Below are 469,731 nucleotides of genomic sequence, written 5' to 3'. Positions count from 1 at the left end.
GTCCATGAAACTGGGCTGGAGAGATGGCTTAGCGGTTAAACACTTGCCTGTGAAGCCTAAGGACCCCGGTTCCAGGCTCGGTTCCCCAGGACCCACGTTAGCCAGATGCACAAGGGGATGCACATGTCTGGAGTTCGTTTGCAGTGGCTGGAGGCCCTGGCCTGCCCATTCTCTCTCTCTCTCTCTCTCTCTCTCCCTCTCTCTCTCTCTCTCTCTCTCTCTGCCTCTTTCTCTCTCTGTCTGTTGCTCTCAAGTAAATAAATAAAAGTAAACAAAATAAATTTTTTTAAGTCCATGAAACCATATGAAATGTAGTGGATTTGTTCGTGAATATTCAGAATAATGGCAGCTCAAGGGGAGGCAAGCAAGCCTATATTCAATGTCCACACTGAACAGATGACAACCCTGTCTTCCCTTCTCATTCAGGGACAATTTCTGAGATGTTAGGTAAGTATCCACAGTAGGGTGATCTGGCAGACCTCTGGCCTTGGCACTGGGCCATCTCTAGAGCTTTTGGAGGAACAGTCAGAGCTGTGTTGGAGAAGCCAGCTTGGAGGGCTGGTGCAGAAATAGCCAGGGTTCTTCATGGGAGCCCAGCACAGTCAGAGCAAGCTAGGAGAGAGAGACACCACAGAGGTCCTATCAAGCTCCATGCCCAGAATGAACTTCAGAGGCTGAGAAGGGATCATCCCAAGAGAGGAACCATGACGTCCCAGCTACGGGGATGGGACTGGGGTCATGAGTGGGACAGCAGAGGCCATGCCACACACAACCCGGCGAATCATGTAAGCGTCCACTGCCTTGCTTCCCCTCCCTTCCTGTGTCCGTCAAAGCTCTTTATTGCCCCTTGGGGATCCAACCCTACTCCTTGGGTCTTTGAAGACAGATGGGTGTCTGTCACTCACTACCTGAAACCACTGCCCAGGCAGGGAGCATAGGTCACCAAATGTGAAAGGAGCCACAATAGTAGTTTTATATGCCAACTGGACTGGGCAGTGGTATCCAGATAGTTGGTTACATGTTAATCCAGATGTCTCTATGAAGGTACTTTTAGAAGACATTAACATCTGAGTCAGGAGATTGAGTCAAACAGAACTACCCTCTCTGTGGCAGGTGAATTTCATCCAATCCGTTGAGACCTCAGCTTTGGCAGACAAAGACTGACCTCCTCCAAAAGGGGCACTTACCCACAGGTCATCTTTTGACTCCCACTGTAGAGTGCACTTCTGCCAGGGTTTCCAGACAGTTTTGGCTTTTCTGGGCTCCTCAATTACCTGAGAGCCAATTTGTCTATTTTAATATTTTATTTTAATTTTATGAATAAGCTTAATATCAATATGTGTGTTATATGTTGCTAATATAATTGTGCATCTCTTCACAACAATATGTTCTAAGCAATGTGTCATTCAGTAGGGCGGTTAGAGTGTCCTTACATAAATATAGATGGTATAGCCTGACGCACACCTGGGTTGCTAACTTGTTCAACATGTGACTGTCCTGAATACCATAACACAGTGGGAAGCATGAGTGTATCTAAACATAGCTAAACGTTGGAAATATATAAGGAAAGTAGCACATAAAAGATAAGATGTATGGGGTTGGAGAGATGGCTCAGCAGTTATAGTGCTTGCTTGCAAAGCCTGATGGCCCAGGTTCGATTCCCTAGTACCCACATAAAGCCAGAAGCACAAAGTGATGAGTGCATCTGGAGTTTGTTTGCAGAGGCAACAGACCATGGCTTGTCCATTCTCACTCTCTCTTTCTCTCTCTCTCTCTCTCTCTCTCTCTCCCAGGCAAAAAAATAAGATAACATGGTCCATGTGTGGGGATGCCCTATGTGAATGGGTCAGGCATACAGCCCTGGGGGTGGCTCTAGGTGACTTAGCGAGTGAGCAGGGAACAAGGAAATATAAAGGCCTAGGCTGTGACCATACACGTCCCTGGATGCCACGGACACTGTGCACTTATACTATGATTGTGACCACACATGGCCCTGGACGCCATGGACACTTTGCATTTATACTATACTACAGTAGCTTTTGTTTTTGGAGAAAGGGTCTCATGTAGTCTAAGCTGGCATCCAACTACAGATCCTCCTGCCTCAGTATCCTATGTGCTGGGATTATAGGTGTGAATCACCATAGCCAGATACATTGATTTTTAATTTTTCTTTCTTAGGCCTAAGCAAGGCCAAGGGAAGAGATTATGTAAATGAAGGGGGGAGGGGCGGGAGAAAGGTCAATCAAAATTCAAGATATTCTGAATAAGACATATGAAAACCTACTTTTTAAAATAATGGCATATCCAGAAGCCATAGGTTGTTACTAGAAAATTTTCAGTGCCAGGGATGGATACCTTCCAGTGAGTTGTTGGCCAGGGAAGTCCCTGTTGCCTCCAAAGCATTACAGGCTATTGCTAAGGCCCTTGGTTCCCTTGAGAAACAGATGGTAAGACCCTATTGCTGAAGACTTCACATGCCTGAGTGGCAAAGTCACTGAGAAATCAAGCTTGTACTGAGCAGAAAACCTTCTCCCTGTAGACCAGCCAACTGAAACCTGGAAAAAGCTGCACTGTATGCAGCCTTATGGGAGACAGAAGTCATCAGCGGTGAAAACAGTGGACACTGGAAACCTCAAGTTTGGCCAGACAGGGCAAATGACCGAACAGGTGCAATAGTGACATGTCTGCTCTGGGGGAAACCAGCTGCTCTCTAATTGGACTGGAGGCCCACTCTATGGGAGGAAATACATGCCTGGTACTGAAAACCTAATCAGAAGCCTATGGCAGGGGAGGTCATGAGCCTTAGGGGTATAAAGCCTGCTCTTGTCTGGATAAATGTATATATTATTCTCACCAAACTTCCCCGAAAGCACTACACTTAATGTTTATATTCATATATTAATATATGAATATATGTTAATAATAATTATCATATATTAATATATAATTAATATATATTAATGCTACTCTCACTTCTGGTTAGAGAAGCTAATCAGATGGCAATGACCACTGGGATGACCCAAAAGGCAACATAGTGTTGAGAAGGGATAGAGAAATGTCCAGTACTGAAACATCTCTATCATACCCTTCAAGGCTCAGGGTCCATTGCAGAAGAGGTGGCAGAAAAAAATGTAAGAGCCAAAGAAGGGCACCACTCCTTACAATGCAACTGTCCAGACAGAAATTGGCCTTGATATCCAGGACGTCGCAGTGCCTCGCTATACCTACACAAGACCTTCATAGTAGGAGAAAAAGACGATCACATCAACTTAAAACAGAGACTAATGGAGAGAGGAAGAAGACATGATGGAGGGCAGAGTTGAGAAAGAGAAGGGAAATATCATGATTTATTGTCTGTAAGTATAGAAGTTGTCAATAAAAAACAGAAAAAAGAAGAAATTTTTTTCTTTCTTCAGGGCTGGGAAGATTGCTCAGTGGTTAAAGATGCTTACTTGCAATGCTTGCCAACCCAGGTTCAATTTATCAACACCACATAAAGCCAGATGTAAAGTGGCACATGCATCTATCTCGACACACACACACATACCTAAATAAATAAAAATTTAAAAGTTATTTCTTCATTAATAAATGAACCTTACCTTATATAACTTTTTACTTTATAAACTTTTTATTATTTAAATTTCATTTATTTGTTTTTTGTGTGTGGTATACAGGAGGGGCATAGTAGGGCCTCTTGCCACTGCAAATGAACACCAGGCTCTTGTGCCACCTTTTTAAAGTTAAAAGCTCAATTTAATAGTTTATTTTATTTTTTAACCTTTTTTTTTTTTTTTTTTTTTGGTTTTTCGAGGTAGGGTCTCACTCTTAGTTCAGGCTGACCTGGAATTCACTATGTAGTCTCAGGGTGGCCTAGAACTCACAGCGATCCTCCTACCTCTGCCTCCCAAGTACTGGGATTAAAGGCATTGAGAAGTTCCACACTTGTAGACAATAGACCATGATCATAATCCCTTCCCCCACCCCCACCAGATCTCTTCTTCTTTCAAACTAGTCTCTCTTCTATTTTGATGTCATCAACTTTTGCCTCCTATTACGCAGGTCTTGTGTAGGTAGTGTCAGCCACTGTGAGGCCATGGATACCACAACCAGTTTGTGTCTGCAAAACAGTATTGTAAGGGCTCCTTGTCTTCCTTTGCATCTTAAATTCTTTCTGCCACCTCTTCTGCAATGGTCGCTGAGCCTTGGAGGAAGGTGTGATAGAGATGTCTCATTCAGGGCTGAACACTCCACTGTCACTTCTCAGCACTTGGGTGAGTTTTGAGTCTCCCCAGTGGTCACAGCCATCTGAAAAGAGAAGCTTCTCTAATGAAAAGCAAGAGCGCCATTAGTGTGTGGACATTAAGCGTAAGTGCTTGGAGGGCATTTGGTGCGTCTTGTGCCACTTTTTGCATCTGGCTTATGTAGGTGGCTTGAGAATTGGACACTGGTAATCAAGCCCCTTTAGCCATTGAGTCATCTCCCCAGCCCCCTAAACTTTTTTTTTTGAGGCAGAGTCTCACTCTATCCCAAGCTGACCTTAAACTGGGCAAATCTCCTACCTCAGCCTCCTGAATGCTTGGATTAAAGGTATGGGTATGGCCCACGTGGCCTACTTTTTATTCTTCATAAAACCTTCTTTCTCTGCTCACCATGCCAGCCTGCCACTGACCCACTGCCCACTAGCCAGGAAGTGCTGCTGCCCATTCTATCACAGATCCATGTAAAGGTCATCAGGATGGTGACACCATGGAGGTGTCACCTCAGTGACAGGAGTTGCTGGGGAACAGTTGGGGGTATGTCCTACCTTTGTTACCAACTGTTTTTCTAGGTGCTGTTGAGCGGCTGGTCACTCTCACTCTTGGAAAGTTCCGGTGTGGCTCTGAGGCCCAGACAGGGCTCAGCCAGGACCCGCCGTGGTTTTCTTGCCATCTGCTTAGCTTTCTGCTGTGCATCAGCCTGTACACCCCCACGGCCGGCCAGGCCTCTGGAGCTGGGGAGCATCCTGCCATGACCTTTGGGGTGTGAGCCCTTGACCACGCTGCCCATCTATACCCGAGCTTAGATTTTTAGGAGTTTTCTTTGGTGGTGGGAATCTAATGAAAAGCGACTTGAAGAACGAAGGGTTTGCCTCAAGGTTTGAAGGAATACAGTCCATGGTAGGGAAGGTGGGGTGGTTAGTCATTTATTTTATTTTATTTACTTGCAGTATGTGTGTGTGTGTTCACACGCGTGTCAGGGCCTTTGGCCACTGTAAACAACAACGGACTCTTGAATCACTTTCTGTGTTCAGCTTATGTGGGTGGTTAGGAAGTGAACCTGGGCCAGCAAGCTTTGCAAGCAAGCACCTTAAACTGATCATTCATTTTCCCAGCATCCTGAGTGATAAAATGATAGTTTGTTTGTTGGAGACAGGATCTAAATCTGTAATCCAAGCGGGCCTCAAACTTGTGGCTATCCTCCTGTCCTAGCCTCCTGAGTGCTGGGATTACACACAGGAACCACCCTGCCCAGTGAGACTCCATTATAGAAATTGGCCAGGGAGGTCCCTGATGCCCCCAAAACATTGCAGGCCATTGCTGAGACCCTTGGTTTCCCACCAGAAATAGATGGTAAGACCCTATTGCTGAAGACTCCACATACTTGGGCTGCAAGGTCTCTGAGAAATCCTGCTGGAGCTGAGCTGGAAACCTCCTCCATGTAGACCAGCTGACAGAAAGCTAGAAAAAGCCATGTTGCATGCAGTTCAACAGGAGAGAGAGAAATCGCCAGTGAAGATACTCAACAGTGAACACTGCAAGTCTTATACTTGGCCAGCTAGGCCAGATGAGTCAACAGGTGCAATAGTGGCATGTCTGTCATGGTGGAAACCAACTGCCCTCTAATTGAACTGGAGGCCCACACCATGGGAGGGAATACATCCCTGATACTGAAAACCTACAACAGGGGTAGTCATGAGCCCTAGGGGTGTAACATTTGCTGCTGTCTGGCTAAATGTATATACTATGCTCACCAAACTGCCCAGTAAGCACTTCTCTTAATGTTCATACCCATATATTAATGCTACTCTCATTTTTGGTTAGAGAAGCTTCTCTTTTCAGATGGCACTGACCTTGGGATGACTCAGAAGGCACCATGGTGCTGAGAAGAAGTGACAGAGGAGTGCTCAGCACTGCAATATCTCTATTACATCTTCCAAGGCTCAGGGTCCATTTCAGAAGGGGTGGAAAGAATGTAAGAGCCAAAGGAAGGGTAGGACTCCTTACAACATGCTCTTCCAGACACAAAATGGCCTGTATATCCATGACCTCACAGTGCCTGACACTACCTGCACAAGACCATCATAATAGGAGGAAAAGATCATGTCATCAAAATCAAAGAGAGACTGATTGGGGAGGGGATATGATAAAGAATGGAGCTTCAAAGGGGAAAGTGGGGGGAGGGAGGGAATTACCATGGGATATTGTTTACAATCATGGAAGTTGTCAATAAAAAAATAGGCAAAAACAAAAAAGTCCTCTCTTTCAATCTTCCACTCAAGAATCCACTCTGTGCCTTCTACAAAATAACAATGGAAGAAAACTGAAAAAAAAAAACTTTTAAAATATTTGTATTTTATTTATTTGCAAGCAGAGGGAGGAAGGGAGGAAGGAGAGGATGAGCATATGGGTACACCAGGACCTCTTGCCACTGCAAATGAACTTCAGACACATTCATATCTGGCTTTTGGTGGACACTGGGGAATCGAACCTTGGCCATCAGGCTTTGCAAGCAAGTGCTTTTAACCACTGAGCAATCTCCCTAGTCCCCCCCAAATCCTTTAAGAGTCTTACAATAACAGTTTAAAATAAACACATTATATAACTGCACAAATTATTCTTTACCTCTTTCTTTTGTAACATTTTTTTGTTTTTATTATTTTCACTTTATACTTAGTTTTTAAATTTTTTTTATTTTTATTTATTTATTTGAGAGTGATAGACAGAGAGAGAAAGAGGCAGATAGAGAGAGAGAATGGGTGCGCCAGGGCCTCCAGCACTGAAAACGAACTCCAGATGCGTGCACCCCCTTGTGCATCTGGCTAACGTGGGTCCTGAGGAATCAAGCCTTGAACCGAGGTCTTCAGGCTTCACAGGTAAGCACTTAACTGCTAAGCCATCGCTCCAGCCCACCTGCTTAGTTTTTTAAAGAAAAAGTGCACACGAATGCACACATTAGCCTAGTCCTGTATGTGGTCAAGATCCTCAATACACACTGTTTTCTTTCTCCTTCTCCCAAAGTTCCTTCTCTCGGGCCTCTTCTTCAGCGGTGTGTTCCCACTCCAGCTTCAGCACCTCTTCTCTGGTTGCTCCCTTGGGTCACTGCTGAAGCTCCTCAGGGCCATCCTTGCCCACACCCTGGCAAGGTCCTGACCACCCCAACCACCGTGGCTAACCCTTTGAGGTCGTTCGTGGCTGAGCCTCTTCAGTGGCTTTCTCTACATGCCATTCACACAGCCACTGGTGACATCACTTCGAGCTCAGGGAAGGTTCTCGATGCGGTTACCGGTGTTGCAAGCCCAGAACTGCATTAGAACCCGCTCGACATCATCCTCAGTTGTAGCGAGAGCCTGGGTCAAGCTGCTTCCCAGGGAGTAGGACTTAAAAGGAGCTACAACTCCATTAACCACTGCCTGGATCAAACAGGCCCATCTCATTGCCGTGGCACAAGACCTGACAGGGGAACTGGAAGGAAAAGGGGTTTTATTTTGGCTCAAAGTTGGAAAGGGTGGCGTCCATCATAACATGGCATCAGGAGTGGAAGGCCACACAGTTTGTTACATCTTGGTGGACCAGGAAGCAGAGTTTGGGCTAAAATAGGACTTACTTGTACTTACTTATAACCTTCTACAGCCAGCTAGGTCCTGTGTCCAAAGGGTTCCATAACCTGCTAAAACACTGCCACCAGCTGGGGACCAAGGGTTTAAACACAAGAGCCTATGGGAGGCATTTTATGTAGAAACCATAACTGAGGGAGAACCTTGTTGATACTGGGCTGAGGATCCCCAATTTAAAAAAAAAAAAAGGAACAGGGGCCAGAGAGATGGCTTAGTGGTTAAGGTGCTTGCCTGTGAATCCTAAGGATCCAGGTTTGATGCCCCAGTACTTACATAAGCCAGATGCATGTGGTGGTACATGTGTCTGGAGTTCATTTGCAGTGGTTAGAGGCCACTCTCTCTATTTGCCTCTCTGTCAAATAAATAAAATATTTAGAAACATGGCTTTTTAAAAAAGGAGAAACAATATCAGAAATAAATCCTGAAAGGGGAATTATTCTCCAGACAGCACTTTTCCATTTCTCTGCCATAATATGTCAGGGGATTCTGGGTCACCTAGACTTATTGCTCCTGAAGGACACTGGCAGTGTGTGCTTAGTGAAACATGAAGTTCTCACTGTGTCAGACTTTGAGGGACCAACTTCTAGCCTGCCACATGCCTCCAAGCAAGTCAGCTGTCCTTAAACACCTCCAGACCAGGCACTGACTTTGCCCGATAGGAAGAAAGTCATTTCAGGCACCTGTTTTGGAACACGAGGATTTGTTTCTATTCAAGATTTGCTTTGGCAAGTAATGCTCTTCCACAATCAGCTTATGAGGTGCCTCTAAAACTACTTCCAGGGCAGAGGAGATGGCTCAGGGGTTAAGGCCCTTGCCTGCAAAGCCTAATGACCCAGATTCAATTCCCCAGCACCCATAAAAAGCCAGATGCACAAGGTGGCACATGTATCTGGAGTTCATTTGTAGCAGCTAGAGGCCCTGGTGTATCCATTCATATTATCTCTCTTTCTTTCCCTCCTTCCTTTTCTTCCTCCCTCCTTGCAAATAAATACATTTTTTAAAATATTATTTATTTATTTGACAAAGGAAGAGGGAGAGAGAGAGAATGGGTGCACCAGGGCCTCCAGCCACTGCAGAAGAACTCCAGACACATGCACCCCCTTGTGCATCTGGCTAACGTGGGTCCTGGGGAGTTGAACCTGGGTCCTTTGGCTTTGCAGGCAAATGCCTTAACTGCCAAGCCATCCCTCCAGCCCAATAAAATATTTTTTAAAACTACTTCAGCACATAGTTATATGCCATGTAACATCTCAATCACTGTCGGGCCATGTTGGGAGTCTCCTAAAAGGATGATGGAGCCACTGAAATTGCTAGTGATATCATGACATGGTGTATCACTCAGCTGCCTGGGGTGAGGCTGGTGGAAACAAGCTTGCTGCTTGCCGCTTACCAGTTGCATAAAAGTAGAGAGCTACAATTATAGACAGCACAGGGTATTTATTTAGGGCTGTGGACACAGCTTAGTTAGTAAAGTGCTTTCCTTGTAAATATAAGGACCTGAGTCCAATCCCCAGAATCCATGAAAAAAAAATAGGACGTGGTGGCAAATATTAATAATAGCAGTGATGGGGAGACAGAGGCAGGCAGACCGCTGGGGCTCACTCTCTAGCCAATCTAGCCTACATGGTAAGTTCCAGACCAATGAGAGAGTGTGCCTTAGAAAGAGGTAGTCAGTTGGTCTTTCTGAGGAATGACGTTCAAGATTGTCCTCTGGCTTCTACATTTACATGCACACATGTGTACCCCTTACACACACACACACACACACACACACACACAAAGACATGCATACAAAAGGAATATTCACCTGTTTTTTTCTTTTCTTTCTTCCTTTTTTTTATGTATTATGAAGTAAGTGTCTTGCTCTAGCTGACCCAGAACTCATTCTGTAGTCTCAGGCTGGCCTTAAACTCACAGCAATTCTCCTACCTCTGCCTCCCATGTGTTGGGATTAAAGGTGTGTATCATCACACCTAGCTGATTTGCTTTTTCTTTTTTCCTTTTTTTCTTTTTTTCTTGGTTTTTGAGGTAGGGTCTCACTCTAGCCCAGGCTGACCTGGAATTCACTATGGAGTCTCAGGGTGGCCTCGAACTCACAATGATCCTCCTACCTCTGCCTCCTGAGTGCTGGGATTAAAGGCATGCCCTGCCACGCCCGGCTTGATCTGAGTTTTCTTGAGACAAGGTCTTGCTATGTAGTGAACGGCCCTCAAACACAAGATCCTCCTATGTCAGTTTCTTGAGTGCAGTATTACAGATGTGTGCTGTTCTGCCAGGCTCAAGCAAAGAATATGTTAGGTTGACAATAAGTGGCTGGTTTATGCATTCAGTATACAAGTTTTATCATCATCTTATTACATAAGAAATTTTTACTGAAAAACCGTGACCAATGTCGTTAAAATTTTTTAATACTTTTTATTTGCAAAGAAAGACACAGAGAAAAAAAAATAGGTGCGACAGGGCTTCTTGCCACTGCAAACAAATTCCAGATGCATGTGCCATTTTGTGCATCTGCTTTACAGGGGCACTGGGGACTTGAACCTGGACCATCGGGCTTTGCAAGTCAGCAACTTAACTGCTGAGCCATCTCTCCAGGCCTAATGACCAGTGTCTTGATTCCATCACTTTCTCTTGAACTTGCTTTATGCTCATGGTGTTTTGTTCACCATGGCCCCAGGAGCTGCTCAGCACAGCGGAGAAGTGTAACAGGCCATGCCATCTAGGTTCACGTTCCTTCACTTGGGTCGTGAAACGATGAAGTTCTCAGAACATGCTTTCTTCACTAGACAACATATGTCTGCAGGTAAGGCTCCTGTTGGTTCTGCTTCTCTGGAGAACCCCGAGGAGCAAGGACTAGACAGTAAGGCTGGGAGTGAGCCTCCCTCACCCCAGTCCTGATGAGGAGTCTTGTACTGGAGGGGGGGAGGGAATGGCCACTCTCAAGAAACACCCTATATACAAGAGCCAAGGGCCCCAGGGCAGACGTCAGGCTCCTGCTCCTTGATACCTGGAAGACCACGGGGGGGAAAGGCAGTAGGAGGAAGGAGCAGAACACATCAAGAAGGAGCGCTGCTTTCACCTTTCCATCCTCCTCTCCCAAGTTAAAGGTGAAGGCCACGTGTGAAAGATGGAACGGCAGGACAGGTCCAGCTCCCGACCAGGAGAAAGTGCACTGACCTGTTAAAGACGTCCTGCAGAGAGCGCTACACTTGTAGGCCAGGAAGGACGTTTCCTCCTCCACCCGGCCCCCTTCTCCCCAAACTTCCCTCTCTCACTCCTTCCCATCTATTCCCTCTGTTCACCTCACCTCTCCTGCTCCATCTGGTCCTCTGTCTCTCCTCACTACGCCCACACCTCCTCTCTGTCGCTCTGTCAGTGGGCTTGGTTTGATCAGACTGTCTTCCATTCCAGTCCCAATTCCATTTCTGCTACCAGCATCCTCAGCGAGGCTTTGGACCCATGCAGGACCTCAGTGACAGAGATTTCCTTTTGACATGCAGAGCCGCTGCTACAGACTTCAGAAGGCCATCTCTCTGGGCACTTTCTGGAAGATGTGGGGTGGGGGGGAGGTGTCTATTCCATCCATCTCCCTCAACACCTCTGAGAACTCTACTATTGACTTGCAAATCGAACCCAGGAATACACACGGGACCAAGGTCAGGGTCTGAAGCCTAGATTTGTCACTAACATCTAGTGTGCTCAAATCTCACGTCGTATCTCTGCAAAGGGGTAAAGACACATCTGTTGGAGGTCATGAACGCATAAGTGACATTTCTGGCCAGGTGCGTACTCAGGATGAGGTACGTGTCCCCGGAGGCCCAGAGGACCGGTGCCTGGAGAGTGGGAACCTGATGGCTCCTGTGGTTGGCAACCCTCAGTGACTTTCACAACTGGCTAACCACCCCACTTTGCAATACCTTAAGAGAGCCCGGCTTTGGGTCAGAGTGTGAGACTTGTTGCTTCCGGCCACCAGGGGGCACCATGAACTTTGGCCTCTGCGCAGGAAGACCTTGCAGCTGTCATTCTAGACCACTGAGTCACTTTTTAGGTAAAGCAAACAGTAGGAACAAAGGTGGCTTCCTAGGGGGCCGATGACGGATGAAGTCCTTAATTGCGGTTCACGCATCCGTGACAACGGAAGGCCCATGTGAGTGGCTCTGCCCATCCCCTGAAGGTGGCAGGAAACAGACAGCAACATGATTTAGGATTAATTTAGCAAAAATTGGGTAAGGAAGAGTCATACCCACAGGAGAGACTTGCATCTTTTGTCAGGATTGTTAAATATATGGAAAAACTTTTTTTTTTTTTTTTGTTTTTCGAGGTAGGGTCTCACTGTGGTCCAGGCTGACCTGGAATTAACTCTGTAGTCTCAGGGTGGCCTTGAACTCATGGCGATCCTCCTACCTCTGCCTCCCGAGTGCTGGGATTAAAGGCGTGCGCCACCACACCGGCTACTGGAAAAACATTTTTAATATAATGTCAAATGCAAAATATGAGGAAATCAATTAGGGATATATTATGATTCAAGAAAAAAAAAACTAGCTCAGAAAAATGCTACAAAGGGGTTTACATGACATATCTGTACATTTTTCTCCCTTCTGCTTTTTCATGCTTCCTTTATTGGTCACATATAATGAAGAAGATGATGATGATAATAAATTACTATAAAATTATTGTAGTTATAGTAATAATAACTTAAACAAATAAGAAGAGCCTGGTTTGATATGAGGTGTGTATTGATTTTGTGAGGACAGAGGGAGTGCTCTAGGAAACCCCTCATCAAACATTTGTCCTGTTCTTCAAGAGACAGATTGGCTTTTTCTTTCCTCTTTCTTTTCCTAATATTTATTTATTTACGTGTGTGCATCACAGGGTACACATGGAAGTCAAAGGACAACTTCAAGGTGACCTTGCTCCACCTCTTTTGAGACTTGGTCTCTCGCTGCTGTGAGCAAAGCATCAGACTGTAAAGGAACATCATGTAAGACTTGCTGGCCAGCAAGCTTCACGTTCTCCTGGCTCTGCCAATCATTGTCGAAGGAAGGCTGGGGTCACTTGTGGGATTTGTACTGGGGATTTGAACTCTGGACCAGCAGGTTTTGGAGACAGGGCCATTCCCTCAACCCAGAAATGCTGTCCATCAGTGATTCTCTAGCATCTTCCCCATGGACTGGGGTTATAGAACTGCATGACTAGGCCAAGCTTTTTTTTTAATTTAATTTTTATTTATTTGAGATAGGGAAAGAGGGGGAAGAGAGAGAGAGAGAATGAATGGGCACACCAGGGCCTCCCGCCGCTGCAAACAAACTCCAGATGCATGTGCCACTTTGTGCACCTGGTTTACGTGGGTACTGGGAAATCGAACCGAGGTCCTTTGGCTTTGCAGGCAAGTGCCTTAACTGCTAAGCCATCTCTCCAGCCCTATGCCAGGCTTTTTAAGGTGAGTTTTGGAGACTCAAACTTGGTTTGCAGTCCAAGAGGCAAGCAGTAAATGCTCTTAATGGCTGAGTCAGTTCTCTGACCCTCTATTACATTCTTTTAAAGACACACACTCTTCTAAGCTATACAAAATGCATTTACCCATCTCCCATTGTGGGGCATTCCAGCTGTTTCTAGTGTGCGGTCAGCATTTCTGCAGGAAAAGCCCCTGCAGACTCAACAGTTGGCTGGGTGCAGTCTCACTGCTCCTGATCATGCTGCTTGTCTTCCAGGGCGGCTGCACCCATCAGCATGCCCACTGGGGGTGACAATGAGAAGTCTGTATTTCCTTAGCCCCAGGATGGCAATTCTAGTGTCCCTCTCCAAGGGCATGGCATAGGTAGAAATTCTGTATTGCAGTTTGGGTTTGGGGCTGGGAAGACGTCTTGGTGGTTAAAGTCATTTGCTTCCAAAGTCTCATGACCAGGGTTTGATTCCCCAGTACACAAATAAAGCCAGATGCCTGAAGTGGCACGTGGCATGCCTCTGGAGCTTGTTTGCAATTGTAGGGGGCCGTGGCTCACACACGCACACACACACACACACACACACACACACTCACTCACTTTTTCTCTCTCTCTCTCTCTCTGTCTTCCTCTTTCTCTTTGTATACCTGTCTCTCTCAAAAAGTAAAATAAAATATTTTTAAAAGAAGTTCTACATTATATTTTGGATCTTGACTCTAATACAAAAGGTCTTTGTGCTAAAGGCATGGTCCCTAGCCCAACACTATTGTGAGTGATGGAATCTTAAGGAAGCCTTCAGCCTACTGGAAGGAGGTTAGGTCACTGGTGCATGTCCTCAAAGGAGATACTAGATTCCCAGCCCTTCTCTGTTCTCTTTCTCTCTCCTTCCTGGTTACCATGAAGTGAACAGACCTCCTCTGCCTCATGTTCGCTCCCTCCATGACATTTACCTCACCACAGGCCCAAAGCAGCAGGTCCAAAGAACTATGCACTGAAATCTTTGAAACCATCCACCAAAGGAAACCTTTCCTTTGTATAAATTGATTAGCTCTAGTATTTTGTCTCAGTGGGTGAAAGCTTACCTACTCTTAAAACAGATCTTTAAAACAACAGGCATTAGTGACTTGTGTTTCAAAAAGATTCTCATCATGAAGAATAAACTCTTGGGAGGATATTTGAGACATCACTTCGCTCTGCGCTGAGCTTCAATAAACGTGTTTCCTTCCATCAATGTCTGAGTGCCAGGCTGGTTCTCGAGCTACAATCAGTGGTGACCTTAGGTTCCAAACATGTCCCAGCACTCTGTAAAAACCTACTGGGCCACTGTGAGGTTCCAGACATGCAGAGACACGCTGCATCCAAGGATATCAATACACTGTAAAAACCCAGTGGACCCCTGTGAAACTCCGGGCGTGCAGAGACACGCTGCACCCAAGGATATCAATACTCTGTAAAAACCCAGTGGACCCCTGTGAAACTCCAGGCAGGCAGAGACACGCTGCACCCAAGGATATCAACAAAGACTGTCAGCAGCTAGCACTAAAGCGACACCAGATCAAACCCCGAGAACAAAGAAGAATTCAAACAAGTGGCTGAGACGCATGAGGCATTATCAGATGCTAAAAAGTGGGACATAGCATTAGTTATCTTCTCATTACTGGGACAAAATCCCTGACAAAAATCAGTTTAAGGGCAGCTGATGGTTTTGGGTGACAGGCCATCGCGCAAGCAAGACTTGATGGCAGAGGCTTGAGCAGCTGCAAACAGGCCCACAGTCAGGCAGCGGAGAGTGGCCAGTTCCCTCCTCGTCATGCAGCCCAGGACCTGTCTACATGAAGGGGGTCTTCCCACCTCAGTGAGCCGAATCAAGGTCGCTCCTCACTGGTGATTCTGGATCCTGTCGAGTTGGCAGTCAACAGAAACCATCACAGTCCACCCCTCGTCAACCTGACCCCCAGACATACACACCTATGGCAAATACCACACATGTCATCTACAGCAAATATGGCAATCACAGATTAAATGAGGGATGAGGAGGGGGGAAGCCATTCTGATAAAAGGCTTGAGTTTGATGTCACATCCCATCACTGAGATGATGTGTTTAGGGGATTTTTTGGTGGAAGGGACTGACTCGTTTTCATTCAGCTTCTTTGAAGACCCATTTGATGACAGTTTTGGGAGCTGAAAGGATCCCCGAGGAGGCAGGAGCCGAGTGTGGGGGGCTCACTATTCTCTGATCTCCATCTTTTGGATGCAGGACTGGCTTCATTCAGGTCAGTAGGATATGGAGTCTCACTTGGTGCATTTTTAAGGCATTTGGCAGCAATTTCAAATAGACATCAAGTTTTAAAATAGTCAATGGCAGAAAACTCACTTCAAAGAGAGTTGTGGAGAACAGTCAACAAGTAGAAGTTTTCTAGTTATGTATGAATGGTAAGATCTTCACAAGTTCTGACAACTGCTTCTGTAAAGCTTAACACATAAAACCAGATGCACAAAGTGGCACGTGCATTTGGAGTTTATTTGAAGTGGTAAGAGAAACTGGTACATCCATTCTCTCTCTCTCTCAAATAAATAAGTAAATAAATTTAAAGTTATTTATTTATATTTTGGGAGAGAGAGAGAGAGTAGCAGATATAGAATTGATATGTCAGTATGTCAGGGCCTTCAGCCACTGCAAACAAACTCCAAATGCATGCACTACTGGTATACCTGGCTTATATGTGTACTGGGGGATTGTACCTGGATCTTTTGGCTTTGTCAGCAAGCACCTTAACTGTTAAGTCATCTCTCCAGCCCAATAAGTAAATAAAAATTTTAACAAAGAAAGAAAACAATGTGAAAGAGAGAATGAGGAAGACACCTGACATTCTCCTCTGGCCTCTGCACATGTGTGCATGGGGCATGCATATCTGCACATACCCATGTACACATACTATTACACCAAAAACACAGAGAGAGACAGAGAGAGAAAAATGAAGTTTGTTTCCTGCATTTATAATTATTTGAATTTTATTTTTAAAACTACTTTATTTTTATTTGACAGACAGAGAAAGAGAAAGAGAGAGAATGGGCACGCCAGGGCTTCCAGCCACTGCAAACGAACTCCAGACGCATGTGCCCCCTTCTGCATCTGGCTAACGTGGGTCCTGGGGAATTGAACCTCGGTCCTTTGGCTTTGCAGGCAAACGCCTTAACCACTAAGCCATCCCTCCAGCCCATGATTTGAGTTTTAAAGACCATGTCTATGATGTCCCCTTTCTAGAGAGCTGCCTGGGTCTGCTTCTGGCTCTAAACCCAAGGGTCTGACCTGATGGTCTCTTCATGGCATTGGATCTTCGTGCTCTCAGCTCAGCTCAGCTCAAACCTGCAGGTTAAAACAAGGCCCACCTGTGATGTTGGCCCCCTACCCCCCACACTGTGTGCTAACCTCCTCCCCACAGCAGTCACCCCTGGGCTCGTTTCCCAGGGTGTGTATTACCAAGTCTAGAGACATGAGACTCCATGCTCTGAGCCACACCCAAGCTGGCAGGATCAACCCACCACAGCTGCCAGGCTGCTACACCAGGCACCCACACCTCCTGCAGCCTCTCTGGCCTCCCGCACTTCCCGAGCATGAATCATGACAACTTCCCTTGGCAGGGCCCGGTTACCTCGCTTCCTAAATGCCTTTTCTGCCAACAGCTACCCTCTGTCCATGGTGACTATGTGTCAACTGCTTCCAGCTTCATATTCTGTTCCTCTTCCTCTTAGCTTCCTCAGCCAGCAGGTGTCCTAGCTGATTTGCCAGAAACCTCCCTTTGGGGTTCCAGCATCTTCTCAGCCTGTTTTCCTCACCTGCCCAACAGGCCCTGGGTTGTTGTGGTTACATCCCGGCCAGCTGATCAGCTCCCCTCAAACTACTAGAAAACCTCTCTGAAATGGCTCTCCTGTTGGCCAACGATCACCCCTTTTTCTAATACTCTGCTGAGAAGTATCTGCCCCCTTTGCCCCACCTGCTCATGCCCAAGCTATAGCAACTCGCCGCTCTTCTACAGTACTCCCTGTGGCGAACTGCGGGATATCCTGCCAAGATCCTCTGCCAGTGCACTGGTAATTTTGGGGTGTCTCTGGATTTGTGACTTATGATGAAAAGAACCGAAGTCCACAGACCAGAAGGTAAAGCTTAGAGAGATTTTATCAGATTAAGAGAAGGGAAGAGGGGAGAATACAGAGCGCGCCTGCCCATGACAAGACAGGGGCGGGGTACAGCCCACCAGAGCCCCCACATGGGAGCCTTCCTAGGTTCTGGATGGGTCTAAGTTCTTCCGCCAGACGGATTTGTGGATAGCGTCTCAGGGATCTCCATCTTCCAGGATAGGCGTAGCCGTCCTGGAAGGGGACAATCGTCTCTTCTAAGCAAGGGCTTCTATCTAGGGTGGGACTCAGGTTGAATTCAAGGTGCTTGCCTGCAGAGCCTGCTGGCCTGAGTTTGATTCCTTAGCACCCACATAAAGCCAGATACAAAAAGTATTGCAAACATCTGACATTCTATTGTAGTGGCAAAAGACCCTTATATGGCCATAAATACACTCACAAATATGCAAATAAAATTTGTTTTTAAATTTTGTATTTTTGATGTAGGGTCTCACTCTAGCCCAGGCTGACCTAGAAATCACTATGTAGTGTCGGCGTGGCCTCAAACTCACAGCAATCCTCTTACCTCTGGGTATGGTGGCGCATGCCTTTAATCCCAGCACTCGGGAGGCAGAGAGGTAAGAGGATCGCTGTGAGTGTGAGTGTGGCCCAGAGTTTGAGGCCCCCCTGGGCTTACATAGTGGATTCCAGGTCAGCCTGGGCTAGAGTGAGACCCTACTTTGAAACCCCCCCCAAAATTTTTTTTCAATAAAAAACATGGGCTGGAGGGATTGCTTAATGGTTAAGGTGTTTGCTTGCAAAGCCAAAGGACCCAGGTTCGATTCCCCAAGGACCCAAGTTAGCCAGATAACACAAGGGGGCGCATGTGTCTGGAGTTCGTGTACAGTGGCTGGAGGCCCTGGTGTACCCATTCTCTCTCTCTTTCTCTCTGTCAAATACATAAATAAATAAATAACAAGGGGGGTACAAAATTCATCCCCAACAGTGCTCAGTCAATCTCTGCTGGACCATACACTAGCTCACATGTAGGAGGGAGCATGGCACTGAATTCGGCACTTTGACACATCCCATCCCCATGGCCGCTCCATGACGGTGATCCAAGCATGGCTGCATCTTACTGCCAGGGAAACGGACAGCCAGAGAGGTCAAACGGTTTCCCTGCAAGTCAGTGACAGGTCAGTATCTAGCTCCCATCTCAGAACCATTCTGACTGTTATACCCTCGAATCACATGAGCAGAACTTTTGTGCTAGACCCCCAAATTCTTTACCTGAGAGTCGTCACCCCACTTGCCTGAGCTCTCCCAGCATCCTGTCTTGTCTGGTCACCCCTGAGGCACCCCTGTTACTATAGTTACTCAGACCGTTACTGGAACTAGCACAGGTGAAGAAACACTGGGGCCCAGGACTCCCCAGTACAATCAGAGCTCAGGTGACTACTGAAGGGTCCTTGGGGACATGTGTGGCCTGTGGATTCCAAGGCAGGCTCACTGGAGCACATGCAGGACCTCGTCCTCATCCCCGCGCTGTCCATTTCAACTTCAACGCGCTTCAGTGACTGCGGGGAGACAAGGAAGGGGAACACGGGCCTTGTGGAGGTGAAGGCCCTCTCAAGGCAGCAGTGACCTCATCAATTTCTCACACATGGTCTCCCGGATCCTCAGTTTACATTGCAGCCTGCAAAGAACTTTGAATTTCACCTTCCCCTAACATAGGATTTTGGGCTCAAGGGGGTCCCCCAGACCTGTGAACCCTAACTTTTGGGTCCTTATCCAATTAGCGAAGCTTTGATAAAATGGACTCCTAAAAGGGTAAGTTACAAATTATTAAATTTATTTAGGGACCGATTCCTAATTATGAGGCTTATTTTAGGGGGAATGAAGAAGCTAGGCATGGTGGCACACACCTTTAATCCTAGCACTTGGGAGGTAGAGGTAGGAGGATCATTATGAGTTTGAGGCCAGCCTGGGACTGCATAATGAATTCCAGGTCAGCCTGGGTTAGAGTGAGACCCTACCTCAAAAAACAAAAAAAAAGTTCAGGGAAGAGGCTAGCTGAAAAACTTAAGCCAAAAGAGAATTCTCCTCCTTGTCATACTAGAATGGGAGAGAGCAGACTGAGAGATTCTCCACTGCACAGCAATCTCTGGGGGTATCAGGACCCTGGAGGAGTCACGTACACCCATGTGGAAGGCAAAGCATAAGAACCAAAAGATCACTTCACATAAAGAACCAGAGAGGGGCTAGGGGGATGGCTTAGCAGTTAAGGTGTTTGCCTGCAAAGCCAAAGGACCCAGGTTCGATTCCCCAGGACCCACATTAGCCAGACGCACAAGGGGACACACACATCTGTTTGCAGTGGCTGGAGGCTCTGGAGCACCCATTCTCTCTCTGTCTTTCTCTCTTTCTCTGTCAAATAAATAAATAACTAAAAACAAAATATTTTTTAAAAATAAGAACTAGAGAGGATTAAGAAATAAGGAAGGGAGGACTGGTGAGATGGCTTAGCAGTTGAGACACTTGCCTGCAAAGCCAAAGAACTCATGTTCGAATCTCCAGGTCTCACTTAATCAGACACATGTGACACAAGCCTGCAATGCTGCACATGCGCACATGTCTGGAGCTTGTTCATAGTAGGCTGAAGGTCCTATTCTCTCTCTCTGCCTCTCTCTCTCAAAATAAAAATAATTAAAAAAAATCTTAAAAACAATGAAAGGGGCTGGCAAGATAGGCTTAGCAGTTAAGACACTTGCCTGCAAAACCTAAGGACTAACGTTGGATTCTCCAGGTCCCATGTAAGCCAGGCACACAGTGACACAAGTACGCAAGGCTGCACATGCACACAAGGTGGCGCATGCATCTGGAGTTTGGTTTCGGGGGATGGAGGCCCTGGTGTGCAAATGCTCTCTCTCTCTCTCTCCTAAAAAAGGCAGTCTATCGGGCTTGCCTCCAAAAAAGAAAAAAGAAAACAATGAGGGACTCAAGAGAGAAAAACAAAAGTAACAAAGTTAGAAAGCACCCCAACAAGACACATGTAGAAGGTAAGTGGGAAAATACACAGGCCAAAAGAAGGTCCCCCAGCAACGGGACAGACAGACTTACATAACAGTCCAGGGGAGACCACTAGGAGCACAAAGAGGGTTGGCTCACATGAATTATCTCCTTTATATGGATCAGATATCCAATTAGGGTGAGCCTGATTATCAGAGTCGGGTGTGTAAGGACAGAGCTGATTGGTTCAGATTTAAGGAGGGCCAAACCCTGATTGGCTCATGGACAGGGGCTGACCCAGAGAGCCTGAGCTGAGGAAGAAGCAGGCAGTTCCTGCTGGGGAGCAGTGGCAGCCATCTTGTATGAGAGAGGATTAGATTGTTAAGTTCCAGTTTTGCCAAGGTGGGCAGAATGGCATCTTCTTGTTCCTTCTTTGGGTTTCTGTCCCTAACTAGCTGCCTGTAAAAAGCTAACTTACTCCTGTTTGTATTGTTAAGTCCTTCCAAAGGTCCTTGACTTCAGACTCTCAGTAAGCACAACCTTCCTGGGGAGCGGTCTGGAGTCCACCTTCCTCAATGCCTAGGCATCACTATCTGCCCAGCTGTCCAAACCATGACCTCTGAACCTGGCATCTATGCCAGCCTTAGTCTCTGTCCCATCCCGCCTTCTTTTCCTCCTTACTCCCATGGACACAGTTTCCCTCATACCCAGCATCCTCAACCCCAACTGTGCCCCAAGCTGTGGATTTTTACACAGCCCCTTTCTTTGCCCTCCCTGTTCTGAGACAGTTCTGTCATACCCCCTTTCTGAAGGGGCTGCAGAGACAGACTCACTGCCAGAAAAACATCCCAACTGGGCAGCTCAGCCAGAAACAACCCTTGTGCTCAACCCGTATGGTGGCCAGGGCCTTGAAGACCCTTGGGTCTCCTAAGCCACCTTTGTGTGCATCCATCCCTGTGTGCTCTGCTCCTCCAGTGTCTCCTCACCGCCCATCTGGGACCAGCTCCCAAAGCCTCTGCACTCCTGGATTTTCTCCTTCCCTTCCCACCCACTCTTCCTCTCATCTTAGCAAGCTTAAGATGTTTTCCATCCTACAAAGTAAAAAATTGAAACCCTTCCTCCCTGCCAGAGGTCCTCAGCTTTGGCAGTAAATATGCAAAACCTCCTGCTCCCCAGACCAATTAAATACAAACCTGCGGGGTGGAACCTGAACTTCCTTCTCCCATGAGGACGAGGACAGCCAAGACCGAGAACCATAGCTCTTCCTGCCCCCAGCTTGCCTGTCACCCTGTCTGTCCACTTAAATGATGACCTTGAGGAAGAAATTGCCCTGACTCAGGGTTACAGTGTCATCACCTCCTACTGTGGCCTAACTTATCCTACATTCCCTCCAAAAGCTTGTGGTCCCCCTCTCCCCCACTTCATCATAGCCAGGGACTCCTCGGGCCTCTCCCTCCCTTCCTCCTGAGATCTTTCTAGTCTCCCCTTAGTCTCGCCTTCCTCCCGACCATGGTCTCTTCTCCACTCTCTGGTGTCCCGGTGCTTTCTGACTTTGCGTCTTGGCCTTCTCTCTTGTCAGACCCATACTCTAACCTGATGCTGGCTCTGCCTGGAGCCTCCACATCTGTGTTCCTGGCGTGGACCGAATTCCAGGCTCCCACCCACACGCCTCACTGCCTCTGTGGATAATCTCCTGTCACTTCTACCCTACTTCTCTGCATCTCCATCTTCATACCCCAAACCTGTTCTTCCACGTGCGTTGCCCATCCAGATTGCTGCCACCAAGCTGGCTTCTTCCAAGCGGAAGGGTGACATCCTCATTCCCGCCCCCTCTCGCCACCCACATCCAAGATCCTCTCCTCGAGTTCTAGAATGTCTTGGAATTCACTTCCCTGGCTGTAACCCTGAGGGCCCCGCCTCCATCTGCCCTTGCATCATTGTCCCTGGGCTATTTTAAGAGGTCCTTCCTTAGCCATCCTCCCCCACAGCCATCTCTTGACTCTGTCCTCACATGTCTACCAGGATTGTTTTTCTAACATGCAAAGCTGAGCTGCCCAGGTGGCCAGGTTCAATCCCTGACAGCTTCACTCTGTCCTGGGACGGAAGGCCAGCTCCTTGCCCACCATATCAAGCCCCTCCAGCCACCCTTTCCCAATCGTCCCCCTCCCACAGTCCCTCTGGGCTCCAGGACCACTGAGTTGGTGCCCTATGTGTGTCTGTTCATTCGTGTATTAAGCAGATCCTGAGAGCCAGCTTCAGGACTCCATGGAGAGCAAACCTCTTCTATCCTGGGGCGAGCTGGAATTTCTTTGGGGCTGTCCTCCTGCACCATGAGACTTACCCAAGGTGTAACCTCCCCCAGTCCCAGCTCTGGAGTCAGGTGAACAAAAGGCAGACGCAGGAGTCTGACCTCCCGGTATCTCACCAGCGTGTGAGGCTCCATCTTTCTCTGTCTGTTCTTTCCTCTGCCAAGGGGGTAATGAGGGTACCCACTCAGCAGGTTGTGGTGAGAGTCACATGATGAACCAATAAAAGCCTACAATCATGCCTGACACGTGCCAGCAGCCTTCGGTGGACTGTCCTTCCATCTCTCCCCTCAGCCCAGTGTAGAAGACACGGGTGTTTGATGTCTGTCTCTTGGTAGGATTAATAGAAAAGGCCCAAGAAGCTGCTGCATCAGAACCTATGTCCTCACAGGAAACCTGTGGCCCTAAGACAAGGCCTGTTCAGAATGTCCCTGGAAGAGCTAGACAAAAAGAAAGCCCTCCGTATAGGGAAGCAATGCCGGTGGGATGACAACAGCTATCAAGGTCTCTTGATCCAGAGCCTTGGGCAGAGGGGAGGCCTTGAGGGTCCTACTCAGGACCCTTCAGCATGATGGAAAGGAGCAGTGAGCGGGGTCTAGGACCCTTGGAGCTTGTTTCATTTTTAATTTATTTCTTATTTTAGAGAAAGAGAGAGAGGGAGGGAGGGAGGGAGGGAGAGAGAGAGAGAGAGAGAGAGAGAAAGAATTAGCATGCCAGGGCCTTGGCCACTAAAATGGAACTCCAGATGCTTAGGCCAACTAGTGGACATGTATGACCTTGCACTTGCCTCACCTTTGTGTGTCTGGCTTATGTGGGATCTGGAGAGTCAAACATAGGTCCTTAGGCTTCACAGGCAAGCACCTTAATCACTAAGCCATCTCTGTGGAGTTAGGAGAAGGGCCTGATAGAGGTCAAGACAGGACTATGTGATTGGGTCACCCAGCCTCTGTGGCTTGTTACAACCTCATTCACATGAACAAAGTCAGTCCAGGTATCATTCATCCTAGGGTCCTTCTGACTGGTTCTGAAAAGTTTACTGTTTGTTTACCACTGGTCCTTTACCACATCAGGGAGAAAACAGGGACCATGATTGATGAATTAATGAACTACTACATGACAAAGTCAGTATTTCTGGAAATTCATGTGTCTTAAAGGATAAAAGAAGAAAGCCATTGTAAGGCATTTTAGCACATAACTGGGAGTTGTGTTTTTCTTTGTAAACAATACATTTCAGGAAATTTCAAATGTTTATCTTGACCCAATAGTTCCTTTGAGAGTATTCGATTTTTAGAAGTAATCCCACATAAAGAGCAAGATTTACTCACTAAGACATTCCTCTCAGTATTATATATCAGGGGAAAAAAAAAAAGGGGGGAGTAACTTCAGCATCTAATGGGAAAGGAACAGTTAAGTGATCTGTGGTGTGCCTGTTGGCCATGTGACCTTTTGCAGGTGACTCACCTGGGGGAAATGCTCACAGCACCATGTCAGGCAGGAGGAAGAAGAGAGCGTGGTCCTCATTCAGTTTTGCAGCACGGTCTTAGTTTGGGAGGAAAAGAGGAGTTCCTAGGTAAAAGATCAGATTTAAAAAAATGTGATTATGCCTTGTGGGAGCAGTAGTCAGTTATTGTGGGGGGCGCGGGATGAGGGAAAGGAGGGTACCAATACATGATACATCCATAGGAAACATGTATAATAATAATAATAAACATCAAAAATGCAAAACAATATGTGATTAGTGGGATTCTGATGATTTTTCCCTTTCTAAAAAGGAGTACAGAAATGGTATTTGAGAAAGTAGGTGCTTTGCCAAAAGTACAGTCAGATTTCTCACCTCTTCTAGCAGAACATTTAAATACTGGATCCTTCCTTTTTTCCTCCTAGCTGGGGGTGGGGTGTGGATGGCAGCGTGTGCCCAGCTCTGCTTGGCTCTTAGGAGTACCACATCTTTCTGAGGCCGTCAGCCAGGGAGGGTGAGTGTTATCTCAGCTCTTCACACACTTTCTGTCCAGGCTCCTGGGCCGACCCTGGCAGCCTTAGCAGGGTAAGAGTGGCCATGTCCCCACTGCTCAGGTGAGATGATGAGGGGAAGGTAGGGACAGCTTCCAGTGGCTCAGGAAACAGGCTCCGGAGACAAGCCAAGCAGGACTATACAGAACCTAGAGACCTTTGTAGTTTATGAATGTTAACAAGGGAAAATAGAGGCTTCCAGAACAGGTGTGGGAATGTGGGTCTTGGCCCTGCCACCAGGTATGTGGTGTGAAAAGAAGTCGCTGGGCTCTATTATTCCCTCACCTGTCACTTGAGCCACTTGAGCAGGTCAGACAGACTTAATGGACGTCACCGGGTTCATGAGACCACTGTGCCGCCCCCTCAGGGTCAGGCCGCATGACCATCAAGGCTACCTTCCTGGAGACGGGGCAAGTTCTCTGCTCAATCACTGGATTTCACTGGAGACTTCTTGGCGTCAGGCCCCTTCCTTGCCCATTTCATCCAGGCTACCAGTGCTGAGGAAGGGTAGCCCCTGATTCAAAATACAGGCCAGGGCTGGAGAGATGGCTTAGCGGTTAAGCGCTTGCCTGTGAAGCCTAAGGACCCCAGTTCGAGGCTCGGTTCCCCAGGTCCCATGTTAGCCAGATGCACAAGGGGGCGCACGCGTCTGGAGTTCGTTTGCAGAGGCTGGAAGCCCTGGTGCGCCCATTCTCTCTCTCTCCCTCTGTCTTTCTCTCTGTGTCTGTCGCTCTCAAATAAATAAATAAATAAATAAATAAATAAATAAATAAATACAGGCCATTTGGGAGAGGGACTTGATACAAGGGTCCTGCCGGGGAAATCTGTTTAGTGAGCATCAGTGAACATGAAGAGCTGGTCAGGATTCAGGAGCAGAAACCCTATGTGTGCATGTGTGTGCAAGGGTGCACATGTGACTGCATGTATGTGCATGAGTCATACACACTTGTTCATGTCTGAATATGTGTTTATGTGCATGTGTTTGCATGTGCGCATCTGTATAAATGTATATATGCATGGTTGCATGTGTACACCTGTGTGTGCATGTATTTACATATGTGTGTTTGTATGACTAGGTGTACATCTGTTACATGTGTGAATATGTGTGTGCGTCTACTCACACGTTTGTGCATACATGACTGCATTGCATAGCTTTGGCATGATGAAAATTCTCAGGGGAGGAGGCACAGTCTGACGCGGCTGATGTGGGCCTCACCAGAAGATAACAGGTGGGTTTTTCATTTTGTGTCTGGACAAATTTCGTTCATCTTCCACAGTGAGGCTAACTTCATGTGAGCACAGGCCCAGGGGCTTCCCACACACCCTGAACTTGATAGTTGGTATAAAGCAGCCCAGCTTTCTTCTCTCACAGTTCTAAAGGGCAGAAGTTCAAAGGCAGCTGCCCAGGCCAGAGTCCACAGAGCCAGGTTTCCCCAGGGCTCTGGGCAAGCTGTCCTTGCCTGCTTCCACTCTGCCTGCCGTGCTGCCTTCTCCAATTAACGTCCCGCTCTTCCTCCCTCTGGAAAGGACACCGCTGCCTGGCTAATCCCGTGACCTCTCTGCCTCCACACACATGTGCACGGGCACTCAGAATTGGCCAGCGTCTCCACTGACAATGTGGTGAAAACTGGACTTGGAGCTCTGGTGTCACTGATTTGGAAGCCACCCTTTCGGTTTCAGAGGCCAACCTGCACCCTGGGCCAGAAGCACATATTCTTTGTATTTTTGTTTGTTTGTTTAGGAATTTTTGCTGTTGTTGTTTATTTGCAAAGAGAGAGAAACAGAGAGAGAGAGAGAGAGAGAGAAAGAGGACAGACAGACACAGAGAGAAGGGCGCACCAGGACCTGTAGCCACCAGATGCATGTGCCCCTTGTGTATCTGGCTTATGTGGGTCCTGGGGAATCACACCTGAGTCCTTTGGCTTCCCAGGCAAATGCCTTAACAGCTAAGCCATCTCTCCAGCCCCCAGGAATTGTTTTTTTTAAAAAATATTTATTTAAGAAAGAAGCTGGGGTGTGGTGGCTCATGCCTTTAATCCAGCACTTGGGAGGCAGAGGTAGGAGGATCACCACGAGTTCGAGGCCATCCTGGAGCTACATAGTGAATTCCAGGTCAGCCTGAGCTAGAGTGACACCCTACCTCGAAAAACCAAAAAAAAAAAAAAAAAAAAAAGAAAAGAAAAGAAAGAGAGAGAATTGGCATACCAAGAACTCTAGCCACCACAAATAAAGTCCAGATGCATACACAATCTTGTGCATCTGGCTTTACGTGGGTACTGGAAAATTGAACTTGGGTCCTGTGGTTTTACAGGAAAGTGACTTAACCACTAAGCTATATCTCCAGCCCTAGCAATTGCCTTTTAGAGGAAGGTAGAAGGGGGATGCTGGACCTGTGTCTCCAAGGGCCAACTTTGTGACAATAATTCTCACTAAATGTGTCAAATGTGTCCTGAATTATAGCCTAGGGCAGATACAGAATGTTCTTGGAAAACTCAGGAAGATCTGAATAAAGCCTGGAGTTTAGTTCATAGTCACATATCAGTGTTGATACCTCAGCTCTGACAAGTGTGGCACGGTCATGTAAAGCAGTCACGTTAAGGAAACCTGAACGGGATGTATATGAGAATGCACTGTTCTGCCTTCACCACTTTTCTGTAACTCTAAAATTCTTCCAAAATGAAAAAAGTTATCTTGAAGTTCCACTCCCAAACTTTAAAATCCAGCAAAGTTAACCTAGCATATCTACTCACTATTAAGTTCAACTTTTTTTTTTGGCTTGTTTTTTTTTTTTTTTTTTGAGGTAGGGTCTCACTCTAGCCAGGCTGACCGGGAATTCACTATGTAGTCTCAGGCTGGCCTCGAACTAGAATTCACCGTGTAATCTCAGGCTGGCCTCAAACTCACCATGATTCTCCTACCTCTGTCTCCCGAGTGCTAGGATTAAAGGCATGTACCACCTCACCTGGCAGACAGAGAGAAAGAATGGGCACACCAGGACCTCCACCCATGGCAAATAACCTCCAGATGCACGTGCCACTTCGTGCATCTGGCTTTCCATGGGTGCTGGAATGGAACTAGGGTTGTTAGACTTTGCAGGCAAGTGCCTTAACCGGTGAGCCATCTGTACAGCCCCAGTTTAACTTTTGTTATAAGATATACATACTTATAGTCAGGTGCATGCGTTTCAAGAGCACAGCTCATGGCATTTTGCATACAGAATCGCCCATAGAACCAGCTTCAGATTAAGCAATGTTTCCATAATCAGAGCCCTTCCTCTTGCCCCCTCACAGCTGACAGCTCCTCTATCGGAAGCAGTAAAGATCCTGACCGACACGCCACGGGTTGGTCTCATCTTTTCCTGGACGTTGTGAAAATAAATCACCAATATACACTGTCTTGTAGAGTGTGCACTGTGGTTCACTCAGCACACTACGCTGCCATGGGTAACAGAGGCTCATTCCTCTGTTGACGTATGACATTCCAGCTGCCCATTCTGTCTTTCAGGGACACGTGGTTGTTTCTAGGTTGAGGGTTTCCTGGTAAATGAAGCAGCTATAGACACACTTCAAGGCGCCTTTGGAAGATAGACACCCACCCCTCGGGTATGTGCTTCAGAGTGGTGTGAGAAACTTGCATGTTTAGTGTTAGGGAACCATCAATTGCCCAAAGTGGGAAGTTGACCAGTGACCTCTAGACATGCATGAAAGCTCCAATGTTCCCCATTTCTGCCAATGCTTGCTGCTGTTACTCTTGCAAATTTTCATCACTTCGGTAGATAAGTTTTGGTCTGCAGTTCCCTGAAGACTAATGTGTTGAGCATTTTTTCATATTTAGCAGCCTTTAGGATACCCTCTTTGAGGAAGGGCTCTTGTTCAAGCCTTTGGTCATGGGGGGGGGCGGCGGTGGTTCAGGGTAGGGTCTCAACTCTATTCCAGGCTGACCTGGAACTCACTCTGTAGTCCTAAACTGGCCTCAAACTCACAGTGATCTTTCTACCTTTGCTTCCTGAGTGCTGGGATTAAAGACATGTACCACCACCTCTGGCCTCTTTAGTTCTTTATAATAGAAAACACATGATAACTATAATACAGTAGATTTTTTTTAAAACTTTACTCTCTTTTTTCCCATTTTTATTAATTGTGAACTTTACTGTATGAACATATTGCATATTGATCATATTCCCATATCCCCTTTCCCTCATCCAAATTCCCCTGAGGACCCTCCTCGGTGGCGTTATTGGTATTCAGTGTGGAGTTATAAATGCACCAGTGTGGGGGGACACTGCCTCAGGATGCTCCTTCCCACCCTGTGGCCCTTACAATCTCTCTGCCCCCCTTCCACAGTGTTCTGTGAGCCTTGGAAGAGGTGTTAGTGCTGAGCTCTCTGCAGCCTCTGATTTTCTGCTTTGATGCATGTGAGTCTCCTTGGTATCTACCACCATTTCCCTGGAGGAGGTTCTCAGGCTATAATCTGGTGATTTTTGATTCTTGGGTTCATTAGAATAACGTGATTTTGCAGAAATATTCCTGCTTTGGCCCTACCACCAGAAATTCTAAATCCATTGTCCGTGGGGGTGGGTGGTGGTTCTGGCATCAAAATTAGTACAAAGCTTCCCAGAGAGTTCCAATAGGCAGCAACAGGCAGAGAGAGTTCCTGACTCCTGTGAGTGTCTAGCGTCCAAGAGAATGCCATGCTGCCTGTAGGGGCAGGTGCCTCGCCCCTAGGGTACCTCTAACAGGTTTGTGGTTCGTCTGTCTCCTGACACAATCTGCAGTGGTTCTGTTAAGCCTCACCACTTGCCCACAGCAGTCCCGGGAAAGGCCTGTTGCCTGGCTGTGATAATGAGTAGGGCTCCTTGCATCCTCAGAGGGCTCTGATTTGGACAGCACACCGTGAGGTCACCCATCTTAATGAGGGAGCATGGCCCAGCAAGGCTTGAACTCATGCTTCTGGGCTGCCGGAAGGTGGCCATCCGTGAACCGTGCACTCTGTTTGAGGTCATTTACTGTGACAGCCGCAGGAGGTGAAGACAATGGTTGAAGCTAGCCTCATTGTTCTAGACAGTGCCATAGCTCCCTGCAAAACTGTCCCCAGGTTACCTGATCCAAAGCATTTAACAAGGACACACACACACACACACACACACACACACACACACACACACACACACAGGTCTCTGCTAATTCACACATTTGGCTCAATCTTTCCTGGGGGACTTGCAGAACATCTCCCAGGAAGAAAGGAGGAAATGATCTGGGCTGGGTAATTTATGAAAAAAAACAAACCTGGGAGCAGGGGAGTTAAGTCGGGTGAGGTAGCATAGTGACAGTCGACATGCAGAGTGACAGCCACTGTGCAGAGTGACAGCCACTGTGCACACTGTCCCCGCCTTCCCTGTCAAGGGGCCGGGGAAAGCCAGGCTCCTTTGATATCTGTGCTGAAAATAGAACGTTCTGTAAAAGCTGGAACAACGAAGGCGGCAAACAGCCAAGAGGCAGAGCTCTGTGCTCACCCCTAAGGAAGGGACCCGAGAGCTTGCCTCCCAAGTCCAGAGGATGCCGGCAGGAAAGAGGAATGGGTGCCTTGAAGCAGAAGAAACCCTCTTGGCCCATAGGCAGCTGGCTTACTGGGCCCCAAATATGCCTGGGAAGGCTTGCTTCAGGGTGAACATGAGGAAAATGATCTCCTGGTAGTTATCCGACTCGAACAGACACCCAAACTGGGGAGAGCCATCGGGACCATGCCCCATGCTCTGCAGATCCGAGTAGGCACAGCTGCCTGTGGCTAACAGGGTGGGCTCCAGCCAGGCGCTGGGGTCCAGTGGTCTCGGGTTGAGGTACACTCCCAGGTTCTCCCTCCTCTGGGGGTCTGTGGGATGGGTATAGAGCAGCCACATGTCTGAGACGCTTGGCCTTGGGCTAGGGAAGGTGACTATACTCCCGTGGCAGCCATTGGGGGGTTCTACAAGCTTCCGCACAGCCTGGCTATTCTGGAAATCCAGGCCATCATTGGAGCTCTGTGCCTGGACCCTGGCCCCCAGGAAGCTCCTAGCGTTGAGATACACCACCTTCTGTGCCCCAGCCCCAACCTCAGCCACCTGGCATTCCAGTGTGTTCTGGGACACAAAGTTCCCTCTCTTCCATGTGCGCCCGTGGTCGTGGCTGAGGAAGCAGAAAGCGGAGGGGGCAGGCGCTCGGAAGGGGTGCAGGTTCCTGTAGGCATAAGCGGGCACCAACAGGCTCCCGGCACTATTGCGCAGCTGCAGACAGTGCCCGGGGCCCACGGCAAACGTGGCCCAGTCCTTGTAGGCCTTGCCGACGGCGGTGCCTGTGAGATCCTTGGCTGGACTCCAGTTCCTCCCATGGTCAACGCTGACAACGTGGCACAGCCGCGTGACGTTGGTCCTGGTCCGGAGCTGGTGATGTTCTGAGACCTGCCCCGGGATGGCAATGAAGAAGAGGAAGAGGGTCCCTGTGTGCTCGTCATACAAGGGACACGGGTTCATGGAGCGGTAGCCCTCCAGCTGGGCTTGGGTCACCACCTCTTGAGCTTGCCACTGAATATGAGGGGAGAAGAACACAATCTTGAGACAGCCAGTGATGGTGACAGGAGACACACTCACGGGGCAGATGTATCCTGGTGACAGGGACATGTCAAAGGCCAAAAGAAAGACACATCACCCACCATTTGCACCCTCCTCACAGGTGCAAGAGCCAGACTCCCCTCCCCATCTCCCCCTCTCTTTTTTTCTCCCCAAGCCACCCAAAGGCTCTGTTCCTTCCATTCCCACTAGCAGTCATTTGCAGAGCACTCACTCCATGGCAGACCCCAAGACATAAGAGTAACTCAGGCAGAAGCCATTCTCAGCACTGTCTTTCCTCTTAGCAGCCCAGCCCCGTGGAGTGTTCTTGAAAGCAGACCGTTAATAGGGACCATAGTCTGGCCCATGGAAAATAGACCATGAGGGGCAGCTCTCATCAGCTATGCTCAGTGCCCTGCTGAGGCATGCAGAATGCTGAGGACTTGCCCTGAGCCGCGCTGTCCACCCCGCGCATCATCAGCTGCCCCAATGCAGACTGAGCACCCCTGCAGAGGCCCCACATCCACTGTCTCCTGTAACCTCCCGTGCGAGGGGTTATCAACTCCATTTCACATCTGGAGAATGAGAGCCTAGATGGGGTGGATGAGATCTAAGGCCATCCCAGGGACGTGATGTCAGGATCCTCTGCTTCCAATCCCTTGATGATGGACAACAACTAGGCATCAGTCAAAACCAAAACCAAAGAAAAAACTTTAATGCCATCTTTGAATAGCTGCCGAGTTGTCATGACCACAGAGTCACAGTGATGATGGCAAGCCCCTCACATATGCGCCCTGTCTTGGAGGACTTTGACAAGTTACATCAGCCGGAAGCGGGAACTACAAAGGCACAGGCAACCGTCACAGGACCCTCAGCTCCCACGTTCAAGTTCACTCAAATGCTACCACCCCCATTACGTGACAGTGAACTGCTCCTCCCCGAGGCTGTCAAGGATGCCGGGGACTCTTGTTATGCAACGAAGCACACTTCCTGCCAGCTTGCTCACAGGGACCCCAAGGGAGGTGTGAGTGGTGATCACTGGGCACCTTTGCTCCCCGTTTCCCAGATGGTTCTGCGAATCCCCCCCTTCAAGGGTTTCTAGTCTCTGTCCCCCATCCCCACCATGGAGGTACAGATGCATCCTTACGAGACCCAGACCTGGCTCCTGCGTAAGCAGCGGCGCGGGGCTGGCTATGTTTAGCCAGCCTGGCTGGAGGCACTGCAGCTGTGCCCCTCCTTACCTGGACCCGGTGGGCAGCTGCATCATAGTCTCCTCTGCGCAGCACAATCTGCTCTGCTTCCTCGTCCTTCCTGCTCAACCGCTTTTCCGCGAAGGCCAGCAAGGTCCTTTGCTCCGGGAGGTAGAGGAGAGCAGGGATTCTGTAGACATGGGCGCCCTGCTGGAAGAGCCTCTCTTTCTGCAGGGCAGGGCAGGTGGCCATGGGGCTGAGGGCTGGGCAGGAAGAAGAGATGCATCACATGCTGTCATGTTTATGCCAGGGGCCAGAGTCACCCACTAATGGCCAGTGGAGCCCTGTCCTCTCTATATAGGGATACTTCCTTTCTCATGTTCCAAGACTCTATTTGCCTCCCATGACTTTGACAGTACTCAATCTAGGAGCATAAAAGGGGTTTTTGCATTGAATTGTTGATAGCGGTTAACTGATCTCCTTACAACAGACTTATGATGACCTTTAGTTGCTTTGCCAAAACCAGCACCTCCGTCCACTTCAAACCCTTGGGTAGGATAGGAGAGCTTGCCAAGTGCCATTCTGCAGCTGTCCAACTGCCAAGAAAATGACATGGGGGAGCTTTTTATAACTCCAGAGCCCTAGAAAGTTGTTTCCGAAGGAAAAGGAAGAAAAAGGTGCCTCGATTCTTTCAGGCTCAGGCTGCCTGGGGCTGCAGAAACAGCTGCCCCCACTGTGAGGTGCTACCCTGAGGCGGGCAGGGGGTGGCGGTGGCACTGGAGGAGAGAGGCTTTGCCTGCGATGGGCCGGGAGCAGCTCCTAGAGCTCTACAATAATAAACAACCATCATGACAGGCATTCACTAAAAGGGACGTGGTGAGGGGTAACCTGACGGTGGGTGCCAGTGGCGTGCTTTTCAGGAGGACTGGCCACTCTCAGCTGAAAGGACCAGTCACCATTGTCTTCCCCAGCAAGGACTCTAGGATATAGACCAGGTAGACCCTGCATTCCTTGAATTGTCTTTTCTCTCTTCTCTTTGCTTTTTTTTTTGGCCAGGCCCTCCACATGGGATCTCTAGCCACATGGGAGCCTTTCCTTGGCTCTCTACTTTCTTTAATAAATGTAATAATTTAATAATTATCTTTCTTAGTCTCCTTTTTTATTCAGTTCTTTGAATAAAATTAAAATTAATAAGTAAATATTTTTTTTAAAAAAAAAGGGGCTGGGAAAATGGCTTAGCGGTGAAGGAATTGGCCTGTGAAGCCTAATGACCCTGGTTCAATTCCCCAGGACCTACATAAGCCAGATGTACAAGGGGACACATGTGTCTGGAGTTCGTTTGCAGTGGCTGGAGGCCTTGGCATGCCCATTCTCTTTCTCTCTGCCTCTTCCTCCCCCCAAAATAAATAAATAAAATATTTTTTTTAAAAAGGAACCTCGGGCTGGAGAGATGGTTTAGTGGTTAAATGCTTGCCTATAAAGCCTAAGGACCCTGGTTCGAGGCTTGATATTCCCCAGGACCCACATTAGCCAGAAGTACAAGGGGCGCACGTGTCTGGAGTTCATTTGCAGTGGCTGGAGACCCTGGCATGCCCATTCTCTCTCTCTCTCTCTCTCTCTCCTTCTCTCTCTGCCTGTCTCTCTCAAATAAATAAATTAAAAATAAAATTAAAAAATGAACCTAGGGGTTTAGGGTTCAAGGATTTTTCTAGACCCCTAACACCCTGTTACAATTCCTTCTGGTGATGAGACACCTTGGGTCAGTTGAGCCTCCCCTGAGAATGCATCTTAGCCTGCCTTCGTCCTCTGCCCCACTGGCTGCCACCTGCCTTCCAGGGCTGCAGATGCCAGGAGTCCTTGACTGGCATCCTGCCAAGGATCTCCACATGGGAATTCCTGGCTACCTATGGAGCTTCAGCCTAGGGTAAGAGAAATGGGAAAGTAGGGCCAGCAAAGGGGCACAGGCTTTCTCTTATAAACCGCTTTTGCATTTTTCTAGTATCTGCTTACAACTCAATTTGACATTTCTGAGGCGTAAGAGTAGTCTGTGCATCTATCATTCAAGTCATGTTCACTGTTGTTATGAGGACAGCATGACAAAGTGACAGAAAAGCCAAGTCAGCAAAGAAGAAAACACGCAGTAGGTGGGACATAAGATCTCAGTGATAAACTTGAGACCTGCCACCAGGTGTGGCAGCTCAGGCCTGTGATCCCAACACTTGGGGAGCTGAGGCAAGAGGATTTCTTGGAGTTCAGGCCAATAGTGAGGCGTCGACTCAGCTAAACGAATCAGTCTGGACCTCCAAGCTGCCATCTTGCGCAGATGTGGCTATCACATGTAAATGGGAAAGGATCCAACAGGATTAAAAGCAAAAGGATAGACTTGGGGAGAAAGCTGCTGGTTTGGTTCCTTCTTAGAAACTTGATGGCTGATTAGAGCGCCTGGGCTTTGATCTGAAAAGCTTATCCTGGATGACAAATTCTGCAGAGTCTGTGTAATCGGATTCTAAAAGGTCCTGGGGCCGCAGCCTTTCCTGCTGCCGTGAGCCAGCCTTCTGTATTCAGTGTGGGGTTAGCTGAGGGCATCCACAAAGCAAGATGGGGTAGGCACTGGAGGGAAGCCATGAATGGGTCCTCAGAGTTAGAAGGGAGAAAGATGACTTCAGAGTGAGAGCAAAGGGACAAATGGGCTTGACAAGGTGAGTGTTGCAAGAGCTAGTGGCTCTTGGGTTTTCTGTGTGTTTGTGGCTGTGCATGTATGAACGTGCATGTGGAAGCCAGGGCGCAACCTTGGAACCTCAGGAACATCAGGCCACTTTTTGGGTTTTTTGAACCAGGGTCTCTCATTGGCCTGAAACTCACCAATTAAGCTGGACTGGCTGGCCAGCGAGGCCCAGGGACCGCTTAGCCACCTCTCCAGTGCTAGGGTTACAAGCGCCACCACGCCCACATTGTACATGAGTTCTGGGGCTCAAATCCAGGTCCCTGTGTTTTCGAAGCACTTTACCTACTGAGCCAACTCCCCAGCTGTCACCCACGGTTTAGAGAAAGGAGAGGACGGGGCAGACGAGATGACGGGGCCCTCAGGACAGAACTGGTGACCGAAACCCTAAGTTGTCTTCCCTCAATTCATATCCGATGAAACTCAGCTTCTCGAACAGTGTGGCCCAGTGGTTTTAAAGCACCCTCAGAAGACTGTGCGGTCACCATCACTGCCAAGCCCTTCTCTTGGTCTCACGGGGAGGAAGGGAAAGGTTAGCTTGTTGTAAGTCTCCAAGTGAGGCTGGGTAAGTTGGGATAAAGCAGAGATGCGGTCTCTCTTACAGACAGGGCAGCAGAGGAAGGTAACAGAGGGAAAATTAGGAAGGAGCTGGGAAGCAGTTTCCAGAGTCCACAACAGATTTCCAGATTCCTCTTTTAGCCTCCAGCCTCCTTGGGGATGGCAACAAATTCATTTATTCCTGTCACAGGGGCACTGGAAACCTGGGCTGCGCCACAAATAGGCGGACCAAGGATCTGCTGTGCTGTCAGGAATGGAAGGGTCACTACTGCTGCCAATGACCACACGGTGCTTGCCAGGGCCAGGGCCTGGTTGAGCACCTGACAACGGTTGCCTCAATTAACCCACAAGTGCCACACACACACACACACACACACCGTAGCTAGCAAAGCTCAGAGCAGTGCCCTTTATGGAGGGACGCTGGCATAGAGGCAGCGAGGCTGTGGACACCTGCTAAACTCACTCCCTGCACAGGCCACTAATCTCTGTAAGCAACTGTCTCTCATGTATTTGGAGACGAAGCTGGGCCTGGAAGATGGGGACAGAGGGCGGGAGGGAGAGGAGCTCGGGAGTTCCAGAAAGTGCTCTGCAGGCTGCTGGGGGAGGAAAGTCACCAACTGTCTTAACTGGCAGTGGACCCTGCACGCTACACAACTGACCACCCAAGCAGAATGTGCCCACTAGTACAATAGTGGTATGAGTTACAGGGACAACCAAGTGCTCTGTGATTAGATTTGGGGCCTGTGCCACAGGAAGGAATTCATGTCTGACATTGAAGATAGCCAGAAACCTCTGGCTAGGAAGACCATAAGCCCTCGGTGGGGAGGGAGAGGAAGCTACTATTGTTGCCTGACTAAATGGATATATTGTGCTCTTCAGATTACCCTCTAAATATTTATTTTGGGCTGAGGAGATGGCTTAGCGGTTAAGCGCTTGCCTGTGAAGCCTAAGGATCCCGGTTCGAGGCTCGGTTCCCCAGGTCCCACGTTAGCCAGATGCGCAAGGGGGCGCACGCGTCTGGAGTTCGTTTGCAGAGGCTGGAAGCCCTGGCGCGCCCATTCTCTCTCTCTCCCTCTATCTGTCTTTCTCTCTGTGTCTGTCGCTCTCAAATAAATAAATAAATAAAAATTTAAATATTTATTTTTATTCACATAAATTAATGTTGCTCTCACTTTTGGTTAGAGAAGCTTCTCTTTTCAGATAGCAGTGACCCACTGGGAAGACTCAAAATTTGTCACAGTGCTGAGAAGAAGGAAAGTTGAGTTTCATCACTAAATGGGACATCTCTGTCACACCGTTCACACTGTGCAAGGCTCAGGGACCATTGTGGAAGAGGTGGTGGAAAGAATGTAACAGGCAAGAGGGATTGGGAATGCTGTTTTCCAGACACAAAGAAATCATTGCACTCATAACCTCACAGTGGCCGATACCCACACAAAACCTGCGTAACATTGCACCCATCAATATGTTGTCATAGATGATGAAAGAGGGCAAAAGAGACAGAGAGAGAGAGAAGGAGACATTAAGGTGGGGGAGGGAATAGTTGGAAAGGAGTTCAGTAGAAGGGTGGGAAAGGGGGCAGAGGTGGGTGATGGGAAGGGATGATATAAATTTTTTACTAACTTTTTTTATTAAAAAATACTGCCGGGCTAGAGAGATTGCTCAGCTGTTAATGGCACTTGCCTGCAAGGCCGAATGACCTGGGCTCCATTCCCCTAATGCCAGATGCACAAAGTGGTGCATGATTCTGGAGTTCATTTGCAGCAGCTAAAGGCCCTGGAGTGCCCATTCATTCTCTCTCTCTCTGTCTCCTTGCAAATGATTTTTAAAAAGGAACAAAACAATGCTAGAATAGCACAATTGCATTTAGTTCCCCCTCCCAAAGCTCCCAGAGGCTGACATGTTACATGAGGAAGAAGTTCACTTCTCCCACATATCCAGGAAACATGCATAAGTGCTCCTGTCACGGATGTGAAGAAACAGAGATGGATCAGAGAGGTGACAGGTGACTCCCACAGAGGCAGAGCCTGGGGTGGTAGAAGTGGGTGGGTTTGGACCTGGCTCTGCCAGATTCTGCAGCCCACGCTCCCAACCATTGCCCTCTCCTACCACGAGGCCTACAGCTGCCACTCAGGAGTCTCTACACTGCTCTCAGAAGACCCTCAGCCCAGAGTCCTGCCCCCTCCTCTCCTAGGAACACAGGGTGACGCTCGCCTTGCAAAGCCAGAGGCCTCCCGCCATGCTCACATGCCCACTTCAGAGAGAGGCCCAGCACTTCACAAGCTGGCACCTCTTGCGCTGGGAAGCAAGAACCGCCCAGCCCCGCCCCTGCCCTCTACCATGCCCAGGTCAGCCAAGCGTCAGTAATTACAGGAAGGAGGGAGAGCCTCCTGCTGCTTCTCCCAGAGAGCAGCCTGTTTGCGGGGGGGGGGGGGCTCCAGGGGAGATGCTGCTCCTGGCTCCAGCACAGATAGAAAGTCACCTCTTCAAAGGGCATCCGCCATGCCGGGCGCGGTGGCGCACGCCTTTAATCCCAGCACTAGGGAGACAGAGGTAGAAGGATCGCTGTGAGTTCGAGGCCACCCTGAGACTCCATAGTGAATTCCAAGTCAGCCTGGGCTAGAGTGAGACCATACCTCGAAAAAGCAAAAAAAAAAAAAAGGGCATTTGCCACTTGCCTCAGGACAGCAAGAGCAGCCGCAAAGCTGTCTTGCAGGGCCACCAGCTCGAAGCATGGTCACCTCTTTCCCCAAGAAAAACTATTTCCACCAGGTTCAGCGATGCTTCTTGGATCTCGTGGGCTGCGACCCTCACCCTTAGCTGGCAGGAAGCCTGGAGGCCCGCACCATCCAGGACGGCCGACCTCCCTTTTGGAAGATCAGACCGGTAGTCACTCAAGGGCAGAATCAGCTGCCCAGCCCTCCCCACCCGTGCCCATCCGACATGCCCTGTAGATACTCAAGAACCCACTGAATGGGGAGTTCCGCCCGCAGGGGTAAGGTGCCACCAGCCAACACGCTGTTTACGTTGCCATGGCTGGAGGCTTTCCCACACATCACCGCATCGCTCTGTGACTGCCTGGCAAGAAGAACTGTTCATGTCAACAGAGGGACATGTGGGCTGATTTAGAGATAAGCCGTACCTCGGGGAGCGTGTTCCAGGCTTGGATGCAGGGGCCCTTGGGTGTGAAGTCAGCGTGTGTGGACAGAGGCAGTAGGAACAGAGCCTGTAGAAGGTCTCTACGGCTCTTGCATTCCCCTGGCCTTGCCTCCTGTTTCAGACCCTCTATTGGGCCATGCCTATATACACCTCAGGGAGCCCCCCCCCAATCTACCTCCCACTCATCTGACCAGGGACAACGTCAGCGTCCAGGCCCAACCCTGGCCCAATTAGAATGCCACCTCTCATTTAGTAGAGAAGAAGTCCGCCAGCTACCCACGTAGTCATGCCTGAATCAGAGTTGTACTGGGGCAGCCTGAGTCAAATTAGCCTCTTAAGAAACGGATGCATTGAGCAACAAGTGCTTGGTGGGACCAGACTTCCTGAGGCTCGGGAAAATTCAATGGCAGAGAGGAGTGGTCTGGAGCCACGCAGGACTTGGCTACCCTTCTGGTTCAACCACAAGTAGCTGAGTGACCCCAGTTTCCTCCTCTGAAAAATGAAGGTGAAAATCTTCATAGTAGACTCTAAGCCGTGTGGAAGCTGTCTCAGTCAAAATGGAGTTCCCTCTGTTAAGCCCTGGCAAGGATAACACTTAGTGAGCCAGAGGCTCTGAAAGAGAGAATGGCTACACATGTATGTAAAAGCAGTCCCTCTCACAGAAGACTCTTCTAGAACCATTATCTTGTACTAGGGTCAGTGAAAACTCACACAAAAAATGCTTCCACAAGGACACCTATCCAGGAACTGCCTGTCCCATGCAGACTGAAGCTGTCTTGGTTATTAATCATCATGATCAAGAATTATTTCAAAATATTTTACATAAGCCTCCTAATTTTGCCTTTGAAAGCTTCCCTGTACCCTTTCCCCTTCGAATACACCCACACACATCATATTCTCTTGTCAACTCCCAAATGCTACTCCTCAGGACACCTTAGAGAATCTCTTTCTCTCCTTTACACTTGACAGCTATAGCAACAGAGAGCAGATACCTTGATGCCTTGTCTGCTCTACAGATGTTTCTAGAACACTTTCAGGTACATCACTGGCGCCCCATAAATACTGGAGGATTGTGTCAGACAACCCATCTGATTTTTAACCCGGCCTGTAGTAGAGTACGGTCTCTGTAGATGCCAACCCCTGGGACTGAACTCTTATCTTCTGTGTGTACCATAAACACAGTCCAAAACTTCATGGCCCTTTCCACTTGGGTAGCATTTGGGGGACACAGCCCAAAATATACATCACCTTTTCCCAGTCCAGTGGATGAGGCTGAAGAGAGGGAAACGTCACAAGGCCATCAAGGTCAAGTTCAGTTCAATCACACTGCCTTAGTGTTGACCCAGAAGCTGGAGAGAACCCTTCTTTTATCTGCTGTTCTCCACAGGACAAAATCCTTTCACAGCATCTTCTGTCGGCTGCTCAGCTCTAGAATGTTCCTTGGCTCAGACCTCTTTCTAGGAGGTCCCCTGAGTACCCTCAGGTCAGAGTGGCCCCCTGCCTGGCCTCTTCTGGGTCCTCTTGCTCTGGTCTTGGCCTCTCATCAGCTCTGAGAGGTGATCAACTTAGCTTGGACTTGGGAATCTCTCAGGAAGCTGGACCTAAAGGCCAGCCCACATGAAGCGCCCCATACACATTCAGGCACACGCCCACAGGCTGCCAGGCAAGGCCCTTGTTCTTGTTTTCCCTCGAGCTGCCTGATGGCTCCTCAGAAGAGTTGTTTCCCAGTGTATGACGTCCAGGCGATCAAAGAAACTGTGGCCAAGCATGGTGGCTCATGTGTGCGCCTGATTCCAGAGCTTGGAAAGCTGAGGCAAGAGGATTGTCTCAAGTTTATGGCCAGTCTGGACTTCATAGTTCTGGGCCAGCCTGGGCTACAGAGTGAGACCCTGTCTCAAAACAGAAGCAAAAAAAAAAAAATTAAGTTGTGTTTTACATAGTAGATGCAAGAGAAAGTGCTGGGATGGTAAAAATGCTAACAAGGAAAACACATGATGGAGCTTAAGCTGGGTCCGACATTTGCAATATGTGCACAACTATATTGAAAAGACAAAAGACAAACAATATCTGTACTACGATATCTCCACACTCAGCAAAGTGACTGAACTAAGACACAAATATCCTCTAAATGTAGAATGAATTTTTAATTTTTGCATTTATGTATTTATCTATTTGAGACAAGGTCTCAATATGTAGTCCAGACTGGCCTGGAACTTGCTATATATCACAAGCTGTGTTCAAACTCATGATTCTCCTGTCACAGCTTCCTGAATAATAGAAGTATAGGTGTGCACTATCATACCCAGCTTTAGACTGAATAAACATTGTCAATAATCACTTTTAACTGAGGTTATTAGCAATTGTTTATTTATACTCTTGTACTCATCTATGCAAATATAAATTTTATTATTAGTTTGAAAGTTTGTTATAAAAAAATGGTAAGTAACTTAACAAAGGTATTAAAATATAAATTGGAGCTGGATAGATTGCTCAGTGGTTAAGGCACTTGACTGCAGAGCCTAATGACCAGGGTTTGATTCCCCAGTACCCACATAAAGCTAGATGCACAGAGTGACACATGCATCTGGAGTTTGTTTGCAGTGGCTGGAGGACCTGGTGTGCCTATTTTCTCTCTTTCTCTTTCCTCTGTCTCTCTTTGCATGTAAATAAATAAATAAATAAAATACTGTAAAACATGAATGAAATAGTTCATTAACTCTACCATAGCCACATCACCAAGTGGGAAAATATGGTTTTAAAAGAACTGCCAGGGCTGGAGCGATGGCTTAGTGGTTAAGGCATTTGCTTGCAAAGCTAAAGGATCCCGGTTCTCCAGGACCCATGTAAGCCAGATGCACAAGGGGGCGCAAGCATCTGGAGTTCATTTGCAGCGGCTGGAGGCGCTGGCGTGCCCATTCTCTCTTCTCTCTCTCCCTCTCTCTCTCTTTCCCTCCCTCCCTCTTTCTCTCAAATAAATAAATAATTTTTTTAAACTAAAAAAAAAAAAAGAACTACCAGCTTGTTCAAATGGACATTTGACTCCAAAGGAGCAACTGGTTAAGCGTCCAAAGATCTCAACTGAACACATCCTGTGGAGCCAACACCGTGCTGACTGGTGAAGAGGAGAGACGGTCACGACCAAATCCCAGAGCAGCAAGTGCTTGTTGTTGTTTTTTTTTTTATTTTATTTATTTATTTGAGAGTGACAGAAACAGAGAGAAAGACAGGTAGAGGGAGAGAGAGAGAATGGGTGCGCCAGGGCTTCCAGCCTCTGCAAACGAACTCCAGACGCGTGCGCCCCCTTGTGCATCTGGCTAACGTGGGACCTGGGGAACCGAGCCTCGAACCGGGGTCCTTAGGCTTCACAGGCAAGCGCTTAACCGCTAAGCCATCTCTCCAGCCCCAGCAAGTGCTTGTTAAGTGGAGATGACCATGAATAAGAGAGCTGAAGGAGGCCGGGACCAGCGCTGCAGGACGGACTGTGCCTGAGAAGAGCAAGGGAAAGTGGGAGACAAGTGGAGTCAGGAAGACCCCCAGAGGCAGGTAGAGCAGCTAAGGCAAATGTCCAGAGGCAGAGACAGACCCTGTCCTCTGCCAAGGAGTGTGATGAACCCATGGGCTCGCTGTGCTCATCACTAACGGAGCCTCTTTTCTCTAGGAAGGCTTTTAGTCTTTTCTCTGTGTCTTTTGTATCCAGCAGCTCCATGCAGGGCTGTCAAGCTGTGAATTCCTTTTCACTGAACTTGTCTAGGACTCAGCATGCTTTTGCAAACGGGAACATGTGTCTTTCCTCAACTCTGAGAAACAATTCCTTTGAAGATTCTCTCTCCTCCGTGTTCAGCACCTTCCCCCAGAATGGCTTGTTAAATGCAACCCGGGTTTTCTTGATTTTTCTGTAAATTTCTTTCTTATACTTCATCTCTACATCCTGATGCTTCCCTCTGGGTGACTTCTCACACTGTTTTTCCAGCTCACTGCATCTAAAGTTGTGCATCGTTTGGACTTTAATATGTATTTTATTTCTGTAATTTCTATTCACTTCTATTTTTTTTCTTTTTTAATTTATTTTTATTTTTTATTAACAACTTCCATGATTATAAACAATATCCCATGGTAATGCCCTCCCTCCCCACACTTTCCCCTTTGAAACTCCATTCTTCATCATACCCCCTCCTCCTCTCAATCAGTCTTTCTTTTATTGTGATGTCATGATCTTTTCCTCTGGTTATGATGGTCTTGTGCAGGTAGTGTCAGGCACTGTGAGGTCATGGATATCCAGGCCATTGTGTGTCTGGAGGAGCACGTTGTAAGGAGTCCTACCCTTCCTTTGGCTCTTACATTCTTTCCGCCACCCCTTCTGCAATGGACCCTGATTCTTAGAAGGTGTGATACAGATATTGCAGTGTTGAGCACTCCTGTCACTTCTTCCCAACACCATTATGCCTTCTGAATCATCCCAAGGTCACTGCCATCTGAAAAGAGAAGGTTCTCAACCAAAAGTGAGAGTAGCATTAACATATGGGTATGAACATTAAGAGAAGTGCTTACTGGGCAGTTTGATGAGCATAGTATATACATTTAGCCTCACTTCTTTTTAAAAATATTTTATTATTTATTTATTTACTTATTCATTTGACAAAGAAAGAGGGAGAGAGCAAGAGAGAATGGGTGCCCCAGGGCCTCCAGCCACTGCAAACAAATTCTAGATGCCTGTACCCCCTTGTGTATCTGGCTAATGTGGGTCCTGGGGAACTGAACCTAGATCCTTCGGCTTTGCAGGCAAATGCTTTAACCACTAAGCCATTCCTCCAGCTGTCACTTCTATTTTTTTAAATATTATTTATTTGAGACACAGAGGCAGAGAGACAGAAAACAGGCATACCAGGGCCTCTAGCCACCACAAAGAAACTCCACATGCATGTGCCACCATGTGCATCTCTCTTATGTGGGTAATGAGGAATTGAACCTGGGTCCATAGTGCCTTAACCACTTACCATCACACCAGCCCCCCACTTCTATTTTTAACTTTATTTATTGTTTCAAAATTTTTTTTTAATTTATTTGGGAGAGTGTGGGCATACCAGGGCCTCTCATCACTGCAAACAAACTCCAGGTGCACACGCTACTTGATGTATCTGGCTTTACATGGGTACTAAGGAATCAAACCAGGGCTGGTAGCTTTAACTGCTGAGTCATCAATCTCCCCAGCCCATTATTGACAAATTTTATATGCATATGTAATGTATTTTTATTATAATCGCCTCCCATTACCTTTCCCTCTCCCCTTCTCACTGAGCCCCTTCTTCCAGATAGTCCTTTGATGTGTGTGTGTGTGTGTGTGTGTGTGTGTAAGACAGAAACAGAGAGAAAGTAAGAGATCTACTGAGTTTGATTAGGGTTGTTTGCTTGAGCATGGGTGAGAAGAGAAGCCTACTTAGTTCTTTAAATCTGTGGGATTTTTTAAAAATAAAAAATACCCCATTCTTTTGTTATAAATTTTACTTCACTATATCTTCAAAAAGTACTCTGGCCAGGTGTTGTGGCACACACCTTTAATCCCAGCACTCGGGAGGCAGAGGTAAGAGTATCATTGTGAGTTTGAGGCCACCCTGAGACTGCATAGTAAATTCCAGGTCAGCCTGGCTAGAGCCAGACCCTACATTAAAAAACAAAAAGTGGGCTGGAGAGATGGCTTAGTGGTTAAGCACTTGCCTGTGAAGCCTAAGGACCCCGGTTCAAGGCTCGATTCCCCAGGACCCATGTTAGCCAGATACACAAGGGGGTGCACGCGTCTGGAGTTCGTTTGTAGTGGCTAAGCAGCCCTGGTGCACCCACTTCCCCCCCCCCTCTCTGTCACTCTCAAATAAATAAATCAAAATCAACAACAACAAAAATTAAAAAAAAAAAAAAAAAAAAAAAAAAAAAGTTCTTTGCATCTATTTTAAGAGTTTTACATATGTGCGTGTGGTGGTTTGATTCAGGTGTCCCCCATAAACTCAGGTATTCTGAATGCCAGGTTCCCAGCCAATGGGAATTTGGGCATTAATGCCTCCTGGAGGCAGTGTATCGTTGGGGGCGGGCTTATGGATATTGTTGCAGTCAGGTTCCATTGCTGGTAGAAATCACCCAACCAAGAGCAGCTTGTAAGAAAATTAAAGAAGTTTATTTTGGTTTAGAAGCTTGAGGGGAAGCTCCATGATGGCAGGGAAAACAATGGCATGAGCAAAGAGTGGACATCACTCCCTGGCCAAAGTAAGGTGGACAATAGCAACAGGAGAGTGTGCCAAACATTGGCATGGGGAAACTGGCTATAACACTCAAAGCCCGCCCCCAACAATACACTGCCTCCATGAGATATTAATTCCCAAATCTCCATTAGTTGGGAACCTACCATTCAGAACACCTGAGTTTATGGGGGACACCTGACTCAAACCACCATATTCCATCCCTGGCCCCCATAAACCAATATCCATACATGATGTAGAATACAATGCATTCAGTCCAACTTAAAAGTCCCTATTTTTTTTTTAATTTTTATTTATTTATTTGAGAGTGACAGACACAGAGAGAAAGGGAGAAAGACAGATAGAGGGAGAAAGAGAGAATGGGCGCGCCAGGGCTTCCAGCCTCTGCAAACGAACTCCAGACGCGTGCACCCCCTTGTGCATCTGGCTAACGTGGGACCTGGGGAACCGAGCCTCGAACCGGGGTCCTTCGGCTTCACAGGCAAGCGCTTAACCGCTAAACCATCTCTCCAGCCCAAAAGTCCCTATTTTTTTAATCAATCCCAATGATGTTCAAACATCCCCAGAGTCCAAGATCTTTTTGGGGGAGGGGGTCGGGTAGGGTCTCGCTGTAGCCCAGGCTGACCTAGAATTCACTCTGTAGTTTCAGAGTGGCCTCACGGCGATCCTCCTACCTCTGCCTCCAGAGTGCTGGGATTAAAGGCGTGCACCACCATGCCCAGCTCCAAGATCTTTTAACTGAGCTACAATACCAAAAATTAACCTCAAAATCCCCATAATGGCACAGAATAAGCATTCATACTGCAAAAGATGGCACTGGTCATAGCAAAGAAAGATTCAACCAATACAAGATTTAAAACAACCAGGGAAAACATCAAACTCTGTACCTCCATGTCCAACAACTCCAGTCAATGACAAATGTCCAAGTCCGATAATTCTAACCATCAACAAGTCTCTGGCATTCCAATTCCGCTCCTCTAGATAGGCTACTCACAGTCCTGGAAAACTTCATTGGCTTTCCTTAGCAGCCATCTTGTGGTCCCTGCAGTTCCATTGGGTCTCCACTGCAACCCATGGTTCATCCTCATGGCTCCATCAAGTCTCCATGCAGGCATCCAGCAAACCTGCTTCACACTGCCCAAGACCATTTCCAAAACACAAGACCACGTTGCAAACTCAATGACCCTCTCTTTCCTGCATTTATTATACTCCATTATACCAGGTAGGGTACCAAGTTGTTAATCCAGGGGGGAATAAAGCAGACTTTGAAGAACAGGACATTCCTTGAACACTCAGGCCCCTTCAAAAGAGTCTACATTCTTTCCGTTGCCCCAGTGCAGGTCAGCTGGCCCAATCTCAAAGGTTGTAATCTCTCAATTGCAGCTGACTGGGCAAAGATTTTTCTTTCTGTGCTGTATCCTTCTGCTCACACCAGTTCATTTCTATACAAAGCAACCCTGCACAACTTCTCAAGACATGTGCATAACAGCAAGCCTCACACAAACTGCTAGCCCAATCCAAGCAAAGCTCTTTCTCACCCTCATAAGCCAAGCCTCACAGTCCATAGTTCTTACTGCATTCAGGACTTTCAATCTGTGACCAGAAGAGTTAATCAAGCTGTACTTAGAGCATTGCAAGGTGCCTCTTAGGCCAAGATTTCAAATCCTTCCACATTCCTCTTGAAAATCAGCTCCAAAAGGCCAAAATTCACATAGTCAGTTGTCTTATCAGCAATCCCACTCCTCAGTACCACTTTCCTGTTGCAGTCAGGTTCACATTGCTAGTAGAAATCACTCAACCAAGAGCAGCTTGTGGGAAAACAAAGGTTTATTTGGGTTTATAGGCTCGAGGGGCAATCTCCAGGATGGCAGGGAAAATGACGACATGAGCAGAGGGTGGACATCACCCCCTGGCCAACACAAGGTGGACCATAGAAACAGAAGAGTGTGCCAAACACTGGCAAGGGGAAACTGGCTGTGGTGGTTTTATTCAGGTGTTCCCCATAAACTTAGGTGTTCTGAATGCTACTTCCCAGCTGATGGAGATTTGGGAATTAATGCCCCCAGGAGACAGTGTATTGTTGGGGGCAGGCTTATGGGTATTATAGCCAGTTTCCACATGCCAGTGTTTGGCACACTCTCCTGTTGCTATTGTCCACCTTATGTTGGCCAGGGGATGATGTCCACCCTCTGCTCATGTCGTCGTTTTCCCTGCCATCATGGATCTTCCTCCTTGAGCCTGTAAGCCAAATAAAACTCTGTGATTTCTACCAGCAATGCAGACCTGACTACAACAATGGGCTTATTTCATTCTAGCAGCAATGCCGTGAAACAGGTACTCTTTGTCTCTCTCCATTTTACAAAGAAAGAGGCAACTAGCCCAGGGTCAAGTGGCTAATCATTGACAGAATTGATTTAAAAGTAGAAACAAAGGCATTTGGGCTGTTATGGGAAGAATTATCTAACTCCAGATTTCTTAGGTTGTTGACACTAATGCGCAGTACCTCAGAATATAGATATATTTGGAGCTAGATCTTTTTTTAAAAAATGTTTTATTTTTATTTATTTGAGAGAGAGAGAGAATGGGCACATCAGGCCTTCCAGCCACTGCAGACTCCAGACGGATGTGCCACCTTGTGCATCTGGCTTATGTGGGTACTAGGGAATCAAACTGAGGTCCTTTGGCTTTTCAGGCAAGTGCCTTAACAGCTAAGCCATCTCTCCAGCCCCTGGAGCTAGATCTTTAAAGAAGTGTGGGGAAAGGAGTTGAGACCCAACCCACTTGGGCTCACAGAGAAGAGGTAACACACAAAGACACGGAGAGGGTCCAGTCATCTTTCAGCAAGGGAGACAGGCCCCAGAAGCAACCAAATCTGCTGGTACCTTGATCCTGGACTCTGAGCCTTCATGACCATGGAACAATAAATGTCCACTGTTTAAGGCCCCTAAACTGGTGGGGTTTTTTTGTTTGTTTGTTTTTTGTTGTTGTTGGTTTTTCAAGGTAGGGTCTCCCTCTAGCCCCGGTTGACCTGGAATTCACTATGGAGTCTCAGGGTGGCCTTGAACTCACAGTGATCCTTCTACCTCTGCCTCCAGAGTGCTGGGATTAAAGGCATGCGCCACCACGCCTGGCTAAACTGGTATTTTGTTATAAAGCTCCAGCAATATGCCTACCTTCTTCACATACAAGTTTCTAGACTTTTTCTCCAGCCAAACTCAAACATTTATTGAAGCTTAGCTTGCTTGCTCAATCCTGTTATTTGACAAGAAAGAAGGGATTTTTTAAAAAAGCTATTTGAGGAAAAGGAAGAAAGAAAATGGGAGCGCCAGGGCTTCTAGCCACTACAAGCAAACTCTAGACAGATGTGCCACTTTGTGCATCTGGCTTTACTTGGACACTAGGGAATTGAACCCAGGCTGTTAGGTTTTGCAAGCAACCACCTTTAATCATTGAGCCATATCCCCACCAGAGATTTAATTGCCAATCTCTGGAATCTCATGAAGGTAAGAATTTCACACATCTGCTTTTAAAATATGTGTTTACTGCTGTTTCTATTTCCTTGTTTGTCAATGTCTCATTCTTGTGAGATGCCTCTCCTCAAGTGAGGCTTCCTTAAGTGTTTCGCTATTTCTGTGTGTGAGTTGACCTTCAATGGGAGTCGTGGTTCAGGTGTGCTGATGGAATCGTTCTCACGTGTGCTCCAGGGACTTCTACCGATGCTCAAGGGTCTGGATACCCTCGAAGTTCTTCCTCAGTTACCTTCTGGAGATTTCTGTACAGCCTGGGTGGCTAAAGCTGGAGCCCGTGTATAGCTCTAGCTTGGGCTTCATTTCTTTCTCTTTTTTTGTAGATAATTCCATTTCTCTGCACAGTCTGGGCTTCATTTTTCTTTTTCTTTTCTTTTTGTTTTTTTCAAGGTAGGGTCTCACTCTAGACCAGGCTGGCCTGTAATTCACTATGTAATCTCAGGGTGACCCACCTACCTCTGCCTCCCGAGTGCTGGGATTAAAGGTGTGTGCCACCACACCCAGCTTTGGGCCATTTTTAATTTCTGCATTATAATCTGTCTTCAAGCTTCCTGCTGTGTTTAGACCCTGAGGTATGGGTTCTTGCATTCTCATGGCTGTCCACCACGGGGATCATGTGTCACAGTCCCTGAAGAAATATATATTTGCATTTCAGAAATCTATGTCCAGCATTTCTTTATGTTTAGGAAAATGTAGGTGCCTTTAGGCAAGCTAACTAACCTCTGTCTCTCTGATTTCTTCATCATAAGACAGTGCAGATGAACAGACAAGTTAATCCCTGAAAAGTGCTTAGGACAAGACCTGGCTTACAGGTGCCAGTCAGTGTTTTGATATTTCTGCTTCCGCTCAGCTCCTGGCTAGGTCTGTGCTATTACCCATATATAGTTAATTTTTAAAAAGTGGCAATAGGGCTGGAGGGATGGCTTAGGACTTAAGGCGTTTGCCTGCAAAGCCACAGGACCCAGGTTTGATTCCCCAGGACCCATGTTAGCCAGATGCACAAGGAGGCACATGCATCTGGAGTTCATTTGCAGTGGCTGGAGGTCCTGGTGTGCCCATTCTCTCCCTCTCTCCCTCCCTCTCTCCCTCTTTCTCTGTCAAATAAATAAATAAAAATAAAAATTTTAAAAGTGGCAATAGCCAGGCGTGGTGGTGCACACTATCAGTCCCAGCACATGGGAGGTTGAAGTAGGAGGATTGCCTTGAGTTTGAGGCCTGCTTGGAACTACAGTCATCTTGGGCTAGAGTGAGACCCTGCCTCAAAAAAAAACAAAAAAAAACTGACAACAATAAAATTGAAATATTTTGATTCTTCTCATCTTGCCCCTTACAGCAAATTCAACATGAGGAATTGTTAAATAATCTTAAATGAAATTCTCTTCTGATGAGTCAAATTCATTACATTTGAACATTCAATTCCTGCCAATGCACAACTAAAAATTTCTGGTCAAAAGCACCCAGGCCTTTCAAATGTATTTCTCAGTATCATTCCAGAATGTTCCCACAGCTGAACTGCAAACAGTGGTTAAACACAGGGAAGAACTTTCAGGTGTGCAGAACTGGAAACCCACCTGGACAGTAGCTCAGCATAGCATGTACATGCTGTGATCCCACCTGAGAAAGGAAGAAGGTATAGAGAGGCAGTGTGTGTGTGTGTGTGTGTGTGTGTGTGTGTGTGTGTGTGTGTGTACGCACGTGTGTGAATGAATAGGGGAGAGAGGTTATGGTAGAAAGAACATTCCTGTTGTTTTGAGACAGTGTTTCACTATACCCCAGGCTGGTCCCAATCCCACAGTGACTGTCCTGTCTCAGCCTCGTGAGCACTGAGGTTACAGCTGTGAGCTGCCACAATCAGCTTTCGACCAAAGGTTTCTGGAGGTGCACTCATGCCCCTGCTAACAAAGCTTGTGTAAAGGGATTTTGAGCAAGGCAGTGACAAGTGACAGCCGAGGCCCATGCCAGCAGGCTCACAGGAATGGCGGGTGGGCTGGGACAGAGACTGGAAGAAACTGGAGACTGAAGCCAGGACTCCTTCCACACCTGAAGACGCTGGGATGGCAGTGCAGCAGAGAAACCCATTTTGAGGCAGGGAGCAGAGTGGAGGGAAGACAGAAAGTGAAATCCACTTTAGAAAGGCTCCCAGTGGCAGCCCAGGCCTGGCCCAGTGCCACACCTATTAGGCGCTTAGTAGGTCTATGAAATGAACAGTCTCCCTATAAATGGCTATTAGCATTCTGGTGCCAAAGACATCCCTTAAGATGCAACCCCACTGATCTTGCCTCCCTATTCTGAGTTCACATCCTCGGTCCCCAGTTGTAGAGGACAGGGTACAAAGATGGGTGTGCAGGCAGTTGAGTCAAGGATTCAGGTGCCCCAGTGGCCCTTGTTGACTCTGCCACCCAGGAGAAGAGAACTATTTTCTTCTGCATGCCCCGCGCCCTGCACAAGGCTCCACGACAGAGCATAATGTCAGACAGCACTCTGAGCTGGGCCCTGTGGCCATGTCTACAAAAGCCTGTGGGTCCTGCTTCTCTGGGAGCTGAAGGGAAGAAATTCTAAACAAGAAGGGCCACGAATTACAAAACCCAGCTCTGAGCCCATGCACATACGTGCATGTATGGACATGCACACACTCACCCACGCTCACTCACGTGCACGTGTGCGCACAGGCATGCCAGCTACCATGACTCTGCATTAAGGAAGAACTCAGACTGAGCTTTGTAAGTGAGTGAGATCATGAAGAGAGTCAGCAAGAGCATAAAGTCTCAGTAGTATGGCACCTGAGGCCAGTAGAAGGAAGGAGCGGGGAGCCTCCTGGAGAACAGAGCTCCCGGTGATAGATACCTCCCGTCCTTGCCCATGTGAATCACTGGGAGCCTTGGGTGGTGGAAGATGAAGAGGGAAAATAGGAATAATTGCATCTAGCCTGATATTTTCTAAGCCTAATGTATGTGGACTGCTCAAACATTTGTTAGACAAATGAAGCAATGTACAGATGGATGGATGGGTGCATGGATAGATGTACTGATGGATGGATGGATGGATATAAGGATGGATGGATGGACAGATGGATGAGAGACTACTTCCATCTGGCTTTCAGTGGCAAATTTGAAACCAGCACTTTGTGGCAGTCAGATGGCCACTGTAGGCAGTTTTCCAAGATGGCTCTTAATGATTGATTCCCACTTCTGGCACCCCTAACGTGAGCCCTACAGTGGCACATGGGCTGCCCTTAGTCACCTCCTTCTAACAAGTGGAATACAGCAAGTGTTGAAATGCCTGGCTGCCACCTTCCTGGCCTCTCTCCAGCATGCTCTGGAAGCAAGCTGCCATTGCAGGGAGGCTCACGTGGCAGAAAGCTGAGCGAGTCCTCCAGCCTCCTCCCACAGGGCACTGAGACCCTCTGCCCAGCAACTTTCAAGGAGGAACCCAGCGTAGCCAACAGCCTGGTGAGCCTAGCCATGGAGCCTTCCTCACTGGGCCTTGATGGGGGACTGGTCCACTCTCACCTTCACCCTGAGCAAAGAGCTCAGCCACACCCTGCTCAGATTCCTGACCCACAGAATCCAGATTACAAGTGTGCCCTGTCTCATGGCACCTAGCTTTAGGTTAATTTGTTACCAGAGCAGATCATGGAAACAATGGTTTACGCAGAATGAGCACTGTGATAATTAAACTTGACAAGCGAGAGCAATGCGTGGGAGTCAAGATTGGTCTGGGTTTGAATCCTGGAGCCCAACCTCCTAACTGTGCTGCTTTGGTCAAGGCAATCAACCTCTGAACCTAGTTGTTTTGTAAAAGGAGGCCTAATCCTCTAGCCACAGAGAAAGCAAGGTATGACACAGACATTATGCAATATGCCTAGTTCAGTGCCTGCCGGGTGGTAAACACGGAACGCGGGGAAACTATTACCAGTAATTCACCGTTGTAATAGGAACGGAGCAAGACCTGCTCACAGAGCAGCCATGCCACTGCCTGGCAGCTGTCAAGCTGAGAACACAGATGCCTATGTCAAGAAGTGACTGGATCCCCAGAGGAGCCTAATCCCTTTCCCAATCTCAGACTCAAGTGCTGTGGCACAGACCTGGCCAAGACGGACCAGATGGGGCAAGGTGAGGGCTCCTTTCAGTTGGGCACTCAATGTTACCTTGCACCCACAGGCTGTTCCAGCCATCCCTCAGCCTCACCTCAGTAATGCCGCCTCTCCTGCCCGGCTTCTGGGCAGGGCTTATGGGGCCACTACCCTCGCTAAGCCCAGGCCCAGGGTGTCCTGAAAGGTAAACACCCAGACAGGAGGTGCCTGTCACAGGACTGCTGCGCCTGAGGCGGGTCTGAAGGTCAGAAATGTTTCCCAGGGAGGCTGTTCCTGGGGAGTGGAGCCCTTGGCTGTGGCTTCAGTGCAACAGAGGGAGTCTGTGCATTTAGCTGTGAGGACCCGGGCCTGCTCAGAGGTTCCCGGTGGATGGGAGAAGAAGAGCTGTCCAGGGAATCCAACCCCCAGGGGCTCCTTGCTGGCAGGTGAGCAAATAGCTTTGGCACTTTATCTTCTAAATTTTTTTTTATTATTTATTTGAGAGCGACAGACAGAGAGAGAAAGAGGCAGACAGAGAGAGAGCATGGGCGTGCCAGGGCCTCCAGCCACCGCAAACGAACTCCAGACGTGTGCGCCCCCTTGTGCATCTGGCTAACGTGGGTCCTGGGGAATCGAGCCTCGAACCGGGGTCCTCAGGTTTCACAGGCAAGCACTTAACCACTAAGCCATCTCTCCAGCCCAGCTTTGGCACTTTGAAGTGAAATGAGATGAGGACACGGGAGACGCAGAATGGATCTGGGTCACACTGGTGCAGCAGAGCACCTGAAGCATTGAGTGAGAAAGAGCCCCGAGACAGACAGACAGACAGACAGACGACAGCTGGGCTCTCACTGCAAGATCCCACCTGTCTTAGAGTCTGTCTCATCTTCACCACTGCCCCTCCTGGGTCTATTTTACCCTGTGATGATCCCAACCTCTTTTTGTGGGGATAGGAACAGGGAGATAAAAGATGGGAAAAGCTTCGTAACTCCCAGGAATATGCAGGAACTCTTGCCAAAATAACAATAAGTAATCATAATCATAAAATGCTTCAGCCAGCAGCGTAGCAAGGGTCCAAGAGAGAAGCCTTCTAAGAACAGGGCGCTGGACGGCACAGGGTGCACGCCCGTGGCTCCCGCCCGCTCATAAATGTGTATGGAAATTGAAGCGCTGTGATTGCTCGGTGTCCCTTGGGAAGCACACCTGGGGAACAGAGGGCATAGCTCTAAGGTGGCAGTTCCTGCTGCGTTGCCCCACGACCACGTCCCTCCCGCTTAGGGGCCATTTCAGGACAAAAGACCCTACCGGGACCTCAGAATGTTTGAGGCTTGTGCCTGGGTGGGCATGAAGCAAAGCACGTATGACTCCGCTGGGGACAGTTTTCTTGGCTGCGGAAGGTGCTTATTTTCTATGTTGATCAATATTTGGGACATTCACACAGCTGCCAGCTGTGTGGAGCTGGAACTTGGGATTCGTGTTGTTTTGACTGTGCTGTCCTCAGCTGGGGACCAACATCTTGTCTCCTCTCGGGAAGATGGCTATCTTTTGTAAAATTGAATAATAATAGGTAGTAATAATACATATATAACATATGCTATATATCATATATAATAATATATAATAGGTATTATTAACGATATTTTTCGTATGGATATATCATGTGTCGGAACCCTCTTTTCCCTCATCCCTACCCGCATTCCGCTGGGGACCCTCCTCAGTGGTATTCCCCATGGGGTTATGGGTTATGTCTTGTGGGAGCAGCAGTCAGTTATTTTGGGGCGAGGGAAGGCCTCTGAGCATGAAGGCTCAACCTGTGGCTCTTACAATCTCCCCCCGCCCCCCGCCGCTTCTTCCGCAAAATTCCCTGAGCTGTGGTGGGTGAGTTTTAAGTCTGCTTCAGTGAGGAGCTCTTAGGAGCCTCTGGATCTCTGCTTTGGTAGGTGTTGAGTGTCCTCGGGGTCTGTCTCCTGCACCCTGGCGCTGATTTAGAAGATGGTGATCTTAGTGCAACAACACAAACGAGAAGACTCTGTTGGTGTCTTCCCCCTCCCCTCTGTCTGTTTCCCACTCAGGTTTCCCTGTCTTTCTCATTTCTGCTCACATCTTGGCCGGGCTTTGGTGCTACTTAGCCTCAGAAAGCAAAGCCAGAGCCTCTGAAGGAATGTCCCTCCAGCTTTCTGGTCCCTGAAAGTACACAACAAGCTGTCTCCCCAACAGCACCCTCCACCCACCCTTCCCTGAGCCCTGAGTGTCTTGAACCCCACCCCTAGGAGGGGGTCCTTATGAGAAAGCAAGCAGCACCCCTGGCATCGAGGGTGATTTATTATTATTATTATTATTTTATTATTATTATTGCCAACTTCATTTGCCTGCAGAGACCCTGGCCTCAGCCAAAAAGCTCACCAGTGGGTTGATCCGCCCAGGCCAAACTTGAGAGGCTGCCCAGACTTCTCAGCAAAGCTAAATCTAGCCACCCAGCCTTGCTGGATCCACCCATGGACACAGGAGCCCCTGTTTGTCCCCCAAAGCCAGTGAGCCTGCCCGCCCTACATCAGACATTCCATCTCCTCTGAGTCCACTGCCTTCCCAAGTAAGTCATCTACACTGACGGGGAGAAGCGCTGCATGCCTGTAACCCTAGCACGCACAGTATTGAAGTAGAGTAGAGGGCTGCCACAAGTTTGAGGCCAGGCTGGGGTACCAAGGGAGACCTCATCTCAAAAAAATGGGGGGAGGCTGGAGAGATGGCTCAGCAGTTAAGGTACTTGCCTGCAAAGCCTAAGGACTCATGTTCTACTTTCCAGATCCCATGTAAGCCAGATGCACAGTGACACAAGTGTTCAAGGTTGCACACGTGCACAAGGGGGCACATGCATCTGGAGTTCAATTGCAGTGGATAAAGGCACTGATGCGCCAGTTCTCTCTCTTCTCTTCTCTTTTCTCTCTCTCTCTCTCTCTCTCATAAAAAAAAGACCAGTCTGTTGGACTTGCCTCAAAAAAAAGAAGACTATGTTCTAGTACCCTGAAGGCCCCCCCATATCATCACCCCAGTTTTTTTCCTTATTATCTCAGAATTGCAGAGCACCTATACTTACAAGGTTTGGAAGTGGGGCTGGAGACACGGTGGGGATGATGGTGCCCTCAGGGCGACAGGGGGGTCTGGATGAAGCAGTGCTGAGCTGGAGGCTACCTGAAGCCCATCATGAGCAGAGCTCAGGACATGGCTTCACTGCAAGAATGACAGCTGAGTCACCAAGCTGAGAGGGGTTTGGGTCAAGCTGAGTAGGGTTCATCTCTGATTTCCCCCGCCCACATAGTTCTGGAAAGGCGGCTGCTGGGCATTGGCCACTCTGTCCATGTTTGGTGATGTCCGGCCATGGGCTGAAATTCTGCCTCTGAACTGGAGGGAATGTCCAAGGAAGCTGCGAGCCTGTCCCCACTTCCTACAAGTGGCCGCAGTTCCCTGCATGCCATACGGTCTGAGTTCAAATGAGAGTGATTTGCCAGAATGTCCCTTGGTGAGATTCCTTTGGGAAATAGATCGAAGGTTGATTAAGGATCACTGAGCCGGCCAGGACCATGTCTCATTCTTTCTACCTCTTCTCACCTAATCTTTGGAGTAGGAAAAAAAAAAAAAATCAGTGTTCCAATGAAGAGGTAAAGGCTGTCCAGGGAATGTCAGCAGGGCCTGCATGGAGGACGGAGTCTTTGAGCTTAGTAATGACTAAATATTATTTGGTAATTACCATTTAGTATCATTTAGTAATTATCTTGCAGCAGCAGGAGGAAACTGATGGGTACGGTGCTATACTCTAGAAATAAGACCTCAAGCTTGAAAATAAGATATCATTTTCCCACACTCATTCAAGTTGAATGTTTCAAGTTTCCGGACACAAGGGTTCCTAAAAGGTAGGATAGGGAGCTCACGGGAGGGGTGGGGGGCAAAATCCTGGGGAAGGACGCGTGGGCACTGGAGCAGGCGGAAGATGGAGGTGTGCTCTTTCCATGTGGGTTCGTGGTCAGGTTGAGGTCTGCATGTGGGGCCAACAAGCCTCACAGGGAGCCCGCCCCTCGCAGATCCAGCAGGCTAGCTTTGCTTCAGGCCCCTTTGCCACTGGCTGGTGTTCCATGCAACCGGGTCTCCCTCTGCCAGGAGCCCTGACCATCCATTACCCAGACTCCCAAGGAGCCTAAAAACAAGGCGCCAGTTCACTATCCAATGAGTGCGTCTCCCATCAGAGGTCGACTTCAGAACACAGGCTCTCCGGAAGGACAAGCCGTTTGGACAGGGCCTGAAATGGGACAAAGGGACGCTCTGGGGCAGGGACCAGCAAGGGTGAGGAGGTACTCCGGGTCCCATCCTGAAGTGGCAAGGCTCAGTGCCCAGCAGCTGACTTGGGCAGTACCACTCAACTGCAACCCGCTGGCTCTGAGGCTTGGGGCCTCACGACAGTACCCTGGGGACACCTCTCAGCCAATCAGCAAGGAGGCCCTCAGGGTAGCCCCGCCCCCATGTCAGGACCCCCAGCGACTTCCTCCCCCTTTACTGTTGTCCAGATAAGCGATTTCCCACTCAGAGCTGATTTCCAGTCCTGCATCTGAGATTCCCGCCCATCGAGCTGACATCTTCCAAGTCTTTTCAGGTTTTAGGAAGCAGTGCGGGAGCTCATGATGCTATAAGCCTTGTTTTGCTCTCTCTGAGTGACAAAAACATTCCTGGGTGATGCCTCATCCGACAGAAGGCCTCTTTTCTGCCGAGTTTCTTTTTAGGAAGTTCGCTTTGAACCATCCAGGGATTCATGGGTTCTTTTGTTTCTGGATGTCAAAGGGAGTCTGACTGCCAGGCAAGTCTTTCTAGGATCCAGGATTATTAGGGCGGTGTCCTGTGGCCTTCCATGGACTTCTGGACTCTTTGGGGCAGGTTCTGAGGCAAAAGCAACATTCCTTGCAATCTGCTAGCTTAAGTTCCTAGACAAGGGTAAGAAACAGTTCCTGATACAGGCTTCAAATGAAGCTGGGTTGGTGCTCAAAGAAACTCAAGCTTACTAGGCTGTGTTTGGGGAAACATTATAGCTGACCCCTGTACTCACTGGGGAAATATCATAGAAATTGCCAAAGTGAAGTGGCATGGGCGATTGATGAGACTGGGTGAGACCCTTGCTTAGGTCCTCCCCTCCTGCGTTTTCTCAGATGTCCCGACTCTGCTGAAATCCCATGACCCAGAGGGAGCAGGGGCTGGACTCTGAATTGCCTGGTGGGCGTCAGCCATGGACACCCAAGTTGTCCTCCCACACACCCAGGGCTCACCGCCTTGTGCTCCTGAATTCTCTATCATCTTTTAAGGCAGTTGCTTGGGGAAGCTTGTGAGTTTTAAATTAGATGTGCTGAGGAACCGTTGAGGAATCAGGCTCTGAGCCACCTTGCCAGAGCCAGGAAGCCTCGATTTGAATCCAGACTCGTCCCCCACAGGCTGGGTGACCTTGAATAAGTCAGTTAACATCTCTGAGCTTTCTGTTAAAAAAAAAAAATGGGGCAAATCGAACAAGGACAGTTGCAAGCAATGATGTAGAACTATCCCTAGTATTAGTGAGATTGGGAAGCCCTTGACAATCAGAATTTTGATGATTGTTTACCTGATAGACCCTGAGAAAGAGAACAGATCACCTTTTCAATGTGTTCATTTCACAGAGCAGGGAGAGGATTTGTCAGTCACGTAGTGGATTGAACACTGGATATGACTAAGCACAGAACCCTCGACAGTCAAGGCAACTAAGATCCCACGGAGCAGCTCCGAGCCCCGGGGCCTGGTTGGCTGAGAGACCCTCTTCTCGGGATCCTGCTCAAGCCCTGGCTCTCATATGCCCCAGCTCTCCCTTGATCTATCAGCACGTTGGATCCAGTGATAGCTTTCCTCCAGTAAGGAATATTTTTTATTTATTTATTTATTTGAGAGCGACAGACAGAGAGAAAGACAGATAGAGGGAGAGAGAGAGAATGGGCGCGCCAGGGCTTCCAGCCTCTGCAAACAAACTCCAGACGCGTGCACCCCCTTGTGCATCTGGCTAACGTGGGACCTGGGGAACCGAGCCTCGAACCGGGGTCCTTAGGCTTCACAGGCAAGCGCTTAACCGCTAAGCCATCTCTCCAGCCCGTAAGGAATATTTTTAACCAGGTGTGGCGGCACACGCCTTTAATCTCAGCACTCGGGGGGGCAGAAGTAGGAGGATCACTGCAAGTTTGAGGCCAGCCTGAGACTACTTAGTGAATTCCACATCAGCCTAGGTTAGAGAAAGACCCTACCTTGAAAAAAACAAACAAACAAAATAATATTTTTGATAAATGAGGCAATTTTTCCCCCCAGCTAAGTCCAGACACACCAAAAATTTTAAAGCCCAGCTTGGTAAAAGTTGGTTGGAATTTGGAAGACAGCAACAATGGTGAGTTGGTTGATTTTATGCTCCAACACTAGGACACGTGTATGAGCGCTCTACTGCTGCTGGAACAAATTGTTACACACCAACAGGTCAAAATAATACAAATGTGTCATCTCTCCACTCTGGAAGACAGAAGTCCAAAGCGGATCTTTCTGGGCTCAAATCAAGTCTGGGATGGGGCCGTCTTCTGAGAAATTCTAGCGGTGAATCCACCCCCGAGTGCCTGTCCACTCACTGTCCTTGGCTCAGGCCTCTTACAGCTCCCAGTCTCTGCACTTCCGACCTCCTGCTGCTAAGGACCCTGTGTTACATCAGACCCGCCTGGATAGCCCAGTATCCTCTCCTATCTTGAGAGCCCTGGCTTTGCTCCATCTTCAGAGTCCCTTTGCCATGTAAGCTTACAGAGCCATAGGCCCCAGGTACCAAGATGTGTGCAATTTTTGGAGTTGAATAGGCAATAAAACTAAACCAGGAGATAGCAGAGTTTCTTAAATTTCACTTGCAGATACATTTAGGAAGCAATGTATCACCCTTTGAAACTTTTTAAATTGCCTCAAACTACACAATCAATAGAAAAACATGAAATGCAATGTCGATTATTTCATTTGCAATAAACTCCCTATAACACCCATGTGTAAACAGATAATCTATTTTTAACTTTGGTTGACCCATACTAGATCAATTCCACCTGCTGTTTTTAAAAATATTTTATTTATTTATTTATTTATTTATTTATTTGACAGAGAAAGAAGGAGAGAGAGAGAGAGAGAGAGAGAGAATGGGTGCACCAGGGCCTCCAGCCACTGCAAACGAACTCCAGTCACGTGCGCCCCCTTGTGCAGCTAGCTAACGTGGGTCCTGAGGAATCGAACCTGGGTCCTTTTGGCTTTGCAGGCAAATACCTTCACCACTAAGCCATCCTCCCAGCCCTCCTCATCTTTAAATGGCAAAGACTGGCAGAGCCGTTTGCAGACAGTCTAGTGGGTCAAGGATGGGAAGGTGTTACCTGTCACAAACTGCAAAGTCTGATCTATGTGGCAGAGGTCTGAGTTCCCTGACCTTGAAACGATCCTCGGCCAGCCCGTCCTGCCATGGCGAATGATCCTGAGAGTCTGTCACAAGGTGAAGCCCTCACTGCTCCTGGCATGGACCCTGACTGCCCTAAGGAGACCCATCTATTTGCATTTCCTGGGCATGGTGACAGCTGAAAGGCACCTTGTGAAGGGGCAAAGCAGCAGCAGTTCTTTGCCCGGAGCACGTGGGCCAACAGCCCAGCTCCTGGGGTCGGGAGTCACTGTTGGCAGAACGCTGGCACAATCACAGGGGGAAGCTGACATATCAGTACCCAGAATGCACTAATACGTGGCTCTGGCTCCAGGGACAGGGCTGGGAGAAAGCTCCTCCTCCACCCCCACTGAGCAGCCATGACTAGAGCCTGGGCAGAGTTGCCTGGGAAAGCCTGGCGTGGAGCCAGCCTAGGTGGCAGAAAGACAGTGGTGGAGGATGGGGGGGCGGGGGAGATGGAGGAAGAAAGCAGGGCCAGGTGGGGCCTGGGGAAGGCATTTGAGTTCCATGTGCCTTTGAAAAGTTGGCAGCAAAGGCATGGCATGTCACGTGCTTGATTTCAAAGGACCCGGGGCTTGCCCGTTTTCTGAGGGCTCCAGTAAGTTCCCTTGCTTTTCTGCCTACTGGTCCTGATGGTCGCCCTCCCTGGTGTCTAAGAGGAGAAGAGGGTCCTGGTGCCCGGAGGGCTGTGTGGGTCCCCAGGGCTGAAAGGTGTGTTCCTCCGAGTTAAGGCTGACAAGCTGAACTGGGCTAGACAGGGCCAGAGGACGCAGACTGCCCACAGGGCCTAGGCTATTCTAATGGAATGCACAGATGCCAAGGAGGAGAAAGGGCAGGTGGAATGGGGTCAGTGTGGAAGGGGTCCTCAGGACTGGAGACAGAAGGATGCTGAAAAGAAGAAGGAAGAAGCAGTGGGCGGGAGTTGGACTATGGATGTGAGAGGCGACAGAGTTTCTCCTCCATATCTCCAGCTTACTCCGGAGGGCCTTTGAGACAAGGTCAGCAGGGGGAGGAGAGACTGGAGAGAGCAAAGGGCACCTGCTGGGAAAATGAACTTGGCTTTGCTGAGCAGTCCATCTTGCACAGTGACTGTGAGTCAACTGTGACACCTGTCTGCATACATTCACCCAGGAAAAGAGGCCAGAAAATGCCATCATAATTAAATCCTGGTCCCAGAGGCCACAGTGGTGGCCAAGTTGGAGCAACAAACCTGACCCTGGGGCACACCTCTGGCATTTGATAATGTAGTTTAAGAATGTACCGTGTGTGTGTAGAGTTCAGGGCATAACCTGGGCTCTCCCTCGGCTCCTGAAGGACCTGCTGCCACCTGAGGAGGCCTTAGCTTGGTACGTGCATGTCACATGGTGACTGTCTGGCCTGTTTGCCTATTGCTACTCTGAGCCAGGCCTTAGCAACTTTGTCTGCCTAAAATCCAGCCTTGGGAGGTGAGCATTCAGAGAATATTTGCTGGGTAGAGCCAGGAGCCAATGGAGGGAAGAATATGTTGATGGACTTGGGTGGAGTGGGCCAGGTAGGTAGGTTATACATGGAGGGGTTGCTCAGGCTCAGAGATGAATGAGGCCAAGTCCCTCTTAGGAGACAGTGGAGGATAGGGAGGAGGAGTTGAGCAGTCAGGGCTGGCACTTTATGGTGAAAACACAAGGCTCAACCAAAGCCAAAAAGCATTGCCCAGCCCCTCTTGGAGTGGGTGAAAGGTAAGATCAAAGGGGCAGAGAGTAAGAAGTCAGAGCTCAGAATGAGGTCAGGGTGGAGGCCACAGGCAGAGAGCCGATGCTACTGGTGGGTGGAGAATAAAGGCCAGGGCAGCCCCAAGCAGACGGAGGGCCCAAACACATGCCGGAATAATTTGAACATTCCAGACGCAACTTCCTAGCCTTCCAGAGGGCTTAGTTACCTGCCCCTAGAACATACAACAGTTAACTATAGGAACAGTGGCTCTCTGCCCTCTTGGGGCTTGATGCAAGCCACAGCTCTCACTCTGGAAATGTGCAAAAGCACTGTGGTGCTCCTAATGTAAACCGTCTCCTCCCATAACCTCACTTGCTCTGAATGCCTGGTCCCCAGCTAGTGGCAGTTTGAGAGGGGGAGACTTGCCGGGAGAGGTGTGTAACAGGGGCTGGCTAGAGGTGTAGAACAGCTTTACCGGGTGTTCATAGTTCACCCAGTCTTGCTGCTTCCTCCCTGCTGACATGACAAGATGTGATGCCCAGCCTCTGTTCTGTCATGCTTCCTGCGCTGTGATGAAACTTCCTCTCAAGACTGTAAACTGAAATAAACCTTCCCCTCTGTCATCTGTGTTGGGTTGCCTGTTTTGTCCCAGCAATGAGAAGGTCATACTGAGAGTGAGGCCATTGCCACTAGAAACCTGACCAAGCGGCTTTTCGCCTTTTGGAACTGATTTGTGGGAGGAATGCAGAAGGATTTGGAACTTAGGTCTAGAGATCCTTGTGATGCTCTGAGTACGCTCGATGAGCTATTCTGGTGAGAGTTTGAAAGACCTAAATGCAGAGAGAACTGTGGACTATGAAGGCTCAGCTTGTGGGGTCTCCGAGGGGAAGAAAGGACTCAGTGGGGACTGGGCTAGAGGCAGATGATGTGAAGTTCTGGCCGAGAGTCTAGCTGTTCTTCCTGTGTCATTGGACCAGAGCAAAGTTAAATTTGAGAGCAATTGACTTGTGTATTTGGCAGAGGAAAATACAAAGCAGAAGGATGTGAAAACCAGTAAGTGTGCCACAGGTAAAAAATAGGAGCATGTTTGGATCACAGACACAAAAACTGCAGTTGGTTCATCTGCCATGTCTAAGAGATAGCTCTCAACCAAGGATGTGCTGAGGATCTGCATTGGGGCAATCTGAGGAGTGATGGTTTTTTAGAGAGTAGAGGGCCTGGAGGAATAATGTGGAATTACTTTCCTGCTCATCATGGTTTATTCCCCCTGGTTTTACACATTTGGCAGTGTAGCTCACCTGGCACTGGTTTTGGAGGCATTGCAATGCCAGAAAGAGAGTCATGAAGTACACATAGAAAATGTGAGCCAGGGTTTGAGGTCCCAGCAAGGAGTCCCTGTGAGGCCATTGCACAGGGCTGTGGAGATGAACCTTGGGCGGTAGTGGAGATTCCAGGATGTTGGAGGTGCCAGGATTATGGGATAGCCACTGAGGCTGGAAGGGCAGAGCTGCTGAGAAGCCCTCTCATCACAAGCCCCAGGTGCCCAACATGGAGCTGCAGGGATCAATGCTCTGCTTGCTTTCTGTCTTGCATCGGTCTGTCCATCCTTCATTGCTATGCCTTTTTGAAATGGGAATATTTACTCTGCCCCAGTATGTGTTGGAAGTATTTAACTTGTGTTGCGATTATACAATGCTCATAGTTAAGAGATTGTCTTGAGTTTCAGAAAAGACTTTAGATTTGTTTTTTTCAAGGTAAGGTCTCACTCTAGCTCAGGCTGACCTGGAATTATTCACTATGTAGTCTCAGGGTGGCCTCAAACTCTCGGCAATCCTCCCACCTCTGCCTCCCAAGTGCTGGAATTAAAGACATGCGCCACCATGCCTGGCTTAACTTCAGATATATTTTTTTAATATTTTTTGTTCATTTTTTATTTATTTATTTGAGAGTGACAGATAGAGAGAGAAAGACAGATAGAGGGAGAGAGAGAGAATGGGCGCGCCAGGGCTTCCAGCCACTGCAAACGAACTCCAGACGCGTGCGCCCCCTTGTGCATCTGGCTAACGTGGGACCTGGGGAACCAAGCCTCGAACCGGGGTCCTTAGGCTTCACAGGCAAGCGCTTAACCACTAAGCCATTTCTCCAGACCTCAGATATTTTTTTAACAGGGTTTGGATCACCAAAGACAATGGGGACTTTTAAAATGAATGCATTATTTTATCATGAACTGGTCATAAATCCATGTGGGGGGGAGCAGAAGGAATGTGGTAGTTTGAATGCAAAGTGTTACCCGTAGACTCATGTGCTTTGAAAGCTTGGCCCCTAGCAATTTGAGAGTGGAGCCTTGCTAAAGGAGATGGGCCACGGGGTGGACCTTGAGGTCGATTAGCCCAGCCCTTCTGCAGGTTCCTAGCTCATTCACTCTTGCTACTCCCTCCCAGCTGCTGTGATAAGATGCGATGCCCAGCCTCTGCTCTGCCATGCATTCCCCACCAGGATGAAACTCTCCCTTGAGACTAGAAGCTGAGATAAACCCTTGCTCTCCCAGCAGCTGTGTTTAATCATCTGTCTTGTCCCAGCAACGAGAAGGTGACGATGGCAAGCAGGCAGCAGCCCGCGCCTGTTACCAGAAGTTCTGCTCCCGCAGAGGTGCAGGCAGGCTGGGGAGGTGGCTCAGCTGGCAAAGCACTCGCAGTGTGAGCAAGAGTGAGGACCAGAGCTCAGGTCCCGGCACTCACTTAAGTGCTGGGTGGGCACGATAGTGTGCCGCTTTAGCTAGATAGCTAAAGTAACCAGATCTGTGAGCTGTGGGCTGAAATGACAGAGCCTGCCTTGATAAAGTACAGAGGCCTCTGTACACACACACACACACACACACACACACACACACACACACACGAGTCCACAGGCACACACAGTCTCCTCCCAAAACAATGCAGTAGTGTTTCACTAACATGAAACTTCAACGGACGTGCAGAATAAAGAACGCATCAATAGAATGAACATATTTACAAAACTGTCCCATAACTTCTGGGCATGCATCTTATTTTAATATACATTCTGCCAAAACAAGCACTGGGCACGCATCCTGAACCTCTGGCACAATGCATTTGTCTGGTTGGGTGTGGCAATGCCAGGGCTGTGGGGTAGAGGGGACCCTGCTTGGAGACAACCTCCCACCTCCATTTTGAGAAGCACCTCCATGTTGCCTTCACCGTAGTTTCCCCCATGTTATTTTGCACATTCCTGAATATCAATCATTTACTTTCCATGTTCAATTTTAACACATCCCTGTGCCACCTGTAGCCGTTAAGACTTCCCACCGATTTGCTTTATTTAGTTGCATCTAGAGCATTAATATTTGTGGCGCCCCAGGTTTGATGTGCTAATTAGAATTTTTCAAGAACACTTAAAATCCGTAACTTACTTTTTGAATATTTGACCAGTGTACCTCCTAAAGGCAGCTTGCAGCCATGGGCTAAAAATCCTGCACCTCTTGGGAGATGACTCAGTGGGTAAGCGTCCTGGCTGTGCAAGCATGAAGAATGAGTTTGGTCCTCTGTGTTCCTGTACAAAGCCAGACATGCCTACACAGGCCTATAATCCCAGGGCCCAGGGAGCCAGAGACAGGTGCATCACCCTGTCTCTCTGGTCAACCAGTCTAACCAAAAACCAACAAGCTCCAGGTTCAGTGAGTGTTGCAGTCCGGTTCGCATTGCTGGTAGAAATCACCCAACCAAGAGCAGCTTCTGGGAAAAAGAGTTTTATTTTGGCTTACAGGCTCGAGGGGAAGCTCCACGATGGCAGGGGAGAACGATGGCATGAGCAGAGGGTGGACATCACCCCCTGGCCAACATAAGATGGACCACAGCAACAGGAAGGTGTGCCAAACACTGGCATGGGGAAACTGGCTATAAAGCCCATAAGCCCGCCCCCAACAATATACTCCCTCCAGGAGGCATTAATTCCCAAATATCCATCAGCTGGGAACCTAGCATTCAGAACACCTAAGTTTATGGGGGACACCTGAATCAAACCACCACAGTGAGAGACCGTCTTGGGGGAAAACAGCAGAAGAGTGGAGGCCATCCAACATCTTCCTCTGGCTTGCACACATGTGTGCATGGGGCATGCACACCCTACATGTATATACCACGTGCATGCATACATATATATGACACATATTGTGCACACATGCTCCAAAAAAGAAAGAAAACATACCCTGGAAGAAGGGCAGACTGTCTAGAGTCTGCCCAGATCCCGTGACTATTTTAGATGAGAGATGCCAAAATAAATCATAGCTGTCCAATTCACCTGCCGTCATAGCTTGCTCAAAAAAAAAAAAAAAAAGCCTCTTTCATGAATAACTTGCTCAGTCAAACCCGATCAGAAATTCTAGTATTTCTGTCTTGGTTTCCCTCTTGTGGCTCCACTAGTCTGGTCTCTGTCAGGAGCACCTTTTGCAGACAGGGTCTCCTCTCCCCACCCTGCGTGGCCTCTGACACTTGGGCTCCGGCCCTGCCTCACCACAACCATATGAGCTTGGACAAGGTACTTAAGTGACTCTGAGCTTCGGATGGAACCTGTAACAGCCCCTGCCACACACCCAGTCCCGGGTTGATTTGAGGAGCAAAGGCGTTCAGTGGAAACTTCCAGCCTTACTCCTCTCCAGGAGATGGGAGGCATGCAGGGTCTGAACCTCAGCCCCTCTCCAGTCATCATCTTCTGGGTCATTGTCATTGTTCTTTAAGCCCACGACAGTGTCACAAGTGGGGGGAGATTAATTGGCACCGTGTGTGACAGGACACTGGAGTCTGATCAGAACACGGGGACCAAGTTAAACAATGCAAGCAATGCACATATCACCATGACTGAATCACACAAGCCTAATGTTGAGACAGAAGCCAGGCACCAAAGAGCCCCTGAGAACCCCCTTGCATCAAGTCCCCAAGCACACCCGTCCATGCTGTTGTTAGCCGCTTATCCCCAGGGGCAGGAAGGGGGTGCTGGGAAACTTTCTGGAGTGGCAGCCACAGACTCCTTTGCAATCTCACTCGTTTTGCACACGCTTGTTCAGTTTGTAAACACCCAGCCATCTGTACACTTAATATGAGCACTTTCTGAATCCTCCTAAGGTTTGTTTTGGTGTTAGAAATATGGAAAAGTTCCCTAGACATGCTGCTGCCTACTCCAGAGCGGGTGAGACACATGGCGAGGACCTAGGGTCTCACTCCTTCCCCAGACAGCAAAACTCCGGGGGGCTTTGCTCCTTGCCCAAAGAGGTTGCATGGATTCAACTTAAAACAGCTTCAAAGATGAGGCCAAGCTGACTAACTAAAACCAGAGAGCAGAGGTTATGAAGCCACACAGCAGAGGTGAATGCTGCCCGTTTTAGTAAACGCTTCTGCTCCATTTTTGCTGTCTTATTTCCAGAGAAGGAGCTGCCTCATTCGACTACCTAGGAGGGCATCTCTCCGGGCACATCTTGGAGGGCAGCCCGGGAAGTCGGAGGGACCTGCGGCACATGTGCTGTCCCAGTGCTGGGTGGGAGTGAGGGGAGCCAGGGGAAGAACCTTGTCACCTGCTAAGGAATTTTCAGGGCGTTGAACACCATGGGAGGGGGCCTTGAGGCTCTATTGCCGATCTGCTTTTTTCTAAACTTTTTATTTTATTGTATTGTATGTATTTGAGAAAGAAGAGGCAGCTATCAAGAGAGAGAATGGGCACACCAGAGAGCCTTCAGCTACTGCAAATGAACTCCAGATGCATGCACTACCTTGTGTGTCTGGCTTACATGGGTCCTGGGTAATCAAACCTAGGTCCTTTGGCTTTGCACTCAAGCGACTTAATTGCTAGGCCATCTCTCCAGCCCCAGATCTCCTTTTTTAAAACGTTTTTTATTGGGCTGGAGGGATTGCTTGGTGGTTAAGGCGTTTGCCTACAAAGCCAAAGGACCCAGGTTCAATTCCCCAGGATCCATGTTAGCCACATGCACAAGGGGGCACACATGTCTGGAGTTTGTCTGCAGTGGCTGGAGGCCCTGGCATGCCCATTCTCTCTCTGTCCCTCTTTCTCTGTCAAATGAATAAAAATAATTAACAATAAATAAATAAAAACATTTTATTTATTATTGGAGAGAGAGAGAGAGAGAGAGAGACAAGGAGAGAGCGAATGGGTCTCTAGCCACTGCTAAGGAACTCCAGACACATGTACCACCTTGTACATCTGGCTTTATGCAGGTACTGGGGAATTGAACCTGGGTCCTTTGGCTTTATAGGCAAGTGCCTTAACCACTGAGAAAGCTCTGTAGCCCTGCTTTGTTTTTTGAGACAGGGTCATGCAGCCCAGGTTGGCCTAAAATGAGCTATGTAGCTGAAGATGACCTTGACTCCTGATCCTCCTGTGTCAATTTCCTAAGAGCAGAGAGAACAGTCTCTAGCATCACGCCCAGCTTAATTTGCTTTCTATGCAGGTACCTTGGTCCTGCAAAGGGAGAACATCCTCATCTTCCCTGGTCCACACAGATGGGCCACCTGGATGTGCTTCCCTAAGTGCCAAACACTGAGCAGACACTACCACAGGGAAGATAGACGGCTATGAACTCCCCTAAGGTCTTCCCTGAATCAGGCAGAGACCACTTGCAAGCCCTCACTCATCTTCATTTTATTCCTCCATGACAACAGAGAGACTGGAGGCCCTGAGGGGAAAAGCCACATGCGCCGCTCCTGCAGCCAGCGGGTGGCCTGGTGGAGGTGACTGGGACGCCCTGCCTGTCAACGCCTGTGCTGTGTCCCCACTGTTGCCACGGAAGCACTGGATTCCATCTCAAAATATTCCGTAGTTTGAAAAATGTTTTCTTTCTTTTTTTTTTTGGAGCTTATTTGTAGGGATGTATTTTGAGCATTTAAACTGATATTTTTCCCCCTACTGTTAACCGATGTTGTAAACTTCTGACATTCTCCCTTTTTTAAAAAAAAAATGACAGCTTTATTGACATTTTACATAATTCATCTATTTAGAACGTATAGTTGAGTAGTTTTTAGCGTATTCACGGAGTTGTTCAACCATCGCCAAAGCCAAGTTTAGAACATTTTCTCATTTTCCTCCAAGAGATTCTATACCCATCAGCAGCTACTTACCCCCCTTTCCACAACCTTCCCAACCCCAGGCAGCCACTTACGACGTACTTTCTCTCCCTGGATTCTCCTTTCCTCAATGCCCTGTCTAGCTGCACTCATTCAAGCTATGGTCCTTCGTGAATGTGAATGGCTTGTCTCACCAGCCAACATGTTCTCAAGGTTCCTCATGTTTATAGAACATACCCATACTTGGGCTGGAGAGATAGCTCAGCAGTTAAGGCATGTGCCTGCAAAGCCTAACAACCCAGGTTCAATTCCCCAGGACCCACATAAAGCCAGATGCACAGTGACACATGTACCTTAAGTTCCATTGCAGTGGCTAGAGACCCTGGAATGTGTGCTCCCTCTCTCCCTCTCTTTCTCTCTCTCTCTCTCTCTCTCTCTGTCGCTCTACTTGCTAATAAATAAATAAAACATTGTTTTAGCAAAGAATATATACTAGGTTTTCATAGCTGAATAGTATTTTACTGTATTGGACATACCACATTTTATTTATCTATTCATAAGTTGGCAAATATTTAGGGCATTTCTACTTTTTGCTAATTATTACTGGTGCAGCTATAAACATTTGCATACAGCTGGTGTGAATTTATAAAAAAAAAACATTTTGAGAACCCTTCATAGTGTTTTTCCATGGTGACTGTACTAATTTACACTCCCACCAACTACGCAGCAAGGCTGCCTTGTCTCCACATCCTCACGATGATGGGTGAGGCGATTCCCACTGTGGTTTGGACTTGTGCTCCTGGAGATTAGTGAAGCTCTGTGAGGTTTCAGGTCTGCGCTGCACATTTGGATGTATTCTTCTGAGAAATGTCAGTTTAGGTCTTTTGCCCCCTTTTTAAGTTGAGTTACTTGCCTTTTTCCTGCACAGTTGCTGGGGTTCTGGGCAGGCTTTCAGTCTTGTCGGATGCACAGTTTACAAATATTTTCTTCCATTCTGTGACTCGTCTCTTTTCTCTGCTGATTTTTTTCTCCTTGGTGAAATCCTATTATTTGTATATTTTTTGCTTTTGTTTTTTGAGGTCTTACCCAAAAAAGTCCTTGCCCAGATCAGTGTCATATATCATTTCTCTGGTGTTAGCTTCTAGTACTTTCATAGTTTCTAACTTTCTTCAAGTCTTACGCTCGAGTAGATTTTCTTTTCTTTTAAAAATATAATTTATTTATTTATTTGAGAGAGAGAAAAAGAGAGAAGGAGAAAATGGGGATGCCAGAGCCTCTAGCCACTGCAAACAAACTCCAGATGCATGCACCACTTTGTGTATCTGGCTTTACGTGGGTTCTAGGGAACTGAACCCGGGTCATTAGGCTTTGCAGGCAAGCGCCTTAACTGCTGAGTCATCATCTCCAGCCCTTGTGGTAAGTTTTGAAGTCAGTGTGATATCACCAGCTTTGCTCTTTCTGCTCATGAGTGATTTGAATGTCTTGGGTATTTGTGTATTGCATGTGTTTATGTGTATTTTAGGATTCTATCCTATTTCACTGAAGAATTCCACTGGTACTATGACAGGGATTTGAACCTATAGGTCACTTTAAGTGATATGGTCGGTTTAACAATATTAAGAACATGAGGTATCTTTCTACTTATTTGGGTCTTATTCACTTTTCTTTCATCACTTTGTAATTTTTTTATTTTTGTAGCGATCTTTCATCTCCTTGGTTAAACTTGTTCCCAGGTGGAGGGGTTTGGTAGATATTATAAATGGGATTGCTTTCCTTGATTTATTTTTCACATAGTGAACTGTCAGTCTCCAGATATGTTGCTGAAACTTGTGTGTTGATTTTTACCCTGTAATTTTTAAAAATATTTTATTTATTTATTTGACAGAGAGAGAGAGAGAAATAGAGAGAAAGAGAGGGAGCATGCCAGGGCTTCCAACAAGTGCAAACGAACTCCAGACACTTGCGCTCCCTTGTGCATATGGCTAGCGTGGGTCCTGAGGAATTGAACCTGGGTCATTTGGCTTTGCAGGCAAACGCCTTAGCTGCTAAGCCATCCCTCCAGCTCTGTACCCTGCAATATTATTGAAATCATTTATTTGAACCGGTTTTTTGGTGGAGTCTTTAGAGTTTTCTATATATAAAAGATCAGATCAACTGCATACTTCTTCCTTGCCAAGTTGGATGTGTCTATTTACTAATCGCTTGGACTAGACGTCCCATTCGATGCTGAGCAGAGTGTGGTGAAGGTGGGCACCCTGTCTTCTTCCATGTCTTTGCAGAATTGTGGTCTTGTTGGGTTTTTGTTTGTTTGTTTTTTGCATTCAGGATTATTCTCAACAAATTAAACATACAGCCACTATATAATCCAGCAATCCTATTTCTTGGTTCATATCTAAAAGAAATAAAATGAATATATCAAAGAATTATCTGCACAACAGTGCTAAATAGCTAAGATGGAATCAACCTAAGCATTAGAGATAAATTGATGCATAAAATATGATATCTTGATGGAATACTACCCACCCATAGAAAAAAAGGAGTCTCGCCATTTATGAGAACACGAAGGATATTTGGTCAAGTAAAATAAGCCAATCATAGAAAGACAAGTGCTGTGTGATCTCACTCACATAGACAAACACTCACATATAGCATCTTAAAAATTTGATCTTTTGGCTGGAGAGATGGCTCCACGGTTAAGGCGCTTGCCTGCAAAGCCTAACAACCCAGGTTCAATTCCCTAGAACCCACATAAAGCCAGATACATAAAGTGGTGCATGCATCCAAAGTTCGTTTGCAACAGCTAGAGGCCCTGGCATGCCCATTCTCTCTGTCTCTTCTCTCTCTCCCCACTTGTAAATAAATTAATAAATAAAATATTTTTTAAAAATGATCTTCTGGGCTGGAGAGATGTCTTAGCAGTTAAGCACTTGCCTGTGAGGCCTAAGGACCCAGGTTTGAGGCTCAATTCCCCCAGTACCCACGTTAGCCAGATGCATAAGGGGGCGCATGTGTCTGGAGTGTGTATTTTAGTGGCTGGAGGCCCTGACACACCCATTCTCTCTCTCCCTCTCTGCCTCTTTCTCTCTCTGTCTGTTGCTTTCAAATAAATAAGCAAAAATAAACAAATTAAAAAATGATCTTTTAGGGCTGGAGAGATGGCTTAGTGGTTAAGCACTTGCCTGTGAAGCCTAAGAACCCCAGTTCGAGGCTCGATTCCCCAGGACCCACGTTAGCCAGATGCACAAGGGGGCGCATGTGTCTGGCGTTCCTTTGCAGTGGCTGGAGGCCCTGGCCCGCCCATTCTCTCTCTCTGCCTCTTTCTCTCTCTGTCACTCTCAAATTAAAAAAAAAAAAATTTTTTTTTTAAATGATCTTTTAAGCAAGTTAAGCCAATCTCAGAAAGATAAATACTGTATGTTTTCTTTTGTATGTGTGTTGCAGTCAGGTTTACATTGCTGGTAGAAATCACCCAACCAAGTGCAACTTGCAGGGGGGAAAAAGTCTTAATTGACGAATAGACTCAAGGGGAATTTCCATGATGGCAGAGAGAAATGATGGTAAGAGCAGAGGGTGGACAGCACCCCCTGGCCCACATAAGGTGGACAATAGGAACAGGAGAGTGTGCCAAACGCGGGCAAGGGGAAACTGGCTATAAAAACCATCAGCCTGCCTCCAATAATACACTGCCTCCAGGAGGTGTTAATTCCCAAATCTCCATCAGCTGGGAACTCAGCATTCAGAACACCTGAGTTTATGGGGGACACCTGAGTCAAATCACCACATTGTGGCACCTGGATTTTTTTTTTTTTTTTTTTTTTTTTTTTTTTTTTTTTTTTTTGAGGTAAGGTCTCACTCTGGCTCAGGCTGACCTGGAATTCACTATGTAGTCTCAGGGTGGCCTTGAACTCATGGTGACCCTCCTACCTTTGCCTTGCAAGTGCTGGGATTAAAGGTGTGCACCACCATGCCTGGCTTTAGATTTTATATAGATACATACAGTCATGTACATATGAGTATAGGGCATGAAAGTAGAAGTGAAACTATCCAGGGAAACAAAGGCAACTAATAGGAAGGGAAAAGGGAGAAGATGCCTAGCGAATCATACACCCATGTATGAACCTGCCCGTGAATACACATTGTATGACACATATGAACATGCCCACGTATACACGGTGTACCATGTACAAGGGATAGATGCAAAGAGTTTTTTCTTAAGTTGATCTAGGGCTGGGTAGATGGCTCCATGAGTGAAAGTACTTGTTGACACCACCCGAGTTTGACTCCCCAGCACCCACATAAAAAGGTGGACATGGCCATACTCAGCCCTGTGGAGAGTGGAGACCAAAGCATCCCTGGGGCTTGCTGCCCCAAAGCAGCAGCACTGAGTTGAGAGAAAGTGATCCCATGCCAAGGAAGTATGCCCATGAGCCATCCACAAGAACACCCGATGTTCTCAGAGCTCCTCAGTGGGAGTGTTCGCACAGAGTGTGGACATAATTAGCACACACACACACGTGTATGCCACACACCTTCCATTACACACCACACACACACACACATACACACACATGCAAAATAAAATCAAACAAAAAGAAAAGAAATGAGTCTCGGAGCTGAGGATAAGACTGAGGTGATTAGAGGGTTGGGAGAGGCATCCTTTGGTCATGGCAGACATGATGCAGTCACATTTTTAGCTATCAGGAACACATTACTACTTATTGTGCCACAAAGTGACCACAGCCAAGGACAGGATACTGTAAAGCAGAAGAGTGTGCAAGGTGCATGCATGCTGTGTACTTTCACAAGGATTGTGACTGTGAGGTGATGCGCTGGCTAAACAGCTAGATATGAGCATTACGTAATGCATACACACTTTAAAGCGTTGTGTTATACATGACAAAACCATCCGACAAAAGACAGTCAGGGTGTAGCTCAGTGGTAGAGCACTTGCCTAGTATGCCCAAAGCTCTGAGTTCAGTCCTTTCCACCACACAAACACACACACACACACACACACACACCCCGGTTACCTTGGATTTCATTACTACTGTGACTGGAATCTCTACTTCTAAGTTCTTTTTGTTGGCAACTTCTCTGCCAGAATTCTTTACAGTTCTAATAGTTTCGGTTGCTCCTTTTGAACTTTTAGGCATATGAATCAAGTCACCTAAAAATTATGATTATTTCAACCTTCTGGTAATGTTCTTGTTTTATATCTCATTGTGTGAGCTCACACTGCAGCAGACATGTTGACAAAGATGATAACGTGGCCCGCTGTCAGTGAGGTTACCTCTGGTTTCACTGTCTTGTGTTGGTGACCTAGACAGGACTCTTGTCTCATTTTCAAAAGACTTCACTGGCCAGGCATGATGGTGCACGCCTTTAATCCCAGTACTCGGGAGGCAGAGGTAGGAGGATCGCCATGAGTTTGAGGCCATCCTGAGACTACATAGTGAATTCCATCCAGGTCAGGTTTGGCTAGAGTGAAACCCTACCTCAAGAAAAAAAAAAAAAAAAAAGACTTCACTGGGAATTAACATTCAGTTTTGCCAACTGACCTAGTAATGGTCTATATGGTAACAAGATTTTCCAATAACCATAAGATTCTCTCTTTCTTTTCTTTCTAAATCACTCCTGTCTCCACTTGCCCCATGCACATGTCACCCCACTGGGGCTTGAACTCAGGTCCTCATGCTTGTGAGGAAAGCCCTTTACTGACCGAGCCATCTCCCTAGTCCTGTTTTCCAGTTTTAGTCAGTCCAGGACTCTACCCATGGGATGGTACCACCCAAATTTAGTGTGGGTCTTCCCCATCAGTTAATCCTTCCTGGAAAGGTCTTTGGGTATACGCCTGGAGGTGTGCCTCATGAACTCCCTAAAGGGTCCTGTTGCAGGCAGCTTCAGGTTGGCTGAGATGAACTTCCAGACCAGGCACAGTTATGGAGGAAGGGATTTATTGAAGCTTACAGATCCAGGGGAAATTCCATAATGGCAGAAGAAGCTGGCCTGCTTTCACAGGACCAAACACACAGAGAGAAACACAAGCCAAAAAGCCACACAGCATAGCACACTTCAGGAACTCCAGCTAGGCACACTTGCATATCTTTAGATTGGAATCTGAAACCCACCACCTCACCTTAAGATCGCCCAGTGACAGCACCTCCAGCCAGGTGGATGCAGATGCAAACTACAAACTAAGAAAACAGTGAGATATTGGGGGCCATCTATTCAAACTACCACAGTTCCTTAGGCCAATCAAGAGGACAATTGAAATTAACCATCACAGCTTCATTATTTTCCTCAAAAGCTCTATTCACTTTAATAAATGCACATCGACATAGCTCTAAGTTTTTTAGCATTAAGAATCATACACTTGATGCCAGCCGTGGTGGCGCACACCTTTACTCCCAGCACTCAGGAGGCAGAGGTAGGAGGATCACCATCAGTTTGAGGCCACCCTGAGACTTCATACTGAATTCCAGGTGAGCCTGGGCTAGAGTGGGACCCTACCTTGAAAAAACAACAACACCAAAATTAAAAAAAAAAAACAAAAAAAAACCAGAATCATTCACTTGGGCTGGAGAGATGACCTGATGGTTAAGGCACTTGCCTAAAAAGCCAAAGAACCCAGGTTCAATTCCCCAGGACCCACATAAGCCAGATGCACAGGTGGCGCATGCATCTGGAGTTCGTTTGCAGTGGCTGAAGGTCCTAGCACGCCAGTCTCTCTCTCTATCTGCCTCTTACTCTCAAATAAAATAAATAAATAAAAACTTTTTAAAAATCATATACTTAAAAAATATCTTTCCCTCCCAACTTTCTTCTCCACAGGGCTCAGGGATCTGCCCCACTTCTCCTCTAATAAAATATATGTGCAACCATTAATAGTAGCTTCTCCTCACTTCTTCCAGGCGGTTTTAGGCACATGCAAATAAACTTAAAAACGTGTTCCACTTTCCACTGAAGGAAACAGAATCTATGCTTTTCTGGCCTTGTGTTTGGTCTGTGAGATGTTCTGGAATTTTCCTGGATTTCTTTTGTACTTTCATTTAAAAAAATTTTTTCCCTTAATATTTTTTATTTATTAAGTTGAGCTGGAGAGAAAAGCAGAGAGAGAGAGAGAGAATGGGTGCACCAGGGCCTCCAGGCCCTGCAAACAAACTCCAAACGCATGCCCCAGCTTGTGCATCTGACTTACATGGGGCCTGGGGAATTGAGCCTGGGTTCTTTGACTTTGCAGGCAAGCACTTTACCGGTAAGCCATCTCTCCAGCCCAAACACTTTTTCTTTCCTCCATTTTTTGAGGTAGGTCTCACTCTAGCCCAGGCTGACCTAGAATTCACTGTGTAGTCTCAGGGAGGCCTCAAACACACAGTGATCCTCCTACCTCTGCCTCCCGAGAGCTGGAATTGAAGGCGTGTTTTACCACGCCTGGCTCTTTTGTATTTTTACAATGGCATTGTAGTCCACTTATGACACTGTCTAGAATGTTCTAAGTCATGTGATGACTTCCTGGAGAGGAGAGACCTGTTGGCTCAGGGAGCATTCTGTAGTGAGTCAGGAGCATGCAGGCCCCTCCCAGTGCGAGCCGTGACCCTGTCCCAGCAGCTTTTCAAGACAGAAGCTTGCTTGCTCCTCATAAGCACATCCCAGCTGCCTGCTGGGTTGGAATGGATGGAAATCCACAAGCACAGTGATGGGGGTCAAGGTTTGCCAGTACTTCTTCAGACTTTTGTTTCTTGCTAATTAATAAAGTGTGGCTGGGGAGCCGGGCGTGGTGGTGCACGCTTTAATCCCAGCACTCGGGAGGCAGAGGTAGGAGGATCGCCGTGAGTTCAAGGCCACCCTGGGACTCCATAGTGAATTCCAGGTCAGCCTGGGCTAGAGTGAGACCCTACCTTGAAAAACCAAAAATAAAAATAAGTAAGTGGGGGGAGAGTGTCAATGTCGTGTGGGTCGTTTTTCCTCTTATGTGAGGTTGAGAACCTTCTCAGGAGGACCTGGGAGATGGCTCAGTGGATGAGATGCTGGCCAGAAGAGTGAGTACCTGGGTTCAGATCCCCCAGAACCTATGTAAAACCTAGTGTCCGTAATCCCAGCATGCCTAGGGTGAGATGAGAGGCAGAGACAGAATTGCCAGGAAGCACGCAAGTTAGCTTGCCTGCTGAAGGCACTAGTAAACAGTGAGATGTTCTGCCTCAAAAACAAGATAGAAAGTCAGTCAGGGATGGACACCCAAAGTTGTCCCTTGACCTCCACACAAGGACTGTGGCATGTCTGCACTCATACACAGGAGCACATGTGTGTATACACACACACACACACACACACACACACACACACCCTTCAGTTTTCCTATGAACTGTCACATTTAAATGTCCAGAAGTTAGTATTAGCACTACTCCACATTTGCCTCTCCTCCCTTGAATTAGGCTAGACTCGTTGCAGGGCGAGGGGCCCAGAGATGCCTGCTCTAGGGTAGGAGTATGGGTCAGCAAGCTCCGGTCTGCCTCCCCTGCTGGAGCTGACCGGTGGTGATGTCCTTTTGGCTCTACAGCTCAGGTAACCCACTGCTTGCCCCAGTGACCACCAGAGCAGACCACCACCATCACCTCTGGCTGACTTCAGAGAACTCAGGACTTTGAGGTAGTGGCTTCTCCAAATGCAAGACACAGTGAGATGTCTCATTTTCTTGAAGGATACACCCAGGCAGGGTCCCTTTGAGCGCCTATAAAAGTCTTTGAGCAGGACACTGCTGTCAGAAATCCTATAACCCACACAGCCAACCCTCACGCCATGTTAAGTGTATCTGTAACCCTGGGGAAGACAGATGTGATAACAAAAGGGGCAATTAACTTAAAAAAGCAACAGGAGTAGGCACATTTTACCTTGTGACCTCCCAGCTGGAAACCCCTGGATTTTCTGGGATACCCTTCAAGCCACATCCTGCTTTACTTGAAACATAACACCCCACCAAAGCCCAGGCCAAGACCAAGGTCAATCTCTGCCCTTTCTATCACCTCACTGTTTTTGTTTTTTTTGTTGTTGTTGTTGTTGTTGTTGTTTTGAGACAGGGTCTCCCTATATAACCCAGGCTGGCCTCGAACTCTTATCTTTCTGCCTCAACTTTCCAAGTGCTGGGTGTACAGTCACGTGCCACCAAGCCTGGCCAATTTGTTATGGTGATTTATAAAATGCGTGTCTAGCTTTTTCAGATATATTTAACTGGCACAGATTGGTTACGTTAAAGATAAACAGTGTGATTATTCAGTACACGTATATGTCGCATGATGATTACTGTGGCCGAGTTAATAAACACATCTATCACACAGTGCTGTGCACTGGGCCCTCGTTTTATAACCGGCTTTGTGCCCTTTAGCTAGTATCTCCTCCTTCTACCCACTGGTTCTATGCCTTTGATGTTCTCAGCATCCACGTATGAGGGAGGTCTGTCTCTCTCTCTGTGTGTAGCTTATTTCATCTAGCATAATGTCTTTGGAGTTCATCCATCATGTTGCAAAAAGATTGTTTTTTATTGTTGAACCTCATATTGTACATATGGACCACACTTTCTGCATCCACTCATCCGCCAGTGAGTGCTTAGGTTGATGTTCGTCTATTGTGAACAATGCTACAATGAACGTGGGATGCAGACAGATCTTCAGAACCCTTATTTTATTTCCTCTTGACATGGATCCAGCAGTGGGATTATTGCATTATTATTGGCAGTGCTGTCCTCTATTTTGATATTTTATTTTTATTTATTTATTAATTTGAGAGGGAGAGAGAGAGAGAGAGAGAGAGAATGGGCACACCAGGGCCTCCAGCCACTGCAAACGAACTCTAGGTGTGTGTGCCCTCTTGTGCATCTGGCTAATGTGGGTCTTGGGGAATCGAACCTGAGTCCTTTGGCCTTGCAGGCAAACACCTTAACTGCTAAGCCAACCCTCCAGCCCAGTGCTATTCTTTTCTGAGGGGCCTTGTACGTACTCTTCTACCTAGTAGCAGAAGCAGTCTACACTCTTCATGCTCATCTACATTCCCTTCTCCCCACATCTGTGACATCGCTTATCCCTTCTCACTTTGGTATTAGCAAGCCTAGCAAGTGTGAGATGCTAGCCCATTGTGGCTATGATTGTCCTTCTCTGTTGAATGACGATGTTGGACACCTTCTCCTACCCCTATTGCCTATCCCTGTATCTTCTTGTTCTCTTTTGAAGATTTATTTTTAATTTATTTATTTATTAGAGACAGAGAGAGGGGTGAGGGAGGGAGAGAGAGAGTAAGAATGGGCACATCAGAGCCTCCAGCCCTTGTGCGTCTTGTGGATCTGGCCAGTCGAACTGGGTCTTTAGGCTTCACAGGCAAGCACCTTAACCGCTAAGCCATCTCTCCAGCCCCCTTGTTCTCTTTTAAAGCACAACTCACTCATCAGCAAGACTTCCTAGTTGAACTCATTACCAGCATCTCTGGTGGAAGAGTCTGCTGGTCCCACCATAAACTTCCCAATGAAGGATGTGTTGGGAGTCTCGGTCAGAACGTCCGGAGTGGGGTTAACATGAGCTGCTGTCTCACTCCTGATTCACTCTGGTCTTCTGACAACATAAGACAATTTCTAAAACTCCTCCCGCACTGTAGAAAGAAAAGGGGAGGGAAGTGGACAGATATCAGGCTACAAGGGGCCCGAAGAGTTTTGCTACGGCTTATGTCTGCAATGTCCCCCAAAGACCCACATGTGAAAAGCTGGGCTCCCTGCATGGTGCCATTGGGAGGTGGTGGAATCTTCTAAGTTCTGGGGCCAAGGGCCTAGTGGGAGGGGGGACGACGTTATGTCATTAAGGCTGAGCCCTTAAGGGGGACTGTGAGGTCCTAGTCTCTTCCTCTTTCTCTTTCCTTTTTTTCTTTTCTTTTTTGTTTTCCTTTTTGCTTCCTAATCATGAGGTGAAAGGTGCTACCCACCGTGATGTGGCCTTCTCACCAGAAGCCTAAAAGCAACTTGTCTCTCTGATCATGGACTGAAACCTCCAAAACCATGAATCAAAATAACCTTCTTCTCTTTATAAGTTGACTCAGGCATTTGTCACAGTAAAGGAAAGCTGATATAGTTCTACTCCTGGTTACTTAAGGCTTGTGACAAGCCCATGAGTCTCCAGCAAAGGGGAGGGGTGAAGCTGGGGATCCGGAAGCTTCCCTAGACCTCCCCATGCACCCCCCCTTTCTAGTTTCATTGTCCAATCTCACCTTGTTTGCTTCCTGCTCATGTGGCCCCTCACACTGAGACCTCCACTACAAACTCATAGGAACGCCCAGCTTTGTGCTCAGGGCCCTTCACTTCCCTGGAGAGCTGGTTTTAAAAGTTCAGCGCCTGTCTCCTTTCTGTAAATATAAAACGTACAGTTTACTTTCCAGAAAGTTCCATTGTCTGAAGTTTCTTTACGATGCTTTCTCCCTGCCAAGCCTACAGACTTCCTCATTCGGAGCTCCTCTTCTTCTCCCCTTTCTCCTTCCTCCATCACCCACACCAGCGTGGTTCATCGTACTTGGACTTCGGCAGCCCCTGCCCCATTCACAGCCTCCTTTCTCCCTCACGTGCATCACTGGCCACTTTTGCCAACAGAGGAATCCAGCTGGCTCCTCGCCTCTGGCTTTCCTTCTGCTGGGTCTCATCACTCTGGTACCGCAAGTCTTTCTTTCAAACAGAAATCCACCCTCACCTTTCCATACCACTATCCATCTCCCAGATTTAGGAGCCTAAACTGCCAGACGCGACTAAGGGCCCCAGGCTCCGGAGAGGAGGCAGCCTGAACTGCAGGACACATCTCGGGTACCAGACAAGCATGGGAGCTCCTCCTCCACTCATTTTCAGGGGTTGCAGAGAGCCTGGACCCCCAGACAAAATCTCAGCCCAAGATCAGCAGTAAGTAGGGCTACTGTCCACACCCAGGATGCCTGGACATTCAGATAAGACTTAGGCTTCTCTCATAGCCCTTTGACCTGTGGCCAGTTGCCTAGGAAACTCCTTATATGGTATTAGCCAGCAGCCTTCACACAGCCCCATACCTTTTCCCACCACTACATAGATCACCTGACTCTCCCTACGTGCTGGAATGAACGTTCCTAGGCATTGGCAAGCAACCTTTGAACCCACCAAATCCCCTTAGGACCCTCTTCCCGCTCTCTCCCATTTGCTTCTAAAAACTCAGTCCCCTGACAAATAAATGAGCTGTTCTCTGAAGCTGTCTCCCAGGTGTTTCTTCCTGTCGCATTCACGGCCGCTCAAGACCCTGCTCCAGGGTTGCCTAGATGCCTCCGGGGAGCCAGTATGCAATGGCCCCCTGAGGAACCAGGGACCCCACAGGACCCATGTCAGGAAAGGGGTTGCTGTACACAACTGACCATCTCTTACATATGAATGCCACCCCTTAGATTAGTTACTGTTCTTGTTTCTGTGCCAAAATACCTGACAAGAAGCAACTTACTGGAAGGAGAGTCCATTCTGGCTTGTAGTTGAAGGGGTACAGTCCGTTAGGCTGGGGGCAGCCTGACAGCGGGAACGTGACCCAGCTGGTCACATTCAATCTGCAGTGAGCTGGTGCTCAGCTTGCTTTCTCCTCTTAATTCAGTCTGGGCCCCCAGCCCATGGGATGGGGCTGCTCGCCGTTAGGGTGGCTCTTCCCACATCAATTAACCTAACCTAGAAACTCCTTCATAGACATGCACATGGATCTGTCTCCTAGGTGAGCCTAGGTCCTTTCAGGACAATCAGTCTTAATCACTGGTGACATCTCTGTGGTTAGTCCCCTTCCTGTTCCAAGCATGAATGTGAAAAGTGTGGGGATGGGCTGGAGAGGTGGCTTAGCGGTTAAGCACTTGCCTGTGAAGCCTAAGGACTGTAATTCGAGGCTTGATTCCCCAAGACCCACGTTAGCCAGATGCACAAGGGGGGCGTACGCATCTGGAATTAGTCTGTAGTGGCTGGAAGCCCTGGCGTGCCCATTCTCTCTCTCTCTCTCTCTGCCTCTTTCTCTGTCTGTCACTGTCAAATAAACAAATAAAAATAAACCAAAAAATAAATAAACAAAAAAGAAAAGTGTGGGGATGGCCATCTGCTGGCGGCCAGGCAGGGTGGAGCAGACCACCAGAGTCTAGACACCTGGACCTCAGCAGCCACGTGGCTTAGGGAATGTTGTTAAGCTTCAGTGTGGTTTAGCCTTCTCATCTAAAATAGAGGTTGCTTGGATTAGGAATCTATGCTTGGGAGCCAGGGTCTGTGGCACATGCCTTTAATCCCAGCACTTGGGGAGGGATGGAGGTAGGAATATCAAGGCCACCCTAAGACTACATAGTGAATTCCAGGTCAGCCTGGGCTAGAGTGAAACTATACCTCAGAGAGAAAGAAAGAAAGAAAGAAAGAAAGAAAGAAAGAAAGAAAGAAAGAAAGAAAGAAAGAAGGAAGGAAGGAAGGAAGGAAGGAAGGAAGGAAGGAAGGAAGGAAGGAAAGAAAGAAAGGGAAATCTATGATTGAGGTTGGGGTGAGGCTCAGAGGTAGAGCATTTGCCTAGCCCAAGATCAGCAGTAAGTAGGGCTCCACCTCCAGCACCACAAAGCAAAACAAAAAGAACCTCTGCTTAAGTTAAGTCAGTGTTAAATGCATTGTTGCAGTAATTCCTGTTTAACCACCCAGGACACTTTCTGGTTAGGACCAACCCAAGGCTGGACCCTGTCTTAACAGGCCATGTTCAACTCCAGCTTCCAGCCAAGTGGACCATTTCTTCCCTCCTCTCCCCCTTCCTAGAACATAACTCACTCAGATTCCTGCTTCCTTCCCCAGTGTACAAGCTTAACAGTCTCAAAGACAACCAGCAATCATCTACCCTTTTCCTTAAGCCAGGAGAAGCTGGCGAGCGCTTGGAAAGGTTTGCTTCCACCATCCCTTGGTGGTCTCCCTGATCTTTCCTCATGTGTCTACTCAAACACAGGAGAATGGGAGAACCCCTCTCCCCGTGAAACACAGCAACCTTCCTTATATTCCAGAAGGAATGCCTCCACTCCCTTCAGGCACCAACTTGCCACCTTCTGCATTGGGCCCTGGACTTGACTCTGAAAGACCCTCTTCCTCCCCTCAAAGCTCTGGGAACACTCCCCTCTACCTTCTTCTTTTTGTTTGTTTGCTTGTTTTGTTTTTGCTTGTTTGTTTTGAGGTAGGGTCTCACTCTAGTCCAGGCTGACCTGGAATTCACTATGGAGTCTCAGGGTGGCCTCGAACTCACGGCGATCCTCCTACCTCTGCCCCCGAGTGCTGGGATTAAAGGCGTGCACCACCATGCCCACCCCCTCTACCTTCTGAACCCACACTGCACCCAGATAGCCACAACATAGTGAGGGCTTGCACCCATGGGTGCAGCGGGCTGGGTTTCCAGGCTTGCTTCACCATTCTTCTGGCCTCTTCCTGTTCCCGCCCCTCTCCACTGCCTGCTTCCCAGTTTCTAAGTCTTTCTCCCTGCCAGTCGTCAGCCACCTTCAGGGACAGAGTAGCAGCCCCAAACTTTGTCCAGACAGAGGGCTGTTTGTGACCCGTAGGATGCGGATCCTCCTCCACACGGAATGTCTTCTCAGCAGTGTTGCCAGATGCTTTCCCGGTAGGAATACTCAGCCACACAGTATCCTGGGTTCTCTCCCTGAGGACACAGGAGAGGCCCCAGAGACACCTACTGGGCACACGCCCCCACATACTCCAGGTTGTCCCTTGCACGGCCTTTGGATCCAGCTCCAAAGCCTGACCTCAGGTGAAGTCTCCTATCCGGGTTCCCCTGAGCTGGCCTCCCGAGACCTGCTCTCACTAAAACCTGCCCAGTACAAGTCACTTGCTCCCCACTATGGTCCTTGAGAGCTTTGGGGAGACCAAGTGGCATATTCTCGACCTGCAGCGCCCAGAGAGCCTGCTCAGAGTAGGTGCTAGAGTTCCTCAGGTGACCCTGCTGAAGGTCCTCAGCCCCGGGCTGGACTGTCCCCACCTCTTTATTCCGAGGGAAAGAGACGGAAGTGGACAGCGAGGAAAGCACCTGCTCTGGGACCCTGGCTGCTTCTCCTGCCCTCTCCCACCTGCTCCAGCTCTCTTCCTATCAGGACTTCTGCTTACCTCTGACCCTGCATATGGTCCCCAGACCCAGCCACACTTGAGGGACAGCAGTGGACACAGCCTGCCGGGTGGGTTGTTCCTCCCACACCCACCCGGATGCTGGGGTTGCTTGAGGGTGGCCCACTGGCTGGCAGCATGCACATCCCCAGAGAGCCCGTTAGAGAGGCAGGCTTGGTCCCACCAGGACCTCTTGAACAGAATCTGGGATTGGAGGCTGGGAAATGGCTCAGCCACTAAAGCCCCTGTCACACAGGCGTGAAGGCTGGAGCTCAGATCCCCACATCTACGTAAAAGTCAGACATGGGAGTGCATGCCTGTAACCTCAGCACATCTATGTCAAGATGGGAGGCAGAGACAAGAAAGTCACAAGCTTGCAGGCCAGCTAGCCTGGAAAACACAGAGGCAAACAAGGGACCCCATTCTAAACAAGGTGGAAAAGCCGGGTGTGGGGGCGCACGCCTTTCATCCCTGCACTCGGGAGGCAGAGGTAGGAGGATTGCTGTGAGTTCAAGGCCACCCTGAAACTACATAGTGAATTCCAGGTCAGCCTGGGCTGAAGCAAGATCCTACCTCAAAAAAAAAAAAAAGATGGAAAACAAAGACACACACATTTTAAAAAATATTTTATTTTTTATTTTTTGATTTGAGAGAAGGAAGGAGGCAGAGAGAGAGAATGGGTGTGCCACCTTGTATATCTGGCTTACGTACACTCTGGGGAATCAAACCGAGGTCCTTTGGCCTTGAAGGCAAGCGCTTTAACTGCTAAGCCATCTCTCCAGCCCCACACATTTTTTTTTTTTTAAAGAAAAGAATCTGTGTTTCAACAAGATCCTGAGTAATTTCTGCACTTGAAGGTTTGGAAAACACTGAACCAGACTCCTCCCTGGCCCACCATGCCAACCCGCCCCACACCACCCCACCCCATCAACTGGTTTCAGATGCCACAGCCAAGCATGCAGCCAGCTCCTCTGCCCCTCCTAGCACCTTTCCACCAAGCATCCCAATCTCCCAGACCGCTGACTCACTCAGGAGGCCCTCAGACCAGCGCCCAGAGCAGATGGCCACGCCTTGCCTCTGACTCACTCAGGTTTGTACACAGCCAGTGTTTAAGAGCGTCCTTGGACCAGATCCCCCAACAATGAGTCAGACAGATGGGGTGTGATCCTGGCCACACATTGACCAGCCATGCGGCCGTGGGCACGTCACTTGTGCTCTGGGGCTGCTGCTTCCCAGCCACAAATGAGGGTGATCCCCTGTGTGGACCCCACACAGCGCTTCTGGGGCTTCACCTACCCACTCATTGCTGAAGGCAGCAGAGGTCTAGGGTCCACTGCTGTGTGCCCGGGGGGCATAGCAGCAAACCAACTAGACCAAGCCCTGCCCTTAAGGAGCAGGGAACTGAGAAAGATATGAAGATGTATGCCACATATTATCAGGTTTGGGTAGGTACCCCAAGGCCCATAGACTGCAGGCTTGCTTGCATCCTGTGGCAGTATTGGAAGATGGGAAAACATTTATGAAATGAAACCTAATAAGATAAATTTAGGTCTTTGGGGGAGCGCCCTTGAAGGGATATATTGGCATCCCACCCCTTCTTGTCCTTTCCTTCTTAGTTAATTAAATGCTCCCACCATGGTCTGCTATTTCACTACAGGCCCAAAGTGGCAGGGTCTAAAGCCTGTGACACCTTTAGCCAAAATAAACCTTTTCTTCTTTTAAGGTGTTTTGTTGTTGTTGTTGTTGTTGTCGTTTTTGTTTGTTTGTTTTGTTTTGTGTTTCGAGGCAGGATCTCCCTGTATCCCAGGCTGGCCTGGAATTCACTATGTAGTCTCAGGGTGGCCTTGAACTCACTCATGGCAATCCTACTGTGCTTCCCAAGTGTTGGGATTAAAGGCATGTGCCACCATGCCCAGCTTAAATTCTTTTTGGGGGGTGGGGGGTTTCACCCTAGTCCAGGCTGACCTGGAATTCATTATGTATTCTCAGGGTGGCCTTGAATTCACGGTGATCCTCCTACCTCTGCCTCCTGAGTGCTGGTATTGAAGGCGTGCGCCACCATACCCGGCTTAAATTCTTTTTAATTATTTTTTACATATTTATTTGCAAGCAGAGAGAGAGAATGAGAGAGGGAATGGGCACACCAGGCCTCCTGCCACTGCAAAGGAACTCCAGACGCATGAGTCACTTTGTGCATCTGGCTTTATGTGGGTTCTGGGGGCTCGAATCCAGGCCATCCAGGCTTTGCAAGCAAGCGCCTTTACTTGCTGAACCATCCCTCCAGCCCCCTTCTTGGAAGTTCTTGATCTCAGGCATTTTGTCATAGGCATGACAAGCTGACACAAAACAAATGATGACAATAGTCACCATGAATGCCAAAGTGTCCCCATTGGGGCTTTGGGGTCCTGCCTGGCTGGAGCAGGAAGACGTCCTGCTGGGAAGAGTCATCGGCTCACATTCCAGCTTCAGACTTTCCTGTCTGGCAGTTCCTCAACCTGACAACCCAAACCCAGTGTTCTTTACCCCAAAACTGACTCTGTCCACTGCCCCCCGCCCCACCGACTTCCCTGACAGTCGGCAGCCTCAGCATCTCTCTGGCCCACCACCAGCCAGGCTCCCTACCAGCTTTTTCCAATACCACTGAGTCACAATCCTGGATTTTTCACATTCCTTGCCCCTCCCTAGTTTGGTCTAGGCGCTTGCCTGTCACACCTGTGTAACAGCAGCCGCACCTCAGTATGGTCACTATGCCCCCAGACCTATTCCTGTAGGGCTTCCTGGAATCCTGTCACCAGCTCTCTCGGGTTCTTCAAGGGCTGGAGAGAACAGACCGGATGCAAGTATTCAGAGACCTTCCCAGACTGGCTCCTGCACCGCGCTCCCTTCCCCCCTGAGACCCCTTTACTGTCACAGACGCCACTCTGAGCTGAGAAACAGCCTCCACAGAAGAGTTAGGCCAAGGTGGGAGGTAGAGATGTCAGGGTAGGTGGGCATCATGGAACCCTCAAGTCTGAAAACCCTCAGGCTCCGCTGGGGACTGGGCATTTTGCCCCTTTGCAGCCGCTCCACCTGGGACAGCTCTGGACCGAGAAGTTTCCACGCTCCTCGCTCCAGCCCTGCTTCCCCTGGTCCCCAGAGGATAAGATGATGACAACAGTGATCTTGTTCCTCCTGAGTTCTCTCTGCCTGTTCCTGGGGGGCTTGTGGCAGGAAGGAAGGAGGGAGGGCACATCGGGCCAGGTCAGATGCCTCCGTGCTCGCTACCTCTCGTTCTCTGGCTTGGCTCAGAAACGCCGCTGCTTTCAGAACAGCCCATCCCCTGTTGACTCAGGTTGAATTTACTGTGAGACACATCACTCTCACTGGGGCTCCATGACATGTTTATGATAAGCATCGTCCTTGGGGGCACTCAGGGGGCATTAATTGTCCAACCTCAGAATAGCCCCTTAGCCACTGCAACAACCCTCCGTGGCCACTAGAGGCAGTAGCGTTGCCCTCAGCGGGATTGGAACTTCCAGGTCCCAGAGCATGGGCCTAGCTTTCACCAATCAGGAGACAGCAGCCTGGGTGGCCGTGCAGCTCCAGGGGCCCCAGCAATTGCAGCAGGACCACCCCACTGCTCGGAGGCGGGCCCTTCCTCAGCACGCCTTGCCCTCCCAGTCTCTTCTTCTCTTCTGCTTGGCTGTCTTCTCTGGGCAAGATTGTCAGGGGAAATGGGATGAGACCTGCAGGCGGGTACTGTCACTGGTGACCCCATTGCATCTGTGCCACCCGAAGCTGGTTCTGGGAACCAGAGTGGCCGAAAGGACTCGCATTCCTGCCTCAGATGGACTTGGGAAAGCCCACGCTCTGGACACCTCTGGCTGTCCTGCTGCCCAGATGTCGAGGCGCGCTGCTAGGTTGGCCTGGGCTGGAGGGTGGGGCTGGATAAGAAAAGTGGCGTGTGCAGGGGGCAAAGAAGAGGGTGTCCTGAGTGCAGCCCCCAACTTTTCCCCTTTTACTGAAGAAGGCATGGAGCTGCGTCTTAAGTTTCCCTGAGTCTCTGAGCCGTAGCATGATGGGAGCTGTGACCCAAAACCTAGACAACGAATCCGCTCCTGTGCATACAGCCCGGGCATGTCTTCTGCACCCCTAAAATGTGCATAGAGTCCCTGGAATCCAAGAGCCCAAACCCTCAGGGCGGCGAGGAGCCACAGAGGATCCCGGGCTAGTGTCTCCATCCTGCACACTGTGTGTGCCTCACCATCCCCTTCCTGGAAGGAGGTCTGTGGTGGGAGAGAGCTGGATTTGCCTAGACATTCCTGGGTGGCTCTATTGCCCCCCCTTTTGCCTGTGTCAAGTGTCCCACTTTGGGTGATATAGTCACCTCAGAGAGAGCTAGCCCATGGGAACAGCAATAGAACGAGGCTCCTTGCAGTCACCAAGTGTCACATAGTTTTATCAGAGAAGCCACTAATCTACCAACTAGATTTCCTCAGCAGCTGATGGAAGAGCTTTGTCCTCGAGGGGTTCAAGTTTGCTCAACCCTAAATGCACCGCCGTGAGATGCACCACAGGCGACACCCTCCTGGTCCCCTGGCTCTTTCTGTGTCTATGCGGAATGCCTCCCCTGGGCTGCTTCCCGGAGTCCTCTCGCTAATTTTGGTACTCTTTGTGTCTAGAGTTAGTCAGGAAATGTTTACTTGAAAGTTAGTTATACAAACCACTTTAAGCGTTTCCCCAAAGCAATCCTATGAATAGTATTAAACAGGCCTCAATTATAAGATGATACATGAATGCAGCCAAATGAGCGGTTACGCTGTAATTCTCATTGACAAAGTCGCCTCTGGCAGTCTGTACGTGCAGATTATACCAAATTTCATCAGATCTGAATGGAAATGAAATTCTGTACTCAGAATGGATTATTTAGCCCAGTGATTCTGACTGAAAATTGTTCTCTTTCTATCCTAAAGCCCTGAAAACGGATGAGGTCTGAGAGGTCGCTGACCCCAATCATTTTCCTAAGAAACCTTTAAGAGTTATTGCCATGGAGACCAAGGACTCTGGAGATTTGGAAAAGCTCCAAAGGGAATCAGTGAGTGGTTCTTGGAAAATGAATGATGAACCAGCCGGAATCCGGCCTGAGTTACTCCCAGAAGACAAGGATACTCTCCAGGCTGACGAGGAAGCCCACTACCACGTCCCAATCCAGAGGAATTCCATCTTCAATCGTGCCATGAGACACAGAAGCAAAGCAAGGACCAGGGGCACACCCGATCAGAGCTCCAGCCGCCTGGCAGGTCGGTACCAGAGACAATAGTCACATGGTTGCAGGTGCTGAGTCACATTAAATGAGAACAAAGGGCACTGGGAATGAGTTGGGATAGGGCCAAAAAGGTGGGTCATTAGAAGCCATTATCTAAAGAACTCACCTTCTTCAGGAGAAAGTGGATTGTCTATGACTCAGGTCACATGCAGCAAGCCAGGCTGCTGTTAAAGAGAATGAACAAAGTCCCCCAGCTCAGTACAACCCATGTTTGGGAACATGAATTTCCTAAGTGGTGACATCCTCTCCTCTCCTCTCCTCTCCTCTCCTCTCCTCTCCTCTCCTCTCCTCTCCTCTCCTCTCCTCTCCTCTCCTCCCCTCCCCTCCCCTCCCCTCCCCTCCCCTCCCCTCCCCTCTCCTCTCCTCTCCTCTCTTCTCCTCTCCTCTCCTCTCTTCTCCTCTCCTCTTCTCTCTTCTCCTCTCCTCTCTTCTCCTCTCCTGTCCTCTCCTCTTTTCTCTTCTCTTCTCCTCTCGTTTCCTCTCCTCTCTTCTTCTCCTCTCTTCTCTCCTCTCCTCTCCTCCCCTCTCCTCTCCTCTCCTCTCCTCTCTCTGTCCCCATAAGTACTGGAGTTTCCATTGTCCTGAACATAACTGAAATTATAGCCATGGGATTTCTTTATTGCATGAACCTTAATCTTTTAAAACAATTCCTATCAAATTTTATCTGCTCAAACTATACCTGTAGAGTGGAATCAAATTGTGACGCCTTTGTCAACGGGGTGTGTCAGAGCTGTGGGTCTCTTTCTTGTGGCAGCCCACAGGGCTGAGCAGTCAGTGTGATGGGATTGCAGAATGTGGGGTGGCTTCCCAAGCTCTAGGGCACACTGTCTGTGGGTCTGTGAGCAACTGCTGTCCCCAGTGTGCTGGAAGTATCTTTTAAGAAAAAAAAAAAAAGTTTTCTTATAAACATTATTTATTTAATTTATTTCCAAAGAAATATTGCAAGTAGAGAAAGAGCATGAGAATGGGTATGCCAGGGCCTCATGCCACCGCAAATGAATTCCAGACACATGCTCTGTTCTGTGCATCTGACCTTACATGGGTACTGGGACATCAAACCCAGGACTTTCAGGCTTTGCAAACAAGTGTCCTTAACTGCTGAGCCATCTCTCCAGCCCCAAATATTTTTGTTCATTTATTTGCAAGCAAGAGAGAGAAAAGAAATAAAGACAGAAAAAGAAAGAGAGAATGGGTGTGTCGGGGCCTCTAGCCACTGCAAAGAAACTCCAGATGCTTGTGCCACTTTGTGCATCTGGCTTTATGTAGGTACTGGGGAATTCAACCTGGGTCTGTTAAAGTGCTGGGCAAGCACTTTAACAGCTGAGAAATCTCTCCAGACCTGCTATCTTTAAAAAAATATATTTTATTTCAGGGCGTGGTAGTGCACACCTTTAATCCCAGCACTCGGGAGGCAGAGGTAGGAGGATTGCCATAAATTCAAGGCCACCCTGAGACTACATGGTTAATTCCAGGTCAGACTGGGTCAGAGTGAGACCCTACCTCGAAAAACAAACAAAAACATTTATTTATTTACTTAGGAGAGAGAGAGTGAATATCGGGACACTGGGTCCTGCTGCTATTGCAAACTCCAGATGCAGGCCCCACTTTGTATAATCCAGCTTTACGTGGGTATTAGGCAATCAAACCCGGGTGCTCAGGCTTTCCAGTCCTCTCTAACCACTGAGCAATCGCTCTAGCCTTTGGACGTGCCACTTTGCTTCAGGTGCAGAGGCTTCAATAGCTGTCCAATTAATTCATTAAACCATGTATCCGCTAGCTTTCAGCCCACAGTGAAACTGCCCTCAACACAGAGACTTAAAGCACTCTTTTATTTTCTCTCGATTCTGGGCTGGGCTGAGGATTCCACTCCCTGGGCCAGTGTGTGTGACCTCAGCTGTGTGCTGGTGGCTCACCAGGCTGGGAGGTAGGACAGTCTGTTCATCAGCAGCATTGGCTCCTCATGCATCTTCTCCTCCAGCCGGCTGACAGGGTATTCGCACAGCACAGCATCCAGAAAGCCACAGGTGAAGTTTCTGGAATTCTGGAGGCCTAGACTAGAACTTCATAGACACCAAGTACCACATTCTGTGGGTCACCACAGTACGCAAGGCCAGTGCTCAGGGTAAGGAACGGAACACTGACTCTGCCACTTGAGGCTGGTAACATTTGTGTCTTCCATCTGTCACAAACACCAATAAGTCGTGTGTCCCTGTCAAACGAATGGAGAGTTGTGAACTCGAAATGCCACAGGTGTGGGAGCTGGTCGTCAGTGCCGGGATTACCCTCTCCACTACTGTATGTCTGGAAATTTCCATAAACTGAAAATGAAAAGCACACTTTCACATACAGGAAGTTGGAGCCTGTGTCTGTGAGGAACCCACAATATGGTGAAAATACCCCTTTCCTGCAAACTATGGATAAAAATGGTAAAGACAAGGAGTCATGCCCTTCCGGTGGGCTCAGATGACAGCATTTCAAGTAGGTCTGAAGGATGAGCCAGAGAAAGGGCAGGACTAACAGCGGCTGAACTAGGCAGATGTTTTGAAGGTATTCTTTTTTTTTTTTTAATGAATAGACATTTAGGTTCATTTATATGATTTGTTTAGAATTACATCTTTCTGAGACAGTACTAATGCATGATGCAGGTGATAATTATATAGTGACCTGTTTCCGGGGTTTCTTTTTGGAGCATTTTGGAAGTACACTGGTAGTTTGACTAGCTTTCTGTGAAGACGGCAAATAGTTGAAACCCATTTTGCAGACAGAAACCCCAGCGCAGAAAGCAGACATGTAAAATGCCTTTGCTTGCAGCTGCGAGGGGGACTTTGTCACTTCTGGAACCATCCAGCCTCTGCATCCTTAGCCCTCTTGGTACGCTGTGCACAAAGGCAGCGCTGCCCAGAGCCCGGGCTCCCCACCTTCTTGTCAGTGGCCAGAGTCAGGGTGTGTGGAAACACTGTTCTCAATGCCCACAATCTGACTGGTGGTGACAGAGAGCTGATCTCCTGATGCCCAGATATGTACAATGACCCTGGCCCAGTAACACCATTATTCATACCTATAAAGCTGCCATCTGAGAGTCATTCCATCCTGCAGAGTGGTGAGACGTTTACAACCATAATGCACAGAAATTCCCAGCAGAGCACCTGGTAAGCACTGAGTATCAGATGTAACTGGCCCCGTAGTGGCCTTGAGGCCAGGGAAAGCTTTCTGCGTCTGTCTTTTTTCCAGTGCAGCCATTAGGCCTCCTGGGCCGCATCCCTTTCTGCCACAAGCATAACCTACCTACAGCCATCTCTTTGCTGCTTCTAGTGACCTTGTCATTCAATGAGCACTTAGCTATATGCTAAGCACGTTCTACGGCTTGTTTAAAATCCTTGAAGGTATTCTTATCATGCCCATTTTACAGTTTAAGACTATCCACTGGGCGGGGAGCTAGCTCAGCTGGTAAAGCACTGACTTTGCAGGTGTGAGGACCTGAGTCCAGTCCCCAGGATCCATGTGGCCATGCCAGGCTTGGTGGTGTGCATTTACAATCCCAGCACTGCCAAGGTGGAGGCAGGAGAACCCCTGGAACTCACTGGTCTAGCCTAATTGTCAAGCTCCAGGCCAATGAATGACCTGTCTCTCTCATTGAAAGATGGATGGGAAGCCGGGCGTGGTGGTGCACACCTTTAATTCCAGCACTCGGAAGACAGAGGTAGGAGGATCACCATGAATTTGAGGCCACCCTGAGACTACATAGTGAATTTCAGGTCAGCCTGAACTAGAGTGAGACCCTACCTCAAAAACCCAAAAAAAGAAATTTTATAGATGGATGGGGGCTGGAGAGATGACTCAGCAGTTAAGGCACTTGCCTGTGAAGCCTAAGGACCCAGGTTCAATTCCCCTGAACCCCTGTAAACCAGATGCAAATGGAGGCACCTGTGTCTGGAGTTTGTTTGCAGTGGCTACAAGCTCTGGCATGCCCATTCTCTCTCTCTCAAATAAATAAATAATTTTTTAAAAAGATGGATGACATTTCTGAGGCATGTCACCCAACATTGTCCCCTGGCTTCTACACACATGCCTGTGCATACACACACACACACACACACACACACACACACACACACACACACACAATAAATAAATAAATAAAAATAAAAGAACTGAGATCCAGAGACATGAAGACATTTACCCAAAATCACACAGGTAATGAGTGGTAGAGCTTGAACCAGTTCTTCTAGTTTCAAAACCCATGCAGACAGAGAAGGGGTCAGACTTGTACTGCCCAGTGGAAATCCAGTGTACCCACCACACATGCCATTTTACATCTTCCAGAAAAGCCGGGCGTGGTGGCGCATGCCTTTCATCCCAGCACTCGGGAGGCAGAGGTGGGAGGATCGTCGTGAGTTCGAGGCCATCCTGAGACTACATAGTGGATTCCAGGTCAGCCTGGGCTACAGTGAGACCCTACCTCAAAAAAACAAAATAACAACAACAAAAAAAAAAACCTGCAGAAAAGCCGGTGACACTAATTGCAACAGTGTACTTGATTTAGTCCAATAATATACCCAGACTATTAATCCTGTATCCCATAGTTAGGCAATATAAGCATTATTAGTGAGCCATGCGTGATGGCACACACCGCAATCCCGATACTTGGCAGGAGGATTGAAAGTCGGGGGCCAGCCTAGGCTGCGTAGTGAGAGCCCGTCTCAGAAAAGAAGGCAGCAACAACAGAACTCGTCAGGGAGAGGCTTTGTATCCTCTGTGTGTGTCGTCTTTGAAACGGGTTGAGTATTCTATATGGTAGCCCCTTGTGGCTCCCTTGCCAAATTTTTATTGGAAATACTTTATCTGGATTTAGATTTCATAAAATGAACAGTCAGAAAAGGACATTTACATATCCAAATTGTTCCAAATAGCCTTAGAAGTTTTCCAATCACGGAATCAAGGATCTGTTTTTACATTGAAGCTTAAATTAAGTTGAATGAAACAGAAAACACACTTCTGTGGCCACACCAGCCACATCTCAAGAGTGTGGAAAGCTCGCGTGGCTGGTGACCGCCCTGCTGGACAGCACAGGGATGAACTATATAGGACAAGGCAGGTGGCTGCCAGGCCTGGGGCCAGGGAAGATTTTCTGTGGTGGGAGAAGAGTCAGATGTTAGTCAGCATTCCATACCTGAGAAAACCCACCTGAAGAAGGAAAGATGTAAAGAGGCTCATAACTTTAGAGATTTCGGTCCAGGGTCTGCAGTGAAGGGCATTCCAGTGGCAGAGGGCAAAGTGGAGACGCCACTCACCTTTGGTGGCTAGGAAGCAGGCAGAGTGAGAATTCCGGGACAAAATGAACCTTCCAGGGGATTGGGGAGACAGCTCAGCAGTTAAGGTGCTTGCTTATAAAGCCTGTCTTCCTGGGTTCATTCCCAAGCCACTCACACAAAGACAGACATTAGAAAAATGGCACAAGTGTCTGGTGTTCATTTGCAGCCTCAAGAGACAGTGTTGTGTGCCTGCGTGTGTGCGTGCACACACACACACACACAAATAAATTAATTTAAATTATATATATAATCTTCTAGGACATACCCTGGTGACTGCCTTCCTCCACCATGCCCACCTCCTAACATTTCCACCACCCCCCAATAGCACCAGAATCTGGGGACCAAGCCTTCAACACTTGCTCCTCAGGGGACCTTCCAGATCCAAACCCTGACGGTGGCGAAGGGCTGTGTCTTAGATGAGGGTAGAGAGGGAAACAGGCCAGTAGGGAGAGAGCCTTGAGTTTCTAGCCTGCCCAAGCCCAGCGTACCAGCACTAATGGAGAGAAAAACAGGTGACCTTCCTTCCTGCTACCCCTACAGCTGTCAATAGTACCTGGCCCACAGCCCACAACTACTTTCATCCGATGCTGTTTTGTTATTAAAATGTCCCCTCATTCCTCCTCCCTGGAGTTAACTTTCCATAACCACCTAAGATTCCCTGACCCAGAGTCCAGGAGTTATCACTTCTTTACTAATGAGAACATGTGCAGGAAGGGAGGGGCCAGGCGCAGCCCACTTGGCCCTGGACACCTGACCTCTTTGATCCTGCCAAAGTTCACCATGTGCTGTAGCCATTGAGTCTGGAATGTGTGGGATTTTCCCACATCACCTGCTGAGCAGGTGCCCTTTTCAAACCTTGTGTAGTGGTTTGAATCAGTTGTCCCCCATAAACTCATGTGTCCTGAATACTTGGTCCCCAGCTGATGGCAATTTGGGAGGTGGAAACTTTCTGGAGAAGGTGTGTTTCTGGGGGAGGACCGATGGGTGTTATAGCCCAGCTCCCCCTTCCCAGGGTTTGGTTCACTCTCTTGCTGCTGTTTTCTACCTGCTGTGGCAGAGGTGATGCCCAGCCTCTGCTTGTGCCATGCTTTCCCCTGCCACCGTGAAACTTTCCCTTGAGACTGAAGCCAAAATAAAAACATTCCTCCCTTGGGCTGGAGAGATGGCTTAGCAGTTAAGGCGCTTGTCTGCAAAGCCTAAGGACCCAGGTTCGATTCCCCAGTACCCACATAAGCCATATGCACATGTTGGCACATGTGTCTATACTTCATTTGCAGTAGCTGGAGGCCCTGGTATGCCCATTCTCTCTCCCTCTCCCTCTCTCTCTCTCTCTCTCTCTCTCTCTCTCAAATAAGCAAATAACTAAAAATTAAAAAACAAACTTTCCTCCCATTAGCTGCTTTTGGCCAGGTACTTTGTCCAGGCAACAAGAGGGTAACTCCAACACTCGGGTGAGGCACCATTTTGCCGTCCCACAGGGGCTGGGGAAGTGGCTCTGCTGTTAAAGGTGTTTGCTCCATGAGCCTGCTAATGTGAGTTCCATCCCCAGCACCCACTTAAAGCCTGACCCATGCATCTCTGAGCCCAGTGATCCCATGGCAATGGGAGGTAGGGCCAGGAGAATTGTGAAGCCTGCAGGCCAGCTACATATTACTAAACATTGATTAGGACCCAGATGTAAGATGAGATAGGAAGAGACGGACAAGTCACATGTGATTCTCGTTCTATAGAAACAAGAGCACAAGTGGCCGTGGTGTCAATGTCCTCTGAGGTATTAACTAAGTTTCTTTTTAAAAAAAATTTACTTATTTGATGGAGAGAGGGGAAGGGAGGGAGGGAGAGAATGGGCAGGCCAGGGCCTCCAGCCACTGCAAACAAATTCCAGATGCTTGCACCCCCTTGTGCATCTGGCTTACATGGGTCCTGGAGAGTCGAACCAGAATCCTTTGGCTTTGCAGGCAAATGCCTTAACTGCTAAGCCATCTCTCCAGCCCCCAAGTTTCTTTTTTTAAAAATATTAGTTTGTTTGCAAGCGAAGAGACAGAGAGAATGGGTGCACTAGGCCTCCAGCCGCTGCAAACAAACTAGATGCATGCACCACCTTGTGCATCTTACATGGGTTCTGGGGAACCGAACCTGAGTTGTTAGGCTTTATAGGCGAATGGCTTTACCACTGAGCCATCTCTCCAGCCTGCTGTTAACCAAGTTTCTATGTATGTTTGCCAGCTTACTTCCAGTATTCCTTTTTCGCTGACCATGTGCGTGCATACATGCACATATATGAAGTTGCTTGTAATCTGCAGAGGAATGGCATCCCAGCATGGAAAATGCCTCTCCTAGAGAGTGAGGGGAGGAACAGCCCACCTCACTCCACCTCCTCCTTCTCCCACGGTGACAGTCACCATGGACAATCATATCTCGTGCATACTTTCTAACTTGCTCCATTTGTTAAATGTCACAGATTCACAAGGAAGTGAAAAACCTGAAAACAAGGCCCTGGCTTCAAATCTGCCGGCAAACAGAGCCCCTCTCTGGAGACTGCCCCTACAGAGGGGCCCCGGAGCCCAGGCAGCCAGGTGAGCGATGCAAGCCCCAAGGCTTCCCAGGAGCTACAGGGCTCTGTGTGTGCGTGTGTGCATGTGTGTGTGTGTGTTACACACATGTCGCAGTGCATGTGTGGAAGTCAGAGGACAACTGTGAGGTGTCGGTTCTCTCCTTCCACCTTGTTTGAGATAGGATATCTCTTTGGTGGTGTTTTGCTGCTGCAAGGGCCCGTCCAGCTGGCTGTGCATTGCTAATCTATTTCCATCAGTCTGTAGTTTATCTTTTTATTATCTTCTTTCAAGTGAGCATATTTTTTTTGTATCTAGACTCATGCTGATTTATCAGCCTCCTGTGTTGTTTATCATTCTCTATGCTTTCTAACAAGTATTTAAGTTCTTCCAAGAAGCACCTCCATTTAGCCTCACATGTATGTCTCTGTGGTCCATATGGCTGTCCAGCTGCTCTACCGCCACTTACATAAAAGGCCTTCTGTGCCTGTCAATGAATTGCATTGGTGATTTTCCATTCATTTTTGAAATACGAGTCTCATTATGTAGTCCAAGCTGGCCTTGAACTCATGATACTCCTGCTTTAGCTCCTGTCTAAGTGCTGAGATCACAAGCATCAGCCACCATGCTCAATTCATTATGCTTTGTAAAATAATAAATAAATAAACCAGGCATGGTGGCACACATCTTTAATCCCAGCACTCAGGAGGCAGAGGTGGAAGGATCACCATGAATTTGAGGCCACGCTGAGATTACATAGTGAATCCCAGGTCATCCTGGGGTAGAGGGAAACCCTACCTCAAAAAAATCAAAAACCAAACAATAAGACAACTGAAATTTCCAGGGCTGGGAGATGGTTTGGTAGGTAAAACACTCCCCACATAGGCACGAGAACCTCAGTTTGGATCCTCTGCATCTACACAAAAGCCAAGCATTGTGTCGCGTGCCTGGAATCTCAGCACTGGGGAGGTAGAGGCAAGAGGATTCTGAATCAGAGAGTTCCTGGTTCAGTGAGAGACCTTGGCTCAAGAAAACAAAGTGGGAGGGAGCTGGAGGGATGGCTTAGCAGTTAAGTGCTTGCCTGTGAAGCCTAAGGACCCTGGTTCCCCATGACCCATGTAAGCCAAATGCACAAGGGGGCACATGCATCTAGAGTTTGTTTGCAATGACTGGAGCCCCTGATGTAGCCATTCTCTCTCTCTCTCTCTCTCTCTCTCTCTCTGTCTGTTGCTCTCAAATAAATAAAAAATATTTTAAAAAAATTTTTTAAAAAGAAAACAAGGTGGAAGAGCAATTGAGGAAGACACCTGACATAGACTTCTGGCTTATACACACACACACATGAATACACATACACATATATATGCAGGCCATAAACACACATACACAATTTTTAAAATATTTTTTTTGTTTACTTATATTTACTTACTTGAAAGTGACAAAGAGAGAAAGAGGCAGGTGGAGAGAGAGAGAGAATGGGCACGCCAGGGCTTCCAGCCACTGCAAACGAACTCCAGACTCATGTGCCTCCTTGTGCATCTGGCTAACATGGGTCCTGGGGAATGGAGCCTCAAACGGGGGTCCTTAGGCTTCACAGGCAAACGCTTAACCGCTAAGCCATCTCTCCAGCCCACATACACATTTTTAGTAGCCGCAGACAGGTGGTCTATTTCTAGACCCGCAGGTGGCTCAGGGTCTAGTGTGCCCTCACACCAGTGCCACACTGGCTTAGATTCTACAGCTTGGAATCTGGTAGTGTGAGCCCTCCCACTTGGTTCTTTTTAAAGACAGACTTCACTATTTTAAGTCCTTTGTGTTCTCATATGAATTTTAGAATCAGTATGTCAATTTCTACCCCCCAAAAAATGTCTGTGAGGATTGCAATTGAAATGTTATCCTTACCTTTATATTGGAGAATCTTTGGCTCCTTAAGCAATTCAATCTATGAATATACCCTAACTTTCTATTTATTTAGGTGTTTTAAAAATTAATGCAAGCCGGGCGTGGTGGCGCACGCCTTTAATCCCAGCACTTGGGAGGCAGAGGTGGGAGGATTGCCATGAATTCGAGGCCACCCTGAGACTCCATAGTGAATTCCAGGTCAGCCTGGGCTAGAGTGAGACCCTCCCTCGGAAAACCAAAAAAAATAAATAAAATTAAGCCAAGCAATGATTTGTAGATGTTAGTGTACATGTAAATATTTTATGTATATTTTAATTAAATTTGTCCTAGGAGTTTCATTCTTTTTGATCTTATTTGAAATGTCAGCGTTTTATAATTTATTAATTATTTGTTGATGAACAAAATATCTTGGCTGCATGTAAAAACGCAATTAACTTGATAATATGTGGAGATACGGTTAACTTTTACAAGTTCATTCTGTGATCTTGACACATTTGCTTATTAGCTCTCATTTTTCCTATATGTCTCTGGATTTTTCATGAAGAGTCCCTCCTGCCATCTGTGAACCGAGTTCCATTGCTTTCTTTGCGATCTTCATGCCTTTCATTTGCTTTTCCTGCCGTATTCCACTGGCAAGGAAGCAGGGAGGAGCTTTATGCTAGCGACAGGAAGCGTCTTTGTTTTGTCCTCTGGTCAAGGTTGCTTTGATGGCAAAGGCCGGAGCCTATTGGAACTTGCTCAGGTAAGCGAGGGATACGAGAAGAACGTTGGAATCCCAAAACGTAGCGGAAGGTGCTATCTTCACAGATGGAAAAATTGACAGGAGAGAGTCGTGTCACCATTTTCTCTGGAGCCAATCCTCCCAGCTTCTCTTGCCAGCAGCCTGGTCCTGTTTCTCCACTCAAACCAGCTTGTTTTCCCTGCTTGCCCTTCACCTTTTGCCAGTGCGACCTCTCAGCTTGGCTCCCTTTGCATTGTTTTAGAGAAGAAGAATTTCTAAGGGAAAGACTTTGGTGATGCTCCTGGGGTCGGCTTTTGGTCTCTAAGTCAATCAACTAAAAGAACAAGGGGGCTGGAGGGATGGCTTAGCAGTTAAGGTGTTTGCCTGCAAAGCCAAAGGACCCAGGTTCTATTCCCCAGGACCCACATTAGCCAGATGCACAAGGGGGTGCACGCATCTGGAGTTCGTTTGCAGTGGCTGGAGGCCCTGGAGCACCCATTCTCTCTCTTCTCTCCCCCTCTTTCTCTGTCAAATAAATAAATAAATAAAAATACAATATTAAAAATAAATAAATAAATAAAAGAGCAAGGGTCAGGACTGTTGAGCCATTCCCACTGCTTCGACGGGAGCGCCGTCTGGAAGAACCAAGAAAAGCCAGGTGCTTTTCATGCTGCGGGGACGAAGCACTGGGCCAAAAGCACAGGGAGAGAGAGAGAGAGAGAAAGAGGCAGATAGAGAGAGAGAGAATGGGTGTGCCAGGGCCTTCAGCCACTGCAAATGAACTCCAGATGCAGGTGCCCCCTTGTGCATCTGGCTAACGGGGGTCCTGGGGAATCAAGCCTTGAACCAGGGTCCTTAGGCTTCACAGGCAAGCGCTTAACCACTAAGCCATTTCTCCAGCCCCCAAAGGCTGGGGTTTTCAGAGACCTGTGTTGTGGGTAAGACTCTGCTCTCGAGTTTCTGAGACATGGGTGGTGCTGATACAGGACATGTGATTGCTTCTCAGTGGACAGTGCCTGTCCCACAGACTCTGGAATCATCCACAGCTCACCCAATGTGTTCGACAAGCCCTCTTCCCTGTGCCATCAAGCAGTGGAAGCCACAACGCTGCCAGCTGGGCTAGGTGGCAGGAGGGAGGCAGTCTCAGAACAGGTGTTATTTACAGAGGAATGCGAGGAGGGACTTGTGTTTGGTCTGTGCTGTTATACAGACTCGTTATAATATATAATTGTTATCTCTGTTACATTCCTTTTCCTGGGAACTCAATTCCTTTTCCCTAGGGTAGAGAGGACAATAGAGTCTAGAAAGGCTTGGTGAACCACTGGTTCTAGTGGGGTAACTTACAGGAGCATGGGTGACAAAGGCAGCTTGTTCTGTGACCCCTCACAAGAGTATGACGAGAGTGCCCTGTGGGGCTTGCAGGCAGCTGACCTACCAATCTCCTCTTCCTCAGCACCTGTTCACTATGTGTGCAACCTCCAGGTGGGCCTCTGGAGTCTTGCAAGTTTCTTGTGAGTTTCAGCGCCTCTAGAGCCTCCCTCCTCCCTCTCGGAGGGAATGATGGTTTAATCCCCCATGGAACAGCTATACAATGACTTGTCATTATCCCATTTCACAGATCAGTTAACTAAGACTCGGCACAACATAGAGCCTAGTCTGAGGCAGCTAGACGCTAGAATCCAGAATTGTTTTGAGGGCTTTTGTTGTCATTTTGATGTATGAGACAGGGTCTCACTCTGTAGCCCAGGCTGGTCGTAAACCTATGATGATACTCCTGTCTTAGCCTCCTGAGTTCTGAGATTACAGACATAAGGCACCAGATCCACATGAATCTAAAGGCTTCTAACTCCACATTCCAGAATCTCCCACTCGCTCCAGGCAGCCCAAAGGAGGTACGGCCTGAGTCATCTAGGATCTCCAGCTGCACAAGATATAAATAAAACTCTAGTATATGCTTTTAGTTTTTTATGTTTTGTTTTGTTTTTTTCAAGGTAGGGTCTCATTCTAGCCCAGGCTGACCTTCAATTCACTATGTAGTTCCAGTGTGGCCTCGAACTCAAGGTGATCCTCCTACCTCTGCCTCCTGAGCGCTGGGATTAAAGGCCTGTGCCACCACACACAGCAGTATATGCTTTTTAAAAAATATTTTGGGGGAGCTGGGGAGATGGCTTAGCAGTTAAGTGCTTGCCTGTGAAACCTAAGGACCCCGACTTGAGGCTTGATCCCCCAGGACCCACGTAAGCCAGACGCACGAGGTGATGCATGCATCTGGAGTTTGTTTGCAGTGGCTGGAGGCCCTGCCATGCCCATTCTCTATCTATCTGCCTCTTCATCTGTCACTCTCAAATAAATAAAAATAAACAATTTTTTTAAAATTTTGTTATTTACTTTTGAGAGAGAGAGAATAAGCATGCCAGAGCCTTCAGCCACTGCCAATGAACTCCAGACAGGTGTACTCCCTTGGGGGTACGTGTGAAATTGCACACTTGCGTCACTGTGCATCTGGCTACGTGGGACCTGGAGATTTAAACATGAGTTCTTAGGCTTCACAGGCAAGCACCTTAACTGCCAAGCCATCTCTCCAGCCCAGTATATGCTTTAAAAAAGAAAAAAGAAACTATTTTATTCATTTATTTATTTACAAGCAAAGAGAGAGAGAAGAAAAGAGAGACAGAGAATGGGCATGCCAGGGCCTCTAGCCACTGCACACAAACTCCAGAAACGTGCACCCTTTGGCTTTATGTGGGTACTGAGGAATTGAACCCAGGTCATTAGGCTTTGCAAACAAGTGCCTTAACTGCTGAGCCATCTCTCCAGCCCAGTGTATGTTTTTGATTTTTTTTAAAGTTTTTTGAGGTAGGGTTTCACTCTGGCCCAGGCTGACCTGGAATTCACTATGTAGTCTCAAGCTGTCCTCAAATGCATAGTGATCCTCCTGCTTTTGTCTCCCCGAGTGCTGGGATTAAAGGTGTGTACCACCATGCCCAGCTCAGTATATGCTTTAATAACTTGATATTTAGTATGCAAAACTAAGCTACATCATGAAATTTTACATGGAGGGATTATTCTGCATTAACTAAGCTAGCATCGGCCTTAAAATATGAGTCCACTGACCTTACTCTCCTGGCAATGTTCTGGGGGAAATTGCAGGAGTTCATTGTTCTGAGACCATCGGCCTACACTGATCCATTGAGTCACCCCAGGGCTGTGCTCAGCAGGGGTGCGAGCAGCTCTGCTCTGCTCTGCTGGCTGGAGCCACACTTCATAGCTAATCAAATACTGTCACTGTAATCCATGGGTGTATAGCACCGTGGGTCTTGGACTGCTGGTAGTGGGGCAGGGGCGATTTCCATGTAGGAAACTCTTTGTTTCCATGGAAACATACACAGAAAAATCCATGGGGAAGTTTGTTCATCAATCCTAGTAGCCAGTAATCCTAGTTGCTATGAGAGTCTTATAGTAAGAGAGAAGGAAGGAAGCAAAGAAGAAAGGGAAGGAAGGAAGGGAGGAGGGAGAGAGGGAAAGGAATCCATTAAAATACTTAATAAGTTGTATCAACCATTTGCAATGTACAGACCCCAGTTGAATCCTTTAAAAAATTTTTTGAATTTATTTGAGAGACAGAGAAAGAGGCAGATGAGAAAGAAAAAAAGAGGGAAAGAAAAAGGGTGTGCTGGGCCTCCAACCACTATAAACAAACTTCAGACACATGTGCCACCCTGTGCATCTGGCTTATGTGGGTCCTGGGAAAACAAATCTGAGTCCTTAGGCTTTTCAGGCAAGCACCTTAGCCACTAGGCAATCTCCCCAGCCCACAAATCCATTTTCTTTTTTATTTTTATATAAACACACTGTGGACGGGAGAGTTAAATGGTAGGGAAATCTGAACACAGGTCAGATATTTGATGGTGATAAGAAGTTTTTCCACTGGACATTCTAATTATATTATAACTATTCTTTTTAGTCATATATAAGTCTTTGTGCCTTTTAGAGAGAGAGATGCTGAAATATTTTGGACGAGATGATATGATGTCCCACATTTGTTTCAAAATAATGCAGGCTAAGGAAGGCGTGGGTGGAAGTAGAGATGAAAGATAGCCCATGAGTTAAGAGCTGTCGCAGCTGGGTTTTCTCTATGCATATGTATGTGGTGCGAGTGTGTATGTTCACATGCGTGCAAGCATGCGTAAGTGCAGGTGCATATGCATGTGTGTGCGTGAGCCTGTGGGAGCCAGAAGGTGACATTGGTGTCCTCCTCAATTGCTGTCCTCAATATTTAGTGAGACAGAGGAGGCTCTTACTTGAACCCAGAGTTTGCCAGTTCAGCTAGTCTCTCCAGGCAGCCTGCCCCAGGGATCTCTGCCTCTGTCTCCGGAGTGCTGGGAGCCAGGCAGGCACCACCACCGCACCCGGCATTTCTGCGGATTCTCGGGATCTGAACTCTGGTCCTCACACTAACCGGGCAAGGGCTTTATCCTCTGAGCCATTTCCCCAGCCCCAGAGTAGGTATTCGATTGCATCAGAGTTTTCCATCTACTTGAGAATATGTTTGAAATTGTCTACTAAAAAATTTATTTTTGTTAGGTTCATTTTTTTAAAGTTAAAAAATTATATTTAAAAGCTGGAGGGATGGCTTAGCGGTTGAGGTGCTTGCCTACAAAGCCAAAGGACCCAGGTTCAACACCCCAGGGTCCATGTAAGCCAGCTGCACAAGGTGGCACATGCATCTGGAGTTTGTTTGCAGTGGCTGAAGGCCCTGGCATGACATTCTCTTTCTCTCTCTCTCTTAAATAAATAAATAAATAAATAAATAAAAATTTTGAATGTTTTAAAAAATTATATTTAAGCTGGGTGTGGGGATGCATGCCTTTAATCCCAGCACTCAGAAGGCAGAGGTAGGTGGATTGCTGTGAGTTCAAGGCCACCCTGTGACTACATAGTGAACTCCAGGTCAGCCTGGACTAGATTGCGACCCTACCTTGAAAAAACAAAACAAAACAAAATCTATATTTACTTACTTATCTATTTATTCAATGGTCAAGTTGGAACCCACGACCTGATATGTACTAAGAAAATACTTTGCCACCGAGCTACATCCCCCAACCCTAAAATAAAAAGGGGCTGGAGAGATGGCTCAGCAGTTAAAGCACTTGACTACAATGCCTAAAGACCAGGGCTCGATTCCCCGGTTCCCACACAAAGCCAGATGCACAAAGTGGTGCATGCATCTGGAGTTCATTTACAGTGGCTAGAGGCCCTGGTGTGCCTGCTCTCTCCCCTTACAAATAAATTAATAAAATATTTAAAAAAATAAAAGGCAAAAGACAGGGGCTTCTGCAAAATGGCCCTGCTTCTGGGTCCCTGAGACCATGTCTAATTCTCCAGATGCTTGGCATAGCCATCAGCTCTTCCCTTTCACCTTGGTGGCCCAGAGGGCACTGGGCTTGGCAGATTTCGTTTCTTCATAAGCACCTAGCCCACGCCTGGGACACACCCATGGGCTCTGAACTCGCAAAGGATCGACGAACGCTTGCCTGCAGTTGACAGAGATTGGGATCTGGAAACTCTTGGCTTATGACTTCCCAGGGAACATTTGTGTAGTATGGGACCAGCAGTGACCCAGGACTAGGCATGGCTCTTGCAAAGCAGGGTCATAATGTTCCCGGAACAGGTGAAGAGCCCCGGGGCCGCTGCAGGAATCCGAGGCACGGGGGCTCACACCGCTGTCTCAGAGAGAACGCACGCGTCCTCTCCTGACCGAGAAGGAGACCATGTCCCTCAGCAAGGGACCAGAACAGAGCCATAAGTCAATCTCCTCCCTGCCACACTGCCGTGTGGGTGTTTGCTGATGTCCCCACCCTGCAGACTGCAAGAGAAGACCACTAGGATGCAGAAAGGACTTTGGGCCCTCTGCCAGTCTTGAAAAGAGGCTGGTTTTGCTTGCTTGTTTGATTTTTCTGTTTGTTTCTTAGGTTTTTTCAAGGTAGGGTCTCACTCTAGCCCAGGCTGACCTAAAATTCACTGCATAGTCTCAGCGTGGCCTTGAACTTACGGCAATCCTCCTACCTCTGCCTCCTGAGTGCTGGGATTAAAGGTGTGCGCCACCATGCCTGCTGAGGCTAGGCTATGACTTCTATGTCTGAAATTATTTCTATTTTCACACTGTCTCAGAACAAATGTAAAAAATTTATATATATATATATATATATACTTTTGACCACTTTAGCTTATTTTAGCTTATTTTCAGTAGTTCTAAACCATTTTCGCCTTCCACAAGGCCTCATAGAAGTGGGCCACAGTGGAAGTAGCTATTTAGGTGTGGTCCGGGTGAATGTGACTCTTCAGCTGTCTCTTCCCCCAGCCAGGCATGGGCTTGCTGGTTAGACATCCAAGTCCAAAGGGAACCAGACAGAGAGGCTTAGAACTCCCAAAGACTCTGGTAGGGAGGGCTGGAAGGCATTGCCCCAAGGGATCTGCTCCCTCCTCTGCCATTTACTAATAAGGTACAGGCCGGGCAGTGGGTCAGTGGTGGGAAACTTGTCTAGCAAATAGGCTTGGAGAGGCCTGAGCTAGAAGAATGGATTTTTTTTTTTTTTTTGAGGCCTTTAAAAAAGAGAAAGAGAGAGAGTGACAGAGAAAATTGGCGCACCAGGACCTCGGCCAGTGTAATCTAACTCCAGATGCATGCGTCACCTTGTGACCTTGCATGTACATCACCTTGTGCGTCTGGCTTATGTGGGATCTGGAGAGTTGAACCTGGGTCCTTAGGCTTCACAGGCAAGTGCCTTAACCACAAAACCATCATCTTCTGCCCAAATTATGGATTTTGACTTCCTCATAATTTACCTACTCATAATTTTATCTTTATGGCTTTGACTTATTGATACCTTAAAACATGTCATTTATTTATTTGTGAGGGGTGGCATGCATGCCATGTTGCACATATGGAAGCCAGAGGATAAGTTTAAGGTGTCTGTGCTCCACCTTCTTTGAATCTCTTGGCACTGCAAATGAACATCAGAGGAGCTGGCCAGTGAGCTTTGGAATCTCCTGGCTCCACCTTCCATTGCTGGAAGTGCATCGGTATCACAGACGCACGCACCACTTTGCGGTCTTGTATCCTACTGGTTATAGCTTTTGCTAATTCTTTTGGATTCTTCATTGAAGTTTTACCTGATGGTCTAGTTCCAGAGAGGGTATGGGAGCTACAGTGTGTGAAATCGGACTCTCAGCTTCAGAATCTGTCCTGCCCTCTCTTAAGGAGGCCCAGCCACATCCTCATAGAAGCAAGTCCCAGTACAGGCTGAGAGCAGAATGAGTCCAAATAGAGCCCTGGATCTTCCCCATGCTGAGTCCTAACCCATTCTGTTTCTGTAACAAAATATCTAGACTGGACTAGAGAAAAGAAATGTATACTTCACTGTTCTACAGGCTGGGAAGTCCAGGGCAAGGCAGTGGCACTTGGCAAGGATCTTTCTGCTACATCTGGGCATGCTCAGGGCATCCCATAGCAAGACAGGATAAGCAGGCCAGCTCTGGTCTCTTTCCCTTCTTTTTATAAAGCCACTAATATCATCTTGGGTACTAACCTCAACTAACCAAAAAATTGCCAGTCAAATCTTCCACCTCCAGTCACTCTTTATTTATTTATTTAGTTAGTTTTTTGAGGCAGGGTCTCGCTCTAGCCCAGGCTGACCTGGAATTCACTATGGAGTCTCAGGGTAGCCTCGAACTCATAGAAATCCTCCTACCTCTGCCTCCTGAGTACTGGGATTAAAGGCATGCACCACCACACCCTGCCAGTTATTCTTAACTGTGAGTTTGGGACTAAGTTTCCAACATGGGAGTGAACATCTTGTGTCTGGAGAACACATTAAAATAATAGCCTTGGGTTGGTTTAGCAGTTAAAGGCAATTGTATGCAAAGCTTGCCAGCCCTGGTTCAATTCCCCAGTACCCACACAAAGCCAGATGCACAAAGTGGCGCATGCATATGGGGTTTATTTGCAATAGCTAGATGCCCTGGTATGTTCATATACACACACACATATTCTCTCCTTCAAATAAATAAATAAAAATGTTTTAAACCATAACATGCTACATACTGGCATGTAGTCTCTGGTAAATAACTCTCTCCCAGACTTCCACTTAAAATGGGGGAGCTGTAGGGTCCATTGCAGAAGAGGTGGCAGAAAGAATGTCAGAGCCCAAAGAAGGGCAGGACTCCTTACAATGCACTTTCCAGACACAAAATGGCCTGGATCTCCATGACCTCGCAGTGCCTGGCACTGCCTACATAAAACCAGCATAACGGGAGGAAAAGATGATGACGTCAAAATAAAAGAGAGACTGGTGGTTGGGGGTATATGATGGAGAGTGGAGTTGTGGAGGGGAAAGTGTGGGGGAGGGAATTACCATGGTTTATTGTCTATAATTATGGAAGTTGTCAGCAATAAATAAATAAGGAAATAAATAAAATGGGACAGCTGAGCCATCCTCAGAAAGTAAATGGGCCAGGCTGCATGTGTGGGCGCTCAGGAGAAGTGCGGCTGACGTAGGGGAGGTTGTGAAAGACCCAGGAATGGTCCCATCCTTATAAAAGTCAAAACAATGATGAGGGCTGGAGAGATGGCTTAGCGGTTAAGCACTTGCCTGTGAAGCCTAAGGACCCCGGTTCGAGGCTCGGTTCCCCAGGTCCCACGTTAGCCAGATGCACAAGGGGGCGCACGCGTCTGGAGTTCGTTTGCAGAGGCTGGAAGCCCTGGCGCGCCCATTCTCTCTCTCTCCCTCTATCTGTCTTTCTCTCTGTGTCTGTCGCTCTCAAACAAATAAATAAAATATTAAAAAAATAAATTAAAAAAAAACAATGATGAGCTCAGCAGGGCAGCCTGCCCCAAGTGCAAAACCTAAATGTAGTCGTAAGAAACATGAGAAGAGCCCAAACTAAGAAATAGTCTCCAAACAAGGGATCTGAAATCTTTTCAAGTGTCCAGGTTACCAGAGCCAACCAAAGATGGAGCCACTGGACAAAGGAAGAGATGGGAGGCTGGTGGTGTGAGGGACCCTGGATTCTGTCATTTTATTAGAAAGGGCCCAATTGGGACAATAGCCCACATCTGAATGGAGTCTAAGGATTAGCTGGTGAGGCTGTATGAAAGATAGCTTTCTGGTTTTGATGGTTATTATTATTATTAATTATTATTTTATCTTATCAGTATCCAATCTTTTGGGACAGAATCTCACACTGTAATCCTGACTGGCTTAGAACTTGCTATATAGCCTAGGCTGGCCTCATATTTGCAGTGATCCTCCTGCCTCTGAGTGCTGGGATCTCAGGAGCTTGGCTTGTTGATGGCTGTGTTTTGGTGACATGGGAGCTAGTCCTGGGTTATAGAAATGGATTTGGGAATTGAGGGGCATCCAGTCAACAACTATCCTACAGTGACTCCAGAAAAGGAAGGAAAAATCCTAGTATTGTATAAGTAACTTCCAATGTTTGATGTTCTTTAAATTGTAAGCAGCAATACTATCTTAAGGGAGAGAAGTACAATGGCTGCAGGCTCTGGATCTAGACTCCTGGGCTTGACCTTAATCAAGTTCCTTAGATGGTCTTTGACTCAGTTTCCCCATACTTATTATTTATTTGTTTATTTATTTGAGGGAGAAAGAGAGAATGGGTACGCCAGGAACTCTAGTCACTGCAAATGAATTCCAGATGCATGCACCACCATGGCTTACATGGGTTATGGGGAGTCAAACTTGGACCTTAGGCTTTGCAGGCAAGTGTCCTAACTGCTAAGCCATCTCTCCAGCCCAGTTTCCCCTTATTTAAATCAGGGATAGGGATGGAGAGATGGCTTATCAGTTAAGGCACTGGCTTGTGAAGCCTAAGGACCCAGGTCCAGTTCCCCAGTAGCCAAATACACAAGGTGGCACGTGCACCTGGAGTTCATTTGCAATGGCTAGAGGATCTGACATGACCATTTTCTCTCTCTTTCCAACTGCCTCTCCCCCTCCCCCAAATAAGTAAATGAATTAAACATATATATATATATATATATATATATATATATATATATATATATATATATATATATCAGGGAGAATAATAATACTAGCTCCTAGAGGCACTATAAAAAATGATAAAGCTGGAGATGGGCATGGTGGCGCATGCCTTTAATCCCAGCACTCAGGAGGCAGAGGTAGGAGAATCGCCATGAGTTCAAGGTCACCCTGAAACTACATAGTGACTTCCAGGTCAGCCTGGGCTATAGTAAGACCCTTCCTTGAAAAACCAATAATAATAATAGTAATAATAAAGCTGGACATGGTGGCCAAGCATATAACACCAGTGCTCAAGAGATTGAGGCAGGGGGACAGAGACAAGCTTGTATCAGCTGCATAGTGAGTTCAGGCCAGCCTGAGCAATGTTGCAGGATTTTGATTCATGGGCTAGAGAGATGGCTCAGCGATCAAGCTGCTTGCCTACAAAGCCTAAGGCCATGGGCTCAATTACCCCATACCCACCAAAGCCAGATGCACAAGGTGGCACATGTGTCTAGAGTTCATTTGCAGTGGATGGAGGCCTTGGTGTGCTCGTTCTCTCTCTATCTGCCTCCCTCTCCCTCTCAAATAAATAAATAAAATATTTTTTAGAAAAGCGAAAAAAAAAAGATTCAGTCTCAAAAATTAATTAATATCTGTAAGGAGCAGAGATCAATGGTTAGTACCTGGCGTGCGTAACTCATTATCATACCTGGATGATTTGAAATTGTTCCTACCACAAGGCCTTGGCACCTGCTGCTCCCCTGCCCCTCCCCCAACGGAAACCTGCATGCCTTCCACTCACCTTCAGTCCTCCCTCAGCTTTTTCCACAAAGGCCTTCTGGTCTATACCCTACCCCTCGAGCTTCTGCATTAGGCTACATTAGAAGCCCCTCTCTTAGGCTCCCATATCACTATATAACATATCTATCACATATACTGGTTGTGGTGGTTTGATTCAGGTGTCCCCCATAAACTTGGGTGTTCTGGATGCTAGGTTCCCAGCTGATGGAGATTTTGGAATTAACATCTCCTGGAGAGAGTGTATTGTTGAAGGCGGGCTTATGGGTGTTACAGCCAGTTTCCCCTTGCCAGTGTTTGGCACACTCTTCTGTTGCTATTGTCCACCTTATGTTGCTCAGGGGTGATGTCCACCCTCTGCTCATGCCATCGTTTTCCGCTGCCATCCCTTCGAGCCTGTGAGCCAAAATAATCCTCTTTTTCCCACAAGCTGCTTAGTTTCTACCAGCAATGCATGCCTGACTACAACACTGGTATATGACTTTTTGGTAACCTTTCTTTTTATGTAAGTTTTGTTTTTATTTATTTTTAACCTTAGAGAAATACTTGGGTGTTTTTATTTATTTATTTTGTTTTTTTGAGGTAGGATCTTGCTGTAGCCCAAGATGGCATTAGTCTCAAACTGACCTCAAACTCACAGCCATCATCCGACCTCAACCTCCAGAAAGAAAGAGAGAGAAGAGAGACAGAGAGAGAAAACAGGCACTTTAGGGGCCTCCAGCTGCTGGAAACAAACTCCAGAGGCATGTGCCACTTAGTGCATCTGGCTTTATGTATGTACTGGGGAATCAGACCCAAGTCATTAGGCTTTGCAAGTAAGAACCTTAACCACTGAGCCATCTCTCTGGCCTCCTATCTTTCATTTAAATCAGCCCATCACCCAAGAACTGGATTGATTTTATATTCATACTCTCATTTTCAGGCTTAAGACAATGAGTGGATAAATAAAGGCCCTGGACGTATGCATCTTCTTTCAGGGGTATATAATGAAGTTGTAGTGTTACCCTCAAAGCTGAGGTTATAACCCTCAAAGCCCGGCTCTCAAAGGCTCCATTCACACTGCCGTCTATGGAGACGGCCCTCCTGAGGCTGGGCAGCACGCACAGCCTGAGCCGCCTTACACTGTAGCCCTGACCGCCAGCGAGCAGTTGCCTCCCTGGACTTGCAGCTCTGCTGTCCACTTATCACCAGGAGGAGTAAATAGGTGTACAGTTAGCAGTTCTGAAATATAGATGATGGTGGTGGTAGTGGGCAGTGGAGGCAATGATGACTTGCGAAGGGGTCAGGCTGTGCAGCCCAGGCTGGCCTCCGCTCACCATCCTGCTGCTTCAGCCTCCCGAGTGCCGGGATTACAGGCAACCGTCACCACACCCGGCCAGGATCATCATTTCCGTAAGCGGTGTCCCTTCTGCCAACATGAGGCAACTGTCTCTTTATAAGCTCACTTACTAAGTACTGCTGCGGCACTGAGCTCCGGGTTCTACCAGAAAATCATGACTGTGTGACTCCGGAGAGCGCTGGCTTCTGCCTCCTGGCAACTTCCCAACAAGACCCTGTAACACAGAGTCGATGTTTCAGGAGCCCTCACTGCGCTTCAGCGGGGTGGCCCTGATGCGCTCCTGCTCAAAAACGACCCCCATTGCCTCCACCACATACACAAAGGGAACGGCAAATGCCCTGGCAAACCCTGAACCGATGTGAGGCAAAGACACCAGCTCTGGCCAGATCACTTTGTAGCAAGGCCTGGCGGCCCACTCCTGCTTTGGACACTCTGGGCTCTGCCCCTGAGCTCTTCCAGGCTGTCCAGGCCTTGGGTGGGGGCCTGATCAGTTGCCCTCTCCCTCTGCTTTTCCCCCAGCTCTGGCAGAAGTGTTTCCACCAAACTGCACTTTCGGGTCATGACGTGCTGCAGAACTTGGCCACTTCCAGGTTCCCTGCTCTGCTGCTGACTGTAGCAATGCAGACCAGAGCCCTCTCCCTGCAGCCCGAGAAGCATGGGAGAGCTGCTGTCTCGCCCCTGGATACTGTCCTGGGATTGTCACTGTGTGTGGGGAGTGGGGGGGGGGGCACGTGCAACAGAGACAGAAAAGAGCAAGGGATGTGGCCCTCGGCACCCTGGTGCAGTCACACACTGAGCCCTGAGAGGGAGCTGGACCCCCTCCCTCCCTCTTCCTTTGCTCTCTCTGACCTGGGTAATTGGCACTCTTGGCCCTGAGTCCTGATTCTGCTCATCATATGGCTGTCAAACTTCCAAATTAAGATTTATGCTCTGTGGTATAGCACAATAGTATGCTCTGTTTTGGCTCAGTTTAATGATGATGCCAGGATGTGGGTCTTCCCAGGTTGTAAGCAGACCACATATACACCAAGAAGCCTGGCCTCAAGACAGATCATCTAGTAGCAAGTGGCTCCTTTGCAAGGTTATCTGTTGTGTGTAGAAAGGGCCAGATGCTGGGAATGGTGGTTCACTCCTCTAATCCCAGCACTAGGGAGGCAGAGGTAGGAGGATCGCTGTGAGTTCAAGGCCACCCTGAGACTACATAGTGAATTCCAAGTCAGCCTGGGATAAAGGGAAACCCTACCTCAAAAAACAAAAAGGAAGGAAGGAAGGAAGGAAGGAAGGAAGGAAGGAAGGAAGGAAGGAAGGAAGGAAGGAAGGGGGTCAGGAAGTACATCTCAGGGCAGCTCATAGCTCCCCCGGCCACACACAGGACTAAAGGACAGCTGTTCCTATGGGGGCCACTATGAAATGGGACCATGGCACTAGTTGCCTTCATAATGTTTCTAGTTTAAAAAATAAATCTGTTTAGAAGCCCACCTCAGGTTGCCACTCCCAGCCTAGTGTTCATACCTAGAGCAGCCGCCAAAGAGCGTGAACGGGGCTGAGTGCTAGCCAATCACGGCTAGATCTGACCGGTATCGACCCTGTACAGCCTCTTTGCCCTGCAGAGGCAGCTTCCGTGAACTCCCATGGCATGCACACGACCTGTGCAGCCTGCCTGGTGGTGAGGAAGCATTGAGGTGGCTGAAGGCTTCCTGCCCACATGAGCTTGGAAATGGAGCCCATGGACCTGGCCAGCAGCTTGCCCACAGTTCAGAAAAGATTCAGAACCACAGGCTTCATGTCCCACAGAAGCTGAGAGAGAACAAGTGTTACTATAGGCTGCTGTCTTTGGTTCTGTTTGTTACACAGCAAAAGATAACAGATACACTGGAAGTATACTTTACTTTATTTTATTTATCCATTTATTTAGTTAGCTAGTTTTTTTCGCGGTAGGGTTTCACTCTAACCCAGGCTGACCTGGAGTTCACTCTGTAGTCTCAGGGTGACCTCTAACTCATGGCATTTCTCCTAACCTCTGCCTCCTGAGCGCTGGAACTAAAGGGGTGCACCAGCACACCTGGTGGGATTATGTTTCAGAAGCTAGGAATAGAGGTGATTCCGGGTGTTCAAAGCCAATTCCAGGCAAGAAAGATGGTACTTTATCACTCTGAGCCTGGCTTTCTCCTGGTCCCCATGCCTGGGATTCCTGGACATTAACTATGTCACCTCCCTCTCCAGTTCCTCTTAGCCCTCAGGCAGTGACTAGCTTTCCATAGCCCTAAATCCTAGCTTCCTTGAAGCAGGCGGGGACAGACTGTAAGGGATCTGTTCCCTGGGGGAGCAGCTGGAGCTGGGACCTCAAGGTGGCAGGCTCACTGACTTCTCCCTCACCCTGTCCTGCTTTTACCCTCTCACTGGCTTCTCCTGGAGCTGTGCCTTACTGAATCACTCATGCTCAGACCTCATGGACACCTGACTCCAGACACCTTTGTTGAAATTTACCACCTTCAAGCAAGAAAGCTATCAGGTTGTTTGGTTTTTGTTTTGTTTTTTGAGGTAGGGTCTCACTCTAGTTAGACTGATCTAGAATTCACCATGTAGTCTCAGGCTGGCCTTGAACTCACAGCAATCTCCTACTTCTTCCTCCCAAGTGCTGGGATTAAAGGCGTGCGCCACCATACCCAACCCAACTACCAGGTTCTTAATTTATTTTTATTTGAGAGAGAAAGAAAGAGGCAAATAAAGAGAGAAAGAGGGAGAGAGAATGGGCATGCCAGGACCTCCAGCTATTGCAAAGGAACTCCAGACGCATGTGCCAACTTGTGTATCTGGCTTACATGGGTGCTAGGGAATCCAACCTGGGTCCTTTGCCTTTTCAGGCAAATGCCTTAACTACTGGGAAATCTCTCCAGCCCCCTACAAGATTCTTAAAGACATGCTTTCAGGTCTGAAGGAATGGCTTAACAGTAAAGGTGCTTGCCTGCAAAACCAAAGGACTCAGGTTCGATTCCCCAGGACCCACATAAGCTAGATGCACAGAGTGGTACATGCATCTGGAGTTCATTTGCAATGGGTGGAGACCCTGGCATCCCTATTCTCTTTCCCTCTCACTCTCTTTCTCTCTGTCAAATAATTAATTTGAAAAATGAAATAAAGTAAAATATTTTTTAAAAAGACATGCTTTTATTCCCAAAAGTAACGAAGATAATTTTTCAGCAAAGACGATATAAGCTTACAAATTCAAAAACGATGTAATTTACCCAGTCATTTTTCAAAAAACAAATTCTTTAAAGAATGTAGAGATGAGATGATGTGCCAGCAAAGAATATGGTCTTTTCAGAACATGCCAGGATAAAACAACCAGTCTCTGGGGACCTGCTGCTTTGGGCCTTTGATGTCAACAGCGGCCACCCAGGAGGACTAGGCCTGACCTTCTGCAGGATGGCGCAACGATCACTCCATAAGTAATGACCGAGGTCTTAAACACTTGGCAGTGACTACAGATTCATCAGGCATTTGTACTTTCATGTTTTTCTGAAGTCTATTCTGGTGGTTTGAGTGTGAAATTCCCCCATAGACTCATGTGCTTGAATCTTCAATCCCAGTCGGTGGTGCTGGTCAGGAAGGTTATGGAACCTTTAGGAAGTGGAGCCCAGTTCAAGGACAAGTGGCACTGGGGACAAGCCTTCAGATTTTCTTTCTTTTTTTTTTAATTTCTTCACTTTTGTAATTTATTGTAACAATTATACAAATAGATTCAGTGAATTTCAGTTCAGGAATATATTGTGCATTGATCATGCCTGCCACCCCGGAAACTTCTCCCTACTTCCCTTCTGCCCCCTTTAGTGCTTTTACTTCGAGATCATCTTTTGTTCCCATATATGAAAACTTCTGAGTCTATGTTCATGAAACTGACAGAACCTCATTCTTTTTTTTTTAAATTTTTTATTTATTTATTTGAGAGCGACAGACACAGAGAGAGAGACAGATAGAGGGAGAGAGAGAAAATGGGCACGCCAGGGCTTCCAGCCTCTGCAAACGAACTCCAGACGCGTGCGCCCCCTTGTGCATCTGGCTAACGTGGGATCTGGGGAACCGAGCCTCGAACCAGGGTCCTTAGGCTTCACAGGCAAGCGCTTAACCGCTAAGCCATCTCTCCAGCCCCAGAACCTCATTCTTAACAGCTGGGCACTGTGGCTTATGTACCATGTTTCTAACCGTCATTTATTGACCAACACTTAAAGCCTTGAACTTTTATAGTCTAGCCCTGCCCTCTTTCTCTCTCGTTCTCTCTCTCCCTCCCTCTCTCTCTCTCTCTCTCTCTCTCTCTCCCTCTCCCTCTTCCTTCCTCCCTGCTAATGTGACAGTACGATGTATCTTCCAGCTGCTGCCATGAAGGATCCTTCCCCCAGAACTGTAAACCACAACCAGCCCCTTTTCCTTCTAAAGCTGCTTCCGGTCTGGTACTTGGTCCCAGTAATGTGAAAGTCAATGATACGCCTGTGATGTCAATCGCACATTAATGAGAAAGAAGCTGAACTGACAGATAGGAGGGGTCTGGTCTTGATGGTGACAGTTTCAAATTACATTGTCTCTGGCAGGGGTTGGGGGACAGGCAAACCGTGACATGAGCTCCTGGCAGTGGACCGCGGTCATAGCAACCACTCAAGACTTCAGACTCTCTCCCTGCCCCGCCCTCTCCAACTGGACCTGTGAAGGGGTGGGGAGGGGGTTCACTTGAGTTCTTGCTTTCTTGGTTGTCTGTTCTGGAAAACCGGAACTCCATTGTCTTGCCAGTAAGGAAGCAAAGGCTGGACAGAAAGACCTGTGAGGTTGCTCTCTGCCTACCCGGTCTCCAGGCTGAGTGAGGCTGCTGGGTGTTGCAGAGCTGGCTCCACCCATGCCCGGTACCCAGCATCAATCACTGCTGCTTTTTCTTTTGTGTGGTTTGGTTTGTTCTGAGATAGGGACGACTATGTCACCCAAGCTGCCTTCAAGCTTATGGTGCTCCTGCCTCGGTCTCCCAAGTGCTGTGATTAAAAGTGTGCTTCAGAGCTGGGGAAATGGCTTAGTGGTTGAGTTGTTTGCCTGCAAAGCCTAAGAACCCCAGTTCAATTCCCCAGGACCTTAGTAAGCCAGATGCATAGGGGTACATGTGTCTGGAGTTCATTTGCAATGGCTGGAGGTCCAGGTGTGCCCATTCTCTCTTTCTCTCTGCCTCTTCCTCTCTCTCTCTCTCTCTCTCTCTCTCTCTCTCTCTCTCTCACACACACACATAAATAAAGAAATAAAATATTCTTAAAAAAAAAAAAAAGCATACTTCAGTATGTCTGGCCCCTCTTTGAGAAACATGTCGTTAGAAGTTAGTTTCTTTCCCGGGGAAGTGGTTCATGTTAAAAAAGATATGTAATATATTCATAGAAAGAGTATAGCATACTGTGTTTATAAACCAATTAGAAAAACACAAACATCCCAAAATTGCAACCAGCAGAAGACATGGAAAGATCATTCATAAAGAAGGATATGAAACAATGTAAAAGCCAGCTTCACTTTGAGTCTGAGTCTATGAAGAGTGCAGAAGAGACACGGAGTGGGACCTTTGACAGCAAGGAGAAAAGCTAAAAAAGAAGATAATAAACAAATCTCATCCCATCTTTGGTTAAGAGTCCATGCTACTGAAATGCTCAGAAACAAGATAGGGAGGGCTGTGGAGATGGCTCAGAGATTAAAGGCATTTGCTTGCAAAGCCTTGATGGCCTACCCTGGATACCCCAATACCCATGGAAAGCCCGATACACAAAGTGGCACGTCTGTCTGGAGTGCATATACATCGGCAGGAGGCCCTGATGCATCCATTCTCTTTCTCACTCTCCCATTCTCAATCTCTTTCTCTCCCTCTTTTTCTCCTAAATAAATATATTTTTTAAAAAGACACCAGATGGGGATGCTTGTCACTGAGCTGCATTTGAGCACCCACTGTGATCTTGGCTCTGTCCCGGCTCTGGAGACTTAGCAGTGACTACAAAGGGCAATAAAGCCCCGCTTTGCAGGGTTCACGTTGCAACCGGTCCTGTTGACCCTAGCTCCCCAGCTTGGCCAGGAAGCTGGCAGGCCAGCCTCGGATTTCAGACAGAGTTCCAGATCAGCCTAGGCTGGAGTGAGACACTGCCTTGAAAAAAAAAAAAAAGAAAGAAAGAAAGAAAGGAAAGAAAAGAAAAAGGAAGAGTCACTTCATAGTAAATGGATCCCTTTCCTACTGAAAAGCACTTGGGAGCCAAGATATGGGTCCTAGCTATGCTTGTCATTACTGGCTTGTCACTGCGTCTGGGACCTGTGGGGAACAGAGCCAGGCAAATAGGGCAGTGTTCCCATCCAGCGCACAGCGTTCCTTCCCTTGTCTTGTTTGTTTCATTCGTTTTTTATTTATTTATTTATTTATTCATTGCAAACAAACTCCAGACATGTACGCCCCCTTGTACATCTGGCTAACATGGGTCCTGGGGAATCGAGCCTCGAACCATGGTCCTTAGGCTTCACAGGCAAGCGCTTAGCCACTAAGCCATCTCTCCAGCCCTTATATTTCTTTTCATTATGGTAAAATACCTGCACAGTTTATAAGACAAAACTATGAGGAAAGAAAGTTCCACTCAGGGAAGTCTTGGTATCTACCCCTACTCTGGAAGTAGCCATTAAAATTATTAGCTCCACTTTAGTCTTGTGGTTCTTTTTTTTGGGTGGGGGGAATAAGGATCCATGTGTCTAAGAGTTAACATCCCTTCCTTAGTTCACCACGGCAGCATACCACACACACCTCTTCTTCCTCCTAACACTGGAAATAGTTCAGTTTCATGATGTTGGTCTCATGCCTATTTCTGAGCCACATATTATGAGGTTGTATAAAACTCCATCATTGTTTATCCAACCAGTATCCTTACATGGGTACCTGGCTTATTTTCAACATAAGGCTCTGAACAATAATGTCACAGGGAGTTACACTGTGTCCCGTTTCTTGTTCCCAGTGTGTCTTCAGGGAACACTCCAGACATGGAACTGCTGGGATCAAGGGTTGTAAAGGCTCATAGACGCTTTTGTTCCGTGCACTTCCATGAGGAGCTGGGTGATTTTGTTCTCTCAACAGTAAGGTAGCCGGCCCTCACTGCCCTGGCTTTTAGGTTGATAATCACAATGGATTTTGATGCAGAAAATTTAGAGTTCACCATCTTTAAGATGGATGGGGAACCCCTGTGTTCAGTGCTGGATCTGAGGGTTTGGCTTGGGAAGGAGCATCCTCCAAGGGGAAGGATTTTCCGTTCTCTGCTGTCCTGTTGCTGACTCATGTCTGTAGAGCAGACTCACCCTTCTCCTGGTACTAATCCATCACTTCTTATGGGAAACACTCAGCTGGTGACAGGTTAGAGCTGACATCAGTTTTACATAATAGCCTGACCACTGAGAAATCTCAAGCCATACACCTTCCTCTGGGACCATCCCCTCTCCCTCCCCCAAAATAAGGAAGGAGCCGGGCGTGGTGGCACATGTCTTTAACCCCAGTATTCAGGAGGCAGAGGTAGGAGGATCGCCGTGAGTTCAAGGCCACCCCGAGACTACATAGTGAATTCCAGGTCAGCCTGGGATAGAGTGAGACCCTACCTTGAAAAACCAATAAATAAATAAATAATAAGGAAGGAAAGAGTGACTTATGAAGGACTAACTTTTTACCCTGAGCTAAGCAGAGAAAGAGACCAGGAGGTCCGGCTGTGACAAATAAAATCCACTCCAAGGGCTGAGCAACCTTTTAGAATTAGGAATAACTGAACACACAACCTTCGCTGCATGGAAAAAATGAGGCACCACTTGGACACTAGAGGAAGCAGCAGACATTGATCAGTGCAGGGGAGGGACAAAGTCGGAAGGCAGAAAAGCAGCCGGGGCTGCTCCGTGGTAGGTAAAGGGACTGTCTCCCTGGAAAACAGCGGTGTGGGAGCTGATAAGGATGCTAAGGCCTTTCAAGGGAGCAGGAAGAAGAGACCTAAACAGCCAAAAGGAAAACGATTTGTACCAAGCTTCTGCGGCTGTGCTTTGCTGAGGGCCGCGGCGGGGAGTGTTTCACTCACACAGAGCTTCAGGGGTACACCAGGCACCGCGCTCAGCACGGGAGGGGCAGCAGTAACAGCCAGCCTGTCCCAGTCCCATAGGCCAGCAAATTAACTTCCTAAGCAAGTCAGTCTTTTTATTATGTTTTAATTTATTTGAGAGAAACAGAGATTGAGAAGGCATGGCAGGGCCTCTTGCTGCTGCAAATGAACAGCTGCTTGGTACAACTGGCTTTACGTGGATACTGGGGAACTGAACCCTGGGGCCAAATGGCCCTAACCACTGAGAGATCTCCCCAGCCCTACATGGTCATCTTGAGAGAGGCTCTGTGGCTGGCCTGGAGGGGGAGGTGTCTGTAGCGCTGGTGGCGTGGAGCTGAGCAGAGGAGCGGGGAAGACCCGTCTTTGACCAGGTAATGTGTAGTCTCCGGGGGCTATGGCTTCAGCTGAAACGGAAGAGGCTTTCTGATTAGGACTCTTACATGTGGATTTTTGGAAGACAAAGGGAAATTTCTGGGGAAAAAAAACAAAAGGACTATTCTCTTACCGGGCAGATTAGGCTATTGGGTAAGTGCCTTAATGTTTATAATGATGCCAGGAAAAACTTGTTGCAAAATTTGGAACCATAATTCTCTGGGAATTGGAGTTGGGTTTTTTTTTCAGAGGTTGGTGGATGTAACAAATTGAAATAATTTTTTTTTCCTCAGGTAAATTGAGAGAATGCAAAACAGCCCTTTCCACTCCCCAAGTTCATCAGGCTCTCCCACAGTTACCGGAACACTTTCAATTCCTGCTCTAAATTTATACACACTGAAGGATTGATGTTGTTTTCAAAGTAACTTTTTCCTCATATTATGTAAGTGGCGCATTTACTGTAGAAAAATTCAAGCACATCAGTGAAAAGAGGAAATTTCCTTCAGAATCTAGTCAACCAGCTATATAATAATTTTGGTAATCATTCTATCAGTCCCCTTAAAAGTATATGTGCATATTTTAAATCCCATGCATGAAAGTCTACTTATAAACAAAATTAAGCTGCTGGGGTTGCTTATGCTTGTAAGCCCAGCACTTGGACAACCAAGGCAGGAGGATTGCTCGAAGTGCAAAGTCAGCCTGGGTTACAGAGTGGCACAAACTAACAAACAGAAAGCTACACTACCATTCAGTCTGGGAATCTGCTTTTTTATCTTAAACATATGGGCATCTTCTCAGGTTATGAAGTATACTTCTAAAGTCATTTTATCCTATGGGCAAGTACTCCATAGGACAGAGGTGTCGTGTTTAAACACAGTAACAGGGTACCCATGGCGCCAAGTTACTATGCCATAGACATACCACTGGCCACTATGCTATCTTTGCAGACAAGCCGGTTCACTAAGATACAGCTCTAGAAGCAGAATCTCCCCTCTGCAGTGCATTCACGGATGTGACGGTTTGAATCAGGCGTCCCCCATAAACTCATGAGTTCAGAATGCTTGGTTCCTAGCTGATGGCAATCTGGGAGGTGGAGCCTTGCTGGAGGAGGTGTGTCACTGGGGATGGACCTTGAAGTTTATTAGACCCCAGTTTGCCAGTGGCTTATTCTCCTGCTGCAGTGTCCCACCTACTGTGGCAGAAGTGATGTCCATCCTCTGCTCATGTCACACCTTTCCCCTGCCATCATGGAGCTTCCCCCCAAGTCCATCAGACAAAATAAGCAACTTTCCTTCCCCCAGATGCTTTTGGTCCAGTGCTTGTCTAGCAACTCAAGGTAACTACGACAAAGGATTATAGTACATGAGATCAGGCTGCCTTCCAGAAGGTTGGATCTATTCACACTCCTACCCTTGGAGGCACATGACAGATTCTACACATTGGTGACCAGTGGCTGGGCATTTTAAAACTCTCTGATTGCGGAGTTTGTTTCTAATACATGTTTGAAATGCCATGCTTCTCATTTGCGTATTTCCTGTTTATATATCAATTTCTATGTTTTTTATTATTTTTTTTTATTTGAGAGAGAATGGGCACACCAGAGACCTCTAGCCATGGCAAACAAACTCCAGATGCATGCAACACTTGCTGTATATGACTTACCTGGGTTCTGTGGAATTGAACCTGGGTCCTTAGGCTTCGCAGGCAACTACCTTAACTGTTAACCTATCTCTCCAGCCCTACTTCTGTGTATTTCTTGCTAACTCCTATGCTGCTGTGACCAATTCCCTTACCAGACTTCCAAATAAGAATACCAGGGCTGAGAGATGGCTCAGCAGTTAAGGTACTTGTCTATAAGGCCTAGCAACCAGAGTTCAATCCCCCCCACCTTCTCTTTGTCTCTCTCTCTCTGTGCAAATAAATAACTAAATAAATTTTTCTTAAAAAAAATAGTACCAAAGAATTCTAGTAATGGAGGAAATAATCTTAAGAACTGACAAATGAGATTGCATGAAATTAAAAAGCTTCTGTATAGCAAAAGAAACAATCACTAAAGAGACTGCTACAGGGCTGGAGGGATAGCATAATGGTTAGGGTACTTGCCTACAAAGCCAAAAGACTCAGGTTCAATTCCCTAGGACACACCTAAGCCAGATACACAAATGCATGCATCTGGAGTTGGTTTGCAGTGGCTGGAAACCTTGGCACACCCATTCTTTCTCTCTGTATATCCATGACCCTATAGGGCCTGACACTACCTACACAAGACCATCATAATAGGAGATAAAAGATTATGACTTCAAAATAAAAGAGAGACTGATTGAGAGGGGGAGGGGATATGATGGAGAGTAGAGTTTCAAAGGGGAAAGTGGGAGGAGGGAGAGGATTGCCATGGGATGTTGTTTACAATTATGGAAGTTGTTAATAAAAAATTAATTAATTTTAAAAAGTAGCATCTTTGAGAGAGAGATAGATTGTTACAAAAGGGGAGAAACTTTACCAACCATACATCTGGCAGGAATTATGTAAGGAACCCAAAATATTAAACACTAAAATGTCCATCAATAAATGTGCAAATAAAAAATAAAAAAAGAGTACTAATAACAGCCAAAAGCCTAGAATTCCAGGGAAGAAAATGATTTTGTTAATCTAAGGAGGGTCAGGCAAAGATCTGGAATGTGGCATTTTAGTTGCATACTGCCCTATCTCTAATGTGACTCGTCTTCATCAAAAACATCAATGTCACAGGTGTGCTACGGCACATGTGAAGGTCAGAGGACAACTTGGGGTCTCAATCCTCACCTTCCACTGTGTTGGAGACAGTCTCTTGTTGCATGCCAGGTGAAAGGCCAGCCTAGCTGGTTCCACAGGGACTCCTGTTGTCTGGCTTTATGTGGGGTCTGGAGATGCGAACTCTGGCTGTCAGGCTGGGACAACAAGTGCTTTGAGTCACGGAGCCATCTCCCCAGCAACCACCGTCCCCCCAACACTGATCCTTCTACAGTCCTTGAGCAGGCAGCGCCGGTAACTTAACAAAGAACAGTCTTTCCATAGGATGTTAAGGGCAAGTGGTTATCTCGATAGAAAATGAGAAAATCCACTTTGTAATCTTTAAGGAATAATTTGTTATTCTCGTTTCATACCTTGAAGACGTCTGCTGTGTTTGGGGAATGGTTAAGAAAAGTTAGTCTTTTTTACAATCTTGAACGTGTTTCCCATTAATGACAACAGTAATGCCGCTTGCTATGGTGTGGAGAATTATAGCTTACAAAGTGTTCTCAGCAATGTAGGACTGAATTAGGTCTAACCACGTAGTTTACTGGATGATTTCTAATCAGTCAGTCTGCCGTAGTTTGAATGTAAAATGTCCCCTATGGGGTCATATGTTTGAACGTTTGATTCCCGGCTGTTTGGGAAGGTGGGACCTTTAGCAAGTGGACACTTGCTGGAGGCAGGGGGTCACTAGGGGCGGTCCTTTAGGATTTACAGCCCCACCTCCTTTTTCTTCTGTTCCTTCCTGCCTCTGGCTCAAACGTTACAAACTTGCCTGTCATGCCTTTCCCATCCAAATTATATTATTATACGGATTTTGTGGACTTGAAACATTACTTGATAAAAAATCCTTTTCTTGGGCTGGAGAGATGGCTTAGCGGTTAAGCGCTCGCCTGTGAAGCCTAAGGACCCGGTTCGAGGCTCGGTTCCCCAGGTCCCACGTTAGCCAGATGCACAAGGGGGCACACGCGTCTGGAGTTCGTTTGCAGTGGCTGGAAGCCCTGGCGCGCCCATTCTCTCTCTCTCTCTCCCTCTATCTAGCTTTCTCTCTGTCTCTGTCACTCTCAAATGAATAAATAAAATATTTTAAAAAAAGAAAAAGAAAAAAAAATCCTTTTCTTCCTTGTGTTGCTTCTGGTCAGGTGTTTGTGCCCAGCAGCTATGAGACGCTGAAAATGGAAGGAAGTAATGATTCAACTCACAGTCTTAAACTAGAGTATTCATTATTACATGCACATAGGCAAGGTCTAAATCTCATCCTCAACTCATCTTGGACATTACAGTTCTAACCCATTCCTTGACCCTTTGAGCAAAAGCCCATGACGTGGATGCACAAGGAGCCACATGCCTGTGGAGTTTGTTTGCAGTGGCTGGAGGCCCTGGAGTGCACCCATCCCCTCTCTCTCTCTCTCTCTCCCTCTCTCTTGAATGAATAAAATAAACCAAAAGCCCATGACGTCACCCACAGGCAAACTCTGGGCTTATTGATTAGGAATATTCCAGAAAAAAAAAACATATTTCCAGCCCTTCCTTGTTAACATCTTCTTCAAGACTGCTTCTCACAATGGAAGCTAGGGACACCATTGGTCCAAGCCATGTAAGGACAAGAAAGACACATGTGCCATCAGAATGCTGTGGAGGATCCAGCATTTTGCCAGCCAAGCAACATCCTTCCCACTGCCTCCCATGCTTGAAAGTGAGGCAGAATTCTTGGCCACTTCCCCCTGGTTCAGAAAATGAACTCACCACGGCAGTGTGCAATCTTCAGCAAATGGTCACAGTGCTTGCAGACCTCCCCAAGCCACACAAAGGGTTGTTTGAGTATCCTCAACCCCGAGGCCTTTTCCCTATTTAGCCAGAAGCACAACCTTCCACCATAGCAACCAAGCCAAAGAAGGACAAATACAAAACAAGTCCTTCCTCACTTCACCAAAGCACCAAGTCCAGTTAGAATGGGCCTGAGGCTCATCACAGCAGATCACCACTCCCAGAAGTCACCCCCTGCTCACTTCAGCTGAAGAGGACCTTGGACAAAGAAGGCCAGGATGCAATGCGCAGGGCCTCTAATGCTACACCCTAGAAGAAGAGAGCGTGGGGCCTGGCTGCTGTAGCCCACAGCTGACTGCTCTCCCTGTGTTGCTGACTCATCCCTCTCCACGCCTCCCAGTGGGCCGCAGGCTGGGGCTGCAGAGGTAAATGACATGTTCATAGCTCACCACAGTCCCCAAGAAGCACAGGGACAACAGGGTAATGCTAACAGAGTTAAGTGCTTGCAAAGCCTAACGACTCCGCTTGGATTCCCCAAGACCCGCCCAAAGTCAGATGCACAAGGTGGCGCCTGTGTCTGGAATTCTTTTGCAATGGCTGGAGGCCATGGCATGCCCATTCTCTCTCTGTCTCTCTTCTATCTCTCTCTGCTTGCAAATAAATAAATTAATTTTTAAAAATACAGCCTGAGGGGGCTGGAGAAATGATTCAGCAGTTAAGGCACTTGCCTGCAATCCCTAACGATCTGAGTTCAATTCCCCAGTACCCATGTAAAGCCAGATGCACAAAGTGGCGCGTGTATCTGAAGTTTGTTTGCAACTGGCTAGAGACCCTGGTATGCCCATTCTCTCTATCTTCTCTCTTAAAAACAAAACAAAACAAAAAACAAGAGCCTAACTATGGACTCTCAGAAGTGGCCTCCACTTTCATCAGGCTGGGTGGGCATTGACACTATCAAGCTATAAATTACCAGCAAGGCACTGGGGAGTCACTGAGGATGACGAATGTATGGGACAGGGGAGACTTGGAGGAACACTTAACCTGGCAACAGTGTTTGGGACAGAGGGGAGGAAGGAGAGAAGAGCAGAGTTAGGGGGTCTCATAGAGACTAGCTGCCTCACTTCTGACATCAACGGCAAAGTCCAGGCAGATGCAAGTCCACACTTGGCTAGATGCACTCACCGAACCCAGTGACATCTGTTACTCTCTCATTATGGTGGCTGTGGTGAGAAGGCATGTTTAAAATCAGTCAAGGAAGAGACACTGGGCAGAGCCCAGGAGGGTTCTACACCCAGCCGCCCCTAGCTTGTCTCCATGGGCTCCAGAACAGCGCTCACTTTCTGAGGCAGTAAGTGGCAACCGGCATTAAGTACTGCCAGCCAGAGAAGCTCACCTGACCCTCCCTGTCCAGTTTTCTGGGGGGCAAAGGGGGAACATGAACTTGAGAGCTGCTCAGGCAGCCAACCTTGGTCTCTGGCCCTCTAGAGGTTGAACCTATACTGGGTGATGCCCAACACCCCTTCTTTATCTGATGTGGCCTGAGACCCCCAGGTTAAGCAAACACACCCCTTAGCCAACAGCTCAGAGTTCACTGCAAGGAGCTCCAGGGAAAAACCAGACCTCTCTTAGGAGAAGATGAACTCTCGAGACCAAAGTAGACTAGCTCTGTTTTCATGACATTCCACAGACCCACGTTTACAAATTATCTGCATGATGAGAAGTAAGAGAAGATCTTGCACTTCCAGATCACAGGCAAATAAGACAAGGGAGACTGCTGGAAAGTTCTGTGGGGTGGCATCTTTCTATCCATCAAGTGGCATTCTCTGTGTCTCCTCCAGAACAGGCATTCTGCCCCTTCCTTTGCTCCCCAGATGCTGAAGCTCTGAAGGACTCTTGAGGCAGCAGCTGTCTGGGTGAAATGAATTTGTTGATTTTTGAAGCCAGTAGATAAGTCTTTTGACAGCAACAAAAATAAACCATTAAGGATACAGATAATTAAAATCTATTTGAGAAGTTTACAGTATGTATTTAAGAAATATCTTCTCATTTAAAAAAAAAAAAAGGCATTTTTGATCTAGAGAGATGGCTTAGAGGTTAAGGTACTTGCCTGCAAAGCCAGAGGATCCAGATTCAATTCCCCAGGACCCATGTATGCCAGGTGCACAAAGTGACACAAGCGTCTGGAGTTCTTTTTCAGTGGCCCCAGTGTACCCATTCTCTCTCCTATCTCTCTCATAAATATATAATTTTAAAAATAAAAATGACATTTTCAGGGCTGGAGAGATAGCTTAGCAGTTAAGCGCTTGCCTCTGAAGCCTAAGAACCTGGGTTCAAAACTCCATTCCCCAGGATCCACGTAAGCCAGATGCACAAGGTGGTGTGTGTATCTGGAGCTCGTTTGCAGTGGCTGGAGGCCCTGGCACACCCATTCTCTCTCTGTGTGTGCCTCTTTCTCTCTCTGTCTGTTTCTCTCAAATAAATAAATAAATAAAAATTTAAGGGCATTTTCCTATAAGAGTAGTCTGGTAGCTTACTACACAATCCTGAAAATAGAATAAGTGAAAATATCACACTCCTACTGTTGGAGGTGCAGGTCAATGGTAGAGTGTGCTGTACCACTCTGACCCCCTTGCAGGAACTTACAGCTCCTTTTCCTCCCAAAGTCATCTTCACTTACTATGATGATATGCTTCCAAATATGCCACTAGCCAGCTACGAAACCTTGGGCTTGGCATTCAATGTTCCGTTCTATTTCTGTACAATGAAAAGGGTGGACCCCATCATCTCTGAGCTTCCTGCTTCTTCCAGAAATTCTCTCTCAGGATCAGAAAAATGTTTGTTCCGGGGCTGGAGATATGGCTTAGTGGTTAAGGCGCATGCCTGTGAAGCCTAAGGACCCGGGTTTGAGCTTTGATTCCCCAGGACCCACGTTAGCCAGATGCACAAGGGGGCGCACGTTCGTTTGCAGTGGCTGGAGGCCCTGGTGTGCCCATTCTCTCTCTCTCTCCCTCTCTCTCTCTCTCTGCCTCTTTCTCTCTCTGTCGCTCTCAAATAAATAAATAAAAAGTAACAACAAAATTTATAAAGATGTTTGTCCATATAAACAGGGACTCGTGAAGGCTGAGGTTACTACATAAATAAAAAACCAGTACATATTACCCAAAGAAAAATAACCTTGAAATAATACCTAACCTAAAATATATATATATACACACACACACACATGTTTATTTGAGAGACAGAGAAAGAGAGTAAGGATGGATGCCCCAGGGCCTGTTGCCACTGTAAATGAGTTCCAGACACATGTGCCACTTTGTGTATCTAGTTTACATAGGTACTGGGGAACCGAACCCAAGCCATCTCTCTAGCACCCCTAAATACTACTTTTAAAAACATATTGTTAATTTATTCATGAATATTTCTGGAGCACCTACTATGTGCAGGCCAAGTATTTGAAATATTTCTCAAAACTTTATTTGTGAATGATTCAGAATGAACTGTCAGTGAGGTGGAGATTTTAATAATAGCCTGCCTAATAAGCACTAAGTATGATAGAAAATAGAATGTGGGGAATTTAGCTTAAGGTTACATGCCTCAGAACTCAGTAACTTTCTAAACTGATTTTGTAATTAGGAGGATATTTTTAGCTTATTTTGCAACTGGAAGATTTTATTATATTCATGTTAATGTATGTAATTTCACTTTGGTATTTTGGGCCTTTTAGAAAAGTTGAATCTTTTCTCTTTGGTGCAGCAGACTGTGAAGGTGACAGTTTCTGTTTAGAGTCACGACAGGTTTAAGGGGTAAAGCCATGCTCATGGTCTCCCTCATTGCCCACCAAGTTCTCGTCCTGGGGATACCTGGTTCACAGGGCATTACCATGCCAGGTGGCCACTGGTGTTCATAAAGGGGAGGAATCTGGTAGGGGCATCCTTCCAGTTGAAGGTTGTCACTGGGAGAGGGTCCTTCCTATGGGAGAAGAACAACTCTTAGAGAAGCCCAGCACCTAGAAAAGCATGAACAGGCCTGAGCCTCAAAAGAGAAAGAGGGGCTCACCCTGCCCCAGAGACCTGGCAAGTATGTGGGATGGCTGGCGACAACCCCATGACAGCGTGAGAAAGCTAGCTTCTCCCTCGCGTGGCGGAATTCCAGCGTTAGTGTTTAAAACCAGACCCGTAGCTGAGGAAGAGAACAGAGAGAGAGAGAGAGAAAGTTTGGGGAACACAGAGATTTCTAACAGCTGGGATACCAAAGAAAGAGTGAAAGCTCCGAGGAGCTCTGGCTATCAGAAACCGGAGCTGAGTGAGCCCTTAGCACATGGAGGGAAAGGAGACTAGCCTCTGGCTCTCCAGAGTCTTCTGGTTGGTGCCAGGGCAGAGTGCCTCAACTGGGGACAGGGCTGCCTACACTTCCATCTCTAAGGACTCACCCTCACAAAGCACTGTGGCATGGGTCACACAGAGAACCCTTCGGGGCATATGTAAGGAACATGTAGGAGCCATAGTGTGGCCTGACCCCACCAAGCAGTAAGGGTGACACTTTGCCCCCTTGTTGGCTAAAGTGGGACCACCTCTCCAGGGGGTCTGTGTTGCAGTCACCTTCTCATTGCTGTGACAAAGCAGCTGACCAGAAGCAGCCTATGGTAGTAAAGGGTTTGTTTCAGGCTTGCAGATTCCAAGGGGAAGCTCATCGTGGTGAAGAGAGCAGGGCAGAGCAGAGGCTGGGCATCATATCTTGCCATAGCAGCTGGAAGGTAGCAGCAAGAGCGAGCTAAGCGGGGCTGGAGAGATGGCTTAGTGGTTAAGTGCTTGTCTGTGAAGCTTAAGGACCCTGGTTCGAGGCTTGATTTCCCAGGGCCCGTGTAAGGCAGTTGCACAAGGTAGTACATGCATCTGGAGTTCGTTTGCAGTGGCTGGAGACCCTGGCGCACCCATTCTCTCCCTCTCCCCACCCATCTCTCCCCTTCTCTCTCTGTCTGTCACTCTCAATTAAATAAATAAAAATAAAAGAGTGAGCTAAGCTCTGGCAAGGGGGCTATAACACCCCAAAGCCCACACCCAGCAACACATCTCCTCCATCAAGGCACCACCTTCCAAACTGCCACCAACTGGAACCCAAATATTCCAAACACAGGAGGCTATGCGGGCATTTCGTTCAAGCCACTGTAATCTGAAAGACAACACAGCAAGCCAGAGAGGATTTTGCCCTAGCCTCAAGATCTCATGAGATTTGCCTGACAGGGTTTATTGGTTAATGTTCTTGTTGCTGTGGAAAAAATATCTGACAAAAGAAACTTAAGGGAGGAAAGATTGAGTCAGGCTCATGGTTAGAGGTACGGTCTGTCATGACAGGAAAGACTTAGTGGCAGGAGCACTAGGCAGCTGGTCACACTGCGTTCCAAGTCGGGAAAAAGAGAGAAACGATTGCTGGTGCTCAGGGTTCTTGCTCTTTTTTGTTCAGTCTTGGACCCCAGTCCATGGATGGTGCCACCACATTTAAGGTGCGTCTTCATCCCTCAGTGAACCCTCTCTGGAAATGCCCTCATGAACACATCCAGAGGTGTGTTTCCATGGTGATGCTAAATCCCATCAATGTGACAGTGGAGAACCATCATACTAGGTTTCTTACCTACTTAGTGTCTGCCATCCAGCCCGGGCTGACCTGATTCACCATGCAGTCTCAGGGGGGGCTTCAAACTCATGGTAATCCTCCTACCTCTCTCTGCCTCCCGAGTGCTTAAAGGCATGAGCCACCACACCCAGCTCTGTCATCCCTTTCTTATTCCTAGTTTTCCCTTTTGGAATGTGAACACGGACCCTTGCCTGTCCCACCCTGCATTTTATTTTACTTAGATATTATTTATGTGACAGAGAGAGAAAGGGGAAAGAGAGAGTATGGACACATTAGAGCCATCTGCCTCTGTAAATGAACTCCAGATGCATATGCCACTTTGTGCATCTGGTTTTATGTGAGTCCTGGGGAAGTGAACCTGGGCTTGCAGGCTTTGCAAGCAAGAACCTCTAACTGCTGAGCCATCCTCCACCACTGTATTTTAGAAGGACATACCTTGTTTGGTTTCAGAGATTCACAGCTAGAGAGCAGTATTGTCTTAAGATAAATCAGACCTTGAGTCTCACCTATACTTGATTTAATGTTGGTTTTACTTTTTCCCCAGGGCTTTGTGTGTGTATCAAGCAAATGCTCTGCTCCTGAGTTACCCAGCCCACCTCTCTGATTTAGAACATACGAGTTGAGAATTTGGACTTTAGAATTGGTGCTGGGACACGTTAAGACTTGTGGATTGTTTCGATGGACCCAATGTATTTTGCATGTGAAGACATGACTTTCTTTTAGGGGGGCCAGTGGCATAATACTATGAACTAAATGTGTGTATTCCCCCAAATTCATATGGTGAAATGCTAACCCAATGTGATGGCATTAAGAGACAAGGCCTATGGGAAGTTTCTACCCATGAGGGCAGATCTTTCATAGGTGAGATTAAGCCTCTTTCGGGGTGACCCTGGAGGGCTCCCTCTTCCCTTTCTGCCAAGATACAGTGCTAAATCAGCTATATGAAACCCAAAGAGGCCTCCCAAGAACATGCCTTGCCCCTGCCCTCAGACATCTAGCCTCCCGACCATGAGAGAGAAATCCCCATCAGGCAAAAGTCACCTCATCTCTGGCAGTTCGTTTTGGCAGCCTGAGCAGAGCCAGGGATGGTCAGAGTGGAGATGGCCGAGAGCAGACCAAAGCACAGCGGGAAAGGCGGCTGGGTGGAGGGCAGAGGCCAGACAGAGTCCAGGAGGCAGGAGCAGTGCTGGAGCAGAAAGGACCAGACGATTGTCTCATGACCACTCTGAGGCCTTGAGAGGACTGCCTAGTGAGAACTGTCTGGTGAGAGGCAACTTCCGGGATTCCCTGGCTGCCAGCCCCCTCCAGCACCATTATCTGTAGTGGCCGAGAGGTTGGGACCAGCCTGACCACTGCAGATCCCTTCCCAGCAAAATAACATAGACGTGCCGAAACGTCCTCCTCTCTCTTGCCTGACGAGTCCCTCGAGATTTCCAGCCACACCCGAGATGGCAGCATGACGGCTCCCTGTACCAGCCTGAGTGCCTGGGCCTGCGCCGGCTCCATGAAACGCAGGGCTTGAGGCCCCCTCCGCGCACTGCGCTCTTGCACGTAACCTGGAGCAAACTGAACTAGCCACAAGTAGATGCACATTCCAAGGGTCAGAGGTACCAAGCCGGGACGACATGGGACAGAGGTCAGAGGTTTCAGCGAAAATCCGCGCTTCTCCTTAAACCCCAAGCCCATCTGGAGCCTGCCAGGGTCGCCAGTCCTTAGGACGGTCTGGTCCCTAGCTCACACTCTCCTCGGAGAGGTCTCCGCGCTGGAATCTCCCCATGATGGGTGTCAAGATCAGGCATGCAGGGGGCCTCTGCGGCCCCGCAGAGGGGTCAGAGGAGGGATCCACCAGCAGCGGCTGGGCTGGGGACTGCGGAAGGGGCACGGAGTGTGTCATGGGACTACAGAAGGGGCACGGAGTGGGCTAGGCGCAGCTGGAGGGACAGGGCAGAGGGTCGTCTTAATCGCGCCTCCCAGGACCCCGGGGCGGAGCTGTGACCACCCGGCCCCCTGCACGGAGGTCGCAGCCCAGAACCGCTCCGCCCCCGCCAGCGGAAAGGCGCCGCGGGGGGCTTGGTGCGATGCTCGCGGGGATGGAGCGCCCCCCCTGGTCCGGGCACGCCGAACCCCGGCGCCCCCGCCCCGCCGCCGCGGGCCTCGCCCCCGCCGCGCGCACCCGTCCCGCCTCCCCCGTTGCTGTGGCAACCGCGGGAGCCTCCGGGCGCGCGCATCCTCCGCAGCGCTCCACGGCGGCGGCGGCGGCTCCGGCTCCAGCCGCGCGCGCTGCGACCTCGCTCCGGAGCCCGCGTGTCGCCCCCGGCCGGGCCCCCGGGCCCCCCACGGACCCCAGCACGGCCCCCCACTGGCCCCGGCTCCCGCCCCGCCGCCGGTCCCCATGGAGCTGCTGGCTGCAGCCTTCAGCGCCGCCTGCGCCGTGGACCACGACAGCTCCACCTCGGAGAGCGACACGCGCGACTCGGCGGCGGGACACCTGCCCGGCAGGTGAGGACCGGTGGCCAGCCCGTGTGACCCTGGCGCCACCTCCCCCGCGTGCTAGCTGCTCAGTCACCCCCTCCCCCTGGGCGAGGGTCTGCGATCCCCCCGCGGCCTATCCTCGCGGGCTCCCGCCGTCCCCACGAACCCTCCGGGCCCCGCGCGCCATCCCCCGAAGTGATGCACCCAGCCCCCGGCCGGGGGTCTCCGAGCGCCCCGGGGCACGCGCCCCTCGCCCTGCGCCCCCTTCTCCGCGCCCTGCGGCTCTGGGACGGGCAGGATCGCTGCCGCTCGGGGTCGGGGGCGCGCGCCGGCAAGGGGCGAGGGGCGCAGGGTGGCGGGCGCTTGGCGGGACCCGTCGGGGCGGCCTTTGGTGGAGCGGGCAGGGCGCGCCAAGTTTCCGACGCCTGCCCGCGAGCTCGCAAAAACATGAAGGTTTGGGCGGGCTGGTGTAGGAGTGAATCACCCCGTCGCGCCCCGTGCGGTGGCAGAAAGGGTTCCCGGAGCCCGCCCGGCCTGGAGGGGCGGCGGCCACGGTCGGCTTGGACCACTGGCCAGAGGGGGGTTGGGCAGTGCCCCTGGCCGGCCCTGGACCGACCGACCCCTCTCGAGGTGTGTCGTTGCTTAAATATAACCAGCCCTCGCCCTCTTCTCTGCTTGGCAGCGAATCGTCCTCCACCCCGGGAAATGGGACCACGCCCGAGGAGTGCCCGGCCCTCGACAGTCCCACCACGCTCACCGAGGCCCTGCAGATGATCCATCCCATTCCCGCCGACTCCTGGAGACTCCTGATCGAGCAAATTGGTGAGTCCCGGCGGCGACACGCTTCGTTTGGGAGCTGTGCTAATCCGACAGAGGGCTGCTGAGATAAGGATTTGACATGTGACCCCGGTGCCATAGACAAAACTGCCTCGTTCAATTAGTGCTGCAATACTGGGTCTATTTAGCAGTGGTTTGGGCTTTTGCTTGTTTGTTTTGTTTTGTTTTGTTTTGTCTTGTCTTGTTTTGTTTTGTTATGTTATGTTTTATTTGAGACAAGGTCTCACGCTGTAGCCTGCATCTAGATATGTATCTCCAGCTAGCTTGGAGCTCCTACAGCTCTCCTGCCTCAGACTGTCTAATGCTGGGATGAGCCGTCTCTTGAGGCTTTCAGCAGTGTATTTCCACTCCACTTTCAGTGGAGAGATCTGCCAGCCCAACCCTTCCCTGTGCCCTGTCAATTCTGCCAGCAAGACAGGGCAGCCTGTCTGGAGGACCAGGAGGGAGCTCTCCTTGACCTAAGTAGGCAGAAGCTGGGAGGATCTGGAAGGCAGCCCAGAGTTGTAGCTGAAGAGAGAAAGCCTGCTCCCCCGGGGGCTCTGGGCACAGCCAGGCTGCCCAGTCACTTTGCGTGAGTGCCTGGGAATGAGAAGCAGGAGTCACAGAGGCCCTGGAGGAGAAAGGGACACTTGTCCTGAATGAGGTCCAGGAGAGATGGAAGGAAACGGTTCTGGGCTCCTGTGCAGCTTTAGGAAAGCTCTGTCACTACTCAAGAGGTTGAGAAGGCACTTCCAGAACTCTAGCCCTTGCATTTGGGGAAAAAAAAAAAAAAAAAAAAAAAAAGCTACCGCCATCACAGTTGTTCTCGTGTCCTCGCCAGGGCCACCTGTGAATGGTTTCTGCTCATGTGAAAATTCTGCCGGCTGCCCGGAAAATAGTCTTGGGTGTGTCAGCGTCGCCTACAGTCTGTTCGTTTAAATTTAAATTCTAGATCTTCTCCTAAATAAATAGTGCCAAACGCTGGGAGGGACACTGACTTTAGGGTGAAAGCAGAGAAGACCGGCAGGGGAGGGATTTCTCAGGGTGGCCCTGAGTCCCTGCAGGGTTGAGAGCTGCGGCCTCAGCCCTGGGAGAGGAGCCTGTTGAGTCCAGAAGGGGCAGAGCATCTCCAGAAGCTAAGCTGTGCCTGGACTCCCAATTTTGTGGACTCTAACCAGTCAGTCTGGGAGTGCTGATGCCTTTTCATTTGGTTTGCTACAGAAAGGGAGGAGGGCTCGTCTGAAACTGACAGTTAAGAAATCCCCATTTTGAGGTAATATGATGGAGAATGGAATTTCAAATGGGAAAGTGTGGGGGTGGGGAGGGAGGGAATTACCATGGGATATATTTTATAATCATGGAAAATGTTAATAAAAATTAAAAAAATAAAAAAGAAATCCCCATTTTATTTTATTTATTTGCAAGCAGAGAGAGAGAGAGAGAGAGAGAAGGAGGGAGGGAGGGAGGAAAGAGACACTTACTGCAAAGGAACCCCAGAAACATGCACCTCCTTGTGCATCTGGCTTACATGGGTACTGGGGAATCAAACCTGGGTCCTTTGGCTTCACAGGCAAGCGCCTTAACCACTAGGCCATTTCTCTGGCCTCTCACCCATTTTAAAACACAGACTCCTAAGGCCTGCTGCTCCCACCTCCCTGTCACCCTTCTTCCCTTCCTGGCAAGGGTCCATCCTCTCCACCTAAAGATAGGTCAGAAACTAACCTGTGCATGATATTGAAAAGACTCCTAGGTAGCTAAGGTTAGGGTGGCTAGGAAGGGCCTCACAGTGAGAAGGGGCCCCTAGTGCACTGTGGGAACATGGACACGAGGTGCTCCCCAGTAAGCCAGCAGTGTGAGCTCACACTGGGAACGCCAGCGGTGTGAACTCCCACGATGCTGGGAGTCAGAGCCCCGGGCCTGCTGCTTGCCAGGCCAGAGTCCTCGCTGGCAGACAGTGGAGTCACTCCCTGCTAGCATGTGCGCATGTCAGAGAGCATCTGCCTGCCCTTCATAGGTCTCCACACGTGTGCAAATGACAGCAAAGTGTGGAGCTGTCAATGCCCTTCCATAGCTGCTTTTTGCCCTAAAGGAAGTGATTCTTTGCCCGATGTCAGAGAAGGACAGGGTCTTGAAAATATAGTGGGACGAAGAGGGAAGAAAGCAGTGGTTCTTGAGCATTTGTCATGGACCACTGTCTTGGCTTTCAAAGAACCTGCCTCCAAAGCCAGACAGAATTATGTCAGGACCATTTGTGATATGGTATTCGGCTGTTGTCACAGGTGGTGATGGTACTGAGAGCCTGTGTGTGCACACCTGCAAGTGTGTGTGTGTGTGTGTGTGTGTGTGTGTGCGCGCGCGCGCACGCTGCACATATGCCGTCTTGAGCATCTGGTGCGATGTTGGCACACAGAAGTTGCTCATTAAATAATAGTGCCTTTTATAAGTAGGCTTGAAAGATTTAAGAAGCACTGTTTTCAGGAAGGCAGATTCTGAATGGCTGCGAAGGCTTTGGTCAGAGGAGCTGAGGGCTTCCTGCCTCCGCCAAGCACAGCCCGCCTGGCATGTATCGTTTCAGTGGGTGACAGGAAGGAGCTAAGCCTTCTAGCTCCGACTGCCCGGCATGCACGTGCGAGCTTTTACAGGGAAAGGAAACTTCGCATAAGGCTGTGTTTACTGAGCATACAAATTGTGAAATAACAAACCATGATATATGAACAGTACATTGATTAGGGACATGTCACCAGATAACATACAGTTCCTCAGATAAATCTACTCTATTTGCATGGTAATTAGAATTTATGGCAAATAAAAGGTTATGAAAAATGGTTATACTGTGGATTAGGTAACTTTAATCACGGTAACTCCAGGAAAATTGGAGCTTAAATCCATATTCTAAATATGAAAATTAGAAAAAATATAAGGCCTCCGTTTCGAGAGTTCTAAAATAACCTGAGTTGAGCATCTTTGATAGTAACAGTATATCCAGTAAAAAGGCATCTTTACCAATGGAAGTAGTTCATCTCAGTTAGAGAGTCAAGAGGGGGCTGGAGAGATGGCTTAGCAGTTAAGGCACTTGCCTGCAAAGCCTGAGGCCCCAGGTTCAATTCCCCAGGACCCATATAAACCAGATGCACAAGGTGGTGCATGCATCTGGAGTTCTTTGCAGTGTCTGGAGGCCCTGGCATGCCTGTTCTCTCTCTCTCTCCCTCTCTCTCCTTACAAATAAATAAGTAAATAAATAGTATAAGATCACTTTTTGCCCCCATGGGAATCACCTCCCAAAAGACTCCACCTCCTAACACTATCTCACTAGTTCTTAGATTCCAGCACAGGAATTTGGGGAGGTTGGGGACAGTGGCATTCAGACCTTAGCCACCAAGTAGTGTCCCAGGACTCCCCTAAGCCGGGATGGACCATGCCCACACCCACTCTCCCTCCGCACTGGGAAGCGGGGGTGGGACAGGACCCAGAAGAGGTGTCTGTCAGCCAGTGCACTTTTCAGAAATATCATTTCCAACCCAGCTACCCACGATGCAGCTATTTTTGTCTCCTTTCAGTATATGCAACAGTAAGGAGTGCGGGATAGTATTTGCTGGCGCTTTGCTGACTGTGACATGCATTACACACATGTTTGAACCTTCAAAACATGCTAAGTGAGACACTTCCAAGAAGCTTGGAGACAGCAGTTCTAATGAAAGGCCTTCGACCACGTCTGAGCACCCGCTGGGCTGGGGCGGGGAGGCGGAGCCCAGGTCAGCCCCAGGAAGTCTCTGTGGACAAGATCAGAGTCTCCCAATAATGATCGCCTTGGAGACAACAGTTGGTACATCTGATTCTCATGACTAAACCTTTGTGTGTGACAACCCCAGACTGTCCTAGCAGCTTCCACCTGAGTGATGTCCAGCAGAGATTTGAGTGTTCTTCCTCATTCCTTTGGCTGACCAGCCCGGCTTGTGTCTGGTGGACAGGAACATTGTAAGAATGCGGGCCGCCCAGCGTCCAAAGGCAGACCTGGGCTGTGGTCTTACCGTCAGGCCTTCCTAATGTAGAGCTACGAACCGTCCAAAGCAAACTGATTTAATCCACAAGGTGGATGTGTGCGGCTCCTGCTCATGAATGTAACTTGTCCAGCCACTGTCGGGATTTCCACAGTGCTCTGCTGCTCTCTCTTGCCCTTTTCTGCTGAGACATACTTAACAGCTTCGTAACAAAGGACCGCCTTGAGAGTGAGGGCTGTGCAGGTAACCTGCTTAGTGTTACTGGAACTTCATGGGAGAAGCATCTTTGCTCTGTACATCAATGGACAAATCCAGGGCCCAGGCTCCAAAACCAGTGTGTCCAGCCACCCAGTGGAGCTTCCATTTGGGACCTCACGCACACCTCCATCTCTCCATCACCCCACCCCTCTGCTCCAAGGCTCCACCAGTGGTGTCAATTAGATGGTTGTCAGGATGATTACGTAGGTATTGTTCAAGTCCCACCGCCGCTAGCTGCCAGGGCCTATCCTCCACTTTGTACCTGTGCCATGAGTCACAGGCTTAGCCCTGTCCTACCCTGTTTCAGTGGTGCCCTCCTCCTTGGGTCCCGGGAATAGCAGTGGCCCCTTTCTTCCGGATTATTATCATTATATATCATTGGCACAGCAGGCCACCTGTGTGTGGTCTCCCCAAGCCCTTGGGGCAGGGTTCTGCCTCTGTGGCATGGGCAATCCCTTTCCTCCAGCTTTATAGCAGGTGAGATCATCTTTCCCTGTCACTGACAGTTGGTGTAGAGGGACAGCTCTTCTGTCCTCTGGCCAGCACATCTCAAATGGACTTTTCTTCTCTGTGACATGTTGTGTCTGCATGATTCATCTGTGCTGGCTCCTAATGGCCTGTGATAGTCATGTCTGTGTTACTGGGACGGACATCCAACCAGAGACAATTTATGGGAGAAAGGGATTTGTTTCATGCTTACAGATCCAGGGGAAGTTCCATCAGGGGGAAGAAGGGGGCTCCCTTTCACAGATCCAAGCGGAGAGGGATCACCACCACCAGCACCACAGCAAGCATAACCTCCCAGAGCTCAGAGTGTTCTCCACACACTTTTCAGCTGGAGTTCAAGATGTGCCCCCAAACACACCTTAGGGCTGGACCCCAGGATCAACCTCCAGTGACACCTCCTCCAGCAGGCTGTTGGAGACTTAAGCAGGAAGTTTAATCAAAAATGCCTGCCAGGGGCTGGAGAGATGGCTTAGCGATTAAGCGCTTGCCTGTGAAGCCTAAGAACTCTGGTTCGAGGCTCGGTTCCCCAGGTCCCACGTTAGCCAGATGCACAAGGGGGCGCATGCGTCTGGAGTTCGTTTGCAGAGGCTGGAAGCCCTGGCGCGCCCATTCTCTCTCTCTCTCCCTCTACCTGTCTTTCTCTCTGTGTCTGTCGCTCTCAAATAAATAAATAAAAAGCCTGCCAGGCATGGTGGCCTTTAATCCCAGCACTTGGGAGGCAGAGGTAGGAGGATCGCCAACAGTTTGAGGCCACCCTGAGACACCATAGTGAATTTCACATCAGCCTGGGCTAGAGTGAGACCCTACCTTGAAAAATAAACAAAGAGTGCAGACTTGAATTTGCATACTGAAGCATTCTGCTGAAAGGACCCCATGGGGATATTGTAACATAATTGGACATTTCTGTCAATTGTGTGCTAACACATCAAGTTCTGTTTCCTGTTTATCCCAGGACATGTGGGAAAAGCAATTTGGAATGTACTTGGGGGTTTCTTATTCCTTATTGCTCACTTCTGATCTTCCCCAGAAGCGAAAACAATGGCAGTCCATTCTGAGGAAAGCGCTGCGGAAGGCTGGCTTTCTTGGTGCGTGCAAGAGGACTTAGAATGCCCTGTCTCTGACATCTTGTTCTTACCTTTGTCACCTTCCTTTATTTCAGGGCTTCTGTATCAAGAATATAGAGATAAATCAACTCTCCAAGAAATCGAAGCCCGCAGGCAACAGGATGCTGAAGTACAGGGCAATGCTGATGAGTGTCCAGGCGGGGATGACACCCCAGAGGAGGAGGAGGACGAGGAGGACGAGGAGCTGGCCAGCCCACCCGAGAGGAGAACGCTGCCCCAGATCTGCCTGCTCAGCAACCCCCACTCCAGGTTCAACCTGTGGCAGGACCTTCCTGAGATCCGGAGCAGTGGTGTGCTTGACATCCTCCAGCCCGAGGAGATCAAGCTGCAGGAGGTGAGTGACGCTGGCGGAGGGGCCTCGGGCACTGGGGCAGGCGTCGGTCCTGACTAACGGGGGGGGGGGGGGGGGGGGGGGGGGGGGCTGGCTGGCCAGAGCAGTCACTGGTACGACTTACCCATCTTGGGCATTGGCCAGAAAATACTCATGCTCATGATTGCACAGGTGACAAAACACCCAGCCACCTTCTAGGACAGCTCAACCGCAGTTCCAAGGGTCGAAGGTGTTACTGTTTTGTTAGATACGAAGATTAAATGTCTGTTATGTGTGACATCAGAACTCAAGTGACTACGAAATGGCTCCAGTCTTCTCTAGGTGACAGATCTGTCAGATTTCTTTCCATCCGTGTTGTTATGATACAGCTTTATGTAGGGACCATTTGAGCTTTGGATGGGTCAGTGAGGGAAGAAAATCGTGCCCCTTATGGAATTTACATCTCTTGCTTCTTTGGGTGAGGGGTCCAGGCCACTTACTGGGTTGAGGAGGCAGAGGGTGGTCAGGGAGCAGCCTGCTGGTTTCTGCTAGCAGTAAGAACCAGTGGAAAATTAAACAAGCATCTGAGAATTCTAAGGGCTGTTTAGTGGAGCAAAGATCTCCTGGGTGTCAGGAAAATGTGGTAGAGACCAGAGGATAGCCAGTGATAGGGGACCAGTGTGGTCAACAGGAAGTGTGGGCATGAAACACTGTGTGTGTGTGTGTGTGTGTGTGTGTGTGTGTGTGTGTGTGCGCGCGCGCGCGCACGCGCTGTGCTGGGCAGGGCATATCCAGGGTCCTGGTGCCTGGTGCATGCCAGGCCAGTGTTCCACCACTGAGTCACACCCCAGCCCCCAGCCCTTAACTCTGAATTTTAGAAGTAGACATGGAAGAAAGCGTTGCACAGACCGGTGTTTCCAGCACTTGGTAACCCCTCACCCTCTCTCCTCATTCTCCCCCAGCCCCTCACATCCTCACAGACTCATGCAGCAGGAACAAGTGAGGCTTGCTCTTTTCTTTGAGCCCAAACTGAGGCCCTGCCTTTCCTTAACCCTATCACTTCACACCACATGCTCCAAAACTCTTTGCTCATATTGTTATCGGAAAGGCAAAATTGCACATAATGCCACCACTTGGGAGAAAGACAAGGAGTCTGTTCAAAGATACCCACAGCTAGGTCACAAGTATAAGGCCAGCCTGCTATGTGAGGTCAAATATTAAGTTAAACAATAAAAATAAAATAAAACAAATTTAAAAATCAAAATGGCCCTGCCACCCTTGTAGCTGAGCTGGGTCATTTGAGCCCAGAATTCAAGGCCAGCCTGGACAAATAATGAGACCCCCATCTCTTTCAAAAATAAATAAATAAAATAAAACCAAAAAAGCAGAAAAGTACACAATTAGTGACCAGATTGGCCCCTGCCTTGGTCGCTTATCTCAGACTCGGGCTTCCAGTAGCTACTGCCCAGGGCTGCCGCTGTGAGGACCCGCCCAGGCCACCTATATCCTGCTGGTAGGACCAGGAAGAATGTGTTTAAACTTTGACAGCCCTAATTTACAAGGTGGCAGTGCTCAGAGAGTTTGTTTAAGTTGTTGTATTTAAATGACTCTTATGCTACAAAACTTAGAAATCCCATTATTTAAAACTTAAAAGCAGATCTGGGCATGGTGGCACATGCCTTTAATCCCGTCAACCCGGAGGCAGAGGTAGGAGGGTCACCGTGAGCTCAAGGCCACCCCGAGACTACATAGTGAATTCCAGATTAGCCTGGGCTAGAGCAAGACCCTACCTTGCAAAAACAAAACAAAAAATTCTTAAAACAACTTAAAAGCAGGACTAGCGAGATGGTTCCGTAGTCAAAGGTGCATGTTGCCTGCTGGCCCACGTTAGACTCCCCAGCAGCGACATAAAGCCAGGTGCAAAGTGGCCTGTGTGTTCGTGAAACCAGCGCGCTGCAGCAATGGGAGGCAGAGGCAGGAGAATCTGGGAGTCCAAAGGCTGGCCGCACTAGCGCACGTGACGTGAATGCACAAAAATACAGAAGCAAGGGAGACCCTGTACTCCGCAGGATAGATGGAGAAGACAAACACCACACGGTTGTTCTCAGACCTCCCCACATGCGCTGTGGAGTGCATACACACGCACATACACACAGAAGCACTTTTTTTAAAATTGTTTTTTGTTCATTTTTATTTATTTATTTGAGAGTGACAGAGAGAGAAAGAGGCAGATAGAGAGAGAGAGAGAGAGAGAGAGAATGGGCACGCCAGGGCTTCTAGCCACTGCACATGAACTCCAGATGCGTGCGCCCCCTTGTGCATCTGGCTAACGTGGGTCCTGGAGAATCAATCCTCAAACCTGGGTCCTTAGGCTTCATAGGCAAGTGCTTAACCACTAAGCCATCTCTCCAGCCCAGAAGCACATTTTTTAAAACCCTTAAAAGCATAGTCTAACCCTTTTCCAAAATAAGTGGAGCTAGTGAGCATGACAGACAGCTTGGTGGCTCCCGCCTGTCACCCCAGCACTTGGGAGATAGAGGCAGGAAGATCTGAAGCTTAAGGTCAGCCTCAGCTGCATAGTGAGTTCAAGACTAGCCTGGGCTACATGAGATCCTGTCTTGAAAACAAAACCAAAAACATAGCAAGGAAGCATAATAAACAAATAGCACAAAATAAGGTAGCTGAGTTCATATACACATTATGGAATTTTCTAGAGTACGTTAGAAAACTAAGCCACCGTAGGATCACAGTATTACAGGACAAAGACATGAGCATGGTGGGCAGAGTCATGTACTTTAGAAGGCATACTTTATGTGAATAAAGGTACCACTTTATGTTTACATTCTTAAAACTTCCATAAGCAGCTAGGTGTGGTGGGGCACATCTTTAACCTCAGCACTAAGGTGGTAGAGGTAAGAGGATCACTATGAGTTGGAGGCCAGCCTGGGGCTACAGATTGAGTTCCAGGCCAGCCTAGGCTAGAATGAAACACTGCCACATAAAAAATAATAAATAATAAATAAATAAGGGGCTAGAGGATGGCTCTGCAGTTAGAGGTACTTGCTTACAAAGCCTGACAGCGTGGGTTTGATTCCCCAGAACCCATGTAAAGCCAGATGCACCTAGAATTTGTTTGTAGTGGCAAGAGGCCCTGGTGTGCCCATCTTCATTCTCTCTCTCTCTCTCTCTCTCTTTGCTTCTTCCTCTCTGTCTCACTCTCAAATAAAAATATTTTTAAAATAAAAAATTAAATAAAAATTTCATAAGCGACCCACTAATACATTTTCATTATTTGAAAAAAAAATGCAAACCAATAAAGTTCATTTTCTGATCCCTTTGAAGCTGTGAGCTGCATTTTTATGGGAAAAAAACCTGCTCTGCATACTGGTATACCCCAGTAATGCTTGCACTGAGAAGGTAGACTTCAGGGCCCGCCTGGGCTCCATAATAAAAACCTCACCTCAAAACAACCAGTTCTCTGGCATTGGAAATTAATTGACTTTTAGTATTAAGTGATACAATTGTGTCACAGTTAGGAGTGGCTTGACTAAGTTGGAGAGCACAAGTGATCACAAGGGGGCAGTGGTGAGCATGGGGGGGCTGCCCAGGGAGCTCTGGGGGCCTGCACAGTGGGGGGGGGGGCAGCGCAGGACGCAGGGAGGAACAGCGCAGGTGGACTCTGCGCGCTGAGTATGGGCTGATCCGAATAGCCTGGGAGGTTATGACAGCAGGATGGACCCAAGCAGGAGCTGCTGGTGCTGCGTCATTAACTGGGTCCCACCAAGTGACCACTCAAAGGGCAGTGCAGGCTGCACAGCCCTAACCTGAGAACCTTGAATCTGAGATGCTCAAAACGCTGGAGACTTTTTGAGTGCTGATGTCATGCCCCAAGTGGAAACGTCTACAACATTGGGCTTTATTTCATAGGGGGAAATTGTCTGAAACATGTCAAATAACATTATATAAGGGTCATATAAAACATTAGTGAGGGGCTGGAGAGATTGCTCAGTGGTTAAAGCACTGGCCTGCAAAGCCCAACAACCTGAGTTCGATACCCCCAGCACCCACATAAAGGCAGATGCACAAAATGGCACGAGCATCTGGAGGCCCTGGCATGCCCATTCTCTCTGTCTCTTTTCTCTCTATCTGTGCTTGCAAATAAACAAAACACAAGTGAATTCCTCAATATTACTCATTATGCATATGAAAATATTCCCAAAGTAAAAATTCTGAAGTCTGAAGTTTCTGGTGGCAAGTAATTGGGACAAGGACACCAGAATTTTGCCCTGCTACCAGCTGTGGGAGAGGCCATTGTCACCCATGTCCCTAACTCTAGTATCAAACTTCCTCGCATTCTGGTCTCTTGAGAGAATATCACGTCTGTCACGTCTACTTTTAACCCAACTGTTTCTGGTGACTTACAGACTTGAGCGTGCTTTCCAATGCTTACTTGCTGCTTCCGTATCTTTATCAATTGGCTGTCTGTTTTGCCTTTTTTTTTCTATTTTTTTTTTAATCATCCTTGATTGAAGAGCATTTTTATACAACCTGGATATTTACTCTTTCTTGACAAGGTTACGCATTTTCTCCCACTGTACAGCAAGGGGAAGTGACCGTGTGGTTCTCCCAAGCCCTTGCAGCTCTGCCGTCTTAGCTGGGTGACCGCGCTCTGCGACCTCTCTGTGCCTCCGTTGCCTTATCTGTAGGAAAGAAGTGTCTCAGTTCACTTCTGTGATACACGGAACCTGAGACTGGGTAATTGATGAAGAAAAGAGGTGCTCAGGGTTCTGGAGACTGGCAAGTTCAAGATGATGGGGCTAGCCAGTCGTGGTGGCACATGTCTTTAATCCCAGCACTCGGGAGGCAGAGGTAGGAGGATTGCCGTGAGTTCGAGGCCACCCTGAGACTCCATAGTGAATTCCAGGTCAGCCTGGGCTAGAGTGTGACCCTACCTTGAAAAACCAAAAAAAAAAAAAGAAGAAGATGATGATGATGGGGCTGTGTCTGGTGAGGGACCCTGGCTGGTTCAACTTGTGATGGGAAGCCTAAGGACAAGCAGGCCCTCCCTACTTCTGAAACAAAGACATCCATTTATAATGTAGATGCCTGGTCTAGAGGGTGGAAAGAGGGAAACACACAAGGTATTTGAAGATAGTATAATATTTTTAGCCAAGTATGATAATTATAGCGCACACACACACATACATATATATAAACTTAAAAAAATTGTTCATTCTTATTTATTTAAGAGTGACAGAGAGAGAGAGAGAAGGAGGCAGAGAGAGAGAGAGAGAATGGGCACACCAGGGCCTCCAGCCACTGCGAACGAACTCCAGACGTGTGCGCCCCCTTGTGCATCTGGCTAACGTGGGTCCTGGGGAACCGAGCCTCAAACCGGTGTCCTTAGGCTTCACAGGCAAGCACTTAACCGCTAAGCCATATCTCCAGCCCCATATATATAAACTTTTAATTCACAATTACAGTTGCACACATATGTGTGTAACATAGTCCCACACTCATCAGTAATCAGTGGAACTGGGAAACATGCAATCAGCAAGGCTCTAGAAGAACTAGGTTCTATCAAGCAACTAAAACTATCACTTTTCTAGAATACTTCTACCCAACAGTAGCAGGATTCACATTTTTTCAAGTTCACATTGAGCAGCCATCAAGATAGACCTTAGCACACTTGGATAACTGCGTAAGAATTGAATTATGCAGCATGTATCTTCTGATATTAATAAATTAAACTAGAAATCTGTAATGGGGAGCAGGAACATGGGACTGGGGAGCTGGCTTAGCGGAAAGGGGCTTACCATGCGAGCATGGGGACTTGAGCTGGGATCCCCACCACCCACGTGAAAAACAAATTCAGGTGCAACGTCCTATACTTTCAGTGCTAGGGAGGGAGAGACAGGAGAATTCCTTGGGCTTGCTAGCTAGCTAGTCTAGTTGAATATGTGAGCTCTAGATTCAGAGAGAGACCCTGTGTCAATAAATTATGTAGAGAGCAACTGAGAAAGACACCCCACATCTACCTCTGTCCTTCACTTACATGATCACACACGTGCACACATACATATCACACACATACACACACACACACACACACACAAAGTAGGAAAGAACAGGAGGATCTGGAAAGATTGTCCAGTGGTTAAAGGTGCTTGCTTACAAAGCTTGCTGGCCCGGGTTCTCTAGCACCCACATAAAGCCAAACACAAAAAGTGGGGCATGTGTCTGCCATTTGTTTGCAGCAGTGAGAAATCCTAGTGTGTGTGCACACATACATGCAAATAAATTTAAATATATATATGTATTCTTAAAAGAACAGGAAAGTGGCTGAAGGCATTACTCCATGGTAGCATACTTGCCTAGCAAATGAGAGGCCCTGGGCTCGATCTGCAGTACTACTGAGGTAGTTAAAAAGATAACGGGAAATTATCCAAATGCTTGGAAAATGAACCACACAATTCTAAATAGTCCCTAAGTCAAAGAATTCTCAGCAAAAGTTACGACTATTCTGAAATGATGGAAAATGAATTTGCAACGTACCAAAAGTGTTGGGATGTGTAAAACAGTACTCACAAGGAAACTGATAGCATATCCTTATTTAGGAAAGAACAAAGTTCTCAAACCAGTAATGTCAGCTCTCATTAAGAAACTAGTGGAGGGCTGGGGATGGCCCTCAGTTGGCGGAGTGCTTGCTTAGCCCTGGGTTCAATCCCCAGCAGGGCATAAACTGGGCATGGTAGCACATGCCTGCGACCCCTAGTCCCAGCACTAGGGAGGTGGAAGATCAGAAGTTCAAAGCCATCCTCAGCTACATAGTGAGTTCAAGGCCAGGCCAGCCTGGGAGACAAGAGATAGAAGGAGAAGGAAGCAACGCGGGGAGAGAGGAAAGGAGGAAGAGACGAGTGGTACAAAGCAAGAGCCAGCGCCAGGGCAGTTGAAGGTCGACCACTAAATCCAGGCGCTGGCTGGCTGCCAGTGCGGACGGTCGTGTCACAGGAGCGGCTGCGGAGACCACGCTCCACCTGGGCGGGCCGAGGCTGTGTTTGCGCGGTGTAGCCTCCATCACTTCCCCAGCCCGGGGCCGAGACTGCCCGCAGGTGCAGTACCGAGAAAGCAGCGCGAGCGTATCGAAGTGCAAGTTCATGGAGTTAGCCCAGTTCAAACGAAAAGGAGGTTTACAGGCCAGATTCTGGGAAATTTAACCGATTTTGGAAATTCTAAAATAGAAGACAGAAGGAACCCACCATTGCCGATGGACAAGATTCTTCCTGGCAGACAGCCTGCGCTGCGGAGCCTTGGTTCCCCTGCTGATGCTTTCTGTGGTCCAGGGCTAACAAAATGCTCCAGTGAGACACGGGTGAAGCCCAGGCCCGGGTGGGAAAGAGCTTCCCGGCGGCTTGTTTTTGCCATCAGTTTACTCACAGAAGTCAGTACGGCTAGGGTTGCTAACTGGGATGTAAAAAGGAGAAACAAACGATTCCACCAAGAGCAAAACACGGTGTGGACATGCTATTTGAAATGACCCAGTGTTTATCTATAAAAATTTATATAACTTTGAAGAATTTTTTACAGTAAGAATTATTACAGTGTTACAAATTTACCATCTTTTAATTTTTTTTAATTTAATTCATTTATTTATTGGGGGGCAGCTAGAGAGAGAGAGAATGGGCACACCAGGGCCTCTAGCCACTGCAAATGAACTCTAGACTCATGTGCCACCTTGTGCATCTGGCTTACATGGGTACTGGGGAATTGAACCTGGGTCCTGAGGCTTCTCAGGCAAGTGCCTTAACCGCTAAGCCATCTCTCCAGCCCCCACCATCTTATTTAATTATAAAAATAAAATGAGCTTCAAATATTTTATAAAATTTACAATAACATAACCAATGCTGCTTTTATTATTTTTGTTTATTTGAGACAGGATCTTATGTAAGACTTGAACCCTGATCCTCTTGTCTCTGCCTCTATGCTGGGATTACAAGAGTGCACCACCATGCCCAGATTTCTCATTTCTTGTTTTGTCTGTCTTTCCTTTCTTTCTTCCCTCCCTCCCTCCCTCTTAAGAAAAATATCTTTTTAGCTGACTCCCAACTAAAATGACCACAAATTCTGAGGTGTGTTGTAGTAGCTAAGTGCTGCATCCCAGCATATTATTTAATTGCTTGATGTCACTCCCTCTTGACCTGGGAAACCATTTTAGCACTAGGCCAGGAGGGCAGTCTTGGTGTGTAATCTTGATTTCCCTTAGTTTGCGGTGGGTGGGGGTGGGGGGACATTGTGGGCCTTTCTTGTTGCCGTCTGCTGTAATTGGGGTTCCATACTTAGCCAGTTTCATACTTAACTATCATGATATTTCAGACTTTTCAGACAATTACTGAAGTGGTTGAAAGGAGTGAAAGGAATTGTGAGGTGGTGTGTGTGTGTATGTGTGTGTGTGTGTGTGTGTGTGTGTGTGTGCGCCATGGCACATTTGTGATGGTCAGAGGACAACCTCAAGGTGCCAGTCCCTGCTTCCTGTCTTATGTTGAGGCAGGGTCTCTGTTTTTTTTTTGTTTCAAGGTAGGGTTTCACTCTAGCCCAGGCTGACCTGGAATTCACTATGTAATCTCAGGGTAGCCTTGAACTCATAGCGATCCTCCTACCTCTGCCTCCCAAGTGCTGGGATTAAAGGTGTGCACCCCCACGCCCGGCTAGGCAAGGTCTCTTATTGCTTGCTGCTGCGTTCTCGGAGCTCACTGGCCTTTAAACTTTCCATATTCTGGTGCCACCGTAAGTGCCCTGGGATTACAGACACCTGCACCACTGAACGTGGCTTTTTATGGATCCTGGGGACCTGAACTCCAGTCATCAGGGCTTACACAGCAAGCACTTGTAACCCAGCCTGTGAGCTTTTTTTAAAAAAATTAATATTTTATTTTTTCCAGGTCATCCAGAACTAGAGTGAGACCCTGCCTCAAAAACTATATATATATTTGAGAGAGGGGAAGAGGCAGAATGAGAGAGAAAATGGGTGTGCCAGGGCTTCCAGCCAATGCAAACAAACTCCAGATGCATGTGCCACCTTGTGCATCTGGCTTACTTGGGTCCTGGGGAATCAAACCAAGGTCTTTGGCTTTGTAGGCAGGTGCCTTAACCACTGAGCCATCCCTCCAGCCCGAGCTTTTTTATTCATGATAAAAACTGCATAGTGGGGCTGGAGAGGTGGCTTAGCGGTTAAGTGCTTGCTTGTGAAGCCTAAGGACCCTGGTTTGAGGCTCAGTTCCCCAGGACCCACATTACCCAGATGCACAAGGGGGTGCACGGGTCTGGAGTTCGTTTGCAGTGGCTGGAGGCCCTGGAGCACCCATTCTCTCTCTTCTCTCCCTATCTGCCTCTTTCTCTCTCTGTCACTATCAAATAAATAAAAATAAACAAAAATTTTTTTAAAAAAACTGCATAGTGAAACCCATCAGTACTGTGGCATAAGTACTTAGGGATGTCAATTCTGTTAAAATGTGGTTGTGTTATTCTGTCTTCATGTAGTGAACAGTGTACTTATATTCCAAGTTATCTATGAGCGATTTAAAAGAGAAAATTGAGCCAGGCGTGGTGGTGCACACCTTTAATCCCAGCACTCAGGAGGCAGAGGTAGGAGGATTGCCGTTGAGTTCGAGGCCACCCTGAGACTACTTAGTGAATTCCAGGTCAACCCGAGCTAGAGTGAAACCCTACCTCCAAAAACCAAAAAATAAAATAAAATAAAAGGGAAAAATCAATGAGATTAAAATGTATTTTTATGAAAAGATCATAAAATTAACAAATGTTTGCCAAGACTGACAAAGAAAAGAAGAGAAAAAGGAACCTATATTAGACATGAAAAAGGAGACATGTCAAACCTCACAGACACTGCAAAGAATATGGTAATAAAGAAATGATGGGAACATTTATTAACTCTTAAGAAATAGGCCAATTCCTCAAACTACTAAAACTAACCCAGAATGAAACCTGAGTCTGTTACTATTTTAAAAACTGAATTTAAGAGCCCAGTGAAGTGACACACACCTCTAGTCCCAGATAGGGCAACATAGCAAGATACTATACTTAAAAATTGAATTGAAGCTGGGCGTGGTGGCTCACGCCTTTAATCCCAGCCCTCAGGAGGCAGAGGTGGGAGGATTGCCGTGAGTTCGAGGCCACCCTGAGACTCTATAGTGAATTCCAGGTCAGCCTGGGCTAGCGTGAGACCCTACCTCGAAAAGCCAAAAAAAAAAAAAAAAAAATTGAATTGATTCAAAAATTTAATCCCTATGCCTATACGGTTCCGTTAGTGATTCTACTATTTAGAGTAGAAAAAGTGTCAATTATACTCAGCTTTTCCTTTTAAAAAGTAGATAGAAGAATACTTCATAACTCTATGAGGCCAACATCACTTGATAAAAAAATTAGAGACAGGCTAGAGTAGTGGCCCATGCCAGTAGCCTCAACATTCTGGGAGGTGGAAGCAGGAGGATTAAGAGTTCAGGTCAGGGCTGGAGAGATGGCTTAGCGGTTAAGTGCTTGCCTGTGAAGCCTAAGGACCCCAGTTCGAGGCTCAGTTCCCCAGGTCCCACAGGTCCCATGTTAGCCAGATGCATAAGGGGGCGCACGCGTCTGGAGTTCACTTGCAGTGGCTGGAAGCCCTGGTGTGCTCATTCCCTTCTGTCTCTTTCTCTCCCTCTCTCTCTGTCACTTTCAAATAAGTAAATAAATAAAAATGAACAAAAATATTAAAAAAAAAAAAAGAGTTCAGGTCAGCTATATAAGGAGGCTCAGCTAGCCTGGGATAATTAGTGAGATCCTATCTTAAAAAATAGAGAAAGATAGTACAAAAATAGAAAATGCATTAACCCATAGTTCCTATAAAAATATATATATATGTACATTGATAAGTTGTCAACAAAATATTAACAGTTCGACTCCAGCACTATGTAAGAATAATTTACTACAACTAAATGGATTCATCCTGAAAATGCAAAATTAATAGAATATTTGAAACCTTAATGCCACCCACTATAGTCTAGTATAAAGGGGGGGGGCTCCATGATTGCTACAGTAGTTGATGCAGAACAAGCATTTGAACAACTTTACAGCTAGTCATGATTAAAACTTTCAAAGACTCAAGCCAGGCGGTGGTGGCGCATGCCTTTAATCCCAGCACTCGGGAGGCAGAGGTAGGAGGATCGCCGTGAGTTCGAGGCCACCCTGAGACTCCATAGCGAATTCCAGGTCAGCCTGGGTTAGAGCGAGACCCTACCTTGAAAAAACAAAACAAACAAAAAAACTTTCAAAGACTGAAGTAATGGCTCAATGGATAAATGTGCTTTCTGTATAAGCATGAAGGCCTGAGGGGTCTGAGTCTGACCAAGCTCAAATGTCCAGCACCCACATGAAATACCTGGCCATGGCTACCCATGCTGTAACCCCAGTCCTGTAGAGGAAAAGAGGAATCTCTTGCAAAAAAAAGAGGGGGACTGGAGAGATGGCTTAGCAATTAAAGTACTTGCTTATAAAGCCAAAGGGCCCAGTTTCAATTTCCCAGGACCCACGTAAGCCAGAGGCACAAGGTGGCACATGTGTCTGGAGTTCATTTGCAGTGGCTGGAGGCCCTGGTGTACCCATTCTCCCCCTCCCCATGTGTCTCTTCCTCTTTCTCTCAAATAAATAAAAATAAAATATTTTAAAATTTTTAAAAGAAAACAGCTAGCTTTGAGATCAGTAAGGAACCCCGGCCAAAATACTATACAAAACATCCACAGGAACTTCCCATTTTGGAATAGTTCACAAACGTTTTCTACATCATCCAACACAAAACGGAGAAATAGCACATTTTTATTTCATTTTGCACACAATGGAAATATATATATATATAATTTTTATAAAATTTAACTAATAAACACAAGCAAGTTGACAGTTTAAGTCTGTAAGTGAGAAATTACCTAACAAATATAATCAGAATGGAGGCTGAAGAGATGGCTCAGCAGTTAAAGTGCTTGCCTGCAAAGCCTAAGGACCCAGGTTCAATTCCCCAGTACACACATAAAGCCAGATGCACAAAGTGACACACGTGTCTGGAGTTCATTTGCAGTGGCTAGAGGCCCTAGTGTGCCCATTCCCACATTCTCTCTCTCCCCTTGCAAATAAATAAAAATATTTTTTAAAAATAACTATTATTTATCATCAGCCACTTCCATAACCAAATGTTATTCTGATAAAACTCGCTGTCCATCAGACTTCTGACATATACTAATAGTGTTGCTATTATAGTACTGCTCCTCACACCTTGATTCTTCACAAATAACATACAAAACAGGGGGTAAACAATGAAAAAACAAGCATCCGCAGAGCTCATTTACTCTGCTGCTGCCTCAAACTTTCAATGTTAGTGTCTGCATGCCTCCCCCAATCTTGTTTGTAAGGAACTAAACCATTACATCTGTGAACAGCGAAAGTTTCATTCCACCTCAAATGCAGAACACCTATAAAGCCGAGGGATGTTGGCTTTTTAAACAGAAGAAGATAAAAAAAGATGCAAGACTCCTTCAGTTCTTCAGTAGTCTTAGAAAAACTTTCCAGTTTCTCTACAAAAGCACTACAGAAAAAGAAAGATGATTGTGCACTTGCATCCTTGCACACCTGCACACTGCTTCACAAGGGTCTGCAGCAAATGTGCGTTCTGTGTCGCTCCTGTGTTCCGACAACAGAATGATCTGCTCTGCAGATCCTTCTAAAAGTTCATCCGTTTTGATAGAAGCTCCTGACTCATGACAGATTTGCTCTATTTGCTGGCCACCTTTGCCAGCAATAAATCCAGCCAAATCACTGGACTAGTTGGTTGTGTAGTAATAACAGGTCCACCAAGATCGCCGCACGAGCTGTGACCCCTCAGCATGGGGCTGTCCCATCCTGAGCCACCCTGTGGTTCATAAGCCATCGCAGCTGGAATTCTTGTACTTTGCTGGTGGGATTCCATAGCAGCGCACTCGTATTAGAGAAGTGGGCAGTTTCTTATAAACCTAAACACACAGCACGAGACTCAAGCAGCCCCACTCATAGGTGTTTACCTATAGCAGTTTCTCAACAGGAATACAGTGAGCATCAGGGTGGAATCATTCTTTGTTACAGGGACTGCCCAGCACATCTCAAGATTTCTAGCAGCATCCTTGAATGCTGCCTGTAGCTGCAAGGGATGCCCTTAAAGCCGTGACAACCAAAGTCGTCTCAAAACCTAGCTGAATGACTCCTGAAGGCCAGAATTTCTCCTGCTGGGGAACCGCTGCCCTATTGAAAGAAAAATTTAGGCACGAAAAACTTCCACATGGATGTTTATGCAGAACTGGAAGCAGCCCAAGTGCCCTTTAACTGAAGGATAAGCAAGCTGGGACATCAAAGAAACAACAATGGACGTGTGTGACAATGTGGCTGAATCTCAGTGACATTCTGCTGAGTGAAAGAAATCAGAATGTTACCTCCTGTATGATTTCATTTCTGTGATGTTCTGGAAAAGGCTATCGTGACAGGAAATAGATCATGATTGCCAGAGGTTAGGGAAGAAGATGAGTGTGACAAGATCAGCATGACACAAAGGAGGATTTTGGTCTTGACTGTGCTGTTCATTACATGAATTTGTATCAACATTAAACTTCACAGAACCATACACCCTAACCAAAGTCTAATTTAAAAAGTAAGCTGTAAGCTGGGCATGGTGGTGCACGCCTTTAATCCCAGCACTCAGGAGGCAGAGGTAGGAGGATCACTGTGAGTTCGAGGCCACCCTGAGACTCCATAGTGAATTCCAGGCCAGCCTGGGCTAGAGTGAGACCGTACCTCAAAACAAAACAAAACAAAAAAGTAAGCTGTTGTCAAAGGTTTGAATGTCTCCAGTTTTCTCAGTTTCACAAAACAAGTTACCCCTCCCAACAAAATTAAAACAGATCTATTTCACTGAATAAAGGTTAAAGTTTACATAGAATATAAACAGATCAAATCTGAAAAGAGATTCATTAAGCAAATATGAATGAGTGCAAAGATGATATCATATTGAGGAATTTGGAATCAAAGGTTATCTTCCTGGTAGACAAGAGAAGAAAATACGCTCACCAGAAGCTGGAAAATAGAGCAGTCTTCCTGTTACCAGCTCAATGGCAGTCAGAGGGATACTTGTTGAATCCTATAAAGAATATTTTGGGGCTGGAGAGATGGCTTGGCGGTTAAGCGCTTGCCTGTGAAGCCTAAGGACCCCGGTTCGAGGCTCGGTTCCCCAGGTCCCACGTTAGCCAGATGCACAAGGGGGCGCACGCGTCTGGAGTTCGTTTGCAGAGGCTGGAAGCCCTGGCGCACCCATTCCCTCTCTCTCCCTCTATCTGTCTTTCTCTCTGTGTCTGTCACTCTCAAATAAATAAATAAAAAATTTTAAAAAATATTAAAAAAAAAGAATATTTTGCAGGGTGTGATGGCGCACGCCTTTAATCCCAGCACTCGGGATGCAGGATAGGAGGATTGCCCTGAGATTGAGGCCACCCTGAGACTATATAGTGAATTCCAGATCAGCCTGAGCAAGACCCTCCCTACCTCAGAAAAACAAAAAATAAAAATAAATATCTCAGGCTGGGGAGGTGGCTCAGCAGTTAAGGTGCTTCCTTGCAAAAGCCTAACCGCCTGGGGATTAATTCCCCAACACCTATGTAAAGCCAGACGCACGAGTGGAGCCGTGGCTGGAGGCACTAGTGCGCACGTTCTCTCGTCTCTCTGGATGCAAATAAGTAAATAAAAATATTTTTAGGGGCTGCAGAGATTTCTTAGTTAAACTGCTTGCCTACAAAGCCTAAGGACCCAGGTTCAATTCCCCAGTACCCACATAAAGCCAGATGCAGTGGTGCATGCATCTGGGCTTCCTTTGCAGCAGCTGGAGGCCCTGGCAAGCCCATTTTCTCTCTCTCTCTTCTACCTCTCTCTGATTGCAAATAAATACATTAAAATATTTCTCACCAGGCATGGTGGCGCACACCTTTAATTCTGCACTGGGGTAGGGGGCCAGGCGGCAGAGGTAGGAGGATCACCATGAGTTTGAGGCCACCCTGAGACTACATAGTGAATTCCAGTTCAGCACGGGCTAGATTGAAACCCAACCTAGAAAAAAAAAAAACAGCTATATACACACACACACACACACATATGTGCATATATATATATATACACATACATACATAGTACATATATATGTACGTATGTATATTCTTTTTCCAGAAATTCTGACCCCAAACACCTGATATCAGGATTAAGCTGGCTTAACCAGCTGGCCACCCACGGGGCTAAACAAACCCAACCTGAATACTGAGGCAGGCTTCTCCAAACTCTTGCTTGCCTCCATGGGCAAGAGCTCTGCCTTGTGTCCTTCTCTGAAGTCTGGCTTCCCCAAGCCCTTTCTCCTTCTTCCTTTAAGACCCCTTCTCTTTACGCCCCCTCCCTAAAGCTCCAAGCTATAATAAGCTCCCAGAGGTGGGGCTGGGGAGATGACTCACTGGGTGACTGCTTGCTGTGCAAGTGTGACGGACGGCCTGAGAGCGCTTGAGATGGCCCGAGTTCAGTCTCCAGAAGCCATGTGGAAACACGTGCTGGGCGTGGCCGCTCTCACCTGTAAACCCAGGCGAGGGGCGGGGGACAGAGACAGGAAGTCACTGATGCTGCTGGTCAGCAAATCCTACTGAAAATGGCAGCTCGGAGTTCAGTGAGAGACTCCGTGGAAGAGGGACAGAGAGGAGACCGGGTGTTCTTCGCTGGCCTCCACACGTGCTCACAGCACACCGGGCATGCACACCTGCACACGTACACATATCAGACATCATACACCACACTGCTGCAATGATAAGATTAGCAACAAGGCAGCCTTCTCTTGTAGTTAGGGACCCAGGCCCAAAAGAACATAGACAGTAGCCTACCCCGGCGAGACTAAAAAAATTCCGGTGGGGGGCCAGAGAGATCACTCAGTGGTTAAGGCACGTGTATGCTTGCCTGGAAAACTTAAGCACCTGAGTTCAATTCTCCAGTACCCATTAAAGCCAGATGCACACAGTGGTGCATGCATTTGGAGTTCATTTGCAGTGGCTAGAGGCCTTGGCACACCCATTCTCTCTCTCTCTCTTTCTCTCTCTCTCTCTCCCCCTTCCCCCTCTCTCTTTCTCTCTCTCACTCCCTCTCAAATAAACAAATAAATAAATATTAAAAGAAAAAATTCCAGTCTGAACCTTAACTTGACTCGTCACAATGACAATCAGGGAAAGCCTTCTGTTTTACTTGCCAGTGTTTCCTCCTTCTAGGAATTGTTGTGGGCTTCCCCCAACACTGCTGGACTCTTCTAGTCAGTGATCTTCTCCTACCCACCAACCAATCAGTGTCGCCCATGTACATTTCAGCCTAATCAGTACAGCTCATGGGAACTTGATGCCTAATTTACCTCGCCAAGGTTGTATGAGCACCCCATCCAAGTCACCATACTGGAGAGCTTTCTGCTTTATTGTCTTTCCTAAAATAAGTCTTTCTTTCAGGCTTGAGAGTTTGCTCAGTGGTTAAGGCACTTGCCTGAACTCACCCTCCCATGGTGATCTTTGATAAGCCTAATCTGACTCAGCCATGGAAGAAGCAGGATTTAGGAATGAGATAGTATGGCCATCAGCGGTGAGTGTGCAGAGTGTGCTCCAGGCTCGGAACACGCATATATATATTTTTTTAAAAAGCTAAAAAAAAAAAAAGAATGAACTAGTATCTTTCTCTCCACCGTAAGTAGAAGTTAGCTGCCTGCCACTGTGTGGGAATTTCTTCATTGAATGTTGTTTGCTCATTTGCTCTGAAGTGCTTGGGTTTTGAGTCACTAAAGACGGGACAGATTGGAAAGAATAATTAGAAGATATTCCAATTAAACGGTTGAGAGGAAGGCAAGTGTAACAAGTGTAGGGTGTTCCAGTAAGAAGGGGAGGGAGAGCCAGGAATGGTGGCGCACGCCTTTAATCCCAGCACTCGGGAGGCAGAGTCCAAGGCCACCCTGAGACTACATAGAAAATTCTAGGTCAGCCTGAACTAAAGTGAGACTCTACCTTGAAAAAAAAGGTGGGGGGGGGAGGGAGCCTTCACAGAAGGTGGTGGGACAGTGGAGAGCGCAGGATCGCGCTGAAAGGAAGGAGGAACGTGGATGTGGGGGATCCACCAGCCACAAGCGCCCAGACTACTTCATTCTGCATGTCTGACACCTGGCGTGAGAGAGAAGCCCTAGGTCCCTGGAGGACACTCCTCCAGCTGTGCCAGGATGTACCCCTCCCCCTCCATCTGCAGAGGGGCCAGACAGAGAAACAGCTCTTCCCTCCCCTTGCAGGCAGGATGGGTAGGACTGGAAAAGTGAGCAGGGAGTGATGTCTGAGCATCTGCAGGGTGGCACAGACCCACAGCTACATGTGGTTAGGACAGCCTACCAGCCAGCCTGGCACCAAGGTAGGCAAGGCCCAACACGTCCAGACAGAAATGGGCCTCATCTCACTGGAGCATGCGGCGGGAGGGAACCCAGCAGTTGCCTGAACACACAGTCTGCTCAGCAGCTGACGTCAGAGCTGTTTTCTGTGGTTTTTCAGCCTCTTTCTGCAACTTAGAGAATAGACATATTTTCAAAGTGCCCCCCCACAGAAAAGCATTTTATTTATTTTTATTTATTTGTTTCTATTTTTATTTATTTATTTGAGAGCGACAGACAGAGAAAAAGGCAGATAGAGAGAAAGAATGGACACGCCAGGGCCTCCAGCCGCTGCAGATGAACTCCAGACGTGTGCACCCCTTGTGCACCTGGCTAACGTGGGTCCTGGGAGATCGAGCCTCAAACCGGGGTCCTCAGGCTTCACAAGCAAGTGCTTAACCACTAAGCCATCTCTCCAGCCTCCAGAAAAACATTTTAGAATGATGGACTCTGTCAGAAACTTAAATTGCAGGATGGGAGATAAAACACTTGCCACTCAGGCCTGAGTCCTAAATTCAGAACCTCAGACACCGTGTAAAAGCCACATGCAGGCAGTGACGTGGAAGACAAAGACACGAGAATTTTCGAAGCTCCTGGCCCAGCTAGCCTGGTGAACACATCGCAGTGAACAGTGAGGATGGAAGATCTGACAAGGTGGAAGGCAAGGCCAGAGTCGGCCGAGTTGTCTTCTGACCTTTAGAGGCACACAGTGGTGCGTGCTTGCCTGCACACACACACACACACACACACACACACACACACACACACACACACACTTACATTGTGTTATGCGATTTACCAGTGCTCACTGAATCACATTATTTGTCTCTTTAGACGAGCTCTGAGCTCTAACAACCTGGCAAATGAGTCCTCAGTGGTGAGAGGGCAGGCAGCTTTGCCTTTGCTTTAAGTTGACAGCAGCCGTCACCTGCGTCACATACTTCCTGCCCCACTTGGTGTGAAAAGCAAGCACTAATAATAATTTCACCAAAGAAGCCGTATTGGCATTTATCATATTTGAAGTTGATCTTTTGGATAAATGATTTTATATACCTGATATAAAATTCAAACAGGGAAAAAATATTTGCAAGGAAAGCAAGTGTCTCCTACCCCTGGCCCCAAGGCGCCTGGTTCCTGCCTCAGGACGAGGGTGTGGATGCAAGGGTGTTCTGTAGATGGTAGGCTGCTGCACCAAATCGCAGAGGAAAGCAAGTGAATGCAAGGAGAGTTGGCTTTGGCTCACGGGGTGAGGACACAGGCCCCGTGGGGGGGAAGGCAGCAGGTCACCTGCCATCCACAATCAGGAAGCAGAGGGGGGCCAGCTACTCAGCTGGCTTTCTCCTGTTACACAGCTGAGAACCCCAGCCCACGGGAAGGTCCATTCACAATGGCAGCGGATCTTCCTAACCTATGTAACCCAATCTAGAAACTCCCCACAGACATGCCTAGATGACTCTAGATCCAATCAGGTCGACATCTGGGATTGAGTATCGCTACTAGGCACACTGTTCTGTGCCTCTTTTCTTTATTTTTTTTTTTCCACTTAGTAAGATGTTTATCACCTTTCTCTGTGTCAGTCATTTTTCCTGCAGTTGTATGGGGCTCCAGTGGTTAGATGCTCCATAATTTAGCCACGCCCTGTTTGTTGATGGACAGTTGCAGGTGGAATTGCTGTGACTATGGTACGCTCCTTGCAGCATTATTTACAATCATGAAAGGTTGACAGTGTGCAGACTGGAATGTGGGAATTCGCTTTGGACACTTCTGTGGTGTCCAGAGAGTGTGGCACTGGCTTGGGACCCTCACCTGACTGGGGGACAGAGCTGCGTTAGAGGAAAATCTAAAGTTATGAAGACAAATATAAGCCCGTGCTTCCTGAGGGGGGCCCCGAGGGACACAGCCGTGGCTGCTCCCTGTGGGCCAGCATGGAAAGCCAGTTCAGGGCCGGGGCAGCCACCCTTCCCACGTTCCTGAAACCAAGGCTGCGATTCTGACCCCTGGGGTCCATCCCCACGCAGAAGTCTGAAGGGAAGGAGCTGAACCCATGAGCAGGATCCCTGTGGGCCTCTCTGGATTCCTCCTGGCACGCAGAGACACCACCACCTCCCCATGCTCCGCCCTTGTCTGGCTGCTGCCCCACAAGCCCCTCCTCCGTACAGCCACTGGTACTCTGGGGAATGGGTTTGCTTGCCATCTTTTACCACTCAGCCCCAATGTCACCTCCTGGGACAAGCCCACCTTGCCCCTCTGGCCAGAATGCCTGCCCACCATTAATGCAGGTCATACCCAAATGGTGGACTGCCAGGCCCCAGGCTAAGTGATCAGTACTTCACTTCCTGGCCACCTTCTCATTTAGCGGGGACACAGCAATTGTCACTTATGGCAGGGGTTCTGGCCAGCTCCCAAGGCCAAGACCAGCAGTACTCAGGAGACAGCCATGCCGCAGTCCTTACCAACGACAAAGCCTCCTGGACTAGCCTCCTGGACTAGCATCCCTGGAAGCATCCAGAGCCAACTGGATTTTTGCCTGTGAAAAGAATTCAGGCAGGACGGGCTTAGCAGCAGCAGGGTGCGCGTCATGATTATTGGCAACCATCAAAAGGAATAGCCAAAGAGATTAGAGCTCCATTCGGAGATAGAACCAAGCTGGAACTCATAAAATGTGGGTCAGTTTAATTGAGTGCTCCCTGAGGATAGCATCCAGCCGCCAGCTCACTACTCAGCCATGGGAGGAGGGAGCCACAGAAAGAATGAGTTCTCTGTAGTAGTGACATGCACACTCACACCTCCACGCCCACCCTTGGGCACACATGTGCTCACAACCATTCACACAGTCCTGTACTTAAACACCCTCTGCATGCACGCACGTATCCACTCTCACACTCTCATTCACGCCCCCTCACACTTGAACTCCTCACGCACACAGCCACATTCTCACACACCCTCGGTCACATACAAACACCCCCATACACACACTCATGCCCACTCTTACTCAAACCCACACACACACCCATACTCACATGCACTTATGCTCACTTTCGTATACCTGTGCGTGTACATGCTCACGCTCTCACATGCGTTGTATTAGGCACTTTTCCACCAATGTAACAAACTAGCTGAGGAAAGCAACTTAAAGGAGGAGAGCTTTCCTTCAGCTCACTGTTTCAGAGGGTCCTGTCCATGGTTGGCTGGGTCCGTTGCTGTTGCTGTGAGCTTGAGGTGAGGCTGACCACCACGGTCGGTGGTAGAACAGAGCCTGTCACATGAGGCACATGGGAAAAGGAAAGAGAGAAGGAGAAAGAGAGAGAGAGAGCAAGCCCTGCACACAAGGAACCACCTCCAGTGACCTCTTTCCCTTAGGGTAGGCCTCGTGTCCTAAAGATTCCAGCAGTTCCCCAAACAGCACAGACGAGCCGACTTTCAGCCCAGGAGCCTGTGGGGACATTGAATATTCAAACCATACCAGCACGTGCTCACAGCCACTCTCCGCCCTGCTGTTTGATGCTCCCCACCACCTGACATGACCTGGGCCACGTCACTCAGGGTGTCCTTTTCTGCTCCCCTGTGTCACAGCCCTACAGTGGTGACAGGGACTATGCTGTGCTCACCACTGGCGCTCAGTGCCTAGACCAGACATAGCAGGTCCTCAGTAAGTTCTTTTGTGGTTTGGATGAATGAATGGGTGAGCAAATGAAGAGCGAGCGGGGCCTGCGTTCCTCATCAGTTCTGTGTGGCCACACAGAGGCCTGAGCCGCAAGGAGTAAAAGAAATGTTGATAAAGGCACAGACAACTGCACCGGGGTGGCGATCTAAGTGGCAGGTCCAGACGGAGGCACACACTCTGGCAAAGGGGAATTCACAGACGGGTAATACCCTGCAGATGGGTAAGGAGGGGAGAGTGTTGGGGGAATGGGCTCAGCAATGATTCCGGTGCAAGTCTGAGGTGTGTCAGCCATTGTGAGGCCAAGCCCAGTTACATTAGACTCGCTTGTCCTCCTCATAGATGTCAGGACAAAGATGCCATCATTCCGCGGAGCTTGGGTGGAGTCAAGCCAGGGTGGCGCTTGCCAGAGCAGTCATATCTCTGACAGCATCCTTCTGAGTGGTGCCATCCGGTAGCCATGCCTCTTACGTTACAGTTAGGGCACGGTGGGTCCCCAGGTAACCAGTAGTCATCCGTCCTCAGCTGGTTCAGTGACATGTGCTTGGAGTGTGGGAGCTGAGCTGTCCGGACATTCTCTTGAGGAATTCACACTTGGCAGCAGCAAGGTGAGCTCCTAACGGTATTTGTAGCAGAGAATGTTTTAGAAACTTCGTGCCCAGTGTGGCCTTCTTGTTTGGGCCTGACGTGGAAAGCTCTGGAGCTGCACATCTGCCACAGCTCAGCCCCGGCTGCCGCTGCCCCAAGCGGCCCCGAGGCCTGGGGTCCACGACTGGTGGGGACAAGCTTTCTCACCGTGGCCGCACAGGGCTGAACTGTAGGCATGCCCAGCTTTAAAATGGTCTTCATCTCAAAGGGCCTCGCCAGGCTGGACCCCTGGCAGAGCTTCACAGGGAGGAAGTGACTGGGAACCCCCAGGCACCCCTGCTTTGCTGTGGTCTGGTGTGGCAGAGGTCATGGCAAAGACAGAACCTGGAAAAGCCGGGCATTGGATCCGGGTTTCATCAGCTCCATAAGCAGGTAATGGCACAGATGCAAGGGACCTCAGAAAGGCTTAGTGGACTGTGAGTCCCTTTCAAAATGAAAGTGGCTTTATTTTTATTTTTTTTATTTTTTTATTTTTTTATTTTAATTTATTAGTTTTCATTTCAGTGAATACAGGCAGTTTGGTACCATTATTTAGGCTCATCTGTGACCTACCCCCTCCCATTAGACCCTCCTTGTTAATGAAAATGGGTGGTGCATTGTGGAGTTAGCCCCCAGTTATTAGTATGATAAATGTCTCTGCAAATCATGACCCAACATGTAACTCTGACATTCTTTCCGCCCCCTCTTCCGCAAGATTTCCCTGAGCCATGTTGGGTTCATTTTTGGTCTGCTTCAGTGCTGAGGTATTGGGGGCCTCTGAGGCTCTGGCTCTCTGATTTGGTAGGAGTTGATTTTTCTCTGCGTTGATCTCCTTCCCCTTTGTGCTGGTACCCGGTTCACAGGAAAACATCACCCTTGCTTATTTCACCAGTTGTCCTTAGTTTCAGTTGGTCCCCTTTTGAGGTATGTTGGGGCAGCTCTCTTCTTAGGATCTGCATCTATCTTTTTTTTCCCTTGTTGTTTGTAGTGCAGCTAGGCGGTCGCCATCTTGACCGGAAGTCGAAAATGGCTTTATTGATGACAATGTAAAATCAGACCCTAAGAGGAATAACCAAGGCTCAGTTTTAAAATAAATTTTGTAGCATTTTTACTTATTTAATTGCACATTTGTGTGTGAGTTCAGGTACCAGAGTGTCTTGCTTCTGTAAGCAAACACGAGATGCTGTGTCTTCTTTCGCATCTGGCTTTGTGTGGATGCTAGGGGATTGAACCCGGGTCCACAGGCCTTGCAAGCAAGCACGTTTAACCACCAAGCCATCTTTCCATCCCCAGAAGCTAATTTTTCACCATTCCCAGTTGATATCCTGGTCCATTTCCTGTAGAAATTGGTGGCAGGTGGCGGGGGCATCCTGCCTCCTGCCAACTTCCCTGCCCATCTCTGAACCAGTGTGTGGACCTCTGTTGCCGTCTGGTTCCTTTGTGTGAGCGGAACTCCAGTGCAGCTCCAGGCTCTAAAAGCATGCTTCCCGGGGTGGAGTGCCTTCCGTCCCCTTTGCATAAGGATGGGTCGACCCCGTGGCACTCGGCAGAGCAGCCAGTGACCCACACACTTGCCGAAACAGGCTTCAGAAACATTCGGGCCTTCCGGGAGTAACCGCAGTCTCTCTTCTGTATCACCACAGGCCATGTTTGAGCTGGTCACCTCCGAGGCCTCCTACTACAAGAGCCTGAACCTGTTGGTGTCCCACTTCATGGAGAACGAGCGGATGAAGAAGATCCTGCACCCATCCGAGGCCCACATCCTCTTCTCCAACGTCCTCGATGTCATGGCTGTCAGCGAGCGGTGAGCACCGGGTGGCCGCCTCTCCCTGTCCCTTCTCCAGTGCCAGGGCGTGGCTGAAACCAGTAACAAACCTCATCATAGGGGTTTCTCTGCTTTTGGATGTTTGGAATTTTCCACAATTAAATATTGTTGATGAGGATGTAAATTCCATCCAACAGGGCGGCCGGTGGTGTTCCCTGGGTCCCCTCCCATCCCTTCCCCGTGCTCTGCATGTCTCCACAGTGCCATGAGCTGGAGGACCCACATGATGATGTTAAGGTGAACCTTAGGCACGAGACCCACAGTCCACCCATGAGACAAGGCCATAATGGATCTCATGACAGGGACCAAGGGTGTCTGGAGCAGCTGGACATCCTGTGACCACAGAGCCCAACTTGATGTGTGGGAGCCCAAGACTGCCTGAGGGCCAGGGTCAGTGAAAGTGGCCTGGCTTCTGCTTTTCCCTTTCCTCTCCAATGGGGTGCCCACAGTCTGAGGGAGTAGAAGAGGGTGAGACAGTCTTGACACCTTGGAAGAAGACACGGCCTCCAGTCACAACAGGATAAAGGTCCCGCTTACCGCTCCCTGCAGGTTGTGAGCAGCTGTGGTAATATCTGAAGTGTATCTGAGGTGGTCTGCGGCAGAGGGAGCCGTTCCTGGTAGTGGGGGTCCCTGCGACATCATTCATGACACCTCGAGTTCCCTCTGCTGATCTCTGGACTCTCGAGTGGTCCACACTGCACCGTCTTCCTGCCCCGGGGTCCCCGCGCCTCCTGCTGGCAGCTCCACTCAGTGGTCCAGAGGGGATGGCTCGCGGAGGCCTCTCGGCTTCTGCCACTTTGCTGGCTAGTTGTGTGTGGATTCACATTTTACTCTGGAAGATTCCAGACTTTCAGAAGTATGTAACAAGCCTCATGTGCCTGTCTCCAGTTTGAGCAGTGATGGGCAAAGAGGTCAGTCTGGGTCGCCCCGTCCCAGCTACTGTCCTGAACTACATCCCGCTGTCTCTTTGCTGCATCGCACATCAGTGCCTATCCAGGACGTCAAGATGAGTCTCCTGCCCTCTACATCTCTCTCGTTGCATACTCTTGATGGCCACCTAAAAATAGCTAGTCCTTTTCTTTTTTATTTTATTTTATTTTATTTATTTATTTGAGAGCAACAGAGAGAGAATGAACGCACCAGGACTTCCAGCCACTGCAAACGAACTCCAGATGCGTGCGCCCCCTTGTGCATCTGGCTAACATGGGTCCTGGGGAATCGAGCCTTGAACCAGGGTCCTTAGGCCTCACAGGCAAGCGCTTAATTGTTAAGCCATCTCTCCAGCCCAGCTAGTCCTTTTCAAAGCTATTTTTATTGATTAATTTACTCATTCAGTTACTTATTATTCATTCAAGAGAAACTGAGAGCAAGAGGCAGACAGAGAGTGAATATTGATGCACCAGGGCTTCCCCCCAACACACATGATGCCTGCACCACTTTGTGCATCTATATTTCTAAGTACATATGAACACTGGGGACTCAAACCCAGGCCATCAGGCTTTGCAAGCAAGTGCCTTTAACTGAAAACAGTTATTTCTTGCTGTATGCTGTGTCCCCGCCCACCTTGTAAGTGACCACGCTGGTTTGTCCCAGCCAGGGACACCAGCTCTCCACCCAAACACCTTCAGCCAGCCCCTGCCCCTTGCAGGTTTCTGTTGGAGCTGGAGCACCGCATGGAGGAGAATGTGGTCATCTCTGACGTGTGTGACATCGTGCACCACTACGCGGCCGACCACTTCTCGGTTTACATCACATACGTCAGCAACCAGACCTACCAGGAGAGGACACATAAGCAGCTGCTGTGAGTGTACCCCCAGCGCTCAGCGGTCCTTCGCCTCAGCGTTCCCAGGGGCCTGCTAAGCCACAGGATTTGGCCAGGCTGGTGGCAGTGTCCAAACCTGGCGTGCTCCTGGGGCATTTTGATATATCAGAAAACCATTGACCCATGTGACCCTGAAGGAGTTGGCTGCAGCTCCCAACCTGTATCCAGAGCCGGGGAGTCTTGTGGGCTTTGGAGGGAGTGTGTGGCCATGAGGACAGTTCAAGGACGTTGGGAAAGTGGGTTTGAACTAGAGACGAGGGCAAGCCTGGGAAGGAAGGAGTCTGCTCGCCACCCAGGGATGCCCATGAGCTGGGTCCTAATCTCCCCATTTCATAACCTTTCTTTGCTCCACTTGGGAATATCAGGGCTTTCCTAGTGCCGATTGTCCATGCAAAAGAAGAACCACAGAATCTCCAATAAAGGAATTTTTATTAGTTTTTTATGGTGGGGGGGCGATTGGCATGCCAGGGCCTCAGCCACTGAAATTGAACTCCAGACGCTTGCGCCACCTAGTGGGCATGTGCAACCTTGCACTCGCCTCACCTTTGTGTATCTGGCTTATGTGGTACCTGGAGAATCAAACATGAGTCCTTAGGCTTTACAGGCAAGCGCCTTAACCAGTAAGCCATCTCTCCAGCTCAATAAAGGGATTTTATTTGGGAAGGAAAACAAGGTTTACAGGCAGGGACACAGGCCTGGTGGTCTCTGGTGTGTCGTCAGAACAAAGGTAAGGTCGAGCATCCAGTAGGCAGAGGAAGTCCCACAAGCTGTTTGAAGGAAGCAAGCCCTAGCTGGCACACAGCAGCAGTGACCACGTGTGTCACTGCTCTGGGGTAGTTGATAGACAGTCACTGAGTAGAGTCACTTCTGGAGCTGAGGGGAGGCCAGTCCTGATGGTCGGGCCTTCAGGGTCCGTTTCTGGAGCAGTTGCCTGGGACTGGAGCAAGTTCCCCACAGCGTGTCACCTCTGCTGCGGACGGTGTGTCAGCAGGTGTGTGTCTGTGTGCTTATGGTCCACATAGTGTCTGAGCATTCTGCTTCGTCGGCTTCTCTGTGAAGCCATTAAAGGCCAACAGAAGAGGCGCCTATACCTTGCAGCACCCAAGAATCCATGGGTGGTGGCAAGTCACCGTGTCACTGTGCCTGGTGAGTGCAGATGATCTGACCAGGACATGAGCCACCAGGCCTTGCAGTGCAGCTCTGACAGTCTTCCCAGCCCTCAACAGCTACGCGCAGCCTGGCCTGCGGCCGACGCCTCCCATGGGAGTAGCGCAGGTGCCCGTAGCTTGCTGCCAGTTCCGTCCCTACGTGGGTTTACCTGGGCCCGGCTTCCTGCTGTGTGAAGTCATCTGATTGTGCATCTGACTCATAGACTTGGACACACATGGAATTCTTGCCTCCCACACACAGCATGTTTTGCTAAGTCTTCAGGGGCCAGGCACATGAAGCCACTATGGTTATTTGACTTGTACATGAACAGTTTATTTTCCATTCTAAAAAAGCAGAAGAGAGAGGTGGGGAGGGAGAGCCAGCAGCACGTGGTGCCTGGGAGTTGTCTAGTCGCTGGGAGGCGGCGAGGAGGGGGAGCACCTCTCATATCCACGCCCCCAGGCGCGGAGAGGTCGAGCCCACGGTGTCTGTGTCCCCAGCCAGGAGAAGGCAGCTTTTCGGGAGCTGATCGCACAGCTGGAGCTGGACCCCAAGTGCAAGGGCCTGCCCTTCTCCTCCTTCCTCATCCTGCCCTTCCAGAGGATCACACGCCTCAAGCTGCTAGTCCAGGTACAGCCTCCCTCAGTGTAGCCCTGGGTGACACGGGCTTCTCCTACCCAGACTGCCCCATGTCTCTGCTGGAAATCCACTTGTTCAAGAAATGGAGGTCCCATTGTGTTGCAGTCTGGTTCGCGTTGTTGGTAGAAATCACCCAACCAAGAGCAGCTTCTGGGAAAAAGAGGTTTATTTTGGCTTATAGGCTCGAGGGGGAAGCGCCATGATGTCAAGAGGGAACAATGACATGAGCAGAGGGTGGGCATCACCCCCTGGCCAACATAAGGTGGACAATAGCAACAGGAGAGTGTGCCAAACACTGGCAAGGGAAACTGGCTATAACACCCATAAGCCTGCCATTTCCAACACTGTTTCAATACACTGTTTCCAGGAGGCATTAATTCCCAATTCTCCATCAGCTGGAAACCGAGCATTCAGAACAACCTGAGTTTAAGGGGCACACCTGACTCAAACCACCACACACTGAGTTCTAAGCATGCTCCTGAGCAGTAAGGGGTCAGCTACATTCCAAAAGGAGAGAATGGCAGGCCCAGCCGAGAAGTGGCCATGGCTCTGAGGATGACAGACAGGGTAACCCAGAGGAGGTCACTAGCTACTGGAGGGGACAAGAAAGACAAGTGACATTTAAGCTGAGTCTAGGCTTAGGAGGAGTCAGCCAGGTTACCATCTGGAGGAAAGATCATTGTATGTAGGACTTGAATGCGCAAGGCCCCAGGGAAGAAAGGCTCATAGCAGAATGGCTAACAGTGAGCTCACGGAGCATGATGGGAAGGAGCGTGGAGAAGTGGGGCCGAGGCAGGTCCGAGGGTTCTGTCTGCACCTGAGCCGGCTGCCAGTCGTCAGGGCTCACTGGCTGCTGCAGAGGGTGAGGGCTGGAGAGCAAAGTGGAAAAGGGAGGAAGAGGTTACACTTGGCCTTGGGGAAAGGGTGAGGGGTGGTCATGCTTCAGGGAAATCAGTTAGGAGGGAGGATACAGAGCAGCTTGGAACATGCATCTACCCAATGGGGAGGAGGCCCAGTACCCAGCGTGGAGCAGAGTTCTCCAAGTTGAGGTCCACTGGACAAGTCAGGGCAGGAGCTCTTGCTGGGACACAGTGAGCTTCAGGCACAGAGCCAGGTAAAGTAGGATGTCCCCGTTTCCCCACAAGGGACCAAGCAGATGACAGAGGCATGTGGAGTCTGCACCAAAGCTCTGAACTGGGACTGGAACACTGGAAGTCAGGCCGTAGTAGGTCAACTCTGCAGTGTGGAAGGAGAAAGGCCGGGCACATGGACGGGCTCAGAAGTGCGGGCCCCGGAAGCAGGGCCTGAGGATTGGGACAGACAGCAGTGTGACAAAGCAGACCATGAGATGCTGGTGTACAAAGGAGGCTGAAACTGTTTGTCTAGTTACTATTCCTTCGTTTTATTAGAAAGACAGAGAGAGAAAAAAAAAGAATGGGTATGCCAGGACCTCAAACCACTGCAAATTCCAGATGCATGTGCATCTGGCTTACTTGGGTTCTGGGAAATCGAACCTGGGTCCTTAGGCTTCGCAGGCAAGGGCCTTAACCTCGAAGCCATCTTTCCATCCCACGTTTGTCAGGTTAAAAAAGAGGAAATATATATATTAAATAAGCTATATGTATAGCGAAGGAACAGGTGCAGATATATAAAAATCTGACCTTTTCTAAGATGAACCAACACAACTCATATTAAAGGCCACTGGAGCGCCACTCAGAGTGAGAAGGGCCCGGGAGTGTGCTGAGAGCAGAGCGGCCGGGAACTGTGAGTCCCGGCATCAGGCTCACCAGGGGTGCCCCAAGTGAGGGTGGTGTGAGAGGAGCACGCACGGGCCGAAGACCCCACGACAGGAGCTGCGGAGGGGGCTCCGTAGGCAAAGTGCTTGCTGTGCAGGCATGAGCAACCTGAGTTCAGTTCCCCAGCACCCACATAAAATGCCAGGCCTGTGGCACACTCCTGTAATTTCAGTGCTGGGGAGGTGGAGACGGAATTCCGGGGAACTTGCTGGCTGGCTTGTCTGGCCAAATCAGTGAACTCTTGAGTTTAGTGAGAGACCCTGTCTCAAAAAATAAGGTTGGAAGCCAGGCATGCTGGTGCACGCCTTTAATCCCAGCACTCAGCAGGCAGAGGTAGGAGGATCACCGTGAGTTCAAGGCCACCCTGAGACTACATAGTGATTCCACATCAGCCTGGGCTACCTCAGAAAACCAAAACATAAAAATAAAAAAGTAAGGTAGAGGTGATGAAGAAGGACACCCGACATCTAGCTCTTGCCTCCACACACACATGTACCCTCACATAGACATACACAATCGTGCAAAAAGAGAAGGAACCTTACTGCCCCGCTGTCCTCTGTTTCAGGCCACCAGTGTGACTAGGTCACATAGAATTTTTATTCCAATGAGACCGATAGAATGTGAACTGAACGGTTCAGCTTGGAGATAGATTTGGGAGTAGGATGCCACTGTTGACAGGATTTGGTGCCTGGCCGGCCCTCTGTGCAAAGGAGGCATCTGAGGTAGCCCCACAGAGCTCTTGCTCAGAAGTCAGGGAGAGTCACTGCGGGGGGGGGGGCTACATCTGACATCAAGGCCACGCCCCATGTAGCCGAAGATGTGGACACAGCTATGGTCCATGGAAGCTGGGAGAGCTGAGGGGTGGTGCTCAGGTGACCCCCGTCAGCCCTCCTTGTAGGACAAAAACAGATTAAGATCTGTGGGCACAGTGAAGATTGGCAGGAACCAGGTACAGAGCAAAACTCAGAACATAGAGGTGAACAATCATCCCAGGAGGCGAGGGAGCCGCAGGTGTCCTGTGTAAGCACTTAGCTGCCCTTGGGCACGGGCCGCCCTGACTGGGTGTACCTGGGTCCCTCGCTGCCGCATGTGTTTGGATCTTTGTGGGACGGCAGCACAGGGTGCGACATGACACAGCATGTGTCAGCCTCGGGGTCAATCCCGCTGAGGCTTGGGCTCCTCGTTGCCATCCTGTAGCCTGGCAAGGCAGTGGCTGGCCGAGGGACCCCGCCCGCTGTTTGTTGATGGGAGACTCTGTGTGTGCCATACACTCAGGGGCACTGCCACTGCCAGGGAAGTGGTGGGTGGAGACGGGGAAATGAATGGGATTAACAAGGTCTGTCCTGTGCTGCTTAGAACATCCTGAAGCGGGTGGAGGAGAGGTCTGAGCGCGAGTGCACCGCCTTGGATGCCCACAGGGAGCTGGAAATGGTAAGTCGCTTCCTCCTCCTCTGTGTCCCAGAGACTTATTTCTCCCAAGTGACCACAGGCCCCTGGGTCCCCGTGTCCTCGGAAACTGGCTTTTGCAGTCAAACTCACACCCAGTGTTGCTTGGGCGGAGCCTTCGACACACCCACGAGCTCCTCACCACCTCTGTCTGTTACTGTGCCCAGGGTGGACGTGGAGGGGCCTGCGTGGGGGCGTTCTTGCCGGCGGCACGCAGCTCGGCTCTGCTCTGCAGCACCCATGCCCGGTGCTGCTCATTGCCCCAAGCCCACCTGCCAGCGTCACAGCTTCTCTGGGTTCAATCCATGCCCCAGAGCTCTGCCCTCTACAGGAGCTCCGCCTCCTGGTCTTCCCAGGGCTCCTGCTGGGCCTTGGGATGGGTTGTGTGGGGCACCAGCGGCTCTCTCCAGCCTCAGGTGTCCTTCAAGTTCTGCCGTTGGTAGACCTGAGTGCCAGCTCATTGCCCCTGGGCCGGGGCGACTCCTCCATGCTGCCGTCACGGTGGAGAGCAGCCTAGGAGCTGTGTCTTTGATTCCTGTGTTACTCATGAGAGGAGCCTGTGTCCGTGTGCAGGGAGGGAGGCTCTGAGCCATGCTGACCCATGAGCGCTTCTCAGCTTAGCATGGCCGCAGCCTCTGCTCCCATGCAACCTTTGAGCTTTGGTGAGGATGGCACCCCTGGTGAGCCTGTCAGAGAGGCTGCGAAGGGCTGCGGGGTGCAGAGAGACTGCTCAAGGAGAGAAACCTGTGAGCTGGGCAGGAGCTTTCAGGGACCTCCTGGCCACCCTTTAGGCCGAGCCTCCCCTGTACCTGATCAGTGTGACTTCCTTCCAGCCTCCAGTGGGCGGCAGGGCCCTGGGTTGGCAGGCAGTGCCAGCTGCCTGACCTGTGAGAGGTCCTCAGACCCCAGAGGTCTACCCCTGAGGTCTGCCTGTGGCCAAAGTGCGTTTCTATTATGAGTTCTCTTCCACCGTTCTCTCCCTTGTCCCCTTGATGAAAGCTGTTCTGTTTCCTGTAGCTTACTTTTTTTTTTGTTTTGTTTTTGTTTTGTTTTGTTTTTTTGTTTTTCGAGGTAGGGTCTCACTTTAGCTCAGGCTGACCTGGAATTCTCTATATAGTCTCAGGGTGGCCTCGAACTCACGGTGACCCTCCTACCTCTGCCTCCTGAGTACTGGGATTAAAGGTGTGCACCACCACACCTAGCTACTCTAGCTTACTTTTAGAAAAAGAAAGTTTTTTTAAAAAAAAAAAAAAAAAGAGGTGGTTTTTTTTCCTCATTGGTGAAGTAACTGGTGATCAATACATGAAAATACAGAAAATACTCCTAAGCAAAAGGAGGGCAAAGATGTCTAACCACCCATAATCCCGTGCTGCATGCTGCAGCCAGAGCTCCAGAGACCTGCATATGACTGTGTGCATGTGTGAGTGCACACACACACACACACACACACACACACACACACACAAAGTGCACAACTGTGCTCTGTGCAAACAGGGACTCTGTCCTTTGACCCACAAGCTTAGCTCTCCAGTTTAGTGCATGCAGAGTGCATTGTGGTTGTTGATGGGCTCACTGTACTCAATCACACGGGTACATCGTACTCACATCAGTCCTACTTAGCGGACATGAGATCGGTGACAGATTTTCTTATTCTAAACAGCATCTCAGAGAACAGCCATCGCTAATTTCAGTCTTCAGGCCCCACAGCTGTTCCCTTGCCTTGATCCCAGAGCACACCGAGAATGAGCTCCAGCCCACACGAGACTGCGGTCAGCGTCCGCTGCCAGGCACGTGGCCCCGTCACAGTGGTGGCTGGGGACGACCTGGCAGGCTGGCCTAACATGCCCTCCCCGTCCCAGGTGGTGAAGGCATGTAATGAGGGTGTCCGGAAGATGAGCCGCACGGAGCAGATGATCAGCATCCAGAAGAAGCTGGAGTTCAAGATCAAAGTGAGTCTGTGAGGCCCGCTTGGTGCCCAGCCACGAGCCGGAAGCGGCCCCAGGCACGGGTGCTGCAGCCTGCGGCGCCCTCGGGAGCTCTCCCACTGGCAGAGGCCGGTCTTCATGAGTCTTCCCTTGCCTTGCCTAAGCTTACTGTGAGACCTAAGGTGCAGGATCCCGTGAGGCCTGCCTGGATGCCTCCTGCTCTGTTCCTGGCTGGCTGCCCCTGAATAGTCCGTGTGTAGGGACAGGGACTATCCTAGGGGCTCTCAAACCTGGATGACTTGCAAGTTACCGACTTTCTCCCCCAGATTCAAACTTCAACATTACTGAGCATATGATGCCCCTGGGCTTGGGTTCCCTGTGATTTGGGCACCAGCACCTGGTGGTGCTCATCAAGGGTTCTGGAAAGTATTTGCCCAGTATTGCAAGGCCCCGGGTTTCATACCTGGTACCCCAAAACAAAGGAGGTCCCAGAGGTCAGGTGTTGGGAGCTGAATCCTACTCAAGGATATGAGTGCTCTTCCGTGTCTCCCAGAGCTCCACCTGTCAGGCTGACCACAGGGGGCCCAGCTCCCACCCCGAGTCACACAGTCAGAGCGGCTGTCCAGCTGCAGCCTGGACTCCTTGTCCCTAAGGTTTTGTTGTGTCCTTGGCCACTCCTCAGACTCTACATCAAGGATGTGGAGGCTGGTGGAGTGACGATTGCATGCACACACTTGCATGTAAACAGACACAAATGCACGTGGACGGGTCCCAGAACACAGGTACAAACACAGACACTGAGAATGTCACATGTGAATACATCTATGGGGACACACGTACAGAAACACACACATAAAACGCTCACGCAGGGACACGCACATTCACATACAAACTCATGCCCGCTGCCGCGTTGCTGCATCTGTCCCGGACCCTGCCCCTGTGACAGACAGTACCACGACCCCCGCACGGCCCCCACACGCCGTGTCTCACAGTGCTCCTCTAGTGACAGAGCTGGGGGAGCCCCCAGGGGCGGGGCAGGAGGGTGCTGCCGCTGACCTCTCCTGCCCTCCAGTCGGTGCCCATCATCTCGCACTCCCGCTGGCTGCTGAAGCAAGGCGAACTGCAGCAGATGTCCGGCCCCAAGACCTCCCGCACCCTGCGGACCAAGAAGCTCTTCCGAGAAGTTTACCTCTTCCTCTTCAACGACCTGCTGGTGATCTGCCGGCAGATCCCGGGGTGAGCTTGGCGCTGACGGGCACTCAAGTGAACCCATCCTGGGCTTGACCGTGGCCCAGGCTAGTGGGGCAGCAGCAGGACAGAGTTTCAGCTTTAGCGTCAGGTCAAAGGTCTGGTCTGCTCTTGACCAGCTGATGGCAACTGACATTGAGCAGTGCTCAGCCGTGTCCCCTGCCCCTCCATACCCCTGGGTGAGAGCTCTGCTGGGACCAAGGCACAGGCATGCGGGGGCTTTCCAAAGGAGGCAGAGAGTGACTTAGGGCTGTGCGCCAGGATTGTCAGCCAGCCAAGGTGTGCTGCTGAAGCCAGCGTGCCTACTCTGCCTCCCTTGGTCCCCAGAGACAAGTACCAAGTATTTGACTCAGCCCCAAGGGGCCTGCTGCGTGTGGAGGAGCTGGAAGACCAGGGGCAGACACTGGCCAACGTGTTCATCCTGCGACTGCTAGAGAACGCGGATGACCGGGAAGCCACCTACATGCTGAAGGCGTCCTCACAGTGAGTGCCCTGGGCCACGGGCCCCACCCAGGGGTGCCCACTGGTCACCCTTTCCCAACTGAAACAGACCTCTGCACACACCTGCAGGAGGCCAAACCATCATCACTAGTCCCCATCCTTGACGCTGGAGATCGTGTGGGGGACTTCTGCAGGTCCTTGTTGCGTGTGGGTGGCAGGGGCGGCTGCACGCTCCTGGGCACATAAGCATAAGTGAATGTTCCCTTACCCCCCTCTGCCACCGGCTGCTTACTCTGTGTGGCCTCCGGTCCATCACGTCCCTGTCTGAGAAGCAGAGACAGCCCCAAGCTCTCAACAGATGCACAAGACATAAGAGATGCTTTGTGGGCCATGGAGCCCTCACTCAGTGCCCGTGGCCCCTCCAGCCAGCCTCCCCCGTCTCCTGGGTCCAGCTGCCCCTCACCAAAGCCCACTCGCTGGGACATCAGGCCCTAGTTCACAAGGTTGATGTACAAGTGACATTAATCTTTCCCAGCTTCGCCACGGCTGAGAAGTTATGGCTTCAGTGGAACTGGCCCTGACATGCATCTTTGGGAACTAGCTTGCAGGACCTCAGGAAGGGCTCCTCACAGGGCTCTCCTGTGCTGCTGGCCAGGCCTGGGATGCCACTAGCCTGGGCCATGGGACAGCCACCTCATGGGGGTGGGCTTTGCTGGCACTCGGCGGTTAGGGCATGGTCCTCTTCCTCATGCAGGAGTGAGATGAAGCGCTGGATGACCTCACTGGCCCCGAACAGGAGAACCAAATTCGTTTCATTCACATCTCGGCTGCTGGGTAAGTCAGGAGCTCCTGTGGCCGCTGCAGCCAAGGCTCGCTGGGCCTCGGCTTTAGGAGTCCTCTGTTGCCTGCGTGGTGGCGCCTCTGAGACCACGGGCCTATGGGAGCCAGCCCCTGCCCAGTGGATACTGCCTGCCCCAGCTTTGACCCTGGATCTTAAGGGCCAGGTATCATGTAGCACCCACAGGACACTGGGCCCAAACGCCAGTGTTGTCTCGAGGTTGTCAGTTGTCTAGAAACATCATTAGACCCAAAGGGGCACACGTGCTCCGGCCATGCCAAAGCCGCTTCCCTGGCTGCCTGTCTGTCCCGAGCCCAGCGTATTCACAGAACCATGCGCTCATGGGCGCAAAAGCCTCCTTCTAAGGTCTAGGCTGAGAGTCACCCAGCAGCTGGGAAACCGTCCTCCCTTTCCTCCCAGTCCCTGTCAGTGTCGCAAGGCCTCCTTGGGAAGCAAGCCCCTCCCCGAAGAGGAAGCCTTGCTGGCTGCTGCCTCGTTCTCCAGTCGTTTTAAATGGAGCTCAGCTACCCGCAGCGTCCCTGGGGCACTGTCCCTGACACCACCAGTGATCACTGTCCACGGCTGGCCTGGGTGTGGGGCAGGACGGGACCCGTGATGGAGACCTGAGATCAAGACGTGCGCTGTCCCCCTTCTCCCCCACCCCACCTCCCCGCAGACTGCCCTCAGGTCCAGTGTGTGCACCCGTACGTGGCCCAGCAGCCGGATGAGCTGACGCTGGAACTGGCCGACATCCTGAACATCCTGGAGAAGACGGAGGACGGTGAGGACCTCAGGGAACTGTGCCCTGCTGAGGAGAGGAGGGGCCTCAGCCCCGGTACAGGAGCAGAGGGCCCAGAGGGAGGGGGGTCACATGGAGCCCAGCACCTGAGGGCGTTGGTGTTTCCCAGGACAGCCGGGCCCATCTTCCCTTGGACTTTACCAGACCTCGGCTTCCTTCGGAGCTCTGGGGGGGCCTTTCGCCTTAAGCCTAGTACAGGCCCAGATGAGCAGAATCTCCTTTTCTTCCAGACACTGACCCTGACCTCGGCCTGTTTGGCTGCAGGCTTGTGGGGACACCCGTGACCACCAGGCTCAGAGCCCTGTAGGCCAAGAGGTGCTCCTCATCCTGCCTCCCCTGCAGATGGCATTTCAGCCAAAGGGGGTTCACTTCCAGCCCCTGCTGAATTTAGCACCAGTCCCCTTTCCGATTTAGAACCTTTGTACATTAATTTATTATTCACTTTTTATTTTATGTAAAATAAATTTATTTTATTATATTTATTATTAATTATTTTATACATTAATTGTTCCTGGTCACAATCTGAAGTAACTGGACCCTCAGTCTCTAAAAGGAGAAACAGAGAATAGGGAAGAAATGTCACCAGTTTATGGGGGCCACCCTCAGCCAGCCCTCTGGAGAATAAGACCCTGGGAGAATCTGTCGGACCTACCCCTCTGGACCCTTGGCCTTTGGGGTACCCTGGCCTAGTGCTGGGTAGTCTAGTAGGTAGGGTTCAACAACAAAAGCCCTGAGCAAATACAGACCTGGGAGAGCCTACAGCATGGTCCTGAGCTCTGGCCACGTGGCTGTCCAGCTCATGTGCTGAGGGTGCAATCTGAGTGTGGACAGGGGTGTGGAGAGCCACTTCCTTTTGGGAAAACCAAGATGGACCCCCAAGTACGGCTCAACTAGCTTGCTCCCCACAGAGGGGAGCCCTGCCTCCGCTCCCACTGCTGCCGATGACCCCAACTGCTGCCTCCTTCACAGGGTGGATCTTTGGTGAGCGCCTGCACGATCAGGAAAGAGGCTGGTTCCCCAGCTCCATGACGGAGGAGATCCTGAACCCCAAGATCCGCTCCCAGAACCTCAAGGAGTGTTTCCGAGTGCACAAGATGGAGGACCCTCAGCGCAGCCAGAATAAGGACCGCAGGAAGCTGGGCAGCAGAAATCGGCAATGACCCACAGCTTGGTGCCAGCCTGGAGGAGGGGCAGGACAGGAGGAACAGGCGGACACAGAGGGCCCTGGGAAGGGTCACCCAGTGCCTTCCCAGGCAACAGGAAGGGTTCCTGCCTAGCCTGTCCCCGCCTGCCTTGTGAAGGCTCTCTTATCTTGATTCTTCTCGAAATTTACTTTCCCGCTGGAGAAGGGAGGAGAAACCTTTCCGCAGTATTATACCGCCTCTTCTGCATCCCAGAGCCGGAGGGGGACAGGCATGCCCTGAGAGCCTTCCAGCGACTGGAAGAAACTCAGACGCAGGGCCTCTGGCAAGAGGTAGGCAGGTGGCGCCCACTATTGGGATCCCCTGCATTGCACGTATCCTTCCCCACCTCGGAAGCCAGGCAACAGCCTGCCAGGCCCGGGACGGGCTGCCCTTGCTGGGAGCTTGACAACTCGCTGGACAGAGCACCTGCCTCCGCCACCCTTGCCCATGCCTCTGCCAGCCTCTACTGCACCGCACGGCCAGGCGCTGCCTGTGGCAGGCCTTCCAGAGCCTGGCTGAGGGCTCACGTCACCTCTGGCTCCTCAAAGGGCTAGAGAATGTCATTTGTGTCTCCTGGCCCTTGAGGGAGCCCAGGTGTTTTGCGGAATGAATTGGTCACTGCATCCTGTACGGTCATGGTTCTGAGAAAAGCAAATATCATTTTTGGCTGCATTAAAAAGAAGCATATGTATAAAATAAAGAGGTGAAGGCTTATTCTTTATGACCCCAATTTTGGGGGCTAAGGGGAAGGTCTGTTTCCAAGGAAAGACTGTGGAGGCTTCCAGAGGAGAACGCAGGCACCATCAAGCCTCCAAATGGAAGAGGGCTTGGCTTTGTTGAAGGACTCAAGAAAGGACCGAGGGAGTTGGAAGTGCCTCTGCTGCACTGTGAGAATGCAGTTAGGCCACAATGGTGTGAGGTGTTAGTGGACAGTGGCCCCTCCGGGTATCTGACACCAGACCTGGGGCAGGGACTTCCTGCTTGGCCCACACACTGGCCTTAAACATTCCTTTGTGCCTTCAATGGCAGCCCATTACCCACGAGCTGCCATTCTCAACCCAGGCCTGCACTGCCCGTCCTCTTCACCCCCAGTTCTGTCTCAGAGGATTGTGGATTGTCAAGGCCATCTTGTGCCCATCATAACCCACTCTGGACCCCATCAGAACAGCCCTTGTTTTGTTTTGTTTTGTTTTGTTTTGCTTTGTTTTGTTTTGTTTTGTTTCTTGAGAGAGGGTCTCATTCACTAAGTAACCTATGTCGGCCTTCTGCTCACAAGCCTGCCTCAGCCTCCTAATACTGGGACTCCAGACATGTGCCACTATGCCCTGCCCAGAACAAACCATGAGTGGCAGCCACAGCTTTGTAGCATCTCCTCACAGTCCTCAGCGGAGCACTCCTGGAAGGATATGTCACCTGCACCACTGTGGGTCAGCTACAGAGAGAGAGGGACAGTCCCAGCGGGAGCACATGTGGGGGGAGGGGACCCAGGAGTGTGGGAGTTTCTGAGCCTTGGAGGAGGGATAAGAACTGAAAGTGGCCTTGGTCCAGGTTTTCTAAAGCTTGGAGCTGGTCACGTGTGCCAGTGAGGACTTGAGCTAAGTAAAGTGAGAGAAGATAAACAGTTGCATGGAAAGTGGTCAGTTTCCCAACGCTCCTTTGTAAGCAAGAACTTTTAACCCACGGCATCTTGAGGAGACCGCTGGAGTGAGGCGTGGTTAGCAGGAGTTGGGTGGGGCCAGCCTCAGATGTGTGGGAGAGGGCACCCCTGAAGTGCTCTGAGAAATTGGCCTGTGCAGGAGAATGGTGAAGTGTTGGGGGGAACATGGGTCCCACAAAAGCAAGATAGGTGTGAGAGGTGGTTTGGTTGCCAGCTCCAGTGTCTCTGCCAAGTCCCAAATGCAGCTCAACCTCTGCCAGGCCTGGGAATGAGGGTACTGAGGGGACAGGTGACAGAATTCATCCACTTGTTCCACCCTGGGGCTCCCTGTAGTAAAGTGGTCCCCCTGGGATATCCTGGGGCACTCTGAGGATCTGGGGCTCTGAAAGAAAACAGGGTCCATCCTGCTTGAGTCACCATCCCCCCCAAAATGATCTAGCCTCTGGCTGGGTGCCCCCCACCCACATCAATCCTCCACTGTCGCCCTGGGGATCTGAAGGAACAGAAAGGACCAGTACTGGCCAGGTCGCAGGACCTCCTTCCCCCAACTTCCACCTTTGCAGCCCAAAGAACGAGAGGCCAGGAGCTCCGTGCAGATGCACACACAAGCTGCGGGCCCGGCACGCCCGCACATCGCACCCAGCCATACCCCGGAGGGGGCACACGGTGCACGCCTGGAGCCCTCACCCACATCAGCAGACACACACCCCAGCCCTTCTCCGGCGCTAGCTCACACCGCCACTGCCACAAGCGTGCTCTCATGCCCCTCCCACTGACACCCGCACGCCGGTCACGTTGGCACTCTCGCAAACACACTCTACCCCTGCTCGTTCTCACTGGCACACCCGCACAGGCAGTCCCTCAAGTGCAGTTTCACTAGCACACCCGCACGCGTGCTCGCCCACGCTGGCACACCCCACGCGCGCTCGCCCACACGCGCGGACACACGGGGGGCGCAGTCCGGTGGCCGCGGGCAGGCGGGCGCGGCTACTTTATTGGCTTCAGGAGGCGGAGAACTTTCTCAGGGCGACGACCACCAGCGCCAGCACCACGCAGGTGGCCAGCAGGGCGGCGATGACGATGGCGGCGATGGCGCCGGGCCCCAGCGAGCCTGCGGAAGACGAGGACGCGGTCACCCGCGGGGTCTGCACCGCAGGCCGCCTTCAAGCGCCTCCCCTCCCCTCTCTTCCCTCCCGCCCCGTCGTCGCCCCGGGGCCACCCACCCCCACCCCCGCCCCAGGCCCTTACCGCCGCCGGGCTCCAGCCGCTCCTGCGCGGTGCTGTCCTCCAGGCCCGGCGCGGATGTGGGGACAGGTGGCCCGGTGGCCTCGGGTTCCTGGCCGACACTGGTGCTCTCCACGGGGCCTTCCCCAGACGGCAGCTCGATGGGCTCGTTCCACAGGGTGGGATCAGGCTCCTGAGGACCGTCTGCTGCAAGGCCAAACACGGGCTGTGGGGCCTGGACGGCCTGGCGATAAGGACGTCTCCCCCACCCCCTTCTTCACTGAGGTCAACGGAGGGGTGCCTTGCGTGGGACTCAGACTCAGCACTGCACCAGCGCACCCATTCCGCAAGGGGAGGCCACCCTTGTGTGTCCCAGGACCCCACTGCAGCGCGGCTGCCCTATGTAAGGACAGAAGAGACCTTGGCTAGCAGCTTGTCCCCTGTCCTCTGAACCAAGGGCTCTGAGGGCACTTGTGTGGGTCCCTCCATCCCACAGGGCAGACGTTGGGAAGCAAGGACCCCACAGGACAGTTCTAGCAGCCACAGGTCAGAACAGAAGCCTACAAGAAGGGGAGGTGGGGGCTGGAGAGATGGCTTAGTGGTTAAGGCACTTGCCTGCAAAGCCAGAGGACCCAGGTTCAATTCCCCAGGACCCACGTAAGCCAGATGCACAAGGGGGCACATGCATATGGAGTTCACTTGCAATAGCTGGTTACCCTGACACGCCCTTTCTCTCTCCCCCCCCCCACAAATAAATAAAAATAACATCTTTTTTAAAAAGAAAGGGAAGTAGGAAGGGAGGGAAGCATGACCAGCTAACAGAAGCTGTCATCCTCCGCAATGGCCCAAGCACATAGGTCACTGGGCAGTCTTTTCAGCCAGAACCCTCTGCTTCTGGGACTGGGAATCAGCATGGTGTGAGGACCCAGGAACCCCGGAGAACACAAAGAAGATAGGACTCCCAGGATGAACGCCCCCAGCCTTACGCCCACTCACCGCAGGGAGCTTGGCCTGTGAGACCCACCTTAAAGCCCAGCCACCCTCGGTCTGACCATCCTGCCCAGAGAGTGCTATACTTGATGGATGGTACTTGAAGTTCAAGGCCAAGATGGGTGGTGAGCCCCAGGTTCTTCCCCTCAGCCTGACCAGCCTTCATCTTGGCTTCCACAAGTCAGGGCCTGCCAGTCCCTGACCTCAGCTGGAAGGCACTGACTCAGGGACACTCAGCCCTCAGGCAGGTCCCCCAGATGGGCTCAGCAGGTTCTATCTCATTCACTCCAGTTGCTTGTGACCTGGGGACCATTTTGTCCCTAGCAAGAGAGAAGAAGGGGAGGGGGCTCAGGTTAAGCTGAGGCAGTCATGGTAAAGGCTGGGTTTCTTGAGAAACTTCCCAGGAAGCTGCAGTTCTTCTCTTACACCAGCCAAGCCACGGCCCAGAGGTCCCAGGGGCCCTTTTAAGCTGAAATCTCTCCATCCTTGGGTATCATTCCCACCCCCAGGCACAGGCCATGCCCATTAGCTCCAACAAGGATACTTAAAGCAGACAGAAGGGACTTGTGGGGTGTTCTCGCAGGCAGTGCCCACCTGAAGCAAACAAGATACCCGGCCAAACTCAGACTCAGGTCAGCCTCAAAATAACTGAGCGCTGCAAACACGCCAAGGTCAAAAAAGGCAAAGAAACAGTGAAGGTTTGTTTCTAAACGGCAAAGGAAGGGGTGTCTCTGGACAGAAGAGGGGCCAGGCCCACCACCAAAGATGTTTGACCGGTGGGTGAGCTGTGGATTGGGCCGTCCCCTGGTACTGTGTTAGTATTCTTGTCCTGGTTTGACACCAACTCTGGTTGGGGAAGAGGATCCCTGAGCCCAAGCAGAAGAACTCAGGGCAAGTGATGTCCGCTACTTTGCAATGAGTCTGCACACGGCTAAGAGTCCGTGACTGCAAGTCAGTAGAACACTCACACATCTTTTCTGTAAAGTTTAAACCTTTTCGCCATAAACATTTTTCATCAGATTCCTGGCTCAATAGGCCCTACCTCTGCAGACTCTCCTAAACCTGGGTCATTCCTGGGGCTCACCATGCAGGCAGGAGCCACTGTCTTACTCCTCAGGCCTTTCCCAAGCCAGACCCCTTTATAGAGAAGATTCATGGCAGAGAGGCCCCAGAAGGCCATTGGCATCTACTTGGGCCTGGAGGAAGGCTCCCTTTTCCCAAGTTGGGCTAGCCTCTAACCACGGAGAACACACTTCTGAGGAAGGGGAAGAGACCCGCTCATGGAGGGCAAGGGTCTGCAGCCTCAAAGAGTGGATGAGAGACCCCAGGCAGGCTGACCTTGGGCTCCCAGGGCTGAGAAAAGCCCTGAGCATACCCACCACTTGGCTGGCCTGAGGCCTGGGCTTTCCAGAAAGCCTGTCTGCCCTGAGACATGAGCTGGCTGTCGGTCGCCTGCTTACTGGCCACACACCCAAGACAGGCAGGCAAGCTGGCTCCTCTCTGTCTTACCGCTGCTGGCCAAAGCTCACCTCCAAGGCTGGGCATCTGTCCAGGGCAGTTGTCCTGGGCTTCTGGGTGTAAGCCCTAGACAACCTAGGTGGTGCCTGCCACCTGGCCTTGGGCTGAACTCATCCCAAGCCACCAGGAAGGGACGGCCGCCTTGAGCTGGCCCAGGTGTTACCATGTTTTCTACTGTATGCGCTCTTTTCCGACAATTCATCCTTCTTCAAGTCCTCAAAACGCCAGGGCCAGTTTGCCAGCAGAATAAGGGTGAAGATGAGGGAAGGAGGGTCTCGGGGGCAGGGTGTGGAGGGAGTGCGCGCAGGGCATGCGAGGTGGCAGAAGACCCCAGAGAAAGAAGGTGGTCTCCACCTTGGCCGCAATGGTAGTGCGACCTCTCATTCTGACTGAGGGGCTTGGTGGCACTGTCGCAAGCCTGGACACCTCAGGCTGACCCCAGCCTCACCACCCCACACCAGCCTGCCTTTTAGTAAATAAGTTTGTTCAACGGTTGGTCTGACCACAGGCCCTGAGGCCGGGCGCCCAGGCTCACAGACTGTCTTTGTGTAGCCATGAAGGGCCTTTTCATCCCCACCCTGGCCTCCCGCCCGTTCAACCTGGTCTGCTCCCCCACCTCAGTGGCTGTGGCCACCAGCTGAGGCGGGGAAGGTGGCAGGCCAGCCTGGGCCTCCGCTCCAGGGGTGCACCGACCCCTCCTGCCTGCTTCAGGACTCCAGCCCAGGAGAGAGACGGCCTGTGGACCTTGCACATGCCTGCTCGGCTGCTGGTCCAGGGCTAGTTCCAAGAGCCCCCCCCCTCCCACCCCCGCAGAACAGCTATACTCCCCCAAGAAGGATAGAGTTAGCATGTTCGGGCCTGCCTGTGGACCTGGCTGCTCTTGGGAAGAGCCCACAGCAGAAAGAGGAAGGTGTCACTGGGCGAGGTCCCGTGGGGGTGGAAAGCCCACTCACCCACATTGGGGGTGCAAAGCCTGAGAGGGAGCTGGCCGGAGGCCTGGGCTGGATCCTGGACAGGAGACCCAGACCCCAGGGCCCATTGTGCAGTGGCCTCACTGAGTTCACTCAGTAGACACTATTCCTCTGCCCCAGAGGCTGGGTGGACATTACTCAGCCTGAGGGTGGGGGCAGGTCTGCCTAAGACCCTCTACTCCTGGGCTCAGCTGAGGTGGGGATACCACTCATGCCGTGCCCCGACACTGAGCGTTGAAACTAAGCACCTGGCCACGCATCCCAACAGTTCTGCATATCTGGACTGGGAAGGCCCGTCCATTTCTGTGAGGGAGGCTCAGTGGCGAGGGTTACCTCCTAACAGGTAAGGACAAGATTAGGAGAGAAGTGACAGCCAGGCAGGGGCATAGGCAGGCTCCCAGCTGCTTCCTCAGGCTGCTATCCCCACTCGAGTCTCCTGGGGTGTGGCCCAGGGTTCCCAAGCCTCACTCTCACAACAGAAGCCACGTGATCCCTTTATAAATCCAGAGCACCCCCCACCCACCCAGAGTCCAGGTTACAAGGTCTTGAGACACTGTGGAGACACAGAGGCAAGGTCACTTTCTTCCGAGAGCAAAAACCCGCTGCTCTCGTCCATGTCTTTCTCCCAGGCTCCAAAGCCAACCAGGGACAGCCTGGCCATGCAGTGTCTCAGGAGCCCACTGGGGCCACCCTCTCATCACACCGCAGCCATATGGGCCACCGTGCACACCCTCACTGTTCTGCAGAGGACTTTAGGACCAGTGTCCTTTCTAACCAGTCTCCCCATGGTGGCCACTTAAACTGTCAGGGAAAGGTTTGCAGTCTGAAAGCAGTTAATGAACCTCTGTGCTCTTCTACCAGGACACAGGGTCTCTGGCTCCCCGCTTGGCAGTCTGCCTTGTGCCTGGGGTACCCTCCCGCCTCCCAAATCTGGACGCTTTCCAGATAGTCTTGTGCTAAAGTACCCCCAGATCTGAGTAAACCACCCCTGTTTCTAAGAGTGTCCTCCTACTTCAGAAGCTACTGTCCCATCTGCTACAGGTCCCTGATGCATCATTGTCTCCCCCAGGATCACCCCAGCTGGCCATTCCTCCTCCTGTGAGGAGCTTCCCCCGGGGCACTGGACAATCTGGCCCTGATGTGTCCTTGGCCCTGGGAAGCTGGTGGCAGCAGAGCCTGTGCCTCTTACCTGTGAGCACCGCAGGAGCCAGGACCCCCGAGACCAGCAGCAGCGCCATGCGCAGGGCCAGACAGGACGCCATCCTGGCAGCGAGTGACGGGTGCGGGACGAAGAGGACTAGGTCGCTGGGCTCAGGCAGTGGGAAAGAGGCTTCAAAGAGCTGGGGAGGGTTTTCATCAATGCAAACTCTGTCCTCCTGGGACACCGTGCCCGCCCCCCACACGCGCCTGCACACACATGCACACACACACACACACACACACACACACAGAGAGAGCAAAAGCTCAGAACAGACTAGCTGTCCTGAATTCAGGAGCAGCCCCGCCCTTGGAGAGGGACAGAGGTACTTGCTTTTTTTCACTTCTCTCTCTCTCTCCTGTTTCTTTTCAACTCTTTCTTCTCTCTCCATTTCTCTTTTCCACTCTTTCTTTCTCTTTTTCTCCCTCCTCTTTCTCTTCTGTCTCTTTCACACACACACACACCTCACGTATATTCCTAGGCTACTGAAAATGACAAGTTTCCAAACTTCCTCATGCAGAAGAATTGCCCAGAGACCTAGAAAGACACAGATGCCTTAAGCCACCATGTCCAGAGCTCCTGGATGAGTTTGTGCATGGACATCATAACCCAAACAGTCAGCAGGAACTGGGCCTTCCTTCCACCAGGGTCCTCCCTGCCCAGCCAAGAGCAGACATGCAGTGCAGCACGTTAAGAAGCACTTCTGAGGGGCGGGAGAGATAGCTTAGAGATTCAGGCATTTGCCTGCAAAGCCAAAGGACCCAAGTTCAATTGCCCAGGACCCATGTAAGCCACAGAGTGGCGCATGCATCGGGAGTTTGTTTGCAGTGGCTGGAGGCCCTGACACGCCCATTCTCATTCTCTCTCGCTCTCTCAAATAAGTAAATAAAAATTTATTTAAAAAAAAAAAGCACTTATGAAACTAGTGAGATTGCTTAGTGGTAAAGGTGCCTGCCTGTGAAGCCTACGGACCCAGGTTCAATTCACCAGAACCCACAAAAGCCAGATGTACATGGTGGCTCATGCGTCTGGAGTTGGCAGAGGCTAAAGGCCCTGGCATGCCCATTCTCCCCCCCCCTCTCTCTCTAACATATAAATAAAAAATAAAATATTAAGAGAAGAAGCATTTCTGGGGGCTGGGGAGATGGGTTAGCTGTTAAGGTGCTTGGCTGCAAAGCCTAAAGACTCAGGTTTGATTCCCCAGCACCCACGGAAAGCCAGATGCACAAGGTGGTGCATGCATCTGGAGTTCATTTGCAGTGGCTAGAAGCCCTAGCGTGCCCATTCTCTTTATTTGATTTTTTTTTCTATCTCAAATAAACAAATAAAATATATTTGAAAAAGAAGCACTTCTAGTGCTGGGAATATGGCTCAGCTATTCAGAGTGCTGCTTGCAAAGCCTGCCAGCCCAGGTTCTAGTCCCCTATACAGATGTAAAGCCAGATGTGCTAAGTGGCACATGCATCTAGAGTTTGTTTGCAGTAATCCATTCTCTCTCCATGCAAATAAATATTTACAAAAGAAGAAAAAGAAGCAGTAGCAGCAGGAGGGCTGGAGAGATGATTTAGCAGTTAAGGCACTTGCCTGCAAAGCCTAAAGATCCACGTTCAATTCCCTAGTACCCATGTAAGCCAGATGCACAAGGTGGCTGTGGTGGTTTGAATAGATGGCCCCCAATATATTCAGTTCTTTATTGTTTGTAGTTTGCATCTGCTGGCTACCTGGTTGGAGGCAGTGTCACTGGGTGATCTTAAGGTGTGGTGGTGGATTTCCGATTTCAATCTAAAGATATGCAAAGTGTGCCTAGCTGGAGTTCCTGAAGTGTGCTCTGGCTTTTGACCTTTAGGCTTGTACTCTCTTTGTCTGCTTGGGCCTGTGAAGGCAGGCCAGCTTCTTCTGCCATTATGGAACTTCCCCTGGATCTGTAAGCTTCAATAAATCCCTTCCTCCATAACTGTTCCTGGTCGGAAAGTTCATCTCAGTGAACCTGAATCTGTCTGCTACAGTGGTGCATGCATCTGGAGTTCATTTTCAATGGCTACAGGCCCTGGCAGGCCCATTCTCTGCTAAAAAGAAAGAAAGAAAGAAAGAAAGAAAGAAAGAAAGAAGGAAGGAAGGAAGGAAGGAAGGAAGGAAGGAAGGAAGGAAGGAAGGAAGGAAGGAAGGAAAAAGAGCAAAAGAAAGAAAAAAAGGAAAAGGAAAAAGAAACTAAAAGAAGCACCTTTAACTCTGAGGCAGTTTCCTGGGCTCTTTCTAGAGACGTCCATGTCCCTCAATGCACATTTTCTCTCTTGCTCTTACAGTCCTTCCTGATGTCCTGAGACTCAGAGTCTCCTGTTGATGTCATCATCATCACTTTCAGTCCAGGCCTGACCCAGAGTCCAACCCACTGCCTCACCAACAGTCCCTGCACCTCTACTTGTTACAAGCAAGCACCAGGTCTCCACGGACTCCCAACGCTGCTTGTGGAAGAACCCTACCTCCCAGGGGTGCCCACCACACAATTCACTGAAGACGTTTCCCTCGGTCCCCATTTCCAAGCGCCCCGGAAGTCCCGATACTTCTTGCTCTTCACAGTTTCCCACTCTTAGAACAAAAAGCCAAACTTGCGAGGAGTGGAGTACTTACACACCAGACACCCCCGTGTCCTGTATCAGTGCACAGCCAAAAGCAAGGGCCCAAGTGACCACAAAGTGAAATTTCAAAATAAACATTTACTCTTTTTAAGTGTATTGATATTTTGTCAAAGTAGTGAACAGTCAAATCTCTCTTCTCTCTCTCACATACACAAATATCAGCTTTATTTGTAAAAGCAAGAAACTGGAAGAATGTGCATTGATTATTTTTCTATAAGCCTCCATCAGTGAGTTGGGATAAGTACTATAAGCACCTCTTTATATTTGCTATTTTATTTTTTAATTTTTATTTATTTATTTATTTGACAGAGAGAGAGAGAGAGAGAATGGGCATGCCAGGGCCTCCAGCCACTGCAAATGAACTCCAGATGCATGCACCCCTTGTGCATCTGGCTAATGTGGGTCCTAGAGAATTGAACCTGGGTCCTTTGGCTTTGCAGGCAAATGCCTTAACTGCTAAGCCATCTCTCCTGCCCTATGTTTGCTATTTTAGTTTTTTTTTTCATATTTTTATTTTTTATTTCATTTTTTTCACAATTTTTATTAACATTTTCCATGATTATAAAAAATATCCCATGGTAATACCCTCCCCCCCGCACTTTCCCCTTTGAAATTCCATTCTCCATCAAATTACCTCCCCATCTCAATCATTGTAGTTACATATATACATTACCAACCTATTAAGTACCCTCAATGTTTGCTATTTTAATTACTGTCAAAAAATTATTTGTGTCTTCCACTAGTCTCGCTGTTAAATTTTTCATAACAAATAAGAATGAACTTTTTAGGGGACAGAAAGATTGTAAGAGCCACAGGTGGAGACATCATGCTCAGACGTATTCTCTCCCTCCCCCCAAAAAATAACTGACTACTGAATCTATAATGCATAAACCATAACCCCATGGAGAATACCTGAAACCCTACTGAGGAGCATCCCCAACAGAATGGGGGCAGAGACAAGGGTAAAGAGGGTACCAACACATGATGTTTCCATATGAAACATCTTGTTAATAATAATAATAAACATTAGCCGGGCGTGGTGGCGCATGCCTTTAATCCCAGTAGTTGGGAGGCAGAGGTAGGAGGATTGCCATGAGTTCAAGGCCACTCTGAGACTCCATAGTGAATTACAGGTCAGCCTGGGCTAGAGTGAGACCCTACCTCAAAAAACCAAAATAATAATAATAATAAACATTAAAAATATTTTTTAAAAGATTGGAGAGATGGCTTAGCGGTTAAGTCATTTCCCTGCAAAGCCAGAGGATCCCAGTTCAATTCTCCAGGACCCACGTTAGCCAGCTGCACAAGGGAGCGCATGTGTCTGGAGTTTGTTTGCAGTGACTGGAGGCCCTGGCGTACCTATTCTCTCTCTCTCTCTCTCTCTTTCCCTCTTTCTCTCTCTCAAATAAATAAATAATAAAAACCTACCTTAAAAAATAAAGAAAGGAGAGAGAAAAAAGAATGACCTTTTAAATAAATATTTGCCTAATGAATGAAAAAGAAAAAAAAGCCAAATTAAGGGCTTTCCCTTTGGCTGCTCATCAACCAAGCCCCGCTGCCTATTCCAGTCTACTGGCCCTGACTAGGTTCCTCCACCATACTAAACTGAATCCTGCCTCGGTGCCTTGGCACACACTGCCCCCTCTCCCAGAAAGTAATTCCTACACTCATTTAGTTATTAGATGCATTACCTCCTCATAGCTGGGACAAAACTCCCAATCAGAAACAGCTTAGGGAAGGAAGGGTTCATTTCCTGCTTACAGTCTTGACGAGGAAGCACAGCAGGAATAGAGAGCTGGGCCTCAGATCTGCACAGCAGCAGGGAGAAAGTAGCACGAGGAAGCACATTAAGAACTGCAAGTGGGGGCTGGAGAGATGGCTTAGTGGTTAAATGCTTGCCTGTGAAGCCTAAGGACCCCGGTTCGAGGCTCAATTCCCCAGGACCCACCTTAGCCAGAGGCACAAGGAGGCGCACGTGTCTGGAGTTCGTTTGCAGTGGCTGGAAGCCCTGGCCCACCCATCCTCTGTCTCTATCTGCCTCTTTCTCTCTCTGTCTGTCACTCTCAAATAAATAAAAATTTTTAAAAAAAGAACTGCTAGTGGGGCTGGGCTGTAACACCCCAAGGCCTGACCCCCATGACATGCCTCCTCCCGAAAGGCTCTACCTCCCAAAGCCTCCAGCTAGTTGGGGATTAAGTATGAGGCTGAATCACAAACACGAGATTATGGGTGACATTTTTACACTCAAACCACCTCAGGTGTCTACCCGGTTTTCTTTAGGTCTCTTTTTTTTTTTTTTATTTCAGAGAGAGAGAAGGAGGGGGAGAGAGAAAATTGGTGCATCAGGGCCTCAGCCACTGATATTGAACACCAGACGCTTACGCCACCTAGTGGGCATGTGCTACCTTATGTTTGCCTCACCTTTGTACATTGGCTAATGTGGATCTGGAGAGTCAAACCTGGATCCTTAGGCTTCACAGGCAGGCACCTTAATTGCTAAGCCATCTCTCCAGCCCTAGGTTTCAACTCCATCAGTCAGCCCCCATCCATCTAGCACATCGCTTTTCATTTATTCTTAGTACTTATGTTTCTACGAAATTTTTTTATTCCTTTCTCTGGCTGATTTTCAGGAAGAAACGTGTGTGTGTGTGTGTGTGTGTGTGTGTGTGTGTGTGTATGTGATAATCATCTTTTCTTCATCCTGAGAAAATACCTGAAAAAATATTTTAAAAGGAGTAAAAGTTTATTTTGGCTCATGGTTTTAGTCCTGATCAGTGTGGCCCATTGTCATGAGCCTGTGGAGGGGTAGGCTACCAGAGTAGAGACAGTGTGTGGTCAGGGAGCTCACTCAGAGGGGGAGAGAGAAAGGGAGAAGGGTCTGGGGACAAGACATACCCTTCAAAGGCATCCCCTTTCCCAAGACCTTCTTCCAACTCGGTCCCTCTTCATTTGGCTGTGAACTCATTGGTGGGTTAACCCATTGATGACATCAACACCTTCATGATCCTTTCACATCTAATGGCACACCAGATGGGGACCAAGCCTCCAACACATGAGACTGTGGGCACTCTTAGGTGTTAGTCTCTCCATGTCCTCACTGACACTTGGTATTGCCAGCCTTTTCACTTCTAGACCCCTGGGAGTTTGTACTGATGCCTTCATTAGCCTTTCCATGACTCGAAGACTGAGTTCCTTTCCATACTAACCACAAGATACTGGATGTTTTTGCTTATACACCTATTAGGATAGCCTATCCTCTTAAATTTATTTTTAGGATATTGTGTGCCTTCCAGATAAAAATCCTCTGACATATGTGACAGTATCTTTGATGAAATGTGTACTGCATTTTTCTTTTCCTGTAAGCCCCAAGACATTAGGGGCTGGTTTGGTTCCCAACACCTCCCAGAATCCAGCACCATGCCTAGCCCACAGCAAGAACTCAGTTTATGAATCCAGTAGTTAGGACTTCTGGACCAGATTAACACAGAATTTTCCTGGCTGTTCATTCAGCTCTCTGCTTGCTATCTCTCGGCCCGCAGCCTCTCCTTTGGTGCTCTGCCGTGTGGGCCTCACCACATTCCTGACACAATTGTCAGCTGACTTTCCTGTTGAGATCTGCCAGTGGAAGGCACTGGTGGGATAGGGATGGGCAAAGTGACTGCCTTTGATTTCTTGTCAGCGTCTTGTACATGATATCAGTGACAAAAGGTCAGGTAGTGCAGCCACCAACGTCAGGCTATGAAAACCCGTTCAGGTATCTGTGGCACCAGGATTCTTAGTATATTTGTTACTTTTCTGATTGCTGTGATAAAAGCACATGAAAGAACCCATCTAAGGGAGGAGAGGTTTGATTCTGGCTCACGGTTTGAGAGGGATATAGTCCACCATGAGGGGAAGGCATGGTGGTGGAGAGCTCTGTGTTGGTGGGAACTGGTTGCTCACATCAGGAAGCAGACACAGGACAGGAAGAGGAAGTAGGCTACCCACCTGGAGGCCCTACCCCAGAGATCTACCTTAAGCATCATCACAAACCTGTACCTAAGTCTTCTCTGCTTGAGATATCTACACTGGTCTGTTTCCTAGTCAGGCTCTATCAAGGCAGTACTTGACACCTGGAATAGTCGCAGAAAACAGATCCCAGAGATCTGTTTCTGAATTGGCTTGCTGAACATGAATGTAGCAAACACCTCCCTGCCCATGGAAAGATGTTGGTAATATATGGATGCCATAGAGACAGAGTGTGGCATGCCTGTTAAAGGTAATGGAGATGGTGCTGTTTGCATATTTTGAAACAGGTTTTCACTGTGTAACCCAGGCTGGCCTCAAACTGACGGCAATCCTCTTGCCTCAGCCTCCCAAGTGCTGGGATTGGGGTCATGAACAACCACACTCAATTTAAGATTGATTTAATTTTTTTCTATTTATCTGAGAGAGACAGAACGGGCATGCCAGGACCACCTTCTGCTGCAAATGAACTCCAGAAACATGTCCCATGTTGTGCATCTGGCTTTACGTGGGTACTGAGGAATTGAACCCAGGCAATCAAGGCTTTATAAGCAAATGCCTTTAACCACTGAGCCATCTCACCAGCCCTGAAGATAAGGTTTAAAGAACCACGTAGATATTTCCATTTATCGTGGTGATTATGATCAAAATAACAATGAAGCCAGGCGTGGTGGCCCATGCCTTTAATCCCAGCACTTGGGACACTGAGGTAGGAGGATCACCATGAGTTCAAAACCAGCCTGGAGCTACAGTGAGTTCCAGGTCAATCTGGGTTGGAGTGAGAACCTGCCTCGAAAAAACAAAAAGAAAACGGGAAAAAAAAAAAAAAAAAAAGACAGTGAAGCAAACTCGTTATATTTTATTGGCTTTTTGAGGTAGGGTCTCACTCTAGCTCAGGCTAACCTAGAATTCACTATGTAGTCTCATGATGGCCTTGAACTCATGGCGATCCTTCTACCTCCCAAGTGCTGGGATTAAAGGTGTGCACCACCATGCCTGGCTAATTTACCTTTTTTTTTTTTTTTTTTTTTTTTAAATTTTAGAGAGAGGCAGAGAGAGAACTGGTACCCCAGGGCCCCAGCCACTGTAATTGAACTCCAGATGTTTGTGCCATCTAGTGAGCATGTGTGACCTTGCACTTGCCTCACCTGTGTGCGTCTAGCTAATGTGTGATCTGGAGAAGTCAAACATGAATCCTTAGATTTCACAGCCTACTGCCCCAACCACTAAGCCATCTCTCCAGCCCAGAGAGAGACATTCATTGTTTTCAGGGCTCGTTAGATACTGTCTCTGTCTTCACGTGAATCCTAAAATGCTACTATATCTGCCAAAGTGAGAATTCATGGGAGAATCCCAATGATCTGAAGTAGGAAGGGAGTTGTCCGGGGGCTATATTGGGTAGCAGAGAACCCATCAAAAGGCAGCAAGACTTGGCACAAGCTTCCTTCATCCATAGCCTTTACTTACCGAGCACAGAAAATTCTAGATATAAGAATTTTAAGGTGCTGGGGATATTACTGTGTGGCACAGCAGAGGCTTAGCACGTGCAAGGTATTGGTCAATTGGACACACAGAAAAAAAGAATTAACCCCATCCTCTCTCAGTGGCTACACTTAAGATTTTCAATGAACCACTTGAAAGTAGGTTGTATATCTAACGTTTTCCTCTAAACACTCCTGGTATTTCCTTGAAACAGGAGCATTCTCAGATATAACCAAAGTACTAGAACCAAAAGTAAGGTTGAGTACGATTGTGTGATTCAGGCTTTGTTTCCATTTCACCAGTTGTCCCGCTAATGTCTTTCCTAAGGAAAAACAAAAAGTGTTAGGCTGTCATCCACCCATGTGGGACGGACAGAAGTGTCAGGTCTCAAGAGCCCTTCACTGTGGAGCAGTTAATTCCTTGGCATGTTCTGAACACTGCTGGGCATAAGAGGTGCAGGGCAGGGCCTTCTGTAGCATGCCCACTTGTACCTGGTACTTCTGCACGGCCTGACAGCAACTGCCACTTTGGAGGGGGGGGGAGGCTCCTTACAAAGATGGTGTGTCCTCGGTGCTGCAGATGAAGGGACATATGATGGGGGTTTCAGCCACTACCTATTTGTTCAAGATGGTGTGTACTGGGTATTCTCCCTTGTAAAGGAGCAGTGTCTCATCTTAATAGACGGTTCTGTAAATACCCAGAGTAACTCAACATTTTGGTCACTAGTTTTCACACCATTGAGCTTATTATATTGCCAACATCCCTATTACATGTCTTAGTTATTCCTCTGTAAAGGAGAGCTTCACACACAGGCATGCACGCACACAATTGGCTACAATGTGATACTAGCTTTTGCACACAAATCATTCATATGCAGCTGTCTTCTGTCCCCCCACACTATCATTCTTTTGAATACTTTTTTTTTTGAGGGAAGGTAGTTCAGAGGTCCTCTGGACCGTTATCACTGCTGCTCTCTAAATCTGAAGTGACTTTCGACTAAACAGTACCCCTCCCCAAATCACTATTTTTTTCAGTAACTAAAACTAGACATAGGACATGATCACCAGTGAGAGCCCATGAAAGCGCAGTGAACTCAGCCTGCACAGCGACAGAACTGAGCTGTCATTCTGACCCATATGAAAGTGGGAAGGCCAGAGATGTGATTCAGCAGGAAGGCTGCTGTGCTAATAGTCTCCCTGTGGGTGACGGGGCAGGGATGAGCCTGGACCAACAGAAAATAAATGAAACTAACACAGAAGAAACAGACATCAGAAGGACACAAGTGTCAACTCTTGAATACAGGGTGTTTTGTGAATAGATGGTTTTTCAACTTTGTGGGTGTGAAGAAACTTAAGACTAAAAGAGACTTCAAACATATAGAACAAATTCAATGACTATCATTTTGCCTTTAGTTCACATTTTGTAAAGCAATACTTTTGAGATGAGCTGACAAAATCATGTATGGTCTGGAGGTAAACATGTCAATGTGATAAGGCATTATAGTTAAGGTGCCTTCTCTTACCATGTATATTAAATATTTATGACATAATAATTGGGATTTGTTTTAAACTACTCCAAAGGAGAGAAAGTATGCTAAATAAAAGAGAGCAGAAAGTCAATGACTTAAAAAAAATATTTTACTTATTTGAGAGAGAGGAAAGGGCAGATGAGAGAAAGGGCACACCAGGGCCTACAGACACTACAAACTCCAGATGCATGCGCCACCTTATTCATCTGGCTTACATGGGTCCTTAAGGCTTTGTAGGCAAGTGCCTTAGCTGCTAAGTGCAGCCCGTAGGTCACATTGAAGCTAGTTGTATCAGGGAGGAACACTAGACTGCCATACAAACGCTTGTCGTTAAAAGGAACCGAAGGCGACAGCCTCCTCACATGAAGTGGGCATCTCAGGAATGGAGGCGTGGGTCACTCCACAGTGGGGTGGCTGGCAGGGATGAGCAGAGAAGAGGTCAGCGAACATCACCGCAGCCTCACGACCAGAGCAGGCAGGGTGGACTGCAAGAGCCCTCTTCCTTCCCACATACACACTTGTATTTGCGGTGTGAGCCAATTTCTCCTTTCCTCCGTGTGCTACACATAAAACAAGTTGGACTTTAGGACACTGATGTGCAGGAGCACATGGACACGAGCTGGAGTCAAGGGTGCCCGGGAAAGCGCGTGGTGACTGCCAGGTGGAGACTAACGGCTTCCTGGGAGCTCTTCTCTCAGTATATTCACCCTCATCCACTTTATCCCAACCAACTCACACAAGTTTTATTTCATTTTTAATATTTCTTTGAATCACTCACGAGTGATTTCTATTTCATGAGGGGACACTGACTGTTCCAAGACCAAGTATGCAGCCACAGTCAGAAAGCCCACAAAACAGTATGTCCCCTACACAAGGCCACCACGCCTGCATTTCAACTCAGGTCTCCTTCCAGTGCCAGCATTCCCTAGCTGTTCACACGACTCACTCCGACTAGGATGTTAGTGCCAAAGGGAACCTCTGAGATCACCTGCCATTGGCCCCCACCCTCATCTTTGGCTGTTATGTTGAATCTCTAAGGTACTGAAATCCATACTTGAATTCTACGTCCTAGAGTTCTATTAAGAGTTGATTTCGCTGGACATGGTGGCGCACGCCTTTAATCCCAGCACTCGGGAGGCAGAGGTAGGAGGATCACCAAGAGTTCAAGGACACCCTGAGAGTACACAGTTAATTCCAGGTCAGCCTGGACCAGCATGAGACCCTAACTTGGGGAGGAAAAAAAAGTTGATTTCCAGGGCTGGAGAGATGGCTTAGCAGTTAAAACACTTGACTGCAAAGCCAAAGGACCTAAGTTCAACTCTCCATGACCCACATAAGCCAGATGCACACATTTGCAGAGGCTAGAGACCATGGCATGCTCATTCTCTATCTGCCTCTCTCCCTCAAATAAAGAAATTAAGTATTTTAAAATTTACCCACTTCCAAGTTCCTCGCCTGGTTTAACACCTGCTCCCATCTGATAGGCCAGAAAACCAATGCCCAGAGATAGGACAGAAGTGAGGGATGAGGGAGAGTGAGAGTCATTCTCTTCAGTAGTGTAGCCACTGGAAAGTGGTGAGAAGGAAGGGTTCTGTTCAAGTGGGAGGAAAAGATGATGGGATATAGATGGGAGGCAGAGGTAGGAGGATTGCCATGAGTTTGAGGCCACCCTGAGACTACATAGTGAATTCCAGGTCAGCCTGAGCCAGTGTGAGACCCTACCTCAAAAAAACAAAAAAAAAAAAAAAAACAAAAAAAAAAAGAGGGGTGGGAGAGATGACTTAGCGGTTAAAGCGACTGCCCGTGAAGCAAAAGGATGTAGGTTCAATTCCCCAGGACCCACATAAGCCAGATGCTCAAGTTTGCACATGTGTCTGGAGTTTGTTTACAGTGGCTGAAGGCCCTGGCACACCCATTCTCACCTTCTCCCTCTCTCTCACTCAAATAAATACCAGTCCTGTAAGGGAGCAGAGCTTTGAGTCACCAGAGCTTGAAGGTGAAAACCAGTAAGCACAGGAATCAGTAAGTCAGCTGCACAAGGTGGCACATGCATCTGGAATTCATCTGCAGTGGCGGGAAGCCCATTCTCTCTCTGCCTCTTTCCCTCATACACACACACACACACACACACACACACACACACACACACACACGTTTAAAGAGAGATGGCTGAGTGCTAGCATTCATTACTTAATTCCTAGCTGTAGAGTGTGAGCAGCTGCTGCCACAGTGAATTGTATCTCAAACTGTAAACTGAAATAAACACTTCCTGTAAACAAACAACAACAACAACAAAAAAGAAAAACCCACCACCTCAGGAAGGAGCCAGAAGTGTAGTCCTGCGGTAAGAGTTCAAGCTCAACATGCACCGGCGCACCAGGCCCTGGGTCTCATTCCTGTAACTCCCTTGTCCCCCACCACCCAACACATATCCCAGAGAAACTGCTGAAGAAGAGTAAAGGAGTTTATAGGTAGTGAGTGGTGGCTGTAAGTAGAAGAGTGGGCAAAAAGGAAAAATAGAATTGAGAGACACCTTCCTGGGAAGTTTTTCCATTAATGGTCAGCTAGAAGAAAGGCTCCTGCTTAAGCAGATATAGTGCTCCATGCCTAAAATGGCTTTGGTTTCCTAATATGTCCACTTTACTCCCAACTCTTTAAATTCAGTTTGTTTTTCCAGAACAAACAGCAGAGTCCGGAAGAGGTAAGCAGGCTCGGGAAGCATGCTGAGGCAATGAGGGGTGTTGTCTGTGGCACCAAGGCCCACTGATCTCACTTGCCAATGTCTATCTTGACTGCTTCACCACAACACATCCAGCCAGTCTCAGCAGCACTGATAGAATGCACCAGGGCAGCCTCCACATCTTGGGTGCCTGCTATACTTAGAACTCTGTGGCACCGAGATGGAGAAGCTTGTGCAAAACAGCCACAACAGAGGTGAGCACAAGAGAAGCACTCAGAGAAGACAACCACACTTTATTTAAGTTCTTTTTTATTTTCCTCCACACTGGCAAAAGTTCCGAGTGAGCTTAAAGTTTTGTAAACATTTTAACTATCCCTCTTCCCCACCCCCCACTTTTGAATTTACAAAGCAAAGGAGAGGAGTCCCAAATCTGAATGGTCTCCCATCTCCTCATGCTATTTGATCCAAAAACTATATACAAGTTTGTAGCAGTCTCTGTATAGTTATTGTACATGTTTAGGAGGGAGGGAGGCAAGAAGGGATAGGGAGACTGGTGATTCCAAATAATAAAAATAGAAACCAAATATAATCCTCCAAAAACCAAACTGCTCTCAGAGCAACTCCAGCCTTCTCCAGGCACTGATGACAGAAAGGAAAGGTGCTTCTCCTAGGAGCTGCCAACACAGTGCCTCTTGTACAGGGACAGCCGGCCCACAGCTCCCATGGAGGTGTAACTGGCCATTCCAGGTGATGTTCTGTGGGCATTTGGTAGAGGCAGTTAAGAGTACTTGTTTATAAATAGAGCTTGAGTACATTTCTACTTGACATGAAAGGGTAGGAGGTGCCATAACCAGACGCCAGGGCAGGCTTCTCACTTTCATCTTGCCCCTCCCCTCCACCCCACTGCATCTTCCTGCATAGTGGTTTCCATGGATGAAGGTCTTAAAGATGGTCAGGTTTTACATATTCTCTTTCAGAAAAGGCATTCAACATGCCATCCCAGAATCTTAACAAAACCTTTTTGGGGCCACAGCGCAACACGCATACAATGCTCTAGGGAACCAGATGAAATTCCGAGTTTTTATCAGAAGCAAAAGTTTATCCCTACCCTAAATGATAATTATACAAATTCATACATATGGTAATGATCCTAGCTGCCTCTTAAACGAGACAAATTTTCACAGAAGGGCCCAAAACAAACTGGTCCTAGTCCTTTGAAGTAAAAATGTTTATGGGAAAAAAAAAAATCAGTTTTTGTAAGAAAGGAAAATTAAGAATAAGTTTCTCTCCCAGGCCTTATGTTTTCCTTTGTCCAATAAGGTTGGAGTATGCCGGGGGAGAAGTCAGCTTGCTAAGAAGTCACTAGATGAAGAAAACATGAACAACATGAATCCTTTCTCTGAAAAGACATTCAGAAAGAATAAGCAAGAGGTCTCCAACACCAACCCAGCCCAGCCTACACCCCGCCCACAAAGGCCTCGGATGCAATCCAAAGTTAGCAGTGACAATGCAGCCCCCAGATGGAATGCTGGCTGCCTCTGCAACACTGGAATCACTGCAGAGGGGCACTTTGCTGCTGACCCACATCTATTAACCATTACCTCTCTTCATGACTGCACCAGTGAGACCTCATGCCCATATGCAAGGGGAAAGAAGACGAAAACAACAAAAACGGAAAAGAAAGCAACAAGAAAAAGTAAGCTGCTATTGGCAGATCCCAAAACCCTTTCGGGAGACAGTAGATGGAATCATGGCAGAGTGGCCATGTGCTGCCAATGTCAGCCCTGCTGGGGAGCGATCCCAGCTGCCACACCCACGACAGAAGGTCTGGTCCATGTATGTACAGCCTGAGATGCTCACCACCAACAGCAGTTTAAAGAATCTTGGACGCAAAGAGTAGAAGAAAAAGCCTGAGATGACTGGTTCTGTGTTTGTTGTAGAGTAATAGAGAGCAAATGGTGAGTGCGTGTTGTGTCCAAGGTAGAGAATCCATGGTCAGCAGCAAGAGAGGGGAGACCGGCACAGTGGCAGATACTCAGTAATCATCCAGAGTCTCAATCTCACCCATGTTGAGTCGCTCAGATGACGCGTTGACTGAAAACCCTACAAGAAAAAACAATGTGTTAAGTGGCTAAATTCAGACAATCAGAGAAGCTCAACTTCTAAGCAAGGGGCTGGAGTGAGTCTCAGGACTCTCTGCAATACCAGATTAACCTAAACAGAACCTGGCTTAGGAAAAGCAGCACTGGCCGGAAGAGAGATGGCTTAGCGGTTAAGGCATTTGTCTGCAAAGTTAAAGGACCCAGGTTCAAATTCCCAGGACCCACGTAAGCCAGATGCACAAGGTGGCGCATGCATCTGGAGTTGGTTTACAATGGCTGAAAGCCCTGATGCTCCCATTCTGTCCTCTGACTGCCTCTTTCTATCACTCTCTCAAATAAATTAAATTAAATTAAAATTAAAAAAAAAGACCAGTCTGTTAGGTTTACCTCTAAATGAATGAATGAATGGATGGATGAAAAAACACCACTAACAAGTGCTCACAACACTACTTAGCATTGGAAGACCTAATACCAGTGGCCATTTGTATGCACTTTTTAAATAAAATCCACGGTCAAAACTGATCAAAATTTTAAGCAGGGCTGGAGAGATGGCTTAGTGGCTAAGCACTTACCTATGAAGCCTAAGTTGAAGAGACAGTTAAGAATTCAAAGAGGGCTGGAGAGATGGCTTAGCGGTTAAGCGCTTGCCTGTGAAGCCTAAGGACCCCAGTTCGAGGCTCGATTCCCCAGGACCCACGTTAGCCAGATGCACAAGGGGGCGCAGGCATCTGGAGTTCATCTGCAGTGGCTGGAGGTCCTGGCGTGCCCATTCTCTATCTATCTGCCTCTTTCTGTCTGTCACTCTCAAATAAATAAATAAAAATAAAACAAAAAAATTTATTATAATAAGCAGAACCAGTTTAGAGTAGCAATTCCTACATAGCCTTCTAGTTCCTGTACCACAGACGAAACCCGAGCTGTTTCAGCCAAGCAACAACAAACAGCAAACAGGCAATGCTATCCATTCCAAAAACAGTTGTTGGTATTGGATGGGATTTTTGTACCCACATTTTTGTACTTCAATGTTCAAATTTTCAAACAAATACACATTTTGAAATGCTCCAATAACAAAAATGCCTTAAACATAGTAAGACAGCTCAATTAACAGACTCAAAAATATTGTAATTTGAAAAACTAAGTATGCCTATTTACTAACCAATGTAACTGTGGCATAAACAGCTAACAAGGCCTAACACAGGGAGAGGCAAAGACTCCAAACCTCATATAGAGTTCCACCCATCAACTGTACAACCACAACCCACAACATCTTTTTCCCTTGGAAATAATGAAAGGCTCAGTGTTTATATTTTTGAAGAAGTGGCTTAATCTGGGAAGCACAGGCCCCAGGAACAACTGTCTACCAAACGAGCTAGCACTCTACTCTGCAGCAGGGCTGTCTTTGATTGCACACGACTTGAGAGCAGATGAGATGTGAAAGAAAGCAATGAGCTATGCACAACAGAGGTGGAAATTAATTTCAATGATTTTAAAAACACTTATTTACTGGGTGTGGGGAGAATGAGTGCACCAGGGCCTCTAGCCACTGCAAACAGCCTCCAGACACATGTGCCACCTTGTGCATCTGGCTTACATGGGTTCTAGGTAATTGAACCTGGGACTTTAGGCTTTGCAGGCAAGTACTTTAACCATTAAGCCATCTCTCCACCACCCAAAATTCATTTTAAAATAAACAAATTTTAGCCGGGCCATGGTGGCGCATGCCTTTAATCCCAGCACTCGGGAGGCAGAGGAGGTAGGAGGATCGCCGTGAGTTCAAGGCCACCCTGAGATGACAGAGTGAATTCCAGGTCAGCCTGGACTAGTGTGAGACCCTACCACAAAAAACCAAAAATAAATAAATTAAAATAAACAAATTTTAATCAGATAAGGACAAGAAGAACGAAGTCTGGCAGAAGAAAAAAAAAAGGTTGACTTGGATGCCATGATGTGCTGATTGCTGGTTTCTAGGCTAGGTTTTCAACACAGTCCTCGCTGAGTGGAGCAGTCAGGCATGCACTTCCCAGTGAAGGAAGGCAGAGCTCCAGGAGGCCCTGAAAGCCACAGCACACAAGGGCTGGCCCATCCTGCTTGCTCTACAGACCACACGCTACTTGCTTCTTTAGGCTGATGAGACTGTCTTTATAAGAAAATGTGACAGAAGACTTCATTGTATGCATATATTTATCATATCCAACTGCTAGCTGCTGGTTGTCATTGACAACCTGGGATCTCTACCAAAATGTAGGGCCATAGTACAATAGAGAGTATTGAAAAGCAAAATGAGGCTGGGGCTCCCTCTGCTGATTTGTTTCAGAAGTAAAGTTCTCTAGCACTGCTCTTTCAATGGATACTTTTTAGATCAAACTGGAATCTATTTTCCCAGTTTGTAAATGGGAAATTTGTGACTTATAAAGTTTTGTAAATCTGTAAAACTACAGGAGATACATATATATATAGTGACAAATAATAAATGGAAATGTATAGGCATGAAATTATCAGACAGTCTATGTCCATACCACTCTGAAATGATCAGATTTCCAGAAGGTTTAGTTAAACAATTTTCATTAAAGGGTCTGATGTGAAAAGCTTGCCCAAGTGAGTCTTCAAAACTGCAATGAAACTTTTCGTGCTCCTCACATACTTATTTTCCTTGCCTTTTGTGACTTAAGGATTCTTTAAACTAAATTTTAAGATAATCTATCCATCTCCTGCTTCCTTACAGGGGGATTTTTAAGTCCCTTCTCTCTCAGGTCTGTGACAAAAAGACCATATTGCACTGGGCTGATCCAAACAGCCTGGCCTCATCTGCAGAGTGACCTTCTCAAGTCCCAAAGAAAAACAAACTGCAAGAGTTTCTTAGGCTAGAACCCACAGTTGGAAAACTATTCTGTCAGGATACAGTTTTGTACTTTTCTTTCTTTTTTCTTTTTGATTTCTCAAGTTAGGGTCTTGCTGTATTTCAGGCTGACCTTGAATTTACTCAGTAGTCTCAGGGTGGCCTTGAACTCAAGGCAATCCTCTTACCTTGCCTCCCGAGTGCTGGGATTAAAGGCGTGGGCCACCACGCCCAGCTCAAAATTTTGTACTTTTCAATCCATCTTTGACATTAACTTTGAAGACAACAAGAAGAAAAACATTCTACCATATCTCTAATTTCAAACACAATCCTCAATGTCAGGATTTGTTCCCCTCATGCTGCTTTCTCAGGGCAGGAATCTTCTGAAAGTAAACGAGGGTCCTTCCCAAAAGCCAAGGAGACCTATGTATACATACCATCAATCCCTGAACATCAAGCTGTAGGCATAAAAGAAACCCTTTCCTTCCGTGAATTGCTTCTGGTCAGGTATTTTGTCTCAGCAATGAGAAAGTAACTGACAGAATTCCTGAAGTCCACCTAACTTACCATTTCCACTGTGAAAATACTATTGCAGGCCATCAGGACCTTGACCAGTCTTCTATACCACAGCCTCCTAACTAACTGTCTACTGGTCTAGCCCAACACTCCAAACTACCATCTTTGCCAACAGACTCGTTTTAACAGCTTACTTCATATTGACAAACCATGTTATTTCACCACTGCCTATGAGATTAAGGGATCAATTTAAGAAATGGGCAGCTTAGAAAGCACTCATCCCAATGTTAGACAACAGCTATGTAAAACACAGAAGGCAAATCAAACCGAGGCTCTAAAATCCCAGCTCCAGCACTGAGGGCTGACACTGAGAGATGTTTCAGGGCATAGACATACCACCCAGCATGTGCCTGATCTTGTCTGGTCTTAGAAGCTAAGCAGGGTCAGGCATGGTTAGTACTTGGAAGACAGAGATGTTCCAAACCTCAGACCTACTCACTGGAAAAACTAGGACATCAGTACACAATATGGTCAATGTTATATGACATAGAAATAGGACATAAACAAGTACTGGTCCTTTGAACACCCACTAAGATTTATAGCCTACTTCCAATGCAAACCAAAACTTAAGTTTCTGAACTATTTTTACCCTTTTCCATTATCTTTAGTTTCCAATTTAATTGAATGCCCTCTAGACAAGATTGCATGATGCTGGGTGTGGTGGCACATGCATTTAATCCCAACACTTGGGAGGCAGAGGTAGAAGGATTACTATGAGTTTGAGGCCAGCCTGAGAATTTCAGGTCTCATTAAAGCTTGAGCTATAGTGAGACCCTAACTTGAAAACTGGGGAAAAAAAATGCGTAAAATAATGCTTTAAAGCACCATATATTTCTTTTCTTATCCCAAGAGCATATGAAGCACAGCTCCTGTACCAGGATGCCTATAAAATACTGGCTACTCATTTTCAACCAGTTAATAAAATGAACAGTCATACAGTAGACTGTAGAAACTCCCATCTGATCATTGTCACCTCCAAACCCCCACTCCCAGCTGAGACCCAGGTCTAATCTTACCTAGTAAGCTGGGATCTGCTCGAACCATCTTCTGCTTTTTCTTCTTCTTACCACTTTGCACAGCCTCAAAACTAGATTGTTGGTTGTTGCTTTGATTGGTCTGAAATACTGAATGGAGTGTACTGTGGTTCATCCCCCATACAGAATCCTATGAAAAAAGACAGCAAACATGATATTACACAGTAGATGCAGATGTGGCCTGTTCTAAGAGAATGGCCACTTGCCCTGGGCCTTACCAAGCACATACCAAGAGTCTGAAAATGTATTGACATATACTGAGAGAAGACCACTGAGCCCCCAGTCCCTCATTTACATTACAATGCCTAAGTTAAGCTTGATGCCTCCACAGATCTGTCCTCCACTCTGCCTGTGCCAGCGTGGCTGTCACTGTCGCAGGCTCTCCAGCAGACATGGAGGCCGTGCATGTGCAGCCAATGCTCAGGAATGACGCACCCTCCCAATTCAGAGTAGGCCTCTGCCGCCCCTGGACACAGGTCAGAGGAAAAGCTAAAAACCAGCTGGCAGCACATTGCCAAGAGCTATAGTCATTCATGTTATTTCCATCAGCAGTCCCAGAAGGGATGTGGCCCCAAAATATTGCCATACACATTCTGTTAGATGGTGATATGGTCCAACAAATCTTGGCTCTTACTGTTCTTTGTAGAGCAATTCACTATAAACCAGGTCAGTATCAACAAGTGGTAACAGTAGGAGAGGAAGGGAGGATGGGAGAAAGCACCATGAAGAACAAGCACGGTGTGCCGGCTGCCTCTCTTCTATTTCCAGATCCCCTGATGCCCTGACACATGTGTTCTAATGTGTTCTGACTGGCACCAACCACTTCCTCTAATTTTACCCAGTAGTCCAATCTACACAGCTGCATCTTAAGTGCTTTGTAGGTCACTGGATCTTCCACTCTCTACAAGTGACCTGTAACAACTATTACCTCTAGTAAGGGAATAATAGAAGTCAGGGATATGAATATTTTTATGCCACTCTTAAAGAACCTTGCCATTTTCTCTTTCAGAAAGCTTGAATAACGAATCCCCAAAAGTTCCATATTTGTGAATTCAGGGACTTGTTAAAATTTATGTGTAGCACCAAAATCAATACTCTGTCTCTTATGGTTATTCCAAGCATGTAGATGCTGAGAAGAGAGAGGAAAAACAAGCACACACTTCCAGGTTCAAGTAGGACAAGGAAATGTCCTACCTTCTTGCTTCAGATCACACCTTGGAAACAAGTACTTTCTTCTGTCTCTATCTATTATAATGTCTTCACATTTTTTGCTTTTGTAAAAAGGGTGATTTTACTGTCTTCAAAGCACGGTGCTTAACAACCAACCCACACACCACGCTCCTTAGTGCATCACATGAAGAAAGCACATGGGTACCTGCGTTCAAGCAGGTCTCACAGCTGTACTGACAAAGTTCCATGCCAATGAATCAAATATGAAAGTGTCTTTAAACAGAAACATGACACAATGATGTACTGATTAGAAGATTAAAATGCTGTAATCACAGGCTCACAGGAAGGAACCCTGTATATTCTTTAGAAGCAATGAATTATTGTTCATAACTCAGTGTTTGCAGGGACAAAATAACCAACTGTATCAACTATACCTGTGTAACACCATCAACAATACATGAAATAACTGACATGCCAGACATAAGGCATTTTGGCATTGTTGTCAGTACTGACAACAGGGGGTTCCAAGTAAGGGAAAAAAAATCAAATGTATGGGTCTATGATACACCAAAATCTGAACGACTAAAATATATTCATGAACAGTAAAATTAGAATTGGGATACAGTACAGAATAAATGGCTACATTTGTTATTTGAGACATAATTAGAAAATATGAAATCTATACATACTAAAAAGCTCTGGTCACTGGATACACAAAAAAGGAAATCTTTCAGACTACTCAAGCTTTACATGTATTAGTACTCACTGAGGTACTGTACACACGGTATGGCTTTGTACCTGCTGCTGCTGCTGCTGCTGCTGCTGTTGCTGCTGCTGCTGCTGCCGCTGCTGGCTGGCTTTCTGTTTGGCACGGCGCTCCAGAAACTGCTTGGCAAACTCCTTGGCCTCAGAAGTATCTCCTAAGTAGGCCCTGATGTAATCATGGACCTCATAAGGAGATTCTACTTCTTTTAGGAAAGAAACAAATGTGGGAACTGCAATGTGACAGGACAGAAAACACAAGACAATAACAATAATTAAATACCACATATAAAAACCTCAGCTTCAGGCTCTATTGTAACCTCATATTTAATACAGATAATACAGATATTAGCAACAGAAACTTAAAAGCTATGCAGTTGCTTTAAGTAATCTTTAATCTACCTTAAACAAATGAAAAAGCACCATCACAATGACCAAAATTATCTGAAATAGCAGTATCTACAAGACATCATAAATAATTTACTTTCACTAAAAGTGCTTGTTGCTGAAACTAGGCTGACTGAAACGGTTCCTTAGAACTACAACAATTTTGGTATTTATTCTTCCTTTGCTTTAACTTCATCAACAGTTTATCAAGTACTATGATGTGCACCAGATGACATGGCAGTTACTACAGATACAGCTATACCCTCCTACAACTTGTAGTTTACCAAGTTATTATTACATGTTTAGAGAAAAATCAAGTAGAAAATGTAAATAGTGTGGTTTTGGACAAAAAGTACAACAAATACTAGAGTTAGACAGGCATGGGTTCTGAAGTCTGCTGGCTGTGTGACCTTGATGAGTTATTTAACCATTCTGAGCCTCTGTTTCCTAATTTATAAAATGGGGATAACATCACTACCTATCTTTAAGACTTATAAAAATTGAATAACTGGGATAACATGTTAGCCCCAGTAGTGCCTAGCACATAGTAGGTGCCTAATGAATGGTAGCCATTACTATTATTCACAAGTGCTTTCTCTATAGGCGTTCAGACTATTAGATGATGGTATAATGCTGCAAAAGAGCCTTTTGATCTTTATCCTGCTCTGTTTCTAACAGATTCCTGGATTTAAGCCAGACAGCAGAGGTGGACTAGGCCAACTGAGTCCATCAGTCATAGGATCCTTCCTACAGCATGCTGACTAGTCGCTGTGCAAACACTTCAGAGTTAGAAACGGGCTTCACTTCCATCCAGAGAAACAGTTCTCTAGAAACAGCTCACTAAATACAAGCAAGTTTTTCTTCAAATTGTGCTGAAATTTTTTTATTTCTGCACAAAGTTTTGTCCCATACAAAATGAGTCTGCTAACTCTACCACAATTTCTACCACCTCCCAAAGGTAGGTAAGAAGGGAATGATCTTGGTTCACCATGACCATTAGTCTTCTCTCTTTTTTTGTTTTTCAAGGTAGGGTCTCACTCTAGGCCAGGCTGACCTGGAATTCACTATGTAGTCTCAAAATGGCCTCAAACTCACGGCGATCCTCCTATCCCTGCCTCCAGAGTGCTGGGATTAAAGGCAAGTGCTGGGATTAAAGGCGCGCGCCGCCACGCCTGGATCTCTCTTAACGTGATAATGCAGCCAGCAGTGCTCCCCATCACATGGGCATGGGGAGCCTATGGCTTCCTTTGTCCTGTACATCATAAGATAACCTTAGATGGCATTTCCTTTTGGGCAATCACCCATAATCTATGTAGGTACAGTATCACAAGCTTTTTTTCCCCAAGACTTAGTCAAGTTTTTATGACAGGCATAGGACTTGCTTGATCCCTAGACTTCATGTCCTGAGTTTTGGCCCACTGTTACATTCTGCTCATCTCTTTGTCAGCCCTATTCTGTCCTTCCACATGCTAGGGTTCCCTCCCCAAATCTTACCATCCAAGTTATTTGCCGTATTAAGGGCATGAAGCATCTGTTCACACCACTGGGTAAATCCATCTTGGGCTTTATTTACTCCCTGAAAGAGCTTCAGCAACTTTTCTTCTTCTTCTACTTTCTTATTCTGCCGGTTAGACACACCTACAGATTTACTAGAGCAAAACAATAGGGTGATATTTTATTCCCAGGAACTGTTACTGTGTGATTACAACACCATAAATCCTGTCTTGGCAATACTGGGTGGCTGTCCAATCATCCAATTCGTGGCTCCATAAAAGAAAAAAAAATTCAAATATTTGGATTAGATACTCCACTTTAAATCTAGCCTCAGCTAAAATATCCTAGTTTGCAAATACAGAGCTTCTATTCAGAACAAAAATGATAAAATTCTTAAGTGTCTTGAACTAAGTTAATTTACCAAACCTCAGTTTCCTCATCTGTAAAATGATACCAACAGTTAAGTTAATAAGGAATATAGACATCTGTATGCAAGATCTAGAACACAGTGCCTGGCAAGGGAATTCAAGAGACTGACTGACAGTTGTGTTTTTTAGGCCCTGAGATGGAATCTGACAACACTACCATTTATTAAGTGTTACTATGTGCCAGGCCCTTTACTCCTTCACATGTATTCATTTCACTGTTACAACTGCTCTCTCAGGAGTTGTTACTACTGCCTTCATTTTACTGATGAGGGAACTGAGGCCCAAAGAGGTTCCCTCTTGCCAAGGTCACACAGCTAATAAGCGGTAGTGCTGAGATCTGAGTTCATGCTAACACTGAACCCATGATCATTCAAAAGCATTGTTTACTGAGGAAAGAATGATAAAGATGAAACAGAACTACTAAGTCATAAAAAATAAGAAAGTTTAAGGTCATTACTGAAGTGTTGTAAGTTAAAAATATAAATTTTTTAAAAGGCTAAAATATCTTGAAGAAATGTTCAGCAACAAAAACATTAATATTATTCCTAGTATTTTGTCAGGTTGTTACCATGTGATGTGTGGTAGGTAATAGATTAAGTAGTCTGCAGTAGAACAAGCCCCCCAAAACAACTCAAATTGGAAAGAAAGCAATTGCCATAATGCTGACCTATGTGCCTGGGCATGGATGAAAACTGTAAATAAAAATGACACTATTCCACTTCCATCACCCAAAAAGGGAGCATGGTATAAACCTTATAGGCCCTACCTGAGGCTGGAGGTGTTTTTATTTTTATTTGTTGAATTCCTAGGTCCCATCTCTTTCACTGCATCATCCCAGAATCCCATGTTGGAGTTTTTAGTGTCAGCATTACTCCAGATACTACTGACAAGGTCAGACGCCCACTGGTTAGGAGGACCGGTATTTATAGAGCCCCAAACAGAATTCCCAATGCTGGTATGCAGGTTGGAATGCTGTTGAGGGAAAAGACAAAATGACTGTGGTTAACAATATTAAAAATATAGTCCACAATGTCAGAAGAAATAACCTAATGGCAGTCCCCTAAGGACACCTTAGGAAAAAGAACCCACTGTGTTATTCCGGGCTCTGTTTGTTTGCTGCTGCTGCTGTTGCTGCTGCTGCTTCTGCATCTGCCTGGCCTCTTCCTGTTGGATCTCCAGAAGAGACTTTGTGGTTCCTGCAGGCTTGCTGATGTTCCCCCAACCTGAGAGTTTCTGCTGCTGCTGCTGCTGCTGCTGTTGCTGCTGGAGTGCTTTCATCAATTCCCGCTGCTGGCGTCTCTGCTGCTAGATGACGAACAGAAGCATGGGCTCAAAGGTTCTGCTTCCATACAAATTACAAACATCAGGATATGAATAGAATGCTTGAACACAGCAGACAAAGAAAATCTGCACAGGGTTAATTTTTTTGTGCTAAATAAGTATGTAAATTGCTAGATTTAAGGGCTGGAAAAATGGCTCAGCAGTTAATGGCACTCACTTGCAAAGTGTGCCTGTCCAGGTTCAATTCCCCAGCCACCTACATAAAGTCAGACATAAAAAGTGGCACAAGCTTCTGGTATATATGTTTGCAGCTTTAAGAAGCCCTGGTACATGCACACAAGTAAATAGTGCTTATAGAACAGAAAGACTAAATCCACAGTCACTTCTTACACTTTAGGTAGGCTTAAAGAAGGCTCTTACTTCTTACACGTAAGTGGACTTAAGGCTTTTATTTCTTGCTAAGAGTTTATTAAATTTATTAAGAGCCCAGGGGCTGGAGAGATAGCGTAGTGGTCAAAGGTGTTTCCTTGAAAAGCCTGGTGGCCTGGTTTTGATTCCCTGGTACCTACATGAATCCAGATGTACCAAGTACTGCATACATCTGGAGTTCGTATGCAGCAGCAGGAAGCCTGGTGTACACACACACACACACACACTCACTCTCTCTTTCTCATCCATTCATTCACTAGTGAGTGGGTGGATAGACAGATGATAGATATAGATAAGTGGTGTGTCCAACTCAGACATATAGCAATTCTAACAGTAACCATCATCTTCAGGAACCATTAGCCCATAATGCACACTAACCCTTACAGAACACTGCTTAACCAGACAGCCAATACTTTATAATTTACCTCCTCTCGAAGCTGTCGTTCTCGTTCTTCTTCCAGTTTTTGAATTTCAGCCAATGATAATGTGGCCTGGGATTGACATGTTGTCGAATTAGACTGCTGGCCCCATGTTGAAGAAGAGGGAAGCTATCAAAACATGGCCAGACAGGAGTTTGTGAGTAAGTGTTAACAGGAGACATGGAGGTATAACAGTATGTACAGTCAGAACTTCTACTTCCCCCTCAACATTTGCAAGATTCATCACAAAATTGCTTTTCCACACTACCCTCTTAGCAGGCTTGCTTCCACTGCTCAAATTTTTGTCACTTCCCAAAACCAAATCTGTTTTAAAACAACTAAAAATAAACACACACATGCATTAATATTTGTCCTACCATTCTGGGTGTCAAATTCACTACACCTGACATTCACATACACAGCAAAAGGAAAACAAAGAATGACTAAATTGGCTTGAAGATAACAAAGTCCATGATCTGCTCTCACCCAGCGAGGGGGTCAGAACACAAGATTTGTGAAGGGAGAGCTGGCATAGGATGCTATGGGATAAGATTAGGCAATTTTCTGTCGGTCTTTCATCAAACTGTGACTGCTAACTGGGCTGTGTGCTACTCATGAAAATTACGCTGTTTTAATCAACAATTGCTTTTTTCTATCTGTAAAATTAATGAATAAAATAATATAAATGTAAGGTGCTAAAAACTTGAATTTTTTTAAATTTTATTTATTTATTTATTTGAGAGTGACAGACACAGAGAGAAAGACAGATAGAGGGAGAGAGAGAGAGAATGGGCGTGCCAGGGCTTCCAGCCTCTGCAAACGAACTCCAGACGCGTGCGCCCCCTTGTGCATCTGGCTAACGTGGGACCTGGGGAACTGAGCCTCAAACCGGGGTCCTTAGGCTTCACAGGCAAGCGCTTAACCGCTAAGCCATCTCTCCAGCCCAAAACTTGAATTTTTAAAGCCCGGTTATCTTAAGATAATTTCTTGCTTTTCTTGGACACAAGGGCATCTTATGTCTCTGAAACAAAGAACAAGATAGACGGATGGATAATTAAAAGCCTACTAGCTCTAACCAGACTTAAATATATTTAGTAAATGAAATACATATGCGTGGATCAAAACACAAAATGCCAAACAAGAATGGTCTACATGAGAAATAGCTAAAGATCAAACATTGCATATTCTCGCTCATATGTGGGTCCTAGCTACAAATGACTGGATTTCTATGTGAGTAGGAAGAAAACTCAGTAGCATAGGCCAGTAAGCTAGAAGGGAGATATAAAAGGAATAGAAAGGGGGGAGGAGGGGAGACTTAGTAGAATGGTATTGTATATATGCAAGTAGAAGAACAGATTAATGAGGGGTGAAAAGGCCTAAGTGAGGTCAGGGGAAGAGACTGAGTAAAGGAAAGGTAGAGGGAGGGCTAATCAAAATCCAAAAATATAAATAAGTCACATGGAAACCTACTTTTTTGGACAATGGAACACACAGGAGCCATAGATTGTTACTAGAAAATTTTCAATGCCAGGGATGGGATACCTTCCAGTGAGTTGTTGGCGAGGGATGTCCCTGATGCCCCCAAAACGTTACAGGTCATTGTTAGGCCCTTGGTTTCCCAACAGGAATAGATGGCTAGACCCTATTGAAGACGACTCCACATACTTGGGCTGCAAGGTCACTGAGAAACCCTGCTAGAGCTGAGCTGAAAACCTCCTCCCCGCTGAAAGAAAGCTGGAAAAAGCCACGCTGCATGCAGTTCAATGGGAGAGAGAAAAACCCCCAGTGAAGATACTCGACAGTGGACACTGCAAGTCTTATACTTGGCCAGCCAGGCCAAATGAGCCAACAGGTACAATAGTGACATATCTGTTATGGGGCAAACCATCCACTCTCTATTTTCACTGGAGGCCCGCTCCTTGAGAGGGAATACATCCCTGATACTGAAAACCTGCAACAGGGTTAGTTATGAGCTCTAGGGGTAAAACATCTGCTGCTGTCTGGCTAAATGTATATACTATGCTCAAAAAACTGCCCAATAAGCACTACTCTTACGGTTCATAGCCATATATTAATGTTACTCTCACTTTTGGTTAGAGAAGCTTCTCTTTTCAGATGGCAATGACCTTGGGATGACTCAGAAGGCACCATGATGCTGAGAAGAAATGAAAGAGGAGTGCTCAGCGCGGAAATATCTCAATCACACCTTCCAAGGCAGAGGGTCCATTGCGGAAGAGGTGGTGGCAAGAATGTAAGAGCCAAAGCAAGGGTAGGAGACGTACTCCTCCTGACCCAAAATGACCCGGATATCCATGACCTCACAGTGCCTGACACTAACTACATAAGACCTTTATAACAGGAGGAAAGATGATGACATCAAAATAAAAGAGAGACTGACTAAGGGGGAGGGAGATATGATGGAGAGTGGAGTTTCAAAGGGGAAAGTGGGGAGAGGGAGGGAATTACCATGGGTTATTGTCTATAATTATGGAAGTTGTCAGTAAAAACATTTAAAAAAAGACTGGAATTCAGATTCCCAACACCCATATAAATGGAAGGTGGAGGGCTAGAGAGATGGCTTAACTGTAAAGGTGCTTGCCTGCAAAGCCTAAGGACTGAGATTCAATTCCTCGGTACCCATGTCAGCCAGATGCACAAGGTAAATGCCAAGGTAGGTGTGGTGGCATATCTAAATGAATCTGTGAACCACTGAGGAAGACATCTAATGTCAACCTCTAGTCTCCACATGCACACACATGTGCACTCACACACACACGTGTACTTACACACATACCCACACCCACACATGCACATCACATACACATGCAAAAAAAAAAAATGTCTAGGGCTGAAGAGATGGCTTAGCAGCTGCATCTAAGACACCTGCCTACAAAGCCTAAGGACCCCGGTTTGATTCCTAGGACCCACATAAGCCAGATGCACAAGGTGGCATATGTGATTGGACTTCATTTGCAGAGGCTGGAGATACTGACATGCTCATTTTCTCTTTCTCTCTCAATAAATAAATACATATATTTTTAAGTCTAGATAGAGTTTATGTGGCTCTAGTACTAAAGACATCTGCTACCAACTCTCACTGGACCCAAGGAAAGGGACTCAGTTTCTTAGCATCATTCTTCTTTGTTACAATATAGGTTGTCAACATCTAAGCTTTGTAGGAAAACCCTGTGAAGACTAAATGATAGAACATATGGAAGTTGTCGGTATGGTGCTGACACAAAGGAAGAGCTCAGTAATTAATGGCATCTCTATCTGCTGCTTCTAATCCCCTAACCAAATAGGCCTCCATTAGGTTTTTCTGCCTTGTCCGGATGCTGGTGTGCTAACCTTCAGCTGTTTCCTTCAAGGCCATCTTCTGCTTGGCACTCCTGGAAGTGATTTCTAGTGTTTTGCACACATTTATGCTCTAATTCTATACTAGGGTCTATACTAGTCTGTAGCACTAAGGCCTCTATCTGTACTTAAGTCACTCCTTGCACTTCAGCAATGGGAACCTACTTTTGAAATTTCCCCTAAACAGTCCATACTATTTCTGAACCTCAGGCCTCTGCTCATTTTATGCTGCCTCTCTCATAACCCTCATCCTCAACTGTTGAACCTGGACATTTTTTCTATCTCCCAGTAGATTGTGTGGAAGCTAACTTTTTTCAAGAAGCCTTTCTAAAAAGCCTAAATGGATCACTGTCATATTTTACCAAGTATCAGAATCCCTTGGACAGTTTGTTCAAGCACAAGCTTGCTAGGCTCCACACATGGAGGTTTATGTATGTCTGGAGAAGCACTAGAGAATTTGCATGTCTCACAAGATCCCAAGAGACTGTAACATGAGATCTATTGTCTCAATGCCACCTCTCCTTCTGGACCACCCACACTATATTCATGTCTTGAGAATGGGAGCAGTGCTAACAACAGCCTCAACTTGAAGTTTTACAGAACTACTCACTACTCTTAACCCTTTCCAGCCATCTGAATTCATAAGCAGTCCCAGTCCCAGTCCCATCACCTTCCCAGCAAGCCAAAAGCTTGCTCTTCAGAACCCCAGCTTATGTCTTGTCTTCGTTCTTCAGATCTGGGTGGTCAGCAAATTCAGGCTTGCCAACATTAGCAAGTCAGTTCTTTCCCAATGGCTCATCCTATTCATCTTCACCACTACCATTACCTCATACTTACTGGGCCCTCAGTTTTCATTTTCTCCCTCAAGCAATTCTCTACCTCTTTACCCAATTTTCAATAAGCCCTCATGGTGCTTCAAGCCCTATGTTCTGGTTCCCACATGCACATCAGATGCTGATATGCCTAATGCTGAAAGATCCTGGAGTTGTCGTCTCTTTCTTTGATCTTGATGTCAGCAATACTGAACTGCCACAGAAGAGGCCCTTCAACCATCAGAGCCCCACTGAGTATAGGAACCAAGCAGAGTGAACGGTTAGTGTCTACATCCTCTTATGTGCATGCCTCTCAGCTAAATGCCTAACATAACACATGTACATCATGTTCTATTTTGCTCATGAATCAGATACCTAGCATAATATTTAATGACAAAGAAGTTTTGCTGTTTTCTGACACCATCAGCACCTCTTGACTAAAGCATTTCAGCAAGTGGTGCACGTAGGGTTGTACCTTCATCTGTGCAAGCTGCTGCTGCTGCTGCTGCTGCTGTAGCCTCCGCAGGGCCTCCTGCTGTTGCTGCCGCTGGCGCATCAACTCCTTCTGCCGCTGTAGCTCCAGTTCTTTTCTCTTCCTCTCCTCCTCTTCATGCCGAAGCCTGGCTGCCTCTTCTTCCATCCGCAGTCGGTTCTCCTCTAATCTACGCTGGGCCTCTTCTTCCTCCCGGGCCCATTTGGCGGCCTCCTCTTCCTTTCCAGAAGGAAAATTTAAAGAGAAAAAAACGCTTTATTAATTGTAGGGGGGAAGTCTGAATCACTCTTAAAGTCTTCTACTGTGGTGATGTATAAAAATAACAAGTGGCAGAAGTGAGTTTTCTTTTAAAACACACAATGGTCACAAAGGTCTGATGCAACTTTAATGGATTATACAATTGTCTCTAGTAAATGGCCTGATCTCAAAGTGGTTCACCACTTGCTATGAAAATGTCTCCAGGTGATGGGAGAGAGGGAATTACCATGGGATTGTTCATAATTATGGAAGTTATCAATAAATAAAAAATCGAAACAAAAAAAAAGAAGAAAAAGTCTTCAGGAAATGCCACTCCAACACTGCAGTTCAACGCAAGCTTGCCAGGGTGCTATGCAAAAAGCACTGGTTACTCAGGAGCCCTGGACAGGCCTGAGCCAAGGCAACTATTCCAGAACACTTAATTACACTGTTGGCTCTAATCCTTCATGGCCCATAGGCATTTAAAAAAAAAAAAAAAAAATCCCTCCCTGACTAATCCTTGACCCTCTAGCTACTTTTTATTTAGCTCACTGAGGATTCTTTAAAAATCAACCCACTATGCCTTCCAGAAATCCTGCCTCACTATTCAGTCTTCTCACTTTTGCAGAGACTGTCGGCTGGGCCTACAATGTTCTACTTTGCCAAGACAACATGCTCGTCAAAGCTTAGGTTAACTGTGAGCATCTGGAAGGCAGGCTGCCCCTCTATTTATGTCAATGACCCCTTGTATAGTTTTCCTCTATATTGCAAGGAACTTACTCCTCGTCTACCAGTAGTAACCTGTGATTCTATAAAGTCAACTTTTCCTTTCAGCCTTCTTTTTTTACAGACAAAAATTACCTGCTACCTCAGAGAATTAAACAGCCAAATTTTGCTTTAATGCTTCCTAGTGCAACCAGAAGCAACCACGTGATCTGATTTAGCCCAAAGGAACATCTCCTACAATTATAAGATATTCATCTCAGACAAAAGGAACAAAGTATTAGAGAAAGACTGCTCTTTTTGGATAGTGGTTGTACAAGGGAAAATATAAACTCCAAGTCAAGAAATGGTAAAGGGCTGGAGATATGGCTTAGAGGTTAAGGCACTTGCCTGTAGAGTCAAAGAACCCAGGTTTGATTCCCTAGTACCCACTAGAGTTCTTTTGCAATGGCTAGAGACCCTAGCATGCCTATTTATACTCTCTCTCAAATACATACATAAAATACTTGGGGGGAAAAAAAAGAAATGGCAAAGAAAAGCATGCATAGGTTATTAATCCTAATGGCCTCACAGAGACATTAAGTGTGTAAAAGATGTATAGCCAGATTTCCTTGGTATGAAGCAATAAATGTCACCCATTGCTTGTGTAGATATTTCAATTTTGCACATGAAATATCCTGGCTGTGCCATTTATTTTTTACACATTCATCACTCACATTGTCTATGAGCCTATAAGACAGCAACAATTTTCTAATTTTCTTATACTAGCCAAAAGGTATGGCACACACATATAATCCCACCACTCAGGAGGCTGAGGCAAGAGAGGAGGCTCAAGTTCCAGGACAAACTAAGGTTCACAGAAAGACTGTCTCAACAGCTGCCCTCACAAGAATGGCCTTACTCTTGACCAGAAATCAAGTGCATTGACTGACACCGAGCACCCAAGATAACTTTTAAGATCACACATTCCATGAGCTCTTTTTATCTAATACAATTTTGGTTTCAGAAAGAGTTTTAACTTAAAACCTAGGTTAAAAACAAATATATTTTTCAGTGTGTACTTTACATAGTGACGTCCAAGCAGCACAGAAGGAAGAGGAAAGCCTAACAAACACTATTTTAGTCACGTGATCAGGGCTTACATCAGCAGTTATACGACATGCTGACATGTGCCCTGAATATGTGATGAAAATACTACTTTTGTCACCATGATTTTCTTCCTCAACACCTACTACCCAGTTAATTTATTAGAAAACTTAAGACAAAGTCAGCAAAAGGATACCTTGACCAGTATTCCTTAAAGTTATGTAAGGAGGGCAGAAGGAGAGAGGAAGAAAGGGCTAGGAGGTGTGACTATTCAGAAACAGAGCACATCATGGTTGCAAAATTGAGAGCTTGGTTCAATTCTTAGCACTTGAAAAGAAAACATAGCCAGACATCATGGAACAGAGCTTTAATCTCAGCACTCGGGAGATAGAAGTAAAAGGATCATTGTTCCAGGCCAGCCTGAACTCTAGGCCAGCACGGGCTAGAGTGAGACCCTACCTCAAAACAAACAAACAAACAAACAAAAACCAACAAACAAAAAAACACAAGAACAACAACAAAAGCCAGGCATAGTGGTGCATGCCTTTAATCCCAGCCCTAGGAAAGACAGAGGTAGAAGAATCACCATGAGTTTGGGGCTACCCTAAGACTATATAGTGAATTCCAGATCAGTTGGGGCTAGAGTGAGTCCCTAAGTCAAAAAACAAAATAAAATAAAGTTAAATTGAAATTAAAATAAGGGTCCAAGGAAACCTAACAGCTGAATGTAATCTGACTATCTGGAATGGAATCCTATTAACAGAAAAAGGTGCCTGAAGTAAGAAAATCCTAGACAATCTGAATAAACGAAGAGTTCTGTTAATAATAAATGAGCCTATTAGCTGTAGCACATGTATCACATTAAGAACTGGGGAAATCAAGGGCTGGAGAGAGGGCTTAGCAGTTAAGACACTTGCCTGAGAAGCCCAAGGAGCCAGGTCCCACATAAGCCAGATGTACAAAGTGATGCAGGCATCTGGAATTTGTTTGCAGTGGCTACAGGCCCTGGCACACCCATTCTCTCCCTCCCTCCTTCCCCCCCCCCTCTAAGAGAGAGAGAGAGAGAAAGAAAAAAAGAAGAATGAATGAATAGGGGAAACTATAAGCAAGATAAAGATGCAAGCTCTCGATACTATTTTCCCTATTACCTGAAAATCTAAAACTTAAAAGAATAATATATATTAATTTTTTAAATATTAGAATGAATGCTTTTGGAGAGGACAGGGGAAGGCTCTGGCTTCCTGTAGTAGCAGAATATCATGATTGAGCCAATGGCCCCACATGTAATTTAAAAATTTGGACAAAATTGAAAAGAATTGGAAATGGAAGCAGAATCTAATTTTTAAAAACTGTGGGGCTGGAGAGAGGGCTTAGCAGTTAAGTTGCTTGCCTGCAAAGCCTAAGGACCCATGTTCGACTCGCCAGATCCCACATAAGCCAGATGCACAAAGATGAGGCAAGCACAAGGTCATACATGCCCAGTAGGTAGAACAAGCGTCTGGAGTTCAATTGCAGTGGCTTAGGCCATGGTACACCAATTCTCTCTCTCTCTCCCCCTCTCTCCCTCTCTCTCTCTAAAAGAAAAAAGAAAATAAATGTGGTAAGAGATGTAGCTCATTGATGAGTACTTGACATGAATTTAATACCCAGCACTATAAAAAAGATAAGTCATCCAACCAAACAAGCAATGTTTGCAAGTCTACAAATTGATACCTGAAGATAATCTCCAATGCACAAAAAGCTCAATTAACACAAAATGAAAAAATAAGAGTTCTGGGACTCAGGAGCCGTAAATTTAGGAGGAACCTCTGGAAAAGAAGCTGACAGAAGAGAACCACAAGAAGGAGGCCCTCAATCTGCTGAAACCCTGGCTGACTCAAACTGTAATCGTGAGACAGACTTCAGGGGCTGGGCTTAAAGAGAACAGCTGCAAGCTCAAAGAAATGAGTACAGGTTTCAACTGCACTATCATAGGTATAGTAGTAAGAGTAAGAATTTAAGGGCTGGAGAGATGATTTAGCAGTTAAGGTGCTTGCCTTCAAAGCCTAAAAACTCATGTTTGAATCTCCAAGTCCCGGGTAAGCCAGACACACAATGTTGCACATGCACACAATAGGGCAAACACATCAGGTTTTCATTTGCAGTGGCTGAAGGTCCTGGTACACCCATTCCCTCCCTCCCTCCCCCCTCCCTCTCTCTCACTCTGTCCCCCTCCCCCAAATAAATTTAGAATAAAGAAAGAATTTAGATGTCTGTGGAGATGGCTCAGTGGTTAAAGGTGCTTACTTGCAAAGCCTGCTGGCCCAGGTTGAGCTGCCCAGCATCTTTGTAAAGCTGGACATGAGTCTGGCATTTACTTGCAACAAGAGACTCTGGCACATGGACTAGAGAGATGGTACACGCACTTGCTCCTATTGTAAAGCCTGCCAAGCCTGGGTTCAATTACCCAGTATCCACATAAAGGCAGATGTACTTAGTGGCACATACATCTGAAGTTCATATACAGTGGCAAAAGCCCTGGAGGGTGGGGCAGGGGGCAGCGCAGACATATTCATTCTCTCTCTCAAATGAATGAATGCATAAATATTTTTTAAGTAGTTTATTTATTTGAGAGAGAAAGAGGGATATACACACAAACACACACTCAGAATGAGTGGTCCAAGGCCTCCAGCCACAGCAAACAAACTCCAGATGCATGTACCGCCTTGTGTATCTGGCTTTATGTGAATACTGGGGAACTGAAGCTAGGTCCTTAGGCTTTGCAAGCAAGCACCTTAACCACTGAGCCATCTCTCCAACCGCAAAATATTGTTTTCTAAAAGAGAGACTGGTCTGGAGAGATGGCTCAGCGGTTAAGCACTTGCCTGTAGAGTCTAAGGACCCTGGTTTGAGGCTCGATTCCCCAGGACCCATGTTAGCCAAATGCATAAGGGGGCACACGCATCTGGAGTTCATTTGCAGTGGCTGGAGGCCCTGGCGTGCCCATTCTCTCCCCCCCCCCCCCCGCTTCTTTCTCTCTTTGTCGCTCTCAAATAAATAAAATTTTTAAAAAAATTTAAAAGAGAGACCATTGGTGCCCATGTGCATTTACATGCATGCAATGGATTTTTAAAAACTGAAAAGATTTCTGAAGTTCCATTAACAACATAAAAATAAAATACTAAGCTGGGCGTGGTGGTGCACACCTTTAATCCCAGCACTTGGGAGGCTGAGGTAGAAGAACTGAGTGAGTTTGAGGCAGCTTGAGACTACATAGTGAATTCCAGGTCAGCCTGAGGTACAGCAAGACCCTACCTCAAAAAAACAAAAATAAATAAATACACTAAAATAATAAATTTAACAAAAGCTGCACATACACACTATATAAAAACAGAACATTACTGAAAAGGTTTGAGAACCTCCACAGTGTTCTAAGTATGATCCTAGCTCCAAAGGAACAATCACAATAATAGATGTCCAGTCACCTGCTTGCGTAACAGCTCTTCCTGCTTCCTCCTTTCTTCCTCTTCTCTTCTCCTCTCCTCTAGTCTTCTGAGAGCTTCTTCTTGCTGCTGTCTTTCTTCTTCTTCTCGCTGGCGTCTCAGTGCAATTTCTTGCTCCCTTTGCCGCCGCAGCGCTTCTTCCTAAAGAAGAAAAATAGAGAGTGGGTGGGGCACATGTATGTGACTCTTGATCTATCAGTATTTCAAAAGGAACAGATTATGTGCTCATAAGTCTGTAAGTGAAATTATGTTCAAATCTCCAGGTTCCATGTAGCCATACACAGTGACACAAGCATGCAATGTTGCACATGCACACAGGTCTGGAGTTCATTCACAGTGGCAAAAGGCCCTTGTGCACCCATTCTCTCTCTCTCTCTCTCTCAAAACAAATATTAACATTTTAAAAATGTATAAAACAAGGATGGAGAAATGGCTCAGCAGTTAAGGCAACTGTCTACAAACCTAATGACTATAGTTCAATTCCCTAGTAGCTAAGCAAAGCCAGTTGCAAAAAGTGGCATTTGCATCTGGATTTCACTTGTAGTGGCTAGAAACCTTGGTGTGCCCGTTCTCTCTGTCTCTCTTCTATCTCTCTCTCTCTGCTTGCAAATAAATAAGTATTTAAGTATAAAACCAGTAACTATAGGGAAAAGTACATGTATCCAAGTTGGGGAGAACGGAACACTTAAGAAAAATAACTGTATTTTCAAAACTAGTAAACTGCAATACATTGTGAAGTGTATCCTGGTTTGTTTGTTTATTTTCTTTCCGAGGTAGGGTTTCACTCTAGCCCAGGCTGACCTGGAATTCACTATGTAGTCTCAGTGTGGCCTCAAACTCACGATGATCCTCCTACCTCTGCCTCCCAAGTGCTGGGATTAAAGGCATGCGTCACCACACTTGGCTTATTCTGATTTTTGTATCAGTTACATCCTTTGCCACTGAAGCCTAAAGAGCATATTAGGACTCGGGCCTTGCTTTTTCTCTACCTTCTTTTTTAATCAATTGGAATCATAAAACATGAAAAAGTCAAATCCACATAGCTACAAGATCCTTAATGAGATAAGAATAAGTTCTCTTGGTCAGAGGTACTGAGTAAACCATGTGGCCCAGAACATGTTCTGGAGGACAGAAGTCCTACCAATATTATTAAGCACATACAGAAAGGAATCCTATAGTCAACTCATTTCAATAACACTGAGTGCTACATAATTAAATAGATGTCATTACTGCAATACTTCCTGGGACTATTTTATACTGAAGGATAGTGAAACTAAGAAGTTTAAGTTGCTTTCATCTCAGCATGATGGACTCTTCACAAGTACTTCTTAAGCAGGAAGCGTGTAACAAAGAGTAGATTTTGGGGCCACTAGAAAAATGTACCAAGCAAGGTGTGACCAATGAATTCCCCAAAACAAAATCCAATGAAAAGTCATGAGAAATCGAAGGCTCCCCTGACCTCCACACACAGACACCTTGAGGTTGTCCTCTAAACTCTACACATACATCTATCCACAGACACATAAATAAGGCAGAGGTAGGAGGCTCAATGTGAGTTCTAGGCCAACCTGAGACTACATAGTGAATTCCAGGTCAGCCTGGGCTAGAATGAGACCCTACAACCCTTAAAAAAAAGAAGAAGAAATAAATGAACTAGCATGGGTTGGCAGAGATGCAGAGACTGAAATCCTTGTGTCCTGCTACTATGAATGTAAAATGGAATACTAGCTATAAAAACAGCATGGTACCTCCTCAAAAACTTAAAAATGGAATTCATTTATAATTTGGCAATTCCAATTCTGAACACATATTCTAAAGAGTAGAGAGGGGATGACTCAGTGATCTGTACACTTATATTCACAGTAACCTTATTCACAATAGCCAAAACATGGACATCACCCAAATGTTTACCTCAGGTGAATGAAAAAAATCAAAACACTACATACAGAATTTTATTTAGCCTTAAAAAGGAGAACTATGGGATGACTCAGAAGGTATCATAGTGCTGGAAAGAAGTGACTGTAGTACTGAGCAATATCTCGATCACACCTTCCAAGGCTCAGGGTCTAATGCAGAAGAGGTGGCGGAAAGAATAAGAGCCAAAGGAAGGGTAGGACTCATTACAACATGCTCCTCCAGGCACAAAATGGCCTGGATATCCATGACCTCACAGTTCCTGACACTACCTACACAAGACCATCATAAGAGGAGGAAAAGATCATAACATCAAAATAAAAGAGACTGATTGAGATGGGGAGGGGATATGATGGAGAATGGAATTTCAAAGGGGAAAGTATGGGGGAGGAGGGTATTACCAGGGGATATTTTTTATCATCATGGAAAATGTTAACAAAAATTGAGAAAAAAAAAAAGGAGAACTAGAGGGCTGGAGAGATGGCTTAGCAGTTAAGTGCTTGCCTGTGAAGCCTAAGGACCCTGGTTCGAGTCTCCATTCCCCAGGACCCACGTTAGCCAGATGCACAAGGAGGCGCATGCGTCTGGAGTTTGTTTTCAGTGGCTGGAGGCCCTGGTGTGCCCATTCTCTCCCTCCCCCCCTCCCTCTCTGCCCCTTTCACTCTCTCTGTCTATAGCTCTCAAATAAATAAATAAATAAAAGTAAACCAAAAAAATGTTTAAAAAAAGGAGAACTAAAGAAATGGCCCAGTAGTTGACAGCACTTGATTGTAAAGCCTGCTGGCCAGATTTGATTCCCCAGTACCCATATAAAGTCAGGTACACATATGGCACATGTGCCTGGAGTACATCGGCAGTAGCAGGAGGTCCTGGCACACTGTGCCCATACTTTGTCCCTCCCTACTACCTTTCTCCACTCAAAAAAAAAAAAAAATGGACACCTACTAGAATAAGAATGGACTTAAATCAATTACAAAAGCATAAATACTGTCTGATTCCACTTACATGAGGTACTCAGAGTAGATAAATTCAGAGACAGAAAGAATGCTGGGTTGCCGGGAGTGGTGGTATACACCTTTAATCCCAGCGCTCGTGAAGCAGAAGTAGAAGGATCACTGTGAGTCTGAGGTCAGCCTGGGGACTACAGAGTGAGTTCCAGGTCAGCCTAGGCTAGAGCAAGACCCTCCTTTGAAAACACCACCACCCACCCCCTGCCAAAAAAAAAAAAAAAAAAAACAAAGATGAGCCAGGAATGGTGGCGCACGCCTTTAATCCCAGCACTCAGGAGGCAGAGGTAGGAGGATCGCTGTGAATTTGAGGCCACCCTGAGACTACAGAGTGAATTCCAGGTCAGCCTGGGGTACAGCGTAGAGCAGCACTCTACCTTAAAAAAAAAAAAAAAAAAGATGGGTACCAGTGGCAGAGGGAAGGAGAAAATGGGACTCTTTGTTTGAGGGAGGACTTTTTGGCTTGGGAAGATGAACTAATCTGCACATGGAGGGTGGTAAGGGTTGCCCATAGCTACACAAATATAGAGTACACATGTTTTATGCTGTAGATATGTTTCCAAAGGTTTTCTGAAAGCACACTGACTTTAAAAATAACACTGCTGGACTGGAAAGATGTCTCAGTGATCAAAGGCACTTGCTTGCAAAGCCTGACAGCCTGGGTTTGATTTCCCAGTACCCACATAAAGCCAAATGCACAAAGTGATGCATGTGTCTACAGTTCATTTTCAGTCGCACTAGGCCACGGTCCAACAATTTTCTCTCTCTCTCTTTTCCTGCTTGCAAATAATTTTTGTTTGTTTGTTTTTAGAGACAGGGTCGCACTTTGGCTCAGGCTAATCTGGAATTCTCTATGTAGTCTCAGGGTGGCCTCAAACTCACAGTGATCCTACCTCTGCCTCCCGAGTGCTGGGATTAAAGGCATGCGCCACCACGCCCAGAAATACGTATTTTTAATAACATTACTGAGCACAAAAAGTACTTGCTTGTGTTTTACCAGTGAGAACTGAACTTCTAAAATGCAGGAAATTATGTGAAGAAAATCACTTCCAAAACTTATTTAACTAAGACTAAAGATTATCTTCCAGTGGGTATTAATGAAAAGACTTTCTGACAATGACTGTCTTCCAATTCTTCTGCTACTCACCCCTGTAGCCCTTGGTACTGTAGTGAGCAGACCACCTAAGCCCTCACCAGAAGCTATTCTAGTGGACAAAGTCTCCAAAGACACACCTGTTTCCTTCGGGCAAGCTCTTCTTCCTCCCGCCTTTTTCTCTCTTCCTCCTGTTGCCTCCGGAGAATTTCCTCCTGTTGTCTCCGAAGTTCTTCCTGTCTCTTTCGCTCTTCCTCTTCCCGCTTTGCCCTTATTTCTGCTTCTCTTCTCTCCTGCTCTAGCTGGAATGATGAAACAGAATTCTCATGCACTTGAAAGCAAGCGCAGAAGCACCTCAAAAGCGTTGCACACCATGGAGACGCTAGTAGGTGCAGACAGCTACCCAATTCTTTGCATTGCAATGGGGCAATGGAGCCCTGTGCAAACGCCAGCACTCCACCATGTTGTCGTCGCCACAAAAGCTTTGTGCTCTACTAAACCAAACGCAAACTCCGGCCGCTTACTCATCCCACATTACATGTGTTTCACTTCTTTTAGATGTGGACAGAAAGTGGCCAATAGAGTTAACTGCAGAACAGTCTGGCATTTCTTTACTCATCATCCCTACAAAGAATTTCTTTTGTTGGGCGTGGTGGCACATGCTTTTAATCCTAGTACTTAAGAGGCAGAGGTAGAAGAATGGCTGTGAGTTCGAGTTCAACCTGGGCTAGAGCAAGACCCTACAAAAATAAAGGAGGGAGGAAGGGAGGGAGGGAAAAATAATTTCTTTTGTTGCTGTTATTTTTTAAACTTTTTATTGACAACCTCCATATATTTATATATGATTCTAAGTCTCTTATCTAGTTCCTCAAACCCCTGTCTAGCTCTACCCACCCACCATATTCCCCAGTTCAGTATCTAATTCCCACCAAAGATGGTAGCAGTAATAGTAATAATCAGGCTTCAATTTGACAACACTGTTCACTCTGAAAGTAAACTCTTACCATGAAATGTTCAGGATATAAGCTTGCTCATCTTATCTTTATTAGATGAACCCTGGGATCAAAGCCTGATCAAATTACTTCTTTCATGATTCCAGAATGTTCTCACATACTTCTAGCCTTTGCTGGTATAGTTTCCTTCAATTGCGTTCAAGTTGTGGATATTTTCTATCCAGATTTGTAATGAATATTCTTAACATCAATAATGTGACTAAAATATACATATGGCCATGATTATTATTAAAGTATAAACTAACAGTTACTTGTGAATTTCAAATGAGGTCTTTGTGAGGAGACACAATAAAGAGTAAAAATGTACCTATCGCAGCTAAGCAGCAGTGAACTAAAAGGCAAACTTTACCTAGTCACAGAAAGAGAGATATACAAACAGAAACACCTGGACAATTTCAAACCTTTGCAGCTTTGGCCTTCTCTAGCTGCTGAAGCTGCTCCAGGGCAGGGCCTGGGGTCGTGGTTTCCAGGGGAAGATCCCACACACTACCACCTTCCCAAACTGTAAAGGAAAGAGAAAAAGTGAGAAAGAAAGATCAGTGGCTATAATACGTGATCACATACCCATAGGCCTAATAAAGACATGCTGCTTCCTGGACCTGAATGTGCAGCATCATATGCAATTGCTTATTTGGGGAGGAGGGGGTCCATTCTAACCCTAATTAGCCTAGGAGAGCCATGAGCATGAACTCTTCTTGCCTCAGCCTCCTGAATGCCGCCCGCCGACCCCCCCTCCCCTCCTCCCCCCCCCCCCCCGTCCTAAAATCCCTGCCTTCGTCCCCAACATTATATAGGCAACTGCTCATAGCAATAAAGCGAGTTCCTGTGAGTTCCTGCTTTGAAAAGATTCCCGACTCAGTGTGGTTTTTCTCCAGTGGCTAGGAGAGGTCTGAGTTGTCCCAACACTCATCTTCCTCCTTAACCCTTGGGAGGAACCAGCAGGCCTGGTCCTTTCCCTCAGCACTAACCTGCCCCCGCCAGCAGAGCCCGGCATCTAGCTGCTACAAATAAACTCCAGATGCATGCACCACTTTGTGCATCTGGCTTTAAATGGGTACTAGGGAACTGAACTTAGGTCGTTAGGCATTTATTTATTTATTTATTTATTTATTTATTTATTTATTTATTTATTTATTTGCAGGCAAGTGCCTTAACCGCTGAGCCATCATCTCTACAGCCGTCCACTTCCTGTTTTTGTAGCACAAAATACTGGACACAGGGCCTTGAAAATTCCTGGCAAGCATTCTACCACTCAACTCCATCCCCATTCATTACTCTACTTGCTACATTCTTAACACAGTCTACTTGTAAACATTAAATATTGTATATAAGGAGCTAGGTGTGGCGGCACACACCTTTAATCCCAGCACTCAGGAAGCAGAGGTAGGAGGACTGATGTGAGTTCAAGGCGAGCATGGGTGAAAGCCTACCTCTTAAAAAAAATAGTTAAGCTGTTGTATAAAAAATAGAGAATTTAAAAGATCCTGACTGCCCACAAATCCAAAGATATAAATTGCTTAATGAGGTACTCAGAATTTATAAAACATCAAGGAATGTTTTAGCATATATTATAAATGGGTGCCAAGAAAAGAACAATATGTGTGCCAAATAGGAATTTTTTTTTTCTTTCTTTAGGAAGCAAACAAATAGTCCATCTACTCCCACAATCCACAGGGTCAATGCTAAGAAAAATGTGGCTCAACGTTTGCCATCTCTAGGAAACCTCAGTCAATATGTTCACAGTTTCTGATACTTCTCAACACTCAACTATTATAATCTCTCCTCAAAGGACTATTGGTGTTGGTGCTTTCTACTCCTGCAGGTATCAGACCTTAATTTGTTCCAAAATTTCTGAACATCTTAACTTATACCACAATCTTAAATTCAAAAGAAGTAATCTGGGAGGACTCAGAAGGCACCATGGTGCTGAGAAGTGACAGAGGAGTGCTCAGCACTGAAACATCTCTATCACACCTTCCAAGGCTCAGGGCCCATTGAAGAAAAGGTAGCAGAAAGAATGTAAGAGTGAAAGGAAGGGTGGGACTCCTTCAATGTACTCTTCCACATTCAAAATGGCCTGGAGATCTATGACATCACAGTGCCTGACACTACCTACACAAGACCATCACAATAGGAGGAAAAGATAAAGAGAGGCTGATTGAGGGGAGAGGCTATGATGGACAGTGGAGTTGTGAAGGAAAGAGTGGAAGGGGGATTACCATGGGTTATTGTCAGTAATTATGGAAGTTGTCAATAAAAAAAGTAAATTTAATTTAAAAAAAGGAGAGGTCATTACTTATATTTTCATTTCTTCTTCCCATCCCACACACAATGGATGAAGATATCAAAAATAACTAAAGAATTTATTCAGGGATGGAGGGGCTGTGAATTTGATGTCAATACCAACCACCAACCCCCCTTCAGGAAAAAAAAAAAAAAAAGGAGGGGGAGAGGGGAAATTTTTGTACACTACTTAGAACATAAAATAAAAACTAAATAATTTTTGGTTCCATTAAATCGATAACTATCTGGTAACTCAAGAAAAATGGATCAAAATCTCTAGGACATTTTCTTTCTTTCTTTTTTTTTTTTTTCTTTTTCATGGTAGGATCTCACTCAAGCCCAAACTGACCTGGGATTCACTATGTAATCTCAGGCAGGCCTCGAACTCAGCAATCCTCCTACCTCTGCCTCCTGAGTGCTAGAATTAAAGGCATGTGCTAGCATGCCTGGCCCTGGGACATTTCTTACAAAAACTGAATTATAAAACTGTGATTCCACTCTAAGTCCCTGAAGTTGCCCTGAAGGTGAATCTGTTTTTACCTGTAGGCTGTGAGGCTGTGGGCTGAAGCTCCCAGATAGAGCCAGTATCTGGCACCGACACAGACCTAGTTACTGAAGGAATGATGTTCTGGTCAGATATTCTGTAAAAGGGAAATAAAAAAATTAACGTGTTCTTGCTGCTTAAAAAATGAGATAAAGAGGAATTTCTAGATTCTTTCTAAGTTATCTAGGTTATATGGCTAGAAAGCTCCTTAAATGTTTTAAAGCCTAATATTCTCTCAAAGCACCTGGGAGAGGAACACAGTTGAAGGCACAGTGTTCACATGTCTGGAATCCTCTGTGGTATTAGCAAATATTGATTTCTCAATAATGGAAACATCACTATCTTTTGAAAATCCCAGGTTACCTCCATAAAAGTTGTGATGTCATGGGGGCAGCATGCTATAACAAAAAGTCAAAGGGTTATATCTTAGTTCTGTCTCTGAGGTCTGCCATGTGTCAGGTCAGCCAAGTTCTCAGAGTCTCTGGAGTCCAGTTCATCCATCTTATCTAGAAGTCCAATGCGCTATCCATTGCATCACAGAGCCAGGTCAGTTCATCCATCTTAACAACGAAGATCCTACCAACTAACTTGCTTGTGTCATAGGACAAGTTAAGATTCACATGAGAAATGTCAATCATTTTGACTTGGAGAGCAATAAGTGACATATCTCTTCCTCAGGGGTGAATGAGAATCTGAAACAGAAATTTATGACTTTCCCCACAATTGCTCTTTCCATAGACCTACCTTAAAGGTTTGAGGATTCCAGAAAATCATAACCTTATCTAGCTTTATTCATCTCTTTTTTGAGGCATCCCAGGTAAAAGTGAAATTAAAATCCTGAGCTATAGTTTCTCAATGTTGTCATCATGTTGGGTAATTATTAAAAAAAAAAAAAACAACTGTATCCTCTATGAGTAAATAATCCAGATAAATGCTTACTGACTATTTTTTTAAACAGTGGTGTTTGTATACATAGTATGTAGGTATGTGTTTTATGCAGATATTCTGATGCCAAGATTGCTACAGTATGGCAAACTTCCTCTACTCCACACACAAGTATGCATGCACACATGTGCACAAACATACACACACAAAATATGACATGTAATAGAATGACCACCAACCTCATCTTCAGGGCCTGGAACTGCTGGAGAAGAAGAGCCAACTGTTGCTGCTGCTGGGATGACAAGGCTGCTTTTTGTTGTTGAGTCAAAACCTGTGCATATTGTTGCCTTCAAAAGTTAAATAAAAATGAGAAACTGTATCTTGTCTCTATCTGCATATTTGATTCAAACACTGAAAGGTAAAATGCAATGCTACCCCAAACCACCATGAGAAATAGCAATGAAATATATTTTATAAGTCTGCATAATAAATCACATAGAAAATTCTAAATTTCACTAAAGAACTGAGCTCACAGATAACCTGTTACTGGGCAAAGGTCAAAAGTGTATGTGAGATTGAGTAAAGGAAAGGTGGGGGGAAGGTCAACCAAAATCTAAGAGGGTATGAATAAGTCACATGGAAACCTACTGTTTTGGACAAAAAAAAAAAAAAAGTGAGCACAACTGGAAGCCATTAAGACTGTTACTAGAAAAACTTCAGTGCCAGGGATGGGATACCTTCCAGTGAGTTGTTGGCCAGGGAGGTCCATGATGCCCTCCCAAACAGTACAAGCCACTGCCACCAAGGCTCTTGGTTTCCCACCAGGACTAGATGGCAAGACCCTATTGCTGAAGACTCCATGTGGTTGGACTGCAAAGTCACTGAGAAATCTTGCTGGAGCTGACTTAAAAACCTCCTCCAAGTAGACCAGCTGACAGAAAGCTGGAAAAAGCCATGCTACATGCAGTTCAATGGGAGAGAGAGAAGTCATCACTGGAAATAAACAACAGTGGACACTGCAAGCCTTAAATTTGGCCAGCTGGGCCAAATGAGCGAATGGGTGCAATAGTGGCATGTCTGTTATGGTGAAAAACCACCACCCTCTAAATGGACTGGGGGCCCACTCCATGGGAGGAAATACATCCCTGATACTAAAAACCTATGATGGGGAAAGTCATGAGCCCTAGGGGTATAATGTCTGGTGGTGTCTGGCTAAATGTACGTATTATGCTCACCAAACTGCCTAGTAAACAGTTCTGTTAATGTTCATAGACATATATTAATGCTACTCTCAATTTTGATTACAGAAGCTTCTCTTTTCAGATAGTGGTGACCTCTGGGATGACTCAAAATGCACCACAGTGCTGAGATGTGACAGAGGGGTGCTCAGCACTAAAATATCTCTATCATATCTTCCAAGGCTCAGGGTCCATTGTGCAAGAGGTGGTGGAAAGAATGTAAGAGCCAAAGGAAGGGTAGGGCTCCTTACAACATGCTCCTACAGACACAAAATGGCCTGGATGTCCATGACCTCACAGTGCCTAACACTACCTACACAAGACCATTATAACAGGAGGAAAAGATGATGACATCAAAATAAAAGACAGACTGAGAGGGGGAGGGGCTATGGTAGAGAGTAGAATTGTGAAGGGGAAAGTGAGGGGGAGGAGATTACCATGGGCTATTGTCCATAACTATGGAATTTATCAAAAAAAGATAAATAATTTAAAAAGAAAAAGATGTATGTGATACATGCATATCATGCACCCACACATATATTAATCACAAAATATCAAAAACTGGCAAATTCCCAAGATGACTGGCAGTAGTCCTTTACTAGATTAAAAGTGAAAAGTAAGTGAGCAGCTATTTTTAGATGAAAACACACTGCAAAATCAAAATTACATCTATAAAATTCTCAAATTTTAGGTTTCAACAGGGAAGTTTTTTCACTAGCTCTGCAAAGCTCCAGAAGTAAACATTTTCAACTTTGCAGACCATACTGTCTGTTGCTACTGCTGCTCAATTCAGCCTTTGTTAAGAAAAAGCAGTCACAGACAATCTGTAAACTAGGCCCCAGGCCACCAAGGCCACTATGCCAACCCATACACCTTATTACTGAAATTGCCTGGAATGTAGCACAGGCCTGCCACCCCAACACTCAGGAGTGTGAGGCAGTAGGAGCATGAGACTGAGGCCAGTCTGAGATACACAGCGAACCCTCTATCAATAAAGAAGGCAAAGGGACACAAAACCTGAGTGATTTTATATCACTCCATGCCATTCCTAACAGTGTAAACTTCAGCTTCTTCCAATCTTGCCTATGTGTTTCATCTGTATCCCTCAGGAAGTATTTGGTTCTTAAAATGTTTGTCAGCTCATCCTTTGGTAACTAAAAACTGTGAAAATTAAAATGAGTGTCATCTTCTGCAAACTTCTGGCAGCTAAGACTAAAATTAGGATGCAGAATGAGAAAAGTATAAGTAGTAGGCTGTTCAAATATCATGAAAGACTTCATCCTCACTATAAAGGGTGGGACTGGGGAGTAGACTCTATCTCAGGCACCTTTGGTGCTGCAGTACATCCCACTTCATTACTGCTCTTACTGTATTAAAAACTGCTGGTACTGGAGGTGCTGCATCTGGTATAAGGCATTAAGTTCCTGCTGCCGAGTCAGGCGTTCCTGGTCCAATTCTCCCTGGGAGGAAAGAAGTATATGAGAAAACACAACTGAATGAAATGCAAGGTGCCTAACAGTTACTTCGTGCACATATCAGACAATACAGTGAAGACCAAGACCTTTACACCTCCTCATACGCAGTTTAGTTTTGCCTAAACTCTTCCTGAAAAACATCAGCATGTTCAAAACCTAAACAATGCCACCTAGTGGAATAATGTGATGTCTATATCACAAGCTGTTCCCTGAGTTAGAAAGAAAAGGCACTGGCAGTCTCCACTACCTTCTTCAAACTAAACCCTCAACTGTGCTCCAGACTTGTTATTCTCACTGAAAAGTTGCCTAGTATCTCTAATATTAAGAGTGGCTTCTTTTAAACATTTTGGAGAAATCAGAGAAAAGGCATGGTGGCACACGCCTTTAATCCCAGCACTCAGGAGGCAGAGGTGGGAGGCCTCCTGATATGCATGAGTTTGAGGCCACCCTGAGACTACAGAGTGATTTCCAGGACAGTCTGGGCCAGAGAGAGTTCCTACCTCAAAAAGCCAAAGGGAAAGAAAAGAAAAAGAAAAAAAGAAATAAAGAAAAGAAAAGGAAAGGAAAGAAATCCAAGAAATAGGACAACACAGAAACAAAATTATCTAAAGTTAAAGGAAATGCTAGGAAATTTTGCACATAATGAAAATATAAAACCAATGAACAAATAACTTTAAAATGTTTACACTATGAAAAGAATTTTGAGAACTATTGTTTGAAAATTGAGTGTATCTATTACTATTAATACATTTTAAGTTTGAAAACATAGGCTGCAGTGCATTCCTTGATTTTTGAGGTGGGAAGACCCACCCTAGTCATGGGCAGTACACTGGCTGCTCTCCTGGACTGAATAAAGAGCAGACAGCAAGCTGAGTACTACCAATGATCACTCTCTGATTTCTGACTATGGATGGCATGTGACCAAGCACTTCAAGCTCCTGCCATTATGCCTTCCCTGCTGCCATAATGGAGTTTAGGTCAAACTGAGCCAAAATATGCTACTGCTTCCCTAGGCTGCTTCCATCAGGTGTTTTGTCACGACAAGGAAATTAACTAACACAGAAAGCAAGAAGTGAAACAATTACTGTGATAAACTGAACCAGGAGATTCTAATGCCTTTGCAGGAAGAATGTGGATGTATTTTCAACTTTTGGCTAGAAAAGCCCTTCAGAAAGCAGTAAGCAGAGCTTTATGGGCCACTGTGGGGGAATTTGGAAGACCAGAAAGCAAAGACAACACAGACAGTAGAGGTCTGGTTCATGGAAACTATGTTACAGACCACTTGTGCTATATTCTGGCAAAGAATGTGGCTCCTTTCTCCCATGTCCTCAGAACTTGGGTGGTGATGAATTTATAAGTAATGGAATGGCTTGTTTGATGGAGGAAATTTCAAGTCAGGATAGCTTCTAAGCTATGTTACAGTGCTCTGTGTTCAGCTTGATAACAACAAGCAGAGCAAAACAATATGAAAAATCAGCCTAACATGGGGAATGGAGGGAATTTAAAGTTACAGACAAGGGAGATTCTGAGAAAGCAGCTTATAATTCTTAAAGACTAGCCCCATAGGAGAAATCTCTCTGCACTGAGACAACAGGACAGGTGCCTGAGGATCCATCTTGTGATATCAATATTCATTTAAAAAGAGACAGTTGGCATATGCCTTTAATCCCAGCACTCAGGAGGCAGAGATACAATGATTTCTATGAGTTAGGACAGCTTGAGACTACAGAGTGAGTTCTAAGTCAGCCTGCTCTAGAGTAAGACCCCCATCTCAAAGACACAGAGAGAGAACAAACTGAGACTGCCACTGAAAGCATTCCTGCTCAAAAACCACCCAATCTCCTAGGAAGTGTTTCCCTAGGGTCAAAGCAGAAGACACATAAAGGCTAATGCAAGTGTGACCCAAGAAGGCCAGGCTACATCCTGTGCTGGCAGCATTGGCTCTATGGTACTGGTTTTACAGACATGGAAGGTGGGTGAGGGAGTCATGGAAGCCTATGCTAAGTGCCAAACCACAGTCAAGGTCAGGCAGTGTGTGGTAAAATTGAATTCTCTGCAAGGAGGCCCTGAGAGGCCCTGTGTGAAGCTGGAGGAGTGAAGCCTAAGTTGCAACAGAGGCTCCAGGCTGTTGGAGGTGCTTGGAGCACAGGGTGCCCACTAAGAAAACCGCATGTACAGAGTACAGCAAGCCCAAGAAAGAGGATTGTGTGCTGCACATATCAGCTAAAGGTGTGGAGCTACTCAAGCCCTCTGGAGCCCAGATGATTCCATCATAAGCCCTAATAATTCAATGTGAATTTCAGGATTTGCTGCCCACGCTATTGGGTTTGGGTCTTGCTTTGACCCAATCTGTCTATCCTATACCCCTACTCCTCTGTTTTGTAATGGACATATTTACATTGTACCACTGCATGCTGGAATTCTGTGATTTGTTTTTAGGTTTCATAGGGGCTCACAGTTAAGACATTAACCCAAGTCTCAGAAGAGACTACACTTTTACACTTTGGAACCTTTTATTTTATTTATTTTAGAGACAGTGAGAGAGAAAGAGGCAGAGAGAGAAAGGGAGAGAGGTGGGGGAGGGGGGGAGAGTGAGAATGGATGTGCCAGGGAATCTGGCCACTGCAAACAAACTTCAGACACATGCACCACCTTGTGCATATGGCTTTATGTGGGTACTGGGGAATCAAACCCAGGTCATTAGGCTTTGCAGGCAAGTGCCTTGCTAAGCCATTTCTCCAGCCCAACGTAAAAACTATGGGGATGTTTAAAAGTTAGATGAATGAATTTTGTATTATGTGATGGCCATGAACCTATGAAGACAAGAAGAGGAAGGTTAGGGTTAGGACTTAAAGATGGTATGTTTGTATGTCAGATGACAAGATGTAGACTTCTGCTAGTTAATACTGATTGTAGATTTGACAGGATCTAGAATCCAACAGGAAACTAACCTCTGGGCATGTCTGTGAGAGTGTTTCTAGATTGGGTTAATTAAGGTGGGAAGACCACCCCAAATATGGGCAGCATCATTCCATGGGCTGGGGTCCTGGACTGAATAAAAAAAGAGAAAGCAAACTAAACACCAGCTTCGTCTTTCTCTGCTAACTAGGAAAACTGTGTTACCAGTTGCCCCAAACTCCTATAGCCAGGCCTTCCCTTCCTTACAATGATGCCCTCAAGCAAGCCAAGATAAGGCCTTCTTTCCTCAAGTGACTTTTGTCAGGTATTTAGTCATAGCAAGAAAGGTAACAAATGTAACTAGGTTCCCAGTCAAAGAGAAACTACACCTCTAACATGTATATCTAATACATGTCTAATATTTATTCCAGGCCAGTTGGAAGGTACTCACCATATGAGGAGAGGGAGCTGGACCTGGAGAGAAGGGAACCCTTCCCCACATTTTCATGATATCACCAAGAGGTTGAAAACTTTCATCACATGCTCTCTTCACCAGCAAAGACATAGTGAAATAGCCCGCCTGAAACCACTCTGACATCTCTTGATTATTGAAGGGACCTATAAGAAAACCAATTAAACAGAAGGACATTAAGAGTCCTTTCAGGCTGTAAAATAAAAATTACACCCTTGGTCCCGGGTTTATACATATTTTACAACATCTTAATTTACCTCTAAATAGGTTCCCATTATAACAAAAACAATTTTGAAACAGGCTGGTTTTGTTTCTTTCTTTTGTGTTGCAATCCTGGGCATCAAACTCAGCACCTTGCTCATGACAGGCAAGTGCTCTACCACTGAGCTACATTCCTAACCCACTCCCTGTTTTTATATATCCCAAGTTCTCAGCACTGCTTTAATGGCTCTGAGCAGTGTAACTGTCTCTATCTCAAGTTCTGAAACAATTGACTTGTCAGAAAAATACAATACAATTGCAAAGAGTTAATAGCACTTGTTGTCTTTAAAAAAAATTTTTATTTTTTTATCTGAGGGGAGAGGAAAATAGAGAGGGGTATAATGGGTGTGCCAGGGCCAGTAGCCACTACAAACGAACTCCAGATGGATGTGTCACCTTGTGCATCTGGCTTTATGTGGGTAACTGCTGAGATATCTCTCCAGCCTACTTGCTGGTTTGTTATCAATGAGGCAGAGAGAATACAGATGCTTAGGGCTGAACACAGTCTCACAATTTTTATTACATTCTAGACATTAGTGAAGTTGAGATAAAAAGATAAAAGTAATAGTCAATTGAACATGGCAAATTATAATTTATTTACCCAGGTAAGACCATATGTGGGCTTGGGGGGGGTTAACATTCTCCAGATGTTTTCCAATAAGAAATAATCACACACTTTATATATAAAATGAAGGGCTGAAGAGATGGCTCAGCAGTTAAGTGAGCTTCCTTCACAAGCACGAGGACCTGAAACTAGTTCAACTCTCCAGATCCCACATAAACAGCTGGATATGCCATGCCCTGCAAGAAACCTCAGCCCTATAAAGGGGAGCAAAGAGACCAGGGAATCAACCAGGCTTGCAAATAGCAAGCTCTGGCTGGTATGGATAAAGTGACTGTGCTCAAAGAACAGGCAGAAGAGTGATGGAGCAATATCCAGCTCTTCCCACCACAGGCAAGCACAGCTACATGTAGCAGGTGAGCACATGGGGCACTGCAAGGACACATACATGTGCATACCAACCCACACACAGCAAGCAAAAAAAATCAACATTCTACCGAGTAAGTCATCTGTGACTTCATTCAACAAATACTTATTGAACAGTGACTATATCCAAACAAAGCTCTAGAACTGTTACTTGAGAAAGACGGTACAGACCTGTTTATCCCTATTCCTCTCAGTAAGTATCACTACAAACAAAATAATGAGAATTAGAGCTGGAGAGATGGCTTAGCAGTTAAGCGCTTGCCTGTGAAGCCTAAGGACCCCGGTTCGAGGCTCGATTCCCCAGGACCCACGTTGGCCAGATGCACAAGGGGGCGCATGCGTCTGGAGTTTGTTTGCATGGCTGGAGACCCCAGCACGCCCATTCTCTCTCTCTGCCTCTTTCTCTCTCTGTCGCTCTCAAATAAATAAATAAATAAATAAATAAATAAATAAATAAATAATTTTTTAGAAATGAGAATTATATATAAAGCAAACAGAGAGACACTCTAAAGGGTGGAGCAAAACAGCAAAGTTGGGCTGGAGGGATGGCTTAGTGGTAAAGGCATTTGCCTGCAAAGTCAAAGAATCCCAGTTTGGTTCCCCAGGACCCACATTAGCCAGATGCACAATGGGGGTGCATGCGTCTGGAGTTCGTTTGCAGTGGCTGGAGGCCCTGGCGCACCCATTTTCTCTTTCTCTCCCTCTTTCCCTGTTAAATAAATAAAAATAAAATAAGAAAGAAAGCAAAGTGACTAGGGGCCTCAGGACTGAAGAGATGACAGTGAAGTCCTTGGGCTTTCTTCTATTCCAGACCTGGTGATGAGGAAGTTGGCGATTCTAGAAAAGTGGCTCACAACATATAGCTTAACAGTGATGTGAATGTCCACGCACATTCAGCAGCAACCAAACTTTGAGTTTTGATCTTTTCCTAAGCTAAAAATACATAGAATATAGTATCTCACCATGCTGGGCAACAGCAGCAAAACATTGCTCTCAGCCAGTCACATGGTGATAAAGGTTAAAATCTAGGACTCTGGTGGTGTGATATGATGTGCTATTAAGCTATGATGTTCAATAGGTTAAGAATATGAAATGTAGTTCTGACCTACAATATTTTCAACTTATGATGGGACCAGGGTAGCCCCCAGGGAAAGCAAGGAGCATCTACATGTGCTGTGTACAAGAAATGCAAACATAATAAAAGCAGGAAGACTGAAAGGATAAAAAATTATATAAAGCTGGACATGGTAGTGCAAACTTTTAGTCTCGGAACTCAAGAAGCAGAGGTAGGAGGATTACTATGAAATTGAGGTCAGGTATTATCAGGTGAGTTAAGGGCTGGTGAGATAGCTTAGGCGTTAAGGTACTTGCCTAAAGACCCAGGTTTGATTCCCTAGTACCCATGTAAGCCAGATGCACAAGGTGGTGCATGCATCTGGAGTTTTTCTGCAATGACTAGAGGCCCTGTGTGCTCATTCTCCCTCCTCATTCTGCCTCTCCCTCTCAAAACAAAATAAATAAAGTATTTAAAAAAAAAAAAAAAAAGGTCAGGGCTGGAGAGATGGCTCAGTGGTTAAGATGCTTGCCTAGGGACCCAGGCTTGATTCCCTAGTACCCACATAAGTCAGATGCACAAGGTGGCACATGTGTCTGCAGTATCTAGAGGCCCTGGTGCACCCATTCTGTTTCCCTCTCTCTAAAAAAGAAATTATTTTTAAAAATAAAGATACTAAATCAATAGTTGTATTAGTATTTGATAAGTAGAGCCAAGAAAGACATACAATAAATACAGGATCATTCAACTAAGACACTGCACATATGTATGAGCCAAAAGCAAAGCTACAAAATATATAAAACAGAATCTGAAAGAATGGAAAAAAGCAGGTAATTCACAAACTGAAGACTACACCATCCCCCACTCAAAAAAAATTTATTTATTTAAAAGCTGGGCATGGTGGCACATGCCTTAATCCCAGCACTTGGGAGGTAGAGATAGGAGGATTGCCGTGAATTTGAGGCCACCCTGAGACTCCGTAGTGAATTCCAGGTCAGCCTGGGCTAGAGTGAGACCGTACCTCGAAAAACAAAAAACAAAAAAAAAAAAAACAAAAAAAAATTTACTTAAGAGAGAAAGAGAGAGGGAAGGAAGCACACCAGAGCCTCATGCCAGTGCAAACAAATTCCAGATACAGGTAACACTTTGTATCTAGCTTACATGGGTACTGGGAAATTGAATCAGGCTGTCAGGTAAGCAAGCACCTTTACCCACTGAGCAATTGCTCCAGCCCCCACTCAATGTTTGATAGTGCTAAACAGAAAATCGTAAGATGATAGTAAAGCTAACATCTTTAACCAACTGAAACTGACACTTGTAGAATACTTTAAAGACAGCAAAAAAATATAATATTCAAAAATCTAGGGCTGGAGAGATGGCTTAGTAGTTAAGGTGCTTGCTTGCAGAGCTAAAGGACCAGATTTGACTCCCTAGGACCCACGTAAGCCAGATGCACAAGGGGGTGCATGCTTCTTAAGTTCGTTTGCAATGGCTGGAAGCCCTGGGGCACCCATATTTCCTCCCTCCCTCCCTCCCTCCCTGCCTATTTCTGTATCTCTCTCCCTCTCAAGTATATAAAAATAAAAATATTTTTAAAAATCCACATGAGGAAAAAAGTGGATAGAACTGAGTTTGAGATCACATCAAAAAAACAATAATCTTGGGCTGGAGAGATGGCTTAGCGGTTAAGCGCTTGCCTGTGAAGCTTAAGGACCCCAGTTCGAGGCTCAATTCCCCAGGACCCACGTTAGCCAGATGCACGCATCTTGAGGCCCTGGCGCACCCATTCTCTCTCCCTCCCTCCCTCTCTCTCTCTCTCTCTGCCTCTTTCTCTGTCTGTCACTTTCAAATAAATAAATAAAAATAAACAAAAAAAAAGAAAAGAAAAAAAAAACAATAATTTGTGCATTACTAATGGTCACATAAAATGGTACAGCCATAGCGGAAGGGATTGGCTCAGTTGATAAAACTCTTGCCATACAACCAACATAGTTCTGACTCCTAAAATCTATGTAACACTAGGGAAGATGGTGAGAATCTGTAAGTCCAGTGCTTAGAGGGCAGAAACAGGTAGATTTCTGGGGCAAGATGGCTAGCTAGACTAACCACACATCAATAAGCTCTGAGTTGCAAGGGAGATCCTATTTAAAAACATAAGGTGAGGAGTGGTTGAGGAAAACACCTCACATCTGACCAACATACACACACACACACACGCACACACTCATACAAACACTCATGCACATATGCCACCCACGTATACATGCAAAAAAAAAAAAAAAAAAAAAGACAGTCACTCTGAAAAAGTGTGGTTGTTTGTTTAGGAAAGTAAAAATAGCCAGGCATAGTGATGCACACCTTTAATCCCAGCACTTGGGAGGCAGAGGCAGAAGGATTGTTGTGAGTTTGAGGCCAGCCTGAGACTACACAGTGAATTCCAGGTCAGTATGGGCTAGAGAGAGACCTACCTCGAAAAGAAAAAAAAACAGTAATAAGAAAGTAAACATACAGGAAGGGGGACAAAGGAAGGTGGTAGGTGTGTGATTATGACCAGGGTACATTGTACATAAGTATGGAGGTTGTCAATAAAAAACAAACCAAAGGGGAAAAAAAAAAAGTCCTATACATAAAACCACCCTTTAACCTACCAACTGCAATTCTAGGCAATTATACTGAAGGAATGAGGGCACATTCACACAAAAGCCTGCCCATGAGCAGAAGTGTCTCTGAGTGGGCGAAGAATGCTAAACCCAAAAGCCACATGTTGTAGGAAAATCCCAGTGCCAGGGATGGGACATCTTCCATTGATCTGTTGGCTAGGAAGGCCCTTGAGGCCCCCAAAACAATACAGGGTGTTACCAATGTTCCTCGCTGTCCACCAGAACTAGATAATAAGACTCTATTATTACTGAAGACTCCACTAGCAAGACAGTAAAGCTAAGCTAGAACTGGCCTGGAAGCTTCCTCATTGCTAGCTAGCTGTCACAGTTGGGAAAGTGCTCCGTAGGCTGCTAGGGGAGAAAAGTCATTAACAGTCTTAACCAGCCAGCCAGGCAACATGTGCCCACTGGGGCAACAGTGGCATGACTATTTTGGGATAACTACTCGCTGATTATATTTGAGGCCCTCTCCAAAGGAGAGAAGTCACGTCTAGTACTAATCAAATATGGTTTCTCCCCTAGGGAGAAGCTACTACTGTTGTTTGGCTAAATGGGTATGTTGTGTTCATCAAGTTGCCCTCTAATTTACATTTTAAAATATATTTTTACTTTTATTTATTTGACAGTTAAAGAGAGAGAGAATGGGTGCGCCAGGACCTCCAGCCACTGCAAATAACTCCAGACACATGTGCCCCCTTGCGCATCTGGCCAAAGTGGGCCCTAAGGAATCAAACCTGGGTCCTTTGGCTTTGCAGTCCTTAACCACTAAGCCATCCCTCCAGCCCCTATTTTTATTTTTATTTACTTATTGGAGAAAGAGAAAGAGGAAGAGAGATGAAAGAGAGAGAATGGGCATTCCAGGGCCTCCAGGAACTGCAAATAAATTCCAGGTGTTTGCGCCACCTTGTGCATCTGACTTACATGGGTTCTGGGGAATTAAATCTGGACCCTTTGGCTTTACAGGCAAGTGCCTTAACAACTAAGCCATCTCTACAGCCCAATATATTTATGTTTATGCCGACAGATTAGTGTTGCTCTTACTTTTGGTCTGAGAAGCTTCTTTTTGCAGATGGTGATCAATGAGGAGACTCAAAATTCATCAAAGTATTAAGAAGAAGTAACTATGGAGTTCTCATCACTAAATGAGACATCTCTATTAGGTCCTCTGTGACAGTTTGAATCTATGATCCCTAACAGACTCTGGCATTATTAAAACTGAATTTTGCCAGGCGTGGTGGAGCACGCCTTTAATCCCAGCACTTGGGAGGCAGAGGTAGGAGGATCGCCGTTGAGTTCGAGGCCACCCTGAGACTACATAGTGAATTCCAGGTCAGCCTGGGATAGAGTGAGACCCTACCTCAAAAAAACAAACAAAAGAAAAAAAATTGCGTTTGCATGGCCAGGCATGGTGGCACATACCTTTAATCCCAGCACTAGGGAGGCAGAGGCAGGAGAATCACTGTGAGTTACGAGGGCATCCTGAGGCTACACAGTGAATTCCAGGTCAGCCTGAACTAGAGTGAGACCCTCACTCAAAAAAAAAAAAAAAAAAGTGGAGTTTGCAGCTTCTGCCCCTAGCAGGCAGAAATGGGGCAGGATTGGGGGCGGGGTGGCCACTGGGGGTGGATCTGAATTCCAGCCTAAGGTATCCAGAGTGTTGAGATTGGCCTGGGGTTCTCAGAGTATGCTTGCTCATGGTGCTGGTGGTGGTTTTCCCTCTGTGTAGACACACATAAAAGGGAAACAAGTTGCAAAGGAAGAGATCAAGTTATCATTACTTGCAGATGACATGATTCTATAAAGTACCCTAAAGACTCTACCAGCAAACTTTTAAGAGCTGATAAACACCTCTAGCCATGTAGCAGGATACAAAATAAGCACACAGAAATCAGCAGCCTTCCTATATGCTAACAACAAGCATACAGAGAATGAAATCAGAGAATCACTCTCATTCACAACTGCATCAAAAAATAAAGTACCTTGGAATAAACCTAACCAAGGAAGTGAAGGATCTCTACAATGAAAACTTTAAAACACTCAAACAAGAAATTGCAGAAGACACGAGGAAATGGAAAGACATCCCTTGTTCTTGGATCGGAAGAATCAATATTGTGAAAATGGCAATCTTACCAAAAGCAATCTACACATTTAATATAATCCCCATCAAAACTCCAATGGCATTCTTCACACAAATAGGAAAAGCAATCCAAAAATTCATTTGGAAGCACAAAAATACCTCAAATATCTAAAACAATTTTGAGCAACAAAAATAAAGCTGATGGTATCACCATACCTGATTTTAACCTATGCTACAGAGTCAGAATAACAAAAACAGCATGGTACTGGCACAAAAACAGACATGTTGATCAATGGAACAGAATAGAGGTCCCAGGTGTAAATAAGCTATAGCCACCTGATGTTTAACAAAAAATATCAAAAATACTCATTGGAGAAAAGACAGCTTCTTCAGCAAATGGTGCTAGGAAAACTGGATATGTATCTGTAGAAGGATGAAAATAGATCTTTATCTCTCTCCATGCAAGAATTAAGTCCAAATGGATCAAAGACCTTAGTATCACACCAGAAACTGAAACTACTAGAGGAAAAAGCAGGGGAAGCCCTTCAACATATTGGTCTTGGCAAAGACTTTCTGAATATAACCCCAATTGCTCAGGCAATAAAGCCACAGATTAACCATTGGGACCTCACATAATTGCTGTGTGTTCAAGCCACCCTACATGGTGAAGTCCAGGTCAGCCTGGGGTAGAGCAAAACCCTATCTCAAAAAAAACAAAGTGAAAAAAAGAAAAATAGGAAGGAAGGAAGATTTCCATGGAAAGCATTAGGAGAAAAAAGGATTAAGGGACAGGAGACCAAAAAAAGGTAATGGGAGGGGATTATGATCAAAATACACTAAGTGCATGTATGAAAATTATCAACAGAAAGTTTTTAAAAATCTGCCTATGGGCCGGGCGTGGTGGTGCATGCCTTTAATCCCAGCACTTGGAGGCAGAGGAAGGAGGACTGTCGTGAGCTCAAGGCCACCCTGAGACTACATAGTAAATTCCAGGACAGCCTGGGCTAGAATGAGACCCTACCTTGGGGGGGGAAAAAAAAAAAAAAAAAAACCTGCCTATGAATGTTTTATTTGTAATAGTAAAAAATTAGAACCCAAATGTCCATCATATAAATGGTTAAACAAACTATAACATTGATATCGTCCAATATGACTCAATAATATAAAGAAACTAATTACTGACATATGAAGCCACCTAGAGGAATCACCAGGGGATTTTGCTACACAGAGCCAACCTCTACCAACCCAAAGTTACATACTATACATTCTATTTACAAAACATTCATAAAATATTAACACATAGAATGTAAAATAGGTTAGTGGTTACCAAAGGTTAGTAAAGGAGTATGAGTAAAAGGCAGACACATGTGGTTATAAAAGGTAACATGTGGAATTCCTGCTAAAATAGAAAGGTTCTGAGTCTGAACTGTGTGGATATTACTATCTAGATTGTGAAACTGGATTATACTTTGGTTATACTTAATAAAATGCTATCCTAGAATCGAGACTTAACATAATCCAACAACTAATTTCAAAAGAATGTACCAGTATCCTTGACAGAATTCTTTTTTCATTCTAATCTAACTTCAAATCTTTGAAGGGATTCATTTGTAATACAGTACTGTCTTTTTTTAGCCAATATTGGTTCTCATGACTTCTGAAAACATTCAAGGTCCTCCAATACTGCTGCAATCACTCCTGCTGGTCAGCGTCATTTACCTGGCCAGCTGGGAAGACCAGAGTGCAAGTAGTCTCGAGTATTCTGCTTATAGTCCTGCTTATTAGTCATCATATTCTGAACTGTATTCAATTTTCCTATTATTTTTCTTCCGTTGTAAAGAAAGTCTATTGACTTCTTTCTCTACTGTTATGTAAGCTAATATTAAGCAAATTCCTCTTTAAGAAACTCTTGGAGGTAATACAGATACATTAATAGTTACAGTAAAAATAAACAACTTACCTTGGATTTCTCCCTGGGGATCTTTGTAATACCACTTCTGCATTGCTTCGTGCATCAATGGAATTGACACTCCTTTAGCTCTGTGCTCTTGCAGTTTTGATGCCAGTCTCTCATCATCTAGTGCACTGTCTTGGAGGTAAGCCACCATTTTCTCAGCTTGCTAATTACAGGGGGAAAAAATGAAGGAAGCAAATGATCCTAATACTTAGCATGTAATAATAATGCCTACCTTTTTTTGTAATGCATGAAAGACACTATCCAAGAAAAATAGCAGGTAATGATTTTCTCAATAAGCCATGAAACAGGTTTCCCAACTTCACTGCGAAGGTAATTACAGCTCAAATATGTCAAGTCTAGACTAAGTTTCAAAGTTATTAATCAAACCAACGAGATTGAAATACAAAATAGTATAAATCAAAGCCCAGGTTTCTAATCAACACATTAAGGTTTTAAACTAATATGCTGTCGGTCAACTTTAAATTGCATCAGGTATTAACGGAACAAAAACTCACACAAATAAAATCTTTTGTTAAGTTTTACAAAGGTACTGTCCTCCTTCCTGCATTTCCTGCCTCTAAACACACCATCCCAAAAGAAAGAGAAATTCTTTTGTAGAAAAGCAAGCTATCAAGGCTGGAGAGATGGTTCAGTGGTTAGAGGTGCTTGCTTGCAAAGTCTGATGGCCTGGGTCCCCAGTGCATTTTATGTGCAATGCTAAGAGGCCCTGGTATGTCCATTCTCATATTCTATTCTGTTCTGTCTCCCTTCTTTTCCTCCCCTTTTCTCTCTTCTGCTCCCTCCTCTTCTTCTTCCTCCTCCTCCTTCTGTCTCTCTCTTTCTCTCTCCTTGCCAATAAATACATTTTTTAAAAAAAACAAGCTATCATTTACTTTCCATTAACAATGGTACATACAATTTTAAGGAAATGCAGAGACATGAATAAAATGAAATACACTGAGACTTTTAAGTATTTTCCCTGCTACACTAGAGGTAAAAACCACAGAAAACACAGTGGCTATCCACAGATGTTTGTATTCACCATTTTTAGCATTCCACTAATGTTAAAAGAAAAAATGAAATATAAACAGCTAAGGGCAACCTCAGAAGATCAAAAAATAACCTGACACAATGACTACCACATAGCAGAATCTTATGAGCATGAAATGATCTGAAAGACAATCACTCTTACAAATATTAAATAACCAAACAAGTTCTAGTTCTTAAAATCTAGTGCATAAAATTCTACAGATGAATATTCACTTAAAGCTTTCTGACATTTTATGGTAATTTAGAGATGAAGGTGAGTAGTGTGAATTATACCTGTTCCAAATGTTCAAGACCGTCTTCATCGTCTGGCTCTGTGGAAACACTGCCCATTCCAGGAGCACTGATGACGGCTGTCTCAACTGGCCGAAGGGCAGGACTAGGAGTAGGAACAGGAGGTGGAAGGATGAGAAGAGGAGAGGTTGTGTCTGGAGGGAGCTGTGTCAGGGGCTGCTGGATATCAGGAACCATTTCTAAAGGAAAATAAATTAGAGCAATGAAAATCCTTGGCAATAAGGAGATTCCTAAGAGGCTAACTCTGCTGTGTGGACCCCACAGAAATGTGGACCTGTCATGAGCACTGAAGCGGTTTCTGATGGAGTCGTATAGCGTTCCTCCCTAGACTGTCAGAATTACTGCCACAGAACAAGTTAAGAGGAGAGGTAAAGGGTGCCTAAAGGAAGCATCTGTCAAATACTTAACAGGTGGCAGCAGTCTAGTCCCTCTGTATAGGATGAACCCAAGTAGTAAGAGAAAATTACAGCTCTCATCAAAATACCTACTAAAAATATCTGCAATTGTCTTGAAAGAATATGAATTTCAAGTCATAATTAACTTAATACAGCATTACATGTCTTATTCAAGAATCTCTCTCAGGAATGCAGAATGTTCTCAGTAAATGCAAGTTGCAGCAGTGGCTCTGCTTTGGGTTAAATTTCTAACCTTTCATGAGAAGATGATGAGGAAGGTGAATGGGTAGCATGCACCCAGATGAGACTAGATGACATGTAGTTTTTCCTGTAAACCCTTGTCTGTTCAATTATGCAGAGCTTCTCCAAATACCTTCTCCTCTCAGGCTTTGTGAAGCATATTTAAAGGAAAGTCTGTGCATGGTGTCTCCGGTTCACTACAACACACAACTGATACAACATGACTTGGGCTTCCCAGCTCTCAGCAAAGTCTCTCTCTTGAAGATACAGTAACACAAAGCTGACAAATCCAATGACTTTTCTCATCTTCATCAGTTGGCCTCTTTGCAGCACTGGATGTCGTCGGTGCTGTCTGAGCTGAACTGTCCTCAGCTAGTTTGCACTATTGCTCTCCTTGGCTGCCCTTTTGCCTCTGAGGATCTCTCTGGCTCCCCTTCTTTCCTTTATCCTTAAAAATACGAATTATGGCTTACACAGTATGGCCGGCGACATTAGCTAGCGCTCGCTCAACTCTCTCTCTGACGGGGAAAGCAGCGGACTACCAGAGACTGAATTCTATCTGCCTCTTTATTTCCAACAGACTCATGTTCAACTTTCGCTCATGAAAATAGCTGGGAAAATTTTTATTAATCCTTTTATTTTTCTAAAAAAAAAAAAGTTAATATAAAATTATAGCCCCCCCCAAAAAAAACAAACAAAAACAAAAGGAACCTGAACCTTAGTGACACAGCTGGAACAATCCACAGCGGTGGGAGAAGAGATTTAATTTTAGTTGATTTTCTGTGGTTGTTGGTTGTTCACTAGTCTCACGGTGATGAAGCTGCGCATTTTTTCAATGGGACCAAGAAGCTGCTGGAGGTTTGGTTCTCCAGGCAGCAATCTGACGCTAACCAGGGATCTGGGGATCTTCACACCATCCCGAGGTCTGAATGGGATGTCCTTTTGAAGGATGTGCAATGCTCAATCATAAGTGTTGACAAAAACTTACAAGCAGGAAGCCTATGTACTCAAGTGAGAGTAGCATGTTTGTCTCCAAGAGACGTTTTAATTTGAAGACATGTGGTACCACCCTCTTACTGAAAGCACTAGTTCACCTGTTGAAGCTTGCTAGGGATTACAGTGGGTTTGACTCAATTCAAAGCTTCTTTTATTCTCGTAAGAATTTCATGAAGCCTTCTCACCAAGGGTACCCACACTGGAATTTCCAAGAAGAAATAGTTTCTGAGTGCCATTTTCCCAAATGGAGCAGAATATTGTATGGGACATATGAATTCTGACTGTTGGTACTTGTACACTTTGGATTTCCCAGAGAGTCGGGTAATCAGCCAGCCAGATCAAACCCTGGAAATTCTGATGAGTGAGCTTGACCCAGCAGTTATGGACCAGTTCTACATGAAAGACCGTGTTACTGCAAAGGATGTCACTCATGAGAGTGGAATTCATGACCTGATACCAGGTTCTGTCATTGATGCCACACTGTTCAATCCTTGCAGGTATTCGATGAATGGAATGAAATCGGATGGAACTTATTGAACAATTCACATCACCAGAATCAGAATTTTCTTATGTCAGCTTTGAAACAAACTTATGTCAGACCTCCTATGATGACCTGATCAGGAAAGTTGTGACGTCTTCAAGCCAGGAAAGTTTGTGACCACCTTGTTTGTTAATCAGAGTTCTAAATGTTGCACAGTGCTTTCTTCACCCCAAAAGGTTGAAGTTTTTAAACGTCTTGATTGCCAGAGCGCCATGTTCAATGATCACAATTTTGTTTTTACCAGTTTTGCTAAGCAGCAGCAACAGCAGAGTTAAGAAAGATGAAGAAAAAGCACAAAAAGAGAGGACACATAGGTGGTGGCTGCTTCCTAAATGTTGATACTGGGGGCCATGCTGTCCATGACCACCACCTTGTAGTTGCAGAAAGCCCTAGGTGTGATCATAGTGTAATCACTTTTAAGTGTATTCATTATTGTATCAAGGAGTTAGATATCTTGCATGAATGCTGTCTTCTGTGTTTAAGTATTCTATGCCACTCTTGCTGTGAAATTGAAGTGCATGTAGAAAAAAACTTTTACTACATAAAACTTTACAACTCATGTGGAAACAATTCAATTTGGTTTATGCACAGTATAATATTACTGCAAGTATCGTCCAAAATTCCCCACAGACAAGGCTTTCGTCCTCATTAGATGATGGCATCAGCTGACCATCTGGGACTGTTCTGTTAAATTGTTGCCAGAATGTTACATCCAGTTACCTCCACTTTCTAGAATATATTCTCTACTAATGTTATTTAAAAAACCAGTTTCTACTTCATACAGGTGTTTTTTGCAATGGCAATTAAAGTTTTTCTTCCACAAGTTGAGTCCTTAAGAAAATGATTCCAGTTCATTTGTGTATAACTATTTGAATGATTGTTCCTACATTTGAAGTCCTTTGCTTTCTCCCCTCACCATGGTGTCTTGCCTCCCACTCCACCCCCCAATTAAAGCAATACACTGTGCCACTGTGGGTTTGTATACTAATCTTACACCCCAGATGGGGGAGTGGGGGAAATGGTCCCTGGGCTTAATTTTCCTTTAAGACCATGGGAACGTGGCCTTTTGAGCTCTTCTGGAATATGACAATAATGTCTCAAAAATAAAATTAAAGGTCTCATGGATGATTAGTGGGAGGACCTGCAGACAGTTGGTAGATCAAGGTATAACAGCCCCGTGGAAACCATCTGTTAAGGGATGCTCTTTAGTAGTTAGCTTCTAATGTGGTAGTGTGCTGCCCTTACTAACTTGTTAAGTGGTCTGAGGGGATTCTTACCAAGAAGTCTTAAGCAGGGAGATTTAACGAAGTGGTGTCCTGGACTTAAGATCATTCACCTTCGCTTACTTCCAGCAGCCATTGTCACCAGTTTCCACTAACGGTGTCCTATAAACTTGGGTTTAAAGCTGAATCTATGGCTTTTCCATCGTGACTTCAAGTTGTGTGATTTGTGACGCATGTGGACTATCTGGCTTTACCTGTTCCTTTTGGTCTTCGTTCACATGATCAAATGAATGACTGCCCAGAATGAGAACTGTTGCCCTGACAGCCATACAGCAGAGTGCATGAACGAATAACAGTCTTCTGAAAATACTCAATGGGAGCAGACTAGAAATGCCAGCTTTCTAGAGTTACCATCTTTTAGCTAATTTGCAACTACTGTGGGATTTAAGCAACTGAGATAAGAGCAAAGTTGACTAAATTTTATATCTGTAGTCCTCACAATTTTTTCCTGACAATTTTTGGATTGATGCAGTGATGTTTTGTTCCTTCCATATTTATAAATGAAACACCTTTTTTTAGTGTTTCTACACATAGAACCTACTTGGTTTGAAATCAAATGGTTGGAAGGGTTCTGACTTCGGTGTTACGCATGCTGTTGATGGACTGTTTCACTGAGGAGCTCTCTGTCAGCTTTATCAGTCTGCCTCTGTGGTGAGCCCAGCACTTAACCTTTCACTTGCCCTGTTGCAAGGAACAATGCTTAAGATGGATTTTGTTCTTTTACAGTTCCCTAGTAGATTTAATGACACTTGTTGGCCTGAGGTTTGATTTCTTTTTCTCCCCTCCCCCCAATAGAACTAAGAATTTTGATGTTGAAAGCTCACACAAAGTTATGTGGAACAAAGCCTAAAATAATGAGAAATGTAGATCAAATAGTAATCTAAATGTGATAAAGGAGGGAAAATTTTGGTGCCATAATTTCTCTCTTAATTGGTGTTAGACTTTAACCAGCTGAAATATATTTCTGTACCACAATGTAAGCTTCAATAAAAGTTTGCTTAATTAAAAAAAAATACGAATTACCCAAGATTCTATCTTCAGCCCGCTCTTCTCACACTACCCAACTGTATACTTGTAGTGGTGGTGCACTTTTTGTTTTGTTTTTGAGAAAAGGTACCATTACTTAGCCCATGCTTGCCCTAAAATTCTCAATCCACCTGCCTCCAATCCCCAAATGTTGGAACTGCAGGCACACACCACCACACCCAGCTAAAACTCTTAAGTCCTTACTATCTCTTTAGCTGTAAATTACTCCTCTCCAGCTATACTCCCTTATTCACAACTATTCTCTGCTCAATTTTATTTATATCAACATTTCAGAGCCAATACTGAAAATTATTTGCTCTTCTCTAAAATGGGGGCCTCAACTTCCATTATCTTTTCCTATAAATGGCACCACAAACTTTTCTCCCTGTTGTGTCCTACTGGACAGCCAATAACTAAGTCCTGTCCACTTTGACTCTGAAATCTCACCTGCCACTTCTTCCTTTCACAGATGCACTGCTTACCTCACTTTGTTACTCAGAAGTTCAAAAGGTGCAGAGCAGCCCATTTGTCATCATGGGATGCCGTCTACCAAGCTGTCAGATCTAAGCTGCAATTATGTTCCCTACTAGACTCTTTGGCACACCTCATATGTCACCTAAATAAAAACAGGATCTGCCGGGCATGGTGGCGCATGTCTTTAATCCCAGCACTTGGGAGGCAGAGTTAGGAGGATTGCAGTGAGTTCGAGGCCACCCTGAGACTACATAGTTAATTCCAGGTCAGCCTGGGCTAGAGTGAGACCCTACCTCGAAAAACAAAAAACAAACAAACAAAAAAAAAAAAAAAACAGGATCTGAGCTGGGGAGATAGTTCAATAGTTAAAGGAACTTGCTTGCAAAGCCTGCTAGCCTGTGTTCAATTCCCCAGTACCCACAGAAAGCCAAATATAAAAAGTAGAGCATGTGTATGAAATCTATTTGCAGTAGCAAGAGACACTGGTACATACTTGCATGTGCATCATGCACACGTGCTCACTGTCTCACACTCGTGTGGGCACTCCCTCCCCATACATAACTAAGCACAAATACATATTTTTGGTTTTTCAAGGTGAGGTCTCACTCTAGCCCAGGCTGACATGGAATTCACTATGTAATCTCACTCAGGCTGGCATCAAACTCACAGTGATCCTCCCCCCTCAGAAAGTGCTGGGATTTAAGATGTGTGCCACCCATTGTGAACTGAAGTTGTGTGGAAGGGCTGCATTTATCTACATTAAGGCTGAGTGGACTGCTAGATCTCTCAGAGATGGGATTTGCCACATCAGAGCCAAATTACTTGGGCTACTTTTTTTGTTTTTTAACTTGGGCTACTTTTAACCCATTTGTTGCCCACTTCTGGGTCTGACCTAACATCCTGGTGACTATCAGTTAATCAGGTGTGAGCTTTAGGGAATGTATGAATAGAATCCCCAGCTTCCAACAGCCCAAGGGCTAAGCATGTCATCAGATAGCATCTGAAGCCTATGGTAATTTACTCCCTTTCTTGTAGCCCTCCTACCTGACAGTTAATATATTTGGAAAGCAGTCTTAGTTTATGACTTTCCTTTGTTCTGTAACTATAAAAATTTCGTGAAACCATTAACACACTGGAACATACAGTTTGGGATAACCTAAGTTTGTGTTCCTGGGCCATGGTCATTCATATTTAGCTCCAGAATAAACTATTTCTTATCCCCTTGGGGGGGGGGGGATGTGTGCCACCATGATCAGCAACAACTATATTTTTTAAAAGAAATTAAAAAAAAAAAAAAAAAGCAGGATCTCATTCTTGTCTGTGTCTCGGTCAATTCCACTTCCTCTCTTTACTTTCTTTAGCCCCTGGTCCTAATATGTTCTCTCCCAATTCATCCAGCTATACATGCATACATTCAAATTCTCCTCAAGCTGGAATACCTCAGTTCAACTTCCCAGGCCCCACATAAAGAGCTGGGATTGGTGGCTTCTGCAGTTCCAGCATATTGGCTCTGATGAGATGCCTGTGGCAAGTACACCAGCAAAGCACACAGAGCAAAAATCCTGGCCTCAGAGCCACAGATAAGGGGTAAACAGTGACACTAACACAACAGTGGTCCTTTGGCTTCCACACATACATACCCATTCAGCAAAACGAAATTTAAATTAAAAAAAAAAAAAAAAAAAGAACAGAAGACAACAACCTAGCTAAGAGTGAAGTTTTAGGCACAGAGAAAAGCATAAACAGAAAACAGAGCACAAATCAAGACTTAAAAGGTTTTGAGGCTGGTGAATGGAATAAGTAAGAAATATAGAGGCTATTTCTGAAAATGAATGAATAGATTCAGGTGCTAGATGCAAGGTCTATCTAGTAGGTCATATTCAAGAGCATTAACTAGGTTTTTTGAGGCAGGGTCTTGCTGTAGCTCAAAATAACCTGAAGCTCACACTATAGCCCAAACTGGCCTCAAAATCAAGGTGATCCTCCTACTTCAGCCTCCAGAGCACTGGGATTAAAGGGCTAAGCCACTGACAGCTGGCCCAGGAGTATGAATTTTTATGGTGAATGAATCAAATAACCCTTCAACATCAGACAAAACTATGTCATTTAAAAATATTTGCAAGCACAATAATTATGCACTACTATTGCCTTAAAAGAGGTATGAGCAGTTCAAGCCAACCTAGTATCTACTGGAAACGATATGTATACACCTGTATTCCAGCAAAGGTGGTGGAGTTCCAGACTAACCCGTCTACTTCTCTAGTCCCTTTTGTAACACTGGCATTTTGGTGTGAAGTTGGGGGTTCAAACCATTATTAGAAAAGAAAATAACTACTATGGGAATGAAACTTACTTAGAGGCTTTTAAACCAGATTAATAAATGCTATTGAGGTAGCTATGTTATTAAGACCTTACGAAGTAAATTCTGGTCCTCACACTTCCCGATTTTAATTTTATTTTCATAAATTTTGAGATGAACAGATATGAAGAAATCATTGATTGGTGGGATTTGCTAGTAAAAGTAATCTGTTCCAATAATTTACTCTTGGCTTACATAAAAGCTTAAGACACTAATAATAACTGGCTTCAGCAGAACCCTACTATAGCCAGTACCTCTCACAAATACATACCATCCCCTCTGCTGGGCGCCTTGGCTGGCAGGCTCTTCTCAGTATGACCATCCTCCTCAGGTTTTTCCATTTGTTCCGCTTTGGGTTCATCTTTCCTCTCAAACTGTGGTACTTCCTGAAGCGGATGCTCAGGAGTACCTGGTCTAGCAGATGATGATGAAGTCTGAGGTGTTTCCTCACCAGCTTCTAGAACACAAAGTAATCATCAATGAATTCAGAAAGCTATCACTTGAAGGAGCACAAGGCAGACAAAAGATGGCTGAATGTGATGGTACACGCCTTTAATCCCACCACTAGGGAGGCAGACATAGGAGGATCACAGTGAGTTCAAGGCCAGCCTGGAACTACATACTGAATTCCAAGTCAGCCTAGGATAGAGACCATACCTAAAAATAAATAAATAAAAATGGACCTTACCAAGTGCTGCTCTCTCTGCCTTCTCTCCTTCTTTCTTATTTGTCTTATCAGGTTCTTTGGCCTCTTCATTATGGCTACTCTCAGAGTCAGAGCACTCTTCCCCCTCCTCCACAGGCCTGAAGTCCATCTCCTGCTCTTCAGGAATGGCTTCTTTCTGGACTTTCTGTAGCAAGAAAGAAAACTGTAGGTCAACAACATACTTGGCCTTGGTGTAAGGTCAGTGCCTATCATAACATGTAAAACAAATTTCTTACTTTTAGAGAAAGGAATGCTCCAGATGAGTCAAACGTGCCCATTTCTTCTTCAGCATCCTCTAAACACCATTCAGGTAAGCTATCCCTGTCATCATCGATGCTCCCACTTCCAGAGCGCACCCTTCGGTAACCCCGCTCATCATCTCGATCTCGAAAATCAAATTCAAACCTCCGCCGGCGTTCCATGTGCTCCCTCCAGCCTGTAGAACGAGGGCCATCTGAGTGCAGGGAGAGGAGGATAGAAAATGTTTACAGCAGTATGGATAGTAAATAAATCAGATATCACAACTAACAGCAAATTCAAATGATTAACCTACTAAAGAAAGAAAATTAGAGCCGGGCGTGGTGGTGCACGCCTTTAATCCCAGCACTCAGGAGGCAGAGGTAGGAGGATTGCCATGAGTTCAAGGCCTCCCTGAGATGACAGAGTTAATTCCAGGTCAGCCTGGACCAGAGTGAGACCCTACCTCGAAAAACTTAAAAAGAAAGAGGAAGGAAGGAAGGAAGGAAGGAAGGAAGGAGGGAGGGAGGGAGGGAGGGAGGGAGGGAGGGAGGGAGGGAGGGAGGGAGGGAGGGAGGGAGGGAGGGAGGAAGGGAGGAAGGGAGGAAGGGAGGAAGGGAGGAAGGGAGGAAGGGAGGAAGGGAAATAAATTAGGCAAATGGAGTCCAGGCACAGAGTACAAACATCAGCATCAAATGACAACAGTATTAACTTTCTCTATGCTTAGAGAAGATAGATTTTCAGCAACAAACACTGAAAGAGCATTTTTCATCAAAGGATGTACTTAGACTAAGCTTTACGTGTCTGATTAGAGTACTAATTGGACATGAAATGTGGCCTACTGCTGGTTGAGACACAGAGCATTGTGTATTTTTTAATAGTACGTTTATGCCTTCCCTTTGGCCCTTGGCAGATAAGAAAGGCTACTGATGAAACGTACAGCCAACATTATACTAAATGGGGGAAAACTTGAAGCATTTCCAATAAAATCAAAAACAAATCAAGAGTCCCCTCTTGTATTTAATATAGTACCAGAAGTGTTACCTATTGCAGTGAGAAAGAGACACAAATAAAAGGGATACAAATTGTAAAGGAAGAAGAGTCAAACTATCACTATTTGCAGATATACGATTCTACACATAAGGGACCCTAAAGACTCTCCCAACAAACTGTTACAGCTAATAAAACTTTCAACAAAGTAGCAGGGTACAAAATTAACACACAAAAATCAGTAGACTTCCTAAATAACAACAAATGTGCTTGAAGATGAAGTCAGAAAATCACTCCCAATCACAATTGCCTCAAAATATATAAATAAATGTACCCTAGAATAAAACCTAACCAAGGAAGTGAAGGCTCTCTACAATGAAACTTCAAAACACTCAAAGGAGAAATTGCAGAAGACACTAGGAAATGGAAAGACATCCCACATTCTTGGAGTGAAAGAATAAATATTGTAAAACTGTCAATCTTGGGGCAGGAGAGATAGCTTAGTGGCATCTAGAGATGGCACTTGCCTACAAAGCCAAAGGGCTCAGGTTCGATTCCCCAGAACCCACATAAGCCAGATGTACAAAGTGGCACATGCATCTGGAGTTCATTTGCTAGAGGCCCTGGCACACTCATTCTCTGTCTCTCTCTCAAATAAATAAAAATAAAATTTAAATTTAAAAAAATGTCAATCTTACCAAAAGCAATCTATACATTTAAAGCAATCCCCATCAAAATTCCAATGTCATTCTTCACTGAAATGGAAAAAACAATCCTAGAATTCATTTCAAAGCGCGCGCACACACACACACACAGGCTTGCAATACCACCATACCTGAATTTTTGAGGTAGGGCCTCACTCTAGCCCAGGCTGACCTAGTATTTATCACTATGTAGTCTCAGACTGGCCTTGGGCTCACAGAGATCCTCCTAACCCTGTCACCCAAGTGTTGGGATTAAAGACGTGCAACACCATGCTGGCACCATATCTGATTTTAAGATACATTACAGAGCCAAGATAACAAATACAGCATGGTACTGGCACAAAAACAGATACACAGATCAATGGAACAGAGAGGAAGATGTAAACCCAGGCTGCTACAACCATCTCAATTTTTACAAAAATTGCCAAAAATACTCATGGGAGAAAAGACAGCTTCTTTAACAAATGGTGCTGGGAAAACTGGATATTCATATATAGAAGGATGAAAATAGATCCTTATCTCTCTCCATGTATAAGAATCAAGTCCAAATGGATCAAAGACCTTAATATCAGACCTGAAATCCCAAACTGCTAGAGGAAAAAGTAAGGAAGACACTTAAACATGCTGGCAGAGGCAACAACTATCTGAGTAAAATCACAGTTGCTCAGGAAGTTAAACCACTGATAAACCACCAGGACCTCATGAAATTACAAAGCTTTTGTACAGCAAAGGATACTGTGAATACAGCAAAGAGGCAACCTGCAAAATGGGAGAAAATCTTTTCCAGTTATCCATCTAACAGAAAATTAAGATCCAGGATATATATATATTTTTTAAAAACCTCTAAGTAATAAGAAATCAAACAACTTAATAAAAAAATGGGCTATGGAACTAAATAGAGAGTTCTCAAAAGAAGAAATACAGGTGACCTATAAATATCTAAAAACATCCTTAGCCATCAGAGAAAACTACTTTGAGATTCTATTTTACTCCTATCACAATGGCTTTCATCAAGAAAACAAGTGACAATGAGGATGTGGAAAAAGAGGAACCCTTCCTACACTGTTGTTAGAAATGTAAACTTGTATAGCCATTGCAGAAGTCAGTGTGGAGGTTCCTGAGACCGCTAAAAATAAATTGAATACATTACCCAGGGATACCACTCTTTGGCATATATCCAAAGGATTCTACTCATCACCTTAGAGATAATTGCTCATCCACATTTAGTGCGGCTCTATTCACAATAGCTAGAAAATGCAACCAGCCTAGATGTCCCTCAACTGATGAATGGATAATGAAGATGTGGTACATTTATACAATACAGTTCTATTCAGTAGTAAAGAAAAATGAAATTATGAAAATTGAAAAGTGAAATGGATAGATCTGGAAAGGATTATATTAAGTGAGGTAACCTAGGCCCAGAAAGTCAAGTGCTGCATGTTCTCTCTCTCTCAGTGATAGATCCTAACTTCAAATGTTTAATTTGTATGTGAGTTGGAGTAAAAGACAGTAGTAGAGACGGGATGCTATTTCTTTCGGGCCCATAAGAGGAGGGCTTAAAGACAAGGTATAGTAGATATATATGTAAGTAAAGGGGCAGAATACTGTGAGTAGCGTAAATGGGGCAAGGGAGGAGATAGAAGAGAGAAAGGAGAATTAATCAAAATTAAAGATATAGCAGGACATGCTGACACACAACTTTAATCCCAGCTCTTGGAAGAAGAGATGGTAGGATTGCTATGAGTTTAAGGCGAGACTGAGACTATAAAGTGAGTGCCTGATCAGACTGGGCTAGAATGAGAACCTACATCAAAAAAAAAAAATTTAAATGAAGATGTTATGAATAAGCTGTATTGAAACCTACTTCTTTAGTAACTAAATAATATATATGTTTAAAACAGAGAGATTAGTGGGGGGCAGCTAAGGCTGGAGAGATAGCTTAGCAGTTAAGGTGCTTGCCTGCAGAGCTAAAGGACTCAGGTTCAATTACCCAGGACCCATGAAAGCCAGATGCACAAAGTGGCACATGCATCTGGAGTATGTGAGCAGGGGCTGGAGGCCACAGAGCAGCCATTCTCCCTCCCTCCCTCCCTCCCTCCCTCCCTCCCTCCCTCCCTCCCTCCCTCCCTCCCTCCCTCCCTCCCTCTCCCTCCCTCCCTCCCTCCCTCTCTCTCTCTGCCTCTATAAATAAATTAAATAAATAAAATTAATACTTTTTTTAAAACTTTTAAAAAAGAGAGAAGAATCTGGACAGAAATTCCCTGTGTCCAGAAGCCATAGATTGTTGTAAGAAAATTTTAGTGCCAGAGGTGGGATAACTTCCAGCAAGTTGTTGGTCAGAGGCCCTGATACTGAAAGAGACAAGAGAAAACTAGCTTCTTTTAGGTAGTTCGGGACAGAAGCCCAAAGAAGATGCCATTCTGTCCATCTTGGCAAAACTGAAATTTGTATCTGATCCTGTCTCTCCAAGAAGGCTGCCAGAGACCATCCAGGAATCTCTGACTTCTTTCTTCAGTTCCACCTCTCTGGGTCATCCCCAAGTCGATGAATCAATCAGATTCCTTGAGTCTGAACCAATCAGGTCTCTGCTTACACACCTGAGCTGATGGCCAGGCTCACCCTAATTGGTTATCTGATCCATATAAAGGAGGTTACACACATGACCCAGTCCTCTCTCCTTTTTTGCCCTGTTACCAGGCCAAGATGCTCAAGTCTGACCCTCCCAGTCTTGGCTGGAGTATTCTTTTGCTTGCCTTCTGTCTGTGTCATGCTTTGGGATACTTTCTTATTATGCTTACATGTGAAGTTTATCATTGATATCTGAGTCCTTCACTATTAACACACTCTATAGACCCAGGCGGGCCTAGAACTCACTTCATCTTGCCTCCTGAGTGCTGGGATTAAAGGCATGGGGCCACCACACCCAGCCCTTCACTAGTTCTGAATCCTTTCTGCTCTGTTATTTGAAGTGGCTTCTATGTCTGATCTTCCATGTGTATGTAGAACTGGCCCAGCCTTTTCCTAGATATCAATTTCCCCTAACTAAACCTCATGAGTTATGATTTCTCCCAATGAACTCAGTAATTCATAATTTATCCTTCTCCAGACCACTTTATCAACTATCTGTTAAAAATATGGTAAGAGGCCAGGCATGGTATCATACACCTTTAATCCCAGCACTCGGAAGGCAGAAGTAGGAGGATCACCTTGAGTTCGAGGCCACCCTAAGACTATAAAGTGAATTTCAGGTCAGCCTGGATTAGAGTGAGACCCTACCTCACAAAAACAAACAAACAAAAAAATACAATAAGGACCCAAAAATTGGGGTTCACAAGTCTGAAAGACCCCTCTAAAACCACCAATATGCTGCATCAAAACACTACAAGATACTGCCAAGGCTCCTGTTGCCCACCATGATAAGACCTTATTGCTAGAGGTACCACAAGCTTGGGCTGCAAGACACTGAGAAATCAAGCTGGCGCTGACCTAGAAGCCTACTACTATCTAATGACTAGTTGTCAGGATGCTAAAAAGACCTATGCAGCTTGTCGAGGAAGAAAAGTCATCAATGGTCTTAACCAGCAGCATACAAGCTTCAAATCTGACCAGCCAAACCAAATATGCAATGGTTGCAAATCTATTATGGTGAAACCAAATGCTCTGGTTGGATTTGAGGCCTGCTCCACAGGAGGAAATTCCTGCCTAGTACTGAAAACCAAATGAAGAGCCTATGGCTTGGGGCAGTCATAAGCTCCAACAGGGAAACTACTACTGTTGTCTGGCTAAATGGATATGTTATACCCAGCAAGCTGCTTTCTAAATAGTTATGTTTATGCCTATATATTAATGTTACTCTCACTTTTGATGACAGAAGCTTCATTTTTTTCAGATGACAGTGACCACTATGAAGACTCAAAATTCATCAAAGTGCTAAGAAGTGACAGTGGAGTTTTCAGCACTAAGTGAAACATGCCTACCATACCCTCCAAGGCTCGGGAAACACTGCAGAAGTGGTGGAAAGAATTAAGAGCTGAAGGAAGGGAAGGAGTGCTTTGCAATACTGTCTTCAAGACACATGAGTGACCATAGCACTCATGCTCTCACAGTGGCTGATGCTACCTACACAAGACCTGTATAACAGGAAGGGAAATAACATAATGACCCCAAAACAGAAGAGACTAGTTGGAAAGGAAGAAGATGGGGAAGGGAGGCAGTGGGGGGGGGGGGGAGATAGTGGGAGGGGATTATGGCCATGATATATTATCTATATGTACGAAAGTTGTCAACAAAACACTTTAAAAGGGTATGTGAATAAGCCATATGGAAACCTACTACTTGGTATGCCAATTAAAATACCTTTTAACAAAATCTGTCAAACTTAGCCTAAAAGAGTCTTGAAAAGAAAGGTATATTTTCTTAAAACAAGTTTTGGAGCTGTTCTGTTGGAAAATATACCAAGAAATGAGCCCAAAATAAAATGTTCTCACTACGGGCCAAATTTGCTAGAGCCTGAAAACTAAAAGTACAGTGGGTAAAATATTAAAATGACAAATACAGGTAGCATCCTAAAAGATGCTCTACTTCTCACCCTTACTTACAAGCAACATTTAGTAGCTTCTATAAGAACCAAGGAAATTTTATACACACACTGCTTAAATGTAAACCTAGAACCATTACTCAAAAGGAGTCTTCATGATCAAATGTTGAATTCCAGAATCCTTTGTCTGCTGCTATCGTTTCTAAACAGTCTAACTATGCACAGTGATAGGAATCTATCCTTCTAGGCACCCAGCTCCTGTTTCCCTCTTATTGAGTTTCCTACATTCAGCTCCCATAGTGAGACTTCACTGTCCTGCATGCTTCATCTCTAGGTAGATCCAGCTGTGAGCCTTGCTTAATTAAACTACATCTCACATTCTAATCCTATCCTAGCAAGAGTTAACAAAATAACAAAACTAAGTAACGAAACTAAATGTAGCAGGTAAGGCCAAAAACTCATTAAGACTAACCACTCCTTAGCAGATGTTACAAAACAAAATAATTTTATTTATGATTCGACTCAGATTCAAATAAAGTAAGTACCCCTAACGAAGTTCAGTATATCACAAAAAGAAAACAAATGAGGACTGGAGAGATGGCTTAGTGGTTAAGCGCTTGCCTGTGAAGCCTAAGGACCCCAGTTCAAGGCTCAATTCCCCAGGACCCACATTAGCCAGATGCACAAGGGGGCGTACGCATATGAAGTTAGTGTGCAGTGGCTGGAGGCCCTGGCACACCCATGCACCCATTCTCTCTCTACCTGCCTCTTTCTCTCTCTGTCGCTCTCAAATAAATAAATAAAAATAACAACAAAATATTTAAGAAAACAAAAGAACTAAAAGTAGGAAAGGAACTAGTGGAAAGAGGTAGGAGTTTACTGTGAGGGGGCTGAGAGAGGGTAATGAGGACCAATATGATCAAAACACACTATGTAGGCATATGGAAATTATCAAAAATGAAATAAAAATAAGAGTTAAAGTTCTAATAAAAATTAACTATAAGCTAAGAGTCAACCTGTAACGACTGCTTATAATCAGACTAAGCTTTCAATATGCTACAAAAAAAAAAAAGAAAGAAAAAACACTCAGTTTCTTTCAGGTTCCTAATGTTTACCCCCTCCAAAAAGGTCTTTTAAAAATACATGAACAAAAAATTTGAAGATTGTCAACTTGGTGACAAAGCCAAGATGAAATGAGAAAAGCTTGGAAAAATGAGCAAAATGTACTACACATAAATGCTGGTGTTGGTGGGGTGAGCAAACAGTAGAGGACCACACAAACTTTACTTAACTCCCTTTAAAGATCAGCATCACATATATGGGCTCAGAAACAAAGCATTCACCTTGTCTGTCTTTGACCAGATGGAATTTCTCTTCTCCTTTAGCCCAGATCCTGTCCATTCTTCACTAACTGTTGGGAACGTAAGTCAACAAATCCTTCTCCTTACAGGCAAGCTCAGCACAAAATGCTGCAATGACTTGAACAGAATTATGACATTTGGTTGCCCAGGACACAGACTAATGAGAACTACCTAGAAACAATGCCCACTCATGACAGCAAACCTGCCCAAGAAAGCAGTCAGTCATGAAGAGTTGGTGTAAATGCACCACACCTCTATGGACAGGCTATCTTCGCTTTGTTTCTACTACTACCACTCTACAACAAACTCAATGCCTATTTTAGTGCATATCCAGAATAAGCTACTGGTTGCTGATTGCGAAAACATTTTAAATGTTTACATTATTACTTTCCTTGGGCTCAGGAAACACCTAGGTTGGTTAAAGGTGCTTGCTTCCAAAGCCTGCCAGCCCAGGGTTCAAATACTTAGCAGCTATATAAAGCCAGATGCACAAAATACACAAAAAAACTGCATCTGGGGGCTGGAGAAAATACTTAGTGGTTAAAGTGTTTGGCTGCAAGGCCAAAAGACCCAGGTTTGATTCCCCAGGACCCACATAAGCCAGATGCACAAGGTGTCACATGTGTCTGGAGTTCGTTTGCAGTGGCTGGAGGTCCTGGCATACCCATTCTCTCTCTCTACCTCCCTCTGCCTCTTCCTCTCTCTGTGTCTCTCAAGTAAATAATAAAATATGTTGTTGTTTTTTTTAAACTGCATCCGGCTGGGTGTGGTGGCGCACACCTTTAATCCCAGCACTCAGAAGGCAGAGGTAGGAGGATCACCATGTGTTTGAGGCCACCCTGGGACTACATAGTGAATTCCAGGTCAGCCTGAATTACAGTGAGACCCTACCACAAAAAAAAAAAAAAAAAAAAAAAAAAAAAAGGGCTGGAGAGATGGCTTAGCGGCTAAGCACTTGCCTGTGAAGCCTAAGGACCCCGGGTCGAGGCTCGGTTCCCCAGGTCCCACGTAAGCCAGATGCATAAGGGAGTGCACGCGTCTGGAGTTCGTTTGCAGAGGCTGGAAGCTCTGGCACGCCCATTCTCTCTCTCCCTCTATCTGTCTTTCTCTCTGTGTCTGTCGCTCTCAAAGAAATAAATAAATAACATTAAAAAAAAAAAAACTGCACCTGGAATTTGTTTGCAGTCAAGAGTCCTTGATGCATCATGCATCCATTCTCATTCTCTCATTCATATTTTCTCTCTCTCCTTCTCCTGTCCTTTCTGCTTACAAATAAAAATATTTTAAGCTGGGCGTGGTGGCACATGCCTTTAATCCCAGCACTCGGGAGGCAGAGATAGGAGGATCCCCGTGAGTTCAAGGCCATCCTGAGACTCCATAGTGAATTCCAGGTCATCCTGGGCTACAGTGAGACCCTACCTTGAAAACCACAAAAAAAAAAAAATATATATATATATATATACACACATACACACACACACATATACATACATACATACATACATATATAATATAATACATAATTTTAATATATATATTAAAAATAAGTTTCCTTTACTGAGGTAAGATTATTTGCCATATGGTTGGTGCTTTGAAATTAACAGGACACATGCACGTATGCTCTCTGTGCTGTGTGACCCCTCCCAATCCAAGTTACAGCTGCACCTGATCATCATGAGGCATGGAATGAGCAATTTGGCAGGGATCAACTGTGACAGAAAGCACCACTGTCTTCAGTTCCCAGCACATCTACTGTCTACAGAGAACAGTTAGAGGCATTCTTAAGACTCCAACAGAAGAACTTAAAACACTCTGAGTCACTATTATTCTCTCCCTTCTACTAGGGTCAAAAGGATAAAAGAATCTACTTGTGATTATGTTGCTGACCTGAGTTTAAAGTTTATTCTTCAAATAAGCATAAATCACATTTTTGGGGGAAGGGACAAAAGAATAAATCCTTTCTTATTCAGGAAAATACCCACTAATGGGAAAGACACATACTCAAAGTGTATAATTATACATTTGTAAGGATTTTTTGTCAATAGCACCAAAGGTTAACAAGTACTAAAGATAGATTAAGAGACAAAGCTAAATGAAATCCTCATTTTCGAAGCTTCAGGCAGGTGCTTCCCATTAGACTTCCTTGTCCAGGAAAATAAGAGGTTTCAATCAACTGAATACAAGTCTTGGATATTGCTATGTTGTACGTTTCTGTATTAGTAAGACTAGAGTGGCATAAACAATCTCATTTTATAAAAGCCTGCTTACCTTTTCCATTTAATCCTGAACATTTTTAAACGCTCACTTCAATTCTTTGCTTTTACACAACACAATTCTTACCAGGACTATGAGGACGCCACCTCTCTCCATCCCTTCTTGATCCAGCTAGTCGCCAACCTCCATCTTCATCTTCTCCATTTTGTTCCTCTCTAAAAATTCGCCAATTTTCACTTTCTGACCGTATAAATTCATGCTTTCTTCCCACTGATGTTGGTCCACTTTCCTCAAAATTTGGTCTCCCTATAAGCAAAGTAAGAAAACATGGTGAGTAAATGAGCCTTTGCCAGTAGGTCTGAAAAGTAAGCCGTACTTCAGATAAAGATCTCCATTTCAATATCATAAAGTATACAAAATAACTATGTATATACATATATGTTAGATACTTTCTTAAAGCTGAATGTTCATTGACTGAAAAATTATTTTTAAACATAAAAAATGTATGCAATTTTAAAAGGATCACATCTCTGATGAGCATGAATGCAAAATACTCACTACTCACAAAAAAGGCATGTAATGAAAACTGAATCAGTCTTCCTCCTACATTAAGGCCCCCAGAGTCATAGTCCCTATAATTGATCTTTAGTTTCTTATAAAGCCTTCCAGAAACTGCCCATGGGTACATTTATGTATGTACATATAACCTCCTCATCCACACACAAGGAAACCCCCTAGGATGTGATACGTATTATTTGGGGCTCTTGCTATTTTCACTGAGTAGTGTATCTTCCTAATCCTTCGTTGCTAGTATTTTTAAATTATTTTTTATTATAAGATGTACTTTATATACATCCAACAAGTACTAGTGATTCTGCCTAATCAGGAAAGGTACACATTTCAAACACTTTTGTTCTAAAATAGATTGCAAATTCAAAAGACAAGACTGTCAGTGATAATCTCTCATTTATTCAAGCATATTATATAATACATATATAATACATACTGCTTTTAGGCAGAATTTAAATCTAAAAGCTATGTGAATTTTAATGTTTTAAGCGTTGCTTTGATAAGAGAAAATATGATAGAGCCGGGCGTGGTGGCACATGCTTTTAATCCCAGCACCTGGGCAGAGGTAAAAGGATGCCATGAGTTTGAGGCCACACTGAGACTACATAGTGAATTCCAGGCCAGCCTGAGCTACAGCAAGACCCTACCTTAGAAAACCAAAATTAAAAAAAAGAGTCAAGTAAACTTTACAATATTAAAAAGACAAGATAATTCTAAATTACGTGAGCAATTCTCCACCATATTCCAAATGCTCACATATAATTTATAACATCCAACAACATTTCACATTAAAGTAGTTAACAATCTAGAACACTTATCCACAGTTTACATATAAAGTACATATTCAGTGCCAAATCCTTTTCATTAAAACATAACAAAAATGAGCCAGGCACAGCGGTGCAAGCCTTTAATCCCAGAATTCTAGATGCTGAGATAAGAGGACCACCATGCATTTGAGGGCAGCCTGAGACTGCATGGTGAATTCCAGATCAGCCTGAGCTAAAAAACCAGCCTACCTTGGAAGAAAAAGACAAGTAAAAAAATTGAACAATGGCGTCTGATAACAAGGAAATTCTCATTTTTAGTCATCTCTGTATATTCAATTGTATACATACTAAGATTTAACATGCTTTTTGCCCACCTGTATGTTAAGGTGATACCAGATATTATTTTAATTAATTAATAAAGTGTCTTAGGAGAGAGAGAGAGCATTATCTGCTAGGAAAAATACTTCCTGTTTTCTTGTGGTGCTCAGCAGGCTGTAAGAGCACCCTGACAACAGCTGCCTGCTGAGAGTGGTGTAGTGCTCTCCTCTTAAAGCTGGGCTGGAATTACTCTCTCCTAACAGAATAAACCGGAAGTAATGATGAGTCATTTCTAATACAGCAGTTTAAAAAGCCTATGGTTTCTATCTTCTCTGAAGAAAGGCAATGACAATGTGATGACAGGCCTGTTGGAGAAACCACAAGGCAAAACCTGAAGTCTGCCACCAGAAACAAAAGATTAGAAGCAGATCTTACCTCAAAAGAGCCGTAAGATGTCTACAGACCAAGCAGACACCTTCACTGCTGAGAAATTTGGGACAAAACCACTACCAATAAACTAAGCTACTCCTTGACGCCTGGCCCACAAAGGCAGAGAAATAAATGCTGGTCATATGTGCCAGGCATGACAGCACATGTCTATCCATAATCCCAGCACTTAGGAGGTAGAGGAAGGACAAAGGTCATTCTCAGCTCATAGGGAATTTGAGGCCAACCTGAACTACATGAGATGCTGACTCAAAAAGGAGGGGATTACTGGGGAAATGATGGCTCAGTAAGTAAGACTGTTTATTGTTCAAACTTGAGAGCCTAGGTTCAATTCCCAGCACCCATGTCAAAAGCCAGTCATGGTGGTGCCTCCTCTGACTCCATAGCTGGGAAGCATGGAAACAGGAGCACTAGGATCCCTGGACAGCCAGTCTAACTGAAAACCATGGAACTCCAGGTTCAGTGAAAGACTCTGTCTCAGGGAGGTAAGAGAGAAAAATATAAGACACCCTACATTTCCTCTGGCCTCCGCACTTGTGCACACGGGGTATGCAGCACATACATGTACACACACTTGTCATCCAGCCACTGAGCTTTTGGGTAATTTGCTACCTAATTTGATTCAATCTTGCTAACAACCCTTAGTATCTTTCTCATTTTATGACAAACAATATTGAGGCTTAAAAGAAAAAAAAGAAAGACTGGAGAAATGGCTTAGCAGTTAAGGTGCTTGCCTGTGAAGCTTAAGGACTCATGTTCAACTCTTCAGGTCACATGTAAGCCAGACACACAAGGTGACACATGCACAAGGCGGCACACATATCTATCTGGAGTCTGATTCTCCAATTCTCCCTCATACCTCCCTATCTATCTTGCTGTCTCACATAAAAAGGAAAAAGGGGGCAGGCATAGTGGCACACACCTTGAATCCCAGCACTCAGCAGGTTAAGGTAGGAGGATGACCATGAGTTTGAGGCCACCCTGAGAATACAGAGTGAAATCCAGGTTAGCCTGGGCTACAGTAAAACCCTACTTCAAAAAAAAAAAAAAAGCCAGGTGTGGTGGCACATACCTTTAATCCCAGCACTCAAGAGACAGAGGTAGGAGGGTCACTTTGAGTTCGAGGCCACCCTGAGACTACATAGTGAATTCCAGGTCAGCCTGAGCTAGAGTGAGACCCTACCTCGAAAAACAAAACAAAATGAAAAGAAAAGAGAGGCTAAAGAGATCTCTCAGCAATTAAGAGCACTTCCTCTGCAAGCATGAGGGCCTGAGGAGGCCTAAGAGGTTCGTTTGATCCCTAGGACCCACATAAAACATCTGGCCATGGCCAGGCACATCTTTTACCCCAGACCTAGGATCAGCAAAGAGACTTTGGCCCAAGTAAGAACAGGCAGCAGGTCTGGGGAAATGGCCCAGCAGTTAAAATCACTTGCTTGCAAAGTCTTCCTGCCTGAGTTTGATTACCCATTACCCATGCAGAGACAGAGCCAAAAAGTGGCACATACATTTGACATTTGTTTGTAGCAAGTGACCACCACTATGTGTGTCTACACACACATATGTTTACACACACAAATAAATAAAAATATTTGAAAAGATTATAAAAGGATGGACAGACAGGCTTCTTGGTTGCCCAACAATATTAGATGATAAGACCCTACTGCTTAAGTCTTCAAATGGCTGCACTACAGGTCACTGAAAAATCAAGCTGGAGCTGAACTAGAAGCCTCTACCCTATTAATCAGCTGTCAGGATGCAAGAAAGAGCTATGCAGCCTTTTGGGGGAGAAAAGTAATAAACAGTATTAACCAGCAGTGGATCCTGCAAGGTTTAAGGCTAGCTAGCCAAGCCAAATGTACCAAGTGGTGCAGTGGTGAGATGTCTGTTTTGAGGGGAAATGACTGCTTTCTGGATTTGAGACCCAATCCATGGAAGAAATTGTCGAGTACTGAAAGCCTACGTGAAGGCCTATGGCTGAGGAGGTCATAAATCCTAGGGGGTAAACTACTATTGTTGTCTGGCTAAATGTTGTATTATGACCACCAAACTGCCCTCAAAAACTTATGTTTGGGTGCTGGGCGTGGTAGTGCACGCCTTTAATCCCCACACTAGAGAGGCAGAGGTAAGAGATTCACCGTGAGTTCCAGACCACCCTGAGACTACATAGTGAATCCCAGCTCAGCCTGGACTAGAGTGAAACCCTACCTTAAAACAAACAAACAAACAAAAACCACGTATTTGGGTTGGAGAGATGGGTTAGCAGTTACGGTGCATGCCTGCAAAGCCAAAGGACCAAGGTTCGATTTGCCAGGACCCATATTAGCCAGATACACACAGTGGCACATGCATGCATCTGTTTGCATCAAGGCCCTGATGCATCCATTTTCCTATCGGCCTCTTTCACTCTTTCAAAGTGCCTGACACTACCTACAGAAGACCATCATAAGAGGAAAAGATCATGACATCAAAATAAAAGAGAGACTGACTGAGATGGGGAGGGGATAGATATGATGGAGAATGGGGTTTCAAAGGGGAAAGTGGGGGGAGGGAGGGACTTACGATGGGATACTTTTTATAATCATGGAACTTGTTAATAAAAATTTGGGAAAAATTTTTTTTAAAAAACGTATGTTTAGCCAGTCGTGGTGGCACACACCTTTAATCCCAGCACTCAGGAGGCAGAGGTAGGAGGATCACCTTCAGTTTGAGGCCACCCGGAGACTACATAGTGAATTCCAGGTTAACTTGGGTTAGAGTGAGAACCTACCTCAAAAAAAAAACAACAACAACAAAAAACCGGTCATGGTGATACATGCCTTTAATCCCAGCACTCAAGAGGCAGAGGTAGGTGGATTGCCATGAGTTCGAGGCCAACCTGAGACTAAAGAGTTAATTCCAGAAGTGAGACCCTACCTCAAAACAAACAAACAAAAAAAATCAAATGTATGTTTATGCCCATATATTAATGGTCACTTTTGATTAGAGAAGCTTCTCTTTTCAGGTGTCAGTGACCACAGGGGTGACTCAAAAATGGGCAAAGTATTAAGAAATAATAGTGGAGTGTTCAGCACTAAGTGAGACATCTCTATCACACCCTCCAAAGCTCAGGACCATTGCAGATGAGGTGATGGAAAGAATACAAGAGCCAGCCTGGTATGGTGGCTCACGTCTTTAATCCCAGCACTCAGGAGGCAGAGGTAGGAGGATTGCCATAAGTACAAGGCCATCCTGAAACTGCATAGGTCAGCCTGGGCTAGAGCAAGATCCAACCTCAAAAAACCAAAAAGAATCTAAGAGCCAAAGAAAGAGGAGGAGTACTTACAATGTTAATGCTATCTTCTGGCCACAAAATGGTCTTGATATTTATGACCTCACAGTAGCTGACACTATCTAGACAAAATGTGCATAATAGGAGGGAAGAAATGATGACATCAAAATAAGAGAGATCAGCTGGAAAGAAGAAGGAATTCAATGGAGGGAAAATTTTGGAGGGCAAAAAAAGGGGACCAATGGGATCATGATAATGACATATTATCTATATGTAAGTTGTTAATAAAAAGTTTAAAAATAAAAAAGGCTGGAGGGATGGCTTAGTGGTTAAGGCGCTAGCCTACAAAACTAAAGGACCCATGTAAGCCAGATGCACAAAGTGCCACATGCTTGTAGAGTTCGTTTGCAGGGGCTGAAGGCCTTGGAGTGCCCATTCTATCTGCCCCTGCCCCACCCCTCTCTATCACTCTCTCTAAAATAAAAATAAATAAATAAATAAAAAATAATTAAAAAAAAATCCAGGTATGAAGGCAGAGGTAGGAGGACTGCCCTGAGTTCAAGGCCAGCCTGAGACTATATGTGAATTCCAGGTCAGCCTGGGCTAGAGTAAAACCCTACCTAGAAAAAAAGGGGTGCAGAAGAGCAATGGAGGGGAGCATCCAGTATTTTGCATCCAGCTACTGCAGGTGAGCTCATCTCACCCCAGACAAACACAAGGATGTCACATGGGTATATATACATATACACTGAAGGAAAAAAAAAAACCAAAAACCTGTAAGATTATCTAAAAATCACATGCCATTACTATATAGCATGGAAAGGAGTAAAATATTAATTGATCCACAGATATCTATAAACATGCTGAGTACAAATTTTATGAATTCAAGTGAAGACATATAGTACATCTTTCCTTGGATCAGAAGACCTCCTAGGCTCTCCTGATGTGATTAAGAGAGGTCAATCTATCTTACAAAACACCACTTTCATAATATGACTTAATAAAAAATTATTTACAAAAGATAAATTTAAAACAAATAAACCTTTAACATATACAAGTTTAAAAACATATATTATATGTGACCAGCAAGTCACAAACAATACATGCCAAGCATGACTGAGCTGTGACTTGGACATACAGTACTAATACATAACGGCTAAGCTAGCTGACCACTCACTTTCATCATCTATTTTCATATATCAAGCCTGTGAAAAAGTAATGTACCAGGGCTGGAGAAATGACTTAGCGGTTAAGCGCTTGCCTGTGAAGCCTAAGGACCCCGGTTCGAAGCTCGATTCCCCAAGACCCAAGTTAGCCAAATGCACAAGGGGGCACACGTGTCTGGAGTTTGTTTTGAGTGGCTGGAGGCCCTGGCGTGCCCATTCTCTCTCTCTCTCTCTCTCTCTCTCTCTCTCTCTCTCTCTCTATCTGCCTTCTTTCTCTCTCTGTCACTCTCAAATAAATAAACAAAAAAAATTAAAAAGAAAGTAATGTACCAAAGTAAAACAAAACAATACTAATTAACAAATGTGTAACTCACTGAAAAACTATGATCACTTTTTATGCCATGGTAAACTATTAAAAGGTTTTATTTAAAAAATTAAAGTTGTCAGGTATGGTGGTTCATGCCTTTAATCCTAGCATTTGGGAGACAGAGGGAGGAGGATAGCTATGAGTTTGTTTCAGGTCAGCCTGGGCTAGAGTGAGACCCTACCTCAAAAAAAAAAAAAAAATTAAATTAAAAGTTACTAAAGTATAGAAGCCAACAAATTTTTGTTCTATCTTTTGATTCTGAGACAGGTTCTTATGTAGTCCAGGTCAGCACCATGTTTAGATGAGGAAGACCATGAGCTTCTGCTCCTGCCTCTTCTCTGCCTCTGCCTCTCAAATGGTTGGATTACAGATAGGTGCCACCATGCCTGGTTTTATTCAAGGCTCAGGATCAAATCCAGAAATGTGTGCATGCTAAACAGGCACTCCACTAAATGAGCCACAGCCTCAGCCGCTAATCTCACATCTTAAAAACAGAAATCTAGGGCTAGGGCAATTGCTCAATCAAGTAAAGTGCTCACAACAGAAGCATGAGGACCAGAGTTCAAGTCCCTAGCACCCATGTAAAAGCTGGGAACAGCAGCACGTTATCTGTAATCCCAGCACTAAAGATGTAGAGACAGTAGGATCCCTATGGTTTGCTGGCTAGATAGTCTAGCCTAATGGGTTCCAGGTTAATGAAAGACTGCTTCAAAAAATTAAAATGGAGGATAATTGAGGAAGGTACCCAACATCAACCTTTGGCCTCCACATGAACACACATGCACCCACACACATAGAGGCATGAATACACACCAAACATACATACACAATAAAAACAAACAATAACAACAAAACTGAAAACCAGCTGGGCATGCTGGTGTATGTCTGTAATCCCAGCCATTTGGGAGGCTGAGGTAGGAAGATTGTCACATCTGGACTACACAAAGAAACCCTAAAAAGAGGACTGGGGGAATGGGCACTTGTCTAGCATTCATAAGTACCCTCACCACCACCAAAAAAGTAAGATATCTATTTATCTGTGATTACCTTTACTTTTTCTTCTTTCTTTCCTTCTTTCCTTTCTTCTTCAAGATGCAGGCTTTACTGTGTTGTACAGAAAGGCCTCAAACACTTGGGTTCAAGTGATCCTCCCACCTCAGCCTTCCAAGTTTGCTGGGATCACAGTCACTCCCCAAAGCACCTGGCATAACACTTTTATGTAATTGAAATCTGCATTCCTACTGTTTTATAATCCTATCCTTCACTTGTGATACCAAATACTTCTCTATGATTATACCCCCCTCCTTCCTAAACCAAGTGGGTTAGTTATAGCCTAGCATTCCCCATTTGGGGGAAAGGGGACGCAGGTGAAACATTCTGAATATATTTACATGAACACTAACACAAATCTAACAAGGCAGCTTAAATCTTGTTACTTTGTGGTTTTTTCCATAAAACAATTTCTAAATACTTCAATATACTGTTTAATGCATTAAGTACTACATGATGAATAAACAGTACTAGAAAGATTTCAATTTTGAGTTATAACCATAGTTCCTATATCCCCCACATCTAAGAGCAGGTAAATGGAGCTCTGTCTTCAAGGGCCACTGTAATTTTCACAAGGGAAGGATGAAAAAGATTCAAGGATTTATATACCTCACTACCTCCTGTTTCCACCCTCACGATACTTTTTTGTTTGTTTGTTTTGCGAGGCAGGGTCTCGCTCTAGCTCAGGCTGACCTGGAATTCACTATGTATTCTCAGGGTGGCCTCGAACTCATGGCAATCCTCCTACCTCTGCATCCCAAATGCTGGGATTAAAGGCATGTGCCACCACGCCCAGCTAAGATACCTTTTAACTGAAGTGCAACATATTTATAGAGAGGTACACAACTTACAAATTCACTGAGTTTTCAAGAAGCAAATGTGTATAAAATACCAGCTTTCTCTTAGGCTAGAGAGATGGCTTAGCACAGTTAAGCACTTGCCTGTGAAGCCTGAGGACCCCGGTTACAGGCTCGATCACCCAGGTCCCAAGATAGCCGAATGCACAGGAGGCTCATGCATCTGGAGTTCGTTTGTAGTGCTGGAGGCCCTGGTGCACCCATTCTCCCTATCTGCCTCTTTCTCTATCTGTTGCTCACAAATAAATAAATAAATAAAAATTAAAAACATACCCTCTCAAAAATTCATGCATGGGGCTAGAGAGATGGCTTAGTGGTTAACTACTTGCCTGCTAAACCTAAGGACCCAGGTTCAATTCCCCAGTACCCATGTAAGCCAGACACACAAGGTGGCACATCCTTCTGGAGTTCATTTGCAGTGGCAGGAGGCCCTGGAGTGCCCATTCATATTCATCCATTCTCTCCCTCCCCACCCCCACCTCTCTAAATAAACAAATAAAAGTTTTCCTTTTTTTTTAAAAATCACACCTGGGGGCTAAAAGGATGGCTAAGTGGTTAAGGCACTTGCCTGCAACACCTAACGACCAGTGTTTGTTTTCCCAGTACCCATGTAAAGTCAGGTGCACAAAGTAGCACATGCATCTGGAGTCTGCAGTGGCTGGAGGACCCCCATGGCATGCCCATTCTCTCTGTCTCTCTTCTCTCTCTCTCTGCTTTCAAATAAACAAATATTTTAAAGTAAAATTCACACATAAGTTGGAGAGATGGCTCAGTGGTTAAAGGCACTTAAGGGTAAACACTGACGGCCCAGGTTTGATTCCCTAGTGCCCACATAAAGCCAGATGCGTAAGATGGCACATGTATCTGGAGTTCATTTACAATGGCAAGAGGCCTTAGTGTGCCCAAAGTCAGTCTCTTTGTCTGTCTGCCTCTTTCTCTCAAATATATTTGTTTACATCTGATTTCTTTTATTTATTCACGTAACAAAGAACAGTAGTTTGGGGCTGGAGAGATGGCTTAGCGGTTAAGCACTTGTCTGTGAAGCCTAAGGACCCCAGTTCGAGGCTTGATTCCCCAGAACCCATGTAAGCCAGAAGCATAAGGTGGCACATGTACCTGGAGCTTGTCTGCAATGGCTAGAGGCCCTGATTCACCTGCTAGCGCAACTGCACGCGATCTCTCTCTCTCTCTCTCACACTCAAATAAATAAATTCAAATACAAAACAAAAGAACAGATATTTAAAAAAGAGCAGTAGTTTGTTCTTGCATTGTTGTACATTGCATCTCTTACTGCTGACATTTAGGTTGTTTCTAGCTTTTAGCTTTAATGAATAGTGCATCAATGAAGATTTTTACATTCAAATTCTCATAAGCAAATGGTTGTATTTCTTTTGAGTACATAATATATTCAAGTATGAAGCTGTCCAGTCATAGCATGTTCAGCTTTTGTAATTACTACTAAGTATTATTCTAAAGAGAGAAGCAGTACTACTTTACCGTTTGTTTTACTCAAACCTCTAGCAAAAGCTAACATGATAGCCTATCCATAAACAAACACAATAGACACATAGTATGAAACACAGCCTTAGACATGGCACCTGTCCTCCAGGCCTATAGCGCATGCAAACAAAGGACCTAACGCATTACAGCTGATACGACGTGTTATATACCTCATCTCATCTTCTCAGTAGCCACAAGCAATTGGGTTAAACCTGCCACCTCTACTGTTCCTGTGAGGAAGGGGACATCTGCAGGATGGTTTCAAGATCATAGACCTGAGTAATAAATCAGAAATAAAACCTACACATCCAACTTCCTCCTTGTTCTCTCCTTCGTTGTTTTTAAATCCTAGAAAAACAAACAGGAGAGAAGATCTAGGATCTAAGCCTGTCAAGCTCTATAAGGTCAGTAGATTTGCTATGCATATTATAACTTAGGGATAAAGTCTGGAACATTTTTTTCTTTCTTTGTTTTGTTTTGTTTTGTTTTCAAGGTAGGGTCTCACTCTGGTCCAGGCGGACCTGGAATTCACTGTGTAGTCTCAGGGTGGCCTTGACCTCACTGTGATCCTCCTACCTCTGCTACCACGCCCCGTTGGTAACATTTCCAAAAGAGGTAAGGTGAATTTGTACCAATCATCCTGCAGATAAAATTTCAAAATGTATACCTCTGAAAAAAATGGTTAAGAGCAGCTTCCTTAATAGAAAAGTTTTACTCTAAAAATTATGCTTAGAAGAAAACTGTGGCTTCAAACACTACCATAAAATGCTTCTAATATACTAATGATAACTAAAAAATTATTAAATGAACCATTACTACTATAAAACATTAAAATAAATATTTTTTAACCTGATTGGTAGAAATTTGAAAGATAATCTTTCCTGTTGTGTGTGTGTGTGTGTGTGTGTGTGTGTGTGTGTGTGTATTCTTTTTTATTTTTTGTTTTTTGAAGCAGGGTTTCCCCTCTAGCTCAGGCTGACCTGGAATTCAATAGGTAGTCTCAGGGTGCCCCCCAACTCTTGGCAATCCTCCTACCTCTGCCTCCTGAGTGCTGGGATTAAAGGCATATGCCACCATACCCAGCTACATTTGTATATCCTTGATTTAATTTAAAATTAAATGACAAACTTCCAGTTAAGATGGCAGTGTAGGAACTATGCCAAAAAACCTAGGGGAGAAAAATCCAAAAATTTTTTAAAAAATGACAAATATTAAAGATTTTCATGGAAAATTTAAAAGTTTGTTCCTCATGCCCCTTTCATGTCTAAAAATTTCAGCCTTCTATGGTGATAAGGACCACTCATATGGCCCTTTCTCAGAATTCAAAATTAAACACTTCTTTCTATAGGAGCACTATGTCAAAATGGGGTAAACAAGTATGTCGATTGGCTTCCTAGAATTTTTAAAAATATTTTTATTTGAGAGAGAGAGAGAGAGAGAGAGAGAGAGAGAGTCTGTGTGTGCACGTGTGTATGCAACACACACATGTGCGCACGTGTGTATGTCTGAGCATGCCAAGGCCTCTTGGCACTGAAAGCCAACTCCAAATGCATGCACCACTTTGTGCACCTGACTCTATGAGGGTACACTAACCCAGGACAGCAGGCTTTGCAAGCAAGAGTCTTTAATGGCTAGCTATATCCCCAGTCACTAGCTTTTAAAAATCTTAAAAATCAATTTATAAACAAGATGATCTAAAGTAAATCTAGTGAAAATGTGTGGTGGCTCATACCTATAATTCCAGAAATGGGGAGGCTGAGGTAGGAAGATCCAGTAAGTTCTACAAAGTGATTTTCAGATCAGCATGGGCTAGAGTAAGACACTGCTTTAAAGAAAAAAAAAAAACAAGCTTGGTGTGGTGGTGCGTGCCTTTAATTCCAGCACTCAGGAGGCAGATGTAGGAGTATCACTGGGAGTTCAAGGTCACCCTAAGACTCCACAGTGAATTCCAGGTCTGCCTGAACTACAGACCTTACCTCCATAAACCAAAACAAACAAAAACGGAAATCAAACAAGGGCCAGGCTTGGTGGCATGCCTTTAATCCCAGCACTTGGGAGGCAGAGGTAGGAGGATCGCCATGAGTTCGAGGCCACCCTGAGACTACATAGTGAATTCCAGGTTAGCCTGAGCTATAGTGAGACCCTACCTCGGAAAAACAAACAACAACAACAACAACAAAACAAACAAACAAAAAAATCCAGAAAACTCAAGTAAACCTAATAGAATCAGTTTTAAATGCATGTTTAAGGCTTTCATCAATCTTAAAGGTATGTTATGATCTTCAAACAGTAAAAGAAATACCGAGTTAAATTATATTTTTATTCAATGCAGCAAATATGGCTATTTTGTAAGGAATCTACATTACTTATAAGTATTTATAATATATCGCAGTAAGATAAGATGTAAAAGCTACTAAAATACATATAGGACTTCATATACAAATAGACCCTCCTAAACCGGGCATGGTGGTGCACACCTTTAATGCTAGCACTCGGGAGGCAGGGTAGGAGGATCGCTGTGAGTTCAAGGCCACCCTGAGACTACAGAATGAATTCCAGGTCAGCCTGGGCTAGAGTAAAACCCTACCTCGGAAAACCAACAACAACAAAAAAAAAAAAAGACAGAGAGAGAGAGAGAGGGAGGGAGGGAGAGAGAGAGACCCTCCAATGATAATAAACATTTGTTTCTGCCTTAATGCATTAAGTCTACCTATGATTCTTCCAAAAATTAATAAAAGCTCAGCGCCGGCTTCTGCCTGGTCTAAGTGGACTTCCTAAGGAGAAGGGGCAGTGAAAGGCACCTGTGTGCATGTTTGACTCACAGCCAAAAATGGTGTTTATGGAAAACTTCACATGGAGCAAAGAGGCAGGCAGCCAACAAAATCTACAGCTGTGAGACTCAGAGCTCCCAAGTGCTCAATCTCCAAAAGCAAAAGTGGAATTATGGGACAGACTTTGAAGTTTGTTTATCTGCAAATTTTTATAGCAAGTAACTTTATATTTCTCTATTTAATAGTGAAAGGGGGAATCTGGCTTCCGGATCCCCTCCTCAAATGGGTGAGTCTGTTTCTCTCTGCCTCTTTACTTTGGCTTCTGAATAAACTTTACTCTGCTTCACTTTAAAAAAACAACAGTAAAAGGGAATTCCATCCAAATGGTGATATTTACTCCCCACTGCCCTCAACAATTACTTGTTTGTTTCATCTGTTTTTGTTTTTTTTTTTCAAGGTAGGGTTTCACTCTAGCCCAGGCTGACCTGGAATTCACTATATAGTCTCAGGCTGGCCTTGAATTCCCAGCAATCCTCCTACCTCTGCCTCCCAAGTGTTGGGACTGAAGGTGTACACCACCATGCCCGGCTAATTACTTGTAAATAAATAAAATTCAAAAGTGGTTGAGATAGAGAAGTTTAAATTCTATACCGAGAAGTTTAAATTTAAAACTTTCCACATAGCCTAACCTCTGAAGGATAATAAACCTTACTAAGTTGGCTAACATGGAGAAAGAATGAAGAGGATGCAATCTATCAGAATTTCTTTAGAAAAACAGACTTCTTGCATTGAGAATATGACCTGACCTCCACAACTCTTATGCTATCTGCTGGTACATACCAAGAAGCCACCTGAAATCTCTGGGGAAGGCAATCAATACAAAGGTTTGAACATGCAAGCCTAAAAAAGATGGAGCTGGAAACATAGCACAGCTGTTAAAAGTTGCATGCTTGGGCTAGAGAGATGGCTTAGTGGTTAAGCACTTGCCTGTGAAGCCTAAGGACCCCGGTTCAAGGCTCGACTCTCCAGGACCCATGTAAGCCAGATGCACAAGGTGGTGCATGCATCTGGAGTTCATTTGCAGTGGCTGGAGGACCTGGCTTGCCCATTCTCTCTTTCTCTCTCTCTCTGTCTACCTCTTTCTCTCTCTGCCACTCTCACATAAATAAATAAAAATAAACCAAAAAAAAGTTGCATGCTTGCAAAGCCTACCACATAGGTATGCATCATGGTCCGCATCACCCACATAAGCTGACCACAAAAAAGTAGCAAGAGTGTCTGGTGTCTACTTGCAGCATTAAGAGGCCCTGTACACACACAAACACACACACACACACACACACACACACACACACAACTACATGTGCAATATATGAATAAAACATTTTAAAAAATACATAGAAAGAGAGTAGGTATCTACAGAAGAAAGTTGATAAGAACACAGACCAGACAGGAATGCCTTACACACAGAATACTGCACTCCAGCAAATGTCTAGCTGCTTTCAGAACACAGTGTATTTATGAAGTATACAACAGACTTAATTCAGCTGGGGGGAGGGAGGGAGTTTTGGATAGGGATTTGGATTTAATAAAGAATAATTTGCCCACTCTTAGCACCTGGCCTAATCAAAATGTTGAATAAAATCAATGAAAAAGTATCTAGCATTTATGTTCATTCATAGAAAAGACTTTTAGATCCATATTCAATTACATTACTGTGGCACAACTGAAACAGAAATCACAAATTCTGTTCGGACAGAAGGATTGGGTGTGCTAGGGTGAAGTTGATGTATCTTCTGTGCCAATATCAGTATCAGCCAACCTGGAAATCCCAACCCAAAATACTTGAGATGCCCAGGTGGCTATATGGACACTGACTGTTCCAAGTGACCCTCCAGAACTATCTAAAATGTCTGCATTCAACAACTGGGAATTACTGTCTATGGCAGATTTTCATATTGGAAGAATCCCAGAATCAGAAAACTCCAAATGGTCTTTCTCCCTCCACCACCTCTTCAAACAGTCTCACTCTGTATCCCAGACTGGCCTTGAACTCACACTAATCCTCCTTCCTTAGCTTTTCAAGTCCTGGGGTAAAGGTGAGAGCTATCAAACTAGCAGATATTTTCTTCCTTAAATCTAGGATCATTTTTGCCTCAAAATATTCTGAAATGAAGTACCTAACTGTAAGAGTGTCAAGCGTGATGGTACATGCCTATAATCTCCCAGCACTCAGGAGACTGAGGCAAGAGGAAAACCAAGTTTAAAAATTCAAGAGCACTCTGTGCTCCGGGGTCAAAATGTCTCACAAAGGGCGGGGGGTGGGGGGGCTTCTAAAGCTAAATGGAATCTTCTCTATCCTGACGACACATGGCAGATGCAATGAGGCACTCCTACCTTCAGGAAGGCACTGTTACACGACTAGCTCTAGGGTTCTCATTGCCTTTGTTTTTCTCCGTACTCAGCTAGTTGGGAATTGATATAAATTCCTACCAACACAGGCAGCGAACTAGTCTCTTACCATAAATCCCACCTTGATGCTTTTACTTTCTCTAGTTCTGAAGGTCAAAGTTACCAATGCTATGTCTGAACTTGTATTGAAATGTTTGGCATGAATAAAACAAAGAAGGCATTAGTATAGTTTTTAAATTGTGAGAGGAAGGAGAGGAATCCACAAAGACGGATTTCCCTTTCTAAGTAGCATTATATTGGTCTACATTAATAATTTTCCCAGCAGGCCTTCCATGACTTCACTTCAAACAAACACAGTCTTTGTTTCTCAGATCCTCTTACATGTAACATTTGATGAAAGCTTTAAAATCAGCAGCTAACAAGGAGAAAAACATCACTCTCTAAAGCATTACATAGAGACATACATCAGCTCTGTGTGAGGTTGCTGTAAACTGGATTGCAGACATTTTCCAGCTAAATGCTACTTTTGTACGGGAAAACATCTCCTAAGTTCACTACAGCCTGCCTTAAGAAAGTTCTTTAGTTCTTCGCCACAGGTGTGCTATTTAAAGATAAGTACAAAGTACCAACAATTTCAAGGTCTCACTATACTTGCTTTAAAAAAAAAAAAAAGCCTGATCCCATGTAATTAAACAAATGTTTTTGGTAACTAAATTACCTATACTTACTAGATCTGGAACTAATGGCAGCTATTCTGACTAGAAGAGATATAAAAACTAGAAAAATCAATTCATTAATTACACCTAAACATTCTTATCCAATTAATCTTTGTTCAAGAAATGATGGAAAAAAGATTAGTGAAAGAGATATCTCACACTTCAACTTGCTATATAAGGAAAGATGGCTGAAATGAAACCTTGCAGGGAATTTTATCCCTTTGAACTTTCAAATAAACTCTTAAGCAAGATTATGCAAACTTACTAAAAACCGGTCCTGATTAGAGGGGAAAAATGCACCCTTCTCCGTCAGTTCTGGAGGCTCTCTCCAGAGTTGTTAAGGTTTGTATTGGGTAAAGAAAGACCTCCTAACAAACCAGCATTCTTTTCCACATGATCAGAGCTAATTGGCCCCCCTGCAGACTAAGTGACCAATCACATCAGCTTCAGCAGAAACCAGCCCCCACGACATTATAAACACAGGAATGTTCGCTGCACAGCCAGTCTAAGAGGAGAACCTACAAAGCAGATCCAAAGGACAGACTCTGCAAGCTTCCTTAAGACCTACCTTGCTACACAGGCTGAGCCCACAAAAGAACTGGTAAGTACATGAAATCACATTCATTCTTATTGTTACAAAGGTTACTTACTTACAACATATTTTTTTAAAGAGACATTACCTATATGGCCATAGTTAAGGTTCTTTATTCTCTCTCATTAAATTTAAATTTTAGAATTGAAGTAATAGTCCCACTGGCAGCTGCTTGCAGATCCTCACTGCTAAGCCTGCCTGTTTTTCTAAGTCCTGACTCAAAAAGCCTAACTCTTCCTTTCCCCTTTTCTCCTTTCTTTGGATACCCACTAAAATCCTAAACATGCTTGCCCTGATACTCTGAGCTTCCTCGCTGTTTTCTCAATGTCTCCTTGTATTACTAAAATAATAATCATCATCATCATCATCATCATCATCATCATCATAGCAGCCTTACTAAAAGAATCATGGAATTTTGGTCTCAATTATTTTCTTAAATATATACTAATTCTCAGTTATAATGAATAAAATGAATAGAAAAATGCCTAAGACAAAACTCATTTTGCATTTTTTGCAAAGGATTAACTTAAAGAAATTCAAAATGAGCATATAGGAAATAATGTCAAAAGAATACATCATTTTTATTTTACTAATCCACAAAAAGGGACACGCATTCTACTTTAAAACATTTTTAAACATGAAGTTATTGCTGAAATTTAAAAAAAATGCTTCTGTAAATAGGAAGTTAAAATATGAAAGAAATCTGACCTTATATAATAGCTCAAGTTTAACAAAATTCATATTGCTTGCCCTACTTACAGAGGAAAGAAAAGGTGATCAAAATACTTCCAACATAGTTGTAAAGTGTATGCATCAGGCACAACAAACTGCATTCATTTAACATCTGTGAGCACAGCCTGCATCCTCATTGTCTGTATGTGCTGATAACGTACTACTTGGAACCACAGCAGCAGACAAGGTATAAGGGTCCCAATATAAAGAGTAGAGTGAAACCGTTATCTTGATGTCCAATGACACTATCAAATGATCATTCTTATAATAATAAGTACTACTTTTTCCCATCCCACAATTTATATATGGGAAAATTTCTTGCAGCTCACACTTAAACTTTCCACTTTTTTTTTTATTTTACTTTCTCTTAGGATCAGTTGATAAGAATCATTAAAAAAAAAAAAAAGCCAGGGCTGAAGGGATAGCTTAGAGGTTAAGGCATTTGCCCACAAAGCCAGAGGACCCAGGTTTGATTCCCCAGGACCCACATTAGCCACATGCACAAGGAGGCGCATGCGTCTGGAATTCATCTGCAGTGGCTGGAGGCCCTGGCGTGCCCATGCTCATGCTCATTCTCTCTCTTTCTCTCTCTCTTGATCTCTCCCCCTTTTTCTCTGTCAAATAAATAAACCATAAATTTTTTAAACATTTTTTTTAAAGTTAGACGTGGTAGCACACAGCTTTAATCCCAGCACTCAGACACAGAATTAGGTGGATGGAGTTTGAGTCTACCCTGAGACTACATAGATCAGCCTGGGCTAGAGATGAGACCCTACCCTGAAAAGCCAAAACAAACAAACAAACAAATAAAATATATATACCAAGGTAAATATATGCAAAAAGTCCTCACTACCAGGTGTGATGGCACACTAGTAATCCAAGCACTCGAGAGGCAGAAGCAAAAAGATGGGTTCAAGGGACTGAAGGGATGGCTTAGCAGTTAAGGAGTTTGCCTACAAAGCCAAAGGATCCAGGTTTAATTCCCCAGAACCTACATTAGCCAAATGCACAAGGAGGCAGAACATCGAGTTCATTTGCAATGGCTGGAGGCCCTGGTGCACCCATTCTCTCTTTCATATCCCCTCTTTTTTTAGGGGAAAAAAATGGGTTCAAAGTAATCCTCAGCTATACAGAAGCTTGGAGCCAGCCTGGGCTACACAATACCCAGCACCTACCAAAGGCACTCATGTGCCAGAGGGGTAATAAATTCCACTTGGAAATATAACAATGTATACAGGTCGGTACATTAGACACATATTTAATGGGCCTATACACATCAGGCAAAAATAATGTATATTTTTTAAAAACACAGAAGCATACATAAAATCATATAGAAATGAAAACAATGGAATACTGTAAGAAACCTGTATCAGCTCAAGGAAATGGATATAAAGTTATAACCAGTAGGCTTTAAGAGATCATGTTAACTCCTTTTCCCCATTCTGTTTTAAATCTAAGGATACCTGGCCAAGGAGATGAGGTAGCTTGCCCAAAATGGCACAGCTATACAAGAGACAGCCTCTAAAGGCCATGTCCACCATCCTGTGTTCTTTATACTGTATAACAATGGCTACATAAACCCACAGAATATTCAGAGTAACTGTTAGGTGGGGATCAAAATCTTACTTAACTACTTGCCAAAATAATCCAAACAAGTCAACAAAGTATCATGGAAAAAAGAAACTGCTTCGCTGTTCTGAAATTGGCCTTTTGACTTCCCTGCGCATGGCTTTTTCCATGTTATTTACTTGCTAGTGTGTGTGTGTGGGGGGGTGTAAAGTTGGCTAAAATTAAGACTGTGACAAAAACTGTAGTTTAGCAGACTCAAGTGAAAGTAATTAAGTTTATAAGGTACAGTGTATATAGACAGATTTCTCAGGTAAGAAATTTTCCAGTATTCACACATAAGGTGGGTTGAAATAAAAAAAGAGTGGCGCTTTCTGCCCCCCTGCTTCATGACACACTGGGCCCTTAGCAGCAGTTGCAGAAGCTAAGTAAGAACCAGAATCCAGCCCCAAAGAGGCATCAGCTCACAGACAACAAAGCTGTTCACACATCTTTATAAAATGAGCCAACTAACCCTTCACTACTGTATCTGTCCTAAATGCCATTTTTTTTAAGTAATTTATGCTGAAAGGGCTAAAGAGATTGCACAGTGGTCAACAGCATGTGCTTACAAAGTCTGCCAGCCCAGGTTCAATTCCCCAGCCACCCATGTAAAGCCAAATGCAAAAGTGTGCCAAGTTTCTGCCATTTGTTTGCAGTGGCAAGAGATCCTGGCATGCCCCCACCCCGCACCACATACACACACACACACACACACACACACACACACCACACACACACAAATCGTTTTCCAGTTGTGCTGTTGAGCTAGGGTCTCGCACTAGCCCAGACTGATCTGGAGTTCACTATGTAGTCTTAGGGTGGCCTTGAACTCACAGTGATCCTCCTACCTCTGCCTTCCCAAGTGCTAAGAGGATTAAAGGTGTGCACCACCATGCCTGGTAGTATTAAAATTTTTAAATTGCCTTCTTAGTTAGCAAAGCTACATATGAACTTTTTCCATATTGCTTTATCTTCATTGGTCCGCAGAATTAAACAGGCTAATAATTCTATCATCTTAAAGATTTAGAAGAAAGTCTTCCTTTACTAAAGATCTATTTCTCACCTACATATCACTTGAAGAACAGACACTGAAGGGGCTCTTGAACATAGTATGTTCACAAAGGCTAACTAAGGTCAAATGTTTAGATTTTTCTGAGGCAATACAGTGCTAATTCTGGACTCAGTATGCATGAGATTAATACATACTCAGCACTTACTACCCTTGTGACTTTAGGACAATCACTGTGCCTCACACTCATCTATAAAGTAGAAATAACAATGGTAATTAATGCTATGAAGGTTAAGAAACAGTACCCAGAGCAAAGGAAGTAATGCTGAAGGTTTACTTGATGCAAGGAATTGCCTACTAACTTCATTAAGTTAATGCTTGCTAGGTATCACTACCACCAAAAGAATCACAGACAACAATAACAGAGGCTTAAGTGGTCTGAGTAACAGGTGTGAGAAGAAAACCTGCTGAAAGTGCTAGAAATCTGGCTACCAAACACTAGCTTTAGAACACAATCCCTTCTTGGAAAAGATTTTGATTTCAACAAACTGAATAAATAGCTTCTTGTGGGGAAAAAAAATGAGCTTTGCAGTTAGCTGGACTAGGACAATAATCCAAAATCCTCATTTGATTTATATAAATTAATTTTGTCTGTCTAAACCTTAGTGACACCATCTGAAAAACTGGACTAACAATACCCATCTTCCTAAGACACCAAGTATTAGAAAAAACACAGTATAAAATCACTTAGCAAAGTGCCTATGAAGATTGTTAATTCTCAAAGGAATGATATCAGGTCTTTTAAAACATTTGAAGAATCTAGCAAAATAAGGAGTATTAAATACAGGCTGAGTAACTCAGTAACAGTACTTGCTTGACAAAAGTATGCTACAATTAATAATGAACACAGAGGATTTTTTAAGCCTATCATTATGAAATTGAAATGCCCACCTAAATAAATAAACTGACCAATCAGCCCAGTGTTAATCAGGAGCTCTAGCTCAAATCCAAGAAAAATATAAAACAATACCTCTGGTATCACCAATAAATATTACATTAGCCTGAGGACAAAAACAAAGTTGTATATACCCAACTGTCCAATGTCAGTAACACAGAAAGTCAAGACCACAAAGTGCCTAGACACAGAAGGATCAGCAACCCAAGCCATATCCTCAATCCACACAAGTTCTGGTACCTTTTGCAATGTCACCAAATAGCAAAAATGAGCTGAAGCTGGGTGTGACAGCACATGTCTACCAATATTCAGAAGACGAGGCCACAGAGTCTAAAGTTCAAAGCCAGCCTAGCTAAACAGAAAAGCCAAGGGGGGGGGGGTGGCTAAGCAAGAGGGTATTATAGCACTTCAGGGTGTCTACCTAGAAAGCAGCAATGATAAAAGTAGAACATAAACTCTTAGTAACAATGGACTATGGCAAACAAGAGGAGTCAATCCTTAGGGGAAGCAAAAGCACTTTTCCTGATGTATCTATAATAGTAGCTATACAAAAGTTGTAGACATTCTTGGACTGGAGAGATGGCTTAGGAGTTAAGTGCTTGCCTGTGAAGCCTAAGGACCCCAGTTCAAAGCTCAATTCCCCAGGACCCACGTTAGCCAGATGCACAAGGGGGCACACGCATCTGGAGTTCGTTTGCAGTGGCTGGAAGCCCTGGCACGCCCATTCTCTCTCTCTCTCTCTCTCTCTCTCTCTCTGCCTCTTTCTGTCTATCACTCTCAAATAAATAAATAAAAATAAAAATAAATTTTTTTAAGTTGTAGACATTCTTAGCCTATAAAGTATGGTCAAGAAAGCACACATTAGATTTTAATTTACAGCACAAAGAATAACAACCCTTGATGAAAAATGTTTACAGAAAAAAACTAATTAATGATCTTTTCAAAAATATCAGGACTCTAGCTTTTTAAAAACATAATTTCTTTATTTTTATTTATGAGAGAAATGGGGAGGGGGAAGGGAGAGAGAGAGAGAGAGAGAAAGAATGGGCATGCCATAGACTCTAGACACTGCAAACAAACTCCAGACACGTGTGCCACAATGAGCATCTGGCTTTTGTGGGTTCTGAGGAGTCAAACCTGAGTCCTTAGGCTCTCCTCAGGCAAGCATTGAAACCATAAGCCCTCTCTCCAGCCCTCTCTTTAACTTTTTTATTGATAATTCATGTATGTACAAAATATAGTTTGAGTATAGTCTCCTCCCATCAACTTCTTTTGTCCTCCCTTCCTCCATCTCCTTTACACTGCACTGGACCCCTGCTTCTTTCAAATGAGTCCTTCTATTTTGATGTCTTTTTTTTTTTTTTTTTTTCTTGGCATGATCTATATGTTCATGGGCCCAGTATTCCCAAAACGGATTTTTTAATTAACTGCTTAAACCTTTACTTGTGGTTTGCTTGCTTCAAAAACTAGAGTAACTGGGGATGGCATAGTGGTTAAGGCCGCTTGCCTGCAAAGCCAAAGGACCCAGGTTCAATTCCCCAGGACCCACATTAGCCAGATGCATAAAGGGGGCGCACGCATCTGGAATTGGTCTGCAGTGGCTGGAGTCCTGGCATGCCCATTCTCATTCATTCATTCTCTCTCCCCCCCCCCTTCCTTCCCACCCTCTTTCTCTATAAAATAAATAAATAAATAAAAATATTATTTAAAAAACTAGAGTATCTGGAGTTGGAGTGTAGCCCATTGGTAACAATGCCTGCCTATATATACAGGCCCTGAGGTCTATCAAACACTAGAAGTGAGAGGTGTTACCTTGGAAATGTCACCTGGGATGGCTTTTCTTTTGGTAGTTCTTGAGGTTGAGCCAACAGTGTTACTATGTATGTTAAGCACTGAAATTACATCCCCAGCCTGGAATTTCCTATTTTGCCAAGAAAACAACTCTTTCTCCACCTCACAATTTTATGTGAACCAGGAAAAAATGTGAAAAGAGAGAGAGAGAGAGAGAGAGAGAGAGAGAGAGGGAGGGAGGGAGGGAGGGAGGGAGGGAGGGAGGGAGGAAGGAAGGAAGGAAGGAAGATGACAACACTCCATCAGCCAAGACAAAAAGAATGTGTGAATATGCCCACAGTTACAAAAATAAATCCTAATCGCAGGCTGGGGAGATGGCTCAATGGAGAAAGCACGTGCTATATACCTGAGCTCGGATCCCCAGAACCTATGTAAAACCAGGAGATAGCCATGGTGGCACACACTTTTTAATCCCAGTACTTGGGAGCCAATGGCAGAAGGATTACCGTGAATTCAAGGCCACCCTGAGATTACACAGTGAATTCTAGATCAGCCTGGGCTAGAGTGAGACCCTACCTAGGGGAAAAAAAACACAGGAGCTGTGACAGTCAGTCATCTGTAATCCCAGTGTGCCTACTACAAGAAGGGAAGCAGAGATAGGAGAAGAATCCTCAAAAACTGTGGGCCAGCAAGCCTGGAAAATAAGGAGGTGAAAAAGACCCTACCTCAAACCCTCAAACAAGGTGAAAGGCAAGGTTTAACATCTAAAGTTCTTATGACCTCTACATACACACCATGGCACATGCACACTTACACTCAAACATTAGAAACATCAGACAAAAGCAGGCACAGTGGTTCATACCTCCCATCACTTGGGAGGCAGAAGTAGGAGTTCAAGGCCACCCTGAGATTACACAGTGATTTCCAATTCAGTCTGGGCTAGAGCAAGACCCTCCCTCAAAAAAAAAAAAAAAAAAATCAGACATACATGCACACATAGGCCACCCAAAAGAGTTAGCATCAAATTCTGAGTAGCCTAATTATAAAGCATGCATTAAAAGTGAGGCTTGGGGCTGGAAAGATGGCTTAGCAGTAGGCGCTTGCCTGTGAAGCCTAAGGATCCCGGTTCGAGGCTCAATTCCCCAGGTCCCATGTTAGCCAGATGCACAAGGAGGTACACGCGTCTGGAGTTAGTTTGCAGTAGCTAGAGGCCCTGGTGCGCCCATTCCCCCCCCCCCCCTCTACTTCTTTCTCTGTCTATTGCTCTCAAATAAATAAATAAAAATGAAAAAATAAATAAATAAATAAAACTGAGGCTCTCCAAAAGCTTACCTCAAGCACAATTCTTATACTAAGTCTGGCTTTAAAAAAAAAGGGGGGGGGGGTGCGGGCTGGAGAGGTGGTTTAGTGCTTAAGCACTTGCCTGTGAAGCCTAAGGACCCTGGTTCAAGGCTCAATTCCCCAGGACCCACATTAGCCAAACGCAAGAGGGGGCGCGTGCATCTGGAGTTCATTTGCAGTGGCTGGAAGCCCTGGCACGCCCATTCTCTCTCTCTCTCTCTATTTGCCTCTTTCTCTCTCTGTTTGCCACTCTCAAATAAATAAATAAAAATAACAAAAAATAATAAAGGCGTGCAGCACCACACCTGGCTCTCCTTTCTAAAAAAAAAAAAAAGTGTAGAAATGCCTCCACAGATAAAGGAAAGCACTTGTGCAAACATGAGGACTTAAGTTCAGATCCCCAGCACCCACATAAATGCAAAGCATGACAACAAGTGCCTATAATCCCAGCACTGGGGAAGGTAGGAACAGGCTAGGCCCCAGAGCTTATTGACTAGCTTGTGTAGCCAAATCAGTGATCTCTGGGATCAGTGAGAGACCCTATCTAAAATAGATAAGGTGGAAGGCTAAGCATGGTGGTACACGGCTCTAGTCCCAATACTAGGAGGGCTAGGAGGATGACTGTGAGTTTGAGGCCAACCTGGAACCTGTGGCTATACAGTGAGTTCCAGGTCAGCCTGGGCTGAAAAAAAAGTGAAGAATGGTAGAGGCACGTACTTGAGATCAAACTCTCATCTCCATGCCCACACAGACACATCAATATGCACATGTACACCTAGACACATACACACGCAAATTAACTTTGTAAGAGGCGTGGGGTCAGCCCCATGGCAGAGCACCTGCCAAGCATGCCGAAGGCCCTGGGTTCAATTACCAGCACCAGAAGGAAATAAAACATTCTGCAGACAGTTTAATACTAAATTTTCACAATATTTCAGCCAACTTGTATACTTAAAGCTTTTAATAGCCAGGCATAGTGGTACACGCCTTTAATTTAATTGGGAGGCAAAGGTAGGAGGTGCTATGAATTCAAGGCCACCCTGAGGGTCAGCCTGGGCTAGAGTGAGACCCTACCTTGAACCACCCCCAAAAATAAAACTTGATTACAAAGTAGTCATGATTATGAAAAACTGCTGTTTATAAATAATATGTGGTCAATAAATATTTAATTCCAGGACTTGTACAAAGACAATACCAGGATGTTAAACACGCACAAATTATAACCCTCTTCCCACCTCCGTAATTCCAAAGCATTTAGAAAATGTTAAAATAAGCTGGGCGTGGTGGTGCACGATTTAATCCCAGCACTCAGAAGGCAGAGGTAGGATTGCCATGAGTTCGAGGCCACCCTAAGACTACACAGTGAATTCCAGATCAGCCTGAGCTAGAGTTATACCCTACCTTGAAAAACAGAAAGTTAAAATATTAAAAAATTAAAAGGCATAGTGGCACATGCCTTCACTCTCAGCACTTAGGAGACAGAGGTAGGAGGACTGATGTGTTTGAGGCCACTCTGAGAATACATAGTGAATTCCAGGTCAGCCTGGGCTAGAACAAAACCCCACCTCAATCAATCAATCATATCAATCATAATACGTTAAAATAGTCACTCAAAAAAGGAAAAGAAATATTCTAAGATAATGCATAATTACCTAGCAAATGAACAACTTGACCAGTAATTGCCCTCATATAAACAGTATGGGATAACCTGCCCAAGTTGTAATCAGAAAAAAATTTGGGGGGGATTTTCAAGGTAGAGTCTCACTCTAGCACAGGTTGACCTAGAATTCCCTATGTAGTCCCAGGTTGGCCTCAAACTCACAATGATCCTCCTAGATCTGCCTCTTGAGTGCTGGGATTAAAGGCATGTGCCACCACTCCCAGCTCAGAGAAACATTTAGGAAAAAAAAAAAAAAATGAAGCTGGGCATACCTCCCAACACTTGGGAGGCAGAAGTAGGAGGACGTCCGAGAGTTTGAGGCCACCATGAGACTACACAGTGAATTGCAAGACAACCTAAGCTAGAGTTATACCCTACTGTGGAAAAAAAAAAGTCTTCAGAATTCATGAACATTAACAATTACAACAGTTAAGGACTAACCAATTTACTCTTGATTTCAGAAAATTACATCCTGAGATGGACAGCAGTAATTGCAAAGTTATTGCTCCCCTCATAAGTCAGAGATATCGAAGGATGGTCACCAAAGATGGCCACAGCACACTTCAAATGGATGGTGCCCAAAGAGGTCTTGCATATATTCGAGATGCATGGGGAATACTAATGGACATGCGCTGGCGCTGGATGATGTTGGTCTTTTCTGCTTCTTTTGTTGTCCACTGGCTTGTCTTTGCAGTGCTCTGGTATGTTCTAGCTGAGATGAATGGTGATTTGGAACTAGATCACGATGCCCCACCTGAAAATCATACTATCTGTGTCAAGTACATCACCAGTTTCACAGCTGCATTCTCCTTCTCCCTGGAGACACAACTCACAATTGGTTATGGTACCATGTTCCCCAGTGGTGACTGTCCAAGTGCAATCGCCTTACTTGCCATACAAATGCTCCTAGGCCTCATGCTAGAGGCTTTTATCACAGGTAATTGTCTTTGTTCTTAAAAAAAAAAAAAAAGCTGCAAGCATTTTAAAGGGTATAGTGAATAATACACAATTCTGTAATTTACTTATTTGTACTATTAGCCAATGATACCTAAGAAAGAAGCAAAACAGTCTAGGGACAAGTAACAGAAATATACAAGGAATCTGACTCAATACTTTACCTATCTATCAAGCCACATAAGAAAAGAGAAACCACTAAGATACTAACTTGCAGGAACGTCCTATGCCAGACAAATACTAACAAAAAGTCCAAGTTTTTCACAGAAGCTATTTTTCTAAACAGGTGAATAAATATGTTGAAGACATATTTTAATAGTCATGTTACCTAACAGGGGAATCTCTTTTTTTTTCTTACATTGGAAAATTTTTCTGCTCTGAGATCACCTATTCAACATTTACTCAATGAAAGTGAGTCCACAACACCACAATCAATATATTAAAGTACACATTACATATGCATGCCTTTAGCAAAATGAACCTGAAATATGATCATACAGACTATGAAATTTTGCCATACACCTGGTAACATGTAGAGTTTTTCTGGCAACAGAACTTGTTTTCTTTTTATGTGACATATACAATTTAAAAAATAAAGACAGAAAAGCTGGGCGTGATGGTGCATGCCTTTAATCCTAGGCAGAGTTAGGAGGATCGCCATGAGTTCAAGGCCAGACTGAGACTTCATAATGAATTCTAGGTCAGCCTGAGCTAGAATAAGACCCTACCTCAAAAAACAAAACAAAAAAATAAATAAATAAATAATAAAGACAGAAGACCTGGCTTTAATATAATACCCAATCCTGAGAAGCACCAAGCCTCATGAAGAATGATCTGGAATGCAGTTCCAGTGTGCTACCAGCTAGAGCTACAACCTAAAACCAATCACTTATTTCTATAAGAACTCTTACACTGGGTCAGTTCTGCAAATTTAGATGGAGAAACATTTTAAATTTTGCATTAACCCCTATTTGAATTAAGCAGTTCCTTCTATTATGACAATACATACAAAATAATACATAGCTAGTAACTGTGGTCTAATTCAAATTAGATATTTTCTTATCAAACTACAGTACTTCAAAAAAAATCACAATATAGCCAGGCATAGTGGTGCACGCCTTTAATTCCAGCACTTGGGAGGCAGAGGTAGGAGGATCACCATGAGTTCGGGGCCACCTGAGACTCCATAGTGAATTCCGGGTCATCCTGAGCTAGAGTGATTGAGTGAGACCCTACCTCGAAAAACAAAACAAAACAAAACAAAAATTAATTATTCTACTAATAATAATCATAAGGCAGGTATATTACTATTTTACATTTTTGTAAATGTTAACTTAATTTTTATTTGGCTTCCTGTATTTTCATTTTACATTTAAAAATTTAAAACATAATTCTGGTAAGGACTGCAAAGGCCTTACCAGCCTGCCAACAGACTCTATGGCATAAGACTAACAGGAAACTAGTCATCTAAAGCTGGGGCCACAAGGACGTTGCACTTGAAAGGAACATTGACATCATTATAGTCAGACTGTTTCCAAATTTACTCTTCAATGCACCACCCATTCTTCAGCCCCTCCTAGGCCTACATTGTTCTAGTCTGAAGCTGCTCTATTGCAACTTAAAGCTATCTGGTTCTAACTATATTCAATATATTTTTCTGTTACTTTTTTTTCTAAGGTAAGGGCATGAATTCAGGAACTTCTTCTGACTTTGCAAGAAGTCATTAGAAGATAAAAGTTTTAGATAAGAAAACCTTTTAAATTTTGATCTTAGGAAAATTTCCATGTAACAAAATTGGGTTTTTATTTATCCCTTTTAAAATCATGAGTTTTTTTTAACAGAATATATTCTAAAATTCAGGCAAATGAGACTACCTAAAATTAACAATGAGCTTAGTTCCTGACTCAGTAAAAAGTACACCAGCAAGAAATGCATATATTCTCATTCAGAAAAGGTATTGATATTTAAAATCTTCACTCTAAACAAAATTTCAATGGTTTCTAATTTAGGTGCCTTTGTGGCGAAGATTGCCCGGCCCAAAAATCGAGCTTTCTCAATTCGCTTTACTGACTTAGCAGTAGTGGCTCACACAGAGGGCAAACCTAATCTTATGTTCCAAGTGGCCAACACCCGGCCCAGCCCTCTGACCAGTGTTCGAATCTCAGCTGTACTCTATCAGGAAAGAGAAAACGGAGAGCTCTATCAGACCAGTGTGGACTTCCACCTTGATGGCATCAATTCTGAGGAATGTCCATTCTTCATCTTCCCACTAACCTACTATCACACTATTACACCATCAAGTCCTCTGGCTGCCCTGCTCCAGCATGAAAATGCTCCCCACTTTGAACTGGTGGTATTCCTTTCAGCAATGCAGGAAGGCACTGGAGAAATTTGCCAAAGGAGGACATCCTACCTACCATCTGAGATCATGTTACATCACTGTTTTGCCTCTCTGTTGACCCGAGGTTCCAAGGGTGAATATCAAGTCAAGATGGAGAACTTTGACAAGACTGTTCCTGAACTTCCAACACCTCTGGTCACTAAGAGTCTACATAGGACTGACCTCGATATCCGTATCAATGGACAAAGCATTGACAATTTTCAGATCTCTGAAACAGGACTGACAGAGTAAGACTTATCCAGGCCTTCCTATTTTTAAGTGTATTAAATATATCCAGCCAGATATGCAGCTACTTTACCTTCACTGTATCTCATGTTTATCTTGTTCTCAATACTGATTACATCACAGTAATCATGCCTAGGCCCACCAGAAAGGAAAAAAAAAAAGGCTGCACTAACAATACACAATTTGAAAACTAAACATTCTACCTTTTTAAGTTTATATCTTTGGTTATCTGTTGACATCAGTGTAACCTGATAGAGACCTGCACATAAAGGTGCTAGTGAATGTATAGAGATGTTGCATGCTATCAGTGATGAAGGTTAACAGGACAGTGATATTTACAACCACTTAACTCTTGAGAAGAATCACCACACATCTCCTATTGTCATCTGCAAACTGAAGCAACAGTCTAGTTTCAAATCAAGCTCTCTGCATAGAAAAATGATTTCATAATATTTAGTGAACATCTTTTTACAACTTCCTATTTTTTTCAAAATAGCAAAGAATATTCTTTTGGTTCTTACAACTACAAACTAGAATAACTATTATCTCTTTAATTTCCAATAGCTAAAAGCAAAAATTTAAGAAAAACAATATAGTATAGACTTATACTGTAACCCTAAAGCATTTTACCATGACATCAAAACACATGCAAATGTTCATACCTTTGTGGGAGAAAGTAGCCAAGCAAGTAAGAGGAACTCTGGCCCCAACAGTACCTCAGGGTAGCACTTTTGGCAAGAAAATGCATAAATAACTTGCATAATACTCAAGTAGTGATTTGAAAACTTAATCACTGAGTCACCTGAATTCCTTCCAACCTAAATGAAAACACTCTCTTCCTGCTTATAACCTGTTCAATTACATTAAGTTAAAAAAAAAAAAAGGACAGGTTCACACTAACTAAATATGTACTTAAGTTTTTGTAGATACAAAGGTTTAGTTAGATATAACTCAACTAGGAAAAAAATTCTCTGATAAAGCAAAAAGTCATTAGGCAACAAACTATTTCAAACTCAAATTCCTGTTTCCAACATCAAATAGTTTTTTCTATAAACACAAAATGAGTGTTTATTCACCAGTAGGAGGTTGGACTCAATGATCTCTATTATTTCTTTCCAAGTCTAATACTCCATGAAAATTGTGCTTTCTCTGCCTCAGTTTTCATTTTATATATACTAAAATGAATCCTTCTCTTACATCCAAGCTTAATTTAAATATTTTCTTTGAAAAATTTTCATTTCAATTAAAAAACTGAACTTTCCTCCAGCAAAACAAAAACGCAAGCAGTCACCCGATCAGGTTTCAAGCAGATTCTGTAGCTGCACATCTTCTTCACGTTCCCTTACTCAGGCTGACGTGGGAAAAGTGAAAGACTAACCTTCCCCACTGATGGATGACCTAGGCAGGTTCAGCTCTTGAAATAAACACCAGCTAAAGGCAAGCAGTAAAAAGAACAGCAAGTCGCATTCTTCTACTTTGACAAAAGGAAAAGAAAATGAAGAACTCTGGAGTGGTGTAAGATGGACAACAGCAGAAGAATACTATGAAGACAGAAACATATTTATTGTAAACTTCTGCTGTTTAAAAATCTTAAGACATTCACTCTTAGTAGGCAGACCAACAAATTTTTTAAACCCAAGACTATTGTTAACACTATCTTAATATAGCATGATTCATCTAACCTGTGAAAATAAAGTAGTATCAGTGATTCACTCTGTACGTTTCTTCCTAAAATCACGCTATATCACTAATACAGATCACAATTTCAACAGTTCAGTCAAGGTGCCCACAGTGAGAAGGCCTAAGATAGAATCCAAGTCTGTCTGGAGGTGCTTCCCAATACATGAATAAACCTCTTATCATACTTTCTGGTACACCATAAACCAGCATCTGAAAACTACATAAGACTTCCCCTGCACACTCAAAACACAAACTACTGTTGGAGCTGGAGAAATAGCTCAGCACTTAAAGGCACTTAACTTGCATGTAAAGCCTGATGAGCCAGGTTCAATTCTCTAATACTCATGTTAAGCCAAATACACATGTTAAGCCAAATACCTATGGCGCATGCATCTGGAGTTTGCAGGAGGCCCTGGTCTACCAATTCACATTCTCATTCTCATTTGGTCTCATCTTCGTTCTTTTATTTTTCTCTCCCAACCCCCACCCCACTTCTCTCATAAATAAATAGTGTAAGATGCACTAGGTGGCACATGCTCTGGAGTTTGTTTGCAGTGGCTGGGGGCCCTGGTGTGCCCATTCTCTTTATCTGCCCCCTCTCTCTCAAACAAATAAAATAAAAAGTTTAAAAAAGCCGGGCGTGGTGGCACACACCTTTAATCCCAGCACTTGGGAGGCAGAGGTAGGAGGATCGCCGTGAGTTCAAGGCCACCCTGAGATGACAGAGTTAATTCCAGGTCAGCCTGAGCCAGAGTGAGACCCTACCTCGAAAAACCAAAAAAAAAAAAAAAAAGTTTAAAAAAGAATAGGGCTAGAGAGATGGCTTGTAGTTACAGAGCTTGCCTGCAAAGCCTAAGAACCCAGGTTCAATTCCCTAGTCCTCAAGTAAAGCCAGATGCACAAAGCAGTGCATGCTTCTGGAGTCCTTTTGTAGTGACTAGAGGCCCTGCCATGCTCATATTCTTCTCCCTTTTCTCTATCTGCCTCTTGTTCTCCCCCTCAAATAAATAAAAAGAAGCTTATTTAAAAAAAAAAAAAAAACACCCTTACTGTTAAACTGTTAAGTATTTTGTAACTACAAAATGTAATCAAAAATATCTGTCCAGAGCTGGAGAGATGGCTTAGCGGTTAAGCACTTGCCTGTGAAGCCTAAGGACCCCGGTTTGAGGCTCGGTTCCCCAGGTCCCACGTTAGCCAGATGCACAAGGGGGCGCACGCGTCTGGAGTTCGTTTGCAGAGGCTGGAAGCCCTGGCACGCCCATTCTCTCTCTCTCCCTCTATCTGTCTTTCTCTCTGTGTCTGTCGCTCTCAAATAAATAAATAAATAAATAATTTAAAAAAATTTTTTAGAAAAATATCTGTCCAACCAGACGTGGTGGCAAATGATCTCAGTACTTGGGAGGCAGAAGTAAAAGGGTCATTGATGAGCTCAAGGCCAGCCTGATACTACACAGTGAATTCTAGGTCAGCCTGGACTAGAGAATCCAGACCTTTAAAAAAAAAAAAATTAGCTGGCCATGGTGGCGCACACCTTTAATCCCAGCACTCACTCTGGAAGTAGAGATAGAAGGATCACTGTGAGTTAGAGGCCACCGTGAGACTAAATAGTGAATTCCAGGTCAGCCTGAGCTAGAGTGAGACCCTACCTCAAAAAAAAAAAAAAAAAAAAAAAAAAAAAGTTCCTAATCCTGTGTGTGTGTGTGTGTGTGTGTGTGTGTGTGTGTGTGTTTGAGGTAGGGTCTCACTCTAGACCAGGCTGACCTGGAACTCACTATGTATTCTCAGGGTGGCCTTGAACTCACGGTGATTCTCCTACCTCTGCCTCCTAAGTGCCTAATCCTTTCATTTATCTCAAAGTATAACAGCTCCTAGGATTGTTTTCAGCAGATCAATCACTATACCCTTAGGAAGATTTAATGCAAATGGGGGGGGAATGGGGAGAAACTCTTAGGAACTTACATATGCAATCAGGAAGACAATGCCAAGTGCTGTTGGAAATTGACTGAGATAGCTGAAGACAAGCAATTACTAAATATCATACCAGCCTAGACCTGTATTCATAAAAGCCTGTATTTTCAGGTTCCAGAATCTATAACCAAGTGTGCCATGTCTATTTTCACGGGCTTCACACCAAAATACATTAATCCATATCATATTTGGTTGAGCCTATTGATAGCATGAGGATCATTTATTTTTATTGGAAACTTTCATTTCCTCCTTCCAGAAAGATGATACAAGATGATCATAGAAACTCTCCCTGTAACTGCACATGATGGTGCACACCGTTAATCCCAGCACTTGGGAAGCTGAGGTAGGAGGATCACTGTGAGATCAAGACCAGCCTGGGGCTACAGTAAATTCTAGGTCAACCTGGGCTAGACAGAGACCCTACCTCGACAAAAAGAAGGGGAAAGAAGAAAAAAAAACTCTCCCTGCGCAGCAATCAATTCCTACGGAATAGAATTTGAAAAATCTATTATCACAGGCATTTGTCCATCTTTACACTCTCTACAGATAGAGAATGGGCACAGCAGGGCCTCTAGATGCTGCAGACGAACTTCAGGTACATGTGCCCCTTACGGCTTTCTGTGGGAACTGGGAATTGAACCTGGATTTTAACTTCAAGGATATAAAATACTGTCGCAATTTCCGTACACATCCCCAGCTATCATAGTGGTTGTCATTCAGGTGAGTATTAACCAAGGTTATCCAAGATTCATACCCAGCATTTGTAATGTCATACATTTCTCTGTATATCAAAGAAAATATATGGCCTAGGTATGTAGCTGAGTGGCATAGAACCTTGCCTAGACTCCACAAGATCCTAAGGGGTTTAAGCCCTAGCATTGAATTTTTTTAATTATTTTTTAAATAAATATATAATATTAATCTTCTCTAATTTTTAAAAGGAACAGGTTATTCTACAATCTTTAATACTTAAGTTATCCTAACTTGATGTCAGAGTATATCTTACAATTGATAATAAATTAGTACTGCTTACTCATGGACAATGCTAGAAAGGATAAAATTATTAGCAAATTCTTACTCTAAAATTTAAAGAGTTTTTAAAAATTTTTTATCTATTTCGAAGCAGAGAGGGGGAAGCGGGGAGGGGGAAGGGAAGAAGAAAGGGAGAGAGAGAAAAAATGAGAATATGGGTGTGCCAGGGCCTCCAGCCACTGCAAATAAACTCCAGATGCATGCACCACTATGCATCTAGCTTTATGTGAGTACTGGGAATTGAATCTGGGTCACTGGGTCTTTTGTACTCAAGCACCCTAACTTCTAAGCCATCTCTCTAGCCCTATATTACTTCTTAAAAAATATTTTAGCTGCCAGATGTGGTGACGCACACCTTTAATCCCAGCACTCGGGAAGCAGAGGTAGGAGGATCACCGTGAGTTCGAGGCCACCCTGAGACTACATAGTTATTTCTAAGTCAGCCTGAGCCAGAAAAAATAAAAAACAAACAAAACAAATATTACTTATTTGAGAGAGAGGGAGAGAGAGAATGGGCACATCAGGCTTTACATGAGTACTGAGGAACTGAACCCTGGCCATCAGGCTTTACAAGAGCCATCTCTCTAGCCCACCTATATTACTTTTAAAAAATGTAGGTTATATAAAAAATATATAGTTAGTCATCACTGTATCAAGAAGCAATGAATGACAACCACTATGATAGCTGGGGATGTGTGCATAATATGCAACAGTATTTTATATCCTTGAAGTAAAAATCCAGGTTCAATTCCCCAGTTCCCACAAAAAGCCAGATGCACAAGGGGCACACATACCTGAAATTCATACATCTAGAGGCTCTGCTGTGCCCATTCTCTGTCTCTCTCTGCTTGCAAATAAAATAAAATAAAATAAAAAATTCTTAGCTGGGCATGGTGGCACATGCCTTTAATCCCAGAAACAGGGAGGTAGAGGTAAGAGGATTGCTGTGAGATCAAGGCCAGCCTGAGACTACATAGCGAATTTCAAGTCAGCCTGGACTAGAGTGAGATTCTACCTCAAAAAATAAATAAATAAAAATAATAATAAATCCTTAAAATTCCTATCATACCCAGCAAATTCTGTATTCTTTTTTAACTACCCCACAGGAGGTTGGGGAGGTGGGTGGCTCAGAGGTTAATGGCACTTGCTTATAAACTAGTTCTCATCAACACTTCATACTCTTGTGAAAGTACTAAAATAAGGTAAAGATGAGAAAAGAGATACAGAGAAGTAGCTCAGGGTAATAATCATCTAGTGGCCTATAATATGGGTACTGCTTCCCAATTGTTCATTCGGCCTACTCCAAATTTCCTCATGCAACACTCATTTAATCTTAACTACGATAAATTAGTGCTCTGTCAATAAAAACTTTAAATCACTGATCTGTTTAAATGGGCTTCATACGGATGCATTGGGCAAAACATATAAACCACCTTGTTCATAAGACAATCTATAGTCAGCCTGTGAATAGTCTATATATTCAACATATGTTCATGAGAAATTTCACCATGGGTCCATACAATCACTCTAGAGATTTGGTACTTGTAGAAATTCAGAAATTATGTGGCAATTTTAATATGGGCAATGATGCTGTAAAAAGAGATACTGTAAGATGTACCTTTCAGAAAGCACATCTTAACATTATGAAATAAATGTTTTCTACAGACCATGATTCATCCATCACAGTCACTGGAATCCTCTTCTCTTCTTAGGTTCTTCTTCAAGGGATACTTCTGCTATCAATTCATTTACCTACTGTCATCTCACAAGGATTTGTGTGGAAAAAAAAAACAAAAAACAGGAACGAAACCAGCTAATACAAAGTAAAGGTTCTAGACCTTTCCCTTCTCAGCTGTGTGATGCTATCTACACTTAAAAAAAGGAGCTACCAGGGCTGGAAAATTGCTTAGCAGTTCAGGCACTTGCCTATGAAGCCTAAGAACACATGTTTGAATGTCCATGTCCCATGTAAGCCAAACACACAGTGATCTAAACATGCAATGTCGCACATGTGCACAAGGGAGTACCTACATCTGGAGTTCGTTTGCAGTGGCTGAAGGCCCTGGCACAGCCTCACAGCCTCCCTCCCTCTCTCTCTCCATCCCCCACCTAATTTTTTTTTTAATTTTAAAGGGGGAGGGGCTAGATAGCTTAGTGGTTAAGGCACTTGCATGCAGAGCCTGAGGACTCATGTTCTATGTCTCTCCATATCCCACATAAGCCCGATGCACCAAGTTAAGGCAAGTATAAGGTCACACATGCCCACTAGGTTGCAGTGGCTGAGGCCCTGGTGTGCCAATTCTCTCAAAAATAAAAATTAAACTACCAAAAAAAAAAAAAAGGAACTACCTACTGGCTGGATGTGGTGGCACATGGCTTTAATCCCAGTACTCAGGAGACAGAGGTAGAAAGATCACTGTGAGTTCAAGAACACCCTGAGATTACATAGTGAATTAGGTCAGCCTGGGCTAGAGACCTTATCTCAAAAAAAAAAAAAAAAAAAGGAGGGGGGTAGATAGCTCAGCAGTTATGGTTCTTGCCTGCAAGTACTAATGATCTGAGTTCAATGCCCTAGTACCCACATAAAGCCAGCTGTATAGTGGTGCATGCATCTGGAGTTCATCTGAACTGGCTGGAGGCCCTAGCATGCCCACCACCTTCCTTCTCTCCCTCCCTCTCTTCCCTTCCTTCCCTGCCCCCTGTTTGCAAATAAATAAAAATATTTTTAAGGCCAGGCATGGTGGCACACACCTTTAATCCCAGCACTCAGGAGGCAGAGGTAGGAGGATTACTGTGAGTTCAAGGCCACCCTGAGACTACAAAGTGAATTCCAGAGTGAGACCCTACCATGAAAAACCAAACGGGGGGGGGGGGGGGGGCTACCAGATTAGTTCCTACATCTTGAAATTTCACTTCGAAAAAGGCCCCTAATAGAGAACATATACCTTTCAGAGAATGCACATTTAAAATTTGTTTTTGGTTTTGATTTTGGTTTTCAGAGGTAGGGTCTCACTGTATCTCAGGCTGACCCTGAATTCACTATGTAGTCTCAAGATGGCCTTGAACTCTCAGTGATCCTCCTACCCTCCCTCCCAAGTGCTGGGATTAAAAGGCAGGCACCACCAAGCCCAGACACATCTAGAATTTTAAGTACAATAAACCCTAATGCTTGCATTTATTACCTGTTGGCCCATACAATGGAGCCTTTAACAAAGCATGGATCTCCAAATGTAAGCAACATTACAAGTACGTCTATTGCAGAAGTGTAGGTGACCGAGTCAGGGATTCCTTCCCCTTTTCTTTATTTTTATTTTTGATTTTGTGCATATGTTTGTATGCTGGGGTGGTGGCACATTTGTTTGCAGGCTTATATGTGTACCATGCATACATATGTGTGCATGAATGCATGTGTGCACACACGTTAAAGCCTGGAGACAACAACCTCAGACATCATCTTCAAGTATACCATCGACTTCTTTTTGAGACAAGGTCTCACACTGGTCTGGAACTTACCAATTAGACAAGACTGTATAATCAAAGAGCTCCATTTATCTCTGCTTATCTACACCTCCCAGTGGTGTGATTACAGGTGCACAATACCAAGGCTGGCATTTACATGGATAGCATGGATCAAGTAAGGTTCCTCATGCTTGTGATGCAAGCGCTTTACCAATTGAGTTATCCCCCTAGTTCCTCAATTAAAATTAAGTTTATTCTTATGTGTGAGCCTTCTTAAGCACTAATACCACACTGGTCTAGGGAACATATCAAAACAGTAAGAACCTTACCTACATCTTTCCTTCCTGGTTTTTCAAAACGCCTGTCACCCCTAAAAAAAGACAAAGTAAGTTTCAAAAATGGCTTAAAAACAACACACAGCTTTCCGTCCATGGCACCCACTTCTCTATACTTCCTTTAGTAGCATTTTTTTAAGCTATAAATAAAATGCATGGCTACTACCAAATATTCACAAACTTCAGAAAAAGCATAAAGATGAAAGAAAAACCTTCACCATCTTTCCTAACAAAAGCTAGCTTCTTCTAACTGGTATATTATTTATTTTAGGATTAAGGCATAGAGTTTGTATAGCATTTAAGAATGTTTTTCCACATCACTAAATATGTTCAAAAGCTTCTTAACTTTAATGGTGATATAATATTCTGTTATGTGGCTATAGCAACATATAAGGGAGGTATTAATCTGTTTGGACTTGTTTCTATTTTTTATATGATCACAAGGAACACTCGTTTCACATCATTCACATAAAGTAACAAATACAGAAATGTTTTTACTCATACTACCAAGAAAATAGCAATGCCTCCCAGAAAGCTAATCAAGTAGCAAACCAAATTATCCATGCTCACATAGATGTATTATTTATTATTCTTCAAGCTTTAAATAAGAATCACTTAATTTATCTAACATAAAGTTGGGTGTTTAGTAATTGATAATTTCTTTTAAAATAAGCCTGCAACTTTACAGAGACTTTATCTCTCTACAAAACACATACAATCAGTAACTTCTGTGTCTGGGGCTGTTTTTTTTTGTTGTTTGTTTGTTTGTTTGTTTTTTGAGACAAGGTCCCTCTTCTTCCCTCTGCGCAGTCCTCCAGAGCCCACTATAGCTCGTCTTGGCCAATAGCACTTAGGAACTTTCTGCTTCAGCTTCCCAGATGCTAGGATTACAAGCATGCACCACCACACCTAACTTAGGAAGGAAAGGCACTGAGGATTGAATCTAGGGCTTCACAGAACTGGATGAAGCAGCTAACACTGTTCAGACCCTAGTCCTTTCCATCTATTTTTATTTTGAGACAGGGCCTCTACTAAGTTGCCCAGAATGACCTGAACTCCAAGCATCTCCTTCCTCCACCACCCAGGTAGGTGGGATTGCAGGCACACACTGATGCACCAGCATAAGTAAGTTTCATATGCAAACCAATCCTTACATTATGATCTGGATACTTTAGTTACCTTTCCTCCCAGCTCTGTGATCTATGCATTTCCCTGCCACCGCCTCGACCGAACACACCCTCTACTTCATCAAAACTTCTTTGGTAGAAACCACAGTCACCTCTACCTCTGCCTGAAAATAAGAAAGCAGGGGGGAAAAAAATGATAGTCAAAAGTCAACATGCAGCACATGTTCAATACAAAGATTAATCGCTGAAGTTTTATCTCTATATAAAGCAAGATGTCTGCATTTAAATATTTAGCAAGGCCTGATGGATCTTTACTAGTGAGGCCAATGCTGGCAGTGAAGTAGTGGGACCACAGGTTAAAAAAAAAAAAAAGGGCTAGAGAGATGGCTTAGTGGTTAAGGCACTTGCTGTGAAGCCTAAAGACCCAGGTTCAATTCCCCAGTACCCACATAAGCCAGATGCACATGGTGTCACATGCATCTGGAGTTTGTTTGCAGAGGCTGGAGGCCGCTTCTCTCTCTTTCTCCTCTCTCTCTGAAATAAATATTTAAAAAAAAAACAGTGCATGCATCAGCAGCACATATCCTAATATTGGTATGATACAGAGAACATTAACATGGCTCCTGTACAAGGTAACATGCAAATTCATAAAGTGTTCCATATTTACAAACAAAACACTGGCAGAGTGGGAGTCCAAAACAATACATAGTATCAACAATAAGCAATTCAATAAAAGTTCAATAGTAAAACTCTGAGAGGTTCAAAGAAGAATTACTATAAATTGAATGTGTACTATTTTCAATGAAAACTAGAAAATATGGAGTGTGTGTAAAGAGAGAGGACAATAAAAGTCAATTACAAATGTTAAAACACAGTACCTACTACCAGAAAAAGAATAACAAGATAATTCTAAAATTATCAACCTCCTGAACAATGTCCTTGCAGGAGAAAAGGCACCTTTATACTTTATTCAACCCTTAAAATAAGGGGCAGATCAGAATTAAATTAACAACACAGAGCTGGTAAGAATATATAGGTATAGGGATTTAAAGGCTCTGTTTCAAATGTAAACTAGTCATTATTGAAAGCAATTTGGTTAAATTTCCAACTTGAGACTACAATTCTGCTCAGAATTCATCCAGACAGAAATACTTTCACAAAGCCAAGGTGTGACAGAACACACCTATAATCCTGGCACTCAGGAGGTTGAGGTAGGAGTACAGCAAATTCAAGGATGGTCTGGGCTACTGCAAGACTCTGGCTCAAAAAAAAGGAGGAGGAGGAGGAGAAATAGGCAAAGGGAGGGAAGATACTTTCACACAAACATACACACACACACACACACACAGAAGGGCAAATACAGCCATAAACTGCAAAGTTATTTCACTCAACTATGCTTAATAATATAATCACAGTCCAACAGATTAAAATGGACAGAAAACTTCCTAACAATTAGAATCGTCTGATGTTACATTGGAATTTGTGGTAATTCTGGTAAACAAACCCACTGTATTGACAATCACATTAAAATATGGCTTCTATATACAGTATATAGTACAAATAACTAGATCATCATAATAAACAGTTGTTAGTGGTTTATGTATTTACCATACTCTATTTAAAAGCATACTCTTTGTATCTATAAAAAATAAAGTTTACTGTAAAACAGTATGCCAGCAGCATGCGTCTTGTGATTACTGTCTCCTAGTGGTATCAAGAGGCTAGGTGAAGTGATTAACCTAAACTATCAAAATTTGAATAATTACACAATGTTCACACAGCACTGAAAATAATATCACCTAATGATGTACTTCTTAGAACATATCCTATTGTTTAAAGCATGACTATTTACCTATCTGAAAAAGTTCATTACAATTTTGAAAAAATTAATCTAAGAATGGATGAGCTAATTAAATTCTGATTAAAACAGGGTACAGTATGAAGCCACAGAAAATATAACACCAATAAAGTGATAATTAATCTTGATTGTCAACTTGATCGAATTTAGAAATCACCATAGAAACCATCTCTGGGCATCTCTGTGAGGGACTGTGTAGACTGAGTTGACTGAAGTAGGGAGACATACCCTAATAAGAGCAGCACCAATTCATAGGCCGGGGTCTTGGATCAAATAAAAAGTGGGCTGAGCAGCAGCATTCATTTCTATTTCCTGACCACAGACCCAAACTGCTGGCTACTACACCACCCCTGCCATTAAGAACTGTACCTTCAAACTGTGAGGCAAAACGCTTCCTTTCTTACTTGCTTTTGTCACAGCATGAGAAAGTAACTATATAGACATTAACTGAAATCTTTTGCTGTTGAAGGACAAAGATGTCATAAAGAACAACAGATAAAATGTTCATTTACAGGGCTGGGCATGGTGACACATGCCTTTAATCCCAGCACTCAGGAGACAGAGGTAGGAGGATCGCCATGAGTTTGAGACTAACATGATACTAAAAAATTCCAGGTCAGCCTGGGCTAGAGAGAGACCCTACCTTTGAAAAAAAAAAAAAAACTTCATTTACATACTGCTGCAGTTAGGTTCAAGAAGGATAGAGGCAACAAGCAATACACTTTTGTCTTTGCACTTTCTCTACAGTTTTCTTCAATACCCAATATCTGTATCCAAAACACACAAGAAAACTGTAGGAGGTATGGGGTGTGGGTTACTTATAGCTAAAAGAAATCTTAGCCAGGCTGGATAGTTGGCTTAGTGGTTAAGGCACTTGTCTACAAAGTCACTGAACCTAGGTTCGATTCTCCAGGACCCAGATAAACCAAATGCAGAGTGGCACATGCATCTGGAGTTTATTTGTAGCAACTGAAAGCCCTGGCGTGCCCAATCTCTCCCTCTCTCTCTCCCTCTCTCTCGTTACCTCTCCCTCTCTCTCTGTCTCTCTCTACATAAATAAAAATTAAAAAAAGAAAAAGAAATCTTAGCCAACATCCCTAGCCCAATTTCTCCCATTATAGAACAATCCAAACGAAAATGAATATATCTATATTTATTTTGTGTGGTGCAGTGGACCAAACCTAGCATAATGCACATGCTAAGCAAATACTCTGTCGCTAAGCTACATCTCCAGCCCCAAAATAATAGATCTTGGATAAAAGCATACAGCAGGGTGTGATGGTACATGCCTTTAATCCCAGCACTCAGGAGGCAGAGGTAGGATTGCTATGAGTTTGAGGCCACCCTGAGACTACCATAGTGAATGCCAAGCCAGCCTGAACCACGGTGAAATCCTACCTTGAAAAAAAAAAAAAAAAGCATACAGCTGAATCTTATAATGATTTCCAAGACCACATAGTAGTACTATGTCATAATTATAATCAATGAAGGACTGACTGAGAACGCAGTTGCAATTTTGTGGTCCTGTTGCTAAGTATTAAAATAATGTATAGAATTATGTTTGGTAATCATGGGAACAATGGACATGGACAGATAGATATTCTAAGTATATCCACTCTATGTGTAAAATGTTTTTTGTTGTTGTTTGGTTGGCTGGTTGAGTTTTTGGTTTGGTTTGGTTTTTCAAGGCAGGGTCTCACTCTAGCCCAGGCTAACCTGGGATGGAATTTACTTGATAGTCTCAGGGTGGACTTGAAATCACAGCAATCCTCTTACCTCTGCCTTCCAAGTGCTGAGATAAAAGGTGTACATCACCATGTCCAGCTATCCATGTGTAAAATGGAAGTAAGGATCACAGTTCAACTGCAATGTCATAAAATCCTTCCAGTTATGTCAATACCACTTTAAATCAATTTAAAGTCAACTTACAGTTAAAGTAGCTCTCCTCTTCAAAAAATGTATTCTATTTATAATCCCAATAATGTCATAAAAACTACAATATAACACTAGTGTTTCCTTTATTACAATGATTTTAAGAGAGAAAAAAAGTCCCTCCTTCTTTCCAAAAAGTAATTTTCTCAGGAAAGTCATATATAATCTTTTCTTGGCAGGGGTGGGGAGTTGAGGTAGGGTTTCACTCTAGCTCAAGCTGACCTGGAATTCACAATTTAGTCTCAGGGTGGCCTCAAACTCACAGCGATCCTCCTACCTCTGCCTCCACGATGCTAGGATTAAAGGCATATGCCACCACACCCAGGATTTTTTTTTTTTTTGGGGGGGGGTTCAAGGTAGGGTCTTACTCTAGCCCAAACTGACCTGGAATTCACTATGTTGCCTCAGGGTAGCCTTGAACTCAAGGCGAGCCTCCTACCTCTGCCTCCCGAGTGCTGGGATGAAAGGCATGTGCCACCACACCTGGCACACATACAGAAGCTTGAAGAAAGATGCCTGACTGCAACCTCTCAGTTCCCTCCCACCATAGCAAAGCATGGGGTATGCCCATAGACAAACCACAGCCTTCAGTGCACAATCTCCAAATACCATGAAACCACTAAATGCACAGGTCCAAACTTTATATTTATTTTTATTTATAGCATTTCCCCCCACACTTCTGGATTTTCGAGGTAGCGTCTTGCTCTATCCCAGGCTCACCTGGAATTCACTATGTAGTCTCTCATGATGGCCTGGAACTCACAGTGATCCTCCTACCCTCTGCCTCCCTAGTGCTGGGATTAAAGGTATGCACCACCACATCCAGCTTCCAAATTTTAGACACAGAAACCTAATAAGGAGTGTGAGTTGAACCACCTGTGTACTTTGGAATGCCAGGCTCCCACTACCCAAAATTATGTTGCAGAGCATTTCTTCTACATTTTACAGATGTCTACCATCACTCAGGTTGAAAACTGGTTTAGACATATGCAAATTCAGAAGAAAAAAAAAAACAAGACTAATCAATTATACCTAGAAAAACAAGTAAATTCTTTTTTACTTTTTTACTTAGTCTCTTCATTATTCACAAAACTACATGGTAGTCACATTCTGAATGGACTACTAAGAGAAACAATACATTCTCTATAGTTGTATATAAATTAGTCTTAAATTGAAAAACAATAGGTGTTCCACCCCCATAACCATGCCAATCTGCTAGTGTGGAATGTGGCCACACAAATACCTAACTCTACTTCTAAAGCATCTCTCAGAGAAAAATTACAATATGTGCTTTTGACTAGTGCTAGGTTAATTGCTCAAGTAAATATATTACAAACATCGAGAATGTTTTTAACAAAAACTGAATGAATTCAAAATGGGGAATATTATCAAAGAACAAAGTAATAACAAAGCAGTAATTATTTTTCTAAGAAAAGATCTAAGTGTATAAAACTATACATAATATAGATGACTTCTGCCTAATTGTTTGTTCTACCCTCTAAAAGGTTCTAGCCCCTAAGATATATTGGTCAGTTTTTAATGAAGTTCCTCTATGGCTGGGGTACCTTTTGGCACATACACCTCAAAAGAAACTCTGTGGTAGGGAGGCCTACAGGGACTTCAGTGCTGTTGCAGTGGTCAGGCCCTCCAGGGCCTTTAAGTTCCAAAGGGCAAGGTTCCCTGGGGATGAAAAACATGGATCTGCACAAGTTAAATGGAACTGTCTAAACTCTTACATGCTCAAATCTATACAGCAAGAATTAGACTCCTCTGCTCCAAATCATGGGTTGTGGGGAAGATACCTCAAGAACTGGCACAGAAAATAAATGTTTAAGACACTTGCAGTCAACATCAAAGAGCAGTTTTGTAAAAAATAAAAAGTCAGTCATTAAGATAAGTGAGATCCTATCCTCTTCCTCCATGATCGTTTTTTCACATAGCTCACCTCGCCCTCTTGAAGAACTTCGACCTCTAGGAGCCCCCACCACTGTTCCTCCTCCTCGTCCTGTCAAGCGCAGGACAGCGGCACTATTTACAGACATGGAAAAGTTTCTCTGCCAAAATAAAAATAAAAAATAAAATAAAAAGAAAGAAAAAAGAAAAAAATGGATAAAACAGATAAAACTACATGTAGCTTCGCCCCACCTCCCAATAACTACAGAATGCACAGAGATCATTCAAAACCTGTTTTTACCTGACAATTTCAATTGACATTTCAGATCAACAAGGATGATACCCGATGCCTTACATAATGCTAGGTTTAAAGAAATATTATACAAGAATGTAAACTCCAACGCACTGTAAAGTATCCAGAAGCAGAGAGGGTAAGCAGGCAGCCGAGAAACATTTGTAAGAGAACCCTTTAAATTTTCTACTTGTGAAAGGAAAAAACAATGGTCATAAAAAATATGGTGCAAAAGCAGGGTAATAAAGAGTAAAACTTCATTTGTAGCCTTATTCTGCTCAATAATGTGAATTAGTAACTCTAAGCAGTATTTGATAAAAGGACAGGAATTAGAAGTGAATAGGAAAAGCCCAAATAGGAATCGAAATAAGGGGCTGGAGAAATGGCTCAGTGGGTAAAACACTTGCCATGCAATCATGAGGACCTGAGTTTGAGTCCCAAGATCCATGAACCTATATAATCCCGGGGTGGGGGGGGAGGCAGAAACAGGAGGATCCCCAGGATGTGATGGTGAGCTATTCTAGCTGAATCAGTGAGCTCTAGGTTCAGTGAGAAATCTATCTCAAAAAAATAAATATGGTAGTGAATGACTGCAGAAGGGTTTCTATATGATACACACACATGCATGTTCATACACATACACACAAACATATACACGCACAAACATACCACACACACACACACATACACACACACACACACACACACACACACAAAAGGCCAACCACCTGAAGAATGCATGAGTGGGAAAACAAAAGAAATGCTTGAGGGAGGAGAAAATCAATCTTTGACCCACTAACCTACACTTCAAACCCAAAGCCAACCTAGAATATAATAAAGCACAACACATGGGCAGAGTGAGGACAGGAACTTAAAAATATATGTACTGGGGCCGGGCGTGGTGGCGCATGCCTTTAATCCCAGGAGGAGGATTGCTGTGAGTTCAAGGCCACCCTGAGACTACATAGTGAATTCCAGGTAAGCCTGGACTACAGTGAAACCCAACCTCAAAAAAATATAATACACACACACATACATACACACACGTGTGTGTGTGTGTGTGTGTGTGTGTGTGTGTGTGTATACTGAAGCCAGGCATGGTGATGCACACCTTTAATCCCAGGACTCAGGAGGCAGAGGTAGGAGGATTGCCGTGAGTTCAAGGCCAGCCTGAGATTACATAGTTAATTCCAGGTCAGCCTGGACCAGAGTGAGACCCTACCTCGAAAAACCAATGTGTGTGTGTGTGTGTGTATACAATGATACATAAGTTAACTGAAATAAGGGCAGCCTAGGAAAAGATAAAGAAGCAATTACAAAAATCTAGAAAATCATCTACAAAATATCAAAATCTGAAGCACTTGACATATAACTGTGCAAGACGTTTAAACAAAAACAGTGGAATAGGTCCTTCAGTGGATCTTGTACAACTTGGAACCTAATACATAGGTGCACAAATGTGCACAGGGGTGATAATGAGGACAATGAAGAGCAAGAAGTGAGCTTGAAGCACGGTGAGGAATTACACGCCTATAATCCCAGAACCTGGGAGGCTAAAACATGAAGAGTCAAAATCTGAAACCTGCCATGGTTAGCCTAGAAAGTTTAAAGTTCAGCTTGGACAAACTGGCAAGACCCTATTCTCAAAATAAAAATAAAAATAGGGGGCTGGGGAGATGGCTTAGTAGTTAAGGCGCTTGCCTGCTAAGCCAAAGGACCCAGGTTCTATTCCTCAGGACCCATTTAAGCCATTTAAGCACTGGAGGCCCTAGCATATCCATTCTCTCTTTCTCACTCACTCCCTCTCTCAAATAAATAAATAAATATTTTAAAGAAAAATGGGGGCTGGAGAGATTGCTCAGTGATTACAGGTATTTACTTGCAAAGCCTGGCAGCTTGAGTTCAATTCTGCAGTACCCACATGGAGCCAGATGTACAAGATAGCACATGGGTCTGAAGTTTGTTTGCAGTAACAGGAAGTCCTAGTGCATCCATACTCATACTCTTTCTCTCTGTCTACCTCTTTAAAATTACCTTTAAGGGCTGGAGAGATGGCTTAGCAGTTAAGCGCTTGCCTGTGAAGCCTAAGGACCCCGGTTCAACGCTCCGTTCCCCAGGTCCCACGTTAGCCAGATGCACAAGGGGGCGCACGCGTCTGGAATTCGTTTGCAGAGGATGGAAGCCCTGGCGCGCCCATTCTCTCTCTCTCCCTCTGTCTTTCTCTGTGTCTGTCGCTCTCAAATAAATAAATAAATAAATAAATAAATTTTTAAGAAATTACCTTTAAAAAAATAGAAACAGCTGGGCTGGAGGGATGGCATAGTGACTAAGGCATTTGCCTGCAAAGTCTAAAGCCCCCAGTTCATTTTTCCAGATCCCACATTAGCCAGATGCACAAGGGGGCACACACATCTGGAGTTCGTTTGCAGTGGCTCAAGGCCCAGCAGCACCCATTCTCATATCCTCTCTCTCTCTCTCTCTCTCTCTCTCTCTCTCTCTCTCTCTCTCTCCCTCTCCCCCCCCTCTCCCTTTCTCCTTCCCTCCCTCCCTCCCTCTCTTTCTCTCTGTCAAGTAAATAAATAAAAATAAAAAATTTTAAATGAAAAAAATAGTGCCTTTAATCCCAGCACTCGGGAGACAGAGGTAAGAGGATTGCCTTGAGTTCAAGTCCACCCTGAGAGTACAGTGAATTCCAAGTCAGCCTGGGCTAGAATGAAACCCTACCTCGAAAAACAAGACATAAATAAATGAATAATGGAGCTAGAGAGTTGGCATAGTAGTTAAGGCACTTACCTGCAAAGCCAAAGGACCAAGGTTCAATTCCCTAGGACTCACGTAAGCCAGATGCACAAGGTGGTGCATGCTGTTTACAGCAACTGGAGGCCTAAGCACACCCATTCTCTATCTGCCCCCCCCTCCCTCCCTCCCTTCTACCCTTCCTGTCTCTAGCAAATAAATAAATAGAAAAATAAAATAAAATAAAAATGGCTAGAGAGATGGCTTAGCAGTTAAGTCAATTGCCTGCAAAGCCTAAGGACTAATGTTCGATTCTTCAGGTCCCACATAAGCCATATGCATAATGTGATGCAAGCATACAAGGTCGCACATGCACACAAAGTGGTGTACACACCTGAACTGCGACTGCAGTGGCTGAGACCCTGGCACACTGATTCACTTTCTCCGCCTCTCTCTCTTTTTCTCTCCCCCCTACCCTCATTAAAAATAGGCCAGTCAGTTGGGCTTGCCTCAAAAAAATAAAACTAAACAAAAATAAAAATAAAAACAAGAAAGGTCTATAGCTGTGAGTCAGTGGTAACCTATTTGCCTAGGGTTCATGAGGCCTTTGGTCCCTTAGGTGACCTTGAGAGTTTAGGTGAATAAAAGAACCCTATAATCCAGATTGGAGAGATGGCTCAGCATTTAAGAAACTTGCCTGCAAAGCCTAAGGACCCAAGTTAAATTCCCCAGTATTCACATAAAGCCAGATGTACAAAAGTGCACATGAGTCTTGACTTCATTTGCAATGGCTAGAGGCCCTGGCATGCCCATTCTCTTATCTGACGTTTTCGCTCTAATAAAAAATATATATTGGGGGCTGGAGAGATGGCTTAGCGGTTAAGTGCTTGCCTGTGAAGCCTAAGGACCCCAGTTCGAGGCTCGGTTCCCCAGGTCCCACGTTAGCCAGATGCACAAGGGGGCGCACGCGTCTGGAGTTCGTTTGCAGAGGCTGGAAGCCCTGGCGCGCCCATTCTCTCTCTCTCCCTCTATCGGTCTTTCTCTCTGTGTCTGTCGCTCTCAAATAAATAAATAAAATAATTTTTAAAAAATATATATATATATATATATATTGGGACTGGAGGGGTGGCTTAGCAATTAAGGCATTTGTCTGCAAAGTCGAAGGACCCAGGTTTGATTCCCCAGGACCCACGTTAGCCAGATGCACAAGGGGGGGGGCATATATCTGGAATTCGTTTGCGGTGGCTGGAGGCCCTGGAGCGCCCATTCTCTCTCTCTCTCTGCCTCTTTTTCTGTCAAATAAATAAATAAATAAAATATTTAAAAATATATTTAGGGCTGAAGAGATAGCTTAGCGGTTAAGGCATTTGTCTGTGGAGCCTAAGGACTCAGGTTCAATTCCGCAATACCCATGTAAGCCAGATGCATAAGATAGCACATGCGTCAAGTTAGTTTGCAGTGGCTGGAGGCCCTGACACACCCATTCTCTCTCACTATCTGCCCCCCAATTAAAATATATATATATATTTAAGACAACGAAAAATATTTTTCAAAAAGAATCCTATAATTCAACATTGACAATTCTTTTTGACGCAAGCCCAACTAACTGGCTTTTTTTTTTTTTTTTTCCATTTTTCACGGTAGGGTTTCATTCTAGCCCAAGCTGGCCTAGAAATAACTATGGAGTCTCAGGGTAGGCTTGAACCTATGGCGATACTTCTACCTGTGCCTCCCAAGTACTGGGTTAATAGGCATGCACCACCACGTCCAGCTCTGGCCTCTTTATTTTTAATGAGAGAGAAAGAATGAATTGGCACACCAGGGCCTCCAGCAACTGTGATCTAACTCCAGAAATATGTGCCGCCAAGGGCACATGTGTAAACTTATGCACTGGTGTCACCTTGTGTCTGGCTTACAGGGGACCCAGTGAAGCAAACATGGGTCCTTAGGCTTTACAGGCAAGCACCTTAACCACTACGCCATCTCTCTAGCCCACATCATTGACTTTTTTAAAATATTTTATTTGCAAGCAGAGAGAGAGAGAAGAAACAGACAAAGAGTAAGAGAGCATGGGCACACAGAGCCTCTAGCTACTTCAAACAAATTCCACAAGCACGTGCCACTTTGTGTATCTGGCCTGTGTGGGTTCTGGGGAATAGAACCTGAGTCCTTAGGCTTTGCAGGAAAGCACCTGAATGGCTAATCCATCCCTCCAGCCTTGTTTTTGGTTTTTTGAGGCAGAGACTCACTCTGTAGACCAGTCTAGAATTCATAGTATTCTTCCTACCTCAGCCTCCTGAATGCTGGGACTAAAGGCATGCACCACTGTTGCAGTCAGGTTCGCATTGCTGGCAGAAATCACCTAACTAAGAGCAGCTTCTGGAAAAAGGAGGTTTATTTTGGCTTACGGGCTCAAGGGGAAGCTCTACGATAGCAGGGGAAAACGATGGCATGAGCAGAAGGTGGACATCACCCCCTAGCCAACATAAAAGGTGGGCCATAGCAACAAGTGACTGTGCCAAACACTGCCAAGGGGTAACTGGCTATAATACCCATAAGCTCACCCCCCCAAATACACTTACTCCAGAAGGCATTTATTCCCAAATCTGTATCAGCTGGGAATCTAGCATTCAGAACACCTATGTTTATGTGGGACACCTGAATCAAACCACCACATTCCACCCCTAACCCCATAAACTGATAACCATACCTGATGTAAAATGCAATACATTCATCTAACTTTAAAAGTCCCATAGTTTTTATCAATCCCAATGATGTTCAAACATCCCCATAGTTCAAAATCTTTTAACTGAGCTATAATGCCAAAAAAAAAAAAACAGAATGGCACAGAATAAATATTTACACTGCAAAAGATGGCACTGGGTATAGCAAAGAAACATTCAGACAATACAAGATTTAAAATAACCAGGGAAAACTCAAATTCTAATTCCAACAACTCTAGTAAGTGACAAGTCTCCAAGTCCGATAAAAAAATTCTAACCAGCAACAAGTCTCTGGCATTCCAATTCCGCCACTCCAGCTAGGCTACTCACAGTCCTGGAAAACTTCATCGGGGCTGACAGCTCTCCTTGGCAGCCATCTCATGGTCCTGGCATCTCCGCTGGGTCTCCTCTGCAATCCACCATTCATCCTCATGGCCCCATGGGGTCTCCACGCAGGCAATCAACAAAACCTGCTTCACATTGCCCATGGCCATTTCCAAAACACAAGACAGTGTTGCAAACTCAATGACCCTCTCTTTCCTGCATTTCTTATAATCCACAATACCAGGTAGGGTGCCAATTTGCTAATGCAGGGGGGGAAAGCAGACCTTGAAGAACAGGACACTCCTTGAGCACTCAGCCCCTTCAAAAGAAATCTACATTCTCTCTGTTGCCCCAGCGCAGGTCAGCTAGCCCAGTCTCAAAGGTGGTAATCTCTCAGTTGAAGCAGAATGGGCAACAGTTCAACCAAAGATTTTTCTTTCTGTGCCATATCCCTCTGCTCACACCAGTTCGTTTCTACGCAAAGCAACCCTGCACAACTTCTCAGGACATTGGCATAACAGCAAGCTTCTCACACAAACTGTTAGCCCAGTCCAAGCAAAGCTCTTTCTCACCCTCATAAGCCAAACCTCACAGTCCATAGTTCCTACTGCATTCAGGTCTTACAGCTCAGACCAGAATACTCCATCAAGCTATAATTACAGCACTGCAAGGCATCTCTTAGGCCAAGGTTTCAAATCCTCCCACATTCCTCCTGAAAATCAGCTCCAAAAGGCCAAAGCCACACAGTCAGGTGACTAGCAGCAACCCCACTCCTCAGTACCAGTTTAATGTTGCAGTCAGGTTCTCATTGCTGGCAGAAATCACCCAACTAAGAGCAGCTTCTGGGAAAAGGTTTATTTTGCCTTATGGGCTCGAGGGGAAGCTCCACAATGGCAGGGGAAATGATGGCATGAGCAGAGGGTGGACATCACCCCCTAGCCAACATAAAAGGTGGCAACAAGAGACTGTGCCCAACACTGCCACGGGGAAACTGGCTATAATACCAATAAGCCCGCCCCCAACAATACACTTCCTCCAGGAGGCATTAATGCCCAAATTTCTATCAGCTGGGAACCTAGCATTCAGAACACCTATGTTTAGGGGGAACACCTGAATCAAACCACCACAACCACCAACCTCTTTTTATTATTTTTTTTTTTTTTAAGGTAGGGTCTCAATCTAGCTCAGGCTAACCTGGAATTCACTATGTAGTCTCAGTGTGGCCTTGAACTCATAGCAATCCTCCTACCTCTGCCTCCCGAGTACTTGTATTAAAGGCATACGCTACCATGCCTGACTCCCACTTTTAAATAACATGCAGTTCATTAAAAATATCTACTTATATTGCTGATTTTTAAATATATATACATAATTTTCTTTTTTAATATTTTGTTTTTATTTATTTGAGAAAGAGAGAGAGGGAGAAAGAGGCAGACAGAGAGAATGGGCACACCAGGACTTCCAGCCACTGCAAACGAACCCAGACATACACTTATGTGGGTCCTGGGGAACTGAACTTTGGTCCTTTGGCTTTGCAGGCAAATGCCTTAACCACTAAGCCACCTCTCCAGCCCAATCATTTTATCTTTACTATCTTCATAATTTTATTCACTTTTAATGTGTCCAACTAAATTTTAGAAACTTTATCAATGAAAATAAAATTAAGTTTTGCATGCATATTATCATATACTCAAGTAACTTCAAAACCAAACACTTAAGATATAATTAACAACTAAAACATGGAAAAAGCACCTAACTCAAAAGCCATCAATTTCAAGTTACATTTTAGTAAGATTTAATTAAAAGAAAAGCGGGTGAAACATACATAAAAATTTACCATTTGGGGGCCAGGCATGGCACATGCCTTTAATCCCAGCACTCAGGAGGCAGAGGCAGGAGGATCACAGTGAGTTCAAGGCCACCCTGGGACCATAGAATTCCAGGTCAGCCTGAGCTAGAGTGAGAGCCTATCTCAAAAAAAAAGAAAAGAAATTTCAAAGGGGAAAGTGTGGGGGGTGGGGAGGGAGGGAATTACCACGGGACTTTTTTTTTATAATCATGGGAAATGCTAATAAAATTTTTAAAATTTTAAAAAAAAAAAGATTTGGCAGAAAACAATCAGAAGTCTGTTGAATATTCCTCTTGACATTACTAAAATTACTAAAAACTATTAAGTCCCAAAATACTGATTTATAATATATTGTAATAATATACAAAAAAACAAATGTCATGCTGTTTTTGAATTTTATATATGTACTTTTATATTTTCATATATTGCTGCTGAAAGTACAAATTGGTATAATTTCTTGGGAAGGGAGAGGGGAGAGGGAGAGGGAGAGTAGAGAAGCAGGGCACACCTTTAATCCCAGCACTCGGGAAGGAGGTAGGAGGATCGTAGTTTAAGGCCACCCTGAGACTACATAGTGAATTCCAGGTCAGCCTGTGTTACAGTGAGACCCTACCTCGGGAAAAAAAGAAAAGAAAAGAGGGCTGGAGAGATAGCTTAGCAGTTAAGCGCTTGCCTGTGAACGCTAAAGACTCCAGTTCGAGGCTTGATTCCCCAGGACACACGTTAGCCAGATGCACAAGGGGGTGCACGCGTCTGGAGTTCATCTGCAGTGGCTAAAAGCCTTGGGATGCCCATTCTCTATCTATCTGCCTCTACCCTCACCCCGTTACTCTCAAATAAGTAAATAAACCAAAAAATATTTTTAAAAAATAATATTAAAAAAAGAAAAAACAGGAAACTTCATTTAAGTTAGACTATATAAAATATCAATAATCAGGCATTTCTGGCCACAAATACTACAAGTTCCTATGGTCAACCTAACTTAGTAAGATTTATAGAGCACAAAGGAGCCAGGCTGCCTGACACTGCATTATGGCTCCTTAACTTGACATCTCAGTACTTCAATTTCCTCATCTACATAATTAATATGGATAAAAGAGTATTTTCACCTACTTCATAATATGCTGCAAACAAGCAGCATGTTAAGTGTCAAGTTCTTAGAACAGTGTTTGATGCATACTAACAGCTAAGTATTTGCCATTATCACCTACATGGAAATTTAGGTGAACACAAACCATTAGCCAACAATAACTAGCTAATGGTCATTAACCAACAGTTCCCAAGCAACATCTGTAAATAATCTTTGTTCTTTCCAAAAGATTTGTGTAGCCAGTTACTACATACTACTTTCTTAGAAATGTTATGGGATACTTCTGGACAATTTAAAACTGATCCTTTTGACCAACAGTCCATGCTTTGGTAACTAGCAACAAATCATCCTCTGTATTTATGGCACAACTTTCTAGTCAGTATAGTCTCTCAAAGAACTAGGAAATCAGGGCTGAAAAGACAGCTTAGCAGTTAAGGCATTTGTCTGCAAAGCCAAAGGATTCAGGTTCGATTCCCAAGGACCCACATAAACCAGATGCACAAGGTAGCTCATGCGTCTGGAGTTTGTTTGCAGTTGTTGCACCCATTCTCGCTCGCTCACACTCTTTCTCCCCCCCCCCCCACTTCGCTCTCTCAAATGAATAATAAAATATAAAAATTTTTAAAGAACTAGGAAATTACTCAAAATATAGTACTTACAAAATAAGATTAAAAAACTGCATGAGTGATTGAAATGAAAATTACCTTATGGGGCTCTAGATGTAGCTTAGTACAGGGCTTGCTTAACAAGCTAAAGACCCTATATACATTCCCCAAAATTAAAACTATATTTAAGGGCCTGGAGAGATGCTCATTAGTTAAAGGCACTTGCTTACAAAGCCTGACAAGCTAGGCTCAATTGTCCAGGACCCACATAAAGCCACATGCATCTGGAATTCATTTGCAGATTCATTTGGAGTGCCCATACTGTGTGTGTGCGGTGGGTGTGGGTGGTGTGTGAATGTGTGCATCTCAAATAAGTATATTTTTTTAATTGTATTTGGGTTGGAGAGATGGCTCAGTGGTTAAGGGGCTTGCTTGCAAAGCCAAAGGACCAGAGTTTGATTCTACGGTGCCCAAATAAAGCCAAATGCACAACGTGGTGCATACATCTGGAGTTAGTTTACAGTGGCTGGAGGTCCTGGCATCCCCATTCTGTCTGTCTTCTCTCCCTCGCCCTCCCTCCTTCCCTCTCTCTACTTGAAAATATATAAACAGGGGATAGAGAGATGGCTTAGCAGTTAAGGCGCTTGTCTGAAAAGCCAAAGGACCAAGGTTTGATTCCCCAGCAACCACATAGAGCCAGATGCACAAGGTAGTGCACGTACCTGGAGTCTGTTTGCAGTGGCTGAAGGCCCTGACGCACCCATTCTCTCTCTATCTGGCCCCGCCCCCAAACAAATAAAATAAAATGTTTAAAAAAAAAAAATAAGAGGGCTTAGCAGTTAAAGCACTTGTCAGCAAAGCCAAAGGACCCAGGTTTGATTCCTCAATACTCATGTAAAGCTGGATGTACAAGGAGATGGACGTGTCTAGAGTTCATTTGCAGTAGCTAGAGACTTTGGAATACCCATTCTCTATCTGACACCCCCCAAAAATATTTTTAAAAAAAACAAATAAAAGAAAACATCACAAGAATGGTCACTACAAGGACAGTATGTGTAGCTCAGTGATTAAATATCTGCCTAACATGCCTCATGAGACCCTTGGTTCAATCTCCAAGCACCACCATCAAAATTAGATTAGATTGATAAATACAGATGGATGGATATACAATGATCACTACAGCCAGTATTACAAAAAGCTGAAAACAAAACAAATGTCCAACAACAGGACAGTAGAAAATTGTGGATTTGCTCATACCATACCATAGAGCAGAAATAATGATCTAAAGGTACATGAATAAAAATTGGTCAATCTGAAATTCAATACTAAGTGAAAAAAAGATGGGCTGGAGAGATGGCTCAGCAGTAAAAAGTGCTTGTTTACAAAGCCTGACGGCCTAGGTTCAATTCCTCAATACCCATGTGAAGCCATGTGCACAAAGTAGTGCATGTGTTGAAGTTTGTTTGCACTGGTAGGAGGCCCTGGCATGACCCCCCACCTTTTTTTCCCTTCTCTCTCTGCTTGTAAATAAATTTTTTAAAATAAAGGGCTGGGGAAATGGCTCAGCAGTTAAAGGCACTTCTTACAAAGCTTGTCAGCCTGGGGTTCAATTACCCAGTACCCATGTAAAAACAGATGCACAAAGTGGAGCATGTGCCTGAGTTCACCTACAGTGGGGCAAGAGACCATAAGCATATCCATTTTCTTCCCCTCCCTCCCTCCCTCCCTCCCTCCCTCTCCCTCTTCCTCTCCCTCTCTCTCTCTCTCTCTTTCCCCCCTTGCAAATAAATTTTAAAAATTAATTTTAAAAAGCTACAGAATAAGAAATAGGGGTGGGGAGGGAGGGAATTACCATGGGATATATTTTGTAATCATGGAAAATGTTAATAAAAATTTAAAAAAAAGAAATACTATGCTACATATAGTTTCTTGTTGCTTTAAAAACATACCAAAAATACTATGATAGTTTCAATATAAAACATAACCATATAGAATGAAACTCCTTCCAAACATGTATGTAGACATATTCACATTATGTCTATAACCAGCACTACAGAAGCTGAAGTCACAGGGTCACAAGTTTGAGGGCAGCGTAGACTATACAGCAAGACCCAACAATGAATGAATAAATTAGTGAATGAATAAATTAATTAGCTGGGGATGTAGCTCAGTTGGTAGACTGTCTAGTATATACAGAGCTCTAAACTCAATTCCCAGAAATATGTAAAACTAGATGTGGACATGACAGTGCACAGTTATAATCCCAGTACTCAAGAGGCAGAGGCAGGAGGATCAAGACTCCAAGGTCATCCTTGGCTAAGTAGGGATTCTTACTGAGGTCAGCCTCGGCAAGATCAGTTCTGTCTCAAGAAAATAAAAGTCTGAAAGGTTAATTTAACATGGAATTATAGGATTCTAATAAAAGAGTCACTTTACCACTGCAATACAATTTCTCCATACTCCCAGAAATCAAGACAATCTTTATCTTTTCTCTAGACACAGTGTACAATGAATAAAACACAACACCAATTTTGCCATTTTCCAGACCAAAAATTTTACTCTCTTGTAATTACACGTGCACACACACACACACTCTCTCTCTCACACACACACATACACACACACACACACACACACACACACACACAGTGTTTCAGGTATGTTTGAGTTAAAGATTTATATTTTTCTCTAGTGGCAAGATTAATTCATTGCTGAGAATTCAGGTAGGCAAATGCTTTTGAAAAATTGTTTTTCTGGGGCTGGAGAGATGGCTTTGTGGTTAAGGCACCTGCCTACAAAGCCAAAGGACCCACGTACAATTCTCCAAGACCCATGTAAGCCAGATGCATAAGGTGGTGCAAGTGTCTGGAGTTTGTTTAAAAAACAAAAAATTCTGTAAAGATGATGATCTTCCCTTTCCTCCCCTGCTCCCAAGGAGGGAATCAATAACTTCTATCTATGAATAAATAATAAAAGGATAGTTCCCACTGTCCTTAAGAATCTGAAGCAAAACTTAGGCAACTCAATGTCATCCATAGGCCAAGACAGAATACAGAAAGAAGCAGATCTGTGAAGACTCATGACAACTCTTAACGCTACATAGCAGCTTGCCATTTATATACCTTAGCAGGGAAGAACGAGACTTAGAGATAAGCACAAACCTGTTCTTCTTCTGTAAAGGGCACCAGGGCCAATGGTGGCAGGGGCTCCTCCTGTAGGATAGGCAGGAATTCTTTATCCAGAAGGTCTGAAGGTATCTGAGTAATTAACACATGACGTGAGATTAATGCTGCTTCTCCAAGCGCAAGAAGATACACCCTAGACAAAACATTGTTCTGTACATCCATTACTGACTGTTAGAAATATAGGTTAAAACATTCAACTACAATTCACTTAGGTAACTATATAGTAATTACATATTTTAAGGTTGTAAAGTATTAAAAACTCCTGCCAGGTGTGATGGCACACGTCTTTAATCCCAGCACTCAGAAGATAGAAGAGGATCTCTATGAGTTTGAGGCCAACCTGAGACAACACAGTAAATTCCAAATCAGCCTAGGATAGAGTGAGACACTACCATAAGAACCAAAAGACATAAAATACTTAAAATTTCAGAGCCAGCTATGGTCACCCATGCCATTAATCCCAGCACTCAGGAGGCCAAGGTAGGAGGATCACTATGAGATCAAGGCCAGCCTGGGGCTACAAAATGAATTTTAGGTCAGCCTGTGCTAGAGTAAGACCTACCATGAAAGAACGATCAGGGGGTTAGGAGGCTGGAAATATGGTGCAGAGGTTAAGGCGTTTGCTTACAAAGCCTAACAACCCAGGTTTCCCCAGTACACACATAAAGACATATGCACAGTGGTGCATGCATCTGGAGTTTGCTTGCAGTGGCTACAGGCCCTGTTGCACGAATTCTCTGTCTCTCCTCTCCTTTTAGATTTTTGAGGTAGGGTCTTGCTCTAGCCTAGGCTGACCAGGAATTCACTATGTAGTCTCAGGGTAGCCTCCAACTCACAGCAATCCTCCTACCTCTGCCTCCCAACAGCGACCACACCCGGCTGTCTCATGTCATCTCTTCCCTCTCTCCTTCCCTCCATTCCTCTCTCTCAACTTGCAAATAAATATTTAAAAATAAATAAATAAAAACCTTCCAGTCACCATCTCTTTCCTCCTATCAAATCAAAAATTTTGGATTTAGGTTTGAACTCTGGCATTCCACAGTGTACTGTGGAAGAGTAACAACCTCCATTTTGATCTGAAAGCAGATGGTAAGGAGAATTTCATAAACAACATATCTGTCCTTAGTAACCATCACTAAAATAAGAGACAGTCCATCCATTCATCAATTTTTAAAGGGTACAGATTATAAAAGTCTACCTTATACTGTTTCAGCTTGATCATGTTTAAGCCAGGTGATACAGACTTCTCTCCACTATAAGCTTTATAGGTAACAAGAAGGAAAGCCTGTTCCTCCCTCATCCCTTGCCTCTATGTATTAAGGAAATGATAAAAGGTGTAATAAGCCAGGTGTGGTGGCGCATGCCTTTAATCCTAGCACTTGGGAGGCAGAGGTAGAAGGATCGCCGTGAGTCTGAGGCCACCCTGAGAGTGAATTCCAGGTCAGCGTGAGCTAGAGTAAGACCCTACCTCAAAAAAGTTAAAAAAAATAATAATAGCAGCAAAAAAAATGTTAAGTGATAATAAAGAGAAGACAGAACCGGGCATGGTGGCACATGCCTTAAATCCTAGCGCTTGGAGGCAAAAGTAGGAGATTACAGCAAATTCTATATAGTGGGTTAGAATGAGAACCTACCTCAAAAATCCAAAAAAAAAGGAAAGCAAGAGAGGGAGGAAGGGGGGACATTTGTTAGCCAGAAAACTAGGATAGAAATGGAGAAGGGGGACGTTCAGAGGAAATCATCTAAAGAAGGCATCAAGTGCTACTTGCCCAGCCATGAAGCCACCTGTTCCCACAATGGTGCCATGGGCTTTCTCTGAGGACAACGCACACTTAGAGCCTACTGTGAGTTTCAAAGCAGAATGAAGATAAAGTAAGAAAAAGAGTATGAGTCAATGCATAGAGAGAATGAATATTTGAGACATATTTGTGGAGCAGTACATCACTGTCCACACCTCTAAGTCTCATCCACAATTCTTACCTTGTTGTCTTTAAGGAAAAGTGCTAACATTTCTTCTCTCCCATAGCGATAATCGGCTAACTTATACTTCGGCAATGCTGGAGAAAGAGGAGGGGATGTAATACTCCCACCACTGGACAGCGCACGAAGCCTAGAATAGAAATAAACAGAATATAAATGAAGGGGCAAATATTCTGGCACGATGGGTCTTTTATGTAATGCACTGTAAGAAAATCTCCTTTTAGTTCTTGAGAAAAGCAAAAAGAAAGTCCATCACCTGGGACAGCAACCTTGGGAGTGCACTGCAAGCGAGCACACTGCGTGAGAGCTGTGTAACCCCACTCACAACGTGCCATACGACAGGTCCCTGAGAAGCTTCAGGTTTAGGGAGGAAATCAAACAAAAGCAAGAATCCACTTTACAGCCATTAGATTCTTAAAAATTAGTTAAACCTAATAATAGTTGGTAGGAGTAGGCATGTAAAACAAGGAAAATGTGGGCTAGATAGATAGCTCAGTGGTTTAGAAGTGTTAGCTTGGGAAGTCTAATGGCCCGGGCCAATCTCCCAGAGCCCACATAAAGCCAGATACACAAAGTGGTACATGAATCTGGAGTTCACTTGCAGTGGCAAGAGGCCCTGACATGCCCATACTCACTATGTGTGTGTGCATGTCTATTTTTTTTTCAAGGTAGGATCTTTCTCTAGCCCAGACTAACCTCAAACTCAGTGATCCTCCTACCTCTGCCTCCACAGTGCTGAGATTAAAGGCATGTGCCACCACGCCTGGCATTCAAATAAATATTTTTAAAAAAACAATGAGGGCTGGAGAGATGGCTTAGTGGTTAAGGCATATGCCTACGAAGCCTAAGGACCCAGATTCGATTCTCCAGGTCCCACATAAGCCAGATGCACAAGGTGGCACATGTGTCTGGAGTTTGTTTGCAGTGGCTGGAGGCCCTGGCATGCCTATATTCCCCCCCCCCCTCGGTCTCAAATAAATAAATAAAATGTTTAAAAAAAAACAATGAAACTCAAAATAGTGCTTTCAAGATTATAAACTGATTAGTTTTGACAAATCCACCAAGTACTGGGTTTGGCCTACTGACTCTCCCATCTAGTGGAAACACAAAGATACCGCTGTGTTTCTAAGTGCATTACAAAGTATATGTCTAGGAAGAGGAAGCAGTATCTTTTCTAAGATTTTTTTTTCCTGGTAGTTTGTAAGCAAAAGCCGTTGTAAAGGCCAGGCGTGGTGGCACACACCTTTAATCCCAGTACTTGGGAGACAGAGGTAAAAGGATCACAATGAGTTCAAGGCCAGCCTGAAGCTATAGAGTTCAAAGTTAGCCTGGCATGCCCATATTCATTCTCTCTCCCTCTCTCTTTTTCTTTCTCTCTGCCTCTTTCTCTCAAAAAAAAAAAAAAAAATACTAATTACTCATCTCAAAGACCACTGCCAATTTTCTGCAGAGTATCATTAAGTTTCATTTATTTATTATTTTTAAGAAATTAAGTTTTTTTAATATTTTCTTAATTTTATTTATTTATTTGAGAGTGACATAGAGAGAAAGAGGCAGAGAGAGAGGGAGAGAAAGAATGGGCATGCCAGGTCCTCCAGCCACTGCAAACGAACTCCAGATGTGTGCGACCCCTTGTGCATCTGGTTAACGTGGGTCCTGGGGAATCGAGCCTCGAACTGGGGTCCTTAGGCTTCACAGGCAAGCACTTAACCGCTAAGCCATCTCTCCAGCCCTCATTTATTTATTTAAGAGAAAGAGACAGAGTAAGGAGAGTGGGCACACCGGGGACTTAAGCCACTGCAAATGAACTCCAGAGGTATGTGACACCTTCTGCATCTGGCTTAAGTATACTGGAGAATCAAACATGGGTGCTTAGGTTTTACAGGCAAGAGCTTTAACTACTAAGCCATCTCTTCATCTCTCATTTAGTCTTTTTATTGAAGTATAATTTATGTTTACAGTCAGTGAAAAGTATACATATTGAGTATGCAGTTCAATAAATCTGATGTTTGATAAATCCTTGAATGACACCCTATCAAAGCCATTGTAGTCTGGGGTTCTATCACTACTGCTTGTGCTTAAATGAAACAGTACAAAATGCACTATTTTAAGTGCATGTAGTAAATATTTAACATAAAATTTAATGTGCAGGGCCAGGCATAGTGGTGTGCATCTTTAATCCCAGCCCTTGAGAGGCAGAGGTAGAAGGATCGCTGTCAGTTGAAGGGCAGCCTGGGACTAAGGAGGGAGTTCCAAGTCAGTTTGAGTGAAACCCTATCTCAAAAAATCCAAAAAGAAAAAAATTAAATAATGTGTGCATCAAGAGTTCATATTAGGGCTGGATGGATGGCTTAACAGTTAAGGTATTTGCAAGTAAAGCCAAAGGAGCCAGGTTTGATTCCCCAGGACCCATGTTAACCAGATGCACAAGGGGCGCACATCTGGAATTCATTTGCAGTGGCCAGAAGCCCTGGCGCTCGCTCTCTCTCCCTCTCCCCCCTCCCTTTCTCTGACTCTAATAAATATATAATATATAAAAAAGAATTCATATTAGTTTATGGCTAATATTTATCTCAATGTATGACTATACATGCAATGTATTTATCCATTCTCCTCTGATCAACATGACATTTTCTGCATGGTATGGTGGCACACACCTTTAATCCCAGCACTTGAGAGGCATAAGTAGGAAGATTGTTGTGTGTTTAAGGACAGCCTGAGACTTCAGAGAGAGTTCCTGGACAGTCTGGGCTACCTCAAAAAAAAAAAAAAAAAATTACACGAGATGGCACACACTTTTAGTCCCAACACTCAAGGAGGCAGAGGTAGGACTACATAGTGAATTCCAGGTCAGCCTGGGCTAAAGCAATACCCTACCTTGAAAAACAAAACCAACCAAAAAAAAAAAAAAAAAAACAATTGTTAAAAAAAAAAAAACCAAGATTGGGTTGGAGAGATGGCTTAGCAGTTAAGGTGCTTGCCTGCAAAGCCTAAGGACTCATGTTCCACTCTCTAGGTCCCACATAAGACAGATGCAGTGACGCAAGCATGCAATGTCACACATGTGCATAGGGGGCACACACATCTGGAGTTCAATTGCAGCAGATGGAGGCCCTGGAGTGCCAATTCCTTCTCTCACTCACTCCCTCTCTCGCATTAAAAAAAAAAAAAAAAAAAAGGCAGTTTGTTGGACTTGCCTCAAACAAAATAAAACAAAAAACTAAATATCATAAATTACACTTAAGAAAAGTACTTTTGATTAATGCTACTCTGACTTTTGGTTAGAGAAGCTTCTCTTTTCAGGTGGCAGTGACCACTGGGATGACCCAAAAGGAAACATAGTGCTGAGAAGTGATGGAGGAGTGCTCAGCACTGAAACATCTCTATCACACCCTCCAAGGCTCAGGATCCATTCTGGAAGAGGTGGTGGAAAGAATGTAAGAGCCAAGGGAAGGGCACCACTCCTTATAATGCAACTGTCCAGACAGAAACTGGCCTCAATATCCATGACCCTGCAGAGCCTAGCAATACTTTCACAAGTACCTCATAATAGGAGAAAAAAACACTGACATAAAAATTAAAAAAGAGAATAATGGAGAAAGGGAGGAGATATGATGGAGAGCTGAGTTGTGAAAGGGAAAATGGGGAACAGGAAGGAAATATCGTGGTTTATTGTAAGTATAGAAGTTGTCAGGTGGGAGGGAGGATACCATGAATTTGAGGCCACCCTGAGACTACATGATGAATTCCAGGTCAGTTTGAGCTAGAGTGAAACCCTATCTTGAAAAACCAAAAAAAAATAGGGCTGAAGAGATGGCTTAGCGGTTAAGCGCTTGCCTGTGAAGCCTAAGGACCCCAGTTCGAGGCTCGGTTCCCCAGGTCCCACGTTAGCCAGATGTACAAGGGGGCGCACGCGTCTGGAGTTCGTTTGCAGAGGCTGGAAGCCCTGGCGCGCCCATTCTCTCTCTCTCCCTCTATCTGTCTTTCTCTCTGTGTCTGTCGCTAGAAAGAAAGAAAGAAAGAGAGAGAGAGAGAGAGAGAGAGAGAAAGAAAGAAAGAAAGAAAGAAAGACCAAAAATAAATAAATAAATAAATAGTAAAGATATAACCTTTACAGCCAGGCATGGTGATGCACACCTTTAATTCCAGCACTCAGGAGGCAGAAATAGGAAGACTGCTGTGAGTTCAAGGCCACCCTGACCTAGTGTGAGACCCTACCTTAAAAAACTAAAGAAAAAACAAAATCAAAAACAGTAGAACATGATGGCACACGGCTTTAATCCCAGCACTCAGGAGGCAGAAGTAGGAGGACCGCTGAGAGTTCAAGGCCACCCTGAGACTACATAATGAATTCCTGGTCACCCTGAGCTACAATGAAACGCTACCTCAAAGAAGCAAAAACAAAAACAAAAAAAAGATGGATTCCAGGTCAGCCTGGGCTAGGGTGAGACCCTACCTCAAAAAACCAAAAAGGGAAAACAGATAACTTGTACCCACAAATAGGTTTGAACTAGTTATACTACAATATGTAATAAAAGCACAGAAAATACTATGGATTTAACAAAAATAATATCCAGTTATACCTGAAAGGCTGTAGTTGTACCTGTAATGCTCTTATATATGTGTGTGTGTATAAATTGTTCATGAGCACATTGTTTATTGTAATTTATATTCCATATGCATATCATATTTCATAATATATAATACAAGCAATTAATAATCAGTGGAAAGAATTTGAAAATACAGTTAAGTATACAAGGACAAAAAAGTTAAAACTATGTTTACTGCTCAGAAGAAATATATATGTATATGTATATTCCAAGCTGATAATAGACACTGCCCCTAAGGAATGAACTAGAAGAAAGGAACTATTTTAATTATTAAATCATGTATTTCAGGGCTGGAGAGATGGCTTAGCGGTTAAGCGCTTGCCTGTGAAGCCTAAGGACCCAGGTTCGAGGCTCAGTTCCCCAGGTCCCACGTTAGCCAGATGCACAAGGGGGCGCATGTGTCTGGAGTTCGTTTGCAGTGGCTGGAAGCCCTGGCGCGCCTCTCTCTCTCCCTCTATCAGTCTTTCTCCCTGTGTCTGTCGCTCTCAAATAAATAAATAAATAATGAACAAAAAGTATTTTAAAAAACTAATAATAATGTTATCTCAGGTTAGCAGCTAATAGATTTGATTCCTAGTAAAATAAGAGGAGGGGGAGAGAGCATATGTATGTGTATATGTGTGATACACATAGTCTCATATACCCCAGGTTGGCCACAAACACAGTATATAGCCAAGAATGACCCTGAACTTTTGGTCCTCTTGCCTCCACCTGGGATCAGGTCTTAGGGCATGCAAGGACCACAGTAAGGTGAGCTATAGTCTAGTTACTGCACTAATTCCCCCTCCCCTCCCTTCCTCTGTCAAATAAATAAATAAAATGTCTATATGGGGCCAAAGGGATGGCTTAGGAGTTAAGACACTTGCCTGTAAAGCCTAAGGACCCAGGTTTGATTCACCATTACCCACATAAGCCAGATGCACATGGTGGTGCATGCGTTGAGTTCGTTTGCAGTGGCTGGAAGACTTCATGTGCCCATTCTCTCTACCTCCCTCTTTCTCTCTCTCTCAAATAAATTAATGAATTTATTTTTAAAGTAAAAACAAATGTCTAGCCAGGTGCGGTGGAGTATGCCTTTAATCAGAGCACTAGGGAGGCAGAGGTAGGAGTATCACAAATTCAAGGTCACCCTGAGACTGCAGAGTGAATTCCAGGTCAGCCTGAGCTATAGCGAGACCCTACCTCGAAAAACCAAAAACCAGCAACCCCCCCCAAAAAAAAAAAAAAAAATTGGGCTGGAGAGTCAGCTTAGCAGTTAAAGTGCTTACCTGCAAAGCTTAATGACCCCGATTTGATTCCACAGTACCCACATAAGCCAGATGCACAAGGTGGCACATGCATCTAGAGCTCCTCTGCAAGGGGCTAGAAGCCCTGGCAAACCCATTCTCTCTGACCCTCAAATAAATGAGATGAAATGAAAGTGAACTCTGGAACACTACTTTAAAAGGGGGAAGGGGGCTCAGCAGTTGAGGCATAAGCCTGCAAAGCTTAACAACCCAGGTTCGATTGCCCAGTACCCATGTAAAGACAGGTGCACAAAGCAGCACAAGCAACTGGAGTTCTTTCACGGTGGAAAGAGGCCCTGGTGCTTCCCACCCCACTTGCAAATAAATAACTTATTAAAAAGTAAAAAAGGAGCCGGGAGTGGTGGCGCACGCCTTTAATCCCAGCACTTGGGAGACAGAGGTAGGAGGATCGCCGTGAGTTCGAGGCCACCCTGAGACTACATAGTGAATTCCAGGTCAGCCTGGGCTAGCCTGAGACCCTACCTCAAAAAAAACAAAAAAAAAAAAGTAAAAGAGGGAAAGACATTAGTGAAGTGAGACTGTAGTGATTATTTTCAATGTTTCTATCTTCTTAACCTTCATTTTTTTTTTTTTTTTCCTTTCAAGGTAGGGTCTCACACTAGCTCAGGCTGACCTGGAATTGTCTATGGAGTTTCAGGATGACCTCAAACTCATGGGATCCTCCTATGTCTGCCTCCCGAGTACTGGGATTAAAGGCATGCACCACCATGCCCAGTTTAACCTTCCTTTATTTGAAAAAATATTATGGGACTGGAGAGATTGATGGCTTAGCAGTTAAAGGAACTTTCTTATAAAGGCAGATGGCCCAGGTTTGATTTCCCAGACCCAGGTTTGATTCTCCAGTACCCACGTTAAGCCAGGTGCACAAGGTGGCACATGTGTCTGGAGTTCATTTGTAGTGACTAGAGGCCCTAGCACGCCCATTCTCTGACTTTCTCTCTTCCCTTTCTGAAATAAAATAAATTTTAAAACATATTATGGACAATTTTAATCATAAAAACACCAAGAAACATATCATGAAGTCACATGTACCAAACACTCATTCCATGGTCAATCTGGCTTTGTGCCACCCCATCTAAGGCTCCTTTGATGCTAATTTTAGGGAAATCTACAGGTTATCATTTATTCTGTCGGTACTGATTATCCCAAAAAGATAGGGACTTTTTAGAATTCTAGATTTGCTGGTTTTGTCCCTGTTATTTTACAAGCTTCTCTGTCCTCTGCATTTGTGTAAACTGGCAACTGGGCACAGGGACTTGATGTCAGTTCTATTCCTTTAGCAATGCTTCCCATCTGCTATGTATGATTCACCAAGAGGTACCAAGTGCTAGGTGTTTCTGTGATGCCAGCAGCAACTGGTAATCCATATTGGATCCCTAAGCTCACAAAGTTGTTGCAGAGTGATTTCAGTCTATCATGCCTTGTACACAGAGATACTTACCTCTTAAGCTATTTGGAACTCAATGCTCAAGTCTGTATAGGAAAGGAAGGAAAATACCTCAACTCTATTTTCAAAATTATAGCTGATGACACTATCCTCCTCCAAACCCGGCAAGGTATTTTCTTCTGGATATTTCAACTCACTGCAATTCTCTAACAACGTTCACCCTGTTTTGTCTTGGACCAGGAAAGACTCTTCAGATGGCTTCTGTATCCTTTTCTATCTAATATGTCAAAATCTTCCCAGCTCATCTTGTATTATTTTGTGCCTCGGATGCAGAATCAACCATTTCTCCAAGGCATTCACAACTTGGTGCTGGGAGTGCTCATTACCACTGAGATGGTCTTTGTTTGCTTTCAAATTACTCTTGGCCTTAGAGATTCATTTAGTTTGAATGCAAAGAACTGGTTTAACCAGGCAAGGGAACAATAAACCCATGATGGAGTGACCCAACCACTTCTGAAGGACCTTCCAGGAAATTGCTGCCATTGGAATATCATAGAGCTAGCTGGGTGCTTTCCTGAAAACAGTGGGGCTGTCTGCTTCGGAGAAATCAAGTTGGGAAACATGTACATATGTTAGGTCAATGAATTTCACTTAAGCTTCCTAACAACCGCAATTTAAAGAGAAGAAAAGCTCAAGGTGGCTGGGCATGAAGGCGCACGCCTTTAATCCCAGCACTCAGGAGGCAGAAGGAGTTCGAGGCCACCCTGAGACTCCATAGTGAATTCCAGGTCAGCCTAGGCTAGAGTGAGACCCTACCTCGAAACACAAAAAGAAAAAAAAAAAAAAAAATCCAGCTCAAAGTGCTGAGAATGTAACTCCTTGACAAGGTGTTTGGCCACGGCCCTTGGTTCCAGCCCCATCACTACAAAAGAAGGGTACAGAAAAACCTTACTTCCTTGCTACTTCAAAAGCCAGTGCTTCTCTCACCATCCCTTGCTTTGAAAAGTTCATCAACAACCTCAACACTGCCAAACCCAGGAGAAATGTTTGTAACTTCACAGCCTTCACTTCCCTTCCTACATGGAGATCAGTTTAACACTGGTGGGATCCAGAAACAGGGCTCCCAAAATGATATACTCCCTCCAAACCTTCACTTGTTAAATGCTGTTAAATCCAGCAATCTGGAACATCACATTTTTGAATCAAGTAAGCTCATGATTCTCAAGTCCAGCTCTGACTTCCCTTTGAGAGACAGATTCATACACAACCATATGTAGCCCACTGAAACCAATATGCCCCAAACTTTACCTATCAACAACCTTTTCATCCCTACCACTTCGTCACCTCTATTTCCAGAGGTTGTCATTTGTCCTTCAAATCTCACCTTCTCCCACATGCTATAATCACTATGACTTACAGAATTTTAAATCTCAAGCCATCTCTTGATTTTCAATAACCAATTCTTGCTCATTTTCTGCAATGGCACCCTCACAGTAAGTTATTTCAAATGAAAGTCTGAATAAAACTCTCTCCAGTTTGTTGGCACACAATGGCCAAACAAAACCCAAACTTTTTACATAAAAAGGCTCATCTCTCCCACATTTAACATTATAGAAAAGGCAAACATCTTGAAGCTCCTCTCTTAATCATTTTATTTACCTCCTGGTCTTTAAAACATGCTTTCTATGCTATGCAGAATTATTTTTCCTAACCTTTTTAAGCAATAAGGATAAAAGAAATTCTTGAAAGAAAGGTTAGCTGGGAAGAATAGGAGAGTAGCATAATGTTCACAGAAGGCTAGAAAGAGTGCTGGAGGAAGGAGCTGCAGACATGAGAATTAGAATGCAGGAAATACTTGATAAAATGTCCTTTGAAGCCAGGAGTGGCAACGCATGCCTTTAATCCCAGCTCTTGGGAAGCAGAGATAGGAGGATCACTGTGATTTTGAGGCCAGCCTGTGAGTCCCAGGTGTGAATTCCTGGTCAGCCTGAGCAAGAGCAAGAACCCCCTCCCCGTCCCCAAAAATAAACCTGAATGAGCCTTGATTTTCTCTTGTACCCTCCACTCTTGAGAGATGATTCAGTGATTTAGGTGCTTGTTCGCAAAACCTAAAGTCCAGGTTTGATTCCCAGTGTCCATGTAAAACCACATGCACAGGGTGGCACATGCATCTGCAGTTCATTTGCACTGGCAGGAGGCCTTGGTTTACGCATGCTCATTCTCATTCTCCCTCTGGCTGCCTCTGACACTCTCTCAATAAAGAAATGTTTTTAAAAATAGAGGGAATTACCATGGGATATATTTTATAATCATGGAAAATGTTAATAAAAATTTAAAAAAAAAAACACTCTTGGAATTGGTGGAAATAATGTAAGAGCCAAAGGAAGGGTAGGACTCCTTACAACGTGCTCCCTCCAAACACAAAATGGCCTGGATATCCATGACCTCATAGTGCCTGACACTACCTACACAAGACCATCATAAGAGGAGGAAAAGACCATGACATCAAAATAGAAGAGAGACTGATTGAGATGGGGAGGGGTATGATAAAGAATGGAATTTCAAAGGGGAAGGTGGGGGGGGGGGAAGGGAGGGTATTATCATGGGATACTTTTTATAATCATGGAAAATGTTAATAAAAATTGAGGGAAAAAAAACGAAACATGTAATAGGGCTGGAGAGATGGCTTAGCAGTTAAGGTACTTGCCTGAAAAGCCAAAGGTACAAGGTTTGATTCCCCAGTACCCATGTAAAAGCACATGGACAAGGTGGCACATATGTCTAGAGTTCATTTACAGTGGCTGGAGGCCCTGGTGTACCCATTCTCTCTATCTCTCCCTCTTTCCTGCCCTCTCTGTCAAATTAAAAAAAAAAAAAATCGTTTTTGAAAAAAAGAAAAAAAAATACACTCTTGGAGCCGGGCATGGTGGCACACGCCTTTAATCCCAGTATTTGGGAAGCAGAGGTAGGAGGATCCGGTGAGTTCAAGGCCACTCTGAGACTACAGAGTGAATTCTAGGTCAGCCTGAGCTAGAGTGAAACCCTACTTTGAAAAAGGAAAATAAAAAAATAACACTCTCAGGGACTGGAGGGATAGCTTAGAAGTTAAGGAGTTTGCCGGCAAAGCCAAAGGACCCAGGTTCGATTCCCCAGGACCCACATTAGCCAGAAGCACAAGAGGGTGCACACATCTGGAATTCATTAGCAGTGGCTAGAGGCCCTAGTGCACTCTTTCTCTCTCCCTCTTTCTCTATTAAATAAATAAATAAAAATTTTTTTAAATGCATTCGAATGGAAAGATGGCTTAGCAGTTAAGGTGCTTGCCTGCAAAGCCTAAGGACCCACATTAGATTCCTCAGTACCCACATAAGCCAGATGCACATGGTGGCTTATGTGCCTACAGTTCATTTGCAGTGGTCAGAGGTCCTGGCATGCCCATATTCATATATATTCTCTCTCTCTCCATATTCATATATATTCCCACCCCACTCTCTAATAAATATGAATAACATCTAACTCACAGCATTTTTAGTTCACTACCCCTTTGACCCTTTTTGAAAACTAGAAGTCACATGTTCCATCCTACAAAATTCCTCCCATTGTCCCCAGAAAGATTATGTTTAATAAGCTAGAAATCTCAGGTTTACATTCTCTTGGCCCATCCCATTCATCCGACCCTTTTCAAAAGCAATTTACGGAGGGCCTACCTCTGGTACACTAAGCTCAACACTGGGCTTTCCCAGATGAAGAAACCAAGTGTTTATAAGAGTGAAACTAGCTCTTTCCTAAGGCAGACACATACAGGAGAAGAGAATCACAAAATGGGAACCATTCTAACAGACTTATACTGCTCCAGAAGCAGAAAATGTACCTCCCTCTTTTATAAGTGAAGACCTCTTTAGGAGTATATTAATAAAAGAAACCCTATGCAAGTTTTCTATGTTCCTTCCCCATAAAAGCAGCTATCTACAATTACTCTCCCTATAATAGTCTTTATCTGAGTACATTTTTGAGCCTTAAGATTATTTTTAAATCCTGGCGCACCCATTCTCTCTCTGTGTCTGCCTCTTTCTCTCTGTCACTCTCAAATAAATAAATACAAATAAACAAAAAAAATTTTTAAGATTATTTTTAAATGCTTAAGACTTTTATTTTTCTTGTTCATTTGATTTTGAGGCAAGGTCTCACTCTAGTCCAGGCTGACCTGCAAATCCCTCTGTAGTCCCAGGCTGCCCTTAAACTCAGTGATCCTCCTATCGCTTCCTCTGGGATTAAAGGCATGTGCCACCATGCCTAGAAAGATTTCTTAAGTTATATATTATTAAATATTTTTATTGGTAAGAAGACAGAAACAGAGAGAAGGGAGAATGGGCAAGCCAGGGCCTTCAGCTATTGCAAATGAACTCCAGATGCATGTGCCACTTTGTGTAATTGACTTTAAATGGATGCTGGGGAAGTCAATCTGGGTTATTAGGCTTTGCAGCAAACACCTTAACTGCTGAGCCATCTCTCCAGTCCCCAGCAAGATTTTTTTAATGCCTTGAAGAATATATTTGCAAAGAAATAAAGAATAGGATGCAAACCAGTATTAGCAAAGGTTCTTTGAGTAGTAGGACTAAGGATAATTTAGACTTTTTCTGTTTTCTTCTATACTACTGTTTCCTCCATATTTTCTGGAATAGGAGATTCTGTTACTGGGACAAACAATATTCTGTGCTAGGGGAAATGGCTCAGAGGTGATTCCTGGACTAGCACACTTAAAGCCCTAGATTGAAGGCCCAGTACCATTAAAAGGGGAGGGGGGGCTGGAGAGATGGCTTAGCGGTTAAGCACTTGCCTGTGAAGCCTAAGGACCCCAATTCGAGGCCTGGTTCCCCAGGACCCACATTAGCCAGATGCATAAAGGGGCGCACGCGTCTGGCATCTGGAGTTCCTCTGCAGTGGCTAGAGGCCCTGGCGCATCCTTTATCTCCTCTCTCTCTCTCTCTCTCTCTCTCTCTCTCCCTCCCTCTTTCTCTCTCCGTCTGTCGCTCTTAAATAAAGAAAATAAACAACAACAACAACAAAAAGACTGGCATAGTGGCACATGCCTTTAATGCCAGCACTCGGGAGGCAAAGGTAGAAGAATCTCTATGAGTTCGAGGCCACTCTGAGACTACAAAGTGAATTCCAGATTAACCTGGGCTAGAGGGAAACCGTACCTTGAAAAACCAAAAAACACTTAAAAAAAAAATAAAAAAACAGGGCTAGAGAGATGGCTCAGCAGTTAAGGTACTTGCCTGCAAAGCCTAATAACCTGAGTTCAATTCCTCAATACCCACATAAAGCCAGATGCACAAAGCAGCACATGCAGCTGGAGTCCGTCTGCAGTAGCTGGAAGCCATGGTGCCCATTCTCTTTCCCTCCAACCCTCCTCCTTGCAAATCAATAAATGTACTTTCTTAAAAAAGGAAAGCAGAAGGAAGACATGTGGGGCTGGAGAGATGGTTCAGTACTAAAAGGCACTTGCCTGCAAAGCCTGATAGCCCTGGTTAAATTCCCCTGTACCCATGTAAAGCCAGATGCAAAGTGGCGTATGCATCTGGAGGTCATTTGCAACAGTAAAAGGCTCTAGCGTACCTACACATACAAACACACACACACACACACACACACACACTCCCTCTCTCCTCCCCTCATCTGTCACATGAATAATTTTAAAAAAAGATTGAGCCAGGCGTGGTGGCGCACGCCTTTAATCCCAGCACTCGGGAGGCAGAGGTAGGAGGATCACTGAGAGTTTGAGGCCACCCTGAGACTACATAGTGAATTCCAGGTCAGCCTGAGCCAGAGTGAAACCCTACCTTGGGGAAAAAAAAAAAAGATAGAACCTAAAGCAGTCTGTCAGGAACGAAGTAATTCCACAGAGGAATTCTAATAATGTGGTGGTCAATCTGTCCAAACCTCATCTAAACCTTCCAAAACAATGTAATTTAATAATTCCACTTCAAAGGAATTAATCCAAGGAAAACGAGAAGAATAAAAACAATACCATTCAGGGTGTGTGTACAACTTATTTACAACAGCAAAACACTGAGAACAATTTTATGTTCCAACAATTAACTGGTTCATTTCACAACATTTATTGAGTACCTAGAGTCAGGCACTGGCAATACAACAATAAACAAGCTATACAAGAATAAGGAGCAAATACCTGCCCTCAATGGAGCTCACAGTCTAATGCAAGGAGGCAGATGAGTTATAAATAAGAAAATATGTAGAGTATTTGACATGTCACATTTTCATATAGACCAGGGAAGGAGTTAGAAGAGAACAAGGGATGAGTTGCAAAGTCAGAAAAGTCTAAAGTCAAAAGTCTTGCGTTTGAAGGCATTTAAAAAGTGAATTTTTTTATTCCCAGAAATGATTGGCTTCTTCATTAAATCTACAGCATCCTTTTAAACTGTCTCAGTGATTCCATGATACATTTCTTCGTGCTAAACAGATCATCTACTACAGTGTGCTAATTCCATTGACTTATTATTAGTCCAAGCCTACAGATGTGGAACCTCTCCACTAATTGTAAAGCTTTCATCATTACAACTATCTCAGACACAGATAGATTTCTTCATTGTATGTATCTCTTAGGAGACATTATGTTTTACATTATTTATTACAAGGATGATGATATCCTTAGTTTTAAAAAAAGCATGTCACTAAATGTTTCTGTATGGTTCAGAGTTACAAACTGACTCAATGTAATGGTTCAAAACCTTGATTCCTATGTACAGAGCTTCTTACCTCAATGAACATAATACATGCAGAAGAATATAACAGCAATCTCTAGTAATTCTAATCACTAATAATGTAGCTTGCTAGTTTAGGATTACTTTGGTTTTTGTTTTGTTTTGTTTTGAAGGGCCTCAGTAATTCCCTTTGCTGAAAAGAATTTTCAAGGACGGCACAAAGCAAGAAAGTGCACACTTCCAGTTTATGGGGGAAGATCCCTAAGTGCCAATGCTTGCAGGGCTACACATGTAACAACTTACCAACTAGTTGAAGAAAGGAATGATAATGAACTCTGCTAAGGCTCCCTCAATTTATCAGCACTTGTGCAAAACACTTGTCAACAAAACATCATCAGGAAAAACTTCAGCCAGGTGTATTGTGCACATCTTTAGTAATAGCACTCAGGAAGCCAAAGTAAGAGGATCACTGCAAGTTTTGAGGCTAGTCTAGGACTACAAAGTGCCAAGTAATCCTGGGCTAGAGTGAGCCCCTACCTCAGAATTCAAAAAAATACATAACTTCAGAGTACCAAGAGAAAAGGAGGACATGTATGTAAGGGGTTATCGACAGAATGGATCAATAACAAAGAGATGCCTGCAAGTCATTTTAATGTTTGGTAACCTATGCTGTAGGTAGGGCACAGGAAACAAGCTTTCTGTAAAAGACCAAGGAGTGAATACTGAGCTAGATGGCCTCTGGTATCTGTTCAGCCTTGCCATAGTCAGGCATAGTGGCATACACTTTTAATCCTAGCACTCAGGAGACAAAGGGAGGAGGACTGCTTTGAGTTTGAGGCCAGCCTGGAGCCACAAACTGAGTTCTAGATCAGTGTGGGCAACAGTAAGACCCTACCTCTAAAACAAACAAACAAAAAACCTTTATTTACTCTCCCACAGGCCTTGTGCAGACCCATGATGTAAGGCAAAAGGGTAAATGTGAACAGATTCTTTTATTTTTTTAAATATAATAAATATAAATATAATTAACAACTTCCATGAGTTTTTTCTTTTTTGTTTTGACTAAATTTCTGGCTTTACTTTTTCGTTACTTATTATCATTGTGATGTTTTTAAGGGGAAGAAAAAACTTCTTAATTACTTATGATTTTATTTATATTTTTTGTTGATGTTTGAGGTTTTCTTTTTTAATTTGTAAAGATTAGGCTGACTTTAATTTTATTGATTTATTTCAGAGAGAAAAAAGAGAATATGACATGCCAGAGCCACTACAAATGAATTCTAGATGCATGCGCCACAATACGCATCTGGCTTATGTGGGTTCTGGGGAATCAAAGTTGGGTCCTTAGACTTTATAGGCAAGCACCTAGACTACTAAACCATCTCTCCATGCCCATGGTTTGGATTTTTTGAGGCAGGGTCTCACTCTAGTCCGGCTTACCTGGATCTCGCTCTATAGCCCAGATTGGCCTCAAACTCATGGTGAGCAGTTAAAAATTATGGCAGAACAGCTGCACACAAAATGGTTTACAAACCAGGCATGATGCCCTTAACCCAAGCACCTGTAAGGTTGATGTAGAAGGAAAACTGTGAGTTCAAGGCCATCTTGAGACTACACAGTGAATTCCAGTCAAGCATGGACTACAATGAGAACTGACCTCAAATACAACCCCCACCCCACAAGCACCCCCTCCAATGGCTTATAATGTGAACTATATGAATTTAAATCCACTTAGCTGGAGCTAAAGAGATGGCTCAGTGGTTAAGGCACTTGCCTGCCTAAATTCACCTAGCCAAACAAATTAATAAGGTGTGAATAAAGATTTAGCTCTAAGAATGTTACTTTTATAAGAATGTTATTTTATAATATTTTATAGTAACAAAAAGCTGAGAGTAGCATTTATATGCTACATCTGGAAAACTACTTAAATAAATGATGGTACATCCATACATTGCAACCATTTAATAGAATAGAAATTTATTGAAAGATGTCTTGATTTAGTTATTTTTTTAAAAGGTTACAAAACTGAATGTACAGTATGATCTCATTTTGTGAAAACAAATGTACATATACACAATACGATACATAAAACCACCTGGAAAAATACACCACAATATTTACAGTGATTTCCAAGGATGGTGTAATAATGAAGATATCTTTCTCTTCTATCAATCAATCATTTCTGATTTGCTATAAACAGACTGATTGGTAATAAGAAAATTCTTCTTTAAATATAGAATAATAACTAAAACAGGTGCAGCTTTATATAGGTCAACATTGCCTAATAAACTCAAAGTACACTTGTAGTTATTCTCAGAACTTCAGAGTGGTTTCTCCTCAGTCTCCAAATACTAACTATAAAGAAAATCTAGGTATTACATATACAAATAAATGTTTATGATAAGGTAATAAGCTCTTAAATATGAAGATACTACAGAAGTCATATCAACCGACCACTACTTGTACAATCAAAAATGTTTAAGATACTAGTCCAATTGTTCTAGTTTAGACACTGCCTCAGACATTACCAACAGGGTTGTTCCAAGTATGAATTGAAAAAGGGACTATCTTTATTCACGCCACAGAAGAGAGGATCTTCAATCACCAACTTTTGGGGAAAAAGAAGAAGAGGGGGAAAAAGTCACACTACAATGTGATGGATCTCAAAATCCCATGAGAATTCCATATTCGGGGTCCAAACACATCTGTAAGAGACTCAAAGGCCAATTAATTGTTATTATGGCAGATGTCCACTCAACCCTAGATGGGCTACTGCTAATAGCCAGTATAATTCTGGACCAACTGTCTAGCCCATCAATAAAAAAATAATACTACATATTTCCATTAAAACTACTTTTCAAATGAGTACATCAATAGCACCTACAAAACAACAATTTAGCGAAAACATAGATATTAAAACGTTATAAAATTATAATGCACTTATACAAAGGCCTAAGCAAAAGCAATTGTCTAGGGTGATGGGACTAGAGAGTTTTAATTGCATTATAGACACATAACCAATTCAAGAAAAAAATTAAGTAAGATAGAGAATACAGTCCTTTACCAAATACAGTTCATTACTGAGAGAGAGACAGTTTCCAGTTATGCACATGAAGCAAAGTCTCAAAACCATGCAAGTACTGGTACACACTTTCTACTCTATTAGTCATCCAATATCAAATAGGATGAAATGGAAAACTCACCATTCAGGCCCGAAGTTCAGAGTCTGAGTTTCCGCTGCCATCCTTATTTTTAAAATGATTTTTTTTTTAATGTGGAGAAACCTGTTAAAGAGAAAAATATCTTGTCAAGCAATTAAGTGCAGAATTTCGGGTCAGAAAGCACAGCTACATAGTATGCTCTGCTCAGGCTCCTCTGACAAGGGTGAGGATTTTTTTTTTTTTTTTAGTTAGGGTCTCATTCTAGCCATAGGCTGACCTGGAACTCACTCTGTAGTCCCAAGCTGGCCTCCAACTCACAGCAATCTTCCTACCTTTGCCTCCTGAGTGCTGGGACTAAAGGGGTGTGCCACCATGCCTGGCTTAAGGATGAATTTTTTTAAATATTGTTTTTCCATTTTTATTTATTTTCACATGGGCGGGTGAGGTTATTATACACCATTATCTCTTGCTGCCACAAACAAATACCCACAGAACTTTACATTAGTCACTAGGGAATTGAACCAGGGCTAATAAGCTATATAAGCAAGCACCTTTAATTCCTGAGCCATCTACCCAACCAAAGTAAGCTTTTTCAATTTCTGTTTATAACAATACAGTAGGCAAAACAGAAATGACTAAATTCACCTTTCCTTTCCAACTTATCTTTTTCTACCTACCTGAGAAAGAGGCATGGCGTAAGATGAAGCCAGTCAGAAAGAAAGAAGCAGACTATACAGGGCACTAGGGACCAAATTAAGGATGGTTCTTTAGTCTTAGAGCAGTGGGGAATGAGTAACTAGTAAATAACATAATAACAAAATACATTTCATTTTCTACTATTCCCTTATAAATAGCTCCCCTATCACCTTATGGTGCTGGGGCTTGAACCCAGAACCTTAAGCATCCTACATGGAACTATATTCCTAACTCCTTTTAGTTTTGTTTTTTTTGTTTGTTTGTTCATTTTTATTTATTTGAGAGTGACAGAGAGAGAGAGAGAGAGAATGGGCATGCCTGGCTTCCAGCCACTGCGAACGAACTCCAGACGCAAGCGCCCCCTTGTGCATCTGGCTAACGTGGGTCCTGGGGAATCGAGCCTCGAACCAGGGTCCTTAGGCTTCACAAGCAAGCGCTTAACTGCTAAGCCATCTCTCCAGCCCCCTTTTTTTTTTTAATTTTTTTTATGTTTTTGTTTTATTCAAAGTAGAATCTCACTCTAACCCAGGTTGACCTGGAATTCACTATGTAGTCTCAGAGTGACCTCGAACTCACAGTGATCCTCCTAGCTCTACTTCCTGAGTGCTGGGACTAAAGAAGTGTGCCAGTATGCCTGGCAGAACATTTCTAATTTCTCTGAAATTAAAATACAGCTTAGGGCTGGGAAGATGGCTCAGCAGTTAAAGACACTTGCTTACAAAGCCTGCCAACCAGAGTTCAACCCTCCCCAGCACCCACATAAAGCCAGACACAAAAGTGGTAAATGCACCTAGTGGAACCAGGAGAATCCAAAGTTTGCAGATAAATTGGGGGTCACTTCCAGTAGTAAGAGACTCTATCTCTTAAGAAAGTACTTCTACTTCTAAAGCAAGTAGAAGTAGAAGTAAAGCAAAGATACCTTGAGGTTGTACTCTGATCACCACACGTGCCATTACATGCATACACACACACACACACACACACACACACACACACACACACACACACATAGGAATAAATAAAAATTTAAAAATAAGATACATCTTAAATAGAAGTCATGTTGCAACTGCCACTGATTGGGACACAACTGTATCTTCTGTCTGGGCAAGCACCAATTTTCATTCTAACTTGCTAATTAAAGTGTCTTCGAAACTATTACAATATAACTTGACACTGGAAATAAGATTTATTACATAACACAGAGGAAGGAAAAGACCAAAGGATATTAGTAAAGGAACTATTTGTCACTAGAATTTCAAAGGCTTTATAGGAAATGGAGAGGAAAGAAGATACCAGAGAAGGAAGAGGGAGACAGGAAGGGAAACACTAGCTGAAAAACACTAATACTCATACATGACACACTAACAATCCAAACTGTCATATACAGCACAACTGAATGTGTTTACAGGGTTAAGAAAGTGATCAGAGGGCTGGAGAGATGGATTAGCAGTTAAGGCACATGCTTGTGAAGCCTAAGGACTCAAGTTTTATTCCCCAGGACTCACATAAGCCAGATGCACAAGGTGGTGCATGTGGCTAGAGTTCGTTTGCAGTGGCTGGAGACCTGGTATGCCCATTCTCTGTCTGTGTGTGTGTCTCTCTCACACACATAAATAAATAAACAAATAAATAAATAAAATTTTAGAGGCTGAAAAGAGAGCTTAACAGTTAAGGTACTTGCCTGCAAAGCCTAAAGACCCATGTTCAACTCTCCATGTCCCATGTAGGCCAGACACACAGGTGACACACAAATGCAAGTTCACACATGTGCACAAGGTGGCACACAACTCTGGAGTTCGACTATAATGGCTAGAGGCCCTGGCATGCCAATTCTCTTTCTCTCTGGCATTAAAAAAAAGGCCAGTCTGGCAGGCGTGGTGGCACACACCTTTAGTCCCAGCACTTGGGAGGCAGAGGTAGGAGGATCACCATGGGTTTGAGATCACCCTGAGACTACATAGTGAATTCCAGGTCAGCTTGAGATAAAGTAAAACCCTACCTCGAAAAACCAAAAAAAAAAAAAAAAAAAAAAAAAAAAGGGGGAACAGACTGTTGGACTAAAGAGAGAGAGAGAGCTAGAAAGACTACAAAGTCGTTTTCCCCCTCCCCCAGATAGGGTCTCACTTTTAGTTAAGGATAAACTAGAATTCACTCTGTACTCTCAGCATGGCCTTGAACTCATGGCAATCTTCCTACCTTGGCCTCCTAAGTGCTGAGATTAAAGGCGTGCGCCACCACACCCAGAGACTGCAAAGTCTTCTTTAGCTACAACAATGGAGTCCTGGTGCCTTTCAAGAAGGCGATCACTGTGTGGTGGGGACAAAACCAGACTGCAGTTGTGTGAATGAATGGGTAGGAAAGGAAGACCCATAAATATTACTAACTCAAAAATCATAGATGGGGGGCTGGAGAGATGGCTTAGCGGTTAAGCGCTTGCCTGTGAAGCCTAAGGACCCCGGTTCAAGGCTCGGTTCCCCAGGTCCCACGTTAGCCAGATGCACAAGGGGGCGCACGCATCTGGAGTTCGTTTGCAGAGGCTGGAAGCCCTGGCACGCCCATTCTCTCTCTCTCTCTCCCTCTATCTGTCTTTCTCTCTGTGTCTGTCACTCTCAAATAAATAAATAAATAATTAAAAAAATATATTTAAAAAAAAAATCATAGATGGGGGCCAGAGAGATGATTTAATGGTTAAGATTTACTGCAAAGCCTAACAACTTGTTTCAATTGCCAAGTACCCACATGGAGCCAGATGCACAAAGTGATAAGTGCACCTGGAGTTCATTTTCATTGGCTACATGGCCTGATGTGCCCATATTCATTCATTTATTCATGCATTCTCTCTCCATGTGTGACTCTCGCCTTGCAAATGAATAAACAAAACATTTTTTAGAAAAAATCATAGATTGGGCTGGAGAGATGGCGTAGCACTTAAGATATTTGCCCGTGAAGCTGAAGAACCCAGGTTCGATTCCCCAGGACCCACGTAAGTCAGCTGCACAAGGTGGTACGCACATCTGGAACTCATTTGCAGTGGCTGAAGGCACTGGAGCGTCCATTCTTTCTATCTATCTATACCATTCTCTTTCCCTTTCTCAAATAAAAATAAATTTAAGAATGGAATTTCAAAGGAGAAAGTGGGAGAGGGAGGGAATTAACATGGGATTTTTTTTATAATCATGGAAAATGCTAATAAAAATTTTTTTAAAAATTTAAACAAATCATAGATAGCTATGGCAGTGCACACCTTTAATCCCAGCACTCAGGAGTCAGAGGTAGGAGGATCACTGTGAGTTCAAGGACACCCTGTGAATAGAGTTAATTCCAGGTTAGCCTGGGCTAGAGTGAGACCCTAACTCGAAAAGGAGGAAAAAAAAAAAAAAAAAAAAACATAGATGAGGATTGAGACATGGCTCAGCAAAGAAAGCACTAACTGCTCAAACTGATTATCCAATTTCAATCCCCAAACCTTACATAAAGAGCTAGGAACCATGCTGACGGTGACAGCAATACAGTGCGAATCCAGACTGAGATTAAACATATGAGGGCCAACCAAGGTGTTGTCCACTGACCTCCACATGCAAACCATGCCACACACACAAACACACCTACCCAACACCACCAACGCCACACACAGACACATACACACATTCTCATTCTCTTTCTGTCTGTATGTCTGTCTCTCTCTCTCTCTGTGTGTGTGTGTACGTACGCGCATGTATCTAATTTAAAAAAAAAAAAAGAATCTGGGGTTGGAGAGGTGGCTGTGATTAAGATGCTTGCCTGCAAAGCCTACCTAAAGACAAGGGTCTGATTCCCCAATAACCCAGGTAAAGGTAGATGCAAAAAGTGGTGCATGTATCTGGAATGTACTCGCAGCAGCAGGAGGCCCTAGCGCTCTTCTTGTCTCCCTCTCCCCACCTCTCTCTCGGCCCCCTTGCAAATAAATAAGTAAATAATTTTTTTTAAAAAAGGGGGCTGGAGAGATGGCCTAGCAGTTAAGGCATTTGCCTGTAAAGCCAAAAGAAGTAGGTTCAATTCCCCAGTACCCACATAAGCCAGATGCACAAGGTGGCATATGAGTTTGGCGTTCACTTGCAATGGCTAGAGACCCCAGCACACCCATTTTGTTTCTCTCTCAAATAAATAAATTAAATATAAAAAGATTAACTTTTAATTTAAAAAATCTTAGAGCTGGTTATATGGCTCAGTCGCTCAAGGTGCTGGATTATAAATCCTACCTGTCTGGAGTTTGATTCCCCAGTACCCACGTAAAGCCAGATGCAGTAAGTGGCACATGCATCTAGAGTTCATTTGGAGAGGTTAGAGGCCCTGGTGCATCATTCTCATTCTCTCTGTTTGCAAGTTAAGTCAGTATTTCTTTCTAAAATAATTTAAAATAATTAAGGGGCTGGAAAAATGGCTAAGTGGCCAGGGCATTTGCTGGCAAAGCTGAAGGAGCCTAGGGACCCAGGTTTGAAACCCCAGTACCCACGCAAAGCCAGATGCACAGGTGGTACATACAGCTGGAATTCGTTTGCAGTGGTTAGAGGCCCTGGTACACCAATGCTCTCTAACTTCCTCTCCCTCTCCCCCTCTCTCTCACATAGATAAATAAATAATAAATAATTTTTCTTTTGTTTTAGTTTTCCGAGGTAGGGTCTCACTCCAGCTCAGGCTGACCTGAAATTCACTACGTACTGTCAGGGTGGCCTCCAACTCACGATCCTACCTCTGCCTCCCCAATGCTGTAATTAAAGGCATGCGCCACCACACCCAGTTTAATGAATAGAATATTTTAAAAAATATTTTTAAAATTCTAAGGGGCTACAGAGATGGCTCAGCAGTTAAGTCGCTTGCTTGAAAAGCCTGATGGGAAGCCGAGCACGGTGGCGCATGCCTTTAATTCTAACACTCGGGAGGCAAAGATAGGAGGATCGCTGTGAGTTCGAGGCCACCCTGAGAATACATAGTGAATTCCAGGTCCGCCTGGGCTAGAGTGAGACCCTATCTTGGGGAAAAAAGAAAAAGAAAAAAGAAAAGCCTGATGGCACAAGTTTAATTCCCCAGTGCCCACACTGGAGCCAGAAACACAAGGTGGTACATGCATATGGAGTTCGTCTGAAGCAGCTGGAGGCCTTGGTATACCCATTCTCTGTCTTTTCTTTTGTTCTCTTCTCTCTGTCTTGTCTTCTCTGTCTCTCCTCTCTCTCTCTCTGTATCTCACTCTGTGTCTCTGTCTCTGCTTGCAAATAAATAATTTTTTTTAATCTGCCGCGCATGAGGATGCACTCTTTTAATCGCAGCACTTGGGAGGCAGAGGTAGGAGGATCACTTGTGAGTATGTGGCCACCTTGAGATGACAAAGTGAATTACAGGTCAGTTGAGACGACATAATAAATTCCAGGTCAGCCTAGGCTTGAATGAGACCCTATCTCAAAAACTTTTTAAAATCTTGGACAGTGACAAAGCAAGTTTATACTTTAGGACATTTATTTTGTGTAAGTACCAGTAGACTAAAAGGTAAAGAGACAAAGCGATGCAGTGACAGAAGACTGATAAGGCAGGATGGGTGGGAGATTCAGAGAACAAATGGAGGAGGGAGCTAAACTCCCATCTATCGACTTGTAACAGGAGTATACCCAAAGTATCCAAATGACAGGATACGTCCAAGGTTATTTTTGTGGGTGGTGATGTCTGTCTTCTGTGCTCTTATTTCTTTTATAAGGGGGATTGAAAGCAAACTGAAGAAATATAATGATGACCTTAATTTTCTCTAAGAAGTAGGCCAATGTAGATTAACGTTTGAAGAAAATGAAGAAATAAGATAGCTACTGTGGTCTACAATCACATGTCTGGGGCTTTATTTCATTTTTTCCTTAATTTGCTTTAAAAACATATTTTACTTACTTATTGGGGGGTGCAGATAGAGGGAATGAGAACACCAGAGCCTCTAGCCAGTGCAAACAAAATCCAGGTATATGCTCCACCATGTTTATATGGCTTACGTGGGTTCTAAGAAAATCGAACCTGGATCCTTAGGCTTTCCAGGCAAGCACCTTAACCTCTTTCCAGCCCTCTCCAGTACATTTTAAAATTTTTTATTGATGACCACTGTACATACAGAGTATACCATGATCATAATCCTCTCCTACTACCCTCACTTCCCCCCCCCTCAAATCCCCCCTCCATTGAATCTTTTTTTTGGGGGGGTTGTTTGTTTTTCCAGGTAGGTCCTCACTCTAGCCCAGGCTCACTCTCAGGCTATGTGTGTGGGGGGGGGGGGGGATGGAGAGAAAGTATTTATACTAGTAATCAGTATGCTATAAATTTAGCCCAGAATCCTTTGGAAGTTGACAAAAAGCAGATTATGGGCTGGAGAGATAGCTAAACAGTTAAGGCACTTGCCTACAAAGCCAAAAGACCAAGGTTCAATCTCCCAGAATGCACATAAGCCAGATGCACAAGGTGCCGCATGCATCTGGAGTTCCTTTGCAGTGGCTAGAGGCCCTGGCACATGCATGCATGCTAGCTCTCTCCCCCTTTCTCTCTCTCAAATAATTTTTTAAGTTAAAAAAAAAAAAGCCAGGGCTGGAGAGATGGCTTAGCAATTAAGCACTTGCCTATGAAGCCTGAGGACCCTGGTTCAAGGCACGATTCCCCAGGACCCACGTTAGCCACATGCACAAGGGGGTGCAGGCGTCTGGAGTTTGTTTGCAGTGGCTGGAAGCCCTGGGGCGCCCATTCTCTCTCTCCCTCTGCCTCTTTCTCTGTCACTCTCAAATAAAATAAAGAAAAAATTTTTTTTGATTTTTTTTAAAAAGGCAGGTGGGACGGCGCACACATTTAATCTCAGCAATAGGCAGAGGTAGGAGGATCACCTCGAAACTCCCCCCCAAAAAAGTTAAAAAAAAAAAAAATATATATATATATATATATATGTATCATTTATACTGAGGTGACTTCAGAGTCCATGTGTATCCTCCCAGGCTCCTGCTTCCTTGACTTTTTTTTTCCTCGAGGTAGGGTTTCACTCTAGCCCAGGTTGACCTAGAATTCAATATGTAGTCTCAGAGTGGCTCAAACTCATGGCACTCTTCCTACCTCTGCCTCCCAAATGCTGGGATTAAAAGCGTGTATCACCATGCCCAGCTCATTTTATTTATTCTTGCTATATCTGCTTTTTCAATTTTCTTATTTTTTAGGTAAGGTCTCTTTCTACACATGCTGCTGACCTGGAATTTACTATGTTGTCTCAGGCTGATCTCGAATTCAGAGTGACCCTCCTTATATCTACTCTTGGAACTTTTTTTTTTTTTTTTTTCATTTATTTGACAGAGGAGGAGGGAGGGAAAAGGACAGAGAATGAATGAGAGCATCAGGGCCTCTAGCCACTGCAAATGAACTCCAGACACATGCATCCCCTTGTGCATCTGTGGCTCCTGGGGAAATCAAACCTGAGTCTTGGTTTTGCAGGCAAATGCCTTAACTGGTAAGCCATCCCTCCAGCCCATCTTAGAACATTTTTTTTTCAAATTTTATTTGAGAGAGAGGCAGAAAGAAGGACAATGAATGGGCATACTAGGGCTTCCAGCCACTGCAAAGAACTCCAGATGAAAGTGCCACATTATACATCTGGCTTATGTGGGTACTGGGGAATCAAACCTGGGCTCTTAGGTTTCACAAGTAAGCACCTTAACCACTGTGGTGGTTTGAATAGAATAGACGGCCCCCAATATATTCAGTAGTTTGTTTGTAGTTTGCATCTCCTGGCTACCTGGCTGGAGGCAAAGTCACTGGGTGGATCTTAAGGTGTGGTGATGGGTTTCCAATTTCAATCTAAAGATATGCAATGTGTGCCTAGCTGGAGTTCCTGAAGTGTGCTCAGGCTTTTGACCTTTAGGCTTATACTTCTCTCTCTGTCTGCTTGGGCCTGTGAAGGCAGGCCAGCTTCTTTTGCCATTATGGAACTTCCCCTGGATCTGTAAGCTTCAATAAATCCCTTCTTCCATAACTGTGCCTGGTTTGAAAGTTCATCTCAGTGAACCTGAAGCTGTCTGCGACAACCACTGAGCCATTTCTCCAGTCCTATATATATATTTTTTAATTTATTTTTTTGGTTTTTCGAGGTAAGGCCTCACTCTCGTACAGGTTAACCTAGAATTCACTTTTGTAGCCTCAGGCTGGCCCTGAACTCACAGTGATCCTTGTACCACTGCCTACCAAGTACTGGAATTAAAGGTGTGCACATCCACAACCAGCTCTGTATCTACTTCCTTTTTTTCATTTTTAATGTATTTTGTTTATTTGAAAGAGAAAGAGAAAAAAAAAAACTGGCATACCAGGGCCTCCAGCCACTGCAAACAAACTCCAGATGCATGTGCCACCTTGTGCATCTGGCTTCATGTTGAGTACTGGGGAACTGAACCTGGATCCTTAGGTTTCAGAGGCAAGCACCTTACCCTCTAAGCCATCTCTCCAGCCCCTGTATCTACTCTTTTTTTCTTTTTTTGGTTTTTCAATGTATGGTCTCACTCTGGCCCAGGCTGACATGGGATTCACTATGTAGTCTCAGGGTGACATCAAACTCACAGCAATCCCCCTACCTCTGCCTCCCAAGTGCTGGGATTCTATATCTGCTCTTTAATTAACAAGAACAAAATCTCAGATTTAATAACTTTCTGATTTTACTTCCCCACAGTGTCACATTTTGCCTGTACCCTCCACCTTGCCTTTGTATTTTTCTATTTTCTGTGTTGACAAATATCCCACACTGGATTCGTCCTTTTGTTCATTCTGTCAACCTGTGATTAGGTCACTAAGTTGGAGTAAGAAACCCTATAACCATAGGTTCCAGGTCTGTCTTGGTTGGTACTGCAGAACTATACAGAGTTGAGTTCTGCATGGGATCCTGGAACAAAACAAGTACATGTTGGGAAAACAGTGAAATTCGAAGTAACTCCCAAGTTTAGTTAATAGTGATAGAGGAATGGTGGTCTTTCAGTTTTGTTTTGTTTGGTCTGTAAGGTTGTGTTTCACTCTAGCCCAGGCTGACCTGGAATTCACTATGTAGTCTCAGGGTGGCTTTTAACTCACAGTGGTCCTCCTACCTCTGCCTCCTGAGGGCTAGAATTAAAGGCATGTGCCACCATGCTAGGCTTCTTAGTTTTGATTAATGAACTGTACCAATGTAAACTGTTAACAAGTGGGAAAACAGAGAGAGCTTCCTGCATTACCTTAGTTACTTTCATGTAGATTTTCATTATTCCTAATCATGACTTATTTGCTAAATATTTTTATGTATTTCTGTGAGTGTATAAGAGAGAAAGAGAAAGAATGGGCACCCTAGTGCCTCCAGCTACTGCAAACGAATTCCAGACTCATGGACCACCTTGTGCATCTGGATTACATTGGTCCTGGGGAACTGAACATGAGTCCTTTAGCTTTGCAGGCAAGTGTCTTAAGTACTAAGCTATCATTCCAGCCCAAGATTTTTTTATGTTTTATTATTTTAAATATTTCTTTGAGAGAGGCAGAGAGAGAGAGAGACAAACTGACTCAAAGACAGAGACAGAGAGAATAGGCATGCAGGGCTTCCAGCTACTGCAAACACCAGATGCATATACCCCCTTGGGCATCTGGCTTACATGGGCACTAGGGAACTGAACCTGGGTCCTTAGGATTCACTGGCATATGCCTTAAGTACTAAGCCATCTCCCCAGAACCCCAAGATTTTATATATATATATTATTTTTTTTCCCCCTTTGAGGTAGGGTTTCACTCTAGTTCAGGCTGACCTGGAATTCACTATGTAGTCTCAGGGTGGCCTCAAACTCACAGTAGTCTTCCTACCTTTGCTTCCATCCGGAGTACTGGGATTAAAGGCAAGCACCACTGTGCCTGGATATAAGACTTATTTTTTAAAAGCATATGACTAGAGGCCCTGGTTAACCGATATGCGTTCATTAATTCATTCCCCCCCTCCAAATAAATAAATGAAAAAAATATTTTTTTTTAAAAAAAAGGAAGCAGGTATGATAGCACAGCTTTAATCCCAGCAATAGGCAGAGGTAGGAGGATCACCATGAGTCTGAGACCACCCTGAGACTACATAGTGAATTCCAAGGTCAGCCTGAGCTAGAGTGAAACCCTACCTCAAAAAAAAAAAAAAAAAAAAAAAGCTGGAGGGCTACAGAGATGGCTTAGCAGTTAAGGCTTTTGTCTGCAAAGCCTAAGAACTCCTGTTTGAATCTCCAGGTCCCACATAACCAGAAGCACAGTGACGCAAGCATACAATGTTGCACATGCACACACAAGGGGTACATGTATTTGAAATTCATTCACAGTGGCTGAAAGGCCCTGGTCTTTCTCTCTCTTTCTCTCTCTCTGCGTCGTCCTGTCTCTCTCTCTAAAATAAAAAAATAAAAAGAGACCAGAGAAAAGCTCATAAGTTAAAGGCCACTTGCTTCCAAAGCCTCATGGCTTGACTCCCCAGTACCCGCATACAGACAGATGCACAGAGTGGTACGTGCATCTGGAGTTCATTTCCACTGCCAATACTCTTTCTTCTCCCTCACTTTTACATAAATAAATAACCTGTTTTAAAGATTGAAAAACCCAGGCATGGTGGCACACGCCTTTCATTCCAGCACTCAGGAGGCAGATGTAAGAGGATTGCTATGAGTTAGTGACTAGCCTGAGACTACACAGTGAGTTTCAGGTCAGGCTAGGCTAGAAAAGACCCTACCATACAAAACCAAATCAATAAAAAATGTTTTTAAAGCATGTATGAAAATGCTAATAAAGGAATATTTATCAAAAAAAATCTGGCCAGGCATGGTGGCGCATGCCTTTAAATCCCGGCTCTCAGGAGGATCACTGTGAGTTCAAGGCCACCCTGAGACTACATAGTGAACTCCAGGTCAGCCTGGGATAGAGTGAGACCCTACCTCGAAAAAAACAAAACCAAAGGGGGGGGTGGGAGGGAGAGGGAGAGAGAGATGGCTCTGTCAGTGGATGAGGTGTTTGCTTGCAAAAACTGTGTGGGTTCAATCCCTCAGTATCCATGTAAACCCAGTATGCATATATCTGGAGTTTGTTTGCAGTGGCAGGAAGCCCTGGAACACCCATATTCTCTCTCTCTCTCTCTCTCTCTCTCTCTCTCTCTCTCTCTCTCTATTTCTATCTATCTGTACTACCTCCTTCCCCCTCCCTTGCAAAAAAAAATAATAATAATTTAAAAAAAAAATCTGTGGGCTGGCCGGGCGTGGTGAAACATGCCTTTAATCCCAGCACTCGGGAGACGGATTACTGTGAGTTAGAGGCCACCCTTTGACTCCCTAGTGAATTCCAGGTCAGCCTGGGCTAGAGTGAGACCCTACCTCGAAAAAAAAAAAAAGAAAAAGAAAAAAAATCTGTGGGCTGGAGGGATGGCTTGGCAGTTAAAGCAGTTGCTTGCAAGACCAAAGGACCCAGGTTCGATTCTCCAGGACCCATATAAATCAGATGCACAAGGTGGCATATGGATCTGGGATTTGTTTGCAGTGTGGCTAGAGGTCCTGGTGTGCCCTTCTCCTCTTTCTGTCTCTCTCTCTCAAATAAATTAATTAAATTCAAATTTAAGAAAAATAATTTTTTTTTAAGACACACATTTGAACTGGGCATGGTGGTGCACACCTTTAATCCCAACACTCATGAGGCAGAGGTAGGAGGATGCCAGTGATTTTGAGGCCACCCTGAAACTATACAGTGAATTCCAGGTCAGCCTGGGCTAGACAGCAAGATGTTACCTCGAAAAACCAAAAACAAAAATAAAGAAATTCCTGGGTTGAGGTCCCTGATGCCCCCAAAACATTATAGGCCATTGCTGAGACCCTTGGTTTCCCACCAAAATTAGATGGTAAGACCCTATTGTTGAAGATTCCACATACTTGGGCTGCAAGGCCACTGAGAAATCCTGCTGGAACTGAGCTGATAACCTCCTCCATGTAGACCAGCTGACAGAAAGCTGGAAGAAGCCATTCTGCATGCAGTTCAATGGAAGCAAGAGAAAACACCAGTGAAAATACTCATCAGTGGACACTGCAAGCCTTGTAATTGGCCAGCCAACGGGTACAATAGTGGCACATCTGCCATGGTGGAAAGCAACTGCCCTCTAATTGGACTGGAGGCCCACTCCATGGGAGAGAATACATTCCTGATACTGAACACTTAAAACAGGAGTAGTCATGAGCCCTAGGGGTGTAACATCTGCTGGTGTCTGGCTAAATGTATATACTATGCTTATCAAACTGCCCAGTAAGCACTTCTCTTAATGTTCATACACTTATATTGATGCTACTCTCAGTTTTGGCAGAGAATCTTCTCTTTTCAGATGGCAGTGACCTTGGGGTGACTCAGAAGACATCACGGTGCTAGAAAGAAGTGACAGGAGTGCTCAGTACTGCAATATCTCTATCACACCTTCCAAGACTCAGAGTCTATTGCAGAAGAGGTGGTGGAAAGAATATAAGTGGCTGGAGGCCCTGGGTCGCCTATTCTCTCTCTCTCTCTCTCTCTAATAAATAAATAATATATTTAAAAAAATAGAAGTGAGGCTAAATGTATATACTATGCTCATCAAATACACCTTGATACTGAAAACCTACAACAAGGAAGGGGTAGTCATGAGCCCTAGGGGTGTGACGTCCACTGGTGTCTGGCTAAATGTATACACTATGCTCACCAAACTGCCCAGTAAGCATTTCTCTTAATGTTCATACCCATGTTAATGCTACTCTCACTTTTGGTTGAGAACCTTCTCTTTTCAGATGACAGTGACCTTGGGATGATTCAGAAGGCATCATGGTGCTGGTAAGAAGTGACAAGAGTGCCCAGCACTGCAATATCTCTATCACACCTTCCAAGAATCAGGGTCCATTGCAGAAGAGGTGGCAGAAAGAATATAAGAGCCAAAGGAAGGGTAGGATTCCTTACAATGTGCTCCTCCAGACACAAAATGGCCTGGATATTCATGACCTCACAGTGCCTGACGCTACCTATACAAGACCATCAAAACTGGAAGAAAAGATCATGACATCAAAATAAAAGACAGACTGGTTGAGATGGGGAGAATGGAGTTTCAAAGGGGAAAGTGGGGGGAGGGAGGGTATTACCATGGGATTTTTTTTTTATAATCATGGAAGTTGTTAATAATAAAAAATTTTTGAAAAACAATTTTATAATCATGGAAAATGTTAATAAAAATTAAATTAAAAAAATTTTAAAAGATAGGTTAAAAAAAAAAGAAAAGAAATTCCTGGCCTTGGAGAGATGACTTAGCAGTTAAAGCACTCGCCTACACAGCCAAAGGACCCAGGTTCGATTTCCTCGGTACTCACGTAAAGCCATGTGCACTAGGTGACAAATGCATCTGGAGTTTGTTTGCCGTGGCTAGAGGCCCTGGAGCACCTTTTCTCTTTATTTATCTATCTGACCTCCACCCCGCAATAAGTAAATTAAAAAAAGATTTTAGGGCTAGAGATGGCTTAGCCATTAAGGTGCTTGCCTGCAAAGCCAAAGGACCAAGGTTCAATTCCCCAAGACCCACATATGCCAGATGTACAAGATAACCCATGCATCTGGAGTTGATCTGTAGTGGCGAGACCCTGGCACATTCTCTCCCTCCCCCTCCCTCTCCCTCCCTCTCCCTCTCTCTCCCTCTCTCTCTCCCTCCCTCTCTCTCTCTCTCTCTCTCTCTCTCAAATAATTTTTTTTCTTTTTTATTTTTATGTATTTATTTGAAAGAGACAGGCAGAGAGAGAGAAAGAGGCACAGAGTGAGAGAGAGAATAGGTACACCATGCCTCCAGCCACTGCAAATGAACTCCAGATGCATGCACCAACTTGTGCATCTGGCTTACGTAGGTCCTGGGGAATCGAGCCTCAAACAGAGGCCCTTAGATTTCACAAGCAAGTGCTTAACCGCTAAGCCATTTCTCTAGGCCATAAAATATTTTTTTAAAAAATTGAAGTTTCTACTCAGTATAGTGAATATGCATAGCTAAAACCATGAACTTCTAAGGCTTCCTTTAAAAGTATTTTTTTAATGTATTTATTCAGAGAGAGATAAGAGGCAGAGAGAAAGGGGCAGACAGAATATAGGCATTCCAGGGACCATCCTGTCCCTGCAGACAATCTCCAAATTCCATGTGCTACTTTGTACATCTTGCTTGGTAATGGGGAATAAAACCAGGGCCATTCAGGTTTACAAGCAAACAGCTTTAATTGCTGAACCCTCTCTCCAGCCCCAATAGCAAATTGCTTTGTTGTTGCTGCTGCTGTTGTTTGTTTGTTTTTCCTGAAGTATGGTCTCACTCTAGCCCAGGCTGACCTGAATTCACTACGTAGTCTCAGGCTGACCTCAAATTCATAGTGATCCTCCTACCTCTGCCTCCCAAGTCTGTGGGCAACTTTTCATAATGAAGCATTTTGAAGTATGCATTAGACAAGTTTCAGTCCCCACTTATCTGTGCTTGTATCTTATATCCTAGGTAACTTTGTGGGGGGGGGGAGTACAAGGTAGAGTCCCACTCTACCCAGACTAACATGGCACTCACTCTGCAGCCCCAGGCTGGCCTCTAACTCACAGTGAACCTCCTATCTCTTCCTCCTCCAGGGTGCAGAGATTAAAAGAGCATGCCTCGCCGGATATGGTGGCAACTGCCTTTAATTCCAGGACTTGAGAGGCAGAGGTAGGTGGATCGCCATGAATTTGAGGCCACCCTGAGACTACCTACCTATTGAGTTCCAGGTCAGTCTAGACTAGAGTGAGACCCTACCTCGAAAAACAACAACAAAAAAAATACATATATATATATGCCTCCACGCCACCCCCTTTCCCATTCTAATACTTTCTATTGGTACATTGTTCAGATGTGAAGATAGTCATATACAGTCTAATTTTCAAATAAGACTGGGATTGGGAACTGATATATGATATGATATAGTTCAAATCATAGACCATACCACTGTGTAACTAGATGCAGCTCTGTCATATCAAACCAGCCTGACAGAACCGTAATTTGTGTTTGAAAACTGACACCCTGCTATAGTCATCTTATTTATTTATTTAACAACATATGAATGAGAATGAGGATTAATGAGAATGGGCATATCAGGGCCTCTTGCCATTGCAAACAAACTCCAAGTGTATATGCCACTTTGTGCATCTGGTTTTACATTAGTACTGGGGAACTGAGCCCAGGCCACTAGACTATGCAAGCAAGCACCTTTAACTTCTAAGCCATCTCTCTGAAGCCCACCTTCTATAGACCTTTAAGCTACTTATAGCACTGCCAGTAACATTTCTGATAGTAACCCACATCCTTTGGCTTTGCCAACAAGCGCCTTAACCAAACTCCAGACACACGTTCCACCTTCTGGTTTATATGCAGGTCTTGGGGAATCGAACCTAGGTCCTTTGACTTCTGCAAGCAAGCACCTTAACTGCTACGCCATCTCTCCAGCCCTTTAAATTTCCTTTTAATGTAACATATATTTGCTTATTGTGCTGGCTTCTAGGCTACCTCCAGTAGTAATGGATACTTCCACTGCTCTATCTTTATGAGGCTTATAGCTCAGGGAGAGACATTCAGACAATGAGTAATTCTGAAATGGGAAGTCTTCTGTTCTTGGAAAAGATGCTTGCCCACCAATAAAAACATTTTAAGAAGCTGGAGAGATGGCTCAACATTTAAAGGTACTTACCTGCAAAGCCTGATGGTCCAGGATCCTGTACCCACATAAGACTAGATGCAAAAGTGGAGCATGCTTCTGTAGCTTGCAGTAGCAGGAGACTCTGGCACCCATATTCATCTTCTCTGTGGCTGCTTCTTTTCATCCCTCTCTCTCAAACAAATAATTTTTTTTCTTGTTTTTACGAGGTATGTTCTCACTCTAGTCCCAGCTGACCTGGAATTCGCTATGTAGTCTCAGGTTAGCCTTGAACTAACAGCAAACCTCCTATCACTGTCTCCCAAGTGCTGGGATTAAAGGTATGCACCACCATGTCTGACTAATAAAGTATATTTTTACAAAATATTTTAAGGGCTAGACAGATGGCTTAACAGTTAATGCACTTGCCTGCAAAGCCTAAGGACCCAGGTTCAATTCCCCAGTACCCATGTAAGAAAGATGCACATGGTGGCACATATGTCTGGAGTACATTTACAGTGGCTTGAAGCCCTAACTTTTTCTCTCTCACACGTAAATAGAAAGGACTGGAGAGATGGCTTAGTGGTTGCAGTGTTTATCTGCAAAGGCTAACAACCCACCCAAGTTTGATTCCCCAGTGCCAACATAAAGCCAGATGCACAAAATGGCACATACATCTGGAGTTCATCTGCAACGACCGGAGGCCCTGATATGTCCATTCTCTCCATCTCTTCTCTCTCTCTGCTTGCAAATAGATAAATTATTTTTTAAATTTAATAAAACTTTTAAGCCTTTTAAATATTTATGGTTACACTTATAGATTAGTGCTGCTCTCAGCCTCAATCAAAAAAAGTACCTTATGGAGATGAAGAGATGGTTTAGCAGTTAAGCGCTAACCCTAGCTACAGATGATTGGGCTTACGGGTGAGAAGGAAAAAACTCAGTAGCAGAGGCCAATAAGTTAAAAAGGAGATATAAAGGGAAGAGAAAGGAAGGGAGGAGGGTACTTAATAAGTTGGTATTGTATAAATATAAATAGAAGAATAGATTAATGGGGGTGAAAAGGCCCAAAGTGAGGTCAGGGGAAGAGACTGGGTAAAGGAAAGGTGGAGGGAGGGCTAATCAAAATCTAAGAGGATGCAAATAAATCATATGGAATCCTCCAGTTTCAGACAATGGAACACTTAGGAGCCATAGAGTGTTGTTAGAAAATTTTCAGTGCCAGGGATGGGATACCTCCAGTGAGTTGTTGGCCAGGGATGTCCCTGATGCCCCCAAAACATTATAGGCCATTACCGAGGCCCTTGATTTCTTCTCTTTTCAGATGGCAGTGACCTTGGGACAACTCAAAAGGTATCACAGTGCTGGAAAGAAGTGATTGGAGTACTGAGTAACATCTCGATCACACCTTCCAAGGCTCAGGGTCTAATGCGGAAGAGGTGGCGGAAATAATGTAAGAGCCAAAGGAAGGGTAGGACTCCTTACAACGTGCTCCCTCCAGACATAAAATGGCCTGGATATCCATGACCTCATAGTGCCTGACACTACCTACACAAGACCATCATAAGAGGAGGAAAAGATCATGACATCAAAATAGAGAGACTGATTGAGATGGGGAGGGGATATGATGGAGAATGGAATTTGAAAGGGGAAAGTGGGGGAGGATATTACTATGGGTTATTTTTTATAATCATGGAAAATGTTAATTAAAAATTGAGAAAAAAATTGTTGGGCTTTAAAAAAAGTACCTTATGGAGCTGAAGAGATGGTTTAGCAGTTAAATGCTTGCCTGTGATGCCTAAGGACCCCAGTTCAAGGAATGATTCCCCAGAACCCACGTAAGCCAGATGCACAAGGGGGCACATGCAACTGGAGTTTATCTACAGTGGCTGAAGGCCCTGGCATGCCCATTCTCTTTCTCTCTCTCCCTCCCTCTTTCTCTGTATCAAATAAATAAAATATATTTTTTTTAAAGTTCCTAGATAGGCATGGTAGCATGCGCCTTTAATGCCAGTGCTTGGAAGGCAGAGGGAGTAGGATCACTGTGAGTACAAGGCCACCCTGAGACTACATAGTGAATTCCAGGACAGCCTGGACTAGGGTGAGACCCTACCTCAAAAAGCCAAAAAAAAAGTTCCTTCTGAGCCAGGCGTGGTCATACACTCCTTTAATCCCAGCACTTGAGAGGCAGAGGTAGGAGGAATGCCTTGAGTTCAAGGCCATCCTGAAACTACAATTCCAGGTCAGCTTGGGCTAAAGTGAGATCCAACTTCAAAAACCAAAAACAAAAAGAAAAAAGTTCTTTTTATCAGTGGAACGAGGACAATGCAGAGACATAAAGGAAGTAAAGTACTGAGGGTAAGTAAATGGCTAGTGCATGCTCAGCCCTAAATAGGACCATCCACAGTATCCTCTCCAAAGTTTAGGGAACATCACAGACCAGAAAGCAAAAGAATGCACAAGCCAAAAGATGGGTAGGATTGATGTGTCTTCTGGATACACATAATATGGTGGTTACACTCATGAATTCATAAAAACTGCGGTTGGTCTGCACAAAACTGAACCAACATTCTATTGTGAATGGGGGAGGGGCTTATGAGACTCCACCTGGGGAGTTACAGGCAGTTAATGGTTGATGGGGGAAAAGGGAGTGAGGTTCTTCAGTGGTATAACCACCATTGACAAGTTGCTCATACTTCAATAATCCCCACCCATGCTAGCAAGCCTAATTCAACTCATTAGGTCACCAAAACAAAACAGAAAAGAAACAGGTTTGGTGGTTCATCCCAGCACTTAGGATGCAGAAGTAGGGGGATCGCCATGATTTCAAGGCCAGCCTGAGACTACATAGGGAACTCCAGAACAGCCTGGGCTAGTGAGACCCTACCTAAAAAAGAAAGAAAGAAAGAAGGGAGGCAGGGAGGAAGAGAGGGAGGGAGGGAGGGAAGAAAGAAAAGGGCTGGAGTGATGGCATAGAAGACATTTGCCTGCAAAGGCAAAGGACCCCGGTTCGATTCCCCAGGACTCACATTAGCCAGATGCACTAGGTGGTGCATGTGTCTGGAATTCGTTTGCAGTGGCCGGAGGCCCTGGTGCACCCATTCTCTCTCTTTCTTTGTTAAATAAATAAAAACAATAATAAAAAAGAAAACAGAAAAAATGGGGGAGGAATGAAGTAGGAAGGGGATTAGTTGGAAAAAGGGGGTTTAAACAGTGCGAATAGGAAGGGGAGAAAAAAGGATAATAGGTGAATATGATCGAAATACATGAATGAAATTGTGAAAAATAAAAACAAAAGAACAAATAAATGAAAAGTGGCCATTAGCCAGGTGTGGTGGTAGAAATGTGTTATTTCCAGCACTCAGGAGGAAGAGGCAAGAGAATGGCCCATGAGTTTAAGGACAGCCTGGTATACATGGTGAATTCTAGACCAACAGGGATATAGAGAAACTTGTCTTCAAAAAAAAAACAACGGGGGTTTAGAGGTTAAGGCACATGCCTGCAAAGCCTAAGGACCCACATTCAAGTCTCAATATTCCATACAAGCCAGACACACACAGGTGACGCACGCACAAGGTTGCACATGCACACTAGGTGGCACAAGCATCTAGAGATTGATTTCAGTGACTGAGGCCCTAGCATGCCAATTCTCTCTTCTCATCCTCCTCCTCAAATAATTTTTTTTTCTTGGGCCATGCATGGTGGCACACGCCTTTAATCCCAGCACTCAGGAGGCAGAGGTAGGAGGATTGCTGTGAGTTCGAGGCCACCCTGAGACTCCATAGTGAATTCCAGGTCACAAATTTTTTTTTTTCAAATTAAAAGAAAGAAAAAAAAACAAGCTGGGAACTGAAGTGATGGCTTAGCAGATAAGGCACTTTTGCCTGCAAAGCCTAAGGATGTATGTCCTACTCCCCAGATTCCATGTATGCCAGACACACAGGTTCAACTCCTCAGATCCCACATAAGCAACCTCGCACATGCACACAGGGTGGCGCACATGTCTGGAGTTTGATTACAATGTCTGAAGACACTGATGTGCCAATTCTCTCACGCTCTCTGACTGGGTGTGGTGGTGCACACCTTTAATCCCAGCACTCAGGAGTCAGAGGTAGGAGAATTGCTGTGAGTTTGAGGCCACCCTGAGACTACATAGTGAATTCCAAGTCAGCCTGGGCTAGAGTGAGACCCTGCCCCAAAAAACAAAACAAAACAAAAAAAGTGAAAAGAAAAACAAAAAGGCCAGTCTGTTGAGCTTGCCTCAAAAAAAAAAAATAATAATAATAATAAAATACAAGCCAGGTGTAGTGGCACACTCCTTTAATCTCAGCACTCAGGAGGCAGAGGTAGGAGTATCACTATGCAGTCAAGGCCACCCTGAACTATATAATGAATTCCAGGTCAGCCTAGGCTGAAGCAAGACCTCACCTCAAAAAAAATCAAAAATTCCTAATGATACCTATCTGCAATCCTAGCACACAAGAGGGGAAGATAAGAAAAATGAGTAGTTCAAAACCAGCCTCAGCTACATAGAAACTCTGAGGTCAGACTACGCTATGAGATGGTCTTAAAAAGGGGGGCGGGGCTGGAGAGATGGTTTAGCGGTTAAGCGCTTGCCTGTGAAGCCTAAGGACCCCAGTTCGAGGCTCAGTTCCCCAGGTCCCACGTTAGCCAGATGCACAAGGGGGCGCACGTGTCTGGAGCTCGTTTGCAGTGGCTGGAAGCCCTGGCGCGCCCATTCTCTCTCTCCCTCTGTCTTTCTCTCTGTGTCGCTCTCAAATAAATAAATAAATAATTTTTTAAAAAAATTGAAAAAAAAGGGGGGGCAGCTGGAGATGGTTTAGTGGTTAAGCACTTGCCTGAGAAGCCTAAGGACCCTGGTTTGAGGCTCAATTCCCCAGGACCCACGTTAGCCAGATGTACAAGGGGCACACACATCTGGAGTTCGTTTGCAGTGGCTGGAGGCCCTGGCGCGCCCATTCTCTCTCTCTCTCTCTCTCTCTCTGCCTCTTTCTCTCTCTGTCTGTCACAAATAAATAAATAAAAATATATATTTAAAAAAAAAGGGGGGGAGGGCTGGAGAGATGGCTTAGCGGTTAAGCGCTTGCCTGTGAAGCCTAAGGACCCATGTTAGCCAGATGCACAAGGGGGTGCATATGTCTGGAGTTCGTTTGCAGTGGCTGGAGGCCCTGGTGTGCCCATTCTCTCTATCTGCCTCTTCCTGTCTGTCACTCTCAAATAAATAAGTAATAAACAACAACAAAAAAAAAAAATTTTAAAGGGGGGGACTGCTGGAGAGATGGCTTAGCAGTTAAGGTGCTCATCTACAAAGCTAAAGGACCTCGGTTCAATTCACCAGGACCCACATAAACCAGATGCACAAGGTCAAACTGTGAAGTCAGTCTATGCTAAGAAATGGTCTTAAAAAGGGGGAAGGGGCCTGGAGAGATGACTTAGGAGTTAAGGTGCTTACCTGCAAAGCAAAGGAAATTGTTTTGATTCCCCCGGACCCACATAAGCCAGATGCACAAGGTGGCACCTGAGTATGGAGTTCACTTGGAGTAGCTGGAAACCCTAACATGCCCATTCTCTCCTCTCCCTCCCTCCCTTCCTCCCCCCCATGCCTCCTTCCCTCTCTCACATAAATAAAATGTTTTGAAAAATCCAGGCATGGTGGCACACGCCTTTAATCTCAGCACTTGGGAGGCAGAGGTAGGAGGATCACTGTGAATTCAAGGACACCCTGAGATTATATAGTGAATTCCAGGTCAGTCTGGGCTAGAGTGAAACTCTACCTGGGTGGGGGGGGGGTGGGGGTGTTGGGCTGGGGAGATGTCTCAGTGGGCAAAGCCTGTGGCCTGGGCTCGATTTCCCATTACCCACATAAAGCCAGTTGCACAAAGTGGTACATGCATCTGGAGTACACTTACAAGAGGCCCTGGTGTGCCCATACTCAAACTCACTCTCTCTTTCTCTCTCCCCTCTAAAATCTTTTTTTTTTTAAGTTGGTACCCAAAGTATATTTGGTCATGCCCACAATTCCATCATTCAGGAAGCAAAAGCAGCAGAATTCAAGCTTTAGTCCAGCCTAGGCTACACAGTAGACCTCCTCTTTCCCCACTCCCTCTCCTACTTTCATACAGTTTATTTCAGGTATTGGAGATGTATTTCAGTGATAAAACATGTGTTTAAAAGCACATACAGAAGCCAGACATGGTGGCACATGACTTTAATCCCAGCACTCGGGAAGCAGAGGTAGGAGGATTGCCGTGAGTTCGAGGCTACCCTGAGACTACATAGTGAATTCCAGGTCAGCCTGGGCTAGAGTGAAACCCTACCTTTCAAAACAAAATAAATAAAAATAAAAGCATATACAGGGTGGAAAGATGGCTTAGTTAAGGCGCTTGCCTGTGAAGCCTAAAGACTCAGGTTTGATTCACCAGGTCCCACGCAAGCCAGATGCAGCAGTTCATTTGCAGTGGCTAGAGGCCCTGGTGCAACCATTCTCACACAAACTCCACCCCACCCCATCTCAAATAAATAAAAATAAATCAGAAAAAAAGATTTAAAAAAAAGAAAGAAAGCACATACAATGCCCTGAACTGGATCAATCCCCAGAGTCACATTTTTTTCAAAAGTTTACTTTCTAAACTACCAGAACATATAATGCCAAAAGTTGACACTATGAAGCTGATTCTTTCCCAATAGCAAAGTCCAGGCGACTACCCTCTCTAATGATGTTGCTACAGTCTATGCAGTCCCACCCTTCATATTCTATACAACTTACTAACACTCATGAGTTGTTTAATGCTATAAAAAGTGCCATGGTCCAGGCAAGATGGAAGGGGACAGAGGAGAATATTCCAGAAACTCATAGTAAACACAAAAAGAAGAGCAAGAGTCCAAAGTGAGAATATAGAATCCCTGCCTCCAGAGAGGTGAACAGGTGAGACCAACCCCAAAGTTGTTCTTTGATCTTGACATACAAACCATGGCACACACACACACATGCGCTCACTCTCGCACTCATGCGTGCGCACGCTCACGCTCTCTCTCTCTCTCTCTCTCTCTCTCACACACACACACACACACACATACAAATATACCTATACACAACTTTTTAAAAATATGCATGTAGCACTAAAGAGCTATACATTATCAAATTTTTTCCAGATTGCTAGAAAATAAAAAAAGTTGAGTTTGGTGGTGCACGCCTCTAATCACAGCACTAGGAGGCAGAGGTACGAGGATCACCATGAGTTCAAGGCCACCCTGAAACTACATAGCGAAATCCAGGTGAGCCTGAGCTAGAATGAGACTTTACCTTGAAAAAACAAAAAGAGTGCTGGAGAAATGGCTTAGCAGTTAAACACTTGCCGGTGAAGCCTAAGAACCCAGGTTCGAGACTCAATTCCCCAGGACTCATGTAAACCAGATGCACAAGGTGACATACATATCTGTAGTTCATTTGCAGTGGCTGGAGGCCCTGGCCTGCCCATTCTCTCTCTTTCTCTCTATCTGCCTCTTTCTCAATTGCTCTCAAATAAATAAGTAAAAATATATAATAAAAGAAACAAGCGGAAAAAAAGCAATGGGATTAAAGACCGTATAAACACACACACACACACACACACACACACATACACACACACACACGAGAAAGAGAGAGAGAGAGAGAGAGAGCGCGAGAGAGAGAAAGAAAAGAAAGAAGATAAAAGAAATCTAGAAGCTCAGGACATAGCTCAGTTGGTAAGGAGCTTGCCTAGTAAGCACAAGGATAGGAGTTTGACTCCCAGAACCCACATAAAAATGTCAGGCATGGTGGCACATGCTTGTAATCCTGGGACTAGAAAGGTAGAGACAGAATGATCCCAGGGCTCAATGGCCAGACAGTTTAGCCTACTTGGTGAGTGCCAGGCCAAACAGAGACCCTTATCTCAAAAGAAGGTGGGCAGGCTGGGTGTGGTGGATCACGCCTTTAATCTCAGTACTCTGGAGGCACAGGTATGAGGACCCCTTGAGACTACACAGAGAATTCCAGGTCCTCCTGGGCTACAGAGACGGCTTAGTGGGTAAAGGCACTTGCCGGCAAAGCCAAGAACCCAGGTTCAAGTCCCCAGTATACTCATTAAAGCCAGATGCATAAAGGACACATATGTCTAGAGTTCATTTGCAGTGGCTAGAGGCCCTGGTGAATCTATCTGCCTCTTTCTCTCAAATAAATAATATTATAAAATTTTTTTTAAGGTGGGCAGCCAAGTGTGGTGGCACACACCTTTAATCCCATCATTTGGGAGGCAGATGTACAAGGATCACTGTGTGCTCAAAGCCACCCTAAGACTACATAGTGAATTCCAGGTCAGCCCGAGCCAAAGTGAGACTCTACCTCGAAAAACCCAAAAAAAGGCGGGCAATGCCTAACCTAACAATATCCAAGTTGTCCTAAGGTGTACACACACAACAAAAAGCAAAAATCAACTCCTGGGATCTAGAGATGAAGATAACGGTAGAACACTAATTATGTATAAAAGGCTCTGGAAAGAATGGGGGGGGACTATTTGCATAAACTCTCAATTTTGTGCTTCTCTTCCAACTTACCTGCTATTCAAAAGTTCTGCTAGTTCACAGCAGGAGGTTTGAGCAGAGGCTGTTCAGGTCCTTTTAACACTGTAAATAACAAAAATACTAATGTAAATAACATAGCAATCCCTGGAAAATCTTTAAAAGCATAAATTTTTGCCAGGCATGGTGGTGTACGCCATTAATCCCAGAACACCAGAGGCTGAGACAGGAGGATCATCATGAGTTCAAGGCCACCCTGAGACTACATAGTGAATTCCAGATCAACCTGGGCTACCGCGAGACACTACCTTGGGGGAAAAATAAAAATTTTAAAAAAAGCCTAAATTTTTTTTGGAGGGAGCACAAAACACTTTGAAGAGAGAGCCCCGCCCCAATTATGTTTCAGATCCTTTTGTCTGGTGCAGAACCTTTTGTCAAAGATACTCTGGCTATTTTTCTCAATACAAAAAGTTTTGTAAACAATAAAACCCCAAAGAACATTAAAACCAATACATTATATTTACAAACTAGGCCACCTAGCCATCACCAACTCAGAAACTCAGCAAAGTCCTACAAAGCCCAGACAAATACAGTAACTGGAGTGGGCAGCACTTGCGGAGACAAGAAACCAGTAGACACACACCACCCAATGTGTTCTATTCCATTTGTCCAGTTTTAACAGTGAAGTCGGCTTGCAGTGATCTCACAGCAAATAAACGAAACCCCTTTTCTCTTTCAGCTACCATAACACTATCAATCACTAGTGCAGCAGGACAGGACACTGGCTCAGAGGCCCTCATTTGTGGATCTCCCTGGAAGCCAAGATCTTGAGAGGTTATGATCTGATGCTAGTCTTTATTTCAGGTTATCTGTCCCTGGACACACAGGGTAGAACAAGGGTATTGGCCTGAAAACTCATTCTTATCAGGCTGAGGATGTAGCTCAGTGGTAAAGTGCTTGCCTAGCACTCATGAGGCCCAAGGTTCAATCCCTAGAACCATAAAATAAAATTACCTTTACAAACTTGCATTTTTTTCTCAAAACAACATATAAACACACACATATATATCCTGTGTGGCAGGAGCAGACTGATCTAGTTGAAGGGTGCATTTGGTACAGATAACCATTTCTGTGCCCTGGGATTAGACAACCATCACTAACTATAACATGGCTTCTCTGAGCCTTTCCCCTGTTCAGCTTTCTGTATCACCTTTTCCTATTTACACAAATTTCCAATCTTCCAACTGAAGGAGATCAAGTCATAGGGTGACCAATTAAAACTTGGTCTCTTCACATTTATAAGATGGACAGGGTTTCCAGGACACAGGCAGGAATTTTAAAAAAATATTGTACTTGGCAAAAATAAGGTAGTTCAATAGGCTATGTACTCCAAATGGATGCTCTCCACAGTGATAACAACAAAAAGTATTCCTACTGTGCAGACCGTAAGCTACTGCTGACTTATCCCTGAGATTATTCATGTACCTTGAGAACATAGTGCAGGAACAAGGGCCTTAAACCAAAATACAAAAAAGCAGAATATTTATAATAAGGAAGGGAAAGCACTCAGGAGGCACAGGTAGGAGGATCACCATGAGTTCAAGGCCACCCTGAGACTACCGAGTGAATTCCAGGTCAGCCTGGGCTATAGTGAGACCCTACCTTGAAAAACCAAAAAATAAAAAAATTAAAATGCACCAAAATACGTCATTCCTACACCGATAGTGCAGTTGGCATCCTGGAGAAAGGAAATTAAAATCACATTGGCCAGGATGGGAAGGAGGTAGGCAGCAGAACGGCAGCCCCTCCCACTACCACCTGTTTGGACTGTCATCTCAACCCACTGCTTGAGAGTTTCTAGCACCATAACCCAAGACTGGGTTAAGAGTAGACAAGTGGTGACAATTTAAAAAAAAAAAAAAAAAAAAAAAAGCCCTGCCTTGCTCCTGAGCTAGGAGTATGGTAGCTTGTGGTTTGCTTCCTTCATCTGGTCTCAAGCTTTTGTTTCACACCCTGCCTTGTAAGGGCAATATTCTACAGCCTTCTTCGGAGGAGGAGTAAGCTCCCTGTCCAAGCTTGACATTTTGGGGCTAAAGTGTCAGATTAAGCATGCAGATGCAGGTTCTAGGGTGGTCTCCCCCCTCCAAAGCCCTCACTTGCATTTGGATACAGCATGGTTGGCGTACCCCCCTCCCGCACCAAGGGAAGACAGGGTGGTGCTGGAAACCCCAGCCTGAGATATATGACAGTGCCAGCCACCCCAACCCACCCTATTCCCCCCCCCCTTTCTCCACTCTGCCAATTGATGCCTTCTTGAAAGTTCCTGATAGCAAAACAACAGCCCACTCCCATGGGTCAGTTCTGGGCTTCTGGGAGCAGGGCAGGGCTGTGGATCGCTTCTTCATCCTCCCAGAAGTAGAAAGGCTTTCCCTGGGAGCTGGGGGGTCTGCTGGGCCTTCAGCAGGCATGAGACCACCAATGGTTGATGCTTTGGCGGAAGTGGCACTTCTTGGTTGGGGTGGCACTTGCATTCCTTGGCACGTGGGTCTAGACCACCACAGCTGCAGCACCTGTCTCCTTTGGATCTGTATTTCTGCATGTTCTTCCCCTTGAGCGGCCTCTCACTCCCAATACAGAACACCCCACCAGGGCCAGTGACATCGGTGGATTCTGATCCCTTGGCAGACTTCTCAAAGGTGAACTCCACTGCCTCACCCTCCTAGAGGACCCAGAAGGCCTCCAAACACAGCTTACTCTGCTGCATAAAGACATCCACAGGGGGAGGGGATCGAGTGTGAGCCCAGCACAGGCCATCATGGACAAGAAGCTGAAGCCCACGCGCATACTGAACCACTTAGAGTGGCGGCCCTTGCCGCGGCTGCCGGAGCCTCCTTTCTCCACTGTCTTGGCACAGCTACCTGCAAATTGCTGGTTGGACACTGAGCCCATGGTTGTAGGTTAGCACATGGCCCCAGGGCCCATGGTCTGACAGTTGCTGGCCCCAGAGAAGTCTGGAGACAAAGGGTGGTTTGGAGAAGCAAAGCCTAATGTTATTAAGTATGTATCTGGAAGCAAAGGGGCAGGGTGTAAATGGATACACCAGAACCTTTTGTCACCAATTAAACTAACTCCAGATGCACACACCATCACTGTGCAAATGGCTTGATGTGGGTGCTAAGGACCAAACCCAGGCTGTCAGTCTTTCTAAGCAAGTGCCTTTAGCTGCTGAGCCATCTCTCGAGCCCAAAAACACATTGTGTGTTCATGTGTGCAAATGTGGGCATGTACATGGGGGCCAGAGGAAAGTATCAGACACTGGTCCTCTCCTTCCACCTTGTTTGAGACCAGGTCTCTGGATGCCAGGCTGGATAGCTCACAGGCTTCCAGGGATCTTATCTTCCCTGTCTCCCTACTTCCCATCTCTCTGTAGAAGGGATGAGATTAGAAACGCGCATCCAAGCTACCAACTTCATATGGGTTCTAGAGATTAAAACTTGGGTCATCATGCTTGCACAGTAAACACTTTACACACTGAGCCACTCCCAGCCATAAAAGTCTAATTTTTCAACTTGAATGGATTTAATAGGAAATGGCTGCTAAGCCCTAAGACTAACAGGTATGTGTATAAACTAGATTCTCTGCCAGGCACAGTAACATGTGCCTGTAGTCATAGCTAGTCAGGAGGTGAGGCCAAAAGGATCAGGAATTCAAGATCTAAGCAACATATCAAGACTCCAAAAAAGTGGGGGAGGGGGGAACAACTGGAGGGATGACTTAGCGGTAAAGGTATCTGCCTGCAAAGCCAAAGGACCCAGGCTCGATTCCCCAGGACCCACGTTAGCCAGATGCACAAGGGGGCGCATGCAAATGCAGTTTGTTTGCAGTGGCTGGAGTCCCTGGCGTACCCATTCTCTCACTCTTTCTCCCCCTTTTCTCTGTCAAATAAAATTTTTTTTATTTTTATTTTTTTATTTTTGAGGTAGGGTCTCATTCTAGCCCAGGCTGACCTGGAATTCACTATGTAGTCTCAGGGTGGCCCCAAACTCACAGTGATCCTCCTACCTCTGCCTCCCAAGTGCTGGGATTAAAGGCGTGCGCCACCACGCCCAGCTCAAATAAATTTTTTTTTAAAATGTCCTAAGTGAACCAGATCATTCACACTGACACAGAGCTTTAAGGAACTAATTATCTAGGGGTTCATTCAAAACTATGTAACAGTGGGGCTGGAGAGATGGCTTAGCAGTTAAGGCATTTACCTACAAAGCCAAAGGACCTGGTTGGATTCTTCAGGACCCACAAAAGACAGATGCACAAGGACACACATGCATCTGGAATTTGTTTGCAGTGGCTGGAGGCCCTGGCATGCCCATTCTCTCTTTCTCTGTCTTGCTCGCTCGCTCCCTCCCTCCCCCCCTCTCTCTCCCTCCTCCCACTCTCCCTCCCTCCCTCCCTCTCTCTCTCTCTCTCCCTCCCCCCCCTCACAAGTAAATAAATAAAGAAAAAAGAAAGCAACAGTAAGTACCACAACAATATGCCACCTATGCAAATCTTTCTTCAGCCCCAGGAATATCATCAGTGCCAAAATGTCTAGGAGCAAAGCTCCAGGCACCTAGAGTTTTTTGTTTTTATTTTTGGGGGGGGGTAGGGGTTCAAGGTAAAAGTTTCACTCTAGTCCAGGCTGACCTACAATTCTCTATTTCTCAGGCTGGCTTCAAACTCACAGCAATTCTCCTACCTGTGCCTCCTTAGTGCTAGGATTAAAGGTTTGCACCACCACGCCCAGCTCTACCCTGTTTAACACTGTTTTGAAACAATCATAAAAAGCCACAAGTGGATTTCAAGTGACAAAAAAGTACAATGAAGCACAATAGCTACAAACAGTTTTTTAGCTTAAGTAAAATCAAGTGAATGCTAGCAAAAACAGACATGGTGGGGCCTGGGAAATGGCTTAGCGGTTAAGGCATTTGCCTGTGAAGCCTAAGGACCCTGGTTCAATTCCCCCAGGACCCACATAAGGGACCACATGCAATTGGAGTTAGTCTGTATTGGCTAGAGGCACTGACATGCCCATTCTCTTTCTCTCTGCCTCCTCTCCCTCTCACCCTCCCTCTCTCTCTCTCTCTTTCTAGTAAATAATAAAATATTAGAAAGGGAAGAGAAAGGAAGGGAGGGGGGTACCTAATAGGATGGTATTGTATATATGTAAGTGGAAGAATAAATTAATGGGGGTGAAAAGGCCCAAGTGAGAGACTGAGTAAAGGAAAGGTAGAGGGACAGCTAATCAAAACCTAAGAGGATATAAATAAAACATATGTAATCCTACTTTATTGGACAATGGAACACTCAGGAGACATAGATTGTTGCTAGAAAATTTTCAGTGCCAGGGATGGGATATCTTCCAATGAGTTGTTGGCCAGGGAGATCCCTGATGCCCCCAAAGCACTATAGGCCATTGCCGAGGCCCTTGGTTTCCCACCAGGAATAGATAGTAAGACCCTATTGCTGAATACTCCATATACTTGGGCTGCAAGGCCACTGAGAAATCTTGCTGGAACTGAGCTGATAACCTCCTCCATGTAGACCAGCTGACAGAAAGCTGGAAGAAGCTATTCTGCATGCAGTTCAATGGGAGAAAGAGAAAACACCAGTGAAGATACTCACCAGTAGACACTGCAAGCCTTATAATTGGCCAGCCAGGCCAAATGAGCTAACGGGTGCAATAGCGGCACGTCTGTTATGGGGGAAATCAACTGCCCTCTACTTGGACTGGAGGCCCCTCAATGGGAAGGGAATACATCCCTGACCTTGGGACAACTCAGAAGGTACGATGATGGAAAGAAATGACCACAGTGCTCAGTACTGCAATATCTCTATCACACCTTCCAAGGCTCAGGGTCTAATGCAGAAGAGGTGGCAGAAAGAATGTAAGAGCCAAAAGAATGGCAGGACTCCATACATCATCATCCCTCCAGACATAAAATGGCCTGGATATCCATGACCTCACAGTGTCTGACACTACCTGAATAAGAACATCATAAGAGGAGGAAAAGATCAAGACATCAAAAGTAAAAGAGAGACTGATTGAGATGTGGAGGGGGTATGATAGAGAGTGGAGTTTCAAAGGGGTAAGTGGGGGGAGGGAGGGTATTACCATGGGGTATTTTTATAATCATAGAAGTTGTGAATAAAAAAAATTTTTAAAAACATACATGGTGGTATAAGTCTATAATTCAAGTTGCAGGGTCAAGAGTTTAAGGCCTTCCTGTGCTACACAGTAAGACCTTGCTTCAAAAGACATAAATTAAAAATATTGCCGGGCATGGTGGCACACGCCTTTAATCCCAGCACTCGGGAGGCAGAGGTAGGAGGATCCCTGTGAGTTCATGGCCACCCTGAGACTCCACAGTGAATTCCAGGTCAGCCTGGGCTAGAGTGAGACCCTACCTTGAAAAACCAAAAAAATATATATATATTACTAACAGCCAGAAAGCAACTTAAGAAAGCCACTTCCACTAGTAAAAAGTGGAAAATAAAATAATTTTGCAAAAACAACTAGCCATGCAGGGCATGGTGGTGCATTACTTTACTCCTAGTACTCAGGATAGCTGTGAGTTTGAGGCCAGCCTAGAACTATAGAGTGAGTTCCAGGTCAGCCTCGGCTAGAGTGAGATCCTACCTTGAAAAAAATGGAAAATGAAAAAGTAGCCACATAACAATGTCTGAAGTTCATCTAACTAGAGCCCCTGCCCTCTGTATTTTTTTAAGCAGAGGAATGGGGAGAGAATTAGATAATAAAACAAATGAGTCTAACTCAAAGCACAAGCTCCTTAACCTTGTTAGTAAAATTCCGTAGTTAACAAGAAAATATAAAATTGTGCTTCTTAATTATTTTAGGTAAAGAAACATTTAATATTCGGAAAACTTTTTTTGTTTGTTTGCTTTTTGTTTTTCGAGGTAGGGTCTTGCTCTAACCCAGGACAGCCTGGAATTAGTCTCAGGGTGGCCCTGAACTCAGGGCCTCTGCTTCCTGAGTGCTATGGTTAAAGGTATGTGCCACCACACTCAGCTGGAAGAAATTTTTTTATAAAATTTTTTGTAAAATGAAGTTTGGTCACATAGGATGTATTCTTTCGTGTTTCAAATTTCTCCCTTTTCCCCTAACATCACCCAAAATTAAGGGCAATTCAACCATGGTATCATTTCACATTCCTATCAAATTAATATACTCATTTGCATGAGGACATAACAAAGAAAAAAATAGCAATCTGGTCAAGAATATTGGAATTCCAGATTAGAGAGATGTAGTCCAGTTGTAAAGCACTTGCCTGGCAGCACAAGGTCCTAGGTTTGATCCCCCAGCAAGGGAGGGATTGGGGGGGAGGGAGAGGGGAGGAAGGAAGAAGAGTGAGAGGAAGGGAGAAGAGAAGAAGGCAGAGAGGAGGGAAAGGGGAAAAAACGTCAGTGGGGTAAATAGGCCTATAATCCCAGCACTCAGGAATTGGAGGCAGGAGAATCAGAAGTTCAAGGTCCTTCTCATCTATAAAATTGAATTGGACTAAATGAGACCCTGTCTCAAAAAATAATAAATATGGGGCTGGGGGATGGCTTAGCAGTTAAGGTATTTGCCTGCAAAGTCAAAGGACCTGGGTTCAATTCCCCAGAACCCATGTAAGAAAGATGCACAAGGGGGTGCATGCATCTAGAGTTCATTTGCAGTGGCTTAAGGCCCTAGCGCACCCATTCTCTCTCTCCCTCCCTCCCTCTCTCTCTTTCTCTCTCTCTCTCTCAAAAAAGTAAAGTTAAAAAATAGTAATAATAAATAGAGCTGTAGAGATGGCTTAGCAGTTAAGGAGCTTGCCTGGGAAGCCTGAGGATCCAGGTTCAATTCTCCAGGCCCCACATAAGCCAAATGCACAAAGTGATGCATGCATCTGGACTTCATCTACAGCATGTCCATTCTCCCCGCCCCATCTCTAATAAATAAAATATATATAATAAGAAGAAGCAAGTAAAAATACAGAAATAAAAAGAAAGTTAGAAAGCTTACTCATTAAATAAAACTATTTTTTGAAAAGTATTCTTTGAAGCATCAAAAATTAGTGAAAATCAAGCTGGGCATGGTGGCACACGCCTTTAATCCCAGTACACGGGAGGCAGAGGTAGGAAAATCGCCATGAGTTCAAGGCCACCCTGAGACTATACAGTTAATTTCAGGTCAGCCTGGGCCAGAGTGAGACTCTACCTTGAAAAAACAAAACAAAACAAAAAAATTAATGAAAATCCTACAACTTTATTACCATAAAACACTAGTCAAGGGAGAGAACTGCTTAGCACTCAATATCTCTATCACTCCTTCCAAGGCTCAGGGTCCACTGCAGAAAAGGTGACAAAAAGAGTGTATAAGCAATCCTTTGAATATGTCCCACCAACGCCAAAAAGTGTATGAAGCAAAACCTGGACAAGATTGTCAAATATTATTCAGAGCTTTCTGTGACTGAACATGAGGATGGCAACAGTGATGGTTATGGTGATGATGGGGATGATGAGGAATGGAAGCCAACAAAGTCAGTTAAGGTGTCCAGGAAGAACATCCAAGGGTGTTTCTGCAAGGGCTGGTGTGGGAATAAATAATATGGGTGCAGGAGGCAAAGTTCAGACTGTAATGTGGCCTGTAGCTGTCACCCCACAAAATGTTAGAATCACCAGCAAGGCCAGATCCTAAGAGAGTTGTGTGATACAGATCAGATCCAGCTAAGGAAGACTATCTTATTCCCTCCTTTGACCACCAAGAACCTAAACATATAGCAACAGAATTACAAGAAAATAAGGCTCCAGGAAAGAAAAAGAAGCGAGCTCTGGGCAGCAATACCAGCTTCTTCCCTGGCTGCTCACCTATTAAGGAAGCCCAGTGAAGTTGTAGTCACTGTCTTGACCCTCCATCTACCCTGGACATGTTCTCAGGCTACAGCCCTGAGGGGAGAGGGGTTAATGGCTTCTCTGGATTTTAGGTTTCTTGCTACTGAGAAAAGAAAGTGTCACTGAAGGGAAGAGGACCTCTGCAGAATATTGACCCTTAGTCCAGCCCCTTGACTCTAGAAACTACTTTTCCCAAGCAACTGAATGGTCTTCCCAATGACTCACCAAGAGCCAGTCCCCATCTACAATCTAGTTCTTTCTTCCCTGTAAGCAGTTGTCTTCTCTTCATTCAGATGAGACTAAGGTGGTCCTCTCTCATGGTAATCTCAATTTAGCAGAGAAGCCTAGTCCAGGATGGAGTTCTGGCTCAGCTTCTTCACCCCACCTCAGGAATGGGGCTGGGAACTTCCCTGTCCTGATCTGTGACTTTCTGAATTTCAAGTGTTTTTTTTTTAATTTTTATTTATTTATTTATTTATTTATTTGAGAGCAACAGACACAGAGAGAAAGACAGATAGAGGGAGAGAGAGAGAATGGGCGCGCCAGGGCTTCCAGCCTCTGCAAACGAACTCCAGATGCGTGTGCCCACTTGTGCATCTGGCTAACGTGGGACCTGGGGAACCGAGCCTCGAACCGGGGTCCTTAGGCTTCTCAGGCAAGCGCTTAACTGCTAAGCCATCTCTCCAGCCCGAATTTCAAGTGTTTTAATGGGAACTTTAATTGTCTGACATGTTACTGAAGTAAATGAAACATTTTTAAATGTTAAGCAAATGAATAAACCTTAGCCCATCTACAAAACAACAACAAAAAGAATGTACGAGCCAAAGGAAAGGTAGGACTCCTTACAACGTGCTCCCCAGAGACATAAAATGGACTGGATATCCATGACCTCACAGTGCCTGACACTACCTACACAAGACCATCATAATAGGAGAAAAAGATGACGACATCAAAATAAAAGAAAGAATGATTGAGAGGGGGAGGGGATATGATGGAGGGTGGAAGTTCAAAGGGGAAAGGGGAGAAGGAAGGGAATTACCATGGGATATTGTTTACAATCATCGAAGCTGTTAATTATAAAACATTGAAAATTAAAATAATAAAATAAAATAAAAACACTAGTCGGGGGAAAAATACTTGGGTTCAGACTTTTACAACAATAAAATTCAAATTGTTAAATAAAAATGATAATTTAACTTGCCTGTAAATTATGTGGATTAACACCAACATAGATTGTAAATTCACCCTAATAAGACTGGTCCCACTACAGAAAACAGAAAGGATGAAATATTTAATAAGCAGAGGTCACAAAACTGCAAACAAAATCAGTTACTGAAAATGGCACAAACCAAAGATCTTTTAGAAGGGCTAGGGTCAACAACAATCTCTCTATACAAAAATGTCCTTAGCCAGGCGTGGTGGCGCACACCTTTAATCCCAGCAGTCAGGAGGCAGAGATAGGAGGATTGCCATGAGTTCGAGGCCACCCTGAGACTGAATTCCAGGATAGCCTGGGCTAGAGTGAGACCCTACCTCGAAAAACCAAAAAAAAAAAAAAAAGAAAAAAGAAAAAAGTCCTCCCAGACAGCAAGCGTCATCTTCCATTATAAAGTGAATACATGTACAGAGTATTAAAATGTGGTCATGAAAATAAACAGACTAATATGACATCAAAGAAACTATAAGTTGGAAATCTAATTTCAAAAATTCAATGAATACAGAGAAAATTAGTCAAAACAGTTTCATCTCTATCATCAATCATTATGCACTCTTTTAGCTAATTCACAGCTCCATTCACACCCTACCTTTAGATGACTTTGAGGCAACCTATTATGAATCATTTGTCATAAACAAATCCCCAGCAAAAATGCTTCAAATTGGGCTACAAAGAGATGTCTTAGCAGTTAAGACACTTGCCTGCAAAGCCAAAGGACCCACGTTCAACTCCCCAGGACCCACATAAGCCAGATACACAAAGTGGTGCATGCATCTGGAGCATGACTGCAATGACTGGGGAGTGGAGGCCCTGGAGTGCCCATTTTCTCTCTACCTCTTTCTCTTGCTTAAATAAATTAAATTAAATTTTAAATTTATTTGTGAGAGGGAAAGAGGTAGAGAGAAAGAAATGGGCACTCCAGGACTTCCAGCCACTGCAAACAAACTCCAGATGCATGTGCCACCTTGTGTATCTGGCTTACATGGGTCCTGGGGAATCGAACCTAGGTCCTTTGACTTTGCAGGCAAGCACCTTAACTGCTAAGCCATCTCTCCAGCCCTAAATTAATTTTATTTATACTTCAAATCAGCCAGGCATGGTGGCGCTCGCCTTTAATCCCAGCACTTGTGAGGCAGAGATAGGAGGATCACTGAGTTCCAGGCCACCCTGAGACTACAGAGTGAATTCTAGGTCAGCCTGGGATAGAGTGAGACCCTACCTCAAAAAACCAATAAATAAATAAATAAACAAACAAACAACAAAACAATAAATAGATAAAATTAAATAATAAAAAAAAATTAGCCGGGCATAATAGCGCAAGCCTTTAATCCCACATTCAGTAGGCAGAGGTAGGAGGATCACAGTGAGTTGTTCAAGGCCACCCTGAGACTGACTACACATCATGAATTCCAGGTCAGCCTGCACTACAGTGAAACCCGACCTTGAAAACCTGAAGGAAAAAAAAAATTAATCCAGACTAGAGATATGGCATACCAGTTAAAGGTGCTTGCTTGCAAAGTCTGACAGCCAGGGTTCCACTGCCCAGTACCCATGTAAAGCCACATGTATGTAGTGACACATATCTAGGGTTCATTTGCAGTGGAAAGTAGACCCGGCATGGCCATAATCACTGTCTCTCTCTCTCTCTCTAATAAAAATATTTATATATGTACATATACATGAGTGCATGCGTGCGTAAATTCTTTAGGTAAGCTAAATTAAAATGGACATATATAAAATGGCCATTTATGAATATGGAAAAAAAACAAAGTACCGCCGAAAAAAAACTTTCCTCTAACTATTAAACATTAGATTAAGTGCTGGAGAGATGGCTTAGTGGCTAAGGCACTTGCCTGCAAAGCCAAAGGACCCAGATTCAATTCCCCAGGACACACGTAAGCCAGATACACAAGGTGGCACATTTATCTGGAGTTCGTTTACAGGGCTAGAGGCCCTGGCGTGTCCATTCTCCCCGCCCCCATTCTTTCTTTCTCTCTCAAATAAATAAATAAAAATAAAATATTTAAGGGCTGGAGGGATGGCTCAGAAGTTAAGGTGTTTGCCTGCAAAGTAAAAGGACCAAGGTTCAATTCCCCAGGACCCACGTTAGCCAGATGCACAAGGGGACACAGGTGTCTGGAGTTCATTTGCAATGGCTGGAGACCCATTCTCTCTCCCTCTTTCTCTGTCAAATAAGTATTTTTTAAAAATAACATAAATGTTAAAAAAAAAAAAAAAGCCAGGCGTGGTAGCAGCCCACACCTTTAACCACAGCACTCAGAAGGCAGAGGTAAGAGGATCACCATGAGTTTAAGGCCACCCTGAGACTCCATAGTGAATTCCAGGTCAGCCTGGGCTATAGTGAGACCCTACCTCAAAAAAACATAAAAACACATCAGATCAAGCAGATAGTGACCTTGTCTGAAAGGTTAGAGTGAAGACATGGAAAACACTATACACAAAATGGCCATTCACGGAATTCAGAGTAACAGTAAACTGAACTGTATAGAATTAAATTTTTGCCAGGCGTGGTGGCACACACCTTTAATCCCAGCACTTGGGAGGCAGAGATAGGAGGATCACTGTGAGCTCAAGGTCACCCTGAGACTACATAGTGTATTCCAGGTCAGTCTGGGCTAGAGCAAGACCCTATCTCAAAAAACAAAAAAAAAAAAGAAAAGAAAAAGGAATTAATTTTTTTACTAATCAATTATGGATGCTTCAATATACTAAGTGATTCTTCATTATTTTCCTGAATCACCTGTTCCAAACTTAAAGGAAATTCATTTTCCTACATTGCCAAATAGTCTCTGGAATTTCCAATGATTTATTTTTATTTATTTACTTCCCAGTACTGGGAACTGAATCTAGAAGCTCAGGCATGTACCACAGCCTTTCTTTTTTTTTTTTTTTTTTTAAGATAGTGTCCCGGTAAATTGACCAGGCTGGACTTGACTTCACCCTGTAGCCCAAGTGGGATTTGAATTTGCTATCCTCCTTCAGCCCTCTTGGTTTTTGGTTTGTTTTTGGCCTGGAATTCACACTGATCCTATGTCTACCTAGGCCTCCCCAGTGCTAGGATTAAAGGCATGTGCCACCACCAGCCTTAGTAATAGCTGGAATTACAAGCCTGTGCCACCAGGCCTATCCCAAAGATACTTTCATCCCCCTACCCCACTCCCCAGCAGGTTCTCACTCGGCCAGGCTGACCTAGAACATGCTCTGTAGCCCCAGACTGGGCTAGAACTCATCGCAACTCTATCTAAGCATCCTGAATGCTAGGTTTAAGGTCCCCTTCTTTGTTTTCTCACTCTAACCCAGGAATGACCTGGAATTCACTATGTAGTCTCACACTGGCCTTGAACTTACAGTGATCCTCCAACCACAGCCTCCCAATTGCAGTTAGAGAGCAGCCTGGACTAGAGTGAGACCATACCTCCAAAAAAAATAATAGTAATAAGCCAGTGGTTAAGTGGTTACGGCATTTATCTGCAAAGCCAAAGGATCCCATTTCAATTCTCCAAGACCCAGTTAAGCCAGATGCACAAGGGGGCACATGCATCTGGAGTTCGTTTACAGTGGCTGGAGGCCCTGGCACACCCATTCATTCTCATATTCTCCCTCCCTCCCTCTTTCTCTCTCTCTCTCTCTCTCTCTCTCTCTCTCTCTAATAAATTAATTAATTTTTTTTAAAAAAAGTCAGGCATGGTGGTGCATGCCTTTAATCCCAGCACTCAGGAGGCAGAAGTAGAAGGATCACCTTGAGTTCAAGGACACCCTGAGACTACACAATGAATTCCAGGCTAGAGTGAGACACTACCTTGGGGGGGGGGGGGGGACGGGAAACAGGGGATGGCTCAGCAACTAAAGGCACTTGCCTGCAAAGCCAGTCAGCCCAGGTTCAATTCCCCAGTACACACGTAAATCCAGATGCCCAAAACAAAGCACGTATCTGGAGTTAGTTTGCAGTGTGGCAAGAGGCACTGGTGCACCCATTCACGTTCATAGTGTCTGTCAGCAAATAAGTAAAACTTAAAAAAACAATTTAAAGACCCTGAGTCAAAAAAAGCCATTCCAGGCTGGAGAGATGGCTTAGCGGTTAAGCGCTTGCCTGTGAAGCCTAAGGACCCCAGTTCGAGGCTCAGTTCCCCAGGTCCCACGTTAGCCAGATGCACAAGGGGGCGCACGCATCTGGAGTTCGTTTGCAGAGGCTGGAAGCCCTGGCGTGCCCATTCCCTCTCTCTCCCTCTATCTGTCTTTCTCTCTGTGTCTGTCGCTCTCAAATAAATAAATAAATAAAATTTTTTTTAAAAAGCCATTCCTCAGTGAGACCCTACCTCGAAAAAAAAAAAAAAAAAAGCCATTCCTAGGCTGGAGAGGGCTCAGTGATTCAAAGTACTTGTTTGCAAAGCCTTATAGCCCAGGTTCAGTTCACCAACACCCACTTAAAGCCAAACGTACGACATTCATTTGAAGCAGTAAGAGACCCTGACATGCCCATACACCCACACAAAGAAACAAACCTGGTTTTTTTGTTTGTTTGTTTGTTTTGGATTTGAATTTTTCAAGGTAGGATCTCACTCTAGCCTAGGCTGCCCTGACTCACTCGGTAGTCCCAGGCTGCCTTTGAACTCACAGTAATCTTCCTACATGTCTCCCTATCGCTGGAATTAAAGGTGTGCACCACCACACCTGGCAAAAAGCCATTCTTTTGAAAAATACTTCCAGGCAGTCTTGCAGTAATCTCATTTAAAAACTTACTTACTTTTAGGGGCTGGAAAGATGGTTCAGGCGCTTGTCTGCAAAGCCAAAGGACTCAGGTTCAGTTCCCAGGACCCACATAAGCCAGATGCATAAGGGGGTGCACACATCTGGAGTTCATTTAAAGTGGCTGGAAGCCCAGGCACACTTATTCTCTCTCTCTCAAGTAAATAAATAAATAAAGATAAATATTTAGACCTGAAGGGACAGCTTAGTGGTTAAGGCATTTGCCTGCAAAGCCAAAGGACCCTAGTACAATTCCACAGAACCCACGTAAGCTAGATGCACAAGGTGGTGCATGCGTCTGGAGTTTGTTTGCAGTGGCTGGAGGCCCTGGAACATCCATTCTCTCAATCTCTCTCTTAAATAAATAAAAATATTTTGTAAAAAATATTACTTTTAGGAAATATAATTCATTGTAATTTCCTGATTTTTTCCAAAGAAAATAAATAGGGGATGTATGTTGGCACAAATCTATAGAATCTGATTTTCTTTTCAAAGTCACCGGAAACCTCACCACCTGAGAAGCTGAGGTTTTGGGGCTGGAGAAATGGCTCAGTGGTTAAAGGCTCCTGCATGCCAGACGCTGTCTGAAACACACACAAGTCACAACAGAAAAGAATGAAGATTCCAGAACAGTGAAAGATCCAGCACATATTCCTAACAAAGAGGTGGGTATGCACATTCTTATTAATCTCCCTTCCTGTCTCCAGCCTAGGCCAGCCTTGGTGCTTTATCCAGCAGACCTCTGAATTCTCACCTCAGTTTCTGTCACAGGGTCTTTGCCCTTGTTGTCTCCTAGCCTGGAGTCTCTTCACTATTTTTCCCTATCAGAACAAATCTGAGCTTACCCATAAAGCCACTTCAGGAGACTTAATTTAAAATTGACCCCTCCACAACTGGGGATGTAGCTCACTCATTGAGTACCTTGCCCAGCACACTCAAACCCTGAGTTCAATCTCCAATTCCACCAAAAAGACAAAAGAAAGGCAATTAGCCCAGTATTGTGGCACACCAGTCTTTAATCCCAGCACTCAGGAGGCCAGGTAGGAGGATGCTGTGAATTCAAGGCCAGCCTGAGATTACAAAGCCTAGGCTAGAGTGAGACCCTACCTCGAAAAACTAAAAAAAAAAAAAAAAGAAAAATAGGGCTGGAGGATTGTTTAGCAGTTAAGGCATTTGCCTGCAAAGCCAAAGGACCAACATAAACCAGATGCACAAGGTAGCACATGTGTCTAGAGTACATCTGCAGTGGCTGAAGGCCCTGGCATGTCCATTCTCTCATTCTCTCAAATAACTTTTAAAAAATTAAAAAGAAACAAAATTAAAAGGACAGGAAAATATTTTGAGATTGTTCAGTGGTTAAGACGCTTGCCTGCAAAGCATTAACAACCCAGGTTCTATTCCCAGTACCCACAGAAAGCCAGACACACAAAGTAGCACATGCACCTGAGTTCATTCAAAACAGCTGTAGGGCCGGGTGTGGTGGCACATGCCTTAGGAGGCAGAGTTAGGAGGATTGCTGTGAGTTCGAGGCCACCCTTAGACTACATAATTAATTCCAAGTCAGCCTGTGCCAGAGTGAGACCCTACCTGGGGGGGGGGGGACAGTTGTAGACCCTGACACACCCATTCTCTCTGTGTGTATCTCTGTCTCACTCGGCTTGCAAAATAAACACAATTTGTTTAAATACTTTGACTCTTCCTACAATATTACCCTGTTTCCCCTATCTCATTTTTTTCCTTACATTACTTACCAGTACAATGTAGATGATCCCTGACATAGAAATGGTCCATTTAAGATTTTTCCACTTTACCATGATGTAAAAACAGAACATGTGGCTGGGCTTGGTGGCGCATGCCTTTAATCCCAACACTCAGGAGGCAGAGGTAGATAGATCACCGTGAGTTCAAAGCCACCCTGAGACTACATAGTGAGATCCAGGTCAGCTTGGGCTAAAGCGAGACCCTACCTCAAAAAAAAAAGGGCTGGAGAGATGGCTTAGCGGTTAAGCGCTTGCCTGTGAAGCCCAAGGACCCCAGTTCGAGGCTCGGTTCCCCAGGTCCCACATTAGCCAGATGCACAAGGGGGCGCATGCGTCTGGAGTTCGTTTGCAGAGGCTGGAAGCCCTGGCGCGCCCATTCTCTCTCTCTCCCTCTATCTGTCTTTCTCTCTGTGTCTGTCGCTCTCAAATAAATAAATAATAAAAAAAAATTAAAAAAAAAAAGCTGGGCGTGGTAGCGCATCACCATGAGTTCAAGGCCACCCTGAGAATACAGAGTGTATTCTAGGTCAGCCTATAGTGAAACCCTACCTCAAAAAAAAAAAAAAAAAAAAAAAGTATGTGTTGGGCTGGAAAGATGGCTTAGTGGTTAAGCGCTTGCTCGATTGATTCTCCAGGACCCCCGTTAGCCAGAAGCACAAGGGGGCGCACACGTTCGTTTGCAGTGGCTGGAGGCCCTGGCGTGCCCATTTCCCCTCCCTCTCCCTCTCCCCCCCCCCTCTCTCTCTCTCTGTCACTATCAAATAAATTAATTAAAATTTAAAAGAAAAAGTATGTGTCCAGTAGAAACCTTCCTGGGTATCCTTGGGTGGTATATTTCTCCCCAGTCATCATGGCCAGGGGTAGAGAGCCACAAAACCCAGCCCCATATTCACAAGCAAGAAACAAGATTCTACAGTACATTTGCTGCTACATTATGGTGTCCAGAAGGTTAAAGTATATTAAATGCATTTCTGACTTAAAACTGTTTACAGGGACATAGCCCTATCATTAAGTAAAGGAACATCTGTATATTTTACCTAAGTATTTACTTATACGTTAAGTAATGACTCCACCATGACAATTATTTTTCATGTGTGTGGTCCACATATGTGTGCATGCCATGTGTGGAGTCACTTGGCACCTTATCTTACTTTTTGGAGGGGGGTTTTCAAGGTCTCTCTCTAGCTCAGGCTGACCTGGAATTCACTATGTAGTCTCAGGGTGGCCTCGAACTCAGGGCGATCCTCCTACCTCTGCCTCCTGACGCCTGGGATTAAAGGGCGTGTGCCACCACGCCCAGCTCCCACCTTACTTTGTAAAACATTTTATTTGAGAGAAAGAATGAGAATGGGTGGGTCAGGACCTTTAGCTACTGCAAACCAACTCCAGATGCATATGACGCCTTGTGTATCTGGCTTTATATGGGTACTGGGGAATCGAACCTAGGTCCTTAGGCTTCACAGGCACACACCATAACTGCTAAGCCTTCTCTGCAGCCCTCATATTACTTTTTTTCGAGGCAAGGTCTCTCACTAAACCTGGAGCTCACCAATTTGACATTAGCTAGCTAGCCAGCAAGCCCTAGGGATCCTGCTATCTGCACCTCCCTGGCACTGAGATTTACAGGCATATGCCGCCATGCCCAGCCTTTTTACATAGGCACTGAGATTCAAACTCAAGTCCTCATGCTTCTGCAGCAAGTGATTTACCCATTGAGCTGTCTCCCCAGCCCCAGAGACAGAAAATTTTGTTTCTCAGCATACAACAATGTAGTAAGTGCTGTTTGTGCAATGAATGGCAACACATGGTTCCTTCTTCGACCAGCCTCTAAACTCTGAAGGCCACGTCAAAAAAAGGGTATGAAGTTCTAACCTCAGTGTTAACTACCAAGGAAGTTATCGTGACATTTTTGCAGATACATGCCATCTCAAAATGGTTTTCTAGTGTCTTCTGGTGTCAACACCTGATATAATAGAACAGCACATTTCCACTTCAAGCAATCCAAAAGCTGCTACACTAGCAAAATGCAAGAAAATTCCAATGGCTCAAAGTATTTTTGTGTTCTAATGAAAATGGACAAACTGTCAGTCCACAGCTACAAATATTAGAAGGACGAAAATGGATGTACAGAAAGGATGACAGAATTTCCTAATCTAGGAAATCATCCAACTGTAAAAAGGAAACACTACCTAAGGAAAGACTTCCCTGAATACAAAACTGCCTATTAATCCAAGGCATATATAGGACAGGAAGCCATTCCTCCTAATTTCTTGCAAGTTATAATGGAATCTTACCTTTCATACAGAGACTTAGGTGTGTTTGAGTGCTTTGACTTTCAGAAAAACGAGGGGTGGGGGAAGGAGACGGTACTGGATCAATGCAAAGCAACGTTATAGCTTCCCAAATACAAGCTTGCTTCTTTCATACCGTTTTCCCCGGCTCCCATGATTTACATTTCGGCCACACAACTGTGAGTGTTCGAGGTGCTTCGTGGGGGAACTGCTGACACATAAGACGAGCGCCCGTCTCCAACCTGGCGTGACCGTTCGGGTGCCCAGAGAGGCCACGGACTCTACTTTCACTAGCCTCGGGTCCCAAGGACCCGATCATGGCTCCACCTGGCCTCGGCCTGGTCCAGGGAAGCCGTTTCTCCCCGGTCCCCACGCTCATCCTGCTCGCTGGCGGAGGCCGGGGCGCACCTCCCGGGGGCAGGTGGAGGCAGGGGGCCGGCAGGAGCAGCTGTCGGCTCGCAACAGCTGTGACCCGGGGTACCCCGAGGCTGCGTGGAGGGCTGGCCCCCCGAGACGCGGAAGGCGAGCCCCTGTGACCCGGGGCGAGCCGGCCTGACACTGCCCAGCCCCACCGCCCTCCTCCCGTGCCCGGTCCCGTCGCGATGCCCGCGGGGGTCCGCGGCCCAGGGGGAAGGCTCCGGGCTTCCGAGACGCGCCAGGCGCCTCCCCCCACGGCCTCGCCCGGCCAGAGGTTCCCTCCGGCCCCGCACCTGACCCTGTCCCCACGTCGGACGCCCCGAGCCGGCTACAGCCGCTGCGACCCGGGCGGCCCGTGGGTGTCCATGCGGCCGCTCGGGCCGGGGCGGCGGGGACGCCGACGGGGACGGGAGGCCGGGGACGCGGCGGCGGGGACGCGGCGCCGAGCGCAGCCGGACGGGGGAACAGAGAGACCGAGTCACTGGTTACCTGCGGTCCGGGACAGGGAGTCTCTCAGAACCCAAGTCAGTCCTCAGCCTCAACAACACAAGATGGCCGACACGTCGCCACGCACGTCACGTGACAGCGCGCGCTCCGCCCCGCCCCCGGCCCGCCTCGCTCCCCTCCCCTCTCGCCAGCCTCCCACGACGTCCTCCCCCTCTCCATCCCCCCGCCCGACCCTCAGCACGGACACGCCCCTGCCCGAGACCCGGATGCAGGGCTGGCAGAGGGCGGGGCGGCGGCGGCGCGCAGGCGCACACGGGGGCCCCTGGGCCTCAGCTCCCCGCCCGCCCTTGAGTTGAGCTGGTGTCCAAACGTGGATCCCGGCCAGAGAGCCTGTGACTCGTGGCTCTTGGGCACCCAATCCGGTGCCTATTTGCAGTTCAGGAGAACCTCCGCAGCTCTCAACGAGCTGATTTCCTCCAAGCTAGAACTTTTCCACGGCTTTCGTCCCGTGTTGTCCTTTTTGCGCGCGCGTGTGTGTGTGTGTTATGTGTCATCCTAGGGCTAATGGCGAGGCTGAAATTCAAAGCCCTTTCCCTTCCGGGAGAACTGGGAACTCTTACTGGAGTGCTGGCATGTGACAGCTGGAGAGGACTTGAGAGCGCCCACTCCCTCCTAGTCCACCCCGGCCTGCCGCCCCTGGACGGAAAGCGCTCCGGTTTTAGGCTGGCTGCATAACGTGGACGGCATGATCCGTCGTTTTCCGAAAAACTCATAATCTGGCTGCCATTCTCTACTTAATAAATCTGCTATGCGTACCTTCTCGAGTAATCCCACTCGTAGACCATCCATTTTCATGATCCCCTACCTCCTTGGGTGTTTGGGATCAATTCACGGCCCCAACACAGGCTCTAACCACGGAGTCCTCTTAACGGAAAGATTCCCGTCAGTTTTTCAGAGCGTGGTAGCACATGTCTTTAATCCCAGCACTCGGGAAGCAGAGGTAGGATCGCTGTGAGTTCGAGATCACCCTGAGACCTCATAGTGAATTCCAGGTCACCCTGGTCTAGAGCAAAACCCTACCTCAAAAAAAAAAAAAAAAAAAAAAAGGAAAGAAAAGAAAACTTGAGGGGTAAGGCCAGACATGGTGGCGCACACGTTTAAGCCCACATTACTCGGAAGGCAGAGATAGAAAGAGCACTGAGTTGGAGACCAGCCTGGGACTACAGGGTGAGTGCTTGGTGAACTTTAGCAAGATTGAGACCCTCACCTCGAAGAAGAAAAAAAAAACAAACTGAAGGTTAAGAACTTCCGTTCCAGAGCTGGGGATTAGCTCAGTGGTAGAGTGCTTGCTTAGTGTGCTGAGCCACTGGGAGCAGCAAGGGTGTGGAGAGCAAGAGAAGGTTTATTTATTTAGGGAGAAAAGCAGATACATATAGAGAAAATGGGCACACCAAGGTCTCTAGCCACCATTAAGGAACTCCAGCCGGGTATGGTGGTGCACACCCTTAATTCCAGCACTTGGGAGGCACAGGTAGAAGGATCGCCATAAATTCAAGGCCACCCTGCGGCTATAGTGAATTCCAGGTCAGCCTGGGCCAGAGTGAAACCCTACATCAAAAAAAGAAAATGAATAAATAAATAAATAATAATTTTAAAAAAGAGGTAAAAAAGCAACTCCAGATGGATATGCCACGTTGTGCATCTGGCTTTATATGGGTCCTGAGGAATTAAACCCAGATCCTTAGGATTCGTAGCAACCTCTCCAGCACAGAAAGCAAAAAAGTGTTTCTTTTTTTTTTTTTAATTTTTTAATTTATTTATTTGAGAGAGTGAGAGAGACAGACACACACACACACACACACACTTAGAAAGTGCCAAAATGTTTTCAGAAGGCCTTGGGCATATGTTTGTCCCTAAGTTATAAGCTTCCAGAAATGGAAAGCCAAAGCAAAGGGATGGAGATAAAAGTTGGTAGACCCAGACATGGTGGCACACATGTTTAATCCCAGCACTTGGGAAGCAAAGATAGGAAGACCGCTGTGAGTTTGAAGCCAGCCTGGGGCCTGGGACTACAGAGAGAGTTCTAGGTCAGCCTGGGCTAGAGTAAGACCCTACCTTAAAAAAAAAAAAAAAAACTGGCAGAACCCTGTGCTTTTCCAGATGCCCACACTGCATCATTCACCTCATCCTTAGAAACCGCCATGGGCTGCCCTGGCACACAGTAAATGCTCAGCAAATGGTGACCTCCGGAATCATACAAGTTCTCCTCGACTCCTTAGGACAGGCACATTCCTTTTCTCCTTGTACTCACTTTCTCTCTGATGCTTCACCAAATACTGGTTTTAAAGTACAACACTAGGGGCCAGAGGGATGGCTTAGTGATTAAGGCGTTTGCCTGCAAAGTTGACCAAGGCTCAACTCCCCAGGACCCCCATAAGCCAGATGCACAAGGGGGCGCATGCATCTGGAGTTCACTTGCAGTGGCTGGAGGCTTTGGCGCGCCCATTCTCTCCCTCCCTCTCTCTCTCTCTCTGCCTCTTTCTTTCTGTCAAATAAATAAATAAAATACATAAATGTGGGAGGAGGGGGGAATTAACATGGGATATTTTTTATAATCATGGAAAATGCTAATAAAAAAATAAACATTTTAAAAAAACAAAAAAAATACATAAATGTATATACAGTACAACACTAGGGGCTGGGAGAAAGGGGTAACAAGGTCCAGCTATCATTGCTAGAAAGAAAAGGTGGGAATAGCAGATCATTTGAAAATGAGAAATGCAAGCCGGGCGTGGTGGTGCACGCCTTTAATCCCAGCACTCAGGAGGCAGAGGAAGGAGATAGTGAAACTCTGCCTCAAAAAGAAGAAAATGAGAAATGGGGATGGAGAGTTTAATCTGAAGAAATAACTTTCATTTGTAATGAATTCAGAATCCTTTCTGACATTTTATTTTTCTAAAAATAAAAGACATAAAGCCAGGCGTGGTGGCGCACGCCTTTAATCCCAGCACTTGGGAGGCAGAGGTAGAGGATCACCATGAGTTCAAGGCCACCCTGAGACTACGTAGTGAATTCCAGATCAGCCTGAGTAGAGTTTTTTCTACCTGGAAAAAAAAAAAAAAAAAAAAACTAAGTAAGCTTTGTTCAGCGCTGCCTGCGGAGGTGGCCACCACCTTCTGCTTGGCATCATGGCTGCCCTCAGACCTCTGGTGAAGCCCAAGACTGTCAGAAAGAGGACCAAGAAGTTCATCCGGCACCAGTCAGACCTATATGTCAAAATTAAACGTAACTGGCAGAGACCCAGAGGTATTGACAATAGTGTACAAAGAACATTCAAGGCCAAGTTCTGATGCCCAACATCGGTTATGAGAGCAACAAGAAAACAAAGCACAAGCTGCCCAGAGGCTTCCGGAAGTTCCTGGTCCACAACGTCAAGGAGCTGGAAGTGCTCCTAATGTGTGACAAATCTTCCTGTGCTGAGATCGCTCACAACGTTTCTTTGAAGACTGCAAAGCCATTGTGGAAAGAGCGGTCCCACTGGCTATTAGAGTCACCAATCCCAACGCCAGGCTGCGCAGTGAAGAAAATGAATAAACAGCTTATGTACATCTTATACTTGTGCTTAAATAAAACCAGGAAACCCACTGTCTTTCCTAGTATACTCCTCCTCCCTTGGTTCTAGTTCTCCAATTTCTTTGAAGGTTTTTTTTTTAGAGAGAATTCACTAGATTATAGATGGAACTTAAAGAGTACAGAGAACTCCTGCACAGAAGGCTGGAGTGAGGTAAAGCCCTTATTTTATTTTATTTTGGTTTTTGAGGTAGGGTTTTGCACTAGCCCAGGCTGACCTATGTAGTTTCAGGATGGCCTCGAACTTATAACAATCCTCCTACCTCTGCCTCCAGAATGCTGGGATTAAAGGCTGCTCACTCTTCAATGGCTACTGTATTTCCTTTTGATCTCTAGTCTTGGGCTAGAGAGACTGCTCAGTGATTAAAGGCACTTGTTTGCACAGCCTAGCACTCTGGGCTCAACAAGTCTTGTAAAGTGAACTGGTCAGTTTTTGTTTGTTTTTTTCAACTCACAGCAATCCATCCTATCTCTGGGTCCAGTGTGCTGCCCCACCCCAGTGTAAACTAGTCATTTTAAGATTACTTATTTTGGTTTTGGGGATTGAACCTTTACGCATGCTAGACAAGTGCTAAAGTACTGAGTTGTCCCCAGACATAAGACAGTCTTAAGGCCTGTGCTGACCTTAAGTTTAGGATCCTGCCTAAGCAGAATCTGTGTTAACAAGCCTGACATTTTCTTTTTCTTTTTCTTTTTTTTTGCATTTTATTTTTTTCTCAATTTTTACTAGCATTTTCCATGATTATAAAAAATATCCCATGGTAATACCCTCCCTCCCCCCACTTTCCCCTTTGAAATTCCATTCTCCATCATATCTCTTCCCCATCTCAATCAGTTTCTCTTTTATTTTGATGTCATGATCTTTTCCTTCTCTTATGATGGTCTTGTGTAGGTAGTGTCAGGCACTATGAGGTCATGGATATCCAAGGCCTGACATTTTCAACATAAATCAATCTGGAACTCGTGTTGAAATCTGGGGACAAGAATTGTGTGGGAAAAAAATAGCTTTGAATCTTTATTAACTTTGGTTCACAAACTTTCTTTCCTGTCATTTGTATTTTCAGTACTAAAACCTGAAAACAAGAATACAAACCAGTTACACCTGAGTAGAGGGTCAGAGAAGAAACCTTGGTCTCTTCACGCCATCCTTCCTACAAATAGCTTAGTCTTCTGAGTTTATGACTGGCGATTAGAAATATAACAGTTTGAATTTTAGAGAAAAAAACAAATAAAATAAAATAAAATAAAAGCTATGTTGTAGCCAGCTTTGTGGGGCATGTCTTTAACCCCAGCACTCAGGAGGCAGAGGTAGATCACCTTGAATTCAAGGCCACCCTGAGACTACATAATGAATTTCAGGTCAGTGAAAGAAAAAAAAGAAAGATAAGTTGACATCCAACTCCCAGTACTACAGAATGTGACCTTATCTGGCTATAGGTCTGCAAAGATAAAATCAAGTGGATTAGGGAGGTCCCTAATCCAGAATGGCTTGGATCCTTGTAAAACTAGGAAGTGGTGGGGGGAGGGGTGGAGAGCTGGAGAGATGGCTCAGACATTAAGGTGCTGACTGCAAAACCTAAGGACCCAGGTTTGATTACCCAGTTCCCACATAAAGCCAGATGCACAAGGTGGTGCATGTGTCTGGAGTTTGTTTGCAGTGGCTAGAGATGCTAGTATGCCCATTTTCAACACCCCCCCCCACAAGTCTCTGCTTGCAAATAAATAAATATATATTTTTTAAATTAAAATTAAAAAAGAATAGTGGCAGTTATTATCATGATATTTATGGTTCTAATTTTTTTTTTTTTAATTCAGGGTTTGGAGTGATGGCCTAGCAGTTAAGGCACTTGCCTGCAAAGCTTAGGGACCTTGGTTCAATTCACCAGTGCCCACATAAACCAGATGCACAAGTTGGCACATGCTTCTGAAGTTCGTCTTCAGTGGCTAGAGGCCCTGCAGCACCCATTCTCTCTCCTCTCTCTCTCTCTCTCTTTAAGTAATTAAATAATATATAAAAGTTTTAGAATTTGGGCTGGAGAGATGGCCCAGGGGTATTTGCCAGCAAAACCAAAGGACCCAGGCTCCATTCCCCAGTACCCACTTTAGCCAAATACACAAGCTGGTGCATGCGTCTCGAGTTCATTTGGAATGGCTGGAGGCCCTGGTGTACCCATTCCCCCCACCCCTACCATGGTTTCTTTCTCTCTCAAGTAAGTAAATAAGTTTAATTTAATTTAAAATATTTTAGAATCAAAACCACATAAAGGGCCAGGCATGGTGGCACACACCTTTAATCCCAGAACTCTGGTAGCAGAGGTAGGAGGATCACTGTGATTTTGAGGCCATCCTGGGACTACAGAGTGAGTTCCAGGTCAGCCTGGGCTAGAGTGAGACCCTGCCTCAAACCAACAAAAAAACACATCAGGGAAAAAAACTGAACAATGCAAACAACTGACTTTCAGGACCCTGGGGTCTCATCAGTTCCTGTGTGGTCTGCCACAAATGTTGCATACATAGACAAAGAGAGGATGGATTCTTTTTTTGTTTTGTTTTGGTTTGGTTTTCGAGGTAGGGTCTCATTCTATCTCAGGCAGACCTGGAATTCACTATGTAGTCTCAGGGTGGCCTTGAACTCACAGTGATCCTTCCACCTCTGCCTCCCGAGTGCTGGAATTAAAGTTGTGCGCCACCACGCCTGGCTATGGAGGATGGATTCTTGTACAATGAATGATTGGCCATAACCTACCTGGCTGCTTGACCTCATGAAGTTGATAGTCTCCCTGGGCAGCTAAGAGACACAAGCGCCTGAGTGTTACAATGCATATTACTGGGCTCCTGGCCTTTTCCCAAGAAACCAGATGCCTTAGAGATCACCACATGTGTCAGAAGTGGCTCTGCAGTGCCCATGCATGGAACGTGCCATGACCCCTGCAGTTAGATAGCAGCCTGATTTTTACCTAGTTTTGCTACTACTACAATATTCAACACCTTTAATCCCGGCACTTTGAGTTCAGGGCCAGCTTTGGACTACAGAGTGAGTTAACCTGGGCCACAGTGAGACCCTACCTCAAAAAAATAAAAGAAGAAAGAAAGAAAAGAAACATTGTCATGCCTATTCCCTTAAATACGTCTTTTCCAGTTTTATCTTTACCTATAGGAAATAGTTCAAGGCCAAAACTCATGAAGAAGCCAGGCATGGTGGTGCACGTCTTTAATCCCAGCACTCGAGAGTCAGAGGTATGAGGATCTCCTTGAGTTGGAGGGCAACCTGGGACTACAGAGTGAATTTCAGGTCAGCCTGGGCTAGAGTGAGACTCAAAAAAGAAAGAAAGAAAAAAAAAAAAAAAACAGGCTGGAGAGATGGTTTAGCGATTAAGGTACATGTCTGTGAAGCCTACGGACACAGGTTCGATTCCCCGGGACCCACGTTAGCCAGATGCACATAGTGGCACATGTGTCTGGAGTTTGTTTGCATTGGCTGGAGGCTCTGGCGCACCCATTCTCTCTCTCTCTCTCTGAAAAATTTTTTTTTTAATCTTTAAAAACAAACAAAAACCTTACAAAGAAAGCCAGGAGCAATGTTGCTCAGTGTTACCCAAGCACTCAGAAGCTAAAGCAAGAGGATGCTGAGTTCCAGCTCAGCCTGCGCTAGAGAATCATTCCCTGTCTACAAATAAGCAAACTCATGAGTAGCTCTACAGTGGACTACTTTTCAATGACTGTTCTGCATTTGAAACACTTTTTAAAAGAAAATATTATTTACTTCTTTAGTTGCAAGCAGAGAGAGAGAGAGAGAGAGAGAGAGAGAAAAGAGAGAGAGACAAAATGGGCACTCCAGGGCCTCTAGCTACTTAAAACGAATTCCAGATGCATGTGCCACTTTGTGCATGTGGATTTATGTGGGTACTGGGGAATTAAACCCCTGTCTTTAGGCATTGTAGACAAGAGCCTTAGCCGCTAAGCCATCTCTCCAGCCCTGAAACGCTCTTCTGTGTTTGGGGAATCTTGGTAAGAAAGAGAGCCTACCTTCCTTACCAAAGACAAAGTGTTCAGATGCTACCCTCAACCCCCATGTGTGGGCATGTGACTGAGCTCAGCCTTATGAGGCTGGATCTGGAGTAAATGACCCAAAGAAGCAGGACACTACAGAGCTCTGGGCAGCCAGGGCCGCAGCACCATCCTTGGCCGGTTCCCAGGATGTGCTCTTGGCTAATGTCCCAGCCACCTGACCTCCTGCCCACTTCCTTAGTTTGCCCACACCCAGCACTGCTTGCCATTCTGGGAGCTCCTCAGTGTCTTTTCAATCATTCCCTTTCCTGTTTCAATCAGTCAGGTTTACATTGATTCTGTGGTGGTTGGCTCCAAGATGGCTCCCATTGATTCTTGCCAATAGAGTTGATCTATGTGACCAAGAGGATACTGGGGGAATGACAGTATGTTTTCTGAAGCCGTGTCTTAGAGGATATGATGGCTTACACTTTATTGTTCTGTAGCACTTGTACTGCAGAGAGCCAGCGGCATGTTGTGAGGACGCTCAGGTACCCCAAGGGACAGATGCACCTAACAGGTAACTGAGGCCTCCCACCAACAGCCAGCACCGGCCTTCAAAAGCACAGGAGCTGGTCACAGTGGAAGCAGCTTCTCCCGCCCTGCTGAAGGCTTCTGATGACTGCAGCCCTCCTGGCATTTTAACTGCAGCCTCATGGAAACCCTGAGTCAGACCCACCCAGTTAAACTGCTTTTGAATTCCTGACCCTCAAAAAGTATGTGAGCCAGGCATGGTGGCACACGCATTTAATCCCAGCACTCAGGCAAAGGTCACTGTGAGTCCAAGGCCACCCTGATACTACATAGTGAATTCCAGGTCGGCCTGGGCTAGAGGGAGCCCCTACCTCATAAAAGAAAAACAAAAAACAAGGGCTGGAGAGATAGCTTAGTGGTTAAGGTGTTTGCAGAGGTTCAAAGTCCCAGATTCAATTCCCCAGGATCCACGTAAGGCAGATACATGCATCTGGAGTTCATTTATAGTGGCCGAAGTCTCTGGAACACCCATTCTCTCCTCTCTCTCTCTCTTTCTCTCTCTCTCTCTCTCTCTCACACACAAATAAAGAAAATAAAATAATTTTTTTAATTGTGTGAGGGCTGAGAAGATAGCATAGTGGTTAAGATGTTTGCCTGTGAAGCCTAAGGACTCAGGTTCGATTCCCAAGGACCCATGTAAGCCAGATGCACAAGGTGGTGCATGCACCTGGAGTTTGTGTACAGTGGCTGGAGGCCCTGACACATCCATTCTATCTGCCTTTTCTTCCTCTCTCTCTGTTTCTCTCTCTCTCTCTCTTTCTGTCTCTCCAATAAGTAAATAAAATATTTTTTTTAAATGTGTGAGATAACAAATGTTAATCATTGTTTTAAGCAATTATGTCATTAAATTGTTTGTTAATGCAGAAATAACTACATACATATTGTGTGAGGTGAACATGATAACCACTACACTACAAAACCACCCGAACACATACACACTGTAATGCTAACATTCATCAAACTGCTCTTCAAAAAGACAACAGCAAGACAAGCCTGGCATAAATCTACTACTTGGGAGACTTAGGCAGGAGGGTCAAGGCCAGCCTGGGCTGCATAAGGAACTATCTCAAACAAATAATCACACAAGAGACAATGGTGGTCTGGGGAGATGGCTCAGCGATTAAGGCACTTGCTTACAAAGCCTACAGGCCTGAGTGTGATTCCCCAGTACCCATATAAAGCCAGATGCACAATGTGGCATGTGTGTCTGAAGTTCATTTGCAGAAGTTTATTTGTAGCAGCAAGAGACCCTGGCATGCCCATCCTTTCCCTGTCTGTCTGTCTCTCTCTCTCTCTTATTCTGATGCAGGATTTGGGATTTCAAGAAGGGTCCCCCAATGTATGAACCCCAAGTTTGTGTTCTGCCCTATCTTTTAACAAAGAATTGATAAAAATTGACACAAGAAAGATATGAATTATTAAGTGAATTTAGGGATAAATCACAAATTGTGAGGTTAAAGGGAGAAATCAAAGTTGGACACAGTGGTCCACACCTTTAATCTCAGCACTTGGGAGGCAGAGGCAGGAGGATTGCCATGAGTTTGAGGCCAGCCGGGGCCTATGTAGTCAATTCCAGGTTAGCCTGGACTACAGCAAGACCCTAGCTCAGAAAAAAAGGGGGGGGAATAAATCACAAATTTTAGGGTTTAGGAAACACTCTCATGTAGAAACACTGAATAGTTTATAAGGTTAGTTTAAGAGAAATTGAGGTTTTTTTTGGGGGGGGGAACTGGAGTAGAGTCAACAAGCATGTGAGGGGAATTAAGCTGAGCTTTCAAGGAAAAATAAGAGAAAATATCAAAGCAGAAATCAAGAAATTCAGAGGCAAAATGAAGGGAACTCAAGGCTACCCTGAGTTTAAGGATACTACACAGGTAGCAGAATGGTATCCACACAGTAGACCAAAGGACCAGAGGGAAATCATGTATGTGATTAAAGTGAAAAATTACCTCAAACTATAAAGCAGAGGCAAGCACAAAAACCATCCAAACCAAGAAACAATACTATGTTCTCCCTTGACACCCAGCCTGGCTCAGTGTCTCCCTGTTGCCTGAGAGAAGAGTCAGGCAGGCAGGCAGGCAAGTTGAGCCGAGTGGGGTGGGGTGGAGTTAGCGGTAGGAAAAATGCAGGAGCCTTTATCGGCAAGGAGAAGACAAAATTGGTTGGTAGATTTGGAGGGCAGTTTCCAGAGTTAGTTTTCTTCTATCCTCCTTCAATTCTCTCTCTCCAAATACACAAATGAAAATAAATTTAAGGCTGGAGAGATTGCCTAGCAGTTAAGGCGTTTGCCTGCAAAGCCAAAGGACCTTGATTTGATTCCCCAGGACCCACATTAGCCAGATGCACAAGGGGGCGCAAGCATCTGGAGTTTGTTTGCAGTGGCTGGAGGCCCTGGAGCACCTATTTTCTCTCTCTCTCTCTCTATCTATCTATCTGCCTCTTTCTCTGTCTGTTACTTTCAAATAAATAAATAAAAATAAACAAAAAAGATAATTAAATAAAAAGAAAACTAATCCTTAGTAAGATTCTATCTGGACTGGAGAGTTGGGTCAGTGATTAAAGGTATTTGCTTGCAAAGCCTAATAGTCCAAGTTCAACTCCCCAGTACCCACTTAATGCCAGATGCACAAAGTGGTACATGTTTATGGAGATTGTTTCTAGTGACAGGAGGCTCTGGTGTGCCCATACTCACTTTCTCTGTCTGACTCTGTATCTTTCTCTCAAAAAGAAATATAAAAAATAGCCAGGAGTGATGGCACACACCTTTAATCCCAGCACTCAGAAGGCAGAGGTAGGAGGATTACCGAAAGTTCAAGGCCACCCTGACACTACATGGTGAATTCCAGGTCTGCCTGAGCCAGAGTGAGAGTGAGACCTTACCTCGAAAACCCAATAATAATTGTTTGAGGATGTTTAAGTATGTGGATTACTTTCATAAGGACAATTGATAATGAACAATAAATTGTCATGAGATGTAAAAATAACAAGAAGAAGAAGAGAAGGTGGAGGAGGAAGAAGAGGAGGCAAAGGAAAGTTCTATCAGTTTGGTGTGGTGGCTCACACCAATAATCCCACTGAGCATGGGGGAGGCTAAGATAAAAGGACTGTCATGAGTTTGAGGCCAGCATGGACTACAGATCCTGCAAAATAATAAATAAATAAATAAATAAATAAATAGTCTCATCTTCAGCATCTATCTCAACTATGGAATCCTGAATTGGCCCTCCAGAACCCTGTGGCTACCATAGGACCCAGAGGATATCTATGGAACCACTGCTGTTAGATGGTCAGGTCAGTAGGACAGGGAATCCCATAGGGGGAGTCAGCAAGGAGACAAAGCCACAGGTGTCAAGGTCACATGATCAGGCCCCAAGTGCTAAGCAGTTGTCTGCTGCAGAGGGTCTGGCAGCTGAACGGATAGGCAGAAGTCCTCCTGGTTAGTTGAGAAAGGGACCTCAACAGAACAGAGAGGCTGCCTTGACTGGAGGACATCTGACCCTGGTTCCAAGATGGCAACTGGACTACACATTTCTGAGCCACTGAAACTAACTTTAGAGAACCCTCCGTGGGGAGACTGTGGAGTGGCAGTGGGAGAGTGTGGCAGGTAGAGAGGGGACACGTGTTGCAGACATGGAAGCTGCCAGCTAGGTGGACATTGGTCTCCTTTCCAAGTGAGAAACTGAGACTCAGTGAAATCTGAGTCACTGTGTCTGAGTCCAGGTCCCATTATATCGCAGTGTCCTGGGCAGAGGCAAAACTCAGGAGAGGCTTTATGATCCTTACTTCTCCGCGAAGGGCTCTGGGAAGTGCACTCATCACTTTTCCAGTGAGAAAGATATGCCTACCCTGTCTGCTGCCCTCACTTCCAGAACTGGCCTGTCAAAGGGATGTTATGGTTTCAGCGTGAGACACTTGGTCCTCAGTGCAGTGGTTGAGGTTATGAGGACTTTAAAAGGTAGAACCTAGGGCTGGAGAGATGGCTAAGTGGTTAAGGTATTTGCTGGCAAAAAGCCAAAGGATCCAGGTTCAATTCCCCAGTACCCATGTACAGCCAGATTCACAAAGCAGTGCATGACTCTAGAGTTCTTTTACAGTGGCAGGAGGCCCTGGTGCACCCATCCTCTCTTTCTCTATCTCTTTCTCTCTATCAAATAAATAAACATTTTAAAATTTATTTTATCTATGTGTGTGTGTGAGAGAGAGAGAGAGAATGGGCATGCCAGGGCTTTCAGCCACTGCAAATGAACTCCAGATGCAAAACCTAGCGCATCTAGTTAGCATGGGTTCTGGGGAATTGAACCTGGGTCCTTTGGTTTAGCAGGCAAGTGCCTTAACCACTAAGCAATCTCTCCATCCCTAAATGAACACTTTTTTTTTTTTAAGTTTTAAAAAAGTAGAACCTAGTGTGAGACCCTTAAGTCATTGAGAGACTGCCTTTTAGTGGAATAAACATTTTCCTCATGTGGTCCATGACTTTGGTCTCCTGAGAGAACTGTTATAAAAATGCTAAACTGGAAGAGGAGACATTTTCTTTAGCTGGTATAGCCACTGTACGATGTCCATGCTCTGGTAATAATTCCCTACCTTGGCTCATGCAAGTAACCCTAGTTAATCTTACTGGGTTGAAAAAAAATAGACGTGAAGGCGTGGGGGCTCACACACTTGGGAGGCAGAGGTAGGAGGATCACTGTGAGCTCAAGGCCACCCTGAACCTACATAGTGAATTCCAGGTCAGCCTGGACCAGAGTGAAATCCTACCTCAAAAAACTAAAAAATAAATAAAAATAAAAAATAAAGACATGAAAGTAGTAGTAAGAGGAAAGAATTCAGGGTTTGGCACAAGTCAGAGGGATACAACAGAAGGTAATGGGGACTCAATAGTATCAAAATACAAACAAACATAGGGCTGGGTATGTGGCCCACAGCTTTAATCCCAGCACTCAGGAAGCAGAGGCAGGAGGATTCCTGTGAATTGGAGGCTGGACTAGAGTGGGACACTGCCTCAAGCCATGCCCAATCCAAAGGAAAAAAATAACTGGAGCTTTTCTACTCACCTGAAACGCCCTCTTGCCATTTCTTGGACCAGAACTCTGAATTCCTTATTTCTCTTAAATTCTGGCTTTTCCCATTTCCAGGAACCTTGTTCCTATCTTCTCTTGGGCAGGTATTCTCTATATTTTTAACTCTTTCCTCCTCTCTTTCTCTCTCTCTCTTTTTCCAAGGTAGGGTCTCACTCTAGCCCTGGAATTCACTATGCAGTCTCAGGCTGGCCTCAAACTAACAGCGATTCTCCTACTTTTGCCTCCGGAGTGCTGGGATTAAAGACATGTGCCACCACACCTAGCTTTTTTTTGTGACTGCTTTGCTTTTGTTTTTGTTATTTCCTTCTCTTACATTCTTTAAAAAAACATATTTATTTAGTTATTTGAGAGAGAGAGAGAAGCAGATAGAGAGAATGGGCTGCCAGGGACCCTAGCCACTGCAAATTTATTGAAGACACAATGCACCACCTTGTGCATCTGGCTCACTGTGAGTACTGGGAAATGGAACCTGGGTCCTTAGGCTTCCCAAGCAAGTACCTTATAGCACTTTAAGGTAAATTCTATAATCCCTATAATAAAAATATCTCTAAAGTTAAAAACACAAACAGGTGGTGGTACATACCTGTAAATCCTAGCACTCAGAAGTTGAAGCCAGGTGATTCAGTAGTTCAAGGACATCTTTGACTACATGGTGAGTTGGAAACCAACCTGGGATTCGTCAGACCCTATCTCAAAATAAATAAATAAATATAAAGACAAGCTTGGCCCTCTCTCTGGTCACATGATCCCACCAACCCACCTTCACTTCTACTGTTGTGATACCATCTGCCTTGAGGCCCTCACCAGAGGAAACTGGTCCAGCACCGTGCCCTTGAATCTCTGCTATTTAAAATTCTCTAGCTGAGTGCTGGAGAGATGGCTTAGTGGTTAAGGCATTTGCCTGCAAAGCCAAAGGACCCTGGTTTGATTCCCCAGGACCCACGTAAGCCAGATGCACAAGGGGTGCATGTGTCTGGAGTCCATTTGCAGTGGTTGGAAGCCCTGGCATGCCCATTCTCTGTCTCTGCCTCTCTCTCTCTTGAGTAAATAAATAAAAATTAAAAAAAAAAAAAAAAGGGAAATCACCTGTGAAGATACTCAACAGTGGACACTGCAAGCTTTATATTTGGCCACCCAGACCACATGAGCCAATTGGTGAAATAATGGCATGTCTGTCATGGTAGAAACCAGCTGCCCTCTAACTGGACTGGAGGCCTGCTCCATGGGAAGGGAATACATCCCTGAGACTGAAAACTTAAAACAGGGGTAGTCATGAGCCCTAGGGGTGTAACGTCTGCTGCTGTCTGGCTAAATGTATATACTATGCTTATCAAACCACCCAGTAAGCACTTTTCTTAATGTTCATACTCTTATATTAATGCTACTCTTACTTTTGGTAGAGAATCTTCTCCTTTCAGATGACCTTGCGATGACTCAGAAGGCATCATGGTACTGGAAAGAAGTGACAGAGGAGTGCTCAGCACTGCAATATCTCTATCACACCTTCCAAGGCTCAGGGTCCATTGCAGAAGAGGTGGCAGAAAGAATGTAAGAGCCAAAGGAAAGGACTCCTTACAATGTGCTCCTCCAGACACAAAATGACCTGGATATCCATGACCTCACAGTGCCTGACACTACCTACATGAGACCATCATAACTTGAGGAAAAGATCATGACATCAAAATAAAAGAAAGACTGATTGAGAGGGAAAGGGGATATGATGGAGAATGGAGTTTCAAAGATGAAAGTGGGGGAAGGGAGGGCATAACCATGGGGTATTTTTTATAATCATGGAAGTTGTTAATAAAAAAATTTTAAAGCCGGGCGTGGTGGCGCACGCCTTTAATCCCAGCACTCGGGAGGCAGAGGTAGGAGGGTCTCCGAGAGTTCGAGGCCACCCTGAGACTACATAGTGAATTCCAGGTCAGCCTGAGCCAGAGTGAGACCCTACCTCGAAAACCCAAAAAAAAAAAAAAAAAATTTAAAAAGTTTAAAAAAATTGAAAAGAAACAATAATTCTCCAGCTTTTGGGCCAGGCATGGTGGCACATGTACTCGGGAGGCAGAGGTAGGAGGATTGCCGTGAGTTCGAGGCCACCCTGAGACTCCATAGTGAATTCCAGGTCAGCCTGGGCCAGAGTGAGACCCAACCTCAAAAAACTCCAGCTGCAGGTACTTCACTATGATGACACTGGTGTTTAGTTCTCTGCCATCCGTGGCAGGGGTCCTGCTGGCCCATCTCGACCTGCTCAACAAACCTGCCCGTCCTTGTGAAATCCACATGCAAGGCAGCCTGTTACATGTCAAGGAACATACTAGCCCTATAGCAGTAAGCAAGGCAGGGCTTGCCCCCTTGCTATGATTCTTAGACAGAACAGTAGAAAGAGGAACTTCATAGAATGCCCTAGAATTGCCATAGAGAAAACTCTCATGGTAAAAAGGGAGTCCTAAGAAGGGGCTACTGCCCCAGCCCAGGAATAGCAAGAGTGCTTCCTGAAGATATTCTCCCAGCTGGGTCATCCAGGAACAGTTGTTCACCAGTGGAAGGGAGTGGGGAGTGACAGGCAGGGGAAGCAGCATGTGTAGATTGGAGGTGTGGCACCTTCCAGCAACTTTGAGGCCTCGCACAGACCCATGCTGCAGGTTTCTGAAGGACAGGGGAAGAGAGGAGGCGCAGGAGGTGAGGCAAGGTAAGCAGGCGTCAGATCTGAAAATGAAAATCAAAACTGGAAAGGTATTAGGAGCCCGGCATGGTGGTGCACACCTTTAATTCCAGTACTCGGGAAGCCGAAGTAGGAGGATCACCGTGAGTTCGAGGCCACCCTGAGACTCCATAGTGAATTCCAGGTCAGCCTGAACTAGAGTGAGACCCTGCCTTGACAAACAAATAAACAAATAAACAAACAAATAAAAATAAAAATTGCATTTTATAGACAAATCCAGCAGCATGGTGGACAATCGGGGCAAACGGAGGGTAGGAAAACCGGCTGGGTCTCTGCACAGCCCCAGGAAAGGACCAGGAAAGGTTTGTGCTTTAGCCTTGGTCCTGGAGATGGAGCCTGGAAACTGAAGGCAAGAAACGTAGAAGGAGCCATTTCTGAAGGACGTGGGGTCCTAGAAGGACAAAAACATCCTATTCCTGTTGTGCGTGGCTGCCTGTCCAGGATGTGTCCAGGAACTGGTGTTGTGCTACATTTTCACAAGGAAAAAAAGTCCTCAAAGTAGAAGAGGGAGGGGCTTTATGATCAAAATGTAGTATATGCATGTTATAAAATTGTCAATTAAAAAAAGCATGGGGGCTGGAATGATGTCTTAGCGGTTAAGGTGTTTGCCTGGGAAGCCTAAGGACCCATGTTCCACATGCCAGGTCCCACATAAGCCAGATGCACAAAGTTGCACATGTACACAAGGTGGCACATGTGTCTGGAGTTTGAGTGCAGTGGCTGGAGGCCCTGGCACACCAATTCTCTCTCTCTCACATTAAAAAAAAAAAAGGCAAGTCTGACAAAATGGCCTGGTTATCCATAACCTCACAGTGCCTGACGCTACCTATAGAAGACCATTATAATAGGAAAAAAAGATCATGACATCAAAATAAAAGAGAGACTAATTGAGAGGGGGAGGGGATATGATGGAGAGTGGAGTTTCAAAGGGGAAAGTAGGGGGAGGGAGGGAATTACCATGGAATATTGTTTATAATTATGGAAGTTGTTAATAAATATATAAAAGGCCAGTCTGTCTGTCTGTCTTTCTTTCTCTCTCAAATAAATAAAAAGAAACACAATTTTTTAAATGGGGGTGGGGGGACAGAAAGAAAGAAGCAGATAGAGAGAGAATGGGCATACCAGGGCCTGTAACCACTCCAAATGAACTCCACATGCATGCACAACCTTGGGCATCTGGCTTATGTGGGTACTGAAAAATCAGACTTGCTTTACAGGCAACTGCCTTAGCTGCTAAGCCAGATCTCCAGCTTAATAGATTGGTTTTTAAAAAACTTTTTATTGATAACTTTCATAATTATAGACAATAAACCATGACAATTCCTTCCTCCACTTTCCCCTTCACAAATCCACTCTCCGTCATATCGCCTGCTCCTCTTAATTAGTCTTTTATTTTGATGTCATTGTCTCTTCCTCCTATTATGAAGGTCCTGTGCAGGTAGTGTCAGGCACTGTGAGGTCATGGATATCCAGGCCATTTTATGTCTGGAGGAACACGTTGTAAGGAGTCCTACCTTCCTTTGGCTCTGACATTCTTTCCACCACCTCTTCCGCAATGGACCCTGAGACTTGGAAGGTGTGATAGAGATGTCTCAGTGCTGAACACTCCTCTGTCATTTCTTCTCATCACTATGGTGCCTTCTGAGTTTTCCCAGAGATCACTGCCAAAAAGTGAGAGTAACATTAATATATGAGTATGAACATTAAGAGAAGGGCTTACTGGGTAGTTTGGTGAGCATTTAGCTAGACACCAGCAAGCATTACACTCCTAGGGCTTATGACCTCCCCCATCTTAGGTATTCAGTACCAGGTATGTATTCCCTTCCATGGAGCGGGCCTCCAGTCCAATTATTGAGCAGTTGGTTTCTCCCGTAACAGACATCCCACTATTTCACCCATTGGCTTTTGTGGTCTGGCTTAAGGCTTGCACTATTGTTTATCCCACTGATGACTTCTCTCTCCCATAGGGCTACACACAGTACGGCTTTTTCCAGCTTTCTGTCAGCTGGTCTATAGGGAAAAGGTTTTCAGCACACCTCCTGCTTGATTTCTTGATGGCCTTGCAGCCCAAGCATGTGGAATCTTCAGCAATATAGACTTAAAAAAAAATTGGGGAGGCCAGGTGTGGTGGTACACACCTTTAATCCCAGCACTCCGGAGGCAGAGGTAGGAGGATCGCCATGAGTTCGAAGCCACCCTGAACTCCATAGTTAATTTTTTTTTTACTTATTTGCACATATCTTGCCACTGCAAATGAACGCCACTTTTCCCTAGCTTACGTGGGTGGCTTGTGAATTTAACCTAAACTGGCAGACTTTGCAAGCAAATGCCTTTAATTAGTGAGTGTTCTCCCCGGGCTGTTTTCTTTTCTATTCTTTTTTTTTTTTTTTTTTGGTTTTTCGAGGTAGGGTCTCACTCTAGCCCAGGCTTACCTGGAATTCACACTATGGAGTCTCAGGGTGGCCTCAAACTCACGGTGATCCTCTTACCTCTGCCTCCTGAGTTGGGATTAAAGGCATGCGCCAGCACGCCCAGCCAGGCTGTTTTCTTTAAAGGCCAGATGAGCCCAATTTAAAAAAATTGATTTTATTATTTGCAAACAGAGAGAGGGGGAGGAGAGAGGATGGGTGTGCCAAGGCCTCTAGCCACTGCAGACAAACTCCACATGCATGTAGGAACTCATGCTCAATTTTGTGCATCTTGCTTATGTCAGTACTGAGGAATTAAATCTGGGCTTGTGAGGCTTTGCAGACAAGTAGCTTAACCCCTGAGCCCAGCCCCACAATAGACTTTTTTTTTGGGTGGGGGTCGGAGGGTTGAGGTAGATCCTTGTACCTGCCAATGCTAACTTGGAATTCATTATGTAGTCTCAGGGTAGCCTTGAACTCATGGCAGTTCTCCAACTTCTGCCTCTCAAGTTCTGGGATTAAAGATATGTGCCACCATGCCCAGCTTTAAATTTTTTTTTTTTTTTTTTTCGAGCTAGGGTCTCACTCTAGCTCAGGCTGACCTGGAATTCACTCTGCATTCTCAGGGTGGCCTCAAACTCACGGCGATCCTCCTACCTCTGCCTCCCAAGTGCTGGGATTAAAGGCATGCGTCACTGCCTGGCATTCTTTTTTTTAATTGAGCTGAAAACTTCCTCCCTGTACACCAACTGACAGAAAACTGGAAAAAGCTATGCTGCATGCAGCCCTATGGGAGAGAGAAGTCATCAGTGGTGATAAACAATAGTGGACACTGCAAGCCTAAAGTTTGGCCAGCCAGACCAAATAAGCCAATGGGTGCAATAGTGGCATGTCTATTATGGGGGAAACCAACTGCTCTAATTGTCTGGAGGCCCACTCCACAGGAGAGAATATATGCCAGGTACTGAAAACCTAATCAAAAGCCTATGGAGAAGGGGTCATGAGACTTAGTAGTCTAACATCTGCTCTTATCTGGCTAAATGCATATGTTTTGCTCACCAAACTGTTGTGTAAGCACTCTTCTTAATGTTCATGCATACCCATATATTAACACTATTTTTGGTTACAGAAGCTTCTCTTTTCAGATGGCAGTGACCTTGGGATGACTCACAGGCATCATGGTGCTGAGAAGTGACAGAGGAGTTCTCAGCACTGAAACATCTCTACGACATCTTCCAAGGCTCAGAGTCCATTGCAGAAGAGGTGGTAGAAAGAATGTAAGAGCCAAAGAAAGGGTAGGACTGCTTGCAATGCAATCTTCCAGACACAAAAAGGCCTGGATATCCATGACCTCACAGTGCCTGGCACTACTTATACAAAATCTTCATAATAGGAGGAAAGGATGATAACATCAAAATAAATGACTTGGAGCTGGGCATGGCGGCACATGCCTTTAATCCCAGCACTTGGGAGGCAGTGGTAGGAGGATCACGGAGAGTTCAAGACCACCTTGAGATTACATAGTGAATTCTAGGCCAGCCGAAGCTAGAGTGAGACCCTACCTCGGAAAACCCCTAATAATAATAATAATAAAATAAATAAATGACTTGGGCTGGAGAGATTACTTAGTGGTTAAGGCGCTTTCCTGACAAGTCTGAGAACTCATGTTTGAATCTCCAGGTCCTAAGCCAAACGCAGAGTGATGCAAGCATATAATGTTGCACATGCCCACAAGGGGCCCCAGCCTCTGGAGTTCCCAGCGACTGAAGGTCCTGTGTGCCCATTCTCTCTCTCTCTCTCTCAAAATATAATAGAATAAAAATAGAAAGACTTGGGCTGGAGAGATGGCTTAGCGGTTAAGCGCTTGCTTGTGAAGCCTAAGGACCCCGGTTCGAGGCTCGGTTCCCCAGGTCCCACGTTAGCCAGATGCACAAGGGGGCGCACGCGTCTGGAGTTCGTTTGCAGAGGCTGGAAGCCCTGGCACGCCCATTCTCTCTCTCTTCCTCTATCTGTCTTTCTCTCTGTGTCTGTTGCTCTCAAATAAATAAATAAATAAATAATTTTTAAAAAAGTAGAAAGACTTATTGAGAGGGGGAGGGGATAAGATGGAGAGTGGATTTGTGAGGGGAAAAGCAGGGGTAGGGAGGGAATTATCATGGTTTATTGTCTATAATTATGTAAGCTGTCAATAAAAAAAAAGTTTTTAAAAAGTACAGAGCCCCATATGCCCCTTCCCTTGAGCACCCAGGACCCACGTAAGCCAGATGCACAGGGGGCACATGCTTCTGAAGTTCATTTACAGTGGCTGGAGGCCCTGGCATGCCCTGTCTCTCTGTCTCTCCCTCTCTCTTTCTTTCTCTCTCTCAAATAAATAAATAAAATATGTTATGAAATATTTATTTATTAGAAAGAGAGAAAGAATGGGCATACCAGGACCTCCTGACAGTACAAATGCACTCCAGACATATGTACCACTTTGTGCATCTTGCTTCGTGTGCATATTGAGCCCTGGGTCAGCATCTCTCGAGCCTCCCATTGTCCATTGTTCAGGTTTGACCGAGGCAAGGTGAAAACAAAAGAAAGCAGGATAGCAATAGACTGACCTTTATTAGAACAATGAAAAGCAGCAGTCTGTCTGCGGGAATGGAGACTGTGAACCCAGGTACAGCTGGGCTTGCTATTTTATGAGTCCAGAGGTGGAGAAAGTGAGCAAGCTGGAGGAGGGGGAAAGGTGAAGGGATCGAGGTCATTCCGCCTGTTTGCATCAGGCCTGAGTGTACTCTTGGGACTGGAAGAGACACTGGAGAACCCCCATGAACATGAGGTTGGACTTTACTGTTGGTCTCTTCCAGGAAATGAGGAGTGTAAAGAAGACCCTGTGTCCAGCACGAAGGTGACTTCATACCCAGCCACAGTCCAAATCACCCTGGGTTTGATGGATGAGTCAGAATTCCCTGGTGGGGATCAGTGAACCTGGGCCCCCTCATTACATCAGTTGTAAGGTGGCGGGGGAGTAGGTGAGGGGTGCCTTGGAGGGGCACCAGGGCATCCCTAAGGACAGTCCAACTTCCAATGGCCCCATTGCCCTCTTAGAGGACAGGCTCTTATAGGTGACCTAGGGTTAGGGCAACCTCTGGCCCACTGTTGTGGCTGGTCACATCTGAAGGAGAGCCCGGGTGAGTTGTCTCAGTTATTATTTCTATTACAGGGTGATGGGATCAGGGGCTGGTGGTTACTAAGGACACAGGCTAGGAGTTGGTACTTTGTCTCTATACTTTTCTCACTTGATCTCATCTTTCCTGTTAAAGATCCTGAAGAAAACAACTAAAACTAAAACCAGGCTGGTAAATCCAGTGTGGCTTGGTGGTAGGTGCAGCCTTGTCAGGTACTGGGCTGGCCCTATCTTGTTTTTGTGCAGAATATGTGTGGGAGCTGAAGAGATGGCTTAGTGGTTAAGGCACTTGCTTGCAAAACCAAAGAACCAAGGTTCAGTTCCCCAGTACCCAAGTAAAGCCATATGCACAAGGTGGCGCATGCATCTGGAGTTTGTTTGCAGTGGCTAGAGGCCCTGGATCACCCTTTTTCTCTCTTCCTCTCCCTCTTTCTCTCTCAAATAAATAAAAATTAAATATTTTTTAAATTTTTTTGGTTTATTTTTATTTATTTATTTGAGAGCGACAGACAGAGAATGAGGCAGAGAGAGAGAGAATGGGCACGCCAGGGCTTCCAGCCACTGCAGACGAATTCCAGATGTGTGTGCCCCCTTGTGCATCTGGCTAACATGGGTCCTGGGGAATCGAGCCTCGAACCAGGGTCCTTAGGCTTCACAGGCAAGTACTTAACCACTAAGCCATCTCTCCAGCCCCCAAATTAAATATGTTTAAACAAAGAATCTCTGTGGGCTTGAACCAAGTGCCAAATGCATTATTTTTCATCTGGTGTTAAGGTGGAGGTGAGGATATAGTATATGTCCCCCCATGTTAGATGGTTTGCCTGCATGAAGCAGAAGTATTCTATGTGATACTTAGTGGGATTTTCAGAAAAACAAACTAATTTTTTTCTATTTGTCTCATATTGAAGAGGAAAAGGGGAACATGAACCCAGGTAAGACCCTTCGCTCCCACTACCTCCTGTAAGGGGAACATTAGCCAAGGATGTTGGGATCAGGGATGAGTATAGTGGATGAAGGATGGGGGCTAGTGGGTGGGGGAAATTTTCTGTGAAGTTGAGGAGGAGTTGGGGGATGTTGGTTGGGGAGGGAAGGGAGGAGAGTTTATGGTGTGTTGGGGGGCTGTTGGGGAGGGAGACATGGCTTCTAAGGCTGGGCTTTGAGGAGAGAGGAAGAAAGGAGGAAGGAGTCAGTAAGACTGGGAACTGAGTTTACCCGAGTCATCCATAAAACCTCAGAGTGGGGCTCGCATAGCTTACGCGGGCAAAAGCTGCAAAGCCGGAGGCTTCAAGCCTCGAGTGGCAACTGTCCAGCCTGTATAGTAAGCCTGGAGGGTGATCAAGATGTCACTGGGACCCAGAGTGAGAGGGAGAGAGTGAGGAAGGGGAGAGCGTCAGAGGGAAGCTTGGCCCTGTGGATTACCCTGGGAAGGGCTGAGGTCTGGCTAGACTCAGCAAGGGATTTCAGACACTCACCAGACCCTGGCCAGAACCTCCCAGTCTCCATGAGAGCAGTTGCCTCATGCAATCCAGTGGGCCAAGGGTCAGAAGAGAAGGTTGTCCAGAGGAAAGGGGTGGGGTCCAGAAACCCCAAAGTCCCTCCTAGGTTTCGGCACCAATATGTTTGGGTTACACTTTGGAGACTTGAAAACAGAGGAAAATAGGAATGGCCCTCAAAACCAATAGATTGTACTTTATTAGAACAATGAAAGGCGTTGTCTCTGCATTAACGGAGACTGTATCCAGATGCAGCTGGGTTTGGGTATTTATAAGAATGAGTCAGGAAAAGTGACCCACAGCTGGGCATGGTGGCTCATGTGTTTAATACCAGCACTTGGGAGGCAGAGGTAAGAAGATGGCTGTGAGTTCGAGGCTGCCCTGAGACTACATAGTGAATTCCTTTAATCCCAGCACTTGGGAGGCAGAGTTAGGAAGATTGCTATGAGTTAGAGGCCAGCCTGAGACTACATAGTGAACCCCAGGTCAGTCAGGGTTAGAGCAAGATCCTACCTTGAAAAACCAAAACAAAACAAACAAAAAAGAACAGAAGAAGAAAGAGGGACCGGGGGCGGTTGTGCGGACCTTAAGTCCCAGCATTTGGGAAGCTGAGGTAGGAGGATCACTGTTGAGTTCGAGGCCACCCTGAGACTATAGAGTGAATTTCAGGTCATCCTGGGCCAGAGTGAGGCCCTACCTAGAAAGGAGGAAGGAAGGATGGGAGGAAGGAAGGAAGGGAGAAAGAAGAAGAAAGAAGAAAATGGGAGCAGAAAGGTGGGTTACCACTGTGGCATTTGGAGTGCTGAGTTTGTCCCACCAGCGCAGATGCTTTCACTTCTAGATCTCTTGAAACACTGTCAAGGACCAGTTCTCCCTCCTATGGCTAACTCTGGGATGCCTGTGGGAGCCTTCTTGTTCTAAGAAAACACCTTTTGTTCCCCAAGGAGGGCCCTTCGGTTTCTGAACAAACCCAAGACATAAGATTCTCCAGCATTGTTCTTCTAGATTGGGTCCTCTTCCAGTCTCACCAAGGGCAGGGACTTGCAAGGGAACAGAGAAGTTCTTTTGTTACTTTGTTCTGTTTTGAGTCAGGTCAGGGTCTCACATACCCCAGGCTTATCTGTAACTCACTGTGTAGCTGAGATTGACCCTGAGAATGGGCATGTTAGGGTCCACCTGGTGCATCTGGCTTATGTGAGTACTGGGGAATCAAATTCAGGTCATTAGGCTTGGCAGGCAACTGCCTTAACCACTGAACCATTTCTCTAGCTCTCATATTAACCTCTTTTTAAAAAAAATTTTACAAAGTTTTTTTAAAGTTTTATTTATTTGAGAGAATGAGAGAGAGAGGGATGGACAGACAGAGAGAGAGACAATGGGCACACAAAGTGGTACATGTGTCTGGAGTTCATTTGCAGTGAATTCCAGGTCAGCCTGGGCTAGAGTGAGACCCTACCTCAAAAAACCAAAAAAAAAAAAAAAAAGAAAATATTTAAAATTAAATAAATATTTTAATGATGGAGGGATGGCTTATCAGTTAAAGCATTTGCATGCAAAGCCAAAGGACCCAGGTTCAATTCCCCAGGACCCACATTAGCCAGATACACAAGGGGCACATGCACCTGGAGTTCATTCCCAGTAGCTGGAGGCCCTGGTATAAATAAATAAATAAATAAAAATAAAATAAAAAAGAGAGAGAGAATAGACACACCAGAGTCTCTTGCCATTGTAAAGAAATTCTAGATGCATGCGCCATGTTGTAGATATGGCTTTATGTGGGTACTGGGGATCTCAATCCAGGCCAGCAGGCATGGTACTGAGTCAGCTCCCCAACCTCTATTTCCCTCTCTCCCTCTCTCTCTCACTCTCTTGTTTTTGGTTTTCAAGACAGTGTCTTGCTCTAGCCCAGGCTGACCTGGAATTCACTTATGTAGTCTCAGGCTAGCCTCAAACTCACATCAACACTCCTACCTCAGCCTCATGAGTGCTGGGATTAAAGGCATGTGCCACCATGCCTGTCCTTTTTAAATATTTTATTTGTTTATTACTTATTTATTTGCAAGCAGAGAGAAATAAAAGACAGAATAGGCATGCCAGAGCCTCCAGTCACTGCAAATACACTCTAGATGTATGCGCCACTTTCTGCATATGGCTTTATTTGGCCTTGGGTACTGGGGAATTGAACCCAGGTCATTAGGCTTTGTAGGCAAGTGTCTTAACTGATGAGCCATCTCTCAACGCGCCCCCGCCCCTTCCTTTTTCTACCCATGCTGAGGAACTCTGTGACAGAAAACTGGAGTTGAGTTTGGCTTCAGAGAAAACATTCTCTCTCCCCTAATTCAGAGAAGACCAGAGCCACACTGATATGAAGGCCAGGTTCATTTGCACATTTTATTTAAAAGGAAATGGCTGTAAGATAGAAAGACAGATGTTTTCTTTATTATAAAGATTGCAATTACAAAAGAGAAGTAATAAATATGACATTAGGAAATGTTTCTGTTTTAAAAAATACAACAAACCCTTGATGTTTGTCAGAAATCCCGAAAACTCACAAGATACAAAAAGCTGTCCTGAGGGTGGGAACATCTTTATGTCAGCACCTTGGAGAGGGCGCTGGAAACACCTGATGAGGTGGATGGCCATGATTTCTGGGATCAGAGAAGACCTGGGTGTTTGACTTGAGAATGTCAGGATCTGCTGTGAGGTGGTTTGCATAGTCGGAGTTAACAGGAATCCTTTGACTAATGTTACTTCTAGCAATGCTTTCATTCTTACAGTTGAGTAGCTCAGGACTGAAGAGTGGAAAAATAGCTGAAAGGGGAAGATGCAGTTGAGGGAAGGAAAGGGTGGGCCTAGGGACAATGCTAAGGGCTAGGACACAGGCTGTGCAACTGCAAGCCAATCTCCCTGTTGAAGAGGGCACAGGACTGGTCCATGAGGCCTCTATCACGTCCCACTCTCATTCTAGGACAGACTACAGGGCAAAGCCATCAGTGGGCTCTCAGAACAAGAACTGAGGAAGGGAAGACAGGGCAACACTGAGAACTGCCCAGGGAGATGGACACAACTCATTGACACAGACCTGTACAGGGGCAAGAAGAAGTGACAGAGGCACATCCTGGCCACATATAAGGGCTGAGGATTGAAGGCAGGAGAGGCCGGCCAGCGAGCCTCTGGGAGGGGCCAGGACCCAGAGATGCTAAAAAACAGGCCAGGGGCACTAAGCAGGGGTGACTCAGAGGAGGGGCAGCCGGGGTGAAGGTGTGGAAATTCTGATCATCAATTCTGGGGTATCTGTGAGGCACAGCTGTGACAAGACACCAAGCTCACCAGGACTATGTGCTAAAAGCAGCCTTGAGCTCCCGGAAGGCTGCTTGGCGGAGCCTCCTGGTCTCCTCCTCCCGTTTCCGCTCATCTTGCTCTGCTCTTAACTCTGCTTCGAACTTGCTGGCACATGACAAGGCCTGGGCCTGCAGGGAAATGACAAACACAGGAGACAGAGTCAGGGCCCGGCGAGACACGGAGATGCTGGCCCCCTTGGCCACCGTGGCTACACAGACCTCGGCAAAGGAAAGCTGGTCCTGCGGAGGTAGGACCAGCCCGGCCCCCCTTCCCTTGGCCCTTGGGTGTCTGTTAACATTGACATCGACATTTTACTCGGCACTGGTGTTGCTATCTGCTGGGTTTGCTCTTCTGTTTTAAAATCCTGTTGAACACCCACCCCGTTTACTGCCTGCTTTCTGGTGAGGCTAATGGTGATGGAACATGTGACTTCTTTCTACTAGGAAAGCTCATTACATTTCTTTAGCTTCACACTAATATGGTTACGTTCTAGATGAAAGACCCAAACAAAAAGAATGTTTCCCGAGCTTTGGTGATCACAAGCCCAAACCATTCTCACATCTCTGCTCCCTACAGGACTGTGTGACACACTCATGTGGTCCTCCTGTACCACAGGAAGTGCGCTTAATCACTAACGCGTTGCTCCAGCCCTTATTTGAGGGTTTAAATATATATATATATAAATATATATATATATATATACACATATATATTTGAGAAAGAGGCAGACAGAAGGAGAGAGAGAGAGAGAACGGGTGCGCCAGGGCCTCCAGCCACTGCAAACAAACTCCGGACACAAGCGCCCCCTTACGCATCTGGCTTACGTGGGTCCTGGAGAGTCAAACTTGGGTCCTTTGGCTTTGCAGGCAAATGCCTTAACCACTAAGCAATCTCTCCAGCCCCTGAGGGTTTTTTTGTTTTTTGTTTTTTTTTTTGGTTCGTTTGTTTTTGTTTTTTATGGTTTTTCCAGGTAGAGTTTCACTCTAGCCCAAGCTGACTTGGAATTCACTATGTAGTTTTAGGGTGGCCTCTAACTCACAACAATCCCCCTACCTCTGACTCCTTAGTGTTGGGATTAAGGGTGTGCGCCACCACGCCCTGCTGAAAACTCTCTTCTAACACTGTTGTTTTTTTTTCTTCCCCATGTCTTGCACAGTCGGTAAAATTTCTGAACAACAGTGTGTACATGGTTTTAATAAGTCATTCTCTACCATCACCTTATCAAAGCACTCATTCCCCCATCACCTTGCCAAAGCTTTTCATGAATAATCTTTCTTGCCGATTTGATAGACAAAATTTGGCACCTTTTATTCCTCTTTGGTAAACTGCACATGTGTTTCCTTTACCCATTTTTCTACTCATCTTTTATTTTATTTTATTATTATTTATATATGTATAATATATAAGGGAGAGAGAGAGAGAGAATGGGCACAGCAGGTCCTCCAGCCACTGCAAACGAAGTAAAGATGCGTGCGCCCACTTGTGCATCTGGCTAACGTGGGTCCTGGGGATATTTATTTATTTGAAAGTAAGAGAGAGGCAGCGAGCAGAGGAAGAGAGAGAATGGGCATGCCAGGGCCTCTAGCCACTGAAAACTAACTCCAGACACATGCACCATCATGTGCATCTGTCTTACGGGGGTAGTAGGGAATCGGACCTGGGTCCTTAGGCTTCCCAGGCATGTATCTTAACCACTAAGACATCTCTCCAGCCATATTCAGGTAGTTTTTTTTTCTTTTCAGTTCTTCACATAATTTATGTATTAGTCCCTTTCATCATTCCATTTTTGGGGATAGTCTTAAAACTTTGAGATAACCTGGGAGTGTGGCATGGTGACTCAGGCTTATAATCCCAGCACTTAGGAGGCTGAAGTGAGAGGATTGCAGTGAGCTACAGTGAGACCCTACCTCAAAAACAAAACCAGCATGGTGTGCACACCTTTAATCTCAGCACTCGGGAGGCAGAGGTAGGTGGATCGCTGTGAATTCAAGGCCACCCTGAGACTACATAGTGATTTCCAGGTCAGTCTGGGCTACAGTGAGACCCTACCTTAAAAACAACAACAACAAAATAAATTTTAAAAAGCCAGGCGTGGTGGCTCACACCCTTAATCCCAGCACTCAGGAGACAGAAGTAGAAGGCTAGCTGAGAGTTTGAGGCCAGCCTGGGACTACAGAGTGAGTTTTAGGTAAGCTTGGGCTAGAGTGAGACCCTACTGCAAACAAAGCAAAAGCAAGGGCTGGACAGATGGCTCTCCCAAGGATAGTGTGGCTACTGTGATTTTTGATTTCAGTTAGTCTTCAGTAGGGCTCCCTCTGCCTCACTGGTCTCTTTCCCACAGTAGTCACCTGACCCAGCCTACCTCTTCCTCTCTTTCTTGGAAGAAAACAGGAATGTAGTTCTTCCACTGCCTGGAGGTATGTTGTTGCTGTTCAAAAGCCAACTGTTCAATTCTTGGAAATTTTTTTAGTTCCCTTGTTGTTGTTTTTTTTTTTTTTTTCCCGGTGCTGAGGACCGAACCCAGGGCCTTGCGTTTGCTAGGCAAGCGCTCATCCACTGAGCTAAATCCCCAACCCCGGAAATTTTTTTAAAAAATATTTTTATTTATTTATTTGAGAGTGACAAAGAGAAAGAGGGAGATAGAGAGAGCGAGAGAGAGAATGGTCATGCCAGGGCCTCCAGCCACTGCAAATGAACTCTAGACCCGTGCGCCCCCTTGTGCATCTGGCTAACGGGGGTCCTGGGGAATCAAGCCTCAAACTGGGGTCCTTGGGCTTCACAGGCAAGCACTTAACTGCTAAGCCATCTCTCCAGCCCAATTCTCAGAAATTTTGTGGGTTGTTTATAAAATTAGCGATTATGAACAAGCTAAGTTGCATAAAAGCAAAAGCAATAAATACTGATAATAAATACTATATCTTTTTTGTTTGTTTGTTTTTGGAGGTATGGTCTCACTCTAGCTCAGCCTGACCTGGAAATCTCTATGTAGTCTCAGGGTGGCCTTGAATTAACAGTGATCCTCCCACATCTGCCTCCAAAGTACTAGGGTTAAGGCATGCACCACCACGCCCAGCTTACTATATCTTGATACTACCTTTGCTCTTGAGATGACCTGTTTGGAGGGAACCTCCAGGTTAGAAATATTGGAGGATATGTGCTATTGCAAACATCTGACCAACATTCTTCCACGCCCTATCAAGAGCTGAATGTAAGCTTAGTGTGAATATTTATGTGGAAACCGTTCAGTGCCTCAAATTAGGCCTTGGTTTATTGTTTTATTGATTGTCTAGATAATCTTGGTTTGTTTTGTTTGTTTGTCTTTGAGATAAGGTCTCACTCTAGCCCAGGCTGACCTGGGATTCACTATGCAGTCTCAAGGCAATCCTTCTACTCTTGAGTGCTGGGATTAAAGGCGAGCACCACCAAGCCCAGCAGCTTATTTTTATTAATCAATTTATTTATGTTTTTACTGGAGTGTGAGGGAGAAAATGTTCCTTTACACTACAAACATCTCAAAAAAAAAAGAGAATAAACTACTTTTCTAATACTTGAAAACTATTACCAAGAAAGTCCTCAAACCGTCAAGTAATGAAGTGCTGATTTTATTTTTATTTTATTCGAATTTATTTATTTATTTTAGTTTTTAGTTTTTTCGAGGTAGGGTTTCCCTCTAGCCCAGACTGACCTGGAACTCACTCTGTAGCCCTAGGCTGGCATCGAACTCACAGCAATCCTACTACCTCTCTCACATGCTGGGATTAAAGGCTTGCACCACCACTCCTGGCTTTTTTTAAAAAATTAATTATTAGAGAGAGGGCTGGAGAGATGGCTTAGTGGTTAAGCGCTTGCCTATGAAGGCTAAAAACCCCGGTTTGAGGCTCTATTCCCCAGGACCCATGTTAGCCAGATGCACAAGGGGGCGCACGCGTCTGGAGTTCGTTTGCTGTGGCTGGAGGCCCTGGCGTGCCCATTCTTTCTCTACCTATATCTGCATCTTTATGTCTCTCTGTCTGTCACTCTCAAATAAAAAATATTAGAGAGAGTGAAAAAGAGATATAGAGAAATACAGAGAGATATACAGATTGCCAAGGTGTTCAGACACTGCAAATGAACTCCAGAGACATACACCACCTGGTGCATCTGACTTACGTGCATCCTAGAGAATCAAACAGTGGTCCTTAGACTTTATAGGCCAGTGCCTTAACCACTAAGCCATCTCTCCAGCCCTTTGGTTTTTTAAGAATATAATTTTATATTTTTTAAAAGTATTTTAGCTACTGCTGGAGCTGAGCTGAAAACCTCCTCCATATATAGACCAGCTGACAGAAAGCTGGAAAAAGCCACGCTACATGCAGTTCAATGGGAGAGAGAGAAATCACTAGTGAAGGTATCCAACTGTGAACACTGCATGCCTTATATTTGGTCAGCCAGGCCAAATGAGCCAATTGGTGCAAAAGTGGCACGTCTGTTATGGGGGAAACAACCACCCGCTCATTTGACTTGGAGGTCTGCTCCATGGGACCTTGGGATGACTCAGAAGGCACCATGGTGCTGAGAAGTTACAGGACTGCTCAGCACTGAAATATCTCTATCACACCTTCCAAGGCTCAGGGTCTATTGTGGAAGGGGTGGTGGAACGAATGTAAGAGACAAAGGAAGGGTAGGACTCCTTACACCATGCTCCTCCAGACACAAAATGGCCTGAACTTCCATGACCTCACAGTTACTGACACTACCTACACAAGACCATCATAATAGGAGGAAAAGATATCATGACATCAAAATAAAAAGAGAGAATGATTGAGAGGGGGAGGGGATATAACGAAGAGTGGAGTTTCCAAAGGGAAAGTGAGGGGACAGAGGGAATTACCATGGAATATTGTTTACAATTATGGAAGTTGTCAATAAAAAAATAAGTTAAGCCAGGCATGGTGGCACATGCCTTTAACCCCAGCATTTGGGGAGGCAGAGGTAGGAGGATCACCATGAGTTCGAGGCCACCGTAAAAATACAGGGTGAATTCCAGGTCAGCTTGGGCTAGAGTAAGACCATACCTCGAAACCCACCCCCCCAAAAAAGTAAAGAAAATTGGCTGGGCACGGTGGTGCACCCCTGTAATCCCAGCACTCAGGAGGCAGAGGTAGGAGGATACGAGTTTGAGGCCACCCTGAGAATACATGGTGAATTCCAGGTTATCTTGGACTAGAGTGAAACCCTACCTTGAAAAACAAAACAAAAAAAAAAAAAAGAAAGAAAGAAAAAAAGCCAGGCATAGTGGTGCACGCCTTGAATCCCAGCACTCTGGAGGCAGAGGTAGGAGGATTGCCATGAGTTCGAGGCCACCCTGAAATTACAGAGTAAATTCCAGGTCAGCCTGGGCTAGAGTGACACCCTGCCTTGAAAAACCAAAAAAAAAAAAAAAAAAAAAACCCACAACAACAACAACAAAAATCAAAACAAGGGGCTGGAAAGATTGCTCAGTGGTTAAAGGTGCTTGCTTACAAAGTCTGACAGACCAGGTTTGATTGCCCAGTACTCCTGTAAAGTCAGATGCATAAAGTGGTGCAAGTATCTGGAGTTCATTTTCAATGGCAGGTCATGGTATGCCCATCTCTCTCCCTTTGCAAATAGATAATCAACTTCTAAAGTTTAAACAATAAATCAGGACCTGGAGAAATGGCTCAGCAGTTAAGGCGCTTGCCTACAAAGCCTAACGCACCAGGTTTCATTCCCCAGTCCCCACATAAAGCCAGATGCACATATGGCACATGCACCTGGAGCTCATTTGCAATGGCTTGAGTTCGTTTTCAGTAGCTAGAGGCCCTGGTGTACCCATTCTCTCTCTCTTTCTCTCTCTCTGTCTTCTTTTGTCTTACCCTGTTTGCAAATAAATAAATAAGCATTTGAAAAATAAAATCAAAGAAATCAAAACAATACAGGCATAGTAGCACACACCTTTAATCCCAGCACTCGAGAGGCAGAGGTAGGAGGATCGCTGTGAGTTCAAGGCCACCCTGAGACTATGTAGTGGATTTCAGGTCAGCCTGGGCTAGAGTGACCCTACCTCGAGAAACCAAAAAACAAAACAAAACAAAACAAGCCAAGCATGATAGAGCATACCTTTATTCCCAGCATTCTATGGGGGAGGAGGAAGTTAGGTAGCTATGAGTTTGAGGCCAGCCTAAAAATTAAATAAATAAAATTAAATTAAACAAGCACACAAACAAAAAATAAAATGTAACAATAATACCTACCTCCAAAGTGTTGGAATGCTAGAAAAAAAAAATAAACCTATCGGTCTTCTAGTGCCCACATAAAGCTAGATGTACAATGTGGCACATGTGTATGGAATTCATTTGCAGTGGAAGGAGGCCCCAGCTTACCCATGTTCTCTCTTTCTCTCTCAAATAAATAATATTTTCATAAAAATATTAACCTGAGCCGGGCGTGGTGGCACACACCTTTAATCCCAGCACTCGGGAGGCAGAGGTAGGAGGATTGCCACGAGTTCAAGGCCACCCTGAGATGACAGAGTTAATTCCAGGTCAGCCTGGACCAGAGTGAGACCCTACCTTGAAAAACCAAAAAAAAAAAAAAAAAAATTAATCAAAAATATTAACCCAGGGCAGTTAAGGCACTTGCCTGCAAAGCCTGAGAACCCATGTTCAACTCTCCAGGTCTCATATAAGCCAGATGTACAAGGTGACGTAAGTGCATGAGGTTGCACATGTGCACAAGGTGGCACATAGATGTGGCACATACATCTGGAGTTCAATTACAGTAGCTGGCGGACCTGGCGTGACAATCCTCTCCTCCTTTCTCTCTCTCTTACTCCCTCTCATTAAAAAATGAGGAGCTGGGAGATGGCTTAGCGGTTAAGGCTTTTGCCTGCCAAGCCAAAGGACCTCGGTTTGATTCCCCAGGACCCACGTTAGCCAGATGCACAAGGGGGCGCACACATCTGGAGTTCATTTGCAGTGGCTGGAGGCCCTGGTGCACCCATTCTCTGTTTCACTCTCTCAAATAAATAAATAAACAATTTTTAAAGGGGGGGCTGTCTGTTGGTCCTGCCTCAATAATTTTTTAATAATAAAAAATATTTAACAGGGCTGGAGAGATGGCTTAGCCGTTAAGCGCTTGCCTGTGAAGCCTAAGGACCCTGGTTTGAGGCTCGATTCTCCAGGACCCACGTTAGCCAGAAGCACAGGGGGCACACGCATCTGGAGTTCGTTTGCAGTGGCTGGAGGCCCTGGTGTGCCCATTCTCTCTCTCTCTCTGCCTCTTCCTTTCTGTCTGTTGCTCTCAAATAAATAAATAAAAATAAAAAATATACATTTAACAGGAAGCATTTTGCATTGTCTGACCTAGTGTCAACACTCATGTTGACTCCCTATCCTACCTGGCAGCCAGGACAAAGGAAATTTGTAATCTCCCTCTCTCTCTCTCTCTCCCAATCTCTCTTTTTTGGGGGGAGGGGTTTCAAGGTAGGGTCTCACTCTAGTCCTATGTTCACTATGTTGTCTCAGGGTGGCCTCAAACTCATGGTTATCCTCCTACCTCTGCCTCCCGAGTGCTGGGATGAAAGGCGTGTACCACCACACCTGGCAATTTGTAATCTCTTTTTTTTTTTTGTTTGATGGTTTGTTCATTTTTATTTATGCTTTTATGATTTTCAAAAAAATTTTGCTCAGTTTTTATTAACATTTTCCATGATTATAAAAAATATCCTAATCATGGAAAACGCTAATAAAAATTTTAAAAATTACTTAATGGTAAAAAAAAAATTTAAAAAAATAAGATAGAAAAGCAAAAAAAAAAAAAAAAAAACCCACAGGAATACCCTCCCTCCCCTTGCCCAATTTGTAATCTCTTTACCTGAGAATCTGTCTGTCCACACAACCCCCCCGCCCGGCTGCCTAAGAGAGACCAGACCTGGGTGTCCAGTACCTCCAGGAGTCGAAGTTAGCTCAGACTTCACATCAGTGGGTGGTTTGAATGTGAAATGACTCTGTGTTGGACCACTGAATCTCCAGCTGGTGGCACTGTTCTGGAAGGTTGTAGAACCTTTAGGAGGGGCACCTTGCAGGTGGGGGCAGGGCAGGCCTCGAGGTGTTACAGCCTAGCCCCCTGAGATCCCTCTCTTTTCTTCCTGTCTGCTCATGTGAAGATGTGAGGCCAACTTTTTGCTCCTGCCATGCTTCCCCTGCCTTGATGCACATCCCCTCAAAACTGTAAACTGAAAGCAAACCTCTCCTTCCCTAAACTGCTTCTAAAAGGTCAAGTATGAGCTGATGAGAGAATAATGGTGATAATGCCCCAACCTAGTTTATCACCTTCCTCCTTCTCAAGCCACTCCCATTTGGGAGAGGGAATTTCCTTATTTAAAATCTCTGCTCCTTTCCTCATGGCTCAGCAAACTCACTGGTCTACTTCTAACTTTTTTTTTCTGTTTTTCTTTTCGAGGTATGGTTTTCACTCTAGTCCAGGCTGACCTGGATCCACCATGTAGTCTCAGGCTAGCCTCGAACTCATGGTGATCCTCCAACTTCTGCCTCAGGGATTAAAAGCATGCACCACCACACCTGGCTTCTTCTTTTTTAAAAATATTTAATTTATTTATTTGAGAGAAAGAGGGAGGGGGAGAGAGAAAGAGACAGATAGAAGAAAGAATGGCATGCCAGGGCCTAAAGCCACTGCAAATGAACTCCAGGCATATGCGTCACCTTGTGCATCTGGTTTACATGGGTTCTGGGGAATCAAACCTGGGTCCTTAGGCTTGACAGGCAAGTGCCTTAACTGTTAAGCCATTCCTCCAGCCCCTACTTCTAATTTCCAATCAGAAGGTCACAAATAGTGTTCTCCAGCATCTGATCTATCTTCACATTGTCCCTGGCCCTATCATCGTCAGCTTGTTGAACTGATATTTTTCAAAAAACTCTATGAAAACATCTCCCTGGCATCCACCCTCCTAGTGCCATGCCTGGTCGCCTGTTCAAACACCTCCAAGGACCGCCCAGTACCTAAGGCTGTGCTATTTGAGCCTGGCTGCACTTTATACCTGTACAGCTGGATCCAGCACATGCTTCCTGGGCCCGACCCTAGAGAAGTCCCATGGAGAGCCAGGTCGGGGCTAGTTTCCCAGGGCGCAGATGACCACCAGCAGGAGAGGGACCAGATCTGAATGTCCAGTACAGCCATAGGGCATCTCACCTTGGGGGTCACCTCTGGTGGGAAGTGCTGGTCCAACTCCCTGGTTGCCATACTTTTATCTTAGCTTCCTCTTCCAGCCAGGTCACCAACCCTGCTCCCTCACACACCCCCAGGTCCTCACCCCATGGGGCCACCTCCCAGTCTCCAACACTTTCAGCCCTCCATGCCTTGGAGGCCTCCTCCTTGCTGTTCCCACAACCAGACTGCCTCCTGTCCATGATTACAGAGTAAATCCCCATTCATCTCAGAGCATCTGTCACCAATGTCAGCTCTTTTATGGCCTCTCCCAAAATCGAGCTGGTGCTTCCCCCCCATTCATCACTCACGGTAAACATTTATTGAGGGCCATTACACGCCAGGTGCTATAATTACAAAGATAACACGCCCACTCTGTCTTGGAGACTCCTTCAGGAGACAGACGTATAAACATAGCAAGGAGAAAAAATTTATTATTGTGTGTTTCATCTTTTCTGCTGCTTATAAAAATAATGCACACTCATTCTAAAACATTACTGAAATATAAAGCAAGTCTCTCTGACATAACTATTACTAATACTTTCATATGTAATTACACAGGTTGTATTTAATAATTAACAAAACCAGTGTCACCAGTGTAACACATATTATTTAGCTTAATGTAGTTTGGTTTTTATTTATTAATTTTTTGTTCTTTTAAAATTTTTTTTGTTTGCTTGTTGAGGTAGGACCTTTCCCAGGGAGTCACAGGAGACTACAAATGTGATTCCACCCATGGGTAGAGAGGCCCCAGCCCCGCAGAAGGCATCTTCCCTCTACCCAGGAGGACTTGGCATTCTTTACCCTTGGGTAGGGCAAACACATTTCCCCTTCTCCCTGTGCCTCATAGCTTCGTACAGGGCCTGGCTTTGCTGCGAAAGAGTCAACGAACCAATGTGAAGGCAGAAAGGAAAGGCCAAACCCCTTTCAGGATTAGACATGCAGCTGGTGTTCAAGGGGCAACAAGCGGCCAGCCCAAGTTGGCAGAGCAGCAGAAAAATAGCAGAGTGAGAACAGTGTCCTGCTTGAGGCTCTGAGCAGGCCAGCATATGTCACCAAGGACACTTTGTTCTTTGGCAAGCTTCCGGAAGTTCAAACTCCCCCAGAGGTTGGCAACTGCCTTGAGTAAGCAGCAGTTGTGGAGAGTTCTCCGTGAGCCAAGCACTTGTTCACACTACACAGGGGAGCTCACTGCATCTTGCTGTCACCCCAGTTGTCCAGATGGCGAAACAGGCACAGCGCGGCGACATCAGTGAGTGGAGGCGGCAGGCTGTCTGGTGCGGAGCATGTACCCTTCCTGCCTCAACCCTGCTCTGCTGCCTGTGTTTCTACAGGTGAGTCTGCCGAGTGCAGGGTGACATCAGCAGGCTGCGGGGAGGCACCTCCGTGTCCAACGATGGCGAGCTTGTGAAGGAGGGGGAGTACCCAGGAGGATGAGCCTTCCCAACTCCAGGCCACTGCCAATGGGGAGGCTCAAGGGTGGCAGGACAGCCCTCTGCTGTGGTGCACTGTGCTAAGTGCCATAGGTGAAGGACATGTGTGCCCCTGGGAACATACTAACCATCATAACCCATCTGTGGTCCTGGCTGCAGACCTATTTGGGGCAGGCTTCCCTGGCACCCTCCCTTGGTCCCTCTACCCACTCGTTTCCAACTTTAGAGCCCCCGCCCAGAGATAGGGTCTCACTTTAGCTCAGGCTGACCTGGAATTCACTATGTAGTCTCAGGATGGCCTTGAACTGAAAGCCATCCTCCTATCTCTGCCTCCTGTGTGCTGGGATTAAAGGTGTGTGCCACCACACCCAGCTAATTTTCTTTCTCTTTCCTTTTCTTTTTAAATATTTTTATTTATGTGCAAGGAGAGAGAGAGAGAGAGAGAGAGAGAGAGAGAATGAGTATGCCAGGGCCTAGTGACACTGCACACAAACTCCAGATACACGTACCACTTTGTGCATCTGGCTTTACTTTGATACTAGGGAATTGAGCTCAGGCCATCAGGCTTTGCAAGCAAGTGAGTTTGACTGCTGAGCCATCTTCTCAGCCCAACTTGTTTAAGATGCAAAGACAGAACCAGGTGTGGTAGTGTACACCTTTAATTCCAGCACTTGGAGGCAGAAGTAGGAGGATAGCCATGAGTTCGAAGCCACCATGAGACTATATAGTGAATTCCAGGTCAGCCTGGGCTAGAATGAAATCCTACTTTGAAAAAACAAAAAACTAACTAAAAAAAGATGCAAAGATAGGGACACTGTTGAAGCAACTCAACTAAGGGTAGAGGAAGAAAGGAATTATTTTTACTACTTTCTTTTATTTTTTGAAGTAAGGGCTCACTGTAGTCCAGGCTGACCTGGAATTCACTATGGAGTCTCAGGGTGGCCTCGAACTCACAGCACTCCTCCTATCTCTGCCTCCCGAGTGCTAGGATTAAAGGTGTGCACCACCACACCTGGCCTTTACTACTTTTAAAATTAGTTATTCATTTGTGTATGTGCTTGTGAGTATGCATGTATACGTGTTTGCATGTATGAGTGTGAGAGCATATGTGTCACACCATGCATACGGAGCTCAACGGACAACTTTCGGGTCCATCCTCACCTGAGCTGGTAAATCCACTTCATTTGAGGCCAGATTTCCCTCCATCTCACTCTACTCTTTTTATTTTCTTTAAGCTGCTTTTTTCTTTTTTTAGAGAGAGATACAAAGAATTGGTGCTCCAGGGCCTCAGCAACTGTATGCTTGTGCCACCTAGTGGGCATGTGTGACCTTGCGCTTGCCTAACCTTTTGTGCATCTGACTTAAATGGGATCTGGAGAGTTGAACAAAAACCTTACCCGCTAAGTCATCACTCCAGCCCTTGCTCTACTCTTTTTTTTTTTTTGGTTTTTCAAGGCAAGGTCTCCCTGTAGCTCAGGCTGACCTTGTAGTCTCAGGGTGGTCTTGAACTCAGGGCGATCCTCCTACCTCAGCCTCCCAAGTGCTGGGATTAAAGGCGTAAGTCACCACACCCGGCTACTCTTGGCATTTTGTTGTTGTTGTTGTTGTTGTGTTTGCCAAGAGCTTCCAGGATCCTCTCCTGCCTCTACTTCCCATTCTTCAGTCAGAGTGCTGGGATTACAGGAGCCAGCCATGGCTTCCAGCTTTACACCCGAGGTCTGAGCTCAAGCTCAGGTACTGAGGCTTGAGCAATAAGCATTTTATCCATGGCACCATCTCCCCAGCCCAGAAAATTTAGCTGTGTCTAAGTGTTTCAGATAGCCTATGGACATTTTCTCATTGCCCTGCCGTTGACGTACATACAGCCTTGTTGTGAGGGTTAATGGGACGGTCCCTGCAGAGGGAGTGCCTGGCACATAGGCAGGGTGAAGAGCAGGCCATGGCTGTGCAGAGAAGAACAAGCTTTTACCTTGGCTTCAAAGAAGTTCTTGGCACCTTTGACACCCTCCAGGGCAACATCGATCTCAGAGAGCTTGGCCAGTGCCATCAGCCCGCTGTCCTCCTGCAGCTCCCCGGCTGCAGCCTTGTGGAAAATAAGCAGGAACTGTGGGAAGGAGAAGGACAGGTTAGAACTATTCCCAAGACCTCACTAAAAGGCACACAATAACCCCTCTGGCCAAGGCCAATGACATTCTTTTTTTTTTTTTTTTCTCTTGAGGTAGGGTTTCACTCTAGCCCAGGCTGACCTGGAATTTACTATGTAGTCTCAGGATGGCCTTGAACTCACTGTGATCCTCCTACCTCTGCCTCCCAAGTGCTGGGATTAAAGGCGTGTGCCACCTTGCCCAGGCGCCAATGACATCCTTGCCAAACATTTGAAAAATGTGTGTGTGCATGCGTATATGTGCACATGAGTGTGTAGGATTTTAACTATTTTTTATGTTTTTGGTTTTTCAAGGTAAGCACTTGATCTAGCCCAGGCTGACATGGAATTCACTCTGTAGTCTCAGGGTGGCCTCGAACTCACAGCGATCCTCCTACCTCTGCCTCCCAAGTGCTGGGATTAAATGTGTGGCAGCCCAGCTTTGAACATACTATTTTTAACTAAAATTTTAATGTTTTTTGGTGTTTTATCACTTTATTTTTCTCATGTGCTGTTTTTACATTTGTGGCTTACCTATCTTACTGTCTTCTGAGAGATTTCTCACAGGGCCTTGTACATTTTAAATACCTCACCTTTGTTACTTGCCATTTAACTGTGCTATCATAATTTCTTTTTTTTTTTTTTTCAAGGTAGGGTCTCACTCTAGCCAGGCTGACCTCAGATTCACTATATAGTCTCAGGTTGACCTCAAACTCACAGGGATTCTCCTACCTCTGCTTTCCGAGTGCTGGGATTAAAGGCGTGCGTCCTCACGACCGGTTTATGGTAATTTTTTGCTTTTGAAAAGTTTTATATAAACTGTCAAATCTTGCTCCTTTCTGTCATCAGTCTGGCTTATGGCAACCTTCTCTGCCACCGAGGTTACATAAACAATGAGCTGTGTTTTGTCTACTACTACCTTTATGGCTTTAAAAAAAACATGTAAATCTTTAATCTCTGAAATTTATTCTGATCTATCATGGGGGTAAATCATTAAGCTTATTTTCTTCTAAATAGTTACTTAGTAAGCCCCAGGTTTATTGCATAATCTTTCCTCTTTCTCCAGATTCAAACTGTGAGCTGAAGCCTGGCATGGTGGTGCACACCTTTAATACTAGCACTTAGGAGACCGAGGTAGGAGGATGGTCGTGAGTTCAAGGTCACCCTGAGACGACAGAGTGAATATAGGGAATTCAAGAAGCAGAAGCACGGCTGGGGAGATGGCTTCATAGTTAAGCACTTGCCTGTGAATCCTCAGGACCCAGGTTCGAGGCTGGATTCTCCAGGACCCACTTTAGCCAGATGCACAAGGGGGTGCACGCGTCTGGAGTTCGTTTGCAGTGGCTGGAAGCCCTGGCGCTCCCATTCTCTCTCTCTCTCTCTCTCTCTTCCTCTTTCTCTGTCTGTCATTCTCAAATAAATGAATAATAAACAACAACAACAACAAAAAGCAGCAGTAGCTGACACAGGCTAAGCCAGCCTGGGACTACAAAATTAGTTCCAGGTCAGCCTAGGCTAGAGAGAGGCCCTACCTTGGAGAAAAAAAAAAAAAAAAGGAGAAGCTGAGGCAGGATTGCCTTGAGTTCAAGGCCAGTATAGACTACAGTGTGAGACCTTGTCTCAAAATTTATGAATTTATCTGTTAAACTAAAAAAAAAACCTACTGTATAATTTCTACCACTTTATTTTTTCTATTTGCAAGACCATAACCTGGGCTCAGAATGTGACTCATTTACCTAGTGTGTATGACATCTGGGGTTTGATCCCCAGCGCCACAGAAATGGGGTGTGGGTGGCCTACGTCTATAATCCCAACACTCAGGAGGTAGGGACAGGAAGATCAGAAGTTCAAGGTTATCCTCTGCTATTTAATGAGTTCCAGGTCAGATTGGACTACATGAGATCAAAAAAGGAAGGAAGTAGCTGGGTGGTGGCCCATGCCTTTAATCCCTGCACTCAGAAGGCAGAGGTGGGAGGATCAGAGTTTGAGGCCACCCTGAGTGAATTCCAGGTCAGCCTGGGCTAGAGTGAGACCTTACCTCAAAAAAACAAAAAACAAAAAAAAAAAGGGGGGGGGGAGGTCAGTATGTGAGGGAAGAAGAGAGATGGATTGAACAAGGTTTCTCCATTTTCAAATAGTACCTAAAATACACCCACCCATAGGAAAATGTGGCTTCCACATTTTGTTTCTGACTATCTTCCCTAAAGAATGCCCTTCCTGGGCTGGAAAGATGGCTTAGTGGTTAAGGCATTTGCCTGAAAAACCTAAGGTTCAATTCTCCAGATTCCATGTAAGCCAGATGCACATGTGTCTGGAGTTTGTCTGCAGTGGCTGAGACTCTGGTATGTCCATATTCTCTTTCTTTCTTTCTCTCTTCTCTCTGTCTAATAAATAAAAAAAGAACTTTTAAAAATAGTTTAAAAGCCAGGTGTGGTGACGCATGCCTTTAATCCCAGCACTGGGAGGCAGAAGTAGGAGGATCGCTGTGAGTTCGAGGCCACCGTGAGACTACATAGTGAATTCCAGGTCAGTCTGAGCTAGAGTGAGAGACCCTACCTCGAAAAACCAAAAAATAAAATAAAATAAAATGAGAACAGAATGTCATCCCCAAAGGAAAAGGGCATCACCTAAAGCCAAGCCACAGATTTTCCAAATGCCAACTCCAGTGTTTTTAACTCCCGAGGCTGGAACTCCCCAAACGCCTTGCTGATGAGCCCGATTCGCGTCCTCAGTCCATGGGGCAGTGCCCTCACCAACGGAGGGATAAAGTGAGATGGGCAAGGCGGAACAGAAACGCCAGGTCCACACCCGCCTGCAGCTTCAAACGCTCTCACTAGAGGCCGGCAGAGGCTCGGTTTGCAGCGGGTTAGCGGAGCCAGCGAGCTGGTTTAAGAGAAAAGCAGGCTGCTGGAGGAGGCGCCCGGCTACCGGCTCCGGCTCCGGGATCTGAGATCGGGGCCCGGAGGGTGAGGCCAGCCCGGCCGAGCTGCCTGGCGGAAGGGGCGGGAGAGCAAAGGCTCCGGTGCAGCATGGGGCTGCAGGAAGGGGGCACTTGTCCTCGGAGATCGCGTGTCCCGGGTGGCCTTGGCCAGCGTTCAAGGGGAGTAGTGGCTTTCTCGGGGGCTGCGGGAGAGGAAGCGGGGCGGTGCTTCTTCTCTCTCCGCGTTGTCTCATCCACGCCTGCGCGCTTACCTTTGTGCTTCCCACCACAAGGCACAAGGCCATGACTTTGGCCTTCCAGGACTACAAGCCAAAACCAATCTTTTCTGCCTATATGACCCCATTCGGGTATTTGGTTACAACAACAGCAATCTTTTTTTATTTATTTTATTTTATTTTATTTTATTTTATTTTATTTTATTTTATTTTATTTTATTTTATTTTATTTTATTTTATTTTATTTTATTTTATTTTTTGAAATAGAGTCTCACTATAGCCCAGGCTGACCTGGAATTCACTATGGAGTCTCAGGGTGGCCTCGAACTCACAGTGATCCTCCTACCTCTGCCTCCCCAGTGCTGGGGTTAAAGGTATGCGCCACCATGCCCAGCTACCTAGCCATCTTTTTTTTTTTTAATAATAATTTTTTGTTTATTTTTATTTATTTATTTGAGAGAGACAGACAAAGAGAGAGAGAGAGAATGGACACACCAGGGCTTCCAGCTACTGCAAACGAACTCCAGACGTGTGCGCCCTCTTGCGCATCTGGCTAACGTGGGACCTGGGGAATCGAGCCTCAAACCAGGGTCCTCAGGCTTCATAGGCAAGTGCTTAAGCCATCTCTCCAGCCCTACCTAGCCATCTTTAAAGCACTTCATTTACACAGGGCTCACTAGCCTCCTCGCTCCACAAGGACCAAACGGCTCTTCATACCAGCCCTTCTCAGGGTCCCTGCTCTGAAAGACAGAGCCTCACCCCAGCTCACCACCCATCCAGGTGACCTCAGGGAGTATCCATCTTCACAATCCTCACCACTAAAGTGGAGGTGACAGTGTTCGTGTTCACAGAAGGGCTTTGTGAACCGGAGACATTAATGAATGCCTCACGGGCTGGAGAGATGGCCTAGCAGTTTAGGCGCTTGCCTACAAAGTCTAAGGACCCAGGTTCAATTCCCCAGTCCCCAAGTAAGCCAGATGCACAAGGTGGCGCATGTATCTGGAGTTTGTTTGCAGCAGCTGGAGGCCCTGGTGTGCCTATTCTCTCTCTCTCTCCCTTTCCCTCTTTCTTTCTCTCAAAGAAATAAATAAATAAAAATAAAACATTTAAATAATACTTCGCATCTCTTCCCCAGAGCTGTTCCCTCTGAGCCCTGGGGTCCAGGACAGACACAGCTGCGGAGCACTCACTCTGCCACATCAATGGATGAGCTTCGGCAGCAAAGAAGAAACCCGGGCTCACCCCGAGCTCCACAGCCACCCAAAGGGTGTGCCAGGCCTTCCCACTCACCTCATCACTGTCCTGAATGACAAGACCCACTGCCAGGCTGGCTTGTCTGCCTATTTATAGTCCACAAAGGCTGGCATGTTGTGGAAGGATTGGAAAATGTCCTAGCTGTGACTGTGAGGCAGGGGGAAGGGCAGGAGAGGTGGGAAACAAAGAGGCGGAGAGAACAAACGAAGCTCTGTCAACCAGGAGGCGACGCAGAGCCAGGGAGCTTCGAACTCTGTGCCTGTGGCCGGTGGTGCAAACACTTCCGTTGTGTTGGTGTTCTTAGGTTATAAGTGACAGAAATAAAATTGTTGGATTAGGCCAAGGGAAGTCTCGATATATCAAAAGGCTGGGTCAATTGCAGTTCCCTTCTTGCTGGGAGAGAGCAACTGATGGGAAGAAAGCTGTTTACTTTGCCTTATAGTCTCGAGGGGAAGCTTCGTGATGGCAGGGGACAGCCAGGCATGAGCAGAGGCTGGACATCGCCTCTTCTACAACAGGGGGAAATAGCAGCAGGAGAGTGAGCTGAGCTCTGGAAAGGGGGAGCTGGTTATAACACCCCTAAGTCTGCCCCCAACAACACACCTACTCCAACAAGGCTCTATTTCCCAAACTGCCACCAGCTGGGGAGCAAGCGCTCAGAACACATGAGTTTATGGGGGGACATCTAATTGAACCCACCACAGACATAATCCCAGCACTCTGAGAAGTGGAGTTCAAACTCAAACTCAACTACAGAGCACGTTTGAGAAAGTCTGGGCTATATGAGATCCAGTCTCAAAAAACAAACACAAAACAAAAACAAATAAAAATAGCCCAAGGGTAAGTAGGTCCTGGTAGTACATCCCTATAATCCCAGCACCCAGGAGGCTGAGGCAGGAGGTTCACTGCAAGCTTAAGACTAGCCTGGGCTACATAGTAAGGTCAGAGGCTAACCTGGGCTACAAAATAAATTCCAGTCTCAAAAAAAAAAAAAAGTAACCAGCCAGACATAGTGGCACATACCTTTAATCCCAGCACTCAAGAGGCAAAGGTAGGATGATCACCATGGGTTGGAGGCCAGCCTGGGACTACAGAGGTAGTACCAGGTCAGTATGGGCTACAGTGAAACCCTAACCTTTGAAAACCTCCCCCCCCCCAAAAAAAAACCAAATAAACAAGAAAACCTCAAGGATAGCAAGACATGGTGGTACAATTCTATAATTAGCCCTTAGGAGGCTGAGACAGGAGTTCCAAGTCAGTCTGGGCTTCATAATAAAACCTTGTCCTACTCAATAAAAAATAAAATAAAATAAAATAAAATAAAATAAAATAAAATAAAATAAAATAGGGCTGGAGGGATGGCTTAGGGGTTAAGGCATTTGCCTGCAAAGCCAAAGGACCCAGGTTCGATTCCCCAGGACCCACATAAGACAGATGCATCTGGAGTTTGTTTGCAGTGGCTGGAGCCCTGGCACACTCATTCATTCTCTCTCTCTCTGTCTTTCTCTGTCAAATAATAAATAAGTACATATAAATAAATATTTTAAAAATAAATAAAATAGGGCTGCAGAGATGGCTTAGTGGTTAAGGTGCTTGCTTGCTAAGCCAAAGGACCCAGGTTCGATTTCCCAGGACCCACATAAGCCAGTTGCACTAGGTGGCAAATGCATCTGGAGTTCGTTTGCAGTGGCTGAAGGCCCTAGTGTGCCCATTCTCCCCCTCTTTCCCTTCTCTCTCTCTCTCTGCTTCTTTTTATCTCTCTCAAACGAAATGAAATAAAATGATAAAATAAAATAAACAGAGGCAAGAGCGATGGCCTGGAAGAGGCCAGGAATTGAGGGGAAACTCTCAGAAGAGACACATGGCAGAAACCAGCCACCCCCGTGGAGATTCTCCCAGCAGCAGCCCTCTGCAGTGCGTGTCCCGTGATCACCCAACAGCAACATCCCGGGAGAGGAAAGGTGGCTGGGCTAGAGAGGCCAGGGGGCCATTCGTGATTTAACCAACCGTGACCAAGCAGCTGAGAAACCAGCCACCCAGGACTACCAGGGTCTCGCTGGTTGTCCTCTTGGGCTGTTCTAACAAAATGCGCCAGATTGCAGGCCCTACGCAACAGAGACTTATTTTTCCCCAGTGCTGGAGGTGCTAGTCCATGTGGGTTTTGTTGTTGTTTTATTTGTGTGAGTGTGTGTGTGAGCACGGGGCTGGGGGTGTGCCACGGTTTGCTTGCAGAGATCAGAGGACAACTTTAAGGTGTCTGTTTTCCACCTTCTTTTTTTTTTTTTAATTTTTTGGTTTATTTTTATTTATTTATTTGAAAGCGACAGACAGAGAAAGAGGCGGATAGAGAGAGAGAGAGAGAGACAGAGAGAATGGGAGCGCCAGGGCCTCCAGCCACTACAAACAAACTCTAGATGCGTGCGCCCCCTTGTGCATCTGGCTAACGTGGGTCCTGGGGAATTGAGCCTCGAACCAGGGTCCTTAGGCTTCACAGGCAAGCGCTTAACCGCTAAGCCATCTCTCCAGCCCTCCACCTTTTTTTTTTTTTAATTTTATTTATTTATTTGAGAGCGACAGACACAGAGAGAAAGACAGATAGAGGGAGAGAGAGAGAATGGGCGCGCCAGGGCTTCCAGCCTCTGCAAACGAACTCCAGACGCGTGCGCCCCCTTGTGCATCTGCTTAACGTGGGGCCTGGGGAACCGAGCCTCGAACCGGGGTCCTTAGGCTTCACAGGCAAGCGCTTAACTGCTAAGCCATCTCTCCAGCTCTCCACCTTCTTTTTGAGACAGGATCTCTTGCCTCTGCAAATGAACAGCCAGACTACAAATGAACATCAGACGGGCAGGCCTCATCCAGCTTAACGTGAGTGCTGGAGAACTGGACCCGGGCAGACAGGCTTTGAAAGCAAGTGCTTTTAACTCTATTTTCTATTTATTACAGAGAGAGAGAGGGAGGGAAAGAGAGAGAGAGAGAGAATGGGTGCAACAGGGTCTCCAGCCAATACAAATGAACTACAGATGCATGTGCCACCATGTGCATCTGGTTTATGTGGGTCTTAGGGAATTGAACTTGGGTCCTTAGGCTTTGCAAGCAAGCACCTTAATAGCTAAGCCATTTCTCCAGCCTTTATTTTTTATTTTTGGTTTTTCCAAGGTAGGGTCTTACTCTAACTCAGGTTGACCTGGAACTTGCTTTGTAGCCCAAAATAGCCTTCACTTCACATTAATCCTCCTACCTCAGCCTCTTGACATCTGGGATTATAGTTGTAAGCTTCTATCATGTATTTTTTTTTTAAATTTGAGAGACAAAGAGAAAGAGGCAGATAAGCCCATTGTGGTGCCATACGCCTTTAATACTAGCACTTGGGAGGCATAGGTAGGGGGATTGCTGTGAGTTTGAGGCCACCCTGAGACTACATACCCTGCCTTGAAAAAAAAAGAGGCAGATAGATAAAGAGAGAAAGAGAGAGAGAGAGACAATGGGTGCACTAGGGCCTCCTACCACTGCAGACACACACACCACTTTGTGCATCTGGCTTTACATGGTACTGGGGGATCGAACAGAGGCCATCAGGCTTTGCAAACAAGTTTCTTTAACAGCTGAGTCAAGTCTCTAGCCCCAGATTTTTATTTACTTAGTTATTATTATTTTATTTCTTTCTTTATTTTTGTTTCTTTGAGGCAGGGTCTTACTCTAGCCCAGGCTGACCTGGAATTCACTATGTAGTCTTAGAGTGACCTCAAACTCATGGTGATCCTCCTACTTCTGCCTCCAGAGTGCTGGGATTAAAGGCATGTGCCACCATGCCCGGCCCTATTAATATTATTATTTTTTTTAACAAAACGGTCTCATGTAGGCCAGGATGGCCGGGAACTCACTACGTTGCTGAGGCTGACTGGAATTCCTGACCCTCCTCTACCTTCTGAGTGCTGAAATTATAGGCATGAGCCACCACTCTCAGCTGACGAAAGGTATGTTTAAAAGCAGAATTGTGAGCTAAGTATCTGAGGCAAACCTATTTGAACCCAGGGGCTACAGACTAAGGGGCTTCTCGAGCTCAGCAGGCCACGGTACCTCCCGGAAGCTCAGCTTGCCATCAAAGTCCTCGTCCACTTCCTTGATCATACTCTTCAGACCCAGGTGGGTCTGGGGGGCCCCCAGCTTCTCCATCATCAGCTTCAGCTCCATCAGGTCAATGAAGCCGTCCCGTCCTGCGTCATACCTGGGAGGACAAAGGAAGACAAGGTCAGGCAAAAGGACAGACTTGGGCTGGAGAGATGACTTAGCGGTAAAGGCGTTTGCCTGCAAAGCCAAAGGATCCTGGTTCAATTCTCCAGGACCCACGTAAGCCAGATGCACGGTGGCGCATGCACCTGGAGTTTGTTTGCAGCGGCTGGAGGCCCTGGTGCGCCCATTCACTGTCTTTCTCTCTCTCTTTAGCAAATACGTTTAAAAAACTAAAAAAGAATAGACGTGTCAGTCTCCTTGATGTTTATGCCCTTTGGTCTCAGCTATTGACAACTGAGTCAAATACCTCCTGCTTTGCAAGGCCCAAGGAGGCCATCTCATCCGAAGGGGCCCCGCATTGAGAGCAATGTTTGCCTTTGGGCTTTGCACTCAAAGTGGACCTGCTGTGCTATGTGCTATGCTGGTTTTCGTGTCTTCTGTCTCCTGAGCAAGGCCATACGTTTCTTTGTGAGGAAAAGCAAGCTGTGGGGTCTCTTATTTCCCCTAGTTTTAGTTGTCCAGCATGGACCCAGCACCTACAGACGCTGGCAACCTAATGGGGCATGCCCCTGGCAACCATTGTATGTGACATTCACGGGGATGGTCCCTCCTCATGGTCACCATCCAGAGTTTCTGCCACTACCCATTTCCAGCAGCCTCCTTTCCCCCCTCCTGCTTGTCCAGTCTCTGGAAGCTGCTTCCCAGCCAGCACTGGGCTGTGAAGTGGGTCTGGCTCCCTCCTCGGGCTGTGTGCTTCTGCCTGCCTCCGAGTCCTTCGTCTTATCTCCAGGTCTTAGTGGTAAGTGAGATCTGTGTGGGTGACTATCCTTCCACAGTGCCAGCACCTTTGACAGCTGTCGCTTCAGATGCAGCCCCCTGCCTGGAAACAAACCCACCTTGTCCCCTCCTCCCTGGATCACCCATCTTCAAGCATCTTTGCTGGGCCTCTGCCTGGCCACCCCCTGGCCTGTCCCCTTCTCCATACTCATGGCCTCCAGTGTTTCCCATGGATGCCCCTCCAACCAAGTTCTTATTTCCTGCTACCCAGAGAAGCCCCTGTTGCTCAGGTCTAAGCATCTTGTTTCAAAGAACTAATAAGGGGTTCAGGATGCAGCTCAGTGGGAGGGTGTATGCCTAGAAGGCAGGAGGCCCCCAGTTCTAGTCCTAGCAATACACACACACACACACACACACACACACACACACACACACACACACAGAGGAAAAATTGGGTATCCACAGCCACAAGCTGACAGATGACTGATAAGCAAAACGGGGCACAGCCATATATAATGGAGGAAGACGTGGTTATGCAATAGAACACCCTTCAGCAATGATTTTCATGTGCTAACATAGATGACCCTTAAGTGTGCCATGCTAAGTGAGATAAACTGGTCACAAAAGGACACATACTGGGGCTGGAGAGATGGCTGAGCGGTTAAGGCATTTGCCTGCAAAGCCAAAGGACCCAGGTTTGATTCCCCAGGACAGCCAGATGCACAAGGGGGCGCAAGCGTCTGGAGTTGATTGCAGCGGCTGGAGGCCCTGGCGTGCCCATTCTCTTTCTCTCTCTCTCTCTCTCTCTGTCAAATAAATAAAATATTACCAAAACCAGATATGCACTGTATGACTTCCCCCACCCCCCACACTAGGGTAGTTAAATTCAACCAGACCTTGTTACGTAATTAGCAAGTTCAGTAAGTAGTAACGGGTGTTTGCTAGAGGTGGGGCTGTGGGTGAAGGTTCAACCTGGGATGAGGAGGAAGTTTAGGAGGTGGATGGTGAAGTTTCTGGAGCAGTAATGTAGTTACTGTCATTGTCTTTGTTTTTGTTTTGAGCCAGACTCTCACTCTGTAGCCTAGGCTGGCCTCAAATATGCCTTGAACTCCTGATTTTCCTGCCTCCGCCTCTCCAGTGCTGTGATTACAGGTATTTGTTGCAACTCGGAGCAAAATGGTCATTTTAATTATGTATATTTATCCTTTTGTCTTTTTCACTGAGGCAAGGTGTCACTCTAGCCCAGGCTGACCTGGAAATCACTCTGTAGTCCCAGGCTAGCCTCAAGCTCATAGCGATGCTCCAACTCTGCCTCTCAACTGCTGGGATTTAAAGACATGCGCCACCACGCTGGGCTTATTATTATTATTATTATTATTATTTGTTTGTTTCGAGGTAGGGTCTCAGTCTAGCTCAGGCTGACCTGGAATTCACTATGTAGTCTCAAGGTGGCCTCGAACTCATGGTGATTCTCCTACCTCTGCCTCCCGAGTGCTGGGATTAAAGGCATGTGCCACCACATCCAGCCTATTATATTTTAATTTATTTGATTACAGAGAGACATTATAGGCACACCAGGGCCTCCTGGCACTATACATGAACTCCAGACACATGCACCATTTCCACTTTGTGGGGATACTGGGGAATCGAACCCTGGCCATTAGGCTTTATAAGTCCATGTCTTCAATCCCTGAGCCATTTCCCCAGCCTACCTTATTCTTTGAGACAGGGCTTCACACTGAACCTAGAACTCACCAGTTCAGCTAGACGATCTAGCCAGTGAGCCCCAGGGACTGTCCTCCTGTCCCTGCTTTCCCAGCGCTGAGATTACAGGTATGAACTGACATGCCTGGCTCCTATGTGGGTGGCAGGATCCCCTCAGGTCCTCACGCTTATGCATCAAGCATTTTACCCACTCAGCCATCTATCTCCCCAGCCCTGCCACATTTATTTTTAAATATTTCATTTATTTATTTTTTTTAATTTTTTTTTATTTATTTATTTGAGAGCGACAGACACAGAGAGAGAAAGACAGATAGAGGGGGAGAGAGAGAATGGGCGCGCCAGGGCTTCCAGCCACTGCAAACGAACTCCAGACGCGTGCACCCCCTTGTGCATCTGGCTAACGTGGGACCTGGGGAACCGAGCCTCGAACCGGGGTCCTTAGGCTTCACAGGCAAGCGCTTAACCGCTAAGCCATCTCTCCAGCCCTAAAATTTCATTTATTTATTTGAGAGAGAGAGAGGAAGAGGTAGATAGAGAGAAAGAAAGAATGGGTGTGTGAGGGCTTCCAGCCACTGCAAACAAACTCCAGATGCGTGCGCCCCCTTGTGCAGCTGGTTTATGTGGGTCCTAGGGAATCGAACCGGGTGTCCTGAGGCTTCGCAGGCAAACAAACGCCTTAACTGTTCAGCCATTTCCCAGCTGTACCACTTTACTTTTAGAGTAAATTAAATCAACCCTGTTCACTATTCATCTGCCCTCCCGCTGCCACCCCAATAACAAAGACCGCTGTGAGGAAGCATCCTTGCCCCGCAAGAAATGTAGCCCGTGGGCACCTGGAAATCTGAGCCGTGGGTGGTGGCATTTAAGGCCCACACCATGGTGCTGGAGAAGGCCCTGGAAACCCACCACGGTCTGTTCCAGCCACAGTGGCTGAGTCATGCAGGAGCCCGTCCCCGCTCTCCTCTGTGGCCTTCCTGCCCTCCAACAGCACCCATTGTCTGTCTTCCTGGTGCCCAGCCTTCACCACCCTCTTCTGCTGGGCATTTCCTCAGGCTCTCTGCTCCCACTGGGAACAGCCTCCTTGCTAGAAGAGCTACATTGCAGAGGACACAGGCCTCATCCGTGCACGGCTTTCTGATAACCTCTGAAGAGAAGTGTCCCCTATGAGCAAGGTGCCTTCAGGTTTCTAGGAAGTGAACAAAGTCTACAAATCGCCCTTGTGGTATCAAAAGGAAGTCCACAGGTGTGGTAGCCCGGGCCTGTGGTTCTGACAGGTAAGAAGCTGAGGCTGAGGGTTCTCGGAAGCTTTGAGGCAAGCCTGTACTATAGAGCAAGACCCACATCAAAAGGGGGGAGGGGCTGGAGAGATGGCTTAGTGGTTAAGGCGCTTGCCTGCAAAGCCTAAGGACCCAAGTTCAATTCCCCAGTACCCATGCAAAGCCAGACGCATAAGGTGATGCATGTGTTTGTTTGCAGTGGCTGGAGGCCCTGGTGCACCCATTTTCATTCTAATAAATAAGTAAATAAAATATTTAAAATATTCTTTTTTTTTTTTTTCTTTTGGTCTTTTGAGGTAGGGTCTTGCTCTAGCCCAGGCCAACCTGGAATTCATTATGTAGTCTCAGGGTGGCCTTGAACTCACAGCAATCCTCCTACCTCTGCCTCCCAAGTGCTGGAACTAAAGGTATGCGCCACCATGCCCGGCTTTTAAAAAATATTCTTTACAGGCTGGAGAGATGGATCAGTGGTTAAGGCACTTGTCTTTGGAGCCTAACAACCTGAGTTCCCCTGCACTCTTGTAAAGCCATATGTATAAAGTGGCACATGCATCTGGAGTCTATTTGTAGTGCCTGGAGGCCCTGGCATGCCCATTCTCTCTGTGTGTTTCTTTTCTATCTCCCTCTGCTTGCAAATAAGTAAATAAATAATTCAAAAAAAATATTTAAAAATCTCTTTTAAGCTTGGCAAGGGTGGCAATAACTTTGATCCCGGCACTCAGGAGGCAGAGGTAGGACTGCTGTGAGTTCGAGGCCACCCTGAGCCTACATAGTGAATTCCAGGTCAGCCTGGGCTAGAGCAAATGAAACCCTACCTTGTAAAGCCCCCCCCCCTCCAAAAACAAAGAGTGGGGAGGCTGGGGATGACTCAGTAGATCAAGTACTTGATGGACAGTGTGAGTGAGCTTAGATCCCAAGAGCCCTGGTGAGAGCCTGACCCTGCAGCACTGGCATCTGCAATCCCAGGGAAAATCCCCGCAGAGAGAAGCCATGGAGACAGGAGAATCGCCTGGCAGTTCATGGGGCAGCTATCCTGGCAAATGCAGTGGTGAGCAAGACCCCATCTCAAGCCAGGTGGAAGGTGAACCCACACTCAAAATGGTTCTCAGACTTCCACATGGGCATCCTGGCACATGGGTACCCACACAAAGCAAAGAACGACTGCCATGGATTTACTGAGAATTATTCAGTGGTCTACCTCATCTGTCTACATTCTTTTACTTAAGAAATGATAAAGCCTATTGAGAGGGGGAGGGGATATGGTGGAGAATGCAGTTTCAAAGGGGAAAGTAGGGGGAGGGCATTACCATGGCATATTGTTTACAACCATGGAGGTTAATAAAATCGAGTTATTTCAGGCCAGGCATGGTGGTGCACACCTTTAATCCCAGCACTCGGGAGGCAGAGGTAGGAGAATTGCTGAGAGTTCGAGTCCACCCTGAGAGTACATAGTTTAATTCCAGGTCAGCCTGGGCTAGAGTGAAACCCTACCTTGGAAAAAAAAAAAAAAAAAAAAGATCTAGTTATGTCCATTGTGGGGTATTTGTTTGTTTTTAAGGTAGGGTCTCACTGTAGCCCAGGCTGACCTGGAACTTGTTCTGTCGTCCCAAGCTGGCCTGGGATCAAAGGCTTGCCCCACCATGCCTGGTGAGGTGTTTCCCCTGCGACCTAGTGTCACAACATATTCATAAGGTGGCATTAATATCTAACTCTAGGAGATTTTCGTCACCCTAGGAAGAAATCCACAGTAGCGACTCCCCATTTCCCCCACCCCTGTCTCCTAGCAACCATTAAACTATTAGTTTTCCTGCCTCTATGGATCTGCCTCTTCTGGGCACTTTCTGCTTTATCTACCATTCATGGATACCATATGTATCTTGTTTATACATTCATCATGTTGTAGACATGAGAGTTGCTCCCTTTTCTGGCTGTTACTTTGAACACTGGGGCGCAGTGTTCCTGTGGATCTGTGCTTCAGTTTGTGTGGGTACAAAAGTAGAACTGCTGGGTGTGTGCTCATAGCCTCCCGCCCCCCGCAGGGTCTCACTCTAGCCCCAGGCTGACCTGGAATTCACTATGTAGTCTCAGGGTGGCCTCGAACTCACAGCGATCCTCCTACCTCTGCTGGGATTAAAGGCGTGCACCACCATGCCCAGCTCATTTGCTTTTGAAACACAATTGTCAGGCTGGTCCACCAGGGGGCCATAGCCAACCTGATGTCCCTGCCCAGGTGAGCAAGGCCCTTGTGGGAGACACACAAGACAACAGGACAATGAGGTGAACAGACTATTCCTGAGCCATCCAAGAGAGGTGCTGGGTCACAGGTGTATGGGTAGAATCTAGGCCCAAAAGAAAGAGCTTAGCAAACTCTTGTGATGTACAGGAAGGAAATATATAGCAAGCAAGAATGCAAGGTGTAAACTGCCCAGTAAGCACTTCTCTTAATGTTCACATCTATATACTAATGCTACTCTCACTTTTGGTTAGAGAAGCTTCTCTTTGCACATGGCAGTGGCCTTGGGATGATTCAGAAGGCATCATGGTGCTGGGAAGAAGTGACAGAGTGCTCAGCACTACAATATCACTATCACACCTTCCAAGGCTCAGAGTCCATTGCAGAAGAGGTGACAGAAAGAATGTAAGAGCCAAAGGAAGGGTAGGGCTCATTACAAAGCCCTCCTCCAGACACAAAATGACCTGGATATCCATGGCCTCTCAGTGCCTGACACTACCTACACAAGACCATCATAATAGGAGGAAAAGATGATGACATCAAAATAAAAGAGACGCACATCTTTAATCCTAGCACTCGGGAGGCAGAGGTAGGAGGATCGCTGTGAGTTCAAGGCCACCCTGAGACTACTTAGGGAATTCTAGGTCAGCCTGAGCCAGAGTGAGACCCTACCTTGAAAAACAAAAAAAGGGCTGGAGAGATGGCTTAGCGGTTAAGCACTTGCCTGTGAAGCCTAAGGACCCCGATTCGAGGCTCAGTTCCCCAGGTCCCACATTAGCCAGATGCACAAGGGGGCGCACGCGTCTGGAGTTCATTTGCAGTGGCTGGAAGCCCTGGCACGCCCATCCTCTCTCTCTCCCTCTGTCTTTCTCCCTGTGTCTGTCACTCTCAAATAAATAAATAAATAATGAACAAAAAAAATATTAAAAAAAAAAAAAGGCGTGCTCCACCAAGCCTGGCTTCAAGCACAATTTTTAAAAGCAACTTCTGGGCTGGAGGGATGGATTAGCAGTTAAGCCTCTTGCTTATGAAACCTACTGACCAGAGGGTTCAATTCTCCAGCACCCACATAAAGTCAGATGAACAAAAAGGCTCATGCATCTAGTTTGCAGTGGCTGAAGGTCCTGGTGTGCCCATTCTCTCTCTCTCTCTCTTCTATATCTCTCCACTTGAAAATAATTTTTTTGGGGGGGCTGGATTTTCAAGGTAAGGTCTCACTAGCTCAGGCTGACCTGGAATTCACTATGTAGTCTCAGGCTGGCCTTGAACTCTTGGCAATCCTCCTACCTCTCTGCCTCTCCAGTGTGGGATAAAAGGCATGCACCACCATGCCTGACTAAAAAAATATATTTTTAAGTCCCAAAACCTGATGTGGGTGACACTCTTCCCCACCTGCTCCATGATGCTCTGCTCTCTTCCAAGAGGCTGTGTGTGGACACACAGTGGGAAGACCCACACAAGGACAGAGGCAGAAGGCACCAGTCGTATTGGGAAGTCAAGAGCTGCCTGCAGATGCCGCCTAGAGACCCCAGCGGCAGCCTGAGAGGGAGACGGGCTCGCCTACATGCAGGGAAGAGATTTCTGACAAAACAGCCACCCGGATCTGGCCCTGTAAAGCCAAGAGAGCTTTTACAAACAGGCTGGGACAGACAGTATTACAAGAAGTCCTCATCAAAGTAAACAGGTCTGTGTGGTGTGGAACTTTCCAGAGCCTTCCATATGGTTATTTGTCCAAAACTTACAAGCGAGAACCAGAGTGCACAGGTTTATAGTTTGGGATTTTCCATGGGACAAGGTGGCAATTACACATCAGAAGCACTGACCCTGGAACTGGGAGTGTGGCTGGACGCTGCAGCGCTTGCCTCGCATGTTTCAAGCCCAGTTCCATCCCCAGGGCCACAAAAAGGGGGAGAGGTGGCCCAGTTAGGGCCCGCTAAGGTTCTCCAAGTCAGAGGTGCGATCCATGTCTTCACCCTGCACACTCTGCTCCAGCAGCATTTGCAGAGGACGCTGGAGCCACACGGCGGGAGGGAGGGGGCGAGCGGGGGGGGGGGGAGAGAGAGAGGGGGACAGGCTGAATGAACGTGAGCAGAGGAGGGAGGTGGACATGTAAAAGAAGGGTGCCTCCGAGGATGGGGGTGATAAGTAAAGGTCAGAGAACAAGGCAGGGACTTGTCCTCAGCCAGATGGAAGAGGAAGGGAGTCATTGTCCAGCTCACTTATTCCCCCACAGAACTCTCTCTGCCAGTGAGGCCAGGCCAGGCAGAGGCTTTTCTCCAGACCCGAGATGGTTCAGTAAAGTTGTCCTTGACTCTCTTCTGGGGCTCTGACTTGGCAAACCTTTCTGACACATCCTCAAGCCCCAAACAGCCTCTAGGCCTAGGCCTAACCAAGTTGGCGTAAGTCTGAAGGGTACTACATAGCAAACTCTGGGCACAGGTAGATGGAATTCTAACTCTGAGCCAGGCATGGTGGTGCATGCCTTTAATCCCAACACTCAGGAGGATCACTGTGAGTTCGAGGTCACCATGGGACTACAGAGTGAATTCCAGGTCAGCCTGGGCTAGGCTAGAGTGAAACCCTACCTCAAAAAACCAAACCAAACCAAAACAACAACAAAAAAAGCTCTAACTCTGCCCTCTCCTCCTTAATTTATTTATTTCAAACAGAACGAGAGAGAAGCAGACAGAGAGACAATGGGCATACCAGGGCCTCTAACCATTGCAAATGAACTCCAACACATGTGCCACCTTGTGCATGTGGCTTTATGTGGGTACTAGGGACTCTAACCCCGACTATTGGGCTTTTCAGGCGAGTGCCTTAACAGCTGAACCATCTTTCTAGCCCTCCTGTTTTTTGTTGTTTTTTAATAGGGTCACATGTATCCTAGGCTGACCTTGAACTTCTAATCTTCTGGCCTCCAGTTCAAGTGAGCTACATCCCTAACCCTCCGATTTCTTTTGCAATCTGGAAGGAAGTAGGGTGTGATGATTTATACCTGTAGTCTCAGCACCTGAGAAATAGAGGCAGAAGAGTCAGGATTTCAAGGCCCAGGTTATGTCACAAGATCATGCTGGCCTACATGAGACCCTGTCTCAGGGGAAAAAATAATAATAAAAACAGATAACACATTTGTTTTGATTCCTTTGGAGAATATGTATTTGGATGCAGAAACTCACCCACAAATCCCAGACTGGGAAGGGGGCCAAGTGAGGGAATTCAGGCCCAGGTTGTGTTTTGCTGGGGGCCACCCAGTTGGCATAGGAATAAGGCATGCATAGGCATGGAGGGGCCATCTCAGAGGCCAAGAAGACAGGAAAGAACGGGATCATGAGCCAGGCAGCCACCCCCCCAAAACACACACCCCATCCCTGCCCAGGTGCTCAGTAAAAGCTGCTTTCTTTTGTTCCTGCTAGAAGCATCGGCCCAGTGCCATCTATTGAAGTCCTGGCAGGACTATAAAATGACCACATCAGTGGCGTCCCTCTCCCATGGAGCTGGGGCTTAGAATCAGAAGCGCATCCCTCACTCTTCAAAGTGACCCTCTCCTAGAGCTTGTCTCCAGTCACTTCCTTTGGGGCCCAGGTTTGCAAGGCAGGCAGGAACAGAACCTCGCACGGCACCTTTCATCATCTTACCGTTTTATCTGCTCCCTCAAAGCGCCCAATGACTCTGCACTTCGCGGCACGAGAGGGGCTCAAGACAGTCAGTAACTTGAACTGGTCCGCTCTGCCGTTCACCGTGAACATCTCGTGGACTAAGCCTTTTGATCTTTAGGACAGTCGTATGACAAATTAATAATAGCCACCTGCCTTTGCTGTTTATTGGGAACTCATGAAGGGCCAGGCATTGCAATATCTTACCTCATACCTGACTCCATTCAGCAGCACTGGGAAGGGGTAATTAGTGGATCATTTAATGGATGCCAGGAACCACACTAAGTGGCAGAGGCAAATCATGAGGATGAGAACTACTGTGGGATTCACCCTCTGCACCCTCCTTCTTTATCTCCCTGTTCCCCACTATATAGTACCTTCCCACATAGGGCCCAGGCTGGCTTTGAACTGGGGGGAAATCTTTCCTCCTTCCCCTAAGTGGTATGATTACAGATGAGTCACCATATGCCAGGCTTCAAGCTCTTCTCTTGTTGGTTTTCTTTTTTAGTTTTTTCTAAAATAAATATTTTCATTTACCTATTTTTTTTAAATTTTTATTTATTTATTTATTTGAGAGCGACAGACAGAGAAAGACAGGTAGAGGGAGAGAGAGAGAATGGGCACGCCAGGGCTTCCGTCCTCTGCAAACGAACTCCAGACGCGTGCGCCCCCTTGTGCATCTGGCTAACGTGGGACCTGGGGAACCAAGCCTCGAACCGGGGTCCTTAGGCTTCACAGGCAAGCGCTTAACCGCTAAGCCATCTCTCCAGCCCTCATTTACCTATTTGCAAACAGAGAGAGACAGAGTGAAAGTGAGAGAGAGAGAATGGGCATACTAGGGCTCCCCACTGCTGCAAAGGAACTCCAGATGCATGCACCACTTTGTGGATCTGGCTTTATGTGGGTACTGAGGAATCAAACCCAGGTCATTAGGCTTTGCAGGCAAGTGCCTTAACCAATGAACCATCTTCCTTGCCCCACCCTTTCTTTGGGAGGGGTTCAAGGTAGGGTGTCACTCTAGCCCAGGCTCACCTCCAGCTCACAATGATCCTATCTTTGCCTCCCAAGTGTTGGGATTAAAGGTGTGTGCCACCATGCCCAGTGACATTTTCTTTTTCTTTTTTTTCCTCCCCTCCCCTCCACCCCTGAGGTAGGCTCTTACTATAGCTCAGGCTGACCTGGTACTCACTCTACGACCTCAGGCTGGCCTCAAACTCACAGTGATCTTCCTATCTCTGCCTCCCAAGTACTGGGATTAAAGGTGCTTGCCATCACACCAAGCTAACCTATTCTCAAGCAGCTAATTTAAGCTTTCTACAGGAGCAGGGAAGGCAAGAATGACCAGTGTCTGAGTAAACTATGGCACCTTTAAACTTTCAAGCAGTTAGGGGAGACATAGGGCACACTTGCTGTTCCCAGGGAAGACTCTCACTTTTTTTTTTTTTTTTGATGTAGGGTGTCACTCTAGCCCAGGCTGACCTGGAATTCACTAGTAGTCTCAGGGTGGCCTCGAACTCACAGGGCGATCCTCCTGCTTCTGCCTCCTGAGTGCTGGGATTTTTAGGCGTGCGCCACCATGCCCAGCTGACTCTCACTGTTAAGCTAAGCTATTCCCTCTATCATTTACATGTGAAGACCAGCAGCAATGGCAGGCGCTTTGTTTCTAGATAGATGTGCACTCTTTGGCATGACACTCCGAACTACCACCATGAGCAAAGGAATGCATTTTTGGCCAAGAGAATGTGGACATCTCCATCTCATAAACGCTTGGAGAAAGCATCACTAGTTGATAAATTTCCCTGGTGCAGTCCTTCAACACTTCTCAGAATGATGCAGTTTGTCCTTCAACATGACTCTGAATGATGTAGTGTCGTTTGGCTGCTGAAGAAACCATGGCCCACAGTCACCAATCAGCACAAGGGTCACTAGACACAGCAGGGCTAACAGAAGGGACCCAACACTCCAGGACTGGCCCCAGATGGCCTGGGAAAGATAGTTTGAGGCAGGGATCATACCTCAATCCAGGAGAGAGACCCTGGTTCATCAAGCCCCAGCACTAGATCCCACAGGCTGGGAATGGCTTTCTCAAAAGCACAGCCTAAGCCGTCAACCCTTCCCTCTTATTTTTAAGCGATCCTGATACCAATACATACAGGGAGAGGTGGAGAGAGGGAGAGATGACATCAACTTTTTTCCAGGCTCTGAGAGCTATCCGAGCCCCTTGCTCCCCCGCCATTGGCTGCTCAGCTCCTGTCTGCTGTTTTTAGTGAGCTGGGTCTCACCACGCAGACTGGTGTCCCAGTGTGAGGCACATGTCATCAGGCCCCGCTTTAGTTCCTTGTTCTCACCACGATTTGGTGGGAGAAGGGTGCTAAAGTCATATTCAAGACCCTTAACATGATAAGCATACCCTCTACCACTTATGTATTTTATTGGAGGAGGTTAAACATATTTTATTATTTGAGAGAGAGTGTGAATGGGCGCTCCAGGGCCTCCAGCCACTGCAAACAAACTCCAGACGCGTGCGCCCCCTTGTGCATCTGGCTAACGTGGGTCCTGGAGAATCACACTGGGATCCTTTGGCTTTACAAGCAAGTGTTTTATTTAGTTATTTATTTTTGAGATAAGAGTCTCACTATACACTGGCTGACCTGGAACTATGTAGTATCAGGGTGGCCTCGAACTCACAGCAGTCCTCCTACCTCTGCCTCCCAAGTGCTGGGATTAAAGGCGTGCGCCCCCACGCCCGGCTCCTCTTTCTTATTTAAGGCGTCTCAGCCTAGCAGAGAAGATGCACCAAGAATCCCAAAACCCCCTGCTATTCTGTTTCCCAAGGCTTCTTCCTTCCCAATGTGTGACCATGTTTCCAGTTTTCCCAGTTCTCTTCATCTTTATTTATTTATTTATTTATTTATTTATTTGGTTTTTCAAGGTAGGGTCTCACTGTGGTCCAGGCTGACCTGGAATTAATTCTGTAGTCTCAGGGTAGCCTTGAACTCATGGCGATCCTCCTACCTCTGCCTCCCAAGTGCTGGGATTAAAGGCGTGCGCCACCACGCCCGGCCCTCCAGTTCTCTTCATCTTTATATTCTCCAGTTCCCATTCTGTTGGGAAGGAGGGACTCCAATCCTATTGAACCTCAAGATCTGTGCGCCCCCCCCCCCCCCCGCAGACCTGGGCATAAGCCCCATTCTCCCAAGCACCCAGAAGAGATCTGATTCCCTCTGTAGGCAGAAAGACCTGCACCCGGGTGCCAAATTGTCAAGGGGCCCCAAGGAGATAACCCTCCACTGGTTGGTACTCAGCAACAGCAGACAGCCTCCAGCTTCTACTCCAAAGACTCACACCAACGGGGTCCTAGCCTTTGCCATCTTAATATTAGGAGACGTGACTCCACCCCTGTGGTGGTTTGATTCAGGAGTCCCCCATAAAAAAAGGTGTTCTGAATGCTAGGCTTCCAGCTGAAGGAGATTTGGGAATTAACACCTCCTGGAGGTAGTGTATTGTTGGGGGCGGGCTTATGGGTGTTATAGCCAGGTCCCCTTGCCAGTGTTTGGCACAGTCTCCTGTTGCTATTGTCCACCTTATGTGGGCCGGGGGTGATGTCCACCCTCTGCTCATGCCATTGTTTTCCCCTGCTACCAAGAGCTTCCCCTTGAGTCTGTAAGCCAAAATAAACCATCCCCCCTCCCCCAAAAGCTGCTTTTGGTTGGGTGATTTCTGCCAGCAATGCGAACCTGACTGCACCAACCCCTTTGCTGTGGTCTTTGGGCTGAAGGACTCTTGAGGTGAGCCTTGCTGAGGGCAAGTTCCCCAGCCCAGGCTTCACTGGGAAGGTTTCTCCGCTCTTTCCCAGCTGGGCAGCACTGCGAGGTGGGCTGAGGTGCCCAACCATTAGGCCGTCCACAGCTGGGCACACTTTCACCTGACAGCCTGCCTAGGAGTCCAGCTCTGTCACCCTCACCCACAAGAGGCCAGCTACTACAGGAACAGCAGCAAGGGGACAGGAGCTGGTTTCCAATGTCTGCCCATTTTTCGACCCCTTCTCAGCCCATGAATCATGGATTTCTTTTGGCTCCCATTGTGCAGCGCCCCTGGGCTTTCTTGGTTTTCACCTAACCAGAATAGTCCTGCATTAGTGGAGAAAGAGAGAAGCCAGCTAGCCTTTGTTTGCCTGAGGCTCAGCCACCGGAAACTCCCCAGGGATCCCTCAGACAGGGGGGTTCTCAGGAGGGTGGCAGTGCCCCAGAAAGTGCCCCAGAAAATGTGGGGAAGGAAGCCTGTGCCTCAACAACCTCCAGGACCCCCACTTTGCTTCACACGGGAAGGCTTTGCTGGAACCACACATGACATTTCAAAAGGCCAGGGCTAGCCACTCCAGGTACAGTGGGACAAGGGCATTGTCAACTGGCAGAACTACGGGACAGGACCCACCCCGCCCCAGTCCAGTCCCCATCTCACCAGCTCCTCTGTGGCCCCGGGGACTTTCAAGTCAGGAAAGGTACTGTGGCGTATGCTCATAGCAGGTGGTCACTCAGTCCCAACCTGATGGCCCCAACTGTGCCCATGTAGATGAGCCTGGGACTCCCTGAGATCACAGGCCTGGGGTATCTCTGCCCAGTTCTCTGGATCCTCCCTAGCTGTTATGTTACCTCATTGCCTAGCTTTTATTTTTCAAGGGAGGGTCGCACTCTAGCCCAGGCTGACCTGGAACTCACTCTATAGTCTCAGACTGGCCTTGAACTCATGGCGATCCTCTTGCCACTGTCTCCCAAGTGCTGGCTTCCTGCTGCTGCTTTATTCCCCTCTGCTGCAGGCTGGGACAGGGGCTGTCCAGTGCGGGACCACTGCCCGCACTGGAAGAGGGCCCAGGGTCACCAGCTCCAAGACAGGAAGCACAGGCATGTTGGCACAGAGCATCTGGTGTGCAGGTCACAGCCACACCTGCCCCTCTGCTCTTGGCTTTCTTGTGTTTCCCATACTTGCTCCCTCATTCCCTCCCTCGTCACCTGGCTCATTCTCTGGGGCCTCAGAGGTGGGGAGGAGGAGGAGGAGGAGGAAGGAGAGTGAAGCATAAAGACAGTCCCAGAGGGGAAGCCGACACAAAGACATAGTGAGGCTGTCAGAGGCAGGAAGGGGTGCAGGAGATAGCTAAGGGGGATGGGCCCACAGAGAAAGAGGCAAGTGTGCAGGGAAAGGGGTTTCTGTTGCCATGTGGTCCTGGGGAGCCAGAATGTTCTGCAAAGGGAAGGAGAATTATACCTTCCTCCTGAAACCAGAGAGTTTGTAACAGGGGAGCAACATCAGATGACTGTCCCAGAAAGTCCCTTTGGCCTAATGTAGGATGGGCTGGGGAGGGGCCTTGAGCCGATCATACCAGGACCCAGCTGGGGAGCACATGACAGCCCGGGGCAGGGAGGGAGAAGCGGAGGTTAGTTACGGGGAAGTAGGGTGCCAGGAGAACAGGCTCAGCTCCAACTTCACCTGCTTCTGCAGAGCCAGTGCCTCAGGGATCCCTTCTGGCAAATTCCCATTCTCTCCTGGTGAGAGGTCAACATTTTTGCAGGCTACATCCCAGTGGAGGTAGGGACACCGCCCCTCAGCCATAGCGCCCGGCACGTCTCCGTGTTGTGTGTGGAAATCTGCGAGGAAAGGTGTGACGCCGCCGAGGAGCCCGCCGTGCGTTCAGAACAACGCGAGGCCACGGCTCCTACGTCCGCTTTCCGCTTTGTTCCTGTTGCATGCAGTGGGAGTGCACAGCCCTGCCAGGGGCCGCCCATAGGTTTAGAAGGAGGGAGTAGTGTGGGTAACCCCAAGGGAGGCCACTCACTACCCCATTCTCCAGTAGCTTCCCACTCCCATACTGGTCCCTGGCTGACCTGACTCACACAAAAGAAAGGACTTCCGTGCGATCTGTAAATTCTCCCAGTGATGCCAGCCACCCAGTGTGGAAGTAAGGTACACCAGCCACCACCACCCCCAACGCCATCGTAAAGGGGCATGCCAATGACAATGATGCTACTGGTTACTGGCACGAAGCACTTCTCATGGATGCCCCAAGCTGGTGCAGAGGGAGCAGCCTTGAAAGGTCAATGGTCCCACAGAGCAAATGGGACAGATGTGACAGGGGACAATTGGGCTTATGAGAGCCTCAGTGAGGAAAGAGCAGCAGAGGCTGAACTTGTTCTCTCCAGAGGTCACACTCCCCAGTTCAAAGCTCAGACACACACTGCTCCTATGTGTCTTTGAGTGAGTTACTAGCACTCTCTGGACATCCAATCCTTTTTTGTTTGTTTGTTTGTTTTTATTTTTTATTTTTATTTTTTCAAGGTAGGGTCTCACTCTAGCCCAGGCTGACCTGGAATTCACTTTGGAGTCTCAGAGTGGCCTCGAACTCATGGCGATCCTCCTACCTCTGCCTCCCAAGTGCTGGGATTAAAGGCATGCGCCACCACACCCGGCTTTGTTTTTATTTTTATTTATTTGAGAGCAGCAGAGAGAGAGAGAAAGAGAGAGAGAGAGAGAGAGAGAGAGAGAGAGAGAGAGAGAGAATGGGAGCACCAGGGCCTCCAGCCACTGCAAACAAACTCCAGATGCATGCGCCAACTTGTGCATCTGGCTAATGGGGTTCCTGCAGAATCAAGCCTCAAACCAGGGTCCTTAGGCTTCACAGGCAAGCACTTAACTGCTACACCATTTCTCCAGCCCCAATTCTTTTTTTTCTTTTTTTTTTGTTCCATTATTTTCAAGATTAAAGGCAAGTATGTTTTCAAGCAAGCCCAGCACAAAGCAAGAGCTCACTCTATTGGTCTGGGCTATGGCTCTCATGAAGAGGAAGACTCTGGGTGTTAAGATGCTTTTGGAATGGGACAGCCTTGCTGGATCTGAGTCAGCCCAGGTAGCTGGGACTCTAGATGGGAAGCAGGGGATGCAGTGAGCAGATTGTAGTAGAGTTTCGAGTTCCAGGTCATTCAGAAAGAAGGCAAAGAAAGGGCACAGGCTGGGAGGACAGAGGCCCTGGTGTCCCATGGGAAGCCAGCCTGAGCTGTCCCAGACCGTGGAAGTTGTTCTGGCAGAAGCTCAGAAGCTCTTTATTTGGCGGCGATGATGGTATAGAGCCCAAGGCTTCACGTGTGCTAGGCAAATGCTCTGCCACTGAGCTACATCTCCAGCCCTTCCTACCTTTTCGTTTGAGACAGGGTCTCACTAAGTTGCCCAGACTGCCCTTGAACTCACTCTGTAGCCCAGGAAGGCTTTGAGATCCTCCTGTGTCAAGAAGCTGGGATTGGGCTGGAGAGATGGCTTAGTGGTTAAGCGCTTGCCTTTGAAGCCTAAGGACCCCAGTTTGAGGCTTGGTTCCCAGGTCCCACGTTAGCCAGATGCACAAGGGGGCGCATGCGTCTGGAGTTCGTTTGCAGAGGCTGGAAACCCTGGTGCGCCCATTCTCTCTCTCTCTCTCTCTCTCCCTTTATCTGTCTTTCTCTCTGTGTCTGTCGCTCTCAAATAAATAAATAAAAATTAAAAAAAAAAAAAAGCTGGGATTACAGCTTGCACTACCACACCTGGCTTACAGCTCCTTCAGGCCAGGCAGGCTAAAGGCCAAATGAGCCTGTGATACTGTAGCAATGGGAGGCTAGCCCTAAGCTCTGTGCCTTCCCAAAGGAGTTCTGAGGGGCTGGAACCCAGGCCAGACATGCTCCTGGGAATACTGTTCCTGAGATGCAAACAGGGGCCCCGTGGATCTCAGAGGATGAGAACCTTAAACAGAATGGGCATTCCACATCCAGGCCCCATTAGGGCTGGTCAGGCAGTAAGTGTCCCAGTCCTCTTGACTCCCAGGCCAGGAAGTCCGGGAAGGAAGGGCCAGGGAAGGTTCTGGGTGAAGGGCAGCCCAGCAACCTGGGGGAGGGAATATGACCTCCAAGACAGCCAAGAGCTGTAGTTCACCTCAAGTGCAGGGTGCAGACTGGCCTATGGGTTCCAACTGAAGAGCACACCTTCTACCCTCGGTCTCAGGCCTCCATCACCTGTGCAAGCAGGACTTCTTTCATGCTGGCACCACCTTAAACCCAGTGGGCAAGGGCATCCAGCTAGAACCAGTGACCTAATTAAGGCCCTGACTATACACCCAGTGGTCACGCGATCTTGGGTACAACCTGAGAAGGTGGTCATTTACCTTTTTCCACATCTCACTTACAGGCTTGTGTCTGTGTGGGTGCTCTGCTGAAGGGAGCATGGGACCCCTGTGCAGGCTCCAGTTACCTCCTGGCAGTGATGAAGGCCTTGGGGCAATTCCAGCAGGCCAAGCTCAGAACCTCTGCAGAGGGCAAGCCACCTGCCCTGACCATAGCCCTTGCACGGGCCTGGGGGGCCACAGGAAAAGGGTGACCACACTCAACCATACTTTGTTCCTGGGCTGGGGATATAAGTCAATGGTAGAGCACTTGTTTAGCATGACAAGACCCTGGGTCCAATCCTCAGCATTATAGAACATTGTTCTTTCTTTCTTTCTTTTCTTTTCTTTCTTTTTTTTTTTTTTAGGGCTGGGGAGATGGCTCAGCAATTAAAGGATTTCCTTACAAACCCTGCTGGCCTGTGTTGGCTGGGTTCAATTCCCCAGTACCCAGGTGAAGTCAGATGCACAAAGCAGAGCATGCATCTGGAGTTTGTCTGCAGTGGCAAGAGGCCCTGGCATGTCTGTTCATTCTTATTCTCTCAATCTCTCTCTCCTTGCAAATAAAATTTAACTTTTTTTTCTTTAGGGCTAGAGAAAGATGGCTCAGTGGTTAAGATGCATGCCTGCAAAGTCTAAGGACTGGGGTTTGATTCCTCAACACCCATGTAAAGCCAGATGCACAAAGTGGCACATGTGTCTGAAATTTGTTTTTAGTGGCTACAGGTCCTGGTATGCCCATTCTCTCTGTCTCTCATAAATAAATCATAAATAAATAATACATATATATATTAATTTCTTTAAGCCAGGGGTGGCGGCACATGCCTTTAATCCCAGCACTTAGGAAGTAGAGGTAGGAGGATCACTGTGAGTTCAAGACCACTGTGAGACTACATAGTGAATTCCAGGTCAGCCTGGACTAGAGTAAGACTCTATCTCAAAGAAACAAATAAGAAATAATTCTTTAAAAAGACCTTCCTTGGCTTTCTGAAGGAAAATGCTGGAAGGGGAGAGGGAAGGGAACTATACCAGAGACAATAGCTTATAGATCTAAGTACCAGCTGGGAACTGAAGGACATGGCAGAGGCTGCGGAAGGTCAGCCCAGTGAGGAGGACAGGTTGGGAAAAGTGGAAAGAAAGCAGGTAACAGTGGACTTGAAGGTGAGCAATGAGAGAGGCCTGGATTTTGTGCATTGGCAATAGAATGCCACCGACTGCTGGAGCTCCAATCTACAAAGCACTTCTGAGGAGAGAAACACACCATGTAGGCTCCTTTGGGCTGCCCCAGGAGGAGGTGGAGGTCAAGTGTGAGGCGGAGTCCAGCTTGGAGCCAGAAGAGGCTGTGCCCATCATAGCCTTACCTAAACGTACAAGAAGCTGGGTCAAGGGTGGCTGAGGTTTGGAGCCTAGGAAGCTGCGGTGAGAGTGACTCAGGAGAGGCCCATAACACAGAGGAAAAGCCACCAGAGTTCAAATTGCAGCTCCATCACTTACAAGGTGAGGTCCCTGGCTTCCCTGTGCATGTTTCCTTGCTATCACATCAGGCTGGCCGCTGCCATCCACCCCAGAGCATCGGAGGCAAGAAATGAGCTCTAGCTGGGCGTGGTGGCGCACGAAATGAGCTCTAGCTGGGCGTGGTGGCGCACGCCTGCAATCCCAGCACACGGGAGGCAGAGGTAGGTAGATCGCTGTGAGTTCGAGGCCACCCTGACATAGTGAATTCCAGGTCAGCCTGGGCTAGAGTGAGACCTTACCAAAAAAAAAAAAAAAGAAAGAAAGAAAGAAAGAAAGAAAGAAAGAGACAGAAAGAAAGAGGTCAAGAAAAAGGAAAGGAAGAAAGAAAAGAAAAGGAGTTGCCATCACATGCGCCTGGCTAAGAACAGAGCCTGTATGTACAAGTAGGCTCTCCTCGTGGCTCCAGAGTGCTGCTGAGGAGCCCAGTTCCCAGTACCTCTGGTAGAGGGGCACAAAGTGACTTGGGAGGGTAGAGGTAGCCACTGCCTAGGCCAAACTGGGCAGGATCCAGGACCAAGTTCCCCAGGGCCATGACTGAACTTACCAGTGCCCCATGGAGCTGTCAGCAGCGAGATATTTTTGGCAAGAGCTGTCCCAAGGCACAATGGGTATTCAGTAAGCAGTGAGGTGGGGGGAGGGGGATCGCTTTGCTGTCTCACCACCAGGAAGGGTCGGGAGAACCAGCCTTAGGCACACCACAGCTTGTGACTCCTGAACAATATCCTCTTACTTCCTGCAAAGTTAGTCCTAGTTGGCAGCACTGTCAGCCTTGGATAGGGAGACCAGGCAGCCACCCCACCCACCAAAGGTGAGGGCCGCCAGCTTGGGATCAGACCTTCACACAGCTAGGGGGCGCCCCCATGCCGTTCTATTAGGTCCCCACCAGTCCCCACCCCACACCAAGCCCTGCCTGGCCTGGGACCAGGAAACGGCTCCTACGGGGATTCTGCAGCTGTCGCCTACAGCACAGGCCTAGCTCCCCAACCAAAGAACCGACTTTCATTCTGAAGCAAGGGATGCCAGGCTAAGATCAGAAAATAAAACGAGGCCCAGAACCGGTGTAGCGCAGTGGTAGATTGCCTGCTACACACAAGGCTCTGTGTAAATCCATCCCCAGCACTGAAAAACGAGACCAAAAAAAAAACATGCTGGGTGTGGGCTGGAGGGATGGCTTAGTGGTTAAGGAACTTGCCTGCAAAGCCAAAGGACCCAGGTTCGATTCCCCAGGACCCACATAGGTCAGATGCACAAGGAGGCACATGTGTCTGGAGTTCATTTGCAGTGGCCAGAGGCCCTGGTGCGCCCATTCTCTCTCTCTCTCTCTCCCTGCCTATTTCTGTATCTCTCTTTCTCAAATAAATAAAAATAAAATATTTTTTAAATGCTGAGTGTGTTGGTTCACTCCTGTAAGCCCAGCCCTGAGGAGGCTGAGGTAGGAAGACCAAGGCCAGTGTGGGCTACAGAGTGACCCTGTCTCAAAAAAAAAAGGTGGCAGGCTCCCTGTTGTAAAACAAAGCCCCAAAGTTCAAAAAGAAAAAGAGGGCCAGGTGTGGTGGCACATGCCTTCAATCCCAGCACTCGGGAGGCAGAGGTAGGATAGCCATGGGTTCAAGGCCAGCCTGAGACTACATAGTGAATTCCAGGTCAGCCTGGGCTACAGCTAGGCCCTACCTCGAAAAAGGGGAGGGTGCTGGAGAGATGACTTAGCGATTAAGTGCTGATCTGTGAAGCCTAAGGACCCCAGTTTGAGGCTTGATTCCCCAGTACCTACATAAACCAGATGCACAGGGTGGTACATGCATCTGGAGTTCATTTGCAGTGGCTGGAGGCCCTGATGCACTCATTCTCTCTCTCTCTGCCTCTTTCTCTCTCTGTCTGTCTGTTGCTCTCAAATAAATAAAATAAACAAGCTGGGCATGGTGGCACATGCCTTTAATCCCAGCACTCGGGAGGTAGATGTAGAAGGATCACCATGAGTTCGAGACCACCTTGAGACTACATAGTTAATTCCAGGTTAGCATGGACCAGAGTGAGACCCTACCTCGAAAAACCAAAACCAAAACCAAAACCAAAACCAAAACCAAACAAACAAACAAACAAAAAACACATGGTAGAGAGATGGCTTAGCAGTTAAGCACTTGCCTGTGAAGCCTAAGGACCTCGGTTTGAGGTGCGATTCCCCAGGACCCACGTTAGCCAGATGCACAAAGGGGCGCATGTGTCTGGAGTTCGTTTGCAGTGGCTAGAAGCCCTGGCACACCCATTCTCTCTCTCTCTCTCTCTGCCTCCTTCTCTCTGTCGCTCTCAAATAAATAAATAAAAATAAACAAACAAAAAACCCAAAAAATAAATAAATAAAATAAACAAAAAGAAAAAGGAAAAAAGGAGGGGCAGGGAGGTGGTGAGATGCATGTACCCCCCTACGATGATGAAGAGAAGGAGGCTGAGTGGGGGGGGGGGTTGGAAGAAAGGGTTTTTCAGCAAACGCTACTCAACGACAGAAGGCAAGCAGGAACAAAGCAGAGAAGTCACTGTGCCCTCCACACCCACAGAGGCAGGTAGGGCAGGGGATCACCTGAAAGGTGGCCTAGGCAGCAGCTGACACAGGCACCTCACGCAGCTCCTAGCACAATCTGTCATCAAGCCTGCCAGGCCACAGGTAGGAGAAAAAGACAGGGGATGGTGTGACTTGCAAAGACAGACTTGTGCTAGGCGTGGTGGCGCACGCCTTTAATCTCAGCACAGTGGAGGCAGAGGTAGGAAGATCGCCGTGAGTTCGAGGCCACCCTGAGACTACATAGTGAATTCCAGGTCAGCCTAAACTAGAGTGAAACCCTACCTCGGAAAAAAAAAAAAAAAAAAAAAAAAACCAGACAGACATGAGTGTTCTAGGGGAAAGGACTTTGAGAGCCACCCTTGTTCATGACAGACTCCATACCTTGTCACCAGAATCCAGGCAGCCTGCCATCTAAAACCCACTTGTAAAGACAAAAATACAGGTGTCTGTCTGAGAGCCGTGGCACATGATCTCACAAAAAGGTTCCAGAAGGCCACAGCTGTGGCCCACCCCTACTAACAATCCCTAGCGCAGCCCATGTGACCTAGAACTCACTCTCTAGTTCCAGGCTGGCCTCAAACTCACTGTGAGGTAGGGGCTTGCTCTAGTCCAAGCTGACCTGGAATTCACTCACTATGGAGTCTGTGGTGGTGTGATTCAGGTGTCCTCCATAAACTTAGGCATTCTGAATGCTAGCTCCCCAGCTGATGGATATTTGGGAATTAATGCCTCCTGGAGGGAGTGTATTGTTGGGGGCAGGCTTATGGGTATTAAAGCCAGTTTCCCCATGCCAGTGTCTGGCACACCCTCCTGTTGCTGTGGTCCACCTTCTGTTGGCCAGGGGGTGATGTCCACCCTCTGCTCATGCCATCATTTTCCCCTGCTATCGTGAAGCTTCCCCTCGAGCCTGTAAGCCAAAATAAATCTCTTTTTCCCAGAAGCTACTCTTGGTTGGGTGATTTCTACCAGCAATGTGAACCAGACTGCAACAGAGTCTCAGGGTGGCCTCGAACTTATGGTGATCTACCTCTGTCTCCTGAGTGCACCACCATGCCTGGCTCTGTTTTTGATTTTTTTTTTAAGTATTTTCATTTATCTATTTGTGAGCAGAGAGAGAGAGAGAGAGAGAAGAGAGCAGAGAGATAGACCAAAAGAATGGGCACACCAGGGTCTCCAATCACAGCCAAAGAACTCTAGACGCATGTGCCACTCTGTGCATCCAGCTTGGCATGGGTCATTAAGCTTTACAGCAAGCACCTTAACTGCTGAGCCATCTCTCCAAGCCCTTGTTTTTGTTTTTTTCCTTCAGATTTTCAAGGTAGAGTTTCACTCTAGCTCAGGCTGACCTAGAATTCACTATATATAGTCTCAGGGTGGCCTTGAACTCATGGTGATCCTCCTACCTCTGCTTTCCAAATGCTGGGATTAAAGGCATGCGCCACCACACAGCTCCTTGTTTGGTTTCTTGAGACCGTCTCTTATAGCCCAGGCTGGCCTCAAACTCTATGGAGTTGAGGATGACCTTGAATCTTGATCCTCCTGACTCTATCTCCTGAATACTGGGACCCTAGGAGCGGGTCACCGTGCCTGGCTATGATCTCCCCCTTGATTAGAAGTCTTTCCTGTCTCTGCACTTTGTCCCTGCTGGATATAACTTGGGAAAGCTTGTCATCTTGCCATCAGCCCAATGGTGACAACAAATGAAGTCACTGGAAGGAGGGCAGAACCTGTGACCTTGATGCTAGCAGCAACCTGCCATGTCCAAGGCCACCCTTGTCCTCTGGACTCCCTGCTATTGATGGGTGAGTTTGGGACACGCAGCACATCCACACAGCAAGTCGCAGCACTGTCTGAGCGCGCATGCTCCGGCCTGGCTGTGGTTTTGGAACGGCCTCAAGCTTCCACTCTCGAAGTCCTAAGTAGCTTCACTCTCAGGAAATGTTAAACTTGGGAGCATCACACTTTATTAATGAAAAGTAAACCTGGCATGGTGGCACGCTCCTAACACACCTGTAATCCCAGCACTCAGGAAGCTGAAGCAGGAAGACTTTGAGTCCAAATCAACCCAGGCTGCAAATCAAGATCCTACCTTAAAAAAAAAAAAAGACAGAGCTGGAGAGATAGCTCAATGGTTAAAGACCCTTGTTTGCAAAGCCTGACAGACTAGGTGTGATTCCCAGTATTCATAGAAAGCCAGATGCACCAAGTGGCACATGTATCTGGAGTTCGTTTCCTGTGGTACTAGGTCTCGGTATGTACATTCTTATTTCTTCTTGCTCCCTATCCCTTTCTCTGCTTGCAAATAAAGAAATATTTTTTAAAAATCAAACAAAAGGCAAATAAAAATAAAGTGTTCTTTAAGCTACAGGATTCTCTACAAACTAGTAGAACTCAACTATTTTTGGAAAAATGAGCTAGATCCCAGCAAAGTGGTTCTGTAAAGGACTTCCAAGGGTTCAAAGACTTCAGGTCAAAACTCTTTTGAAGCTGGGTATGGTGGTGCACGCCTATAATCCCAGCACTCAGGAGGCAGAGGTAGGAGGATCACAGTGAGTTTGAGGCCACCCTGAAACTACATGGCGAATTCCATGTCACCCTGAGCTAGAGGGAGACCCTACCTTGAAAAACAAAACAAACAAATAAACAACAACAAAAAAAACTCTTGTGCCGGGTGTGGTGACGCACACCTTTAATCCCAGCACTCTGGAGGCAGAGGTAAGAGGATCGCCATGAGTTCAAGGCCACCCTGAGCAGCCTCTGCTAGAGTGACTACCTCGAAAAACGACAACAACAAAAAACCCTTTTGGATCTGAGCATGGTGGAGCATGCCTTTAATCCCAACATTTGGGAGGTAGGAGGATTGCTGTGAGTTCTAGGCCAGCCTAGGCTAGAGTGAGACCCTACCTCCAGAAAAAAACAAAAAGAACAAAAGAAAACAATGTGATGTGGAGGAGACTTCCTTGAGAGAACAGTAGGAAGCAGGGAGGGGGAGAGCCCTCCTAAAAGAGAAAATCAAAGAGGAGTGGGTGGAGGTGTAGGGAGAGCCGTCCTGCAAAGAGAAGACCAGGGCCGGCAATGGTGGAGGCGCCTTCTGGCTCCTCGTCCTCTGCCAGTCACGCATTGTGGCAAATGAACTCGCCCAGAGCACATTAGACATAGTTCCAAATCATGGTTTCTTTCTGCTAGAAACCAAGGCCCTCAGACGAGCCCGGGTTCACCTCCCAACCAAGAGTTCAGAGCAGCCCCAGGACCTCTTGCCCCTCTCTTAATTCAAACTGGGTAAACGTGCAAACTCCTCAGGCCAGGTGAGAAAATTTCAAATTCAAGGTGAACCACTCTTGGCTAAGGGCTGCAATGAAGGGTGCTGTGGTTACCTTCATGTTGCTGTGAGAAAACCCTCCCATCCAAAGCAGTGGGCAGGACCAGCGGGGAGAGTTTATTTTGGCTTACAGGCTCCAGAGGAAGCATCACAATGGCAGGGAAAGGGTGGTAGAGCAGAGGCTGGGCATCACTCCTTACCACCACAGCTGGCAAAAAGTAGCATGAGTGAGCTGAGCCCTGGTGAGGCGGACGTTAGGCTCTGACACCATTACTTCCACCCCCAACAACACACCTCCTCCAGCAAGGTCCCGCCTCCCAAACTGCCACCAGCTGGGGACCAAGTATTCAGAACACATGACTTTATAGGGGACTGCTGATGCAAACCACCCCAGGGAATCAAAATTCTCACCTTTCTCCAAGAAGCAAAGGCCTTAACTTCCATTTATTTCCGCCCAGCTTTCCCATCTGCTGGGTGGGTGTGTTCCCACGTGCATGGCTCCCGGTGGAGCTGGCAGCTGGGTCTCTGAGCCCGCTGAGTGCACATGCCACCCCTGAGCTGTGACCCAGTTCCCACCTGCCCCGGGATAAAAGGGAATTCACTGCAAAGTTCTAGGTGCGGCCACAGGTCCCCTCCACCTGCGCTACTGAGGCAGCCTCAACCTCTTTGGCAAATTCCCAGTCTATCCATCTACCTCCCTCTGAGGGATTGAAGGTGTAGTTCAGCGGCAGAGGGCTTGTTCAGCATGCATAAAGCAGGGGTTCCATCTCCAGAAGCAAAAATGAAGGGGGACCCCTCAACAATCTGCACGTTGCACTCTCTCCTTCACTCCTCCCTTCTCTCTCCTAGGCAAGATTAAGGAGAAGAAACAGAAAACAGGAGGCGCATGTCTTTAATCCCAGCACTGAGGAGGCAGAGTTATTCCAGGTCAGCGTGGGCTAGAGTGAGACCCTAAGGAAAATGGGGACAGACGGGTAGGGAGTGAAGAATTCCACCTTTTCAGCAGTCAGTGGTGTCATATCAATGGGGAATGTAGCCTTGGCAGGGCATCAGTGACATCAGCATTTCGAATTCTTTAATAAAAAGGCAACTTTCCCATGGGCTAACGCTCCTCTTCCCACCCTCTCTTTGGGGAGTTGGAACACAAGCGCTCACTGTGCTGCAGAAACACCGCAGCTGCAGTTTAAGCTGGGTCCTGCCTGTAAGTGGCCGTCCTCAGCTCCCTTCCACGGGGCCTCTGGAGCAGCCAGTGTAATTAAAGTTTCCTGTCGAACCTTGATGGCGCGGCCAGCTCCACTCACATTTCAGCCTTGTACACACACTGCGGGTCAGTTTCTTCTGGGCCTTCTCACCCTTCCTTTAAAATCAGGCCACTATTCTCCTGGCTCTGGCTATCCGGTGACACACTTGGAGACGGGCAGGGGACTTGCTCTGCCAGGCTGTTGGTGCCCCTGGCTTCCCACACTCATTAGAAAGTTCTCTTTCTTCTCCAGCACACCACTTACGACCCGGGCTTCCTTGTTAGGACTGAAAAACCCAAGGACAAGTGACACCCACCCTCAGAGCCCAACAAGGCCAGCCTGGGAAATGTCTTGAAAATAAACTTTTAAAAAGCCTTGATAATGTTAAGAAATTTCCAAGCCGGGCATGATGGCACATGCCTTTAATCCCAGCATTCGGGAGGCAGAGGTAGGAGGATCGCCATGAGTTCAAGGCCACCCTGAGACTCCATAGGGAATTCCAGGTCAGCCTGGGCTACAGTGAGACCCTACCTCGAAAAACAAACAACAACAACAAAAATAACAATAACAAAAAGGAAAAAAATACATACATATAATTTATTTGCAAGTAGAGATAGAGAGAATGGGCACAACAGGGCCTCCAGCCACTACAAAGGAACTCCAGACACATGCACCACTTTGTGCATCTAGCTTTGCATGGATACTGGGGAATCCAACCCTGGTCATTAGGCTTTGTAGGCAAAACTCCTGAGCTATCTCTTCAGCCCTAGCGTGTGCGTCTTGACACCACTGAAAAGTGACATTGCTGAAGCCAGCATGCTCCTGGCACAGGCGGGCGCAGGTCTCCTTGCTCTGGGTTGCTATACTATGTGCTAATCCTCCTGGGGGAACAGGGGTGCATCCTGCTGGCTTTGGACAAGTCTGAGATTCCCGCCTTCCTGAATTTGAGGACCTCCAAGGAATTCCTGTCTCCAAAGATGATATGTGGGGAGCAGGCAGTTAGTCCCACGGGGTGAATAGCATTGGGTTCAATAGCATTCCCTTTCACCCCCAATCATGCCCACCCGGAACCGTATAACACGACCTTGATTGGAAATAAGGTCTTTGTAGATGTAGTAAGGCACATGAAGACGAGGTCATACTGGGGCTGGGGGGTGGTTCATCGGCCAAGTGAGCTTCCTGAGCAAGCGTGAGTACGGAGGGGGTCAGACTGCCAGAGTTCAAATACCCATACCCCACATAAACAGCGGGGCCACACACAGATCTTTTAAGCCAGAAGAGCCCTCCTGGAAGCATTGATGGGGCTGGCTTTGAACCCAAGAAGCCTAGGCTCCAAGGCTACCCGGGTTGTCCACCATGAGGAGACAGTGAGGAGGAGCCATCCAGTGGGAGGCGATGTGGCAGGCTACATGCTCTGGGCAGGAATAGCAGCAGCTTTTTACTCGAGCACAGGAGGAAAACAGATGGTTTAGCAGCTGGAGAAGGGTGGGACAGACTAGCTGGTGGCTGGGATGCTACCTCAGCAGAACGGGCTCCCAGGTCAAAGGACCAGAAAGGGCCTGGCCTGAACACACTGGCCTCTGGGGAGGTGCAGGCTACCAAGGAGCCCCCAGGCTCCCTCACAGGACTTTCCCTGTCTGGCCCGTAGCCATCGGTCAAGATGGCTGCACAGGGAGTATGTCTGGGGCAAAAGGACAAGCAGGTTCATAAAAATATTTTTCTCTATTTATTTAAGAGTGAAAGAAGGGGAGAGAGAGGGAAAGAATGGGCACTCTAGGGCCTCTAGCCACTGCAGATGAGCTGCATATGCATGTGCTGCCTTTCACATCTGGCATACACCGATACTGGGGAATCAAACCTGGGTCCTTTGGCTTTGCCAGCAAGCACCTCAACTGCTAAGCCGTCTCCCTAGCCCATTTTTTTTAAAAAAAATATTTTTATTTATTTGCAAGCAGAGAGAGAGACAAAGAGGAGACAGACACAAAGAGAGACAGAATGAGCATCCGAGGGTCTCTAGCTGTTACAGATGAACTCCAGATGCATGTAGGAACGCCGATATATGCACTGCTTTGTGCATTTGGCTTTATGTGGGTAATGGGAAATCGAACCACAGTCATTAGGTTTTTGCAGGCAAGCACCTTAACTGCTAGGTCATCTTTCCAACCCTTTGGTTGGTTGGGTTTTTTGTTTTGTTTTGGTTTTTTGTTTTGTTTTGGTTTTTTGTTTGTTTGTTTTTTGGAGGTAGGGTCTCACTCTAGCTCAGTCTGATCTGGAATTCACTATATAGTCTCAGGGTGGCCTAAACTCACAGCAATCCTCCCACCTCTGCCTCCCAAGTGCTGGGATTAAAGGCATGTGCCACCATGTCTGGTTATATTTAGTTTTATGAGGTAGAGTCTCACTCTAGTCCATGCTGACATGGAATTTACTACATAGCCTCAGGCTGGCCTTGAACTCACAGTGAGCCTCCTACCTCTGCCTTCCAAGTACTGGGATTAAAGGTGTGCACCATCACACCTATCTTTTTTTGTTTGTCTTCATTTTTATTTATTTCTTTATTTGAGAGTGACTGACACAGAGAGAAAGAGGCAGATAGAGATAGAATGGGCTGCCAGGCGTGGTGGCACCCAGCACTCGGGAGGCAGAGGTAGGAGGATTGCTGTGAGTTTGAGGCCACCCTGAGACTCCATAGCAAATTCCAGGTCAGCCTGGGCTAGAGTGAGACCCTACCTCGAAATCCAAAAAAAAAAAAAAAAAAAAAAAAAAAAAAAAAAAGAGAGAGAGAGAGAGAGAGAGATAGAATGGGCAAACGAACTCCAGATGCATGATGCACCACCTTGTGCATCTGGCTTACGTGGGTCCTGGGGAATGGAGCCTCGAACCAGAGTCCTTAGGCTTCACAGGCAAGCGCTTAACCACTAAGCCATCTCTCCAGCCCCTTAAATTTTCTGTTTGTTTTTACTTATTTATACACCCAGCTTTTTAAAAAGTATATTTATTTGAGGGAGAGAATGGGCATGTCAGGGCCTCTTGCAACTGCAGATGAACTCTAGATGCTTATACAACTTTGTGCATCTGGCTTTATGTGGGCACTGGGAAATGAACCCAGTTTGATAGACTTTGCAAGCAAGCACTTTAACCTGAACCATCTCTCCAGTCCCTAAAAATGTCTTATTTTTTTAAATTTAATTTTGGGCTGGAGAGATGGCTTAGTGGTTAAGGCACTTATCTGCGAAGCTTAAGGACCCACGTTCACTCTCTAGGTCTCAGGTAAGCCAGATGCACAAGGTGATGCAAGCATGCAAGGTCACGCATGCCCACAAGGTGGCGCATATGTCTGGAGTTCAGCTGCAGGGGATCGAGGCCCTGGTGCACCAATTCTCATTCTTTCATTAAAAAAACAATAAATTATTTAATTTATTTATTTGTGAGAGAGAAAGCAGCAGATGTATATAGAGAGAACAGGTGTGCCATGGCCTCTAGCCACTGCAACTGAACTAAAACCACATACAGCACCTCGTGCATCTGACTTATATGGGCAGAGGGGAAGTGAACCTGGGTCCTTGGGCTTTACAGGCAAGCACCTTAACCACGAAGCCATCCTCCAGTCCTAAAATTATCTTTTTTCCTAAAAGTAATCTTTTAAAGTCATGCAAAACCAGACATTGTGATTCGCGCTTGAAATCCCAGCATTTGGAAGGTTGAGACAGGAGGATTGCTGTGAGTTACAGGCCACCCTGTCCTACCTAGCAAGTGCTGGGTCAGCCAGGGATGTATAACAAGACTCTGTCTCCATAAATCAGATATCCAAAACAAAGTCATACAGGACAGCAGAGGAAGCAAAAACCCTGAGAGTCAGCTCTGCAAATCCCCCTCCCCCCAACACACATACACACATGCCCCGTGGCTTTCCCAGGAGGATGGGAGACTCGCTCCAGGACCTGACTAAACTGGGCAAGGGCAGCAGGGAGCATGTGCACGCATGCCAGCTGAAAGGCTCGGCAGAAGGATCTAGAGACAGACAGCCGCCTGAGGCTGCTGGTGGTAGAAGGCAGATGGCCAGTGGGGAGGGAAGAGGAGTCAGGCTGAGGGCTGGTGGAAGCACCACACCCCAGGGCCCTTCAGAAAGTGAGGCTTTGGCCATTCCCCCGGGGGTTCCTGCCACACGCACACTGCCTGCAGACTGGATGAGGGCTAAACCCAGAGTGTATTGGGACAGTCCAGACCGCGAACCTTCTAGACCTTGATCAATCGAAGGGGGGAGAAAGGTAAGTTTCTACTGCCTCTCAGGTGAAGAAGAGCTGGCAGAAGCCCTCCCATAAAGAAAACCAGCAAAAGCCGGGCGTGGTGGCGCACGCCTTTAATCCCAGCACTCGGGAGGCAGAGGTAGGAGGATCACCGTGAGTTCAAGGCCACCCTGAGACTACAGAGTTACTTCCAGGTCAGCCTGGGCTAGAGTGAGACCCTACTTCGAAAAACCAAAAAAAAAAAAAAAAAAAAAAAAAAAAAAACCAGCAAAGCCGGGTGTGGTGGCGCACGCCTTTAATCCCAGCACTCGGGAGGCAGAGGTAGGAGGATCGCTGTGAGTTCGAGACCACCCTGAGACTCCATAGTGAATTCCAGGTAAGCCTGGGCTAGAGTGAGACCCTACCTCGAAAAACCAAAAAAAAAAAAAAGGGGGGGGGGGTGGGTGGGGACAAAACAAACACAAAAGAAAGCCAGCAAGAGCTGGGCCATGGTGGCGTGCACCTTTAATCCCAGCACTCAAAAGGCAGAGGTAGGAGGATTGCAGTGAATTCAAGGCCACCCTGAGACTACATAGTGAATTCCAGGTCAGCCTGGGCTAGAGTGAGACCCTACCTCAAAAAAATATAAAAAAGGAAAAGGAAGGAAGAAAGACAAAGAAGAAAGAAAGAAGAAGAAAGGAAGGAAGAAAGAGAACGAAAGAAAGGAGGAAGAAAGAAAGAAAAAGCAAGAGAGAGAGAGAGAATTATGCCAGGCATGTTGATGCACGTCCGTATACCCAACAGTAGAAAGCCAGCCTGAACTACAGGTGGGAGGGGGCGGTAAGGAAGAGAGATCCACGCACCTGTAACCCCATACATAACAAGCTTGAGGCAAGCCTGGGCTACTTGAGACCTGGTCTCAAAAGGAGGGAGGGGAGAGGGAAGAGGAGGAGACAAAAGATGGGAGAAAAGGAGAGGAGAGGAGGGGAGGAGAAGAGAGAAGTAAAGAAGTAAGAGGGACTGCAGAGATGGCTCAGAGAGTAAGGCGCTTGCCTGCAATGCCTAACAACCCAGGTCCCCCCCACCCCCCGCCACAAGTACCCTTGTAAAGCCAAAAGCATAGTGGCGCATGTGTCTAAGAAAATAAATAAAGTTAAGAGCCGGGCGTGGTGGTGTATGCTTTTAATCGCAGCACTCAGGAGGCAGAGGTAGGAGGATTGCCATGAGTTTGAGGCCACCCTGAGACTCCATAGTGAATTACAGGTCAGCCTGAGCTAGAGACCCTACCTCGAAAAACTAAATAAATAAATAAATAAAGTTAGAGGGAGAGAGAGCATGGAATGACTACATCATCCCAGCCCCTAGATCCAGCCATACCTGAAACTAGTCCTAACTGTTCAGTAACAATTTCCTTTTTGTGCTAATTTTGGTTGCAAGTGACCAAAGAGCCAACCTAGAACTCAGCGGGTCATTAGAGCTCTGGAGAAACCTTGCACAGTCTGGGCCGTCAGCATGGGACCCCAGCCACGCCCTGGTGCACTGTGCCTCGCTCTTGACACCTTGCCGGCTCTCCTGAGATGCTCCGCCGGCAGTAACTTCCCTTAACCACTCTTAGGCAGTCAGCGAAGCAACAGAGTCTTCCAAAGAATGCTTTGCAGAAAAATCAGAAGCAGCTCAACAGAACACAGAACAATGTGAAGATGGGGCTGAAGAAAATGCTAGCTGTGGGGCTGGAGAGATGGCTCAGTGGTTAAGGCGCTTGCTGGCAAAGCTGAAGGACCCTGGTTCAATTCCCCAGGACCCACACAAGCTAGATGCACGAGGTGGCACATGCGACTGGAGTTTGTTTGCAGTGGCTGGAGGCCCATATTCTTTTCTTTCTCTCTCTCTCAAATAAATAAATAAAATAGTTTAAAAAAAATGCTAGTTGTGGGACCATCCGGGTAGGCACAGACCTCCCATGAGAGGCAATAATAAACCCCAAATAAATCACATGGGTCTCTGTTTTCCACCGTCACTCCAGTCTCATCCCTCTACTCGCCATCCTGAGTTGCCCAAAACTGGACCTAGAAAATGTGACTGGAAGCCAGGGACAGAACTCAAGGGGTAGGGGAGGCGGAGGCCGCAGGTCTCACAGGTGTGGGCTCCGCAGACCTCTCCCGCGCCCGCCACCGCGCCTTTAAATAGAACCTCCTGGCGGAGGGCAAACACATTCCAAGCGCTTTTAAAGACGCCCAAGCATGACCTGGCCGGCGGCCTGCGCTCCCCCAGCCATTTCTTCCGGTCTCGGCCCAATTCTGGAAATAATATTAATAGCTCGATGAGACGCTTTCGATGTGCAAAAGGCTTTATAGCCTTAAAAGGCAAGGTACTCTTACTGCTCCCACTCTCCGGATGGGAAAAAACGAGGCCCAGGAACCTTCAGGACAAGACCGCCTAGTGGGTCTCTATATGCCCGCCTTATGCCAGGCGTTGGGAAACCTCCAGGTGCCCCCAGGTTGAAGCTTGCGGAGGGGGGACCGGTGCCAGTGACTAGGTCCGTTTCTCGGGAGCATCGGGAAAGGGGGAACCCACGAGGCGACGCCCCCAGCCCTGGGACGCCCCAAGTGTCTCCCTCGTTTTAAAGCCGAGCGCGTTCCCAACCTGTCTGTACGCCGCGCGGAAGCCAAGGATTAACTTTCCCTTTTGTTTTAAAAGATAAAAGGACAAGGGAGGCTAATTTCTCCCTTGAGGGATAAAGTTAAAGCTGGCAGGTGACGCGCGCCCGCCCGGGGCTCCCTTCCTAGAAGTCGAGCAGGTAGCAGCAACACTGGAGCGGCGGCTGCAATGTGCAATGGGCGGGGCTCGCCGTGGAGCCCCAGAGCCCGGCACCGCGACGGGGACACCGTGACAGATGGGAAGGGGGTCTCCGATCCTCATCGCCTACAAGGTCCCCCCACTCTGCGAGCCACAGACCCAGGCGCGCAGGATCTGGCTCCGTTGGGTCCAACGCCCGGTGCTGTCTGGACCCCCGGCACCTCCTCTCCACCCCTTCCCACCCGAGCGGGCCGGGGGCTCGAGACCAGAACGCTAGGCCACCCCCCCAACCCTCCCCCCGAACGGCTCCTCCCGAGTCCCCCCCCCAGAGGGGGAGCGGGGCGCGCGCTCACAGTTTGAACATGCCCTCCAGGTCCTTGATGAGACGCCGGCTGAACTCTGGGAACTCGGTGTAGGGGTTGAAGACCCGGCAGCGGCGGGGCCGCGCCGCGCCCTCGGCGATGTCCAGACGCCGGTTCAGCTGCGCGCTCAGCTCGGCGTCCGCGCTGGCGGGCAGCTCTCGGGCCGGCGGCTCCGGGACCGCGGCCGCGACGGGTGAGGGCTGGGGGTCGCCCCGGCCGCCCTCCGCCGCCTCCTCGAGCCACAACCGGCGCCGCAGCTTGCGCGCCAGCTCCTCGCTGGACATGGTGACCGATCGGGGGTCCGGGGACGCTGGACCGGGCGGACGGCGCGCTCCTCGCAGGCTCGAGGCTCGGCTCGGCTGTGTCCGCGGGCACCGGGCGGTTGGGTTGGAACCGCGGGTGGGCGGGGCGGGCGGGGCGGAGCCCGGGCTTTAAGGAGGCGCGGGAGCTTGGGGACCGCCAACTGGGCGGGGGGCAGCCGGGGTCCGGGCGTCCAGGGCTTCGAGTCTGCAAAACCCTCTGCGAGGCTGGGGGAACCGCGGGCTGACCCTCCCCCAGGCGCGGGGAGACGGATCCTGGGATCAGCCCTGACGCTGCCGCCCGTGTCAGCCCTCGGGGGAGCCCAGGGATCTGGTGATCTCCCGGGGAAACGGTCGCAGGGGTTGGGGAGAAATCTCACGACGGTTCCCCGAGAAGCGCCGGGTGCCGTGCGGGAGAACCGCGTCCCCGGGACTCGGCGCGCCCTCGCGGGTGGGGTGGGCACCGCTGCCCCGAGGGCCCGGGGGTGCCTGCAGAGAGAACTGCTGCTCCAGGGCTCACTGACGTCTCCAAAACAAACCAAAAATACTAAACACAATAAACAAACGAGGGGGAAACTCCCCAGGAGGTAAGCGACCTCTCTTGTTCCTGAGTTTCTGGTCGTAGTCGTCGCCCCCCGGCCCCCGTGAAAAGAAAAGGCTTGAAAATACAGAAGTAAACCAACATTTTAAACGAAAGCGTGAAAACATGCACCGCCGCCGTCATTCTCCCTAAGGAAGGGGCGTATGGCGCTTACATCAGCCAGCATGGGGAAGAATTTTGTAAACACGGGCCCGTTGCTGCGTGGGGACCGACTCGGCTACGAGCGGCCCCCCTCCGCCCCCGGCTGAAGACAGCGAGTCTGTGACCTCGCCCGGCTGTGGGTGCCTGAGGCAGGGGCGAGCCTGTGATGGGCACATCCCGGAAGATACAGAGGGGGTGGGATTCAGGGCCTGTGCTGTGATTAAAATGTTATTAAAATGTTATTGGGTTAGCTGGGCGTGGTGGTGCACGCACAGCATTGTGGAAGGCTGAGGCAAAAGTCTTAGAGCTGGAGGCCGGCTTGGGGTACATACCAAGACTCTCTGTGTCATAAAAAAGGAAGGAAGGGCTGGAAAGATAGCTTAGTGGTTAAGGTGCATGCCTGTGAAGCCTAAGAACCGAGGTTCTACAGGTCCCATGTAAGCCAGATGCACATGCATCTGGAGTTGGTTTGCAGTGGCTGGAAGCTTTGGCATGCCCCATTCTCTCCCTCCCTCTCCCTCTCTCTCTCTCTTTCTCTCTCTCTCTCCATATATATACCAAAAAGGAAGGAAGGAAGGGTGTGATGGTGCTCGCCTTTAATCCTGCACTCTGGAGGCAGAAGTAGGAGGAGTGCTGAGTTCTAGGCTAGCCTGAGACTACATAGTGCACACCAGGTCAGCCTGGGCTAAAGTGAGACCCTACCTGTGCAGGTGAATAATGTGGTGCCCAGAAGCCATAGGTTATTAGAAAATGTTCAGGGCTAGAGAGATGGCTCAGTGGTTAAGGCGCTTGCCTCCAAAGCCTAATGACCAGAGTTTGATTCCCCAGTACCCATGTAAAACAGATGCACAAAGTGGCCCGCGCATGCAGAGCCACTTTTTATTTTTATTTTTTGCAGCCACTGGGGCTTCTGGGGTGCCCATTCCCTCTGTCTTTCTTCTCTCTCTGCTTACAAATAAATAAAAAATATTTTTAAAAAAGATGGCCGGGTGTGGTGGCACATACCTTTTTTAAATTTAATTTTTTCTCAATTTTTGTTAACATTTTCCATGATTATAAAAGGTATCCCATGCTAATACTCTCCTTCCTCCCCCCTCCCACTTTCCCCTTTGAAACTCTGCTCTCCATTATATCCCCTCCCCATCTCAATAAGACTCTCTTTTATTTTGATGTCATGATCTTTTCCTCCTCTTATGATGGTCTTGTGTAGGTAGTGTCAGGCCCTGTGAGGTCATGGATATCCAGGCCATTTTGTGTCTGGAGGAGCATGGTATAAGGAGTCCTACCCTTCCTTTGGCTCTTACATTCTTTTTGCCACCTCTTCCGCATTAGACCCTGAGCCTTGGAAGGTGTGATAGAGATGTTACTCACTACTCCAGTCACTTCTTTCCAGCACTATGATACCTTCTGAGTCACCCCAAAGTCACTGCCATCTGAAAAGAGAAGATTTTCTACCCAAAATGAGAGTAGCGTTAACATAAGGGTATAAATATTAAGAGAAATGCTAAAGGTGAGGCAAGCGCAAGGTCACACATGCTCACTAGGTAGTAGAGCATCTGGAGTCCAACTACAGTGGCTGAGGCACTGGCACGCCAACCCTCTCTCCCTCTGTTTCTCTCACTCTCTCTAAAATAAAAAATAAAAATAGGGCTGGAGAGATGGCTTAGCGGTTAAGCGCTTGCCTGTGAAGCCTAAGGACCCCGGTTCGAGGCTCGGTTCCCCAGGTCCCACGTTAGCCAGATGCACAAGGGGGCGCACGCGTCTGGAGTTCGTTTGCAGAGGCTGGAAGCCCTGGCGCGCCCATTCTCTCTCTCTCCCTCTGTCTTTCTCTCTGTGTCTGTCACTCTCAAATAAATAAATAAATAATTTTTTAAAAAAAGAGAGAAGTGCTTACTGGGCAGTTTGATAAGCATAGTATATACACTTTTCCAGACATCAGCAGATGTTACACCCCTAGGGCTCATGACTACCCCTGTTTT

The 469,731-nt window shown here is 45.8% G+C and overlaps 6 protein-coding genes, 1 long non-coding RNA gene, 1 other non-coding gene and 3 pseudogenes across 14 annotated transcripts; 6 read left to right on the top strand and 5 right to left on the bottom strand.

Annotated features, from left to right (window-relative positions):
- Nucleotides 1-30,102: 30,102 nt before the first annotated feature.
- On the bottom strand, nucleotides 30,103-90,231 carry Neu2 (neuraminidase 2). The gene is made up of 4 exons (XM_045147185.1): nucleotides 90,204-90,231; nucleotides 89,631-89,688; nucleotides 32,580-32,791; nucleotides 30,103-31,314 (listed from the first exon to the last, which is right to left on the bottom strand). Exons 3-4 carry the CDS (start codon nucleotides 32,778-32,780, stop codon nucleotides 30,382-30,384), a joined length of 1,134 nt encoding a protein of 377 aa, XP_045003120.1. The 5' UTR covers nucleotides 32,781-32,791; nucleotides 89,631-89,688; nucleotides 90,204-90,231; the 3' UTR covers nucleotides 30,103-30,381.
- On the top strand, nucleotides 53,121-177,968 carry Ngef (neuronal guanine nucleotide exchange factor). Of its 2 annotated transcripts, XM_004662259.2 has the most exons (15): nucleotides 53,121-53,257; nucleotides 89,172-89,498; nucleotides 97,298-97,412; nucleotides 134,011-134,150; nucleotides 140,067-140,365; nucleotides 163,800-163,960; nucleotides 165,630-165,782; nucleotides 167,453-167,582; nucleotides 170,744-170,818; nucleotides 172,693-172,782; nucleotides 173,831-173,994; nucleotides 174,334-174,489; nucleotides 175,202-175,281; nucleotides 175,962-176,066; nucleotides 177,054-177,968. In XM_004662259.2, the coding sequence occupies exons 2-15, from the start codon at nucleotides 89,246-89,248 to the stop codon at nucleotides 177,242-177,244; spliced, it is 2,112 nt and encodes a 703-aa protein (XP_004662316.2). In that variant the 5' UTR covers nucleotides 53,121-53,257; nucleotides 89,172-89,245; the 3' UTR covers nucleotides 177,245-177,968. The 2 variants fall into 2 exon arrangements, with proteins under 2 accessions (XP_004662316.2, XP_004662317.1); XM_004662260.2 differs by lacking the exons at nucleotides 53,121-53,257; nucleotides 89,172-89,498; nucleotides 97,298-97,412 and adding an exon at nucleotides 133,237-133,355.
- A 1,916-nt stretch (nucleotides 177,969-179,884) lies between these two features.
- Nucleotides 179,885-185,005, bottom strand: Snorc (secondary ossification center associated regulator of chondrocyte maturation). The gene is made up of 3 exons (XM_004662258.2): nucleotides 184,818-185,005; nucleotides 180,174-180,356; nucleotides 179,885-180,036 (listed from the first exon to the last, which is right to left on the bottom strand). Exons 1-3 carry the CDS (start codon nucleotides 184,888-184,890, stop codon nucleotides 179,927-179,929), a joined length of 366 nt encoding a protein of 121 aa, XP_004662315.2. The 5' UTR covers nucleotides 184,891-185,005; the 3' UTR covers nucleotides 179,885-179,926.
- A 12,444-nt stretch (nucleotides 185,006-197,449) lies between these two features.
- Gigyf2 (GRB10 interacting GYF protein 2) lies at nucleotides 197,450-385,123 on the bottom strand. 4 transcript variants are annotated; one of them, XM_045147288.1, is made up of 29 exons: nucleotides 385,027-385,116; nucleotides 365,207-365,275; nucleotides 340,266-340,346; nucleotides 323,034-323,163; nucleotides 321,030-321,125; nucleotides 308,302-308,410; nucleotides 302,619-302,730; nucleotides 301,434-301,474; nucleotides 263,612-263,791; nucleotides 253,679-253,896; nucleotides 253,425-253,587; nucleotides 253,008-253,193; nucleotides 245,405-245,601; nucleotides 244,085-244,244; nucleotides 235,064-235,230; nucleotides 231,608-231,699; nucleotides 229,241-229,348; nucleotides 228,113-228,213; nucleotides 225,691-225,791; nucleotides 224,417-224,578; nucleotides 220,245-220,403; nucleotides 214,717-214,953; nucleotides 210,082-210,204; nucleotides 209,036-209,251; nucleotides 208,713-208,918; nucleotides 207,519-207,673; nucleotides 205,674-205,870; nucleotides 203,688-203,835; nucleotides 197,450-199,260 (listed from the first exon to the last, which is right to left on the bottom strand). In XM_045147288.1, exons 3-29 carry the CDS (start codon nucleotides 340,304-340,306, stop codon nucleotides 199,193-199,195), a joined length of 3,873 nt encoding a protein of 1,290 aa, XP_045003223.1. In that variant the 5' UTR covers nucleotides 340,307-340,346; nucleotides 365,207-365,275; nucleotides 385,027-385,116; the 3' UTR covers nucleotides 197,450-199,192. The 4 variants fall into 4 exon arrangements, with proteins under 4 accessions (XP_045003223.1, XP_045003224.1, XP_045003225.1 ...); XM_045147289.1 differs by having other exon boundaries at nucleotides 209,036-209,248; XM_045147291.1 differs by lacking the exon at nucleotides 197,450-199,260 and having other exon boundaries at nucleotides 203,736-203,838; nucleotides 385,027-385,123.
- Nucleotides 246,522-247,869, top strand: LOC123460075 (annotated as a pseudogene).
- Nucleotides 280,203-294,673, top strand: Kcnj13 (potassium inwardly rectifying channel subfamily J member 13). Of its 3 annotated transcripts, none has more exons than XM_045147292.1 (3): nucleotides 280,203-280,298; nucleotides 290,080-290,322; nucleotides 292,349-294,673. In XM_045147292.1, the coding sequence occupies exons 2-3, from the start codon at nucleotides 290,103-290,105 to the stop codon at nucleotides 292,969-292,971; spliced, it is 843 nt and encodes a 280-aa protein (XP_045003227.1). In that variant the 5' UTR covers nucleotides 280,203-280,298; nucleotides 290,080-290,102; the 3' UTR covers nucleotides 292,972-294,673. The 3 variants fall into 3 exon arrangements, with proteins under 3 accessions (XP_045003227.1, XP_004662312.1, XP_004662313.1); XM_004662255.3 differs by having other exon boundaries at nucleotides 280,209-280,298; nucleotides 289,847-290,322; XM_004662256.2 differs by having other exon boundaries at nucleotides 280,209-280,298; nucleotides 289,847-290,086; nucleotides 292,349-292,553.
- Nucleotides 303,128-303,233, top strand: LOC123460474. The gene has a single exon (XR_006637030.1). It is a non-coding gene; the product is annotated as a U6 spliceosomal RNA (small nuclear RNA).
- Nucleotides 367,526-368,119, bottom strand: LOC101615175 (annotated as a pseudogene).
- Nucleotides 385,124-388,172: 3,049 nt separating the features above from the next.
- Nucleotides 388,173-388,578, top strand: LOC101609302 (annotated as a pseudogene).
- A 21,859-nt stretch (nucleotides 388,579-410,437) lies between these two features.
- On the bottom strand, nucleotides 410,438-467,043 carry Efhd1 (EF-hand domain family member D1). Its single transcript, XM_004662254.2, has 5 exons — nucleotides 466,703-467,043; nucleotides 432,702-432,849; nucleotides 424,041-424,175; nucleotides 411,402-411,541; nucleotides 410,438-410,882 (listed from the first exon to the last, which is right to left on the bottom strand). Exons 1-4 carry the CDS (start codon nucleotides 466,993-466,995, stop codon nucleotides 411,407-411,409), a joined length of 711 nt encoding a protein of 236 aa, XP_004662311.2. The 5' UTR covers nucleotides 466,996-467,043; the 3' UTR covers nucleotides 410,438-410,882; nucleotides 411,402-411,406.
- LOC123460118 lies at nucleotides 421,595-428,967 on the top strand. Its single transcript, XR_006636794.1, has 2 exons — nucleotides 421,595-421,972; nucleotides 428,506-428,967. It is a non-coding gene; the product is annotated as an uncharacterized LOC123460118 (long non-coding RNA).
- Nucleotides 467,044-469,731: the final 2,688 nt, after the last annotated feature.

The sequence above is a fragment of the Jaculus jaculus genome, chromosome 4, assembly GCF_020740685.1.
Source record: "Jaculus jaculus isolate mJacJac1 chromosome 4, mJacJac1.mat.Y.cur, whole genome shotgun sequence".
Taxonomy (NCBI): Eukaryota; Metazoa; Chordata; class Mammalia; order Rodentia; family Dipodidae; genus Jaculus; species Jaculus jaculus.
The sequence above is the reverse complement of the archived record's forward strand: the minus strand, read 5'-3'. Positions and strand labels throughout refer to the sequence as shown.

What these genes read in the sequence shown, in the direction of transcription:
- Ngef (XM_004662259.2), top strand. Translation starts at nt 89,246, where the DNA reads ATGGAGACCAAGGACTCTGGAGATTTGGAAAAGCTCCAAAGGGAATCA. An exon ending in GTCATGGCTGTCAGCGAGCG is followed by an intron (nt 163,961 to 165,629) that starts GTGAGCACCGGG and finishes TGCCCCTTGCAG; the next exon opens with GTTTCTGTTGGAGCTGGAGC. An exon ending in CCCACAGGGAGCTGGAAATG is followed by an intron (nt 170,819 to 172,692) that starts GTAAGTCGCTTC and finishes TCCCCGTCCCAG; the next exon opens with GTGGTGAAGGCATGTAATGA.
- Kcnj13 (XM_004662255.3), top strand. Translation starts at nt 289,863, where the DNA reads ATGGACAGCAGTAATTGCAAAGTTATTGCTCCCCTCATAAGTCAGAGA. An exon ending in GCTAGAGGCTTTTATCACAG is followed by an intron (nt 290,323 to 292,348) that starts GTAATTGTCTTT and finishes TTTCTAATTTAG; the next exon opens with GTGCCTTTGTGGCGAAGATT.
- Gigyf2 (XM_045147288.1), bottom strand. Translation starts at nt 340,306, where the DNA reads ATGGCAGCGGAAACTCAGACTCTGAACTTCGGGCCTGAATG. An exon ending in CCTTTACAGAAGAAGAACAG is followed by an intron (nt 308,411 to 321,029) that starts GTTTGTGCTTAT and finishes TTATTTTGGCAG; the next exon opens with AGAAACTTTTCCATGTCTGT. An exon ending in AGAAGGCCAAAGCTGCAAAG is followed by an intron (nt 224,579 to 225,690) that starts GTTTGAAATTGT and finishes TCATCATTCCAG; the next exon opens with CTAGAGCAGGAGAGAAGAGA.
- Efhd1 (XM_004662254.2), bottom strand. Translation starts at nt 466,995, where the DNA reads ATGTCCAGCGAGGAGCTGGCGCGCAAGCTGCGGCGCCGGTTGTGGCTC. An exon ending in CTGGAGGGCATGTTCAAACT is followed by an intron (nt 432,850 to 466,702) that starts GTGAGCGCGCGC and finishes TTGTCCTCCCAG; the next exon opens with GTATGACGCAGGACGGGACG. An exon ending in AGAACTTCTTTGAAGCCAAG is followed by an intron (nt 411,542 to 424,040) that starts GTAAAAGCTTGT and finishes ATTTCCCTGCAG; the next exon opens with GCCCAGGCCTTGTCATGTGC.
- Snorc (XM_004662258.2), bottom strand. Translation starts at nt 184,890, where the DNA reads ATGGCGTCCTGTCTGGCCCTGCGCATGGCGCTGCTGCTGGTCTCGGGG. An exon ending in GGCTCCTGCGGTGCTCACAG is followed by an intron (nt 180,357 to 184,817) that starts GTAAGAGGCACA and finishes TTGGCCTTGCAG; the next exon opens with CAGACGGTCCTCAGGAGCCT. An exon ending in GCGGCTGGAGCCCGGCGGCG is followed by an intron (nt 180,037 to 180,173) that starts GTAAGGGCCTGG and finishes CGTCTTCCGCAG; the next exon opens with GCTCGCTGGGGCCCGGCGCC.
- Neu2 (XM_045147185.1), bottom strand. Translation starts at nt 32,780, where the DNA reads ATGGCCACCTGCCCTGCCCTGCAGAAAGAGAGGCTCTTCCAGCAGGGC. An exon ending in CAGCTGCCCACCGGGTCCAG is followed by an intron (nt 31,315 to 32,579) that starts GTAAGGAGGGGC and finishes CCTCATATTCAG; the next exon opens with TGGCAAGCTCAAGAGGTGGT.